The sequence below is a fragment of the Ornithodoros turicata genome, chromosome 6 (genome assembly GCF_037126465.1).
Source record: "Ornithodoros turicata isolate Travis chromosome 6, ASM3712646v1, whole genome shotgun sequence".
Taxonomy (NCBI): domain Eukaryota; kingdom Metazoa; phylum Arthropoda; class Arachnida; order Ixodida; family Argasidae; genus Ornithodoros; species Ornithodoros turicata.
The window spans coordinates 42,963,337-43,475,477 of record NC_088206.1 but is presented as its reverse complement, the minus strand read 5'-3'; the positions used below and the strand labels follow the sequence as shown (position 1 = coordinate 43,475,477).

Here is a 512,141-nt window from a genome sequence, read left to right as displayed (position 1 = left end):
ACAGGGGAACAAGATACGGGGTTCAAACCCCGTGATCTTACTTTCACATATACATATTACATAATCAGCTTAGGATATCTTTATTATCATCGTTATATCAAATGATATTAAGCCCCGAACTTGATGAAATTCGCCATTTGACCTTTTTGGAAGCGATTTTGTCAAACGCGACCTCTTAGGGTGCAACAGGGGACAAGGTACGTGGTTCAAACTCCGTGATCTTACTTTCACATATACATATTACAAAATTAGCTTAGGACATCTTTAATATTATTTTTATATGGAATGATATTAAGCCCGAAAGTTGACGAAATTCGCCATTTGGCCATTTCGAGTGCAGTTTTGGAAGCGATTTTTTCAAACACGACCTCTCAGGGTGCAAGAGGGGAACAAGATACGGGGTTCAAACCCCGTGATCTTACATTAGCATATGCATACTACAAAATCAGCTTAGGACATCTTTAATATTATTTTTATATCAAATGATATTAAGCCCCAAAATTGACGAAATTCTCCACTTGATCATTTCGAGTGCCGTTTTGGAAGCGATTTCGTCAAAGGCGACCTCTCAGGGTGCAACAGGGGAACAAGATACGGGGTTCAAACCCCGTGATCTTACTTTCACATATACATATTACATAATCAGCTTAGGACATCTTTATTATCATCATTATATCAAATGATATTAAGCCCCGAACTTGATGAAATTCGCCATTTGACCGTTTTGGAAGCGATTTTGTCATACGCGACCTCTCAGGGTGCAACAGGGGACAAGGCACGTGGTTCAACCCTGTGATCTCACTTTCACATATACATATTACAAAATTAGCTTAGGACATCTTTAATATTATTTTTATATGGAATGATATTAAGCCCGGAAGTTGACGAAATTGGCAATTTGGCCATTTCGAGTGCAGTTTTAGATGCGATTTTGTCAAACGCGAACTCTCAGGGTGCAACAGGAGAACAAGATACGGGGTTCAAACCCCGTGATCTTACTTTAGCATATACATACTGCAAAACAAGGTACGGGGTTCAAACCCCGTGATGTTACTTTCACATATACATATTACAAAATTAGCTTAGGACATCTTTAATATTATTTTTATATCGAATGATATTAAGCCGGAAAGTTGACGAAATTTGCCATTTGGCCATTTTAGTGCAGTTTTGGAAGCGATTTTGTCAAACGCGACCTCTCAGGGTGCAAGAGGGGAACAAGATACGGGGTTCAAACCCCGTGATCTTACTTTAGCATATGCATACTACAAAATCAGCTTAGGACATCTTTAATATTATTTTTATATCAAATGATATTAAGCCCCAAATTTGACGAAATTTGCCACTTGATCATTTAGAGTGCCGTTTTGGAAGCGATGTTGTCAAACGCGACCTCTCAGGGTACAACAGGAGATCAAGATACGGGGTTCAAACCCCGTGATCTTACTTTCACATATACATATTACAAAATTAACGTAGGGTATCTTTAATATTATTTTTATATCAAATGATATTAAGCCCCGAAGTTGACTAAATTGTCCATTTGGCCATTTCGAGTGCCGGTTTGGAAGCGATTTTGTCAAAGGCGACCTCTCAGGGTGCAACAGGGGAACAAGATACGGGGTTCAAACCCCGTGATCTTACTTTCACATATACATATTACGTAATCAGTTTAGGATATCTTTATTATCATCGTTATATCAAATGATATTAAGCCCCGAACTTGATGAAATTCGCCATTTGACCGTTTTGGAAGCGATTTTGTCAAACGCGACCTCTCAGGGTGCAACAGGGGAACAAGGTACGGGGTTCAAAAACCCCGTGATCTTACTTTAGCATATACGTACAGCAAAACAAGGTACGGGGTTCAAACCCCGTGATCTTACTTTCACATATACATATTACAAAATTAGCTTAGGACATCTTTAATATTATTTTTATATAGAACGATATTAAGCCCGAAAGTTGACGAAATTCGCCATTTGGCCATTTCGAGTGCAGTTGTGGAAGCGATTTTGTCAAACGCGACCTCTCAGGGTGCAAGAGGGGAACAAGATACGGGGTTCAAACCCCGTGATCTTATTTTAGCATATGCATACTACAAAATCAGCTTAGGACATCTTTAATATTATTTTTATATCAAATGATATTAAGCCCCAAAGTTGACGAAATTCGCCACTTGATCATTTCGAGTGCCGTTTTGGAAGCGATGTTGTCAAAGGCGACTTCTCAGGGTACAACAGGAGAACAAGATCCGGGGTTCAAACCCCGTGATCTTACTTTCACATATACATACTACAAAATTGGCTTAGGACATCCCTAATATTATTTTTATATCAAATGATATAAAGCCCGAAAGTTGACGAAATTGGCAATTTGGCCATTTCGAGTGCCGTTTTGGAAGCGATTTTGTCAAACGCGACCTCTCAGGGTGCAACAGGGGAACAAGATACGGGGTTCAAACCCCGTGATCTTACTTTCACATATACATATTACAAAATTAGCGTAGGGCATCTTTAATATTATTTTTATATCAAATGATATTAAGCCCGAAAGTTGACGAAATTCGCCATTTGGCCATTTCGAGTGCAGTTGTGGAAGCGATTTTGTCAAACGCGACCTCTCAGGGTGCAAGAGGGGAACAAGATACGGGGTTCAAACCCCGTGATCTTATTTTAGCATATGCATACTACAAAATCAGCTTAGGACATCTTTAATATTATTTTTATATCAAATGATATTAAGCCCCAAAGTTGACGAAATTCGCCACTTGATCATTTCGAGTGCCGTTTTGGAAGCGATGTTGTCAAAGGCGACTTCTCAGGGTACAACAGGAGAACAAGATACGGGGTTCAAACCCCGTGATCTTACTTTCACATATACATATTACAAAATTAACGTAGGGCATCTTTAATATTATTTTTATATCAAATGATATTAAGCCCCGAAGTTGACTAAATTGTCCATTTGGCCATTTCGAGTGCCGGTTTGGAAGCGATTTTGTCAAAGGCGACCTCTCAGGGTGCAACAGGGGAACAAGATACGGGGTTCAAACCCCGTGATCTTACTTTCACATATACATATTACATAATCAGTTTAGGATATCTTTATTATCATCGTTATATCAAATGATATTAAGCCCCGAACTTGATGAAATTCGCCATTTGACCGTTTTGGAAGCGATTTTGTCAAACTTGACCTCTCAGGGTGCAACAGGGGAACAAGGGACGGGGTTCCAAAACCCCGTGATCTTACTTTCACATATACATATTACAAAATTAGCTGAGGACATCTTTAATATTATTTTTATATCGAAGGATATTAAGCCCGAAAGTTGACGAAATTCGCCATTTGGCCATTTCGAGTGCAGTTTTGGAAGCGATTTTGTCAAACGCGACCTCTCAGGGTGCAACAGGGGAACAAGATACGGGGTTCAAACCCCGTGATCTTACTTTAGCATATACATACTACAAAATCAGCTTAGGACATCTTTAATATTATTTTTATATCAAATGATATTAAGCCACAAAGTTGACGAAATTCGCGACTTGATCATTTCGAGTGCCGTTTTGGAAGCGATTTTGTCATACGCGACTTCTCAGGGTGCAACAGGAGAACAAGATACGGGGTTCAAACCCCGTCATCTTACTTTCACATATACATACTACAAAATTGGCTTAGGACATCCTTAATATTATTTTTATATCAAATGATATAAAGCCCCAAAGTTGACGAAATTGGCAATTTGGCCATTTCGAGTGCCGTTTTGGAAGCGATTTTGTCAAACTCGACCTCTAAGGGTGCAACAGGGGAACAAGATACGGGGTTCAAACCCCGTGATCTTACTTTCACATATACATATCGCAAAATTAGCTTCGGACATCTTTAATATTATTTTTATATGGAATGATATTAAGCCCGGAAGTTGACGAAATTCGCCACTTGGCCATTTCGAGTGCACTTTTGGAAGCGATTTTGTCAAACGCGACCTCTCAGGGTGCAACAGGGGAACAAGGTACTGGGTTGAAACCCCGTGATCTTTCATATATACATATTACAAAATCAGCTTAGGACATCTTTAATATTATTTTTATAACAAATGATATTAAGCCCCAAAGTTGACGAAATTCGCCACTTGATCATTTCGAGTGCCGTTTTGGAAGCGATGTTGTCAAACGCGACTTCTCAGGGTACAACAGGAGAACAAGATCCGGGGTTCAAACCCCGTGATCTTACTTTCACATATACATACTACAAAATTGGCTTAGGACATCCCTAATATTATTTTTATATCAAATGATATAAAGCCCCAAAGTTGACGAAATTGGCAATTTGGCCATTTCGAGTGCCGTTTTGGAAGCGATTTTGTCAAACGCGACCTCTCAGGGTGCAACAGGGGAACAAGATACGGGGTTCAAACCCCGTGACCTTACTTTCACATATACATATTACAAAATTAACGTAGGGCATCTTTAATATTATTTTTATATCAAATGATATTAAGCCCCGAAGTTGACTAAATTGTCCATTTGGCCATTTCGGGTGCCGGTTTGGAAGCGATTTTGTCAAAGGCGACCTCTCAGGGTGCAACAGGGGAACAAGATACGGGTTTCAAACCCCGTGATCTTACTTTCACATATACATATTACATAATCAGTTTAGGATATCTTTATTATCATCGTTATATCAAGTGATATTAAGCCCCGAACTTGATGAAATTCGCTATTTGACCGTTTTGGAAGCGAGTTTGTCAAACGCGACCCCTCAGGGTGCAACAGGGGAACAAGGTACGGGGTTCAAAAACCCCGTGATCTTACTTTCACATATACATATTACAAAATTAGCTTAGGACATCTTTAATATTATTTTTATATCGAATGATATTAAGCCCGAAAGTTGACGAAATTCACCATTTGGCCATTTCGAGTGCAGTTTTGGAAGCAATTTTGTCAAACGCGACCTCTCAGGGTGCAAGAAGGGAACAAGATACGGGGTTCAAACCCCGTGATCTTACTTTAGCATATACATACTACAAAATCAGCTTAGGACATCTTTAATATTATTTTTATATCAAATGATATTAAGCCCCAAAGTTGACGAAATTCGCCACTTGATCATTTCGAGTGCCGTTTTGGAAGCGATGTTGTCAAAGGCGACTTCTCAGGGTACAACAGGAGAACAAGATCCGGGGTTCAAACCCCGTGATCTTACTTTCACATATACATACTACAAAATTGGCTTAGGACATCCCTAATATTATTTTTATATCAAATGATATAAAGCCCCAAAGTTGACGAAATTGGCAATTTGGCCATTTCGAGTGCCGTTTTGGAAGCGATTTTGTCAAACGCGACCTCTCAGGGTGCAACAGGGGAACAAGATACGGGGTTCAAACCCCGTGATCTTACTTTCACATATACATATTACAAAATTAACGTAGGGCATCTTTAATATTATTTTTATATCAAATGATATTAAGCCCCAAAGTTGACGAAATTCGCCACTTGGTCATTTCGAGTGCCGTTTTGGAAGCAATTTTGTCAAACGCGACTTCTCAGGGTGCAACAGGAGAACAAGATACGGGGTTCAAACCCCGTGATCTTACTTTCACATATACATACTACAAAATTGGCTTAGGACATCCTTGATATTATTTTTATATCAAATGATATAAAGCCCCAAAGTTGACGAAATTGGCAATTTGGCCATTTCGAGTGCCGTTTTGGAAGCGATTTTGTCAAACGCGACCTCTCAGGGTGCAACAGGGGAACAAGATACGGGGTTCAAACCTCGTGATCTTACTTTCACATATACATATTACAAAATTAACGTAGGGCATCTTTAATAATATTTTTATATCAAAGGATATAAAACCCCAAAGTTGACCAAATTGGCAATTTGGCCATTTCGAGTGCCGTTTTGGAAGCGATTTTGTCAAACGCGACCGCTCAGGGTGCAATAGGGGAACAAGATACGGGGTGCAAACCCCGTGATCTTACTTTCACATATACATATTAAAAAATTAACGTAGGATATCTTTAATATTATTCTTATATCAAATGATCTTAAGCCCCGAAGTTGACTAAATTGTCCATTTGGCCATTTCGAGTGCCGGTTTGGAAGCGATTTTGTCAAAGGCGACCTCTCAGGGTGCAACAGGGGAACAAGATACGGGGTTCGAACCCCGTGATCTTACTTTCACATATACATATCACAAAATTAGCTTAGGACATCTTTAATATTATTTTTATATGGAATGACATTAAGCCCGGAAGTTGAGGAAATTCGCCACTTGGCCATTTCGAGTGCAGTTTTGGAAGCGATTTTGTCAAACGCGACCTCTCAGGGTGCAACAGAAGAACAAGATACGGGGTTCAAACCCCGTGATCTTACTTTCACATATACATACTACAAAATTGGCTTAGGACATCCTTGATATTATTTTTATATCAAATGATATAAAGCCCCAAAGTTGACGAAATTGGCAATTTGGCCATTTCGAGTGCCGTTTTGGAAGCGATTTTGTCAAACGCGACCTCTCAGGGTGCAACAGGGGAACAAGATACGGGGTTCAAACCTCGTGATCTTACTTTCACATATACATATTACAAAATTAACGTAGGGCATCTTTAATAATATTTTTATATCAAAGGATATAAAACCCCAAAGTTGACCAAATTGGCAATTTGGCCATTTCGAGTGCCGTTTTGGAAGCGATTTTGTCAAACGCGACCGCTCAGGGTGCAATAGGGGAACAAGATACGGGGTGCAAACCCCGTGATCTTACTTTCACATATACATATTAAAAAATTAACGTAGGATATCTTTAATAATATTTTTATATCAAAGGATATAAAACCCCAAAGTTGACCAAATTGGCAATTTGGCCATTTCGAGTGCCGTTTTGGAAGCGATTTTGTCAAACGCGACCGCTCAGGGTGCAATAGGGGAACAAGATACGGGGTGCAAACCCCGTGATCTTACTTTCACATATACATATTAAAAAATTAACGTAGGATATCTTTAATATTATTCTTATATCAAATGATCTTAAGCCCCGAAGTTGACTAAATTGTCCATTTGGCCATTTCGAGTGCCGGTTTGGAAGCGATTTTGTCAAAGGCGACCTCTCAGGGTGCAACAGGGGAACAAGATACGGGGTTCGAACCCCGTGATCTTACTTTCACATATACATATCACAAAATTAGCTTAGGACATCTTTAATATTATTTTTATATGGAATGACATTAAGCCCGGAAGTTGAGGAAATTCGCCACTTGGCCATTTCGAGTGCAGTTTTGGAAGCGATTTTGTCAAACGCGACCTCTCAGGGTGCAACAGAAGAATAAGGTACGGGGTTCAAACCCCGTGATCTTACTTTCACATATACATATTACAAAATTAGCTTAGGACATCTTTAATATTATCTTTATATGGAATGATATTAAGCCCGGAAGTTGACGAAATTGGCAATTTGGCCATTTCGAGTGCCGTTTTGGAAGCTATTTTGTCAAACGCGACCACTCAGGGTGCAACAGGGGAACAAGATACGGGGTTCAAACCCCGTGATCTTACTTTCACATATACATATTACATAATCAGCTTAGGATATCTTTATTATCATCGTTATATCAAATGATATTAAGCCCCGAACTTGATGAAATTCGCCATTTGACCTTTTTGGAAGCGATTTTGTCAAACGCGACCTCTTAGGGTGCAACAGGGGACAAGGTACGTGGTTCAAACTCCGTGATCTTACTTTCACATATACATATTACAAAATTAGCTTAGGACATCTTTAATATTATTTTTATATGGAATGATATTAAGCCCGAAAGTTGACGAAATTCGCCATTTGGCCATTTCGAGTGCAGTTTTGGAAGCGATTTTTTCAAACACGACCTCTCAGGGTGCAAGAGGGGAACAAGATACGGGGTTCAAACCCCGTGATCTTACATTAGCATATGCATACTACAAAATCAGCTTAGGACATCTTTAATATTATTTTTATATCAAATGATATTAAGCCCCAAAATTGACGAAATTCTCCACTTGATCATTTCGAGTGCCGTTTTGGAAGCGATTTCGTCAAAGGCGACCTCTCAGGGTGCAACAGGGGAACAAGATACGGGGTTCAAACCCCGTGATCTTACTTTCACATATACATATTACATAATCAGCTTAGGACATCTTTATTATCATCATTATATCAAATGATATTAAGCCCCGAACTTGATGAAATTCGCCATTTGACCGTTTTGGAAGCGATTTTGTCATACGCGACCTCTCAGGGTGCAACAGGGGACAAGGCACGTGGTTCAACCCTGTGATCTCACTTTCACATATACATATTACAAAATTAGCTTAGGACATCTTTAATATTATTTTTATATGGAATGATATTAAGCCCGGAAGTTGACGAAATTGGCAATTTGGCCATTTCGAGTGCAGTTTTAGATGCGATTTTGTCAAACGCGAACTCTCAGGGTGCAACAGGAGAACAAGATACGGGGTTCAAACCCCGTGATCTTACTTTAGCATATACATACTGCAAAACAAGGTACGGGGTTCAAACCCCGTGATGTTACTTTCACATATACATATTACAAAATTAGCTTAGGACATCTTTAATATTATTTTTATATCGAATGATATTAAGCCGGAAAGTTGACGAAATTTGCCATTTGGCCATTTTAGTGGAGTTTTGGAAGCGATTTTGTCAAACGCGACCTCTCAGGGTGCAAGAGGGGAACAAGATACGGGGTTCAAACCCCGTGATCTTACTTTAGCATATGCATACTACAAAATCAGCTTAGGACATCTTTAATATTATTTTTATATCAAATGATATTAAGCCCCAAATTTGACGAAATTTGCCACTTGATCATTTAGAGTGCCGTTTTGGAAGCGATGTTGTCAAACGCGACCTCTCAGGGTACAACAGGAGATCAAGATACGGGGTTCAAACCCCGTGATCTTACTTTCACATATACATATTACAAAATTAACGTAGGGTATCTTTAATATTATTTTTATATCAAATGATATTAAGCCCCGAAGTTGACTAAATTGTCCATTTGGCCATTTCGAGTGCCGGTTTGGAAGCGATTTTGTCAAAGGCGACCTCTCAGGGTGCAACAGGGGAACAAGATACGGGGTTCAAACCCCGTGATCTTACTTTCACATATACATATTACATAATCAGTTTAGGATATCTTTATTATCATCGTTATATCAAATGATATTAAGCCCCGAACTTGATGAAATTCGCCATTTGACCGTTTTGGAAGCGATTTTGTCAAACGCGACCTCTCAGGGTGCAACAGGGGAACAAGGTACGGGGTTCAAAAACCCCGTGATCTTACTTTAGCATATACGTACAGCAAAACAAGGTACGGGGTTCAAACCCCGTGATCTTACTTTCACATATACATATTACAAAATTAGCTTAGGACATCTTTAATATTATTTTTATATAGAACGATATTAAGCCCGAAAGTTGACGAAATTCGCCATTTGGCCATTTCGAGTGCAGTTGTGGAAGCGATTTTGTCAAACGCGACCTCTCAGGGTGCAAGAGGGGAACAAGATACGGGGTTCAAACCCCGTGATCTTATTTTAGCATATGCATACTACAAAATCAGCTTAGGACATCTTTAATATTATTTTTATATCAAATGATATTAAGCCCCAAAGTTGACGAAATTCGCCACTTGATCATTTCGAGTGCCGTTTTGGAAGCGATGTTGTCAAAGGCGACTTCTCAGGGTACAACAGGAGAACAAGATCCGGGGTTCAAACCCCGTGATCTTACTTTCACATATACATACTACAAAATTGGCTTAGGACATCCCTAATATTATTTTTATATCAAATGATATAAAGCCCGAAAGTTGACGAAATTGGCAATTTGGCCATTTCGAGTGCCGTTTTGGAAGCGATTTTGTCAAACGCGACCTCTCAGGGTGCAACAGGGGAACAAGATACGGGGTTCAAACCCCGTGATCTTACTTTCACATATACATATTACAAAATTAGCGTAGGGCATCTTTAATATTATTTTTATATCAAATGATATTAAGCCCGAAAGTTGACGAAATTCGCCATTTGGCCATTTCGAGTGCAGTTGTGGAAGCGATTTTGTCAAACGCGACCTCTCAGGGTGCAAGAGGGGAACAAGATACGGGGTTCAAACCCCGTGATCTTATTTTAGCATATGCATACTACAAAATCAGCTTAGGACATCTTTAATATTATTTTTATATCAAATGATATTAAGCCCCAAAGTTGACGAAATTCGCCACTTGATCATTTCGAGTGCCGTTTTGGAAGCGATGTTGTCAAAGGCGACTTCTCAGGGTACAACAGGAGAACAAGATACGGGGTTCAAACCCCGTGATCTTACTTTCACATATACATATTACAAAATTAACGTAGGGCATCTTTAATATTATTTTTATATCAAATGATATTAAGCCCCGAAGTTGACTAAATTGTCCATTTGGCCATTTCGAGTGCCGGTTTGGAAGCGATTTTGTCAAAGGCGACCTCTCAGGGTGCAACAGGGGAACAAGATACGGGGTTCAAACCCCGTGATCTTACTTTCACATATACATATTACATAATCAGTTTAGGATATCTTTATTATCATCGTTATATCAAATGATATTAAGCCCCGAACTTGATGAAATTCGCCATTTGACCGTTTTGGAAGCGATTTTGTCAAACTTGACCTCTCAGGGTGCAACAGGGGAACAAGGGACGGGGTTCCAAAACCCCGTGATCTTACTTTCACATATACATATTACAAAATTAGCTGAGGACATCTTTAATATTATTTTTATATCGAAGGATATTAAGCCCGAAAGTTGACGAAATTCGCCATTTGGCCATTTCGAGTGCAGTTTTGGAAGCGATTTTGTCAAACGCGACCTCTCAGGGTGCAACAGGGGAACAAGATACGGGGTTCAAACCCCGTGATCTTACTTTAGCATATACATACTACAAAATCAGCTTAGGACATCTTTAATATTATTTTTATATCAAATGATATTAAGCCACAAAGTTGACGAAATTCGCGACTTGATCATTTCGAGTGCCGTTTTGGAAGCGATTTTGTCATACGCGACTTCTCAGGGTGCAACAGGAGAACAAGATACGGGGTTCAAACCCCGTCATCTTACTTTCACATATACATACTACAAAATTGGCTTAGGACATCCTTAATATTATTTTTATATCAAATGATATAAAGCCCCAAAGTTGACGAAATTGGCAATTTGGCCATTTCGAGTGCCGTTTTGGAAGCGATTTTGTCAAACTCGACCTCTAAGGGTGCAACAGGGGAACAAGATACGGGGTTCAAACCCCGTGATCTTACTTTCACATATACATATCGCAAAATTAGCTTCGGACATCTTTAATATTATTTTTATATGGAATGATATTAAGCCCGGAAGTTGACGAAATTCGCCACTTGGCCATTTCGAGTGCACTTTTGGAAGCGATTTTGTCAAACGCGACCTCTCAGGGTGCAACAGGGGAACAAGGTACTGGGTTCAAACCCCGTGATCTTTCACATATACATATTACAAAATCAGCTTAGGACATCTTTAATATTATTTTTATATCAAATGATATTAAGCCCCAAAGTTGACGAAATTCGCCACTTGATCATTTCGAGTGCCGTTTTGGAAGCGATGTTGTCAAGCGCGACTTCTCAGGGTACAACAGGAGAACAAGATCCGGGGTTCAAACCCCGTGATCTTACTTTCACATATACATACTACAAAATTGGCTTAGGACATCCCTAATATTATTTTTATATCAAATGATATAAAGCCCCAAAGTTGACGAAATTGGCAATTTGGCCATTTCGAGTGCCGTTTTGGAAGCGATTTTGTCAAACGCGACCTCTCAGGGTGCAACAGGGGAACAAGATACGGGGTTCAAACCCCGTGATCTTACTTTCACATATACATACTACAAAATTGGCTTAGGACATCCCTAATATTATTTTTATATCAAATGATATAAAGCCCCAAAGTTGACGAAATTGGCAATTTGGCCATTTCGAGTGCCGTTTTGGAAGCGATTTTGTCAAACGCGACCTCTCAGGGTGCAACAGGGGAACAAGATACGGGGTTCAAACCCCGTGATCTTACTTTCACACATACATATCACAAAATTAGGTTAGGACATCTTTAATATTATTTTCATATGGAATGATATTAAGCCCGGAAGTTGACGAAATTCGCCACTTGGCCATTTCGAGTGCAGTTTTGGAAGCGATTTTGTCAAACGCGACCTCTGAGGGTGCAACAGGGTAACAAGATACGGGGTTCAAACTCCGTGATCTTACTTTCACATATACATATCACAAAATTAGCTTAGGACATCTTTAATATTGTTTTTATATGGGATGATATTAAGCCCGGAAGTTGACGAAATTCGCCACTTGGCCATTTCGAGTGCAGTTTTGGAAGCAATTTTGTCAAAGGAGACCTCTCAGGGTGCAACAGGAGAACAAGATACGGGGTTCAAACCCCGTCATCTTACTTTCACATATACATACTACAAAATTGGCTTAGGACATCCCTAATATTATTTTTATATCAAATGATATAAAGCCCCAAAGTTGACGAAATTGGCAATTTGGCCATTTCGAGTGCCGTTTTGGAAGCGATTTTGTCAAACGCGACCACTCAGGGTGCAATAGGGGAACAAGATACGGGGTTCAAACCCCGTGATCTTACTTTCACATATGCATATCACAAAATTAGCTTAGGACATCTTTAATATTATTTTTATATGGAATGATATTAAGCCCGGAAGTTGACGAAATTCCCCACTTGGCCATTTCGAGTGCAGTTTTGGAAGCGATTTTGTCAAACGCGACCCCTCAGCGTGCAACAGGGGAACAAGGGACGGGGTTCCAAAACCCCGTGATCTTACTTTCACATATACATATTACAAAATTAGCTGAGGACATCTTTAATATTATTTTTATATCGAAGGATATTAAGCCCGAAAGTTGACGAAATTCGCCATTTGGCCATTTCGAGTGCAGTTTTGGAAGCGATTTTGTCAAACGCGACCTCTCAGGGTGCAACAGGGGAACAAGATACGGGGTTCAAACCCCGTGATCTTACTTTAGCATATACATACTACAAAATCAGCTTAGGACATCTTTAATATTATTTTTATATCAAATGATATTAAGCCACAAAGTTGACGAAATTCGCGACTTGATCATTTCGAGTGCCGTTTTGGAAGCGATTTTGTCATACGCGACTTCTCAGGGTGCAACAGGAGAACAAGATACGGGGTTCAAACCCCGTCATCTTACTTTCACATATACATACTACAAACTTGGCTTAGGACATCCTTAATATTATTTTTATATCAAATGATATAAAGCCCCAAAGTTGACGAAATTGGCAATTTGGCCATTTCGAGTGCCGTTTTGGAAGCGATTTTGTCAAACGCGACCTCTCAGGGTGCAACAGGGGAACAAGATACGGGGTTCAAACCCCGTGATCTTACTTTCACATATACATATCACAAAATTAGCTTAGGACATCTTTAATATTATTTTTATATGGAATGATATTAAGCCCGGAAGTTGACGTAATTCGCCACTTGGCCATTTCGAATGCAGTTTTGGAAGCGATTTTGTCAAACGCGACCTCTCAGGGTGCAACAGGGGAACAAGGTACTGGGTTCAAACCCCGTGATCTTTCACATATACATACTACAAAATTGGCTTAGGACATCCTTAATATTATTTTTATATCAAATGATATAAAGCCCCAAAGTTGACGAAATTGGCAATTTGGCCATTTCGAGTGCCGTTTTGGAAGCGATTTTGTCAAACGCGACCTCTCAGGGTGCAACAGGGGAACAAGATACGGTGTTCAAACCCCGTGATCTTACTTTCACATATACATATCACAAAATTAGCTTAGGACATCCCTAATATTATTTTTATATCAAATGATATAAAGCCCCAAAGTTGACGAAATTGGCAATTTGGCCATTTCGAGTGCCGTTTTGGAAGCGATTTTGTCAAACGCGACCTCTCAGGGTGCAACAGGGGAACAAGATACGGGGTTCAAACCCCGTGATCTTACTTTCACATATACATATTACAAAATTAACGTAGGGCATCTTTAATATTATTTTTATATCAAATGATATTAAGCCCCGAAGTTGACTAAATTGTCCATTTGGCCATTTCGAGTGCCGGTTTGGAAGCGATTTTGTCAAACGCGACCTCTCAGGGTGCAACAGGGGAACAAGGTACTGGGTTCAAACCCCGTGATCTTTCACATATACATACTACAAAATTGGCTTAGGACATCCTTAATATTATTTTTATATGGAATGATATTAAGCCCGGAAGTTGACGAAATTCGCCACTTGGCCATTTCGAGTGCAGTTTTGGAAGCGATGTTGTCAAACGCGACTTCTCAGGGTGCAACAGGAGAACAAGATACGGGGTTCAAACCCCGTGATCTTACTTTCACATATACATACTACAAAATTGGCTTAGGACATCCCTAATATTATTTTTATATCAAATGATATAAAGCCCCAAAGTTGACGAAATTGGCAATTTGGCCATTTCGAGTGCCGTTTTGGAAGCGATTTTGTCAAACGCGACCTCTCAGGGTGCAACAGGGGAACAAGATACGGGGTTCAAACCCCGTGATCTTACTTTCACATATACATATTACAAAATTAACGTAGGGCATCTTTAATATTATTTTTATATCAAATGATATTAAGCCCCGAAGTTGACTAAATTGTCCATTTGGCCATTTCGAGTGCCGGTTTGGAAGCGATTTTGTCAAAGGCGACCTCTCAAGGTGCAACAGGGGAACAAGATACGGGGTTCAAACCCCGTGATCTTACTTTCACATATACATATTACATAATCAGTTTAGGATATCTTTATTATCATCGTTATATCAAATGATATTAAGCCCCGAACTTGATGAAATTCGCCATTTGACCGTTTTGGAAGCGATTTTGTCAAACGCGACCTCTCAGGGTGCAACAGGGGAACAAGGTACGGGGTTCCAAAACCCCGTGATCTTACTTTCACATATACATATTACAAAATTAGCTGAGGACATCTTTAATATTATTTTTATATCGAAGGATATTAAGCCCGAAAGTTGACGAAATTCGCCATTTGGCCATTTCGAGTGCAGTTTTGGAAGCGATTTTGTCAAACGCGACCTCTCAGGGTGCAACAGGGGAACAAGATACGGGGTTCAAACCCCGTGATCTTACTTTAGCATATACATACTACAAAATCAGCTTAGGACATCTTTAATATTATTTTTATAACAAATGATATTAAGCCCCAAAGTTGACGAAATTCGCGGCTTGATCATTTCGAGTGCCGTTTTGGAAGCGATTTTGTCAAACGCGACCTCTCAGGGTGCAACAGGGGAACAAGATACGGGGTTCAAACCCCGTGATCTTACTTTCACACATACATATCACAAAATTAGGTTAGGACATCTTTAATATTATTTTCATATGGAATGATATTAAGCCCGGAAGTTGACGAAATTCGCCACTTGGCCATTTCGAGTGCAGTTTTGGAAGCGATTTTGTCAAACGCGACCTCTCAGGGTGCAACAGGGGAACAAGGTACTGGGTTCAAACCCCGTGATCTTTCACATATACATATTACAAAATTAGCTTAGGACAACTTTAATATTATTTTTATAGGGAAGGATATTAAGCCCGAAAGTTGACGAAATTCGCCACTTGGCCATTTCGAGTGCAGTTTTGGAAGCGATTTTGTCAATCTCGACCTCTCAGGGTGCAACAGGGTAACAAGATACGGGGTTCAAACCCCGTGATCTTACTTTCACATATACATACTACAAAATTGGTTAGGACATCCCTAATATTATTTTTATATCAAATGATATAAAGCCCCAAAGTTGACGAAATTGGCAATTTGGCCATTTCGAGTGCCGTTTTGGAAGCGATTTTGTCAAACGCGACCTCTCAGGGTGCAACAGGGGAACAAGATACGGGGTTCAAACCCCGTGATCTTACTTTCACATATACATATTACAAAATTAACGTAGGGCATCTTGAATAATATTTTTATATCAAATGATATTAAGCCCCGAAGTTGACTAAATTGTCCATTTGGCCATTTCGAGTGCCGGTTTGGAAGCGATTTTGTCAAAGGAGACCTCTCAGGGTGCAACAGGAGAACAAGATACGGGGTTCACACCCCGTCATCTTACTTTCACATATACATATCACAAAATTAGCTTAGGACATCTTTAATATTGTTTTTATATGGGATGATATTAAGCCCGGAAGTTGACGAAATTCGCCACTTGGCCATTTCGAGTGCAGTTTTGGAAGCGATTTTGTCAAAGGAGACATCTCAGGGTGCAACAGGAGAACAAGATACGGGGTTCAAACCCCGTCATGTTACTTTCACATATACATACTACAAAATTGGCTTAGGACATCCCTAATATTATTTTTATATCAAATGATATAAAACGCCAAAGTTGACGAAATTGGCAATTTGGCCATTTCGAGTGCCGTTTTGGAAGCGATTTTGTCAAACGCGACCACTCAGGGTGCAATAGGGGAACAAGATACGGGGTTCAAACCCCGTGATCTTACTTTCACATATGCATATCACAAAATTAGCTTAGGACATCTTTAATATTATTTTTATATGGAATGATATTAAGCCCGGAAGTTGACGAAATTCCCCACTTGGCCATTTCGAGTGCAGTTTTGGAAGCGATTTTGTCAAACGCGACCCCTCAGCGTGCAACAGGGGAACAAGGTACGGGGTTCAAACCCCGTGATCTTACTTTCACATATACATATTACAAAATTAGCTCAGGACATCTTTAATAATATTTTTATATGAAATGATATTAAGCCCCAAAGTTGACGAAATTGGCCACTTGATCATTTCGAGTGCCGTGTTGGAAGCGATTTTGTCAAACGCGACTTCTCAGGGTGCAACAGGGGAGCAAGATACGGGGTTCAAACCCCGTGATCTTACTTTCATATATGCATACTACAAAATCAGCTGAGGACGCTTTTTGCTTTGCGAGTGTCGTTTTGGAAGCAGTTTCTTCAAACGCGACCTCTCCATGTACGCAATGGCACCAGGATTAAAGGGGCTTCGCATGTTTTAAAGGGCTCGATCAGCATTTTCCGTATTTTGCGGTAGTCTCTATTACAATCCCAGTAGAAGGGCATAGCACAAGCCATTGATGACATGTCATCGGTAGCATGATACAAGGGGTCTCGCCCGTTCTGAAGGGCTATGCTGCATCCTTTTCGGATATTTGCGGTCGCCTGTGTTATGATCTCGGTAGAATGACATAGTATAAGTTGTTGATAATATGTCTTTGGCAGCATGACACAAGGGGTTTTGCTCGTTTCAGAGGGCTCTGCCACGTTTTCCGAATTTGGCGATCGTCTGTGTTATTATAACTCCAGCAGAATAGCATTGCACAAGCCACTGATAACTTTCTTTCTTTCGCTCCATGATACAGGGAGCATCGCCCGTTTTAAAAGGCCTTGCTGCCGCCGTATCCAAATTTTGCGGTCCCGTCTTGTGCAATTCCTGTAGAAAGGCATAGCATAAGCCGTCATGAATATGCCTTTGGTACCATGATACAAGGGGTTTCGTACGTTTTAAAGGACTCTGCCGCTGCCTTTTCCGAATTTTGTGGTCGCTTCTGTTGCGATCCCTGTAGAACAGCATCGTAAGCCGTTGATAATATCTGTTTGGAACCATGATTAAAGAAGTTTCACCCGTTCTAAAGGGCTCTGCTGCGGTCTTTTACGGATTTTGCGGTCGCCTCCGTTACAATCGCAGTGGGAAGCGCAATAGCATAAGCCGTCTCGAATATGCCTTTGGCTACAAAGTGTTTTGCCCGTTTTAGAGGACTCTGCCGGCGGCTTTTTCAAATTTTACGGTCACCACTGTTAAAATCTCAGTACAAGGGCCTAGTATAAGTCGTTGATAATGGCTTCGCTATGCAGAATACACCAGTGACTCTTTGTGGTGTATTCCTTGGTTGCTCCTGCCATCATCGGGGTTGCAGAAAGGTTACTTTTTACTTTTCTCAAACAAGTTGGAAAATGATGCTAAGCTTCAGGGGGATAGTGTGGGTCATTTCTGGCAGGTCGACGTGTAAGCGAATCATGGACTCCTGTATGCGTGCTGCACTTCGAGAAAAAATGGTTGATTACCTTGAACAGTGAAATTCAAACGGCTTCGTAACGGATATGTATTTTCATCTATGATATCTTTTCCTCAGACTTTAGCACCAGTGCTCGTAGGTGTCTGTTGCCGTGTAAATGTTCGGACTGCCGGCGATTTGTCGTGCAAGTTAACTTTTGTGCCCCGTAGCTTGGCAAGTTTTTTCCTTGCCATATCGTCGCGGCTCTCTCATGCTGAATTCAAACGGAAGGTATCAGCTTTTAGTCCGTTGCGCAACTCGTATCAGCAGCGAAGAGGAACGACAATTTCTTCTTTGTCATTGTTGTTGCGGCTGGCACTATCATCAATGCGCATAGAAGCCAAGGTGGGGTACCCGGCGTGATAAGATGTCTGCGTGATTTCGAGTGGAGCGAACCATATGGTGGTATATCTATATGGATACATATCTATGGGTAGATGCATTGGTGGCCAAGCTGTATCGGGAAATCTCATGAATTACAGGGGAGTGGTTGGAAAAATTCAGGGGGAGTGTACACCTCCCTGTGCGGGGTGCGGGTAATGACCCTGGAAAGGACCGCAATTTTAGCAAAGTACCTTGGCGTAAACAGCTGAGCGGTATAGTTATTAGGCATTCGCATATACAATTCGTCAATGACAAACTTCACTTGACAGACCAACAAAAACAAATGAGCTTCTTTTCCAAATGAGACATTGAAAATTTGAAAGGCGTTGCAAGTTCTTCGTAATAGTTCTTCACGAACGATTATCCCAACGTTCAGGATCACTGAAGTTGTCGGTTTACACACTGTATTGTTCATTTTGCTTGCATTTTCAACGTGAAAAAGAAAAAAAACAGGGAAAGAGAAACAATTAAAAATTTTCATACAATGACCCTCGTACATAACTGCTCCATCAATTTTTTTTTCCTTTTTTTTCTCTGTGCCTCTCTGTCCTCCGTATATAGTTTTTCGCGCATGATATCCGGAGAGGCTGCTGCTATGCTGTAAGCCCATAAACTTAGTGTAATAATTAAGATGATGTCATTTTCTGCACTTGTCTTCACTATTACTTCTCAATTATCGTATTACTTACAGTGTAGTTTTTCAAAATGCACGTTCAGACCAAATCGCTATAACTACTTGTTGATTGATTGATTGATTATGTGTTTAATGGCACAAAGGCAACAAAGGCCATAGAGCGCCAAAACTATGCTGAGTGTGTCGGAGACGATTATGGGAAAGATGATGTGAGAGAGAGTGTGGTAGTTAAAACCTATCTACAGGTATGAGCGATGAGCGATGATTGATTGACCAGGATAAGAGAGAGGGGGATGACGATAGCAAGCGAGCATGGCAGTTAAAAGCTATCTACAAGTGTGACAATGAGATATTTACATGAGGAGTTCGGTGATAATGGATAAAAGCGGAGCAATGCTTATCATCTACATCTGACTAAGAAACCCAGACGTGGTCAAAAATTTGATTACGTTATCAAACGGCACAAGAGGGGTGTCACCCAGTAGAAGGGCTGGGTGGAGTGGGACATGGTATCTGTAGAATGCGGTGAAATACTGTTGGCGTTGGTGTTCGAAGTGAGGGCAGGATGCCAGTACGTGCAAGACAGTCAAGCTGTCACCGCAGTGCGCACAAGCTGGCGGATCCTGACCTCTGAGTAGGTGGTGATGCGTGAGCCATGTGTGTCCAATCCTCAATCTCGCGTAAAGAACTTCGGATGATCTGTTGATGTGTTCAGTCCGATGCGGGGGAGAAACGTGTGGCTGTGTGAGGTGTAGCTTGTTATTTTCTTCCATGTCCCACTCCTGCTGCCACTGTGTGCAGACAGCTCTCTTTAACTACTTGTTGAGGTTCATGAGTCACAAGAAGTGCTCGAATGTGAATGTACTTCCTAACGTCGACAGGAGCTGCACTACATCGAGCAAGGGTAAAAACAATACCTGGAAACCTGGTTTCATTCCGAATTCTTCACTATTGGTGTGTGCGTGTGTGTGTGGGGGGGGGGCAGCTTTATTCTATTTAGTGGTCAAGAGTCCTCCGGACACAGAATAGCTGACTGCAAGCCATGCACATGCGGCCCGCGTGTGCGAGCGCCCTGATTGTCCTGATCTAAGCATTGCTTCATCTTAAGCTAGAAATAAATAATGTACTCGAGGGCGCGTAGCACTTGTTTAGCGTTATCTCCAAATCTGGTATTTAGTTCTTCTCTAAAATATCTGGTCCAACGAGGTCGCGTTTGATCAAATCATTTCCACTCGGAGACGCCACCACTCGCATCGCCACAGCACTCGCAGACGCCAAATTGTCCATATCTTCCATTTCATTTAGTATTAACCCTGGGTATAAACGTGATATCGAAGATGTCATCGCTTAATTACGTAGTCTGTATATCCATGCTTAATAGCTACGAGTCCGCGGCCCATACCTGTTTCCCTTGCTAGAGCCTGCGAAGTAGCGTTTGGTCAAATCATTCGTGTTCAAGCGACCAAAGAACAAACAGGAGACAAGATCACACACAAGTCGCTCTGTTGTTGTTTCGTGTTTGTTCTTTGGTCGCTTGTGGATTTACACCAACCAGCCCAATCTATATACTTCAGACATTTTGGCAAATCGTCGCCGAAGTGGCACTCACTGGCGCCAATTTGTCAGTTTCCTCTATTTTAGCGCGTAATAACTCTTGATACCAATTTGATACTGACGGTATCATCATAAAATTACGTAGTCTGTGTATCGTCTGCGGAGCGTAGCTGGTGTCCTTGCTGCACTCTTAGAACTCGCATTTAGTCAATTTGTCGTCCAGAAGGCTATCACAGGCGCCAACTTGCCAATTTCATGCGGTAATCTCCCGATATCTGGAAAGTCTCATGCTCGTTCCCACAGTTATACATCACGTCTTATTCTTTATCTTACGCGAAAGCTCCCGGGCGTGTTATCGGTGTTGTTATCAGGTCGGGGCGCGAAAAGGGAATTGTTCGCCTCAGATATGTCCTCCTCTCCCTGCCCAGATCTGTTCCCCCTCACGTACTCACGCACCACCCTGTAAACTTAGCTTCCTCGCGTAGTCCTCTGCTATCAGGTCAAGCCGGGTTTCAGAGGGGGTGTCCCTGAATTATGCTCTTGGGCTGTTTCTCGACTACTTTAGGGGCATTTTTGGTCACCGCGCACCTATTGTGTCTGGCACAGTAGCCTCTGATCTCCTCTACAGGGTGCCTCAGCTTTCTGGAGAGGTTACAGATAGCATCAATGGGCCCATCACTCAAGAGGAGGTGGCTAGGGCGATAGGTGCATTAGATAGAGGAAAGTCGCCCGGTCCTGATGGACTCAGTGCAGAATTTTATAAAACGTTCAGTTCCGTGCTCTCGCCGTTGTTGACATCTGTGTTCAATGAAGCTTTTAGTCGTGGTGTGCTGCCTGCATCTTTTGGTGTTGCGCACACTGTACTAATTCCAGTGAAAACAGATCCTGTCGCGAGGTGGAAGGTAGAGAATTATCGTCCCATTACTCCGACTAATGTGGATTATAAGATATTAGCGAAAATCCTCACAGAGCGCCTGCAGTCTGTTGTTAGCGATACTGTCGGGAAACATCAAGCGTATGGAATTAGAGGCTGTACAATATTTACAAACGTACACACGGCACGTTCGATTGTGCAATGTTGTACACTTCTGCAATTGTCTCTAGGCATGATGCAGCTTGACCTCAAGAAGGCTTTTGACAAAGTAAGCCATGATTTTCTGTTCATCATCTTAAATCATGTGAGATTACGGGATGCCATGCTGAAGTGGATTCGGATGTGTTACCATAATGTGAGCACCCGGCTTCTTGTCAACGGGGTTGCATCTGCTCCAGTTAGAGTTCTGTGTTCAGTGAGGCAGGGGTACCCTATATCGCCGATTCTGGTTTCGATATATCTAGAACCTCTTTGTCGATCGATTCTTGAGGATATACTGATACGGGGTTTTGTACGAAACCCCGATGATGTTACCCTGTTCTGTTCCACTCCGGAGGAAGCGTGTCGCATGATTGCGCATGTTCGTAAATTCTGCTTTAGGTCAGGAGCGCGGGTTTGTTGGACAAAGAGTTCGGGGACCTGGCTAGGGGTAGCGCCTACTTCAAGTATGCAGTGTGCTGGGCCGTCGTGGTCAAGGTCCCCGTCCGTATACCTTGGTGTCCCCCTGGACAAGGCTCGTTGTTCGGCGGCGTGGGGTATTTTTTGCAAGTCTTACCCTGTGGCAGGACTTCTGTCAATAAAATGCACAGAGTCTTTGCCACCTACGTATGGAATTCAAAATACGAAAGGATGCGAAGGGATAATAACTTTCATTGTCTCTTGAGTGGGTGTCCTACAACCATGGGTCGTTTGAGTAGTACTCATTTTTGCTTTCAGGTCTCCTTTTGTGGCCTTTAATTCCCTGGCTTTGCGAACCATTCTTTCCGGAGCTCCAAAAAGTCAATGATTCGCTGTTTTGACTACGACGCAGGCGCCAGTGTAAATAATGCAGTCCCTTTACCAATAGAAACGTTATCTTCATATTTTTTTCTTGAGTTCGTGCAGGAGCTTCTCCTAATCATTTGCCAGGTCTGTTTTGTCATCTGTGTGTGTTATTTGTTGTTGTTGGTACTTCCAGCCCAAGCCCTTTGGCCACGATAGACTCTGCACGCGTTTGCAACCTCATCTGCATTTTTCTTGCGCACAGTTGCCGTCGGGCCGTCGGCCTCTTTCTTCTCACTGGTCTTTCGCCCAGTACCTGCAACAGCGACAGCCGCTCATTATCATGGGCACTCTCCGATGTGGAAGAGGCTTCAGCTACAGGTTGCACGGCCATACCCTCCTCCTTAACCCCGAGGCACCGTTTGTGGTAGGTTGGGCAAACACGGTCGCCAGGGACGAGACCCAGTAATGGCACCTTTCGAGATAAATCCATGGAAATCATCTTCGTACCCTTTACTTTCTTGTTATGGACAGAAAATGGATAAACACGGTTCCTCGAAGCCAAGACGAGAGGGTATTTGCGCACATATTGCGGGTATTTGCGTTTTGCGTTTGGCGGTAGTGGTACCCACAAATTCTGGTGATATCTTTTGGGTCTCGCCGAGATCTTGATAATATAAGGAATTGCTTCTCAAGTTACAGGATAGAAAAATCAAGGAACGCGCCAGGCGTTGCGGTGCACTTTTCCGGTCCAAACGTGCAGATGCAGGAAACCACAATACCTGACTCGAGGGCAGCCGTGTCGCTGTACGAGCTTGCCATAGGCACCACGCATAAAACGAGAGCAAGTTAGTCACAGATCAGGAAAGCACTTCCCCAAATCATACAACGTGCACTTGCGTGTGAGGTAGCCACGCATGTGTGGCCGCCCAATCAATTCAGTGAATGTTCGCCACATCTCCTGTCTTATCTTGGGTTCCAAACAAAACAAATCGGCGACGTAGTAACGGTAACGTGTCGGCTTGCTGAGCTCAAGATCCCCATTCGATCCCGGCCGAGGACAATAGCAATGTGGGGGAGGTAAACATTGCTTCTAGCAGCGTGTGCCGGAGATTTCCGACGCACGTCAAAAGAACCCCAGGTGGTTGAAATTATCCGCAGTCCTACCCTGCGACACGTGCAACATGTCGCCACAAAAATAGGCTGACACACCTTACGTGTCACATCACGTCACCATTACCATTATTATTACATTGTTCATAAGGGTGCAATACCAGAAGGACACAGCTGACCCCTCGCAAGCATAACGAAAAAGACCTAAGCCGCTTATGCTTGGGACCATAAACGGACTCCCTTGGCGCAAACCATTGCCTTGCCGCATGCAATGCTACAAGACTAGTAATCTGAAAATGTTACCTGCTACAAGTGAAAGCTTGTTTTGAAGCTTTCATTCTTTCGACAGTAAAAAGAGAAAAGAAAAAAGAAACACCGTAAAATACCACTTGTGACGCCGTTGGATGTCGCGAAAGCCTTGCTTCGCGCAGTTTCATGTTTCTCGTACTATGGAAACTTTAAAAATTCATGACGCGCGATAAACAAAAAACGCCTTGGAGATACTTTCAGTATTGGTAGCTGGAATATTGATGAGTACTTGGGTGGCAAAGTGGGATCCGTAACTCGTCCACCAATGCCCTTTTTTGTACGCCGAATTTGCCGATATTTGCTGAAAAGGCCAACTTCGGAATTTCTTAGAAAATAAACCATTTGCCACATGACCTAAAATATTTTTTGCTGTGCAGTGTATTAGTACTTTACCATCGGATAAAAATATAATCGGCTGATTTTATCCAACCGTTGTTAAGGAAAAAAATTCTGAGCTTGGCACAATGTGCGCTATTTTTGCCCAGTATTTTTTATGCGCTGATCGCTTGAGTTACGGAAGCTGTGAGAGGTGAAACTATCCTTCCTCAAAACGACCTAATTATAATTTTTTTTGCTTATTTGTAGCCGTATTCTTTCCACAAGCACCAAAGCGCGCATTGGTTTTTGACCCGGAGCCGACATTCGGCCCCGCCCTATACAGCCGTGCTACACTGCGTTGGGGAAAAAAATATTTTTCCTGGTGCACATTTACGCATGTCCCAACATCATATAATTTTTTCTCATAAATCGACGTTGGCCGAGCAACACCACTGGAACGTTTGAGCTGGAATGACCCTTGTGGTTTTATTGCTGCGGTCCTCAAGGACACAAATACGGAAATAGGGAAAGTTGGGCCTCTTGCTTCTGAGTGTAGTCCAGGACCCCATTGAAAAGTGTCCTGCAATGTGTTGCTCTGCACTGGCGATGGATGATGCAATCCATAGCAAAGGACTCTGCAGAATCTTTCTACACAAGATGATCAGGCCAGTGTAAGTAATTGGTGTAATGCGTGTAAGTAATGAGTGTTCAACGTGTTTTGAAGCTTACACACAAGCCGCAAGAAACGTGTTGCGAATGTAAGCTTAGCGCATCGCATGTCGTACAATAAATATCCCTCGATTTTCACGGCACTGGTAAATGCCTCTTGCACACGCCAAGAACTGTATTTCTTTCTCTTTTCCTCCAGATCAATAGAATTTGGCAATGAGATATTCGTTCCTCCAATTGCTTATTATTACCCTCCTTTGGGTCGCGAGAAGTGAAAAGTAAGTAAAAGTGCTTGTAAGATGCGAGATGCACTTCAAGGAGTTCATAATAACGGCGCGTGAGAAGAACTGTCGTACAGCGGATCTCGACCGTGACGGGTCGTCTACGTTGGATTGCGCCTCCAGCGGCCACGATGCGAAACTCGGCCCTCACGCGAATTCCGGCTACGGCTTCTGGCCGCACACACCGTACGGCCGACGTTAAACAAACAACGCTTGGACGACAGCTGCACACGAGGAAAAAGCAGCACCTGACTACACATAAACACGTCCAAGTACCTTCGATGTCAAGATGCTGCCTTCGATTAAATTGATTTGTTTCTCGCGTTCCATACGTGCCCTTACTGCTTTTCATATCGCATAGAGATCTACCACTATGATTTGTATTGGACTGTTTCTACTGTGGAGTTGTGCGACAGCAACGCCAAGAGGACATGGAAAGCTTGACAAATTCCTTCTCTGTGGTGAAAAATTTAGTAAGTACAAAACTTTGTTTTCCAAGGCTGTAATATATACTAGCAATATGCTAATCAAATGAGACATCCCCACAACATCTAGCACGACAACCACTGAGGTGGAAGGAAAATTTGTTAAAAACTTCGTGCGAAGGCATTTCGAGCGTTCACGGAACCAACAGTCGAATCGTGGTTGCAACCGAAGAAAGGTCGCGTGTCATAGACCCAGCTATGCAGAGTCATAAACTACATTTTAGTCACGCCGATCCACACAAAAGTGCCGCTTGCATGGCAGACAGACTATGGTCTTCAGCTAAGCATATAAGAAGGGACAACAGCTCTCGTTGAGATTCACCTGTAGTTTCGTTCGTACTCCCGGCGCTGAAACATCGTCGTTTTTGGATCCACCACAGGAGCTTCGCCTCTGAGAATCCCCAAGGAAATGTTAGGGTGCTAAGGCGAGGTCTGCAGGTGCCTGGTGCAGGTGCCTGCAAAGTCCCTCACCTGGTAACACTCTTACGAGACGGAATGTAAGGACGATTTGGTGTTGGGTAGACGACTGTCAGGTCGTGGGTCGGTAGTGCATTGTCGAAAAATCAAGGCAAATCAATGTCAACTAACCCATGGCGAGCACGAATATCGGTGAGAAAAGATATGGGGTTCCCCGGGTATGGCGGTTCGAGCGTACGCCGTACTTTGTCCGTTCGTAAGAAAACGTGGGGCGTAGAGTGGAGATCCGATGGAATGAATGAAGATGCGGATGTGGAAGGCGCATGTCGGCTTGAACTACAAGGAGGAGAAAACTTCCTCAAGGCGACAGATGAAAGTGGTACGTGAGTGGTTCCAACTGACGGAGGTCTGAAGATATCTGTCGGTAGTGGAAGGCTGGTACCATGCTCTAACTCTGCCAAGGAACAAGCTAAATCGCGTTAACTGTTGCGCGTGCACCTAAAACACTCACGAGCTCCTCTGGCCACTTCTGTCAGATTCGTCCTGCGCCATGATCGCTTGTTTAGATGGTGGTGGAACCACTCTACTAATCCCTTGCACGCGGTGGTCGACACGATGGTGGTTGACACCATTGCACGCGGTGGTTGCAATCGGATGACTCGCGGTGGTACGGAGCCGGACGGTGTCCAAAAGGCATGACAGGATGTACCGGCGTCCTTTGGAGGCGGCAGCATGCCGATAATATCCAAGTGGACCTTTGCAAATCAGTCGCTAGGGGCAGAGAACTTGCAAGGGGTATACAGGGTGTCCCACCGAAATCCCCCGGCTGGATAATTCGTGAACAAGTGGTGCCATCGAAGAAATTTCTGTTTGGTATAGATCCCTGGGACATCGGCTATGAACTCAGTAGTGAGCGGCTCATTTGCATATGCTCACTAATTAAATAAACATCCGAACTTTTAAATTTTACTTCGCACGCTTACGGAACGTCTGTTTTACGCATCAGGACCTTCAGCGAAGAATATTGCAAAAAAAAAAAAAAATTCATCAACACTCAGTGATTTTTCCGAGTAATTAATCGGTTTCGGTTTACATATTTCTTGCGCGGAGCAGTGCACCAATGCGCTCTTCAATTCAGTTCATCCGCCTGGTTCACGCATGGGTGCGACGGAAGATTAGGAAGAGCCGCAAGAGATGCTTTAATATTCCTTATCAAAGCGACTGGTAAAAAGCGCTGGCGGTTCTGTCGTTCCGTAGGTGAGATAGCGTGCTCTTATCATGGATGATGACGAATGCGCCGCGAGCGCTGTGAACTACCCAAGCAGCACAATGTACTGAAAGTCGAGTGCAATAGGGGTGGACGGGTAGGTGGAAGGCCTTGAACAGACTCTTGAAACTAAAGAACATTGATAAGACACATACCGTCCACCCCTATTGCACTCGACTTTCAGTACATTTTGCTGCTTGGGTAGTGTGAACTACACCACGAAATTGGCTCCTAGCCAACCAGCATCCCGGATGACAACGTTCTCGCCCAATTTGCTGAAAACGGGAGGCTGAGGCTGTACAGTAGGAGAAGGAACACAAAAGCGTCTCCTGCGGTCTTGCGGCTGTTCCATATCTTCCGTCACCCCCGTGTCATCCAGGCGGATGAACACGAAATTGACAGCCGGATAGCTGATCCAAAGAGCGCATTGGTGCACTGCTCCGCACAAGAAATATGTAAACCAGAACGAATTAATTTCTCGGAAAAATCACGCGCGTGTCATCAAGTGTAGACGCGTTTTTTTTTTCTTTCAATATTTTTCGCTGAAGGTCCCGATGCGTAAAACTGAGGTTCCGTAAGCGTGCGAAGTATAATTTAAAAGTTTGGACGTTTATGTAATTAGTGAGCGTACGCAAATGAGCCGCTCACTACTCAGTTCATAGCCGATGTCCCAAGGAACTTTACCAAAGAGAAAGAAATTTTTTCGATGGCGCCATCTGTTCACGAATTATCCAGCCGGGGGATTTCGGTGGGACACCCGGTGTAGGGTGTGCAGATTACACTTGGTCGCCTGCCAACAGCGAATATCCTGCCGAGCGCTAGACCAAATGAAACGCTGTAGGTTCATCGTGGTCGTAGCGCAAACTTCTGGATACGTTAGCCCGTGGACGCAGTCGAAAACAAGACGCAGTAGAGTTACTGGAGGCCTACTGAGCGCGGTTGAAGACAGGTATTATCCGGAAGTACTGACTTTTCGGAGTTTGAGAACGTGACGTCGCGGTGCTTCAGGGTGGTGTTTTGCCCAATACGTACCTGTTCAGTCTCCTGGTCATGTGACTGTTCTTACGCGATCAGTGCGGCAATAAAGACTATGGTGCCAGCGACGACTTGCACTCGATTTTAAGGCGTCGGTGACGATGCTGTTTGTGCCTTTAATGTGCCGTGTATCTGTTAAACATTCATGGCCCGGTCATGTTGAAACACTCCAGTGACGACGCTGAGGACTCTATAATCTCCGCACGGACTCCAGTCCCCAGTCTTGGGCAAAAGCTTGACCCAATCATTCGAGACGGGCTGGCGATCGAGCATGTGCTGAAACGCTGACTCGGAGTTCACGATGCTGTACTTATCTGGAGCTAGACGGCGGGGTCCGGAGTGTAGTCCTGTTGCTTGGAAATCATGACACACGGGTGTGGTTCAGTCCGGTGGCTTTGAGAGAGATGTAAATTCGGCCAACACTGCAGCGAAGGTACCGCTACTGGCGGCAGGACAACGATACCGTATCCGTGCTCTCGACGCACAGCTTTGTCGTAAAGTCTGTGCGTATCTTGCGGTTGAGGTCTACGATTCGTACAACCTGATGGGGCAGATCAGCTCCCATGATATTGTGATCAATTGTTGCTGTGCGGAATATCATCGGAAAGGTACGACGTAGCTCAAGTGACAGGGTTATGGTGCGTTCCCCATGCTGTAATGCCCGTCTTGCTCGCTGTTGTGAGGCAGTATACGGGACGACCTAATCGTTTCCTTCTTGTAGTCCGAATTAAGCTGACTTGTATCCCTGTGTCTACATCGAAACACCGTCTGAAGTGAGACTGCGTCGGAAACGAAAAGAATTCGGCTGTTGCTTTTGAGCGTCGTAGAGGGCCCGCACGCCGCCATTAGTCACCCCTGGGGCGTTTCCGACCATGTACACGGTGGACGGTAGTTGCACGCGCGTGCGCGAAAAGGAAAATGCAAGCAATACAAATATGTTGGCTTGGCTTCCTTGTCTCTTCTTGTATTAAGGGGTTGTGATGACTATAGTGGAGAGATCTCAATGGCCTAACTTGCCTTTGCGCCAATAAATGCCGAATCATCATCGTATAGTGGAGAGATGGACATTGAGTTGAACAGTGATACAATCAGTCGGTACGATTTAACATATTACTTTTCGTGTTGATGATGATGAAGGTAGTTCTGCCGTTGCATTTGCTGTGGATCCATGTCTCCACCCCTTTCCACTTCAAGTGGGTAGAGTGACTTGCTGGTCCGTTCTTTTTTTTTTTTTTCATAAGGCCGCACACGTTCGCACAGTGTACGCGCGAACCTTTCCGTCTATCCCTGATGGGTGAATTGAATTGAAATTAGAGGCCGGAGCAATTGGTTTCTGTTGTTCTAAAATTACGACAGCGGCCACCGACATCGTTTATCCTCTTCGTCCGATAGATTGATGTCCAGAGCGGATCTCCATGAGTTAGTGCTTCTGCCATCTACACCATGCTTCTCGAAGAAGGATCACACGCTTCTGCCTTTTGCTCTGGATGGATGCTGAGTTATCTATGAGAGATTCGAGAGGGATTACTGTAGGCCGCGCTCCTGTGATAAACTTGGCTGGTGTTAATGGTGTTAATTAAGTCCTGGTGGTCATCGTAAACGTACGAGGGCGGACGAGAGTTTATTACTGTTTCTACTTCCATCACAAGTGACACTATTGGCCTATAGGTGGCGCCCCGACACGCGCATGGAGGATCACGTGATCGGAGGTGTGGGGATTAGAGCCCTGGACGGGCCTGGGCCCCCGGCAGGAGCCCGACCCGGTCCCCGTTCCGAACTCGACCCGGCCCGCGGGTCGGGCCGGGTCAACATGTTTCCGAAAGTCAGGCTCGACCGGGTCACGCAGCTAATACCACACTGTGAAGGACTATTACTTCATATTATCAGTGCATGCGTCATTCCTCTGTGTATATTTGCAAAAACAAGCAAAGTACACAGCATTATGCGTATCATTCGACCCTCTATAACATTATCAAAGGCACTTCACATTGCTCCTGACTCCTCACATATTTCACAAATTTGCAACCCTTGGTGAGGGGGGTAGGTATCGGGAGAAGGAGTCTGTGGACATCCTCTACCTACGCAAAGACTTCGTAGTGTAACGATGATGCGCTTGCCCGCTTGCGTTCTAGATTTAATTTCGTCTCGTGATGTTGTGGTGTTAAACCGACAGTTCTTTTATGTTTGTGGCAATGTCTTCTCTTCTTCTAAATTTACTTATTAATTTGTTTGATAAGCGATAGAAACGCGTACGTCACGGCTGGGAATACTATGCAGGGATCTACTCGCTGAATCACCAGGCTGGGCCGGGCTCTACTCACTAGGCCACTGGGCCGGCCGGGCCGCATAAAACATGAAGGTCTGGGCTCGAGCCGGGGAGGGCTATTTTTCGATGCCCCCAGGCCGGGTCGGGCCCGGAAAAGTCGGCCCGTGCAGGGCACTAGTAGGGTTACCGAAGCATTCTCGCCGTTCGTTCGTGTAGTAAATCGGGCAAAATGCGATATTGCAGCGTTCCCCAGTGCAACAGTGAGCAACACTTACGCAAATGCAGTCGAAGTGAACTTTCACAAGTATCTTTGCGAAAAAGACGTAGGATATGGTTTATCAAGCTGAGAATGGAGAAAACTCCAAAAGACTGAGTGGGATTTCAAGGCAATGCCGCATTGTAAGTAAGTTTTAGATACATTCTATGATCCTGTGGAATGGTTTTGGCTCTTGTTGCTAGGATCAAAGTGTCGCTTTCTGAGAGACATCACTGTGCCATCAGTACCGCATCTGTACCTACCGCATCCCATGTTTGACAAGGCGCCCCGTCCAGTTGTACGGAGGCGAATACACAACGGTAAAATAACATCCTGCTGTTATATTTTATGCGCCACATGTGCGACACCTACAATAATCGTTCTACTCGCTTTTAAGATGAACAGCTGCTGGGGCAACGCAAAGGTTGACGACGCCGTTGAGTGCGACTTGCGTGCGCCAATGAATGGTGTCATGCTCGTTCGGGTGATTGCAGAGGTACAGGAAAGCGCACACCAATTGATGCCATCTCGTTTTTTCCCTTCATTTATTAATCCCGAAGAGTGAAATTATGGTATATGCCATATGATCTGCTGCCGTTGGCCATCGTAAAACATATGTTGCTGCAATGCAAACCCTGTAGAAGTCTTTAGTGGGAGTTTTAGAAGTCTAGATAGGTCAACTACCTACATGTAGCACAGTGTAAGTAGAGAACTAGATATAGTTCAGTAGTACACTGTTTCACTAAGTTTATTCATTGTTATTTCACTGCTTACTCACTGTTTATTCACTGTTATTCACTGTTCGCTGTTATTCACTGTTTATTCATTCATCAAGTTACGGTACATCATAGGAGGGCAGCACAAGTAGTCTGACCACCCATTTGCGGTTTGCCATGGCCCCTTGAATGCCTGCAGTGTGCACGAGCCACAGTTACGGGGTGCTACAGGTGCAGCTTCTCAGGAAACTGACGCATGCTATCAATATTTGGGTAAGTAAGTAAGTAAGAAACTATACACCAATGAGAGCATCAGTAGGTTATTTTTTAGGTGTCTGATAGCACCACAATTTAAGTTTGTGGTATATACTCTACATACTGGTACATTCTGTCATGGCTGTCTGACAATGCATATTTATTCATAAAGGTCCAGAGAGCACAATCAACACATGAGCCTGTCCACAGCAGACAGTGAGCAGCAGTGGGAAATGTGAGCCAAACAAATTCCAGCTTTTTAACCATATCAGACACATATTATTCCAACCAGGCACACAAGAGTCATCAGAGCTTGAGGCGTCTACTTTACCCAACAATAAACAACGACTTTACTTTATTTTATGTAGTAAGCACGGCAGTTGTTCCGTGCCAAGCTTGAGTGTCCGAAGCTTTCTCCATTGTCTGCATGCGTACTAAGGAATGAACATGAGTTAGTTGCCCTTATCAGTCTCTCATGCAAGCAATTACCTGACAATATTGCAGCTCTTTACACAAAATTGCATAAATAAGCTTCAGAGAGGTTTTTCACTTTATGATGAAGATGCAGTCCTGCTGACCTTTATTAAGTTATACAATAATTTAACGTATAGTGCGCTCAGCGTGATTTTTCGGATCCACAGGGCGACAGTGGCAAAGATATTTAAGTTGTCTTCTGTCTGTGTCCTCTCTATAACGTTGGGTCATGCAGTATACTGGCCTGAGAAGGATAAAGTGCTGAACAACATTACGTCTGATTTCAAGTGTTACACAGACACACATGTCGTGTTGGATTGCATAGAAATTCAACGGTAAAGGCCAAAGGGTCTAAACTCCAGAATTCATAGTACAGCCATTATAAGCGCATTTACACAGCCAAAATCGTATATGTACAGTTTAAGAACTCATTTAGGCACATCAATGTTGCAACATCTTCAGACATCACAAATTATGGACAGAAACCAACTTGTAGAGCATATAATTGGTGGCAGCTGTGCTGACCTTCTGGCTCAGGAGATGTGTGGGTGGAAGCAGGGCACTTGTATGGCAGTCCCTGTACTAGCCTCCTGAGTGTGTCAGCTGCTGCAGCTGCTGCTGCTCTTTTGGAAGCTCTATCTGTAAGACATTGCAATGCAAAACATACTTGTAGTGATGCACTTTCATAAACAGAAACATTTATAAAAGGCATTTACAAACAAAAATAAATGAATAATCAGTAACCATCGACATGCATGTAGATGATGCCTTAACATGCTTTTGTATTTCATAGTTGCTGAAAATAAACGCTAACAAAATCAAGGACTGGCAGTGAGTGATGTTACTGTGTTTCATGTTGTTATGCATATTATCAGCATGCAAAAGGAACATATTTTACTAGTACACACACAGTACAAAAAGAAATCTAGCACACCTCATGCTTATTGAAATTGTATTTGGGAGAAATGTACGACATTACATGCATAACATTTGAGTCACGAACACTAACAGCATGCATACATTCTCAGCACATGCAAGCCCCACGACAGGGCATCATGTAAACTGTGCACCAACGCACTGTTGTTGAACATCAGTACATGACAGCTTCGGCAAACACTTCTGCTGTCTGATATGAAAAAGCACAGCAATACAGTGCTTAGGAGTCTGCAGAAGTCTGAAACGGAGAAGTAATGCAAATTACTGATGAGTGATTACGCTACCTTCCGTTGTAGTTCTGACCTCACCCTGTCTTGTAGGAGCACTTCACTTGCTGCTGGAGGTTCACTTCGTGTGCCGCAAGTTTGTGCTTGAACGCTTTTCACGCTGCAATCTATGACATGTCTCGCGGGGAAAAAAAGTCATCGACCTCCAAGAGACATCTCTTGCAGTCCCCAATGTGATCCATGATTAAACGGAGGGACACTGCAAATGGGCAAGCAATATATGGATGTAGCAGTACAGCGCGCGTTTGCGAGGAAATATAGCGTGAAAAAAAAAAAAAAAAAAACACGTACGCGGAATTGATTTCTTTTGCTTCTCCATCTACATCCTTTAAACGTCCCAAAAAGTTTCCAAAAAACGCGGATTGAGCTCATGAGACGAAGATAGAAATGTTTAAAACACAATTCAGCGGAGCAGCGAGAAATACGACCAACCCACTCAGTTTCCGCTGCTGGTCGCCATGCGCCTATGTTTGCGCTCGGGGCCAATAGTTCTTCATGTGCCAATACTGTTCTACCAACTGTCTTCGTTAATGCCTGTTTAAACGATCTTATCAGCCTTTCGTAGAACCCGCCCCACCACGGTGCACTTGCTGGAACGAATTTCGATTTGATGTTGGTGGTCCCAAGCGAGTCTATCACTGTATTGTCTCCGATGTGACAAATAATACTTTAAGCTAAATGTTGGACATTTTGAAAGTAGGAGCGTTGTCACTGTGTATTACACTAGGTAGCCCTCGTCTGGCAAATAATCGTCTTAGTAAGTGTAGGAAGTTTTCCACTGACATATCACGTGACTCTTCTAGGTATAGAGCCCTTACAACTTCACACGTGAGCACAGCGATATAAACCTTTACATTAGGTTGATGCCTGTGCGCATCCTCGCGATAAAAAAAAATCGACTCGTGTCAGAGCAAACGCATGAACTTGTAGTAATATGTCGGCAGGAACTGGTGGCGTCTTCTCGCTTGTATCGCTTTGATTAAATCTTATACAGCTGGTGGCACCAATCTCGTCTTAAGATGCCACTCCCGTAAGTGCAGCTTAGCGCTTGAGCTCCCTCAAACCAGGTTCAGCGAGGGTAGCCCTCAATTGAGCGTTGCACCAAACTTCGCGGTCACTTGAACACATCACTTCGCAAAACCGAGCTCTAGGAGTTTTTGTTGGTCTGCTGTGGGAGCCGCGTGCTATGGCTCTTCCAAGTCAATTGACTACGCAACGCAAAGTGCGACGGGCCCAATGGGCTTCGTCATTACTGTAGCAACAGACAGCGATTTTATTCGCAGTAATTGAAGTTAATTTGTATTTCTTCTTTCGAAACAAAGCTAAATAAAGCTCGTTTTCAACATTATTGTGTCGTGTGCATGATTCGCTTCATTCTGCAAATGCTGTCGTCTGCTTTATTGCAAAATCTCGTCCGCCGTGCTTTACGATGTCATCGAAACCGCGATGCCCGAATTTTGCGCCCAGGGAGCAACAGAGCGATTCCACGTCAAAAGCTCCAACGCATCAAAAGATCCAATGAGTCAAAATATGCGCCAGAGTAGTATATAGGATGGAGACTCGTAGCCCACAACACTACAAGGTTGCTGGACACGTTTAATTAGCAATTAGAGCTAATTAGGACCCCCACAGTAATTAGAATCATCCAGTGAGTCATCACACTAATTGGGGAGCGTCTAATGTTGTGGGCAACGACTGTCCATAAAAAGAAAAAATAGATAGAAATAGAGTGGAGAGAAGGAGTTTAGTTGAAGATCAACTTCGCCATCTTGAAGAAAGCGGTCCGGAACGGTCACTGACCATCGCTGGGTGACGGAGCACAGAGGCAGGTGACTACCTAGTTGCAAAGCATCACACCAGGAGACGCCACCGTCCTCCTTGTGACCACCAGTTCTGGACATCCTGTAACATCAGGTGCGACGTCATCATGGTATGCCTGGGCAGGCTAGGACAGCTCTGGACATGCAAGGAGAAAAACACTCATAATACAGACACATGCCAACTGCTGTGAAAGCAAGAGTAAATATGCCAACAAGAGACACCATCAACAGCTAACAACAAAAAGAATCAAATCAGCCCACAACAACAGCAGTCACGGGGAGCGCAGAACGATGCGTCGGCTCCATCCAACAGCCAGGCACAGAACTGAATCGTAATGCTTTTTTCTCCTCTATGAAGTCACGCATCTGCACCCCCCTAGCGGTTACTTTCTCAGCTAATTTCATGACAAAATTATTAAGAATCACGCCAGTGCTACGCTCGTTCCCAATGCAGCTTTTGTGGAAGATAGAAAATGCCAGGGATGCCTGGACAACAACAACCAGCACCCAACACGCATGGGCACGTCTGGGCATGGGCACTGCTAATCGCGAACAAGGCGGGGACAAAGTTATCACGTGCGAAGGAATTAGTTACACAACAAATCAGCCCACTGTCCACCACAACGGCAGTCACGAGGAGCGCAGAACGATGCGTCCATTCCGTCCGACAGCCAGGTGCAGAACTGAATCGTAATGCTTTTTTCTCCTTCATAAAGTCATGCATCTGTCCCTCTTGCGGTTACTTTCAGAACTAATTTAATTGCAAAATTATTAAGAATCGTTCTAGCACTATTCCCATTCGAATCAAGGGTGCAGCAGCACTAGCGTCATCGTCAAGACAAGTACGATCAACATAAATCTTTCTCGTCCAAAAAAACAAAAAATACAAAGCTAGATGCGTCAACAAAGAAAAGCATGCAGGGCGGGGCATGTCAGGACATTGCTCGACGAGCGCTGTTACACGAGGAAAAATCACACGAGTACTGGGCAACAGAGGAAAGCAAACACAGAAAAACACTTGAACAGGGTGAAAAAGACACTGACCATCATCGGAGTATTTTCACGTACACTGCATTCCCTCATTGTAAATCCCCTCGACACAAAATCCACCAGAATTATCGTACACCATTCACCAGTGGCGAGCCACTCATCTGTAGCCCGTCAGAGGCAAATGGAATCCCGCCCGAGGCTACACTTTTCCACTAACGGCCAACGCAATCGCTAGGAGCAGAATCAACGCATCCACACTCGCCAGTGGCCAGCAGAGAAGTGAATCCTTGCGCCCTCTGCGGGCCTTGCTCATTGGTCGTGACATCATCCTATTGTCTTTTTTTTCACTTATGCCCATCCCAACTGCTCTGGACAAGGTCCACCTGAAACAATAGAGACGTCATCACCCAGGCATGCAGCTGCATGGCTCGAGGACGCGTACACTTTAGACAGGGGACCTGTTATTTATTGAATCACCATCCCAAGAGGATTTCCTTTATTCTACTATAATGATTGCATAGGAAACAGAAAAACTATTGCAGAAAAGCACCTTGCCTGAAAACTGATCGTAGGAATTAAGCATTTCAATACCAAAAGTCTTACTAAATGAGACTTACAAATACAGGAAAGAAAAATATCCTAACAAGTAACACCATCAATGGCTAAAGACGACGAGCTAAGCGAGACACGTCCATCCCATCCGAGAGTGAGTCAGATATCTGAATAATGACACTTTGTTCCTCCTGAATAAAGCCACCTATCTGTTGCCCTTGCGGTTACTCTTCGAACTCATTGAATTGCAAAATTATTAAGAATCGTTCTAGCACTACTCCCATTCAGGGCAGCACTATCGACCACGTCAAGACAGTGCTTCAACAAGAATGTTTCTTGTCAAAAAGAAAAAATACAGAACTCCATGCAGAAGGAATGCAATACAGAACAAGTCTGGGCATGTCAGGATATTGCTCAACGAGCACTGTCACGCCAGGAAAAATCGCATGTTTGTCATTCAACAAGGGAAAGCCCGTACTACCATGCTAATCAAGAAAAAAAAATATGCGAAATGGACGTCGTAGGACCGCCGATGCGGATCTTCGAGGGACCTGTGGAGGATCTATTCTGGCCCCATAGGTATCGCGCGCCTATGGAAGTATCGTAACTTTAATCATGAAATGAATACAAGGATGCAGGTGTGCATCCAAAACACTTTATTTCTATGTGGATTTTATTTACATTCGCATTATTATTATTTACAACATTCGCACATGCATGCTGGCACATAAGCAGTACAAATAATGAAAGAATGTGACAAGGTGCCATATCCAGATCATTCCCGCTCATAGAGATCGTGATCACAATATCGCCACATTATGTAAACAAGAAAAAAAAAACATCCATGTTACTCGCCGTATAATTGGTTGGTATCCTGCATGGAATCGGCGCAACTGTATCCTAACGCTCCTACACGCCATATGAACGGCTTCCGGTGTCTTTATATTGTTCCTCCGTGTGTCGAAGTTCTGGCACCGAGGCACACTGATAAAAACGACAGACATAATACAGGCAGCATTGGTCTCTGCCTATGGCACATACGCTTACCAGCGTTTGGCAATACTTCCCTTTTATCTAGCATTGTTACCTGTAACGCATAAGACAGTACATAATTCCAAGACTGCTCAAAGAAAAAACATCCCACCCTTTCTGGGAGACGCTGAGACGCCCACAAAGAGGAATGGCCGACGCTGAGCGGCACAGCCGTTTATTCCCGAAAGAACATCAAGAGCACAGTGAATGGACCATAAAACAAAAGTAGCACACACGCGCTAATATGCTTACATTACAAGCTCAGCTAGGATCGATTGCACTAACCAGTGGGCTAAAGCGACTTGAAGAACAATGGAGTCGAAAGCGCGAGCGCTAACAAACAAAGGCAGTACGGCCGTTTACTTTGCTCCCGGATCTTTGCTCTTAAAAAAATACGTCGCGAAGCAGATGATTATCCTTGCGATAAACCTTTGATTCCGGTGGCAGTAGGATATATCCAGAAAGGTATCGTGTGTTTGCGAAGTCAGCCCAAGGCGTGTTGATGGGCGCGCATTGCTCTGTTGGGCACTGAAGCTTGCAGTCAATGATGTTGCAATGACAATTTTATTTGATTTTATGTGAGTCATTAGCGACTTACCTATTTAGTGAAGGGTCGAAGTCTTATGAACACATGCAACTGGTTTGGTTTAAAAATGATGAGAGCTACAGCGTGTAGCGATTGATGTTCACATTTAGCGTTCCACTCTATAGTATTCTTGCAAAATATATGGGTGCAAGGAAATAAAAGCAAAAAGAAGTGAATTCGCTTCTGTATCTAATCTGTATATAATTGCTGCGCGAAAGCACGGCACCGTTTTCTCTTGAATGTATAGCGAACATGCATTCCTTTTTTTTTGTCCGCGACGGACGACTGGCGATATCCTATTACATCCGGAACGAAGACCTATTGTTTCGCGTTCGCATATATGTGTGTACCGCCTTTTGACGATGGTAGGATAATTATTGACCTGAGGAATAATATGGATTTATGTGATTGTGAAATAGACTTTGTGTTTGCGCTCGTCGTGGATACAAAAAATGTGTGTGTGTGTGCGCGCGCGCTTTTGTGAATCTGGGACCCCACTTGACAAGTAAGTGCTTTGTGTTTGCCTTTTCGTGTGAGGCAAGTGATAAATTTATGTTCTATTGCGTGAAATAGTGATTTAAAACATAATTGTTATCACGTTTGCATTGTAATCTGTTGGATTGGACGAGCATTTTTAATGGATTGCCACGCGATCCTGGTGAAGTCCTTATTTTGGGCACGCTATTTTATGAGTTCTTGACGCGGATCCTGTTGCGCTGCACTTGATATGCCTTCCTGAAGCGGTGAAGCCTTCCTGAAGCTTTATCGTATTATGCTGTCCGAGCTGGAGTGACTTTCCCTTCTCGCTTAAGGGATCGAATTTGTGTACCCTCGTTTTCTGCTTTCTTTGCGCAGGGATAACGCGACTGCGCATGTAGCATTATGCAAGAATTATTTGATTGCAGAAATGGGTATCTTTGTCTCAGTTTATTAGCGTGTGCCTCGTTTCTTTTTTTTTTTTTTTGTTCAGCAAAAGTGCGTGTAATTTTTCACTGCTCTTTTCTTCTGCTTGAAGAAAGCTGCTTGGTAAAGCTGCATAGTGTTCTATCAGTGGAAGTGCGTTTGTTTGTTTGTTAGGTTTTGTTGGGTGCTCGATATGTCGATGAGGTAAGCAGTGCTTTCATTTCATTTCATTTCATTTATTTTATTTTACACAAGATACATCAGAACTGGGAATCATAGACATGCAGGAGCCAGAGGGAAACACCCGGTTGAAGGCTCCTCCCTGAAAAGTGCGTTAATCATAATAAGAGCACAAATCATAATACATGAAAATAATACAGTCCAGGCAACAAAAACCAAAAATAAAAATAAATAAAGAATGGTGCACCGTTCATGACAGGAGACACAAGGATCAAGAACTGTTAATTAACAATACATTTCTTACTTGTTTTCTAAAAGACGAGTAAGAACATCCATTTATGTCAGCGGCAACAGGTTCCAATTACAAACACCACGAAGCAAAAACGATAGCCTGCCGTAATTTGTACTGATCTTTGGTAGATTTAACATTCCACGTGCTCCTGCCCTAGTACGCGAGCTTGAATTCAAATTGCAAAAATTTATCTTAGGCAAGGTTAGATTAAGTTTTAAAATACGATAGGTCAAACCTAGAACGCCATATGTTATTATGTCCTGGACACTGAGAATATGAGTATCACGATATGAAACATGGGATAAATAAGGCAAATCAAAGATAATCCTGATGACACGGTATTGTAAGACTTCCAGTGGATCTTATAAGTGACACCCCACACAGAAGAATTATATGAAAAATACCGGCCTCGGTGGCTCAGTCGGTACCGTGTTCGCCTTCTGATCCCGAGATCGCGGGTTCGAACCCGACCGAGGACGCCAGCAACTTGGTGGCAGGGTACAAAGTTGCTTAGACACGCCGTGTTCCGCGAGGGACGTTAAATACGGGGTGACGTGTGATGAGCTTTCATCGCACGTTAAAGAACCCTCAGGTGGGCAAAAGCAACCCACAGACCGACCACTGTGGCGTTTGTCATGATCTCAGTTGTATCGCGACGTAAACACCCAATTATTATTAAAATTATATGAAAAATGGGAATGCGAGGATACTAATGCCATATGAAACCCTTCGAGCAATATGTTTGATGTGCGACACGAAACGTAAGTTTTCATCAATTACAACACCTAAAAATTTAGTTTCTTGACAAAACTGCAATGAAGAACCTAATAGCGATAGTGACGTGGGCGGAACTATATTTCGATTGGGAGAGTGAAATATCATAGTTACTGTTTTACTGGCATTTAATTGTAATTTATTGCAACGGCACCAATAGATCAATTTGTTAATATCACCTTGGATTTTAACTGATAGATCAGAAATATCCTTGCCAGGGGTCGTGTCGTCAGCATACAAGTAAACATCTGAATAAGCTATGTGAGCATAAAGATCGTTGATGAAAAGTAAAAATAACAGCGGACCTAGAATAGACTCTTGGGGCACTCCCACGTTACAAATTGATGGTAATGCGGAAACATCCTGATATCTAACAACTTGAGATCTAACTTTAAGGTAACTTTTAATTAAGTTAAACGCAGGGCCAACAATTCCGTAGCTAACTAATTTTTTAAGTAGAATTTCATGGTTAACACAGTTGAACGCATCGGAAACGTCAACGAACAAGGAAAGAGCGATGCCTCCTTTGTCAATAGATTGTTTTATGCATTCAGTAAATAAGAGAAGAGCAATCTCCGTAGAATATCCATCCCGAAAACCGAACTGGCTGGGGCACAAGATGTTAAACTTCTCAATGTAGCTTATTAAACGCCTGTGTAATAATCTCTCAAGGATTTTATACTTACAGCAGGAAGAATTGATATTGGCCTATAGTTATTAATAGCTGAAAAATCGCCCTTTTTGTATACCGGCACAATGATAGCACGCTTAAGTGATCTGGGGAATTCACCACACTTGAATGCAAGATTTGCGATATGAGACAGCGCCAGTGAAATCATGTCCTTAACCACCAGAGCAGCACAATGTACTGAAAGTCGAGTACAATAGGGGTGGACGGTATATGTGTTATCAATGTTCCTTAGCTTCAAGAGTCTGTTCAAGGTCTTCCACCTACCCGTCCACCCCTATTGCACTCGACTTTCAGTACATTGTGCTGCTTGGGCAGTTTCATCCTCGAAGCAGGTATTCCGTGGTAACCAGGGGATGTGTAGCGCAAGGATGATATGATAATGGGTTGCAGATAAAATGACTGCGGGAGACGGCAACAAAGCAGGATGAATGTCGTCGTTATCAATTAGTACGAATTGTTAAAGAAATCACTGAAAGCACCAGCAATATCAGAAGGGTTTTTCAAAACAGCGTTATTGTAAGTGATGTTGTCAATGCGTCGATTAACGACGTCCCTGTTAAAAAAATTGTTTACAACTCTCCATTTATCCTTTACAGTAGCGCAGGACGACAATCGTGCTTCATAGTAACGATATTTAGCATGATGGAGTGTCAGTGACAAGTGCTTAAAGCCGATATCTTTGTGCAAGCGCAACATTAAACGGCTGCCTTTTTAGTTTCTTCCCAAGATTATTTCTTTTTAATGCATTTCAAAATGCTAAGGGTAATCCAAGGAGAAACAGGGCTGACGTATTTGTTTCGTAAAATGGATATTACAAAACTTGAACCAATGGCCGCAATAATGTTCGCAGAAAACAAATCATACGCTTGGTTAACACATGTGGAATTTAGGACTGGAGTCCAGTCCAACCGACCTATACTGTGAACAAAATTATTGCCGTTAGAACATACAGATCTAGTGTGTTTCTCAGAATGGCGAATATTAAGTTTGAGTACAGCGCTAACCGGATAGTGGTCCGAGATATCAACATGAATGACTTCAGCATTAGATAAATTGCAGTTCCTTAACCAAATATGATCTAGCAACGTTGATGTCTCAGAAGTTACTCGAGTGGGTGTTTTAATTGGACAATCAAAACCATAACTAGCAAGACAGGTCGTAAAGGACAGTGAAGGCAAACAAGACTCATCAAGTATATTAATGTTAAAGTCGCCAGTAAGGACCAGAGATTTATTTTCACAGCTGATACGATGCATTACCTGTTCAATAATAGATAAAAATTCATAAACAGAACAGAGAGGGGGGCGATAGATAAGTCCAACAGCAATATTTTTTGAGCATTGGAAAAAGAACGTTTATTAATCTCAATCCATTAACTTTCACAAACAGTCGTGCTATAATTCACAATATCTTCTCCAATAGAGTAATGCAACTGCTGAGCAATAAACAATCCAACACCGCCCCCATTGCACGCACCTCAACTAGCATCACGACAAACAAATTCAGACCTAAAATTATCATACTGGTACAAAGACCCTCACTACTCTTCAACCAGGTTTCGCTTATTGCTATCAAAGAATACTTGTGATCGGCGGCACAAAGAAATGAGATTATATCGTCAAAATGCCTTCTTAGGCTTCTAGCATTAAAATGAACACATGAAAAACTCATGGCATCAATTAAGCGTTATATATATTTACATTCTTACTATCGTGACAAGATCTGCCTCACATCTTATGCGGAGTACAGGGCTGCCAGTTGTGTTGCCTGACTTCAATCTGGGATTGACCAGTCCATGCGAATCTCCAGCAGTTAGATCTGGCAGATTCACGTGCTTTTGCAAACAGTTTCTTGTGGCAGGGGTCAGATGGTCATTAACATAAATTGGAGGCCTATCATTAGAACTTAGTTCTAGGTCGTTAGCGACTAGCCTAGCCTTTTTTGCTTTCTGCTGGAACTCATCCTTTTTGAGGCATGACACAAAGCGGACGATGATCCCATTCCCTATATTGTAAACTAGGACTCTGTGTATCATCAATCCTCAGATTATCTTATCATCATTTGTCTGAATAATTTTCAGACAATCTTCGCCCTTGGTCACAGGAATACCCTTCCCCTCGATGTTATTAAGCCTGGAATATTGCTCGAATTCACATAACCCCTGCGAGCCTTCCTTAGGTTGGCATTTTCCTGAAGCACAGCTTCAATCTTTTTTGCGACTCGTTAAACTTTTCGTTCATAAATGAGATACTTTTTGTCACTTCCTCCATCTGTGCTAAAACACATGAATTCGATGTATTAAATGATTTTTAAATTCCTGAATCGCCTTCATTAGCTGTGCTTTCATGCTTTCGACTTCTTTCTCAAGTTCAGCATTGGATGGCATGGTAAACAAATAGGTTCGCAAGAGCCAGGACTAAAACAGAAGTACAAGAAAAAAGTTACCAACCTGTTGATAATCAAGCAGACGTTATTCCTGCACAACAAGAACAGTCCTGGCTCTACCAAAGTGCTCAAGAAATATGACTCGCAGCCAGATAGTGAAGCGCTGTTAAGCAGGTGATGTAGAACGCAGCGACATCTTCAGGCAGCAAGTACGGATTCCACGTGTCAACTGAGCGAAGACAAGATTGGTAATACTTGTCGCTTGAATCGTGTAAGATGAAAGCGTGAAGTAGACCAGGTTAGGACGAAATCTGTTGATAATCAAGCAGGCGTTATTCCTGCACAACAAGAACAGTTCTGCATCTAGCGAAGTGCTCAAGATATATGCTTAATTTTGTAGTTATGGGTATTGGAGCAGAAATGCTGGTATCTGAGCACGGAGTAGAAATTCCTATATATCTCTCCTCCCTCAGAAAATTTGTGCGTCGTTCTCCAAGCAGGAAACAGCAGACAGCGTTTAGTTTACATGAAATAGAAAAATGAACTTGTGTATGCTCTATGATTTTCCGTCGCAGGCTTAGGCCTTTTCCCCAATGACCAGTGTTTCATATGCGATGTTGCATGTCTGGACTTGTTCAGTAGTGTCTTTCTTGCTGCAATTTTACCCTTCGCTAATATCTTGTTGTTGTCGTCTTATGTTAGGCCGTTGAGCTTCGTAGCGATGTGCAGGTAACGCTGCGATAATTCCTGAGCGCTCCGTCTTAAGCCTTTTCCCCGTCGTTTGTTGTATGTGCTGTCGTATGTGTGAAAAAATTTAGCATATATCGTATTCTGCTGCCCGAGTGGAAGTGATTTTCCCTGTTTGATTTGTGTATATTCTGTGCTTTTTTTACGCACAGACAATGCAGTTCTGTGTATGTTACATCGTATGCAATAATTTTCTGATAGCAGAAATGGATGTGGATTTCACAGTATATCAGTGGAAGCTCCGGTTTATGCAGCCATACCTATTCGAGCAAACGTGTGCTTACTTTTACTTCTACCACTGCTTTTACGCAGAAGCAAGCTGCTTGGTAAGGCGGATAGTGTTCTATCAGCAGAGGTGGGTTGTTTGTTTATTTGTTTTTTGTTAGATGTTGTTGAGTGTCAACACTCAACAACATCAGTATTCACTCCTACTCTACTGATCATTACTGATCAGTATTCACTCTGCTCGATATGTTGATGGAGTAAGCTGTTCGCAGTTATAGGTATTTGTGCAGAAATGCTGGTATCTGAGCGCGGAGTAGAAACTCCTATAAAGCATGTCTCCTTGTGCATTCCTGAGATGCTGTCTGTGTGTGTGTGCTTTCTTCCTGTTTTGTGACGTCATCATGGCATGTGTAGACTTGTTTAGCAGTGTCTTTCTTGTTGCAATTTACGCGCCGCTAGTATCTTGTTGTTGTCATCTTGTGTTAGCCGTTGAGTTTCATAGCGATGTGCGGAGACTCTGTGATTATTCCTGAGCGTTCAGTCTTAAGCCTTTCCCTGCTCGCTTAAGGGAATTTGTGTACCCGTGTCCTGTGCTTTCTTTATGCAAGGACAATGTGACTGTGTACGTAGCATTATGCAAGAATTATCTGATAGCAGAAATGGGTTCTTTTTCTCAGTTTGTTAGCGTATGCTTCGGTTTTTGAAGTTATAGCAATTCCAGCACAAGTGCGTGCAATTTTTCGCGGCTCATTGCTCCTTTCACTGCTTTTACGCAGAAGAAAGCTGCTTTGTAAAGCTGAATGCATGAGAAGTGGGTTTGTTAGATGTTGTTAGGAGCTCGGTATGTTGAAGAAGTAAGCTTGTTATAGGTATTTGTGCAGAAATGCTTGCATCTCAGCGCAGGATAAAAATTCCTATGAAGCACGCCACCCTAAGTGTAAATTAACTATTTTGGATGCGAGTCTGCTTCACTGCATGACAGGACCCGGTAGGCTGAAATGGTAAGAGAGAAAAACTTGGAGTGCTTGACCGATAGCAATCTAAGTAATACCGAAATTATAGTTTCCATAATGTGGAGAATTTTAAGCCTCCTAAAATTATACTTGAGAGTAGTACGGACTTTTAGTGATAGTGTTTCTAAACTGCAACGCAAGGGTGAAAATCATTAATATAGTAGGAATGCAATGACATCATATATCTATTCCCGTAACGCCGTTCTGTCTGGTCATCCGTGTGCGCCAATGGAACTTTGCCCCCAGGCTTTCGAGGCTTTTTGCTGGCAGGTGTAGCCTCAGACAATGAGTATATGAGCGTAGAAAAGGTTGAGCGTCGTGCATTACATAAGCCTGGTGATGATGTTGAGTGTTCCATGGTCTCAGTTATTGAAAGTACAAAGAGTGTTTTCTGATAAGCCTTTGTGATGAAAACCCCTACGATCAGATGTCATGCATGGTGCCTTTTTAAATTTTAATGGAAGAGTGAATGTCAATAAGAGTAGGACAAAGGAAATAACCTCGTGATTCTCTAAAGAATAGGAGGGTTTGTTTTTGCCGCTGCGTAGAACCACTCTGCACCTCTTCAGGCAGGATGTGATGACGCCATGCAGTAACTCTGTGTTTCAAGTGTCTGTAGCAATGCGTTGGCGTTACTGGAGAAAAAGTGCAGCATCAGAAAATGGGAGGTTGGTTGATGATCTGCATTGTCCACGATGGATTTACGATGAGCACTGCTTTTTGAATAAGAGGAGTGTGTGAGTTTAGAAATAGTTTAATGCTGGTGAGTGTGTTTTACACTTTGTTCAAGTGTTTCTCTGCACTTTTTTCCCCCTTGGTGTCTGACAAACATGCGATTTTTCGTGGCGTGACAGTGCTCGTTTAGCAATGCCCTGACATGCCTAGACCTGTTCTGTCTTGCTTTCGTGCTGCATGTAGTTCTGCATTTCTTTTTCTTTTTTTGACAAGAAACATTCTTGTTGAAGCACTGTCTTGACGATGTCGATAGTGCTGCCCTGAATGGGAGTAGTGCTAGAACGATTCTTAATGATTTTACAATTCAATGAGTTCGAAGAGTAACCGCAAGGCAAACAGGTACATGGCTTTATTCAGGAGGAACAAAGCGTCATTATTCAGTTATCTGCCTGGCTCTTGGATGGGAAGGACATGTCTCGCTGTGCTCGTCGTATTTAGCCATTGATGGTGTTACTTGTTAGGATATTTTGTTTTTTCCTGTATTTGTAAGCCTCATTTAGTAAGAGTTTGGGACTGAAATGCTTAATTCCTAGGATGAGCTTTCATGCATGGTCCTTTTCTGCAATAGTTTTATTTAGCAACCAAATCCGATGCGGACTCCTTTTTCTACCGCACCACCATCTACTGGAACCACCTCCCCGGTTCACTGATATCAATTTCGCCCATCGCTCAGTTAAAAAGTGTGATCAGTGATTTTGTAACACTGTAATGAGCATTGTTATTCTTATACTTTTTATTCAGCTTTTTTACCCTGTGTAACCCGTGTATACACCCACTCCCCTCTGTAACGCTAATGCCCTGAGGGTATTTCAATAAACAAATAAATAAGTAAATATTTCTATCTATTTTTTTACTTTTTATGGACACTCGTTGCCCACAACACACAGGGTGGTCTGGACACGAGTTAGATGCTCCCCAATTAGTGTGATGACTCACTGGATGATTTTAATTACTGTGGGGGTCCTAATTAGCTCTAATTGCTAATTGAACATGTCCAGCAGCCTTGTAGTGTTGTGGGCTACAAGTGTCCATTCAATACTACTCGACAGTGGATCATTTGGCCCGTTCAATTTTTTGACCGGGTTGGATCTTTTTACACTTGGCGCTGATATGAGGTCATCCCTCGTGAGCCACTAGCGTTTATGTGGCGCTTGATGTCATACTGCATCAGTACTGAATGTTCTGGTCGTCATCTTGGAACGTCTCCTGCACAACAGAGACTGCTTCGTCGAATGCCTACTGTGGCCTCTTCCTACTTGTTCGCACGGCCGTTTGGACCTCGTAGATGTAACGTCTTGCAAGGACTAGGGCCACATGGGCCTCCTCGGCAGGGTTGCAGCTGTGCGGTGTTGATGGGTGGTCTGGATCTGCTGTCAAGACGCCATTTTACAACGTGACCTGGTCAAGAAAAAAAGAAACAGCGTTTGTTGGTCCCACTCGTCAATTTGCTTAAGCGGTAGCAGTTTGTACACGGTCAAATGAGTGCTCATTTGGCCACAATTATCCCCAGACCAACCGCTGTGGCGTCGCTCATGATCATAGTTGTCTCGCGAAGTAAACCTACAATTATCCATTAAAGGGTGTTAGAGACAGCAACTGTAAAGGGTTATGGCATGCAATAAATATCAGTTCCCAAAATGCATTTTGTTAGTATTACATTAGTTTCTCTCGCTGGCATTTTGGGAATATGTGACGGATAACAGGCAGCAGAGGACAACGAACAAAACAACTACCGACCAAAACAATGCTCTCAGGAATTCGAAGCGTAAGTTACGCATACCTGTAGTAATGGATACTGGGGTTCATCTTGTTTGTGGACTTGAATGCGAATTTCAACACCGCGTTGGGCCATAGTTTACTGCGTTACGAATGACTTTATGTCTGGAGCGATGACTTCCCAGTAAAATTCTTTAAAACTGGTACCAGTTGAACTGTGTTATCGAACAGGGACCAGTTCAACCGGTTCCAATTCAACTGGTACTGGCCCTGTTCGATAACACAGTTCACCCAGTCCCAGTTGCAACCGATCCCAGTTGAGACTGGGACCCGTTAGAAACCAGTTGGGCCAACTGGTGCCAGTTGGTCTCCCTGGTCCCTGTTCGATAACACAGTTCACCCAGTCCCAGTTGAACTGGTCCGGTTGCAACTGGGACTGGGTGAACTGTGTTATCAAACAGGGACCAGTACGATCAACTGGTACCAGTTGGCCCAACTGGTTTCTGGACAGTCCCAGTCGGCCCAACTGGTTTCTAACCGGTTGCAGTCTCGACTGGAACTGGTTGAAACGTAATTGTTGAGCTGAGATCAGTTGAAGTGGCTTCTCTTAGAGTGGCCTGCTCGGACAGAGGCTAGCTGGTATACAACCGGTGCTGCTTTGCAGGAGCGCTGTTCCCAGCAATGACAGATCCAAAGAACTGCAATGCAAAATTGCATTTTATTTGTAATCAAACATTACACATATTCTAATGTACATGTAGTGTAACTGTAATGTCATTCAACTAGAGCAGCAGAGGAACTACAGAGTTACATGGAATAGATAATAATTCATGGCAGATGGGTCCCTTGCTTGACTGCCTTGTAGACATCTTGAATCATTCAACAAACCATTTGAGATGTTCTTAATAGCACACGATGGATCGACATTTTCCTTTGAACCCAACACCATATAATTGCAACATGTAATTTTAGTGTGTGCCTAGACAGTCACTTAATTTGAGCAGTCGTGGCCCCGGAAAGCACGGGAATCTCTTAACATTTCCGTTGTGGAGTAGTTGGACATTTCAACTAAGATATTCGCTGGCTTTAGGGGGCAATGAGTACTACTCTGGCGCATTACGCTAGTTCGAGAACATCCGTGGTGTGAAGGATCTAAAACACGAAAATGAACGAAAAAATACAAAAACAAGAACACGAGAATGAATAAAGTTGCTCGTAACGTTAACATGTTACTCGCGTACATGTTACTCGTAGATGTTACTCGTAAAACGGCATGCACTTAGAGCTGCCATGAACGTGACGCGGAAAAAAGAGATGAGGTTCTAGTAGAAGTAATATTTCTAAATGGCGCACAAGGGGAAAAGCACTTAAGCATAGTACTCACGATAAAGCGGTCTCCAGAGTTGTAGTCGAGCTGTAATCCTATAACACCCACCCGCCAGGCCGCTGGCACTCATTGCACTGTCGCACTGTCGTTACTTACAGAAAAATCCTTTAGATTATCAAACCACCGCCTGTGTCACACATCACGGTAGGAACATAACGAGCAAAAAGCGCTGTACAGGCATGCTGCTAAGCAAGCTAAGCAAGCAGTGAGGAGTGCGTAGCCCACTCGGCCATGTAAGAAGGTACGTTAGGAAGGGCGCAACCGTTCCTATTACATGTCGTTGTTTCGCTCCGTAATACACCACGAATCTAAGAATTCCCGTGGTCACTATCTTTGTTCTCGTGCCAGGGTCACCGCGTTTTCCAAGTCGAACGCCTATCCCGCTGTTCAGCAGTGGTCCACGAGCTGTGACCTTGTCGCGTTCGTTGCCGTATCTACGTCTCGCTTATATTCTTTGATTCGTGTTTTCCGTTTTCTGCGGGTTTCTTCTATGTACGTTGTTTCGCAGTTCAGACAGTTTAGCGTGTACAGAACATCACTTTGGGATTCCGGGGATATTGATAAGTGTTTTGGTCCAATATACTCCTGGAATCTGAAAGTGGTGGTCGCAAAGCATTTATTAGGAACCTTGGCCCCCCCCCCCGTCTCGACGGATACATACCCAAGCAACGCATGGTGCGCTAGTATACGTCTAAAAGACGTAGACTTTCGGAATTTCTATTAGACGTCTAACAAGGTAGCTCTATTGCTCCGTATCCGTCCCCTAGCCTTCCCCTAGCCCGGCTAACGTTACGCTAAAATACAGCTAATAGCCGGATAATTGTAGTAGCGATTTAGACCTTTTTTAGACCAAACGTCTAAAATGGGACAGTATTTATCTACCCACGGAGTCTTCATATAGACGTGTATTAGCCATGTTGTCTAAAATTATACATAATTTATACCTAAATTTTGGCACTAGTAGCCCGTGTATCCAGGTATATATCCCCCACATGCACATGCAGACATGTGTAGTTCATGCACAGAATGCAAAGGCAGTATGTATATTGGTACAAGATTTATTTCTATTAACATACTGGGTAAACATTCACTTCGAAACATGTGGACAAATCACCGGACATCGTGAGCACTTCCCATCTTTGCACAATGCCATACCAACAAATCTAGGTACTCTTCCAAAGTAGATAGTAATATACATGCACACAAATCGCAGTACTTGTATCACTGGTAGTTGCAAGCAATGCCTCTGTCTTCGGGTCGATGCTCGCATCCTGATTGCTCCAAAGGCAACCAGTACTTTACACACGTGTGGTGTGGTAGACGGCTGTGGGTAGCACGAAGGAACGTTTCCGAGATACACTGGAAATAGAAAAGACAATATGTACTATCACTATAAATGTCTGTATGCCTTTAAAAATGTTGGATGCAGCTTGTTTACTGTGGAACTGAAATTTATGCATATTTTTGACTCAGGCACTATGCAAGTGTGAAGTATATTGCTATCCATACATGTTACATCCTATTTTGCTTGTGCAGAACCTGTTTGACTCCCGACTGACAATTCGAAGACGAAACCTTTTTCTATACACTGGCATAGCACCATGGCAAAATTAGACAATGGGCTATATCAGGTAATCCCAGCACCCCTTGCGTAGTAGTCCATGGATTATTTATGTTGATTTTGACACAGCATGGATCATGGGCTAAAAGACAAGAAACTGAAGTAGTTTGCAGACCTTCTCCTGCCTTGTTGTAACGCAAGTTACCAAGGTTCGAAGCAATGCTGATTATTCTGGAATTTCTGAAGTCGAAGTTACTAAAGTGACCGTGACGTGACACATCCTACTCTGCAAATCGAAATGCGCACATGCCAAAAAAGAAACTGTGGGACAGAATCTGAAAAATAAGCATTCTGACATCCTGCACTTACACAGCATCAATGATATAAATCCGATGCAGTTCCGACACTCCATTGTAACTGAAGTTCTTTAGACAGAAAGTGTTTAACGGCTGACACTAGCGTCAGATTAGCGAGCACATAGACATCCAGCGACATTGAACAACACGACACTCAGATTTGAAAAGGTAATGGTTTTCGTTTACCTGAAATGTGATTGTAGCTGCAGCTAAGCTGAAGTGCCAATAAATGACTCACAGGACAGGCGTTGTATTCGTCACCTACAATTCATGAGCCTGCAAGCACCTATAAAAATAATAAAGACATGAAACCAAGAGGTACACGCGCCAACATAATGTGTGCGGTTTTACACAGCCAGCTATCAAATGAAAGAACCGCTGAACGTGCGCACTGTTTTAAAAGCAAATGCAACAATCTTAACTCTGTTGCCTCTGGCAAAATGTTAACTGAACCCATAATTTACTTCAACAGAGACAGCACAGATTAGTGACAACTGCACAGAGTAGTGAGAGCAGACAGCGCCAGATTAGCGGGCACATAGAAAACAAGGTGTATTGAACAGCACTGTCAGATCTGAAAAGGTGTTTGTTTACCTAAAATGAGATCGTAGCTCAAGCTGAGCTGAAGCGCCAACAAACGGCTCACAGGACAGACGTTGTATTCGTCACCTTCATTCGATTTCCATGACTGTGCAAGGAACTATATAAATAATAAAGAGATGAAGCCAAGAGGTACTCGCCCCAACAACGTATCCAAACGATTGAATCTTGACAAACACATAGGTCCAGTCCCACATCTTCATATTGTTCGTCGCAACCACATTAAACAGACAGCATTGAACGTAACCAAACGACTGAATATTATTAACAAACATTTAGGTCAGTCTCACATCTTCATTGTGTTCATCACTCATACGCAACCACATTCTGTAGACATAGAAAACGCCATTCCCCCCCGCCCCCAACTGCTGTTCTTCACAGCTCTAACGCACGCGATTGTGAACGCAAGCAGGCACAAATACTTTTGTCGTGGGGTCGTCAGCGTGCACGTGAGCGGACGTCTGCCCTCAAACAACTGGCAGCAAAGATACATATCGTGAGAAGAGGGGCGCCGCTGACGCCACTAATGAGAGAATACTTGCAAACTCTACAGGAGCGTTACCTTCTCGTCCTTCAGTCACCTCCTGGAAAAATGCGACAAAACTATTTGCAGGCGCAGGCCGCCGCTGGTCATAGAGTTGCGACATATCTACATTCCTCCCGGCAGACCGAGCACAGACTGTCTTCCAGTTTCCGTCGATCTGATGGCAGCGTTACTGATGAGGTTCTCGGCGGATTTGAAGATTTCTTCCTGGACTTGTACGCTGATTCGCCGATTGTAAATGGGCACAATGCCTTTTTGGATGGGCTCCCAGCCCTCCCTCAAGTGGATCGAGAGGCACAGGCGCAACCCCTTTGCATTGAAAAATTGGACTCTGCTGTGCGAAGAACAATACCCGGGAAAAGTCCTGGCCCTGACGGCCTTCCCTCAGAATTTTATAAGACTTTCTGGCCTTCTCTTCGATGGTTCCTTCTCGAAGTGGTGCGCAACAGCTTGGATGGTGCTCCGTTCCCAGAATCGTTCGGCTCCGGGCACGTCGTGCTGCTCCCGAAGAACTGTGGTGATTTGGCCAATCCCGAAAACTGGCGTCTAATAACGTTTCTGAACTGCGACTACAAGCTTGTCACGTCTATCTTGGCCTGTCGAATTCAGAGCGTTCTTCCTTCTGTAGTGCACCATTCCCAGACATGCACTGTACCAGGGCGAACAATGTATGATACACTATCAGGTTTGAGAGATATGCAGCCCTACGTGTCCATGCGAATATCGGATGCATCCCTGTTGTCGCTTGACCAGAAGAAGGCGTTTGACCGTGTGGCCCATTGTTACATGTTCGCTGTGCTTGAGACATATGGCTCTCTGAATGGGTCTGCAATGCACTCAAACACCTTTACCGCAACCATCGTAGTTACTTGTACATCATGCACAGGTTTTCGAGAGAATTCCCTGTCTCAAGAGGAGTGCGTCAAGGCTACCCTCTTTCGGCTGCTTTGTTTACCCTAGTAATTGACCCATTCCTCTGGAACATTGACACGAATTCAGGGATCCATGGTTTCCCTCTCCCACAATCAGGCGAGTGGAAGGCGACTGCCTACGCTGGTGACGTAACAGTTTTTTTACGTGATGTTGACTCTGCACTCCAAGCATTGCGTGTGTATGAGTCCTATGCTGCGGTGTCTGGGGGTGCCCTGAACTACCAGAAGACCAGGCTCATGCCCCTCGGGAATCCTGCGCAGTACATGTCTCTTTCCTTCCAGCACGCCACTTCGCTGAAGATCCTTGGTGTTGTGTTTGACAATCGCTGGCCTACGGCTGACAATTGCACAATTGCCCTTGATCAGCTGCGAGCAAAATGTGAAGCTGCCGCCCTACGAACTTTCTTACCGAGAGCGAGCGTACCTTCTCCGCTGTATTTTATCAGGCCGTTTCTGGCATCTGAGCCACATCTCAATAGCCCCACAGGAATTTGTGGTCCGGATTCATTCATGTTTTCATGCTTTCTTTTGGAAGAAACGAAGAGGGCCTATAGCACGTGCAGTGTTGTCATTTAGCGAATCTGCTGGCGGCGTGAATTTGCCAGACTTCGGTCTTATGAACCGTGGAATCGCCCTGAGTACGACCTTTCGAAGTCTCTTTAGCGTCGAAGACACCCCTTCTAAGGTATTGTTAACCTACTGCATGGCGTCGTTTCTGAGTGAATTCCTGCACGTGGCAGTTGACCCGGCCGTAGCAGTGGTACCTCAGCGTTTCCATGCAGCCGTTCGCGCATATCACCAAAAGCTGTGGTCCCTTGTCCCCGACCGCAGCTTGGCATCTGCTACAGCCTCTTCTAGGGCAAAGAAGGTGCTACAGAGCACTGTCACAACATGTGACGGTGTGCGAAGACGAATGGAGCATGCGGCAAACATATCGTGGGCAGCTGTATGCGCCTGTCTACCTGGATTTCTACGAGACGTCATGTGGAGCTTTGCCTAGGGAATCCAGCCAACCCGTGATCGTGTCCACTCGTGGAACGTAACAACGTCGGACGTTTGTCCATACTGTACGCTCCAGGAGACTGACCAGTATGTCATCTTTGAGTGTCACGTTGCTCGTATATTCTGGAGCATCGTCAGACGGTCCACACGCATATTGTGTCCTGTACTGTTTGGCCGTAGGCGGCCACATCGGCTAAGTGTCTTGCTCACTCGTGTGGTGCTTCTGTGCCGTGGAAAGCTCACTGTTCTGCTGTGGCCCGACGTCAGCGAACGACGCCTATCTTCTTGTTGGTTCGCAACGTGCGCGTTTTGCTCGCCAAAGTGTTACAGCACGAACTACTTGCTTTAGGTGTGCAGGAGTTCGCACGCAAATGGCGTCATCACCCTTCTATCTTGTTTCATAATGGGTTTGTGACCATCTGTGGTGCGCCCCCCTGTACGCCATTCACGTGCTCTTATTTGCCCTGTAAATACTCTGCACCTGTGTATATATTCGTACTCATTATGTACTGCATCCCATACTGTACATGATCGCAGACATCTAGGGTGGTTGACTTAGGGAGTACTGTGTATATATGTAAGTAAGTGTGTTTGTATGTAAGGTGTATGTCAACTACGGTGTGAAGTAGTGGTTCTAGAACGGTAAGTAAGTATATGTGTATGTATGTGAGGTGTATGTCAACTAAGGTGTGAAACAGCAGTTCTTATTCCGTTCTTGAGTTTAATAAATGTTGCTTTAACAACAAGAAAGAAAACTCACCCCTGAAACCTGAAGTCCAGAGAACAAGGGGACGCTACAACAGCGCTCGTTGTTACGTATAATGCCATCGTTCATTGCATTGGACATGATGCCGGAACTGCCTCGTTGACCGAAAGATTGCCAGAAAAAAATACGCGCGACGCTGGGCAAGAAATACACTTGCTAAACCTCAGAACACTTTTGTAGCGATCGTGAGCTTCCAACATCCCACCGAATGCGGGCGAACAAATTTGAACACTGTTGCCACACCCGTTGGAGGAAAATTATGAAGGTCACTTATTAAAAAGTATAGAGATTTCTGTAAAAATCTGTAGATGGCAGTCAAACATATAATTTACGTAATTAACAACGATTTTTGGTCAGGATTTTGTGCATTTCATCGTCTGACGTTTTCTATTTCGCGTTTTGCATCGAAACAACGGAAATATGTGATGGCATGTGTTATGGCAAAAGTTATTGCGAAGCTGCGCAGAATTGCTTGGCTCTCCCGGGTTCGAATCCTGGCAACGGCTGGGCTGTCTGGAAAGAACCGAGCAGAACCGGCAAGCAAACCACTGTGAAATAGCACACCCTCCACCTGTTCGTCGGTGCGAATGCGTCGGCGACTGCGTAAGATCTATTTGCTTCCAGTGGAGGCAGAAAGAATGAGAAGAAGAAGAAAAAAACAAGCAGCTTCATCATCAGACAAATCAATAAATAAGCGATCTAACCATGATGATTAGCATCGACATAGTGTGATTAAGTGCGAACAGCTGCCGTGCTACAAGTCATACAAAAGATCAACGGTTATACTGGCAGTCATTTTTTAACACACACACACCATGAAACAAATATGAAATAAAAAATTTGTTGCTTTTTTTTTCACCCGACAGTAGCATATCGTTAATCGGGTTTCTCGTCACAAACATCTTGTCCAAACATCTGACAACATAGCGTAAACGCAGGCTAGCTGGTGCATGAAATCCACGATGAAATGATGAGCATGGGAACATACCGAAACATACACAATGATCGTTGTGTATTCGTGCATTTTGTGTAGCCCATGCTCAGGCATGTTTCATCACGGAGACAAAAAATCTGTAGATTTCAGAAATAATATGTAGATCTGTAGATGGTTGCCGAAAATCTGTAGATTTCAGAAATAATCCGTAGATGTGGCAACCGTTGCGCTGCGCCGAGGGCTTCTTGGCACTTATATTTTCGTCTCATTGCAGCACTCTTGCGCAGTCGTATTTTATTTTGCCTGCTTCTAACCATCTTTAAGTTTATTCTTTAACTTTAACTTTATTAGGTTGTTCATGGGGTCAGCGCAAATAAAAATTGAATTTAATCACGTTGAACCTCACGGTTGCAAGACACACGGTTTGTAGTCGCTCTGTCATGACAGCAGCAAAAACAAACTACTTTGATAATTTTTCACAGAGCACAGAGGTAACGCTGTGTTATAGCTCCTCTAAAAATGGCTGCATAAATTTGGGATGCAAGTCTCAATGTGGTCAACATGTGACCTGCTTTTAGACATCTAACGGTAGACGTCTATTGCGAGATATCTCGGCCATGTCTCGTAGACCACCCCTTCTTAGACGTCTAAATAATGTATAGCTTTATGGACGGGACGACTTCTGGACGTCCAAATTTATCGGTATCCCTAAAGTCTCAAGTTAGCCCATTTTTAGACGTATACTAGCGCACCATGTGTTACCTGGGCAGCCCCCTCAAATAGTCGAACTCTAGAGTGGCAGCAAGAACGGAAGCAACTACTTGCTGGAAGTGTCACACGGTTAATAAAGAAGAACAGTAGTATGCGGGTGCGTGCGGGTGAGTGTCCGCCCGTGCACCCAGACATAAAATTGACGTTGTTTTCGCAACCCCCTCGACAACTACTCCTGAATCGACCCCTTCTGGATTCTGAGGGCTTCGTGTTCAAGACGAGGAAGTGGCTTGGTTAGTTCGTCTGCTACCATGGTGCTACTTTGGCAATATTGGAGGCTAACCACCTTGTGGGCGACCGATGTTCGAGAACGTCGATGTGCTCAATCCCAAAATTCGCGGTCCCCCCCCCCCCCCGCCGGCGCACTCCGTCACTATACTCAGCCGCTATGCGGGAAGCGGCCTTACAGGATGTGAATTCAATGGGAGACAGCGTTTATGCTAATTAACAGCAAAACAGATTGAAATGTTTAAGATGTCATCGTCTAATAGAGAAGAACACCATGTAAAGAACCCCTGGAGACATGAAAGGCGCCAGCAGAATATAAGCATAGTGCACTCTGGCCAAATGAATTTTAATGCATTGCGCCTATGGGGATTCCGTCGATTTTTCGCACATCGCCCATATTTAGACTACGATTTTTCGACAAAGGCAGTCAAATTTTGGAAATGTCATCGCCTATTTTCGTTCAGTACGTCCTCCAGGACACATTCCAGCCACGGCACGATGTGTGAGTGTTAATCCTGATGCACCCAGGGCCTTCAAAGTTGTGACTCAGACAGGGTTCCCCTACTAGGCGCTCCACGGACTAAGTCCCAGTATTATCGTAATACGCATGCGCTGAGACTGTACTGCCGGTCTGAAGGAGTTCGAAACGAGAACGGTCATTTTTTCCAGAACTCGAAGTGGCTGACAGACCAGACAACTTTATTTTCAGTGAGTAATATACAAATGATACCGTTTTGTATTTTATATCGCTTTTATATTAAACTATACAACTTGATAAAACTGTCCATTTCGAGTGGTGTTTTGGAAGTGATTTTGTCAAACGCGACCTTTCAGAAGGTTACCGAAGATATGGGGTTGAAACCCGTGATCTTACTTTCACATATACATATTACATAATCAGCTTAGGATATCTTTATTATCATCGTTATATCAAATGATATTAAGCCCCGAACATGACGAAATTGGCCACTTGACCATTTCGAGTGCCACTTTGGAAACGATTTTGTGAAATGCGACCTCTCAGGGTGCAACAGGGGAACAACGTACGGGTTTAAACACCGTGATCTTACTTTCACATATACATATTACAAAATTAGTTGAAGACATCTTTAATATTATTTTTATATCAAATGATATTAAGCCCCGAAGTTGACGAAATTGGCCATTTCGAGTACCGGTTTGGAAGCGATTTTGTCAAACGCGACCTCTCAGGGTGCAACAGGGGACCAAGATACGGGGTTTGAACCCCGTGATCTTACTTTCACATATACATACTACAAACTCAGCTTAGGACGCTGTTTGCTTAGCGAGTGTCGTTTTGGAAGCAGTTTCTTCGGACGCGACTTCTCCATGTACGCCCTGGCACCAGGATTAAAGGGGCTTCGCACGTTTTAAAGGGCTCAATCTGCTGCCGAACGTTGCGGTAGCCTCTGTTACAAGTAATAATCATTCAACCCAAGTTTTGCACAGAAAATCCATGGCAAGTATTGCACTTTTTACTTTAAATTATTTTAAAATTACTTTAAAATTTCTTTAAAAATTTAAATTTAAAAAATTTTTAAATTGTGGAAAACCTGACTCAGTGCAATACTTGTCGTGGATTTTCAATGTAAAACTCGGGTTGTAGGAAATAAAAAACTAGACATAAAGGAAGCAGACAGAGGGAAATAATTTATTTGAAAATCAATGACGCCATCTTGAAGAAATCACGCCGGTGCGGGCGACTGGAGCACGACGGTTGCAGAGGCAGGTGGCACGCTAGTTCCAGGGCATAACACCAGATGGCACCAGCATCGTAGCTCTATACGAGAAAGACAGAGAACATGAAAGTACTAGCGACACATAAAAATGGCAACACTGCTCGACAAGTCTAAGCATGCCAGAGCGCGGGGAAAAGGCCTAACCGCTACTGCTAAACAGCACGGAGAAAACACTGCACATCGGGGGAAAAGGCTTAAGGCAATCGACTAGGCCTAACCACAGTGTCACAACACTTCGCGGCTAACACAAGGCGGGAACCACTAGCCACACGATGGTAAACGTGCGTCAACAGGCTTGGACACCGCTAAACAAGTCTAAACATTCGCGTACGGCGAGAAAAGGCTTAACACGAGCACGGTAAAACAACGCGCAAGCATCGGTAAATCACTCACCTTTTTCCCCGCTGGGATGGAGCGTCCGCTCTCGTCGACAGCCAGGGATCAAGTGACGACGGAGCGACCGACCGACCGCACGTCTTCTGCCTACGAGAGCCAGAGCTGGACTGACGTAAGCGCCACTCGCATGCGCTCCTAGCGCCCTCTGCGCGCTCCTACCGCCACCTGCGAGAGGCTAAGAGAGAAAAGCATTCCTGCGCCCCCTGCTGGCCGTTCTCATTGGTCGTGACGTCATCCTATTGTCTCAAGGCTACCCTGTTTTTTTCCACTAATGCTCCTCTAGACAAGGTCAATCTGCAATGAAGCCACGGTATGACGTCATCATGCACCTGCGTGGCTCAAGGACGCGTGTGCTCCAGACAGGGGACCTATTATTTATTGAATCACTATCCCAACATTATTTCTGTTATTCTTCTATAACGATTGAATAGGAAACTATTGCAGAAGAGCACCAAGCATGAAAACTGATCGTAGGAATTCCACAGTCTTACTGAATGAGACCTGCAAAAGAACAAAATATCCTAACTCCATCAATGGCTAATAAGAGGACTAGGCACTCAACAAATCAACACAGAGTATGGGTAACCAGGAACGCAGAACTCAGGGCAGCACCATCGTCAAGACGACAATGTTCCTTGTCAAAAAAGAGAAAATACAATGCGTCAACAAAGGAAAGCATGCATATCGGGGCATGTCAGAACAAGTCAGGACAAATCGCACGGCTGCTGGGCAACAGAGGAAAACAAACACTTGAACAGAGTGAAAAAGACAACCCCCATCATTTTTCACGTTCACCGCATTCCCTCATTGTAAATCCGCTCGTCACAAAATCCACCTGCATGGTCGAACACCATTCACCAGTGACGAACCACACATCCGCACCCCATCAGGGGCAGACAGAATCCCAGCGAAGCTACGCTCTTCCACTGACGACCAACGCAATTACCAGGAGCAGAATTTGCGTGTCCAGACCCGTCAGTGTTCAAGAGAGAAGTGAATCCTTGCGCCCCCTGCAGGCCGTTCTCATTGGTCGTGACGTCATCCTATTGTCTCAGGGCTACACTGTTTTTTTTCACTAATGCTCCTCTAGACAAGGTCAACCTGAAACAATAGTCTCGCGGTCTGACATCATCATGCAGGTGTGTGGCTCAAGGACGCTTACGCTCTAGACAGGGGACCTGTTATTTATTGAATCACTATCCCTAGATTATTTCCTTTATTCTACTATAATGATTGCATAGGAAACTATTGCAGAAAAACACCATAGATAGGAGATTCTAGCATTTCATTCCCAAAGTCTTACTGTACAGGGAAAAAATAATGGTTCAGCAAGACATGTCCATCCCAACCAAGAGCCTTGCACCTAACTGAATAATGACGCTTTGTTCCTCCTGAATAAAGTCACACACCTGTCCCCCTCGCGGTTACTCTCTGAACTAAATGAATCGCAAAATTATTAAGAATAGCACTATTCCCATTCAAGGCAGCACTATCGTCGTCGTCAAGAATATTCCTTGCACAAAAAGAAAAAAAAACTACATGTAGAAGGAAAGCATGTCAGAACAGGCCCAGGCATGCCAGCGTATGTTTGTCAGACAACACGGGGGAAAAAGCGAAAAGAAACAAAGAAGAAAACCAGTATCAAACTATTTCTAAGCACACGCACTCGTCTTATTCAAAAACAGTGCTCATCATAAATCCGTCCAGGACAATACACACCATTTTTTGTATTGCTACACTTTTTTCCAGTAACGGTCAATGCATTGCTGCAGACTGCGTGACGTCATCACATCCTGTCTGAAAAAGAAGACAGCGGCAAAGACTCCTATTATTTATTGAATCGCAAGATTATTTCCTTTGTCCTACTCTTAATGACATTCATTCTTTCATTAAAATTCAACAAAAAAGCACCCTGCATATTATCGATTTTCACCCCAAAGGCTCATCATGGTCATTAGAATTACAGTAAACTACCACTGCTCTTTAAAATGATAAGTGAGTCCACTCCACATCACCTCCAGGCTTATGTAATACATGACCCTTTCTATGCTCATACATTCGTTGTCTGAGGCTACACCTGCGAGCAAAAAGGCGCGAAAGCCTGCGAGCAAAGTTCCATTCGCGCACGCACAAGGCAGAACGCCTTTACGGGAACATGATGGCATTCCAACTATATTAATGATTTTCTACCTTGCATTGCAGTTCAGAAAAACTACTACAAAACTATAACTTTAGGAGCCCATTAAAATTCTACTTTCTATGGAAACTATAATTGCCCTATTACTTGGATCGCTATTAATGAAGCGCTCCAATTTTTTCTCTCTTCCCATTTCAGCCTTCTCATGCAGTGAAGCAGACTCACATCCAAAATAATTAATTTACACTGAGGGTGCCGTGCTTCAGGAATTCCTATCCTGCGCTCAGATGCAAGCATTTCTTCACGGATACCTTTAACAGCTGACTTCCTCAACATATCGAGCTCCTAACAACATCTAACAAACAATCAGAGAAACCCTCTTCTCAGCTGCACCATGCGACTTTCTTCTGCGTAAAATCGGTGATTTGAGGAAGAGAGCAGCGAAAAATTGCGCGCACTTGTGCTTGACTTAAAAAAACCTGAAGCATATGCTAATAAACTAAGAAAAAGACACTCATGTCTGGTACCTGATAGTGCCACATACACAGACGCATTGCCCTTGCGTGAAGAAAGCACAGGACAGGGATACACAAATATCCTTAGGTGAGCAGGGAAAAGGCTTAAGACCTCATGTCACCACACGTCGCCACGCGGCTAGCACAACATGACACCAACAAGATACTAGCAGCGGGAAGAACTGCAACACTGCTAAACAAGTCCAGACATGCTACGATGACGTCACAAATCAGGAAAAAAAAAGCACACGCATGCACGCACACAGGACAACGCATTAAACACACGGAGGGCTCAGGAATAATCGTAGCGTTACCGCACATCGCTACGAAGCTCAACGTCTAACACAAGACGACAGCAACAAGATATTAGCGAAGGGTAAAAATTGCAACACTACTGAACAATGATGGCATTCCCACGATATTAATGATTTTCTACCTTGCATTGCACTTTAGAAAAACTACCACAAAACTATAATTTTACGAGTCCATTAAAATTCTACTTTCTATGGAAACTATAATTGCCCTATTACTTGGATCGCTATGAATGAAGCGCTCCATTTTTTTTCTCTCTCTTCCCATTTCAGCCTTGTCATGCAGTGAAGCAGACTCACATCCAAAATAATTAATTTACACTGAGGGTGCCGTGCTTCAGGAATTCCTATCCTGCGCTCAGATGCAAGCATTTCTTCGCGGATACTTTTAACAGCTGATTTCCTCAACATACCGAGCTCCTAACAACATCTAACAAACAATCAGAGAAACCCTCTTCTCAGCTGCACCATGCGACTTTCTTCTGCGTAAAATCGGTGATTTGAGGAAGAGAGCAGCGAAAAATTGCGCGCATTTGTGCTCGACTTAAAAAACCTGAAGCATATGCTAATAAACTAAGAAAAAGACACTCATATCTGGTATCTGATAGTGCCACATACACAGACGCATTGCCCTTGCGTAAAGAAAAGAACAGGACAGGGATACACAATTTTCCTTAGGTGAGCAGGGAAAAGGCTTAAGACCTCAGGTCACCACACATCCCCACGCGGCTAGCACAACATGACACCAACAAGATACTAGCAGCGGAAAGAACTGCAACACTGCTAAACAAGTCCAGACATGAAATGATGACGTCACAAATCAGGAAAAAAGCACACGCATGCACGTACAGAGGACAACGCATTAAGCACACGGAGCGCTCAAGAATAATCGTAGCGTTACCGCACATCGCTACGAAGATCAACGTCTAACACAAGACGGCAGCAACAAGATATTAGCGAAGCGTAAAAATTGCAACACTACTGAACAAGTCCAGACATGCGACATCGCATACAAAACACTGCTCATCGGGGAAAAGGCCTAAGCCCGCGGCGGATTATCATAGAGCATACACAACTTCATTTTTCTATTTTGCGTAAACTATACGCGGTCTGCTTGGAAAACGACGTACAAATTTTCTTAAGGAGCAGATAAATATAGAAATTTCTACTCCGTGCTCAGATACCAGCATTTCTGCTCAAAAACCTGCAAAATTAAGCACTGCTTACTTCGTCAAGATTTATCGCCAGGGTACAACAATGTCAGCTCTACTTCCGTTTAAGTGATAAAACAGTGCGCCCCACGCGAGCCACACGCGGGCCCGTTCTCGGGACGCGACGCGCGCGATTCCCCGTGCGAGCGCAACGCGGGCCGATCCGTTACCGTTTCCCCGAGCAGGCGCACTGTTTTATCACTTAAACGGAAGCAGAGCTGACATTGTTGTACCCTGGCGATAAATCTTTTTATTCCAGCGCCAGCAGAATGTATTCAGAAAAGGCTCCGGGTGTGTAAGGTCAGCCCAAGGTGTGTTGATGGGAGCGCACTGCTCTGTTGGGTCTCTATAGTATTCTTGCAAAATATATGGGTGCAAGAAAATAAAAGAAAAACGAAGAAGGCAATTCAGTCCTGTATGATGATCGCTGCGTAGAAGCACGGCACCGTTTTCTTTGTGGAGGTATAGCGAACGTGCATTCCTTTCTTTCTTTCTTTTTTGGTTCGCGTCGGTCGAATGGCGATATCCTATTACATCCTGAACGAAGACCTATCGCTTTGCGATCGCATACAAGAGTGATCCATCTTTTGACGATGGTAGGATAATTATTGACCTGAGGAATAATATCGATTTATGTGGTTGTGAGAATAGACTTTGCGTTTGTGAGTGTGAAAATGTGAGTGTGTGTCTGTGTGTGCGCGCGCTTTTCTGAACCAGGGATCCCACTTGACAAGTAAGTTCTTTGTGTGTGCCTTTTCATGTGACACGAGTGATACATTTATGTACTATTGCGTGGAATAGTGGTTTAAAAAATAAGCGTAGCAGCGCTTGCATTGCTATCTGTAGGATAGACCGAGAACGTTTTTAATGGAATTGCCTCGCAAACCTGGTGAAGTCTTTGTTTTGGGCAGGCTATTCTATGAGAGCCGGACCTGTTGCGTTGCATTTGATACGCTTTCCTGAAGCAGTGTGCTTTGTCCTTGTAGTGTGGTTTACGCCTTTATCAATACAAATGAATAGAAGTGTTTGTTTGTTTGTTTGTTTGTTTGTTTGTTTGTATGTGTCTGTCACCTTCGTAGCGCTGTTCAAGCTTTCTTTTCTTTGCAAAAATTAAGACTTTATGGTATTAAGCTATTCGAGTAGAAGTGACTTTCCCTGCTCGCTTAAGATAAATTGTGTATCCCTGTCCTGTGCTTTCTTCACGCAGGGCCAATGCAAATGAGTATTTAGCATTATGCAAGAATTATCTGATAGCATCTTTGTCACAGTTTATTAGCGTGTGCGTCGTGCGTCTTATAGCTATGCGAGCAAAAGTGCGTGTAATTTTCGCTGCTCTTTTCTTATTTTATCTACTTTTATGTAGAAGAAAGCCTCCTGCGTAAAAGCTCAATAGTGTTCTACCAGTGGAAGTGGGGTTGTTTGTTTGATTTTGTTGGGTGTTCGATATCTTGACGAAGTAAGCAGTGCTTAATTTTGCAGGTTTTTGAGCAGAAATGCTGGTATCTGAGCACGGAGTAGAAATTTCTATATTTCTCTGCTCCTTAAGAAAATTTGTACGTCGTTTTCAAAGCAGACCGCGTATAGTTTACGCAAAATAGAAAAAAATGAAGTTGTGTATGCTCTATGATGATCCGCCGCAGGCTTAGGCCTTTTCCCCGATGAGCAGTGTTTTGTATGCGATGTCGCATGACTGGACTTGTTCAGTAGTGTTGCATTTTTTACGCTTCGCTAATATCTTGTTGCTGCCGTCTTGTGTTAGACGTTGAGCTTCGAAGCGATGTGCGGTAACGCTACGATTATTCCTGAGCGCTCCGTGTGCTTAATGCGTTGTCCTCTGTGCGTGCATGCGTGTGCTTTTTTCCTGATTTGTGACGTCATCATTTCATGTCTGGACTTGTTTAGCAGTGTTGCAGTTCTTTCCGCTGCTAGTATCTTGTTGGTGTCATGTTGTGCTAGCCGCGTGGCGATGTGTGGTGACCTGAGGTCTTAAGCCTTTTCCCTGCTCACCTAAGGAAATTTGTGTATCCCTGTCCTGTGCTTTCTTCACGCAAGGGCAATGCGTCTGTGTATGTGGCACTATCAGGTACCAGACATGAGTGTCTTTTTCTTAGTTTATTAGCATATGCTTCAGGTTTTTTTAAGTCAAGCACAAGTGCGCGCAATTTTTCGCTGCTCTCTTCCTCAAATCACCGATTTTACGCAGAAGAAAGTCGCATGGTGCGGCTGAGAAGATGGTTTCTCTGATTGTTTGTTAGATGTTGTTAGGAGCTCGGTATGTAGAGGAAGTCAGCTGTTAAAGGTATCCGTGAAGAAATGCTCGCATCTGAGCGCAGGATAGGAATTCCTGAAGCAGTGCACCCTCAGTGTAAATTAATTATTTTGGATGTGAGTCTGCTTCACTGCGTGACAAGGCTGAAATGGGAAGAGAGAAAAAATTGGAGCGCTTCATTAATAGCGATCCAAGTAATAGGGCAATAATAGTTTCCATAGAAAGTAGAATTTTAATGGGCTCCTCAAGTTATAGTTTTGTAGTAGTTTTTCTGAACTGCAATGCAAGGTAGAAAATCATTAATATGGTTGGAATGCCATCATGTTCCCGTAAAGGCGTTCTGTCTTGTGCTTTGGCGTGCGCGAATGGAACTTTGCTCGCAGGCTTCCGCGCGTTTTTGCTCGCAGGTGTAGCCTCAGACAACGAATGTATGAGCATAGAAAGGGTCATGTATTACATAAGCCTGGAGGTGATGTGGAGTGGACTCACTTATCATTTTAAAGAGCAGTGGTAGTTTACTGTAATTCTAATGACCATGATGAGCCTTTGGGGTGAAAATCGTTAATATGCAGGGTGCTTTTTTGTTGAATTTTAATGAGAGAATGAATGTCATTAAGAGTAGGACAAAGGAAATAATCTTGCGATTCAATAAATAATAGGAGTCTTTGCCGCTGTCTTCTTCTTCAGACAGGATGTGATGACGTCACGAAGTCTGTAGCAATGCATTGACCGTTACTGGAAAAAAGTGTAGCAATACAAAAAATGGTGTGTATTGTCCTGGACGGATTTATGATGAGCACTGTTTTTGAATAAGAGGTGTGCGTGTGCTTAGAAATAGTTTGATACTGGTTTTCTTCTTTGTTTCTTTTCGCTTTTTTCCCCCTTGTTGTCTGATAAACATGCGCTGACATGCCTGGGCCTGTTCTGACATGCTTTCCTTCTACATGTAGTTTTTTTTTTTCTTTTTGTGCAAGGAATATTCTTGACGACGACGATAGTGCTGCCTTGAATGGGAATAGTGCTATTCTTAATAATTTTGCGATTCATTTAGTTCAGAGAGTAACCGCGAGGGGGACAGGTGTGTGACTTTATTCAGGAGGAACAAAGCGTCATTATTCAGTTAGGTGCAAGGCTCTTGGTTGGGATGGACATGTCTTGCTGAACCATTATTTTTTCCCTGTACAGTAAGACTTTGGGAATGAAATGCTAGAATCTCCTATCTATGGTGTTTTTCTGCAATAGTTTCCTATGCAATCATTATAGTATAATAAAGGAAATAATCTAGGGATAGTGATTCAATAAATAACAGGTCCCCTGTCTAGAGCGTAAGCGTCCTTGAGCCACGCACCTGCATGATGACGTCATTCCGCGAGACTATTGTTTCAGGTTGACCTTGTCTAGAGGAGCATTAGTGGAAAAAACAGTGTAGCCCTGAGACAATAGGATGACGTCACGACCAATGAGAACGGCCTGCAGGGGGCGCAAGGATTCACTTCTCTCTAAAGTCCCTGGATGACCTCGCTCTTTGAGAAGTAGCGACAGGCTTTACGGCGCCGGCAAAATGCACACATTGGCCGGAGTCGCGCACGTGATTTCCTAGCGGCACTTCCGCCGTTTCCGTCCGCCATGATCTTCCCAAACCTGGTTGCAGCGGCGACAGTGCGCTGAGTTTCTCCCGTGCTTGCGGTTTGAATAATCTTTCGTGCGTCGGCAACTTAATCAGTTGAGAATGACCGGCTGTTGCGCCTTCAGGTGCAGTGGTCGTCCCGAAACCGGGCAAGCTATGTTTTCTGTTCCTATGGGCAAAAGCAAAGAAGCTGCGGCGAGGCGAAAGATGTGGCTGCACAAGATAGGTCGAAAAAAAATTCAAGCCGACGAAAAGTAGTAAGCTCTGCGATGTGAGTATTTCATAGAACATTCGCTCTTCTTTACGTATGACGTATGCGTACTTTATGCACACAATTCGTAGTTCTCAAAAAGTTTGTTCGTTCGAATACTTAGTAGGATCGGCATGTCAATAATTCTTGATTAATATAATTCACGCATTTTTAGAAACACTTCAGAGAAGATCAGTATGAATCGCTTGTGCTTCAAAAGTTCGGGCAGAAGAAGCTGACATCCCGACGATTTTTTCACATCGACCAGAGAAGGTTTTATCGAGGAAGAATCCCCGTGAGCGACGCCGAATGGGTCAAGGTAAGTACAGGATGGTTCAGAGAAGTCTATTGGAACCTCGGTTGGGATCTCCAGTTTCGTGACATCGGCTTACGATATCTAGGCGCCAACACTTCGGAACATCATGTGTTAGCGGACATCACATCGTCATTCACTGGCCAGCTAATACCCTGCTCAAGTGGCTCTGATGCCAGCGACAAAAACTTTACAGAAGCACATGAAACAGGTATGTATGCGTATTCCATTTGCGCTGCTGTAGCAGTTCATGGCGCAAGGTACATGAGCAATTCATGTTTCTGTTCATAGATTTCTACGCAGCTGAGCAGCTTCCAGATGCCACTGATACAGATATGTCGAGTTGTCCCTCTCAACCAAGATTGCTGTTTGATCATGCGAGTATGGTGCTTTCCTGTCGTTTTATCACTCTGAGATTATTGCCCCATCATTTTGACAGGCGTCGAACACTTTTTACAGATTACACTTTACCAGGAGAGAATAGTGCAGGCCTTGTTGTTGCTTATGAAGAGGTGTCCAAGATGATTGTCACAAGCTCTACAGTGACAAGATCTACAGTGAAAAGCACTCAAACTGAAGGCAAGTGGAGCACACTGATACGGCTCCTGTGATAGGTGTCATAACACAGTTCCTGTTCCGCAGGCATCAAATTCTTCACTGCTTCTGAAGATGCAGCAAAACGCATTAGATTGCTGGAGGAAAATGTCTCATCGCTACAGAGGAAACTCTCCTCAACACAAAGACGGGCCTCAAAAGTGGAGACAGAAAACAAAAGCCTAATCGAAGGTAAGATAATGCAAAGTAGTGATGCTGATAGAAGCATTCACAACATTGAGTTAAATGTAACCACGAAAACTCTTGTTTTAAATCATAGGGTTACAGCAGTACCTCAACGACGATCAAGTGATATGCTTGAAAAAGACGACAATGCAAGGCATAAAGTGGAGCGATGAGACAATAATAAAGAGCCTTAAATTAAGACTCTCTTGTGGCGCTCGGGGCTACAGTGTGATGCAAGGGCTAGGCCAACCTCTACCTTCAGAGGGAACTCTTCAGAGAAGGCTTGAGGGTTATAAATTTTCATCAGGGATACTTCATGAGATGCTTAAACCGCTAGAAGTGAAGGCAAGTTACTGAACATTGTTCCCCGTGATCATGTACTAGAAGTTGAAAAGCCTCAATGTGAGATGTCTGTTTGATTTCCAGGTCGGAATCATGAAGGAGGAAGAGCGCCACGCTGTACTTATGCTGGACGAGATACAGATCACAGAGAGCTTCGACTTTGATCCATCTACAGGCACTGTCATTGGAAAGCCGACCATACCCCTGAGCAATGGATGTTTGCCAGAATCAGCAGTTGCAACCCACGCGCTCGTCTTCATGCTAGGAGGAGTGAGCAGCAGGTGGAAGCAAGTAATTGCCTATGAATTTACTGGGGACTCTTTTCATGTCCCAACAGTGAAGAAAATCATCATCAGCATTATTGCCAAGAGTGAGAGCATTGGGCTGAAGATAGATGTTGTTGTCAGTGACATGGGAGGAGGGAACCAGGGAATTTGGAGGGCTCACGGAATTATTATGGGCAAGCACTCCAAGAAACAGTGTCACAGTGTGCATCCTTGTGACCCGAGTCGCCGCCTATACTTCACTGCAGACGTTCCTCATCTCCTGAAGAATCTGAGAAATCACTTGACCCGTGGTCAACACATATACCTACCCCAAGATGTGGCAGCCAAGAATGATCTTCCTACGAACAAGGTTTCACTGTCCTATATTGAACAACTTGTAGAGATAGACGAAGAAAATGAACTGAAACTTGCTCCACGTTTATCACGTGAATGTCTAAACCCAGCTCACTACTCAAAGATGAAGGTCGGGCCGGCATATACGCTGTTCAACCATGATACAGCTGCTGCTATACGCTACCTCGTACACACAGAACAGATGGACAAGGAAGCACTGGCTACAGCCTGGTTTTTTGATCAAGTTTTCAGATGGTTTACCATGATGACGTCCCGTAAACAGGAGGAAGCGTTGCTGCATAAACGCAAGGATGGTGTAGCTTTCTTAAACAACTTCATGAGCGTAGTAGAAAACCTAAGCATTGGTGATCAACGAAAAGTGTGGAAACCTGTACCAACTGGCATTCTTCTCTCCACGTCATGTGCCCTTGGTCTTCAAGAACTGTATATGCAGAAATACAACTTCGAATATGTTTTGTTTTCACGCTTCTGCCAAGATGCTCTGGAGAACTTCTTCTCTACCATCCGCTCCAAAAACCAGGTGCCAGCGCCGAAAAAGTTCAAGCCAGCATTACGGAATGCGATAATGGCGGAGTTCCTGCTTCCAAGCAAATATGGAAGTTACGAAAAAAGTGACGGCGAACTTCTTGTGGCCATATCTGACCAGCAAGATGTACAGTTAGGAGTGCCGGATTCTATGGAGTCACCTTCCTCAGTGCCAGCGGAAGAAGAGGAGTCACTGGAGTACCTTGCAGGGTACGTTGTGAATAAGCTGAGGAAGAACATTGCCTGTACAACCTGCATATCTGCACTGTCTTCATCATCTGAAGGCTGTAATACGTTGACAGAGATGAAGGCATACAGCTGTGGAAGTATGCCTTTAACTGTGCCATCTCGTCAAGTAGTGAACCTGTTGAAGGTAGCTGAAGGACATTTCAGGGAATACACCGAAATGATCTTGAGTAGTGTTTACTCAGTGCAGCAGGTGACAGAAATTGTTCTGAAAGCCAGTTTATCCATGGGATTCCCAGACTGCCACAAGGTGCCGGAAAAGCTGCTGCAGCACTTCTTGCACACACGGCTCCATATCCATCTCCGCAAGGTGAACAATGTGCTGAAGCAAAAGGCTGCTAGTGCGCGGTGTGGATGTAAAAGTGTAGGGATGAGGACAGCAGTGAAGAACATTTAGTACCTCATACAATCGCCAAATCTCACGCTTCACCAGTATGCCGAGGAATCAACCAAAAAAAGGCTATCCTGTATCCTGAGGGATGACTGCATTGTGAAGGACACGCAGTGCTCAAGCAGAGCCACGAGAATGTGTAAAGATCATCCTCTCGACAGCATAATGCTGGAAAAGATGAAAGAATAATAAAAACTGCGCCTGTCTGAGCCACGAGAATGTGTAAAGATCATCCTCTCGACAGCATAATGCTGGAAAAGATGAAATAAAAATAAAAACTGTGCCTGTCTATTCTTTTTGCATGTGCATGAGCATATATGTCCACAGCTTTCTTATTGGCCTGCATTAAGAAGAGAACTATAGCATCACTATTACCCTCCTGAATATACTACAGATTTTTGCACTACAGAGCATATACTCAGTTCATTGAATTTTCTTGTTTGCTCAGGTAGGATATTTTTCATTGCCTGGCTAATAGATTGAAGCTGTAGATGTGAATTCGCGCATGAGCATGTTCATGAACACATGATACGCCCTAAAGCAGCGGGAAATTCTCCTGTAAAGTCCAATGGCAAGAACACTAACGCGATACTGCTTCCAGGCGCGTTAGGAATCTGGAGGATACGCATCCTTTCCGGGAACGCACGGACTGTTAAAAGAGATTCCACAGTACGATGTTCACATAAGGGCTCCACAATATGATGTTCACATAAGGGGGTAGGAACCCTCTGACTTTTATATTATTGGGCCATCACGGCTTTATAGATTCCAAGTCTCCCGCGGAGCGATAACTGGACGCTACACCGCGAGCCGGGCACTTGGGAAGAACATGGCGTTTGGAGGAGTGCGAGGGCGATAAGGAAGGAGAGTGAGGGAAGGGTTGTCGCTACTTCCCTAAGAGCATAATCCAGGGACTTTACTTCTCTCTTGAACACTGACGGGTCTGGACACGCAAATTCTGCTCCTGGTAATTGCGTTGGTCGTCAGTGGAAGAGCGTAGCTTCGCTGGGGTTCTGTCTGCCCCTGATGGGGTGCGGATGTGTGGTTCGTCACTGGTAAATGGTGTTCGACCATGCAGGTGGATTTTGTGATGAGCGGATTTACAATGAGGGAATGCTGTGAACGTGAAAAATGATGGTGAGTGTCTTTTTCACTCTGTTCAAGTGTTTGTTTTCCTCTGTCGCCCCGCAGTCGTGCGATTTGTCCTGACGTATTCTGACATGCCCCGATATGCATGCTTTCCTTTGCTGACGCTTTGTATTTTTTCTTTTTTGACAAGGAACATTGTCGTCTTGACGATAGTGCTGCCTGAGTTCTGCGTTCCTGGTTACCCATACTCTGTGTTGATTTGTTGAGTGCCTAGTCCTCTTATTTGCCGTTGATGGAGTTACGTGTTAGGATATTTTGTTCTTTTGCAAGTCTCATTTAGTAAGACTTTGGAATTCCTACGATCAGCTTTCATGCATGGTGCTCTTCTGCAATAGTTTCCTATTCAATCGTTATAGAAGAATAACGGAAATAATCTTGGGATAGTGATTCAATAAATAATAGGTCCCCTGTCTAGAGCACACGCGTCCTTGAGCCACGCAGGTGCATGATGACGTCATACCGTGGCTTCATTGCAGATTGACCTTGTCTAGAGGAGCATTAGTGGAAAAAAACAGGGTAGCCTTGAGACAATAGGATGACGTCACGACCAATGAGAACGGCCAGCAGGGGGCGCAGGAATGCTCTTCTCTCTTAGCCTCTCGCAGGTGGCAGTAGGAGCGCGCGGAGGGCACTAGGAGCGCATGCGCATGCGTAGCACCCGTAGAGTGGCGCTTACGTCAGTCCAGCTCTGGCTCTCGTAGGCAGAAGACGTGCGCTCGGTCGGTCGCTCCGTCGTCACTTGATCCCTGGCTGTCGACGAGAGCGGATGCTCCATCGCAGCGGGGAAAAAGGTGAGTGAGTTACCGATGCTTGCGCGTTGTTTTACCGTGCTCGTGTTAAGCATTTTCTCACCGTACGCGAATGTTTAGACTTGTTTAGCGCTGTCCAAGCCTGTTGACGCACATATACCATCGTGTGACTAGTGGTTCCCGCCTTGTGTTAGCCGCGAAGTGTTGTGACGCTGTGGTTAGGCCTAGTCGATTGCCTTAAGCCTTTTCCCCCGATGTGCAGTGTTTACTCCGTGCTGTTTAGCAGTAGCGGTTAGGCCTTTTCCCCGCGCTCTGGCATGCTTAGACTTGTCGAGCAGTGTTGTCATTTTTATGTGTTGCTAGTACTTTCTTGTTCTCTGTCTTTCTCGTATAGAGATACGATGCTGGCGCCATCTGGTGTGATGCCTTGGAACTAGCGTGCCACCTGCCTCTGCAACCGTCGTGCTCCAGTCGCCCGCACCGGCGTGATTTCTTCAAGATGGCGTCATTGATTTTCAAATAAATTATTTCCCACTGTCTGCTTCCTTTCTATCGAGTTTTTTATTTCCTACAACCCGAGTTTTACATTGAAAATCCACGACAAGTATTGCACTGAGTCAGGTTTTCCACAATTTAAAAATTTTAAAAATTTAAATTTAAAAAAAAAATTTAAAGTAATTTTAAAATCATTTAAAGTAAAAAGTGCAATACTTGCCGTGGATTTTCTGTGCAAAACTTGGGTTGAATGATTACTACTGTTACAGTCCCAGTACAAGCCGTTCATAGTATCTTTTTGGCACCATGATACATATCATTTGAGTCATTGTAAAGGGCCCAGCTGCCGCCTTCCAAATTTTGCGGTAGTTTCCGATGCAATCACAGGAGAGGGGCATAACATAAGCCGTCGCGTCTTTATATGTGTCTAAAATGTCTGCCACCGTGATTAAAGGGGTTTTTGTTCTTTTTAAAGGGCTCTGCTGTAGCCATTTATGGAGTATGCGGCCGCATCCGTTATTATTCCAGTAGAATGGCAATAGCATAAGCCGTTGCGTATACTTATATGGCTTTGGAACTATGATACAATGGGTATCGACCGTTTTAAAGGGCTCTGCTGCCGCATTTTCCGTATTTTGCGGTTATCTCTGTTACAATCCAAGTAGAAGGGCATAGCAGAAGCCATTGATGACATGTCATCGGGAGGATGATACAAGGGGTCTCGCCCGTTCTGAAGGGCTATGCTGCATCCTTTTCCGATATTTGCGGTCGCCTGTGTTATGATCTCGGTAGAATTACATAGTATAAGTTGTTGATAATATGTCTTTGGCAGCATGACACAAGGGGTTTTGCTCGTTTAAGAGGGCTCTGCCGCCACGTTTTCCGAATTTGGCGATCGCCTGTGTTATAACTCCAGCAGAATAGCATTGCACAAGCCACTGCTAACTTTCTTTCTTTCGCTCCATGATACAGGGAGTATGGCCCGTTTTAAAAGGCCTTGCTGCCGCCGTATCCAAATTTTGCGGTCCTCTATTGCGCAACTCCGGTAGAAATGCATAGCATAAGCCGTCATGAATATGCCTTTGGTACCATGACACAAAGGGTTTCGTACGTTCTAAAGGACTCTGCTGCAGCCATTTCCGAATTTTGTGGTCGCTTCTGTTGTGATCCCTGTAAAAGAGCATCATAAGCCGTTGATAATATCTGTTTGGAACCATGATTAAAGAGGTTTCGCCCGTTCTAAAGGGCTCAGCTGCGGTCTTTTACGGATTTTGCGGTCGCCTTCGTTACAATCCCAGTGGGAAGGGCAATGGCATAAGCCGTCTCGAATGTGCCCCTGGCACCATGATACAAAGGTTTTTGCCCGTTTTAGAGGGCTCTGCCGGCGCCTTTTCCAAATTTTGCGGTCACCACTGTTAAAATCCCAATACAAGGGCCTAGTATAAGTCGTTGATAATGGCTTCGCTATGCAGAATACACCCGTGACTCTTTGTGGTGTATTACTTGGTTGCCCCTGCCATCATCGGGGTTGCAGAACTTACTTTTCAGGTTACTTTTTACTTTTCTCAAAGAAGTTGGCAAGTGATGCAATGTTTCAGAAGGATACTATGGGTCATTTCTTGCAGGTCGACGTGTAAGCAAATCATGGACTTCTTTATGCGTGCTGCACTTCGAGAAAAATTGGTTGATTACCATGAACAGTGAAATTCAAACGGCTTCGTAACGGATATGTATTTTCATCTATGATGTCTTTTCCTCAGACTTTAGCACCAGTGCTCGTAAGTGTCTGCTGCCGTGTAAATGTTCAGACTGCCGGCGATTTGCCGTGCAGGTTCAGTTTTGCGCCCCGTATCTTGGCAAGTTTTTTTCCTTGCCATATCGTCGCGGCTCTCTCATGCTGAATTCGAACGGAAGGTATCAGCTTTTAGACCGTTGCGCAACTCGTATCAGCACCGAAGAGGAACGACAATTTCTTCTTTGTCATTGTTGTTGCAGCTGGCACTATCATCAATGCGCATAGAAGACAAGATGCGGTACCCTGCGTGATAAGATGTCTGCGTGATTTCGAGTTGAGCGAACCATAGGGGGGTATATCTTTATGGATACATATCTATGGGTATATGCATTGGTGGCCAAGCTGTATCAGGAAATCTCATGAATTACAGGAAGGTGGTTCAGGGGGAGTGAACATATCCCTGGGTGTGGGGGTAATGAAACCCCTGTAAAAGACCGCAATTATAGCAAAGTAGTAGCGCAAACAGCTGAGCGGTATAGTTATTAGGCATTCGCATATACAATTCGTCAATGAAAAACTTCACTTGACACACCAACAGAAACAAATGAGCTTCTTTTCCAAATGAGTCACTGAAAATTTGAAAGGCGTTTCAAGTTCTTCGTACATAGTTCTTCATGAACGATTATCCAAACGTTCAGGAGTACTGAAATTGTCGGTTTACACACTGTATTGTTGATTGTGCTTGCATTTTCAATGTGAAAAAGAAAAAAATCAGGGAAAGAGACATAATTAAAATTTTTCACACAATGACCCTCGTACAGAACTACTCCATCTCTTTTTTCCCCTTTTTTTTCTCTACGCCTCTCTGTGCTCCGTATAATTTTTCGCGCATGATATCCAAAGAGGCTGCTGCTATGCTGCAAGCCCATCAACTTAGAGTAATAATTAAGATGATGCCATTCTCTGCACTTGCCTCTACTATTGCTTCTCAATTATCATATTACTTACAGTGTAGGAAGCGAGTTACCTCAGGACAGAAGCCGCCGATATTTCGAACGGAGACTGTTCTTCTTCTGGGCACCGTCCTCATCATTGGCATGGTATTTAAAGGGTTAGGTGTGACGTGTTTAAAGGTTCATGCGAATTGTGGGTCAACATGCCCGGAGGGAAGAAAGATGCCATTCTCTGCACTTGTCTCCACTATTACTTCTCAATTATCATATTACTTACAGTGTAGTTTATCAAAATGCTCGTTCAGACCAGATCGCTATAACTACTTGTTGAGGTTCATGAGTCACAAGAACTGCTCGAATGTGAATGTACTTCCTAACGTCGAGAGAATCAGCACTACATCGATCAAGGGTAAAAACAATGCCTGAAAACCTGGTTTCATTCCAAATTCTTCATTATTGGTGTGTGTGTGTGTGGGGGGGGGCAGCTTTATTCTATTTAGTGGTCAAGAGCCCTCGGGACACAGAATAGCTGACTGCAAGCCATGCACATGCGGCCCGCGTGTGAGAGAGCCCTGATTGCCGTGATCTAAGCATTGCTTCATCTTAAGCGAGAAATAAATAATGTACTCGAGGGCGCGTAGCACTTGTTTAGCGTTATCTCCAAATCTGGTATTTAGTTCTGCTTCAAAATCTCTGGTCCAAAGAAGTCGCGTTTGATCAAATCAATGCCACTCGCAGACGTCACCACTCGCATCGCCACAGCACTCGCAGACGCCAAATTGTCCATATGCTCCATTTCATTTAGTAATAACTCTGGATATAAACGTGATATCGAAGATGTCATCACTTAATTACGTAGTCTGTATATCCATGCTTAATAGCTGTGAGTCCGCGGCCCATACCTGTTCCCTTGCTAGGGCCTGCGAAGTAGCGTTTGGTCAAATCGTTCATTTTCAAGCGACCAAAGAACAAACAGGAGACAAGATCACACACAAGTCGCTCTGTTGTTGTTTCGTGTTTGTCCTTTGGTCTCTTGTGGATTTACACCAACCAGCCCAATCTATATACTTAAGACATTTTGGCAAATCGTCGCCCAAGTGGCACTCACTGGCGCCAATTTATCAGTTTCCTCTATTTTAGCTCGTAATAACTCTTGATACCAACTTGATACTGACGGTATCATCATAAAATTATGTAGTCTCTGTATCGTCTGCGGACCGTAGCTGCTGTCCTAGCTGCATTCTTAGAGCTCGCATTTAGTCAATTTGTCGTCCAGAAGGCTATCACAGGCGCCAACCTGCCAATTTCATCCGGCAATCTCCCGACAAGTCTCATGCTCGTTCCCTCAGTTACACATCACGTCTTATTCTTCATCTTACGCGAATGCTCCCGGCCGTGTTATCGGTGTTGTTATCAGGTCGGTGTGCGAAAAGGGAATTGTTCGCCTCAGATATGTCCTCCCTTCCCTGCCCAGATCTGTTCCTCCTCACGTACTCACGCACCACCCTGGAAACTTACCCAAGCAGCACAATGTACTGAAAGTCGAGTGCAATAGGGGTGGACGGTATCCCAAGCAGCACAATGTACTGAAAGTCGAGTGCAATAGGGGTGGACGGTACGTGTATTATCAATGTTCTTTAGTTTCAGGAGTCTGTTCAAGGCCTTCCGCCTACCCGTCCACCCCTATTGCACTCGACTTTCAGTACATTTTGCTGCTTGGGTATGTGTCTTATCAATGTGTCTTTAGTTTCACAAGTCTGTTCAAGGCCTTCCACCTACCCGTCCACCCCTATTGCACTCGACTTTCAGTACATTGTGCTGTTTGGGTTAGCTTCCTTGGGTAGTCCTCTGCTATCAAGTCAAGCCGGGTTTCAGAAGGGGTGTCCCTGAATGCTGCTCTTGTAGTTCTAGCTCGGATCCCTTCACCAAGGGCCATCTTGATGCGCCCCTGGTTGTCCTCGTATACATGCAAGCAGGTTTGCCGATGCTGTGTTCGAAGACTGGCAGAAGCTGTCGCAACGAATATCTCCTGAGATGCATGTGCGGCTGAAACGTATTCTGCTTCCGTTTACGACAATGCTACTGTCAACTGTTCCCGACTGGACCAGGAAGTAGGGCTGAGCACACCGAGCACAATGACCACTCGTTGACTTGCGATCCACCAGGTTTCTTACCCATTGGGCATTGTTGAAACTTTTACAGACGACGACAGTCTGCCCCCAGAGCGTGGCTCGTGCCACATGCACTTCATCATTCCTTGTATCACCTGCGCACCAGTAAACATCTTCACCCCGTCTTTCTGTCCTGTCTTCTACATGGTGCCGTGACCAGGATCGCTTGATAGAACGTGAGGACGACAGAAGGATGCGGCCGACGGACCTGACCACAGCCATGGAACGACAGCATCTGAACGCAAAAAGGAACTTGCTACGTGCGCAGGTGAGGGCCATCATGAACGAAATGGAACGAGAAATGGCGTCTCATCGACAGCAACCGACTACAGGATCGAGACTACAAGAGGACGTGGAACGGCTACTGAACCTCAACGATGCCCTGAGGAATACGGATAACGAAATGGAAGCTCACTACGATGAGGAAGAATTCCGAGACGAATATCTAACGCAACTGAATTACCAGGGCGACATCGCATTTGCGATTTCCAGGGCGAAGGCTTACCTAACCGCAAGACGAATGTCTATCATCAGCGCGATAAAGGCCAGACATGCAGCGTCACAAGCAGGTTCCCAGAAAGACTACACATCGCAACGGGTATATGCCAAGCCTCCAACCAATAATCAGGGCCAAAACGGGCCTGACAGCAAGAGCCTGACTGTTGAGGATACTCTCGGTGGGAACGGTAAAGAGGGAGATACGGAGGAAGTGCTGTGCAAGGCTGTGACGGCAGAATCGCTTGTTGTAGAAGTGAGTCAGAGCGTACAAAACTACTCATCAGAACACGCAATGATCTCCACCTCCTCAAAGACCGCAAGTGAAACGACATGCTCATTGACTGATGAATGCCAAGTGATCGAAGGACGGACAGTCATCCACCAAAACGCTTTGCTCCTCCCCCAAATAGCGATTGAAAGGTGCCATGGAGAGCCGAGCCGCCAGCATGACATACCACACAACCCAAACGCTCCGATGAATAACCAATCGCAGTTTCAACCGGAGCTTTCCGACCCTTCGATCGACAGCGGCAAACTTACTCCTCAGCAAAGACCGCAGTGCAACACTGCAACGGGAGCTACACCACCTGGATGCAGCGCAGTTGTCACGCCACGTCTAAACAAGCAAGGACGAATCACTGCGGACTTCTCAACGGTACATAACGTGGCCGCCACTACCGCTGACCAGACCATCTGCCTGTGCCAACTGGACTTCTCAGCTGATGACAACGCAGCGCGCCGTGGACACGCTGAAATCCGCACACGAGCTCCGAAGCATCGAGACTGCCACAGGAGTGGTCAACTGCCCTCCAAAGAGGATGAGACGCAAAGTGTGGCAGTAACGCCCTTGCGGCACACCCAGAAGTTGAGGAACCGCGACATCAATGGTTTGCAGCGCTCGACTGCATGGATGAGGAGACCGACCTGCGTTCCGTACTCGGACCCTGGAAACTTCGCGCAAACCCACATTGTCCACGTACCACCCGTCAGCCACGTACCAACATCCACCTCCACGTTGTCGGGGGGCAGGATGTTGAAACTTTTACAGACGACGACAGTCTGCCCCCAGACCGTGGCTCGTGCCACATGCACTTAATCATTCCTTGTATCACCTGCGCACCAGTAAACATCTTCACCCCGTCTTTCTGTCCTGTCTTCTACAGGCATCGACCTAGCAGAGCAGTTTCAGACATCTACATGCAGACATTCACTAAGCATCTAAGCCCGTAGAGGTCTAGTAGACGTCAACTTTTAGACCTAGCCCTAAAGTCTCAACTTATCTCTGGGTTAGACGTCTATTGTCCCACCATGTGCTACATGGGAGACTATATAAACCATATATATGTACCTTACTTCTGACGCTGAATAGCTTGAATCCAGCGGAGCTTTCTTTGTTTCTCATACGGACGTAAAGGCAGCAGCATAAAAATGGAGGTCTGGAAGCGTCCCCTTTTTGTTTGAATAACCAATAATCCAGCAGTAAACAGCGCGAGCCGTTTGTGAATTGCTGCTACGTCGAGCCATCCGAAATCGGGGACGATAGAAAAGTACTGCACTCCGTCTCTACCTAACTCAACGTAATTCCGCTACCGCTCAACCTAATTCCAGAGAAGCTGCTTTTCACCGCATGAAGCGCTGCCGTCTGTTCGCAAGCTTTAGCGCGCGTGGCCTACTGTTTTGAACGATTCTATGGACTGAATTAAACAGAATGAATGAGTTCACTAAAGTGAATTGCTTTGCCCGCCCCTAATTGGGGGCTCTGGTGTTTCTGTTCGAAATATCGGCTCTTCCGTCAACATTGCTGCACTGGTTCGCCAGATTTTCTACGTTGCTACATTTAGATTTATGCGTTTTGTGCTTGATAATGTTTGTAGAAGTGTTCGGAATCCGTCAGGACGCGTTCTACAAATATGCATTCTGCCTGAACTCCCAGGCCGTAGTAATCAATGGAACGCAATAGAATAATAAAACGCACCAACTCTTTTGAGGAACCAATTTTTTTCCCACTGTTACCAGCATATTGTGTGTGGTGACATTGCTCTGAGTTTCCTGTAATTTCATCTCCAGGTGTCATCACCATGGCAAAGGCAGCATTCTTGGGTTCAAGGCTTTTCGAAGCTTGTGCCAAGGGAGTCTTCACCGAGTACCAGGTGCCGTCTTCGGTGATGCAAAAGGTATTCGGTATTAGTAAATGAATTATTTAGTCTAAGAGCAAGCAAGGTACGTCACTCACTAATCCGGCACGAATATAATCGATTACTATAACAGTTTTCTTAGAAAAATAGTAAAATTACATTACAATTATTATGCAAAAGTAAGACATTATAAAATGTTTAACACCGACAAATTCTCGAATAACAATGTGGTTTTAGTTTTTTGTTCATCGTTTTTCGATATGGTCATGGCAGGGCTGTTCCCAGTTCTTTAATGTGTTGTCACTTTTGAATTCTTCGACAACTTCCTCGGAATCACGAGAAAACCTACAGCGTAGGAAAGACGAAAAATAGAAAATAAACAACAACGCTTTAATTTAAGGATGATGATGATGATAATTGGGATGCTTCGTCGCGGTAGATGATACTCAACTTCATTGCTCGCGACAAGATGGTGAAAATGATACGAGGAAGCTCGCAGTCAGAACCGCAGTGTTACATTGTCCAGAAAGGTGAACAGTGCTTTCAAGGCAGCGGATTGGTAAACATGATTCGACTATAGGATAATTTTCTCAGAGTGAAGGGCGAGGTTGTGGCTGGTTCAAATACGCTAAGTGTAGTCCTCAAAGGTTGGTAGTGTGGGGAATAGAGAAGGATATGTTGCAGCTCTTCCTAGTAACGACAGTGAAGGCAACTTTGACTTGTCGCAAACGCTAACGCAACTGAGCAGTAAAAGCAACATTCAGTCACATGCGCAAGCGTTTCTGATTCACGTTCACTTGGTGCCTCGCTATTTTTCGCTCATATTACGTTATACACATGAACATAGCAGGAGCAGGCAAGCTAGCTGGTGTTGAATTGATATTAACATTGCCTTGAGTTTGAGGGGAAAACACAGGACGAACACAGGACGAGATGAACAGATAGACTCACGAACCAGCAATGAAGCTATAACAGGCCTCCACAGCTCCCCGCATTTGCGGCAGTAGAAAAAGAAAAACACGTCACAGTCACGAGGTATTACATCGTCAGGCATCATGACGGATGCCCATTGGCCGAAGGAGGATGCGCGCTCCGGGATTGGTTGATAAAGTTTCGAAATATCTGACAGCTCACTTTTCGCGGGCAGTCGGCCAGGCGGGCAGCTCCAAGCAAGGTCGCTGCGTCTCCGCGGCTCGCCGATGTCGGTTGACCACAACGACTAAAGAGGAAGTGTATGCGCGGGTTTGTTCGTGAGTTATAGTGACTCCAGCCATGTACTGATCTCCGATAAAGTGTCAACCTACGGACATTCTTGCCGAGTCGGAACTGGAATGCTTGGTGAGCTGACGCCTGAGGAACACTTTCGAGCGCTGTGGCATTTTCAAATACAGTGACTAAGAAGAGAGTGTTCGTAACGACAAAAGTATTTCCCGTGGCTGTGTGACCCACAGTGCATCGCCAGAATGAGAAGAAGATGTTCATCTGTGAAACGCACGCACTCGTGCACTTCGCTCGCCTCCAGAAGTAGACTGTGTGTGTGTGCGCTTTGCAAGTTCGAACTTGGTTTGGTTGCTGTCTATTCAAGGAACGAAACGTCCTGTACGCACGGTGAACATATGAGTCAAACATTTGAGTTTATACGTTGCATCAATAAATATGTATTTAGTCTATCAAAAATGCCTTAGTTATTTTGGAATAACGGGCGCCAGGAATGAAAACTAGTAGAAGTCAAAGGCAGCCAGGGCCGGCCGAAAGCCGAGCCAAACGGAGAGGTTGCTGTTTGGTTGGCTGCTAGGCATCACGACGCATTTTCATTGGTCGTATGTCCGGTGTTGCCTGAATTATCTCAAACTATGGGCTCTATGGGGAGCTGTGGGCGCCTGGCTATAATACACAAAGGGCAAGGGGGGACAGGGTAAAAAGAAAGAGTACACTCCGGAGTCTCAGCGTAGGTGAATATGAGGCGCGTAATACGAACCTTTTAACGGTCGGTGGTAGCATTGATAACTGCACAAGGGAACGTGTGTGCTTACAAAGAATGAAAAGATATTCCAAAGCAGTACAGATTGCAAAAAGGACGATAAAAAGTAAAAATATTGGTAACAGTAACAGTACAATATATAAAAATGTAAACATAGAAGCAAAACTCAGAAGTGAATAAGGTACGGAATAAGATGTGTTTGAGTCTGTCCCACGGAATTAGTCAAGATTAAAGAAGTTATCCGGGGCTAACAGGGCTAAGGAGAGTGACCAAGCCTTCTGGGATGACAATGCTAGGTTGGCTCACACATCCTTTTGTAGTTGCTATTAGAGAGGATTCTAGTAGAGCGCGGGACAGTCTGTCATTGCAGGAGATTAAACAGTTGGTTCCGGGAAGGTCTGCCGAACAACCAGTACAGCCCTCCAGACGTTTAACAAGTTCAGAAGTACTTGATTTCTTTTTGACATTACTAGCATGTTCCCGAAGTCTATCGTTCAGGCAACGGCCACTCTGGTCAGTGTAGGAACCCCCACACCGTGGGGGTATACGTAACACGCACGACTTTTTGCAGTCCCTTCGTTGTGGGGTTCCTACATTGGCCAGAGTGGCCGTTGCCTGAACGATAGACTTCGGGAACTGCTTTGGAATATCTTTCCATTCTTTGCAAGCACACACGTTCCCTTGTGCAGTTATCGATGCTACCATCGACCGTTAAGAGGTTCGTATTACGCGCCTCATATTCACCTACGCTGAGACGCCGGAGTGTACTCTTTCTTTTTACCTTGTCCCCCCCCCCCTGCCCTCATTGCTGGTTAGTGAGTCTATCTGTTCATCTCGTCCTGTGTTCGTCCTGTGTTTTTCCCCCAAACTCAAGGTAATGTTAATATCAACGTTATACACGTTCACATGTACCTGGCTGTTAAGGTGACAGCAGTTAACTCTTTATATATATTTTTTTTGTAGGGAATCACAAGCACATGTTTCGCAATCCGTGCATGCTACGAAAGACATCAGAGCCTACAGTCTGAGGTAAGCTGGTGTGGCAAAGGAAAGTGGTGGAATTGATGGGTATTGGGCGAACTCTGGCTGGTCCTCGACAAAGACTAGCACCGCACACAGAGGCTACGCTAGACACAATTAAGTGGCACGCTTGAATTACGACAGTCGAACGGCTGGATAACATTTTTGCTGGAAACGGTTCTCCTTGTTGAAAACCTGGTACACCACAAGTTTTTTTTTTCCTGATAAAAGTGTTTCTTAAGCATGCGTGGTTCAAATGGCCTCCAGACTTCTCCTCCACGTTCCTGTTTTCTCTGGCGTTCTTGCCCTCGCTTCTTGGCTACTACACACGTGACCCTCGCTGCCTTCTTACGTTACGTTTGCACACGGTTTGCAGGAAGGAGCTTCACGCCAAGTCATTTGCAGACTATGTGGTGGCGGTGACGTAATCGGGCACAGCGGTAAGAGGGTCAAGTTCCTCCGCACAACGCGCCTACCCCTACCGTGCGCCTGTCCCTCTCAAGAGTACTCAGTGCTGCCATTAGAGGCCACGGTTACTCAGCCTAATCTATGAGGGAATATAGGGGGTAACGCCAGTCGTAATGACTGGACACCGACTGCCGCCAACACACAACTTCGTCTAAACATGATTTAATTAGCAATTAGAGCTAATTGGGACCCCCCACATTATTCAGCACCCTCCAGGGTGTCACCACACTAATTGGGGAGCATCTATCTCGTGTCCAGACCAAGCTGTGAGTTGGCGGCAACCTGTGTCCATAAAAAAGAAAAAAAAATAGATAGAAATAGAGTGGAGAGAAACAATTTATTCGAAAAGCTACGACGCCGTGACAAAGAAACCGTTCCGAAACGTCCGAGTGACCAGCGCCCGCCATGTTGGTAGTTGGCGACGAGCAGTTGCAGAGGTTGACGACAGGTGGCCACTTAGTTGCAAGGCAGATGGTGCCACCATCATAGCTCTATGCGAGAAAGACAGAGAACAACAAGATACTAGCGGCGGGTAAAATGGCAACACTGCTAAACAAGTCTAGGCATGCGAGAGAAAAGGTCTAACCGCTACTGCTAAACAGCACGGAGAAAACAGTACACATCGAGGAAAAGGCTTAGGGGGCGATCGGTTAGGCCTAACCACAGCGTCACAACACTATGCAGCTAACACAAGGCGGGAACCACTGGGCACACATCGATAAACATGCGTCAACACGAACAAAAGGCTTGTTCATCGCTAAACAAGTCTAAACATGCGCGTACGGCGAGAAAAGGCCTAAAGCCTTAAATACGAGCGTGGTCAAACATCGGCAAATCATTCGTTGGTCACCGCTAAACAAGTCAAAACACGGGGGCACGGCAAACATGCGAGAAAAGGAGCGCGGTAAAACAATGCGGCAAATCAGTCACCTTTTCCCCCGCGGCGACGGGTGCGACTGCTCCATTCGAGAGGCAGGCAGAAACTGAGCGGCCGCGGGGACTGCGGAGCAACCGAGCGCACGTCTGCTCTCGGCGACAGCCAGCGAGCAACTGACTGGGGCGCCGCGCCGCGGCAGCTACGCAAACGCGCGCGCGCTCCTAGCGCCCTCTGCGCCACCCGCCCGCCCGATCGCGGGCTGTTTCGGTTTCGGCTCTCTGCTCCTCCCGCTGCGCGCGCGGGCGCGCTTTTAGCGCCGACGGGTGGCTTCTTCGTTTCGGTTTCGCTCTCGCTTCTTTGCGCGCGTTTATCTGTATAAAGGCAGCGCACACCACGCTTGCGTCATCACTACGTGAAGATGTACAGCTCTCACTCGTTAAAAAACTGTTCCCGCGCCCACGCTTCTTGCGAAGAAGTGGAGAAGGAATTTTTCAGCAGCGAAAGTCCCCGCAACGAGCTCGTCATCACTGCTTTTCGCTACGTGATAGACATGGTAGGCTTTGGCAATATAGGAGAGATCTCGCCGGGGCCGCTGCAGGAGATGGTCCGTCGGATCTACGCCTGTTACAAGAACGTCTGCATAACGGTTCCGGACGGATCCATGGGACTGATGAGCGAATTTGCAAGTCTGGCCAACGCAGAATTCAACTACATCGCTGCAGACATCATGGACCTTCTCGCTCGTGTCATCGCTCATATTAAGCACGCCCTGCGGAAGCAGCGACATTTGCAAGCAGTCTACATCGTGAACTTTGTCGTTGATTTATTGAAATAACGCTTGGATATCGACATGCAACGCATTAAACAGTCCAAATAACATTTATGAGACCAATGTTTTCTTTCACTGAAACATGTTTATTGAATACATACAAAAGAGTTGGTCGATAGATGCCTGCACCCTCCCTGACTTGTCTGATCTCACGAACGGAGCATTACAAGATGATCAGACGTGCCAGAAAAAGAACAGGGTATCTTCATCGTAGCGTTGTCGTTGCACGGGTCACTGCACCAGCACGATGACGGAATGGTCATTCGTTTCGTACACCCATTCCGCTTCCTCACTGCCACAACGACCCGTGGCTCTCCTGTCTTCGCGCGCGCGAGAGAGACAGAGAGAGAGAAGCATGTCTCGACTAGAACTTTTATTCTCGATTATATGCGCGTGCAGCTCTTTGTTCCACGGTCATTCGATGCCTGACATCGACGGTCTCGGGCTCTCTTCCGGGTTTTTCCGTTGCTGCACAAAGAGGGAGTACTATCGTGATCTGATACGCGTCAAAACACCAGCAAAGCTTACCATATTCGCAGCTTCCATAAGGGAAGGAGTGTACGGCATCCACGAGATAGCGCTTGGTGTCGTAGGGGACCAAGCTCTTCTTAAGTCTCGAAATGGTGTACATCATTTCCTTTATACTCTGGATGGTGTACTGCTTCTGAGAGACCGTCGTTTCATTGAACAGAGAATCTCGGTACACTTCATACAATAAATATCTCCTCTTGTTACGTCTTTCTTAACTCCTTTCGTTCACGCGATCTGTTTGTGTGTCCCAGCCAAGAGAATGCTGTACATTTTGGCTCAGACGGCTACGACTTCCTGAATAACTCTGCCTCCCGTCTCATCTTTGAAGCACCCCATCTGATTCGCGTGCTCCTCGTTGAAAAGTGGGTGGTCCACTGGATAGGATGACAGATCTAAGTCGTCCTCAATTTTCATCAACTGCTCTTCCAGGCTTTCACACGTGAGAGAAAAAATTATACTGTCAGTGTCGCTATAGATCAATTGCCCTGGACACGTCAAGTGAGAAAAGAGCGACTTCTAGATGAAGCAGTACATTCTGACTTTTGACATCTCTAGAATGGCAAAGCTCACGTAAAGAGGGTGCGTGCATTTGATGCGACGTTGTTTCATCTCGTACAAGATGCACTTATCACTCAGAATGTGAAAATTTTGACTGTTGACGGAGCTAGCTTTTCGGAGCGCGCTTTCTTTGTCGTAGGCTATAGCGTACCTTTTCATGCGTCTCACATTTTGTATCGACTTACTGAACGTACTGTTCGACATGGTTTTGTACAGAAGTCGCTCGAATTTCGTGGTCGCGGCATTCCTCAACATGACGTTTCTCTGCACGAAGGTTCGCAAAAAATTGTCTTGGCGGAACGAGAGGATGCTGTGAACACGTTTTATTTTCATGCCCAACCTCACGTACAGAGCGAGTAATGCATAATGAACGACATAGCGTTCTTTCTCGTAGCACGTCAGCAAGAGTTTCTTTGTGGGAGGGGCGTTCAGCGACAACGCATCTTTCAGGTGTCGCTGGTAGGGGGAGAGTTCGTTCTCGTCCACGCAACTGTGTTCGGGAGCTAGGGGAAAATTCCTGGTGAGAGCGTTCAGTTCTTCGGGATACGACAAGTCTACCACGTAGACGTAACCCACTTCCAAATCGTGAGGAATGTTGAGAAAATCGATCTCGCTCCACCTGGAAGGATCGACCTACTCAAAACCACTTGTCGGGAGATGGAAAGTCATCGCGTACGGGTACAAACTGTTCAGGTCGAGGTACTGGATAAAAGTATTTTCTTGCTGGGGATCGTAATCGTCACACCCCTCGTGATTAGCCCGACAGTACCTGTGGAAGCTGTTACAAATGCCTCCCCTGATTCCCTTCTCGATCGTTTCGCACATCTCGCGATCGCTCATGAGCTCGAGTTTGACATTGGTGAGCTTCAGAGCGCTGCTCCACGCGTAACTGGCGAGGGACATGGTACGTAAGATATCCATCCCATCCGTCTCTAGCGCAATCTTCCTGAAATACAGTTACAGGAGGGTTTCCACCAGGTTCGACAAGGACAGGTTGAAAAACTGCGTGGTATCGCGGAAATGGAGATCGCCAATTTTGAACCCTCTTATCTTTTCTGAGCTCGAAGCTAAGATCCACGGTTCGCCCAGATTTAGTACGTGCATGTGGCGGAGAAGGGAGCTCAAAATGTTACTGCAGGTTGTGCACGCACACGACGAGTTCATTGGTGTTCCGGCACGTAAGGTTACACGTATCACACAGCGTCGCGACAAAATTCGGAGAACCGGGCTCTACGAAGCGGGTGTGGTCGTGATGCGACACCTTTCGCGTACGTCGTTTAAATTCGATTCCACAAAATTCGCAGCGCATAGCGCTCGCGTGCCGAAAGTGGTCTTCCATACTCATGACCAACGGTGAGGGACAACGGTTCAACCTATCGATTTGATCGCTAAATCGCTTGAGCGAGAGCAAGCATTTCTCTGCCGTGTTGGGTCCCAAATAGCCATCTAGGCCTAGTATTTTTCCGTCCCAACTTCTCACTACAACGATGCAGTACGAGCTCATCCTGTGCACACTCACGGTGTCCTTAACCAATGCGTCCTTTTCCAAGACGCTCTCCGTGTCCAACACCGCGAAACAGGGATAGGGATGCATGTACTGTATCTTGTTGAAGGAGACACTCTCCCCCGCTTTTGGCATTTCGAGAATCACTTCGTTTACGTCTCGACACAGACGTTCGTGTTGCTGCAATGCCTCTCTCGTCCCGTAACCGGACGTGCATTTCTCGCAATAAAAATAGTCACTTCGTCTCATGAAAGTGCTAAATTTTTTAATGCCATAGAAATGCTGCCTAACCTCGAGCAGATGAACTTTATCTTTATGGAGCGTGCAGGGAACCCTTCCGGTAGATATCGAACTCGTCTGCTCGTCGAACATGTAGATGTACACGGAGATTTTGTTTTTTTTCTCTCCCACAGGGTAATGTCTTCGTAAGTGACTGGGAAGCAGGGCGGCCAGTACGTTACGCATCTCCCCGGATTTGAAGGATTCATGTATTTGCACTATCCTGCATAACCGTTTGGTTTGTTCCTCAACGGATGCAAGAGTGCCAGCACGCTATACTTGAAACACTCGTTTTCGTGATTCGGTGGGAGTTTGACGTTTGTGAGAGTCCTTGTTTTTCTTTTCAGCATTTCTGGAAGCTCGACCGTGCACCCAATCCGCTTCGGTTTTAAGTGCGTTAGTTTTAAGTCGACACATTGGACGTCGTTCGAGGTGAAACCAGACCCTTCTCTCGCATAGTTTTCTACGCGTTGCGAGGACTCTGCGATGGCAGCATTTATCGCGCCTTCGATTTCTTGGCGGTTATGAACCACTCTCATGTGAAGGTTCACGTGAAGGAGATGAGAAGTCAACCCGTCGGCTCCGTCCTTAACCATGAGCGCCTTCAAGCACAGACAAAATTTGAAAGTCATGGGATAAGCTTCGAGGACGCGCGTGATTACTGGAGCTATGCTCGGTAGATAAAGTCCCAAATCGTCAACGTTGTCGTCGTGCGGGGAACAGAGAAGCGTGTACCTAGTAGCCGTTCCTTCAAATGCCTCATCTCTGAGAAAAAAAGGAAGGAATCGTCTCTCGGTGACGGAAGGATGATTCTCTACGACGTGTTCTCGTAATTCAACCAGGCGCCCACAGCTCCCCATAGAGTCCATAGTTTGAGATAATTCAGGCAACACTGGACATACGACCAATGAAAATGCGTCGTGATGCCTAGCAGCCAACCAATCAGCAACCTCTCAGTTTGGCTCGGCTTTCGGCCGGCCCTGGCTGCCATTGACTTCTCCTGGTTTTCATACCTGGCGCCCGTTATTCCAAAATAACTAAGACATTTTTGATAGGCGAAATACATATTTATTGATGCAACGTATAAACTCAAATGTTTGACTCATATATTCACCGTGCGTACAGGACGTTTCGTTCCTTGAATAGACAGCAACCAAACCAAGTTCGAACTTGCAAAGCACACATACAGTCTACTTCTGGAGGCGAGCGAAGTCCACGAGTGCGTGCGTTTCATAGATGAGCATCTTCTTCTCATTCTGGCGATGCACCGTAGGTCACACAGTCACGGGAAATACTTTTGTCGTTACGAACACTCTCTTCTTAGTCACTGTATTTGAAAATGCGACAGCGCTCGAAAGTGTTCCTCAGGCGTCAGCTCACCAAGCATTCCAGTGCCGACCCGGCAAGAATGTCCGTAGGTTGACACTTTATCTGAGATCAGTACATGGCCAGAGTCACTATAGCTCACAAACAAACCCCCCGTACACTTCCTCTTTGGTCGTTTTGGTCAACCGACATCGGCGAGCCGCGGAGACGCACCGACCTTGCTTGGAGCTGCCCGCCTGGCCGACTGCCCAGTCTGCCCGCGAAAAGGGAGCTGTCAGATAGTTCGAAACTTTATCAACCAATCCCGGAGCGCGCATCCTCCTTTGGCCAATGGGCATCCGTCATGATGCCTGACGATGTAATACCACGTGACTGTGACGTGATTTTATTTTTCTACTGCCGCAAATGCGGGGAGCTGTGGAGGCCTGATTCAACGGACAGGCTCAGGACCTTCCCTGGACAGGCTCGGCTTCGTTTTGAAATTCTGGGCTTGCATCTGGTGACCCATCTCTAATCCTACCAGACAGAGGAATGAAATCTGCATACGACTGATCCCCTTCCCACATGAGCAATTCGTCTGCATTATCGTGCGCATTTAGGGGTTCGTCGTCGTCGTCCGTTTCAGGTATCGTCGTCCGTTTCAGGTATCACATGAGCGTGTTTTGTGACGGCGCAGCGACAGAAGGAGCGAGAGGGTAAATGATAAGGCACTGAGGCTACGCCGCCTCTGGAATGCCTACACAGATAGTGTTCCAATGTGCTGTCAGCTCAGATGCGGGGATAACGTTCGCGCTGCCGTTGAAAGTTGCAGCATTAATTTTATGTGCACGGCGCTTGGTACGCAATGGACGAAAGACGCTGCTGTTCTCATTGGCGATAGTGAATGCTGCCATGAAAAGAAGTGGTTAAGGAAGATATTGTGAGGCAGACGATCGCCATCGTGATCATCGGTTCCGGCACGCTCGCTCACTCGCTCCCGCTTCTGGAAGTTCCAGCATCAACCCGAATAAACCTTGCCAAACCTGTTTCCTTGCCACATTTCCCGTTGTCCCCTTCCGCACGAGATGGCACCACCCCTCGATCAACGGTCCCCTGCCTCGGATCCTTCCCTCCTACTTTGCTGTCCCCTGACCTCCTTCGACCCCACATTCCTTCGGACGGAGCAGCTCAAGGATACCACATTTTCCCCTATAATCCGCCACCTTGATGGTACATGTCCAGCCACCTACCGGAAAGTTATCCGCCAGAGTAAACATTTCACCTTGTCCGACTGTGTCTTATATCGGCACAATTACTCTCCCGACGGCGCACGACTTCTTCTGGCCGCGCCTCCCTGCGTCCGCCAGCAAATACTACGTTCTCTCCACGATGACGTGACGGCTGGTCATCTCGGCTTCTTGAAGACCTATAACCGTGTCCGCCAGCGTTACTTTTGGCCTCGGATGCATAGTAATGTTCACCGGTACGTCGACGCCTGCCTCGTCTGTCAACGACGCAAGCCTTCCTCTCCGCCCACCACAAGCCTTCTTCAACCCCTAACCCCACCCCAGCACCGTTTGAACGCATTGGGATCGACCTTTTCGGCCCACTCCCTATAACACCCTCCGGCAATCGGTGGGTTATTGTCGCTATAGGCCATGCCACCCGGTACGTGGAATCCGCCGCCCTCGTCTCCGGGTCCTCAGAAGAAATCGCCCACTTCTTCGTCAACTACATTCTCCTACGTCACGGCGCCCCGCGGGTTATCATCAACGACCGTGGCCGTTCTTTCTTGGCCGCCCTGCTTCAGGAGATATTCCGGGCTTGCTCTGTGGTGCACACTCCCACTTCTGCCTACCACCCTCAGACAAATGGACTTACGGAGCGCTTCAATCACACCCTCGCCGATATGCTGGCTTGTTACGTGTCTCCCAGTCACAGCAACTGGGACGCCATCCTCCCCTACGTCACGTTTGCCTAGAACTCGGCAGTGCAAGCCACCACGGGCTTCAACCCTTTCCGTTTTGTTTATGGCCGCGAGCCGTTGTGCACGATCGACACCATTTTCCCTTACACCCCGCAAACCGATCACAACCTACCCTTCCCGTACCGAAGAATGCCGCCAACTGGCCCGTTTCCGTACTTTTCACCACCAAGCGCTCGCCAAGCATCGCTACGATGAGTGCCACCGGCACGCTGAATTTTGTGTCGGCGATAAAGTATGGCTCTGGGCGCCCATTCGCACTCCCGGCTTATGCGAAAAGCTCATTTCCCGATACCTTGGCCCTTACCGCGTCCTTCGCCGTACCTCAGAGGTGAACTATGTCGTGGAGGTGTCGTTGAGCCTCCTCCTGACCGTCGACACCGCGGCACTGAAACCGTCCACGTCACCCGCCTTAAGCCTTTCATCACCCCCTAACCGTCCCGTTCATCAGTCGCCAGGTTGGCTCCTTTTCTCCGCCGGGGGAAGTTGTGAGGCAGACGATCGCCATCGTGATCATCGGTTCCGGCACGCTCTCTCGCTCGCTCCCGCTTCTGGAAGTTCCAGCATCAACCCGAATAAACCTTGCCAAACCTGTTTCCTTGCCACAATATGGACGAAAGAATGGGTGTTGAGGAAAGTGCGCGGTCTGCAAAATAGCCTTCTACGGGAGCTACGACACGAGGACCCATGTGCCTACCTCAAGGTTTTGAGAATGGATGCGGCCGCTTTTGAATACGTTCTTCTCCGCATAGCAAAGCGCATAAGGAGAGTATAGAGATGAATATGCGGGACATTATACTAGCCAGTGATCGTTTTTCCGTAACCCATCTGCAACAGGTTCCTTCGAATTATGTGCGCTTAAACATGCCTCTAAATGCATAAAGCGTTCGTAAATAAGACTGAGCGGGAAAGAGTGTAGGAGAGAGTGCTATGAAGGCTGTGTGTCTTCGTTTTCTACCGTGACGCCGCAGCAGTGTGACAGTGATGAGTGTGATGTAAAGCAGAGACGGCTGTGGCGTAAAGGTCGCACCTTTAGATCACAATAAAAACAGCTTCATCGCATAGCACACTCTGCGCCAACGATTGCCGCGAATAGTAGCCCTGGCTCGCTTCTGATTGGAAGACACAGTGGAGCGTACACCTTTTTGTCTCAAAGGTGTGTGTGTGTGGTAGTTCTGACGCACGTTCTGCTAAAGCAAGAAACCGTGTCCTCTTTCTGCAGAAGGCAGGTCTTGCTCCAAGACCCATCTAACAGTTTGCTCCCCCCGACGAACTCATGCACCCCCTACGCACCTCTATCTTCCATCCGGCTTGCTTTCTTTTTCTTCTTTTTGCTAAAGTCGTGACGACGCCCACTTCTGTGTCGAAAACAACGGCGAGCCGATCCTGCCATAACACACCCTCCTTTGGTCAATTCGGATATATGATAAGTGACACAAAAAACTGTTCGCCCTCCTCTCTCTTCGAATCAGAAGCGATGACCCTATCGCTCGTGGCCATGGTTGGAGCATAGCCTGCTATGGCCTGGAGTTCAGTTTTAGAGTGCAGAAATGGGGTGGTTCAGGTACGATCCCCTCCTCTGGGAGCTTCCCATTCCTGCGTTTCATTGACCCCATTGCTTTAGACGTTGGACAGGCCACGTTTTTGTGTCTACTGCCTTCGTACACTATACTCATTGCAGTAAAACGTTCATCGCATATACCGGTGGCATAGCGAGGTAGAGTTCACCACCGTGAACCCGCACCGTTGGTAGTGCAATTAGAATGGGAGAAGAACCTCTCTTGGAAATGATCCTCTCCCACTCAAACAACCCTTATGATCTTTCCTGATCTTTTCCTTTCTCTTTCTTTGGGGGGGGGGGGGGGGTTAGTACGTTACCGTCCCATCCATCCATATAAAATTATAGGACAAAACGAAATTTACAATGAAAGAACTGATGTTCTGAGGCTGGAACAACATAAAAGGAACAAATTCTAAGGGTTCGAGTCCTACAGCTAGCTAACCTTTTCAGTGACTTTCATCTTCATCGAAATTTACGAATTCGCACTTTTTGCATATCGCGTTGGGTAAGAAGCTCCCCCAGTGAATAATTACGAAATAATGCTATGGCAAAGCGAGAGGATATAACTCAAGTTTGTCAATATGTTGCATTTTTAGCACTAGCTTTATTCATATTTAAAACACGTTAGTTTGAAGCGCTGTGGCAGTTCCCAAACTTTGTGGCCGCGATGGATGGCAAACACGCAAAAACAGTGAAACCGACGAAAACTGGCTCCGTTTGTTACAACTGTTCGTCCTCGTTGATGCTTGTAAGGACACAATGTATGCACACAGTGGCCTCCCGCGAGCGCACTGCAAGACGTGATGGTGAACACAGGGTGCTACCTGTAAGCTTGTGTAATTACAGCCCTAAAATATTATAGCATTACACGGTTAATTTATGATGCAAGACAACTATGAATATGCGCGACCTCCGCAGTGGCCGGCTCGTGGATTAAATTTTGAGCCACTTTGGCTTACCTGCCATGCGACATATTGCTCACACATTTTCTCGTTTTTAAACGAAACTACCAGCACCCTGAGCCGATACCTTTTGGTTTGGAATGCGAGCATGCAGCCAACTCGTTATTAATTTATTAATAATTAATGCGTTCTTAACTGATACAACGACTACGCCGTGAATATGGGGACTCAAAACGTGCTTTGGTGTACATACATACCGTTGCTTCGGCATCCAGGGGTGCTAGACTCGTCAAAGCAGAACTAAGTTCAAAAGATGACGTCGCGCGTGGAGGAGTTTTGAACTTCCGAAGTTCAAGAAAAATGTTTTCCTTTCCCGGCAACTGAAGTTGGGTCTACGTCAGTGCCGATCAAGATCAGTGTGTGCGCGACCCGCCCACTGGCTCGAGCGTGATAGAATGAAGAATGAGAAAGCGCACCGCTTCTGTCCGCTCCGGTGAAGAGTGAAATGCGGAGCAATACATCCTTGAAGGACTTAAAGGGGCCGTAAACAGGCCACCAAACATTCTGAAATAATGATACCCCATGAAAGAACGCAGCTCATAATACCCAAATATACATTTCGTTCGGCTCGTGCCAGCTCATTGACCCGTACAACTGCTTTCAAAGATGAGTAACCAGCGAGCCTCTCTCCACAACGCATACGTCATATGGCTACGTAGCGTTTTGCCGTCCAATCGGGCGGCCCAGCTGCGCTCATGACGTTTCAAATTACCAGCCAATAAACATACTTCGTTATCAGCTGTGAGTCGGAGCGCTCAGTTTGTTTGTGTGAAACGACGTTTTGCGCTCCGTGGTTCCGAAATTCAACGTCATGACATCTTCAACATCTCCGGCTGGCGCAAACGTCAACAGTTGGGCTGCTATCACATGACGCGATTCGAACCCGGGTTCCTCCCAGTCACGACGTGACATGGCCAGCACGCTATCCACTGTACTACGCGAGCTGGTGACGCGATGCCGCGTGGATCAAACCAAAGTACGGCAGCCCAGTTGTCGGAACCATTCGAAGATGACGAAGATGTTCCATCGCGCACCTACCTAAGATTCCGGAACTGTAGTCCCGGATATTCATTCGCGCAGGTGGTGTGCTGCGTGCTACTACCCAGAAAACGTAGTGCGCGTATGATACCTAAATTAAACGCATTTCTTTCTCAGTTTGAGGCTGTAACTGTTTAGATTTTGAATAGAAGAGAATTCGCGTTCATCTAGTCCAATTTCGCATTTGAAATAAAATCATACGTTGAACACTCAATCGTAATTGGTGGGGAAAGCGCTACGTCAAAATGACGTAAAGTTGGAGCGCGGGGCGGAGCTAAAATGCGAAAGAGTGCAGTGAATATTGCATCCGTATGCAAGTGCCTTTTGTTTTTAAGCGTTAGTAATTGCAAGGAGTTTTCACTGACTAAGATCCAATAATATAACACAAAGAAATGTGCACCTTTTGTACCTGTTTACGGCCCCTTTAAGGTCAAACCGTAGATTATCAAATATATCTGGGCTGCGCGAACATTAAAATATTCAGAACTCGAGGCGCATAACTGTATTCCAAATGAAATGCGGAACTATATGATCAATTTTGAATCGAATCAACATTTCTTCCAAACTGAATACTTACAGAAACAGCATGGCTCGAGGCCTGATCCTATGGCATCACAAAACACCCGCGCTACTCGTAATGGTAAGAAGGAAACGGAAAACTGTTGTACGATTCACGGACATTGCCGGCCGTGCAGTCCTCCGTCAAGTTATGCAAACAAACAAACAAAAAAAAAAGCATAAAAGGTCGAAAAGAGGAAGCTACCCGGTGACACGGCTTTTCTTGTAACTTTCTCACAATTGCTCCAGATAGCTGTGTCGTTTCAACCTTGCTGCCGCTATCAGCAGAAGCATGGAAGAGGGAACACTGAAGGGGAGACTCATCTTTTCTTTCCACAGTATTCTACATTAAGTGACGGAGTAATTAACGCCGTCGAGCTTTTGCGCAAAGAAAATTCTCCCCAGCTATTTTTATTGCTGAAGGGTACTGTGTTTTGTGTTGAAATTGGTTGAGAAAACGAAATGGGGGGGGGGGGGGCTTTCTGTTACGGAGAAGGAAAAGCACAACGAAAGACAAAAAACAAACGACATTCAAAAAGTTGCGCTGACTTGGCACATTTCAGAGATCTATTCAGAATATTTCTCGCGACTGAAAACCGAAAACTGCGCGCAAGTCACACCAAAAGTTAGTCGATGACAAGCGCCAGTGACATACCGAAGTAGAATTTTAAGCCTCTGTTTCGTGCCACATTACATGACACACCCGCTGTATCGTCATGTGTGCTATACGTGTATTTGGGATCAGTGAACACAGCAACGCTTCGGTTGAAAACTATTTGTTTCCTATTTCCTTTCTCTATGTATCTGCTGGCTTCTTTTTCAAAATGACCCTGTGTAAATTTGAGCACATATAAACAGACTAGTGCCCGCACTGCGACGACACAACCACTTAATCGTAAATGGGACGGAAAAGTCGCGTGTCCGAAAAAGCCTAGATCCGTGGACTTGCAAGCGCTCATTTCGAGGTGCTGCTCCGCTGCATAGAAGAGCACCGACGCTTTCCAACGCCCTGCACATGCAGTGTTCATGTCTCTCTTGTGTGCATTTTATATTTAGGATGCATCTGTTAATCAGAAGGAAAGCTGTTGTCCTCCTCCGCGTCTCAATGAAAAATCCCATTTTTGTACAACGAGGAAACCACGTTAAAACAAGGACATCACGGAATCTGCGGCCAAGGGAAGTACAATGTCATACGTGAAGAACACAACAATCTTGTGCGCAGTGATATCATTATCCATGACGAGAAGCGCATCTTGCGTGGATCCTACAATCCCAGAACAGAACTTCACCGCAAAGCACGTCACCCATAAACCAAAGAGACGAATTATAGGATTACCCCTTCTGATTCAAAGAGCAGGGGGCGTATAGCAATTTGGATATGCGATAACTGCTATAAAAATGCCAGTGTCCCCTCTCTCTTCAAATCGGAAGCGATAAGCATATCGTTCGTGTCTGTAGTCGGCGCACAACATGCTATGCGGTGAAGTTCTGTTCTGAGAGAGGCTCTGCGCAGATGGTCACACAGCGAACGAACAGCGTTCTTCGACAGCCGGTAAAACTGGCAAAAACCATCGTTTGGCATTTCAAACGATACTCATGATAAGTGTGGACTGATAGGCGCAGTAGTAAGGCACGGCAATAAAAGTGGCCGCAACTCTTGCTAACAAACTTCGAAGTTCGCCACTATCTTTCCTTGAACTTTTCTCGGTAGAAAAAAATGTTGCGCAACGTCATTTTGACGTCACGGAACTTCTGCCAAAAGCTGCATTTTCCCTTTCCTTGTACTTTGGTTTGATTGACAACACGGACCGTCACGGGGGCCAGAGAAACTGTCCAACGGCTGTTTTTCCTCATATCTCCCGAATTGTTTACATTGGTGAAATCTGCAAAGACACCATCCTCCCGGGCAGCCAAAACGTCATTTTGAGGTCATGAAAATATTTCAAAGTGCGCGAGTCTCGGTAGCTTTGACCTGAGGTTTGACTGACAGTCAGGAGCGCTCACGTGGGCCACGGAAAGCATCCAATGGTTGCGCTCCCTCCCATTTCTTGAACTTTCTTCGTGTTTCAAGAAACGACGAGTCTAGCACCCCAGGTGTGTCTTTTTCATTTCAAAAACGATCTGTTCTCACATGGCATGTTTCCATGGTACGTTTCGGTATTGCTCATCGGCAAGTTTCCACAAAATCGAGGGTTGCTGTACCAGGTGTATTAGATAAAAACGAAAGAGCTTGTCACATTGACAATAGAAGGTGGCTTTTTTTGTCGTTTTCCCGGAAGGCTCTGCGCGTCAGTCGTCAGATTCTGTGCCCCGCGAACAAACTATCTGCGTGGTTCTTTCTGACGGACGGAGCTGCCGAGCGCGGTGATGTTGCACAAGGCTCTTTCATATCTCGCCAAAAATAAGAACGTGCGCGCTTCCTAGATTCTGCTGTACGATAAGCCCCGCCCGCGACCGAATGGTTGGATGATTCGGTGACTCCGCTGATACCTCCTTCTCCTCCTTCAGTCGCTGCGCAGTCGGAAAAGGCGCTCGTGTGAATACACGATATTACGAAAGGCGGACTACTGACGCTGTCGTCGTCGTCATCTGAAAGGACGACTGGGCTATTATCGAGATTCTCTATTCTAGCTTCGTGCGCTCTTTCTATGGCCACGAGCATGGCATCGATGGGGTCGTACTGACATACGAGACAGCGTGGCACTGCGGTCAAACAAAATCAGTACAAGATTCCCCTTCACGAAACAATGCTCACTTTTCCCTTCAGTGGCGGAACGCTTGAGATTGCTGATGAGAGAGGATGGGATGAGTCCCTGTGTGTTCAGTGTCATGTGGTGACAGCGGCTATTGGTCCCTGAAAAACAATGTCATACATAGAATACACTCTCACAGCAGAGACGGTCAACTTACATTTTGTTCCACGAAACGACTCACGTCGTGGATGGATGCCCCTCGTGGGCCTTCGATCAATCGTCGTAGAACCAGCGCACCTTTTATAGTCGCTACACCGCTCTCCTCCTCCTCGCATTGCGACGGTGTCGTCTGTACTTTGACCACCCCGCCTTCCGTCTTTCGCGCCTTTTTTCTTTGCGATGTCGCATATGACAATGATACCATCGACGTTGAATAAAACATTCCACTAATGTCTAACTAACACTCTGGGAAGACTTGTATGTGACGATGAGAAGACCCAATGTGGGATTCGAAACCAGGAACCTCCTACACTGGACGCGACACACTAACCACCAGTTTAATTCGTACTGCGTGACGTTTTTTGTATTGCGGGGTTCGTGTCTACACACGTCACAACATGTTCAAACACGTTCAATGACGTCATAGAGAGGGAGAGAGAGGAACTAGTGTGTCCAGGGGCGATTTCGACGGTTCGCCGCCCGTGTCTGAACACGTCCAAACATGTTCAAACACGATCAATGACGTCATAGAGAGCGAGGGAGAGGAACTAGTGTGTCCAGGGGAGCTTCAAGCCCTCTTGTCTCCTAGCACAACAAAATCTTCCCTCCGCCTGAAGTATGTTTCCCTGCCTCTTGCACCTTGCGGTATTGCTGGTGACGTTTCCGGTTCTGCGCCTCGTCCGTACCTGCCCTCTACGCTTCGTTTCTCTGCGTTTGAGGCGCTGCACAACATTAGTCATCCTGGCATTCGGGCTACGCAGCGGCTATTGTGCTCACGTATTGTCTGGCGCGGGACAAGATCTTGCACTGCCTGCCAGAAGAGCAAAGTCACTCGCCATACTAAGACCCCTCCTGGCCACTTCCCCCACCCGACGGTCGCTTCCGTCACATCCACGTCGACCTTGTGGGCCCTTTACCACCGTCCCGAGATCAACGCTACTTACTAACCATTGTCGACCGTTACACCCGCTGGCCCGAGACCGTCCCGATCAGTGACATCACAGCGGATACCGTAGCCCGCGCCCTCGTTTCAACTTGCATCGCCCGTTACAACTGTCCCACGCGCATCACAACAGACCAGGGCCGACAATTCCAGTGTGCCCTTTTCAAGAACCTGATGGCTCTCCTCGTTGTTTACCATATCAGCACCACGGCATACCACACTTCCTCCAACGGCCTCGTCGAGCGCTTTCATCGTCAGCTGAAAGCTTCGCTCATCGCTCGCGAGGCCTAAACCAGCTGGGTGGATCACTTGCCTGTTGTCATGCTGGGCATCCGTTCGGCCTTCAAGGAGGACCTCTCCTGCACCGCAGCCGAGCTTGTTTACGGGACGACACTGCGTCTTCCTGGCGACTTTAGGAGCGATAACGACGGCATACGTTCTCTTACCCAGGCCGAGTACGTCCAGCAGCTCCGGCATTTCTTTCGTGGCCTGGCGCCGGTTCCCTCTAGGTCGCAGCCCCCCACCAAAGTCTTCCTCCACCCCGACCTCAATACGAGCACCCACGTGTTCCTGTGCCATGATGCTGTGCGGAAACCGCTCTCGCCACACTACAATGGTCCCTACCGTGTTCTCTCCCGGAACAGCAAGACCTTCACAATCGACATCGCGGGCCAGCGCCATGTCGTCTCGCTGGACCGCCTCAAGCCGGCCTACCTTGAAGCCGTCACCCCCGCTCCCCCACTCGCTCTTGGCGAGGACTCTTCCCTCGCCTTATCTCCTCCGAAGCTTCGTCGCAAGGTTACTTGCGCAGCTCCGCTTCGTGTCCACGTCGCCTCCTCTATGAGGAGGGGGGGGGGGAGCCCTGTAGCGGCCGCAGGTCGGCGCCATCGGAAGATATGCGTCAAAAGTAAACGTTGACGCGCGCTCACGGGCTCCAGTTCTTAGCGAGCCGAGTGCAGCCACATCCCGTTGCCTGCTTGCTGTCTGCCTGTCTACTTTTCTCTGCGACACCACACAGGTACGCTTCCTCGTTATTTTTACGTTCTATAATCGATCACATTTTTTTCAGAGCAAAAGCATTGGACGGACCGATTGATTCACCCGTTTCTCGGCTGTCGGGCGGTACCGTTCGACGTACGTTGCGAAGGACTTCGACTATTGAAGGAAGATGGAGAAGATGGACCATCAGTGTCACTCTGTGACTGAAGAAGATTGTACGTGTGTTTGAGATAAAAAAAACACGTGTTTCTCACGTTCCTTTCGTGCAGATTACGAATGGCTACTGACGGGAGATCTACCCCTAGTCCTAACCTTCAAGCCTCCTCCGAAGACCTTCTTTTTGCGGATCGGCGATCAACTGACCACCTGTCGTTGCGGTGGACTCTGGTCGAGAAACCCCAGCCACTGGTTAGACTCGAGCCTTCGCCCGTATTTGGGCTGTCTTGCCAGCTACGAAACCAAAGCTGCAGCCTAGATAATGTATAACCTCTCACGATAAATAAAAAAGGTTGTGTATATCTACACTCATTCCGTCTCAGTCATGACGCCCGAGCAGCGGTTTGCAACCTTTCTGCAAACGCGAATATTATATTCATGGCGATAGCTGCGAGGGAGACTATCGCTCGATTCTCAAGACGATACCCTTGCGTCTGTTCACCGTCAGTGGGAAGATTGCAAAGAAAATGAAGCGTTTCGTAGATTACAAGCTAGAGCTGTTGGAAACGTATAGACGAGGAGAGACAGTCGACCCGTGTCTCATCAACGCGAGTTCCAACCGACCTATCGCTCGTCACTACTGGCTTCTCAACATATCCCTCGACGTCACGATGACCGGCGACGACGAGCGTCGGGTCAGCACGTTGGAAGATCGTCCCGCAAGTGTCTTGTGTATGTCGTGAAAAAATAAATGGACTATTTTACGAAACGAGTTCGCTCACGAGGAGACGTTTCATTGTTTCGTCATTCTCTTCGAGGTTACAGGTGGTGGTGGTGGTGATGGTGAAAGGGCTTGCCGTTGTCGGCCTCACGTATGTGGGCAACGTCACAACTGACGCCCGGGGAGAATGTGCGTCCTGGTTACAGGAAAATATGGATACACAATTTGCCAAGCTGTAGCGTTTCGACATGCGCGTGGCTACGTAGATACAAAAAAGCCCACAGTAAGGCGAAAGAGGCGATTGAATACACTGGTCGTTACACTTGTCCACTAGTAAAGTCCTTCGAAGGTTTGCTTCGATGGGGGGAAGTCCGTAATTGTGGAAAAACACGGCATACCCGTCGTAGTTTTTCAGGTAGAGCACCCTGTGCTGCCCGTGCTTTCTTCACGCTTCCGTATTGATGATTAAATAGCCGGGCTTGCGTAAAACGAAGGCTTCGTCGGAAGCGCAAATGCCTCTCAGCATGGAGGAAGCGAGGGGATTCAGGGACACGAGTTCCAAGATGTCGCTCTCGTACATCTTTTCTATGGGAAGGTGACCGTACGGTCCTTGTCGACGCGCATGAGCTTGGGACACTCGGAAATCAAGAGGACGGTGACCGCGTGTGAAAGGGCGTTAGCGAAGCGTAATTGCAGGCGAACGTTTCCTTTTCGCCACTCGTTCAAATGCGAAGGAGAAGAACACTTGTCCACGTCCAAGTTGAAGAAGAGAAGGAACCTGTTCGTTTTAAATCGCTCGTAGCTATACTTGAAATGTATCTCACCCAGTTCTTGCAAGAAGTTAAAGCAGGGTAAAGTAGTAGTAAATTTTGACGAGGTCGTTCTTAAACTCGTACTCGGCTCGCACTTGTTGGCAGTCCACGGAGAGCATCGAATGAGACAGGTCGTAATGGCAGAATTTGTAGGGGTTCGATTGGATGTCGCCGAGAAAGTCGGACGTGGCGAGCAGGGCGACGCATAATTTGGAAGGTACCCTTTCGGGGTAAACGTTTTCAAAGTGAGCGTCCAAGCTCCCGGCACTCAAGTTCCGCACCTTGGTTTCCAATCCGCATAACAGGTAGATGGCCGGCGTGGTCTGAAGCCGCCGCTCGTATTCCAAAAACAGGGAAGGTGCAAGCGTCACCTTTTTCAAGTGTAACGTCATTTCTTTAATGTCCACCTCGTAATTGTACGTTTTCTTGTCGTTGGGGACCGATATGAGTTTAAATTCGTCGTTGTTTAACAGGAAAACGACGCGAATTTCGACGGCACTTACCATCAGGCGCGGCTGTTGAAACAGGTCGGTATTGATCTGACCGACCAGGTTAAAGTATTTTCCACCCTTCGTCGCTTCGTAACGTTGTTTCGGGCCGCGAGACGAGACGTCGTAATCGTTCTTTAAATGTTCGTCGTCCTCGACATAGAGTCCAGCCGCGTGCACTGTTTCTTGAGCCATGGGCGTGGAATGAAGCACGACGTCCAAAATACTCCTGTAGGCGTACAACTCGTTGGAACTGACGAGCTTGTTGTTCGCATAAACGGTTCGCATAAACCGTCTTAAACATGCCGCTCAGCAGATGGTTTATTGGGAAAACAACATCTTTCTCAACCATTTCTTCCCCGTCGTCGCGAACAATGCGCGCGGTCAAAGACACGAAGCTACCGTAGAGATCCAAGTGTGCCTTTTGTAAATTTTGAATAGAAAATTCGATCACGGAATTATTTACCCCGTTGACCGGATAAAAGAGTTGGTACGAAGTATCTTCCACGCCGTATTGAATGGAAGGGGGTTCGAATATCATCACGTCACTGCGACACTAAGACAATGCGGTAACCGTTGCGTCTGTATTTTTCCTTTCGTTGACGTCATGATGGACGGAGCGCGCAGCGGATGTGTGACCTTCACTTCGTACCAAAGATATCTGCAGGTGCCTCGTGTGTCGCCGCCTTTTGTTGTCTTTTGCGACGTTTCTTTCCATTGTTGTTGTTTCCAGAGCCCTCCATGGAATCCAGCACGTCTCTTCCCGTTGCTGTGGCCGTCTTTTTTACTGCGCGCGATATTCCTTCGCCGTCGGCCAAATTCCGCGCCAAGCGCTTCAACGTCCTCTTGGCGATCGGTTTTATTTGCTGCCACATAGGAACGATAAGCTTCGATATGTTGCTCAACACACCGCCCCCTCGTTGGAAAAGGGGTCCCGTGTACACGGGAGTTATTTTGGGGGAATTTCGGTTCATATTTGAAATGCAACGTTAAATTGCTTCTACCTTTGGACCGCAACGGCAAACGTCTTCCCGTTTCTTCCGCGAGAACAATCGTCACTGAGGGAATTTCGAATTGAGACAGGTTAAAATACTGGATGTTATCTAACGTGTAGGTGACGACGTGCTTGTCTTTCTCGTAATAAAAGGGTAGTTTTTTTAATATCGGTTTTTTCCCGCTCCCCACGTACGTGGGTTCCATGATATCCGTGTAGACAATTATGTTGTGAAACGGGGGTTCCAGGAGTACCTCGACGGAGCTCGTGACATACTCTTCTCCCGTGAACACGGTACTTGATTCGAAGCCCAAAAGCATGGCCAGGTACTCGGAAAGTCTTAAGGCGGAGGTGCCCTCGGAAAGCCGAATTTTACATTTCTGTTCGGTTCTGTCGAAGCTGAAGTGCGCGCGTTCGCCTACGCGGTGGGTAATCGCATCCAGAAGTGCTTGCGGCGTCGCATAATAGCCGGGAGGCAGATGTACTTGCAAAGATCCAGGAATTTTCGTCTTGATCGTGAAAGAAAATTGGCGCGCTACGGGGAGAGAGACACGTAGTGTTCCTCCGTGTCCCTCGACGGGTGTGAGATGTAGCAGCTTGACAAAGAGCTCCGGTACGTACAACCCTTTTGGCGTTTTCAGAGAGTAGACGTTATCCGCGAATTCTAGGGAAGCGTCCAGCTTGTGCATCTGGAAATACTTGTTGAGTGTGTTACGTAGGGACGTGGTTGCCGAATTCAAAGTGACGTCGCCGAAAGCGACGGGTGCGGCGTGCTCCAGTAAGATGGAGGTGGCTTCGCGTTCGCTCAATTTGGGAAGCTTCACCGCACGACCTGCTTCGCGGGACGCTAGCGAGGCGTCGAGCGCCTGTGCGAGCCGAGGGTCCAATTCCACGGCTTTCACGTCCACAGGTAAGACGAAGTCGTATCGCGATTTATTGTACGCGAAAGAAACGTTAAATTACGAAAGGGCTTTTCCCAAATCCCTCTCGAGATCCGAGGTGACACGAAAACTTCTCCCGGCTTCGACCGTGTCCTCGAAAGAAACCTCGATTTTCGCATCTTGCCGTTCGTACCCCATATTTAAACAATAAATCGTTGCTTATGCTGAGATCCAGCAGACCGACTTTATAGCGATTCGAGAGCTGAAGCGGACTATCGTAGGCTACCGTGAAGGCGTTGAGTTTATTCGAGGGAAACTCATGCATGCTGGCGTTCGAGAGTAGGTGGACGTATATGTCTGACGTCATTTCCCAATCTTGACCACGTGCTCGGAACCCAACTGTCGTGTTCTTTGTCGTAACCGAACCAGTGAACCAAGGAGAAGCTCCGACCGTTCATTGCTTCTTTCTCAGCACTTTCGTTACTGGCCAAGGCTGATTGACGTCTCGGGTTACGACGAGTACCTCCTCCAGGTAGAAAGATCCGTCCACTGCCTTACCCCGGTAATCTTCCAGGTGCACGACGGGAGGGGAGGTGTCTCTCAGGCGGGAGACGGTGAAAATCTGAGGCGACCAACTCCCTTCCGAGCTCTTATGAAACCTTTTCTGTGTAGTAGCACCCTCACTTCATCACCCACATTGAGCTTCTTTTTCACGGAGGGTACGATGGGCTTCCCACTTATCTTATTGAACCCCTCCAATTTGTTTTCGGGTGTGACTTCGGACGGGCTGATGCCCAAAGTGCTGTGTTTGGTGTTGTTGTAGTCACGCACAATCTTGGGAAGTGCGGAAACGAAGTGGTATTTTCCGGTTACTCTAAAATAGCGGAATATTCTGTCGCGTAAAGTGCGTATCACCTGTGCTGCCTGCGATGCCTTGATTACTGGAGAGAAGGTGGAATACATGCGGACCTTCTTTCGTGACAGGTACTCCTTGAGGGTCTTGTTGTAGAATTCCCCTCCTCTGTCGCAAAAGATGCGTGTAGGTGCGTTACCTCCCCGAAAAAGTCATATCATGGCCCTTTTCATTTCGGCGAGGCGTTTCGTCTTTAGCGGGAGGATGCGCAGAAAGCGGGAGAGGGAATCGATCGCCACGAGAATGTAGCGGAAGCCGCCGTTGAATCTCTTGTATTTTGAAAAGTCGGCGAGGTCCATTTGCCACACGTCGTTGATCTTGAGCGTGATGATGCGTCTCCTATTAAACTTCTGACCGGATGGTGAAGCGTGTAGGCGTCCAGCTTTCTGAGAATGTCAAGAGCCTTCTTTTTGCTCAAGTGATGCGCTTTTCTATAGCGGTCCACACCCCCCAAACCACTCTCTGGCATCTCATATCCCTCCATAAGTCGTCCACGCAATGGAGGCCTGCTACTGCTGCTGTTGAGGCTCGCGAGATTTGGGTAGAGAAATCAGGTGCAATAGTTTCGAGACTTTGGGGAACCAGGAAGGTTTCTTTCCCGTCTTACGTTGCAACAAATAATTGACGAGTTTGTAAACGGAGGAGTGCCTGATGAGCTTGCCCGACACGGAGACACAACCTTCGCGATCCCAGGAAAGAACCTTCTTTAATTCCGAGATGACCCTTTCCGCTTCCTCTTCGTCCACCTCTGGAGAGAGGAGCGAATAGTCAAAGTCATTTGTAGCGTCGGACGCCTTGTTTTTATTGTCATAGGGGTCAAATCCGTACTGCTTGAGTATGCGATACAGTGCTTCCAGTATGAGTTTCACTTTGATGTCGCCACTCTCCTTCAAGGAAAGAATGTTTCCGATGGAGGAGGTGGTCACTTCAATTTTCTTGGCCATTGGTGAAAGGGTTCAACACGGCGGAAAGTAGGAGAGGAACCACCGACGAAGGAACGCCCTGTCCTCGCTGCTGAGACATATAGTGCTTCAAACGTTGAGGATTCTTGTGAATCTTTTTGTAGGCGAGCCATCGTAAAAAGCGTTTGGCTTCTTCAAACGCGCGAACGTGTGTGGTGCTAGAGCCACCTTTCCGTTCTATACATTGAGGCAAATTTCGGAGAGGTGTTTCATGTCGGACGAGGAAGAACGTCCCAAGACATCGCGACAGCGCGGAGGGGGCAGAGTAGAGAGTACTTTGAGTAAAGTGAGGTGAGGGTGGAGGTTCAATTCGGAGCATAGATATATTGACGTTGTCCCTGTGGTCCTCGTGCGTATAGTTGTGAAGATCCACAAGTAAATAAGCGTGGGGCGATGACATCACTCCTTTATATGCGTCCAGAAAATACTCCAATGTTTTTCTGCCAAATAGCTGTTGGCCGAAATGTTCCATCTGGTGCACGCTGCGCACGGTGCGCCACAGGGCGACGTAACTGGCGTTGTAGGATATAGTTCTAAAATTGCTACTGTCGAAAAAGATGTTTTGAACGAGTAAGAAGATCAAAGCGTTGGCGTGGTGAGATCCCTGAATGAAAAGATCCGTTACCTCCTTCAAGGAACAGGCGTCGGTCATGTGATCGTCGACGACGATCAGCGTAGCGCACGACGTGTCCCACTCTCGCGGTAGCTCCTTGTTAAATTTTACGGAGTCCCCAAATTCATCCTGCATGCTCGGCGAAGCATATTTCTGTACATAGAATATTTGTGACGGAGACTTGTCCACCACGTCGTTCAGGTTCCTCAGCATGGTCGCAACGAAAGTATATTTGCCGCACATGGAGGGGCTGCTTAAGATACAGCGAAAAGGATGACGGAAACGAAAAGGTTCGGGGGAAGACATGTTGCGTGCGTACACGTTGCGCGAAAAAAAATAAAATAAGAGACTGACACTCGAAAAGGAATGCATTGCTTTTATTTACACGTCGTCGTCGTCCTCTCGATCGGAACTGCGTTCCCAATACAGATTATCCAGGCTAAAGTTGGACTTCTTTTTCGTCAGTCTGTCTGGCGCTAAGATGCGGTCGAGCGTCTTCATCTTGTCTTGACACATTTCTTGACGAGCTTGCAACCATTCCAGGCGGTGGACATGAAAGGCTTCCTCCACGATGCCGTGAATAAATTCCCGAAGTTCTTCGTTTTTTGTCTTTCCTCGCCGACGAGAAACGCGGGAGAATAAACCACACATGGCGTTTTCCACGTATCGGTCAGAATGATGACACGAGCGCGGTGCGCGCTGCCTTTATACAGATAAACGCGCGCAAAGAAAGGAGAGCGAAACCGAAACTGAGTAGCCACCCATCGCCGCTAGGAGCGCGCGCCCGCGCAATGGGAGGAGCGGAGAGCCGAAACCGAAACAGCCCGCGGTTGGGCGGGTGGCGCAGAGGGCGCTAGGAGCGCGCGCGCGCATGCGTAGCTGCCGCGGCGCGTCGGCCCAGTCAGTTGCTCGCTGGCTGGAGCGGAGAGGAGACATGCGCTCGGTTGCTCCGCAGTCCCCGCGCCCCCTCAGTTTCTGCCTGCCTCTCGGATGGAGCAGTCGCACCCATCGCCGCGGAGGAAAAGGAGTGATTTGCCGCGTTGTTTTACTGCGCTCCTTTTCTCGCATGTTTGTCGTGCCCGCGTGTTTTGACTTGTTTAGCGGTGACCAACGAGTGATTTGCCGATGTTTGACCGCGCTCCCGCCTTGTGTTAGCTGCATAGTGTTGTGACGCTGTGGTTAGGCGTAACCGATCGCCCCCCCCCCAGTCCTTTTCCACGATGTGTACTGTTTTCTCCGTGCTGTTTAGCAGTAGCGGTTAGACCTTTTCTCTCACATGGCTAGACTTGTTTAGCAGTGTTGCCATTTTACCCGCCGCTAGTATCTTGTTGTTCTCTGTCTTTCTCGCATAGAGCTATGATGGTGTCCCCATCTGGTGTGATGCCTTCCAACTAAGTGGCCACCTGCCGCCGATCTCTGCAACTGCCCGTCGCCAACTACCAACATGGCGGGCGCTGGTCATTCGGACGTTTCGGAGCGGTTTCTTCGTCACGGCGTCGTTGCTTTTCGAACAAATTGTTTCTCTCCACTCTATTTCTATCTGTCATTACTACTCATGCCTTCCCCCCAGCTTTCGGGATCATGTGCTACGTACAGCTTCTGCTCGTTTCTGCCAGCTGCATAATCATGCTGAAGATTGGGAGGGCCCTCCAATGGCTTCCCTAGCTCTTTGAGGCTTCTCTAGGGTTCCCATCAGATACTTCACACAGATGTGCAGTACTTTAAAATGATCAAATAAATGGCGATATGATGCTTTCCTCTTCTCTCTTTCACCCAGCTCCGATTACAGCCCAGCGACTACAAGAGCGATTACAGCCCATGTGACATGTTTTGTTGTTTGTGAGCGCTTCCCTTGCTGCTTCGCTAGAATTTTGCCACGGGTGCTTCAGAAATTTGTGTGAAATCCCGTCACGTACATGTTATTTCCTGTTTATTTTGTACTCGCGTGAGCGCGAGTCGTTCTAATTTTGTACTTTGAACTTCTATTATGTGATTTTCTGGTTTGTGTGGTGTTGTATTTGTTGTGTTACATTTCCTTTGTGGTCTGTCAGCGTGTGCGCGTGTTGCTTCTCGTGTTTCTCCCATTTCCTTTCTGCTCGGGGGTCTGGAATTCTAGAACTGCGTCGTGGTATTCAGCAATGTAAACATATCAACATATCAAACAATCATAAACAAACGTGCCAAACGTTTGTTTACGCTACTCGAAAAGGGGGTGTTCTACAGGACAAACCATTTGCTCCCCTAAAGGAGTTGTGACGACACCATTGTTTCTCAGAGTGTGCTCCCACAGCGGAGGCAGTGTTCATACCTTACCCGGTATTAAGGGAACTCCCTTTGGACCATATCGAAGGAGGTCGTCAGGACAACATCTGCAGGTGCTGGCCTGACCCCCCTGGTGGTGTTTCTATCCAATTAGTAAAATGTTTAGCCTCCTTGTCTATCCTATCCTATCCTAATCCTATCGTGGGAACGTCGATATCTAATTCGCCGGACAGCGTAAACACGGGTCAGCACCTTGCAAACAAAGCATTTTATCCCTTATTCCCCAACACATTTAACGACGATGAACAATGTCCATCTGGGGTCAGCTCGTATTGGGAGCAGCACACTTTTCTTTCATGGTGTTTGCCTGCTACAAGATGTACCGTGGAACAGTTTTTGAGCACCCTGCACTGTGAAAAAAAAGGGTGGCGTCACGACTCCCTTCAGGGAGTAAATGGCTTGTCCCAAGGAACACTCCCTTTTGGAGTAAAAGTTACACCCCCATAAGGGGAGTAACATGCTGCTCCATTTGTGGGGTGTAACCGTGACACCCATTGCAGTAGCTGTACCAACACCACTCAGGAAAATAAATATCCTCAGTCAGCATAATGTACAGCAGGCCATGCCAGTCACCTGTAACTGCTTACATGAAAAACCAGTCATTAACGATGAACAGAAAGTTCGTTGCGCACTGCACCAAGCTAACCACGTAAAAAAAAAGAAAAGAAAGAAAACGTGATTGTGTTCAGACGACCATGTTAGATGGGCCAGGAAGCCTAGGACCAGGGGGCGGGCAACTGCCCCCTTGCTTCCCCTCTGACGCCCTCTCAAACCCCCTCAGAGGTCGATTGCTGAGAAAACTATACGGCGCGCGTAATGCACAGCGTTTGAGATGCAAACTTTATGCCCGCTGAGTTGTACTTTTGCTCTTGCACGACTCCGAAGGTCCTGTGGGAGCACATGAAAACTATGCTTTGCGACTTTGGGGCTTCTGCACTCAAAGTTGCGAGTGGTTTGGGAATACGGCCCATAGAGGTGCTATGTGCGATCATTTTTTCGGTCCTCGTGAACTGTCTCTCGTAAGCGTCGCTTAATACTTTAAAGGTTCCTCAACTTTGAATTGCCACTCAACCATGACTCCCAAACGCTGGTGAACGTTGATGAGTTCATGCTACATCACTGATATCAAAATATTAAAAATGCCTCAAGTATGTATATGTAAAATGATCACATGGTTTCAGCCCCGTACCACTTTCCCCTGTTGCACTCGTAGAGGCTGTGTTCGACAATATCGTTTCCGAAACCGCACTTGTCAGGGCATATACAGCCTAACCATGCTGCTTAACCATTATACCGTAGAGGCGCAGCTTATTTCATTGCACTGTGGTTAAAGGCCACAGGCAGTTCGTGTAGCTTTTCGCAGTCAATTGCTATTAAAAGTGTTCGTCGCGGAGAGAAGAAGCTCTCTCCCGCAACTTTGAATATGCTACTGAATATACTAAAACAATATCTTAAACAGTGCAGTAACCTGTATGAGTAATACACACACGGTCTGTACTGTCACTGGGCGCATTAGGCCAGGACACAATGCTTGTTATTCTTCGTCACCCTCAATCTCCTTTGATGGGGAAATCAAATCATGCTTTTTTGTGACAGCTCTACACGAACCGCTTCCTTTCGTACGCTTTGAGATGTACTGCATGGGACACATTTCACTACCCAGTAGTTTGACAGCTCGCGTTGGTTTCATCATCCACCAATATGCTATACCAAAACTGTGTTCGAAACAGGCAATAATATGCCTCATGATGACTTTTTATTTGGGATACGCACCTTTGCCTCAGCTGCAAATGAAAGACCGCCCATCACATCGATACTAACTCACTTAATTGATACGCCGCATAATTTTTTATGTGTAAAAAGCCGTGCGGCAGTGTAAAGTTTCTATTTGTGTGCTTCACCAGTCGTCCAAATGACGTTCGCACATTACCGTTTCTGCTTATGTTTGTCCTATACATGTTGAAGGAAGCACGATTTGTCTTTGAGAGCGCATTTGTTGCAGCTGCCGAGACCGACAGCACGTGCGTATAAGACAGCTACGAGCACGCTTCGCTTTTATTTATTTTGTATTTTCGGTAGATTCCATCTATTTTTCCCATGCGCTGCACTCCGGAGCGCACTCAGATGCTGTTCACATACCCTATCACGTGAGGGAGAGGGCGCCGGGAACGACAGCGCAAGCAGCCTGTGGCAGCCACCTGTCGGCAGGCCCGTCGTCCCAACCCGACTTCATCCTTCGTTCAGCACACCATTCATTCTAGCCCGCCATACCCTATCACCACCACCACCACCAGAGGAAAGAATGAAGGAAGAGGAGGAATTTCATGTTGAAGGTACGTCTACACTTGCTAGACCTAAGAAACGCCGTGTCCAGGATCCTGCTGACTCCATTTCCTCAGGGCAATTTTCACGAATTGCTAACCCTGAACGCTCCACTATCATTGCAAATCGATGACAATCCAACGCCGTTTGCAACAGTCACAACTCACAAGAAACACAGGGAAACTGGAATACCGTGTTCCTCTCCGACCAGAAAACCCTGAAGGGCTGCGAGCTAACCCCAACAGCCTTGCCAGAGAAATTATGGGTGCGACACAATTAAGAACGTAGAACCGCAGCTTTAGTAAACATGGTTGTTTAACAGTAACGGTGACCTCACAAGTTTCTGCAAACTCACTTCTCCTCATGAGAACTTTCTGTCCGATTCACGGCAAGATATAAGACGCACGGAACGTGGGTCGAATCTCAGGCGTCAACACCCACTTCACAGAGGAACCGATACTCGAGTGCCTTGTGTCAGAATGGGTCACTGCAGTTCGTCATCAATACAAACACCGTCGCGATGCTGATGGTGTCCCCTAGAAGATTCCAACAGATAGTATAATACTCACCTTCAAAGCCGAAGCAGATATGCCCGACGGTGTCGACATAAGATGGCAGCACACAAAGTATGGGAGCCACTTCTCGGTCACACAATGTTACAACTGCCAACGCTTTGGCCTCGTGGCAAAATACTGCAGGAGCCCACAGCGCTGCAGAACTTGCACGGGGCCCCACATACATGCCGAATGTACCTCAAAACGGGAATCTAGATGCGCTAACTGTGATAGCTTAGACCCAGCCACATTTTCCGGATGCCCACGACGGCTGAATGCCTTAAAAGCTGTACGAAACTTCTCATACGAGGAGCGCCTTCCACCTTGGAAATCACGAGCCCTTCGAAACCCAAAACTGGTGCAGTGTCGACCACTAGCCATAGATAACTCTAAACCGACTTCTGCCCCACGCACGAAATCCCAAGAGAACCTCCCTCCACTTCCCAAGTCGACAGTACCGAAACCCTCGAGATAGCCGAAAATGAAGACTCAAAACCGTACTGACTTTCCCATACCTTATCTGGCTGGGAAAGCAGGGGCGTGAACAGAGGGAGAGCGGAAAGTTAGCCTGGACGCGAGCTACCAAAAATCCGAAGTCCAACGCCAAACCTGTGATCGGCGAGTCTCAAGCTGATGCCATATCTCTGTTCGCGCAGATTATCCATTTTCTGGTTGCCGCATTAAAGGCAGTAGTTGCGACCCTGCCGAACGCACAAAACCTCCCAGAGGCGCAACACGTCCTGGCCTTTGAGCCAGTTATACAAGCTTCTTCCTCAGCCTCATCATGAAAAATCCTACTAGATTTTCCAACTTTACTATTATTGTCCTGCTCTTGCTATCTTAAAACTTCATCATGACAGTCAAACCTTTTTCTAAAAAAATACTACAATGGAACGAGGCTCTAAATATATCTGAAAGCATGGTAGCAAGCAACTTCACCTTTTCCACATATGTCGCTCACCACGCCTCAACAAATCAACAACACGGACGCTCTCGGACGCATTCACAGATGACTGAGACAAGCCCCGGTTGACCTGTCCTGATAAAAGTGTTTTTTAAGCACGCGAGGTCCAAATCGCCTCCGGACATCTCCTCCACGTTCCTGTTTTCTCTGGCGTACTTGCCCTCGCTTCTTGGCTGCTACACACGTGACCCTCGCTGCCTCCTTACGTATGCACACGGTTTGCAGGAAGGAGCTTCACCCGCCTGCCCCTACCGTACGTCTTTCCCTCTCTAGAGTACTCAATGCTGCCATTAGAGGCCACGGCCACTCCACCTAATCTATGAGGGAATATAGGGAGTCACCCCTCCCCCTAGCTTTCGGGACCATGTGATACGTACAGCATCCGCTCGTTTCTGCCAGCCGCATGATGCTGAAGACTAGGAGGTCCCACCATGGCTTGCCTGGCTCTTTGAGGCTTCCCTGGCGTTCCCGTCAGACGCTTCACACAGATGTGTAGTACTTGAAAGTTATTTTAAAGACTTTTTTAAAGACGTTAAATTATATCTGAAAGCATGGTAGCAAGCGACTTCCTCTTCTCCCCATATGTCGCTTCCCACGCCTCCAGAAATCAACAACATGGACGCTCTCGGGCATCGCTCTTCATTCACAGAAGAACTGAGAGAAACCCTGGTTGACCTGTCACATCTCTGCACCACAAATCTAGAACTGGTAGCCTGTAAGATTCAAAAGAGAACTCGTGAAATAACAACAGTCTCCATATACAGCTGGAAACAATCCAGATTTCTAGTCTCAACTTTGAACAGCCTTCTCGAGATCTGCCTAGGTCCCATAACAATTGGTGATTTAAACGTCAAACACACCCAATGGCGAACCGATGGGGAACGGGGAAACATACCCAATGGGGAGCTGCTTCCCTCAGCAGCTCACCGAATGGCTGAACACCACGAACCTAGTTCTGCTGAATGGCGGTAGTCCAACTTTTTGCGACCTCCAAATTACAAAAGTGCCCTGGACCTCACACTCTGCTCACCTGAGGTCACCCTTGACTGGAAGACGGATCCGGACACCTGGAACTCCGACCACTTTCCAATTAAAATCTCCGCTGCGAGCCAAAGCACGACCCACGAACGGCGCACGTATAAGGTCACTAATTGGGACGCCTTCCGCAGAGCCGTTGCACATAACTGCGAGAGCACTCACATTCTCGACGCGATAAAAACAGCAGAAACCTCGATCACAAAATCCATAAATATATTTCACAAACATTCCCGTCCAGACCTCAAATATCTGTCTTTGGAAGAAGAGCGCAACGTCGGGCAATTCTCACGGGGTGCACAAGTGATTGGATTACGTACAAAAAAATATCGCTTCCGACGCCATGCTGTAAATTTGCACCGTACTCAATGGCGGCAATTCTCTGAATCGCTTAAAAAGAATTCACCCTCTACGAAAACGAGGCATGTCATTAAATCTCTCGAAGGCGTCCCTGCTCTTAAAAGGCCAGTAGCCACAGTTGCTATAGCGACCAGATCACAGCCAAGAGGTATCGCAAAAGCGTTTGCAGACTCAGTCTCCCTGTCTGTTACCAAGCACATCCACGCCTCTGGCTACACACGGTACATGTACACTACCGGAAGCCTTGGGCCCAGAGGATGACTTGTTTACCATGAACGAACTATGTGATGCTCTGAGACGATGTAGAAGAGCAAGCGTATGCGGCCCAGACCAGATAACATACCATATGCTCAAGAACCTTGATAGTTCAGCCCTGATCAAACTTCTTTGATCTGTACAACGAGGTCTAGACATCAGGTCACAACCGCTCCGACTGCAAACATGTTAGAATCATCTCCATACCGAAACACGACAAAGCGCTAGATGACATAGTCGTACCGTTCTATTGCCCTTAAGTCTTGCGTGGGAAAACCAATGGAACGAATGGTGCACAGACGATTCACTTGGACATTGAAGAATAATGGAAGGCTCCCAGAACATCTCTGTGCCTTCCGCAAACATCGTGACACAGACTATGCCCTCATGATGCTGTCAACTAAGCTCCACGAAGCAAAGTACAAGGGATTAATATCCGTAGCAGTATTCATGGACGTGGACAAAGCGTTCGACTCTGTTCTATATCAGGCCATCATGCACAGTCCTCAGAAGTCGGGAATGAATTCCCGACAACATTCAACATCACTCCCCCCTCAGACGCGGAGCGGTGCAAGCGGTTGAGGTCCGCATCGATACCACAAAGAGGAGAATGGGGACGACTCGTGGATGGTGGACGACTAGACACACGGCTTGTAATTGTGGCTGTCTATGCTGCAGCACCGGGATGGCGGAAACAAGAGCGCTGCGATCCGGGTGGGTTCCAGAGATGAGGTGTGAGTGCTGAGGGCTTGACTGCTTGGATGCTTGAGTGGTTGCTGATTGTGTTGAGCGGCGCTGAGTGCGTTGTGTGGCGTTGAGTGATCGTTGCTGCGTTGCTTGTTGCTGAGTGTTGCTGAGTAAGTGCGTTGAGTGATCGTTGCTGAGAGCTGATTGTTGCTGGGTGAGTGTGTTGCTGAGTGGGCGACAGTACCGCGACTGGTACGTAGGCGTGGATGCTGTTTGTCGCCAGAGGAGTGCCGGGGAGGATCATCGTGAAGCAGGTGGAGGCTGGAAACTGAACTTCGTGTGTTCTCCTTGCGTGTCCCAGGTGGAACTGGGGTCCCGGTGCGACTTGTCTGCCAGAAGGTGGTTCTTTTGCCGAAAAATTTAGGGTGATGAATGGCCGAATTACGCCGAACATGGTGTTCGTTGTTCGGGTCACCAAATGTAGAGGAGGTGCTGTTCCTCTACATGAGTCCTGACTGGCGATGATGGAATATCCCAGCGGGCAGATGTGCGTGGCCTCACGCTAGGACTGGCTGCCAGGCGCAGCAGCTCGCGGCCGCAGAGGCGCGTCGTCGTCGTCGTCTACGGGCCGCCACAACTTCTACTGAAAAGTGTCTTGAAGCAGAATTTGATATCTTTCTGTAATGAAAAACAAATTAAATAACAATTCACTTTCAGGAGAAAACATACCCATATACTTCTTTAATGTAATTTATTTAACACGTTGTTCATCGACTACAGGAAGTACATAAGCTCTCCAGTCTGAATTTATTTATTTTTATTTATTTATTTATTTACCCTCAAGGTATACACTACAGAGAGGAGCGGGTTATAATAAAATAGGAGCGCGTTACTTGTACACATACATAAGCATAACAAATCGGAGAAGAAAATAAAAATTAGAAACTAAAGACGATTACGCGAGGTAAGCAGGATTATCCGTTAGTGCAACATGGAACTGCGTGATGGAAGTAATGTTACGAATGTTAAGGGAAAGTGATTCCAAGCAGCTGATGAGCGAGGGATAAATGAATTGGCGAACGTGTTCGTCACGGCAGACGGGACCAGGACTTTAGGCAGACGATCTAATTTAGCTGACGTGTAATGCGGGGGAGATATTAATTCACGTTTAAGTGCAAGGTTGTGAAACTAGATCTCGTGCAACATTGCGAGGGTGGCGATTTTTCGTCGTGTTTCAAGCTTTAATAACGATCGATGTTGTTTCATTAATGTCACACTCGACGTGAGATGGAAGTTACTAAGTATGAAACGTGCAGCCCTGTTTTTTATTTGTTCCAGTGATACGGTGAGCGAGGAGAGATGAGGGTGCCACACGACAGAGGCATATTCAAGTTGGGGTCTAACTAGAGACTTACAGAGAGTTAGTTTAAGGTGGCTAGGGACGCGGGCAAAGTTACGCTTCAAGTAACCAAGTGTCCGGTTAGCTTTCTTAGTAATGTACTCGGCATGCGTTTTCCATGATAAGTTGCCTGTTAAAAGTACTCCAAGATATTTATAAGATGTCACTTGCTCTGACGGTATGTTATTAAGATAATATGGTGTGGACAAGCACTGAGTGCGTGTAAATCTCAAGTGCTTACGTTCGTTAATATTGAGAAGCATTTGTGACAGCCTAACCAGTCGCTGTAAACAGGTCCCAGCCAACCCTGAAGTACATCAAGACAGTAGCTTCTCGAATGGACCGTCATGTTCCATGTCTCACGAGTTTATGGTCCTGCTCACGGGCGGTCGTTTATTAGCACAACTGTGTGGCGCCGCAAGCACGATCACCACACCATTGACCACTTTTGACAGCATGTCGTGATTGCTGCCAAATCAGATTGTAAGGTATCTATGTCCGTGTCAGTTATGATTTCGCGGTAAACAGCGCAGTCATCAGCAAATAGCCTGATGGATGACTTAGCTGAACCAGGGGGGTCGTTAATATATATAAGAAAGATTAGTGGGCCGGGTACAGACCCCTGGGGTACACCGGAGGAAACTGGAAATAGGGTTGAATCATGGTTATCGGCAGAAACGAACTGGTATCGATAGGTTAGGAATCAACTTATCCAATCCAATGCAACACGTTGTTATCAATATTGAGTTTACTTAATTTGTGCATGAGAAGAGAGTGAGGGACTTTATCAAACGCTTTAGCGAAGTCTAAAAAAATGCGGTCCGCTGCCGATGAGCAGTCAAGAATGGTGGCAATGTTTTGTGTAAGTGAACTTAATTGTGTTACGCAAGAGAATAACTTACAGAATCCGTGTTGATATGGGCTGAAAAGCGATTGAATTTCGAGATGACTGACAAGGTGGGAGAAGATTATGTGTTCCAGAACTTTGCATGGTACACTTGTCAGTGAGATGGGCCTGTAATTAAAGGGTAAATAGCGGCTTCCGGATTTGTACAATGGGATCACCTTCCCTACTTTCCAATCTGATGGGCAGGCACCCCTCAGCAACAGATTGTTGCAATACTAAGCAAAGAACAGCAGCTGAAAAAAGCAAGTGCTTTTGAGGAATTTGCTATTAATACCATCAACGCCCGCACTAGATGATAATTTGAGTGAGTCGATGATCTTCATAATGCCGACAACATCGAATGATATCCAGTCCATCGGTGAATAATTAAATTCAGTGGTACATGGCATATAAACCCTCACCGAGTGGGAAAGTGACAGTGCAAATACTTGATTTAACTTTTTAATTATCTGGATTATTAATTAAGGATGTTTTTGTGCTACAAACTTCATCTCCATATAGATTTTCAGCACAGATGTACGCCTCCCAATGTGAAGTACCACCCTTTAGCTTAGCTGTGCGATAAAGGCGCTTTTTCCTGTTGCGTAGTCTATAGGTACGTCTAGTAAACCACGGCGAGTAATTCCTGGTGGTGATCTTGCGCTTTGGTACATACTTCTCCATTGCATGTTCGAAAAAACTCTTGAACGGGTTCCAATTTTCGTTAACAGAGCGAGAAGAACAAGTATTACTGAAGTCATACAGCCACAGTTCAAACAGGTTGTTGATAGCAACGAAATTTACATGGGCTCAAGGGTTTCATCTAACTATGCAAACTTTTCCATGGGTAGTTTTGAACAGAAAGCTCTGGGGTCAATTGCCATGTGCCCCTTAATTTACCACAGTTATGTTGATGACATATTCATCGTCTGGCCACCATGATGAGACTTCCAGAAATAAATTTTTCGAACATTTTAATTCATTACATCATACCGTTAAATTTTCCTGTCATTTTTCCCATCAGTCCGTCAATTTCCTAGGTGTAACAGTTTCGCTCAAATCTCACGACCTAGTTGCTGACCTATGTAAGAAACCTACCGACAGGCGCCAATTCGTGATGCAAAACTATAGATAAATTGACTATTGATACTGTCGACAGTTTGTGTTTGTTTCAAAACAATCGGCAGTGTATCGATAGTCGCTTATCGATAGTCGATAGTTGTGAAAAAACCATCAATTGTTGACTACCGGTAGTACTATCGATAGTGTTGTAAAAATATCGACATTTTTACGATAATTGACTATCGATAGTACTGTTGTTTTTTTTTTTTTTCTTTACTATCGATAGCTACAGATTTGGTTCTCACTGTCGATGCGTTCGGACCCGTCTTCGTTTTCGCACTGACACAGTGACAACGAAAACAGAATCAAGTGCGACACAAGTTCTTGCCGTTTAGCTGTAATGCATGAATACTGTAACGTATGCACTGCTGTAACGTAGTCAATGTTACCAGTAGTTTATTGAGACCACTTAAACCGTCCAGTGCTAACTACAGACTGCCCTGATGTTGTTCTCCTCGTCTTCCTCTTCACCTCGGTCTCACTTCTTCCTTTCCCGCCACCTGACGTGTACGCGGCAACACACTTCCGCCACATGCCGGCGCCAAGGAAGACAACGTCCGGGTGTCTATATGTACAATCTATGAAAAGAGCTATATAGACAATGAGTATTTACATGCGGTGAAAGAAGTGGGGCACTGGAGCACTGGGGAGAAGCGGGGCACTGTCTGGACGAAGTCCGCAACAGGTTCTAGATACGGTTTGAGTTTCTCAACGTGAACAAGATATGTCCCTCTGCCGCCGCTGCACTCGATCTCGTACACGACCGGAGACACCCTTGACAAGACGCGATGTGGTCCCTCGAAAAGAATTGTCTTCTTCAGCCCAGTTGGCGGAATCCTCAGCAACACTAGTTGAACTTGGCTTTTCGAAAGGAACCCCACGGTGACGCTTGTCGAAGAGTCGCTTTTGCTTCTGCTGAGCCAGCTTCATATGCTTCGAAGCCAACTTCCGAGCTTCCGCCAGATTGGATCGGACGACGGCAGCGTAATCGGACGCTTGCTCCAGGTCTACGTGAGGCCGACAACGGCAAGCCCTATCACCACCACCACCACCACCACCACCACCTTGCTCCAGGTCAACGAGCTGCCTGCGACTGTAGATGACGTCCAGTGGAAGCACGGCATCCCTGCCGTACACTAAGTAGAATGGAGTCTGACGCACCGTGCCCTGGTAGCCGGTGTTGTAGCAGAACACGACGTACGGCAGTATGTCAGGCCGCTTTTCTACGGTCTCCACCTTCAACATACGGATCACAGTCTTGAGTGTCCTGTTGGCTCTCTCAACTATACCCTTGTCTGCCGGATGATAAGCGGTAGTCGGTGAGTGACGAGTCCCACGATGTTCAAGGTACTTCTCGGTGGACCTGGCCATCGTTTGTGTTCCCCAGTCGGTTATAAGCACCATTTGTCAGCCGTACTTCGGAATGATGCATCGCTCGATGACCTTCTGGATCGTCCTCGCCTCAATGTTCGTGACCGCCTTTGATTCAACAAACTACGTGAGGTAGTCAATGGCGACAATGATGTGTCTGCATCGACGTGCCGCTTGCAGTGGACCTACGATGTCAAGCCCGACTATGTAGAATACGGTGTCCACATCCACAGGCTGGAGCAGACCGAAGGGGGCCGACGACGTAACCTTCATCCTCTGATCCATCTACTGCTTGGAAGACACAAAAGGAACCGTTCGTGGAGAGGGCCGGCATCTTCTTTGTATTGGAAGCCGTCGAACAAGACGTATCTCTTGCTAAATCTCTTCTGCATCTTTTTGGTACCTATCTTCCCTGCGAGAATGTCGAGGTATGGCTTGCAAAACGGATCGCTTTGCTGATGATGCTTGATGTCCGCTGATGTAGCCTGCAGTATCTCACAGGAGACAGCAAGAATAACATCTTTTGTTTCAGGCGCTGAAAGTGAAGCACGTGACAGGCAATCTGGACCTTTGTGATACGCTGCAGACGTGTAAATAACCTCGAAGTCGTACTCTTGGAGTGCCAATGACCATCGTAACAGCCTTTGGTTCCCCTCCATGTTGCGATGAAACTCCCCACTCTCCAAGGCCGAAAATAAAGTTGTTGTTGTTGTTTGGTTCCCCTCCTTGTAGCGAAGGACCCAACGTAGAGGATGATGGTCCGTAACTACTTGGAATTGTCTCCCAGCGAGGAATGGATGCAGCTGGTCGAGTGCCCAATTAACAGCAAGCGCTTCCAACTCTATAGATGCACAGTTTTCCTCTGTGGAGTGAAGGGAACGGCTCAAGTACATGACCAGGCGAAACTCGCCACTTTCATCTTCTCTCAAAAGAATTGCCCCGAGGCCCTGGTACGATGCGTCGGTGTGAACTTGTATCGCGAACCGAGGATCTAGAGAGAAGTGCTTCAGGACGGGCGGTTCACACGGCGCCTCCTTGAGCTCCCTGAAGGCTCGATCCTGCTCATTTCCCCATTGAAACGGCACGTTCTTCCTCAACAGTCGACGCAAGGGAGCTACGATTGCGCTGTGATTGGGAATGAACTTCCTGAAGTAAGACGTGAGACCCAAGAATGATTGAAGTTCGGAGATGTTGCGGGGTGCAGGAAACGAGGCTACTGCTTCGAGCTTCGCAGGGTCCGGCAGAATCCCATCCTCTTGAACTATGTGGCTCCCGTACGCGACGGAAGAGCAGAAAAGATAGCACTTATTTGACTTGAATTTGAAGTCTGCCTTGATAAAACGATCGAATATTTGCTGGAGGTCTTTGATGTGCTGCAGAAACGTCTTGCTATACACTATGCAGTCGTCCATGTATACTAGGGCACTGCGGTACTTTATCCCAGCAATGACGTGATCGACGGCGCGTTGGCAAGTGCGTAGATGGCGCCCCTTGCAACCCAAAAGGCATGCGAAGATACTCATACAGGCCCCACTGCGTTACGAATGCAGTTTTCGAAGTATCTTCCGGGTTCATCTGAATCTGGTGAAATGCATAGAGCAAATCTAAGGTTGAGAAAAATTTGCTTCCACTCAGAGCAGCCAAGGCGTCGTCTATCCTTGGACGCGGGTACAGGTCGTTCTCGGTGAATGCGTCGAGCTTGCGATAATCGACGCACATTCTGGTGGTGCCATATTTATTCTTTACAAGGACAAGAGGTGATGCCCAAGGACTTCTGGAAGGCTTAATAATGTTTGTGTCCAATAAGTCCTTGATCATGGCCTTAACCAGGTCTCGCTGTGCCGGCGACAACCTCATAGGACACTGGGAAACTGGACGGATGTCCCCCGTCGGCACGAAGTGGTATCCGAGCTTACAATGGCCGAAGTCTGGAGGATGAGAGGATTAAAATCTTCCTGGTCTGAGCAGATACATTTTAAGCGCTTAAAACGTATATGCTCAGACCAGGAAGATCTTTCTAAACATGCACGCGACATGACTAAAGACTTCCTACACCGTGGTTATCCTTCCCCTCTATCCAGGTGAAAAAATAAAGTGGAATCCCAGGTGGGATATAGTGGAACCACTTGAACAACAAAGTGGGTCAAAGTGGAACTACTTGGCCAGCAAAGTGGTTATAAAGTGAAACCACTGGGTCAGCAAAATGGTTTGAAATAGAACCATTATCTAGCGAAAGTGGAAGTCAGAGTGGGTTAGTCAGAGCCGTTGTGGGCTAAACTGGAACCACTTGGTCAGCAAAGTGGTTCGAAATAGAACCATTTTCTCGCTAAATTTTGTTCACTTCGAAGAAAGAGTGGGTTTGGCCAGACCCCTGTGGGTCTGGCCAACGGTCATTAAACATTTCAGACTTCGCTTGCTTCATGCTGCAATTCATTATGGGATCTCGAAATGTACCGAGATTCAACGTACCTGGTCACCTTAAGAAACGCTGCCTGCAGCTAGTCATATTGTCTGTCCACTGCGCGATACCTTATGACATTGAAACATGCGTACGTGTGAAACACTTCCCGCCAGTGTGCGCGAGATGTTTTCCATTATTGTGTCAACCTGGCCGCCACTTTCAAGGTATGTATTTTCGTAATAAAATAGTGTGTTGCTCTGTACCTCATTGTGTGTGTGTTTTGTGCGCGTCGCGAATGTGTGAGACCCTTTCAATTTGGACTTCGTTGGCGGCACAATTCCCATGTCCACGTCAGGTTGGAAGCTTGAAATGAGAGCCGACAATGTTTGACGTTTGTCGATCTCGTTCGTACGTGGCGAAGGCGCGTCGTATCGCATGTGTACCTCATGCACGAAACGGTACGTGCGCGGTACCTCATATTTTATCACGTTCGCCGTACCTCTTGAATCATGATTTTTTTTAAATTACCTGATGTCCAAGTAGTACGCAAGCGTTACTGGGCGTAGAGTGTAAGCTGGAAACTGAAGTGGACTTACTAACAAGTGGTTCTGAAGGTGGAACCACTTGCAAATAGGTCCCAAAGTGGAAAAGCATATGTAAGCGGTTTCCGATGCGGAACCACTTGCAAGTGGTTTCCAAAGTGGAATGGTTTGCAAGTGGCTTTTAAAGTGGACAATTTCCAAGTGGTTTCTCAAAGGGGTATTTGTTTCATAAACAACTTGCAAGCGGTTACACTTGAAGATATTTCCACCTGGGTAGTCAGTGATGCCCTCCACAAATCAAACTTAAAAGAACGATATGACCTACTAGCACCTAAAACTAGAATAGAAAGCCCAAATTTAGTTTTTACCACTCAGTTCCATAAATATCTCAATAACTGTAAAGCAATCCTAAACAGCCATTTGAATATCCTTCGGGCTGATAGGAAATTGAAGGAAGTTTTCCCGCTTGCACCCACGGTTGCTTTCAAGCGACAGACTAACTAACGTAATGTACTCGTATCGTCACAGATCCACCAGCAACCCGCAAGTTGTGCTCCATGTGGCAAAACACGATGCAGACCTGTAAATTTATTGTTTCATGTACACAGATTGATAGCTACAAAAACAACTTCACTTTTAAAATAAAACACTCTTTTAACTGTAATTCATCTAATGTATGCTACATAATCACACCAAATGTCACGTTCCGTATGTCGGAGAAACGTCTAATTCCATGCGGGAACGGTTTCACGGTCACAAAGAAGACATTGTTCATCAGCGACCAACCCATGTTTCCTTGCATTTTAACCTTCCTGAGCACGACTTTAACGCACTTAAAAATCGTCATCTTAGAATCGGGCTTTCCTGACAACAACAAACGCAAAAACCGGGAATCATTTTTAATTGCTAAATTCGAGTCTTTGACTCCCCATGGCCTCAATGTTTTTTCTGGCCCACTTTATCATCTTGTTTCCCCGATTCCCCCCAAGGTCCCAAAACATTGCCCGTCTACTAAACATAAAAACTCTTGACTTGTTTTTCACCCACTGCAGGAGACCACGTGTGTATCGGTCATTTGACCACCTGAAGCAATCCCCTATAGTATTCTATAATGCATCCCCTTTTTTGACCAACTCCTGGGCCCTCTGTCTTTAAACTGTGTTACATGCAACCTACATGTTACAATTCCTCCAGATTTTTTTTTGTATATTACTTTTACATTATTTTTCTGTTTTTTACCCATTTTAAGAATGTACCACTTTTGCAAAACTCCTAGTAACTGATAGCCTTTTCTCCGCTTCTTTAAGTTAGAATGCAGGCTAAACGCGAGTGCTGCCATTGTTTAACTTTTCTCAAACCCCAGCAGTGTAATATTTCTTCCATGAAACTTCGTAAAGCTCACTGCACTTCGATGAAACTCCCCACCCATCATCCTGAAATAAAGTTGTTGTTTCTTCCAGCGGTATTCTTTACCATGTTCGCTCACCTGAGATCTATCAACGGTTTTTGTCTCCGGTAACACTCCTACTGTACATCGCTTCCTTTTGTATTTTCTTTTTCGCGCCCTCAGTCCTCTCTAATAAGCATTTGTATTTCCTCCTCGCCACCTTCTTTGTCCCCTTTCTCTGATGTACATTAGTATAAATATCTCTACGAAGTGTTCAATGTATCGCACCTGATGAAGGACGAAAGCTTGTTTTTCAGTAAAATAAATGCTTCAATCTCTTTAAATACTTGTCTGATTCACTTGCGAGTACTAAACTTCTCCCATTTTTTGCCTGTTAGTTTCCTTCCATCCGGAAGGATGTTCCGTTACAATAGAGATATCTAGTGCATCGTGCGTTATCGCCTTACCGTACGTAAGGTATGGCGTTGGTAGTTCTGCAAACGCGCAAAATATGAAGAGGGCTTCGCGCAGTGTACAGGACCACCACGCTATACCTTACGTGCGGAAAGGGGATAGCGTACGATGCACTAAAACTCACTAGCTGTAAGGATGTAAATACATTATGATTCGCTGGATGATTACATTGATGTAATGCGGGTGTAATACGCTGGATGCAATTCGATGGATATAATACACTATGATCCGCTGTCAGCGGATGAAACACGCAAGCACACCGTAAGCGCAGCAGTGTCAATCAGCCTTTAGCGCCACGAAGGAACCATGGGTGTGAGCGGCGTACAGTTGTGGACAGATAGAGAGAGGACAGCATGAAGGAATGGGGCACAGGGTGTTGGTGTGGGTCATGGACTGATTTCAGGGGTTCCCCGTGTAAGCAGTCCAGAATCAACATTCGTCTGAAAAGATTCGTGTGCCAACATTCGTCTGAAATTCTGCTCCCCAAACCAAGGGAAACCATAGACCGTTGATGGTAGGAATCAGACGCACCACCTCATAATCTTACGCACGAACTTGGCTATCACTAGAGAACGGATCTTGAGGCATAGGCCTTTTCGTCGGGAGACGTACAGATGCTGCCTTTCAATGATCTAAACATGAATCACGTCGAAGGGTACCCCTTAGTACCATTCGTGCCTTTTTTTTGCCATTAGTGCTTTTTTAAAGAAATAGGCGCCGATAAGTGCGAAACGAGTACTTTATTGCTGCTTTGTGTTTATTTCATAGTTTTTGCAATGAAAAAAAAAAGAAAAAACAAAACTTCGTAACAGCAGAGGACAGGCTTCGCCGTGCTACATCACAGAATGCAGGCAAATGAAACTGTCTCTTCTTGTGACAGAAAATGAGATTTTTTTTGTTTCCCGCCTGCACTCCTTGTAGCCGGTGCAAGACCGTGTCTGCCCTTGCAGCTGTGCTCAGTGGGTACAATAGCTGTATAAGTTACTCACAAAGTGTACTTAAGTACGTTTACAGTACTTTTAAAGTAACTAGGTTACAGGAAAAGTTACTTCGACTGAAACGTGCCTCAGTTACAGATACTCATGAAATGTCAATGAGTTACTTCCGGTTTGTTCGAGGTAACCACATGTAAAACTTTGGAACACAGTGTATAAAACGTAGTATTTGATGAAAGCAAATATTTGAAACAACCCACATACTCACTCGCTTGGTAGTCAAGCTGACAATGCTGATATATTTGTTCTTAACATCGGGACATTTTTTAAGGTCTCATTAAAATCACTCTAACGTTTCACGCCAGCACCTAACACACGCATGGAAATTTGATTGAAGAAGTAACTTTCCTCAGAGTACAAGTTGCGAAAAACAGTAATTATACTACAGCTACACATACCATCTGAGAAAGTAGTTGATACCGTAATTATAGTTACACAAAAAGTAATTACTTACAGGAACGCATACTTGTAATCAGTTACTTTACAGCTCTGGTAGCGACGCTCCTTCTGTTCTTGATGATCTCCTCACGAGTACCCGTGTTCGTACAGCCACGCAACATAAAATCGGTCGACGTCATGAAATCGTTCTCGGCATGTAGGACAATTCATAGTGACAGGCGACAGAATTTCACGCCGGAACACATTGAAATTATTGTTTTTCATATATATTGTTTATATTATATTTTTCTACAGAGAAGACGTGTGCACGATGCTTGTAGTTTAATTCCAAAATAAAGATGTCCATGCGATCAGAGCGATTTTGTGAACGTTTCTTCTTATTTTCCTCTCTGGCTGGCTGTGCCGTGCAACCGAAAAGTGACTTGAGAAGTTATAACACACGCGTATTATTTATGAGCCGCAATTGTCACAGAAGTGCACGCGATAGAATAGTCGATAGAATAGTACCCGTATGTTACCGTAAAGCAACCAACGCTGACGGCATCGCTCGTAGTGCTGGTAGCGGAATATTGATCGCACCCATTACGAAAAAAATCACGCCTTTTTGACCGTCTTTTAGTGCCTTCTTAGGCGCCTAAAACGCGTTTTTTTAGTGCCTTAAAATCTACTCTCTAGCTATGACCAACGAGCAGACGCCCCTACCAAAGCCACCTAGGCAACACCTGAACTCTCTTTCTATTTTAATGCCGTGTTAGCGCCGCGAAGCAAATGCGACTATGAGCGGCATACAGACGTGTAGAGATAGAGAGAGGACACTGGGGTTAGTATGCGTCCTGGGCCGACTTCAGTGGCAACTGTGCCGACACTCGTCTGGAAAGTCTTGGGAAAACCCATGGAAAACCTCAGACAGCACAGTCGATGCAAAGATTCGAACCCGTGTCTCTACCAGTCACGGAAACCAGTATGGAAAGCGATTATCCTAACCACTATGCCACGGTAGCTGATAGCCCTCTTATCTCTAACTCGTGCTGAAGACAGGGAGGTGATAGGTTCGAATCCTACCACCGGCTATGCTGTCTGGGGTTTTTCCGAACACCTTCCAGACGAATATCGGCACAGTTCCCCCTGAAGTCGGCCCAGGACGGATACTAATTCCCCTGCCCTCCACTCCTTCCTGCTGTCCTTTCTCCAACTGTCCACATATGTACGCCGCTCATAACCACAGTTGCTTCGCAGTGACCGAAAATGTGGAAAGCAAGCGACGTGCGGCCCATAGTGCTATGAATGAGGCTTAAAGGTGAAAGTGTGGGGGGTTAGTTGGTGAAGAAGTTGGTGAGAGTTCTCTAACTTGTGTCTTCTATTTCTGCACTTTGTGTATTCTAGAAAGAGACGTGCGACAAAGCGTGCCGCCATTACAGTTGGTCAAATGTTCAGACACTGCAGTGACTTCAAAATGAAGTGAACACGCTTGCAGGCGAAATCCGTGTCTACGCAAGAGGCCCATACCAGTCTAGGGCCGGGCTTGCCATTCCGCCGCACGCATATAACGCACATCGACGGCGCCAGGACCAACGTCCGTCTGCCGCAATGCTGTCGCATTTCGTATGCGCCAAAGAGTACGGTGAATTTTCTATTTCGATCTGCTCCTCGATAGTTTTCCGATAACTGACTGTCGATAGTACTATCGTTAGTTTTCTTACTACCGACAATCGACTATTGATAGTACTATCGATGGTCTATTGATAGTTTGCTTTCTCTCGAAAGTTCGATACTCGTACAACTATCGATAGTATTATCGATAGTTTTGCATCATTACCGCCAATACCTTCATTTTGATAGCTTTCATGCATGCAAACAAAAGCAGAGTATTTTCTGTGGACAGTTTTTGGCCGTGAAGCGCATTTGGTGTGACAAGTGATATGGCAATGAACTTCCAGAACTGTGGCTATCCATCCACACTGGTCAACTGCATATCCATCCTACGCCGCCATATCAACATCATTCATGCCGACACCAAATTACGAGCAATCTTTCAGTAACCACTGACAGCTGCGCTCAAACGACATAACAACTTGCGAAATCTACTTACGTCATCTGAGGTTCACCAACAACTGCCGGGCTGCACCCTCTGCGGCAAAGCACGCTTGTAAATTTGCAGTTGAAATATGGCAGTCGTACGAAAGAGTCACAGCGGCGGGATTTGAACCAGTCCTATCTCGACTACCGGTCGAGCGCCTTTACCAATTCGACCATACTGGCTCCAGAACAATTACTTTCCATGTTGTAAATTTATTCTTACATGTACACAAGTCCAGAGCTACACCAATAATTTCACATTCAAAATCAAACGCCCCATTAATTGCAATTCATATAATGTTTGTAACACTATTTTTTCTACCAAATACAACGTATAGTACATCGGAGACACGTCAAATTCCATGCGCGAGAGGTTGTACTGCCATTAAGGAGATATTGCCCACCAACGGCCCACCCCAGTCACTTCACATTTCAATCTGCCAAAACATCATTTTACAACACATTTAAAAAGTATCATCTTAGAATCAAGTCTTACGGAGAGCAACAAACGAACAAAAAAAAATCGAGAATCCAGTGTCCAATGTCGAGAGTCAAAATTCCAGTGCCTTGCACCCCATTGTGTCAACGTCTACAGGGATCCACTGTACAACTTTGCATTCCTAAACTTCACCCCTGAATTCAGAGATGTGACCTGATTTGAAGTCGCATCTTGACTTGTGCATGTTTGCGCCAAGATCTGCCTTCGCTCAGACGGTGCATCTTACGTGAACCCTCCCGCATGGCTTTCTTCGTCAAGTAGCAGCCTGTTTTACTTTAACTACTTCTGGGAGCGAGATATTTGTACACTTTTGCACCTAAAATTTGCCTTGTAGTATAAAAACACGATATTTCTTAAGCGCCATGACGCATAATATGCGTTACACCTATCGTCTGACAACGTAGGATCAGATGGGCGCTGACAAGTTCATGCATGACTACGAAGCGACGATAACTGAGACGGGGAGTGAGGCACAACACACAGTGCGTCTGGACTCTCACCTTGCTTCGCGTAACTTCTTTTAGCGTCTTCTATATCTTTTTGTTCCCCCTTTGTCTTGATATAAGCGCTCCCCAGACTTCTGTATCGAAACTGAATATATGATTTGAAGGTAAGACCTTGCGCTGTGCTGATATTCATGGGTATGAAATAACATTTCATCAAGAAATTCGGAAGGAGTTCTGTCTTTTTTCAAGGGAGGGTTGGAACTGGCAGATGGACTACAGCGCAAGATCGTACTCAAACAAAATGTCACGCCGACAGCCACAAACCTTCGACGTCTTCCACTTTGCGAGAGAAGGTTTCGCAGGAGTCGTAACGGTTCCAGCAGGAGGGAATCATAGAGCCTGTCGCTGCATCAGAATGAACATATCCAATTGTAGTCGTGCAGAAAAAGAATGGGGGAATCAGACTCCGTGTGGATTTACGTTTCGTAAACAAGGCTATACTGACGGACGCATATCCATTACCTTCCATTGAAGAACTCTGCCATTCATTATCGGGAGCAAGACACTTCGTAAAGTACATCTTGCTTCTGCTTACCACCAGGTGGAATTTTGTTCCACCAGCCGTCACAGAATGATAACAACAACAATAAATGAAGGAGAAGTGATGATGACATCGGATGTTTCCCCGTGGTAGCCACAGGGCCCTACCCCACTTTACAGAGGTTAATATGAGAGGATGAATTATGGTGAACGCGAAGCGACGACAGGTCGCAGTTCCGTTTAGAGCTCTTCGAGGAGCCCAGATGATTGCATGAAAGAAAAAAAAGAAAGAAATAATAGAAAGAAAAGCATAAAAGGGAGCGAAGAGCCCGGCACTGATGCGCAGGACGACGTTACTAATCATGGACTATTTCGTTTCCGGAGTGTATGTTTTGAACTTGCGTCTCCCCCATAGATGTTTCAAAAATTAATGGGCTACCTTTTCAAGGGAAGGAGTTGTTACGTACCTCAATGACATCGTTGTATTTGGCAGAAGCGAGGAAGAACACTGTAGAAACCCATGAGCAGTCCTACAGAAGTTGTCGGATGCTAGGCTCACACTGAATGACCAGTGTATTTTCGATAAAGAAGAAATGTCGTTCCTCGGTGATATCTGGAAACCGGATGGAATTTTTCCACTACAGTCGAATATTACAAATGTCATTTCAAATACACCGACTTCATCGGATGCGAAGGGGAATTTTTGGGTCCTACTGGTTACAACGCAGATTTGTACTACCACGTTTTGCGCATGTCGTGCAGCCGTTGCAGAAGCTTATCCGACAAGGCGTAACCTGCAGTCGGACAGATGAAGTAGATTCGGCATTCAAAGGACTAAAGCGATGTCTTGCAGCAACAGCTAAAATATTGCATCCGTTTGACACTCAACTCGACGTGGTTGTCACCATAGCAGGGGTCGAAACCGTAACGGAACCGTAACCGAAAACCGCAAAAAAAACGTTATTTTTTGCCGAACCGAACCCGAACCGAACCGTAAACATTTTTTCTCTCCCCTTGAACGAACCGGAACTGAACAAAAAAAATATGATGCGGTAATCAGTTCTGCAGACGGTACAAATGCCTATACCTTCCCACCCGACTGCCGCGCACCAGCTCCCTACATCTCTCAGAATCTTGCCGAATTCATAGAGCGGACAAATTGATTGTGATTGATTGTGGTGAGTCCATGCACCCTCTACGGCCTCACGTCCCAAGGTTCACGACATCCCTGTACATTTTTGTGACTCGAGGTGTAAAAAAAAAAAAAAAAAGAGAAGGAAAAGAGAGAAAAAAAGTGCTACACGACAGCTACACTTTGCGTCGTTGCCTCGGCTGATTGCATTGATTCAGCGTCGCAGTGTGAATGCGACGTAAATTTTAATAGTTTACAGAGTATTGGCGCGTGGTCCAGACCCAGTGCATGGAGGAAGGAAACACAGGAGCGGCCTCTCGCCCTCTTTTCAACGGTGAGCAACGTGTCGGCCTGCGCATGGGACTCTGGGATACCTCTATCTACCACGTGGCCGCTTTCTTCTTTAGAAATTGGCGATAGGCTTTTGCAATGGATTTCAATGGTATGCTATCTGTACGCCATTTCCCAGCACTTTTTGGTGCAGTAAAATATTATCTGCTAATAACTGCATGGTTTTTTGTACAGCTCCGGTCAACCTTAATAATAACACTGAAAAAATTGTGGCCTCGCTCCTGAGCGCGATTGCAGCAATCCTTGGGGTCATGAGGAAATCTTAGTTGGACAAAATTATTATGTTAGTTTAACGCAAGGACTTTGTTCACTTAATGTTCCCCCATCGCTCCAAGGGTGGCTGTTATCGTGCTGGGAAATGAGACCGAATTTTTTTCAGTGTTATTATTAAGGTTGACCGGAGCTGTACCTATGAAGTGTAGAGGCGCGGGAGTAAGAGCAAACAACAACAACTTTGTTACGGGATTATGAATGGGGAGTTGTATCGAAAGGGGCGATACTCAACCCCATTACTGGTGATGATGCTGGTGATGAGGGAATGAAATAATGAGCCCCTTCACAATATGGATCGAAGTTCTGTGGTGTCAAGAAAGATGAAGAGAACGTGATTGTGAAATACGTGAGGAGTCAGGAGCAATGTGAAGTGGCTTTGATAATGAGCGGGCTGTGGAGCTGGAGTGTTGAATCATACGCATAATATGCAGTGTCCTTTGCTTGTTTTTGCAAATATATGCCCACGAATGATGCAAGCACGTCATGATATGAACTAATAGTTCTCCATTGTGTGGAATTAGCTGCGTGACCCGGCCGAGCCTGACACTCGGAAACATGTTTGTCGGCCGGCCCGGCCCGCGCTGCCGGCGTCTTGTGTCATCCGGGGCCCGGCCCGGCCCGGAGCACACAGCCAATAAGATGCACGGCCGGGGCCCGTGTAGGGCTCTACCTCAGGGTGCCTAAGAATATGAACAATTGAAATGCGCTCCTTCAGACAGTGAAGAGCTCTCTTCTGCCACACAAAAAATGATGTCAATGAATCGTACGGCTTTCTTCCAAATTGAGGTAGAGGTTTTTATAGTGAATGAGCCCCTTATGCGACGAAATAGAGTAGCAACACCTTAAGAGTACGTCGGAGTTGTCATTTCGAACACGCACGAGGCACATCCAGGAATAGTACGGACAGAAAAGTGCATCCGAGAACTGTATTGGTGGAAAAGCATGGACAAATAATTTTTGAGGGCCTGGCGCTTCGTTTCGCCAGTCCCGTTTCCTGACAAGCCTTGGCAGAAACTTCGTATCGAAATAGTAGGCTTTTGAAAGAGAACCCCAAAGCTCGCGTTTTGCGATAGCATTTGTAGTAACATTTGTAGTAACCTTTGTCAGCACAGCAACGACCAAGATCATCATTGACTTTCTGCAGCGGATGTACAGTCGAGAAGGACACGTTCCAGACAGGCACCTCGTTAGTTGAAGGACTTTGTACTCGAGTAAATAACTGGTATCAAACGGTAGAGATTATTGAAAGGGGGAGAAGATTAGCTAAAAGTTGAAGTTGAGTGTGGTACTTCGCGGGGACGGTTGTTTCAAAGTTATTCTACGCTGAGTTGCCGAACTCTTTTTTCGAGAAGACAACAACCACTAGCACTGCTTCTGCACAACCATGCCTCTGTGACGTCTGCTACTGTCCTGCTATTGCCTCTCCATAGAAACTGTGGTACACTAGCCAGAAGTGATGTGAGGTCCAGTGTGCTTATCTCAGTTGATGTCAAAATTTGCTCTTTTTTTAAGGACGTGGAGAAGTTCAAGAACGAAATTGCGAACTGCGTACCAAAAGTACTCTTCTCTGTTGGGAACTTGAACGAGGTAAGACTTATAATTCTAAAAGCGGTGAAACACTCAGCGCATACCCAACACGACATACGAGTAGACAGACAACCACCACACACAGCATTGAATGAAGATTTATAATATGTCATGTGACACGAAAAAAAAACGAGAAATACGCCGCTCACTTTAATAGATACCAACGTAACATCTGGTATATACGTGATATTTTGCTGTCTGAGCGAGACGGCTATATGCACGCTTAAAATTCGCATGAAGACAAAAGACCACATGATGTATTTATTTTGCAATGCCGATGAAAAAAAAAGTGCATTTCGCCCCAAAACTGTTCTGCGGTACTAACGTGTGGCTACTTCTGAGTCCGTAGCGCGTAGGAAGCTACACTTATGGTATTGGTATTGGCATTGTACCGTAGATCATTATCTAGCTGAAAATAGCTCTCCTATGACTTGTAGGCATTGGACCACAAGTGATAATCATGCAAAAGGTGAAGAGCGTGTTGGTTAGCAATGAACATTATAAAGCACTCTTTAAAACAGGGACGGACCGCTGTTCGTGTCCGTCCCTGTTTCTGTGCGTTCTTTGCCACCGCATGCACATCATCTGTGATGCTATTTAGAAAGTATGTGCCACCTAAAAGTTGACATACGTGATTCTGTATACGTAGTGTGTGACAGAGAAGCAATACTGACATTGTACGTTCCCTACAACCAGCTTGTAGAGCGTAGGTTACTCGCCATAGACCCATGGCTTTAGACGTTGTTCATGGAGCACTCTGGCCCTGCCGTCAGCATGGTGCAACAGCCCGCGGTCGGTCAGACCGGGCTATCTAGATGCTAAGATATTGAGTGTGGATAAGCCCCTTACCTACGCTTTTCTTCCTGACACACAGTTAACTTCACATAAGCATCTACAGATCCCGACAAAAGTTTACCGAGCAAATGAGCGGCATGCTTTGTGGGATTTGCTCCTCCTATCCCCCGAGTGTGGGCCATAAGGGGAAAGTTCGTTCCCTGCTGGCAACCCAAGACAGGACGTCTGGGGACGTCTCTCTCTGGGGACGTCCCTGGACGTCTCTCCAACACTTTCGCACTGATCACCGTCCGAAACACGAGTGTCCCGTCGTCAACCACTCTCTTCCTGTCACACCTCGCAGTGACCCTCGCTCTCCGGGCCTCCAATAATGAGGGAAGAGCATAGGAGGATGTGCCTGGGGGCGAGGTCACTTCTTGGTCCCCTGTCAGGGACCTCCAGCGTTCAGCGCGACACTCTCTCGGTGTGTGGAAGCGTTCTCGTTCACTCGTCCAGATGAGTCGAAGAGTGTGCTGGTAGCAAAAACGCCGCGACAGTTGCGGTATCGCTTGATTGTGTTCGCCAATGTGACTAAAGATGACCAGCGGTCTCGCCCCCCTAGAGTGACTCTATTCCATCATGATACATTTGATGTTCTGAGAATGAAACACATATAGAAAGGACAAGTACATACAAGACCTCAAATGCCTAAGAAATTAAAGATGAAAGATGGAAATCACTGAATAAGTTAGCCAGCTGTAGGACTTTTGGGGAGAGAGAGAGAGAGGCAGAGCAGCGTGGTGTCCGTTCTGGTTGCAGTAGATGTAGAGCACCTAGTACCAGGTGTCACCCCTCCCCCCCGTCGGAAACAAGAGGATCGATGCAGGGGACCCGCTTGGGGGGCTTAACGGGGACGTCGTGTTCGCAGACCCTGGCGTGACTTGGGGGATTATGGTCAGGCGGATGATCTGCTCCGGTTAAGGCGGGCTTCAATCGATCGATCGAAACTGTTTCTCGATGTCCGTTGTAGTCTATGACGAGAAACTTCGGATGGCGTTCCAAGACGGGGAAGGGGCCAGAGTAGGGAGGCTGGAGCGACTTCTGCAGAAAATTGGTTCTCAGAAAGACTTGGGTGGCGGTTGAAAGATGTGGTGAGATGGATGGAGTGCGCGACTGCCGTGCTCTGGTATGGGTGAGCGTGATGCGAGTGAAGTGCTAGCGCAGGTGATCGACGTTGTCGGAAGGGGCCATGGAAGGGGTGGAAAGAGGCTCAAAGAACGGGGCAGGTAGGCGGAGGTTGGTGCTCCTTCCAAGCAGTTCGGAGCCCCAGGAATGTTAGCGGGAGACGATCGCGCAATCTGGATGGCTTCTCATGTGCATTATTGCGGCTTTAAGGTGACGATGGAAAGGCTCAACGATCCTGTTGGAACACGGATGATATGCCGTGGTTCGTCAACGGTTCGTACCGAGCAGCTGCGTCAGCGCATTGAAGGGCCGGGATTCAAACTGTCTGCCGCGGTCCGTGATGAGCTGAGAGGCAACGGTAGGACAGGAGGTGCTGCAGCTCGGGGTCGGACTGCTGGTGGCGGGCAATATCTGCGAGGTTAATTGGGACGTGCTCCAAAGTGGAAAGTCGGCTAAGGGCGTCGGCAGTCACGTTGTCGGCACCTTTGATATGCTCGAGCTGGGCGTTGAACTCCGTCAAATAAGCGAGATGCTGGACCTACCTGGGGGAGTGTCGGGGGCTGCCTGAACGATAGGCGTGGACCAAAGGCTTATGGTCTGCGAAAAGGATGAAGGACAGATCTTCGAGGTAATATCGGAAGTGCCTGACGGCCATGAATGCTGCGAGGAGCTCACGTCCAAATGTGCTGTATTTTTCTTCTGTGCGTGAGAACTTCTTGGAGAAAAAGGCAATGGGTTTCCATATGGGTTGTCGACACGCTGTTGTAATACCGCGCCCATTCTATGGTTCGACGCGTCTATCATCAGCGAGGTTGGGGAACCATTGATAGGGTGAAATAACATGGATGTGTCAACAAGGGCCTGCTTCGCTTCGTGGAAAGCCTGAAGTGCTTCTGGGGTCCAAGCTAGGGAATTGGATCCGGGTCTCGTTGACATGAGGAGCGATTCGAGAGGTCGTAGGTTTGCGGCGCAATGCGGAAGAAAACGTCTGTAGAAATTGACAATGCCCAAGAAGCGCCGGAGCTGAGCGATGGAGACTTGTCGGGGGAAGTTCTGGATTGTCTCGACTTTGCTGGTAAGTGGGGTAATGCCTTGCGCGTCGACCCGGTGTCCGAGGAACTCCAGAGAGGAAACACCAAACTCGTATTTGTCAGCGTTAATCAGCAAACCATGTTCGACGAGTCCCTGGAATAAGAATTGGAAGAAGAAACTCGAATAGGCCAAAGGGTGTCGCGATCGCCGTTTTCGGGATGTCTTCCTCCGCCATGGGTACCTGGTGATAGGCTTTCATTAGGCCTATCTTTGAGAAAATGGTTGCTCCCGAAAGTCCCGCAATGAAATCGGAGATATTGGGTAGCGGATAGCGATCAGGGATGGCTAGCAAGTTTAATGCGCGGTAGTCGCCACAAGGTCTCCAGTGCCCGGTCTTTTGGGGGACCATGTGGAGTGGCGACCAGCTGCTGGACGGCGGTGGGACGATGCCGACGGCGAGCATATGCTCGAACTCTTGAAGTGCTATGACAAGCTTCTCCGGGGTTAAACGACGGGCCTTGGCGAATACCGGTTATCCGCGCGTGACGATGTGGTGAACCACTGAATGCTTCACTAGATTCGTCCAGTCGCAGGGAGCCGTTAGGGAAGGAAACCGGCGTTCCAGGTCGGCGAACGAGCTGTCTTGAGGACGAATGATTGAGAAACCAACTGATGCCACGCGCGTTAATACGCCGCTGACTGACGAGACCAGTGAGATGATTCATAAGCATCTGCTTCGCGACATCTACGAGAATGTTATAGTGACCTGGGAAGTCACTGCGGAGGATACAGTGCTTGGTGTCAGCGACCAGAAAGATCCAGTGAAAAACTTGCCATAAGCCGAAGTCCAGAGTTAACGAACGGCGGTAGTACACAGGAATTCGTGAGCCGTTTACTGCTGTTAAGTACATCAATGCAGGACGTGTTCTGTCCTGGGCGGTGGCTGGTAGGACACTGACCTCCGCAGCGGTGTCTACCAGGAAGTTCTGCTTCCCACATCTATTTTTTACGAAGAACAGGCGACCTTGTCGTGTATGGTGGGAAGTCCTGGTCGCCGCTAGTCGTCCCCTGCTGAGTTTCCCTGACAGCCACAAGGCGAGTCGCAGCGGCGCGTACTTCGGCCAAAGCGCCTGAGAAACCAGCGGAGCTCGCGCCGGAGCCGTGACGAGTGCGGAGGGTGGAGCTTTCGAGAATATCTGCGATACGGCGCATTTCCTCTCGTAAGGAGGCGAGGTTGGAACTGGCCGACGACAACGTTGATACTTCCTGCGGGCGAGAAGAGGTTGCGTGGATCGAGCAAGTCTTCTCTCCAGTGCCTTGTGTGCTCCATGCTACTCCATGTGATCCATGGCCTTGTCCGCGCGTGCCGCGAGCGCCGTTATGTCTGTGTCGTCCGTCATAGAAAGTGCTAGCTGGACTGCATGGGGAAGCCTGGACAAGAACAGCTCGCGGAGAAACTTACCGTCGAACAATGCACTGCCAAGGACATGCTGCATATGGCGCCATAGTTGGGATGGCATGCGTTCGGCCAAGGGCTCTTTGGAGATGAGCTCCTGCAAGCGTTGAACTTCCGACAACGGCGGACTTGACGGCATTGTATGGATTCTCAGATGATGGCGAGCTGATATTATCCGTGACCTCTAGAAGAGTGTCCCCGGAAAGGACGGATAAAACGTGGTGATATTTCGTGGACTGGGAAGTGATGTTGCCCAGAGTGAATAGCGATTCCGCCTGCCGGAACCATATATCTGGCCGTGAACGAATGAAAGGCGGCAGACAGATGGCGAAGTGGCCCACTGTGCCGGTGCAGGGCCTCCCGTTCACTTCGTTATCGTTGAGACGTCCAGGTCACCACTTTGGAGAGACAGAGAGAGAGGCAGAGAGGCTGGTGTCCGTTCTGTTGCAGTAGATGGACAACTGGCCTACTGCACGATTTATTCACCGCGAGTACCTAGTACAATGTGTCGTCGTCTTCACTGCGGCTACGGCTACAGACTCGAACCCACATTTTCTGGATTACCGGTCCAGGGCTCTACCACTCTGGGCTCTGCCGCTTGCGTCGATCCCGTCGTATGAATGTGTGTATGAGTGACAAAAAAACGTAAGAGTGAAAAGGGGATGAGTGAGAGATAGTGGCTAGTTTGTCCTTTCCGATGACGCGCCCTTGGAAGTCGCTGGGGAGGTGTGTTAGCTTAGCTCAATTGGTGGAGTCCTGGACCGGTAATCCAGAAGATGTGGGTTCGAGTCCTACAGCTTGCTAACCTTTTCAGTGAGTTCCATTTTTCATCTATCCCACCCTTCTGAACGAGTGAACGAGCCCACTTCCACCCGCCACTAGAGTACGCCGCTCGCGTGTTCTGCAAATTTTGGTCAGGAGCTCTACACTTGTTGGTCATCCGACGCAATGTGCGACAAGGGCTGCCTTCGTAGTGGTCTGACGTCCGATGTTTCATTGAACGGCGATCTCCCTAGCAGATTTACGGACGTGAGTCTTAGTACAGGCATCCCTCAGTTATCGCCAGCCTATAGGGTCGTAGCATGTCGACCGAACTACCCGTCTCTTCGCAGGTAACGAGGTTGTTGCTCGTGAAGCAATGAGTAAGTGTTGTTTAATGTCCGCTTGGTTAAACATACGAAAGCTTTTTTACAGAAATATTACACTTGTGGGATTGGAACTTACCGCAACCTCATATTCACAATCCAAGTAAGCATTTTTTATATATATTGTGCGTTTCTAGACTATATTGTGCGTGCCTAGACGGCAGACTAACAAACACACAATAAACAGCAGATAGCACACTAAGACGCTCGTCTTAGCGTGGTATCTGCTGTTTATTGCGTGTTCTGCATTATGTAATCCTGGGCTGCAGGATCAGAGAAAGGGAGATAAGAGGGATGTGGCCACTTTCATTTACTGATTTTGGTACAGATCCCGCCCATATTCCGCCATGTGCTCGCACTTGAGCAGTAGGCGGGTGCAATGGCCAGACAGGCAGAGTGCATGGATGCCAGACGGCGTTCCTGTGGACTCTGTCAGTGTATGTTCGTCTGAGGTTGATAAAGGTCAACGAGGGTAGTTCTGGAGGACTTGGTTCCTTTGGAAACAGTTGATGATGATGGGAAAAGAAGGAACGAAGGACACGCGGCACAGTATACATGCTGTACAAGCAAATAAATACTCCTGTTTATAATCAAGTCTTATAAGCACAAAGACCCAAAGCATGCAGCCGCAGAAGAATTCCCACACCCGCGACTCAAATGGCATCCAGAGAGGCGACTTGCTGGTTAGACAGGGATACGAGGGCAATCTGATGCACGTTGTTACCAGCGTTCGGTACATAAACCGTCTCGACAATCTCGTGGTGACTGTGCTAAAGTGTCTGTAAAGAAATAAAAAGGTCCCTGAGAGTAAGCTTATAGGTGCGGCAGTTACCAGTATCCAATGACCTTCGATGCTTACGTAGGCGCATGACGACACATCAACCCGTATGTATACAGTATACACGCAAGTTGTCCGCGTCTTACATACGACAGTCTCGCAACAGAACACAAGATGAACACGAACCCGTGTCACCCAGCCAAGAGAACTGCCAGATAGCTTACCAGCAACAACAAGATAATTCGTCCCATGTGCTGTTTCAATAGACCGAGTTCAGATTATCCCCCACCCAGTCCCCCCCGCGACCGCCTCTCTCGTCGTTCAGCGCTGCCAATGTGACAATCCCTACAAATTAAAAGAAATTCCTGTTCGTCCACGCAAGGCGTTTGCTGGGCCCGCAAGTGCATTTGACTGTTCTGAGTTGAGTTGATAAGAAAAGAAAAAAATGGAGAAATAGGCACTCTAGACTTCACTCTTTTACGTAACACTTATGTGTTTGCGATAGTTTAGGTGATAGTTTAGTTTAGGTGATACTTACAGGAACTGTAAAGTGAACGGCAAACCCGTAGAAACAGTATGGTTTTCTTGGACGTGTCAGATACGTAATAGTTCTGCTGTATATTGAGTATGTTTTTCAGCAATCGAATTTCAAAGATTGCTACGCAAAGCAAGCTTGCGGACTCCAGAATCGCCCCAACCCTGAGGCGACTCGCGCACCATCTATTGAGAACGCAAGGAACTAGACCATACATCAGACGAGATAGTGCGTTTCTCGCGAGTGCAGTAAGCATTTTATTGCAAAGGGGTATTCCTTGATTTGTGTATTCCGGAAAATAAGAACGCCAACCACACATTCGTTTAAATCACTTGGATGCGAGATTTTGCGAACAGCAGCGATACAGCGAACAGACGACACAGAGATGAGGAGAAGGAGAAAGGCCAACAGATGACACAGATCACCTCGCAGTCATACATCTCGGATATTACAACATTACTTTACTTGACTTGACAATGGAGGAGACAGCGCACACATCAACGTCGCACTTTCAACACTTTTGATCAAACTGAATCCAAGATTTCAAAAAATGACGCAATCAATCTAAACCGTAATTTGCACTCCCCCAACATACAACAGTTAGCAACTGCTGTACTGTTGATTCTGGGTTGCAACAGTTAACAGTTTAAACCGAACTTCTGAAGAATTATCTTTGTTATCCGAAAAAAGTGTAATGGTAATTAGTAACTTGTCTCAAATGCGTTGCGTTGTACTTCAATATCACGTGGTGTCTGTCCGGAAATCCGGGTCCGACTCCAACTTTGTTCTTTGCGAGCGTTCAAGGTCGTCACCTCTCAGTTTCTGAAAGTGTTCAAAATTAATTAGTGCGATAAGTATGGAGACCTGAGAGGTGATGATTTCTGTATGTGATCACACAGCCAAGTTCTACATGATGGTAGTACCTTGAAACACTGTGGTTATATTTCAGTTTGCAGTTCCTTTAAGAAATGTGAAGTAATGTTGGTGCAGGGTTGAAATAATCAACTAAGTAATTACGTTAATTCAGTTAATTGACATTACTTCACTTACTTTGATTATATATTAATTAATAAAAGGTGATTTCAAGCAGATTCGGGCAGGGTGGTCCTGTCGACCTCGGATTTTTTTCGCTCATACGTACAGGGTGTCTTTTTTAGGCGATACAGATTTTTCATAAAAAAACATTAATGGCTATAGACATGCTGTTTTCACTTCTATCATCTCAGGGCCGGCGGACGTTCTTGGCTATATGTTGCTCGACCATCAAATGACTAATTACCAAAAAAAGCGTTAATTAACTTTTTAATTATAAAAGCTACGAAGTTGTCCAAATGAGAACACCTGTCGCTTTCGCTGACCTGATATCGTAGCCGTTTTCAGAACAAAATCGGTTCGATAGATCTTCCGCAAAAAAATCGTGAAGGAACACAATTTTTTTTCTTTATTTTGTTCATTGCGCATCTTCGGAGACGCATCTTTCCTTCACCCCCTATGTGAGATGGTGAAGGAGCCTCATGCGTGGAAGATGCCGCCACAGTGCCGCCTCATGTGTCGAAGATGAGCTTTAACTTACGGAAACAAAACAAAAACACATGTATCGGGTGACGCCATCGGAACTGCCCTTATCTTGTGTTGCATTTTCTGTTAATCTTTTTCCAGGACGCAAGAGGCGACAGTGTGCTCTTTCACCCTCTCACATTAGGGGCAAAGGAAAGACGGGTATCCGAAGATGCGCAATGAACAAAATAAAGAAAAAAATGGTGTCCCTTCACGAATTTTTTGCGGACGATCTATCGAACAGATTTTTGTTCTGAAAACGGCAACGATATCAGGTCACCGAAGGAATAGATGTTCTCATTGGGAAAACTTTGTAGCTTTTATAAGTAAAAAGTTAATTAACGATTTTTAGGTAATTAGTCATTTGACGGTCGGGCAACATTAGGCCAAGAACGTCCGCCGGCCCAGAAATGATAGAAGTGAAAGCGTTAAAGGTCAGCTGTGCCGATATCCCAAATAGTCGAAACGGTTGTGATATTTTGAAAGCCCACATCCAACTCTCCCCAAAATGCACCTTCATTCTCTCAGTTCGGTACAGTACTATGTCAAAAAAATAGATAATTCATTCCGAAACACACATGGGCGCAGCCATTTTTATGACGTAGATGCACCCGAACGGGCATTGTGACGTGTACGCGCCTTCGTACTTGTCAGTGGATTCCAGCTACGGCTTCTCGTGGCTTCACGTATCTGTGCTTGAAGATGGCGGACAGCCGGGTTCCACCGTTCCGCGATAAGTAAACAGTGCAGCGGCTGCGAACTCATTCGGCAACCAACCTCTGTGCAATGTTGTGACTGGAATTCGTCGTTTGTGTTTTGTGAGCATGTACAATTTGCATCAAGTCGCGTATGCGTTAGCCCCTTTACAGCACTCGCCCATTGTAGAGACTGACGTTTAGACAGCCGTGTTAGCATGAAAATGCCGACAGCGTTTTATTCCTGCAGGAAAAAATTGTGTTATGTATTTGAGAAACCGCGTACTGCTATGGGACAAGTTTTACGTACGATTTATCAATGTGCAACAGCGTCGACGATGGTATGTAACGACGAGTGACGTAAAACGAAATACACATCGCATTTTAAACTTTTTGTGGGATTCTGTGCATTTTCCAGAAGCTTTCTTTGAATCACACACTCCCATGTCACGCTGCATTGTGTGGCACGCTACAAACTACTGCATTTTATGTCTAACATCTGGATATTGTTTGTAATGAGCACCGTCGCACAAAAACATGCACACGAAAGCTCCAGTAGCCATGTGGTTGCACACTATGCAGACGCAAAAGAAGTACCAGAGCACATATTGCCACTTAGAAATGGTGTTTTTAGAAATGTGGTGTCTGAAGAGTTAGGGCATAGCATAGATCCTAGAAATCAGGTGCACCTTATCCTTCTGTAGAGTGCTCTTTCAATTCACAACTCAGCCCATGGGGTGTAAAAGTGTTAGAGGCAATTATGTGACTTGTCGTCCTGGGTGACATCACTGGCCAGCCTCGGAATTAATTCCGTGCTCAGGAATTATTGTACAAATCACTTTGTATGTAGGACATGATAAGGAATATGTAAGTTGCAACCTTGTCTGCAGCATTCTCGATTGCCTCTTAGATCTACAGTTAGAGACACGTTACCAAACCATTTGCAAAGGGCACTCTTACAGGGGCCGTGTAACTTGGGTTTTTAATTTATAAAATTTATAAAAATATAAGTATACAATATGTAATATGAAATTTATATAAAATAAAAATAAACATTTATAAAAAGAATTTATAAAAAATAAATAAAAAGGCTTCATGGAAGCAATCCGTTAGCATACTCATTGCACATGAAGCACAATTATATATGCTTGGATATCATCCAATTAATCTTCTGAACTATATGTGTGGCTGCATACAAAATGTTTTATGCGCATGCTCTACCTTCCTATTCCTACATGTGCACACGAATAGCAGTGAATATATGTGAAGTGGCAAAAAGCAACGCTAGACTCTACCATCATTGTGCCCCTTTAACTTTTCCACATTTATATCTGGTGAACAGGGAGTATCTCACTAGAAAAGAAGACATTTGTGCATTGTTTGGCAAGCAAATAAATATATTTATTTACATTTTCCATCAATCAACAATGTTGTGACCTGGTGCAAATATTAATGTCAACAAGGAAAGTACTTACAAATTATTCCTATGTGCTCAAATGCAGATATGACAATTCTGGTTTTTGTACCTCAGCACAGTAGAGTTTCAAAATTAACAAACTGCAAACTGCGCAGCATCACTATCTCAAGAGGGGAATCATATAAAGCTCCAATAATAGACTGTCCAAACAAAGCTAAGAAAAACAAAGTACTTCAAGAAAATCTGAATAATCAATTGCCGTTGTGATACGTACTACTATCCACAGTTCATGAATGGAACATGTTACCTCATTGCATTGCCTCCATGTGAGCACTAGAACAGGCAGCTTTTTAGGTCGCTCTTTTCGTGTTTTTCTATTGTCTTTTTCTTTTTTTTTTGCAATAGCAAGCACGGCCATAGTGAAACACAAGCAGCCAAGGACAGGATGAGACATCTACAATGCGACTGCTAGCTCTCAACTGATATATTTATTAGCAGACTCTGGAATATACACATATATGCTGCTAAGCAAATTACAATTTAACCAATAGAATAACAGACAAGAAAAAGGGCCCCTCTCCTCATTCTATTTCACAGGCAGTCCTAGTATCATTCTGAGTGTGTCCGTGCGTTCCCTTTGAGATAACGTATCTCGGACAGAAGCAAATCCAACAGCGGACTGCTTACACATGCAACTGTCTTGTTATTTAACCGCTGCCTTGAGCTGTGTCTTCTGGAAATTTAGGCACCATCCAGAGTCCCTGCAATGTGTTGCCATGTTTCTAGAGGGCATCAAAAGTCTGTCCTTGGCTGCCTGCGTTTCACTATGGCTCTCAGATACAAACTACCCCATTTCAACACAGTAGAAAACACAGATTTGTAAATAGCATCTGTTGATTGCACTGTACATACCCCCCATATAAAGGATCATAGTGGATACTACATCTTGTGCGATAATGTCAGGAACACAAAAAAGCTAGATCTGAAACCACTTTTACGTCGTAGTAGTAGTATTTGTGTGAAGCTACGCAATTCCTGTCCTGCAAATAATTTAAACCATACGCTTCATCTGCCAGCGTGATGATCCCCTGAAAAGCAATTCACACTTGGCGGGAACTACTGGTTCTGAAACCTATCCCTGACATGTGTAGCCATCAGGGAGGAAACCCAAGGGCTGCGGTGGAAAAGACAAACACACAGGGCTATGTTCTCACTGTCTATCAGCTGCTCTGGCTACTAAGAAGAACGTGTTCCAAATTAATATAACATGGCTTGACATGATACGCCGGCGAAAGCTAACCAATAAAATTGGTAGTTATATGCACAATATGTAAACACTTGCCATAACATGACAGTTTCCTTCCTGCATTCATGCGCTACCATTCAACCCACAGTGTTCTGAATTTTTTTATAGCATTACACGTCGTTTGACAGAACATGAACAAGATTATATAGCACACGATAAAAGTAGAGTGAACATAATGTGCAGAAAAAATGGCTAGGAAGCAAGCGAGCTGGTGAAGATGATGCATATGTAAAACCCCGAGACTAGGGAACACAAAGGGACGTGTTTGTGTCTGTCCTGTGTGTGTGTGTCCTGTGTTTGTGTGCAGTAATGCATGAAGGCCACTGCTAAGTTGTGTTGAGAAACACCACTTTATGTTTGCCATGTCTAAATGAAACGTACCTGACCTGATCCAAATTAACCGTTCTGAGTCTGGAACACACAAAGAGAAAAATGCAACACACGCCACAACATTAACAGATAGGCAAGTGAGCTGTGGCGAGCTCAACGTTGGGACAAAGTCAACAAGTAATTCACCAAAAGTCAATGAGCGCCTGAAATGTAACATCTCCAGTGGCGTAGCCCGACCTCAAAGGTAGGGGGGGGGGGGGGGGGCTCGATATGAAAACTCCCCCCCCCCCGCTGATCCTGTGTCGACAACACACACATACTTGTGCACACTTCAAACTGAGGATTAAAAAAGGGAACGAAAATAGTTTATTTAGACGTTCACAGTACGATTACATGTATAGGCTGTCATGACCAATGAAGTGGTGTCACGAGATTGGAAGTATTTTGAAAAGCTCATACTTTGAAAACCATTCAAGAATGCGTCTTAGATAGACGCCATGAACTGCAAGAACTTTCGCGATAGTCACACTGGTCCCCCCCCCCCCCCCATATATTATGTTCTCGGATTTGCACGATTTGTGTGGGTCGGTCCGTGGCAGGTAGGGGGGGCTTGAGCCCCCCCTAGCCCCCTCGTGGCTACACCACTGAACATCTCTGACTGGTAGCAGGATGGCCCACGTTCAATTCCTGGTGCTAGCACTGACTGGCTTTTTCATGAATTATTTGTTGGAAGTTTCGATGTGCTTGAGAACCATTCGTCAACCATTGTATCCTCATGAGGTGATGAGGGTTTGTCATCCCAAAGAGACTCCCTTTCCGGCATGTGTCCTTATGGATGCTCATCACTGCAGAAAAAAAGAAAGAAAGGAAGGAAAAGCGTTTAATGGCAAGAAATGGATAGTCGCATTTACTGCATAATGATTGTGCACAACAGAAAGAATACTTTTGCACAGAAGGCTGTACTTCTTGATGTCTAACATCAAGTTACAAAATTCCAGAATATATGACATGTTGTAAGGTAGAGAATAAGTAGAGTTATTGAGTTGTCGAGTTGAGTTGAGGGGGCAGTTGTACCCCCTTTTTATTTTATTATATATGATTATATAATTATCTTTATGTCTGTACCACCCCTCGCTCTCTACATTACAACATGTTTTATATATTCTGGGATTTTGTAACTTCATGTTAGACATTAACAAGAGCAGCCTTGTGCACGAAAGTCTCGTCTCATTTTCTCGTCTCATTCTCATTCTCTCAAATTTAGATGCTCTCAACAGTCTTCTTTCTGTTGTGAATCTCTATCGCAGCATACCTGCACATTGCTGTTCTACGTACTGTGACTTTGCAGTAAGAGTATGGACTTTGGGTAAAAAGACTACACAGCACTGCTCAGGTATTTTTGCCTATCGAACAGCATGTATGTATGTAGTATGCACACACATGCGGACCCACTAAAAATGTAGTGAATGTGGCATTGCCCACGGTAATGCACCAAGTTGAACACAATTATTGTAGAATCCAGGTATTTTAGCTTACATGTCAAGCCAGTACCACACCAGTATCCAGTGTGAAGTTGTGACAAATAAATAGTTTCCATTTTTCTTAGCTCTCAGAAAACAGACAGTGAATTAATAAGAGTAGACAATGTTAACATGAATTCTGGACTATTCTTCAGTTGAAGATTCACAGATAGTAAAGGCACCTTCCTCAATGGACGTTGATGACACTGAAAATTCTAAAATGTTATCAGAGGCGACATCAGCTTCGGTGTGCCAAAGGATTGTATGTCCAACAGTAATCTAGCTGACAGTAACAAAAATGTGCAAAAGACAAATTAACTGAACTAATGTAACGTACCTTCTATATCAGACAGTGGAGCTTGTAACACCCCGTCCACAGGAACCAGTGTCCAGACATAAAAGTGCTTGAACTGGGAGATAGCAGCTAATCGGAATGGCGATCTTTGTTTTCCACCCTGGAAGCACAGGTTGTAACTTTGAGGGCAGATTTAAAAGTGGTGTCAAAATGTCTGCATGCGAGTGCACATGAAAAGTTGAACATAGATGAATACTCAAATTATAACATCACATTGTCATACCTGTTGGTGGAGGTGGACTGCAACTAACGTGTCAGCAATTTCTTCATGACCAGATGCAAGCCAGATCATGCTTCATTTCCGCCTTCAGCGTGCACCTGTGATAATTCAGAAGTTAGATTATCAATAGTACTATTGTGTTGTTAATCGTGGTTATATCAGAGTAAGCGCAGTAGGACAGCTGCACAATCGATTCATTAAGCTTGCTATTTTTTATATCTGAACCTCGACTTACCATTTTTTGCTCTCGTTTTTTGCCTTGATCCTCCGTGGCACGTTCAAAATGTTGTGCGTCGGACACCTCAGATTTTCATCAGACGATTTCGTGCCGAGATTCCAAATTGCCTCTGGAGTCGCGCGTAACCTATGATAACATTCGTGAACGAAATCCTTGCAGCGGAAATTAGCAGGCACCACTGTCAGCCAAGAGCTTCGTACTGCTTGGTCTTTTGGCAGCTTATAATAGGTAACACTTGAATGCTCCGATGAATTGTTCTAACAGCGTAGCACTCTCGCATCTTCGACAACTTCGCCGTGGCATATTTACGAATCATATCGCTCCAGCCCATAAAAGGCAAGGTCAGAACAAGGAAGTGCACTTTCCAAACGACGCTGTGCCAAAAACAAACATTCACATGCTTTGTTTCCGGCTTAGCAACAACATAACAGCTGTTGGCTTATGTACGATGCACAGAGGAGGAAACGAAAGAAGCCAAGCAGCCAAGCCAAGAGTCCATGCCAAGCCAAAGACAGATAAACCGAGAGCAGTGACATCGGTGCGCCCGTGCGCAGGGTTTGCCGACGGTCTGACGGCTGGGCGTGGGAACTAAAAAAACTGTTTTCTAAAAAACTACGAACAGTTGGAGCAAGATATTTCGCACACATATTCAGTGTTCGGTAATGAACACACAGCGCGAGTATCGCTCAGTTCTGCCTCACTTCAAAATCGGCATATCTGACCTTTAAGCGGTGTTTTCAGTAAAGGATCTTACATTATGAGGTCGTCACCCGGCTTTTGGAATATATTTTCAAATAAAGTTGGTGTTTTAGAAAGCTCATTACAGTGTAGAAATCATTCTTATTGCCTATTGTTTAGGGGATACCATTCTTGCAGTCACATGAAGCACTGAAGGGCCAATTTCGAAAGTAAAGGCAATCTGATTTATGTTCTTGCCGACATGGCACAGTGTATGCACGAGATAGCTCCATTTCAGAAGCCCGAGAACACTCAAAGCAATTAGTATGCTAGCATTAGATATTGTGTGCAGCATTACTTTTGCATTTGCTTTAGCTAGGGCAACTAAGAAGGGTGGATAGAAAGACAGTTATAACCTGTTTCCACAAAAGACACTCAGATTCATTAGCATTTTCCTGCAAGAGATCTAAGGCTTTTCCAGATTACTAGAACATGGGTACCTGATTGTAGATAACAAGAACTCGTACACCAGAGGTCAGTATTACACACACCCTGCTTTCCATCAAAACTGTTAAAAAGTGTGACCCCCTAAACCTTCACAAAATTCCTGGAGTGTCTTCACTGGGCATTGTCGGTGTTCCTCTCATAGGGTGCTCTCTATGAACCCGACTCCCAGTTCTGGATGCCCTGCCTGAAGTAACTTCAGCATGCTTTCTCAACATGAATGGTCGCAACTTCTATGAGCAGTGTTGTACTTACTGAAAGCAATATGAAATGGTTTCCTTGACAGGTTATGTTGATATCCTTCTTAAGACCGTAGCGAGATGTTCCTTGCTCCCATTATTCCAAACCGCACTATCAGATGCAAGCCCACTTGCCACCACGCCGATGAGTATTCCCTCACAGTCAGGGCAATCAAGGTAATAAATCCCTGAGGCTCAGAAAAGCAACCTGATCCAGGACTGAGCCATGAGTAGCCCCGTGAAAGCACCAAGGTTACTTTGAATTTTAGATGTGTCAGCTTTTAAGTTCCTCCTTCCCCCTTTTTTTATGTAGTACCTGATTACTTTAGTCTTGTACAGCTTTCGAGATTGAGGGTGTGGAGATGATGTAAGAGGTGGGAATTAGGCTTTAGGCACAATGAGGCAAAGTGTGACAACATACCTTCTGAGAATGTTTATGTATCATTCACACAAAGAGAGGATAGGTATTACAATAGATGTTACATCTTATTCTGGTTTTGATATTTATTTATTCATGAATATACCTCAAAGGCCCTTGCGGGCATTACATGAGGGGGACATCTACACGGGTCACTTAACAAATACAGAAGTTACAAGGAACATGTATATTTGAAAGACAGACTCTGCTTTTCTTTTTTCCATCAGTCTTGCTCAAGAAATTGTTCATTGTAGCAACGGTACACAATGTCACGAAAGGAGTGCTCATCTATCGCAAGACTCATTAAAAAGGACTAGTGATGTGTTTCAACACAACATATTGAACTCATTAACCATGCATCATCCTTAGAGCTATAAGTCATCCTAAATACAGATGCTGAATTAAATGCGATAGACAAGCTTTGCGAAGAGGTACCTCCAGTTAGGATGTTGGGTACTTGAAGCCTGTGGCAGTTTCTGTGTGGAAGGCTCGCCAGATGCTGTTCACTTCACAGGCTGGGATAACCAATCTATTGTTTTTCCCGAGCTTGTGGTAAAAACACCTTGCAAACTGGCGATACGCAGTATATCCGTATCGTCTACGCAGATGTACATAAAACATAGTTTAGGCGAATGGGTAACCGGTCCTAGTACAAGCGTGTGTGTCGTGGCATTTCCACATGTACTTGAGAGCACTGCACTTTATCTGCACACGCCCTGAATATTACTACACATGCGGCATTCTTTTAGAAACCAACATTTTTTTTTTACTTTTCACTGAATAGAAAGCAAGAACGCTCAATATCGCTAAAAGCCTTCGCTAAAAACCAAAGCACAGGGCAATACATAAAAAGGTGACTCAAGACACAGCACACTGACAATTACCACAATTGTCTATATTGCTTTTCTCCAGTTCACAGTTCTGTATTGTGTCGTCCTTTGTGTGCTGTGCCCTGTACTGGAGTTTTTAGCGACTTTAATGCAGGTCCAAACCAATTTTGAACGCCCAAATTTTAGCATCGTTCGACAGGGCCACATGTGACTTACTTGTGAATATGGTCGCTCATAGGTTCGCGTTGCCCACGGAATTCAAAATATGCCACCTTCAGGACAGTCGTATTGAGGCATAGAAGTTGGAAATCTTCGTGGATTGTAATGCAGTCATACTGCTGTCATTCGGCTGCGCTTTCGAGCTCCTTGCAGCACAAGCATTCGATCTCCTTTGGCATTATGATACACCAGCCGCACTGGCACCTTAAACAGCATGCACGCATTAAATATGAGGACACGAAATTTCAGAGAATGTTTACATGTTCGATCACAGTGTGCGTTAAAAAGCTCATCGCTTACCTGTCTGTCGAAGACAGGCGACTGATCCGGTTTGCTTCATCTGTGACCGATGTTCGTAGAGCTTTGACTTGACGTTTCGAAAGCGAGGCTCCCGAACTGTTCAGCACACAGAATTTCCTTCTCGATCGCAGAAAGGTCAGAAAAAAGTTCCGGGCTCGAAGTCTCACCATTTCTTGTTTCGACGTCCATATTTAAGATCGCTTTCCGGATGCCGCCGCTCTCACAAAATCACAAACAACAAAACTTCCGGTCCGGTCATGTTTTCGTCACGCACACGGAAATTGGCGGTTATCGACTACGAAGGGGCTAGATTTCGGCGCGGATTGCGCGAGTTGAGGAAAAGCCAAGCTGGTTTTCAGCTCCCCGTTTGGCAAACTTTGCGGCCGCGCTCAGCCAACATATTTCGCGCGTGGCTTGGAGAATTATTATACCTTCGTAATAGATGCAAACGAAAGATTTGGTGAACTTCTGGTCAGAGTCCTTTAAGGCCGTTGTTACGAACGTACAGTTTTCCATGGGTTTCAGAAAACGAAGGTTTTACTACTAAGCTGACTATATTCCAAAATACATATTATAGCCACCAACAGAACATGAGTGGTCTGACATTGCTGGAAACATCTGGAAGCGATGGCAGTACCAAATAGTGTTGGCGCAGTTGACGGCACATTCAGGTTACGGCACCAAAGGATTCTGGTCATCTACTACAACTAGCGGGTAAGCGAGCTAGTAGCTAGTAAGCGAGATTCCAAAAGACTGATACGGGACCCATGTTACAAGTGCAATTTTTGAAGCAATTTGTTTTCGCTTCTTTCCACTATAAGGGGACCCACTCAGTTGTGTTAATGGCCTTGGTGGACAGCCAGTATAGGTTCACCTTCATTCATGTTGGTAATCCAGGCCGTGCAGAGGATAGTGCTTTTTTGAGAGACTCCCTCATCGGCAAAGGTGTTCAAGCTGGCACACTGGGGCTTCCTGGACTGGCTACGCTTCCCAACAGCAACACTGTACTGCCACACGTCTTCGTTGGAGACGAAGCTTTCCAGTTGAACACACATTTCATGAAGCCACACTCTGGAAGGCACCTGGACCCTAGGCACAGAATTTTTAACTACAGGCTTTCTCGTGCAAGGTAAGAAGTGACAGCGGTAATTTTAGCATTCTGTGCAACACCATATTTTGTATTACACGCGCTGCTCTGAAAATGGGAAAATGCATTTGACATTTGCCACCAAGGCCAGGAAGGTCTGGCCCTGGAAGGGCCCGTATAGTCCATGTCAAGTCTTGATCATGGCTTTTGTGGTGGTATCCACTGATGGGTGACGTCCTATGGTGGCATGTTTCATGTCATCTGACATATTGTACATCGGCTCACCATGGCCTCGATATCTGCGTCAATACCAGACCACCATAGAAAGCTTCTTGCTAGTGTCTTTGTACGGACGATACCAGCATGTCCTGAATCGTGAGAATCGTGGGTCGTGAGAATCTCCCGTCGAAGAGGCTGGCAGGCGCAGTGGCGTGCGCCAGCACAGGGACGTCTTCATCGTCGTCCACGGGCCGCCACATCACTCCCCCCTCCCTCAGACGCGGAGCGGTGTTGAGCTAGCGGTTGAAGTCCACGTCGATACGTGAAGAGGGGAAAGAAGGGCGACACGTAGAACAGGGACGGCTGGACTTGCGTCTTGTGCTGAGTGGGCAGAAGTGGCGGGATGAATGGTGCGGACAAGAGCTGGCCAGGAGGGTTCCAGGGGCGGGCCGAAGCGGAGAGCAGGCAGGTAAGCCGATGTGACGCAGAGAGGGCAGCGACAGAACCACGACCGGTTCGTTAGCAGTGAGCTAATGTTGTCGCCAAGGAGAGTGTCGGGGAGGACCATCGCGAAGCACGGGGAGACCGGGAGTAGAACTCAGTGGCCTCCGTGCGGGTCCCCGGTGGAATGTTGGCCCGGTGCCTCTTGACCGCCATTGGATGGGCTGCCAGCATCCTGTATCGAAGCCTGGCGGGAATTCAAGGCGGGCAGGGTTCTTGGGACTAGGATGGCGATGAGGATGTTGCCATGCAGTCGCCAGCGACGTACCGCGACCGATATGGGAGCGTGATGCTCGGGAAGGTACCGCTGATGGAAGCTCGAAGAGTGCCATCACGAAGCGTGTGGCGACGTGACGTGGAGGGTGCGACCATGGCGAACTGAGCTGTTTATATGATCGAACCATGGTGCTGAGCAGTCCGGGGTTGCTATGAATGAGCCGCGGTGAATTGACATCGTCGCCTAGCGATTCTTCGGAAGAACGGTGCACCGGACCTTAAGTTACGGCTTTGTATGTGTCCTTGCACGAAGGTTGCCAAATGTGGGATGGTAAAAGGACGAATTGTTCACCGAACTGAGGTGTTCGTAGCTCGGGTCACCAAATGTATAGAAGGTGGTGTTCCTCTACATCAGTCCTGACCGGCGATGATGGAATGTCCCAGCGGGCAGATGGTCGTGGCCTCACGTTAGGACGGTGCCGGTAGAACTGGCTGCCAGGCGTAGTGGCACGCTCCAGCACAGGCACGTCTTCATCGTCGTCCACAGGCCGCCACAACTACATAGTCTTCTGTGCGTGAACTCGCTGAGGATCGAAGGCCCAGCTCCCGAATCCACCTCCATTATTTCATTTCCGTTATTGAAGCTCCGTCAAGTTAACGTCGACCTTAATTGGTTCCCAGTTCCTGGTAGACTGCCGTGGATCTAAGTGATACATACTGTCCATCTCAGGCATCTCGCGTTGCAGATGATGCACCAGTCCTTGTGGTGAAGCTCTCATAGCAGCCTTGCATTTCTTGAAACATACTTGCTCCAAGTAGCCTTTCTTCTTGCAGTAGTTGCAGGTTGCGTCTTCGAAACGACAACTCTGGCCTCGGTGGCAGTGTCGACAGCGAATGCAGGTGTTCTCTGTCCTGTTCGGAAATTGCAATCTGGACTTCTGTCGCTTACTTGCTTTACCTTTCGGGTGATTAGAAGTATACTTGATGTCTCTCATAGATACCTTGATCTCGGAAGCGTTTGAAGCACTTCACGATCTTGGCAGACAACTGGGAACAGGTCGTCAGCGTAGCCCGGCTAATCTAGCCTACATGGAAGACGACCCGGCCACTCCGTTTCCAGACCCCCTGCCAGCCCAACAGAGTTCCCCACCTCACCCCCCCCCCCCGCCGATTTAGCTGGACCCCTCAATCGCCCTCATTTTTCTACACATTCTTCTTAACTACCTCTCCAGCTAGGGCTAACTCCATAGCAGACTTGAGTGTCAAACGAGGATCCGCGAATAAACGTTTCTGGATCGCTTGATCCCTGATGCCGCAGGCCAGACGATCTCGAAACATATTAGCCAAATCGGTGAATTTACAGAACTTACTGAGTCTCCGGATTTCGGCCATGTATATCGCTATGCTCTCCCCTTCGCGCTGATCTCTCTTGTGAAAATGAAATCGTCGAATAATCTCCGAGGGTTGCGGGGCGAAATGTTCTGTGATTTGTGCACCTCGCTGTAAGAGCATTCCGACAATCAGAGCCGTCGCGAGGCGAGTTTGCGCCCAGGGCAGTGCAAATCTGAAGCGCCCCCTCCCCCTCCTCAATCTCCCATTGCCGTAAAAAACCCTGTAAACAAAGAAAACTAAACGCTTATTTCCAGTGCCGAGATCGTAAATTCACATTATCTTGAATCCCGATTTATACTGTCGAACCAACATGCCAGGGCCTGCCGTTCGGCGCCCTCTCTGGCGAGGGCGCAAGGGGCGGCTGCCCCTCTCGCACCCCCGTCGCTACGGCTCTGCCGACAATTTCCGTGGAAGCAGCAGAGATTGAGCCAGGGCATAAGTCTCATGTGCACACAGGGTTAAAACGACTGACCTCGTACGACTTTCCTCCGTGATTCCATTTGCTTCGAAGTAGAGATTCATGCGTTCCAAGTAGCAGTCCCAGGCGTCTGGCGTGTTCGGATCGAACGGATCGTTGTGTCCCACGTACACTGCTGTTGCTTGAACGCCTTACGACGTGGAATCTCCGGCTGGATCAGTGGCCATTGTGGTAGTTACTCCGTATCCGTCGTCACCAATTGAAGTCACCAGGGGTCCAGCAGGAGCCCAACCAACGACCAATTGACCTTTATTAGGTTCCGAACAAAAAGTGATCCTCGTGAATCGTGCACTCCACGCGCGCGCTCGCTCCAGCTCCTGCGGTAGTAACCGCGGGATGTTTGAACACATACCTAACACTAGTATAACATAATGTGCTGCCTATGCATTGCCTGCATACTTTTCTATAACATTCATAAGTTCAACTGTCATCTGTGTCACAAGCCGCTCAGGGCACTTCCTCATGTCCTCACAAAGGGAAAGCGCAAAATATTCAAAATGATCTCTTTTACACAAAACTTGCTCTCGCACGGACTGAATTTCCTTGTCAATCCCAGCCATATCTGGCCCTGTTATTTCTCTTTTCGAATTCGAACTTCATTTCGAAGCATGATCAGTGTACAACAGGGAGTGTAATGGAAGCGCGCGTAATATATTTTTGGTCGGAACGGTAATGCGACCGCGCGCGCCGATGGCCAGCGACTTCAGGTTTGTGATTGTGGATGGGGTTGTCCTGCGACTTTTAACTTGTCTCTGAGGATTAATATAGTTGTTCTGGACCACCATGCTTGCCACTACTTAGAATGCGCGTTTTTCACCTGAGAACTGAAAGGAAGTGTACCAGAGTTGCCGCGGTGCCCAGTAACTTCTGAAAGTCGTCTGCTCACGCCGATGCACTAGCGCGCGCAAAAGCATACGATTTCTGTATCCTATCACGGACTTACCCGCAGGGCGACGTGGCCGTTCTTATTGTTGCCAACACAGATCGTGGCTAGCTCTGCAGTCTTTATCAATTTAATTCGGTTATTTAATAACTGTGGCGTGTTTTGTCGGGTAAATTAGGAGTATTCCATTTTCAACAAAGGGCAATCGAATGGTACACTTTATGAAAGGGGCAGGGGATACGAGACCGTCTCTTTAAGCAGCGTCTGTAAAGCTGTGGTATCTGCAATTTTACTGGGTTCAGGACACCGTACATGAAGTGCTTCTGTACTGGTACTTATAGGGACTTCACTGGGTTCAGTGAGTGACTACACATTAAAATCATTACTGGGAGAATGAATTCTCTGGAGACGAGTGGAATTTGCTTGCATCTTGCTTGTACCTTTGCTGCCTCCCATTATGGCATGACCATAAAGTACTACGTTTACATTACCGAAACACGCAGCCTGATGTCTGACCGTGACTGTCAACAGCTTTTGTGTACTGCATATTTCACCTTCCTCTGTTTTAGCTGGTTCCAAGTTACCTATTGTGCGAAAAGTATAGTTCCATATGCATCACGATAATCAAGAATATGGTGCCAGTACAAGACAGCACTAAAAGCATATTGATGCAGAATAGCTGTTCTGAAATGAAACCCATGTGCACGTCACGCTTATTTGCATGTAAACGAGCACTATGTGAACAAAGCTGAAAATGTGATGGTAAATTTGAGACAAACGTGATAAAGCTCCTTTACGAACGAACATATTACTTCTTGCTTGCGATGACTTTTTCTAGAAACGTCAGCTGAGTGAAATGGGGCCAAGTAACTTTCACGACATCAGCAGCAGCAGCAGAAGCTCAACTTCGCCTGGGCTCTTTTACTTCACGAAACTTTCTCAGGAACGTGTCTGTTGTCGTCTGGAACTGTTACAGTTATGCGAACAATCCACCGCTGCCGCTACCTCTTCCCAGAGCGTGGCTTTCCAGTGTACATCATTGTAATCAGAACGCTGCATATCTCACAAAGTGGGCCTTTTCTCCACCTCGGAAATAAATTTCTCTTTGTCCTGCACCTTCTGCAGCTTTTTCGTAAGAGCGGCCATTGCTAACAAGGAAGTAGGATGCTGGACCGGAACGAAAAGTGACTTGCTGCGCCATGATTGGTTGCTGTGGACGCCCGCGAACTGACTGCTGCGTGAGATATCAAACCTGCTCTGATGCAGTGAATCACGTGCTACGAGCAGCTGCGACGTACAAAATTTCGCGCTGGGCGTGAAAACTCGGCTTTTACGCAAGAAAAACGCACCATGCGGGCCGGCCTTTAGTTGTGTGCCTGTAGTGCCATGTTTGTACAGCTTTTGCTTGGTTTCATTCCTATAGTATGTGGGTTCCTATTACTTTATCCGCTCAGTGTGAGTATTATCCTATTGATTCCTGTTACCTTATGCTCTGTCAGCTCAGTGTGCTCGTTACTGTAACGGGTAACGTTTATTGATTATCACCCAGTTATATCATCATGTTATATCGTTTATTGGTTAACATCAGGGTGAAGATGTCACATGTGATTCTCCAGTGGCTCTGTTACTAATGTGGAACCTATGAATTTCAGACGCTTTTGACAGATTCGTTTCGATGCACAAGACAAATAAGCTAGCACACACCCGACGTGGGAAGAACACATACATCGCGGATATCTTGAAAGGCATCAAGTAAGTTAAGCTACAGGTCGTTGCAATACTCTTTATCAGGTTGTGTTTACAGCGAAACAGGTAGAGTGTATACTTTATCCATGCAACTCCATCATCTGCTCCATGGCAGAGCATGCTTTTACAACGTGCCCTTGAATGTAAAAAAAGCAAAATAAACCAGATAACAGAGGAAAGTTTTCTGGTTCGCCAATATGGTCTCACAAAGATATTCAGCTTGACATACCTACATTTTTCTAAGATTGTACTGCCTTCAGAATGTATCCCACCCTTTGGTGCTTTGTGTGTAGGTGGATTTCGGTTCCCCACTCTGTGTCACTGGGTGCTCCCTGTATAATCTTTCCTCCGCATCGTCATACGACCGCTACCTCAGTAGCGGCTACTTCAACGTGGTACATAACCTTATGCTCTCTGCGTCCCCTATAAGCGGTCTCATAATTCCGATGTGACTCATACGCTCATGTGGATATATGGGCCACGTGGAAATTGTATGGAACACGTTTATACGGGCGTTATTCGATATGGAGATTCCCGTAAGGGTCATACGGGCCAGAGAGCACCCATATGGTCTATATGTCCGTATGACACATAAGCCCCATGTTCAATAATCCTGTATGTATGGGACCCCTATATTTTTCATGTTGTTCTTTTTTCAATAGGGTGATGACAAACAGAAAAGGGGACAGTCTAACAGTGGAAGGCTGCTTTCCTCCATGCACTCTTCGAAGTTATTGCCGTGTACACTTCACGAACGCCATCACCTGTTCATCCTGCTTTCCCCACACATGTGAGGACTGTATTCCTGGAACGCGCTGGAAGTGTTCCAATTCTTGCTTTTTTTGTTGTACGATAGTTTGTGATGCCTTGTACGGCAGAAGAAAGCATTTGAATATTGGGCAGCTTCGCATTTTTAATTATCTTCTTTGCCGTACATCTCAGGCTGTACAGTGTGGCAGTGTGCTTATAACCACGCCACCGACACCATCGCATCCACTCTTCCCGTGTACCGTTGCAGTAAACACCCACTTTACTACTAGGTAGCTTTTGCTTCGTACTTGTTGCACTCTACAATCGGTACCTTATAACGTACCTTATATCGAGCTGTACCTGGTAACTATCAGGTACATCAGTGCTTTTCCGCAGTTGCTTTAAGAGGTACTGGGCTAGATAAAGGATCTCGCTTTGTATGTATGAGGTACAAGCATATTTATAGGGTACACGGTCAGTTTATGAGGTACCGTGACTTGTACCGTATAAAGCAGTACCTCTTGCGCAAAATCTTATTGTGCTTTCCACTGCTTTCAGCACTTCTTGCGTTCAAGTAACGCCCCAAAGGGTTCGATGCAGTCAGATAATGCATGTACACCGCACGGGCTCGGAGATGGAAATTAGCTGTTGATGTACAAATATGATTGTTTCATTCACGGCACAGATGATAATACATTTCCTGTCTATGTCGTCAGCTAAAGAGCCTCAACCCTGGAACTTTTGTTTAAATTGTCTGCGTTTGTTTCAAGTATGTGACGAACACAGGCTAGACAGTGAGCAAGGAAAATGCCGTTCTGTATATGTGATGTTTATTGCTTATTGGGTATTTACATTGATAGAATAGAGATTGAACTCTCTCCGTGTTCGTGAAGGAGGCATGTATTCTTTTGGCCAACATGATAACTAAAAGAAAAAGAACATAAGCTGCCGACGAACCGACAAGCCACACCTTCCAGTGGTTTCACAGTGGATCATGGGGATAGTGGATCATCCCACCCTCGCTTCCAGCTGCCTATCAGAGCCCAATGACACGCGCTCCGCTGGTTAAGGCAAGTCTGCTCGCCACAGTACCTCCCGTCAGTCAATTAACGAACACTACTACCCCATGGCATGGCCACCTCCAATGGATTCTTTCGACTCCAGCTCTCCGGGTAAGGAATAAAATTATAATTCAATACTGGAGCGAAATCTGATCGCCTTGATACATTGCTTTGCTGGAAAGTCAGGCACCAAGAGTAGCCAGTCGGCAAAATACCCATGAGTGAGAATGATGTCTTCACTTAACGGCGTAGCGATGTAGTTTGTCATGTTAGAAATGTAGTTTGTCAACACTAATTATTCATACGATCGAAATAAATCAAGCGAAGTAATCGGCTTTGCTGTGCTGTTACAGCTCAAGCCGACAGTGTAGTTTTATTTGTAATATCTAAACTTCATTTATTTCTCAGGTGATACTGGAATTCGAGGTCAGATTCCGCAAAGGCTTTGATCAAGCAATGGTGGAGATGACCAACATCCTGGCAGCTTTTTCAGCCATCAAGGAAAAAGAATCGCCGACGTTCGTCGATGTGGACGCTTCTTACGTAAAAAAAAATTGAGGTATGAGCTGATATCAACGGTATGTGGACTGCTTCCTTTGTTTGAGACAATCCTTTTGGAAGGCACAAACACGAATTAATTACGGCGTTCCTCTCTAGACCGCCTCCGAAGAGGTAGTCTCGCCGGGACCAAAACTCTTTTTCGGGCAGGAGAGCCTTGTTTGGTGTAGTGACGGAGAGGTTGTGCAGCTGGAACCGTCGGGAATGCTTGAGTTTGCGCTGCTCCCCTGCTTGACAGTTTACTACGTAAAAAACTTGACATACCCAGCTGCTTTTGGCCCGTTGTTAGGCCTGCTGCAAATATATGTTGTGGGCTACAACGAATTCCAGCAGAAGCCGTACAGAAAGCCACGGCTTTCACAGCTGCTGAAATCGCCGAAGGTCAAATAAAGAGCGGTTCAGTATTTAGATCGCCTTTTGTCTTTGTCCCGCATGTGCTTGCAACGCGTTGGTCACCTTCGCGTATATTACAGATGCACACTTCGGCGAGTGTGTATTACCACTACCGATACCAAAGCGTAAACGCACAATACATGATGCGCGTCGTGCATTTTGCTGTGCGTGCGATACGTCACGTACGAATTTTGTCACCACAAACATGTTCCTCTCCGTTGTGTGTGGACTGCATACTTCTTGGACAACTGTATCCCTTAGATGGGCGTACCTGTTAGACGGCAGTACCTCTTAGACTGGCGTACCTGTTAGACAGCTGTACCTCTTAGATGGTTGTACCCTTTAGACGACGGTACCTCTAAAATGGCTGTACCTGTTAGGCGGCAGTACCTCTTACAGGGCTGTACCCTTTATACGGGGGTACCTGTTAGACGGCAGTACCTTAAAAGTGCTGTGCCTTTTAGGCGCTTTCGTACCGCATAAAATAAAGGGTACGTTTTTGCAAAAATCTACCTTATAAAAGGTGTTTTTAAGAGGTGCAGATTTTAGAGTGATACCACTGCACCACCGTCGTTCGCACAGAACACACGATCTGCCCTATGCTTCTGCGCTTCTATCGACCGCCTCTTCAATAACTACTCGGAGAGCGGCTTATGTTTCACTGCTTTATGAACTGCAACAGAAGGTCGGTCATTTATGAAGAGATTTTTTTTTTCACTACGCTATGCGAGCTTGTCATGAGCAACATGTGTGACGATCATGAACCACGTCACGGGCGAATTTGGAAAATACGCTACCGAAGTTCCGCGTTTTTGCCTTACTATACCGCTCACTCAACTCGCGTCAGGAAGTAGGTCTGAGATTTACAACAATCTCTTTTATACGAGTTTCTGTCATTTGGAGAAAAGCAGCTACGCGCCGAAAAAAGTGTTTCTTTTTTTTTTCAAACGAGGCGACTTTGCGATCTTTTATCTGGACACCTGCAAACCCTAGAACCTCAAAGATAGAGCAAACAGTACAGCAGCACATAAGCAACAAGCGTGGTAAAAATCTGCATGGCCTTAATGGGTACGAAGATACACGAGTCCAAAAAATTGTGAGGGAGCGCAGTGCTCGAAATGGTCAGTCTTTAAGATTTTTTAAAAATAATTAAGATATTTTCAGCTGTTCCCTACTCCAATGTAACTCCCAAGCACTAGGCTTCAATATATATTGGACCGCAAAAAATGTGAGAGGTCGACCGGACCACTCTGCCTGAGTCAGCTTGAAATCACCGAAATCGGCGATGTAAATTCTACGGCCATTCCTGCAATTCTAAAACAAAATGAGTTTCTAAGTTACTCGAGAGTAGCGCTCGGAAGTCCGTAAACGCTATGCAGTGAAGTCACGTGAGTACGCTGCACGGCTACGGCTATGACTACGGACAATAAAATTCCATCGGATCCTATATGTTGGAAAGGCAAGCCGTGTTTAAACTAAAGCTTTAGTTAGCAAAATGTGTTTTCTGTAGCCATGCAACTTGAGTGGTATACATCTTATGAGAGTAGGCCACAAAAACCGCGCAGGATGCTCCCTCTAGGTGACGATGACCCTACACCTGACCCTGCGAGCCGAAGCCATTCCTTTTCTTTTTCATCGCACCTTGACCTAGACCTAGACTTGAAAATGTTCTTATTCACGACATTCAATCAACTCAGAATCACGAATGTGCGACAAACATGCATGAACACGAGTAATAACTTCGGATGTATCATAATGGTTTCTTATACCCCAAACGCACTGACGCAGGATTGACCTCGCGCGCAATAGTGATTAGGCCGCGATTGTGATCGCCCTCAGGTGCGGACAAAGTGAGTCTCGGCAATAGAGATCAACAACGCAGACTCTTGTCCCTCATTCGCGAACATGATTACACACTTCAAGGAGGGTTCGCGCATGAACAATGACTTCCTTTCACCCTCGCCTTCTCGCGTCTCGGTTCCGGTTCCGGGCTCGCAAGATGGCAGCGATGGCAACGGCCAGCGACCCGCACAAGAAAACAAAATGGACAGATGCCGAAATAGCTGAAATAGCATTTGGATTAATGTGAATATCTTTGAAATAGACATCCTGGGCCAATGTTTTTCTTTTAATTTGAAGCTTCCGTGGGTATTGTGCAGAGCTCTCCCCAGGCGGCGTCAAATGAGAATCTGGATCACGAATTTGAAGTGTGTGGGTGTGGGGGGGGTGAGTGGGGGTGGATATACGTTTATTTTGGAAAGGTCAGCCTGACCAAAATCGGCTTGCTATTCCTAAAACAAAAATATGCTACAAAGATGAAGCAAAAACAAATATAAGATAATGAGAACAGGGTGAAGTGTAGATGACATGAAAGGTCAACTCATAATTTGTTCATGAGGTCTGGAGGAAATCCAGCAAAGCTCGAGTGACGCACCACTGACGGGAATGGTGAACAGGGCCAAGTAATACAGAAAGGTCTATGTGTGCGTGCCCCAGAGCAGTCAAGCGTCCTTTGACGGTGTCGCGTGCAGTGTTGTAACGTCTACAGTGCAGTAGTAGATGCGCTGTGTCTGCTTTCACCCTGCAAGCTGCGCATGCTGAGGAGTTCAATTGGCCCATCTTGAATAGTAGTGACGGTTTCTGCTACGTTTAACAGTAAACGATGTAGGATAGATTTTTCCCTTCGGGTGAGCCGCAGCCGAACTGCGCAGCGTTTCCAGCGAGATTGCGCCGACCAGGATTGCGGACGATCCAGATTGTGTGCGACAGTGCGTTTGAGGTATTACACTCACTACAAATGTTATACTATGTTAATGTCTCAGAATAGAACAATAGAACCAAATGATTTATTCTACCTGATGTATCAAAAACGTGCAAACAAATTTTGCACATTGTGAATGTCTGAGACACAGAATCATATATACTAATATCAAATAATCACATGAATAGCTGAACAAAATCATAGCGAGCAATATCAGTGCATATTGAATCTTCACCCTCACCACAAATGCTACGCTATGTTAATGGCAGAGGAACAGAATTATAGCGAGCAATAATTACTTTACTTCCGTTCAAGCACTCACTAAAATTTCACACTATATTAGTAGTATCAAATAGTAGTACCAAAATCCAGTTCTAATCCAACACAATCCAGTTCTAAGCCAGCACAAGCCAATTCTAATCCAACACAAGCCAATTCTAAGCCATCTGATTGGTCGTCCTTAGCTCCGCCCACTTCACGTTGATTGGCCTATGCTAAGCCTACTGGTCGTTGATTGGTGCATGCTAAGACTGCTGATCGGTGATTGAGAAGCATAGCTCCGCCCCTTTATGCCAATTAGCCAGTGTCGCTTCACGTTGATTGGTCCATTCTAAGCCTACTGATCACTCTCCACATTTTTCAGACTTCTAAGCCCTCTGATTGGTGGAACCCGTCTCCAATCTGAGCCTGCCGATCGGCCCTTCACGTTGAGTGGCCCGTTCTGAGCCCTCGGATTCGCTGGCGTAGCTCCATTCTCAAATGGTTCGAACCCAATTTGGCGGCTCTCTCTCAGATGTCCAAACTTACCTCAGAGTGCCACCAGATGGCGCAACTCTTTACTAGCTCTGCCCACTTTATGCTGATTGGTCCATTATAAGCATACCGATCACTCTCCAGGCTTCTAAGACGGTCCACGCTAAGCCTACGATTGGCCCTTCACACTCCTTGGTCCATTCCAAGTCTACCGATCGCCCGCTCCTTCAAGCTGATTGGTCCATGCTACGCCTACTGAACAGTGATTGGCTAGCATGCGTTTGTTGCTCCTTAGCCGGTCTGGCACCCAGGCTGTTGGGCAGTGGCTTCAGACAAGACATAGCAATTGTTGATTTCAACCTTTATTTGGTACAACAGCCTCCTCCTATTGGTACAGCTGCATCGTAGGGCATGGGTTCAGTTGCATCGTAGAGATAATTGGTACATAATTCTAACCGGTCATCTCTTGCACTCATTGCTAGCCGGTCACTCAGCTCCCTCGGTAGACTCCAACTGCTATTGGTTCATCTAACTGCAAGTGGTCACTCGCCCGACTGCTGATTGGTTCATACTTCTACCAGTGACACATCTCTAGAGCTCCCTCATAGGCTCCAACTGCGATTGGTTCGTCTAACTGCAAGTGATCACTCACCCAACTGCTATGGGTCGATCGAACTGCAAGCCACTCATTAGTCACTCCCTCTAATCTCTAGATAAGATACTATAAGTTTAGCTGGAGATGTTGGAACTTTTACCATAAGATAACTTTAGCAGGGGTCATTGGAACTTTCTACCCAAATGGTTCACAGTTATAGAAGGTCAGTTCCACTCATCGCTAGGGCTCCCTCATAGGCTCCAACTGCTATTGGCCCATGCTAACTTCAAGCCACTCATTGGTCACACCTCCACCCGGGTACTCATTGGTTCTCAATGGACCTTTTTCACAATGCTTCTGCACATGCTCTGGTGGTGCCGGAGAAGATTCCCTACGTATCACGTTATTCACTCAAGAGTGACACATGCTAAAGACTTTTCTGTGGATATCACCTATACCACCTACAAGAAATGGAGTTGCAGGCGACATATGAAGTCACCACATAGCTCCAGCAAACACCCAGTTAATAGAAGAAGAATAGATGGGGCCAATTGTAGGTTGCCTCGATACTTGCGCCCCCTTTGCAATGAAGGCTGAGGCTGGCGCGCGCCGATCGTATTTCGCTGGACAGCCGTGACGCGAGCGCTATCCAACTGCTTATTGATTCGTAATTCTAGCTAGAGAGCCAGCGTTGGAAGGCTAATCCACTGCTGAACAATACAAAACACGAATAAACAGCTTACATCAACATGCCGCCGCCTGAAGTCCCTCCTGCTGTTCACACTTCTCATAGCCACTTCGTGGTGCCAACAGGAAATTAAAAAACGTGTTCAGGGTATGATGTACACATCTCAAAACACACACTATCCACCTACATAGAACACGAGTAAAGTTGGCTTCACCTGGTTGCATGCGTGCGTTAAATGAAGCCTCCCCCTGGGAACAAGCTTAGGATCGTCTTTTTTTCTGAAAGTGTGTGATTTGCACTTCAACATAAAAATTGATCTCAATGTTTGTCAATGCGTTTCAACGTCCATACAAAAAAAAAACATTTCAATGTTTACTAAGCGGAGCGCAAAAAACTCATCGTGATGCTAAGCAGTGAAGCCCACTAGCTCCGCACGCGTTCGAACTAAAAAAGCTGAGTAGGAAGAAGCACATGATCGAGAAAACATCGGTAGTTGTTGCTGTGCAGAGAAGCTCGTTTTAGAGAAAAACAATTTGAATGTTGATCGATCAACAAACCGTGTAGATCTGTGAAGCTTAGGATCGTTTTTTCAACAGTGTGTGTTGCACTTTAACACAAGAAATTAATTAAATCAAGCAGAATGACAAAGCATAGTGGTGCTATTCGGTGAAGCTCAAGAATGTTTTTTTCACTGATACTTCGACGCTCCAACGCTTATGAAACAAAGTGGTTGGTGCTATGCAGTGAAGCTCCGCAGTACTCAATCTTGAAAAGAAGACTCAACCCAAGCTGTCAAGTAGCTTCTTGAAGCACAGATCTCGAACGAGTTATGTATATGTTACAACATTTATATAAAGCCCTCGTTGTGGGAAGTGACTATTTTTAGACCACGACGTAAACCGGCTAGCCCGTGCGAGCGGGCGCATGATGCAGCAGGGGGTTAGCAATAGGGGCTCATGTAAAGAGTGCGATGCCACAAATGGTTTGATAACCCCTCCAAAAGCGTGGGGAGACTGCTTGTACATGACATTTTGTTTTTGTTTGCAGAAAGCCTCCATCGTTTGGGAATGCAGGAACGAGCATATAAAACAGGCGTCCAGCATACACGCGCCTTGACGCTTGCAGAGGGGGTTTAGCAGTTTTCTTCTTTTCATTGTGTTCGGTGACATGTTCGGTGATGCAGAACAGTTTTACTTTTTTAGATATGATATAAAAAACAGGTTGCGCGCGCGCGTGGTGGGTTTGAGAGTGGACTCGTGGTATCCCGAAACGAAAGTATCCTTCAGGTATCCTTCGCACAGAGTCGGGAAGGTACTGTTGTTCTGATCGTGAGGAAACTGAGCCAATATTTTCAATTCATTCTGTGTGTAGAAATCCATAGAAGTCATCATAACACGAAGTCATCTGTGTTCGAGAAAACCGGGTGATTTCAAAGAATGCAATGCTTGATGCGTTTTACTTGCGAAAGATCGAAATGACGTACGGGAAGGAGTTATACTTGGAAATCTTGATTGAAAATGATACGTAAAGGTGCCCAATCGTTTCAAGCAGTTAATGGATTTGGAACAAATGCGTCAGCCGTCGAATCTAACACTGGAGAAGAAGGAGTGATTCAAGGATGGTGAAAGACACGCGTCCCCTGACATATCAGCACGAAGAAAAAGTGATGAGCCACATCATCAAAAGTGTGAGGCTGCGAGCGTATTTTCCCATTTAAAAATACAGTGTGTCACTTGAGTGGATTAGTTCATATGCAAATGCAGATTTGCAGCGCCAAAAAAACTTTTTAAATGGACACGGAGAAGAGTGTGATTTTAGTGATATTTTAAGGGCTGTTCCTACGAAGAGTACTTATCAAATAAGACAGTTTGTGTGATACAAGTTGGAATTGTTAGAGCGTTATGTGGAAGCGGAAACAATCAGCCAGATCCCCTTCAGGCATGACTATGCTGGAAGAAGAACCACACGACGTCGCCGGTGGAAAGGAACGAGTTGTATCCACGTTAGAAGGCGTGCTTGCTAGAGTGTCGTAAGTAAAGGACACCGTGTTTTATGCCACAAACAATTTTTTCATCATATTTATTGATTTTAGCGACGAGATTATTGGAAAACAGGGAGAGAATGCTCTTCAACCGCAAGTCAGGAGCGAAATTAGTTCATAAAGTTTGCACACACATCCATACTCAGTGTCCATACTAAAAAGTCTTTGACTATGATTTAGTGTACGCCTTTTTGTGACAAACGTTCGCGCGAGATTATTGAGGGAACGCTCATGTATAGTGGAATGGAGCGACCCCTCTGACTATTTTTTAGAACATCGCCCTGGGCGCACGACACAGAGAGCAACTACAGTCGACCCGCGTTTATCCGGACGGCCTGGTTTCTGTGAAAATGTCCGGATAGCGGGGGAACCAGATAAGTGAAACACGAAAATTCAGAGTGATCCTAAAAGGACATCTTTATTGACCATTACACAGGAAACTATCCATTGTCATCTGTTTCGTTCTAATACACGCATCCAGTTCTAGCAAGCCTTTGCTAATGGCATTAACTTGCGAAATATTGTTTTGTTGCTCGGAAAATACTAGCGCTGTTCTGAGTGCCGCCAGCGCATTTTCTGCCGTCACAGCTGGTGCATCCCCGCTTTCATCAACAGATTCTTCTTGAACACTACCGGAAGCGACGAAACTGACGATGACGTCATCTGTGATTGCAGCGCAGGGGTCCTCGTTGCAGACCTTCTCAGTCTGAAATGACCAGACTGCTCAGTGGATTACTTTTGTGTAATGTGCAAAGTTGGAAACGGAGAAACTTCTTCCTAGCAACGCCCTCTTTGTGTCAGTAAAAAGGAGGCCACGACCAAGGTGCTCGACCTCGCTTGACTAGGTGTGGGCCAAGTGTCCTTCCTGGACAATGACCGGATAACTGAAGTCGATTGTTGGGTATTAGTCACTTCTGTTCTCTGGAATTCTTGTTCGAGTCCGGAAGCTGAAGTCCTGATAAATGAAGGTGAAATACATGGGGAGAAATCCGTCCCCATGCTTTGTCCGGATAGTGCAGGATGCGGATAAACGAAGTCCGGATAAACGGGGTCGACTGTACCTGTTTCTGCCGGGCGCGAGCGACCAGCAACATCCGTGTCTTAATGCGTGGCAGTTTAGCGCAGAACTTTTCGGTCTCGAGTTGGTTGCACTTGGTCGTTTTTTCTGTGGGTTTCGTTACAGCTTTCCTTGATGCCATACCGCTTGAAACACCAGGCAGAACCCGCCGATGAAACTGTTGAGCCCCGGAATGGCGCTCTGTAAACTTCGCCAGCTTGGATAGCCAGGAAGGTAAACGCTGTTCTATATGGACATAACGAAATCTTCGTTGTTTACGCACACTGTGATATTCCATAGATTTGATTTTTGACGCAAAAAACGTTTATTTTACCGAAGCGTTGTACAATCCTTGGAATAGTATGGACACGGAGTATGGATGTGTGTGCGAACTTTATGAGCTATTTTTCACTCCTGATTTGCGGTTGAAGAGCATTCAGTTCCTGTTTTTCAATAATCTCATCGCTAAAAATCGATAAAGAAGATGAAAAAGCTGTTTGTGGCATAAAAACACTATGTCCTTTATTTGTCCTATGTCCTTGCAAACCAGACTACAAAAGTGAACCCTTTGTTTTTGGTTACAGAAAGCTTGTTTCAGCATGTGGAAATGAGCAGGCTATGATGTAAAGCAGGTTGTCTGCTTTGACGTTGGCTCATAGGGATTTTTTTTTCTTCACATAGAGTTGTCTGATCAGGCAGAACAGTTTACTTTTGGTATACGTTTTAATACGCGACTTCAAACGATGACTCAGAAAACATGATTTACAACCCCAAACTGTGGGAGCTTTGATACAAAACCGATGGCTCGAACATGTTGTGGCATGCAGTCGGCTCATCCTCAAAAGCCCGATGAGTAGGAAAACATGATTTACAACCATGGGAGTATGCGGAAACAAGCGAGCATTGATATAAAACAGATGGCCCCAACATGTTGGGACACGGACCGGGAGGGGTATATTATGTGTCGGTGTTCCGGCTAGCGGCGGGTAGCGTTCGCGGTACGGCTGTCCAGCGAAACACGATCGGCGTGCGCCAGCCTCAGCCTTCATTGCAAAGGGGGCGCAAGTATGAGGCACCCTACAATTGGCCCCATCTGTTCTTCTTCTTCTCTTAACTGGGTGTTTGCTGGAGCTATGTGGTGACTTCATATCTCGCCTGCAACTGCATTTCTTGTAGGTGGTATAGGTGATATCCACAGAAAAGTCTTTCGCATGTGTCAACCTTGAGTGAATGACGTGATATGTAGGGAACCTTCTTCGGCACCATCAGAGCATGCGCAGAAGCGTTGTGAGAAAAGTCCATTGCGAACCAATGAGTAGCCGTGTGGAGGTGTGACCAATGAGTGGCTTGAAGTTAGCATGGGCCAATAGCAGTTGGAGCCTATGAGGGAGCCCTAGCGATGAGTGGAAGTGACTGTCTATAACTGTGAACCATTTGGGTAGAAAGTTCCAATGACCCCTGCTAAAGTTATGTTATGGTAAAAGTTCCAACATCTCCAGCTAAACTTATATTATCTTATCTAGAGATTAGAGGGAGTGACTAATGAGTGGCTTGCAGTTCGATGGACCAATAGCAGTTGGGTGAGTGATGACTTGCAGTTAGATGAACCAATCGCAGTTGGAGCCATGAGAGAGCTCTAGAGATGTATGACTGGCTAGAAATATGAACCAATCAGCAGTCGGGCGAGTGACCACTTGCAGTTAGATTGACCAATGAGCAGTTCCCAAACGGAACAAAACTTCCCGTGGTGTTCTTGGGGATATCCTTCCCCGGAAATATGGATCTCCCAGGGAGACAGACATTTTTCCGACGGATGTCCCCCACATCTCTGAGTGGCCACGGTTTGGACTTCCCACAAATATCTGTCGTTTGTCCTCACAGGAACTTATACGGAGATGCCCGGACGTCGCACGCACGTTTGCGTACGTGCTCACGGCCCTGCATTTTCTCATTATTATTGATACTGTTTTATTGAGTTGCTGCGTAACTGGACAGATGCTTACTAGGGCTGTAGGCGTTTGTTTTCGCTATTTTGTTTCATCTTTCTTTCTCTGTTGCTGGTTTTTGTTTTGTTTCCGGTATTTCCGTTACGGACAATGAGCACAAAGAAAAAAAATAACGACGTACATATACACGCTTTTAGAACCATGAAGATCACTTAGAAAGGCAGCGGCATACCTTTTCAAAGCGATAACAGATACTATATATTGCTTGTCTCACAAACTTCCACAAATTCGAGAGTCCTGTCTGCCTGAGAGTCAAACTAAAGGGTGGGGTGCTTAAGTTTAATACGATTGCGTATACTTGTAACAGTGGACTGAAGAACTGCTTTGCATATTAACTCACTATGACGTAACATCTGCATTTCTTACTGCTTTTGGTGTGAGCCATTCGGTTGTTTCATCAAAAGTCAAACTCACGCCGCGACACACCTTGCCATGTTTCTATTTTTTCTTTTTTTTATTCTTTGCAATAACACCCCATTTAACATCCCGTCAGGGACCTTATTCGGACCATTGTTCAAACGGCCGTTAGCCAGCCGTAACAGAACTTCACCACATAGCACGCCCATAGCCAACCGTCATTCCGAATGATATCATTATGTGTCCTTATTTGTTGAAAATGCGAGGAGGCGCCTATCTGGGACACATTATGCATGTCCCAAATAGGCTCCTCCCCCTGTTTTGAACGAATCATGACACAGAATGATATAACTCAGAATGGTGGTTGTCTAGGAGCGTGCTATGTGGTGAAGTTCTATTTTAACAGTGTAGTGTTTAGGAGCTAGTCGAGTGTACTGCAGCTCGTTCACAGATGTGATTGTAACTGCGATATGCTAGCCATTAAGCGTTCTGTTGTCTGTGAGTGTTGATTCTAATACTAGGTTCTAAGAGATCATGGTAACATATTTGTGAAGTAAATGCACACTTGTAAACAGATGAACACTCTTAGCAAAAAGGGAGTCAAAGATGAGTCAAATGCTGCTCGGACACCCTCATGAACCGACAGGGCGTTGCAGCGACACCTTTCCGTGGTCGCATGTACCGCGGGGTGTTACGTGCACTCCCTTGATGGAGGTGTGTTAGACTCACTCCCCAAGGTTTACGACGAGGTTCCTCCAGACTACGCAACAGTGCAGCCTCGTACCTTTATTCATTTGTTAAGATTATCATGACACATCTTACAAATAATGAAAAAAAAAAAAGATGAACAAGCCTGCGTATGACATGGCGAAACTAGTCGGATCCTCGCAGAGGACATTTACTTTTTGCAAGCCCTGGCTGTACAAAAAAGGCGTTGCTGGGAGTTATTTTTGGAAAGTGCCCAACCTTACGTACTGAGGAACAGCTACTGCAACCTTTGAAGCATGGCGGTGGTGCTTACACCCTGTTTTTTTTTCTTTTTCTTTTATTTGTGTGTGTGTGTGTGTGCTCATGCAGATGCCGCCTCTACAATGCAGTCTTCCTTGTTAAAATTGTAATTGAAACTCGGTTCGTTCGTTTCATTCGAGGGAAAATGTCCATGGAAAGATTCTCTAATGATATGGGAAGTGGCAGGTCAAGTAAGAGACGCAATGACTGATAGAAAGATGTATCTGTTCTGCAACGCTAAGTGCCCTCAAGTTACTGCAGATGCACTGCGAGTTGATGAGGCATACGACCGTGACCACTACGCAAAAGTTTCTCTACTTTGTACTCTAGGAGCGGGTTGTAAAATTATGGGTCGTTATTACTGGAAACCCAATGACGGCTTCTGAGGAATATGCGCTGGTCTCACCTCAAATTCGCGTACGCGGTAGAGGTGATTAAGTTAATGGCTGTGATTAAGTTGGATATCGCTCGCCTTATTCCTGCGTATTCCTGTTGCTCTATTTCTGCAGTGAAACACTTCATCCCATCGTCATGCATGTTGTCCCCGTTGTTGTTGTTGTTCCTCAGACTTTGAATGATATGAACATAGTGTAAAATTTGTGATGCGTGTTCCAATTTGATATCAAGAGAATCGGTAGGCTTTAATGATTGCTCGCTTTGTTTCTGTTCCTTTGGTTTCGAACGCTATGAACATAGTATAAAATGTTAGTGAATGCCAGAACTGAAGTACAATAATTATTGCTCGCTATGATTCTGCACCTCTGACACCCATGTATAATAAAATGTGTGGCAAAAAATGCGGTGATATGCTTTAATATTACTACAAACATTTGCTACATTGCTATTGATAAAATGCGTTGATATGCTTTAATATTGCTCGCTATGACTGTTCATCTATCCATCTCATTATTTGATATTAGACTCTGTGATTCTGTTCCTGTGACATTAACATACTATAAAATTTGTGGTGAGTGTAAGGAACGATTCTGATACGGCAGAAATTATTGCTCATGCTGATACATGTGTGTCGCACATTTGCGATTCCGAGTGAACCCGGTCAATAAAATATTTCGTACATTTGTGTATTCTTTGCATGGGGAAATAAAAGCGCAGAGAAAGACAAGGGTGTCTGGTCGCGAGACTCATCCATTGGCGGGCTATCGCGGGGCTGGCGGTCGGCTAAGATGGTAAAAGGCGTCTCTTTTATGGTATCACATTGTTGGATTTAATTAAGTAATGGCTGTAATGAGGTTTGATATCGCTCGTTTTGATTCTATTTCTCAGGTGATAACATAGTGTAAAATTTGTGGTTAGGATTACGATTTGATAGGCTTTTGTTATCTTGCTCTATCCCTCTGATATTCTTTGATATTCCTCGCTTTGATTCTATTCTTTGGATTTGTAATACTGGTGGAGAAATAATAGCGCGATGAGAGAGAAGGCGGGTGTCGGCTCGCCCCCCCCCCCCCCCCCCCCCCCCAAGGCTGTCTGGAGGGGAACGAGAAGTTCAATCGCTGGTGAGTGTCGGCGTGCGCAGGGGGTAATTAATATAAATCGCAGCATTGGCATTACAATGGGCAATAAGTAAACTATTTTTAAGTGGGCATGTCATCGCGTGGTTGTCCGGCGGCAGAGAGATTAATGGCGTCGGAATCCGGAGTCATCGGGGGTGCGAGCGGGACAATCTACAGGTTTTCCCGCTCATTTTAATCCATTGGTCACTCAATTTAATCCAAGCGCTACCCAATTTAATCCAGTGGTAAACCAAATTAATCCAGACACCAACCAATTTAATCCAAGCGTTACCGAATTTAATCCAAGCAACATGTGTAAATGTATTCAGTGTGTATTCAGTCATGTAATGACTGAGACTTTCATGATTTCGCCAATGTATCATGACTGGTTCAACAATCCCTGGATTTTGCAGTGTCATGCGGTGTTTTAAGACGGCTTTTTGTCATTATGACACTTCATGATGATTTTCATGATATACGCCATGAATCAATTTTATGGGACTTCGGGTGTTTCAAACAGTGTTATGTAGTGTTTTATGACTACCGATGGTCATTGTGACGTTTCGTGACTATTTTCATGATATGTGCCATGAATCAATTTTATGGGACGACGGGTGTTCCAAACAGTGTCATATAGTGTTTTATGGTTACCGGCGGTCATTTTGACGTTCAATGACTATTTTCATATGGGCCATGAATCAATTTTATGGGACTACCGGTGTTTCAAACAGCGTCATACAGTGGTTTGTGACTACCGACGGTCAATACAACATTTCATGACTATTTTCATGATATGCGCCATGAATCGATTTTATGGGACTACCGCTACTTTAAATAGTGTCATACAGTGTTTCATGACCGCCGACGGTCATTATGACATTCCATTAATATTTTCATGATATGCGCCACGAATCAATTTTGTGGGAGTACCGCTGCTGCAAACAGTGTCATGCAGTGGCTTATGACTACCTACGGTCATTAAGACATTCCACGACTATTTTCATGATATGTGCATTGAACCAATTTTATGGGACTACCGCTGCTTCAAACAGTGTCATACAGTGTTTGATAACTACCGACGCTCATTATGACATTCCATGACTATGTCATGGTATTTGTCATGAATCAGTTTTGGAGACCACCGCTGCTTCAAACAGCGTGCAGTGTTTTATGACCACCGACAGTCATTATGACATTCCATGACTATTTCATGCTATGTGTCATGAATCAGTTTTATGTGACTACCGCCGTTTCAAAGAGCGGCGTGCACTGTTTTATACTACCGACGGTCATTACAACATTCTACGATTATTTTCGTGATATGTTCCATGAATCAATTTTATGGGACTACCATGGTTTCAGACAGTGTCATGCAGTGTTTTATGACTAGCGGTGGTCATTACGACACTTCGTGACTATTTTCATGATATGTGCCATGAATCAATTTTATGGGACTAGCGCTGCTTTAAAGTGCCACTCCGGATTCGGAAAACAGCGTTTATTTTATTTAGTCCACGAAAAGAAGGTGACTCAAGGACTTTATACGGGAAATTTCAATCCTATTGCCGAACATTGTGCATTTCTGTCAATTTTTGAAGGTCTGCTGATCCTCCTAGAGTTTCGATGACGTCAGGAGCGGGTGACGTGACCATAAGCCCGCAAATAAATCTCTACCCGACAAACGTCCTCATGACGTTGGTAGACAGACCAAAACCAAAACAGATCGGAAGGGGAAAGCTGTGTTCCACGAATGAGCAATATTTCGCTGAAAGAAAGTAGGACCGAAGCTCGCGTCCCTTTCAGAGACCATCGTAATCCCCTCAAGACCGTGGCTTTCGGGCGCGACCTTGTTCGCCTCTAGCTTTGAACGTAGTTTAACTCAACCAAACTCGTGGCGCTGTCGAACATTATGACACCATTTGTTTACAAACAGGTAGAGGTCTATTGCGATGATGACATGTTCTAGAGAGGGCACTCTTCTCCAAGTCACGACGCCGGAGTCCGAGCAGGGTCACGTGGCAGAGAAGTCATGTGACGCTGACTGAAAAAGGCGAAAATGGAGAGATGTCTTCTCCCTCCTTGTGTTTTCTCGAAGGTAGCAGAATACGTCATGTGCGGCTTCGCTTACGGAGCGCAAAAAGCCCCTCGGAGGACGCCAAGTGTAACAACGTTGCCAGATGACAGCCGGGCGCTCCATCGGAGCCTAACATGATGTCTCAGTTCTCAAAAATAAAAATACTTTGCTCTGGCATTCGCATCACATAGAGCAAAGATATTTTGCAGGAATGTAAAGTGAGGCAATACTATCTCAGTAACATAACTTTGGTGGGAATCTGAAGGCACAAGATTTAGTCTGTAGTGGCACTGAAACAACGTAACGTAGTGTTTTCTGACTTCCAATGGTCTTTGATACATTCCATGATTATTTTCATGATATGGGTCATAACTCAGCTTCATTCGACTACCGTTGCTTCATACAGTGTCACAAGTGTTTTAGAGACTACAGCCGGCCATTATGCCTTTACATGACAATTTCTATTATAGGTGGCATGAACCAACATTATTTCGTTTCATTTCATTTCCTTAAAAACCCTTTACGTAACGGCGTTACATAAGGGGGAGAAAAAGAAACACCAAATAGAAATTTTAGACAAGTTTGACTGTTACAATCGAAAGAACATTTTCTCGCAGGCTATCTGAAAGGTACAAAGGTCTGGCACTGCGACAACATCTACTGGCAAGTCGTTCCATTCGCTAATAATCATCCGTAGTGTGGAGTATTTATGTGTGTCTGTGTAACTTAGTTTTCATTCTAGCTTGTAAGATGTTCTACACGACGAGAGGAAACATGAGCAGGGGTAACATAAGAACCCGAATGATATAATTTATGTATAAGAAGAAGCCTGGCTATTTTACGTCTCACTGCCAATAACGGAATTTTATAACGCCTTTTACTCTCGGACATACTGGCTGTGCGATCACGTATATTAAAAATGAACCTCATAACATTGTTCTGAACAAGCACTAGTCTATCACACAAATATCCCTGAGGATTCCGCGCACAGGCTGCATATTCCAATTTTGACCGAACCAACATGTTCTGGGACTACCGCTGCTTCACACAGTGCCCTATAGTGTTTTATGATTACTGACATTATGACCCTCCATGATATTTACATGATATCTACCATGACCGACTCGATGCAACTCAGCTGCTTCACATCGTCTTATACAGTGTTTTATGACTATGAATACCTTAGTGGCCATCGGTATTCATAAAACTGCATGACACTGCGTGAAGCAGCGGTATCTGCATAAATTTCGCGTCATGACCCGTATCATGAGTATAGCCACGAAATGTCGTAAAACACTGCACGCCACTGTATGAAACAGCGGTAGCCCCATAAAATTGATTCATGACACATGTCATGAAAATAGTCATGAAATGTCATAATGACCATCGGTAGTCATAACATGAAAATAGTGATGGAAGTTCATAATGACCGTTAGCGGTCGTAAATACTGTATGACACTATTTGAAGCAGCGGTAGTCCCATAAAATCGATTCATGGCACATAACATGAAAATAGTCTTGAAATGTCATAATGACTGTCGGTAGTCATAAAACACTGCATGACGCTGTTTGAGGCAGCGGTAGTCCCGTAAGATTGATTCATGGCACGATGGAAAATTGTCATGGAATCTCATAATGACCAAACTTAAAAAAATATGATCGGTACCGAAAGCGGCACCGCACCGATGTACTAGCAACGCAATCGCTGGACCTCACACCAGAACCATGGTTTGCAAAGGTCCTGATCATCGATGGAGAAGATGAGTCTAAGCCCCTGAGCAAAGTATCACCATTTGCGATCGCGAAAGAACTGGAAAAAGCCATTGGGAAATCATATTCTGCGAAAAAGCTGACTACAGGAGACTTGCAGATCGAAGTCCAGACACTACAGCAAAGCTCGACTGTGCTTTCCCTGAACAGAATTGCTGACGTACCTGTTACGGCTTCGAGGCATCGTACGCTGAACATAGTGAAGGGCGTGATATCTGAGCATGAACTTCTTAATTGTTCAGATGCTGAGATGGAAGAAGGTCTAAAGGATGAGGTGTTGTGACTGCGCGCCGAATAACTATGCGTCGAGACGGTAAGGAGATCGCCACTAAACACATTGTCCTTTCCTTTCAATTACATAAGCTTCCCACTACCATTAAAGCTGGGTACATCAACTGTCACGTCCGTCCATATATCCCAAATCCGCGGAGGTGCTTTAAATGCCAACGTTTCGGCCACGGGTCGCAGGTCTGTCGTGGACAGGCTACCTGTCCGAAATGCGCAGGAACGGATCACGCTGCAGAGACCTGTGAGAAGGATGTCAGATGTGCAAATTGCAAAGGTAATCATCCTGTCTACTCTCGCTCCTGTCCACGGTGGAAGGAAGAGAAAGACATACTAAAAGTCAGAGTGACACAAAATCTTTCATACCGAGATCAAAAGCGCAGGTTGAGTTTTCGAGAAAGGGAACCTTCTCCGAAGTGGTGCGCAGGGGAGTAGCACCACTGAGGAAATCTGTAGAGACCCAGACTTCTGGGTCTCTACCCAATACTCCCCAACAAAAGGGAAAGGACACCGAGGTGTCTCTCCCTATTTCTGGATCTCCTCCGGAGACAGCCACAACTTCTACTGAAGTTGATGGCACTGCCTCCATCTGGGATGGGGCCACAGTAGGCCAATCCCAGGCCACATTGCAGGACATGGACATGGACAACGACGACTGCTTATCACAGAAGTCGTCGTCTAGTATCCCAGGTGTACTCTCTCAGGGGAAAGAAGAGAGAGAGATGACATCTAGCCGAGGTAGGGGCAGCAGACCAAAAAGTACACAGAAAGTGCTTCCACCAAGGATAACTCCTCCCTAAATAATATTCATGTCCAAACAGTCCACGGGATTCTGTATTAGCGACCACATGATAAGGATTTTGCTGCTTCTCTCTCCCATCCTTTTTATGGGTGCACAGGTTATAATCCAATGGAATTGTCGAGGTCTTTTTTCAAACTTGGACGACGTTCATGACCTGTTTGAGGAGAACAGTGCAATGTGTTTCTGTTTACAGGAAACGTACCTAACTTCGGAAAATTTAGATCCTTTTCGTAAGTACACTACCTTCCGCAAGGACCGTGTGCACACAGCTCGTGCATCTGGTGGTGTGGCTGTTGTCGTACGTGTCTCTCTGTCCCTGCAAGGAACATTCCACTGGTAACAGACCTTGAGGCTGTAGCCATACAAATTTGCCTAGTCCAGATCATTACAGTCTGCTCTTTGTACTTGCCTCCCTCAGCTATGGTACGTCAGAGGGACTTTGAGCAGCTTTGCGACCAGCTGCCTCAACCATTTATGATTTTGGGAGATTTTAATGCCCACAATTCTTTGTGGGGCAGTGCAAAAACTGACAACCGTGGTACGATGTTGGAAAGAATACTCTTTTCCCGGTCAATTTGTTTGTTAAATAGAGGGTTGCCGACCTGTTCAACCCAGTCACTCTCTGCAATTGACATCTCATTATGCAGTCCCACTCTTTACCCCTTTGTTGACTGGAAAGCCGACCAAAACCCTCGATGTAGCGATCACTTTCCGGTTATCCTTAAATTCTCTAGTACCAGTAATAAAAGAGCACGGCCACCCCGGTGGAAGCTATCTCAAGCAGACTGGGAGTTATTTACCAAAGAGGCAGAACTTGCGCCTTCATCTTTTGGTCGACTCTGTGTGGAGGAGGCCAACAAGGTGATCACAGACAAAATTATTCATGCTGCTGCAGTATCCATACCACAAACAAAAGGAAATCTCCCCAGGCGTCCTAAACCCTGGTGGACGAGTGAATGTGATAAAACACGCAGGGAGCAGAACAAAGCGTGGGGGATATTTCGAAGATACCCCACAAGTGCTAATCTGCTTGCATTTAAAAAAGCTCGTGCTAAAGCCCGATGGACGCGACGCCGAGCCAAGGAGGAGTCGTGGAAAAGATTTGTATCCTCTCTAAACTCTCACACCCCTTCAAAAGCACTGTGGGATAGACTAAGAAAAATTAAGGGCGACTACGCCAGCTTTTCCGTACCTCTACTACAGGCTAATGGCACAGTTTGTAAGGGCATATATGAACAGGCAAATGCTCTTGGTGAGCACTTCTCAAACGTTTCGAGCTCATCGCATTACACACCTGACTTCTTAAGGTTCAAGGAGCATGCGGAAAAACAAACACTCTCAAGCACATCAGGTGACAGATGTGGCTACAATAAGCCATTTACAAAAACAGAACTTCTTCAAGCCTTGTTTTCAAGCCCCCCCAGAACATGAACTAGGGGGGGGGGGGCGCCGCCTCCCCCGGGAGGTCCCGTTAAGAGACTGACACCAACCTTTCGGGCTCGGAGCGCCCGGGTCAAAAGAGCGAAGAGGCACCAACCCCAAAAATGCATCTTGCAATTTGTAAAATATGTATCCGCCCACCATACTCATTATCACAGTAGAAGGTGAGGCGAAGAAACACAGAGGATGGCATAACACATTGACTGAATTTCGCCCAAAGCAGTCAGATCAATGAAACGAAAGCAGTCGAAAAGGTACCAGCAGCTGCCAGTGAGGTGCAACGGTAGAATCTTTGGAACGTATATCCGTTGGGAGCTGGTTCAACTCCCGCTGGTCCATTTCATTAACCATATTCATTATATTGCGCGCATTTCGGGTCAAACGCCGAGGATTCAATGCGTTTTGTTCCTTTCACTCAGTTTTCAAAGGTGTAATCCCTTCAGTTGTGCACATGTTCACTGTTTACGTTCTCTCTGTTTTTCTTTTTTTCTGTTCTTCCTTCCTCTTATTTCTATACCAGTTCTGCATACATCATAAGATCCCGCCAGAGTGTGTGATTAGTTTTGTGTTCTTCATTTTTCTTTCCTTTCCTTCTTTTTGTTTTCTTTTGCTTTTTTTCTTTTCCTTTTTTGTCTTCCCCTTTTTTGGAATAACACGCCGACATCCATCTGGCTTCCCTTTCTTTTTTTTTCTTAATAAACATATCCCCCCCACCCCCGCCAGGGTACTTGTTTCGCGGTGCGCCCTTGCCCCCCCTGGGAAAAGGAAAACTCTCCGCCTCTGGCTCAGCCATCTGTCAGACACCTCCCTTGACAGTCTTTTGGATTTCTTTAATCTGGTCTGGCAAGAAGGCATGCTTCATTCTAGTTGGAAAATGGCAACAGTCATCCCTCCCTTGAAGCCAGGAAAAGATAAGTCTGATCCATCAAGCTACAGGCCGATTGCTCTTAACAGCTGTCTCGGAAAAACCTTCGAGCGCATGGTGAACAGTCGACTTGTGTACTACCTAGAACAAAACCAATGTCTGGACCGGTTTCAATGCGGGTTCAGAGGTGCACACTCAACAACTGATCATCTTCTGCGCCTAGAAACTATAATAAGGGAAGCTTTCATCAGGAAACAGCACTGTGTTTCGGTCTTTTTTGATTTGGAGAAGGCCTATGACACAGCGTGGCGTTATGGTATTCTGAGGGACCTCCACTCTCTGGGAGTGCGTGGTCGCCTGTTTCGCTGTGTCAGAGACTTCCTCCAGGGTCGGCTGTTTAGAATTCATTTGGGCACTACTTTATCGAGACCCTTCGTACAGGAGAATGGTGTCCCACAGGGCGCAGTCCTCAGTGTCACCCTTTTTGTAATCAAAATGAATTCACTTGCCAGTGCTATACCCCCATCCGTCTCGTATTCCTTGTATGTAGACGATCTGCAAATATGTGTTTCGTCTTCTAACCTTGCTGTGTGCGAAAGACAGCTCCAGCTGACTATCAACAGGCTAACCAAATGGTCATCTGAAAACGGGTTCAGGTTCTCACCCACCAAGACTGTTTGCGTACCGTTTTCCAGAACAAGATGTCTTTTTCCGGAGCCATCACTCCAAATGAAAGGACAGGATATTTGTGTTCAGTATGAACATAAGTTTCTTGGCTTAATTTTTGACAAAAAGCTTACCTTCGTGTCCCATGTGAAGGATTTGAAACGAAAATGCTTAACATCTTTAAATGTGCTTAAAATCCTCTCTCACAGGTCTTGGGGAGCGGACCGCGAAACCCTCCACCGCGTTTATATGTCCACTGTCACTGCTAGGCTAGATTATGCATCTTTCGTGTATGGGTCTGCACGTCCCTCAGTTTTGAAGGCATTAGACACAGTGCATCACCTCGGATTAAGGCTGATCCTTGGAGCCTGCAGAACGTCTCCAGTCCAAAGTCTTTATGTTCAAGCAAACGAATGGTCCCTAGAAAGACGACGGTTTTATCTCGGTGCGTCGTATGGGCTCAGAATTAAAGGTTACCCTCAGCACCCTGCGCTGCCCTGTGTGGAGGGCACACATTCCGAACGTCTGTTCATGAATAAACCGAATGCCATACCTGTATACAGTATCCGGCTCCAACATGATGTAGAGCACTATACTTTTACGCGGAGCTACAATCTACCCCCGCTACAGTCCCCACAAATGCTCCCTCCTTGGCGAACACCCTTGGCACATGACACTTCATTAACCAAATTTAACAAACAAGAGAGACCTGCTGTGGAAAAACAGCAAGAATTTGAGGTCCTCAAATAAGGCTTCGGTGAACACACTGATATTTACACGGATGCCTCAAAAACTAGTACAGGAGTACGCCATGATTTCAGGAACATGTATAAAATCGCATTCTTTGAGCAGTGTTCTGACAATTTTCAGCGCAGAAATGTATGCGATTATTGTTGCACTAAATCATACTGTAGAAACACGGATAACGTCGTCTGTTATATACACAGACTCACTAAGTTCCATTCATGCCATTTGTAACATCAGGCCACACAAAAATCTTTCAGTCAGACGTGCGCAGCACATAGCAAATGTCATACATGAGAAGGGGTACAGTTTGAAACTTTGTTGGGTACCCAGCCATGTCGGTATAAGCGGCAACGAGAAAGCTGACCGTGCAGCTCTTGCTGCCCATGGTCATGACACCACTCCTTTTGAAATCCCTCTTCCTGATCTACTGCTGGATTTGAGAAGGGTCATCAGCAGGAAGTGGCAAACTTTCTGGTCTGGCCAAACAGATAACAAATTGCACACAGTTAAACCTCAAATTGGAGCCCCAGTTCAAGTATTTAAAAACCGGCTCCACGAGATTTTGTCAAGTCGGTTAAGGTTGGGTCACACACTTTTGACCCATGGGTACCTTTTGCGAGGAGAGGAAGCACCTGAGTGTGCACACTGTGGCGCCGACCTTTCCATTTTGCATATGCTCATTAGGTGCCCTTCTTTTATGACACATCGCCAACGTCATTTCCATATCTTCTACATGTACTGTATCCCCCTTCACCCCGCATTATTACTAGGGGATGAAGCTCTCATCCCTTTCGAGGACGTTTTCCTATTTTTAAGAGATGTAGGCATCGTGAATGAATTGTAATATCTTAGTTATCGCATTTTATATGGTGACTTACACACCTATCGAACCAACTCCTTTTAATTCCTTTGATTTTAAACAAATCAGTCTGTTTTTAAACTAAATTTGTTTTAAATAACACCACAGTTCTGGCGCATTATGATCCTAGTTGTCGCTGCGCCACAAAACTCCCAATCATCATCATCATCATCATAATGACCGTCGGCGGTCATAAAACACTGTATGACACTGTTTGAAGCAGTGGTAGTCCCATAAAATCGATTCATGGCGCATATCACGAAAATAGTCAGGAATGTCATATTGACCATCGGTAGTCATGAACCACTGTATGACACTGTTTGAAGCAGCCGTAGTCCCATAAAATCGATTCATGGCGCATATCATGAAAATAGTCATGAAATGTCATATTGACCGTTGGTAGTCAGAAACTACTGTATGACCCTGTCTGAAGCAGCGGTAGTCCCATAAAATGGATTCATAGCACATAACATGAAAATAGTCATGGAATGTCATAATGATCGTCGGTAGTTATAAAAAACTGTATGGCACTGTTTGAAGCAGCAAGAGTCCCATAAAATTGATTCATGACACATATCATGAAATGTCATAATGACAAAAAGCAGTGATAAAACACCGCATGACACTGCAAAATCCAGGGGTTGTTGGACCAGTCATGACACATTGGCAAAATCATGAAAGCCTCATCATGACATGACTGAATACACACTGAATACATTTACACGTGTTGCTTGGATTAAATTAGGTAGCGCTTGGATTGACCAATGGATTAAAATGAGCGGGAAAACCTGTAGATAGCACGCCCTGCTCGATGGCTTGCTGTCATCCAATGTATACTACTAACTAGAATAAAGCACCGATGAACGCGCACTGAGTGAGTTCCAGGTATTTTGTTGTTCGTCGTGGAATAGAAAGATGAATAGAACATTAAAGGCAAGCGAGTTGTTGTATCTACGTGGACGGTATTGTTTCCTCGAGCTTGAGGAGTTAGTGGGGACCTGTCCGGTTGTGCTTTGTGTCCCCGCCACCTCCTCAAGCTTAAAAAAAACGATACCGTCCGCGAATATATTGTGTTATAATTCTGTGTTACTACTGCGAAGCAATTTGTGACTATGAGCGGCGTACAGACGTGGACAGATAGAGATAGGAAAGCAGGAAGTAGAGGGGACATGAGGATTAGTGTGCGTCCTGGGTCGACTTCCGGGGTATCTGTGCGGACATTTGCATAGTCCGCGGACAATTGCATTTCCAAAGTCTGCCGAAAAACCCAGGGAAACCTGAGATAGCACTGCCGGTGCTGCAATTTGAACCCGTGTCACCTCCCAGTCTCTACGTCGAAAGCGATCATCCTAACCACTATGCCACGCGAGCCGGTAATCTTGCCAGTAACGAAGGTCGCGATTGTATCTGATTACGCCAAAGTCTCATTACAACCGATGTCTCATGATGGACAATAATCCTTTAATTCCTAAGTGTCTCATTACGGTCAAAATCTCAGTTCAGAGAAAGGTGTCTTTTACAGCTAAAGATGCCTCGTTACGAAAAAGATACAGACATGCAAGTACAAGTCAAAACGTTGTCATGTTTATTGCAACGTCGGTAGCCATAAGGGCACACTGCATGGCTTATATACCTTGTTGAATGCATATTCACACCGGGCTGCAACATGGCATGGTATCATATTATGGTCCGAGAGCAGTGTGGCTCACAGTAGACATATATGCATATATGTATTTTGAGACACACACTATCAGAGCATAATGCAGCATATTGTGTAATGTGTTCACCATGAAGTATTCCTGATGTTGTTGTGAGGCCCGCTGGTATATAAAGTTTAGAATGAGACGAATATTGGCTTTGTTGTGACTTTTTTGGATAATCCAACAGACACTGGCCAAGAACACCTTTGTCACCCGACCTCGATTTATTTCCGTTGGCCTTGCAATGTTACAGATTTTGCTTCTGAAATAAGTAATATCCCAAGCAGCCGGCCAATATTGGTCCAATATTGGACCGATATGGGCAAGCCCATTTTACACCAATATTGCCAATATATATGTGATAACGCCAACGGGGAGTCCGTGTAATCATAAAGCATTATTTGGTTTAATATCCACCACTGATATTACTTCTCTCTGCTTTTTGCTTTTTCATTTCTGTAGATCTCATTGATCCACGTTGCATAGGATTAAAAAAACAACACTGCATCGCCCCAAAAACGAAGAACGGCTGCTACGCCCGTCTTGCTGAAGGACACAGGCAGTCGTCTTGCCAACTAAGATGGGACAAGCGAAAGCTTGCCCACATCACATTTAAAAAATAGTACTGCTCTCACCCTAAAACCCAAGAGCAGAATCAACTAATGCTAGGCAGGCAGTCCCACGGAACTGCCAATGCCAAACATTCGTCAGAAGCCTTCATTGGGATCGCAACTGTCTATGAACCATAAATTTCCAACCCCCTCCGAGAGTACAAAGGAGCGAAATACTTTCGTGACCGTGACGGACATACGCCAGAGCAACTCACACTGCTTGCAGTAACTTGAAAGCACCTAACTTTACAGAAGAGCCATCCCTTTCTATCAAACATTGTGTTTTGTACTTGACCTGCCGCAATTCCGTTATCAATAGAGGAACCAGCGAAATTTTAGCCCGTACGAAACGTCCGATCCGACTGTCGCGCATGTGCATTAGTTGTAGGACGCGTGATTTCGCTCATACGACCACGCTCGCTGTCAGTCGGTTCGACCGATTGGCATTGGCATCGCGAATCAAGATGGCGGCTGCTTCCAGAAAGCGGAAAGTTGAGTTGTCGAGTTCTAGTGAATGTTACAATGGGATTGCTACGTACCTTGACTGTTTCGAACAATGTCCACCATTTGCGGGGAGCTGTTGTATGGAACGACGTATTGAATTGGGCATTTCACACGCTTCAACGTCCAATCTTACTGTGCTGCTTGGGCATTTGTGCAACACGGGTACGCATCATTTTCTGTATTTTCAGTCAATATGGGGTGTACACGGGCAATACAGGGCACATATTGCCAGGATTTTCCCAATATTGGCTCAAACTGGGCAATAATTATTTATTTATTGAATATTTGTCTTACAAGAGCAGCATTCAGGGACACCCTCTCTGAAACCCGCATTGACCTGATAGCAGAGGACTACACAAAGAAGGTAAGTTTACAGGGTGGTGCGTGAGTAGGTGAGGAGGAACAGATTTGGGCAGGGAGAGGAGGACATATGTGAGGCGAACAATTCCCTTTTCGCGCCCCGGCCTGATAACAACACCGATAACACGCCCGGGAACATTCGCATAAGATGAAGAATAAGACGTGATGTATAACTGTGGGAACGAGCATGCGACTTTCCAGATAACGGGAGATTGCCGGATGAAATTGGCAGGTTGGCGCCTGTTATAGCCTTCTGGACAACAAATTGACTAAATGCGAGTTCTAAGGGTGCAGCAAGGACAGCAGCTACGGTCCGCAGACGACACACAGACTACGTAATTTTATGATGATACCGTCAGTATCAAGTTGTTATCAAGAGTTATTACGAGCTAAAATAGAGGAAACTGACAATATGGCGCCAGTGAGTGCCACTTGGGCGACGATTTGGCAAAATGTCTGAAGTATATAGATTAGGCTGGTTGGTGTAAATCCAAAAGCGACCAAAGAACAAACACGAAACAACAACAGGGCGACTTGTGTGTGATCTTGTCTTATGTTTGTTATTTGGTCGCTTGAAAATGAACGATTTGACCAAACGCTACTTCGCAGGCTCTAGTAAGGGAAACAGGTATAGGCCGCGGAGCGGCGCGGACTGATAGCTATTAAGCATGGATATGCAGACTACGCAATTAAATGATGACATCTTCGATATCAGGTTTATATCCAGAGTTATTACTAAATGAAATGTAAGATACGGACAATCTGGCGTCTGCGAGTGCTATGGCGATGCGAGTGGTAGCGTCAGCGAGTGGCAATGATTTGATCAAATGCGATTTCGTTGGACCAGAGATTTTGGAGCAGAACTAAATAGCAGAATCGAAGGCGTGTATATTCCAGCAGTGGGTAGGAATACAGAAGGTCACCGACACACGAGGCGGTGAAGAGGTAGAGAGCACTGAATGAATTATTTTAGTGTATTTACAATACTGTTTACCCATACTTGGAGGTACAGTCGCAGGTGGATAGGTCACACGGCAATTTACAACGACACAAGAACAGACAATTACAACAGATGTTGCAGTTTCTAACTTAAAGTCCCATGTCAGATTTTGCCTTCCGCAGGTAGGAAAATTCGATTGGCTGAAGTGTGGGAAAGGAAAATCAGTGACGAAACCAAAATAACATCAAAATTAGCTTTTTTCTGGGGGTTCATTTTGAAACTCGTTCGGTGGTGTGTTATCGCATCTCTGAATGGCAATGCACGTCTGCCGCCCCCCGCCTGGAGAGGAAACATTTCCGTGACGTGACCCAGTGGGTAAAAAATATTTATACCGGGGCGACATTCGTCCCTTACAACTACTAATATAGGGTGCATCGGATGCACCGTACGGATCTTGTTGTATTCATTTTTTTTATTGCGTGCTAGCGCCGTGAAGTAACTGCGGCTATGAGCGACGTACAGACGTCGACAGATGTTTGTTGTATTCAGTAGTATAGTTATGCGTGGAAAATGTAAGGTGCTCCAAAAATAAATTGCATAGCAACCAGCGAGTTTAGATCAGCTTGAAACGAAACAACAATAACGCGGTTTGATGGTGCGACCCGTTCCTGCAATCCCAGCCTATACCTTTCAACTTGATCTCCAATGTTTATTGTAGATCTCCAATAACCAGTTGTATGGATCCATGGTATGAAGACTGGCATGGGATTGAGTATAGCCTGTATAGGGGAGTAGAAACTGGAACAGGGTAGAATATCGCCGGTGGCGATTAGACACCCCAACGTCAAAAATAAAGTTGTTCATAAGCAGATTTGGAGATAATGCTAAACAAGTGCTACGCGCCCTCGAGTACATTATTTATCGCTTAAGATGAAGCAATGCGTAGATCAGGGTAATCAGGGCTCTCACACACGCGGGCCGCATGTGCACGACTTGCAGTCAGCTATTCTGTGTCCCGAGGTCTCTTGCCCACTAAATGGAGTGAAGCTGCCCCCCCCCCACACACACACCAATAACGAAGAATTCGGAATGAAACCAGGTTTTCAGGAATTGTTTTTACCCTTGCTCGATGTAGTGCTGCTCCTGCCGACGTTAGGAAGTACATTCACATTCAAGCAGTTCTTGTGACTCATGAACCTCAACAAGTAGTTATAGCGACTTGGTCTGAACGTGCATTTTGATAAACTACACTGTAAGTATATAGATGGGTAGAAATCCAGCGAACCGGTAGAGATGTAGGAAGGGAGTTGCCTCAGGACAGAAGCCGCCGATATTTCGAACAGAGACTGTTCTTCTTCTGGGCACCGTCCTCATCATTGGCATGGTATTTAAAGGGTTAGGTGTGACGTGTTTAAAGGTTCATGCGAATTGTGGGTCAACAGCCCGGAGGGAAGAAAGGTTCCGTACGGGCGGCCGGAGTGAATGGCTGCTTTGTTAGAGTGTGGAGGGGATTATGTGAACGTAGTGATCTAGGCCACAGACCGGTTACAGAAAAATGGAAGGTTCACGAACACGTGGACGAAAGGGGACAACAGGCAAGAATTGGCAAGCATAGCGAAAGATAAGGAGGTTAGTGGTTACGTGGGGAAAATTCCAGAACGAGCAAACGTTTTTTTTTATTTAAATATTTGTAATACAAAGTTGTGGCATGAAATAAAGAAAGTAGAAAGCAGTGGCCATGCAGAACATAACAGATGATAATGGGGGTAGAAGGGAAAAGCATATTTTATTTGTGAAGTGTTTCCAGGGTGCCTTGTGATTTGTTGATACCGGACGGATGAAGAGCGTTGAACTTGTATATGAGATAAGTCTCCCTATCACGTCTGTCACGTGTGGATCTAAACCTGGTTTCTAGAATATATAGTTTAATGTTGTCAAAATTGTGACCAGGAACGTTAAAGTGTTCGGCGACTGCTTTGGGGAGTTTGTTGGACGTGTCGGTTCTGTGTCCGGTAAGGCGGTTGTTCATTCGTTGGCCGGTTTCACCAATGTATTGCATAGAGCAGTCGCCGCATTCAATGCAGTATATGACATTGGAGCTTGAGCACCGCAAACACGCCAGAACACACGTTGGCATCAAAGGGGACCACAGCGACCACTGCACCCACGCATACACACGCGGCAAACGACAACACTCCAAACACAATCCGCACACACACAAAGTTCACGCAAACTGTGACACGGAAAACCACAAGCACGCAAACACAGACAGATGACATCGAGGAACACAGCGAGCCTCCACAGCCACTGACCCCACAGCCACCGACCCCACAGACACGACGCACGCGCACATCACGCAGAAAACACCGTTGACTATCTAATCACCAGCCTACCATGCAGTCAACGAACTTTCTACGAATGCGAAAACTCATGGAGAAACGTAGCCGATACCTACATCATCTACGGATCTACACCCACCACCTGGCTCACAACACAGTACCTAAAGGCCTCACCCCTAAAACAGTTTCTGCATTAGGAAAACTGACACCTGAACTGGAGCTAGAGTGGGCATCAGCCCTTAACAACACAGCCCGTACGTTTCTAGAAATATTAAAGAAACAGTGCCACACGCAACTCGCTACGATCCAGGCCCATATGAACAATATCAGTCTCACCGACGCGGAGGCAAACGCTCTCGAACTACACATTCAACAACTCAACCGCGAGCTAGCTAACAAGGAACACTCAAAACTAGGAAAACCTAATTCCAACAACGACACGGATACCGCACCCACTAACATGACACACGCAGCAGCCGAACAAATCATTTCCAGCACCACAACCACAACTCTCCGCAACATCGCTGAGCCACCCCGAGAAAACGCTGACGCAAGCACCGTAATAGATATATCACGCTCACTAACCAGGGACGAACTACAAGTCCTCTCTAGAGGGTTAACATTCTGCCCTACACTCAATTCTCAATTCTGTTAACGAATACGAAATCCACAAAGACATATCAGACTTTGCGAGACGGCTACGCCTTAGAGAATTCTTCGCTCATACAACACAGGAAAACAACAACGACCTCCGACTACCATCAACCTGGACACCAAATCACGGCCGAGAACCCGCATTAGACCTGTACATTAAACAAGTAAGCAACGACATCCTTCGCGGTATTTCCCAAAGCTCGCGTGGTCACAACCTCACTAAAACACAGCGTGACATCATCAAAGCGCTAGCTGACAGAGATGATATCATTATCAAGCCCGCAGATAAGGGTGGGAGTATCGTCATCTGGCCCACAGCTAAATATATTTCTGAAGCTCATAGGCAACTCAACAATACGCAACACTACCTCAAACTGGACCATGACCCAACAAAGGAGTACACGGCGCTAATAACCCATATCATACAGGACCTCCACGAACGAAAGCTCATCACACGTGAGGACCTCAGATATCTCACCCCATCAAACACAGGCGCAGGTCGTTTCTATTTACTGCCCAAAATCCACAAGGTACACGCCAACGAGCTCTATAGACCAGTTTACCCGCGTGACGTCACGCCTTTGCGGCGGCGCTGCTGTCGGCCTGCGCCGGGTTAGTGTGGGCAAAACAACCGCTGTTTTCAATTGCGTTCTTCGAAGTTTTTGGCGAAAGTGACCATGCCTCAAAGCTGTGTAGCTTTTGGGTGCATATCGCGGTGGAAGAAAGGTGGCGGGATTACGTTTCACCAGTTTCCACGCAACCCGGAGAGAAAAAAGCGTTGGATAGCTGCCATAAGACGAAAAGACTGGGCACCAGCGAAAGATGACAGAGTCTGCAGCAGCCATTTTCAAAAGTGTGAGTTTCTATCGATTAGTTAACACACAAATCAGTTTGTGCAAATACTTATGTGAGAGAACAGTGCGGTAAATGTCAGGCGAATGGAGTTGATGTTTTTGGAAGTGTATTGTGTGCTTCAGAAGCGGACAGTGTAAACCTGGTTTGTCAAATTGCAGGTCGTCCATCTAACGATCCCCTTGATGTGGACTACGTGCCTTCGAAGTTCTGCTTTAAGAAGGACAACGGTGCGCTAGCGGGGAACCGCTACGCACGTGCCAAGGCACGTGAAGACAGAAAGTCACACACCTCGCGACTAGCCCTTGTTGAGCAGCACGAAGGTGCGTGGTGGTTGATGATTAGTGTCACTAACAGTGCAGAGTTGGATCATACTGTTTTGCTGGTTTAATTAATTGTTCTGAAGTTCCTACATTTTTAAATTAATTAGTGGACTGTGCTCCAGTATAATTTCTGTATATTTGTTACACACCTCGAAATTATATGTGATCAAATGATTACACAAGCGTAGTAGTACAGCAATTACAAATGCAGAAGTAGTTAAATAGACCTTGCTTTTCAGGCTCCTCAACAAATGCTGAATGTGCATCAGAAGACTTGGCAGACGGATCTTTCTGGGATGCCTTGGGAGTAGTTGGTGAGACCTGTGTTCCAACTGGCACTCTGGGCACCGATCAAGGCACACAAACAGATATTCTGGTCACGCCACCATGTTTCATCTGTGGTAAGTGTATTGTACGAACACGTTTAGTACTTGCTTGTGTGTCAGAGGTTATTTGAATGCCATTATGTAATCAAGCGTCTGAAAGTTTGTTGCTGCTTCTATTTAGTTTGAGTGTAGTGAATTGACCTAAAAGTTCAGATTGTTCTCCTCATAATATTTCTTTTTTTTTTCCTTTCAGAACCCCTGCATAAGGAGCCTTCGAAGCGATGTGCACAGTTGGAACGCGAGAACGATCATCTGCTGAAAAAGGTGGAAATACTGGAGGCAACGCAACGCGCAACCAGCACTAACCCTTCTGCATCACAGCTGACAGATGGCTCGGTACAGTTCTACACAGGCTTACAGAACTTACTGCTGTTCAACTTCATTGTAGAGCTTGTGCAACCTGTTGCTGCATATGTGCCTCAACAACTGACTGTTGCTGACGCAGTGTTTGCAGTGCTCATGAAGTTGAGACTTGCGCTGCTGAATGAAGACTTGGGACACAGGTTTGGCGTTTCCCGGGCACAGTGAGCAAGGTGATGACAGCCTACATCCCTCTTCTTGCCCAACACCTGAAACGGTTCATCATTTGGCCAGCAAGGGACGACACGCTCAGGACCCTGCCCACCAGCATCCGGAGGAAATACCCTGCCTGCAGGGTGATCATTGACTGTTCAGAGTGCCGCATTGAACGGCCACTGGGGTTTGTCACACGGTCTCAATCGTACTCTAACTACAAGGGCTGTAATACGATGAAATTTCTGGTAGGAATTACACCACGCGGGGCAATTAGTTTTCTGTCAAAGTGCTGGGCAGGCAGGGCATCAGACAAGGAGATAATTTTGAAATCAGGATTCCTTGACAAACTCGAGGATGGAGATATTGTTCTTGCCGACAGGGGTTTCCTCGTCAAGGATGACATTGCTCAAAAGGGGGCATGTGTGATTGTACCTCCTTTTACACGAGGGAAGCCACAATTGGACTGCCAAGAGGCAGAAGAGGCACGCCGTATTTCACGAGTGCGCATTCATGTGGAGCGTGCCATAGGACGCATGAAGGTGTATCGCATTCTAAGGGACCGACTTCCCATAAGCTTGCTTCCACACACCACAAACATAGTAGTAATCTGTGCTTCCCTCACAAACCTGAGGAGAAAACTAATGTAGGAGTTCACTCCTGCTTCTTTTGTGTTTTCACTATTTTTTTGCTGCGTCTCCAGTGTCACCCATGTATGTCAGACTGTGCGTGTATATGTCTGCCTATGCCTTGTCATTTTTTCGTCTCTGGTCTTACTGTCATGCATTCTACTCAGCAGTTCACATCCTGGGCATTCTTTCGATCATACAGTGCATTCTTGACTAACTTCTTTTGGTACTAACATCAAGTTGCACACTGTTTGCAAAATTCACAAGATGTATTTTCCCACACGCATGTTGCAGAATATTGTCAACGATTACAAGGTTGTGCAGAAAACTATTTACAAAGCTTAGACATAATTACTGACATATGCATACATGGAATAAAAAGAGGAAGCTCAAGTTATGTACATATCTACATACTTATATTTACAATAACTCTGGAATGCTTTCAAGAAATGCTTTCAAATGCTTTCAAATGCAAACAAATGCTTTCCAGAAATATTGTGCTTTAGCAAGCAAGCCTTGCACGAATGGCTTGTTGTTTGTTACAACATTTATGATAACACGGTGAAGGTCATGCGAGTGGCTTAACGTGGGAGCACCTGCATCTAATTCCCTTGGGGCAACAGGGCTCCACACAACAAAGTGAGCTACTTCTTTCTGACAGACATGGAGCTGAGTTTGGACTTGCGTATAGTACTTATGAGTCTCACTGAGGATGCAATTCTCATTAAGAAATTTAGCAGCTGATGCATCAGTTCTGCCATCGCGTAGTGTCCACGGACACTTAATCTCCAGGACACCGTCACCATGGCAGCTGCAACTCCAAAGTCCGTCTGGGGTACTCCAATGAACGAATCCTATTATGTGTTAAAAAATAATTCTGTTGTTATGGACTCTTCACTTCATGCCCAAGCTTCATGCATAACAATTTGGGTCAGCTGTTGAGACTCCAGTCTATCGCACCTTTGCGTCAATGACAAACCCAATATCATAGATCTTGAAGTCCTTGTGGCGTGTCTCCATGAATGACTTGTAAGCATTTCTTGCAATCATTTCGTGGTCTTGCCCCCACTGCATTTGCTTTGTGGTGATGGCAGGGACTCTCTGGAGGATTGTGTCAACTATACCTCTAGGAGTTGTGGTTAGCTTTCGTGCCTTGACCTAAATTACACAAACATTATTTTCATTCTTCAGTTTTATGTGCATTACACATTTCATGCGCAACATTGTTCGGGTCAACTGAGACTTAAATGTGGCAAGTTACTTGCCCTATGCATTATGGATGCTGTAATTCTTCCGTATCTTGCCTCCTTCCACAGGTGGCTTGAAGACTGCTGCCTAGTTGACTTCTCAATCCTTTCGATTTCAGTGATAGGCACGAACAGGTCGTGCATTAGTGTCTCGCAACTGGAACCAGATTTTGCGGCATTCCTGAAAATAGAGCACATGAAGTGTAATAGAAAATGACACGCGAGGCCTTGCATACAATGCTTGAGGTCATTACGTGTCTTCACAAGGATTTCAATTCAATTTAACTACCTCAAAAATGTGTAGCACTCTTCATCTTCTGAAGCGGAATCCGTATCATCAGGGTCCATCTTTGGCACGGACCTTAGGACAACTGCAGCTGGATTGATCTCTCTCAGTCTTTTAAATATGTGCGCATCAGCAGGATTATAAAGCTCAGAAGTGTTGTCAGGCTCTTTTGGAATTGATTTCCTTGGTTTTAGAGGTTTGCTGAGGTTCATCTCATCAAGGGGTACCATAGTTGACTGCAAGAACGTAAAATGCAGTTCATTGTGCAACTAAATAAGAAAACAAATATGACTACCTTCTTGTTAACTTTTGAGCTCCAGGCACATGGAAGAGATGTACATGATGCACCTTCTGCAAGGCTGCGGCTTGTGCACTCGACGGCGAACAAAAGGGCAGCTACGTGGCTGCACACTTCTGTTAAACTGTGAACAAATGTAGAACACAAAAACGACCTTCACTCATAGGTAATCAAATCACGGGAACACGCCACTTCCCATTTTGACGAACGTTACCCATAGTGAACGATAATACGCAGTCAGAAATCATGTCTCACCCCGCTTTGCATGTGCAGTGACCGGCGCGTACTTGGCCCGTTGCAGAGTTCAAACACACTCACGCCCTGTGGGGATCGCCAGTAACTCTCTGCGACGGCACAATCTTAGCTTTCACAAAACAGACTCCAGATCCACGAGGCTCTCGTGTTTTACACTCCCTTACGAAACCTGCTTTGCAAAAGCGTGCAAATTGAGGACCGCAAGCAACCAAAATTGGGCTGTTTCAGAATGCATATAACAACAAGTAACTTACCAGAAGTAAAGTAATTGTAGGCCTCTAATGACTTGTATGCTTGTACAGTGTCCGCAGTAAACTGACCTGGAGATAAAATTAAGTAAACGACGATACTGGTGATCGTCGGCGGCGGCATGGTGCGCGGCTCTGACGTCCAGTCGTTTTCGTGAACGGCGTACGGATCTTCGTGTTGAACACCGTTAATATGCAACTTCTCCTTGTAGCGACACTTGTCATGGTCCTTCAGTGCATTAAAATAATCCGACATCATGTGAATTCAATGATTAACTGCCGTAGATACAAGCGGCACACCTCCAAAACGTGCCCATGTCACAGCGCAACAGCTGGAGAGACGCTTGTTTTGCCCACACCAACCCCGCGCATGCGCAGGTGGCGCTACTTGATTGTAAACAGTAAAGTGGTCTATACAGCTGACATCCCCGGCAGGCCAATTGTATCTAATAACAACACACCAACAGAAAGACTCTCGAAATTCCTGGACCATAACCATATTCCGACAACACTGCCATCGCATGTACAAGACACACCCCACCTCCTCAGAATAATCAGAGATATAAACAACACTCGTACGTTTGGTAGGGACGCAATACTAGCCACGCTGGATGTGACATCACTGTATACTAACATCCCACACAACGACGGAATCACAGCCCTCTGCAATACCCTTTCTACAACAAACACCAGAAAAGACACGGAAACCATACTCGCTCTAATGGACTTGGTCCTTAAACTGAACTACTTCGAGTTCAATGGCGAATACTACCTACAAGTAGACGGTACAAGTATGGGCACACCTGTTGCACCCACATACGCAAATATCTTCATGGGGTTCTTAGAAAACAAAGTTCTCAGCGCCCTCTCATTAAAACCCACGGTGTACCTTCGATACATCGATGATATACTGATAATATGGGAACACGGGGAACATGAATTTCAAAAGTTCGTAGATCTACTGAACACCGCGCATAGCAACATCAAGTTCACATCGCAACAGTCAACTCACCTAATTAACTTCCTCGACACCACAATATAACTAAACAACGGCAGCCTCATCACAACCCTGTACAAAAAGCCAACTGACAAACAACAATACCTTCACTTCAAGAGTCACCACCCGCGTCACTGTAAGGTTGGAATTCCTAATGGGCAGAGTGTAAGACTACGCAGAATTTGTTCAAACGACACAGATTACTCTGAGAAGCTCGACGAACTCTGCAGTACACTAGCCCAAAGGGCCTATCCAGACTCCCTCCTATCCGAATTCCGTCGCAAGGCACTCACAATCGATCGAGACGAGGTTCTGGAGAACCGAAAAAATCCTGACGCATGCCAAATAAGCTTCATCACAAGATATTCCAACGCACTTCCAAATCAAAGCCATTCTACAGAAGCACGAGCCTCTCCTCCAAAGCAGTGACCGACTTAGCAATATATTCACAAATCCCATACAGGTGACATACCGACGCGCGAAAAACCTGGTAGACTCCTTGGTCAATGCCAAAATCAGCAAAACGAGCAGCCCGTACACGGGAACACGACCCTGCAACCTCCCGCGCTCCAAAACATGCAAGCACGTTCAACACGCTAACTCCGTCAAAAACACTGCGAGCAATTACACCCACCCCGTTAACCACACATTCACATGCACAAGCTCCAATGTCATATACTGCATTGAATGCGGCGACTGCTCTATGCAATACATTGGTGAAACCGGCCAACGAATGAACAACCGCCTTACCGGACACAGAACCGACACGTCCAACAAACTCCCCAAAGCAGTCGCCGAACACTTTAACGTTCCTGGTCACAATTTTGACAACGTTAAACTATTCTAGAAACCGGGTTTAGATCCACACGTGACAGACGTGATAGGGAGTCTTATCTCATATACAAGTTCAACGCTCTTCATCCGTCCGGTATCAACAAATCAAAAGGCACCCTGGAAACACTTCACAAATAAAATATGCTTTTCCCTTCTACCCCCATTATCATCAGTTATGTTCTGCATGGCCACTGCTTTCTACTTTCTTTGTTTCATGCCACAACTTTGTATTACAAATATTAAAAAAAAAACGTTTGCTCGTTCTGGAATTTTCCCCACGTAACCACTAACCTCCTTATCTTTCACTATGCTTGCCAATTCTTCCCTGTTGTCCCGTTTCGTCCACGTGTTCGTGAACCTTCCATTTTTCTGTAACCGGTCTGTGGCCTAGATCACTACGTTCACATAATCCCCTCCACACTCTAACAAAGCAGCCATTCACTCCGGCCGTAGAAGCCCGTACGGAACCTTTCTTCCCTCCGCGTCCGGGCATGTTGACCCACAATTCGCATGAACCTTTAAACACGTCACACCTAACCCTTTAAATACCATGCCAATGATGAGGACGGTGCCCAGAAGAAGAACAGTCTCTGTTCGAAATATCGGCGGCTTCTGTCCTGAGGTAACTCGCTTCCTACACTGTAAGTAATATGATAATTGAGAAGCAATAGTAGAGGCAAGTGCAGAGAATGGCATCATCTTAATTATTACTCTAAGTTGATGGGCTTGCAGCATAGCAGCAGCCTCTTTGGATATCATGCGCGAAAAATTATACGGAGCACAGAGAGGCGTAGAGAAAAAAAAAAGGGAAAAAAAAAGAGATGGAGTAGTTCTGTACGAGGGTCATTGTGTGAAAAATTTTAATTATTTCTCTTTCCCTGATTTTTTTTCTTTTTCACGTTGAAAATGCAAGCACAATCAACAATACAGTGTGTAAACCGACAATTTCAGTACTCCTGAACGTTTGGATAATCGTTCATGAAGAACTTGAAACGTCTTTCAAATTTTCAGTGACTCATTTGGAAAAGAAGCTCATTTGTTTCTGTTGGTGTGTCAAGTGAAGTTTTTCATTGACAAATTGTATATGCGAATGCCTAATAACTATACCGCTCAGCTGTTTACGCTAAGGTACTTTGCTATAATTGCGGTCCTTTACAGGGGTTTCATTACCCCCACCCCCCAGGGATATGTTCACTCCCCCTGAATTCTTCCAACCACCTCCCTGTAATTCATGAGATTTCCTGATACAGCTTGGCCACCAATGCATATACCCATAGATATGTATCCATAAAGATATTCCCCCCTATGGCTCGCTCCACTCGAAATCACGCAGACATCTTATCACGCCGGGTACCGCATCTTGTCTTCTATGCGCATTGATGATAGTGCCAGCCGCAACAACAATGACAAAGAAGAAATTGTCGTTCCTCTTCGGTGCTGATACGAGTTGCGCAACGGACTAAAAGCTGATACCTTCCGTTCGAATTCAGCATGAGAGAGCCGCGACGATATGGCAAGGAAAAAAACTTGCCAAGATACGGGGCACAAAACTGAACCTGCACGGCAAATCGCCGGCAGTCCGAACATTTACACGGCAGCAGACACCTACGAGCACTGGTGCTAAAGTCTGAGGAAAAGACATCATAGATGAAAATACATATCCGTTACGAAGCCGTTTGAATTTCACTGTTCATGGTAATCAACCAATTTTTCTCGAAGTGCAGCACGCATAGAGAAGTCCATGATTCGCTTACACGTCTACCTGCAAGAAATGACCCACTGTCTCCTTCTGAAACATTGCATCACTTGCCAACTTCTTTGAGAAAAGTAAAAAGTAACCTTTCTACAACCCCGATGGTGGCAGGGGCAACCAAGGAATACACCACAAAATTCACTGGGGTATTCTGCATAGCAAAGCCATTATCAACGACTTATACTAGGCCCTTGTACTAGGATTTTAACAGTTGTGACCGCAAAATTTGGAAAAGGCGCCGGCAGAGCCCTCTAAAACGGGCAAGCCCTTTGTATCATGGTGCCAAAGGCATATTCGAGAAGGCTTATGCTATTGCCCTTCCCATTGGGATTGTAACGGAGGCGACCGCAAAATCCGTAAAAGACCGCAGCAGAGCCCTTTAGAACGGGCGAAACCAATCATGGCTCCAAATAGATATTATCAACGGCTTATGATGCTCTTTTACAGTGATTGCAACAGATGCGACAACAAAATTCGGAAAAGGCGGCAGCAAGGCCTTTTAAAACGGGCGACACTCCCTGTATCATGGAGCGAAAGAAAGAAGGTTATCAGTGGCTTGTGCAATGCTATTTTGCTGGAGTTATAACACAGGCGATCGCCAAATTCGGAAAAGTGGCAGCAGAGCCCTCTTAAACGAGCAAAACCCCTTTGCCCGTATTCACCAGTTCTATTGACCCACTGGTTTAGTGACGTTTGGTTTAAGTTGATCACGTGAGACTTTCGTCCGCCAATCACGAACAACCACCCCGGTGGTCTAACCCGTCTGCCTATGAGGCCCATGGCGACCTCCATGGAGTTTGTGTGCGCAGCGCATAGGCCTAATCTACAGTTCGCCGGAAATTTTTCGGAGAAATTCAGGTAACTTTTGATTTGTAAAGCTACTAGAAGTGTTCGTAAGGCGGACGTTCTCACACTGAAATCAATATTTGCCCTGAATGCCTCATTTCGTTCGCCGTTCACACGGGTTAAACCTGGCGGTCTAGCGACGGTCTAATTCCCATGTATTTACATAGGACAGGCTTAGACTAGGGGTGGAGGTAGTTTAAAGTCGGTCTAGCGCGGAGCAGCTGTGAATGAGCCTTTCGATAAACAACTGAAAAAATAGTTTTTGCTAGATGATGTTGCCTAGTTTTCAAGTCCAAATTGCACAAACTAAGCGAAAAGAACGGTGCAAGGAACTCGTGAGCGAAGTGAAGCGATGGAAGCTAACAGGAGATGGTGTATGGTTGTACGGCGCCGGCGCTGCACACAGCTGTTACATCCAGCGACAAAAACGACGCTGATTATCGGTGGTACAGCTCGTAAGTGCCTTTGTTTTACCTCACTACACTATATTGTATGTATTCCTGTTGGTTTTGTAGCGCCTCGTAGTGTGATGTTGGTGGGTTTGACGTATGGGGCTGGTGCATAATGCTTCGGTAATTGTGAATGACAATACGTGTGATTTCGCAAGTTTGATGCTTCTGCTGAACTACATGGAGGCCACAAAAGGGGGCTCTATGGAGCAGTTAACTCTCCATGTGCTTTTCAGCTACACAGGAGGATGCCACATGTAGCCCGCCTTGGAGGTGTTAGTAGAGTAACGTTCCAAAATAATAGTATTTTGAGCGTACCTGGCGGTATATGTTGGATGTCCCTGTGCATGACCGAGGAACGATATTTCAGGTCTGACTCTGGAAAAGGCACCATATGGAGAAAGCTCTAGATCTCCTTGAAGGCTTGATTTGCTTGTCAAGAATGCCAAATCGCTATGAGCATGTCCCTTTCCACAATTTTATACAGGTAAGATCTGCTTATGCTTATAAGGTTCAATGCAGGGTGCTGCTGTATATGTCGGTTGGGAGTAATTTTGACAAAAACGCATGCCATTAGGATATCAGACTTGGTTATTCGACAAGCGTACAGGAGGGAATATCCCGCAGCGATATACAAGGATATATTTCCAGCAGTGTTTTGTGCCGACAAATTTGTATGCACAAATTAGAGGCTCCGCAGCAGCATATAAACACAACAGCAGGGTGCAAAGCAGCCTCTGATGTAGTCAGGATGTCGATATACCACTGCCAGCAGCGTGCAAAATTGTGTCTCCTAAAACTTGCCGTATTAGGACATTATCCACAGAGAAGTGAAGGTCTCAAAATTGTATAAGGAAGCATATGAACTACATGTGTAGCTAAAATGTGTGCTCTACTGTTTCCAGCACACCACACCAGAAGGGGAGTGCAAATATGCCAACAACCAACATTTCCTCGACTATGATGCACTGTGACGTTGGAAAATATTCAAGGTGACAACTACTTGCTTTTAAGCTTATTTCTCATTTGCTAACAGTAGATGTGGTTTTATAGACTGCCTCAGCAAGAGGCAAAACACAAGAAACCTGTTAAAGGAAGCTACAGATTTTATCAGAGCAACATTCTTCTGGGATGTGATTACTGCCAATACATACCTGTGACCATGATTCACACTGTGTTCTCACAGCTGTGCCTGTACCTCGTGCTTTTGAATAGTTTCGTTGCATTAAATCAATAAAGCTTGTTATGCATTTCCACGTTAGTGTAGTTGTGAAGGGCACAATGGGATCCAATGGCACATGCAATGGGGAAAATAAATATTTCCTACATTGTGCTTGGAGACACAGCTCTATTGCATGTGACATGTTATATCGCAGCAGAGTGGAATTCTATTGGGCGGTTTAGAACGAAGAGCAGCAGTACTGTTGACATTCTTACTGGCACGAGAAGTACCAACACTGAGAGGTGGATATTACTGCTGTACATTTGGGCGTGGAGTGTGACCTGAGGTAGGAAAAGCAATTTCTTACAATAACACATACGGGATCATGAAAAAGAGGAACTGTTAAGGACGGACATGCAGTGTGCAAATGTACTGGTGAAAAGAGAATCACACAACACAATTACCAGTACTGTGAAATATGTGTACATCACAGGTGACGGTTGTTATTGTCATGCTGTTTTTCCACCTCGTAATGCAGTGTACAAGTAATTTGATAGGTCTGAAACGCAACAATGCTGAAGACTGACATATGTATTGTCTATGCTAAATCATAAGTATTATTATGATGTGAACACTGAACACTCAAACACAGAAAGAAACTGTGCGGTCACAGGAGGGCAGTCATTACTGTAAAAGCAGGATGGCGGACATCAACATGGGTACTAGTATGTCGTGCAAATGCAGCCGTCAATTTCCACACTGAACACTCAAACACAGAAAGAAACTGTTAAGCCACAGGAGGGCTGTCATGACTGTAAAAGCAGGATGGCGGACATCATATGGGTACTAGTCTGTCGTGCAAATGCAGCCGTCAATTTCCACACTGAACACTCAAACACAGAAAGAAACTGTGCGGTCACAGGAGGGCTGTCATTACTGTAAAAGCAGGATGGCGGACATCAACATGGGTACTAGTCTGTCGTGCAGATGCAGCCGTCAATTTCCACACTGAACACTCAAACACAGAAAGAAACTGTGCGGTCACAGGAGGGCTGTCATTACTGTAAAAGCAGGATGGCGGACATCAACATGGGTACTAGTATGTCGTGCAAATGCAGCCGTCAATTTCCACACTGAACACTCAAACACAGAAAGAAACTGTTAAGCCACAGGAGGGCTGTCATGACTGTAAAAGCAGGATGGCGGACATCAACATGGGTACTAGTCTGTCGTGCAGATGCAGCCGTCAATTTCCACACTGAACACTCAAACACAGAAAGAAACTGTGCGGTCACAGGAGGGCTGTCATTACTGTAAAAGCAGGATGGCGGACATCAACATGGGTACTAGTATGTCGTGCAAATGCAGCCGTCAATTTCCACACTGAACACTCAAACACAGAAAGAAACTGTTAAGCCACAGGAGGGCTGTCATGACTGTAAAAGCAGGATGGCGGACATCAACATGGGTACTAGTCTGTCGTGCAGATGCAGCCGTCAATTTCCACACTGAACACTCAAACACAGAAAGAAACTGTGCGGTCACAGGAGGGCTGTCATTACTGTAAAAGCAGGATGGCGGACATCAACATGGGTACTAGTATGTCGTGCAAATGCAGCCGTCAATTTCCACACTGAACACTCAAACACAGAAAGAAACTGTTAAGCCACAGGAGGGCTGTCATGACTGTAAAAGCAGGATGGCGGACATCAACATGGGTACTAGTCTGTCGTGCAGATGCAGCCGTCAATTTCCACACTGAACACTCAAACACAGAAAGAAACTGTGCGGTCACAGGAGGGCTGTCATTACTGTAAAAGCAGGATGGCGGACATCAACATGGGTACTAGTATGTCGTGCAAATGCAGCCGTCAATTTCCACACTGAACACTCAAACACAGAAAGAAACTGTTAAGCCACAGGAGGGCTGTCATGACTGTAAAAGCAGGATGGCGGACATCAACATGGGTACTAGTCTGTCGTGCAAATGCAGCCGTCAATTTCCACACTGAACACTCAAACACAGAAAGAAACTGTGCGGTCACAGGAGGGCTGTCATTACTGTAAAAGCAGGATGGCGGACATCAACATGGGTACTAGTCTGTCGTGCAGATGCAGCCGTCAATTTCCACACTGAACACTCAAACACAGAAAGAAACTGTGCGGTCACAGGAGGGCTGTCATTACTGTAAAAGCAGGATGGCGGACATCAACATGGGTACTAGTCTGTCGTGCAGATGCAGCCGTCAATTTCCACACTGAACACTCAAACACAGAAAGAAACTGTGCGGTCACAGGAGGGCTGTCATTACTGTAAAAGCAGGATGGCGGACATCAACATGGGTACTAGTCTGTCGTGCAGATGCAGCCGTCAATTTCCACACTGAACACTCAAACACAGAAAGAAACTGTGCGGTCACAGGAGGGCTGTCATTACTGTAAAATCAGGATGGCGGACATCAACATGGGTACTAGTCTGTCGTGCAAATGCAGCCGTCAATTTCCACACTGAACACTCAAACACAGAAAGAAACTGTGCGGTCACAGGAGGGCTGTCATTACTGTAAAATCAGGATGGCGGACATCAACATGGGTACTAGTCTGTCGTGCAAATGCAGCCGTCAATTTCCACACTGAACACTCAAACACAGAAAGAAACTGTGCGGTCACAGGAGGGCTGTCATTACTGTAAAAGCAGGATGGCAGACATCAACATGGGTACTAGTCTGTCGTGCAGATGCAGCCGTCAATTTCCACACTGAACACTCAAACACAGAAAGAAACTGTGCGGTCACAGGAGGGCTGTCATTACTGTAAAATCAGGATGGCGGACATCAACATGGGTACTAGTCTGTCGTGCAAATGCAGCCGTCAATTTCCACACTGAACACTCAAACACAGAAAGAAACTGTGCGGTCACAGGAGGGCTGTCATTACTGTAAAATCAGGATGGCGGACATCAACATGGGTACTAGTATGTCGTGCAAATGCAGCCGTCAATTTCCACACTGAACACTCAAACACAGAAAGAAACTGTGCGGTCACAGGAGGGCTGTCATTACTGTAAAATCAGGATGGCGGACATCAACATGGGTACTAGTCTGTCGTGCAAATGCAGCCGTCAATTTCCACACTGAACACTCAAACACAGAAAGAAACTGTGCGGTCACAGGAGGGCTGTCATTACTGTAAAATCAGGATGGCGGACATCAACATTGGTACTAGTCTGTCGTGCAAATGCAGCCGTCAATTTCCACACTGAACACTCAAACACAGAAAGAAACTGTGCGGTCACAGGAGGGCTGTCATTACTGTAAAATCAGGATGGCGGACATCAACATGGGTACTAGTCTGTCGTGCAAATGCAGCCGTCAATTTCCACACTGAACACTCAAACACAGAAAGAAACTGTGCGGTCACAGGAGGGCTGTCATTACTGTAAAATCAGGATGGCGGACATCAACATTGGTACTAGTCTGTCGTGCAAATGCAGCCGTCAATTTCCACACTGAACACTCAAACACAGAAAGAAACTGTGCGGTCACAGGAGGGCTGTCATTACTGTAAAATCAGGATGGCGGACATCAAGATGGGTACTAGTCTGTCGTGCAAATGCAGCCGTCAATTTCCACACTGAACACTCAAACACAGAAAGAAACTGTGCGGTCACAGGAGGGCTGTCATTACTGTAAAATCAGGATGGCGGACATCAACATTGGTACTAGTCTGTCGTGCAAATGCAGCCGTCAATTTCCACACTGAACACTCAAACACAGAAAGAAACTGTGCGGTCACAGGAGGGCTGTCATTACTGTAAAATCAGGATGGCGGACATCAACATGGGTACTAGTCTGTCGTGCAAATGCAGCCGTCAATTTCCACACTGAACACTCAAACACAGAAAGAAACTGTGCGGTCACAGGAGGGCTGTCATTACTGTAAAATCAGGATGGCGGACATCAACATTGGTACTAGTCTGTCGTGCAAATGCAGCCGTCAATTTCCACACTGAACACTCAAACACAGAAAGAAACTGTGCGGTCACAGGAGGGCTGTCATTACTGTAAAATCAGGATGGCGGACATCAACATGGGTACTAGTCTGTCGTGCAAATGCAGCCGTCAATTTCCACACTGAACACTCAAACACAGAAAGAAACTGTGCGGTCACAGGATGGCTGTCATTACTGTAAAATCAGGATGGCGGACATCAACATTGGTACTAGTCTGTCGTGCAAATGCAGCCGTCAATTTCCACACTGAACACTCAAACACAGAAAGAAACTGTGCGGTCACAGGAGGGCTGTCATTACTGTAAAATCAGGATGGCGGACATCAACATGGGTACTAGTCTGTCGTGCAAATGCAGCCGTCAATTTCCACACTGAACACTCAAACACAGAAAGAAACTGTGCGGTCACAGGAGGGCTGTCATTACTGTAAAATCAGGATGGCGGACATCAACATGGGTACTAGTCTGTCGTGCAAATGCAGCCGTCAATTTCCACACTGAACACTCAAACACAGAAAGAAACTGTGCGGTCACAGGAGGGCTGTCATTACTGTAAAATCAGGATGGCGGACATCAACATTGGTACTAGTCTGTCGTGCAAATGCAGCCGTCAATTTCCACACTGAACACTCAAACACAGAAAGAAACTGTGCGGTCACAGGAGGGCTGTCATTACTGTAAAATCAGGATGGCGGACATCAACATGGGTACTAGTCTGTCGTGCAAATGCAGCCGTCAATTTCCACACTGAACACTCAAACACAGAAAGAAACTGTGCGGTCACAGGAGGGCTGTCATTACTGTAAAATCAGGATGGCGGACATCAACATTGGTACTAGTCTGTCGTGCAAATGCAGCCGTCAATTTCCACACTGAACACTCAAACACAGAAAGAAACTGTGCGGTCACAGGAGGGCTGTCATTACTGCAAAAGCAGGATGGCAGACATCCACATGGGTACCTGTCTGTCATGCAAATGCAGCTGTCTACAACAATGTCCTCTACAACAGCAGTGTCGTCAGTAATGTACAAAAAGAAATCACTCTACTGGTATATGTATATACAATGTTGAATGGACATATATAAAAATGTGTGCATGCATGCTGCGATTAGAGGAAAAATAAATCGCTAGTTGTAAATGCAGAATACATTGTTTGTGAGCATGGCTGTTTGCCGTTGTCAAGTGAAGTAAAATGTTTGAACACAGAAAGAAACTGCAGTCGCATGTGAGCTGTCGACAGTGTAAGAGGCACACATAAAAACTATACTGTCACATGGCAATGTCGAGGAATATACATGTTGAGGAATATATGTGTGATATGAATACAGATAGGTACATGGTGATAGTAGATACATGGTCATAATAGATACATGGTCATTAATAATTAAAATATCTTTCAATGACACTAGAACGGAATGTCCTTCCACTTCCAATGGGAGGAACTTCATATTCTTCTGTGTCTGACGTGTCTGCCGCTGGAGGGTGGACGCAGCATCATCATCAGAGGCGCTGTCGTCTTCAGTGCTTGAGGCATCGTCGGCTTCCTCACCTGAAAAAGTTTGCCTTTTAGTGGAATGTTCCTGGACTGCATGTTTAGTGTGACTCACGTTCATATGTCTTTCCAATGTTATGAAGGACACATGCAGCAGCGATGACGGCCTTTGTTGTCTGTAGGCTCATCTCAAGCTTTCTGATGAGGCAGCGGAATTTATTTTTGAGCTGACCAATCACGCGCTCAATGAGTTGCCTTGTGCGACGGTGAGCATTATTATATCGCTCTTCAGCTTCTGTGCGTGGTCTGAGCAGTGGTCAGGAGGTGCTCACTCGTCGCGTAGCCGTTGTCCCCGAGGAGAACTCCATCTATTGCCTGTTTGCAATGCAAGAATTTTGTTCACAGCTTATTGAAATAGCTCACTACTACAGCAGTCGAGAGACTTACACCAGAGGAAAATTTTCTGTGGAGCTCTGACTCTTCCCATATCCTTTAGTCACGTGCACTGCCCCGCCACCGAGCAACAAGATTTGTGATGTACTCTTCGGCATCACGCACCAGCTGGAAGTGAGAGACAAACCCAGTTACACCAAGAACATATGGTTCATGCGTATTGACATCAGCTTCTGGAACCTGTCAACCAAAGTGGAGAGAAGTTTTACATGTGTGCAGTTTTGCCACCACCGTGCCCCGGCCTATTATAAGTATGTATAAATTTTTAGGGAGATTGAGTATAGTGACATGTCAGACATGCACCTCTAGAGAACTGTACTGTGCTGTACTGAACTGAAATACTGCTTGTTTTCCTCAGCACATAACCGTGTTGCTAGCCATGCCGGTTCAGCACAACACTTGCATCATTGCACACTGCTACTCCGCAGAATAACATACCTGCGCATTTAAGGAGTGATATCCTTTCCTGTTGACATACATCTGTGCAGTCGGTCCGCCAGGGCTCTTAGTCCGCACATGGGTGCCATCTATAACACCCAAGGTCAATGGGAAGCTAAATCTTCTCTGGAATTTGTGCTTTGCCCCTTCTTGCTCAGCTGGGGAGACCGAAAATTTTATGAAGGTGGACCGCCTGCTGGCTAGATCTTCGGCAACTCTTCTGACGATCCGTGATTGCGTGGGCTATCTGAATCCGTGCATGTCGGAGGCGTCGTCCTGATAGCAGCCCTTTGCGAAGAATCGCATCGCGCTAAGCACTTGCAGCTCCGGTGCGATCGCACAGTTGAGTCCGCTCGGCGGCAGGTCAGGCCGCACAGTGTCGATAATGAACCGTACGGTGTCCTTCGAGAAACGGTATCGGCGCTTGAAACCTGTACCGCTCCATATTGTGAAGGGATCTAGACGATCTCTGATAGTTCTCGTCCATGAGTACTTTTCAAAATCGTCTAGCTGTTCGAGTTCGTTAACTTCCCGCAGCTCCATCATAATTTCGCGATACTTGGCTTCGTAGAAGACGACAACGGTGGGCGTCGCATGAGCGCAACTTTAAACTTTGGGTAACGAAATCCGCCTATTTTTGTCGAAATACATATCTTTTTCCACTTTAACCAGATGTGTCTTTAGTATGCAGTTTTTACGTTGATAATGTGCCATGCTAGACGACCGTTGCATAGCAGACGACACCTGAGCGCGAAATGGCAGCGAAGCGAGTAAGGTCAGAAAATTGGGAGTTTGCCGACAAGCTTTATGCAGCAGAGCTTGTGTTGGAGTATGTTCGCATTGTCGATGACAAGTCTACAAACATACACACACTGAGAAAGAAAAAGGATGCGTGGCAGGCCGTAACCGATCGCTTCAATGGCATGACCGCGTTTGGCCCGCGATCAGAAGATGCCATCAAGGGACAGTGGAAGCGCCTCAAATTGGCCGCAAAACAAAAAGTTCGAATGTATCAGAAGGAGCACTGCGGCACTGGCGGGGGCCCTGAATTTGAGCTGTCCGCAATAGACAAGGCCATTTGGGAGGCTCTACCGCAAGAATTTCACAAAGACACCAACGAATACGACGACGATGCAACTGCGACAGAATCCGAACCGTAAGATAATGCACAAGGACAGCGTCCCTTCACAAAATAATATTTTCGTTTTCTTTTTGTTTCCTGCAGACGAGCCTCAGACGTGGCTGGAGAAACCCAGGAAGGTCCCAGGTTTGTAAACAGTTTGTCATCACTGGAGGCGATACCTATACTGTAATGGAAACAGAAAGACTAACATGCTCGTTCTCTTCGGCAGTCCCATCCTGTGTCCATCTGGTAGCATCACAGCAGCCCAACCAACGACACCAGTGGTCACTGAAGTGGCCAACAATACCACTACACCTCCACAAACTGCAACACAGGGACACAGGTAAGCACCTTTCAGCAATGTCAAGTGGTGCTCTCAAGTTCTTAGTCAGTTTCATATATGTTGTTAGCTCTCTGACTTATATGTAGGGCCTGAGGTGCACACACATAATCACAGCCGCCTTGAATTGATATTGTGCCAGTTCCTGCAAGCTACTACAGTAACAAAGGCCTCTCAGATGATGTCATAGCTTTGAACGAAATAACATGAACATATAAACTTAACGTCACATCGAATGCCATGCGCACCTTGCATATGGGCTATGTGCTTTAGCAGTGCAAAGCCGTATATTGCCATGTGCATGTAGCAAACCACCTTTGTCACACTTACACAGCCATAAAAAAGAGCCACACTCAGCAAAGGCTTCTGCATGTCTGTAGTGATGCCCTAGCAAAAGATGTTCCTCGAAAGTAATTTACCTAACACACCGACTTAAGTAAGAATGACTGCAGCAACAAGGTGTTATTGCCACTTCTCCATTTGTCTTTGACAAAGATATTCAGCGTGTTCTTCGTCTTATACTGTACCCAAGTGCCCAAACCCCTACATGTAAGGGCTACGCATCATATTGTGTCACTTGTGATATCATAGCAGCAGTAGCTTGTACCTGATACGACCTAGATGGCAACTATACAGAATAGACCATTTCATTGCCTATAGGCCTCATTTTGCGAGAACAAAAACAAAGTGTATGGTGTGTCTGCTGCACTCTGTCTGACCACTCACTATACTGTAGGAGAAGACGACGTAGCAGAGCAAGAGCAGGGCCTACTGCTACCCCAGCAGCTGCGTACGCGCAGAAACTGGAACGCCAGCGGCAGTATGATCACGAGCAGCACATGTTACAAATACAAATAATCGTGCACATGCAACTGGAACGAGAGAGGAAGATCAGCTCCTATCTTGAACGTCTGCGCACCTATGAGCTTGAAGCCGCAAAACACAAATCAATGTACTGGGGAAAAAAGCAAGGCTAGAGGCACTTGACGACAGCAGTTAAAAATCTGAAATGTTTTACTTCATTTAACAATGGCGAACAGTATTGCCTGCAAACAGGGTATATTCTGCATGTACATTGCACACGTTTTATTTTTCCTGTACATCCACACATTTGCATATATGTCCATTCAATATTGTATATACATAGAGTGCTTTTTTTTTCGTACATAACTGACAACATCTCTGTTGTAGATGACATTGTTGTAGACGGATGCATTTGTATGATAGACTTGTAATGATGTTAATAGTAATTCATTTTTGGCACGGTCGATAAACACAACCAATAGGTTCTTCTGATTGGTTGTTGTCAATACATAATACAACATGAGTATAACGTAATATAACGACCATACATTGATAACAAATAGATATGAACATGAGTGATATATTAGGAAAATGTCACCACATTAATGTTAGCAACAAACTCGTGCAAAATATCAATGGCAAGTAATGCTTCGGATTTTTTAACATTAAGGAGTGATTCATAGGATTAAGTTTTGAGAAAGAGTAAGACTAAAAACAAATTACATCTTATGTGATGGTACTTGGAACAGTAAGTAAGCAAGACATGTTGCAGAATAATTTATCCATGTTGCAATGTGAATATGAAAGTTACATTTCTGTAGCACAGGACTTTACTCCTCTCAACATAACGCATACCTGCTATCTATTTTTGACAGCTGTCATGACATGATGGTGACACAGGTGTCACAACACTGCAGCTTTACACTGGTGCGATCAGTGCACCCTTGTTGTGTAGCCTCATATCCTGTGAAGGTATATCTTAAGAATAGAAAACACATCCCTTTGTAGTCAGGTCACATGATTTATCATATAAACCCACATCCGTGTTTCAATTATTCCTATTAATCATGAATGCCACAATGCGTCTAATTTGGCTGTGTCGTGCCTGTCGTCAATGTGTTCTGAAATCTGAATAGCTGAGTTGTAACAACAAGTACAGAGTAGTAGAAATTGTAGTAACACAGCATAAACCAAGCCAATGGCCACTTCTAATATAAATAGAGTACTTCATTGTATGTCATATGTTATAATGTGTTCTCCTTACACCAGCTCAGATGTATGCTAAGTGTCCAAAGTTTTTCCTTCATGACATGTCCTGTACGTTACTAGTGTGGAACAGGGACTCTCATTTCACACTAGCTCTCCTCTACTTTGACTTGCACTCTACCCCTAAGTGTACAGTACTGAGTGCAGCATGAAGAGAATACGGGCATATTATGACCACAAAGTTCTAATGTAATTAAGAGTGTGTCATGAGAGTAATGACAAATGTTTCTAACATTGATAGATCTGTCACTCGAAAGCCTACAGAAAAAAGTGCATAAATGCTATTGCAGTGCAAGACACCATATCCCACACATGTACAGTAGCTTCCTTCCCATCATCACCACCAGGAGAACATGTGGCATCTCATGCACACACTGCATGACCGCCACAAAATGCCTCATGCTGTATCATTGTGCAACAGTTACATATGCTTATTCATTACGTATTTATTATGATTGTTATACAAATATGTGGCTAGCATTATCTTAAACTTATGGCATACCGTGCCATCTCCAAAGTAAGAAAACCCACTGAAACGCACTAAAACCTTAACTGTAAGAGCAGAAACCGTATAGCTTCAGGAATGGTCTGGTTGTATGTATGGAATTTTTCTTTTCTTATAAACAGGAACTTCACACAACCTCTGTTTCTTTTTAGAACCTCCCTCCCCACACCTTTTGTAATGCACCCTCACGGATGCATAAAGTGCAATAAAGTGGAACAGGATAACTACTTGCTCTTCATGGGAGCCAACGTAAATGTGTTTGCCCAAAATCTGTGAAACCATTGCTTTCGGGTGCTATCTTGCAAGCCATCCTCCCATACGTCATGTATTAATTTCCAGAAGTACACTGAAGACATTGCATGTGTATCACTCGTTATTGAAGTTAGGTGGTCAGCCACAGAGCGGAATCTACGTTATTTTGCTACACATTAAGCAGTGTGCCCCACACATCTGCTTCCAGACTTTGTCCCTGACGATGCAGTACACCATGCTGACTACATTAACTGTCCAGTTGCATAGATTTGTGTTGACACAACTAGATGAATATGTCGGCTTCTACCAATAACTGAAAATATGAAAGAAAGATATCCAATCGTGTAAATTTCAATATGGCACGTTGTAGCTAAGGTGCACCTGACTTCAAGTTGAATTCTTTTCTTTGTATCAGCTTATTTGCATTGCGTCCATTTGTCCATTGCGGACTTCCTCTTACTATCTGGTACATATCGCTACAGTAAGCGAGCAGACAATGATCAGTCCTGCTGCTTGCTGTGGAACTGATATATCACGCTACAAGGAGCACGTCTAAGTGTGCCTTGCTTTGATATTCCACTGTGTTGTTTCTCAAGAAATAGCACAATCTCTCAGTACAAATCCCGGGAGACGCCAGAGCCAGACATCTCTCTCAGATGCGCGAGTGGCTTTCGTACGCCTTGTACTCTATCTTCTGTACCTAGTGTGAAGCAAACTGATGGCGCAATCTCGCGGTTTATCCGAGTCTGACCCGCTCCTGATCCGGCGCCATCCACGTCCGATCCGCAGATCACAACAAGCGTCCATATTTCATCCGAACCCAGAAGTTTCTTGCGGATATCCGCGGGTATACGCTTCCATACGCGAGTGGTGCAAGGCTTTTTATAGCTGTGAGCCTCACTGGAACCTAGTACAGCATGGACGATGAACCACCACCACGAGATTCCGCCGTTTCCAGTACTGCCATGTAAATGACTTTTTTTTGCACGCTCGTCTTTTCCTCTAGCGTTATAATTTGTTAGACTTTTCGTGGTTAATATTTTTGCTGAATTGTTCAGCATTTAAATGTGACAGTTAAAGGAAAGTTTCCTCAACTGAACCTCATCCACGCGCCTATAATATTCACACTGGTGAATTGGAACTCCACAGAGCTCAACTGGAGCCATGTTCCTTTGGTCCGGGTGGCTGTCATATTGAAAACCAACCAGAAAAAAAATCGGAAATACGCAGAATTAAAACGGGAGCCCAAGAAACAAATATAACACCCCACCGGATACATGCAACGTGAGTCTGTGTGGCCGTAATACCCTCTACTAAAAAAAAAAATGATTTTCTCCCGTATACGAAAAAACACCCTCGAGATTTTTTAATATGTGTAGAGGAAGGCTCGCTCTATAAAACTGCGCTGGTTTCAGGCGTCTCTTCCGACCTCTTCATTGCGTGTTTTACGCTCGATTGTAGCGAATTTTCGAAAAATCGCATACTTCCTCTTTTTTTCTATGAGCCGCAGCTGCCGTTCACGCCAGGCACGGTTTTCGCCAGCGCTGCGAACTTTGCTCGTGTGTAGCACCCGCCACATTGAGATTTGGGAAGAAATGTTTCGTGGTGTGTCGTTTTGCACTATTAGGGACTGCTAAAAAATTTTCGTAAAAATTTGCGATAGTTTTGTGAGGGACGAGCAGGTCCGCTGGATCATTTCGCGTGGAATCGCCCAACTGTAACTGTATCACTATGCAGATTGTTTCTGAACAAGAAGAGTGATTTCACAGAGTGTAGAGCATGATGCAGTTGTCCTTGCCGTTGTTTTTCTGTCCCCGTACAAAAGGTGCACATTTCTTTTTGTTATATTATTGGAACTTAGGCAGTGAAAACTCCTTGTAATTACTAACGCTCAAAAACAAAAGGCGCTTGCATACGGATGAAATATTCACTGCACTGTTTCGCATTTTAGCTCCGCCCCGCGCTCTAACTTTACGTCATTTTGACGTAGCGCTTTCCTCACCAATTACGATCGAGTGTTCCACGTAAGATTTTATTTCAAATGCGGAATTGGACTAGATGAACGTTAATCCTCTTCTATTCAAAATCTAAACAGTTACAGCCTCAAACTGAAAGATAAATGCGTTTAATTTAGGTATCATACGCGCACTACGTTTTCTGGGCAGTAGCACGCAGCACACCACGAGCGCGAATGAATATCTGGGACTACAGTTCCGGAATCTTAGGTAGGTGCGCGATGGAACATCTTCGTCATCTTCGAATGGTTCCGACAACTGGGCTGCCGTACTTTGGCTTGAGCCACGCGGCATCGCGTCACCAGCTCGCGTGGTACAGTGGATAGCGTGCTGGCCGTGTCGCGTCGTGACTGGGAGGAACCCGGGTTCGAATCGCGTCATGTGCCAACTGTTGACGTTTGCGCCAGCCGGAGATGTTGAAGATGTCATGACGTTGAATTTCGGAATCACGGAGCGCAAAACGTCGTTTCACACAAACAAACTGAGCGGTCCGACTCCACAGCTGATAACGAAGTATGTTTATTGGCTGGTAATTTGAAACGTCATGTGCGCAGCTCGCCCCCCCCCCCCACCCCACCCCATTGGACGGCAAAGCGCTACGTAGCCATGTGCGCTGGTCACTCATCTTTGATAGCAGTTATATGGGTCAATGAGCTGGCACGAGCCGAACGCAATGTATATTTGGGTATTATGATCTGCGTTCTTTCATGGGGTATAATTATTTCAGAAATGTTTGGTGGCCTGTTTACGGCCTCTTTAATTCATACCAACTAACCCACCTTCATACACTTCTTTAGTGCATGATTTGCTGTTGGCAGCAGTATTATAGCATGGCATGAGCTGTGGTGAGTTTATAGGCACTATTGATGGTGATGGTCTGGCATGTAATGGTGCGATGATGATGCTAGTCAAATTGTTTACAATGCCAGTATGAACTTGAGAGAGAAGCTTGTAGAGAATGAGCATGGAAAATATGCAAGTCACCAACAAAGTGTGTCAAGGTGCTTCCTCAATAATATATGATTTCGAACAAATAAGCACAACGCAATTATTGAATAACATAGCAGCACAGGCTTGTTTGTAGCTAATGTTGCAACAGTTGTTGTGTGTGCTTCCTTTGGTCCATTGATGTTTGCTCCATCCTTGAAACATCACTATTGAAACTGGTATAAGACCTCCCTCTTTATGCAAGGTTTGGTTAATTTTACCAGCAAGTAGAAGATTGTTTATATTTTGTTTACATGGTCTCAATAAACAACAAATTCTGAATAGCTCAGATGTAGTGTAATGGCATTAACGCGTGGCCTCCCAGGGAGCACATGGTGGGCTAGTAAACGTCTAAATGACGTCTAAAAAAAGATAAGGAATGTCTATAGAATGTCTAGGCAGTAGACCAAATGTCTAGTATCCGTCCGCTAGACGTCAAATAACACGTCTAACGTTACGCCACCTAGCCATCTAGCCCTGGACATCCGATGTCTATGTACCTAGCCGAGATTTAGACATTCTTTTGACCTGGATGTGTGGAACAGGGTCAGACACTTAACCATGTATTAGACATGAAGTCTACAGCTAGACCAATTTTATCCCTCCATTCAGGCCACAGGTCTGGGGTTATACATTTCCTGTACCTTACTTTAGCCACCCTTAGACGTACTTTAGACCATGACTAGTCCTGCTACCGTCCTGGCATGCATTCATGCAGAAATGTGATATAATTGATAGCAACACGGATCTCAGCATAAACATTTATTCACAGTAAACCACACACGAAGTCTACGGTACAAAACTCTGTCTAAAACTGGATTGACTTTGCCGCCAAGCAGGCGTCTTCTGTTTTGACTGAGGAGTGTTGAACTGGCAGCAGGGTGTTGATGGCCACCTCATTCCTTTCTTCCGATGATTGATTGTTGGTGCTGCAGCACTGCCTCCAATGACTCACTGTGGCTAGAAAATAGAACAAAACATGTCAGAAAGCATTATGTAGCCTGCTAGTTCTAACTAGTTTGTTAAGTGGCTATGCACTCTTTCACGGGATGCTTGTCTGGCCACATAAGAGCAAAAACTGTATCAACACTGATCTGAGAGACACAAAGAAAAGAAGCTGCACGTACAAAAATCACAGAACTGTTACAGCTACACAACACAAATTGCAGCGACAGCTGAAAATCTGTTTGCGTGTCACTACCTGATGTGGACGCTAGAGCCCTGCACCATCCGCGGATGGAAGCGGATATCCGTAAGATATTTGCGGATTCGGATGAGAGTTTATCACTTTCTGCGGTGTGCGGAGCGGATGGCTCGAGGTCGGATGCGGATATACCGCATGCTGTAATTTTTCTACTAGCAATTTATTTGTATTGCGCACCGACAGCGAGCGCATGCCCGGGTTCACCTTTAACCATGCACGGCCAAGACGGGAGAGAAGGCATTTTGGCGTCCACACGAGCACCGGTGAGGAAGCGTTCCAGAAGTCTCTCCATATCGCGTTTGTTGAAAGGTTTACCTTTGCTTGTCGTCGTTTGTCGTTTCGTGAGAGCATGAAGGCATCCGAAATTATACCAACATTCTTCCGGCGGTGTTTACGCGTCCTTCGAAACTTGCGGATGTAAACGGTTGTGCATGCAGCGGTGCGGATAACGTGTGCGCGGATGCTAAAAATCTTATCCGCGCAGGGCTCTAGCGGACGCTGCCAGGATCTCAGGGAAATGAGGATGTAACAGCTGTCGCTGTGAAAGTACATCAATGTGACAGGTGTTGTCTCGTGACACACGACCTTACCTGGTCGAGCAGGCGACTGCTAAGCAATCCATAATTGGCGCAGCACTTCCATCACTGCATTACGCTAAAACAACATCTGTGCTGCTCTCATAACTTTGGTGCAAAAATTCTGTACAGGATAAAAATAAACACTGTATATTGTAAAAGACAATACAAAGCAAGAGCTGTATCACCATGTCAAATATTATAAGGTTTATTCACATGACGTCATCCGCAGGAGACCGCCACTGTCGCTAGCTGGCAGATTTACTGCCATCGGCCTTTGTAGATCTCAGCCCTATTGTAGATTTCAGTCAAGCTGTTACCCATATTATACTCACCGCATATCTGGGGCCGGATTCACAAAGAGCTCGTGCGACGGAATCTTTCGTAACTCCGTCGTACGGGAAAGTTACGACGAAGTGTAGATTCACGAAGGGCGCGCGTCGCAAAATCTTCGCAGCTTACGGCGGAATCCTGCGAGAGCTCCCGAGCAGTCTTACGAAGACAGATGGCGGCGTTATTTGGCAGCGGTGGACTTGGATACGGGAAACAAAGACTCCGTAATACGCGCGAACGCATTGCACTTTGCCACAGAACCTTCGAGACCATCCCCGAAGTGACATTGAGGCACTTTTTTGCTTGGTAACCTTCAACAAATGCTTCAACTTTGTGCTCCGTAAAATCGGGTCGCAGGGATTTTTCAAGCATCCCCTACACCCCGCTAAGACACCCCGAACACCCCTCCAAATTGTGTGCAAGAAAGGCAAAAGAAGCCATAAAAGCTGCCAAACTGAGTGCTACACACCGTTTACAAAACACCCTCACCCACCCCCTCCCCGAGACGAACATACTGGGAATATATTTGCTGTGTCATCGAACGCGTTTCGCCTGTGATTGCATGGCATCCATTATGGCTACCGAAAGACCGAGAGCACGTGCAGTAACAAAACATTCACTGATCTCTATAGTAATAGGCTGGATAGCGGATTGAGGGTGCAACCGTACGGTCGCCGGCCGCCATCTTGGGAAGCTCAAAACATTGCCGTCCGCCACTCAGCTGCATTATGTGCATGCGCCTTTGCGTAGCACTTTTGTGGTGTCATGCCCGCCTGCTGTGGTTATGGGTGTGCTGACCGTACTGGCAAGGCACCGGGGACGACATTTCACAAGTAAGTGACATGGTTTTACAAATAAATGTGATTTATTAGTCCACGAGCGGAGTGACAAAACGTTGCTGTTGATGCATGTGCGCGGCACTTTGTGAATCGTATCTCAAGATCTAAGCGTTAAACTTTAAGCCGTACGTTATCTGCATAGAGTCATTGTGATAGTCTAGCCTTCCTGCAGTTCACGGGTATGGTCTCGGCACTCAGCAAGCGTTGAAGTGCGCTTGTCAGCTGTGATATCTACGGCTCAGTTTGTTGGTCACGGTATCGACGATTGCTTGCTTGGATTAGCCTTGTCATCCCTTCCGTAATTGATGACATCAATTGTTCAATGCAGGTTCCCTCACGGCCGCCCAGAACATTTAAACAAAGTGTGCGGTAAATGTCAGGCGAAAGGACTGGACGCCGTCGACGACATCACTGGTCTGCAGCAAACGTTTTAAAAACAAATGCTTCGACAGAACGGGCCAAACCGTTCGACTGAGGCCTGACGCTGTGCCCAACAAGTTCGACTTCCCAGAACACCTCCAGAAAGTAATAATGCATGCGACATATGTAGAGGCCAGATTTATATCCACTAAAAGCTAGTTGAACACACATGCATGAAAAACTCATTTATCTTGCTCAAAATATGTACCTCTAGGAATTCACTTGCATGCATTTAAAATACGCAACAAACTCACTGGGGCAAAAGTATCTTACTTTATGTAGTGTACAAAAATCATGCAGAGTTGAAAGCATAGATTGAGAAGTTGCCCGTCAAAAGGAACTCTATACAAAGTTACCGTGTGAAAAATGCAACTAAGTTATTCAGCCCGAAACGTAGCTTGAAACGTTACAGAGTTACTTAAAAAAAAGAACGAGTTGCTCCCAAGTTACTTCGGACACAAAATAACACTACACAGGTGCAGCTGAGTTCGACCCTGAGTTGCCTGCGTTGAGTTTTCGTTTATGTCCAACAATTCGAACGTGTTACATCTTATTCCCTGTCTGCACACGATGGTTCAGCTTCATTTCAATAGCAGCAGTTCTTACTTCCTGAACAGAATACTGTCATTGACTGGACATCATGTTTTATGACATAAAATGCTGTGGAAGAACCGTAAAGAAAGCAAGGAAATAAGTGGACGTGAGTGAAAAGCGAATTAGTAACTTGGAACGTAGCTTAAGTTACTTTGGCAAAGTTACCTGAAAAAGGAGTTCCTCTGAAAATTAACACGGCGCAAAAGTTGCGAGTTAAGTTATATAGCTACCAAGAAAAGGAACTTAGTTACAGTAACGAGTTACCTCGAACTCTGGTTGAAAGTGTGTATTTGCATGAAAATCTAGCCTCTAGAATCATGTTCCCTAGTTAAGAGTTCCAAGCGATGGTTGATGATTGGAATCAGTACTGCACGAAGAGCACCTTAAAGCTGCAGCTAGTCCAATATATGAAAACACTCCTGAATTATGCATTCATATGCAGTTAAAAGCCACTCCATATTGGATAGGACAATACTAAGACGGGCAAAAGCATATCAAGAAAAAAGTATTGCATGAACATGTTGACTAACGTACAAACTCGTATTAGTGGGACATACAAACACACCAGCCACATGTCTCTTTGGTGCATTCCAGCATGTTTACTTTACTTAGAGACAATAAATAATTTTTCAACCTCGAATGTCTACTCTTTATTCTCGCTGCTTAAGCTTGCGACAACACATGTTTGAATGCAGCCCAAATGAAAACAATGTGATCCGTCTGATCAAAGAAGTTTCCCAGTGCTACAGCAGTATCGGACTGTACCACCTTGCCAAAGAATATACAGAGAAGGTGACAGCCAGGCCTCAGCCGCGAAAGAAATTGTCAAGGTTGATCATATTCAACAACCAGTAATGCACTCTGCCCACTTACCTGCTTGACTGCTTCAAACTTGCTGTTGCAACTGGACTTGTGATACTTTGATGTTGGAACTTTCACCACAAGACCTTGCTACTTAGCCTTTTTATGACTTATTCACTCTACCTCTAGTCATTTTGAACTGTCTTTACCGCCATTTATTTCCCCAGTGCACATATTTCTAGTCGGTATGTTTCTACCGTCATATAGCCTTTATATCACATATCATTCTAGTCCTTTGGAAGTACTTTAGTGCCGTTCGGCATTTCGTGTCATAACCAGTCATATCTAAACTTCCTGTGCAAAGCATAATGTTTATACCCAAGCATATTAAGGTAGTTACATAAACAAACGTGCCGAACATTCCCTGGCATTCCGCACCCCCGAGCAGAAAGGAAATGGGAGAAACACGGGAAGCAACACGCTGACGGACGACAAAGGAAACGTAACACAACAAATACAACACCACACAAAACCAGCAAATCACATAATCGTTGTTCAAAGTACAAGATTGGAACGACACGCGCTCACACGAGTACAAAATAGACAGGAAATAACATGTATGTGACGGGATTTCACACAAAAAACGTAAGGAACTCAATCACGAGGGATTTCTGCAGCGATCCGTGGCAAAATTTTAGCGCAGCAGCAAGGGAAGCGCTCACAAACAGCAAAACTTTTCACAGCTTACATGCATTCCTATGGGCTGTAATCGCTCTTTTGAGCACCGCAATATGGCGGCCGGTGGTCGTACCCTTTCCCGCGATACCCTCACCCATCCGCTATCCAGCCTTTATACATAGAGATCAGTGAAAACATTTGGGGACGAACAACTTCGTCTTCATGTAATGGGACGACACTTTTTGGTGCGATTACAAATTTTCGTCATCGTTACCATAGCGAAAACATAGTCTCGCACCCTTTGGCTGTTTCTCTCTGAGGTGCACGTGACAGGAAGCAAGCAACTTCCTCTTCCTCGTCAAAGGGAGTACCCTCTCCACTACGATAGCTTTGTGAATCGCGCTTACGACGCCGTCGTACGCGCGTCGCAGGCTACGACGTCTTAGCGCATCTTAGCGTAACCTACGATCGCGTTTGTGAATCCGACCCCTGGTGTTTAAAACTTGTTGCTCTGTGATTTGTAGAATATCCAAGCAATTTCCATATTTTCGGTGTTAATAGTCACCTAAAAAGCATAATGCAGCGAACAAATGCAAGGACTTAACGTTGAGGGACCTATAGTATGGCGCTGAGGTGACTTCAGTGAATAAACCTTTTAGGAACTCAAATCTTGCACTACTGCCATATAGCTGTTTGGGTGAAGTAAGACGGAATGACATAGTCACGCTGTTCTCCATACAATACCAAGGATGTTTCAAAACGACCAAGCACAGAAACACTAGTTTTGTACCGTTTGATGAATATTTTGTCTGCTGCCCACACATGGTGTGCGGTTCTTAGCAGGCTTCTGGCAGTCGTTTCTTCTACATCGCACTTCCCTGCTGACTTTCACAGCATCTGAAAAAAAGTTCGATTTCATTAAGCACACGACAACCATGTAAATGGAAAGCAGTTAGAGCCTTCCACCAACTGTATTTGCAATACTTTGTTGACAAAAAATTTAAAGAGGCTCCCTCTAGAGTAAGATTAGGGGGCACATCGAACATCAGGAACATTGGAGGACAACACAATCACACGTCAGAGACAACTGCTTCCCCTCACCTCACAGGGAACTGTTAAGCTTATGTGCAAATAGCTGTTTCGTAGGGTAGGTTACCACTATTTTCATATCCACCAATGCAAGATAGTCCAAGCGCCTATGAAAAGAAAAATCCAGTTGCTATGAAACCATGATATGCAAACAAAAGTACTTGCGCAAAATTTTCAGTGTGTAGTTTCACTACCAGCGAAAAATGCAACAACCGAAGTCGGGCTGACATGACAATGAACTAACCAGCATTTATGTTCCGGCATGTCCGCCCTCAAACCGTAACTGTCGACTTTCGTTTACTCAAGACTTCAACAGTCATCGAAAACTCGTGAATCTCGATGGTTAATTAGTAGGGCTGTGCGAGTACTCGAAATTTCGAGTTCGAGTCGCGTCGATCTCATGCTCGACTCGAACTCGACTCGACAAATGATGACTCGTCAACTTTCGAGTACTCGATATCGTTTCGAGCTCGATTTAGATCCACATTAAAATCCATCACATATAAGATATAACCTGTCACAACGATTCATTCCACCATTTGGAAACACGCATTTTGTGCAGCCGCGATCGCTGTCACACTGTCACAATTGCGCCATCTTCCTTTCACTATTAGCTTCGGCTAACCTCGACTTGGCTACAGACTGAGTAGTGGCTATGAATGGCGAACCGGCTTCAACTGACTACTGCTGGCCATGGAGGCGTCTCGCGCGCGGAAGCGTATCCGACATGGGAGGAGCGCACTTCGTAGTTTCGTTTGTTCGGCCGGACAGTCTGTTTCGGTTCTACTAGTTCATAAAGTGTTCAAAAGAATGAAGAAAGTGCATCTGCACACAACCGAAAAGGGCTGGAAGCCTTGTGTAGGACTACGAAAATTTCCGGTACTAACGCTTCTTTACCGCTCAGAGGCGATCACCGGTGATCGACGCATTATGAGCGGCGCTACTGGGTCCCTAAAGTAGATTTGGACAAGTGGTCACATTTGTTAGATACTATAAACACTACAGAATGAGTTCCATTTTCACTTCTATCTATTCCTTGTGGTAGAGATTTATAAGGTTGGCCCTGTGCCAAGGAGGCAGTGTGGAGATTCTATCTTGGTTGCGGCGTCGCGTTCCCGCGGCAGACCTCTTTCGCAAATGCGCAATAGTCGCGCATTCGAAGCATATTTGAATTAGATTTCGTTTGCTACAACGCAAATAACAGCTCTGAAGGTGTTAGACAATCAGATATTTGTCCTGCATGTGTGGACATGTATAACTTGCACTATTGCTGTTCTTCCTGTCTCAAAACCAACCGGGACGAATGGAAGAGTGGTGAAATAGCAATAAGTGGTACAACAGGAAAGTTGAGCCTGACACTAATGTTTTCAGCAGAAATTACGATGTCAATTTCCGTTTTACTCCTTCAATGAACTCTCTCACTCAGTTACATGAACAACATGCAGTGTTAACGTTATTTTCCACAACTCATTAACTTATTTTCAGGTATTATTTTTGACAAAGATTGCCGCTTTTTGTATATTTTAGAACTTGTAGACTGACATTTTTGTTCAAAATACAGACATATCAGTCATATCTTCATGAGATTTCTGCTGTTACACCAATTTTTTTGTGTCCCAAAATCAATTTTAGGAATACATGCATAGCTTTGTTTATGAAACTTACATCATTCGATAGGGCATTCATTTGGCTACATTTTCCTATATAGCAACATATTTTGAAGTGATACTGTCAGCCACAAAAAAAAAAAATATATATATTTGTCAAACCACCGAAAAATGTGTCAAACAACACGTTGTAGACAGACCAGTTTTCCTACCCATAACTTTTAAACCTTTTATGGTTGCAATATTCATTTAGCAATGCTGTCCTTAGGTGGCACATTGTTTTCATAAAGCTCTTATAATCTTCATTCATTCCATTTTTCGTTAACTGTAGCACAGAAGAACATTTTTAAGGGGAAGTTGGTCAAAAAGTGGTGCTACAGCAGCTTGGAATTTTATATCTATATTCCTGTTTCTACACATTACCTATCATTTAATGGAACGCCAACTACTCGAACTCGACTCGAACTCGAAAATTTTGCTACTCGCACAGCCCTATTAATTAGTGATACCGTATTTGTTTTAGCACCAAGACGAACCAAGGGACTTAATGAAACATTGTACTGCCGAACATACAACGTTAATCACTACTTTGAATGCAAGTGCAGTCAGGTCAACCCCACACTTCCAATATGCTTCAATCGGTGATACGGGTGTACCCTGTTACCCACTCTTAATAATAAAACTTTTGAAATCCACGCTAAGAAATCCACCCTTCAAATTCCAATCCTTTCGAATTCAAGCTGTCAAAATAAATCACAATGGGTCTATGCAGTCCAGTGTTAAGCATGGTTTTACGTGAGAAAATCAGTGTTTAAGAAGGTCACACTCCAGAATAACGAGTCTTTATGCAATTCTGTGTGGTATTCAGCATGTATCTCTCAATTATTCATTAATTTAATTAAGTTGGAGGCGTAAATAACTACGCGTATGAATACTAGGAAAACAACGCTTCAGAGGTTCGGCCGTTCGGCTACCATTGGGGACGAGGCTATTAGAGAAAATGGAGTAACGACGGAGCTGTATGGTGTTGCGTGATGTGCTGCATAAAAAGGATAATCACTGCAAGCTCTAACAAAGCATATGTTTCTTCTGCCGATTTCGTCAGGTATTTTTCAGACGTGTAACGACTTGGTGTGCTAACACGCGCGTGTAACTTATGAAGGAATTCATTGGTGAAGTCATATTGATGCAGTCGTAGCTGTTTGGACAGGCAATCTGGTAGCGAAAAATGTCACGATAGGCAACAGATAAAACGTACCGCAAAACTGCTGTGTCGACCATTTGTCACGACGGTAATCACGTACATCACGGTAAACATCATGGAAACGTCTCTTGCTTTCCTCGGCCTCGGCCTACGAAGAACCGCTAATGTTATGTTTCATAAGCGCCGCGAAAAGTGGTTTAGCAAGGTAAAACTGTGCCGGGAACGCCGTCACATGAGGTATGTGTTTAATTAAATCACAGTGAAAGATAGGAAAGGAATGTTACTGGTCATGTAGAAAGCAGATCTCGTTCACCAACATATCAATGGATTGTTTAAATAGTGTTCCTGTCAATGGACAACTGACGTTTTCGTCCCGTCTATACTGAGCAATGCTGGCACTGTGACTCAATGGGGCATTTACAGCTCAGTGTCATTACCACAAGAGGCAAGTTGACTCTCTCAGGTGCTGTCACTGCAGTGCTGTAGAAGATCCAGAGTATATTCTTTGTCATTGCCCACACTACTGAGCTTTCCAAACTGCCATTTTGAGATCTCAATAATCTGAACTCCTGCCCCTCTCTCTAAAATGTCTTGGCCTATAGCTAAATCGAGCCCACGAATGCCTGCTCTCGAAGCTCTTTTGGCAATTTTGGACTCCATGGGACATTATTTCCCCAGGCAATGAAACTCTCTGTCCATCTCAAAATAAAGTTGATGAACAGCATCTGCAACTTCTGTGAGGTGGTTTAAACCACTCTTATAACTACATGATACAGACAAAATACAGAAACCGACACTTCCTCAGGTAGGACCTAAGGAAGCGTGGACCTCCATGCGAAACCTTGTACAAATTAAACTTAAACAAAAATCTTCAGTGTCGGTTTCTGTATTCTGTTTATGCGATCTACAGGACTTGACTCCCCTCTTCGTATATCAACCACATGTTATGTGTAACCTAGGAATGCTGGTATGTGGGTGGAGTGACTAGTTTGCCACAGTACCACAAATAGGAACACAAATGGCTGATAAATCTGCTACAGAATCTGGGCCAAGACGATGAGCACTTGGAATCATCACCGTTTTCAATACCATGCAGAGGAAGATAGAGTAGAGTACCCTCAAATTTTGTACTACTTTTTCTGAATTACTTGTAATTATGCAGCAGCTACATAGGCAGCAGTTAAAATGCTACTTAGAATTGCCAAAACTTTGGCTTTTACAACTTTTACAAACTTTGGTTTGTGATGTGACGAATGTTTCGAAGACGAAGACGAAGACGGTCATCTCCCGCTACTATTGGAACATAGTAGGAACCAGCCGGAGAGCGATGTCTCCGGTTTCACGAACTCTGGTTAACTGAACCAATATCAAAGGTTGCCAGTCCTCGAACAGACACTTAACAGACACTTCTTTTTTTCCGTCGGTGATGTGGTGAAGCAGATAGTTTAATGACCGTTCATCTTAGTTCAGATGCTGAAAAGGTTGGTGAAACTGGGTCATTATGTAGCCTTTGTGTTCTGGTGCTGTGCAATGGTTTTTCGAGGGATTCAAACTACAAAAAAAGGTTAGTAATAAAAAAAAATTTGGCATACCTACCTACCTACATATATGTCCTGGACAGCATGTAAGAAACTCAACAGAATATAAATGTCACCATGACATTGGTAGACAGGCTGATACCGAAACAAATCGGAAGGGGAGGGCTGGGTTCCACGAATGGGCACTTGTTCACTGCCTCCTCTTGAAAGAAAAGTAGGACCGAAAGTCGCGTGCTCTGTCAAAGACCACCATAATCCCCTCAAGACCGTGCCTTTTTTATGCGAACTCGTCCCCCCTAGCTTTGAGCGTAGCTCAACTGTACCAAATTGGTGGCACTGTTGAACAGTATGATGTCTGTTACGACTCATCTCGCCATCTTGGCTACCTTGTTTCAACCGGGACGCCATTTCGCCAAAACACAGCTGCCCACTCGTGTCCGTCACAAAAGGAGAAATCGAGAGCGTCTTCCACGAAGTGCCCAAGGCTGCGACCTCTTTCCCAGGCTCCGAGGCTACTTAAGCGGACGCGCTGACCCACTGTATTCAAATCCCTATTTTGTATATATCCCGAAATACACTTTCTCTTCGACCTGTTTTCCCTTCGTCCGTCTGCCTCTCCGTATTTGCCCCAGGATGTTGGGATTCCGGCTCGCTACCAAACGGCGGTTCGCAACATGTCATTTGTACTGCTTCTAGGGCACTTTGTACAAGGGTTTTGTATGCCAGCAGTGTACTGTCTGCCAAAGGTAGTTTCCGTGTCCACTTCAAGAAGACAATTTTTTTAAGAGGCTTAGAGGATGCGTAACTAATGTGTGATTCCCACTAAATATCAGAAGAGAGGTGCACACTTAAATACCTGAAACCCTCAACTCAATTAATTGTAGGATCAAAATTACGTGGGAATATATTGAGGTTTGTCTCGTTCACAAAAGACGTCATTGCACACTCTGCAAAGTGCATCGGTAGTTGCCATGGCCTACATCAATCATAGATACTGCAAACCACTCATTGAGCATAGTCAGTCCGCGGTACGCAAAGTGAAAAGCGTCATTGCCCATTGTGAACATGGCCATGCAGCAGTGCTTGCGGCTTTGCATTTCTCACTAGTTTCTTTCATCACTTTGTTATGAGATGACTAATGCTTTGCCAATTCAACACTTGGAACTTTGGAACAACTTTGCAAAGCATATGTACTCGTATGCACTTCCTTTAATCGCTTCAGGAGTATTTCTTCCGTAACATATCTCAGCAAAGCAGTATGTCATGTAGGTAACACAATTTTGGCACAGTATTTGCTTGATATGTCCAACAAGCAGAGATATCAAATCTTCGTGCCAAAATGGTGTGCCATGTGTCCGTGTAAAGACGAGTCGCTTAGATGGAATAGGTACAGCATCTTGATGTTGAATGCAACAAGTTAATGTTTGACAACATATATGTCATGGGTTAAATAGAGCAGTATATCATACACATCAGAAGAATGCCAACACTTCAGTGCTTTACCTTTACCTGTTATTCCAATGTTTACTCTCCCTTCTATTGGAATTATGTATTTCAGAATCATTTTTGTATTACTGAATTTTAATTTGGCAATCCTTTCACATGTCTTGTGATAGACAGGTTAGCGATGTAAGCAGTGTTTATGTGCCTCTCACAACCTGCATCTTTATGCAAAAGTACTCCAAAAGCCGGAAGACGACATAACTAGACAAAAAAGTAGAGAACTCCGACTTAACATAACAAAATAACAAGGTTTACTCAGACGTTTCATCCGTCATGCGACGGACATCATGAGTGCCAAACTGAATTAGCGATTGCACAACCGGTCATTATTTAAGGAGATGGGAGTAGTGCTCGGGGAAGGGCCACGGTTTTTCTTAAAAACCGAGGGGTCACTGCGTACGTTCCGAGACTTTAGAAGCTTCTTGTGTCCCCATCAGTTGTATTGATTAATACGGCTTAATAACGGTGCCCGTATAAGAACCATGCGGCATAAGAACCGTACGCTATAACGACATCCTTTTTCTAATCCAAGATGGCCGATTCTAAGCCAACACAATCCAGTTCTAAGCCAACACAATCCACTTGTAATCCAAGTACGAGCCAAATCCAAAGCCATCTGATTGGCCGCCATTAGCCCCGCCCACTTCACGTTGATTGGCCACCACGCCCAACTGATCTTTGAATGGCTGACCGTAGATCCGCTCCTTTATGCTAATTAGTTGGCTTGGCTCCGCCCAGTTCACACTGAGCGGCCCGTGCTAAGCCTTGACTGATCATTGATTGGTTGACTGTAGCTCCCCCCCCTTATGCTAATTACTCGGCTCTGCCCCCACTTCACACGCTGATTGGTGCATGCGTATCGCTGAGCACAGCTCCGCCCCTTTATGCTAATTAACCGGCTCCGCTGATTGGTCCATTCTAAGCCTACTGATCACTCTCCCAGCCCCCTCTGATTGGCCACAGGTCGCCGCCCGCCGGACGCCCCGCTGCGGCCTCAAACTTACCCGGGCTAGCGGGTGGCCCGCCGCCGCCAGATGGTGCGCGGGTCGCTCGCCGGCGGCTTCATCTCAGATGTTCAAACTTACCTTGGGGCGTCCGCCCACTTCATGCTGATTGGTTCATTCTAAGCCTACTGATCACCCTTCCAATGTAAGCCTGCCGATTGGCCCGTTCTAAGCCTACTGACACTGGATGGTGCAACCCTTTACTGGCTCCGCCCACTTCACGCTGATTGGTCCATTCTAAGCCTACCGATGGCTGGCCCTGATTGGTCCACGCTAAGCCCACTGAATGGTGATTGGCTTACCTGTCGCTCCTAAGCAGCTTCAGATAAGACACACACGACAATTGTTGATTTCAACCTTTATTTGGTGCAACAGTCTCCTGGTTCAGCTGTGGGTATAGGTTCAGCTGCATCAGAGAGATCATTGGTCTATGTGGACATCTCTCACGCTCACTCAGCTCCCTCGGTTGATTCCAACTGTTATTGGTTCATCTGACTGCATGTGGCCGCTCACCCAGCTCCTTATTGGTTCTAGTTGGTCACAGCTCCCTCATAGGCTCCAACTCCGATGGGTCCATCTAACAGCAAGTGGTCACTGCTATTGATCCATTGAACTGCAAGCCACTCATTGGTCACTCACACTCATCTCTAGACGATATAAATTTAACTGTGGAACTTTTACCATAAGATAACTTTAGCGGGGGCTGGTAGGCTCCAACGGCTATTGGCCCGCGCTAACCGCATGCCTCCACCCATTGGTTCACAACGCGCATGCTCTGACGGCGCCGAAGAAGGTTCCCTACACATTTAATAGAAATTATGCTATTGGTCCAGCTGCGTCATAGGGCACAGCTGTGGCTGGCCCTGATGCTACTTACTTCGTGGCGCAACTCTTTAATGGCTCCACCCGCTTCGCATTGATTGGTCCATTTTAAGCCTACTGACTTCTAAGCCAGTCCACGCTAAGCCTACTGATCACTCAACCAGCGCTCTGATTGGCCGCTACCAATTGGCCCTCGTTCTAAGTCCACTGACACCGGATGGCGCAACTCTTCACCAGCTCTGCCTACTTCATGCTGATTGGTCCATTCTGAGTCTACTGACTTCTAAGCCGAACCACGCTAAGCCTACTGATTGTCCCTTCACACCAAAGCCCACCGATGTCTGGTCCTGATTGGTCCACGTTAAGCCTACTGAACAGTGATTGGCTAGCCTGTCGCTCCTAAACCACAATGCAGCAGCTTCAGACAAGACACACACACACACACACACACACACACACACACACACACACACACACACACGACAATTGTTGATTTCAACCTTTATTTGGTACAACAGCCTGCTGTGGGTTGGTTCAGCTGCATCAGAGAGATCCCGGTCATCTCTTGCGCTCATTGGTCACCCAGCTCCCTCGATAGACACCATATGGCTCATCTAACTGCAAGTGCTCATTGGCCCATCTGACTACAAGCCTCTCATCGGTCACTTATGTCTAAGGCTCCCTAACGGGCTCCAACTGCTATCGGCCCATCCGCGGCTTCTCACCGGTTCACAATGAAACTTTTTCACATGCTCTGCCCTACACAGACAAGAGATGGCGCCGCTTGTCTCTGCAAAGATGGACAGCTGCCATTGCATTGGTGACTCATTTCTATCCAACTGGTTCTAGAGAGCCAGCGTGCTGAACAGCTTACATGCCGCCGCCTGTTCACGTAGCCACAGTTGGGGAAATTTTTTTTTTCAGGGTACACATTTCAAAACACACTCTACACGAGTAAAGTTGGCTTCCCCCGGTTGCATTCGTGCGTTAGGTCAAGCCCACCCCCTGAGAACAAGCTTAGGATCGTTTAGGATGTGTGTGTGTGTGTGCTTTGCAGTTCAACCTAAAAATCGTTTCAATCAAGCAGAATGGCAAATGATGCAATGGAGCGCGTTCATTCTTGAGAACGAATTTTGTGACAGAACATAAACAAAACAAAGCATTTCAATGTGCAAAAAAGTCATCGTGACGCTAATCAGGAAAGCCAGCACGCGTTCGAAATAAGCTGGAAGAAGCACATGATCGAGAAAACAACGATAGTTGATGCTGTGCAGAGAAGCTGGTTTGAGGGAAAAACAGATGATGAATATGATCAATAAACCCTTGGGCCTGTTTTTATTTTAGACAGCGCGCATTCAACACACGAAATTAAATAAATCGAGCAGAATGACAATAGCATAGTGGCGCTATGTGGTGAAGCTCAAGACGCACTGACACTCCAACGCTTATTAAACAATGACGCACGTACTGAAGCTAAAAAGAAAAAGGCAGACTCAACCCAAGCTGAGTATGAAGAAACACAATTGCTCCCATCAGAACATTCTGTTCAAACATAGCCGGCGTACACGACACAGCTCGCACTCCTGGAAGCACTCTTAGAAATATAAGGATGGTCGCACAATGAACGAGTTCATCTCGGAAAAAATGCGCGCTCACCTTCGCAGACGGCATGCCGCAATATCTGAAACGCGCAGACAGCTCACGCGACTTTAGCCAGCCCGTGCAGTTTTAGACTTCAACATAAGAAATTAACTAAATCAAGCACAGTGATGCTATGTCGTGACTGACGCTTATTAAACAATGCTATGCAGTGAAGCTTCGCACGTACTCAATGTTAAAAACGGACACTCAACCCAAAACTGAGTATGAAGAAACACAATTTCAGATTGCTCTCTCCCCGAACATCCAGTGCACCTCCGCGTTCCTTCTCTATACTGGAAGCAGCAATATTAAGATCGTCGCACTATGAACAAGTCCGGCTCATCAAAAAAAGAAAGGGCTTACCTCATCACACCGGTATTACGCAGACGTCGACGTAGACGTCTGTCTACGTGCGTAATACGTCGCATGGCGCGGTACAGCAGGGTAGGGAAACACGGCCGCGTGGACAGCTCACACGATTTCAGCCTGCCCGCGCACACCTCACAACATACGCCGACACACCCAACATGTCGACCACTTACCGTGCCAGCCGCACGGAAAACTTGATAGCCGAAACACAGGCGCGTAACACACCCCTCTGGTTGGGACCATCTCTTTTATATCAGTGCTCGCTCGTTTCCGCAAGGTTGCAAGCCCGAGAAATTGGGTCACCTTGAAGATGAGCCATCTGTTTTATATCAAAACGCACTTCATGGCCAAACTCTGCGGCGGACCCTAGCGGAAAAAATGTTGCGTCAAGGTGATGTAAATAGGCATTCTCCGAGAAACTGGGTCACCTCGTAAATCATGTTTTCCGAGGCCGCACGTATTAAAACCAGTGATCACACCACGCTATGCGAAGGAAAAAAAAAATCCCTATGAGCCCACCTGCTCATTGCCGAAACAAGCTTTCTCCAACCGAGAACAAAGGGTTCGCTTATGCAGTTTCCAAGAAGTTCCAAATGTCCTTCGCAGCTAACGGGCGCGCATCACGGGCGCGATTGTGTAAACAAAATCGCGCCACCCTCCAAGGGCGCATTTGAGTTCCGTCCATCGGTCGACTCTGGGTTAAGCGCACAACGAGGAAGATGAGGAAAGTTTTCAGTTCATTCGGCAGTATTTCCTGTTTTTAGGAGGGAAAATTCTGTGTTGTGTGATGGAGACGCTATATAGATAGGTGATAAGGAGAAGGATTATATAGCACGTACTCATCGACTAAGCGAGTTTAGTTTGTGGAGAGCGCCACGCTATTTTAAAGTCATTTTATATCATATCCCAAACGTTCTGCGCGATCAAACGGAAAGAAGAAAACCGTTTCACGCATCACGGTGCGTGCGCGTGCTCAAACAAGTTCTGGCTATTAGTAAAAGAAGTAGTTTTGGGTTCCCAGGCGGGTGTTTCCAGCGCATCAGGCAACAACGTAAACTGTTCTGCGCGATCAAACAAGTCCCGCTCCCACGCGCGTACCATATCATAACTTGTTTCAGCGTGCTCAAACAAGTTCTGGCTTTTGTGGTCGTATGATGGTGCAGATTTGTAAGAAACACTGAAGAGAGTCAAGGGCACACACTATGGAAATCGACGGCCGAATTAGAAAAGGTATTGCGATGTTATGCTCGCTGTCTAATCAAAAGCACTATTTTCAGCAGGGCGAACGGTCCTCGATGTTTTGACGGCGTTTTTTCGGTTGGATTCCGGAAGATGCAGTACCGCGGGGTCTCTATGAAGCTTTCATCGGGAATCGATTCACCACCATCGATAGGGTAGACGATGCTGTGGGCGAGATCCTACGAGTATACCACGAAATTGAGCTAGAAAAAGGAGATGCGAACCTATTCATGATATCACGCGAAGTCCTAAGAGATACGGCTACAGAGACATCGCGGGCATAGATATTCTTCAAGCTCTTCATCTGCTGCACGTCTTAGTTTACCTCTGGAATGAATGCTGTCGTATCATGTACGAACTGGATGGCTGTCCCCTAAAGATCGAGTGAAACTGCTGTGTAATCCTCACGTAAAATAAAGCTCTTTCGTCCGCACAAAAGATTTTTGAATGCATGAACAGACGGTTTCGAACGTCCAGTTAGAAAAGGTATTGCGATTTTATCCTCGCTGTCTAATCAAAAGCATTATTTTCAGCAGGGCGAACGGTCCTCGATGTTTTGACGGCGTTTTTCGATTGGATTCCGGAAGATGCAGTACCGCGGGGTCTCTATAAAGCTTTCATCGGGAAACGATTCACCACCATCGACAGGGTAGACGATGCCATGGACGAGATCCTACGAGTATACCACGAAATTGAGCTAGAAAAAGGAGATGCGAACCTATTCATGATATCACGCGAAGTCCTAAAGAGATACGGCTACAGAGACATCGCGGGCATAGATATTCTTCAAGTTCTTCATCTGCTGCACGTCTTAGTTTACCTCTGGAATGAATGCTGTCGTATCATGTACGAACCGGATGACTGTCCCCTAAAGATCGAGTGAAACAGAATAAGAAAAGGCGTCTTTGACGAGCAACCGATCGGAGTGCGGAACAAATAAACAAATATTTTGTCAACACAGTTGTCCGTTTGTATGACTGGATAGGAAAAGCACGATATTTCTTGCATTTTTCTAAAGATATAGATTAAAAAGTTGTGCATATACTCACACATACTATACAAGATATATGATTGTGGATTAATTGCTAAAATTTATCGATCCACATTCAGGAGAAGTGGTGACTACCACACACCAGTAAGAGTTTAATCACAATTTGAACAAGTGTTGCGATTCATGATCAGTGTTGTAGAATGTGTAATTTCACAATACGCAAGCTTTAATTCGCTCACTTTGACGAGCACTCTTTCACGATGACAGCGAATTTAATCGAATGGATTGATATTTTCTATATACACTATAACATAATGCGAATTCTTTATGTCGTGGATATTAAAAGTTACGAATATTTTCCGAATGAAATTTACTTAAAACTCGAAGAAAGGGTCACCCGCGTCGACGAACCCGTTTCCGCAAAAAGCAACACGCTCGCGTGCGGGTACCGCGTTAACGCGTCGGGCGCAGAATCGCGTTCGGTTTCGGGTACGGCATTGGGGAAACGAGGCCCGGCGTGTTGCCGAAACGTCTTCGTCGACGCGGGTGACCCTTTCTTCGAGTTTTAAGTAAATTTCATTCGGAAAATATTCGTAACTTTTGTCGTGGATATTAAAAGTTACGAATATTTTCCGAATGAAATTTACTTAAAACTCGAAGAAAGGGTCACCCGCGTCGACGAAGACGTTTCGGCAACACGCCGGGCCTCGTTTCCCCAATGCCGTAGCCGAAACCGAACGCGATTCTGCGCCCGACGCGTTAACGCGGTACCGCACGCGAGCGTGTTGCTTTTTGCGGAAACGGGTTCGTCGACGCGGGTGACCCTTTCTTCGAGTTTTAAGTAAATTTCATTCGGAAAATATTCGTAACTTTTAATATCCACGACATAAAGAATTCGCATTATGTTATAGTGTATATAGAAAATATCAATCCATTCGATTAAATTCTCTGTCATCGTGAAAGAGTGCTCGTCAAAGTGAGCGAATTAAAGCTTGCGTATTGTGAAATTACAAATTCTACAACACTGATCATGAATCGCAACACTTGTTCAAATTGTGATTAAACTCTTACTGGTGTGTGGTAGTCACCACTTCTCCTGAATGTGGATCGATAAATTTTAGCAATTAATCCACAATCATATATCTTGTATAGTATGTGTGAGTATATGCACAACTTTTTAATCTATATCTTTAGAAAAATGCAAGAAATATCGTGCTTTTCCTATCCAGTCATACAAACGGACAACTGTGTTGACAAAATATTTGTTTATTTGTTCCGCACTCCGATCGGTTGCTCGTCAAAGACGCCTTTTCTTATTCTGTTTCACTCGATCTTTAGGGGACAGTCATCCGGTTCGTACATGATACGACAGCATTCATTCCAGAGGTAAACTAAGACGTGCAGCAGATGAAGAACTTGAAGAATATCTATGCCCGCGATGTCTCTGTAGCCGTATCTCTTTAGGACTTCGCGTGATATCATGAATAGGTTCGCATCTCCTTTTTCTAGCTCAATTTCGTGGTATACTCGTAGGATCTCGTCCATGGCATCGTCTACCCTGTCGATGGTGGTGAATCGTTTCCCGATGAAAGCTTTATAGAGACCCCGCGGTACTGCATCTTCCGGAATCCAATCGAAAAACGCCGTCAAAACATCGAGGACCGTTCGCCCTGCTGAAAATAATGCTTTTGATTAGACAGCGAGGATAAAATCGCAATACCTTTTCTAACTGGACGTTCGAAACCGTCTGTTCATGCATTCAAAAATCTTTTGTGCGGACGAAAGAGCTTTATTTTACGTGAGGATTACACAGCAGTTTCACTCGATCTTTAGGGGACAGCCATCCAGTTCGTACATGATACGACAGCATTCATTCCAGAGGTAAACTAAGACGTGCAGCAGATGAAGAGCTTGAAGAATATCTATGCCCGCGATGTCTCTGTAGCCGTATCTCTTTAGGACTTCGCGTGATATCATGAATAGGTTCGCATCTCCTTTTTCTAGCTCAATTTCGTGGTATACTCGTAGGATCTCGCCCACAGCATCGTCTACCCTATCGATGGTGGTGAATCGATTCCGATGAAAGCTTCATAGAGACCCCGCGGTACTGCATCTTTCGGAATCCAACCGAAAAACGCCGTCAAAACATCGAGGACCGTTCGCCCTGCTGAAAATAGTGCTTTTGATTAGACAGCGAGCATAACATCGCAATACCTTTTCTAATTCGGCCGTCGATTTCCATAGTGTGTGCCCTTGGCTCTCTTCAGTGTTTCTTACAAATCTGCACCATCATACGACCACAAAAGCCAGAACTTGTTTGAGCACGCTGAAACAAGTTATGATATGGTACGCGCGTGGGAGCGGGACTTGTTTGATCGCGCAGAACAGTTTACGTTGTTGCCTGATGCGCTGGAAACACCCGCCTGGGAACCCAAAACTACTTCTTTTACTAATAGCCAGAACTTGTTTGAGCACGCGCACGCACCGTGATGCGTGAAACGGTTTTCTTCTTTCCGTTTGATCGCGCAGAACGTTTGGGATATGATATAAAATGACTTTAAAATAGCGTGGCGCTCTCCACAAACTATACTCGCTTAGTCGATGAGTACGTGCTATATAATCCTTCTCCTTATCACCTATCTATATAGCGTCTCCATCACACAACACAGAATTTTCCCTCCTAAAAACAGGAAATACTGCCGAATGAACTGAAAACTTTCCTCATCTTCCTCGTTGTGCGCTTAACCCAGAGTCGACCGATGGACGGAACACAAATGCGCCCTTGGAGGGTGGAGCGATTTTGTTTACACAATCGCGCCCGTGATGCGCGCCCGTTAGCTGCGAAGGACATTTGGAACTTCTTGGAAACTGCATAAGCGAACCCTTTGTTCTCGGTTGGAGAAAGCTTGTTTCGGCAATGAGCAGGTGGGCTCATAGGGATTTTTTTTTTCCCTCGCATAGCGTGGTGTGATCACTGGTTTTAATACGTGCGGCCTCGGAAAACATGATTTACGAGGTGACCCAGTTTCTCGGAGAATGCCTATTTACATCACCTTGACGCAACATTTTTTTCCGCTAGGGTCCGCCGCAGAGTTTGGCCATGAAGTGCGTTTTGATATAAAACAGATGGCTCATCTTCAAGGTGACCCAATTTCTCGGGCTTGCAACCTTGCGGAAACGAGCGAGCACTGATATAAAAGAGATGGTCCCAACCAGAGGGGTGTGTTACGCGCCTGTGTTTCGGCTATCAAGTTTTCCGTGCGGCTGGCACGGTAAGTGGTCGACATGTTGGGTGTGTCGGCGTATGTTGTGAGGTGTGCGCGGGCAGGCTGAAATCGTGTGAGCTGTCCACGCGGCCGTGTTTCCCTACCCTGCTGTACCGCGCCATGCGACAAGAGTCTACGTGCGTAATACCGGTGTGATGAGGTAAGCCCTTTCTTTTTTTGATGAGCCGGACTTGTTCATAGTGCGACGATCTTAATATTGCTGCTTCCAGTATAGAGAAGGAACGCGGAGGTGCACGGGATGTTCGGGGAGAGAGCAATCTGAAATTAGTTTCTTCATACTCAGTTTTGGGTTGAGTGTCCGTTTTTAACATTGAGTACGTGCGAAGCTTCACTGCATAGCATTGTTTAATAAGCGTCAGTCACGACATAGCATCACTGTGCTTGATTTAGTTAATTTCTTATGTTGAAGTCTAAAACTGCACGGGCTGGCTAAGTCGCGTGAGCTGTCTGCGCGTTTCAGATATTGCGGCATGCCGTCTGCGAAGGTGAGCGCGCATTTTTTCCGAGATGAACTCGTTCATTGTGCGACCATCCTTATATTTCTAAGAGTGCTTCCAGGAGTGCGAGCTGTGTCGTGTACGCCGGCTATGTTTGAACAGAATGTTCTGATGGGAGCAATTGTGTTTCTTCATACTCAGCTTGGGTTGAGTCTGCCTTTTTCTTTTTTAGCTTCAGTACGTGCGTCATTGTTTAATAAGCGTTGGAGTGTCAGTGCGTCTTGAGCTTCACCACATAGCGCCACTATGCTATTGTCATTCTGCTCGATTTATTTAATTTCGTGTGTTGAATGCGCGCTGTCTAAAATAAAAACAGGCCCAAGGGTTTATTGATCATATTCATCATCTGTTTTTCCCTCAAACCAGCTTCTCTGCACAGCATCAACTATCGTTGTTTTCTCGATCATGTGCTTCTTCCAGCTTATTTCGAACGCGTGCTGGCTTTCCTGATTAGCGTCACGATGACTTTTTTGCACATTGAAATGCTTTGTTTTGTTTATGTTCTGTCACAAAATTCGTTCTCAAGAATGAACGCGCTCCATTGCATCATTTGCCATTCTGCTTGATTGAAACGATTTTTAGGTTGAACTGCAAAGCACACACACACACACATCCTAAACGATCCTAAGCTTGTTCTCAGGGGGTGGGCTTGACCTAACGCACGAATGCAACCGGGGGAAGCCAACTTTACTCGTGTAGAGTGTGTTTTGAAATGTGTACCCTGAAAAAAAAATTTCCCCAACTGTGGCTACGTGAACAGGCGGCGGCATGTAAGCTGTTCAGCACGCTGGCTCTCTAGAACCAGTTGGATAGAAATGAGTCACCAATGCAATGGCAGCTGTCCATCTTTGCAGAGACAAGCGGCGCCATCTCTTGTCTGTGTAGGGCAGAGCATGTGAAAAAGTTTCATTGTGAACCGGTGAGAAGCCGCGGATGGGCCGATAGCAGTTGGAGCCCGTTAGGGAGCCTTAGACATAAGTGACCGATGAGAGGCTTGTAGTCAGATGGGCCAATGAGCACTTGCAGTTAGATGAGCCATATGGTGTCTATCGAGGGAGCTGGGTGACCAATGAGCGCAAGAGATGACCGGGATCTCTCTGATGCAGCTGAACCAACCCACAGCAGGCTGTTGTACCAAATAAAGGTTGAAATCAACAATTGTCGTGTGTGTGTGTGTGTGTGTGTGTGTGTGTGTGTGTGTCTTGTCTGAAGCTGCTGCATTGTGGTTTAGGAGCGACAGGCTAGCCAATCACTGTTCAGTAGGCTTAACGTGGACCAATCAGGACCAGACATCGGTGGGCTTTGGTGTGAAGGGACAATCAGTAGGCTTAGCGTGGTTCGGCTTAGAAGTCAGTAGACTCAGAATGGACCAATCAGCATGAAGTAGGCAGAGCTGGTGAAGAGTTGCGCCATCCGGTGTCAGTGGACTTAGAACGAGGGCCAATTGGTAGCGGCCGATCAGAGCGCTGGTTGAGTGATCAGTAGGCTTAGCGTGGACTGGCTTAGAAGTCAGTAGGCTTAAAATGGACCAATCAATGCGAAGCGGGTGGAGCCATTAAAGAGTTGCGCCACGAAGTAAGTAGCATCAGGGCCAGCCACAGCTGTGCCCTATGACGCAGCTGGACCAATAGCATAATTTCTATTAAATGTGTAGGGAACCTTCATCGGCGCCGTCAGAGCATGCGCGTTGTGAACCAATGGGTGGAGGCATGCGGTTAGCGCGGGCCAATAGCCGTTGGAGCCTACCAGCCCCGCTAAAGTTATCTTATGGTAAAAGTTCCACAGTTAAATTTATATCGTCTAGAGATGAGTGTGAGTGACCAATGAGTGGCTTGCAGTTCAATGGATCAATAGCAGTGACCACTTGCTGTTAGATGGACCCATCGGAGTTGGAGCCTATGAGGGAGCTGTGACCAACTAGAACCAATAAGGAGCTGGGTGAGCGGCCACATGCAGTCAGATGAACCAATAACAGTTGGAATCAACCGAGGGAGCTGAGTGAGCGTGAGAGATGTCCACATAGACCAATGATCTCTCTGATGCAGCTGAACCTATACCCACAGCTGAACCAGGAGGCTGTTGCACCAAATAAAGGTTGAAATCAACAATTGTCGTGTGTGTCTTATCTGAAGCTGCTTAGGAGCGACAGGTAAGCCAATCACCGTTTCAGTGGGCTTAGCGTGGACCAATCAGGGCCAGCCATCGGTTGGCTTAGAATGGACCAATCAGCGTGAAGTGGGCGGAGCCAGTAAAGGGTTGCACCATCCAGTGTCAGTGGGCTTAGAACGGGCCAATCGGCAGGCTTACATTGGAAGGGTGATCAGTAGGCTTAGAATGAACCAATCAGCATGAAGTGGGCGGACGCCCCAAGGTAAGTTTGAACATCTGAGATGAAGCCGCCGGCGAGCGACCCGCGCACCATCTGGCGGCGGCGGGCCACCCGCTAGCCCGGGTAAGTTTGAGGCCGCAGCGGGGCGTCCGGCGGGCGGCGGCGGCCAATCAGAGGGGGCTGGGAGAGTGATCAGTAGGCTTAGAATGGACCAATCAGCGGAGCCGGTTAATTAGCATAAAGGGGCGGAGCTGTGCTCAGCGATACGCATGCACCAATCAGCGTGTGAAGTGGGGGCAGAGCCGAGCAATTAGCATAAGGGGGGGAGCTACAGTCAACCAATCAATGATCAGTCAAGGCTTAGCACGGGCCGCTCAGTGTGAACTGGGCGGAGCCAAGCCAACTAATTAGCATAAAGGAGCGGATCTACGGTCAGCCATTCAAAGATCAGTTGGGCGTGGTGGCCAATCAACGTGAAGTGGGCGGGGCTAATGGCGGCCAATCAGATGGCTTTGGATTTGGCTCGTACTTGGATTACAAGTGGATTGTGTTGGCTTAGAACTGGATTGTGTTTGCTTAGAATCGGCCATCTTGGATTAGAAAAAGGATGTCGTTATAGCGCACGGTTCTTATGCCGCATGGTTCTTATACGGGCACCGTTATTAAGCCGTATTAATCAATACTACTCCCATCTTTGTTCTCTCTATGTTAAGTTGGAGTTCTCTACTTTTTTGTCTGCATTTTTATGTCTGAGGGTGTTTTTGTGACAAGAGGGCAAGGGTGCCGGCAACATGGCACATGTTCACAAAAATGCAGAACCAGAGACACACACACACAAAAAAAGTATAGCATAACACAGTCCCAATCATTTTGTCGTGTCCTTTTTGATGTGTCGTCTGTTCTACAGTTTTTTTTTTTCGTGTGTAGTTTCTGGATTTTAAGCCCAGGGGCCCTATCCTGGTCAAAGTAATCTACCTCGATTACTTGAAATTTCTTCTGTCATTGGTGCACAATCGAAAAAGGCGTGAATATTAAAAGTGGTTGACATCTTCTATCAACCAATCGCCCCACGTGTTATCTTGGAAAGCGACCCGCCTTATCGGTGTTTCCTCCTGAGAATCCGGAGACCACACCTATGATCTGCCTGCCCTGCCTTGTTGCTCGGTTCTTAGGTGTCGGAAATAGAAAACTCTGCCGACGTAAGACTGAATTTCGTGGAAAATGCGTGGAAACGCACGCTCGTAATTTCCTTTTTTGCTGTTTGTCATTTTTCTTGACGTACAGGTGTACAAGACGGCAATGTTTGTGTGACACCGTGATTGTACTTTGCATTTATAATTCGGTATGTGCAAGTGAGATGGCGCTGATGGCAGGCAACAAAACGATAAAAGCGCGAAGGATAATCGCAAAGGCTCGAACGAACAGCGTGGCGCGAACCGTAAACGCGTTTATGAGAAATCGGTTCGTGCTTTAAATCTTGAGCTTTATTTATGAGCTTTACTTTATATTTTTCTGTGTGTTCGTGTGCTCGATATGCGAAATGATAATTCGCATTTCAATATGCTTCTTTTGCTCGTGAGCTGTGGGGGTGGTAATGATACCGCAAATGAGCATTGATAGTTCTACTCAAGAAATAGTGAACTTTGATCGATGAGTTCTTTGTGTGCACACCGCTACGTTGCAATAACATTGATTGTACGACGAACGGCTCGGACGACGCTTCGAAAAGCCCGCCGCTTTCACGCATACGATGCCACGATCGGCGCAGAGAAAGGGTGCTACGCGGTGCTTTTTTCTCATTATTAAACACAAACGAAGAAAGACATGAATTCTTTGTTGTGACGAGCACATACAGACTTTATACAACGTAACAAACGGAAATGCACATGCGGACCCATCACGAAACCCATCGCCGCTCAAAGCAATCGACCCTCTTTCGCTAGATTACTTTTCAGCTTTGAAACTAATCTTTTACGTCATTGTTACGTCAAAATGACGTAGGGTCACGGTCCGAGATTAGGGCCGAGAGGCTGCGAAGGAAAACTAGGTATAAATTTCAATTGAAACGGGCGGGATTTAAGGGCGGAGTATTTCGTGTCAGCCCCGCCCTACAGCTTGTGACGTAAAGTAATCGAGGTCGATTACTTTTGACGAGGATAGGGCCCCAGGAGCAGTTGCTGTAGAGGATGCTGAGAACATGTGAAGCATACATTTTCTCATTCTCACATTATGCTGTAAGCAGTGTGAAATACAACCCAAAAGGAATTTAATGAGAGACAACATGTCATCAAGATCAGTGTGGGAACATTGCAAAGGAAAAATAATTCTGAACCATAATGGATTCCTATCCTATTTAATGGTACAGTATCAGATGAAAGTAATCCAAATAATATTAAAGAAGTAACCGTGCAAATTATCAGCCAAACAGTGAAGCTGGCTGCAGTACACTACAATGTGTCACATGTAACAATATCAGTGTTTCCAGACATAAACCTTAGGGAGGCCGCAATAGTCAAAGCGGGGGTTACACCAGTTGGCAAAAAGAAAAAGCAGATGAAGTGAACGCAATATGCGACAAAACCAAGGAAACTATCACGCTACAACTGCAATATATTGAAGTTGTTTTTAAAAAATATAAGTTAGTTCAGCGCACAGATATCAGCTGTCGAACACACAGCCATCCCGAAAACTATGCCCATCTTCGTTGATGCACCCACGAATCCACAGGAAGACCGCCGAGGCTTTCCCACTCGGATTAAGTATCTGTACCTTGAACTGTGAACAGTTTGGTGTACACTCCAGAAAACGAGAACAGCTGATTGCCGATTTCATGGGCGCGGCCATGCGAGCCGACAAGGACAGTTCAACAGAGGAGCAATTTGAACGCGAATGTGGCGCTAGTGGTAGGCGCAACAATTTGCACTTCAAACGACGTAAAGTGACCAAAAGTTAAGCAGCGAGGATGCGTGCTTGCTCATTTGTGATTATTTGGGCCTGTAATTCACATCAAGGTTCAGAAAAGCTGCTAAAAATGCCGATGACTGGCACAAGAAAAACGAGTTTGCAATGTTTTTTGACCCGTTGCGGTTCAAGCGAATATATCTTTTTTGTGCTTCCTTCCTCTTTTTTTCTTTCTTGTTTTTCTTTTTTTTCGTTTATTGTTTTTTACTGTTGTCGGTTCGTTCCGGAGCCCTAGCTTGGAAAGCTGCTCCTGTTTAGTTTCGGTATAAATCGGAATGTGGGGGCAGGGGGAACAGTCCACCGCTCCTCGAGTTTTCACGGTGCTGGCTCTGCCCCCCCCCCCCCCCCCCCGAATTTTCCCTCCGAGGACCTGTTTGAAAATGCCGTACTTCTCAATCTCTAACTCCATGTCCAGCAGTGCTCTCCTTCAGGTTAGGTTAGGTTGGGTAGGTTAGGTTAGGGCTCGCTCCCCCTTGCCGACTTCCGAGTTAGTGCGAGCGAGGTATCTTGATAATGGAAAATTTGAAACGGTGCACTAAAAACAAATGTCACCTATGTGGATAATAATTTGAAGCATATAGATGAAGGATTCATCTCATATCTAAACCGATTGCCAGCAATTCTGCTCTTTCTGTTCCTCGAAGAAAGAAAAACAGCTTCACACACACACACACAAAAAAAAAAAAAAACATCTTAGTGAATTATGCAAATTAGAATGCCAAAATACCTTGCAGATAAGGTTTTCCTCCACTCGCGTACGCGTACGTGCGAAACTAATGTACACATAGTCGTAGTTGTTTTATTTTAAAAAATCTCCATTAAAAATGGCTACGACCACGAAGTATGCGTTTGTGGCACCCCGTTTATTTTGTGTGTGTGTGTGGAGCTTGGACAAACTTTTATAAAAAAAAGTCACGAGAGCACGTCATTTTCACAGTTGAGTTCTACGGGCGCGTATCTTTTCCAAGAGATACTATAATGACTAATAAGGATGACTAATCAATTAAATTCATTAATTAACTCTAATAAGGACGTCTTGAACAACAGCCAGATACCGATATGAGAGACTGTCCTAGTTAAAATCCACGTTTAAAAATTTTGAAACGCGTACGTGTATTAAAATATCAATCCCTGAATTTTGACATGCAAATGGCCAAAACCGAAACCGTGGCAACCACGTTTGGGGTGGTGGTCTTCACGGTACGGGATCTGTATGGGATATACTTCTGTAAGTCAATTGCGCTCTCAACTATATTGTCTTGGCTCAGAAACCGTATGTTTCTGGAACGTAGAGAGGGAAAAAAGGAATCACACAACACGAATATACTTCAAGTACTCTTCTCCTCAGGGAAGCAAGGAAGCGAAAGATTTATTGACTCTACGTTGCACTAGAAGGATGAAAGTCACTGAAAAGGTTAGCCAGCTGTAGGGATCGAACCCACATCTTCTGGATTAGGCTTTGAGGCTAGGTCCTGAGGCTTTGTTTGTATCTGTCCCTTCTATGTTGTTCCAGCCTTAGAACATCAGTTTCTCTCTTGCACTAGTGTCAGCGCGCTGAGCGGTTGAGCTGGAATTGGAATTAGAATTGGCAATGAATAAAAAAGAATGATAAATATTACTAAAAAGAAAAATAACGAAAAAAGCGTTATCTGAGCTGATCGAGCTCGGCTCATTCTGGAAATTGTTGCACCGACGACTGGCGCCACGTTCGAACTTACCTAAAATTGCTCCTCTCTTGAACTGTCCTTCTCGGCTCGCATGGCCGCGCCCATGAAAGCAGCAATCAGCTGTTCTCGTTTTGTGGAGTGTGCACTAAACTGTTTGTAGTTCAAGCTACAGGTACTTAATACGAGTGGGAGAGCTTCGGCAGTCTTCCTGTGGATTCGTGGGTGCATCAACAAAGATGGGCATAGCCTTCGGGATGTCTGTGTGTGTGACAGCCGGTGTCTTTCTCCGTCTGTTACGTCGCGAGACAACTGAGATCACCGTCTGTGCGCTCTCAGGAAGCTTGAAATCTGCCCTGATACATATACAGTAATATACACCTTCAATATACGCTGATACATATACGGTCAAGAAATTGGGACTTGCTCCACGGCAATCTTTCCCGGAGTTCACAAGAGACACTGTTTGTGGATTTATGCCTTACATTTAATCTATCGCATGTCGTTCCACATCCTACCCGAATAACTCATGCCACGCAATCAACCCTTGACTTGGTTTTAACCTCCCATCCTGAACACATCACTTCTTTGCATGTCACTGATGGTCTCAGTGACCACAAGGCCATTTTCTAAGATATCTCTTCAAGTAGTCCAAATGGTCATAAATTTAACGATAAAACCATATACGACTATGCTCGAGCTAACTTCTAAGCCATCAACGAGGGTCTTGAAGCTCTGTATGAAAATTCATTTCATGGCACCTCGCCTCACTCCACTGAGGATAACTGGTCCCTCTTTCGTGACAACATAAACTACCTTACCAAGTACAATGTTCCAAAGATAAGAGTTAAATCTTATGATCACAATCCTTGGTTCACGAAAAGTCTTAAAATCTTGCTAACCAAGAAAAAGCGCTTATTCAGGAAAGCAAAGCGTCTTGGCGGCGACGTATCATGGGCTAAATTTCACTACTGTGAACGGGAATACAGGCGCTCGATCAAGGAAGCGAAACATAAGTTCTTTACCATCGACCTCCCGTCTCTCTTGACGAATAAACCAAAACAATTTTGGAAAATCTTATCTCCACCAAAATCCCACCTTATCAGTCTAACTGACACCCGCCGACAGCGACTGCGCCAACGCTTTTGCTTTCTTGTTTTCATCCATTTTCAACACCGATAACGGGTACACCCAAACTCCATTATCAGTAATCGCCTTGTCACCTATGGTCCCCATTCACATCAGCACTCATGGCATTTGTAAAATCATTGAGTCACTTAAGCTGTCGTCGAGTGCTGGTCTGGACTCTATTAACCCGAATGTTCTATACAACACGATATCTATTTCCAGCAAGATTCTATGTTGCATATTTACTCAGTCACTCCAAGATTCTGCCGTACCGCAGGACTGGAAGATGGCGAAGATTGTCCCTATTCACAAATCAGGCAGCTGCCACATCGTTAATAACTACCGCCCCATTTCACTCACTTCTATAGTATGTAAAATTCTCGAACGCATACTCCAAAGTCGTTAAGTACCTTGAAGAAAAATGCTTCTTCTATCACTTGCAGCACGGGTTTCGAAACCTCTTTTCATGTGAAACTCAAGTAGTCAGTTTTGTTCACGACATCTTTCTCCATGCGGACAATAATCATCAGACTGACGCCGCTTTCTTAGACTTTCGCAAGGCCTTCGATATGGTGCCGCACTCTAAGCTTCTATACAAACTCTATCTGCTTAACCTCGACCCGTATGTCGTCCATTGGATAGCTCAATTTCTGACTAATCGTACGTTATTTGTTACTTGCAACAACCACCTATCCCCAGACGTACCTGTGCTTTCTGGTGCCCCTCAGGGTTCAGTCCTCGGCCCTCTCCTTTTCCTTATCTATATAAATGACCTTCCTTCAGGCATATCTTCCACGATTCGTCTCTTTGCTGACGACTGTGTAGTGTACAGGCAAATCATCTCTCCTTCTGACCAACTAACCTTACAAAGCGACCTTTAACTAATCCGGCGTTGGTGCAATGAGTGGCAAATGCCTCTGAACATTGCACAGTGTTGCATTTTGTCGTTTTCTCGAAGACGGGTCCTCCCTTCCCCTACACTCTAAGTGATATCACATTAACCCGAGCAGATTCTTACAAATATCTTGGAATCCACCTTTCCTCCAACCTAACTTGGAACGAGCACATCAACCACATAATAACTAACGCTTCTCGCTCCCTAGGCTTTGTTAGACGCACCCTCAGGTTGGCGAGCTCCATCTTAAGCTCCTAACCTTCACGGCTCTTGTACGAAGCAAGCTGGAATATGCATCACCTATTTGGGACCCTCCCCAAAAGTATCTCTGCGACGCCCTAGAAGCCATCCAGAATCGGGCTGCACGTTTCATTTCCAACGACTACAAATTCGATCCCTTGTAACCGCGTTAAAATCAAATCTTAATCTCGACTCACTCGAACATCGTCGCTGTCTTGCCAAGTTAGCCCTCTTCCATTGGTTCTTTTTCATCTTGCCACCGCACCAATCTCCCATCACCCGCCCGAGTGTCATTTTTCCTCGCATCCACCACACTAATAAGGTCACATGCTTTCATTGTAATACCAATGCATTATCCAGATCATTCTTTTGTTCAACTGCCATCGAATGGAACAACCTCCCATCACCTCTCACAACTGTTATCGAGCATACAGTATTTTGTAACACCCTCTCCTGTTTACTCTACCCACAAGACCACCACGCTTGTATGTCAGTTGCTATGAAATTTTTCACCTCCCCCTTATCATATTTGTTAATTATCTGTACTTATGTGAACGAACTCCCTGTTTCACGCTTTAATACTTGTTTTCATATAAGTTTGTACTGTCGTCGTTTCTTTATTTTCCTGTTTTCTTACTGCTAATTGTGTTGTTCTTTTCTGCTTGCTTGTTTGTTTCTATCAAGTTGCTGTAAATGTATCTTACGCTCCAGTTCCCACCCCCCATGTAATGTCCTCCGGACCGTTGGGGTTCTCGAAATAAAGAAAGAAATATGAATGTTATACTAGTGCGTGCAAGTAGCGTCTGATGTAGGTCCACGGTCTCGTCATGATACAGTGAGGAATACTGCGGCACACTTGATTCAAAGCATTGCTGCGAGTTAGCTTGTTTCCCGACTGATTGTGTGCTGAACTGAACTTGCATTTTTGTAAAACAACTTCAATATAATGCAGTCGTAGAGAGATAGTTTCCTTGGTTTCATGGCATATTGCCCTCACTTCATCGGCTTTCTCTTGGGCCCCGTTTGGGCTATCGCGACCTCAATGGGGGTCCTGACACACGGTTTGGGAAACACTGAGGCATAGTGTATATTGTTACATGTTGTAGTGTACTGAAGCCAGCTTCACTGTTGTATTGTTTCTTCGCATGGTTACTTCTTCAACGTTACCTGAATAAGGAATGCGGAGAATGAGGAAATGTATGCCTTGCATGTTCTGGATGTTCTCTAATTGCTGACCCCTGCTGTTGGGCTAAAATCCAGCAACTACACAAAAAGATTAACAAATGCAGAACAGGAGACAGAAACACGGACACAATGACATGATTGAGATCATGATATGCTGTCAATTTTTTTCTGTGTCTCTGGTTCTACATCTTACGAACATTCTACATCTTGGCCACATTGCCAGCACCCTTTCCCTCTAGCTATGAAGAGAGCCTCTCAGTAATAAAAACGCAGATTGTCAAATGCACGTAAACAGTGGTTACATTCTTTTGGGGTCTTCACTCATCTAATGTTTATGCCAGAAAATGCTCCCCTAGTTCACATGGCATACTGAATATGAGTGTGCTCCACAGCCACAAACTACATTGTAAATTAGCACTGCAGTATGTTTATCGGCACAGATGAAATTACCCTTCATAAGTGCATCATGCAAGCTGATTGATTCTAATGCCAACTGCTCATAAAATAACGTGGGGTGGGGTGAAAGACACTGGAATCACATGTTGCGTCACTAGCAGTGCCGTACTCACTCAGCAGTGACATCACAAGCAGTGATTTTTCACTGAAGCCTGCAACTCAACGATGTAATTTACATCTTGATTGCAGAAAAAGTAAGCACATGTTTGTTATTACTTGGTATACAGTTGAAACTTGTTAATGTGATGACGGTCATTCTTGTTGATTTTGGCAATGAAACCATTTTAGGATGAAAAACACCTGTCAAGGTGTAAGCTATGAAAAGTAGTAAATTGAGTGAGGCATTTTAAATTGCCTTTTTTCCTTTATATTTTCAGTGCTGACATACACCAGCTTGTGTAACTGTCAACCTGGGCTATTCCAGCCAAAACCAGCCAGAGATGTAGCTTGACTCTGTTAAATATCCCTGAAAAAAATTGTGTGCATTTTTTAGACGATTCTTATATCGAATGTAACTCATCATTTTGTTTTCTTGAACAATGGGGGCACATTAAACTGTGCCGAAATATGAAGTTGTCCCTTACGAGCTTCCTTCTGACATCTACATATGCATCATTTGTGCGCTTTCCTTGCCTGGTGTTAGAGGGGAACCACGGCTCTGCCATCCCAAAGGGTATGTAGAACGAGAATAAATCTGGTGACGTGGTGAGAACTCGAGAAAGGAGCCATTTGGGGTCAAGTTTACAATAAATTTCTGACAAATTAACATTCTCGAAGGAGTCCCAGATTATTTATGCTTGTAACTGATTGCTTGTGATTAGCTTCACATAAAAATATCAAGCTGATCTATATTCATTGTTTAACCATGTGTTTGAGAATAACAAGTACTTGCAAAAAATTACTTTTTTTCTCAGATAGTATATTCACATATAGGTCATCTAAAAGAAATCTTCCCTTATTTGTATAACTAGTCCTCTCCTGCAACATATTGAAAATCTAGAGGTTTATTTTTCTTTAAAATTTTTTTAAAAAATTGTCACCATAATGTGATGCAGCTTGTTCGTCAGTTGAGGCCAGCTAGGAAGCAAAAAAAAATATTTTGAGAACCTACAGGTGCTCTTACGCAAGAAAAGTGTTTCGTCAGCTCATTCATATCCCATCTGTATGACGCTATAGCACACTGTGAACAAATTCTGCATTCAACCGTTCTGCCCAGTTCTACAGATTAATTGCAGTCGCTGCTTCACAACAGCTTTGTCAACATTTATGATTGTTTTCACATACCTGAAGTCATCTGGAAAGTGAACAAATCTCATCATTTCAAGGGCATACCCTCTCCTATAGCATGTTCAGAACCTGCTGGCATGTGTTTTCTGTAGGTCTTATAGCATCAGCTGACCATATTGGCTCAGATCATGTCAGAATGCGACGTATATAACAGCTTTTGGAAACAATTTATTATGATCTCGTGTGCAACCACAACAGCAAAAAAAAAACCAGTCTTTCTTTCAGTGGAAATAGGTGTTTTTGCTGCATTAACAGAAGGTGGCTCAAATTAATTGTGTACCTCCTTGTGGCCTGGGTGGAGCATGCCTCACTGTGCTTTATGTCCAGTAATTTCTTCTCCAACCGTATCTCTTTGGCAGTGAGCCACAACGTATGCAGTCTTCAAGCTTTCTTTCACCCGGAAGAACAGCTTACAGCTCTGCAGGCATCAGAATATCTGCACACTATAGGGGGCTACAATCTAGCCCTATAGGTGCCAACGTTTAGATGGTACTGCGAACACAGTCATAGTACCCTATATCACGGCACAAAGCAATTATGTCAAAGTTATGCTTGTGGAGGCAACACGCTTGCCAAAGCCAAAGAGGCAAAGTGATGCTTATGGAGGGTTTTATTATGCCCTGCTGCTCATTGTATGCCTTCTGTTTTTAGCTGGAACAAACAAACAAAAAAATCGGAGGAAAGAAATATGCCACCTTCAGTTGTCATCGACCAAGCAAACTAAGTCAATAATGGTGGTTGTTATTCACTCTGCTATGTGATTGTCTTCATGTAAATTCATCTGTTTGGTACTGTGGTATCAGGTAGCTTCCTTGTAGCGTAACATATATGTGACCACATAGAGGACAAAGAGGAGGAATTAGCTAGTCTGGCGTAGGAGCTCTCACACTGGCATAGCTGGTCAAAAAGAAAATGTGGCCCATACATCACATAAAACACAAATACCAGTATATTTTCAGCAAGCACTGGTTAATTTCTAGTAGGTGCGGTGCATATAGCATGTCTATGGACTGATTTTTTATTCTTAGACAAATAATATTTTTGCAGTTATAAAGCATGACAAAATGTTCTCTCATCCGAAGCGAATGTACTAATTAGGTCTCGTTTAATTATTAGAAATAGAAGGTCGGTGCAAATGCAATGTCGGTTTCCCTATGTGCCGCTATAGTTTTCCAAAGTATGCTTGTGACCATTTAGTGCGAGGACATGGCCCCGAAATAATGGCTGTGTGAGAGTAAGTCCCAGAGCGTTGTTTTTGCCTTTTCACTTGAACGTGAGGAAGAAACAGCACTGCAGAACTGCAAGCAGCACATTTAATGTAATGTCGTACAGGATGCAAGTTTTACAGCGATTTCATATTTCAGCACAATATTTATAAGCTGTAAAAATGGGTGCAAGGGTACCATACAGTGAAGTAGCTGGTACCGTAAATTTTAGACCTCTTCTTGGCGTGGGTGCTTGGCATAAAGAGTGACTGCTAATATACGTACTTGGGGATTTCTGAATGCGAAGATCATAGGAGAGAAAGGAAGGCAAACAAATACAACAGAGGGTGCCATTCATTTCTCACACTTCTGATTTCAGTTACTTCATTGCTCTTGTTTTTTTTTTCAGTTCCGACATCTGATAACCAGAATTTGCACTGTATGTCCACGCGAATAAAAAAGATGCAAAAATTCCTGTGAGAAAATTTCATGGTTTCTGTGGCGGAGGTGTGTTGCCGCGTACCCGTCAGGTGGCGGAAAAGAAAGAAGTGGCACCGAGGTGAAGAGGAAGAGGGGGGACATCAAGACAGTCTGTAGCCAGCACTGGACGGTTTAAGTGGTCTGAATAAACTACTGGTAACTTTGACTACGTTACATCTTGGCGTCCGAACGGGGACCACTTCAAGCCGTCTTGGTCGCTACCTTGCATGTGGGGTCGTCGGTCCTTGCGTCATCCATTATCATCTGCTTCTGCTGCCCGGATACTTCGTTCTTCTGCACGTGAAATGGAACGAGACGGGAGTTCCATTGGAGCCTTCAGCGACATGGATGACGAAGCGAAGGCCGAGGCTTATCGGACAGCTCTGGACATTATTTCCCAGTTGACCGACAGAATCAACGCTCTTGAACAGCGGCTTGCTGAGAGACTTGACAGTCCTTGTGTGGAGCAACCACAGCCTTCGGTGGATTCAGCTCGTGTATGTGATGATGCCCTCGATGCGCAAAATCTGCAACAAGCTACTCACGATCTCATCTGCGGGCTCTTGGCACCCATCATCGAGCGCATGGATAAACTGGAATCCACGCTGTCCAGCCGAGAAAAACCAGATAAGTCATCGGAAATTATTCCAGGAGGGGTCCGGCCGGCGTGCGGGCCCTTGACTTTGACGCCGATGAAAAGCAAGAATGACGGGGAAGAAACATCGGCACACACGCATCTTTCTTCGGCTGCGGTGAGCGCTCTACCGATGTTCTCGAAAGATATCCTCACTTGGATACACCAGACAGAGTACTGGATGAAGATATACCGCGTTCCGAACGACGTTGCTGTACCATTAATTATCTCAAAGATGCCATCCAGAGACTTCGCATGGATGCGATATGAGCTGGTAGCCAAAAAGCTGTCCACGTGGAACGAGGTGAAATCAGCTGTTAGAAGACGCTATCATCTAGACAAGCCCGTGGAAACTGCGCAGAAGATGTTCTCGAGAGCTCAGCGTCAAGGTGAATCCTGCGTGGATTACGCAATACAGAAGCTCGAGCTTATGGACGAATGCGAGTACTCAGGAAGCGAACAGGAGAAATGTGAAGTCATTCTCGCTTCTGTATCCAGCCAGACCAAGCGTCGTTATTTCGACCGGTCGTTCACCTCTCTGGACGACTTATTTAACTCGTTCCTGCTGTACGACAGGGCTAGTACGGTCCAGGAGACGTCAAAGGACAAGCTGCAGAACGTAACTCCAGCTACCGTTCGCCGACTCACGGAAACTCCTTCGACCGCCGCACCGCGTACATCGGAGACGTCAAAGCTGGATTCTCCCGTGCACAAACCTGGGTCGCAAAGCAAACAGAGCCGAGCCGCTTCTAACAAGTGTTCCCGCCAGAAAACTCGCTCTGTTGTTTCCAGTTCGGAGGCGTCCCCGTCAAGGAACCAGTCCAACGTATTGAAGATTTGTTTGAACTGCAAGAAGCAGGGACACTTCGTCACCAGGTGCCCGGAACCGTTGTCTCGGCAATTTCTCGACTGGCAGGAGAGCTTCCTGGTGTCTCCTTTATTGCCATCGAAACGTCAGGGAAACTGAAGACTGATGCCTCCTATACCTGCGGGGAGTCATCAGTAGCTCAGCGTGTTAGCTGTAAAGAACCAGCGGGTACCAAAAAAGTAGATGTAAAAATTTTGCAACAGCATCTCACAGCAGTCCTCGACTCGGGATCTACGAAGAGCCTAATGAACTGCAAGTTGGCGTCGGACCTTGGACTTGCACCTCAGCCTTCTCAAGTCCGTTTAGTTGGCGCAAACGGCATTGACCTCGTCAATTTAGGGGAAGTACTGACTCAAGTTGAAGTAGATGGTGAAGAGTTTCAACAGAGGTTCATCGCCGTCCCCCATCTAGAAGACGATAGGCTGATTCTTGGCGATGACTTCTTGAAATCTTCCAAGGCAGTCATAAATTGGGCTACAAACCCGTTCGCCGTACAGTGTACCAGATCAGAAAATTCGCGCGGTGCGTTCTCAGGTAGTTCCGCCTTTGACTCGGAAGTTCGTCGAAGTTCGCTTCGATAATCTACGGGGATCCTTTGAGCAAGACTTCTACGAGGTCATCGGCTCTGCGACACTCCACGATCGCTTCCTTCTTGATATGGAGCCCTCATGCGTCCAGGCCACGGAAGGCACGCTTAAAGTCCTTTGTACTAACGCAACGCTTCGACCAGCTCGGATAGAGGAAGGAGCCTCCCTGGGCCTGGCTGACAGAGTTCTGTGCACCGAAGAAATTGAACTGAGCAAAGAGGACAGAGAGTTGATTGACAGAGCTCGCAATCTGGAATCGTCGGAAGACTCTGACCGCCAGCCAATTGTTCGTTCGTCTCACCAGGAGATTAAAGTCAAAGACATGATCTACAATGTCGGGACATCCCTCTCAAGTGGGGAACTGGAAACTGTCAAGTCGCTCTTACTCGATAATGCAGCCGCCTTTGCAACTCATCCTTCAGATTTGGGCCATTGCAAGCTCGGACACCATTTCGTGCCAACGGGGGACATGCGTCCAGTTTCCCAGCGTCCTAGGAGGTTGTCGCCGGTCCAGCGAGATCTGGTTAAGGCCATGATCAAGGACTTATTGGATGCGAACATTATTAAGCCTTCTAGAAGCCCTTGGGCATCACCTCTTGTCCTTGTAAAGAAGAAAGATGGCACCACCAGAATGTGCGTTGAGTACCGCAAGCTCAACGCATTGACCGAGAACGACGTGTACCCGCTTCCAAGGATAGACGACGCCTTGGCTGCTCTGAGCGGAAGCAAATTTTTCTCAACCCTAGATTTGCTCTCTGGATTTCACCAAATTCAGATGAACCCTGAAGATACGCCGAAAACTGCATTCGTAACGCAGTGGGGCCTGTATGAGTACCTTCGCATGCCTTTTGGGTTGAAAGGCGCGCCATCTACTTGCCAACGGACCGTCGACAACGTCATTGCTGGGATAAAGTACCGCAGTGCCCTAGTATACATGGACGACTGCATAGTGTATAGCAAGACTTTTCTGCAGCACATCCAAGACCTCCAGGAAGTATTCGACCGCTTTATCAAGGCAGACCTCAAATTCAAACCAAAGAAGTGCTATCTCTTCTGCTCTTCCGTCGCGTACCTGGGCTACATAGTTCAAGAGGATGGTATTCTGCCGGACCCTGCGAAGCTCGAAGCAGTAGCCTCGTTTCCTGCACCCCGCAACGTCTCCGAACTTCAATCATTCTTGGGTTTAACCTCTTACTTCAGGAAGTTCATTCCCAATCACAGCGCAATCGCAGCCCCATTGCGTCGACTCTTGAGGAAGAACATACCCTTTCAATGGGGAAATGAGCAGGATCGAGCCTTCATGGAGCTCAAAGAGGCGCTGTGTGAACCGCCCGTCCTGAAGCACTTCTCTGAGGATCCTCGGTTCGCGGTACAAGTTCACACGGACGCATCGTACCAGGGCCTCGGGGCAATTCTTTTGCAAGAAGATGAAAGTGGAGAGTTTCGCCCGGTCATCTACTTGAGCCGTTCCCTTCACTCCGCAGAGGAAAACTATGCATCTACAGAGTTGGAAGCCCTTGCTGTTAAATGGGCACTCGACCAGCTACGTCCATTCCTCGCTGGGAGAAAATTCCAAGTAGTTACGGACCATCATGCCCTATGTTGGGTCCTTCGCTACAAGGAGGGGAACCAAAGGCTGTTACGATGGTCATTGGCACTCCAAGAGTACGACTTCGAGGTTGTTTACAAGTCTGGAGCGTCTCACAAAGGTCCAGATTGCCTGTCGCGCACTCCACCTTCAGCGCCTATAACAAAAGATTTTATCCTTGCTGTTTCCTGTGAGATAATGCATGTTACATCAACGGAAATCAAGCATCATCAGCAAAGCGATCCGTTTTGCAAGCAATACCTCGACATTCTTGCACAGAAGATAGGTACCAAAAAGGAGCAGAAGAGAGTTAGCAAGAGATACGTCTTGTTCGACGGCGTCCTATACAAGAAATATGCCGGCCCTCTCCACCAACGGTTCCTTTTGTGTCTTCCAAGCAGTAAGCGGTCTGAGGTCCTACGCGAGTTCCACAGTGGGAGGTTCGGTGGTCACATGGGCATTCGCCGCTCGTTTGAGCGTGTTCGTGAAAAGTACTTCTGGCCGAAGATGTACAACGACGTCAAGCGCTTCGTTGAGAGCTGTGACTTATGTCAAAGGATGAAGGTTACGTCGTCGGCTCCTTTCGGTCTGCTCCAGCCTGTAAATGTGGACACCGCATTTCACACAGTCGGGCTTGACATCGTAGGTCCACTGCAAGCGGCTCGTCGATGCAGACACATCATCGTCGCCATTGACTACCTCACGAAGTTTGTCGAAGCAAAGGCGGTCACGAACATTGAGGCGAGGACGATCCAGAAGTTCATCGAGCGTCGCATCATTCTGAAGCACGGCTGCCCAATGGTGCTTATAACCGACCGGGGAACACAAATGATGGCCAGGTCCACGGAGAAGTACCTTGAACATCGTGGGATTCGTCACTCACCGACTACCGCTTATCACCCGGCAGGCAACGGTTTCGTTGGGAGAGCCAACAAGACACTCAAGACTATGATCCGTATGTTGGAGGCGGAGACCGCAGAAAAGTGGCCTGACATATTGCCGTACGTCGTGTTCTGCTACAACACCGGCTACCAGGACACTGTGCGTCAGACTCCATTCTACTTAGTGTACGGCCGGGATGCCGTGCTTCCTCTGGACGTCATCTACAGTCGCAGGCAGCTCGTTGATCTGGAGCAAGCGTCCGATTATGCTGCCGTCGTCCGATCCAATCTGGCGGAAGCTCGGAAGTTGGCTTCGAAGCATATGAAGTTGGCTCAGCAGAAGCAAAAGCGACTCTTCGACAAGCGTCGCCGTGAGGTTTCTTTCGAAAAGGGCCAATTAGTGTTGCTGAGGACTCCGCCAACTGGTCTGAAGAAGACAATTCTTTTCGAGGGACAACACCGCATCTTGTCAAGGGTGTCCCCGGTCGTGTACGAGATCGAGTACAGCGACGGTAGAGGGACAGATCTTGTTCACGTTGAAAAACTCAAACCTTATCTGGAACCTGTTGCGGACTTCGTCCAGAGTTAGGTGCCCCACTTCTTTCACCGCATGTAAATACTCATTGTGTAGATAGCTCTTTTCATGGATTGTACATATAGACACCGGGATGTTGTCTTCCTTGGCGCCGCCATGTGGCGGAGGTGTGTTGTCGCGTACCCGTCAGGTGGCGGAAAAGAAAGAAGTGGCACCGAGGTGAAGAGGAAGAGGGGGTGAAGGACATCAAGACAGTCTGTAGCCAGCACTGGACGGTTTAAGTGGTCTGAATAAACTACTGGTAACTTTGACTACGTTAGTTTCTAAGACCTTGAAAATGGCATTCTTCGGTTCCAGTGTATTCAAAGACCAGTGAAAACAAGGTGCTTGAAGTATTATGTCTAGGTACATCTTTTGCAGCTTTTGCATGGCAAATCGTTGTATAGGAAGGTGCGCGAATCAATGTGGGTGTTCCTGAAATTAGAATCTTATTTCGTTACACTTTGAGATTACCGTATGCTGGTTACAAAAAAATTAGGACCTCTGCTGACTCAAGTTATTCATTCGAGAGAAAATAGTTTTTCTTGCAAACAAACACACAATTTCTTCACATTCATATGCAGCTTATTTGCAGAAATGCATTTCGAGAGTCTGTCCAGTACCTGTTCCCTGCGTTAATCAGAACGTAGGCACACAAGGAAAACCACAGGCAGGTTCCGATTTCACGATTCTACGGTTCTGAGGCTGGAACACACACAAACACACGCAGACGGATAAACACAACACATCCACACGGTATCGGAATCAGGGTTTTTCGTCGATCGTCACTTTTCAACCCTACGACTTCACAACCAAGGCAGCTGCAGGAGAATGGCGATGTTCACGACAATGTTCATAATATAGCAGGTGTCCACCATAGCTGGGACGGCTGGGACCAACACCGGGAACTCATTTGGTGACACCACACGAATTCAGAGTTCGACATACTCAAATTTGACAGGCGAGCAGCAGAGCAAAACATTAACTGCAGTGTCAACAGAATCCGGCGGAGAATACAGTAAACCAGTAAACGATTCGTCCAGACTCGGTACTCTCGTTCCCATCCCACCACAAAAAGCCTCACCATGCAGGGAAATATTTTGAGACGCGGGAGCCAAAAGCCTTCGCTGCTCTGAGGCTGCCGTGCCTGTCGACCAATCAGAGACGATTTATTTTGAAAGTTTGAATCTGAAGCGTTTGTATCGCAAAAGTTGATTTTTACGGCTTTATCTTTACACCGTGGATTTTTTCGTGATTTATTTCGAGGAGTTTATTCTCGAAGTTTATTTCGAGGAGTTTATTCTCGAAGTTTATTTTGCGAAGTGTAAACCAGAGTGATCCCCGGTGATACGAAGCCGAAATAAAGGAAACGATATTCCGATATTATGCCACGCATCTCTACTACGTGCGATTTGGTGCACAGAAAAAGGCACATACTTTAATGAAGTGTGAACTCACCCCTTAAAGTTGAAAGCCAGAGAACAAAGAAACGCTATCCACCACAGTACTCTGGGAGCTCTGCTGTTCTCAACAGCTTTTATCACTGGACAGCACGGCGTACGTTCACACTATGCTCAAAAATTGCAAGACAAAACGCGCGGGAGATTAGAACTTCGAAAGATTTTCGTATAACAACCAGTGGAATGCAGCCGCCAAGACCCAACCACCCAACTGCTACCCCTTGCGCGTCCGGAAAGTTTGAAGTTTCAACCGTTGAAACTGAACTGGTTCGAACTGGTTGGATGGATGGATGATGAATGGTGATTGGGTAGACGGGCAGACGTCATTGCCATTGCTTTAGCTCGTGCTTATTGAGTACTTATTTTTTGTAATATCTTTAATTTCCTTGGCCGTTCATTGTAATTGGGTGGTGGAGGTTAAATGCTAAATAACACATATGTCAATCCAGCGGAAGTGACACCAACATCATGATCATTATGCCATCGCCATCGTTGTTGCAGCGACGAGTGTCGTATTTTGTGCTGTGTGTGTTGAAAATCGCTGTTCTTTTTGCAAACATTTTATCAGTGCCTTTGCTACTGAGCTACAGGTGTGCCTAATATGTAGCGTATTGCCTGTTCAGCGGTTTCAAAGAGATACCATGGGCTGTTTCAAGATTTTTTGTAGGGTCCTGAAATCCCTGACTCACGTCAGATTCCATTTTACTGCTGCAGCTGTGTATCTTGTGGGAAAATGTTATGTGCAGTAAACAAACATCTGCTATCTGCTGCCCACAGTACGTGCAAAGTGCTTCTGTGTTTGTGGAGCTATGGTTTATAGTGCTGCGCTGCACGATTCGTCGGAGTCGTCGACTTTTTTATTGACGTTTCAGTGATTCAATAATTTAGTTGCTGATTTCTTTAAGTTGATGTAGTGTAGTATTCTGCAGGGGAGTTACTGACGTACAAAATGTACATTTACCAGCAACGGTAACGCCATCAGGAACGCTAGTTCAAGAAACATTGCCGCGTACAAATGCAGGCTTTCGTTAAGAAAAAAAAAAGATATAAATGCAGTAAAATAAAATATTACTTCACAGCACTTAGATTCTGGTATTGTCTTCTAGTTGTGGATGCTGTCAGTGTATATGCATGTCAGTGAGCCAAAAACACTCGGATCATCATATGTATGGACATTATTTAAATTATCTATCTCAGTTATCTCAGTTATCTCTATTATAATTATCTACCTCAGTCAGACTGCCTTCATCTGACTGATCTTTTGTTACAATACATGGGCATACAACTCACATGGCATGAAAGACTACATGCTATCCATTTGGTCATAATATAATTGGACAAAGTTAATGTGGTCCATTCATGCATAGTTTCTGAAGGTTGTTGCAGAGTTCCGTTTTGATTACCTCAGTATGATCATTTGCAAACAGATTGTACTTGCTGCTTCACACACGTGTGATGGAAAGTAAGAGAGTAAGTAATTTCCTTCATGTATGAGGATCATCCAACAAAAGTTCCTCTGCTGTGAACAAAATAGTAAATCTATAGCACAACATTGAAAAAATTTATGTACAGATTAGAGCTCAACATTACTCCCTAATATAATCACCTTATTTAGCTGAACATTTTTGATACTGTGATACCAAGTATTCAATATGTTGTCTGTGCCATGCTATGTCCTGTTTACAAAGTGAGGCATTCACTTTGCATTTCACCTGATCAATTTGTGTTTCATGATCACTTGTGAATTGGTGACTGCCGAGGGGTGCTTTGAGAGGAAGATGGAACAGCAGATTGGGCAAATTTTCATTGAAATAGGAATCATCACCTTGAGCACGAGGAGAACGAAGTATATAGGAAGCTCACGAAAAGGAAACTCACATTTGTGTGTCTCCTGTATACTTCATTCTCCTCATGCTCAAGGTGATGCCTCTTACTTCAACGTTGTACCAGCTCGCTTGTGTACTTTTTCTCTCTTTGGCAAATTTCCAGATGAATTTCTGGAACAAATCCTGAGTCTTTCAAGACCCTGGGCAGACAGCGTTGACGTGGTACGCTACATCCTTCCAAGTCCTGTGCGTTTTTGTTTCGTTGTACTCTGACGCTTTCCCAGGATCTCGCCGTACATCTGTATGTACTGTCATTGTGCGTGTGAGATAATCTACAAGTTGCACACAATGATAGTCCTAAAACACTGTCGGCATAGCCTTTCCAGACGAAAACGCGAGTCTGACCTCCTTCAGAATGCTTTCACCGGGCGCCCACCATGACTTCCTATGGTATTTTGTCTCAGCACTTGCATAATGCACCCACGTTTCATTAATAATAATTGTTCCAAGAAATTCATCTTGACCGTCTTGATACCATTGAAGGAAAATGCAAGCTGCATTCATTCGTTACTCTTTATGAACGTTACCGAGCAAATGTGGCCCCCACCTCGCATAACTTTTGTTGACCAAGCTGAAGGAAATTTGTTCCCATTAGTATCAGAGTGCAGTACCAGTGACCAGCCAGTCTCCGTTAACAATTCTCGGAATTTCAGAAAAGAAACGTTGTTTCGGGGTTTGTTAATGAAAAGTAGGATATTCCTTATTAGGATAGTCAGACGTACTCGGAAATATTACATCCATGCTTGAATGCCTGACACATAGGTGAACGGCACTCCATTAACCAACATCTGCAGTGCCGGGATGTCACACCCAACTACTACACCATTCAGGAAGGGAGTTGCCTCTGGACAGAAGCCGCAGATATTTCGAACAGAGACTGTTCTTCTTCCCATCTACTACACCATTCAGTTTGTCCTAGTGGTGTTTCCTTTGAATAACAAGTATCGGGAAACTTATTTTTGGATGACCCTCCTAATTCCAGTTCTCTTCTGCGTTTGGCTACATTTTTTAGATTTCTTGTGACGACTCTTGTGGACAGATACCAGCATGGAAGACTTAGTAATAATTGGGGTTTACATTGCGAGACAACTGAGATCATGAGCGACGCCACAGCAGTCGGTCTGTGGATTGCCCACCTGAGTGTCCTTAAATGTGCAATGAAAGCTCACCACACAACACACTGTATCTAATGTCCCTTGTGGAAGATAGCATGTCTAAGCAACCTGTATCCTGGCACTAAGTTGCTGGTGTTTTTGGTCGGGTTCGAACCAGCCATCAAGTAATTCAGTTTCCTGCATATGTTTTTGTAACAATTGAACTTCAGTTTTGTAAGCCTGAAAGCTAAGCTTAGAACCACCTCTTATAATTTAGTGACTCTATTTGATTTATTTAGAACCACCTCTTAAAAAGCTAATAAGACAAAATCTTGATGATTTCTAATATGCGGTATATACAAGGCCAGCTACAAGACGTCTACAATTAGACGTCAATTACTAAATGTCTACCAGATGTCTCCTAAATCACTAATTTTCGACGTCTAAATAATGGTAAGACTTTTAGACGTCTAGTCAACGTCTAGTTTGGGCACTATCCCTAAAGTCTAGGGTTAGAACAGGTCTGGACGTCTAGTAGACTACCATGTGTTCCCTGGGCTATTATTTTCGCAATTGTAACGTCTGTGATGTCAAGTGCATCATATCAGACGACAGGTACGCTCAATAACTGTAATGACAAGTATATACATTAGGTACATTCCCATTTTGTGAAATTTCATCAGAGCAAGAGGCAATCACAACATGATGAATCTTTGTTGGCTGAACAGAACTATCAGTTTAGTGCTTGATGATTTGTACAATAATCTTATATGCAGAAATAAAAGAGGTCAGAGTTAAGCACAGCACCGCACTGACAGGGGTTTACGACACTAGCAACTTCCATGCTCACAAGCAGGGACGGCCTGGGTAAAAGGGCGAAAACAGCGCTAAACAAACAAATAAAACACACACACACACACACAGGACGAGGACGTAAGCAAGGCACCACGCTGAGTACGTTTTCCGTATGGGTCACACTCCAAAGAAACACATCCAGCAAAGAGATGCCTAACGCGTTGCAGATCTGTGACACGTCGAAAGCACCACGTCGATTTCTTAAAACCACAATACCGTAAAAGTTGTGCTTGTGGGTGTCCTATGCAGGCTATGGCCATCTCTGCATCAATGTTCTTTCTGTTTACGTAGCCTACTGTGATCAAGCACTTGCACCACGTTGCGAGCATGACATGAGCTCGAAAGTGTATAAAGGACGCCGCTGGAATGCCCCAGCAATCGAGAGGCTATCTTGACCGTTGCAATTCACCACACAGGTCGCACAACAGACGATAAACAAGTGACGGCCGATACGGATGAAGTTATTATACGCAACCACAATCGACGACTGAACACCGTCAAAAGCACAACGATCACCTCCGCGAGGATACGTACTACTGCCTTTCAAATAACATGGCAAACGCTCTCTTTGTACGCTTTTTTAGCGACCATATCAACCATATGTCGGTGAGCTTTTCACTAAAGGTGCTGTCACACTGGACCGACAGCCGACAAAATTTGTATGCCGACATCGAAAGACACGGTGTCCTTGCACCTGTCACACGGCACAGACCAAAGACGGGCGACGCGTCTGTCTGTCTGCCGGCCGCCACGGCTGGACGCTGTCGGCACCCGCCGCTGACAAACATACCTGTCACACTGAACGACAGCAACATCGCTACTGCCGCCACCACTTTGTTCGAAGATGGCGTCCTGCACAGCAGAAGCGTATGGGAATATGCGCCGTGGCGTTTTATCTTGCGCTCGACTCGGACGACGACGATGAAACTATAGCCCGCCATAATGAAACTAGTAAAAAGCCACGATCATTGTGGGAGATGAAGTGGCTCGTGCGACGAAAAAGCATGGGATGCTACGAGAATCTCATGCTTTGTCTCCATTGCAGATATCAACGTTTTCTCACCTTCCGTTGTGAACTCCATAGCTGAGGGGCAACACGACGCGCGCAGCGAAAGCTTTCCAAAAGACAACGGTTTTCGCGAACACACCTCCGTCAGAGGCGCTGATTGTTTAAATAATAATCGCAACACCCACAACATGGATTTTTCAAAAAATATTATCTTTTCGCGCAGTGGATGTCGTATGTCGGTCATCGCATTTTTGAGCAACGATCAAACTGCTGTTGACATGTCGTCAGGCACTGTCTGCCTGCCGATTTTGTTATCGAAATCTGTCACACTGAAGCGACATTTTGTCGACTTGCGTCTGCCGCTGTCCGTCGGCGCAGAGTGACAGGTGTGCTTGGCAATACAATGTATGGTGACAACGTCTGTCTTCCGTGGGCGTCGGCGCCGTGTCAGTGTCGGTGTCGTGTCGGTCCAGTATGACAGCACCTTAACAAATACAGGAGTAGGTCTGGCCCAAACGCCGATTACCGACACCCCGATCCACAACCACCTGCAGGAGCGCCGCCTGAACTTTCCTTCCGTTAACCTCCTCATAATAATAAAAAAAACAAAAAAAACGGGAACATTCCTCTCCGCCATGCTCTCCGCAGTCCTGTCGTCAGATACCTTCTTCCTCCCTTCAATCACCTCGTGACAATGTGAATAATGCGCATGCGTTGTGGTCAAAGGGCTTCAGAGCCGGAGAGATAACGTGATCAACTTAAACCAGACGTCACTTAACCAGTGGCTAAGTGGGACTGGTGAATACGGACACTTGTGTCATGCTGCCAAATACCTATTATCAACAACTTATACTATGCCGGTCTACCGAGATCATAACACAAGCGACCGCAAATATCGAAAAAGGATACAGCATAGCCCTTCAAAACGGGCGAGACCCCTTGTATCATGCTGCCAATGACATGTCATCAATGGCTTGTGATATGCCCTTCTACGGGGATTGTAACAGAGACTACCGCAAAATACGGAAAATGCGGCAGCAGAGCCCTTTAAAACGGACATAAGCCCCTTTAATCATAATGACAGACATTTTACACACATACAAAGACGCGACGGCTTATGTTATGCCCCTCTCCTATGATTGGATCGGAAACCACCGCAAAATTTGGAAAAGGCGGCAGCAGGGCCCTTTACAATGACTCAAATGATATGTATCATGCTGCCAAAAAGATATTATGAACGGCTTGTACTGGGATTGTAACAGAGGTTACCGCAACGTTCGGCAGCAGATCGAGCCCCTTAAAACGTGCGAAGCCCCATTAATCCTGGTGCCAGGGCGTACCTGTTTCCCCTGTACATGGAGAGGTCGCGTTTGAAGAAACTGCTTCCAAAACGACACTCGCGAAGCCCAAAAAAAGAAATAAAATGCTATCAAATTTGGGGCTTAATATGAGCTCATATGAAAACGCTATAAAAAATGTGTTAAGCTGGTTTTACAGAATGTATACATGAAATCCAGATTTCGGAGTTTGAGCCCCGTACCATTTCCTCTTTCGCAACCTGAGAGGTGGCGTTTTACAAAATCGCTTCCAAAATGGCACTCGAAATGGCCAAATAGCCAGTTTCATCAATTTCGGGGCTTAATATAATTTGATATAACGATAATATTAAAGATGTCCCAAGCTGATTTTCTAATGTGGATATCTGAAAGTAAGATCACGGGGTTTGAACCCCGTACCTTGTTCCCCTGTTGCACCATGACAGGTCTAGTTTGACAAAATCGCTTCCAGAACGGCACTCGAAATGGCCAAATGCCCAATTTCATCAACTTCGGGACTTAATATCATTTGATATAAGAATGATATTAAAGATGTCTTAAGCTGATTTTGTAATATGTATATGTGGAAATAAGATCACGGGGTTTGAACCCCGTATCTTGTTCCCCTGTTGCACCCTGAGAGGTCGCGTTTGACAAAATCGCCTTCAGAACGGCACTCGAAATGGCCCATTTCATAAAATTCGGTGCTTAATTATTTGATATAACAATGATATTAAAGATGTCCTAAGGTGATTTTGTAATATGTATATATGAAAGTAAGATCATGGGGTTTGAACCCCGTACCTTGTTCCCCTGTTGCACCCTGAGAGGTCCCGTTTGACAAAATCGCTTGCAAAACGGCACACGAAATGGCCAAACGGCCAATTTAATAACATTCGGGGCTTAATATCATTTGATATAACAATAATATTAAAGATGTCCTAAGCTGATTTTGTAGTATGTATATGTGAAAGTAAGATCACGGGGTTTGAACCCGTATCTTCGCCTCTTGCACCCTGAGAGGTCGCGTTTGACAAAATCGCTTCCAAAACGGCACTCGAAATGGCAGAGTGGCCAATTTTATCACTTTCGGGGCTTAATATCATTTGATATAAAATAATATTAAAGATGTCCTAAGCTAATTTTGTAATATGTATATTTAAAAGTAAGATCACGGTGTTTGAACGTCGTACCTTGTTCCCCTCTTGCACCCTGTGAGGTCGCGTTTGGCAAAATCGCTTCCAAAGCGGCACTCGAAATGGCCAAGTGGCCAATTTCGTCAACTTCGGGGCTTAATATCATTTGATATAAAAAATATTAAAGTTGTCCTAAGCTGATTTTGTAATATGTATATGTGAAAGTAAGATCACGGGGTTAGAACCCCGTATCTTCCCCTGCTGCACCCTGGGAGGTCGCGTTTGACAAAATCGCTTCCAAAACGGCCCTCGAAATGGCCAAATGGCGAATTTCATCGACTTCGGGGCTTAATATCATTTGATGTAACGATGATAATAAAGATATTCTAAGCGGATTGTGTAATATGTATATGTGCAAGTAAGATCACGGGGTTTGAACCCCGTATCTTGTTGTCCTGTTCCACCCTGAAAGGTCGCGTTTGACAAAATCACTTCCAAAACGGCACTCGAAATGGACAGTTTTATCAAGCTGTATAATTTAATATGAAAGCGATATAAAATACAAAACGGTATCATTTCTATATTACTCTCTCAACATAAAGTTGTCTGTTCTGTCAGCCCTTTCCAGTTCTGGAAAAAATGAGCGTTCTCCTTTGGAACTCCTTTAGACCGGCCGTACAGTCTCAGCGCATGCGTATTACGATAATACTGGGACTTAGTCCGTCGAACCCTGTCTAAGTCGCAACTTTGAAGGCCCTGGGTGCATCAGGATTAACACTCACACATTGTGCCGTGGTTGGTATGTGGCCTGGAGGACGTACTGAACAAAAATAGGCGATGACATTTTCATAATTTGACTGCCTTTGTCGAAAAATCGTAGCCTAAACATGGGCGCTGTGCAAAAATTTACGGAATCCCCATAGGCGCAATGCCTTAAAATTCATTTGGCCATGGTGCACTAGGTTTATGTTCTGCTAGCGCCTTTCATGTCTTCAGGGGTTCTTCTCCATTAGACGATGACATCTTAAAAATTGTATTCTGTTTTGCTGTTAATTGGCATAAACGCTGTCTCCCATTGAATTCACATCCTGTAACCCCGCTTCCCGCATAGCGGCTGAGTACAGTGACGGAGTGTGCTGGCGAGGAGGTGACCGCGAATTTTGGGATTGGCCTACATAAGAGGCGGGAACCAGCAAGAAAAAGCCACTGCACGTGGCTTGACGAGGTCACTGGTCCCATACAGCAGCTGCAGCGTAACATGCACTTCAATATCAATAGTAATAACAACAAGAAATAAACAACAATCAACAACAGCAATACTACTAAACAGGACAGAAACAATAATGAGCTATGATACACTATAGACATCTCCCCAAAACAGAATAAAAGTCAAAACAGCATAGAAGAAAACAGAAAAAAAAACACTTGGTAACTCTAATCAATAATGAAACTACAATACACTATAAAACAGCTCACAGGTTATATAATCACTATGTGGGGGCCCATATTGCCCATTTTCAGCCAATATGGAGGAAATCTTGGCGAAACAGGCCCCATATTGGACCCGTATCGCCAACGACCAGCCAATATGGGCCCAATATTGCGTGCTGCTTGGGATGGTTCGGAGCCCGGGATCCAGAAATCCCGGGATTTCAGCATAATTTCTTGTCCTGAAATCCCGGGATTTCGGAAGGCCAAATCCCGGGATTTCGGGATTATAATTTTTTACTTATTTTGACAACAAATACTCGGTGGTACGAATGAAAGGGAAACGGTATCCAACCGACTTTTTGTTCCAAGCGTCCCTCCCCGAAAAATAATATTTGAATCCGAAACTGAACCAACCTTGTCGTCCACGACGCATTACAACGACGTTAGGTGCTGACTGATGTGAACTACGCAAGCCATAGCAGAGAACAGCCCTCAAGTAGCATAAAACTCTCATGAAATCAGAAGGAGTCTTCCAATCCTACAACAAGAAATATTGCAGAATCTCTCTTTTTGTTCTTTTGATCCTCACGACTACGTATATTTGAAACTACAATATATATACAGGGTGTTTGCTCTAACATGTCCAGATATTATATATAAAGCGAGCGATAAAGAAAAGCAAGTGGTACTTTTCTGCTACTTGAGTAAGAAACAGGTACTGCTTCACTAGTAGCACCTGTTTCTTAGTGAAGTAGCTGAAAGGTAGCGCTCGTTTCTCTTTTGTCGCTCCCTTTAAATAAAATTTCTGGACAGGGAAATATAAAAATATATGTATACAGGGTGTCTTATTTTAGGCGATACATATTTTTAACAAAAACTATAAGGGCTATAGACATGCTGTTTTCACTTCTATCATCTCTGGGCCGGCGGACGTTCTTGGCCATATGTTGCTTGACCGTCAAATGACTAATTACCTAAAAATCGTTAATTAACTTTTTAATTATAAAAGCTACGAAGTTGTCCCAAGGAGAACATCTGTCCTTTTCGGTGACCTGATATCGTAGCCGTTCTCAGAACAAAAATCCGTTCGGTAGATCGTCCGCAAAAAAATTCGTGAAGGAACACCATTTTTTTCTTTATTTTGTTCATTGGGGATCTTCGGAGACGCGTCATTCCTTCACCCCTTTAAAGTGACAGTCGCATCAGTTTAGGGCAATTTGGAAACTATAGTGTCATTTTATTCCTTATGGACGGTTGAACACGCCATCGAAAACCCCACACGAAATAGTGGCGTTGTTCGGCTGTTATTCGATGGAATGCACGACAAGAGTTGACGCCGGATGCTGTGTGTATTCCGTTAATCCCTCTCTCAAAAAGCATGAAAACGTACTTATCTCAGAACCAATCAGGGCGCGGCCTCCAGAATCTGGACCGGGACGCTTTTGATCCGCCGCCGTCTACAAGGCATTCGGATGTCAACATATCGGACGTGAGCGAATGTTAACTGTCGTTGTTATCCAGATATTTCCTCGAGGACATCAGTGATGCAGTAATAGAGGACAATGACCCTTATTCTACCGACCCATTGCAACGACACTGTACACTAGAGATACGGAGACGACACTGGTCGCGACGATCACGCCGTTCTTCAGTTACGAGCAGCTTCTCGATTCAGTGCTTGACAGACGCCCACTTCGAAAACAACTGCCTCTGCGGGTTTTGCAGACAGAGGAGCAGGACGTGTAATGTGTTGCCGTGCAGTGGACCCGGTAGCGGCGCTCTGCGCTAGCACATGGTTGCAGTGCATTGCGGGCATCCTCTTTTTTCCTCAACCTGTGCTACCGGCTGCAACTTCCTGCTCCAATAGACAACAGGTACAGTAACGTGGTTTTTCAATTTCTTTGACGGGGGCACTGGTTGTCAATTTCAAACGATAGCTGGAAATCACGCAGCTATCGCTGATGAATCGTACAGTTATACCAGGACCGCGTTAAAGTGGTTTCATATCCGGAAAAGTGAAATAAACTACAAATCCCATATCAAATCTTGCCGCATCCGGCAAACAGCACTTGTAAAAATCACATTGTAGGACTTCATAGATGCATGATGACTTCCTCCGCAAGTGTTTTTCGGTCCGACTCGGGCTAAATCCCATTTCATTCCCAGATTCGATCCACGAGCATGTATATATTTAGTAGCAATGTGCATATCAAATGTAAATAGTACGTGGCTGCAGCATCGAACTAGACATATCCATGCAATTTCGCGTCCATCTCTTCCTTTTGTGCTGTATTGCAGATGAAATGCATGTTTCTACACAACTGCAGCTTTTTACGCCGTTATTAACCCTTTGGCGTACATTTTAATCTTTATACCATGTCATTTAATCCTTTTCCCATCCGAATTAATCCTGTCTTCAATTTTTTTAACTCATTTTACATAATTGAATCAATTTTTCATGCAATTTAATCCAACTGACTATGTGTGGGCTACGTGACTTTTTTTTACTATTTTGGGACAATTCCCATGTGTATGGGTATTGCACGTGCTTTTCATTATAATGGGGGTTTCTGCACCATAATGGGATACTGTGGGACTGCCAACCTGGATTACGGTATTGTGGGACTATTCCCATGTCTACGAGTTTTACACATGGTTTTCATTAAAAACGTTGGTTTCTGCACTGTAATGGGATACTGTGGGACTGTCAGTCTCGATTACACTATTCTGGGGCTATTTCCACGTCTACGGGTATTACCCATGCTTTCCATTCAAAATGCTGGTTTCTGTACCATAATGGGATACTGTGGGACTGTCAGTCTGGATCACAGTATTGTAGGGCTATTCCCATGTCTACGGTAGACATGTTAATAGTCCCACAATATCGAAATCCAGGTTGACAGTCCCGCAGTATCCCATTATGGTGCCGAAACCCGCATTATTAATGAAAAGCATGTGCAATACCCGTAGACATGGGAATTGTGCCAAAATACCGTAATCAAGATTGACAGTCCCGCAGTATCCCATTAGTGCAAAAACCCGCGTTTTTAATGAAAAGCACGGGGAATACCCATAGACATGCTTATAGTCCCAGGATATCGTAATCAAGATTGACAGTCCCGCAGTATCCCATTACAGTGCAGAAACCCACACATTTGAAGGTAAGCATGGGTAATACCCGCACATATGGCAGTAGTCTCACAATATCCTAAACCAGACAGACAATCCTACAGTATCCCGTTATACTGCAGAAACCTGCATTTTGAATTAAAGGGGCAATAAACAGGTATACAAGGCGCACTTTTTCTTAATGTATCGTGATACGTTGCCGACGGTGAACGTTTTCAAAAAATTGTTGTCGTAAAAAAGTAAATAATGACGCCAAACCGACTGAATATTCACTGCACTCTTTCGCCCTTGTGCTCCGCCCTGCGATCCCCTGGCGACAATAGCGGCACGTCATTTTGACGTCGCGCATCATCAGCCATTTAGAATGTGGGACGCCTATACATCAATTTTGTTGTAATATCAAGAGGTGAGGTCAACTCTAAACACATTCCCTCTTGTGAAATATAAGATAGCCAGTTCAAACCGTACCAAAAACCCTCAATATTATATTTCACGTGCGCACTGTGTTGCTGCTATGGTGCTGTATTGCTCCGCGAGGTCACCGCGATGTCCCCACAACCGGTTCCCTCGCGAGCTGCAGCTTGTCTCAGTGGGGTCCGTCGTTGGCTAGGAGAGCGAAAACTCCCCCACTTCCAGCGCCTAGAATTCGGTGTTGCAATACGCTGGAATATAATGACGTGACTCGGTTCCAAGGATAAGGAGAGACTCGTGCGGATTATGCTCTTTGAATGGCATTGTTTCGTGTTAAAGACGCTCGCTAGAAGCAAAAGAATTTCATATTTGGATATCGTGAGCTATGTTCTTTCATTGGGCATAATAATTGGAGAATGTTCCTCGACCTGTTTTGTGCCCCTTTAAAAGCATGGGTAATACCCATAGACATGGAAATAGTAAAAAAATATCGTAATCCAGAATGACGGTCCCACAGTATCCCATTACAGTGCGAAAACCGCGCTTTTAATGGAAAGCACGGGGAATACCCGTAGGTTTGCTTATAGTCCCAGAATATCGTAATCAAGATCGACAGTCCCACAGTATCCCATTATGGTGCAGAAACCCGCATATCTAATGAAAGGCATGTGTTATACCAGTATACATGGGAATAGTCCCACAATATCGTAAACCATATACACAGTCCCACAATATCCCATTACAATGCAGAAACCCTCGTTTTTAATAAAAGCATGAGTAATATCCGTAGACATGGAAATAGTCCCACAATATCGTAATCCAGATTGGCAGTCCCACAGTATCCCATTACAGTGCAGAAATCCACGTTTTTAATGAAAACCATCGGTAAAACTCGTAGACATGGAAATAGTCCCATAATACCGTGATCCAGATTGACAGTCCCACAGTATCCCATTATGGTGCAGAAACCCACATTATTAATGAAAAGCATCTGCAATTCTCGTACACATGGGAATTGTCCCAAAATACAAAAGAAAGTCACGTAGCCCACACATAGTCTCTTGGATTAAATTGCATGAGAAATTGATTAAATTGTGTGAAATGAGGATAAAAAATAATGAAAGGAGGATTAATTCGGATGGCAAATGGATTAAATGTCATGGTATAAGGATTAAAATGTACGACAAGAGGATTAATAACGGTGGAAAAAGCTGTAGCACCCCACTTTTATATACCTGAATTCAGAAAAACATCTCATCTGTACAAGTTCCACCCTGCTTATTATACAGTCGACCCCCGTTTATCCGGACGGTGCCGTTCCCGGCGAAATCGTCCGGATAACGGGGCCTCCGGATAAATGAAACGACCGAATAAAAGCGTCCTACAGAGCAAGGTTTAATTAAAACACAGAAAGCTCGTCAATGACAGCTGTTTCATAGTAGTGTAAGCACTCAATTCCTGCAAACTTGTGCTAATTGCATAGATTAGAGCCACGTTGTTGCACTGCTCGAAAAATGTCAGTGCAGGCCTTAATGCCGATCTCGCATGTTCCACGGTTACAACGGGGCCTTCTTTCTCACTGGCGTCATTGGCACCGTCTTGCTGCACATCATCGGAGGCAACAGCAGGAATCATACCGTCATCAGTCATAGCTGCACACGTGTCATCATCCTTATCAACGTCAACGTAGTCAAACAAATTTTGGCTTTCTCAATCAGCATCGTGTCGTTAACCGGTCCCCCCGAGAACGAAGATCGCCGAACCATGTTAGAAGGGCTTCCTTCACATTTCATTCAAGTCCAGAACGGTCCCGCACGGCGTTCACGTTTTCTTTGTCTGCGCTAAGCCATTTGTCCGAACGGCTGAGTATATCCGCCATGGTAGACTTCGGAATGTCGAGACCAAGTTCAGACTTTGACCACTGTTGAATGTCCGGCAACTTCAGGTGGGGGTTGTCCTTCTTCCTCTTGCATATCACTGCCTTGCCAGCGAAGCTGATTCGCACAGGGCGGGCGATCAGGCGACATCCCTCCGGTTTGAGTTTTCCCCCTCTAGAACCGGACAGTTGCTCGAGATATTTCGAAATGACTCGACTGGTCAACGTGACCCAACGCACACAAATAGAGAAGGGGGTCATCGTGCACGGTTGTCTCCCCTTCGCAGGAATGTTTGTCGATGACGTGTGACGGGAATAACCCCAACACAACGAAAAGGGTGACAAAGCGGGGTCAGCGTCTCCTCTTACTCACGGTAGTCCGGATAACTGAAGCTGGATTACAAGAATTTTCAACTTTGGTTCCCTGGAATTCTTGTCCGAGTCCGGAAGCTGAAGTCCGGATAAACGAGAACAAAATACATGGAGGAAAATACGTTCCCATGCTTTTTGTCCGGATATCGGGGGATCCGGATAATTGAAGTCCGGATAAACGCGGGTCGACTGTATTACGAGAAACATCTTGTTGGGCATGTTAGACTAAGATATTAAAAAGGGTAAGAGTGTAACAGTACAGGACAAACACTCAGAAGGGACACACACACCAAACACGCTTTCGTGGCGTACTTTGTATATATGTTGCTTCATGTTTATATCCTGTGTACAGTTTAGCTGGGTGTGTTTTTTCATGGCACAAGGTATATTTTAGTGCTGTTACCCTTTTTAATTGGCAAGGCAGCTTTAAGGATTGTTTTTTCTCACAGGTGTTCAAGATTCCCCAACTGGATCTGGGACTACCTGGATGTACTGTTGCTCTTCCCATCGCCATCTGAGGGTATTAACATATTCAGAAGGGTAACATATTCCATTTACATGTTATAACTTACCTTACTATGGATACCAGTAGTATACGACTTATGAGAGTTAGCCCATGGCAACGGCCCCACGACCCTTAGCAACGGCCAGTTGTTCCAATTTACCCACACTATCATCTAATTTACTGCCCCGCGCCGTTATCTGAGCCCCGAGTGCGGGGGCGGAGGGCTGCCCGTGCGCTTACAGTCACGCATTTTTCAGCCTCGGCCGACTTCTTGGGCGATTTGTTTCCACGTGCGGTTGGTGACGCGTGGGCGGTGCACGCCGGCAACCCCGCGAAGCGGTGCCATCGTCGCGCATCTTCCCGCCTGGGCAGACTTCTTTGGCGATTTTTCTGCATGGGCCGACTTCCTTCGAAATTTTTTCCCGTGCGCGGTGGGTGGCGCGTGGGCAGTTTATATGCAAGTATGGACATGTACGCTGGCAACCCAGCAAAGCGGTGTCACTGTCGCACCTGGGCCGACTTCATTCGCGATTTTTTCCGCCGCAACAGCTGGGCGGTGGGGGTTTACATCAAGTATACACATGCAAAGGACAGTCATACACAAACGTACAAGTGGAAATATAATTGTTAAAGTAGCACAGAAGTCATTTTTTAACACCCAGTTTTCTTCCTATAAAACTGTTAAGTAGGCCAGTAAGATTCACCATGCGAAGTAATTTACACCACGGAGTCATAATTATCGGAGAAATTGAATTTAAAATACGCCGCAAAAAGCGACCGTGCGCAACGGTGGTGAATAGCAGTACCAGCCTGTGATCTGCCTAAGGCAGATCACAGGCTGGAATCTCGCCTGGAACCTCGCGCTGACGCTATAAGGAGAACGCTCGCTGATTGGCCTAGAGAAATGTTGTCTGCTACTCCGCTGTCGTCTGCTACTCGGCTGTTCGGGGTTCTGATAAAGCCTTTCTCCTTGCTCGGTAATGCTTCGGCCGCTCCTTCTCTCCCCAATTCTCCGGGAAAACTGGCAAAACAGGTTTACGGCGGCAAAGGGACAAGGCGCTGACCCCCACTGACCGGCAAACCAGAACGAGTCTCCTTATGCCGTCATCGGTGACGTGGCATCGTACCTGCTCATCCTCGTTATAGCTGGAGTGGCGAGTTAAGGGTGAAGGCGCGGAGCTATGTTTATGTGAGTTTTTTTCTGGGAAACAAATTGCACACATCAAAACCTTTCGCGCTATTCGGTATAATGACACATACACTTTCATCAGATGTCTTAATCTGAAATTTTTTTGGATGGCCCTCTGTACTCCTTTAATGCCAATGGTGCTGGGAATCGTAGTGGCAATCTCTGAAGGAGAAAATTCAGCCGAAAAACCTTATCGATCTGAAACAACTCAAGAAATACAATTCACATGATAAAGGATATACTTGCTCATTACCGGTATGACGCAATAGCATTGAAGAGGTATCACACCGAAAAAATCAAACACAATATCTTTATTATTGGTAATTATACACACAATTTTTCAATTAATCTATATCACAGGAATCGACTTTTAGTCAAAGAAGATATTCTTAATCAATATGGCAACAATAAAAATTACAAGTTCCGATAGATGTAAGAAATTAATAGTGCACAATAGAGGGACAATACGAACACAAGAGGAATTAAAATCTATATCACAGGACACGACTTTTAATCAAAGAAGATATTCTTAATCAATAAGCTTACAACCAAAATTACAAGTTTTATTATAAAAAGTCTGAGACGTGACCACCGTCATTGCGATATGGGGTTTTAATTTTAATTAAAATTACAAGTTTCAATAGATGTAAGTAATTGATTGTGCACAACAGGAGGCCCTGGAAGACCACGGGAACACAAAGGGACGACACTAACACAAAAGGAAGTACAATCTGTAACGAAGGACACCGCATTTAGTTAAGAAGATAATCTTCATTAATATGATTACAATCAAAATTACAAGTTTTATTATAAAAAGTCTGAGACGTGGTCACTGTCGTTGTAACACCATCAATTTCCACAGTATCATATAGCGGGGACTTTCTTATTAAGTGCTGTAAGGAATTTCGAGCACAATCGAGCACCGGTCGCCGGCCAAGTTTGTACAGAGGCGAATTTTTTTATTCAACATTTACCGCAAATAGATGCTAACATTATTCGATTCTGGAGAACACAACAAGAATTCAATCAAAGCAAACAATAGCCAGCAAAAACTAAGAACAGACATCAATATCAGAGGAAACCGGTTTTAGAGAAACATTTTCTAAGCAATCGAAAAATATTATGCTAACATCAGCGAAACAATCCTCAATTTAAACGGGAAACATTGCAAATTTAATTAATTTACTTCGAATTTTTATATTATCTTGCAACAGAAAGTTCTACATAGATGAACCACACAGGAACAACACAGGTGAAATGCAACTCAGAAATATCAGGCTTTCCCAACTCAGAAAATATTCGACCCAAGATCATTATTTTTATTAATGTCAATCGAGTGACCACTTGAGACAAACAGAAGACAGTAATTATTTCAGGCAATAATTTTCTAAGCAAGCGGGAAATATTTACAAGTTTTCTACAGAGGAAATCAACAGACACAACTCATACATAATTCCCAACTCAGAGAATATTTTTATTAATATCTATCGAGTGAACTCCTGGAACAAAGACAATCAACAATTAATTCAGGGAAACAATTTCTAAGCAAGAGATATGAGTGATCTTTTTGGTTAACATACAGGGGCTTCAATACAAAAAGGGAAGCCGGCGACCATAAAATTCCCCCAATCCTGTCAGGGTTTCGCCCGCAAGGAGAGGACGATTCACGTGCGGTCTTCTACATAGAATCAGTGAAAGCACACGTTTTTGCTTACACATCACATATTTTTGTAAATCACTTTCCATAATTTTCATGACGACACAGCCGGGATATCGATAACATTGTAAACCTGATAGCATAACAAATTTTTAAGCGATAAAATGAGCGCAGATACGCTTTAGCTAAGTGTAGAAGCACACTAGAAAACAGAACAAACAAGAAATCATCATCGAAGAGATGGACGGATTTTGCACTGGATACCGCAAGTCATGGCAGGATGTGATAAAAAACTCCTTCGGGAAAGTAGATGGGTAGAAATCCAGCGAACCGGTAGAGATGTAGGAAGGGAAAGAAGAGCCTCAAAATGATTCCATGATCACTACATTACGATACGCCGCAGACATGGTCGTATTCGGAGATATGGTTGAAATTACAGAATTGAAGGTGCAAGAATTTTTATCCGGGACCTAAAATAGTTATAAAAATATCTGCACATCAATATCGGAAACACCACTGGGATTGATGGTAGAGGTTTTGAGGTCGGCTAATGAAGAATTGAAGTGCTTGTCACCAGGTGTAATCGTAATCATAGCAAAGGGCATTGCATTCATCAAGAAGCAGTCAGATCAAATTACCATATACAAGCGGTGCATATCGCGCGATTCGTTATGATTTTTTTAAAAAATTACATCTAACTATTGATGTGGAAAGTATATAAAAGTATTATCACATGCAAGTTACTGAGGTGATACAAATATGGCGACCTCGTATCGATTGCATTAATCAACACGGGATTCAAGCGACCCATAATAAGGAACTACCATATGATGCATTCTCAATTCAGCAATCAAGACAACCAACGAAAACTTGAGATTTTGGAATTTTCGAATGCATTTAGCATGGTTCGATTGAGAACAATGATTGCTAAGGAAACGCATATTCCACACTATGTGCGAGAATTCTCATATGGAGCTGACTGTCAAATAGGTTTGACATGACTACCCATAAACTCTTTCTCGCTCCCCTGTCAACAATAGAACGCAGTGAAGCATGACGTTTACAACTTCAACATCGGAAGGGACGGGAATAATTGGTACAATTATGTCATTGAAATTCAGAGGCATGATACATCAAACTTTGTTTACAAAAGAGGATCACTAATCTTTTGCAAAAACATATCAGATTTTGTGGTGCACAGTGTGTATATTTCTCAACCAGCTGAACTAGCTCTCTTGTTCTCTTATTCTTGAGCAATGACAAATGTACAACGTTCAAATGACAAATCTTCAATGCGTATAATTGAAAGAATGTTTATATAATCTTTTAGCAATATATGTTGAAGGGAATCCATTGCGAAATGCTGCGATGCAAATGGGTGATTTTATAAGCATGACGTGCAGGCAGAGCACAATTCTAATCACGCCATCCTCGTAACACATAGCGCACAAACGAATATGAGATGAATTCTAACTGGCAATCAGATTTTTGGAGAAGCGAACCACACAATTATCATCAGAAATGTTTAACCAATATATAACGAGGATGACCATCATGTATAATCACAATGGAAGATATGTAAACTTAATTATAATATTTTCTAAGCAAATATTCCTTTTGCAAACTTAATCATTGTAAGCAGCTCAGGTCACGCATCAACGTATACCATTTATCCAATTGACGAATGTGCCTGAGGTTTCCCGTATACATAGTGAAAGGCTATCATCGTATTCATAGTGTCATAGCTTACGGACACTACAAATGGAAAGGGTATACTTTAATTTTAGAGGTTTTTAGCTCATAATGAGGTAAATGCAAACTCTACACCAAAGATCATTTCTTGTTTAAAATTTCAAAGTCAAACTGTACATACAAGGGGTCTTCAAGTCAAACCGGGACTTTTCATTTTTCGCAAAAGTAAAATGAACTTACAGGCGAGAAATTAGTTTTATTTTTCAACGTAATCTCCAGCTGCACTAATGCACTTCTCCCGGCGTTTCACGAGGGCTTGGATGCCAGCAGCGTAGAAATCCTAACCGGCACGTAGCAGCCATGATCGGACCGCATTCTTGACTTCGTCGTCGCAGCTAAAGTGGCGGCATCCAAGGAACGCCTTCAGAGGCCTGAACAGATGGAAACTGCTGGGGGAGAGGACTGGACTGTAAGGGGGATGTGGCAGCAACTCCCAGCCAAGTTCCTGTAAGGTGCGTGTCGTGAGAAGCGCGGTATGCGGGCCTGCATTGTCCTGTTGGAGGAGGACTCCTTTGGTGATGAAGCCCGGCTTTCCGAAACTGGAGGTGTTCATGACTGATAGTGTTCAACGGTCCCACAGAAAGGTCCGTCTTTCGAGCCAGTTCGAGAGATGTTATCCGTCGGTCCTTGAGGATCAGTCGCTCCACAAGTTGGATGTTCTCAGGAACTCTGACACTGGGCTCTGAGCCGCCCCGACCGGGATCGCCCTGCACTGACGTACGCCCGTCTGGGAACCGTTTGCACCACTCAAACGCTTTGCTGCGGCTAAGTGTATCGTGGCCATACTGAGCCTGAGGTCTTCTGTGAATTTCAGATGACTTTTCGCCTTCATTCACGAGAAACTTCATGACAATTCGCTGTTCGATGTGCGCACTCACCTCGTTGTCGGCCATCTTGTCCAGCACGTGTCTTCTGTTTTGCACAAACTTTGGACCACCACGTGGTGAACGCGGAGGCCTGTCGCGTGTGAAAATGACGAAAAAGAAGTAGCGCGAGCCATTTGTACACTCAGGAGACAGAAAGTCCCAGTTTGACTTGAACGCCCCTCGTACTTTCTTACAAGTTTGAGATTTTTCAAAGATCAGATTAAAAAGGTTAACATAGTCACACATCCTATGCAACCTATTTGATTGTATATTAAATGTAAAAAAAAGTGTAAAAGCGTAAGCATCTGTCGAAACACTTCGAGGGGAAGTCTTGAAAAGTTTAGACTACTACACATCAGTAGGTGCTTAATTAAAATATGAACGGGTGTTGCACTTTACGAACTTAGTTGTAGAGAGTGTAAAACAACGTTGCGAAGTGGGTCGGTTGGTACATCATTTAAAAGCGTTAAAACCCTCCGTACTGGGTACAAAAGAGACAATACCCTAAAAGACATAAAAGGACAGAGACACAAGTACTATACTTCAACCAAATGCTTTTATTTCGTGAACATGTTTTAACCACGTATCGGGAGAATTTTCCAGAACATCTGTCTTGTTCCTATTAACCCGCTACCGCACGCGAGTGTGTTAATTTTTTTTTTTTGTTGAGAAACGAGTTCGTCGTCAGGCGGATGACCGGTTCTTCGAGGTTTAAGCAAATTTCATCCGAAAAATATTTGTGATTATCAGTCCCCACGGCAAGCAGAATCCACGTTGTGTATAATCCACGGCAGTTGATATGGTCGTTGAGTCTCAGTAAGTGATCATACATCAGACCTTGTACAACAATATTGAACTTCTGCTCATTCGACATCATTGCAAGAACTGGTAGGAGAAAATAATTGCATATCCGTGGTAGTGGAACATATCACGTGATAATATTTTTTATGTTCTTCCCACATCAATAGTTAGATGTAATTTCAACAAATCCATAATGAATCGCGCGATATAGACCGCTCGTATATGGTAATTTGATCTGACTGCTTCCTTGATGTCCTTCGCTATGATTACGATTACATCTGGTGACGAACACTTCAATTCTTCGTTAGCCGACCTCAAAACCTCCACCATCAATCCCAGTGGTTTTTCCGATCTTGATGTGCAGATATGTTTATAACTATTGTAGATTCGGCATACAAATTCTTGCAGCTTCAATTCTGTAATTTCTACCATATCTCCGAATACGACCATGTCTATGACGTATCGAAATGCAGTGATAATGGAATCATTTCGAGGCTCTTCTTTTTCGAAGCAGTTTTTATCACATCCTCCCACGACTTGTGCTATCGAATGCAAAATCAGTCCGTCTCTTCGATGATGATTCCTTGTTTGTTCTGTTTTCTAGGGTGTTTCTACACTTAACTAAAGCATATCAGTGCTCATTTTGTTGTTTCAAAAATTTGTTATCCGATCAGGTTTAGAATGTTATCAATATCCCACCCGTGTCGCCATGAGAATTATGGAAAATTATTTACAAAAATATGTGATGTGTAAGAAAAAACGTGTGCTTTCAATGATTCTATGTAGAAGACCACGCGAGAATCCTCCCCTTCCTGCGGGCCTAACCTTGACAGGAGTGGGGGAATTTTATAGTCGGCGGCTTCCCTTTTTGTATTGAAGCCGCTGTATGTTATCGTAAAAGATCACTCATATCTCATGCTTAGAAATTGTTTCCCTGAATTAGTTATTGATTTGTCTTTGTCCCAGGTGTTCACTCCATAGATATTCTTAAAAATATTCTCTGAGTTGGGAATTATGTGTGCAGGATGTATGAGTTGTGTCTGTTGATTTGCTTTGTAGAAAACATTTAAATATTTCTCGCTTGATTAGAAAATTATTGCTTGAAATAATTATTGTCTTGTCTTTGTTTCAGGTGTTCACTCAATTGACATCAATAAAAATAATGATATTGAGTCGAATTTTCTCTGAGTTGGGAAAGCCTCATATTTCTGATTTGCATTTCAGATGAATATTTGTGTTGTTTCTGTGTGGTTCATCTATGTAGAACTTTCTGTTACAAGATAATATAAAAATTCGAAGTAAATTAATTAAATTTGCAATGGTTCTCGTTTTGATTGGGTATTATTTCGCTGATGTTAGCATAATATTTCTCGAATGCCTAGAAAACGTTTGTCGAAAACCGGTTTGCTCTGATATAGATTTCTGTTCTTAGTTTTTGCTGGCTATTGATTGTTTAGAATTCTTCTTGTGTTCTCCAGAATTGAATAGCTTTAGCATTTATTTGCGGTAAATGTTGAAGAAAAAATATCACCTCTGTACAAACTTTGCCGACAAACCGCCCCCAGCAACCGACCCCGTTCGGGGAAAGAAGGAAATGAATGTGTGAGAGAGTGAGTCCCCCACCCCTTGGAGTTACAAAGCATGCGCAGTTTCTTCGCTTTGGCTGTATATATATAGAGAGAAGGTCTCCCCGCAATGAGGAAAAGGAGGAGAAAGCGAGAGAAAGCTGCCTTGGTTTTTTCTCATTGTACAATGTCTATTATCTGTGTGTTGGATAACTCCAGTGGATTCATAAAACAAAGTAAGGTTTGTAGTGTCTATTAGAATGAAAACTGTATAGTGTTCGATTAGATTAGGTCACGAGGATGATTTTATGGTGCTTCAAATGATAGATTATTTTCATATGTTGTTTACGTGTTGGAGAATGTTTCGCTCTGATATTTCTTCACCATTCTCCATTAGTGCTAGCTGTTGATTGTTTTTCTCTGTCCTTCAGAATCAAATTATTTTCTTACATTTATGCTCGTCAGTTTGAATTTATTAAATTTGTAATGTTTCTCATTTTGATAGATTATTTGGCTATTATTTCCCTACATGGGCCTGTTGGTTGCGTGTTGGAGGATGTGCTGGTGTGGTTCTCTATTAGTACTGGCTATTCATTGTGTTGTGTTGATTCGAACTATTTCCTTAAGTCGGCGCTATTTCTTTAATAATAAATTAATTGATTAAAAGTTGTGTCATGTTGGAACAAAACATATTCAACTTAGCTTCCCTATTGTGCTCGAAATTCGTTGCATCACTTGACAAGAAAGTCCCCGTATATTGATGGAAATTGATAGTATCACAATGGTCGTGATCACGTCCCAGACTTTTTATAATAAAACTCGCAATATTGATTGTAATCGTATCGATGAAGATTACCTTCTTTAACTAAATGTGGTGTCCTTCGTTATACATTTTATTTCCTCTTGTGTCTGTGTCGTCCATCTGTGTTCCCGTGGTCTTTCAGGGACCCTGCTGTGCACAATTATTTACTTACATCTATTGAAACTTCTAATTTAACTGGAATTAAAACCCCACTTGATAGCGGCGCAATGATGCTGCTCACGTATTGCAATCTTAGACTTTTTATAATAAAACTTGTAATTTTGATTGTTACCATATTGATTAAGAATATCTTCTTTGATTAAAAGTCGCTTCCCGTCATACAGATTCATTGAAAACTGATGTGTATGATTACAAATAATAAAAAATACTGTGTTTGATTCTTACTGTGTGATACCTCTTGAATGCTATTATCCCGGTAATGAGCAAGTATATCCTTTATTATGTGAATTGTATTGTCTTGTGTTTCTTCTGTTTCAGATCGTGAAGGTTTTTTCTTCTGGATTTCCCCCCTTCGCAGATTGGCAGTACAATTCCCAGCACGATTGGCATTAATAATTATATTTACACTTGTAGTTTTGTGTATGACTGTCCTTTGCATATCTATACTTCATGTAAACCGCCCAACGCGCAGCTGTTCCGGCGGAAAAAAATTCGCGAGTGAAGTCGGTCCAGGCAGAAAAATCGCCAAAGAAGTCTGCCCAGACAGAAAAATGCGCGACGGTGGCACCGCTTGGCGTGGTTGCCTTCGTGCATCGCCTACGCGTCATCCGCCGAACGCGGAAAAAATCGCCAAAGAAGTCGACCCAGGCTGAAAAATGCGCGACGGTAAGCGCACGCGCAGCCCTACGCCCACCGCCCACGCACGCGGGGGTCAGATAACGGCGCTGGGCAGTAAACTAGATGATAGTGTGGGTAAATTGGGGCCGTTGCTAGGGGTCGTGGGGCCGTTGCTATGGGCTAACTCTCATTAGTCGTATACTACTGATACCATTTTTTTACAATGTAGTATACTCAATGCAGAAAAAAAAAGAAGCTCGTGATCTCCATGAGTTTTGCTACTTGCTGTATTCCGAGCAAACTTGCGAAGTGGGGTAGTTTGTACTGAGCAATCATCTTCCAACACGAAGAGACAGGGACACGAACACGCACAACAGGACAATCTGTTTTACTAGCAACTAAGTAAAAGATTACTATAAGAAGTTGCTCACAGTTTTTCCAGAAAAGTGTGCTGATCTTGCTAATGTGTTCTAAAATTGTTATTCAAGTAAAAGAAATGCCTTTGTTGTATTCTGTCACACAGTTGCTACGGTTAAGCAGATGGCATTGTGGTGCATATTTGTCTCCCCGTCTCTTGCTGGTTGAAGATGATTGCCTGTATTCGTAGGACATGGAAATTATGTGAGCGTACATGTGTTCGCACACTTATTCCATTTCATGCACGTTTCTTTCATATAAATTGCTACTCTTTGCATCATTTTGCTCACAGCAATCCCGTGTTGTAAACTAACAAACTGCAAGCAAATCTTTCTGATCATTTCAGTTGTAACTCATGTAATGCAGCATAACATTGAGACCTGTCTGATTCCTGCTGTCCATGTCTTGTTTCAGCTCTGTAATGTGGTGTAGACGTACACTGAACTGCACAATAAAAGGATAAGCAAAGCATGACTGTGAAATTTTGTTTACCTTGATAACTTTACGGTGCAGCAATGTGTAGAGCATGTCTGTTTGGACTTAACATATTGGAGAATGGACAGGGACAAGGACAACAAACACGGGGAGCGTTCAACTGGCAACAGATTTATTTGGACTATGTCCAAATAAACCAGATGCTAGTTGAACGCTGTGTGTGTTTGTTGTACTTGTTCCTGTGTGTTCTCCATCATGTTCAACTTCACAGTGATGCATTCAAGTGCAGGGCACTGTATTCCCATTTGCTTGTGGCATGGGTTAATGTATCAAGTGCGAGCAGCGTAGCCAATAGATCAAAAATAGGAATCAGATGTGCACAGTGAAGGGTCAACATAACGCATCCCTGAAATGCAACAGCAGTACAAGTGAGAGGCAAATGAAACAGCAACTAACCCACACAAAATTTGTCTGCAATAACAAGTAGTTTATGAAACAATTTCTCCCTGATGACATTTGGACATGTAAATTGGTAGAAAATCCAGCGAATTGGTTAGGAAATGTGAAGGAAAGTGCCTGTGGAGGACAGCTACCAATATTTTGACTGTTGTTCTTCTGTGCACTGTCCTCATCATTGCCACGGTATTTAAAGGGCGTGGAAGGACTCGAAAACAAATATGATGGGAGAATTAGAATTACAAGCCCTGTGCAGAATATGAAGACATCTCAACATTAGACACATAAGGCATCGTCAAAGTTTCGCCTCTCAATGTGCTTAAGTCTTAACTACATATAGGAGATAGAAACAGCTACGAGCATCAGACTTATACTGTCAAAGTTGTACCACACTAATGTACTCATGTCATTCACAGCAAGAAATAAGAAATGCTGCTTTTGTGCCCTTAAATGCTATGGTTTCGTCAGGGTAGACACTTTCATGACGTCAAACATGGGAAGCGCCGTTGGAACATTCATGCCCTAAAAAGAATGGCTGAGCACAGGAGGATGCGTCCCAGTGGCCTATTTTCTACCCAGGGCTGGCTTGACTGTGCTCTGGATGCCGCAACTGCAGGCAGTTGCTGCATTCAGCCATGTGCCTCTTCTTGTTATTATGACGTTGGCGTTGACGTATGGCGTTGATGATGTTGGCGCAAGATGTTGACGCATGATGTTGCGCAAGATGCGCAGCATCATGCGACGACGATTGATTGATGACGCAACATCAAAGACGATTGATTGTTGCGCAAGATGCGCAAGATGGCGCATTGATGTTGACGCAAGAACCCTTCGACAAGCTTTCTGTAGTGCTGTTCGACTTAAGAACGAAACGAAATCGAGTTTGCCAGCTCTCAAAATATTAGTGCACGGCATATTGGATGGTTGGATGCAGAGCGATCATGCTCAATCGCTGCGCCAGGTAATGCATCTATTTCACAATTGTTCACATTCACACGCATCTTGTTCTTGTGTGAGAAAACTCCAAATTTTACTATTGCACCTCCTTATCTCCAACGGCACATGTCTCAACTCAGTCATGAGATGAAAGCATTCTTCTGGATTTAATCTAAAATGTAGAAAAATACCTGTATAACTTAATGGCATATTGTGGAAAGTATGACCTACGTCTCATGCGCATGAGATTTCGCGAGGCGGTGACTGTAACTGCTTTTTGTACTCCTCAGTAGAAAAGGTGTATTCAGATATGAGATCTGCCAGCACAGGGCTTGAACAAGCTTTTCAGAATCTGAGCTCCCTGTTAACTCGGAAAGGGGGAAGCTCAGATACTGAGGGTCAGTCGGGCTGCACCAGGGGAGATACATTTGCTTTTCTCATGCTATACATATCACATCGCTGTGACATGTAGCACATCATCACCAGTACGTAGACTGGTAGAAATCCAGCGAACCAGTATGAGGAAGTATGAAGGGAATTGCCTCAAGCCTCAAGCCGCCGATATTTCGAACAGAGACTGCTCTTCTAGGCACCGTCCTCATCATTGGCATGGTATTTAAAGGGTTAGGTAACCCTTTAAATACCATGCCAATGATGAGGACCGTGCCCAGAAAAAGAACAGTCTCTGTTCGAAATATCAGCGGCTCTCGTCCTGAGGCAATTCCCTTCAAACATCAGCAGTAGTATTGCAAAATAATTATGCTTCTACAACATATGCTTCACCATACCAGGTTGACGCAGCTGTTATATCAGGATGCCGAGGTGCTGGTGTGGAACAGCTCATATCGCTAAAGGATGCCAGTTGCGCACTTTCAGCTGTGCTCGTCTCTGCATACCCCAAGAACGACTGGCACCCACCTCCCACCTTCTAGCGCCCTTCCTCTAACATAGGTTAGAGGAAGGGCGCTAGAAGGTGGGAGGCTTACCCTACTTGGCATCAGTAAGTGGGTCTGAGTACCTGCAAGGCAAGGCTGCAAACAGTTGTGGGTTTCTGAAAAGTGTAACTGTATCGTAATGTTGCATTAATTCATGTTAAAATGACACTATAATACTATTATATAATACTATAGTGGAGATGTTGCCTTATGCAGTCTTCTCTTTTAGTTAAGGCAGCGATAATCCAATATTGCTCTGAACAAGAAATATTATTTCATGTAATAAGGTACCATTTATGCTCTGTGCCTTATATGGAACCCCACTGAATTTGAAGCACTTTTTAGTTCTGGAAAAATTTCCCTCAAATCTGATCAACTGATTTTATTCGATAATTAAGATCAAATGCCCCCAGCTGAAATTATGAAACTTATTCTGCACCGATTTGAACCTGCGGGTTTGTTCCTAGTGTACGCATAAAACATTTTACGTTTCACGCAGATCTTAACTGCAAAAGGCATAACGTCATGCAGTATACTGCTGAGTCAGAATGTTGGAACAGCTGTCTATCTTTCTCGCATGGTGTGTGGCTGAGCCCTTGCTCATTTTATTGTTTTACGACGGGCCGTACATCCTAGCTGGCACACACGAATTTCGCGAAAGCGTCGTCGTAGCAGCATATCTTCAAATCAGTAGCTCATTGAGGCTGGGAAACATATGTCACTTACCTCGGGCTATGGCATACTGAGTAGTTGCACTATTGTCGGCACGGCGTCAACTCAAACGCTTGCTTTTTACTGGAATCCCTACGCGCATTCGCTTAATGTCAGCGAACCTGTAGACGTCGTCCGAAAAATGAGAAGAACAGACGCGTACTTTATCTCGTAGGTCAGGGTTTTCACAGGAAATGGCATCTTCCCACTTTCGCATCGTGTCGCGGTCCCTCGGCTCGTGAAACACCTCTGGGCTAGCTATGAACGTCTTCATACAGCCAGGAACGTAACAACGTGCACGGCCTGACATGATCAATTCGGAGCTTTCAAAAGTGAAATAAATGTGAGCGAATCCCCCATTATTCACAAGTGTCGAAAGCAGAGCAGATGAACTTGGAGACAATAACAACACGGCCGGCTCCTCGCAGCAGTGTTGGCAAGTGTCATTCGCATGAAGTCGCTAGTGGCATCCCGAAAAGTCGCTAAAATCGAAACTGAAAGTCGCTAAAAAAGTCACTGCCACTACTTTTGCCCTTTTTGTTCGTTGCACGTTGTGAAAGAATGTGGTGACAAACCAACCATGATGTTTCAGCGAATTAGTGTGCTAGATGGCCAAAAGAGGCCATGACAAAATGAGTCTGAGTGGATAAGAATGAGAGAAATTAAAGGAAATTCGGAACCTTGAATATCTTCTGTAAAACTTTTTCTGGTTTTGTCATCGGAGGCACCGAACGTGGTTTTTTTATTGCTTGCAAAAGGCTCCGATGCCTTCTCATCTTTTTGCGACCTACTATGCTTTTTTATGTCTGACAACCTCGCATAAATTTCTCACTTGCAATAGATGCACAGGGCCCTTTAGCCCCAGTCTCTGATGACTGGACGAAGCTATCACTTGAACACTGGCAGCATCACCAAGCTCTTGCGATACTTCTGGTCTTACTTAGGGGGCATTTTGGAAATCACTTGCGTCTAGTCCACACGGCTCATCAGAAAAGGGGCAAACTGGCAACAGCTCAAAGGAACTACAACGTGCACTACGCTAAGCGGCTGGAGCTCTCCGTGACATGGGATTGGCCCTGAGCGTGTTACGGCCGGCAAAAGGTGGCGCGATTTCATATTATTCTTCGCCAGGGCTTGTCGTCCACCGAAATGTGACAGGAAAATCACGATTCTTCCTGACTTCATGAAGGAATATTCGTCTCGCTAAAAAGTCGCTGAACATATCAGAAAGTCACAAAAAATCCGCTAATCCCAAATACAAAATTTTGTCGCTAGAGAGGCCCCGAAATTCGCTAAATTTAGCGACCTTTCCCCACATTTGGGAACACTGCCTCGCAGCCAGCGCAGCCATCTGGTTCGTTTAGATAAATACGTCACGTTGATGTCGGTTCCGCTGGAGCCTCCGCGGCTACGGAGGCGGCTCGGATCTTTAAAATTCGTTTATTTAATATCTAAGCAGTTTCCAGTCATGAAAATTGGCCAAGTAGACCAACGAGCGATGCCAAACAATATGGTATCAATTTGATAGACCCATTTCCGTATGCGACTGTCACTTTAATGCACGCCGTAGTTATTCTGTGATTCCAGAACAACTATGAGAAGTGTTGCAACGAACGTAAATTTATTTCAGCCATTATACTGACACAATCGCCTGTCAGGTTGACGCCTTTACAAGTACTGAGCATACTGAGTCCATTGCGTAGCGCTTCCTGGCACACTGCAACCAAGTTGAAACTTGCAAAGCACGCATATCGACACAGCCTATAGGTGGGGGGCGCCGATTCTCTAGAAAGAGGGAAAAGCAGCACGCGTACAGGCGGGGTGCGCGGGTTCACGAGAAAGAGGAAAAAAGCACGGGTAAAGCCAGTGGCCCGAAACTCGCGAGTTCCTTTGCAGGATAAAGTGAGGCGCGCTTCATGCGTTTCATATCATCGGACGTCAGAAAACGTCACAAATTTAACCTAATGACGACATCCGGTGGCTAGTGCTTACTGATTGGTTCCCGTGAGGATGACTTGTTTTCTGCGCGATGATTGGCCGTGTTCAAATTGGTGCGCGAGCGCTCAAACAGGCAACAGCGCTTCGACAGAGCCCGCTGGAACTGGCGTCCGCGGAGTAGTAGGCGTCCGTCTTCAGTAGCCCATGGCGTGTATAGCGGTTTGTCTATGAATTCCGATGTTTCGTGTTTAAAAGCGCTGGCCGGACTATGTCAGTGTCTTCGAAAAGTCACAGCCGCCAGGGGATGCATGCGCAACATTTCTGCTCCGCTTCTTGTTGTAGAAACGGGAAAGGATTCGAGAGTCCGAACGCCTCGTTCTTCCGATACCCGGTCAACGACAGTCGACAGGTAAGTCATTTGCTATTTCTTGTTGCCTTACAACACCACATTCACTTCGTGTTTTGCAGATAAGTAGCACAACAGTCACTGTTAATCCCCGACTACGCTGTGACCGACCACGTAGCTTTGCAGCTACGATGGTAGATTATATTTCTTTTCGACAACAATATCATGCTCATGTTATGATTACATAACTGCTCGCGCCGTACTGTCTAAAGGCATGACACTGCTGTAAGTCTATGATTGTAGGTGATTTAGATCGATAAGTTTTGTCCGACGTTGTTAACTTAGTTGCTGTCCTGTGTGAATTCAGCTTGGATATATCATTGAGAGGTAGCGCAATAAAATATATTTGTACTTACATCACTCATCACAGCCTATAGCTGCGAGCTTCTCACAATTGCTCATAATCGTTCTTTCTTCTCGCATTGAATACAAGCTTTTGTCTTTGTGTTTACATTGCACACTTTCATCGTGCAGCTTTCACCATGCATAGCAGTATATCTGACCCTAATATTAATCTAGACATTTTTTTTTCGCGTAATCGGGATATTGGGACCTCTTGCGTTGTGACTTACATGTGACCAACGAAGTGTCATGACGACCCCCACTAGCGCTTCCTACAACAGAGAAAACCAAACACGTGCGAAGGTATAGCGGTTGTAGAAGGCTGTTTTTAATGCGTTAGCATTAGGAGTGTCAAAATGAAAAAAACTGTATGTATGTTTGGGTGTGGTGTGTCTGTGTATGGGAGGCGGTGAAGCCTCACCGAGGCAGAGGTATATGTGGACATGTAAAGGGGATATAAGAGGGTAAATGTAAATGGGGGTAAATGATTTGAAATTGAAGTAGTTGAAGGTAATTAAGAGTAAGAGGTAAGAGTAATTAAATGTAATGAAATCAAGAAAGTTGAGTTTGGAAAGTAAGATATATGTAATTAAGAGAAATGTTAAATGAAATTAAAGATTACCGAAGGTAACCTCGGGTTACCCGAGGTAATTAAACGTCATTAAAAGGTAATTAACGTTAATTATATGGAAATTACAGTAATTAAAACAAGTAAACGGAATTAAATGAAAGTCAAGATTATCAGCTAGCCTCAGGTAACCAGCGGTTACCTTCGGTAATTGAAGAGCAGTTGAAAGTAATTGAGGCTACGTAAAGGTTAATTAACTTAGGTACAGTAATTGAAAGTGACGAACCGGAAGTCAGGGTAGACCGGAAATGGACAACATGAAGTTCGGTTTAGACCGGAAGTGGATACCCGGAAGTCAATTATGGATCGCGAAAGCTGCTTAATGCTAACGCATTGCTCTCGCATTTACCGGTAAACCGCCACGGTATTTTTTTATGTTTCACATATAATAATAATGAAGAAATGTATCGTTTTCAAGTTGTGGCTGCTGTTTTACGTTCCATGTGCCCGCAATTGTACAGCGTGTGTAATTAAGCCAACGACGTCGCTCACCACTGCGCAAGTGTTCTGCCATGAAGCCTGCATCTAACTTCTGCGACTTTCCCTTCTGACGTACGGATTCTGAATTTACATTTTGGTGCTTAGAGTAATTCCACATGCCCACGATGACACACACTTAGAACGATGTGACATCAGTGCAGTGGCATAGCCAGAAGGGGGTTTCTCGGTTCAACTGACTCTTCCTCCGAAATGATAACTTTGGTAGTGCATTTGGGAGTGCGAAATGAAGGGGAATCTTCCTCGCCCGTGCAAAGGCCTAGTAAAACTCGTCCCGAAATATTTTTCTGGCTATGCTACTGCATTAGTATGATATAATTGTCATCGCATGGTCATTCATATTTAAAAAAATCCTTGTCTTCAATATGTCCACCTATAAGCAGTAAAAAAAATGTCTCGTTGGTGACATGGCTTATCATTATCACCAAACATTTTCATTTTGTCATTTAGTCATTTGTCATGGGTCAATTTGTACAGCACCTTTCGTATTTTTTTTTTTTTTCAGAAGGACAAATTGTAGAAGGCAGCTCCTGGCACACGCCTTTGTGGAGTAATCTCTTCCAGAATGCACACCAAGAGTTTGCTCACAGAATCAATGAGTAGCATGATGCTTGAGTATTAGGTAAAAATACATGTAACATATGCAAATATCCTATGGCACAGTATGGAAATAAAATAGTTTCTCACAAGGGATGCATGAAACACTGTCACGTAGTATTGTGTGCATGAACACATGAACATGAACACATAATACGTTGGGAAGCATACCACACTGTGATTGCTAATATGGCGGATGCTTCGTTTGGCTGTATTGAGATTTTGTATGTATTGAGACACGTGGGGGTTAAATGCTTATTGGCCGTAATGAGACATCTGTTATAATGAGACTTCGGCCGTAATGATATGTTACCAAAGTCGTTATGTCGCTGTGATAAAGGGTGAACACATGGTGGCATTCGCGGTTCACTTGCAATTCGCGGTAGCGAATGTGCTTTTTCTGATACATTTCTGTATTTTCTTCCGAAATGTCACACATACCTCGAAGTTTCGGATTGCCGACGAAGCTGCACATTGAAAGTTTCACATTCCACGTTTTATCTTTCAGCGTTGCTTTCAAGAGAACAGCCTCATTCCGGACACACAAGAAGTGGCGCTGGGAATGATTAGATGGTACCGTTCCACATTCTTCCGCTAATCAGTCCTACCCTTCTCTCCGCAAATAAAATATTTTCTCGCTGATTAGAATAGGTGGCTTGTACTCTTTTTTTGTTCTCTGCATCGCGAGAATGGAGTTTTCTAACCATAAAACAAAATATTTGGCACAACATCAAATGTGCTTCAGCTCACTCGATGTGTTGCATCTAATGCATTGACCTGCACGTCCGACATAATCGAAGAACATGAATAACACGCGAGATCTGGTTGGTTGATGGTGTTTCATTGTTTAGCGGTACGCATAACGGGATGTTGCTGTAGCAAGGGTGGATTGTGCCTCCTGGACCGACTTCGTACCGAACTGTACCATGATTCGCCATCTGAAAAATATCCAGGGAGAACACTGTTGTGCTAGCACTGTGCCGCTATACGCAGCCTTGACAAAGGTGACCAAAGCAGGCGTACCTGGGAACGGGCCGATGCCTCGTGCGTGGGGCGACTCACTGCTATGTCAGCTACGAAATGTGTCACACTGTGGCGTGGGATTTCCTTAGGTACCTAGTCGGTGCCAATAAACCAACTTCTTTAGACCCCAGTCTACCTGAGTATTTTCTTCAATGGACCGATAGACTCGGCATGCGGCGACGAAGATTGAATGCCTTTGACCGGGGAAGAACGGGCGCAAGAAGGGCGTGTCACCAACAGCGAAGTATGGCTGCTATAGGCGATGCAGAGGGAGTGGGCGGGATATATTTATTAGACCAACGTAAAAAAAAACGGCGGGAAAGGTCAGCCAAACGGGTCGTCGGCTTGCTAATCCGCAAAGAAAGAAAATAAATGAAGAATAAAATAAATAAAAAGAAAGGAAAAGAATTAGGAAGGATAATCTCACACACGGTGAAAGAACGGTGAGATAGATTAAAAACAAAGACGAATAATAAACGGCGAAAGAATGATGAGATGGATTACACAAGATGACTTTAAAAGGAGAGCATGAGGTTAATGCGTTGAGGGTGAGAGTGGGGCACTGAAGAATGAGATTGCACGACTGGAGTTCACAAGCTGTTCATAAGACAATCGCTCAAGAAAGTCAACAGTGCTTCGGTCACAGACCGCTGTGTGTGATGTCGTACTCGGCCGAGCAGAGTGGCCCGAGAAAAGTCTGTGCACCGCAGCTCGAGGGGTGTCGAATCTGTGACAGTCGAGGAGAAGATGTTGAATATCAGCTTCAACAGCGCAAGTGGGGCATTTGGGCGACTGGAGAAGACCCATCTTACAGAGAAGCAGAGGTGTCCTCGTGGCATTAAGTCCTAGTCGGTGTATAATGGACGCTTCTTGACGCGAGCAGTGGTGTGTGGCAACGAAATCTATCGACGGGTCGATAGACCGGAGATGGACGTTCAGTCAAACAGCGTCCTCTTGAAACTGCCGAGTGCCGCTATGACGGAGTCGCTGTGTCTGTAACCGACATGCTGAGGCTGAAAGTGCTAGGAGACAGTTATTGAAGGTGACGTCCCCATGTGCCCGACGGGCTAAGGCGTCTGCGCGGGTGTTTCCGTGCAGGCCGGGGTGACTGGGTACCCATTGGAAACACGGGTTATGACCCGAGGATAGAAGTCTGTTGTATGTTGCGACTATCATGGCATTACAGAGGCATTTGATGAGTCTGTTAGTGATTGGCCATCTTAGGAAGAAAGAGTGATTACATTTCTTGAGGCCACCCGCATTGAGGAAAGTAGTATAGTGAACGCGTTTTCTGATCTTATTCGACCGAGCGCATGCAGTTTTATGATGTCACTAACAGTGTCACGTTTTGGCGCATTATGACCTTTGTTGTCGGTGCGCCACAAAAACTCGAATCATTATCATCAACTCGAGTTCAGTCAGACAATGAAACTATCGCGCAGTATGTTGCGGAGCTGTTCAAGCCGTCACAAAGATGTGAATTTCGCAACTCCCTCGACGAGTCCCTCAGGGATCGTTTTATAACTGGTCTCCATCGTGTTGACATTCAGCGCTTCTTTTTCACGGGAGACAAGAACAACAACAACAGATATATTCTGATGATGATGTGGGGAGGTTTTCCACTCTGGGAGCGGAACGCTACCCCATAGCTAGGTGGTCTAATATGAGTGGTGACAATGATGAGTGATGACGATGAGAGATGACGGGAATGATCAGAGCGGCGATGGCGATTCTGAACGTGATCGTGATGGTGGGAATGGCCGAGAGCGCTGCTGGGGTCATAATGAGTCCTTTAGGCCCGTCGCCTAAAAAAAGCCAACTACATGACGTAAGGCCGCCCTGGAGTGGGCCGCGGTGTCTCAAGGGCCGAGGATGATCGACAAGCCGAGGGTGGCAAGCTGTGACTGCAGTGTACGCCTCCCGTTGATATAGGTCCGGCAGCGGAGGAGTATGTGTTCTACGTTGGCAAGTATATCACACTTGTTGCACATAAGGCTAGCCTCACAGACTAGCTGGTGGCGATAGAACGGAGTGAAAGCCACATTCAGACGTAGCCTGTGGATGAGCGACTTCAGAGGACGAGGAAGCTTTGCAGGCAGCCGGTATGACAGCGTTGGGTCTACACTTCCCAAAGAGGACCTAGTTGGAATGTCGTGTTGCCACTGTAGGGAAGGCCAGGAATCGGACAAATGCCCGAGGAGCGATCTTCTGTCGCCTCTCGTGAGTATAATGGGCATAGAAGGCCGTTGTTGATGTGCAGCCGCAGCGGCAGCGTCGGCCTCGTGGTTCCCAGTTATTCCACAATGCCCTGGAACCCACTGAAAGGCAACGGAGTGGGAGCGATCTTGTAGGGACGTCAGGGCGCACAGGATATCTATCACCACTGAGGAAAGGGAACCGCGGATGCCCAAGTTTTTAATGCGCAGGAGAGCTGCTTTGGAGTCGGTGTAAATTACCCAGTGCCGCGGTTCACAGTCTTCCGCATATGTCAAGAATAACAAAATAGCATAAAGTTCAGCGGATGTCGATGAGGTACGGTGAGACAGACGACACCCACGTGCAACGGACTCTGATGGAATGGCAAAGGCTGAAGATGAAGTGTCCCTGGTCGACGATCCATCGTGTACACAGCGGTACCGTTGCGGTATTGAGCCTCGATGAAGTCAAAGGTAAGTTACCTAAGGATAACATCAGGATAGCTCTTTTTGTTGTTCTTGAGGCCGGGTATGGAGACAGTGACAGGCGGCGATGGCAACGTCCGTGGAGGCACTTTGGGTGCCGTCGGGTCGACTATGAATTTGGGGATATGAGGTCTGAATAATGTCACAGCAGCATGAACCGTCGCGTTCCGTCTAGCGTGAAGCTTGCGAATCAGAGAGTGACGGTCATGATGGGCACGTAGACGCAGATAATGGCGTGCAGTTTCCCGAGTACGGAGAACCTCAGTGGAGATGTCCCTGTCTGTGGTGAATGAGCCCGTTCACCTCGCGGTGAGCTGGCCTACACCTGGTGTGGGGAGCATAGTGGGAAACATCGAGACACAGGCACAACACAGGGTTTCAAACGTGAGTTTACTCCCTTGGAGGTATTGGCTGCCAGGGATGTCGCCGGACCTGCCCGGGATGATGGAGAACCCTCGTACGACGTGACAATGAGGCGGCAGCTGGGATAGAGCGGGAAGTGCAGTGGAGGTTGTAGTCCACCAAGGGCCGGTGTCTGCAAGGTCTGTGGTTTGAGCCAGAAGTTCGGTCCCGTTCTTTTTGAAGCCCGTCTGCAGCCTCTCTCGAGCCGCACCTGCAAGGAACTGCCGCCGCCGCTTCTCTTCGTCCTTCCTCCGCGCTCCCATGCACCAGCGCCACCACATATAGCCCCCCACCGCAAGACATTGTACATCATAACAACGCTGAATGTTCAATGTTCATAAAGCCACTACGTAATGTCCTCCTACTGAGCGTCCTTTGCAGCACTGCACGCAATGTCCATACGCTAAGTGACGAAAATACGCTTATGATGCCCTGCAACATATTCTAGGGCGACCAGATTTTTTGCACCTTAGTTCAGTCTTCCAAACATCTCTATTGTACAATAATATCCCGCTAGAACCCGATCAATCTAACACACCATCGGTAATCATGTTACGCAAAATCTCCCCTAAACAAGTCACACGAAACCGTACCAAAAACAGTGAAACAATACTCTACTGGAGAACCTTGTTGACGGTAAGGCTCCATCAATCACATATTCCAATGTTTGGGCAACACTCTGCTGCAGCTTAAACCTCATAATCTACTCAAAAAGTCAGCTCCGACATTCTCGCTGCCCTTGATGTATTGCACAGTGAACTCATACTCTTGTAAAAAGAAAAATTCCATCTCGTCACCCTAGAGTTCACACACGTATTCTTCTTAATGTATTGCAGAGGTTGATGATCTGTTTGTACTATAAAGGAACGTCCGAACAAATACCGCTGGAACTTCTGAATACCCCAGACAAGAGCCAGCGCCTCCCTCTCAATAGTGGCGTAGTTGCGTTCTGCGGCTGACAGACGCCTGCTAGCACAGGTTACTAGTCTCGGAACCCCTTCATGTGTTTGCAGTAGCATAGCGTCCAGGCTTTACATCGAAGCATCTGTCCTGAGGATAAATGTTTTGTCAAAATCAGGCGCCACCAATACTGGCGGAGTGGAGAGACACCGTTTCAAGTGAGCGAATGCATTCTCGTGTTGTGGTTCCCATGTAACTTCATTTCTAGCACCCTTCTTGGTTAAGTCAACCAGTGGAGCAGAGACTTCTGCAAAATGCGGAATAAAGTCCCTTTAAAACCCTGCCAAGCCTAGGAATGACCTGACTTGTTTTTTAGTGTGTGGCCTTTGCACCGGACCCACCTTCTCCAAAGTGTCAGGGTTCGGGGTGATCTGACCCTGTCCCACGACATGCCCCAAGTACAACACTGCTGTGTTTCCAAACTCACATTTTTTTGGTTTGAGAGTGAGTTGAGCAGACCTTATCCTCTCAAACACCTGCCGCAATACCATTAGGTGTTCTTCCCACGTATCTGTTGCCACAAGTATGTCATCAATATAGTGCTCGACGTTCGGTATACCCCTGGTAACTTCCCTCACAAGTTTGGTAAATACCGCAGCCGCGGTCTTCAGTCCGAAAGGCATGTACTTGAACTGGTATAAGCCGCCTTCCGTTGTAAAGGCCGTCTTTTCTTTAGACGACTCCAACATTGGTATTTGCCAGTACCCTCTGGCTAAATCTAATTTAGAAAAGTAGCGTTTCCTGCCGACTCGGGCTAACATGGCATCCACCCGCGGTATCGGTTCTGCATCAAATACCAAAACATCATTTAGCTTGCGGAAGTCCACACATAACCTATTAGAACCGTCTGGCTTTTTCACCACTACCAGTGGCGCCCGGTATGCAGATTCTGACTTCTCTATGACTCCCATACGTAGCATGAGCTGGACCTCGTTTTCAGTCGTTTCTTGCAACGCCTGAGGTATTGGGAACTGCTTTGCCTGTATCGGCCTGTCATCCGATATCCTGAGGTGGCAGTTAAGCACATTCGTGCGACCCGGAAGGTCTGAAAAAATCTCTTGGAACTCCTTGACCAACGTTTGTGCTTCTACCTTTTCCCCCTCGCCCAAGGTGTTTGCGAATGTCACATCATTGTAAGGCTGTTCCGGGACCAACCCCAGAGCAGGGATATCAATCTGCTGATCAAGAGGTGCTTCTTCAGCTACGGCTGCACACGCAATCTCATCACGAGCTACTGTCTCGCCCACGACTGCCCCACATCCAGTCGTGTCACGTGAAATGTAAAGTTTCAGCAAGTTTATGTGGAACACTTTGATACCTTCGCCCATGTGCACCTCATAGTTCTGGTCGTTCCGGCGTTTGACCACTGTGTACGGTCCTTTCCACTGCATGGTAAGTTTACTCGGTAGCGTAGGTAGTAATTAAAACAAGGACCTTCTGTCCTGGGTGTAATACACGTACATGTGCCTTTTTGTTGTATGTTCTAGACTGACACAATTTGGCCCTACGGAGCTCTGACTCCGCCCACTTACATGTCTGTTCCAACCTATTCCTTAGGTCCAGAACATATTGGTACACGGGTACTGCCTCTTCCGGTGCTTGGTTTGTCCAAAGTTCCCTGAGGACCGCCAGAGGCCCGCGTACAGTTCTCCCCCCGCCCTGTACAACAGTTCAAAAGGCGAAAACCCTGTACTCGCCTGCGGCACTTCCCTGTACGCAGACAGTGCTGGGGCAATATAACGATCCCAGTGCCGTGGCTGCTCCTGAACCATACGTCTCAGCATTTGCTTAAGGCTCCCATTGAACCTCTCTACTAAACCATTCCCCATAGGGTGTATGGGGTTGTATGTAGTTGCCTAACGGACAGCAACCTCGCAATATCCTTCATGAGGTCGCCCGTGAACTGGGACCCCATGTCACTCAAGATTTCACGTGGGATGCCCAACCGTGAAAACATCTCTACTAGCGCCTCCGCTATCGTAACCGTCTCTACATTCTTTAGGGCTACCGCCCCTGGGTATCGAGTAGCAAAATCCACCAGCGTCAGTATGTACCTGTTCCCCTGTTGAGATGGTGGATTAATGGGACCCGCGATATCTATGGCCACCCGCTGAAACGGGATATGAATCAGAGGCATGATTCCCAATGGCGCTGTCTGCCATCTGCCCTTCGGCGCGGTACGTTGGCACACATCACAAGAGCGCACGTAGATCCTTACGTCACCTTGCACGCCAGGCCAAAAAAACTCTGACAACACCCGATCAATCGTACGCCTCTGGCCTTGATGCCCTGCCATCAACGAGTCATGCGCTTCGCGCAACACGATCATGCGCAAGGCCGACGGAACTACCAACTGCTCCACGTTTCGCCCGCTTTCCAACCGGCATATCCGATGCAACACGTCCTGTTTTAACTCAAACAGGTAAACATCGGGGCACCTCGGCTTGCTTATCGTTTCCCCTACCTCAGTGAACGCTCGCGAGAGCGTGGGATCCGCTCGTTGCACTTGAGCCAACTGCTCTCTGCTCACCTCTTTGTCCATGCACTCCGGAACCTTAAGTAGTGGGCGTGATCGGCGAGCCTGCCTGGTCTGGCCCCTTGTAACCACACCAGCCACCCCTTCCCCTCCTTGTGCCGTACCGTCCAACTGTTCAACCTGGGGCGGCTCCGTGATGGTCTTTACGGTCCGCACCCCCGGCACATTGCCTATCATCACATCGAACAAAGGTTGATCAACACAATACGCTGATACTATGCCCTCTAGATATGGAGTATGCAGGTCTATCCGCGCTTCTGGCCAGCTACGTTGCGTGTTGTCGACCAAGTACACTGTGCAGTTGTCCCCAGTCAACTGCTCCTCCGCGACCAGGCTACGGCGCACCAGCACCATATTACTCCCTGTGTCCCTCAACACCTCGACTTTTCTCCCCCCTAGAAAACCTACGCACGATGGTAGTTCTCCCACAAATCCGACACCTCCACAGGCCTGAACCATATCCACTACCATCTTGTTCTCTGTATGGGGCTGATCCGATTCCCGTTCCGGGGATTCCTCCTTAGTATTTCCCGCACGTGACACACACGCAGCTCGACGCTGCTTATCAATGTCACGCGCCCTTTTCCCACAGTTACGTGCGTGGTGGCCCATGTCACCACATGTCCAACATGAGCCTTTCTCCCGCCGTCTCGGGGACACCCGGCAGTCCGAAGCCTTATGTCCTGCCCTACCACACAATACACAGATGGGGGGCTTAACACTCCCACTACCCTTCGGCGTACTATCCGCTCCATCACTATGGAGGTCTGAGGCGGTGCGGCGCATACCCCGCAATCCCTGTGCCTCCAGTTACCTGTCAGCCCGTTGGCAGAGCTCATTCAACGTATTACACTCTCCTTCCTCTAAGAACACTGCTAGAGCCGAAGTACACCGATTAATAAATTGCTCACGGAGTATCAAATCTCGAAGGCTCTTAAAATCTTCAGTAGTCTTGGATGTCGCTACCCACTTGTCGAACAAATGGCTTAACCGTACACCGAACTGGATTGCAGTTTCTTTTTTGTCAGGCACGCAACCTCTGAACTTCTCTCTAAACCCTTCAGGAGTATACCAGAAACTCTGCAACAACGCAGCGCTAACCTTTTCATAGCTGCTCGAGTCCCCTACAGACAACCGCCCGAAAACCGCCAAAGCCTCTCCCGCTAGCGACAAACTATGCGCCGTGGCCCACTGGTCACGCGGCCACCCCAAACCGGATGCCACTACCTCAAACCTGTGCAGGTATGCATCCAGGTCATCCCTCTTCTCATCGAACACCGGCATGGCTTTCTGCATACCCGGCCGAAAGCCATTCCCATCCCCATTCCTAGATGGAGTACGAGAGGGATCACCATTGACATTGACTCCCGACGCCTGCACTTGAGCCTGAAGGGACAAAACCCTTTCCTCCGCCAGCAACAATCGCTCTTCTGCCTCCCGCTCCGCAGCTCTCGCGGTTCTCTCCCCAGGTACTCCCAATGAACGACCCGCCGCTATAAGTTACTCTAGCTCTGCGCATAGTTTCCCTCCTTTGCTCGCCATCCACCAAAAGATAGTCGTCCTGTCGCGGACGCCAAAAATTGTGGTGAATGAGCCCGTTCACCTCGCGGTGACCTGGCCTACACCTGGTGTGGGGAGCATAGTGGGAAACATCGAGACATAGGCACAACAGAGGGCCGTCCCTGTGTCTCGATGTTTCCCACTATGCTCCCCACACCAGGTGTTGTTGTGAATCGATAGAAAGTCACTCGAAGTGGGACTTACGGAACTGCGCTGCTCGTGGGTGGACTCTCGAGCACCGATGTATTTCGTATATGCAGAAGCAAGGATGATAAAGTCCAAGCACACTCCTTTAATTTAACATGTCGTCTATCCAACTATATGCCTAAATTCCCGAATGTCACTCAAAAAGACCCATGTTCCTTCGTCACCAAAACGTCAACGTCTCTTTCGTTCTCTTCCTCTTTCTCGCGGTTCCTTCGAAAACTACGGAAAGAAATATTTCCGCAACATCCTCCCCCCGAGATGAGTGAATTAAACAACTCATCTCTCCGCACATTCTAAAGGGAACAGTAACTGCACTGGTCGGCGGGTTACGTGTCCGGAGGGTAGCCTTATAGTACAGGAGCGAACTCGCCCGTCCCTGCCTTTATGCAACTCGGCTACTCTGACCAACTTCCACAGATGACGAGGGACCTTGTCTTCATGCAAGAGTGCGATGTCCCCGTTGTGTATGCAGTCCTGCTGGTGTCTCCCTTCAGGCGAGAAAGTATGCGCGGACCTCAATTCCAATAAGTATTCCCGTTTCCATCGTTGCCAAAATTGGTCGGCCATTTTCTGGAGATGTCTCCATCGGTCTCGCAGTATGACGCAATTCGACAGAGGTCTTTGTATAGGAGGCAACGCGGGTAGAGCTGTAAGCGTGCGTCCAATGAGAAGATGCGCGGGAGTCAACGCAGTCGGTTCGTCTGGGGTCGAAGGTAGGAAAGTGAGGGGGCGAGAATTACAAACGGCCTCGGTCTCGTGTAGAAGGGTAGTTAGTTCTTCGAAGGTGAGCCGCTGACGTCCGATAACTCTTCGAAGACTCTGTTTAACCGTTCTGACCATTCTTTCCCACCAACCTCCCCACCAAGCCGCACGCTCTGTAATGTATTTCCAATGCACGCGATTGGTGGAGGCGAAGTCTTGGGTTGTCTGACATCTGATGACATCCCATAACTTGCGCATGTCACGGTCTGCTCTCTTAAACGTGAGGGCGTTATCGGTATAGACCGTCGATGGCAGTCCTCGACGTGAGATGAACCGTCGGAATGCCATGAGGAAGGAGGTGGACGTGAGATCAGAAACCAACTCTAGGTGAATGGCTCTCGTCGTGGCGCAGGTAAAGAGTGCTATGTATGACTTTACGGACGTATCACCAATCTTTACGTAAACTGGGCCTGCGAAGTCTATACCAGTTACAGAAAATGGGTGACTGCGAAGTACGCGGTCTGCTGGAAGAGGTGCAGTCGGTGCCGTTGCACTCTTTACATGGAAACGTGCGCATGATTTGCAGGTTAGCATAATGTGTTTCACCAGTTGTCTAGCTCGCGTAATCCACCACCTTTGTCGGAGTTCTGTTAGAGTTGCTTGTACTCCTCCATGCAGAATTCGGCGGTGAGCTGATTCGGCGATGAGTCTAGTTAGGGTGTGTTCTTTGGGCAGAAGAACAGGGTGCTTAATGTCTTCAGGGTCGTCGGTGTACTGGAGCCTTCCAGTAAGTCGTAAAAGGCCCGTTTCATCCAGAAACGGTTTGAGCTGATACAATTTTGATGTCTTTGGGAGATCCAAACCTTGAGTGAGTGTGTGGACTTCTTCCAGGTAGGACTCGTGTTGAGCCTGTTTAACCCATACCAGCTCGGCCTTCTCCATCTCCTCTGTTATAAGCGGACCCTCGACTTGATTCGTTCGTTGACAGTTTGCAGCAAAACGCAGGATCCACGCGGTGACTCGTAAAGTTCGTGTGTAGTTGCTATACTTGTTCAGCTCGAACAATGGGGGTTTCGTCGTGGCCGTGTGGACTACAACGACAGCTTTTGCCGCCTTCTCTTCTTCGAGTACTTGTAGGTCCGTTGTTGCCGTCCGGGTACCTGCTGGCGGCCATAATGACTGTGCTTCAGCTAGCCAACTTGGTCCTAGAAACCACAGCCGGGACTCAGCCATGGCAGAAACGGTAAGACCTCTTGTCAAGGCGTCAGCTGGGTTGGATACGCCCGGACAGTGTCGCCAATGTGATGGATCGCTTTTTTCTTGTATTTCCATCACTCGGTTCTTGACGAAGGGTTTCCATCTGCTGGCATTTCCCTTTATCCAACAAAGTACAATGCTGGAGTCTGTCCAGTATGTGGCCACATCCGTTATCGTTGGTAAGGAGTCGCACACTAGTTTGGCGATACGCACTCCTATCACAGCTCCCATCAGTTCCAGCCGTGGAAGCGTAAGTTTCTTGGGGGGCGCTACACGACTTTTCGCAAACACTAGTCCCACTTTAATGTTTCCTTTTGCGTCAACCACTCTCAAGAAAGCGCAGGCTCCATAGGCTTGCGGACTTGCATCGGAAAAAATGTGAAGTTCTGTGGAATAGTCGCTTTCTTCACCAGGTAGCAAACACCGCTCCAGGGAAATACTGTGAAGCTTCGGTAGATCAGCACACCAGGAGTCCCATTCTTTAGATATGTCCGCTGGCAACGGAGCGTCCCAGTCGAGGCCTCTTTCCCATAGCCGTTGAAATAAAATCTTTACTCTTATCGTATATGGAGAAAGAAAGCCAAGCGGGTCAAAGATTTTTGCAGATGTTTGCAAGACACTGCGCTTAGTCGACTTGGCCGCTATGATGGTATCTAGGAGGTGTTCTCCGGAGAACTTGAGGTGGTCAGTCGACTTATTCCATACGATGCCAAGAACCCTGCTGTCCTCCGTTTCACACAACCGCCTCTCAGCGTTATGGTCTTCTCTGCTAAACTGCTCAAAGGTCGTCTGAAGTTCAGAGGAGTTTGACGCGAATTTAGTCAGTTTCATACCTGCCTTTTGCAGTATGCGTCGTGCACTGCTGACTATCCGCTGTGCCTCTTCCAACTTGTTGGCACCCGTAAGTAAATCGTCCACATAGAAGGAGTTTATCAGCGTATGGGCGATATCTTCTTCGGATCCTGTAGTGCACCTCAGGTGATGTTGAAGGGTGGCGCTGAGTAGGAAAGGGCTCGCGGTTGTACCAAACGGCACCCTAGTCATCCTCCAGACTTCAAGCGGTGGAAGCGTGGATCCTCGTAGGGGTGTGGTGGTAAACCACAGAAAGCGTAAGGCATCTCTGTCGGCTGGATTGATGCCAACTTGCAGAAAGGCTTTCTGTATGTCTGCAGTAACAGCGATCGTGTGCATACGGAAACGCAGCAAAATCGGAACCAGGTCAGAGTTCAATTTGGGGCCTTTTTCGAGGTGGTCGTTCAAAGACGTAGCACCTGGACCATGCGAGGAGGCGTCGAAGACTACCCGTACTCTGGTCGAGGTGGATCCATTGCGGATTACGGCTCGGTGAGGCATGTAGTACGTGTAGCGAGATTCTGGTGAATCGCCAACCACTCTCTCTGCGTGCCCGTTCTCTATATAACTTCGTATGGCCTCATCATACTCAATCACCTGGTCATTACATTGCAGCCGTCTTACCAGACCTCGCAATCGGGATTTTGCCAACTCTAAGTTGTCTGCCATTTGAATGGTACCAGCTTTCCAAGGAAGTGTTACCTCGTATCGGCCATCTTTCATAGTTAACTGTCGCTGAAATTCTTCCAGGATCGACGCGTTGTGTTCTACGTTTGAAGTATCTGCATCTGTTATGCCGATGCTGTCCAATTCCCAGAATCGTTTAAGTACGTCTGACTCTTGATGTTGTGTCCCTCCAACGCGGAGTACGCATACGGCTGTCGTGGTCTCCTTAGAGAGGCGACAGTCCAGAGTCGCTGGGCCTTGGAATGTCCATCCAAAGACCGTGGAAATAGCCACAAACTTCTCATTTCTGTCACATCGCTTCAGTTCACCGGTTAGGAGCTTCCACATCTGATCGCAGCCAATCAGGAGACTTATCCCGACCTCTGATGGGACGTTCCAGTGCACCAGCTCGTCGGCGATGAACACGTTGTCGCAACGAATTGACTGTACAAATTCGTTGTCTTCAGGCGTAGCCGTAAGGTCTTTGCAAATAAAGGGTACCGTCAGAGCTTCAATGCTGTACTCTTGTGGGCCGTACTGACTGCGTAACCCGAGCTTCACAATCTTCACTGTAGTTGGCGTTGTGTGTGTGTTGTTTGCAAAGGTGTTTATCTGCAGAGTGGTTTCCCCCACAGTCGTCAACTTAAGTTTCGTGGCCACGTCCTCTCGAATGAAGGTGCGCTGGCTCCCTCCGTCGATGATGCCTCGAATATAAGCTGCGTTTTGGTCGGAGGTTGCCCAAGCACGGAATGTCTGCAGCAATACGCTGGTGTCCTCTTGAGCCGGCACACTGTGGCTGTGGGTTGCCATCATGTTGGTCGTACCCATCGAACTGGGTTCTGTTGAGGCGCTCTGAGATGACTGTGACGGGTCGCACAACGACGACGCGTGTCGCCTCCCACAGTGGCTGCAACTTATCCTCGATCGACAGTCCTTGGATCTATGACCTCTCTTGGTACAGCGGTAGCAGCATATCCTTTGCCAGCTTGCTTCGTTTCTCTGCTAGGGGCATGGAGCACTGGCAGTGTGGCGCATCGTGGTCAACTGCGTTGCAGAAGAAGCACTTGGGTACTGCCTGTGCGCTGCTCTGTAGTACTGCTCCCGTAGAGGTAAGGTTGCTACCTTTAGCTCTGGGCGTTCTGTGAAAAGTTGTAGTCGTACGTTGTGGCGTTGGGAAAAGCTGAGGTGTGCTTGCACGATCCTTTACACCAGAGCGTTCACGACTCTCTATTTCGATGCGAAGAAAGTTCAAGACTTTGGTCAACTCGCTGCTTGTTGTCGTATCCACCCTACTCGACGGATGTTCGTCGACCTGTGCGCTCTGAGTATTCGCTGTAGGATCCTCTAAAACAGTTCCATATCGAGCCAGCCGGTGATATTCGACGACCAACTCCGACGGCAACGCTGATAACAGTATGTCCACCATCATCGAGGCATAGCTCGCACTGGAAACACCGAGGGAGCGTAGTCCACGTATGTTATTCTGAACGTCGTCGTACATCGTTCGTAGTCCGCGCACATCGTTCGCCGATTTGACGGCAGCCAAGTTCCGTAGCTTTGCTAAATGTTCTCTCTCGATGCGACACTTGTTACCAAAGCGTTGCTTTAGGATTTCGAGGGCGTCATCGTAGCAGGACTCTGACGCCTGCAGACCCATGATAGCGGAAGCAGCCGACCCACGCACTAACGATCTCAGGTACTGAAACTTCTCAGTCTTGGAGAGGTTCGGGTTATCATGCACGGTGGTCTTGTACTGCTCCCAAAAGGGCTGCCACTGAGTTAACTCACCCGCGAATGACTGTAGTTGAAGCTTTGGTAATTTCACACCAGTGCGTGGTCTCTCAGCGTCTGACGTCGGTCTCGGAAACGACGGGGCCACTTGCGTTGCGGCCTGCTCCGAAATCTGAATTTCGGCCATCCTCGTTTGCAGTTCGGCTATGGCGTTGTGGGCTTGGTCTTCGTAGCTGAACATCGTTGCGTATTCTTCCTCCAGGTCGTCGTTTGGTATCAACGGCTCTATTTCCTTGTTAATTTGCCGTAGTTCGTTGTCGTTAGCCACGAGTCTATTTAGTAGCCCGGTGAGTGTAGCCTTGGAGACGTTCACGTCGCTTCGTAGCTCTGCCACCTCGTTTACCACCTTTGTGATCTGCGTTCGGCGGGCGGCACGTTTGTGCTTGAGACGGTCCATCTTGACTGTAGTGCAGTCCGTTATTCCCGGGTTTCGGCACCAATAATGTTGTGAATCGATAGAAAGTCACTCGAAGTGGGACTTACGGAACTGCGCTGCTCGTGGGTGGACTCTCGAGCACCGATGTATTTCGTATATGCAGAAGCAAGGATGATAAAGTCCAAGCACACTCCTTTAATTTAACATGTCGTCTATCCAACTATATGCCTAAATTCCCGAATGTCACTCAAAAAGACCCATGTTCCTTCGTCACCAAAACGTCAACGTCTCTTTCGTTCTCTTCCTCTTTCTCGCGGTTCCTTCGAAAACTACGGAAAGAAATATTTCCGCAACAGTGTAGGCCAGCTCACCGCGAGGTGAACGGGCTCATTCACCACACTCTCCTCAGCCACTACTAGACGGGTTTCAGAGCATCGCGGGACCCCGAGACATACCCGAAGGGTTCGTGCGAGCAGGGCTCGAATGCTTTGCATCAGTGTCTGAGGAAGTCCGTGCAGGGCGGGAAGACTGTACATCACTGAGCCACGAACCAGGGCATTGTGCAGCATGAGGAGATCCTTCTCGTCTCGCCCCCATCTCATACCTGAGAAGTGACGAATGACGTTGACCCAGCGTTGGACTTTGTGGCGCTTCCACGACAAATTCCATGATAGAGTTACGCCGAGAAACTTGTGATCTGTCACCTGCTCCAGTGGGCTTCCACCAATATACAGGCGACATCTATGCATGTCTTTGCGCGTGAAGGCTAGAACTGCGCTTTTCTCTACGGATATCTCCATTCCTGCCTGGAGTAAATAGAGGCGAATGGCATCTAACGTGCGCTGAAGACTCTGACGGGGTGCTGACAAAAAACTGCAGACGTATGTCTCCAAAAGCAGTAGAACGAGCGTTGTCGCTTAAAGGAACGTCAAAATGTCCAAACGAAATGCACACGAATGAAGGGAAAACCCCGTAAGTCCATAGCATGCAACCAAAACAGACGCCGAAAGCAAGTGCAGTCAAGATCAGCGTTGTACTGAGGGCTATCGTATTCGCTACTTTTTTCAGTAGCGGAGTAGCGATCCAGCTACATTTTAAATTTGTAACGGGTAAACTATTTCCGCTACAAATATGGGTAGCGGCGGACTCTTTCTCCGCTGCCGTTACCGCTACTTTTCATAATATGGAGGACGTGGAACACCGAGAAAAAAGCTATGAGCAAATTAGAATGGTGCCAGCGGACTTGTCTACTGTAGAAACAGGTAACATTTCCTTGAGTTTGAGGAACGCACACCACTAAAAAAGCGAAATAACGGCAAAGCGGATTTTTTTTTGTTATTCCTTTTTGTTATGAGACAGAATGGTGTGACGATCTTCCACAGTTTCACTAACTATCATAAGCTCAGCGCAATCGAATATATATTTATACATATATATCGAATATAATTTGTGTTGTTCTGCGCATCTCTTAGCTTTTTTAGCTCACATTTGCGACACACAAACAGGTATGTATAGCTCATACCATATTATGTCCACAGTACCATAGTTTTTGTCATACAATCAGTCGCAAAATTAGTGTGAGCGTGTTGGCAGCACATTTGGAACTGGATTTGCACCTTTATTGTTCGGAGCAGATATACCAAGCGTCCTGTCTTTTGGAACATGAACACGAAAATATATCGGAGACGCCTCGAGAAACGTACCGCCGACTTGGCTTGGTGTTTGTGCCACAGGTAATGCATTTCTGAGAAGAGAGAATTCGCTTGGCTTACACAGGTTGCCGAACGCGATCTAGTTGTTTTCTCACATTACTTTACACTGTAGGTATATGAGCCATACAAAAGGAAGAGGAGTGAGGAGAGGGAGTCAGTGTATGCTAATATGCTTATTAATGCTCTTTCCACACTAGGTTGGAGATGGTACACAGGCAATTAACTTCAAAGCAAATGATTGTTCACAACGTTTGACATGTTTAGGGAGAAGTGAAATGATCACATGTTCCTGTAAATGCTTTTTTGCAGAGCTTTATATCACGGGTAGACTTTTCCTGCGGAACTCCCATGACCAGAATTCAGGGATACCTCCTCTGATGCCGGTTCTGCCTGATAGCAGAAGGACATGTAAGAAAGCAAATTTAATAGAAAAGCACTACGCGAGGAGGAAGGAAGATGGAAAGAGTCGTGTGCAGACGAGAAAGGGAATTCGAACATCAGGTATCGAGCGCGGAGCCAGGCCAGGGCCCCTCAGCTACGACGTTCAAGCGGATGTCCCCAGGAGGCATTCTTTTTTCATTTTTTTTTTTTTGATGGCAGCAACAACTAGTTGAACTAATCGAATTTGGTACATGAAATAGTTTTGAAATAGACTTCGCCGCAACAACAGTGCATTGAATCCACTGCGCTGCTTGAGAAAAAGCACGCATATCTAGGCAATGTAACACCGTTCGGAACCAGCTCTTCCGGAAACACGCCCGGGCTTCCTGTCTCCTGCTCGTCTGTGCGGTGCATTTGTGTCTCGTTGGTGGAGTTTTTGTGGCTTTTCTTGCCTTTCGCTGTTTGCTGCTTATTGAAGTCTTTGCGGAGCGTGCCGTGGAAGGCCATGGGCTGTTACCACGCCGCGAAGTGATGCATGAACAGCAACAAAACTGCCGAAATTTCACTTTTCAACTTCCCAACCGACAATGACAAGAGGTACGTGTGTTTCTCACACTGTCAAGCGCGTTTGTCTGACGCTGTTTGTGCACTTTTGAAATTGGCTCTGACATGAATTCGAGGTGTTTTCTGGGGAAACGTACGCCAAGTTGTTCTGAAGCTGGCGAACACCGGCAAATGCTATGCTATGCTTGGCTATCCTGCGTACACTTCACCGAAGTCCAGTTCGCCGGAGCAACAGAAAAGCGCTTACGCGGAAACGCTCGCCCATCTGTGCGAACGACGGACCGTCGCCTCAGTTCTTTTGTAAGTATGCTGGTGCCTACACTCAAATATAGCACGTCGCTGATTTTCGGAACATGTATGCAATCATTTGTATTGCTCTCGGCAGAATTCTTCGATTCGTTACAGGAGCTCCGTCGCGCGAAGCCTTCTCTGTGTCAGTGATTTCTGTTAGTATTTCTGTGTGTAATGTACCGCCACCATTGGGCGAAAGCGGAATGCTTCGTTTTCTTTGTTTGGTTTGGTATACATTGCACTGCTCGCACCCAGCCCATTCATTAAAAGAAAAGCGGTTGAAGTTGGATCAGCCACGTCTCGGTTTCTCTTCCTGTCTCCGTTCCAGAACACAGTCCTCAGAAGCTTTCTGGTCAGGGAGCGATGTGGTACTAAATCATCTACGGGTGTTCGGGTGCCGTGCATGGGGTGCGCGGAGCCGGAGGAAGCAGAGAGGAAAGCTGGACCCCAAAGCAGAAGAGTGTGTCTTCGTCGGGTATCCACAAGGAGTAGAAGGCTATAAGCTACTGAGTCTGAAAGACTGATCCTTCTTCGTGAGTCGGGACGTCATCTTTGATGAGGAGTTCTTTCCGTGCAAGCACGCCCACTCCAAAGACACCAGCATTGAAGTGTCCGACGACGGTCACATCGCAGTTATCTTTCACGCTGAAGAAAGTTATGAAGAAACTGGGAGAACAGCCGAACACGTCGAAACTAGCGATCAGAGAGACCCTGGAGGAAGTGCAAGGGCAGAAGTCCACGCAGAGACTCCCCCGGCGGACATCCAAGTGGAAGTCTCCACGCTGAGGCGCTCAGAAAGGCTAGCAAACAAGAGGCTGCAAGGAGGGGCCAGTCACGTGACGTGCACCGCCGAACACGCCGATAGTAAAGACCCGAGGACCTTCGATGAAGCGTTAGCAGCACCTGATAGAGAAGAGTGGAAATCTGCTATTAACGGCGAGATGAACAATTTAAAAGCCTTCGGAACGTGGGAAATTGTGCCTCGACCAAAGAACAGACAAGTCATAAAATACAAGTGGGTGTTTCGCAAAAAGTACAACGCAAACTGCGAGCTGCAGCGCTATAAGGCACGCCTAGTGGCATGTGGCTATTCGTAAGTGGAGGGAGTGGACTTCAGTGAAACCCTTTCGCCCGTTGTGAAGGTGAAGAGCGTAAAGGCACTGCTGGCCATGGCCGTAGAAAGAGGGTGGAAGATTCACCAGGTGGACGTCACAGCAGCCTACCTAAACGGGACATTAAGGAAGACAATATACCAGGGTGTCGAACCGCAAACAATACGGGTTCGGTTCGGGTACGGGTTCGCGTTGCTTTGATTTCGTTCCGGTTCAGTTCCGGTTCGGCCATGCCAAAAATCGAACCGGTTCGCAAACCGGTTCTCAACCTCGAACCGGTTCACGAACCGGTTCAACGCTGCTATTTTATATGTTCCATAAAACTGCTTTTATCAGGAAATGCGTGGCTAATAGCGTACCGCTGTTGTCTGCATTGATGTTTTTAGCGGTCAGGTACTCCCTTTAGCGAGAGAAAGGAGAAATGGATGAAGCGGTCGTAGACCTGCTACTTTCTGTTTCTAAAATCTTTTTTCACACGCACAGTGCCAGCAAGATACACTTAAAGGAAGCCTAATAAGATGGACAGCGTTACATAGACGACGGTACTTGCCGGCAGACTGCATTCGCAGCGTGAATCGATCTGAAACCGTACGGAAGCATGTCGAAAATAAGCCTGCCAGCCTTACTCTGTCCGAGCTCACAGCAGTGTACTAGTTCATCCACAACACAAAGGAAAGGCAAGACAAAGGCAAAGGCAACATGCGACACAACTGCACTACCAATAAGCAGAACTGCATTTACTTTTCAAACCACGACCAATCAAACAGGCACTGTTCTGCGTACGCTGCTTCTCCACTTCTCATGTTTCTAACTCGTGTAAGTTTTACTGCTCACGTGTAAAGGGAAATGTTGGGAGCTTACTTAATCACATATTCGTCCCATAGAGCTACATAACTGGCCTACTCCATTCCTGTTTCATTCGTCCGCTTGGCGCCTCGTCTCTGAAGAGTAGACGCCGCAGCGCGTGCGTAGGGCGCTAGACACGGCGCTCACAAGGACAACTGCGCTTCAGCGTGTTAAAAAGACGCTGAGAGTATACTTACTATACGTTCTCGTTTGTCTGCTAGGTGATAATTTCCGAAATTCATGATGTGGACGTGTGATGGTGATACCAATGTGTCTTCGTTCTGGAATTGAGAGGAACTCTTATGCTGACTTCTTTTATGTCCGAACCGTTTTGTTGCGAACCGGTTACCGCTATTATTTTTTACGGTTCTGCTCCGGTTCGGGTTCAACAGTGTCATGAAAATTTCGGTTCGGGTTCGGGTACGGTTCCGGCAGAATTAACGGTTCGGGTACGGTTTTCGGTTCGGGTTCGGGTTCGGTTCGACACCCTGCAATATACATGGAGCAGCCTCAGTCGTTTGAGCCACAGGACTAAGACGAAGTCTGCCTTCTACAGAAAAGTCTCTATGGGTTACGACAATCCGGAAGAGAATGGAATTACACCTTGGACAAATTCTTGAAGTCCGATGACATGAAGAGAGCCAAGTCAGACCCTTGCGTCTACGTCAGTTCACACAAGCAGTTGATTGTAGGAGTCTACGTGGACGGCTTGCTCATCATATCTGAAGACGACGAAGAAATTGCCAAGCTCAAGCGACGGCTTGGCGAAAAAGTTGAGATAAAGTAATTGAGAGAGGCTAGTCACATTTTCTCAATACGCCTGAAGCGAAGTGAAAACGAGGATCTATCCATCGACCAGGCTGTTTACGCCGAAGAGATCCTGGAGACCTGCGATATATCGGACGTAAAAGGGACATGCTCACCACTAGATCCCGGAAGTAAGTACCAAAGAGCGGAGAGCGGTAGCTCAAGTGGAGAGCTTGGTCGAAAGTACAGACAAGCGGTTGAAGCACTACTGTACCTCTCGGGCGGAACAAGGCCGGATCTAGCGTTCGCAACCGCCTACATGAGCCAATTTAGCGACAACCCGAGCAAGGAGCACTGTAATGGAATAAAACATATCGTTCGCTACGTCAAGCAAACGATCAATCACGGGCTCGTTTACCGCCGAAGCGGAAACTGCGTACAGGCCTTTTGCGACGCGGATTGGGCTGGAGACAAGACGGACCGAAAGTCGTTCAGCGGATACGCAATCACGTTGGCAGGTTCTGTTATCTCATGGAGCAGTAAAAAGCAGCGAACTATCGCGCTGTTAACGATCGAAGCAGAATACATGGCATTGTGTCATGCAGCAAAGGAGGTGCTATGGCTTCAGCACTTCGCAGAAATCAGGGCCCAAGAGTTCACACGATAACCACAAGTGCTATTTGCTAACAACCAGGCAGCAATCTCTCTTAGCAAAAACCAGATAACATCAGAACGGAGCAAGCACCATTGACATCAAGTACTACTTTCTTCCAGAGAAGATTGAAGAGGAAAAGTTGGACCTGCAGCACATTGAGACTTCCAGAAAACCTGCCGACATCTTCACGAAGGCCCTGCCTGGAACGAAAATTGCACAACACCGTAACCTGGGCATCAAGACATGTGTATATATTTTGGTGTGAGTATATTAGGGGGCGTGTTGGTATTTCTCTGTGTAATGTACCGCCACCAGTGGGCGAAAGCGCAATGCTTCGTTTTCTTTGTTTGGCTTGGTATGTATTGCACTGCTCGCGCCCAGCTCATTCATTAAAAGAAAGGCGGTTGAAATTGGATCAGCCACGTCTCGGTTCCTCTTCCTGTCTCCGTTCCAGAACACCTCGGTTGCCCAGCGCTGCACTGCTCACAATTTCTCCCTCGGAGCTTAATAATGAAGTGAAACTATATGAACTTAAACAACAACATAACGTAACCGAAAGCCAAAGACAGCCAGAAGCCCAAACGCAGGCTGGATCCCTCCTCGACTATTCGCGACTCCAGCGAAGCCGTAGCCACCTAGCGGTGGAAGTGGCAACACTCGAGTCCAGGTTCAGCGTGCGCCACCTATAGTTCGCTGGAGTCGCGAATAGCATAACGAAAATATAACACCGCTATGGGAGAGAGAAAATGGGGATTCGTACACCTGTTCTGCAAACCACATGCCTGACATCTTATATAGAGCCAAAGTTTGGATCATTTTTGTTCTAGATTTCTGTGTGTAGTGGGTACAGTGCTGCAGGTTATGTGACATCACATTTAATATAGCGACCAAATTGTTTCATAGACACACCTAGTGACGAACACGTGACATCCGTGTCGGCCTCATCCTTGCGTCTAGGTAATATGTTTTGTATTATATTTCATGCTACGTGCTATAGGCCCTGTTTTACTTATCATTCATGTTAAGTTGTAGAAGTCGAGTGATCGAAGTTCACAACTGTTCACGTTAGTTCACAACTGTCCATAGTGATCCGGTGGACGTCGAACTCTTGTACTTGTCTTAACTGTTGTGGAGAAGGTGTTGCTCTTGCAGGTGACTGCGTTTCCTGAGACGAAGTTTCCGTAACAGGATCTCACGACCAAGACCACTCAGCATTACTCTGCTGTTTTTCACGCACTATTTTGTTAGAAGCGAGCCTCAAATCGTCGGCATGCACAAACTGTGTTTGGCCATGTACCTTCATTAGGAAAGTTTCAGATGATTTAATTCTGATTATTTGTCCAGACAACCAATTTGTCTTTTCACCACGCACAGTTTTCACAAAGACTTTGTCACCAACACTGTACAAAATGCTCTGGCGACGCTTTTTGTCTGCGCACAACTTAACCCTTTCGAGCTTCTCAGTCATTACATATGCCAAACTTGGCCTAAGATGCACCAACCTAGACCGTACCTTACGCCCCAGAAATAATTCACTCGGCGTCTTATTGGTGAATGTGTGCGGAGTACTTCGGTACGCGAAGAGAAAGTTATCTACCCAATGTTGAAGTGAACGGCTAACTGTTCATCCTCTAAAATTGCTTTAAGGAGGGCTTTTTTAAGTGTTTGTACAGCACGCTCCAGGGTACGTTGACGCAGGATGGTACGGAGGTGTTAAAGTGCGTCGTATTCCATTGGCTTGTAGGAAGCTTTCAAACTGATGCGACTTAAACTGAGGAGCGTTGTCGGTCACCACCTGTTTCGACAATCCGTACGCAGCAGAAATGGAGCGAACCCGTTCCACTGTCTTATCCCTTACAAAAATGAAAATTCACTTTTAACTGACAATCGACTTCCTTTTTATTGACCGTATTGACTTCCTACTTTCTTTTACTTTTTATTGACTTTAGTCAATCGAAAGCCAATTGACAAATAGTTGACACGAATTGACTGCATTTTAATTGCTTGAGTCAACGGCAGCAAATTGGATTCTGCATTACTTTTCAAAAATTTCCAAGTTTCTGCACATCTGGTACCAAGATACAAAACTTGTCTACTTTTTTGGTCTTCCAGCACAATTTTTTGTATCTGTATGCTTGCACAGAGAAAGCGTAGCCGTAACGGTTATCAAATAGCAAGCACAGCGATCCCCACCGCCAAATTTCAGCAGGTACAAAGCTGTCACGTCGGTATGAAACGCCTTTGTATCCGCTGAATAATATGTGTGCCTCCTGAATCGTGTACTGTTGTGCTTGTTTAATAATGCGTGTGCCGGCTGAATATGTGTGCCTTCGTTGGAGCGTACTACGTTGCTTCGCGCTCCGCCGATGAGGAGTGACATGGCACCGCGTATTCTTCCGCAGTGCATTTTGTCCCGCTTTCTTGCCCGTTGTCTGCGCTGCAACCTCGCCTTTGAGCAGGATAACAACCTTGCTTTTTACAGTTTTAATGTACAGTACAGGTTTAATGTTTGCTTAAGGTAAGTCAACCTAGCTGTGATGCATCGTACGACGCCTGCGTTTTACTCGTGTTTAACCATCGAAGTACATTCTGTTGCAGACGGTGGACGCATTGCAAATAGCGGCAGGAGAGGATCGGCTACATCGGTGAAGCGACGATGTACGTTACAAGCGAGATTAATTGTATTCTTTCGTTATAGGTGACCGCGGGGCTGTCGCGATTGCAAGGACGTGAGTTACAAAATGGTGTACTATTCCAGCATTCACGGTGGAACAATACCAGCGTGATATTCACTTCGGTTTCTTTACAGGTTGTTTCCTGTCTCAACGGTCACACATACATACGCGTGCAAAATTGCAACAGCTTCTCATATCATAGCGTGATCTGGTGCCACTTGCTTGGACGATTGTTCGTCGGCCATTTCCTTTCAGGAACTGTCACATTGTCGTCACTAAGGATGATCTTGATAGAGCTTTGCAGTGCCAGCCTGTTCGAAGTTTCGAAGATTGTGTGTCGACGTTTGGAGGACTGCCTGGTACATCGGATGGGCTTTGTGTCTGTGCAACGTGTGCTCCATGTGTGTGTGTTGGGATTAGTGAACCGTGTATGCTTTCCATTCGGCAAACGATGATGTACTGCATGCAACTTCAGGGTATGTGCAAGCCAATAAAATTTTGTTTCATGTTCGATGTCCTTGGAGCATTTTCTCCTTTTCTTTTTCTTTTTTTTTTTTTGCGAAGCCTGGATGTCATTTTTCTGTTAGGGAACTCGAGAGGCACAATGTGTCTCGCGTATTAGTGGGTAGAAGTAACCCTTCAATACGTCCTGTACACTGTGGCTCCTGGCGTTAGCAGGGATGTCGTACCAGTTGTTTCAGGAGGCACAGGACACCTGCAGCTTTCGCAGGCACCGCGTAACACAGTCAGAGTCAATAAACACAGTGCCCATTCTCAATTGAAAATAGTCAATCACCAGTCCATAAAAAGACACATAAGAGTCAGTGAATAATGTGCCTAATCACAATCGAAAATAGTCAATCGCCAGTCAAAACCGGCCAAAAAGCGGCAGTAAAGACACCGGCCAATTATCAATAAGAAAGAGATAAGAATCAATCACCCATAGATTAAATGTAAATTGACATTTCACTGGCAAACGTTAACTATAGTAAATTGACGGTCAATTGAAAGGAGACGTTTATTTTCGTAAGGGATCGCCCGACGTGTTGCTCATGATACGTACTTCGAGCCACTTATAGCGTTCTCGATAAACTGCACCGGTGCGCCCCGGTGCGACCTGGTGCGGCTTGCCATCCCCGATAAACTGCACTGGTGCGCACTGAACGTCCTCGATTAAAGGAATGCACCTGTTCAGTGCAGCACTGAGTTGCCCCGAACCCACACCGACAAAATCGGCCGAGCGCCAGAGTGCAATCCCAAGAAGCATCGCGATTGCAGGAAGCACTGTGGAAGGCGGAAGCGGCAAGTAGCCAGGTGTAGCCGGGCAAGTAGCAGCAGACAGCCGGTAGCAGCCCGCATCGCCATCGTTAAGCCGCGGCCTGCACGCTGCACGTTCTTCCACTTTCGTTTTTTGGTGGCAACCGCCACTGGAATAAACCCTCAGTTCTTTCCCGCAAATTGTGGTGTGAACACCTTGTTTACTTCGCTCCACAATTTCTGGTGACCCGGAGAAGAACACCGCTGCTATGAACCCTGCTGGCGACCAGCAACACCCTCCGCCTGGCGCAACCGCCCCCGCTGCTGCTGCGATGCCTCCCATGTCCCACGTCGCTGTTCGATTGCCGCCATTTTGGCATCGAGGACCCCACATCTGGTTCCAGCAGGTCGAAGCCCAGTTCCTGCTGGAATTACTTCCCAACTCACCAAGTACCGGCACATCGTCTCTTCCCTACCACCAGAGATAGCCATGGACGTTGCCGACTTAATAGCAAGCCCTCCACCTCAGGCGCCCTACGACCAGTTGCGCACTGCTGTTCTCCAGCGGACTATGATGTCAGAGCGGAAGCGCCTGCAGCAGCTCTTGAATGCCGAAGAACTCGGTGACCGACGACCTTCGCAGCTACTTCGCGCCATGCAGGCTCTCCTGGCGGATCGCTCAGCCTCTTTCGACGAAGCACTGCTTCGCGAGCTATTTTTGCAACGGCTACCCCCAACCGTACAGATGGTTCTCACTACAGCCGCCAGCTTGCCACTTTGTGACTTGGCCGGCCTTGCCGACAAGGTCACGGAGGTCGCTTCCCCTGCAGCAAGCATAAGCGCCGTCGGCCATAACCACCCTACTTCCCCTTCAGGCCTTCTGCAGCAGGGCACGGTGCCGCCGCTTTCACCTGCCGCCTTTGCGAGTACGAGCGACATGGCTGCCGTGAGAGCGGATATCCAACGCCTCTCCGAGACTGTCGCTGCCCTGCGCTACCCCGATAGCCGTCGCCGGTCTCCCAGAAGATCCAGCCGCTCCCGTCGTTTCCGCCACTCTCCGCGAAGACAAGACGGCCGAAGCCAGTCTCCGTTCGACGACTCCAACCCACCACCTTGTTGGTACCATGAGCGCTTCAGCGACGCCGCTCAGCGATGTACACGCCCTTGCGGCTGGCCGGGAAACTCACCCGGGAACCGTTGATGGCGGCCGGCGTTTCCCCTCCTCAAGCTGCAAGTCGCCTATTCTTCGTTGTCGACCGTTCCACCAAAACTAGGTTCCTTGTCGACACCGGGGCCGCTGTTAGCGTCTTGCCCGCATCCCTTAATGAGCGGCGTCGTGAGCCGCTGTTTCACTTGATGGCCGTTAATAACACTACCATACCTGTCAACAAAGAACAGCTCCTCAACGTTAACCTCGGTTTACGAAGAGTCTTCCCCTGGGTGTTTCTCGTCGCTAGCGTCTCACAGCCGATACTCGGCGCGGATTTTCTTCATCACTTCGGCCTTTCTGTGAACGTTTCCCGCCGCCTTCTCGTCGATGACAACACCCACCTTCACGTCCACGCCATATCTGCCGCACAACCTTGTCGCGACCTCTGCGGAACATCCCTTCCAGCCGTTCCTGCTCCCTATGCTGCACTTCCCCGCGAGTACCGATCGCTCACGCAGTCTCCGGACTGGACGAAGCCCGTGAGCCACGAGGTTGTGCACCACATAGTGACGAACGGCCCACCAGTGTTCTCTCGACCACGCCCCTTGGCACCTGAGAAAATGAAGATTGCCAGGGCCGAGTTTCAGCACATGCTGGAGATCGGCATCGCTCGCCCTTCTTCCGCCAACTGGTCCTCGGCTCTCCATATGATCCCCAAAAAGACCGGGGACTGGAGGCCTTGTGGTGACTATCGCGCCCTAAACCTAGTTACCATTCCTGACGGCTATCCCCTCCCGCGTCTTCAAGACTTCACCGGCAACCTCCACGGCATGAGAACCTTTTCGAAAATTGACCTTACGAGGGCCTACCATCAGATACCCGTCGCCGCCGAAGACGTGCCGAAAACGGCCATTACCACCCCGTTCGGCCTTTTCGAATTCGTCCGCATGCCGTTCGGCCTTCGGAACGCCGCCCAAACATTTCAAAGGTTCATAGACACCGTTACCAGAGGCCTGCCGTTCGTCTTCGCGTACATAGACGATATCCTTGTTGCCAGTCGAGACCCTGCCGAGCACATCGAACACCTCCGGCTCCTTTTCTCACGGCTTGCTGCACACGGGATCATCGTCAACGTCGCGAAGTGCGAGTTCGGAGTACCATCTCTCGAGGAACTCTAGAGATGGTACTCCGAACTCGCACTGGCTCGCGTGGTTTCCTACTGGTCAACTTTTATCAGCGATTCGTCCCACACTGTGCCCACACGCTGCGCCCCCTCGAAGAAATGCTGTCCCAAGACCACGTTTCCCGCGGTCGCAAGAGCCGCAAGCGGAAGTCCCGGGACACTTCCTTCCCGCTCTCTTGGACCGACGCTGCTTCTGACGCCTTCACGTCCATCAAGTCGCTGCTGTCATCGGTAACCCTTCTGGCCCATCCCACGCCCGATGCAGCCACCGCACTTATGGTCGACGCCTCCGCAACAGCTGTCGGCGCCGTGCTGCAGCAGCACGTCGGAACAGGCTGGCGACCTCTTGCTTACTTCTCAAAGGCCCTGAAGCCCGCGGAGACGCGGTATAGCACTTTCGGCAGGGAGCTCTTAGCCGCTTACCTCGCAGTCAAGCACTTCCGGTACTTCCTGGAAGGCCGGGATTTCACCATTCTAACTGATCATAAGCCGTTGACATACGCCCTGCGATCGGCCAGCAGCCGCTATTCTCCTCGTGAGACGCGCCACCTCGCTTTTCTAGCCGAATTTACCTCTCGCATTGAGCACGTCTCCGGATCGGAAAATGGTCCAGCAGACGCCCTGAGTCGCGTAGCCACCGTCCAGACGCTATCGTCAGAAGCTCTAGCCCGCGCCCAGCACAATGACCCCGAGCTTCAGGCCCTGCGTAGCTCGACAACATCTCTGCGTCTTGGCGACTTTCCCGTTCCCGGCACAGACCTTCTACTCTCCTGTGACACCAGCACCACTCCACCTCGTCCTTACGTGCCACCCGACCTCCGCCGCGCAGTTTTCGACTCACTACATGGCCTACCGCACCCAGGAGCGCGCCCAACACAGCGACTGATTGCTACCCGCTTTGTATGGCCGAAGATGCGCGCAGATATCCGATCTTGGGTAGCCGCCTGTTCCTCGTGTCAAAGGTCAAAGATCACGCGGCACACGTCTGCACCACTGGGACGTTTCCTGCCCCCGGACTCCCGCTTCGAACATGTCCACATTGATATAGTCGGACCCCTCCCCATCTCTGCTGGACATCGATACCTCCTAACTGCCGTCGATCGTTTTACCAGATGGCCAGAAGCGGCCCCCATGACCGACGCCACCGCCGCCACTGTCGCCTCGACCTTCCTTTCGACCTGGGTTGCCCGTTTCGGAGCCCCAGCTGTCGTCACCACGGACCGTGGCGCCCAGTTCGAAGCGAGGCTTTTTGCCGCTTTCCTCCAACTCCTGGGCACGCGACGGATTCGCACCACATCCTACCATCCGGCCTCTAACGGTATGGTAGAACGCCTGCATCGCCAGTTAAAGGGTGCCATCATGGCCCACGAGGACACCGCCCACTGGTCATCTGTCTGGTTCAGGGTCAAAATCGCGAGTCAAAAACCGCGAGTCAAAAACCGCGAGATCCAAAAATCGCGATAGACAAAAATCGCGATAGGAAGCATTAGCGACACACAAATATCGCGACACCAAAAACCGCGAGTAGGGGAAAACAGCGGCAGGCAAAAAACGCGACAGCCGAAGACCGCGACTACAAACGCGACAGCTAAAAACCTTACTCACTCTCCTTTAGAAGGGAGGATGAAAGGGGGCCATGAGGATATGAAAAGTAGGCTAACTTCCATTCCGGGAATAAAAGCCTTAAAGGAGTACAGTGGGCCATCCTAAAAATTTCAGATTAAGACATTTGATGAAAGTGTGTGTGTCAATTTACCTGGTAGCACGAAAGGTTTTGATGTATACAGTTTGTTTCCCAGAAAAAAAGACAAAGAAAAACTCACATAAACATGACGTTACAGGGTCCACGCGTTCTTGTTCGCTGGTCAGTGGGGGTCAGCGCCCTGTCCCTTTGCCGCCGTAAGCCAGTTTCCCAGGAGAATTGGGGATAGAAGGAGCGGCCGAATCATGACCGAGCCAGGAGAAAGGCTTTTTCAGAGCCCCGGACAGCCGAGTAGCAGACGACAGCTTAGGCGTCAGCGCGACGTCACAGGCAAATCACAGGCTGGTACTGCTCTCCACCACCGTTGGGCACACCGGTCCCTTTTTGCGGCGTACTTTAAATTCAGTTTCTGCGATAATTATGATACTGTGGCGTGAATTACTTCTCATGGCGCATCTTACTGGCCTAATTAATAGTTTTATAGGAAGAAAGCAGGGTATTAAAAATGACTTCTGTGCTACTTTAAACTGCAGCTTTCGATGTGCTCAATCTGTATACTTCACACTTGTGCGTAACGCGTTACTTGTAATCAATTACATTTTTTTAGTAATTTTTCGAGTAATCGATTACTCAGTAATTGGTTATATTTCCGGCAGAGTGAACGTGATAGCTGACGCGGGCAGGGAATGAGTGTATGCCATTCTCTAGCTCTTCCATGTCCGTATTTGTACGAGTAATTTCGGCGTCCGGCGGAGACCAACATATTTCAAGTCTTATCAAATATCTGAAACACTGCTAGTCAGCACCGGCGTGCTCAAAAAGTATCCTCTTCAATTCTATGCAGGTTTGCTCGCGGGTTTTGGCCATCGCGGTTTCTGCCTATCGCGGTTTTGCCTGTCGCTATCTTTGGACGTCGCGTTTTTTGCTTGCCGCTGTTTTTGACCCTCGCGGTTTTTACCTGTCGCGGTTTTTGCTAATCGCGGTTTTTGAAAATCGCGGTTGTTGACTCGCGATTTTGTCTGTCGCGGTTTTTGACTTGCGATTTTTGGCGGTCACCCATCTGTCTTGCCCGTCGTCCTCCTCGGCATCCGCGCATCCGTCAAGGCCGACCTCGGCTGCAGCGCGGCCGAACTGGTGTACGGCACTACCCTCAGGCTCCCGGCTGACTTCTTTGACGTAACAGAGGTCTCCACTCCCCCCGGAACTTACGTCGACACGCTTCGTCGCGCTTTCGCAAACGTCCGTCCTGCCTCACCTCGTGTTCCCTCGCCCAGATCCTCCTTTGTTCCCCAGCAGCTGTCTTCTGCCTCGCATGTCTTCATGCGCCGTGACAGGATCCGCCGCCCGCTTGAGCAACCTTACACCGGCCCTCACCCCGTTCTCCGGCGTTCGGACAAGTTTTTTACCATCTCGGTTGATGGCAAAACAGAAACCGTGAGCCTGGACAGACTCAAGCCAGCCTTTGTGGAGCCACCCGAGCCCCCAGTAGCCCTCCCGCCTCCCTTCCCCACTCAGCCTTCTCTGAGCGCCACCAGACATGTCACTTGGGCTGACCGCTCCTCTCGGAGTCTGAGGGGGAGGCAGTGTAGCAGCCCGCATCGCCATCGTTAAGCCGCGGCCTGCACGCTGCACGTTTTTCCACTTTCGTTTTTTGGTGGCAACCGCCACTGGAATAAACCCTCAGTTCTTTCCCGCAAATTGTGGTGTGAACACCTTGTTTACTTCGCTCCACAAGCCATCGTCAGCATGGCATTCGATCGGTGCCGCTCGCCAGGTGCCGCTCGCTACTGGTCGCGCAGCCTACGAGCCACAGCGAGCACATATCTCTAGGTGGCGGTGGTGGTGGTGGTGGTGATAGGGCTTGCCGTTGTCGGCCTCACGTATGTGGGCAACGTCACGACTCACGCCCTGGGGGAATGTGCGTCCTGGGCCGACTTCTAAGGGAACTGTGCCGACATATGTCTGTATGTCTGTCTAGGTGGCGCACGCTAGTATCCACCAGATCCACCAGTGCGGTGAAGTTTCATGCTCGATAATGCCTCCGCCCAGGGCACTGCCAGTGTAGAGCGCCACGCACCGCGGTGGTTTCGGGGCAACTCCGGAGCAAGTTTATCGAGGACGCTATTAGAGTGCGCGTCAATAAACACCAAGAAGTATTTCCCTTCTTTCTGTGCAAAATCAATAAAAACACGCTTCCATGGGGTCACGCTCCACGACCAAGGTTGCAGGGGTGCAGCCGGCAACGACGGTCTAACACTTTGACAAATGTCGCATTCGCGTGCGACTTTTTCCAACTGTTTGTCAATACCAACCCACCATACTGTGGATCGAGCCAAAGCTTTCATTTTGTTAATTCCCGGGTGCTCCTCGTGCAACATTTCAAGCACTTCACGTTGTAAAGCTTCTGGTATGACTACACGATTATTTAACACAACACAGTTCATATCCACTGACAGATCATACATATGAACAAAAAAAAAAAAAACAGTTTCATCTCCTCCGTTACCTCACGTGGCCAACCTGACAATGTCATTTCCCTTACTGTACTTAACACATCGTCCTTGTCAGTCGCAGTCTGAATATCTGTGGCAGTTAGTGGTATGTCCCTTATGGCTGAGAAGTAGTAAATTTGTTCCACTTTGTCTGTCCTGTCTGGAAGTGGAAGTCGTGATAACCCACCAGCATTACCTACGGTACTGCCTTTTTGATAGCGTATGCGGTACCTGAAGTTTGCTAGAAACATCAACCATCGATGTACTCTGCTAGCTGCTACTGCACTAGCGTGCTTGTTTGGATCAAAACGTGAAGAGAGTGGCTGATGATCGGTCACGATTTTGATTTCTCGACCCATCAAGTACTTTTGATAAGACAATTGCTAACGTTTCCTTTTCTAAGTGCGCGTAATTACGTTCACTTTTATTTAACGTACGAGAGGCAAAAGCTAAGGGTCTTTCTATACCCTTGTCAATTTGGAAGATAACAGCTCCCAACCCATAGGAAGACGCGTCACAAGCAAGCCTAATATCCTTTTTTGGGATCAAACAGTGGTAAAACTCTGTTGCTTCGTAACAAAGCTTTGCATTCTTGAAATGCTTTGCGACATTTGGAATTCCAATTCCACTTAGCATCCCCGCGTATCAACTGGTACAACGGTTCCAGGACCTGAGCTACATTTGGTAAAAATTTACCATAAAACCCAACGAGACCCAAGAAAGCTCGCAGCTCCGTCACACAGGTTGGCGCATCTCTGGCGCATTTACTATGGCCTCAAGCTTTTACTCGGTTGGGTGCAACCCCGATGCATCTATAGCATAACTAAGGTATTCAACACTAGGCTGAAAGAACTGACATTTCTCAGAATTCAGTTTCATGCCATGCCTGGCGAGCCTTTCGAGAACTTGCTCGACTCTTTCACAACACTGAACTTGATCCTTGCCACAGATAATTACATCATCGAGGTCACACGCTGTCCCGGGTATTCCTTGCAAGACCTTATCCATGACGGCCTGAAACATCGCTGGTGCGCTTGCAACGCCACGGCAAACGCGGATACCGAAAAAGACCTAGATGTGTGTTTACTGTACACAGTTCTTGATAATGTTCATCAAGTACCAACTGGTGGCATGCTCTTGAAAGATCAAGAACCGTAAATATCTTTCCGCCAGTAAGACTCGCAAAAATATCCTCTAGGAAGGGTAAGGCGTAGTGGTTGAGCTCTGTGACCGGACATATCGTTACGCGAAAATCCGCGCAGAGACGAATGGCATCGCCTTTGTTTTTCGGGACTACTACCAGTGGCGTTGCCCAGTCAGTGTGATCTACCCCGTAGAGAATACCAGTCGCTTCGAGATTTTTCAATTCTGCTTGGACTTTGTCTCTCAGCGCGTAAGGAACAGGTCTTGCATTACAAAACACTGGTCGCGCTCCATCTTTCAACACAATTGTACCTTCAAGTCCCTGAATAGTACCGTGTCCTTGCTCAAAAACACAATGGTGCTCTCGCATTAAGTCATCCACACTTTTTACTTTCCCCAAAGTAACATTCGCACACAAAATGCTTTGCCAGTCTATCATTACTTGTTCTAACCAATCCCTGCCGAACAATTCTGGCATGCGAGCTCCATCACAGCTATCGACTAACACCAACGGCAAAGAGTACGTCGCTTGCTTGTATTCGAGCTTGATATCAACTACTTCCCGTTCTGGAACAACACTTCCGTTATACGTTCTCAATCGTATTTTGGACTTTTGACACTGGCCTACAGTGCCAAAGAGGCTGCAGAACTCGTCAAATGACATTATGAACACAGCCCAACTTGTATCTAGTTCCATTACTACAGGTTTAAACCATTTATCTTTACAGAAACCTGGTACGCATTAACTGTCGTTCCAATACGGTACACAACTCAATAGAACCGTTGTCCTCTCCGTCTACGACCTTTACATGTTTTCTGGACATTCCTTTCGCAAGAAGCTTAGTTTTACACATTTTAGCTGAGTGACCACGTTTCGAACATTTATGACACTGACTGTTCTTGAAAGGACAGTCACTAGGCTTATGCCATCTGCCACATCTAGAACATTCTTGCCTGTTGCCTTGTGTAGCAGACCTAGGAATCAGTTTCCCTTTTTGTTTTGACGCTCTTGATTGCTTCCAGTGAACATCTACTTCGTCAGCCGTCGCTGCAGACACTTCCTGACGCATCTCCCGTGCCTGTGTCCCAGCCGCTTCATAGCGTTTGCCACTTGATAAACGTGGTCGAGTGTTGCTTCCTTTTCACCCATAGCCAAAAGACGGCATCTAATGTCGTCATTGAGAAGACCAGTGATGACTTGATCCCGAACAGCGTCCTCCAGGTATGCTCCGAAGTTGCAGGACCGTGCGAGGGTCTTGATAGCCACCACGAAGTCGTTGATTGATTCATGTGCCTGCTGGTTTCTGCGGTGGAACTGATAGCGTTCCGCCACCACTGAACGCGTCGGTGCGTAGTGCTGACGCAGCTGTTCAATTGGCCATTGTGGGAAAGCCACTTTGGATCAAGCCACGAACAGTTCCGTGAGCTTCAGATAGATAGATGCATGTAGGGGGAAAAACGTGGAAATGTAGATCTCACTGGTGCGACCTTTTTTAGCTGGTTAGCTGCGACTTACTGTATTTTGCAGTTCTTGAGTGCAGTACAAGGAGCTGAATGTTACTTTGTGGCAATCAAAAACACATCTTACAAATATCGTGCCGATTTGAGGAGACATTACACTCAGAACAAACATGAAACATGCCTTCTGGTTTCCTAGCAGTGTACTGTGCAGTAAATCCTAGGCACACGAACCGTGCCACTGTGACCTGCCATCTGCTTCTGTGGCGGCTGTCCAGCGTTGCTTTTTGTTCACCTCTATCCCACATAATTTGTGACATGCCACAATGTGCATATAGCTGTCTTTACCGCGCAAATGTTGTGCATAACATTGCTTACGTGAGTCAGCGCAAGGAGAAGTAATTGTTATGGTTGCCGTTTAGGTTCCTCGTGTGACGTGTACTGCATTGAAGTGCATTTTTTCTTGTAGGTGGCGCACAACCTTCGGAGCCTCAAAAGCTGCTGTATCATCCTGTATCGTCGGTTGTGAGCACTGGACATGAAGAACGGAGCAGCGGCATGCTGAGTGATGTGGATTCAGGCACTACAGAGTATTTCACCGATGAGCACAGTCTCATACAGGACAATGCTCACTACTACATAGCTGGCCGTCTTGTTCACTTTTTCCTAAAGGGATCATCATGTACATCTGTTCACAAGCACCGGTTTCCGAAGACCACAACCTTATTTCGTAGAAGCAATTTCTTGCCTTGTTTGTTGCTGATGATGTACCTGGGGACCTATTTACAGGCGTCACGTTACCTTCAGCAAACTGTCTCAAGTGTGCTTCAAGACTGGAGGTACTCTTTCTGCAATCTGTGAAGGAAGTTCTACACGAAAAGGGAGTTCTAAGGCTGCTTTCTGCACGTTTGTGTGATCAGAGCTTCCGTACTCCATTTTGCAGTGACACATGTAAAGACTAGTTTGTGCTGATGTTCTGCCGTCTTCGTTTACTGTGTCCACTTACAAGCGAACAGTTGCTGCAAGAAAGACTCAGAAACGTTAGGTATACCACATGCAGTAGTGACCAAATGTGTGCTCCTTGAATACTTTTTGTGCTGCTTGACCCTTGTTGTGCTTCTCTGTTTTCTGCCACAGTCAACATTATGACGTGCTGCTTCCATCTTATGATAGGGAGGATGGCAACCAAATGTAAGAGAATATTTTGAAGGTGCAAACTTCATACAATATTCTCAAACTTTGATATGTGACATCACAATACCACAAAATAATTTAGGAAGTGTTACATATTACATTTTGCTGCTTTGTGGGTTCGAGTCCTACAGCTGGCTAACCTTTTCAGTGTCTTTCATCTTTCATCGTTAATTTCTTAGGCAATTTGAGGCTTCGTCCTTTCTATGTTGTTCCAGCCTCAGAACATCAGTTCTGTCATGTTCAACAGTTGCCGCTTGCGTTGATCCCGTCGTATGAATGTGTGTATGAGTGAGCAAAAATGTAAGAGTGAAAGGAGGATGAGTGAGAGAGAGTGGCTGGTTTGTGGCTGTGGAGGTGTGTTAGCTTAGCTCAATTGGTAGAGCCCTGGACCGCTAATCCAGAAGATGTGCGTTCGAGTCCTACCAGCTGGCTAACCTTTTCAGTTACTTTCATCTTTCCTCGTTAATTTCTTAGGCAATTTGAGGTTTTGTATGTATTTGTCCTTTCTATGTTGTTCCAGCCTCAGTTCTCTCAATTATCCTAGTTAACTATCTATGGTTCTGGACACTATCGATGACTTATCGATAGTTTTGCATCACTACTACGCGTTCACTTGTTAGTTTTCTCTCTGGCTTCTTCTTGAATGGGAGGACTGATGGCACAGCAAATTCATAGAGAGCCCGTTTTCCATTTGGTACGTTTGTAATAAAATCAGTCTCTTTGAAGTGCCGTGAACACACCTTTACTGTGTGAGCATTGAACTTATCTTTTCTCTTGGTGGCCAGCAGTCATTTCTGCCCGAGGGAAGCTGTTGAAGGTGACTGTAAGGCGAGCATCAAGTGTGCTCGCACTACACTCTTTAAAGGGACTCTGACCAGAAGTTCGACAAATCTTTCGTTTGCGTCTATTACGAAGGTATAATATGCCTCCAAGCCACACGCGAAATATTTTGGCTGTGCGCGGCAGCAAAGTTTGCCAAACGGGGAGCTGAAAACCGGCTTCGCTTTTCCTCCTTAACTCGCACAATCGGCGCCGAAATCTAGACACTTTGTAGTGGACATCCTCCAATTTCCGTGTGCGTGACGAAAGCACGAGGTGCACGTTTCATTGGGCGCGCAGACTGGAAGTTCTGTTGTTAGTGAGTGTGTGAGAGCGGCGGCATCCGTCCGGAAAGCGATCTTCAATAGGGATGTCGAATCAAGAAATGCGGAGACTTCGAGCCCGGAACTTTTTCTGACCTTTCTGCTGTCGAGAAGGGAATTGTGCGTGCTGAACAGCACGGTAGCCTTGCTTTCGAAACGTCGCCGATGCCGCGAATGCGAGACGAAGGCTCTACGAGCTTTTTAGCGCACACTGTGATCGAACATGTAAACGTACTCTGAAATTTCGTGTCCTGTTATTCAATGCGCACTTGCTGTGGTGCCGGTGAGGCCGGTGTGTCAATGCAAAGGAGATCGAATGCTTGTGCTGCAAGGAGCTTTACAACCCACGAAGATTTTCAACTTCTATGCTTCAATATGACTGTCCTGAAGGTGGCATATTTTGAACTCCGTGGGCAGCGCGAACCTATGAGCGACTATATTCACAAGTAAGTCACATGTGTCCTTGTCGAACGATGTAAAAATTTGGGCGTTCAAAACTGGTTTGGTCCTGCATTAAAGTCGCTAAAAACTCCAGTACAGGGCGCAGCACATAAAAAGACTATACAATACATAACTCTGAACTGGAGAAAAGCAATATAGGCAATTTTGTAATTGTCAGTTGTAATTGTCAGGTTTCCTGAGTCATCTTTTTATGTATTGCACTGTGCATAGGGTTTTAGCGTAGGTGTTTAGCGATATTGAGTGTTCTTGATTGTCGATTAGGTGAAAAGTAAAACAATGTTGGTTTCTAAAATAACACAGCATGTGTACTAATATACAGGGTGTGGGCAGGTAAACTGCAATGCAATTTCTTCACGCGTGCAAAAGGGATATTGACAAAATGGCTCACAAAAGTTGTTAAAAATGTGCTCATGTTGTTTTTGTCATGCTAGAACATGAATTATAAATATGACTACTGGTAATGTGGCAATCAACTTTTGTCATCTCATACTGGACAACTCAAGTTAATAGCACCAGGTTTATGAAATTCTACATGCAGGGTACACAATTTCGATATGGGTTATAAAGTGTCTGAAAGATTTTTCAAATGCTGTTACAGTCTGAATATTTGTATATAGCTATGAATGACAATGAACTGTACTGGACTAAGTTAGACGAAGAAAACAATGAAGAATGTCGAAGTCACAAAGGTATGCTTGATAATGGAAGACGTAGGAAGCATCCAAAATTCAGAGATCTATTACGAGCTTTTAGGCAGAGACTGCCCTTCTTCAGGTACATACTGAACTAAGTTACTTAGAAACACAAGCTGTCTATATGCTAAATCCACTTTTTCGTAAATATGAACGAAACGAGGGAAATTATGGTAAGACGTACGTATCTGTATTTTCTGCATCAGACAACGCAAGCTTTGAACAAAACTAAAGCTAGTAGGACGCCGAGTATTATTTCAGCTGCACTTTTGCTGAATAAGTGACGAATAATGACGAAAGGTTCAGAATAACTACTTCGTCTTGAAACCAACCAGTGCGCATGAAACACGCTTCTTACATGTGAATATGAACGCTCGAAGTTCTAAATATGCTACTTTGAGGACAGCTCCTTGCAGCATAAGCGCTCGACCTCTTTCGGCATTATTAGGCATATAATGCCGAACAGGCATCTTAAACTATACTATACCGGCACCTTAAGGCGGTGCATCATAGCCGGCACTTCGTCGTCTACAGTCAAGGGATGGCGCAGCGAGCGAAATGGTTTGCGTAGTCACCGCTTCACAACATTTTGGCGCTTGCTTGGAAGTGCAGTACCGCTGAAGTAACATCTTCTTTTTGTGTTATTTTTGTTTTCTCTTGGCGCGCGACGCGTCAAGCGAAACCTTGTGCAAACATATGACCGCTCGTGCTCACCCATGCCAAGTCCAATACTGTAAACACGCATATCGCGCTCAGCCAGACGGAACAATTAGTGGCGCGCCTTTTGAATGCGCACAGGCTGTCCAGCTGTCTCCTGAACTTCTTCGTTGATCTGTTGCTGTTCCGTGCTGTGCTGTTGTCGGGTGAATGGTTAGTCACCAGCCGTTTCGTGTGATTTCTGCAATGCTTGGGCATATAATAAACTAAATCTCTCGGAACACAAAACACCTAAGTTGGAGAGGACGCGGTTGAAACAAGTTTGTGTCGACATGTTATAGCCTACCGACATTATTCGGAAATTGCGAAACGAAACCGCAACCTGTTTTCTTTATTTCCTGTCACCCCGGGCTTACAAATTTCAGACCACGTTGTGGTGGTGCAAAACGCTTCATTTACTTGCACAGTCAACGGAAATGAAATAAAACTGCGAAGAGGCTGCATAGCATTTCCCATATCATTGGACATCAGTGGAGGAGGAGGAGAAAGGCAAAAGAGAAGAAGAAAACGGAAAAAAAGCAGGGTAGAGGAGAAAAATGTGTGAGCGTGGACCATACAGCTGCTTGGAATGTAAAGTGCGAATGGAGGTTTCCAGTTTGGTCGAGTATATAATTCGGGTCTGTTGTGCTCATCCTGGTCGTCACTAACCACGTCCCCAGGCTTCGCTCATGTACAGATCAGCAAACCGTGAACTGGGTCTTTGATGTCCCATTCGGCTGCAGATGACTTTCAGCTCGTGGATCTCGGAGTGAGAGCATTTCATAACAAATTGTCATTGTGAGTGTCACCTTGCCTATCCGCGCAGGAACTTCCAGAAATCCACTCTAGCTTTCTTTCTCGTCCTCGTCGAGGCTGCCGACATCACATGAGCTTGTCTCGATTAGCAAAAGGCACACGGTACACTGATTACAATTCTTCTGGCTTATCGTACTTCCTTCTGTAATCGGCAGCCCTAATTCGCATGCTTCGAGGATAGCGAGGGTCAACAGGCTCTGGCAGGAGGTAGTCGTTATAAATTCGCGCAAGGTACACCACCCTTTTCTCGTTCCGAAAGGCGTCGTCCAGTACCTACAACGAAGAGGTAGTACTGCCGGTTGGTTATACGTGGAGTTGGCCGTGGATCTGGTACTAGTAGACATGCGCGCACTTCCACAGACCGCACTTCCTCAGTTCCGGTACGTGACTCTGTCCTGTACGCTTGCTACCGTCCACCAGTTGGTCCTGATATTTCGCGAATGTTCCGGTCACCAGACACGGCATGCTTGGTGCGGCATGCCGTGTCTGGTGACCGGAACATTCGCGAAATATCAGGACCAACTGGTGGACGGTAGCAAGCGTATCAATATGCCGTTCCAGTAGAGAGGACTCCCAAGACTACAGCGGTGTTCACGTCCATATGATCTTGTACGATGCTTGGTGGAACCTCAGTGTCAGCCACACCCTTTAGTGTGCACATTTTGTACTGCAGTGTTAGTTCACTGCGCAGTCCTTTTCTGCGTTCAGAAACGACTTCCATGTCCGCAACTGCACAACTGAATGGGTGATAGATTCCGAGCGCCTTGAAGCTACTGATCCGCACGTGAGCATCCAGGTGTTGTAATCTTTGCTTCATCGTGCGAGCAACTGCACATGTATAACTTTCTGAGGTACCACTAAAGTATTACTGGCATCATATGCTCACGTTCATCAGTGTCCGCCCTGACGCCCTCATTGTGTAACGGTGTGAGGAAGACGGTACTGTGGGTTTGCCGTGCCGCCGGTTTTTGACGCTTCTGCCATCCCAGTGCTCGCTTATGACGTTGTAACGCTGATACTCATTTCCCAATCTGAGGGAGCCAACATTTCTATCCATTTATTTACCGTACTTCGACCTGGGTCCCAAGTGCTCCGATTCCATTTCAGCTTCCATTCTGATTCAACTTCGATCCTGAATAACTTTTCTCAGCCGAAGCATATTTGCACACTTGCCCATCAAATTGTCCGCTGTACCTTATTGTACACAAAACGATATGGAAGTGTCTGAAATCTGCCCCAACCAGCTCCATCCGCCGCCCGAAATTCCAAATGCTTACAGTCTAGGGTACTTGATCCGCGCTCCTAACCACTTCATGGGACGAGGGGATACCCAGTGCGGTTCAAATAACTATTGTAAAGTTGTCCCATGAAACAATAGACCCCCCCTTCCCGTTGACACCCTACTGGATGAGTGCTAAAAGCGCTGCCAGGTTTTCCGCATATCCAGTGTAAAAGAAAAGATTTCACTGTATAACCTATCCAGCGCCACTATTTTTTTTTTTTTTACAAGCCTGATCCTTCCACATTTCTGTGGCTGCGACTGGGAATTCCAAGACAAATAAGTTTCATCTACTGTTCCCCGAGAAAATGAGCATTGCTGAACAAACAATAAACAAAATTTGGGGCTGGGCTACGCTGCCCGTGCTCGTGCTCCCCCGTCATGGTCAACGTCGGCCTCGTCGTCTTCCGGCCACGTGCAGCGGTATATCATTTCCAGCGGTCAAATTGTTGTTGCTTGTGACGACACACTCGATGATAGATGGCAGCACTGCGCTTCCCATTCTGAAGGGACGTACTCTGACGTACTCATTCTGAAGGGACGGACAATGACAAAAACTCGTGTGCCGAGTCAACTGCTTAACATAGATAAAATCTTTTTGTTGATATTGGTTCTTGATATGTTTTTTCTAGTGCGTGATCGAGCCAGATTTTCGATTTTGGGCGGCTCTATTTTGTAAGCGAGCGGAATCTCGAAATATAGTTTTTCCCAAACGTTTCGACGACGATATAAAAATTTCTGAGTCTAAAACGCAAAATCTGCTTCGATCATGCACTAGATCTAAGCATCCTCTTCCATTTAAAAGCAGTTGCACGGAGATCAACCAAATTTTCGCGGCGCTACGAGAGTTGAAAAATGTATGGGGATTCCCATAGAGCGTCAGTGGTGATGCACCGCCTTAAAAAGACGGCGCTGTTAAATACGAAATTTACACAAACTGTTCATGTGCTTCATCATGATCAATGCTGAAAGCTCATCTACCAGTCTCTTGTTTGTTGTCTACGTTGTCTATTTCTTACGTGCCCGATGCGTATGGAACTTCCTCTTCATGCTGAAGTCCATTCGCGGCACGACATTTCAAAAACAAGGCTTCCGAACTCTGCTGCACGTAGCAGAACTTCCCTCTTAGTTGCTGAAAGGTAGCTGAAAAGCTGACTTGTTGACTGCGCTGTGCTTCCTCCTTCGACGTCCATGTTAAAAAAAAGCACGGAATGTTGAAGCAGCAATACGAAAATTGCGGAAACCACCCGAACTTCCGGCGTGGACTTTTCTCCAATAAACGTCGCGGGCGTTTTACGTTATACACTAAGAAAAACCTATGCATAATAGCTAGACTTTTGCGCTGATCAGACGAATTGCGGGTTGAAAGCGAAACCGCTTTTCGGCTCCTTGTTTGGAATAGTTCGCGGCTGCGCAGAGACGAAACGTTTCAATTGTAACTTGGAGGCACCATGTAGGTTCGTTATCCTCACAAACAAAAATATTTACGAGGTTCTGGTCAGATACCCTTTAAGGTGATGACAGCCCTGACGGCCGACTAACTGTTACGTTAACGTGGATTCACCGTTTATGGTTTATGCAGATTGAAACTGTGCACAAATCTCATATGTATATGGACTAACAACTACTAGTTGCCATAACTAGTTGCTGTGCTTCATTAATTTCCAGGTAATTTTCGATCGTAGAGGGGGTGCCTCGGAAAGGCTGGACACCAAATCACGGCCGAGAACCCGCATTAGACCTGTACATTAAACAAGTAAGCAACGACATCCTTCGCGGTATTTCCCAAAGCTCGCGTGGTCACAACCTCACTAAAACACAGCGTGACATCATCAAAGCGCTGGCTGACAGAGATGATATCATTATCAAGCCCGCAGATAAGGGTGGGAGTATCGTCATCTGGCCCACAGATAAATATATTTGTGAAGCTCATAGGCAACTCAACAATACGCAACACTACCTCAAACTGGACCATGACCCAACAAAGGAGTACACGGCGCTAATAACCCATACCATACAGGACCTCCACCAACGAAAGCACATCACACGTGATGACCTCAGATATCTCACCCCATCAAACACAGGCGCAGGTCGTTTCTATTTACTGCCCAAAATCCACAAGGTACACGCCAACGAGCTCTATACGGCTGACATCCCCGGCAGGCCAATTGCATCTAATAACAACACACCAACAGAAAGACTCTCGAAATTCCTGGACCACTATTTAAACCATATTCCGACAACACTGCCATCGCATGTACAAGACACACCCCACCTCCTCAGAATAATCAGAGATATAAACAACACTCGTACATTTGGTAGGGACACAATACTAGCCACGCTGGATGTGACATCACTGTATACTAACATCCCACACAACGACGGAATCACAGCCCTCTGCAATACTCTTTCTACAACAAACGCCAGAAAAGACACGGAAACCATACTCGCACTAATGGACTTGGTCCTTAAACTGAACTAGTTCGAGTTCAATGACGAATACTACCTACAAGTACACGGTACAAGTATGGGCACACCTGTTGCACCCACATACGCAAATATCTTCATGGGGTTCTTAGAAAACAAAGTTCTCAGCGCCCTCTCATTGAAACCCACGGTGTACCTTCGATACATCGATGATATACGGATAATATGGGAACACGGGGAACATGAATTTCAAAAGTTCATAGATCTACTGAACACCGCGCATAGCAACATAAAGTTCACATCACAACAGTCAACTCACTTAATTAACTTCCTCGACACCACAATATCACTAGACAAGGGCAACCTCATCACAACCCTGTACAAAAAGCCAACTGACAAACAACAATACCTTCACTTCAAGAGTCACCACCCGCGTCACTGTAAGGTTGGAATTCCTAACGGGCAGAGTGTAAGACTACGCAGAATTTGTTCAAACGGCACAGATTACGCTGAGAAGCTTGACGAACTCTGCAGTACACTTGCCCAGAGGGACTATCCAGACTCCCTCCTAACCGAATTCCGTCGCAAGGCACTCACACTCGATCGAGACGAGGTTCTGGAAAACCGAAAAAATCCTGACGCGTGCCAAATAAGCTTCATCACAAGATATTCCAACGCACTTCCAAACATCAAAGCCATTCTACAGAAGCACGAGCCCCTCCTCCAAAGCAGTGACCGACTTAGCAATATATTCACAAATCCCATACAGGTGACATACCGACGCGCAAAAAACCTGGCAGACTCCTTGGTCAATGCCAAAATCAGCAAAACAAGCACCCCGTACACGGGAACACGGCCCTGCAACCTCCCGCGCTGCAAAACATGCAAGCACGTTCAACACGCTAACTTCATCAAAAGCACTGCGAGCAATTACACCCACCCCGTTAACCACACATTCACATGCACAAGCTCCAATATCATATACTGCATTGAATGCGGCGACTGCTCTATGCAATACATTGGTGTAACCGGCCAACAAATGAACAACCGCCTTACCGGACACAGAACCGACACGTCCAACAAACTCCCCAAAGCAGTCGCCGAACACTTTAACGTTCCTGGTCACAATTTTGACAACATTAAACTATATACTCTAGAAACCGGTGACAGATCCACACGTGACAGACGTGATAGGGAGTCTTATCTCATATACAAGTTCAACGCTCTTCACCCGTCCGGTATCAACAAATCACAAGGCACCCTAGAAACACTTCACAAATAAAGTATGCTTTTCCCTTCTACCTCCATTATCATCTGTTTTGTTCTGCATGGCCACTGCTTTCTACTTTCTTTATTGCATGCCACAACTTTGCATTACAAATAAAAAAAAAAACCCTTTGCTGGTTCTGGAATTTTCCCCACGTAACCACTAACCTCCTTATCTTTCGCTATGCTTGCCAATTGTTGCCTGCTGTCCCGTTTCGTCCACGTGTTCGTAAACCTTCCATTTTCCTGTAACCGGTCTGTAGCCTAGATCACTACGTTCACATAATCCCCTCCACAGAGTCCACACTCTAACAAAGCAGCCATTCACTCCGGCCGTAAAAGCCCGTACGGAACCTTTCTTCCCTCCGGGCTGTTGACCCACAATTCGCATGAACCTTTAAACACGCCACACCTAACCCTTTAAATACCATGCCAATGATGAGGACGGTGCCCAGAAGAAGAACAGTTTCTGTTCGAAATATCGGCGGCTTCTGTCCTGAGGCAACTCCCTTCCTACATTCTACCGGTTCGCTGGATTTCTACCCATCTACACCCCTATTCAGTATTTTATGTGCTACAGCTGTGTGACGGACACCTCTGAGGCTGCAAGAACACAGCACCTATTCTTGTTATCGGGGGAAAATTGGAAATTTATTCGGAATAGCACCAAAACGTTACTCGAAGGCATGTAACAGCATACAGAAAGATGTTGCAGACAGTGTGTAAGTGTTACTGGCCAGCTCCTTATACAGTAACAATTGCAGCATCAACGGAAAGTATGCAAGTGTTACTTGAATTCTGAATGAGAATTCGTTCTCTCTCAGTACGGAAATTTAGAGGTGCCCATTTCGTACTTGCAGTACATGAAATATCAGACGGGTGGGTTCTTGAAGGCACCACCTTGTACATGACATTTCATCTGACCGAAAAAGAAAAGAAAAGAAAAATAAGAACAAAAACATTCATCCCGGTCAAAAATTCAATAAAGTCAGCTGTTCACTCGAGCTGGATGAAACTGGTTTCAAGAAGTATAGGATAGTCAATAGCCACTACACTCGGCGACTGCTAGTTCTTAATCGATGTGGATCATCAGATTTGTGCACGGTTGTGAACAATGTCAAAGTTGACCGGGTGGTTCAGGTGTTTCAATTTAAAGAACAAAGCGTATGTGACCTAGTCGTTGCAGCCTACTGCTGCTATCTGGTCTCAAAGGAGTGCTAATAGCCAAAGCAATAAAAAACTGTGATCTTATGCCTATAGTCTGGAACCGTTCAGTAACTTGACAAAAATACGAAATACCATTTGCAATCAATTCTGTCTTTCTGCTGTATGTTCTAATTGCGAGTAGACCTTGATTCCAAAGGGAATTTATATTTGTACTTCAACTCAAGAACTGGTGCAGTTAGCGAGTACTGCAGGGAAACAGAATTGATTGCAACAGAGCTTTTTCATTTTTTGTGGGGGGTGGAACGTCCCCCCATTCCCTGGGGCATCAAATGACTCCCCCCATGGGGTCACTTGATGCCGGTAGGAGTCAAAACAGTTCCATGCCAGTGGGAGTCAAATGACTCCTCTTGACGACATCAAATGACCCTCCTGCATTGATGGTGTCATAGTTACTCCAGGAGGGGGGGGGGGGTTATATATGTGGCGGGCTTTGACTTCCCATAAGGGAGTCACTATGACTCCCTTTTTCTTAGAGTGTGTGTATGACGTAGATGCATCCGTGTACGCGCCTTCGTACTTGTCAGTGGATTCCAGCTACGGCTTTTCGTGGCTTCACGTATCTGCGCTTGAAGATGGCGGACAGTCGGGTTTCACGGGTTCCGCGATGAGTAAACAGTTCAGCAGCTGCGAAATCATTCGTGAACCAAGCTCTGTGCGATGTTGTGACTGGAATTCGTGGTTTGTGTTTTGTGAGCTCGAACAATTTGTATCAGTCGCGTCTGCGTTAGCCTCTTTACAGCACTTGCCCAGTGTAGGGTCAATTTTCTTAGGAAATTGACTGACGTTTCGACAGCCGTTTTAGCAAGAAAATGCCGACAACGTTTTATTTTTGCAGGAAGAAAGCATGCTATGTATTTGAGAAACCGCATAATGCTATGGGACAAGTTTTACGTACGAAATATCAATGTGCAACACCGTCGACGATGTTATGGAACGACGAGCGACGTAGAACAAAATACCAACCACACTTTAAACTTTTGTGGGATTCTGTGCATTTTCCAGAAGCTTTCTTTGAATCACACACTCCCATGTTATGCTGCGTCGTGGAGCACGCTACAAACTACTACATTTCACGTCTAACATCTGGACTTTGTTTTTAATAAGCACCGTAGCAGAAAAACATGCACACAAAAGCTCCAGAAGCCATGTGGCTGCACACTATCCAGAATAATACCAAAATAAATACCTGAGCACATATTGCCACTTCGAAATGATGTTTTTAGAAATGTGGTGTCTGAAAAGTTAGGGCATAGCATAGATCCTAGAAATCAAATCAGTGAGTGCACCTTATCCCTCTGTAGAGTGCTATTTCAACTCACAACTCAGCCCATGGGGTGTAAAAGTGTTAGATGCAATTTATGTGACTGTCGTCATGGGTGACAACACTGGTCAACCTCTGAATTAATTCCGTACTCTGGCATTACTTCACAAATCACTTCGTACTTAAAATTTATCATGTAGGACATCATAAGCAATTGGTAAGATGCAACCATGTCTGCAGCATTCTCGACTGCCTCTTTACAGTTAGAGACACGTTACCAAACGATATTTTGCAAAGGCCAGTCTACAGGGCCCGTGTAACTAGAGTCTTCACCGAAGGTATGCTTTAGCAAAACCATCGCACATGAAGTACAATATATGCTTGGACATCTATTATGTAATGCATCATCTAATCTACTGAACCATATATGTGGCTACATACGAAATTATGTTAAGTTAAACGTACAATACATAAACACTTGTCATAACATGACAGTTTCCTTCCCGCATCATGCGCTGCCATTCCTCCCACTTTAAGGAAGTACTAAACTATATTACTACATTGCGTGGCATTACACGCTCCTTTGACAGAACTTGAACAGGATTACACAACAGAGAATAAAAGTACAGGGAATATAGTTTGCGGCTTTCCATTCACGCTTAATGGCCGCAGCAGTAGTGCAGGAAGGCCACTGCTACGTTGTGTTGAGAAACACCGCTTCCTGTTTGCCATGTATAAATAAAATGTACCTGACCTGATCCAAAGTAACTGTTCTGAGTCTGGAACACACAAACAGAAAAGCACTACACAATCCGCAACATTAACAGATAGGCAAATGAGCTGTGCCGAGCACCAGCTCGGGACAAAGTCAACAAGTAATTCACGAAAAGTCAATGAGTGCCTGAAATGTAATATCCCTGACTGGTAGCAGGAGGGTAGCAGGAAGTTCAATTCCTGGCGCCACCGCTGACTGGCTTTTCCATGAATTATTTGTTGAAGTTTCCACGTGGTGCCTCAGAACATGAACCATTCATCAACCACTGAATCCTCATGAGGTGATGAGGGTTTAGGTGATCCTCATGAGGTGATGAGGGAGAGTTTATCATCCCTAAGAGACTCCCTTTCTTGCGTGTGAGGATTGCTCACCACTGCAGGACAAAAAGAGCATTTAATGACAAGAAATTGACAGTCATGTTTACTTTATAATGATTTTGCACAACAGAAGAAGACGGTTGAGAGCATCTAAATTTTCATGAGACGATGGCTTCGTGCAGAAGGCTGCACTTCTTCAGGTCTAACACCAAGTTACAAAATTCCAGAATACGTAAGACAAAGAGGTATAAGACAGGAGACATAATTGTAAGGTCGAGAGCGAGTAGAATGAGGCTTGGTACAAACATACAAATAACGATACGAACATATATAAAATAAGAACGGGGTAGGACTCCATCAGTTTCAAACAGACAAGGGATGAGTTGTATAGCATACTACATGAATGACCACGGTGGCCAGGTCAGTATTTGGCACAAAAAGCATTCCCGTGCGACACATTCAGGGAAACAGTGCTATACAGTGTCTTGTCAACTCATCCCTTGCTGGATTGAAACTGATGAAGTTTTACCCCTTTTTATTTTATTATACAGGGTGTCCAAGATAAGTGTGAACAGATTTTTTAAAAATATATATAACACTCTTTCCAAGATGAAATCAATTGCAATATAGCATATGCTGAAGGGCACTCCCTAGCAGGGCATTAGCAAAGTCCAAAGGCAATGTCTTAATTAACTTTCCTTAATTAACTTTTTAATTATAAAAGCTACAAAGTTGTCCCAATGAGAACATATGTTCCTTTCGATCACCTGATATCGTAGCCGTTTTCAGAACAAAAATCCGTTCGATAGATCGCCCGCAAAAAAATCGTGAAGGAACGCCATTTTTTTCTTTATTTTGTTCATTGCGCTTCTTAGAAGACGCGTATTTCCTTCATCCCCAACGGGGGAGGGGGAAGGAGCATCTCGGGAGAAGATTTCATCTTGGAAAAAGTGTTATATATATTTTTAAAAAATCCGTTCACACTTAGCGTGGACACCCTGTATATGTTTGTGTATTTATTTTTATGTTTGTACCTACCCTCGCTTTCTACCGTTAAACATGTCATATATTCTGGGATTTTGTAACTTCATGTTAGACCTGAAGAAGTGCAGCCTTCTGCATGAAAGTCTCGTCTCATTAAAATTTAGATGCTCTCAACCGTTCTTTCTGTTGTGAATCTCTACCGCGGGATACTTGCACATTGCTCTTCTACGTACTATGATTTTGCGATGAGATTATGGACTTTGGATAAAAAGACTACACAGCACTGCTCTGGTATTTTTGCCTAGTGAACGGCATGTATGCAGTATGCACACAGTATTTGTGCAGTAGAGCCACTAAAAATGTAATGAAGGTGACATTTGCGACAGTAATGGACGAAGTGAAACACAAGTATTGTAGGATGCAGGTATTTTAGCTTACATACAAACCCAGAAACGCTATCCAGTGTGAAGTGGTGACAAATAAATAGTTTCCATTTTTCTTAACTCCCAGAACACAGACAACGAATTAATAAGAGTAGACAATGTTAACATGAATTCTGTTCTATTCCTGAATCAAACATTCACAGATAGTAAAGGTGCCTTCCTCAATGGATGTTGATAACAGTGAAAATTGTAAAACGTTATCGGAGATGAGATCAGCTGCTGCGTGTCAGGAAGAGTTGTATGTCCAACAGTAATCCAGCTAACAGTAACAAAAATGTGCAAAAGGCAAATGTAACGTGCCTTCTATACCAGACGGTGAAGCTTGTACCACCACATCCACAGGAAACAGTGTTTGGACAGCAAAAGTGCTTGAACTGGGAGATAGCAGTTAATCGGAATGGCGACCTTTGTTTTCCACCCTGATAGCAGAGGTTGTAATGTTTAGGGCAGATTTAAGAGTAGTGCCAAGATGGCTGCATGAGAGCGCCCATGAAAAGTGGAATATATGTGAATACTCATAACATCACATTGTCATACCTGTTGGTGGCAGCTACAACTAACGTGTCAGCAATTTCTTCATGCACCAGATGCAAGCCAGACCATGCTTCATTTCCGCCTTCAGCGTGCACCTGTTAATTCACAAATTAGATTATCAATACTGTTGTGTTGGTAATCGTGGCTATACACTCTAAACCAGATAACGCATATGTAACGGTTAAGTACCGCTTGGCCAAGAGGTACATTTTTTTAAAATGTACCTCTTAAATTTAAGAGGTACACGCGCTCTCACATGCGGTACATGTAACGGATAGCGCGCAGCGATTTAGGCCTGCCCGTCGGGGTGGTTCCCCTCTTCTACGATATATTAACAGGCCCCAGGAAGCTACGCTGTACGATAAATATCACAAACAAATACCTTTATTCGAAAATTACATCCACTTCAGGGGTGATGCTTGTCCATCGCGAGCGTGCATTGTCATAATGCACAAACGCCGAACACACGAGGCACAGCGTACAGCTCGAAGCAGAGTTAACCGGAACGCCACTTCGACCAGCGGAGCAAGAGGGGAGCCACCCTGGCGGCGTCTAGTAGAAATAAAAGGCGAGGAGGTTTTGACATTTCCATTCTAGTCGGAGGGGTGTTCGCTGTGGCGTGCCGAAGAGTGCGCAATCAGGTTGGCGTTATCAACGCTGGGCTCGTTGGTTTTGGACGACCCTGTCTGAGGGATTGCGAAGAATCGATGATATCCCGATGGCGCGCGCTGGGTTAGCACGTGCGAACCAGTCGTCTCTCACCTCTCCTAAACTTCCAAAATTAAAATTAAAGTGAAGTGACCCAGATGAGGAAAATTTCCAGAAAAAGGATTGATGTGGGAGAAAAAAAATCAAAATTCGATTTTCGAAAGGTGGGAAAGGCAAACTTGGGGAACGTGCAGTCGATGTAGAGACGAACCTCCGCTGACGGACACTGAAGTGAGGACAAAGGTCATGGTGAATTTGTCTAGCTCTGATCATCATTCACTTCACCAATAATAGAAAACCTTCACGGTGACTCCCAGCACTGTGTGCCAGCATGCACACAAATATTTGTGTGTACTAATTGGCTCTTCTTCCGAGAAGCTCCCGAGAAACGCGAGATGCTACACCATGAAAGCATTGTTTTATTATTATTTAAAAACTCATTACGATGGTTTCGCCATTACCATTCTTAATTATTTCAAGTCTCTTCGCATCCTCTATTCTGAGCACAGTAAATTTTCCGAAAGAGAAGTTGTCATTCATTTCATTTGATCACACAATGAGCGTTTCGGATGACGCGTGGCCATGCGCCAACCTGTTTCCAGGCGCGTGTCATGACATCGATTCTCCGCATTATCTCAGACACAATCGCCCGCCCGAAACACAAACAGGCGCAGCGTTGATAACGCCAGCTTGATTGGGCACTGTTCGGCACACCACAGCGAACACCCCTCCGACTGGAATGGAAATGTCGAAACGCCCTCTCCCTTTATTTCTGCTAAAAGCCGCCAGGGTGGCTCCCCTCTTGCTCCGCAGGTCGAAGCGGCGTTCCAGTTAACTCTGCTTCGAGCTGTACATGGATGAACGCTGACCTCTGCATCTCTCCTTCACCATTGCAGCTGCTCCGTGGTCACGCTTCTTTATCTCTTCCACACCTTTGGATTGCTGTTCTTCCCCAAGTTCCATTTCTTCCGCAGAACGTAACACCAACCACAGGATGATGATTGACTCACCCATTTACGACATCGCCCGGACGTAACCTAGGAGAAAATACCAATGTAAAAAAATCCAACAACCGAAATAGCTTGCATGAAAAACACGCCTACTTGCTCGTGTAAAGTGCAATCTAGGCTTCTCTAATTCACGCATCAACGTTCGTGCATGCAGCGCAAAGTTCGTTGTCTCTGTCCCTCAGTCGTTGTGTCCAGCCTGCCGGTGATCAGGACCACTCGGAATCAGAGCGAAGATGAACGAAAATGCGTCGTGCGGACGAATAATTACTTTAGAGATATAATACGCACCTTAAATGACTCCAATCTTGAAAGCGTCGAACGAGTTTCTTGAAAGACCGAGCAGACTCGTCCTCGCTCCCCGACGTTTCAAAACACACTGATTTGCCAGCGGAAGAAACGCATTCTTCCCAGACGTGCGATCCCTCACGGCCACGGGTTCTAGTTATCGCACTTATTTGATGGAATGATAGTGCTGATCCATTACGGCACTGCTGTATAAGGGAATTTATTGACTGGTATTCGAAATCACGCGAAATATTTTTGCAGCGCATGCAGATCGTGAGAAGGCGTTCGTACTCATGCGCCAGAAACACGCGGTACACATGAGGTACAGCTGCTATAGACCGCGCTTAAAAGGTATCTAGCCAGTACCGATGGGTCTCGGAGCCCCTGTACCGCTTGAAATTCGCAGTGGTCGCGAACTGCACCTGCTGGTTGAGGACTGTACCTCATGCGTACCGCTTAGCCCAGGTCTTCTTTCATGCGGTACATATCGGGTGCCGGATTTAGAGTGTATCAGAGGAAGCGCAGTAGTCCCCCGTGGCACGTTCAAAATTTGTGTGTCGGGCATCTCACTTCAGATGATTTCGTGCCGAGATTCCAAATTGCCTCTGGAGTCGCGCGTAACCTATGATAACATTCATGGACGAAATCCTTGGAGTGGAACTCAGTCCGCACGGCTGTCGCTGTCAGCCAAGAGCTTCGCACTGCTTGGTCTTTTGGCAACTTATAATAGGTAACGCTTGAATGCTCCGATGAATTGTTCTAACAGCGTAGCGCCGTCGAATTCTCGACAACTTCGCCGTGGCATATCACGTATCATATCGCTCCAGCTCGTAAAAGACAAGGTCAGCTCAAGGAAGTGCGCTTTCCAAACGACGTCGTGCCAAAGAAATGTTCACATGCTTCGTTTCCGGCTTAGCAATAACATAACAACTGTTTGCTAATGTACGATACATAGGATGCACAGAGAACGAAACCAAAGAAGCCAAGAGTCCATGCCAAGCCAAAGACAGATAAACCCAGAGCAGTGATGTCGGTGCGCCCGTGTGCAGTGTTTCCCCCCCCCCCTTTTATTGGAGTGTTATCGCAGATGCTTGCAGACTTAGTGTCTTTTGTTACATATAGAATAGTGTTGATCCGAATTATTTTGCAGATGAACAAATCTAGAACCTGCTTGTTTCAGCTGGATTACAATCTGCAAGATAAATGTCACTGCTGCTGACAGGGTTCCGCAGGTCTTGTCCACGCATGTCGAATGATTGCAGTGTTAAAATCAACGATACCTATTGAAAGCATCAAAACACATGTTCAAAGCATGTTGTAGTGTCTCCGAGGCAGAACACTTTCCCTTGTAGACGTCCGACGTAGATCCCGATATCGATATCTGGAAATGGATGTCCAGTGCACATCTCTGGGAGTTTCCTGGATATGTACGGAGGATGTCCCGTCGTGGATACTTCGCAGGGAGGGGGTATGATGTGCGGTCAGCCTGCTGGGGTGGCTCGGTGCACCGAGGGAGGGAGAAGAGGGAAGCGTGAAAGAGGGAAGGAGAGATGGCACAGTAGAGGAAGGGGTGTGCATCCCTCTTGCTCTGGGGTTTGGGTGGCTCAAATTCCTCAGTAGTCTTCTTTGGGTAGCTATCCCTGTACCGCGATAACTGCCAGGATGATTGGCGAAGTTACTCCTCGTCGCGGCTGTTTCAATAATTGTCCGAATCTGGTCACCTGACGGAATGATGCGTGGAGCATTTATTGCGAAAGAGAGAGGAACGCGGGATGATCAACTTCGGCTTCCCATCCATAGTCCAACGAAGTGTCTCAGACCAAAAGCAGTACGAAACATAGACGTTATCTTCATGATGAGTTAACAAGGCCAAGCAATTCCACATTTCAATGTTGTTCGTGTACGCCATCGAATTAAACGTAGACACCTCACTCTGCATTCTGACTTACAGCCGACCAGGACTCTCGAATTTGTGGAAGTGTGTGAGAAAACCAAAATATAGTATCTGCTGTTCCTCGGGAGGAAACGCCATTGCCTTTCTTTGTGATTTGCTGGGTTTTGGGTACTTTTATATTTCTCTCTTTCTCTCTTCCTTTCTGATTGTCCGTTGTGGGAAATACGAGCAACAAAACAATGAATGAAATTGCGTAGCTTTACGTCCCGAGACAAGTATATATGAATATGAGCGACGCCACCGGGGTCGGTCTACGGATTAATGTTGCCCACCATCAGTCTTAACGTGCACGGAAATATCCACACAATGTCCACAATTTCTAATGCTTGGTGGTCCAAGATATCTATATATATATATATAAAAAGATTTCTGCTGCAAATGTGCGCCACTACAAAAAAAAAGAAAAGAAAGAGTTGCATTCACAGTAGCTACATTCAGAAGTAGCGTCCCACACACATCCCTTCGGCAAACTAGCAGGAAGATATTTTCACATCCAGAGGATCCCGAAGTTCCGGCCACTTGAATCTTTTGGGTCATCCTGTAGACGTCCACACGTCAAATTGAGCACATCTGACGGAGATCCCGATCTCCGAGCTCGATGTCTGCGGGACACCCACTGCTGCTTTGGGGACCGGTTTGTTCTGCTTGGACTACTGCGAGATACCAAATAGCAGTATTAAAGAAAAAAGTACCGCAAAATACGTGAAATGCTTCATTGTTGTGTGAGGGAAATTCGGGGTGCTAAGGCTGTTCCAAGGCGTCACAGATGGATGCGTGATATGTGCATGAGGATACCCATATTCGTATGAAATAGCGCTCACCTTGTTGTGTTGTACCTCAATTCTTTGGCGCTTTCGAGGTTAGGCGCGCAGACTGAGAACTGGTGGAATACATACGGGTGCGTTGCTGGCATCGACCCCGTTAATATAAACGACTCGACATATAGACGATTTCTATACATATACAATAAGCTCATTTTTATAAAGATCTACATGACAGCTTTGAAGCCTTAAAAATGTTGCACTTACTGAGGTAACTGCAAACAGACGTAAGCAATGTTGTGCGTAATGTACCAAAACAGATCTCATAAAAGTAAGTGGAGGGGAAAAAGATCAACATCACGTGGAAAAGGTTAAATGCGATCCCCAACCTTGACGATTCACTTGTCTTGAATTGATTCAGTGGATAAAAGTCTGTTGCATCTGAGAGATACGTGAAAGGACAGCGAAGCCAGAAAAGTCGTACGCAATAAACTGTCATTAACAACTTTGAACCAAAAATAAAATGTAAAAGGCGGCAAGTTTCCCCCGAAACAAAGAAAAACTGAGCTACACACACGCATCACTTTCACTAAACTTTTTCAGTGTACGTACGAGGGGTATTCAGGTCAAACCGGGACTTTCTGTCTCCAGAGTGTACAAATGGCTCCCGCGATACTTCTTTTTCGTCATTTTCACACGCGACAGGTCTCTGCGTGGTGGTCCAAAGTTTGTACAAAACCGAAGACACGTGCTGGACGAGATGGCCGACAACGAGGTGGGCCTGCACATCGAACAGCGAATTGTCATGAAGTTTTTCGTGAATGAAGGCGTAAAGTCATCTGAAATTCACAGAAGACTTCAGGCTCAGTATGGCCACGATACACTTAGCCGCAGCAAAGCGTTTGAGTGGTGCAAACGGTTCCGAGACGGCCGTACATCAGTGCAGGACGATCCCGGCCGGGGCGGCTGAGAGCCCAGTGTCAGAGTTCCTGTGAACATCCAACTGGTGGAGCGCCACGGTTTTCTGGGACAAGGCTGGCGTTGTTGATGTTGATTTTCTTCCCAGTGGTACCACCATCAATAGCATGTGCATAAGGCGCTGAAGCAAAAGCGGCCAGGTCTCATCACCAAGGGAGTCCTCCTCCTACAAGACAATGTACGTCCGCATACCGCGCATCTCACGATACGCGCCTTATAGGAACTTACTGGGAGTTGCTACCACATCCCCCTTACAGTCCAGACCTCGCCCCAGCGACTTCCATCTCTTAGGCTCACTGACGGCGTTCCTTGGGGGCCGCCACTTCAGCTGCGACGACGAGGTCAAGAATGCGGTCCGATCAGATAGCGTACGGTGTACTCACTCTATATCATATCAAAGACGAAAACAAAAATATCGTGCTCGCAAAAGGGCTCCTCAGGTTAGCGCAGAGAAATGAGGTACCCTTGCGGCACGTCACCCAATGCGTAGCGCACCCCTGCATCCCCTACAGCGGCCGCTGCTGACGATCCAGTGACAACAGTGAGTTTTAGTATATCGTACGCTAACGCCTTCGCATACATGAAGGCTAGCGTTGGAGGTTCTGCGCACTCGCAATACAAACAGCTGTGCGCATTGCGCAGACCCACAACGCTATTGCTTACGCACGCGAAGGCGATATCGTGGAATATACTAAAACTCACTAATGGCAAACATTCTTTGCGTAGCTTCGTTTCTCAGAGCCCATGCTTCTGTCGCCTCAGAAAAGGCTTGCGCCGGTTCCCAGACAGACATAACGCAGACGAACGCATTCAAATGAAATAATGCGGACCAGGCTATATAGTGAAAGCGACACATTCAACAGGCAGGAACTAATTACATCAGCACCGCTTCCACATCTCTTACCGAGGGTGTATGACACACTGAGTGGTCCGGTTACTTCCAAATGTAAACAATGTTCGAGTGGAGGGAGGGGATAACATTTGAAGTTGCACTTAATAGTTCGCTGTGTCATATCAATAGAGTTTTAGCAAACCGTTGATAACATGGCTTGCATCGAACCATATCAACCGGAGCTAATCAGTGGATGGGATTCTGTGGTCACACATACGACTGCTCTTGCTTCCGACAGGCACGATAGCCTCACCTACGGTCTGCAAAAACTGCCTAATATGTCGGTAGACAGTGCTTGTCCCTGTCTCCTTCACTTATTGCCTTATCCATATGTGCAATGCAGGTTTCTTTCCCTTTCGGCTTTTGTGAGAAGAAAGCACGAATTATCTTAGTGTGCATTTACTTGCGTCTCATGAAGGGTGTTAGCACCCAGTTTCGATTCTGCGGCTTTCTGGGTCATAACTTTGGATGTCTTGTGACATGTGCAGTGCTTGAGTAACGACACATGTCGAACTAGTAACGACAGGAGAGAGCGCTGGTTAATGAACACGAAGGAGACATTGGTGGTTAACAGTCACAGCTTTCGACAGTGCCTGTGCAGGCAATCCATGTCTACTGGTTCCGCAATCGTCTGAGGTCCAGTAGCAAGGATCGACCCTTGTGTTCATGCAAGCGTTGAGGAGGAAAGCGAAGACTTCGTCAGATTTCGGTGTGAAGTGCTACTAGCACTGATTTATTGCATCGCTCTACATTTTCATCGATACAACAGCAAAATTGAGTGGTTTCAATAAGATTACGTAGTACAGGTCCCGACAAAAGTTTACGGAACACGCGAGCGGTGTATTTTCTCCTCGGTACGACACCCTAGCGGCAAGGGGAAGCTGGCGAAATCAGGCCAGTTCACTGCCTCAGAGGGGTGGACGACTGCGCTCTTAGCGACACTACAGCGGTAGTTTCGGTATGATTGCTGTTGTATGTGCCCGCGAAGAGAGTTGGATTTAACTGTTGTGCTCGTCAACAACACCTGACTCACGTCAGTTGTTTATCAATCAATCAGTTATCAATGTCAGCAACAGTTACCTTCTATCAGCAACATTTCTCTTGTCTACATATCATGGCTTTCCAATAAAAGCAATACACCGTAAAGTGTTGCCGCTATGATTCATCCTTGTTATCACGATGATAGCGGCGAGCTCCCTGTCTCAACAATCGTTGAGTCACGTGTTGTTGGCGAGCAAAACAGTAAAATCCAACTCACTTTGCGGGCACATACAACAGTAGTCATACCGAAACTACCGCTGTGTGTCGCTAAGAACGCAGTCGTCCACTTGCCGCTAGGGTGTCGTACCCAGGAGAAAATACACGGCTCGCGTGTTTCGTAAACTTTTGTCGGGACCTGTACATTAGTTCAAGTAACAAATAAAAGTTAACAGAAAGGAAGAACTCGAGTAAATGCTTTAATCGTCATATATATGTCCGCATGCAACTTGGAACACTTTGAGCCTTTAAAGCGCACAGTCAGCATATAGAACGCACGCGAGTTGAGGCAGATACATAGTAATTGAACATACATTAGCGCCTAAACACCACGAAGCATTATAGTTAGCAGGAATAGTTAACAAGGAATACATCACAGCATGATAATATGAGAGAATCCTTACGACAAGTCAGTAGGAAACGAAATCAGATAACGCACTGAATCATTACGACAAGTAAGTGGGAAACGAAATCAGATAACGCAGTGGATATTGGGAGGGGACTCAAGAACAGGCGCGTATTTGGCTGTCTTAGAGGCACACACTTTTAGCTGAAGATAGCATTGTCTGCAGCTTCATCTTGTCTTTGATAGTGGTTAAAACACCTAATGCGTGCAGTTCCGTCCGTATCTCGCCGGCGGTCTGGGGCACTGGTTGTGATGAGCGCTGCGCTGGAAGAGGTTCCGGTGCGGTACGCGATCTTTTTCTCCGACATTGCTGTATACCATCACCCCAGTACTCAGTCATATTTTACGTACGCACGAGCGTCCTTGGGGCATGGTATACGCTCCGCTCTTTTCGCCAGCTTGAGTGCGTTGGCGGTAGGGTTCCATTTGTTAGTTTTCGCGTGGTGTATTTTCTTGAGGGCGTCATTTTTTCTCTCTATGCCCTGGCTTGAGAAGGGACCGAGACACCCGAACTTTTCGTGCTTCACTGAAGCATGATGAGCTAGTATGTGCATATAATGCGTAACCCTGCCAGCGCCATAACCTTTCCTCTTTTTGCCGAGTTCTATGAACACTCCGAGAAAGCCCGCCGCCTCTTGCTGGACACTTTCTCCTGTTCTGTCAGTCTCTAAATGAGTCATCAGACTCCTGAAAAGTTCCCAAAGCTTTATGACCAATTCCTCCATGTCTCGATGCAATGTCCCTTTCATTTTTTCAGGCAGTTTCTGCAGCAACGTTTTGCAATCATCTCCCGTCAGACTTGTGAAGTCACGACCCTTTTTCTCGTCTCGCCAAACTTCAAATTTAACACCACAGCTGTTGACAAGTCTCACAAAGTGTGCGAGGTGCTCTTGCCTAGAGTAGTAAGTACTGACCACGACTATCCGGAAACGCTACAAGGCTTCTGGACACGTTTAATTAGCAATTAGAGCTAATTGGGACCCCCACATTAATCAGCATCATCCAATGAGTCATCACACTAATTGGGGAGCGTCTAACTAGTGTCCAGACCACCCTGTGCGTTTCCGGATAGACGTGGTCATAAAAAAGAAAAAATAGATAGAGATAGAGTGGAGAGAAGGAGTTTAGTTGAAGATCAACGACGCCATCTTGAAGAAAGCGGTCCGGAACGGCCGCTGACCGTCGCTGGGCGACGGAGCACAGAGGCAGGTTGCAAAGCATCGCAGCTATGACCACCAGTTCCGGACATCCTGTGACGTCAGCTGTGACGTAATCATGGCATGTCTGGGCAAGTTAGGACAGCTCTGGACATGCAAGGAGAAAAACACTCGTAATACAGAGGCTGGGAAAGCAAGAGTATGCAAACCATCAATAGCTAACAAGAAAATAGAATTAGTTACACAACAAATGATCCCACCACAACAGGAGCGCAGAACGATGCGACTGCTCTATCCGACAGCCAGGCAGAGAACTGACTCGTAAGGGTTTTTTTCTCCTGTATAAAGCCCCGCAGCTGCACCCTCTAGCGGTTACTTTCTCAACTAATCTCACAACAAAATTATTAAGAATCACACCAGCGCTACTCCTGTTCCCAAGGCAGAAGAAGATAGAAAATGGCGGGGATGCCCGGACAATAGCAACCAGCACCCGACGTGCACTGGCACGAAAATCGCAAACAAAGCGGGAAGAAAGTTGGCGAAAGCATTAGTTACACAACAAATCAGCTCACCACAGCAGGAGCGCAGACTGATGCGACTGCTCTCCGCGACAGCCAGCGAGAAACTGACTGGGACACTGCTCCGCGGCCGCTACGCATGCGTGCTCCTAGCGCCCTCTGGGGCGACCACCTCCGAGAGGCTAAGAGAGAAGAGCATTCCTGCGCCCCCTGCTGGCCGTTCTCATTGGTCGTGACGTAATCCTATTGTCTCAGGGCTACCCTGTTTTTTTCCACTAATGCTTCTTTGGGACAACAGCAACCAGCACCTGACGTGCACTGACACGAAAATCGCAAACAAAGCAGGAACAAAGTTGGCGAAAGCATTAGCTACACAACAAATCAGCTCACCACAGCAGGAGCGCAGATCGATGCGACTGCTCTCCGCGACAGCCAGCGAGAAACTGACTAGGACGCCGCTCCGTGGCCGCTACGCATGTGCGCTCCTAGCGCCCTCTGGGGCGACCACCTCCGAGAGGCTAAGAGAGAAGAGCATTCCTGCGCCCCCTGGTGGCCGTTCTCATTGGTCGTGACGTCATCCTATTGTCTCAGGGCTACACTGTTTTTTTTTCACTAATGCTCCTCTAGACGAGGTCAATCTACAATGAAGCCACAGTATGACGTCATCATGCACCTGCCTGGCTCAAGGACGCGTGCGCTGTAGACAGGGGACCTATTATTTATTGAATCACTATCCCAAGATTATTTCCTTTATACTTCTATAAAGATTGAATAGGAAACTATTGCAGAAGAGCACCATGCATGAAAGCTGATTGTAGGAATTCCAAAGTCTTACTAAATGAGACTTGCAAAAGAACAAAATATCCTAACACGTAACTCCATCGAACGGCTAATAAGAGGACTAGGCACTCAACAAATCAACACAGAGTACGGGTAACAAGGAGCGCAGAACTCAGGGCAGCACTATCGTCAAGACAACAATGTTCCTTGTCAAAAAATAAAAATATAAAGCGTCAACAGAGGAAAGCATGCATATGGGGGCATGTGAGAACACGTCAGGACAAATTGCACGACTGCTGGGCAACAGAGGAAAACAAACACTTGAACAGAGTGAAAAGACACTCACCATCATTTTTCACGTTCACAGCATTCCCCCATTGGAAATCCGCTCGTCACAAAATCCACCCGCATCGTCGAACACCATTTACCAGTGACGAACCATACATCTGCACCCCATCAGAGGCAGACAGAACCCCAGCGAAACTAAGCTCTTCCACTGACGGCCAACGCAATTGCTAGGAGCAGAATTGACGTGTGCAGACCTGCCAGTGTCCAAGAGAGAAGTGAATCCTTGCGCCCCCTGCAGGCCGTTCTCATTGGTCGTGACGTCACCCTATTATCTCACGGCTACACTGTTTTTTTCCACTAATGCTCCTCTAGACAAGGTCAACCTGAAACAATTGTGTTGCGGTATGACGTCATCATGCAGGTGCGTGGCTCAAGGACGCTTACCCTGTAGACAGGGGACCTGTTATTTATTGAATGACTATCCCTAGATTATTTCCTTTATTCTACTATAATGATTGCATAGGAACTATTGCAGAAAAACACCATAGACAAGAGGAGATTGTAGCATTTCATTCCCAAAGTCTTACTCTACAGGAAAAAAAATGGTTCAGCAAAACATATCCATCCCAGCCAAGAGCCATCCACCTAACTGAATAATGACGCTTTGTTCCTCCTGAATAAAGTCACACACCTGTCCCTCTCGCGCTTACTCTCTGAACTAAATGAATCGCAAAATTATTAAGAATAGCTCTACTCCCATTCAAGGCAGCACTATCGTCATCGTCCAGAATATTCCTTGTACAAAAAGAAAAAAACTACATGTAGAAGGAAAGCATGTCAGAACAGGCCCAGGCATGTCAGCGCACGTTTGTCAGACAACAAGGGGGAAAAAAGCGAAAAGCGCACTCCTCTTATTCAAAAACAGTGCTCATCATAAATCCGTCCAGGGCAATACACACCATTTTTCTATTGCTATACTTTTTTCCAGTAACAGTCAATGCATTGCTACAGACTGCGTGACGTCATCACATGCTGTCTGAAGATGAAGACAGCGGCAAAGACTCCTATTATTTATTGAATCGCAAGATTATTTCCATTGTCCTACTCTTAATGACATTCATTCTCTCATTAAAATTCAACAAAAAAGCACCCTGCATATTAACGATTTTCACCCCAAAGGCTCATCATGGTCATTAGAATTACAGTAAACTACAACTGCTCTTTTAAAACAATAAGTGAGACCACTCAACATCACCTCCAGGCTTATGTAATACATGACCCTTTCTATGCTCACATGAAGTTGTCGTTGTCTGAGGCTACACCTGCGAGCAAAAAGGCGCGAAAGCCAGGTGGGCAAAGTTCCATTCGCGCATTGCGTGCAAAAAGGCGCGAAAGCCGGGAGCAAAGTTTCATTCGCACACGCCAAAGCACATGACACAGAACGCCTTTACGGGAACATGATGGCATTCCCACCATATTAATGATTTTCTACCTTGCATTGCAGTTTAGAAAACAACTACAAAACTATAATTTTAGGGCCCATTAAAATTCTACTTTCTATGGAAACTATAATTGCCTTATTACTTGGATCGCTATTAATGAAGCGCTCCAATTTTTTCTCTCTTCCCATTTCAGCCTTGTCACGCAGTGAAGCAGACTCACATCCAAAATAATTAATTTACACTGAGGGTGCCGTGCTTCAGGAATTCCTATCCTGCGCTCAGATGCAAGCATTTCTTCACGGATACCTTTAACAGCTGACTTCCTCAACATACCGAGCTCCTAACAACATCTAACAAACAATCAGAGAAACCCTCTTCTCAGCTGCACCATGCGACTTTCTTCTGCGTAAAATCGGTGATTTGAGGAAGAGAGCAGCGAAAAATTGCGCGCACTTGTGCTTGACTTAAAAAACCTGAAGCATATGCTAATAAACTAAGAGAAAGACATCATGCCTGGTATCTGATAGTGCCACATACACAGACGCATTGCCCTTGCGCAAAGAAAGCACAGGACAGGGATACACAAATTTCGTTAGGTGAGCAGGGAAAAGGCTTAAGACCTCAGGTCACCACACATCGCCACGCAGCTAGCACAACATGACACCAACAAGATACTAGCAGCGGGGAGAACTGCAACACTGCTAAACAAGACCAGGCATGCCATGTTGACGTCACAAATCAGGAAAAAAGCACACGCACGCACGCACAGAGGACAACGCATTAAACACACGGAGCGCTCAGGAATAATCGTAGCGTTACCGCACATCCCTACGAAGCTCAACGTCTAACACAAGACGACAGCAACAAGATATTAGCGAAGGGTAAAATTGCAACACTACCGAACAGGTCCAGCCATGCGACATCGCATACAAAACACTGCTCATCGGGGAAAAGGCCTAAGTCTCCGGCGGATCATCATAGAGCATACACAACTTCATTTTTTCTATTTTGCGTAAACTAAACGCGGTCTGCTTGGAAAACGACGTACAAACTTTCTTAGGGAGCAGAGAAATATAGAAATTTCTACTCCGTGCTCAGACACCAGCATTTCTGCTCAAAAAACTGTAAAATTAAGCACTGCTTACTTCGTCAAGATATCGAACACCCAACAAAATCAAACAAACAACCCCACTTCCACTGATACTATTCAGCTTTTACGCAGGAGGCTTTCTTCTACATAAAAGTAGAGAAAATAAGAAAAGAGCAGCGAAAAATTACACGCACTTTTGCTCGCATAGCTATAAGAGAGAAAAATAAATAAGTAAATAAAATATCGACGCACACGCTAATAAACTGTGACAAAGACACCCATTTCTGCTATCAGGTAATTATTGCATAATGCTAAATACTCATTTGCATTGTCCCTGCGTGAAGAAAGCACAGGACAGGGATACACAATTTATCTTAAGCGAGCAGGGAAAGTCACTTCTACTCGAACAGCTTAAAGGTCAGCTCCGGAGATACCTTGACTTCTTGAAACTGTAACAATATTCTGGAAGCCCATATCGAACTGTATCTGAAACCACCCTTCATTTCCAGAAAACAGCCCCATATTTTAAATAATCGTAAATTAACCATTTCGAAACAGACATGGGGGCCGCCATTTTTATGACGGCAGCTGTTCACGCGGTCTATATCGCCGACGTAAGTGATATCAATGTTCTTTAAGACTTCCCTGCCTCTCTACGGAGCATACGGCAATGTAAACAAGCGATGGTGGCAGGGAGCGTCTGCTCGATCGTCGTAGACTTCTTGATCGCATCGATTTTTTATATTTGGGATGATCTGCCAATGCCAAAACACGCATTTGTGCAGTTAGAATTCGTGCAATTATGCTGTCGCGTTCCGGCCAGCGGCAAGCTGGCTAAGAACACAATGAACGTCACGTATATCGTCAACGGAACTGTGCTACGCCTAATACGAAAGATATTTTTATTCGCATTGTAGGTGTCTTTGATAAAGTAAGTCAATTCATTGCTTAATTGAAGACTTCACTCTCTTATAGTTACGGCTCACCACTGCTGCATCACTTGCGCATATCTTTCTCACTCTCGAATACCTAGCGCTTGACGTTACAGGAGCAGTAATCACATTTCTTGGCATTATATCGGGTGAACGAGCTGTGTTTGGCAACGACATGTTATCGTATACACACTGCAGATACGTACGTGAGAACTGGGCTTGAATGACAACCTTAGTGTAGATTCGCGATGAACGTATTTGCCGAAATTTTACGCTGTCGAGAGAGCAAGCACCAGATACAGAACAAGATACTTACATGAGGGCATACGTGGCTTATGAGAGCTGAACAGAAAAAGAAAGGAAGGAAAAAATAAACGAAAACAAAAATACACTGCACAGTACAAGGACACCGTGCAAGTGTAATTATCAGGAATATCTTGCACCTTATTTCGGCTGGTCTACTAGTGCAGTGCAGCCATGAGCCATCACGTGAATCAACCACACAAAAAAAGAAAGAAAAGAAATGAAGATGAGTTGCTTCGATATGTCATCTACACCAGTATTACATCTGGATCTGCATGCTGCTTTCAGGAAGCGAGTTACTTCTTGAATCAATGCAGATTTCCACAAATTCCACAGATACTGTAATTTTACACGTAACATTGAATAGACCATAATTTTATTGAATACACAGAGATCATAAAACTATCTGACTCCCCCCATAATCCCTTGCAACAGGTAAACAAGTACACTGCAAGATGGACAGAATACAGGTGCAGTTGAGGGGAGCTGCCTCAGGACAGAAGCCGCCGATATTTCGAACAGAGACTGTTCTTAGAGACTACATACGAGACTGTTTGTACACGTTCACTGAAGCCCTTCTGCTGTCGACTTGTATTTAATGCCTTGCAGAGCTGCTAGCGTTGTACTGACTCATTCACTGTAATGCTTGCGATGAGCCCCCCCCTTGTGTAGTCACTTCATTTTGTTCGGGGGCTCATGAACAGCCACCGTCCACAGAGATCGAGCAGAGCCCCAGAAAGCCCCTGGGCATACCCTGACATGAAAATTAGCATTATTAGAATTCTTAAAACAGACAGGACAGGCTTGTGCAGTAAAGAAGCAATGCAATTCTCTGTTTCAGTTGTTTTCTCACAGACATTCCTTATGTGTAGATACAATATGTGGCACACAGATAAGGTGGAAGCGGTGGTGTGATACATGACCTACTTACCATGACATACTTAGATACATGACCGAGTAACAGCACTGAGACTAGGCAACTTTTAGTGCACACAATGGCGGGATGTCTTTCAGAATGGGAAGTACACCCCATTATCCCCTACAACACTTCGAATGTTCCCCTTCCTGTAAGTGAGGAATGCAGGAGAATTGCTTAGTAATCGCTGCTAGCTTGAAATACTGTAAATCACCTTCGTGGGGCCAAAGCAGCTTCCCAATGTCTTGATGTGCACATCTTGCATGGTGACGTTGATGCTCATGAATATGTGAAGCAACGTTATGAACTTATGATCCAAATATTCATGACATGCCAGAGTATCATGAGCCATTTTACCGGAACCAGGTTTCCATTATCATTGCTTGTCCATGTGCATGTTCACGATACTGTGGCACCATTATTGTAGCACCAGACGTTGCTTCACCAGTGCTGCTGTATGTACCGGTTTCCTGGGGCCTGAGCAAGGAGAAGCAGAAATTATAATTATACCTGTTAAGGCTAATATTGTTAGGAAAAGCAAAAAAGCATCTACATATTTAAGAGCTACAAAATGTGATCAACAATGTTGACAGCATACCCCCATGCCCCCAGCTATACCCCTTCTAATAGGAAATATGTTGTCAACCAATGGACAGCATACCTATGTGTTATGACGGTGTGCTACAAAGCAAATGTGGCCCTCTTGCAATGTGCCATGTGTCAAAACGATGATTCACAGATCGAAGAGTCTTTCTCATGACTTCACCTATTTCTGCTAATCTGTGACGAGCATGCAGACCCTCATCCCTTGCTGGTCAAGGTACTCAATTGCTGAAGCCAACTTCATTACTATAGAAGGACAGAATGGAATTTTTGGCACGTATTAACTTTACATTACAACTTGAATACAATGCACTCACAGACACAGCCCGGCTTTTAAAGAGGAACAACAATATGCTACCATGTATGCAGGATATGGGGTAGTTCCATGGTTGGGAAAAGGCTGAGTGTGATCATACAGAAGTCCAGATCGACAGACACAGAGTGTCTCAAAACAGGAACTCCTAAGTTGTTGCTGATTTCAGCTGCTGTGACTGTTTTGTCTTCCCTGTGCCCAAGCTCAGACTTCTCCAAACTCATGTAATTTCTCAACCAGCTTCTCTGAGAAACTGCGTAGTTTTACATACAACCGCGGATTATAGGCCTTAGCAGTCCCGTATTTGTCGTTCACAAGTCTACATTGTGTACAAGCCATAGTGCAAGTTCGTGCGGACACTTACCCGCAACTTTGGTCGTTTGGTGCCATCCTCTCCTCTTTGTTGTCGTCGAACGAGGCAGGTGCCGCATCCCTTTCCAGCGACTCTTACAGTTCAAATCGGCCGTCAGGTGAACGACCTCGTAACATTCTGATGAAAAATGCTTCGAGCACACACGGCAGTTGCCTTGATAAGTTCAGAGCACTCAACCACTGGTTTCGTACCACTCAATCACGCACAATATCAACTGGGAACCTGGCACGAAACATCTTTCTTAGTAGCGTACCTGCTCATACTGCGAGAAGCACGATATTCTCACAATTCACTCACGCTGCATCTCTCACAAAGTGACAACTTAGATGAGGTTGTGTGTACTGACTAGCCGGAGTAAAAAGATGATCAAATTAAGACGCGGAGAAAGGTGCCCGTACGTACACGACTCTCGATTTCGCTTTCAGCATGGCGAGTGGTGATTACTGGCGATTGCGAAACTGTGTGCCTCAACCTTTGTGCCTGCGAGTTTTTGTTGTAATCTGTGGCAGTGAGTTTCCTCCGGAGCTGACCTTTAATACCATAAAGTCTGAATTTTTGCAAAGCAAATAAAGCTTGAACAGCGCTACGAACGTGATAGACACAAACAAACAAACAAACAAACACTTCTATTCATTTCTATTGATAAAGGCGTAAACCACACTACAAGAACAAAGCACGCTGCTTCAGGAAAGCGTATCAAATGCATCGCAACATGACCAGCTCTCACAAAATAGCGTGCCCAAAACGAAGACTTCACCAGGTTCGCGAGGTAATTCCATTAAAAACGCTCTCGCTCCATCCTACAGATAGCAATGCAAGCGCTGCTACCCTTATTTTTTAAACCACTATTCCACGCAATAGTACATAAATGTATCACTCGTGTCACATGAAAAGGCACACACAAAGAACTTACTTGTCAAGTGGGATCCCTGGTTCAGGAAAGCGCGCGCGCCCGCGCGCACACACAGACACACACACTCACATTTTCACTCTCACAAACACAAAGTCTATTCTCACAACCACATAAATCCATATTAATCCTCAGGTCAATAATTATCCTACCATCGTCAAAAGATGGCTCACTCTTGTATGCGATCGCAAAGCGATAGGTCCTCGTTCCGGATGTAATAGGATATCGCCACTCGACCGACGCGAACCAAAAAAGAAAGAAAGGAATGCACGTTCGCTATACCTCCACAAAGAAAACGGTGCCGTGCTTCTACGCAGCGCTCATCATATGTCAGCTCTGCTTCCGTTTAAGTGATAAATCGTACTCGCGTGTGCAAACCGCGAGAACGGGCACGCGTGCGGCTCGCGTGGGGCGCGGTTCGGGCGCACTGTTTTATCACTTAAACGGAAGCAGAGCTGACATTGTTGTAGCTTGGGGATAAATCTTTTTATTCCAAGGCCAGCAGAATGTATTCAGAAAAGGCTTCGGGTGTGTAAGGTCAGCCCAAGCTGTGTTGATGGGAGCGCACTGCTCTGTTGGGTCCCTATAGTATTCTTGCAAAATATATGGGTGCAAGAAAATAAAAGGTAAACGAAGAAGACAATTCACTCCTGTATAATGAGCGCTGCGTAGAAGCACGGCACCGTTTTCTTTGTGGAGGTATAGCGAAAGTGCATTCCTTTCTTTCTTTTTTGGTTCGCGTCGGTCGAGTGGCGATATGCTATTACATCCAGAACGAGGACCTATCGCTTTGCGATCGCATACAAGAGTGAGCCATCCTTTGACGATGGTAGGATAATTATTGACCTGAGGAATAATATGGATTTATGTGGTTGTGAGAATAGACTGTGTTTGTGAGTGTGAAAATGTGAGTGTGTGTGTCTGTGTGTGCGCGCGGGCGCGCGCGCTTTCCTGAACCAGGGATTCCACTTGATAAGTAAGTTCTTTGTGTGTGCCTTTTTATGTGACCCGAGTGATACATTTATGTACTATTGCGTGGAATAGTGGTTTAAAAAATAAGGGTAGCAGCGCTTGCATTGCTATCTGTAGGATAGAGCGAGAGCGTTTTTAATGGAATTACCTCGCGAACCTGGTGAAGTCTTCGTTTGGGCAGGCTATTTTGTCAGAGCCGGTCCTGTTGCGATGCATTTGATGCGCTTTGCTGAAGCAGCGTGCTTTGTTCTTGTAGTGTGGTTTACGCCTTTATCAATAGAAATGAATAGAACTGTTTGTTTGCTTGTTTGTTTGTTTGTTTCTTTATTAGTATGTGTCTATCACGTTCGTAGCGCTGTTCAAGCTTTATTTGCTTTGCAAAAATTCAGACTTTATGGTATTAAGCTGTTCGAGTAGAGGTCACTTTCCCTGCTCGCTTAAGATAAATTGTGTATCCCTGTCCTGTGCTTTCTTCACGCAGGGCCAATGCAAATCAGTATTTAGCATTATGCAATAATTATCTGACAGCAGAAATGTGTGTCTTTGTCACAGTTTATTAGCGTGTGCGTCGATATTTTTTTTTTCTCTCTTATAGCTATGCGAGCAAAAGTCTGTGTAATTTTTCGCTGCTCTTTTCTTATTTTCTCTACTTTTATGTAGAAGAAAGCCTCCTGCGTAAAAGCTGAATAGTGTTCTGTCAGTGGAAGTGGGTTTGTTTGTTTGATTTTGTTGGGTGTTCGATATGTTGACGAAGTAAGCAGTGCTTAATTTTACAGGTTTTTGAGCAGAAATGCTGGTATCTGAGCACGGAGTAGAAATTTCTATATTTCTCTGCTCCCTAAGAAAATCTGTACGTCGTTTTCCAAGCAGACCGCGTTTAGACGCAAAATAGAAAAAAAATGAAGTTGTGTATGCTCTATGATGATCCGCCGCAGGCTTAGGCCTTTTCCCCGATGAGCAGTGTTTTGTATGCGATGTCGCATGACTGGACTTGTTCGGTAGTGTTGCAATTTTACCCTTCGCTAATATCTTGTTGCTGTCGTCTTGTGTTAGACGTTGAGCTTCGTAGCGATGTGCGGTAACGCTACGATTATTCCTGAGCGCTCCGTGTGTTTAATGCGTTGTCCTCTGTGCGTGCGTGCGTGTGCTTTTTTCCTGATTTGTGACGTCAACATGGCATGCCTGGTCTGGTTTAGCAGTGTTGTAGTTCTTCCCGCTGCTAGTATCTTGTTGGTGTCATGTTGTGCTAGCCGCGTGGCGATGTGTGGTGACCTGAGGTCTCAAGCCTTTTCCCTTCTCACCTAACGAAATTTGTGTATCCCTGTCCTGTGCTTTCTTTGCGCAAGGGCAATGCGTCTGTGTATGTGGCACTATCAGATACCAGACATGAGTGTCTTTCTCTTAGTTTATTAGCATATGCTTCAGGTTTTTTAAGTCAAGCACAAGTGCGCGCAATTTTTCGCTGCTCTCTTCCTCAAATCACCGATTTTACGCAGAAGAAAGTCGCATGGTGCAGCTGAGAAGAGGGTTTTTCTGATTGTTTGTTAGATGTTGTTAGGAGCCCGGTATGTTGAGGAAGTCAGCTGTTAAAGGTATCCGTGAAGAAATGCTTGCATCTGAGCGCAGGATAGGAATTCGTGAAGCACGGCACCCTCAGTGTAAATTAATTATTTTGGATGTGAGTCTGCTTCACTGCATGACAAGGCTGAAATGGGAAGAGAGAAAAAATTGGAGCGCTTCATTAATAGCGATTCAAGTAATAGGGCAATTATAGTTTCCATAGAAAGTAGAATTTTAATGGGCTCCTAATATTATAGTTTTGTAGTAGTTTTCTAAACTGCAATGCAAGGTAGAAAATCATTAATATGGTGGGAATGCCATCATGTTCCCGTAAAGGCGTTCTGTGTCTTGTGCTTTGGCGTGTGCGAGTGGAACTTTGCTCCCGGATTTCGCGCCTTTTTGCACGCAATGCGCGAATGGAACTTTGCCCACCCGGCTTTCGCGCCTTTTTGCTCGCAGGTGTAGCCTCAGACAACGAATGTGTGAGCATAGAAAGGGTCATGTATTACATAAGCCTGGAGGTGATGTTGAGTGGTCTCACTTATTATTTTAAAAGAACAGTTGTAGTTTACTGTAATTCTAATGACCATGATGAGCCTTTGGGGTGAAAATCGTTAATATTGAATTGAATTGAATTGAATTGAATTTATTCACGAGATGGGAATGTAACTTACACTGGCTATGTACAAGGGATGGCCTAAAAGCAGCTAAAACTAAGCACCTAAAAGACTGCTGCTTGACGAGGGCACACCCCCAAGAGGATACTCGGCACAACGGCAGTAAAGTACATACACGCAATACACACGTGACGACAATACACAATATGATTCGTGCAATGTAACTTTGAGCAGAAAATATTAATTGAAAAGAAAAAGAAACCCAAGAATATACAACATGAACAACAAGTGAGTCAAGTACAAATGGAAACCATAGACTCTAAGCAGGTGAAATCATGTGACAAACATAGATCGCAGGTCTTTCAATGAGAAGTTCTGTATGTCTAGCCCATGCAGTGTATATTTGTTAAGAAGCGACGAGATATGATACGATACAGTTTGGTCACCATAGGTTGTACGCGATCGAGGCACTTGCCAAAGCTGGGCCTGTCGAGTTTTTTGGGTAAGATTCTGTTTTAGTTTGAACAGTGATAAGATTAACTGGTTATCATGTCTAACTGCAGTGAGGTAGGCTTTGAAAAGATGATAGTCATAGTAATGGTCTATTTTAATGATATGGAGGCTACGGAAGATGTCAGCAGTATGCGAAAGAGCTGGTACACAAGCAATATACCGTATTGCACGTTTTTGCTGTAGGAGAACAGTAGTTAGGTTTTGTTGTGTTGTCGTGCCCCATACGAGATGACAATAGTTGAAGTGAGACATGATTAGGGAATTAAATATCAATAACTTAACAGACTTAGGTAATAAGTATCTGTGCCTACTCAAGATTCCTATCGCTTTGCTTATCTTTCCCTTTAGATAGCTTACATGGGCATCCCAGGAGAGGTGTTCGGAGAAAAACACTCCCAGTATCTTTACAGTTTTGACTATTTCAATAGCCTCATCTCCCAGGGAAATTTTAAGCGAGTGGTGTTCTGGCTTATTTCTCGGCCTGTAAAGTATCGCCTTTGTTTTAGCCGCATTTATGATTAAACGATTTTTTGCGCACCAAGTGCCGATATCTGCCAGGGCTCTGTTCGCCTTCCTAATAAGGTCGTCAATTACATTCCCCGAGAAAAATAAAGTAGTGTCATCGGCGTAGATGAGAAATTGCCCGAGTTCAGTGACTGTGGTAATGTCATTTACATACGTGTTAAATAAAAGCGGCCCTAAGCTACTACCCTGGGGTACACCCGCGATTAGCTGTAACATGTCAGAATGACAGTTATTATTACATACATATTGGTATCTGTTTTCCAGATAGGACCTCAGAAGAGACAATGCCACCCCACGTATGCCGCAATGTTCGAGTTTTTCTAACAGTATGCCATGGTCTAGAAGGTCAAAGGCCTTAGTAAAATCAATGTAGATACCTAATGTATATAACTTATTTTCAAGATTTTGAATGATTAATTCTTTTTGATATAAAAGTGCAGCCTCGGTTGAGTATTTCTTACGAAAACCGAACTGTGAATCTGAAATGACCTTATGTATGGAGAAGAACTTCGTTATTCGAGAATGAATTATTTTTTCTAGCACTTTGGAGAAAACAGGCAATATTGATATTGGCCTAAAGTTCCCAAGCTCATCATGTTGTTTACCCGATTTACGTAAAATGATGACTTTGGATATTTTCATTTTTTGCGGGTAGATACCAGTTGAGAGGGAGAGGTTGTATATGTGGGTTAGCACAGGAGCAAGGATGTCAATAACAAATTTAACAGGACCAATTTGGAAGGATTCGTAATCAGATGCCTTACTGTTTTTACTATTCATGAACAGTGTAAAGACCTCACTTTCAGTCGTTGGCTCAAGGAAGACAGAGTCCATATTCCTCGGGGTAGTTCTGTAATAGTTTGTGCCAGAAAGAGATGGGGCGGAATATTGCCTGGAAACATTTACAAAGTGTTGATTGAATTCTGTGCATAGGCTCTCACCAGTTAAGGTTACGCCACCAACGCTTACGTGAGTAACCTCACGGTGATCTATTTTTGTGATGTTTCTTATCGCTTTCCATGTAGCTGCTGAGTCATGTGCATTTGCAAATAAGTTTCTGAAATAGATCGCCTTTGCACGTTTGACGCATGCTGCGACGCGATTACGAAAGCTCTTAAAAGTTTTCAAGACATTACTGTCCCTAGAACTAAGGAAGTCATGATAGAGTTTATTTTTTTCTGCAATAAGTTTCAGTAATGCTGGTGTCATCCAGGGTTTGCGTACGCGGCGGTTTATTTTTTTAGCCCTAACTGGAAAGTTAGCATCATAGATACGTTTAAACAGGCAGAGGAATTCGTCATAGGCTTCGTTCACACATTGCTTCGTGGTGACGAAAGACCAGTCGACGCTCTGGATATCATTTCGAAATTTCCCAAGCGATTCGCCAGTAATTAATTGTGAAGTGTAGTAAACAGGCATCTCCCTGCGTCTGTACGCGGGCGCAACAAATGCATAAATCGGAAGATGGTCACTATTGTCGCATGAGAGGGCACCAGCAACTATATCAGATTCGTTCTTGTTAGTAATGAAGACATCGATCAGTGTGGATGTACAAACAGTGATTCTTGTCGGAACTCTTATCACATTTACAAACCCGGAGGCGTCAAGGAGCAAACATAGTTCAATAGCAGCAGTGGAATTACTGAGTAGGTCTAGGTTTATGTCTCCACTCATGTACAGCGTGTACCTGTTTTCAGATGCAAAATCAAGTAACTTATCTATCAGGTTAAGAAAGATGGGAACATTTCCTGAAGGAGGACGGTATACGACAACGAAAATGCGGGAGTCATTCTTTACACATAACATTTCTACGTCTTGTGAAATAAAAGAGAACTCATCTATTTGTTCATAAAGAAGACTTCCCGCCATCTGCAAAGCTAAGCCACCTCCTCTTCTATGGCTCCTACTCAGACAAATATTCTGATATCCTGGTACAACAAATACATGATCATCATCAAACCACGTTTCAGAGAACATGATTACATCGAAGGAAAATTTCATGGATTGGAACAATGCTATAAGATCATCGGATTTATTGTACGCTGCACGAACATTTAGGTGAAAGAACGTGAGAGCATTACGTGGTTTAGTCAGTGTTTCAGGCGTATCACACATAAGTCAAAAACGTCAACATCAGAAAGTATGGCTCGTACATGTGTATCTATCCAGATACCTTGATAACATAGTCGGGATGGCAAACATATACAGAAGGTTCACCCTCTGACTTACGAACATAGACTTTGCCATTTTGAACCCATGCGAATGCCAGTTTGGACTCCTTCTTTTTTGAAATTGCGACGCCAAGAGTACGCTTAAGTGTAGGGCATAGGTGCTCGTTCACAAAAACTGGGGTTTTTGTTGTTAAGCCAAGGTCTAAGGTAGATAGACGTTTCCCTTTGCATTTGGTGAGTGTAAAGTCGCGCGTTTGTCTATCCTTAAACTGAAGAATAATGTTCATTGTGTCAGAATTGGGAATAGGCACAGAGTGCATGATGTCAACACGTTGCGCTAACGAAGGCTCACCAATCGCGCTCCAAAGACTGGAGATCATAGCTCCCACGTCCTGTTGCTTATTCAGAGGCACACCTTTAATCTCAATGTTCCTGTTTCTCATGTACTGTTCACATTCAGTAACCCTTTTTTCTGCTGCCTTCAGGGACGCCTTTAGTTCGTTATTTCCCTTCTGAAGTGCTTCGTTTTCGGATTTTAATTTCTTTTGCTCATCAAGCAGTGCTGTGAACTTTCCGTTCATATCATCGAAGACATTACTCATATGCTCCATGGCGGATTTCATTTCACGCATTTCCCTGCGGTAGTCGCGCTCGAGTGTGTCTTGTATTTCTTTAAAACCTAGTTTCATTTCCCGCTTAAGTTCTTCACTTAATTTCGCCACATCCTTATCCCTAGACATGACACTTCAGTAAAATAGTACACACAGGTGTCAGTGGCAGCAGCAGCACCAATACGCTAGCAAAAACAGGTAACGAGGTAAGATAGCAATGCTCACCTGCAAAACACAAACGTGAAAGTAAGACACGCTGTTCGTGAACAATGCCGTGCTGCCGCTGACACCGAGTAAAAGAGCTCGACGGTGGCAGGTGCCTTTTAACAGTCAGTCGTGGCGATGACGGTGACCCAAGCTGACTAGTAGGGATGACAGAACTGGCTGGTTACCAAGTTCCACAATGCGCCGATGAGATAACGCTGAGTGCAGGACGTTTCAAAACCGGTGGTAGTATCACACGTGGAAGTTGTGTGTACACGATAAGTCACAATTGACAGCAAGGTTCAGAACACTGCAAAACACAAAGGTGAAAGTAAGACACGCTGTTCGTGAACAATGCCATGCTGCCGCTGACACCGAGTCACCGAGAGAATATGCAGGGTGCTTTTTTGTTGAATTTTAATGAGAGAATGAATGTCATTAAGAGTAGGACAAAGGAAATAATCTTGCTATTCAATAAATAATAATAGGAGTCTTTTCCGCTGTCTTCTTCTTCAGACAGGATCTGATGACATCACGCAGTCTGTAGCAATGCATTGACCGTTACTGGAAAAAAGTGTAGCAATAGAAAAATGGTGTGTATTGCCCTGGACGGATTTATGATGAGCACTGTTTTTGAATAAGAGGAGTGCGTGTGCTTAGAAATAGTTTGATACTGGTTTTCTTTGTTTCTTATCGCTTTTTTCCCCCTTGTTGTCTGACAAACATGCACTGACATGCCTGGGCCTGTTCTGACATGCTTTCCTTCTACATGTAGTTTTTTTCTTTTTGTACAAGGAATATTCTTGACGATGACGATAGTGCTGACTTGAATGGGAGTAGAGCTATTCTTAATCATTTTGCGATTCATTTAGTTCAGAGAGTAAGCGCGAGAGGGACAGGTGTGTGACTTTATTCAGGAGGAACAAAGCGTCATTATTCAGTTAGGTGCATGGCTCTTGGCTGGGATGGACATGTCTTGCTGAACCATTTTTCTTTCCTGTAGAGTAAGACTTTGGGAATGAAATGCTACAATCTCCTCTTGTCTATGGTGTTTTTCTGCAATAGTTCCCTATGCAATCATTATAGTAGAATAAAGGAAATAATCTAGGGATAGTGATTCAATAAATAACAGGTGCCCTGTCTACAGGGTAAGCGTCCTTGAGCCACGCACCTGCATGATGGCGTCATACCGCAACACTATTGTTTCAGGTTGACCTTGTCTAGAGGAGCATTAGTGGAAAAAAACAGTGTAGCCATGAGATAATAGGGTGACGTCACGACCAATGAGAACGGCCTGCAGGGGGCGCAAGGATTCACTTCTCTCTTGGACACTGGCGGGTCTGCACACGTCAATTGTACTCCTAGCAATTGCGTTGGCCGTCAGTGGAAGAGCTTAGTTTCGCTGGGGTTCTGTCTGATGGGGTTCGGATGTGTGGTTCGTCACTGGTGAATGGTGTTCGACGATGCAGGTGGATTTTGTGACGATCGGATTTCCAATGGGGGAATGCTGTGAACGTGAAAAATGATGGTGAGTGTCTTTTCACTCTGTTCAAGTGTTTGTTTTCCTCTGTTGCCCAGCAGTCGTGCAATTTGTCCTGACGTGTTCTCACATGCCCCCATATGCATGCTTTCCTTTGTTGACGCTTTGTATTTTTCTTTTTTGACAAGGAACATTGTTGTCTTGACGATAGTGCTGCCCTGAGTTCTGCGCTCCTTGTTACCCGTACTCTGTGTTGATTTGTTGAGTGCCTAGTCCTCTTATTAGCCGTCGATGGCGTTACGTGTTAAGATATTTTGTTCTTTTGCAAGTCTCATTTAGTAAGACTTTGGAATTCCTACGATCAGCTTTCATGCATGGTGCTCTTCTGCAATAGTTTCCTATTCAATCGTTATAGAAGTATAAAGGAAATAATATTGGGATAGTGATTCAATAAATAATAGGTCCCCTGTCTAGAGCGCACGCGTCCTTGAGCCACGCAGGTGCATGATGACATCATACCGTGGCTTCATTGTAGATTGACCTTGTCTAGAGGAGCATTAGTGAAAAAAAAACAGTGTAGCCCTGAGACAATAGGATGACGTCACGACCAATGAGAACGGCCAGCAGGGGGCGCAGGAATGCTCTTCTCTCTTAGCAACTCAGAGGTGGTCGCTCCAGAGGGCGCTAGGAGCGCGCATGCGTAGCGGCCGCGGAGCGGCGTCCCAGTCAGTTTCTCGCTGGCTGTCGCGGAGAGCAGTCGCATCGGTCTGCGCTCCTGCTGTGGTGAGCTGATTTGTTGTGTAACTAATGCTTTCGCAAACTTTCTTCCCGCTATGTTTGCGATTTTCGTGCCAGTGCACGTCGGGTGCTGGTTGCTGTTGTCCGGGCATCCCCGCCATTTTCTATCTTCTTCTGCCTTGGGAACGGGAGTAGCGCTGGTGTGATTCTTAATAATTTTGTTGTGAGATTAGTTGAGAAAGTAACCGCTATGGGGTGCAGCTGCCGGGCTTTATACAGGAGAAGAAAACCATTACGAGTCAGTTCTCTGCCTGGCTGTCGGATAGAGCAGTCGCATCGTTCTGCGCTCCTGTTGTGGTTGGATAATTTGTTGTGTAACTAATTCTATTTTCTTGTTAGCTATTGATGGTTTGCATACTCTTGCTTTCCCAGCCTCTGTATTACGAGTGTTTTTCTCCTTGCATGTCCAGAGCTGTTCTAACTTGCCCAGACATGCCATGATGACGTCACAGCTGACGTCACAGGATGTCCGGAACTGGTGGCCATAGCTGTGATGCTTTGCAACCTACCTCTGTGGTCCATCGCCCATCGACGGTCAGCGGCCGTTCCGGCCCGCTTTCTTCAAGATGGCGTCGTTGATCTTCAACTAAACTCCTTCTCTCCACTCTATCTCTATCTATTTTTTTTCTTTTTTATGACCACGTCTATCCGGAAACGCACAGGGTGGTCTGGACACTAGTTAGACGCTCCCCAATTAGTGTGATGACTCATTGGATGATGCTGACTAATGTGAGGGGTCCCAATTAGCTCTAATTGCTAATTAAACGTGTCCAGAAGCCTTGTAGCGTTTCGGGATAGTCGTGGTCAGTACTTACTACTGCCTGGCGGTAGGGTCACGTACCCTATTCTTCACATCCATGTCGTCGAATTCAATGATGACACTATCCAACAGGCGATGAAAAATTCTGATACGCATATGTAGCGTGTCCGGAATTACGAATGAAGGGTCAATTTTCAAGAGAGCTGTATATCGTGCCCCATGTGCCAACTTGTCGCAATCCGCTTGCAGATTTTCCAGGGTACGCGCTATGGGAGGTGTGTTAAAATAACTAACTGGAGTGTGCGGGTTTGCCCCTTCTTTAGCGTGTACCGTGCAGAATAGGCAGGGGTAATTGAACTGGCAGATTGTAAACCCATGACTAGTAAAATAAATTTCAAGTCAGATCCGAAACAAACTGTCACAGGTATATAAACACGCCGTTCAAGGTGAAGCCATTCCGTTCAACGACATGTTGAACTTCGTCAAGCACGCTCTGGAATGATTCCCTTATTGAAAAGTAGTTCTCGGATGTTGGAGAGATGGCTATCAGACGGTGTGTTTTTGGACTTCGTGCTATGTGTCTTTCGCGGGACTGCAGAACGCCGATTGACAAAGTTGTCCAGGAAGTTTTTCGGCTGATATTGCAACCATCGCCTTCAATTTTGATGGCTAAAGGGGAATGAGCCATATCTTCCAATCGCTTTCGTGTATTTGTAGCAAATTCCCATACGATGTAATCGAGCTCCTTTAGAAATGACACTTGAGCCCCAGCTGCTGCCCCTGGGGTCCTCGTGATATCAATTTGTGAATCAAGAAGTTTCCGAAAGTTGTTAATCAGTGCCAATGAGGGTAGTCCATCAATTGTGCGGCTTAATTCTTGCCAAAAATTGTTGCTAACACAGTGATCGTGCAGCGTTCTCAGGACTTCTTGTACAATTTTCTGGGCACTCTGACAGAGCTCGTCGTACGTCGGAATTCCCGAGCCTCCAAAACGTGCCTTCGTACAGAGCTGAACGGTGGTGCAAGTATCGCGGTACAAAACTTTGTGGACAATGCCCTTCAAGTCGCTGACGAACACCTCCTTCACAGCCAAGCCGAAGCACTGTAGTAGATTATCTAAAGAAAGTTGCATGTATTCTGCAGCCAAGTTTAGCTTCCTGCGATCATTTCTTCTAGATACATAACCGACTTTCTTTCCTTCCCCTATGCCCTGCATTACCTCTTGCAGTGACGATAATTTGTTATTTTCTTGTTGAAGTGTGCTGCATTGCCTTCTTAGATGTTCTGCCTCGAACTTAGTGTGATAAAGTGCGCGGGATCATTGTTGCTTTTCGTTCTCGCATTTTTCGAGACTGTGAACGAGTCTTGCATTCAGGGCCTCATCCTTCTGTACACGGTCATCTGCTGAAACGCCTTCATTGAGCTACATTACTGGGGGTCATCCTGGTTAGCTTGGACACATTCCACTTCGATTCTTGAAGAACGTTTCTGTAGCAAGAACGCTTTCTTTGCACGCCCTTTTTGAGCTTTAAACTTCGATCTCGTTGACGTGCACAGCGACCGTAACTTCTCCTCGAGATTTCCTTCCTTATCAGTTGTGCCGGAGGGAAGGTAATGTGATATGCGTTCAATGTAGACAATGCCCTGTTTGTGCTTTGAGCACATTTCTAATAGCTCGCCATTTGATAGCGTCAGAGTGATATCATCTTTGTTTATCGCGGCACGTGTGCTATCATCCATACTTGGCCTTCTACGTTACAATCTTTGTACTCATAAAGAGATGCAGCGATTTGAGCGGGAAACCTTAGTTCACGCCTGTGTTCACTCTTTGGAAACGTAAAACACCTTTTACCCTGACAGGAAAGTCTATGGTAACTACTTGACCACACTTCGTTTCTCTGCTGTGCCACCATCTAGTCGCTCGAAATCAACCTCGTCACACAGTGTCCAACCATTCGCTATCGGAGTACCCTTCTGGAAAGTCCAGCGAAAAATGTCCAAATCAAATCTTACTCTAACAAGTCCACTGCTTCTTGATGTATTGGTTAGCCGTTTCTGTATCTCGCAAAAAAAAGTAGCGGTCGCTGTTTCCAGCCTGTGTTCCAGAGGCCAAGGAGGAGATAGAAAAGCATCGATGCACGCTGCGTTCAGGTTGCGTCGGGGTTCCACAGAGCATTCCCACAGAGGACAGTTCTTCCACTTGACAAGAAAGCCTCCCTTCTGGAATAAGCAGAGAACACTGTTATAGCCAGCCAAATATCAAACTTTTCTGAAACCCATCATTTCTGATTTCATAAATAGTTTACTTTGTGGTGCGTACGCCGTATAGCAATCATGTGAGCGGTTATTCGAGACACACACACCTGCCCGAAACACTCGAGGCCGGACGCTGTCAAGTGAACTTTGTTCTCCCGCACTCTAGTGTAAACGTAAGACGAACGCTAAGGCGCAGTCTCGTTCGAACTATCTGCCGGCACACACGTACCTTATGTATCTGTCTCTAAGGCAATAAACTGGACCTGCATATAACACTGGCGCCGAGGACGGGATCTGGATCTACGTGACATTCACTGTACATATTGTTGGTGGTAGCGCTGGATACGTCTTGCCCAAGACGGAAGGAACCGGCCCTGCTCCTACCTTCACGCCTGCCATCGGAAAAGTACCGGAGTTCATTGAGCTCGAGGAAACATGGGACCAGTACAAGTAACGCCTGGACGCCTTTTATGATGCCAACTGCATAACGGACAAGAAGAAAACGAGATTCATTTTCATCTCTTCGGTGGGTGCGCCGACACACAGCAGGTTGCGTGGTCTTCTCGCTCCAAGGAAACCAATGGAAGTGCCTTATACCGAAATCATGACGACTCTAACAAGCCATTTCAGTCCAGGGCGATCGAAAATAGCGGAAACATTTCGATTTCACAACCGCACGCAAGGTGAGGGAGAAACCGTTACTGTTTCTGTTGCCGAACTCCGTGCAATTGCTGACCGCTCTGGCTTTGGTGCTGCGCTTGAACGCAACCTGCGCGACAGATTTGTCATCGGAATTAAGGATAAGAGCGTTCAGAAAGTTTTGTTGACGAAGCTCAAGACCTTGACACTCGCACAAAGTGTTGAGATTGCTACGGCAGCGGAGCTTGCAGCTCGGAGCTCTAAGGAACTTGAGCCGAGTGCGGCATCTGCGTCAGGTGTCAATGGAGCCGTCAATGCGATTCGCAAGCAAAGCAAGCAAGAACGTCAGTCGAAAGACTCACAGAAGTCGTTTTCGTGTATCAGATGTGGAAGCAAAGGGCACAAGCCTCCCAACTGCCCGTTCGAAGACAAAGAGTGCTTCCGATGCAAGAAGCGCGGACACCTCGCTAGTCAATGTAAGACGGGACAGCAGAAGATATCTTCAAATCACCAATCCAACTCCTTGGAACTGGAAGAAGAGAAAGGCAACCGCACTGAGACGTCTTCTAAGGAAGTATGCTTCAACCCGTACACGCGTAAGGCAAAGCAAAGGCTTTAAGGCACAAAGCCCCAAGGTAGCACGACAGTTTAATGTCGCATGGCGAAATAGGCGGCCATGCCGTGGCATGTCTCTTGTAGACGTCTTCACTGATCACACAAACTGGAGATCCTGTGTCGAGCTCCATATCTAACACAACTCCAGCCCACTTCAGTTTGAGCATGATTGGCTTCTTAAGTAAAATGAAGCCAATTATGCTCAAACTGAAGTGGGCTGGAGTTGTGTTAGATATGGAGCTCGACACAGGATCTCCAGTTTGTGTGATCAGTGAAGACGTCGACAAGAGACATGCCACGGCATGGCCGCCTATTTCGCCATGCGACATTAAACTGTCGTGCTACCTTGGGGCTTTGCCTGTTCTCGGTGTTCTCAGACTACCAGTTGAACACCTGGGTAGAGAGGTTGACGGACAGCTATATGTGGTCGGTTGCTCCGGACCAGTCTTGGTAGGAAGGAACCTTATAGACGCCTTGAGTATTCTGAATCACAACATCAACGTCCTGCGATGACCGCATGATGCCACGATCGGAAACCTCACAAGTGAGTTCAGCGACTTATTTGAGCCTGGCCTAGGTGTGATGAAAGGGGAACCTTTACATCTTCACCTGCGTCCCGAAACCATGCCAAAGTACTTCAAAGAACGATCTCTGCCTTACGCATTGCGCGACAAAGTAGCAGAAGAGCTAGACAGACTGTCAAGTGAAGGAATCATCACTCCTGTCAGCCACTCGCTCTGGGCGACGCCAATTGTACCTGTGCAGAAGAAGGACGGTTCAGTGCGCATTTGTTGTGATTTTAAGGTTACACTTAATCCGGCATGCACAACTGAACTGTACCCGCTTCCAACGGTGGATGACTTATTCGCTTCACTGGGAGGAGGTTACTGGTTTTCAAAACTCGACCTCCACGATGCATACTTGCAAGTTCTCCTTGACGAAGACCCACGCAAAACTACAGTTATAAGCACGCACAAGGGACTGTACTGTTACAACAGATTACCCTTTGGCATTACATCGGCGCCCGCCTTGTTTCAAAGGAAAATGGAGTCTATGCTACACGTCATACCAGGATTGTCAAGTATACCTGGATGATGTCCTGATTTCTGAGAAAAAGGACGAATTCGGTCAGACTCTAAAGAAGGTATTCCAGGTATTCAGGGAGTACGGTGTCCGTCTGAAACGTGAGAAGTGCGAGTTCGGCAAGGAACAGGTGACGTACTATTGTGGACACGTTTAGCTAAAATCGCCTGTCAGTACTTCGCCGTCCCATATTACCTCGGTTGCACTTGAAAGTGTTGTGTCAATATTGGATTTGAAGGTTGACGAGGTGCAGCACGTGTTTACTACTCGAAAGAAGTAGTCTTGAGACACCTGGAGGCTTGAGATGCGATAAACCACGGAATGCTCATTTTAGACAACCGTGTCCCCTACAGTACATGAGTCACACAATTGACAGAAATCGACTGCATCCGTCAGAACTAAAAATTGGTGCAATTGCTAAGGCTATGCCACCAAGGAACGTGACGGAACTACGTTCCTTCCTGGGACCGTTGACATATTACCAAAGCTTCCTGCCTAACATGTCAACGCTACTAGCACCCCTGTACGCATTGCTGGTACAAAATACCCGCTGGCGCTGGGGAAGAGAAGAAGCTAAGGCTTTCGAAAATGCCAAGAAAACACTAGTAGAAGCGGAGTTTGTCGTACACTTCAATCCGTCGAGGGACGTCATCCTCGAATGTGATGCATCGCCGTACGGCTTAGGAGCAGTACTTTCACACAACATTGATGGCGTCGACAGGCCCATCGCGTTCAGATCAAGAACACTAAGTGATGCAGAGAAGAACTATTCTCACCTGGAAGAAGAAGCACTGGCTATCATTTTCGGCATCACAAAATTCAGGGACTACCTACTGGGAAGAAAATTCGTCCTGGAAACTGACCATCAGCCACTGGTGGGACTTCTTCGTGAAAACAAGCCTGTACCGACGGTAGCTGCAGCAAGGATACATCGTTGGGCTCTGGTACTAGCTGGCTACCAATATACACTGAACACTGAAGTACAAGGCTGGGACAAACAATGGAAACTCTGACGCTCTTAGCCGACTTCCAGTTCAGTGTAACGTGCACCCGGATGGAACAAGTGACACAGCAATCAATGCTCTCGACATGTTCGACTCGAGCCCAATATCGGGGAAGCAGCTTGTGGACATCACACTCAACGACCCTATCATGCAGAAGCTGAAAGCCAGGATCATGAAGGGCTGGCCTGCAAAACTGGACGACCCAGATCTAGAACCATACTGGCCGAGACGTCATGAACTGTCTGTTGAAAAAGACGCGATACTGCGTGGACAGCGCATAGTGATACCAGAACGAGCAAGAAACGCTCTGCTCGCAGAGCTTCACGGCTCACACCAGGGAATTAACACAACAAATGCATTCATCAGAACCCTGATTTGGTGGCCAGGAATCGACCGAGACGTGGAACAACGAGTACGTTCGTGCCCGATATGCCAGCAGGCGGCATCATCACCACCATCTCAAGAGCCACTGGCATCGCCGTCGTCCGCCGAACCGTGGACTCGCATACACATGGACTATGCGGGCCCGATTGAAGGAAAAATGATATTAGTCGTTGTGGATAGTCATTCTGGCTGGATAGAGGCTATTCCGGTAAAATCTGCAACTGCAGAGGTGACCGTTGTTCATCTCCGAGACATATGTGCCCTCTTCGGACCACCAACGTGCAGCGTAACTGACAACGGCACCACACTCACAGGTGCGACCTTCGAAGAATTCGTAAAGAGAAATGGGATTCGCCACATGCGAACAGCTCCTTATCATCCGCAGATCGGGCTGTTAGAAGCGTAAAAGAAGCGTTTAAGAAGCTGACGGACGAACCACTGGAAATCCGGCTCCAACGCTGCCTAAATAACAGCAGAAGGGCACCATCAGCTGCCCATGGGGGAAAGGCTCCTGCGGAAATGTTATTCAATTTTCTGCCACGTTGTCGCTTGGATATCATCAAGGCCGATGTGCTCAAAAACCAAAACACAACCCAGCAAGACGTGGACAGTCGTTTGAAACCTGGAGCACCTGTCTACGTGCGCAAACAATGCGATCGACCGGGATGGATGCCGGGTATCGTGCTTGAAGGACTAGGAAGTCGCATGGCTAAAGTGCAAACGGCCCAGGGTATTGTCACACGCCACATTGACCAGATGCGGACCTGCTACGGCGCAGATACCGCGGTTACTGAAAGTGGTACAGCCCACGCATCCGACCCGTCCAACGCGGCCCATGGCGCCACAGACGACACATCGGAGTCGACAGAAACCGAAGGACATCGATATTCGTTCCGACCGCGACACAGGTCACACCACTGACCACTTTTCATGGGTTGGAAGAGTGCTGCATACGCCGCATAGCAACCGATCATGCCAGCGGTTATTCGAGACACACACACCTGCCCGAAACACTCGAGGCCGGACGCTGTCAAGTGAACTTTATTCTCCCGCACTCTATATATTGTGTAAACGTAAGGCGAACGCTAAGGCGCAGTCTCGTTCGAACTCTCTGCCGGTACACCGGTATCCGTCTCTAAGGCAATAAACTGGACCTCCATGTAACACTTTGTATCCGTAATAGCATGCTGTATTTGAGCATATGCAACAAAGTCGACACACGGAAACGTTTCAGTAAATTGGAAAAACTGTACGAAAATGATACGACGAAGAAAGTTATCAGGTCCGAGCTTAAAAATGTGATGTCACTCGGTTAAAAGAAACAGGGCGATTGACTTACGTTTCCGGAACGGTTACCGTGAACACCTTCCGATGTAGTTAAACTAGCGACTTTCTATAGAATCTTAACGAACACTAAGATTTAGTCTTATAGCTCGATTTCTGTACCGCAGAATTCTTCAGTAGCAGTAACCCGAAATGCTGCACAAGAACACGCTGCATACTTATCAGCAAAGCAGGGTTTGGAGGCCGCCACCCTTTAGGAGGCGAAGGCTAGCGGAGACAATTTCAGGCTGTTTGTGCATGTTACCGAACGTATCGAAAGTAATTTGAAATTTCTATCTTTTGATGACGCTCACGCGAAAACTACTTGTTGTGACTGCAAGAAAGGCCGTACAGTATACTTGAAAATTATCCGCGGATAATGAAAGCAAAACGTCACCGGGAAGCTATACCGTGCCTACCGGAACCAATGACAGCGTTCCTGACTCAGAGTCTGATCACTTCGTTGGATACGGTAGACGTGGTACTCCGGGAGCCACGTTTTGACTAACACTCACTAATACCACCGGCTAACATATTGTTTTTAAGTCGACAGTTACAGCGATTTGATGCCTCAAAAAGCAGAGGTTTGATAGAAGGTGGGAACAGCAGAAAACGCACAAAAGAGTACACACTTACTGTTGTAGCGATTATTCTTTCCACCGGAAAGTATGACATCAAGCGTGGGAAGTTGGTCACCTGGGCATTCTGGAGTTCTTCTCTTGCCGTTCTTGCTCCTCCTTTTATACAAAAAATTTCGCGCCAAAAGTGCATCACGTGGCTAAGACAATTATTTGTGTGTGTGTGTGTGTGTGTGTGTTCAGATTGTTTCAGATTTGTGTAAGATTACGGTTATGTTCATCTAACTGACGTATCACAAGGTCGTCTCCCAAGCAGGGTAGTGTACTCATACTTAGTGTATCATTGTTGCAGAGATGGATGCCCTTTCCCACTGTCGATAACAACTACTTTAATTCGAGATTATGAATGGGGTGTTTCATCGCCAGAGGTGATACTCTACCCAATTGCTGGTGGTGATGTCGGGCACTGTCGAGATTGCGCTGTGTGCTAAAAAATAATATTTGCGCAAAGGACATTCTCGAGCTCCATTAGAAAAGAGGTGAACAACACCAATAATAGACAAATGATGGTGAGAAGCAAGGACGTGATTGCGTACTGTGTCCTCTACGGGTGGATTGCCCAGTACTGGTTCATTGCCTCTCCGTTCACGTTGGCGACAGTCCTTGGGGCCTGGATCGTCATCCTGCGCGCCCTGCCGACTTTTCTTGATTTGCTGCAAGACACCAGCCTTGCAACCGTTTCCAACCCCCCCCTTTTCGTCCACTCCTTGGCATTTCACATCTTATGCAGACCCATCGGCAATGGGGTAGGGGGTAGAGATATAAAAATTTCGAAAGTTTCGATGTCAATAAATATCAATATCGTAAAAAAGTCGGTGAAATCGATTAAGATATCTTTCCTTATATCGATAAATTATTGATATACACATATATACCGTGATTTGAAAAGCTGAACATAACGCCCCCCCCCCCCCCCCCCCCATTACTTGAAATCCCTCCCAAAAACGTGTCCTTGGTGTCTCACTTTCCATGCATATTACCGCTGAGGCACGTGATGAAGACACAATCAGGTAAACCATGTTCGGGTGGTCTACCTTACTGGAAAACTGTAGTCTGTATACAATTGTAACTTCACCGCACCTTCACTTCAAATAATTTATATTAGCTGACCTTGAAATTATCGATCACGACACTGCTCGGCTCGAAGTAGTGCCAAGGGGCTGGATTCCTGAGAGACTTCTTAAGAAAGAACAAAAAGCGCCATCTAAATTATTTCCCTCGACACAATAGATACAACCATTCGAACATGACTGAAAGTAATATACACGCTAAAAAACAACACGCGTGTAATATACCACAGCTCGGCGTTGCTGTCCTCTACTCAAACTCGACACGATTCACAAATTCCGCAACCTCAACACTGATATGCCCCTAACATGTATCACATGTTTACATAGAATATCGGCATCTTCTTGTTTAATTTTATCCATGTCATCCACCCTTCCTCACCGCCAAAGTAAAACCAAATCAAGAGTGAGAGGAAAAACATCTGTCGTTTAGTTAATAAACTCGACGACATAGTTATTTTTCCAGATTCTGTTCTCGCGGAGAAAGCCGCAAAATCACTGATATTTCAGCATGCGTGTTGATATCTATATCGATGTAATATCGATATTTATATCGATCTGAATATCGATATGTTTATCGATAAATATCGATATTTTAAAGCTATCCATAATATCTGTAAAAATATCGATATCATTTCATCCCTAGGGGCCCCCAACCCAGATGGCGTTGTTACCGGGCCAGCGCTTTAAACAGGGTCACGACCGTTGAAATAAATAAAAAGAAATGAGAAGGAAATAACATAACCCTATATTTCAGCGAATGCAGCGTCATCGTAGAAATGTCTCTCCTGATCCTAAATTTATGGTAACTAAATCTGTTCTCTAATTGTAGCTCGAGTCATTCTGTAAGAGCAGGAGCGGTCAACTACGCGTAGCTAATTTAGTGGCTCTAAGTGCTGTCACAGAGGCCAGGATTGTCCCTTTTGTACATGTAAAAAAACCTGACGAGGACAACATTCAGGTGAGGACGGGAAATGCTACATAAATGTCACAAAGAAAACTACAGGGTTTATTACAACTCAAAGGATCACAACAGCGATCTCACTCTGTTTCGGAGCACTACTGCTGCTTGTAGGAATTACGAAAACCGCGGTAGCGTCTCTGACCGAGGCGGTTGGATGACCGGTGTAGCGTTTGTCCCTTGCAGACGTCCACATGGCCCACCGCTTTTATATGTTAATCTAATTTCGGTGCAGTGTTGTAGATCACACTATGGGGGCGCTCTTGCTCCTCCTTGAATCGGCGGCCAGACAAAAAACAAACAAACAAACGAAGGATTAAGACAACATACTGTAAATGTACAAAAGAAAAAAAAGGAAGAAAACGCAAGTTCGGAAATTGTAAGACGTATTGAGCTGTGCACGGAGTATTGCACTTTGTGGGAAATCAAGCTGCTCCAGAGCGACGACCACGTGACGTATTTGCAGTGCGTCTCACTGTACGGTATCGCTGTGGACAGCAATGCCTCGATTACGATCAGGTCTTCCGCACAACTTGTGCATACTAGCTTCCGCCTTTCTGACGTAAATGTTTATTAAACTTCGTGTTCTTCTTCCAGTTTCCCCAGATTTCAGAATTAGTAATTCAAAGCATAATGCACTCACTTTCTGCATTTATTTCTCCTCAATAACACCAACAACAATGTACCATCATCAGTAGATTTGCGCAAATGGAGGGATTTTAAGCAAAAATGCCCCCCAACAAAAGCTAATTAGACATCTGTTAATTATTCACTGAAGCGGCCTTAATTAAGTAGGAACTGTAAAGTAGTGGGTTTGTCACAGCTAGTTCGTTCGCTGAATGCATACTTTCATCTCCAGTGACTGCGTAGTCCAACAATTTATTTTTTTTCGTTAATTTCATTTCTTAATTAACAATTTCGTTTCTTACTGTACAATTCCAGTCGCCTTTTCATTTTCGAGCTTATATGGGGAGGAGACTTGCCGGATAATTGCAAATATTGACCCACAAATTTATCAGCCAATTTAACCGCTACATTCCATACAACCGATACCCGCCAACTGTCGATTTCTTTACTGTTCTCCAATTCTTTCAAGTGATCCTCGCGTTTGTGTCATTTTCTAAATATCTGATGTACCTTCGCGGCGATTTCAATTGCAATCGTATGAATAAAAGTAGATCATCCCGGGAATTTCGACCAACTGTTATCATCATATGGCCTTTTCCAATGTTGTGTGTGATCCCACAAAGGCTACATAGAGTAGATGCTCAATGCCGGATCTTTTTACTGCAAACAGTTATATGCAGTACTGAAAAGTCAACGCAGTACTGTCCAGAGCGAAAAATAAATTCGTACCTTGTCCTGTGGATGTCGTACTTGAGAATCAGCATATTGAACGTGGCAATTTCGTTAAAGCCTTTGGTGTTGTTCTCAGTCAGTTTTGGGATACTCACGTGGATATCACCTGCGGCAAAGTGGCAAAACTATGTGGGGTCATTGTGAGGTATAGTTATATACTTCCTAAATCAGTAAAGTTATTATTCTTATCTATCCATATAACAATCTACTCTCTACTACTGAAATCTAGTGCTGTGCTACCACGTCAGAGAATTTGCAGGGATGACTAAGCAACATTTCGATCGCATCGAAAAATAAAAAATGACGTTTCTTGCGCTTCGAACTTGGCATGCTGATAGTCATTTGCCTGAAATTCTATCGAATAATAACGGAGCCGTGATGTGACACGTAAGGTTTGTCTGCCTAGTGTGGCGACATGCTATACGTGCCGCAGGGTAGGACTGCGGATAATTTCGACCAGCTGGGGTTCTTTTGACGTGCGCCAGAAATCTCCGACACCCGGTATCGATATATTTTTCATACGGTATCATTTTGTCGAAAAAATGACAGAAGCCAAGGATATTCTCACCCCATGCATTTCCTATAGCAAACACCGCACCAAAACCACAAGATTTTTCTCCGTCTACGTTCGCACTGCCGTGGCTCACATGAATCGTAAGGAATGGTTATCAAACATTCAACTTGCCGTGGGCGAGGTTATCAATTTTGATACCTCTTAACTGGTTAACACTTCCAGTTCTGAAAATACTCTTCAGGATTTAAATACTAGATGCACAGCTGCGTCATTCTACCAAAGTATTCGTTTCTAGGTGAAAACCCGTCGGTTCCTCGTGCTGGCGCGCTTGCCCAAATTTTTGCTCCTGTGGGCAGGGCCAGCAACTTTCGTGCCTCCTAACTCGTAAACGCTTCCGTTTATCAAAATATTCTTCGCGATATAAATACCAGGGCTATAGTTGCATCATTCTACCAAAGCATTCTTTTCAAGGTAGAAAACTGTTCGTTCCCTGTGCTTGCGCGGTAAACAAGGACACCAACTTTCATGCCTCTTAAGTCACAAACGATTCCGCTTATGAAAGTGCTCTCCAGGATTTAAATAGATGCATAGCTGCATCATTCTACCAAAGTATTGGTTTCTAGGTGGAAAACTGTCGGTTCCTCGTGCTGGCGCGCTTGCCTAAATTTTTGCTCCCGTAGGCAAGGCCAGTAACTTTCATGCCTTCTAACTCGTAAACGCTTCTGTTTATCAAAATGCTCTCCAGAGTTTAAATACTAGATACATAGCTGTATCATTCTGCCAAAGCATTCTTTTCTAGGTAGAAAAGCGTTGGTTCCCTGTGCTTGCGCGTTTCGACCCACTTTCCCATTGAGCCCTTGCATTTCACGTGTACCTCCGTGGAACCAAGTAAATTATTCGTAGACTTTCAAACTGCTTGAATATATTCGTTTTATGACATATTCGAGACAACCCAGGGAGCATTAAAATTTATGAAAGAGAAATTAAGTTATTGAAGAAAAAGCGTTCAAAATGTATGGCGCCTACGGGAGGTGTTGGGGTAGGTTTCACCCAACCCACGGGTGTATGAGGTGAAGCACGCTTTACGTTTTGTCCCTAGTTCTTGGGAATGAGCCCCCATAAATTTCGATGACGCCAGGAGCGGGTGACATAACCATAAGCTAACAAATTACAATCATGTCATGTTCTGGAGAGGGCGCTCGTCTCCCAGCAACGACACCGGCGTCCGGGATTGTCACGTGGTGGAAAAGTCACGTGACACAGATCGAAAGATGGGAAAATGGGAGAGATGCCTTCTCCTTCCTTTGTGTTTTCTCGAAGGTCGGAGCGGTCAGATGATATGTAACGTGAGGCTCCGCTAACGGAATGCAAAACAGTGAGCCCCCGGAGGACGCGAAGATGAACAACGTTGCCAGATGAGAGCCGAGCGCTCCTTCCGAGCCTAACATGACGTCACAGCTCTCAAAAATAAACATTAATTTCCTCTACCTTTCGCATCACGTATAGCCAAAATATTTTGCAGAAATGTAAAGTGAGACTAGATTTCAGTGACATAACTGTGGTAGGATTCTGAGGACAGGAGATTTAGTCCGTAGTGGCACTTTCATAAACTTTTTTTTTTACTCGATGATATGGACGACTCGCTTTATGAACAGTTGTTGTCGGCGACAAAAAGTGTCCATAAAGCCCGAATCCCATAACAAGCGACACGCGGCAGATACACGCGAGAAGCGACAAAATCGACGTCACTGCCGCCACACGAGCGTCAAAAAAGCTCAGTCGCGGCTGAATATTTCTGCATCTACTCCCAGTAGATATTTGTAGCATGTCGCTGAGTTCGTTGCCTCTTGTTTGACAAAACCAGCTAGATTTGACGGCGAGAAACAAGAACTGAACGCGTGGGCAAGGGAAAGGGTGGAGAGGGCAACCAACAAAAGTAGCAGACGAAGAAGTGGGCGGGGCGTTGGGAACTTCAACCGCAGCGCCACTGTGTTACGGCGAATATTACATAGCACCTTCATTACAAGTTATCCTCGTTTTGACGAATGAAATACTATTTTTGGTATATTTATGGCAATTTACAACTTAGCTCGAATAAAATAAGCAATGCTTCTCCAAAAACATCATTTCTCGGCGACGGAATGTCGCTGCTCAAATGGACCAGGAAGTCGCGCCATGACCAGACGCGACAGCGACAAATTCTGCAGCGCGTCGCGTGTCGCTTGTTATGGGGTCCGCGCTTAAGAATGAGACACCACTGTATTCTCTTTGAAGGAAACATATGTTTCTTTCAAAGAGAATACATTGGTGATTTCGATTCGACTCGAATCGAAATTCGAATATAGAATTTCATAGTTGATTCTGAATGCAAAACGAATACAATTTTTTTCGCTTTGATATTAGATAAGAGGAATATTTGCACAACGTATTTTAATTATTTATCAGGAAAACGAACTCAACAGGGTGTAACAGTGACGGATCCAACGGGCGGAAGAGGAGATTTATGCTCTCCTCAAGTCATCAGGTTAAATTTAGGTTAGGTTTCCCCTCTTCCTACCCCCTCTACGGCGCTTCGACAATCGCCCCCTTTCCATCACAAAAACAAAACAAAAAAACTGAGGAACTGAGGGTCCGGATCCGTCCCTGGGGTGTGGCATCCTGCTGATATTGATGGTGATATGCTGTAGCATGTTAAGGCTGATGAAAATGACGCTGTCTGCTACACCTCTCCTTTCCCATTTATCCACACTGTTGCTGCGCAAGTTCCTTCAGGTGCGTACTCGTTTGCCAATAACGTAATTTGTTGGATTGAGCAATTTCGCTTCCAGTCCGTGCATGCGTCCCTTGATATAACATTTCAGGACAAGTCTATATCTGATCGTCTGTTGTGGTTGTTTATTTTTTTTTTTTCGTTGGCTCTCGAGACATCATCATAGTTTTTGCTCCAGAAGAAGTAGAAGAAGCATTCCATTTTTGCTGTCTTCGCACAACGGCAGCAAGCATACGACGGCCTGCATATGGAAGACGCACCAAAGGTAAATTAGACATTCCACTGCTTGGAAGCCGGTTATTTATCTAGATATATGCCAAATGTCTGCATGTTTTCACTGTAGGTGGTGAGTATATTCGGCTGCCAGCTCTTCCGCTGGCTGTTGGCCGATCAGCCCCAGGCCAACATTGCACTGTCCCCCTTCAGCCTTGTCAGTGTCGTCTCTTTGGCCATGGCCGGGACACAGCGCAGCACTGAGCGTGAGATGGCGCTGGCACTGGTTGCCAAAGTGCCCCAGTTCCACAAGTCCATGCGCCGAATACTTATATTTCAGGTTGGTACCCTCAAGATGATGAATGTTACAAAGTTACAACATGCTGTGTTAAAGCTGTCCGAAGTGTCTTTGTCGTGCTGTTTCGCGTAAACTTGTGGATTAAGCATGGTTAAGCTTGAACACGGTCCGCTTGAACCGGTAACGCACGTTTGTAAGCTTTCACGCCATTTTGTTTTCTGTTTATAGCATATGCACTACAAAGTGTTAGTTAGTTTACTGTTCCCATTTACTTTACAGCATAGGCCATGCGCCATAAGCCGCAGGTGATTTTAGAAATGCGATTCGGCAGGCTTGCATTCGACATGTGGGCAGTGAAATGTCCAACGAAAACATGGGCGTCGTTCCGAAGACGGGCTTTTTTCTCGTAAAAGTTAGTGAGGGTGTTTAAAAGTGGAATAATGCGCGTATGCGAACGATATGCGACATATACTGGATCGAAAAATATAAGAATTGTAAAAAAATGTGGGCTAGAATACTCTTTATGTGCATTTGCAAAAAATAACAATAATAATAAAACAGGCATTGCTAAGCCTAAGCAGAATAAATCATTGTTTCATTTTGTTTGTTGTTTTTTTCTTATTTTTTATAACAGGGCGATTCCACGCGAAATCATCCAGCGGACCCGCTCGGCCCTCACAAAACTATCGCGAATTTTTACGAAAATTTTTTTAGCAGTCCCTAATAGTGCAAAACGACACACCACGAAACATTTCTTCCCAAATATCAATGTGGCGGGTGCTACACACGAGCAAAGTTCGCAGCACTGGCGAAAACCGTGCCTGGCGTGAACGGCAGCTGCGGCTCATAGAAAGCACCTAGAACTGTGCGGTTTTCTTTTGCGTATAGAGGAAACCATGCTTTACACGGCGCTCAAATCCAGGTTGTCGTGCTGTAATCGGTGCTGGTATACAAAGGCCGGAAGTTTCGCAATTTTCCTCCTACTTCGCGATTTTTTTGTGGAAAATCAAACCATTAAATTTTAATGAATATTTTTCCCTGACAAGGTCTCGTGAAATACTTCAACAGGAAAAATCGCAAGACACGTAATTGTTCTAGTCATTGCAGGAAAAAAAGAGGAATTCTGCGATTTTTCCAAAATTCGCTACAATCGAGCGTAAAACACGCAATGAAGAGGTCGGAAGAGACGCCTGAAACCAATGCAGTTTTATAGAATGAGCCTTCCTCTACAACATATTAAAAAATCTCGAGGGTGTTTTTTCGTATACGGTAGAAAATAAGTTTTTTTGTAGTAGAGGGTATTACGGCCACTGACCCACATTGCATGTATCCGGCGGGGTGCTATATTTGTTTCTTGGGCTCCCGTTTTAATTATTCGTATTTCCGATTTTTTTTCTGGTTGGTTTTCAATATGACAGCCACCCGGACCAAAGGAACATGGCTCCAGTTGAGCGCTGTGGAGTTCCAATTCACCAGTATGAATATTATAGGCGCGTAGATGCAGGTTCAGTTGATGAAAGTTTCCTTTAACTGAATGCTGAACAATTCAGCAAAAATATTAACCACGAAAAGTCTAACAAATTATAACGCTAGAGGAAAAGACGAACGTGCAAAAAAGTCATTTACATGGCAGTACTGGAAACGACGGAATCTCGTGGTGGTGGTTCATCGTCCATGCTGTCCTAGGTTCCAGTGAGGCTCACAGCTATATAAAGCCTCGCACCACTCGTGTATGGAAGCGTATACCCGCGGATATCCGCAAGAAACTTTTGGGTTCGCATGGAATATGGACGCTTGTTGTGATCTGTGGATCGGACGTGGATGGCGCCGGATCAGGAGCGGGTCAGACTCGGATAAACCGCGAGATTGCGCCATCAGTTTGCTTCACACTAGGTACAGAAGATAGAGTACAAGGTGTACGAAAGCAGCTCGCGCATCTGAGAGAGATCTCTGGCTCTGGCGTCTCGAGTCGAGGTGCGCGTTCGGCGCCGATCTTGCGTTTCACTTGCAATAAACTCTACTTATCCCGTTTGGTGCAAAATGTGTTGCTGTGCTTGGTGCCGTATAATCTTTCGTGGAAGCTAAATCTGTACTTGCTGTCGTGTATCCTTTGGTAGCATCATGGACGCTCAGGACCTGTCCTCGCTAAAAAGCTATGCCGCTCCGGGGTTTTCACTGTCGGAACGAAAGAGAGGAAGTCGCCCGTGTGGATGAAGTTTGGTGACAGCTGTTTTTTTTTCTTTTTTTTTCTGCTTTGTGCTGACGGGAACGTTTATTTCCTGGAAAATTGGCCTGATATATCGAGCATAGAAACTGAACTATTGCTGCGTGCCGTGGGAGACGCGGATTTTTCGGATAGGCTGCGGATGTGAAAAAGCTCATCCCCGCAGGACTTTAGCTCACACGACAAAAAGTATTACTTAGACCTGCCCATCACCGCTAATCCCCAATCTCCGTTGCCGGCACCGTGCATACCGGAAACAATGCCATAAACTTAACCACCCAGGATTGCAATACGCGTGTTATGCTACAGAAGCAAAGGCTATGGTAACCTTGCAGAAGTCTGTACCACAGCATATTGCTTGCTCATTAAAACCCAACCAGACCAGAGAAAAAGTGAAAATCAAAAGAATTAAAACAGGATCCCAAGAAACAAGTATAGCACCCCACTGGACACATGCAACGTGGGTCACTGTGGTCGTAATACCCTCTACTACAAAAAAATTATTTTCTCCTGTATACGAAAAAACACCCTCGAGATTTTTTAATATGTTGTAGAGGAAGGCTCGTTCTATAAAACTGTTTTGGTTTCAGGCGTCTCTTCCGACCTCTTCATTGCGTGTTTTACGCTCGATTGTAGCGAATTTTTGAAAAATCGCATACTTCCTCTTTTTTTCCTGCAATGACTATGAAAGTTACGTGTCTGGCGATTTTTCCTGTTGAAGTATTCCTTAGGGCCTTGACAGGAAAAAATATTCATTAAAATTTAATGGTTTGATTTTCCACAAAAAAATCGCGAAGTAGGAGGAAAATTGCGAAACTTCCGGCCTTTGTATACCAGCACTGATTACAGCACGACAACCTGGATTTGAGCGCCGTGTAAAGCATGGTTTCCTCTATACGCAAAAGAAAACCGCACAGTTCTAGGTGCTTTCTATGAGCTGCAGCTGCCGTTCACGCCAGGCATGGTTTTCGCCAGTGCTGCGAACTTTGCTCGTGTGTAGCACCCGCCACATTGATATTTGGGAAGAAATGTTTCGTGGTGTGTCGTTTTGCACTATTAGGGACTGCTAAAAAAATTTTCGCAAAAATTCGCGATAGTTTTGTGAGGGCCGAGCAGGTCCGCTGGATGATTTCGCGTGGAATCGCCCAACAGCATTTGTTCTTTTGTGTTATATCTTCGTTCAACGAAGATGTAATCAGAGACAAAGGAAGAACTGAGCGCGGGAGCGGGTATGCCCGCAGATACCCGCGAAGTTTTGCTATTTTCGGGTAGAAATTCAATGCCGCTGCAGGTTACGAGAAATTGCGAGTGCATGTGTCCGCGGGCTAAGCGCGCGTAGGGCAGACATGCGGGGAATGTGTACGAATTTACTTACCCGCGCACACCTTTAGTCATAGGCCAGTCTACACAGCTACATGCAAAACAAACAATACATACTAGTGCTGCTACTGCCATACATCTGAGAAAGGCCTCGAACAGGGCGGGATGTTGGTCGGGCTACTACGAGACAGCCATGTCGTAACAAAGTGCCTGTAGAAACTTGGGATCTGTTTCGTGAAGCCACGTACCTACTGGCCCACGTAGAAAACTGTTTCGAATCTCCTAATGGCCTTCAGCGGCTTTAGAGATATATCGGTCACAGGAACACACATACATAAGGACGATCCATTACGTGCCAGAGCTTCTAGACGAACGTGATTATATGAACTCCGACTGGCATAGCAGCTTCCCGTCATTATGTCTGCAAACAATAACGTTGCGCAAAGGACAACTAACGCGGTACAGTGTACACCGTGCACGTTCATTTCACAACATCTGAGGTCTGTTACCTCACTATCGGCGTAGCACTTGGTTGTCACACAAGTCAACGATTTTCGAATCGCGTAGCTCTCAGACGCACAAGTACGTATGAAAGAAACCTGCAAAGAACGTACGTTCGCTGTGTTATCATTGCGACAGGCGAGAGAATTACTTGTGGTACTTGTGCTTTCAAATGAATATATGTTATGAGTGTGTTTATTTTTTCCCCAGGGTGGTACCCCAGGACCGGATGAAGTTGAAACTTTCCGCATGGCCAACCGGATCTACGTCGACCAGCGCCTCCCTCTTCTCGATGGATTTCGCAAGATCGGTGAACGCGTCTACCGCATTACCGTTTCCAGCGCTAATTTCGCGGAGCGCCCTGACACCGAGAGGCTTAGCATAGACGCTTGGGTTAAGGCAGTTACGGGCATCGGAAACGTGGTCCCTCCCATCTGCGTCGGACCGGCCACTCGAATACTCCTCCTCAGCGTAGCATACGTCAACTGCAAGTGGAAACAACCCTTCCTCCGGGCCACGTTGCAGCGCAAGCCATTCGGCGAAGAGCAGACCGTCGAAATGATGACTAACGTCGGAATATACGGCTATGTCTGTTTAAATGACGTGGGACTCCGAGCGGTTGATATTCCCTTCTCAATCGAATCCTGCTCACTAACCATTATAGTTCCAGTGAGACCTTTTCAGGAGTTTTACAAAATTCTTACTCCGGAACTACTTGAGCGGGTGGTCGAAGGGGTAAAGGCTAAGCGTAAACTACGGCTGGAGATTCCGAAGTTTGCCGTCTCATATGACGTAGAACTGAGCCGCTTTCTGCAAGAGATCGGCATGCGGGAGGCATTCACTGCTCAGGCTAACTTCCGAACCGTGACAACCGCTGCTGACGCCTACCTGTCAGCGATCATTCATAAGGTGGAGTTCTGTGCGAGCGAGGGATGCGGACCGACGAACCTCGAGGCCACAGAAGCTGCTGCATTGCCAGAGCTGGAGTTCACAGTGGACAGGCCCTTCATGTTCGTGTTCAGGAGGTACGACTATATTGCGCTCATGGGGTGCGTCCAAAGGATTCCGGAAAATTAGTTAGGTTTTGCCTCTCACTAATGAAGCATGAGACACCTGAGCACTGGCTTCGGTGAAGATGACAACAGCAGTGATAAAATCATGTACAATAACCCGAGCCTTTCTTGCCCAGGTAAAGAGTAAAGTTGACATTCATATGTAAGCGCGTTGTCTTCGTTATTTACAAATTCCTGGATCCTCATACTCGACAGTTAAATATAAATGAAAATATACCTAGTAGATCAACCGTGGATGCACTTCTCCCGTTTTGTGTAGCTGGACTTGTGGCTAAGATGTCTGACGCGTCTTATACGCGTTCATGTCCTGCGCGTTGGAAAGGTGCTTATAGACCTGAATTCGCGCCGGTTCCTCAGCTTGGCCGTTTCGTCGCGACTCTCGCGCCATTTCTTCAGGGGACTGCCGACGCTTCGCCTAAGTCCATTGGCGAAACTGCGCGCTCGTGATATTGCTCGTTGTTCGGTGCCCTGTTGACTATCCTCAAGGACTGAGCTATGTAATAAACTTCCGCGATATTGCAATGGCCTAGATGAAGCCCGTTTGTTCAGCCACAGGGATATTTTTAATGTATGTATGGTGTAATCATCACGCAGTCTTTGCATTGTGGCGCAGAGGACTGTAAAACAGTGCCAAGCACACAATGAATACTTTCATCACTTGTTTTGGTCTTTACATATTCCATCACTCTTCAACCTCACTGTCTCTCTTATTCCCCTTTTGCTTTCATTCGCATTACAATCTCCAACAACCAGTGTCAGTGCCATCTAGATCAATATCTATCAATTCATATCTGTATCAATTAATTGAAAGCGATGAAACTGCACGAAAGCTCACATCCCACAGGGAACTTTCACTCAGAGCTCGGCAAAATAACTCGTGACCGCGATAACTGACGATACGCACAATGATGACCGCCGATTGCGTGAGTCCCGCGTGTTTTCACACAGAGTGGCAGCATCTATGCGATCATACCTGGGTAAACTACTTCTACTCATTACTTCAGTTAGAATGTAATGAAATTACATTACTCATTACTGCAACTGAAATGTAATGAAATTACATTACAATTATTACGAAAAAGTAATGCCATTACAAAGTAACTACTTTGCCATTATTGGCATACATGTACCCGAGTTTTGTGGAAGGCACAAGGGACAAAAACACAAAACTTGACGAAACTTGCCTTCCTCGAAATTGGGGGATATGCTGACAATGTAACAACAGTTAGCTTTTACTCTTCTATTTGTCTCTTCTACACGTCAGGCTAGTGTGCCACGTATGACGTATCGTTCCACAATGTAGACATGAAGGTGACACAAAGTATCACGACAACAGGAAGATTGCCTGGAGGGTGGGGCCCGCAAACAAGGATTCTCTAAGGCTACAAACCGTTGACCTGAAGAACGTTTGTTTTGTTTGTGGGTGCCCTAACGAAGGCAACTGGATCGTCGAAGAGAACTCACGTTCACCGTGCCGATTGAATGCGTCACCGTGCAAACACAGAACACACACTCGATTCTTTTGTGAAAAGTAATGAGTAATGTCATAAAAATTACTGCCCAAATGTAATTAAATTACATTACAAATTACATAATGTAAAAGTAATGCATTACATTACAAATTACCAGGAAGAGTAATTCATCACAGTAATTTCATTACAGTAATGACAATTACTGCCCAGATATGTCTGCGATAATCTGCCATCACGTTGGCATGGCAACGCGAAGGACCGCGATTATAGTGATCGCACTGACGCTGCACCCAGGTATCGTGTTGTTAATACCTAAGCTTCCACTTAGAAAAAGAATGACTGGCAACACTGCTCTATAAGACCAGCTTTAATGGACTCCGTCGAAAATCATAAAAAAACAGAAAAACAAACAAAAATCGAACAGTAAGCAAGCGCACACAAAGACGAAGAAGCTCACGTGGTCTTCCTCATCAACTCTTAGTCCGCAAACCAAATAAAACCACAACATCATACCCCCCAAAAATGACCTCGAGTTCGTCGCTCATTTTTCTGCTGTTTCTAACGGATACAGTAGCTGAACTGGTCGTCGAGTCAGTATTCCAGATGCCAGTCGCAGTTCGCAAGACCGAACCAGGCCGTCTCGTCCTCTGTAGAGTTGTGTTATCCGGGCCAGTCTCCACATGTGCCACGGAACTTTATCCTCTTATACTAGGACAACATCTCCTTGAGACAATCTTGTTGTGTTGCTTTTAGGGTGCGACTGATGAGCTGACCGCAACCCAGCAAGCCACTAATATCCCATGGATGTTCAAAATAAGTCTTCACTGTCCCAGATATCGGGTTGGTCCACTAGACATCTCTGTGATATTCATAAAAGGAGCTAAAATTTTATCCAGGGCAATTCATCAAGATGACATTCTGTGGATGTTGAGATATTTGCCGTCATATCTATTCAAATCAAATGGGAGAGTGCGCTACGGGCACTTTTCACATACACAGTTTGGCACAGTGTTTGTTGTGCCTCACGTTCACTCAAGAGTTCGCACATGCGTTAACCTGGCATACAATTTCGGTCAAAGGGAGGAAGAGGGGGAGTTGCTGATAGTTCATGTCGCTACAATGCAGCACTACGTTTGTCTCCTTGTTTTAACCGCCTTTCGTCCCGTCTGAGTGCTGCAATGTAGCGACATACAATTTCGGCTTGTAGCAAGCTTGAAAGAATATTCCAAACTTCCCCAGTTTGAGTGATGTGCTGCGTGTCTCACATCATAATTCCAATAAAGCACTTTTGTAACCAGTATCTATGTTTAATCAAGCCGTATCATAATGTTTGTCATGCTGACAAAATTGAGGCTAGTTATTAATCTTATTGTGTTTCTGTATACTAATGTTCGCTTTTATGCATATTGTCATAGGCAATACCTGAATATAGTTTGCTTACGCAGATCACATTGAAAAGCAGTTTCTGCAACAGCACGCAAAAGATCTGATGAACTATATATAGTCCTGAACACAAAACGTCTTCTATGTGCACCTGCGAACGTGTTGATTTAGTGTGACCTCATAATTTGTATGCGATGACAGCTCCAAACTGAATCGAAATGCAAAGGATAAAAGCCTCACACTGTGTATTGGTGTGAACCAGGGCAGGATGACATGACTGAGCGGTTGCAGCTATGTTTCCGCGTGTTTACATGCAGTACCATGTGCAACATTATGCATGTATGCAGCCAATACAGCCCTTTCCGAGTCAGAAAATTCTGTCCTACGGATGTCCATCGGATATACTTTTACGGAGATACGGATATCCACAGAATAATGAAGCGGTGATACTACGGAGATCCACTTGGCCGGGCTTCGAACTTCCTACGAAAGTGCACTTTGCGGACATAACCTGGAGATACGGACAGAAACAGGAGCTCTCTGGGATGTAGCGTGTATCTCGAGCGCGTGTTACTTTTTTATTTTTCAGAAGTCAGGTATACGCTTTGTAGTAAACTATAAAGCGTGTTTCCGCCATTTTTTTAACATCTGCTACCGTCGCCGCTCGTTTCACTTTCTGTTGCTCCGCTTTGCTTCCCATGAGAAAAAATCAGCGCGGCGTTTCAAAAAAAAAAAAAAAGAAAGAGAAAATAAATAAAAAAGAAAAGAAAGAAGAAAGAGCAACAAGGGATTGGGCCACTCAGTCGAAATGCTTTGGAAATGAAGTTGCATTCACTTCCAAGAACAGACACTGTACATTGGTGTTCTCGCGAGCTTCTACACATTCGAGCCCTGTTCGCCTGTGAGTCGAAATGAAGGGTGAGCTGTCTAAGTTTAATTCGATTGCGTGCACAAACAACGGCGAAATGAGAAATTGTTTGGCGTATTAAGTCGGCGTAGAGGTAATGTCTCTGTTTCTTACTCATGTAGCTTGAGAAAGTGAGTTGGTTCATGGAAAGCCGAATTTCTGCAGTGCTACATCGTCCCGCGTTTCTCTTTCTCTTCAAATACATGATCCGTACAGCATCCCATCACGGAGCTGATTCAGACAATCCGTGAAACGGCCGCAACAGGACCTCCTGCGGATATACGGCTACGGATATCCTTCCATAAATATCCGAGGAGAGTCCCACGGAGGTCAGTTTTCGGATATGGACATTGGGATCTATTTCGGACGTCCGTAGGAGATGGTGTTCTGTCTGGGTTATAAGCAGGGTATTACAGTCTTGTCATATGACATTAGGCGCGTTTACATGAAGGCTACGTAAGTCGACTGGGCGAGAGAGAAACCAATGTCTTCCAATGAGTTTCTACGCAAGTTTGTTGATGAGTTACTTGTACTCCTGCAAGACGGAATCACAGTGAATGGCACAGTTGTTCAAATTTCATTTGATTCAATGATATGGGATGCACCAGCGCGGGCATTTATTTTTTGCACAAAAAGCCGCACTGGTCACTCGGCCTGTCCAGAGTGCACAGACGAGGGTGACTACAATAAACATCGTATGCACTACTCCACAAGCGTTGCCAGCAAAAGGACCGACACATCTTTTCGCACCCAAGGCGACTCTGAGCACCACAGGGGGTGTGTCTGTCCTGACTGAACTTCCATTTGATATTGTGCGTGTGGCCCCAATAGAGTACATGCACCTCTTCGCTTAGGGGTTGTGAAAAAGATGCTACTCCTTTGGGTGTCCGGGCCCTTGTCAGTAAGACTTGGCCCTGTGAGCAGAAGTCGTCTAAAAGAGAACAGTGTTGCACTCCAGCAGAGTATTCCACAGGAAATTTGCACGCAAGCCAAGAGTCGTAGATGAAGTGGAAGGCAACCGAGTTCAGATTGTTCCTTTTGTACACAGGGCCTATCATACTGGAAAATGTCCTTTCACAGCCTCTTTTCGTGAACTTCTTAACGCTTCACTGTGCCCTCTCAATCCTAACTGACAAAGACCTCTGCCATCATCGTTATTGGCTCATTTTGTACAAACATTTGCTTCGTTGTAGGGCATCATTTTGTGTCCTACAACGTGCACGGGCTGCTACACCTAGCAGATGATGTAAAAGACCGTGGGCTATTGGATTCCTTCAGCGCATTTCCGTTTGAGAACAATATGAAGGAACTCAAAAGGCAGCTGAAGAAACCTGGGCCACACTTGCGCAGTTGTACAATCGCTATTACGAATACATCTGTGTAGACAGAGGAAAAAATCCACGACAGGCAAATGATTCTGGCGTAGGCGGTCCCCATAGTCTCGGACCGCTTCATCCATCGTGTATGGCACCACAATACACACAATACACCAGGTTTGAGACTGCAGATTTCACGTTAATAAAGAAAGGGCCTGATCGTTTTTGCGCCATTGATGGGCAAGTAGTATGTGCGAAACATTGCTACAATGTGGTCTTCGAGACAGCAATGTGTAATCGGTCATGCCTTGACACCAGAACGTGATCTCCAGCGGCGGATCTGAGATTTTCCCGAGGGGGGGGGGAGGGTCCGCCGTGGACAAGTGCCACGTGCATGCTGGGATTGGTCCATTGAACCCTATGTTGAAGTCTGGAATTGAGTGGGGTCCAGACCCCTGCACCCCTCCGCCCTAGATCCGCGCCTGGCGATCTCTTTGTGAAACCATTTCATTCTTCTATGATTGCTGTCACTGTGGCGACACAGGAAAGAGAATTGAGAGTATGGCCTCTTACTAATACGCGGAAGGTTGTTTGTTTGCCCTATCAGCAAAAGTGGGTCGCCATGCCACTAAGGCACTTGCAGTACTGAAGTGCATATACTGCAAGCGCTGACTTTCTCATACAGGTGCATAGATGAAACTTCGTTAAGACTGCGAAGAATGGCATGGAATGACCCAAAACAGTCACAAACTACCCATCTTGTTGTTTTTTTCATCTTTTTAAAGTCTCTCAGCATGAAATAAGACGTGCGACAGCTACACAGCTTGATCAGGGATCTGGTAAGAATAAACGTGAAGAACGCCCTGTGCATAATACTGTATACATTATCGCATACTGCTGCCTTTATACAACTTCAGATAGACCATGTACGCCCAAATCATTGGAAGGTGCCATGCCAGAAGACCCCATTCCGCAACATGGTAAACATATGCATGTGGAAGACACCAGTGTTGCTCATTTCCGGAATATTTCACAGAATACCAGCGGCAGGCCCGCACAGGTGGCGCTTTAGTTTTGAAGCGTGATGTCTCCAAGCTTACGCTTTTCCCATCCTAGAGTTGGCAATACGATGTGTATTGGTTTGCTGTGAGATAGTCGACAAGTTCTAGGTGTACCGCTCTTGTTACAGCACGCGTAAAAACAGCGATGTAGCATTTCGTTGACTTGTTGCCTACAGTGTTGTTGAAGAGGGATCCCGCAAAGTACGTTCCAGTTACCTCGAAAGGTACAGTCCTGTTTATTCTATCACGAGGAACGGGGCATTGTGTTGGAACGTCGGTTGACCGCGTTGCCGCTTGCAACACTCGCCCTTGTGCAGTACACTTTTCACAGCTTGACGACCTTGGATTATCCAATAATGTCCCGTTAGCTCAACGAGCGCGTCACGTATACCAGAACCAGAATAGAGCAAGCGCTGATGCGTCCATTCGGTAATAGTCGCATGTAGGTGTGCTGCTTAAGTACGTGTGTAAGTGTGTGTGTCACTGGTGTCAGTGAATGTTTTACTTCTTCGTTTTCGTTGTCTCGTTGCGACCTTCCGTTTATTCGTAGAAGTCCATACTCGTCCAAGTACCTATGATGAAGTCCATTAGACTTGACGTTGATTTTACTGGTGGTGAGGAAAAAAGTGCCTGCTACACTTCCGAGAACACCTCATCTTGAACTTCTTTGATTCAGTACGACATGGTGTAATTATTCTGTAGTTAGGGGCCCCTTCTTTAGCCTGTGTGTGTCTCGCATTCTGCAGAAATCTGTATATCGATGACGTTATCCTGATGACTTTATCCAGCGAAGAATAGTCGTCCAAATTTGAATTTGGCAGCAATTGGTGGAGCTTGGTTGACCTTGGTCCCCCACGCGAAAGCGTGTTAGCATTAAACTTAGAAACCGAAAGTGTCATTGGTTGAGTGTTCTACGGCCATCTTGAATTTGACTCTTCTTGTTCCCTGCCTCTGCTATGAATATATAGGGAAAGACAACTTTACCTTCACATTCAGTTTCGGTTTCATGGTGACGTAAACATGACCATTAAGTGGCCCATATACCAAGACTGCAACTGACTGCAATGCAATAACGTGTTCCTCGTGAATGCCGGACAAGGGAGAGACACCCAGTATTCGAACGCCGAAGATTCGTCGGGGATTTCATGGGCAGCGTTCTGTGGTGTGCGAGCACGACCAAAGCCACCTGGACAAAATAAGATATTGATGTTACCATTGCCTTGAGACAAGACTGGAACAACGCGCGGTAGTGTTTACCCTGCGTTTCACCTCAGCATCAGTTAGCTTGCCTGTCCCTGTTGTGTTCAAAATAAGGTCGCTAATCGACGTGGTGTGGGTGTCACGCACCAAATAGGCGTCAACCAAATGCTGTCATGTATTATGCGGCTGTGGCCATAGAAAAGAACCGCCAGCAGCCACGAAGAGAGCCATTGATAGATACACTTCAAAGCGATACTTCAGGGGGGGGGGGGGATCGGTTCGTAGGTATCTGATTCCACGGGTTAGGTATTTCTTCATTCACCGAATCCCCGTACCGCTTTTCGTAGACTCGTGTTCGCATGATTTGCTGTCGTCATCGTAAATCTTTGGAATCCACACAGTCTGAAATTCGCACATACGAGCACGTACCAGCGACGTCAGGGATGGAAAATGTGGTCGCGGCGTTGTCGCGTGGCTTCCGTGTGTCCTGCTGGAGAACGGTTTGAGTCTTGCTGGCAGAGGATACATGAGGAAGATGTACGGGAGAATACGCTCAGAAAGTCTACGAAAATGTCGCGTGGGCCGATGAGAAATTTCTTCGCTTGCTCCTGCTGATAGGTGCGGTTCCGGGTCGACTGTCACGAGCAATAAACAACAACCTTTTTCGTGAGGTGATGAATGATGAGTTTCTTTCTCAGGGGCGATAATCTACCCCGTCGCTGGTGGTGATGTACGAATTAAATTATGATCCCCTTCACAATAAAGATAGAAGTCCTATGGCGCCCAAAAAGGTCAAAAGAGCTTTGAGGGGAGAGCGTTGATGTGCTGGATTTGGCTAGGGACGAAGCAATTTTGAGAGAGAGAGAGGGGGGGGGGCAAGAGTCCAGCTGATTAAGAGATCCGGAGAGTGCGGTTGAGGTAAATTGGTAGCTTTTTTATTTTTTCAATTAAGAAGAATTTGGTCTAGATCTTCCAGAGCACCGCAGTGCCAGCATCTCGGAGAGTTAACTATTCTCAAGCGGTAACACCACTGACCTGTAAAAGCCACACCGAGTCGGATTCCATGAACTAAAGCAGCATATTGACGAGAGGCGTTTGAAGAGAGAGGTGAGAGACGTGACAAGCGGAACGCGTGCGTTGGATCAACTTTTCTCAGCATAGGTGGGGGGAGAATATGAGTTGTCAATTGGCAGAAAGCTAGGGGAGTCACGAGGCACCGATGTATGAAACGACGGTCTCCTGTCAGCAGCGCAATTCTCGTACTACGTAGAAAACAGCGCAGAGACGGGACACGAAGAAGAAACAAGGGCACACACAGAGCGCTGACTAGCAACTGAAGCTTTACTTCCCAAAGGGGGCAAAACCACAACATAAAGAAAGTTGCTCAGCGTGCCGGCGTTAGCGTTGTATTCACTGCACCTAATAAGTTAGGCAGGTTGTGTCGACGCGTCAACAGTGAAGAAGCCGTTGCTTCCGGATGCAACAAAAAGCATGTCGGGTCTTTCGTCCAGCGCAAAAGTAATGTTATTTATGACACACCTCTGACGTGCGGGAAGTCATATGTGGGGCAGACAGGACGGTGTCTGAATGACAGGCTGCGCAAACACTCATCCTCCTTGCAAACCCACACATGCAGCAACCTGGCCATGCACTGTCGCGATTGCGGATGCCGACCTCGTTTGGAAGACACACGTGTACTTAGAAGCTATACTCGCTCGCCAGGGAAATTTACGAAGGAGCACAAATTTACAATAGACGTGAAAGATGTGTCAGCAAGCTGTCAGTGGACCTATTGTACAAAGAGATTAGTTATCTTCAAGATTGTTCTTGATTGTCCTCCTTTCATTTTCTTCTCTCCTTTTCGGTTTTGCCCCCTTTCGGAAGTAAAGCTTCGGTTGCTAGTCAGCGCTCTGTGTGTGCACTTGTTTCTTCTTCGTGTCCCGTCTCTGCGCTGTGTTCTACGTAGTTATGTACCAACTTGCCCAAATCTCCGCCTTAACGCAATACTCGTCCGTCTCCGAGACGAGAGAGCTGCTTCTGCGGTGCTGTCGGCCTGCCTGTTCATTCCCCAATACACCACAATGGGCTGGAACCCGCTCGAGAACCAGTCTCCACCCTGCTTCGCAGACAACGTGGTAAGCCATTAACACATCTCTAACAATTGGTGACAGATGATGAGCCTCGTATGCCAGAATTTTTAATATGTATCTTGCAGTACAGATTTTGAGTCAGTGAACACTGCTCATTCCCGTCGGGAAGAATCAACGATGTGCTGCCGAAAGAAATATATGGTATAGAGTTCCACACCTGTGGATGAGGTATGATGCCAAAGGCGACGTCCTTCAACTACGCCTGCGGATGGGATGACGAAAGCCGACGCGGACTTCCCATTTCGAGATGAGCCATCGGTGTATGCGGCAGCAGAGGTAGAAAACTTCGCGTCTACGAGAGCATAAAAGTGAGCTCAAAGGACTTGAGGGCCTCCAAAACCTTTTGGACCTTTGTCAGCCGTCATGCGACCTTCGTATCGGCGACCCTAGATCCACCCGCGCCGTCAGTCCCTTTTTCCATACCTTCTCCCATAAGTTGAAAGCGCTTGCAAATAACTTTAATGTCCAACTTGCCTTCTCAAGCTTTTTCGTTTGGATCGCTTAGCCTTCTTCACTGCTCATCCGTCACTTTTTAGGAAACAAAAGTCTTCTTCTCTTCCCTGTCAAAAGGCGGCTGTGTATGAGGTCCCCTAGGCCTGCGGGCTTCGCTATGTGGGTCAGACTTCTAGATGCGTATATGACCGCTTAAAGGAGCATGTAACAAACGTAAAGATAGCCGATCCCCATTCTAAGTTCGACGAGCATCTCCAGTGATGCAACAATTGTAGGGTTGGAAGGAGGCCAGGGTTGTGGTCAAAGAAGCTGTCACAATGAAACGAATTCTACGGGAAACAACAGCGATATGTACTTCTGGGAATGCCATTAGGAGTCCTTCTGTTTCCTACATGGAGCAGTTGAAAATCTTTCTTTCTCCTTCCCTTTCCAGCTTGATGCATATATTTGTGTGGGTGTAAAATAAACTTTCAGCTGTGTTTAGGACTCGTGTATTATGTGTTATTTCCTCAGTCTCAAGGCTTGTTATGAAGATCAATAGTCACCAGCTCGCCTGGTTCCTCGCCGCTCTTTAGGTTTCAAAACCTCAGTCGTGGCTTCCGCGGACCCGAACCACTGGACTATGTCGCTGCTGCCGCTTCTCGGTATACGCGCAGCTCTCAAGACCGTTTCACATACGTTTAGGCAGACCTCGTTTATGGCGCCCCCTTTCACCTTCCAGCCGAGCTCCTTTCTCCTTCTTCAGTTCGACCCACATCTTTTCCACATCATGATTACGTCCGCGACCTCTCCCGCGCCATGGCTACTCTCCGCCCTATCGCCCCTCAGCACTCATCGGCCCGACCAGTTTTCATTCCCCATGACCTTCTCAGGTCGTTTCATGTTTTCTGTCGCTCTGACGGTAGTCGCAAGTCCCTCGAGTCCCCTTCCCCATCAGCGGTCCACATCCGATCCTTATACACTCTGCGAAGCACTTTACCATCCTCCACAATGCTGAGGAAGACACCATCAGCATCGATCGTCTGAAGCCGGCCTTCAGTGAAAAACCCACCCCTTCTCCCTCTTCCCCTGTCCTGGACGCTAACACGCCCCGTTACCGTTCCCCAAATACCGTCAGTTTGTCCCCGTTACCGCCTTCTATCTTGACCTATTCCTTCCGTTCAAGCGGGGGGGGGGGAGCTATTGCGTGACCAGCTCGGCGAAGACGTAACGCTCAGTCTACACACGTGCGCACCTGCATCTGTTGTCAATAAACCAGTTCTCCTCGAGACTCTAGCCTGACTGGTTCTCGTTCGCTAGGCCGCTACAACATCAAAGCCTATCAAGTCATAATATTCGCTGCAAATTTTACGAACCGAATCAAACCGATCGATAATTATTTTGACATATCGTTTCTTAGGGCTACAAACGTGATTTATTTATCCATTTATTTACACAATACTGCAGGCCACTAGAGACCCAGCAGGTACGTATTCACTGTACAAATGTGCACGCGTAATCAGTAATTCTGAAAAACAACAGTGATGACACAAGTAGAAAGTATATCAGTTACATTCATGGAATGGTTAACATGCTATACATGACAAAGATAAGCATTCAAGTTTCACGGGGATATCAGTACGTCCTGCTGTGTCTATTCCAATCTTCGATATTTCTGACAAAAACCAGCAAGAGCTTTTCTCGTCGTTTTTTCTTCTTACAAACAAACAAACAAGAGCTTTTGAACCTGTGAATCTACTTTTCTGTGTTCCTGTCCCTACCACTGCCTCGAACGCAAGGAAATGATACCATCAACAATGTATATGGGCGTTATTTTACTTGCATCCTTACGTCGTGTATGTCTCGTTGCTGTCTTGGATAGGTACTGGATGAGGCGTATGCCTTGCTTGCAGACATGTACGCGTTACCGAAAAAAAGGAACTAAATACCGTTACTCGTTACCTAGAAAAAATGAACTAAATACGAGAGAACAAGAGAGAACAAGAGAGAAACTGATGTTCTGAGGCTGGAACAACATAGAAGGGACAGATACAAACAAAGCCTCAAATGCCTCAAATGCCGGTAATCCAGAAGATGTGGGTTCGATCCCTACAGCTGGCTAACCTTTTCAGCGACTTTCATCTTTCATCGAACTAAATACGTTACCCGTTACCAAAGCAGCAAAAGGAACGCGTTCCTATTACTCGACAGTACAGAGTCACTCTTACGTTACCATGCTATTACAGAGTCAAAATCAGAGTGGACACGTGCTTTACTTGATGCGTTGTTTTATTTAGTCGAATAGTTTGTACTCGAAATAGGAATCCGCTATTTTTCGCAGTTTGTGCGTTTCCTCTGTGGCAAGACTCAAAACTTCCAGTGGAAAGGCCTGGCTCCATGAAATACAGCCACCTTTGCTTGATGTATGCATTGTAAATAGGATGCGCCTGATTAGTAGGGCGGCTGCTTTTCCTTTTTTCTCCATAATTTCGATTGTAAGAGCTGTTTTCCCCCTTTTGCACCATTGGTGCACCACCTACGCGACGCCAGCGCGATTGAGCGTTTATGTGAACTGATAAACGCTACACCAACGTCCATAAGCCGTCATATAAGTTGTCTCTTTGCATTGCTCACCTTTGCATTTATTTTTAAGTACACATACCCCCCCCCCCCCCCCCCGTTGAAAACCATGAAATCAGCAAAAGTTTCCGGGCTACCTCCTCACTACACGGCACTCTCTCCACGAGGTATTCGATAGATCAGGGAAACGCAGTATCTTTAATGTATAAGCCTCGATACGGTAACTGCTACAGCTAACAAAAATGTTGAAGACGCTTACCTGAGCACACTTCTTCGAATTCGAACACACACACACCGAAGTAGTTTTCCAAGAATGTTTTCACGGTCAATGACACGACAGAAACCGTTGTGGCATTCGTCATGCCGGTCATCTTAGGAGTCAACAAAAGGACGACTGTGGGCCAAAGGCTCTCAAGAGCTGAATATCCAGGTCAAGTCACCTTCTGTTACAAGCGTATGGAATTTCGGGAATTTCCGCACTGTAATTGACCATGTCGTCCATGTGGAAGCCGAGCGTAAACGAAGAAAAGGAACGAGTAACGCGACTAACGGCTTATAGATTTTTGTGACTGAATACGTTATTAGTTACAATTTGTAGAAAAGTAACTATTTCGTTGCTTCGTTACCAAAAGAGTAACTGGTTGCTTCTTGCTTGCTTGTAACTCTGCTTGCTTGTGGTTATTATGGTTGTGCAGTAGGTACATACATTTAAACCTATCACATTTCCTACGATGAGCCAACGCTGGTAATTTGGCCTCTGACTTCGTCTGTGATGGAGAGCAATACCTATTATATGTACTAAAATGAACCGATCAACAAACCTGGAAATGTTTTCTAATTTGTTTATGTCTGTTTGGGCCTGGACCATGCCCTCGCGGCGTACCCAATAACAATCGGACTGAGTAACCGAGCACCCACCCAGACGGAACATATTGTCCCTCGGATATCCGAGATTGGTCCTTACGTCCGTGTCCGAGGCGGGATACCCGCAGGACGACCTTCGGAGATCAGCCCACGGACAACGAATTTTCGTTAGCCCACGGACGTCCCTAAATGGATGTAGAAATTTCGTGATCCGTGGGACGTCCTTCTATGGGCATTTGAACAGATCTTAATTCATTGACACAGTCAAAATTTGAAAGTCGATGTCCATGTACACTGCTTGCAGGATGAAAAGGGGGAAAGGAACGCTCTTCTTGTTGTGCATTGTAACCAATAGTAACGCAGTACAATGTGCTGCAATGGTGTCCATATTTGCAGTATGTGAACTGCGATAATAAAATCAAAAATAGTTTTCTACTAAAAAGTACTTCAAATAACTTCATCGGAACCGAAAGCATAAATATTTTTAACAATTATTTTGACTAGATACGAAACCCGAACTGATCGAACGGCTGCATCTGCATGGCTGAATCAGTCTAGTCCGGCGCCATCTTTGTTTTTGTGAGCTTCTTGTGTGTTTGCACGTGAGATAACCGTTTTCTTCGCCCACGTCCCCTTTCTCAAAATGTGTTGTATGAGGTGGATTGCGAAGCAGCAGTGGGATATTTTCCCTGAATGGGCTATAGTAGATCCTAGAGTAGGAGCGAGTCTTCTCACAGAATCGAGACAATCAAGATGGCATCGAAAGGCAGCCCTGCCGTGTCCTCGTTGTGTGTTGGATAGAAGAAGAACCTGCGGTTGAGGACCAAATTTCGGTAAGCTTATATGAATTTCGTGTCTTATCGACACCGGTGGGGGGGGCTGCAATAAAAATAATCTCTCGTCCTGGTGTTTCAGCGTTGAAGACGACGAATACGTTGGGGGAACCGGGGCGAGCAGTAACACGCGGGCAAGCAGTATACCTGCTCGCAAAGGACGACTCAAGTTTCAGTGCAGGCCGCGACTTTTACTTGGTGTGTGTGAGCTTGTGCCTTTGTTGTCATCAACCAAGGAACTTCTCTGACACAATTCGTGAGAAAAGAACGATGCGCACTGCACAGCAGCTAGCTAGGTGAGTATGAAATTTTAGGGTTTAACGAGGCATGGTTTAGTAATTATGAGGTGTCGACTCATAATGGTCACATCGGCTAACTCTTCCTTAGTCGTATGCTTTCAAACTCGCGCAATGATACGCCTTTTAAATTTGCAATCTTTCACGTTTTTCTCTACGTAACACATACTGAGTCACAACCTGGTCACTATATATCTAGGTATTATACAAGTTGTCATTTAGCTATGCAATATGTGTAAGTTATACTGTGCTATTTCTCTGTTGAAAAACAGTCTGGTGGAACTGGTACACACCACGTTGGATGCATTACAGGTATTCATGACTACCTGTGCACATGGTAATCATGTACTAAGGTCATGTACTGAGAATGTGACTTCAGTCAGACCATTGCGTACTTCTAAACCCTGCATACATCAGAACTGCTTCACTTCAGGAGGTTGATTATAAACATTGTGTTTAATTTTATGTGATACCACAAGTGCTGTTTTTGCAGTTCTGACCTACGTGTACGCAAATATTTTGTGTGAGATAGTATAGAACTACCACACGGCTACTTAATTAAAATGCAATGATTAAATTTTCTTAACTGCAATAATTAATTAAATTGGAGGTTTTCGTGCAGTACTGAGATCAGCACAATGTCAGGAAATTCTTGTTCAAAGGACCACGTGACACGAATTATTTATGGTCAGATTTTTCTTTTACAATGCCGAAAGCAAGGCAAAACTGTGGAAGAAGTGCAGGCACTACACTACCATTTCTGTTCGAGAGCCAAATGCTTCAACTAAAATATGCGCCAGATTGGTGTGACAGCTGACAGTGATAAACGTTGCTCTATTGGCTGCGGTCCACATACGTAGCTATGCCATGGGGGGTCAAACTGCAATCAGCTCGATTAAACAGCCATTTCAAATTTTGCATTTCATCATTTCCATCATAATTTTTGCAAGTTTCATCAATACTATTTGATGTACGTGGTTGTTGTACTTCAATCACTTGTGTTCGTGTTCGACAGAGCCCAAGTAAATTAGTTGCAGAATTTCTGAAAAATTGGCTCACTTTAAACAAGGACTGCCTCTGTTTATGCTATCACTGATTTGCTGGAAAAGCTTGAATTATAAAATATTCAAGAAATTTCATTTTAATTTCGCATCTAGTGGTATATATATCACAAAACAGCAAGTCTGCCTGGAGTTCACATGCAAACACTGCATCAGTGGTCTCATTATAGCTTTTAGATAAACCGCAACTGAAGGAAAGTAGTTTTCTTAATTGAACTATGTTAAATAAAATAATCCTGGTAATAAAAATTTGAAATCTCAGATTTTTCATCGTATGGTCAGTTCTTGTATAGCTAGAAGTCTGTAGTTTTGTGACTAATGGGGCAGGACTGCATATTTCACAGTAATATTTCAGTTAAACATTTTATAATGAAAAATATCATTTTTAGTACTACGGTGTCTGTCAGCATCAGCCTCACCGGTTTGATTTCAAGAAAAAAAGATTGTCCGGAGCGTGCCTCTGCTAGATTCTACCTTGCACGAAAATATTATAAATTTCATCCGATATTCAAGGTGCAGTTTTTAAGATACTCATATACCATTCGTATTCGGAAATTTCAATATTTACACGTCCCTATTAGTCTCGTAGTACACTGTTGGCATTAATGCAGCAAAATGGTATTCTTACATTGCAAGTGTTTAGGAAAATTAGTCTTGCTTTTTTTTATAATAGGTTATTGGAGAAGTTGAAGGTGAAACTGCCGTCCAATGTAGAACGTGCTACAACGCGGCGTACACGGCATAATGCCCACAAACGTTTCTTAGTGTCCATTAATTTTTGCATGTATCAATGCTTTTAAGAGTAATTATTTTCCCCGTACTGAGCTGGATTGGAATTCTCTACTGCGTCGTTCTGAAATCTGAAAATCTGAGAGAGAGTTGGACAGCATTTTGTCTTGATATTCCGTGCTTTGCTCTAACTCCTGCTAGGGTCAGAGGGCCTCTAGTATATGTTAAAGCAAATAAATAGAACCTTATGTTACCTGGCATTTTGCACGCATCCCTTACGTGGTTACTTCACACAAAGCTGGGCTTTTGTGACTCTCACTAATGTGGCAGTAGGATGTAAATTTCACGCGTAGTGACCATCGAATAGTTCTAAGAGAATTTTGGGAAACTTACTTCACGGTTAACTGTGCTATACCCATAAGCTTCTGACCCAGATTGACTAACACAGGAACTGTGTTCTCTGCATTGTTCAGTCGACTGTTGTCTTTCAGGTCGGGGAGAAGCAGATTCCGAAGGGGATTAGCTGATGAGGCTTCGTTAAGGATCCTGGCCATTTCACTCAGATTCACTCCAAACAAGAGCTCCTAATTGTATTCCCCAGGAGCAACAAGGGAGGTCATGTCTGAACATGCACGTCAGGACCAGAAAGCAGTTTCAGCAGGGCAGCACAGAACAAGATGCTGAGGACCCAGTGACCACCCTGCAACTGAAGTCTTGCCTGTGTCCCATGTGATGAACAGTTGTCTACCCATAGTTTTCTACATTACATACTACCTGCCGGTGGAACCCCCCAGCTCTTATGTACAGGTATCCGCACAGTTAACTAATCTCCCGCTCCTGTGGCTTTGCCCCGATAAGCGCCCAACTAACGGCTGACGACGCAAACACTAGTGAACTCGTCCAGAGGTGGCGGGATTTTTCTTCTACTGCATTCCTGTGCGCACTCGTGCTATAAGACAAAAACATACACGCGCGCAACACAATAGCAGAAAAAAAGATAAGAAGTCTGCAATCTTCATCTTTTTTCTTTGTGTGTGTGTCTCATACCTTCGTTTGTTAGCGTGAGTTTGGCCCACCCCTGGACGAGCTCACTTGTGTTTGCGTCGTCAGCCGCTAGTTCGGCACTTATCGGAACAAAGCCACAGGAGTGGGAGATGGGTTAACTGTACAGATACCTGTACATAAAAAGATTTAGGACATTTAGCAAAAGCTCGGTATACCTGAGCAAAGCTCCCAGTATTTTTACAACTTTGCACAGCTGAGAATTTAATTACTTTTACAGCTGTCATATCTTAGTACTTGCATTTTCGTCAAGTAAATCTTGGTCACTGTTGCAAACGCCCTTGCCAAACACAAGTGCCATGTTTTCCGGTCCATAAAATAGTCTTATTCAGTGCCGGATTTAGGGGAGGGCTGACGGGGCACTTGTCCCGGGGCCCCCACCACAAAGCCCCCAGCACTGTAATTCCGGCACTGGTCTTATTACTGATGTGAGGCCACAGAGACAGTAGTCAGTAATTTAGATAGCTATTTGGATTTCTACCTTTTATACCTTAGATATTTTGGATTTACCTCAAGTACAAACAGTTTTGCTTTTAGGCTGCAGCAGAGCGCTCGTTTGTGTTCCTATTGACCTTTTGAAGGGCTTGCTGGTGGTTAACGAATTTACACTCAGCCTTCTGTGCTGCTGTGCGCACAAAAGTCAAGTGCCATTACGACATTATGTACAGCTTCTATAAAGATTTTCCAATTTTGGAATATGTCCTGTACGCCTTAGCAAGCCTCACACAAACTTCGTAAGTTTTAGTGCTTCACGTTGCTTATAGTTTAGTTAGTCGTGTTTACAACTATTCATCTCGATTGGTTGTGTTTGTTACATCCATTTTACCGGTGAACATGCAGATCCAATTGAGTAACAAGCAATCTGTTTTGCATGCTGTTTTTTCATACCTATTGAAAAAATCTTTGCCAAACAAGAGCATCGTGTACTATACAAGTACGGTTGTCTGAGAGATGCATCTTTTCCAAATTTTCTTGTTGTCCTTTCCGTGTTCTATTCTTTTCCAAGGTGACAATGGGGAATTGTGTGGCCACAGGCTGCAGCTTTTAGACAACTGTGTCCAGTTATTTTGGTCCATAAAAAGGCACAATATATGTGCCTTTTTGTTACCTCAGTGGGTTTTATGCCCGTACAGTTTAGTTTTTTATACATGTGTATGTACTATTAGCATTTACCTAAAGCTACAGTTTTACCGATGCCTTCAGGGCAAATCAGAGGACTCTTTTTTATGATAGTGAGCTTATCGATGATCTCGCCGGTGCCCTAGGTTCACCCTGTACGCAAATATATGTATTGCCGGGCCCATCTTGATATATATCTCAAATTTTTTTTTGTTTTCTAATTTACATTTTATATACGTTCTTCGCAATATTTTGCTACCTTGCCTTACATTTGCTGTTGATGTGTGAGGTTATTTTGCTTCCATCTACTGAAGGTTTTAAGAATAAACCTAGTTATTCTTACATTTGCATCCAGTGTGGCAAGTGGTTTCATAGTGAACACGTGCTCTAGTTGCACGAACGGATATAATTAGTAATAAAAATCAATAAAAACCCTCGGAGTAGCCACGTCCGTGGCTCGTTCTTGATCGGACGTATTTCGGAATGTCCGAGAGGTGGCCACTCGGACGTCCGTAGGACGTCAGGCGGAAAATAGCTGATATCCCACGGACATCCGCATGTCCGGCTTCGGATATCCTGTGGGCAACCGTGGGCTTTTTATTTCCGTCTGGGCAGTAGCAATCCGTATGAGGACTACTTGAGTAAACTCAACTAGTGAGAACGGTTCCTATCCTATATCTCCCATGTTCCCCTATGTCATCATCTCCGTTTCTTGGCCCATCGTCGGCTGCACCCCTTATTGCTGGAGCCTTCCCGCCATAAGAGTAACAAGTTCCGGTTCCGCACTGAATAACTGAAGGCCCACCTTCCAACCTTTCAGGTTCAGCCACAAGCACTTTTAGCTCCACCTTGGACGACCTTAACATCCATTTCGCTTTCGTGCCCGGCTCCAGGAAAAGTACAACGTTGCTACAAATGTATCTAAAGCGCCCACTTTGGGTATCATGAGCGATCTGTACGTGGGCTTCACTCGTGCTTTTACGGAAGGCTTATCCACCAAAACCAGCTCCGCATGCGCCTCTGTCATACCCTCCGAAGACAAAACTAACAGTTCCCGTCTCTCGCATCCGACGTCTGCAGTGGCTGAGCTGCATGCTTTCCATTTTGCGGTGTACAAGATTGAGCAATGTTGGTGCCATGAGGGACTCCCAGGGTAACATTTTAACTGATAAGTCCAGGATTGCCGAAAACTTTAACAACTACTTTATAGAGGTTGCTGGAACTGTCAGTCGTTTTGCTGCTGTAGATGAACCTGTAGCAATGCCCCCTTTTAGTTCCAGTACTTTTTTTTCTAGCGCCTACATGTCCAGAGGAGATTGATGGTATCATTCGCGGTTTAAAAAATTCGAATAGTTACGAATGTGATGGTATATCTACGTCTTTGCTAAAAAATGTAGTAACGGTCTATCACACCCGCTTGATTGTGTTATCAATGCGACATTTGAAGATGGTGTGTTTCCTGCCGAACTGAACATGGCAAAAATTGTTCCCGTTTTTAAGAAAGGGGACAGGCATGAACTACAAAATTATCGACCTATAGCAATTTTGTCGGTTTTTAGCAAGGTTATTGAAAAGCTTCTATTAAAGAGACTGGAACATTTCTTTAACTCATCTAGGCTACTTTCGTCTGCTCAGTATGGTTATACGAAGGGCAATATCTTAACTCTGGGCATCTTTGTTGACCTGTCAAAGGCATTTGACATTGTTGATCATGAGGTTTTATTGAGTAAACTCGAAAGATACGGGGTTAAAGGACTATCGTTAAAGTTAATTAGGAGCTATTTAACTGATAGGCAGCAGTATGTTTCTATTGATGGCTCATGTTCTAGTATAAAACAGAACATAGTCGGAGTACCACGGGGTTCTGTGTTGGGACCTTTTCTTTTTTTAGTATTTATAAATGATTTAGCAAATTCTTTGTCTGGGAAAAGCATTATTTATGCAGATGATATAAACATATTTGTTTCTGCAACAAATGAGGTTGATTTATACATAAAGGCCAGTCGGGAGCTTGGAATTCTTGGAAACTGGTTAGCGACCAACAAGCTTATTCCAAATATCAATAAGTCATCCTATATTGTGCTTCACTCTGCACAACGAAGATTTGTTATCCCAAATGAGGAATTGGTATTCTGTGGTGTAACTTTACGTGAGGTAAATTCTACCAAGTTCCTTGGTCTAGTATTTGACAAGCACTTGAAGTGGGATCTACATGTGCTTGCTGTAAGGAAAAAGATGTCACTGGGAATTTTTGCGCTTATCAAAGTTATTTCCACTAAAAACATTACTGTCTGTTTATTATGCGCTAGTTCATTCCCACCTCACGTATGCTGTCAAGGTGTATGGATTAGCTTATTTATTTGAAAGATACTGCCGGCCATCTCTTGATGGCCATGGCAGATGAGGTGAGTACACTACATACAACACATACAACATACGACTATACACAGTGCAAAATGTCAAGTGTTAAACATCTGAAGTCAAGAAAGCAAGTTACCCTACAAGACCTTGTAAAAACCGGGTTGGTGATGAAATTTGTGTAAGACAAGAGGGCAATTTGTTCCATTCTCGTACAGTACGAGGAAAAAAAGAAAATTTAAACACATCTTTATTGCAACGAAACTCACGGATTAATTTACTATGTTTCAGTCTTGTGGATCGGCTCGAATTGTAAGTTAAGTAATCGCAGAACTTGAGCCCATTAGTACCGCTAACTATATCGTGCAAAAGCTTGAGGCGCCGAATTTTCCGTCGTTGAGCCAAGGTTGGCAAACCAGATTTAGCATAGAGTGAAGTCGAAGATGTGTGCTGACCATATGCATTATATATAAATCGAAGGGCTTTTTTCTGCACAGATTCTAGCATGTTAGTATGCGTCTATACGTGGGGATCCCACGGAATATCCGCGTACTCTAAAATTGGCCGCACTAACGTAGTGTAAGCCGTCAGCTTCGTTGCAGACGTACAGTGGCGCATCGTCCTCCTCAGTGACCAAAGTTTACGGGATGCTTTGCTAGTAACTTGTTCAACATGCTCGGCCCAGCTTAGGTTTGATGCTATTGATACACCAAGGTATTTTTGGTTCTCCACTTTACTCAACACAGTAGTGTTAATGCTATACGGAAAGGACAACGACGTTTTCTTCGTTCTAACACACATGAACACGCACTTTTTCACATTGAGCTCCATCTGACACATTTCACACCACGTAACAATAGATTGCCGACAGTTGTTTAATTTGACTTGGTCGTTAATAGTGTTTACACTAGAATACAAAATGCAATCATCAGCAAAGAAACGACACTGGATTCCCGGAATGGCGATGCAAAGGTCATTTATAAAAATTAGAAAGCCTGTAGTTAGTAATAGGAAGGGAGTTGCCTCAGGACAGAAGCCGCCGATATTTCGAACAGAGACTGTTCTTCTTCTGGGCACCGTCCTCATCATTGGCATGGTATTTAAAGGGTTAGGTGTGACGTGTTTAAAGGTTCATGCGAATTGTGGGTCAACAGCCCGGAGGGAAGAAAGGTCCGTACGGGTTTTTACGGCGGGAGTGAATGGCTGCTTTGTTAGAGTGTGGAGGGGATTATGTGAACGTAGTGATCTAGGCTACAGACCGGTTGCAGAAAAATGGAAGGCTCACGAACACGTGGACGAAACGGGACAACAGGCAAGAATTCGCAAGCATAGCGAAAGATAAGGAGGTTAGTGGTTACGTGGGGAAAATTCCAGAACGAGCAATTTTTTTTTTAAATATATATCTGTAATACAAAGTTGTGGCATGCAATAAAGAGAGCAGAAAGCAGTGGCCATGCAGAACATAACAGATGATAATGGAGGTAGATGGCAAAAAGCATATTTTATTTGTGAAGTGTTTCTAGGGTGCCTTGTGATTTGTTGATACCGGACGGGTGAAGAGCGTTGAACTTGTATATGATAAGACTCCCTACCACGTCTGTCACATGTGGATCTAAACCCGGTTTCTAGAATATATAGTTTAATGTTGTCAAAATTGTGACCAGGAACGTTAAAGTGTTCGGCGACTGCTTTGGGGAGTTTGTTGGACGTGTCGGTTCTGTGTCCGGTAAGGCGGTTGTTCATTTGTTGGCCGGTTTCACCAATGTATTGCATAGAGCAGTCGCCGCATTCAATGCAGTATATAACATTGGAGCTTGTGCATGTGAATGCGTGGTTAACGGGGTGGGTGTAATTGCTCGCAGTGCTTTTGATGGAGTTAGCGTGTTGAACGTGCTTGCATGTTTTGCAGCGCGGGAGGTTGCAGGGTCGTGTTCCCGTGTACGGGGCGCTCGTTTTGCTGATTTTGGCATTGACCAAGGAGTCTGCCAGGTTTCTTGCGCGTCGGTATGTCACCTGTATGGGATTTGTGAATATGTTGTTAAGTCGGTCACTGCTTTGGAGGAGGGGCTCGTGCTTCTGTAGAATGGCTTTGATGTTTGGAAGTGCGTTGGAATATCTTGTGATGAAGCTTATTTGGCACGCGCCGGGATTTTTTCGGTTTTCCAGAACCTCGTTTCGATCGAGTGTGAGTGCCTTGCGACGGAATTCGGTTAGGAGGGAGACAACGGCAACCTCGTCACAACCCTGTACAAAAAGCCAACTGACAAACAACAATACCTTCACTTCAAGAGTCACCACCCGCGTCACTGTAAGGTTGGAATTCCTAATGGGCAGAGTGTAAGACTACGCAGAGTTTGTTCAGACGACACAGATTACGCTGAGAAGCTTGACGAACTCTGCAGTACACTTGCCCAAAGGGACTATCCGGACTCCCTCCTAACCGAATTCCGTCGCAAGGCACTCACACTCGATCGAAACGAGGTTCTGGAAAACCGAAAAAATCCCGGCGCGTGCCAAATAAGCTTCATCACAAGATATTCCAACGCACTTCCAAACATCAAAGCCATTCTACAGAAGCACGAGCCCCTCCTCCAAAGCAGTGACCGACTTAACAACATATTCACAAATCCCATACAGGTGACATACCGACGCGCAAGAAACCTGGCAGACTCCTTGGTCAATGCCAAAATCAGCAAAACGAGCGCCCCGTACACGGGAACACGACCCTGCAACCTCCCGCGCTGCAAAACATGCAAGCACGTTCAACACGCTAACTCCATCAAAAGCACTGCGAGCAATTACACCCACCCCGTTAACCACGCATTCACATGCACAAGCTCCAATGTTATATACTGCATTGAATGCGGCGACTGCTCTATGCAATACATTGGTGAAACCGGCCAACAAATGAACAACCGCCTTACCGGACACAGAACCGACACGTCCAACAAACTCCCCAAAGCAGTCGCCGAACACTTTAACGTTCCTGGTCACAATTTTGACAACATTAAACTATATATTCTAGAAACCGGGTTTAGATCCACACGTGACAGACGTGGTAGGGAGTCTTATCATATACAAGTTCAACGCTCTTCACCCGTCCGGTATCAACAAATCACAAGGCACCCTAGAAACACTTCACAAATAAAATATGCTTTTTGCCATCTACCTCCATTATCATCTGTTATGTTCTGCATGGCCACTGCTTTCTGCTCTCTTTATTGCATGCCACAACTTTGTATTACAGATATATATTAAAAAAAAAAATTGCTCGTTCTGGAATTTTCCCCACGTAACCACTAACCTCCTTATCTTTCGCTATGCTTGCGAATTCTTGCCTGTTGTCCCGTTTCGTCCACGTGTTCGTGAGCCTTCCATTTTTCTGCAACCGGTCTGTAGCCTAGATCACTACGTTCACATAATCCCCTCCACACTCTAACAAAGCAGCCATTCACTCCCGCCGTAAAAACCCGTACGGACCTTTCTTCCCTCCGGGCTGTTGACCCACAATTCGCATGAACCTTTAAACACGTCACACCTAACCCTTTAAATACCATGCCAATGATGAGGACGGTGCCCAGAAGAAGAACAGTCTCTGTTCGAAATATCGGCGGCTTCTGTCCTGAGGCAACTCCCTTCCTACATCTCTACCGGTTCGCTGGATTTCTACCCATCTATGTAGTTAGTAATGTTTGATTTACCACCGCTTTTAAATATTGGTACCGCTTTGGCTACCTTCCAGTCAGACGGGATTTCATCCGATCTTAAACTGGATTGGTAAACGACACAAAGAAACTTTGAACACCACTCTGCATACCGCTGTAAAAAAGCATTGGGTATCCCGTCTGGACCACACGCCTTCTTCGTGTCCAGCCGGAGGAGCCTATCTAAGACACCCTCTGTGAACACTTCGACATCGCTCAGACCAAAGCAGGTAGAAGAGAAAGGCGTTTCTGTACAGTCGTCGTTGGTGTACACAGAGGCAAACCACCCGTTGAATTCATCCGAGATTCTCGCGCCGTCGACAACTGCCACCTCACTGAGTTTAATCTCTTTAATCTTATTGTCCTTTTTAACCAGATGACGCCAGAACCGTCTTGGATTATGTTTAAGAAAGTTGTGCATAGTAACATTAAAGAAGTGGAAACGAGAACGGCGTACTAGTGAACGCAATTTTTGACGCAGTACCGTGAGTGGAGGGAACCTGGATGGAACCTTTCTATCCTATTTATTTTACGTTTCAACTGTAAAATCTCACGCGTTACCCAAGGATTACGCTTCTTCCGCTTCACTGTGCGCAAAGGCACAAACTTTTCGATGCACTCCAGGGCCAAATCCTTAAAGAAAAGCCACCTTTTGTCAACAGAGACTGCGATATCCTCACAAAGCACAACAAATCGGTCAAAAGGTTCTTCCAGCATGTCCACAACATCAGTATCACTTGCCCTGCTGAAATCACGATATTTGTTGGTCCCAGTATTTGTCCCCCAGTTAATTGACATGTTCAATGTGCAAACAACTGCATCGTGGTCAGATATTCCGTCTGCGATCAATTAGCGTATTTGCTGCAGCGTGAGATAAGAAAACGAGGTAAATCAACTACTCGCCATCATTGGCCCTACGCGTGGGAGCATCTACCACCTGCGATAAGTTGTTATCAAAAGCGATATCAGTTAAGAGCCGACAGTGTTCACATCCAGCTGCAGGCAACATGTTTTTCCAGTCTATTAGCGGGAGGTTGAAGTCACCAGCCAAAATCACAGGTGGAAATTCCTTAGATTTCGTGTCGAGAAAGTGGGACAATTCATGAAGTACATCTGTACTTGCTCGAGGGCACCTGTAGAATCCTCCCACCAAAATCGAACAAGTGTGACTCTTTACAGCAACCCAAACCATCTCGCGCCCGTGGTCATGTTCAACAACTGATGCAGAAAAGCACTCCTTAACAAGTATGGCTACACCGCCTCCACGTGAACCACGGTCACGGCGGAAAACGCTGAATCCATCAGGAAAGATGTCGTTATCTTGAATGCTTTCGTTCAACCAAGTTTCAGTCACTACTGTATGTCAGGATCGAACGCAAGTGATATTGACTCCAGCTCTGCCACCTTGTTGACAACACTCCTCGCATTGATATTTAGCAACCTAAAGGGGCGCCGTCAACACGTGTCGTATCAGACGTCAGATTGTCGACATTAATTTTGGCACCAAAGCGAAGCCGCCCAAGGAAAGGCCTAAAAAGGCAGCATTCAGGCCATACAATGGTGGAAAGAAGCCTATCAAAATCAGCCTCCTGTACCGATATGTGGAATGAAGCGTATGACGCATGCCTCGCGGGCAGCTTGGTACATGTAAACTGCTCGTTGTTCAATGCGTTTGATACGACCTCAGACAGGTCTTCACTAGAGGTCGAGGGATGCAGCCTGGATACAAAGATGGCTTTCTCCCGCGGAGGTTTTGCCACAGCTCGCAACTTACTGTCTTTGGATGAGCCGATCGATGGCTGGACGCGCCGTCTCGGTAGGATCATACGAAACCCTTCATCGTCCACTGGCCCCTTCGAAGTATCTATACTCCCTGACTGATCTGGAAACTTGTTCCGATCATTAGTAGCCACCGCGTTGGGAAGCTGCCGTGCGATGCGACGTTGACTACCACGCTGACCAACCATTTCTTCCGCCGGCGGTACCATCGGTGCAAAACGAGTCAAGCTTGTCGGAGAAGCTGTGGTGGATGTCGACGAAGCAGCAGCACCATGAATTAGTACTCCCGCGTATCTGTCACACGGCGTCTTAACAGCGTCTTCGACGGTGGCTGACTGCGACATGTACCTTCGAAGAAGTTCCGTGTTGTGTGAAAGATGCACAAACAGGGCACCATTTTCCGCTCGTACGGACTTGACCTCCCTCTCGAGAGCGCTAACCTTTTCCAACAGTGTCCCTAGCAACTTGCATGCGTTTGCTTGCAAGGTATTAGTTGCTAATTACACAACCTACAATGTTACATACGAGACAAGAGTATATAAGTATGTTTAAAATCTTACTGAAAGCAGAAACCCGGCCTTCATAAATATTGCAAGCGACCCTTTGGGAAAGCCTGAGCACACAGATGGACTCTATCTTTGAAGGCGTGCAAAGCTTAACTTGAAGTGAAAGACACATTTCTCTAATATTATACATCTCCCTATTGCACATGTGCCATATTGCATTGTGCACCTATTGCCATGTACACACATGTACATCATACATCTTCCTATTGTAGATAATGTTGTACATTTTCCTCTTATCCTGGATACCTGTACTTTTCTCAGCAACTTCCACCTCTAATGATACAACAACAGTGAAATATTCGGTACATGACAGTTTGTGGTGCTTGTTTTTCATGTATGTTCCACCTTCAAAACATCGATTTTAACAATGAACTCGTAATCCAGTAAGTACAGTATGTTGCGAACAAATTCGATCCAATGCCAACACACTCACGCTCGCAGTACGTTTGATCACTGATCACTGAGTCTCTATAGCTCTACATATTAATTAACTTCAAAAGACTCTCTCATACGACAAATACGACAAAACATGTTGGACTCCAGAGTTCTTATACTTGAAGTACTGCGATATAAACCTAACCCTGCTGCGAGACACACTACACTTTCATGCAGGTGTAGCCGATCTGGCAGTATATGCTCTTTTCGATGCTAATTAGAACTTTTAGTAAAATATGTTTAGTTAAAAATCCGTACTGTTATAAGAAGTACCATCATTATTGTGCAAAAGAGGGATTGCTAAGAAATTACTTCCGACAGGAAAGCGAACCATTTTACAGTTCAATTCTTCAATACACCAGCACAAATAGCTAGACTGCAACTCACTAACAAGGTATACACCTATCCTCGATGACGGCACCGGAACAGTGTAAAAATTTTCGAGACGACGGAATGATTGAACTATGACTGAAACTTTTCCTCTTGACCTCACTATGTTTTTGACAACCGCAATACTTCCATTAGTGAGCTGTACTGTAGAATCGGAGTTGGAACCAGCAATCAGACAGAATCCCTGAAATTGAATTCTCTTGTATTGTTCCGCATCAGATTCCCCACTTTGTACAGGTCCACTGTGATGTCTGTACTTTAAACTGAAAGGTGGCAAGTTAGGCTTGTTCATTAAGAGTGCATGTGCTTCGAACAATCTGTTGGGAACAACAGCTGGGACAGCGGCTTGTGAGGGGACCGAAGTAGCTGCTTCAGCTTTTGTAAGCAATTTTCAAACGGGAAGCAGGAGAAACTATCAAGCATGCCAAATTAGCGTACATCATCCGTTATATGTATTAGAGAGTGGAAGTTGAGAACATAGATTCCTTTGCCATAGACTGTACCATGGGAAACAAAGCGATATAACAATGATTCAGCAAGGTCTAGCATTTCGGTGGTTGCATATGGCCTATTCAGCAATGAAACTGCAATGTTCAAGGTCAGAAAATGTTCATATATGTTTTCTTCAACTATTTTTTTAAGTACTACAGGGCCTGCATACAAAAGAAACTGCCTCCATTCCGTGGCCTTCCACATGCGCACTCCACTAGTGCCCTCGGCTTTCTGTTAAATTCACGAGGAATATGTGTTTTCATGTTTAGAAGCCTTTCAGAGATCATGCGCCTCGCGCTGTGGGATAACTTTGTTTTCGTTACACTTGTTGCAAGCCAAAAGCTAGTAACGATTTTCTTAACAACACCAAAGTACACTACATGCATGCTATCTAGTGGTACCTGAGAAACCAAGTCAATTCCCAGGTTGAAAAGTGGCGATTTTCCATTATGGTGTGCAGAATTTGTTTGAAGATTAAAGCTGTGTCTGGTTCGTTTAATAGCAGTTTGATCTCTGTAAATAACCTTCTTGCCTTCTGGATAATATTCCCCTTTAACTGCACATCTTTCACAGGCGCTGTAGCCTGTGTGACCCTTGATGCATTTCACAAAAGCGCGTGCAGGTGTGTCGCACACAAGTCAGTGAAAAGCTACCGTATACGACTTCCCACGGTACGTGAAACCCTCACTGGTAAGGGTCTTCATTTCCAAAACAAATCTGGCAAAGAATGTGCCAACACACTCAGGCTTTGCAAGTCCACAATAGACTGCGGCTGGGAAGGGCCTCAGAGGAAGACATTCCCTTACAGCGATAAGTATGGGCCAAAGGCTTACGTTCCTGCTTCGATTTAACGGCAGACCATCAATGTTTACCTGGCGGCTAAGCAAGTTTGATCTGACAAGCCTGGCTTCTAATAGCTTTTGGATTCCACGCAAAATTCCGAAGTAGACGAACTCCCCACCGCACATCTGCTCCAAGCGTACAGATTTTGGTGTTGACAGCAGGGTTCGTCCGTCAAGTGGCAGATCAGGGTGGTAGTTGTGAAGAATTTTTAACAAGCTTGACAGGTGTTGCAATGGAATTCCAACTTGGATAGCCCACACTGTAAGCTGCACAGAAAGTGTTGCCTGCATGGTAGCTGACTCAGCACCTCTATTCTCCGTGTTCCTATAAAACAAGCATAGTTTTCTGTCAAAACATAACCATCTTCATGGAACTGTCTACTAAATAAATGGTAGAATGTGGTACAACAACAACAACATATATATTGTGATGATGAAGGGGGAGGTTTTCCACTCTAGGAGTGGAACGCTACCCCATAGCTAGGGGTCTAATATGAGTGGTGACAAGGATGAGTAATGACGATGAGAGATGACGGGAATGATCGAAGTGGCGATGACGATGCTGGACGTGATCGTGATGGTGGGAATGTCCGAGGGTGCTGCTGGGGTCATAATGAGTCCTTTAGGCCTGTCGCCTCAAAGAAGTCAACCACGTGATGTAAGGCCGCCCTGGAGTCGGCCGCGGTGTCCCAAGGGCCGAGGATGGTCGACAAGTTGAAGGGGCGGCAGCCAAGGGTGGCAAGCTCTGACTGCAGTATACGCCTCTCGCTGACATAGGTCCGGCAGCGGAGGAGTATATGCTCAACGTTGGCAAGTACGCCACACTCGTTGCACATAGGGCTAGCCTCACAGCCTAGCTGGTATCGATAGGACAGAGTGAAGGCCACATTCAGACGTAGCCTGTGGATGAGTGACTTCCGAGGACGAGGAAGCTTTGCAGGCAGCTGGTATGACAGCGTTGGGTCTACATTTCCCAAAGAGGACATAGTTGGAATGCCGTGTTGCCACTGTAGGGTAGACCAGGAATCGGACAAATGCCTGAGGAGGGATCTTCTGTCTCCTCTCAAGGGTATAATGGGCATAGAAGGTCGTTGTTGGTGTGCAGCGGCAGCGGCAGCGTCGGCCTCGTGGTCCCCAGTTATTCCGCAATGCCCTGGAACCCACTGAAAGGCAACGTAGTGGGAGCGATCTTGTAGGGACTTCAGGGCGCACAGGATGTCTATCACCACTGCGTCAAGGGAACCGCGGATGCCCATGTTTTTAATGCACAGGAGAGCTGCTTTGGAGTCTGTGTAAATTACCCAGTGCCGCGGTTCACAGTCTTCCGCATATGTCAAGAATAACAAGATAGCATAAAGTTCAGCGGATGGCGATGAGGTACGGTGAGATAGACGACACCCACGTGTAACAGACTTTGATGGAATGGCAAAGGCTCTAGATGAAGTATCACTGGTCGACGATCCGTCCGTGTATGCAGCGGTACTGTTGCGGTATTGAGCCTCGATGAAGTCAAGGGCAAGTTGCCTAAGAACAAAATCAGGATACTTCTTTTTGTTGTTCTTGAGGCCGGGGATGGAGACAGTGACAGGCGGCGATGGCAACGTCCATGGAGGCACTTTGGGTGCCGTCTGGTCGACTATGAATTTGGGGATATGAGGTCTGAATGATGTCACAGCAGCATGAACCGTCGCGTTCCGTCTAGCGTGAAGCTTGCGAGTCAGAATGTGATGGTTATGATGGCACGTGGACGCAGATGTACAACAGTGCGTGCAACGACGCGTGCAGTGGTACAACAAATACGGCGTGCTCGTATAGCATGTGTATGAAAATGAGAATACAAGTTATACCAAAGAGACCTTATTTAATGGTAGCAAAAGGAAAAAATAAAATAGAAAAGAACGTGAACTGGGGACACAGCTTGTTATGACGAAGTCCCATTCTTTTCCGGTATGATGAAATGCAATTGACGTCAGATAGTTAGAAAACCCATACATATAGAAACGTCCTGTGTCAACCTCCATGTATACTACATCTTATCTGCCCTCAAAGTTATGAAAAATGCTGCCACGAGGAACATAAAGCAAGTGATACTTACAACTCATCTGGGTATGTTGGAGAATCCACATCAGACCCACTCAATGCTTCGTCCAAGTCCCATATTAACTGCATGTCAGATTCGAAACAAGGGCAATGACATGAAATAGAGAATAAACACTGGTAAAAGGTATAGGCAGCTTCTACTTCTAGGATAGGATAGGATGCTTCTGACCACTCCATTGGCGTGGGACTGCTATAACTGCAAGGCAACAATAATGTAAACCTTTAGAATAGGGTGGGGGTTACAAATGTAGTTGTACAATATGTATTATTATTTAGCTGGAAAAGAAGCCATTCTATGTACATGATGCGGTTGTGAATACTGTTTTTGTGGAAAAAACGGGTCCTTACTCTCAGAGAAATATGCTATAGAACAAGAGATGGACATGAGAACTGCAACATAGTCCATATGCAGGCAATGAAAATGGCTCACTCACATTTAAGTGTGTACTTACAGATCATTAGCAGAATCCTCCCATGGACGTGCAATAGCCTCATGGACACTGCAAATAAAATGTAGGAGAAGACTGACACATGCAACACAGCTGCTGTTAAACATGGTACAATATGGAACTGAATTTGTTGACCAGGTGCATGCACTTATCTGGTCAGGCGCAGACAGAGATTGCAGTAGAATGCACAGGAGTGGCAAGTTTCTTGTCAACACGTATACGCACACATCCTCCCCAGATACCTCAGAAGAATGGTCGTTATCAGGCTCGACAACACTGAAGACAAAAAGAAAAAAAAACAGAATGCGCCTATTAGGAACCGACTTTACTGTTACTTATCATGAGCATATGATGCTCGTGCACAGACGGTGTCGCTAGTTGTGCCGCGAAGCGAACTTGAACGCTCCTGTAACAGTATAAGCTTCAGGTGAGACGCATGAGGGGTCTTTTTTTTTCTATTATGGCATGAACAGCGAGTCCTCGTCAATGTGACCGACTGCACCTCATCGTAACGAACATGTCGCTGTGTCCATATGTGTCATAATACCTTTTATAATTATTGGGCATATGAATTGTTTGAGATATACCCCGTTACGTGAAGTAAATACCAGATAACCGCGGCATAACCTAAGTGAGCAGCAGGTATAAATCGGATTTAATCCGATTATCCGACGCAAACCATTTTACCGCGTGGCTGTGGTTGGATTGATGCCTTAACGACTGCTTCACTTAAGGCTCAGAAGCATGAGGTGAAGCCCACTTGCAATTTGCCGGCACCAACTTTTTTTTTATTGCATGTTAGCGCCGCGAAGCAACAGTGGCTATGAGCGGTGTACAGATGTGGACAGACGGAGAGAGGACAGCAGGAAGGAGTGGGGGACAGGGGGAGCCGGCACCAACATTTTAAGCGCCTAAATAAAGGCGACATATCCTAAAATTCATAACTTATCAGCTTACTACGCAGGCTTAACATGCAATACGATGTTGCATGCAATTGAAATTAAAGGACTGGTAAAATTTGGAAAGGTTAGTTTCGAAACGGATTTCGAAAGGCGAGGCTAGCTGTCACATCCGCACAAACCTAACATAACCTATCACTAAACTACCCCAAGATATCATAAACTGGTTGGTATAGTTTTAGGTTAGTTTAGTGCGGCTGTGGCAGCCTGCCTTGCCTTCGCAAATAGTTTAGATAATGAGGTGAAGCCAACTTTCGAATGGTGACGCCTGCTAAAGGAATGCCGCGGTATTATATACTGGATACGGCTTTCACGGTCATGGACCAATATCCGTAGAAAAGACTCCGCTGATCTGTGAAGTTCCCCAACAAGCATTTCTGAAGCAAGCGCAGAAGCGTATACTGTGACAACCGAATTTGAGTGGGAGCGCTGGGACAAACGCATTTTTACCCGATTACGCCCCGGATTTTCACAGAAGTATCACCGGACTTATACCCCGCAAATTTTCTACAACAAATAAATAAAAGCCAAAATACTCAGGTCTTTATAACAGGAGACACCACATTGCTATGACAAACTTCATTTGCAGAGACATACCCAAAACTAATTTGCCCATTACGTACAATTCAGTACACTTACACTTACGTACACTTCAGTAAGCCTGTGAGAGATTTTCAGTTCACTTTTCACAAAAAGCGCGCGATATGTATTTATAAAATCGCTGCGGGCACGTTCGTCTCGAGTTCTCCTCGGGAATGACACTATTTTTAACACACAAGAACGCTCTGGTGACTGCAAATGATTTGTTGATGTGTTACACTTTGATCACGTGACGGCGGGGCTCTGACTGCGCGATATTCGAATATCAGATTAACAAAATTGTCTTGTAGGAGTACAAAGAAAGGTGGTTATGGAAGACCTGTCAGTTTCAAGAACTCACCGGCCTCCCAATATGTCGTCTTCATCAGATGTGGCGGTGCCATACACTTCCCGAATGTGACCATCAACACGTTTCTTCCGTTTTCGTTGGAGCTGGCGAGATGAGGTTCCCTTTTGCTGAGCGTAGCACATGCTGTCTCAGTAAGTACGTTCCAAGAACGTATGTCAATAAGAACGGCCGAACGTTTTCCGCCGATAGGAAAGCTCACACGTACAATGATTCTGTGACGACGGGTAAGACGTTTTTGACGCCGCTCATGGGACATCATTGTGATGCCACGTGACAGCGTGAAGTGCGATAAAGTCCTCCCCACTACCCAAGCACTCTGTGCGCCCCGGCTGTGATCGTTTGTTGTTCTGTTGTCACTCTCACTCAGGGGGCGGGAGTGCCGTAGGGTGTTCGAACCCCTCCCGAAGTCGTGCCTCCAAGTGCATTCGGAAAAGAAAAACTAGAGAAACAATCTCTCTTCCATGTAAGGTTCGGCAGCCCCTCCAAATTATTTTTCTCGACTGGATGCCGCATTCATAGTTATAGTATTGCCGGCTTTTTGGCTATCGCCTGCAACTGAAATATGCTGTGTGCCAGTTTGTGAAGTATGCCACGCGGCTGCTTTTTTTTCCTTTATATATGCTATTTATCTGGTGTTCAACTTTTTGTAGTCTATATATCTCAGACAACAACTAGCCAGACCTGGGAACAGAAAAAGTGTCCGCTGAGCAAAAATGCCGCGCTATTTTCTATTCACACAATTTAACATGAAACTTGAAAGCATTGCCCTCGTTCCTTCCCATTTTTCATAGTAACTCATTCACCAAGCCTTCGTACAATGTATGGAAGCTTACATGCTTCGCCCTCCGATGCTCGTATTGTTCACACATGACACATCTGGTCAGCTAAAGAGGTACACTATGTTTTGCTGTTTTTATTACTTTTCAACTTTCCTATTTTGACGCATCATTTGCGTAACATAATACGCGATTACACATTGCATTGACATATATAATTATCAACTCATGTACACGCAAATAACAAGCGCCGATTAGTAACTTTAATGTTCATGTATTCGAATGCTCTGCTCAAGGTGATGAGGTAATTATTTTCTCGTGTTTAGGCTACACCTTCAGTAAGCACCAAAAAGCGCAAGTGTGTCGGAACATTCTAACTTCCCGCCGTACAAAATGATTCAATGTCTCATTTTAGCGTGATCAAAATCAAGATCCGCTTTTTTATGACAAATGATACCGTATGGTATCTCCAATTGTGAGTTATTGCGTGCCAATAGTCAGTACGTGCATTAAATTGACCCACAGGTTTTGCGTGCCACTAATGCACTCTTTTTACTTTTGATGTCTATTGCATTTAAAGCAGCACTGCGGTCACTGATCAGTGGAATGGACGTGTCAATTCCCCTTCATGTAATCTAGGTCAATTCTATTTCAAGCGGTTAACTGTATCTCATATTTGTATCAGGGGAGGGAGGGAGTATACTTTTCTTTATTTGTATCAGAATCGAAGTATAAATAATTTTGTGTATTTCGAGTGACCAAGATTCGGTTTTATTGACCTCGTAAGCAGTACTTGTACTTTTGAAGCGGCCAGCACACTCGCGCCATACGTACTGCAGGCATGTGTGCGGCTCCAAAAACGTATCGTGGTGGAGAGGCTCCCAAAAGAGAGTCCCGCCGCAGGGTTCCGCGTCTTGGCGGCAACAGGTTGGGGATCAGCAGTGGGCGACCCGGCCGATGAAAGAATAACCCACTCAGAAAGCCTTCCGGCAAGGACGACGGATATAGATGTGGAGATGTATGGATTTGTAGACTTAACGCGAAAGAAAGTTGAACGAGTGACTCATTAACCAACTCTAAGAAGACACTTCAAAGCATTTATCAACAAGTCAATGTGGCCATACGTGGGAAACCACACATCAGATGGTCGCAATGTTGGTGAATTTTGAAGAGAATGCGGGAACTATCGTGTCTTGGAGGAGAACTTCTCCGTTTTCAATACAGAGTGAACCTGTTTGTGTAGCCAGCTAAATGTTTCACCAGTTCGGAGTGGGCTGAATAATTCGATTTGTTTAATTCATGTTCTCACAGTCGTAGAATAATCCGCCCACCAATTTGTCCAAAGTCTGTGGCACCAAACAGACAAGAGAATTAAGTAAAAAAGAAAGAAAGAAAACAACAAACAAACGAACAAATAACAACTCCAACGTGAACCTTGTCAGCAAACAACGCGATCGGTGATATCGGTGACAATATTTACGAATGAGCACCACTATTTCTTCTTAGTCGTATGTTTTACACGCACAGCTTGATACCATGTTGTCGGAGTTTATTTTAGATTGTTCCCTATCTTGAACGGCTATTATTTCATTGTCTCTGTTTCATTCTTTTTTATTATTATTATTTCTGTGCGACACGCCATGATAACACAAGTGTTTCAGCTGCTTCATAACAACGAGAACGACGCGCGCAGCATAAGCATTTGTTGCCGGTCAAAAAATGATTTCTCACTTCGCTCCGCAACTGATGGCTCAGGCTCCGCATTTACGGGATTTGCGGAATATGCCGAAAAACACCCGCCGAATGAAATGCTAAATCAGGTGCTACGTGTCGAAAATGTCGGTTCCCAAACAGACTCCTGTTTTCCTCCGGAGTGCCAACTTGCTTTTATCCATAGCTTGCTTCTCACGTGGATTGTACTGCGCTGTATCCACTAACCTCTACGTCAGGGTAATGATTCCAGCGCCAAGCATAACTTATTGCGCGCGTTCTCCAAGATCTATACTGTCAACCAAAAGAAGGAGCAGCTTGCTGTCGGAGTGAACGTTAAGTAGTGATCTACTACTTGTAGCGTTAAACGAAGTGCGCGAATGTGCTGTAAATTGTAGTTTGTAATAAACAGTCCTTTCTTTCAAAATTAACTTGGTGTGAGTAGCTGCCAACTTTCGGCGTCTCTCAAATGCTGAAAAGATTTCACACACATACACACACACACACACAAAACAAAAAGATTAGTGCGGAAAACTGCGGAATGTGTGCAAAAGTGCCAGACGACCTGAACAGAATTGCTTCGGTTTTTCACCAGCAGCATGGCCATGTGTTGTAAATATCATAGCCCACATTAAAATGCCTGAAAAGGAAAGAACGAAAAAGAAGATTGGGGGGAGGGAGTGGTAGTGGCATTGTCTACTGGGCTAAGCGCTTGTTACTCGCGCCAGGGACGATGGGTGAGACGGGTTTGGATCTTACCGCCAGCAGTGCTGAGTGTCTGGTTTTCCCCAGACGATAACAAGCGTGCCGGCACAATTCCCTACGAAATCTGCTCGCGTCACACGTCCACCTCCGAGCAACGTGCCGCGTGGCACATCGTGAGGCAGGGCGCTCGTAACGAACGTACGATATACCAGCATCACGATTCAATTTGTACTGTTCCAGTCCGCTGGATTTGCGTTCATAGTTCTCCATTCCTCCACAATAGAAAGGTAGCATGCTACTCCTATAGAATAAAGAACGTCCCTATCACGTGATCAGGTATAACTGCTGTTTTTGTTCTTCCTTCCCTTTGGTTTCTTGCACATAATCGCAACGAAGTATCTAATATAAAGCTTTTGTGCTGGCTCCACATACGTCTCTCCTCTCGTTTTTTTTTTCAACATATTTTCGCTTTTTTCGCTGAAGTTGGTCGGAGAAGTGATTCCCGGGAACTTGAATTTCGCGACTGCCGACAATTGCCTGTAGATCCACCATATATAAACGAACATATACTGGAGAACTTGCATGGGAAAACGCCAAAACATATTTCCACGCGAAAAAAAAAATAAAACTTCTACATTAGTCATTCGAAATTTCTGGTTCCGTATGTTGATCGCCTTCACAGATCATTTTCCAGCTCATCGTGGCATCGAAGAGTGTTGCTACGGGTGTTCTTAAGAGTGTTCTCTCATTTTGCTCACGGGCTTGACAGCTCGAGCTTCCGCCTGTCATTTGTTTTTCGTCACTGAAACATATCAGGTGAGTGGCAGCTATTTCCCGTGCTACCATCCATTTTCGTTCCTTTTGTTATTCACTCCCGTTTGGAGATATAAGAACACCTGCTTGACCAATCTCATGCGATTAGTGCTACCGGAGCATAATTGAAAGTGAAACAGGACTTTGGGTGCGAGAAAGGTCTGCCATGAACGAAAAGTGATGGCAGCTTTAGTGCAAACTTTTCTTTCTTACAAAGTATCCATTCCTGAACACGATCCAGTTTCGACACATATTTTACAATTCTTTCAATGGTTTGTTCACCGTATTTCCCTATGAAATCATGGTTTCCAATTGCGTCATTATGCGAAGGGTGGGACCTGCCGTGTGCTGACCTTTCACACTCTCCCAGGGCCACAACGAATATATGCACTTTTCAAAACACATACGAAGTGCTTCAGTTTTCACTACTCGCGTGTAGACATACACAACAATCACGCAGGTGGGCGAAACACACGAGGCAGGATAACATAAAGCAATAACTGAAAATACAGTGCATTCTACGTTCCTATAACCGGCTCCGCTCGAATGTCCCTTCGCCTTCGGATGCTTCGAAACTTATCCTTCGAATGTCCCTGAAGTGTTCGTACAATGAAAGAACGAAGTCACCGACATGGCTAGATTTCCTTCTTTCATTATTCTTAAGCACTTGAGGCTTTGTGTGTTGTGCTTTCATCTGTGTTTCTGCCTCATAACATCAATTCCCATCGCCCGTTCGTACAAGTCACCGCCCCTCTCATCCCATATGCTACTTGCCGCTTTACTGACCCTTGATGTTGCCGCTGGGCGGTCGGAACAACCCTGTAGGGTCGGCTGCAAAGCTGCCGCCAAAAACTTCAAGGACACAAGGATACGTGACAGGAGCTTTCGGGAACGACGGGATCAGAACATCGTCAACGTTCAACGTGCCGCGTTCACAGTTCTGTGCTCAGATTTGCCATAGTGTTTCGGAGGACCAAATATCACGTAAGTTACTTGTTACAGATCATGTTGTTCTCGCTTGACAACAAGGAGAGGGTTTGCTTTATTTGGCCACTTAGATTTGTATAGAAGAAGGGAAGGTAGTGTGGATTAGGCTCCCTATTGTGGATGATCTGAACAAGGCCTGAGCTTGGCCACACAAATGTGACCTGCACAAAGTTTGTATTTCCATCCCTTGTTCGCATCTGCCCCTCTTTGCTCATGCGTTCCTTTGCGGCTTTTTCACTGAGGGCTTATTTTTTACCTTCTCAACTGCGTACGGCCCCGTGTACTTAAAAAGAATCGTGTTGATAGAATATCTGTGAAGTAATATTGTAAGAGTAAACAACTGAAGCAGAGGAGCTGCCTCAGTACACCCACGGACTGCAATGGCTGCCCGCGTTCTGCTCTCACCAAAAAGAAGAGGATATCTGTAGGATTAGAAATCCACGTTTTGTTTTATCCAGGGTGTCGAACCGCAAAAAAATACGGGTTCGGTTCGGGTTCGGGTTCGCGTTGTTTTGATTTCGTTCCGGTTCAGTTCCGGTTCGGCCAGGCCAGAAATCGAACCGGTTCGCAAACCGGTTCGCAGCCCCGAACCGGTTCAACGCTTCCGTTATATATGTTCCATAAAACTGCTTTTATCAGGAAATGCGTGGCTAATAGCTTACTGCTGTTGTCTGCATTGACGTCTCTAGCGGTGAGGTAGCCCTTTAGTGAGAGAAATGAGAAATGATGAACACTTATTGCAACTAGAGTTCACGCTGTTGAAGCGGTGTAGTCCTGCTACTTTCTGTTCCCAAAATATCTTTTTTCACACGCACAGTGTCAGCAAGATACACTTAAAGGAAGCTTAATAAGATGGACAGCGTGTCATAGACGACAGTACTTGCCGGCACACTGCCTTCGCAGCGTGAATCGATCTGAAACCGTACTGAAGCATGTCGAAAATAAGCCTGCAAGCCTTACTCTGTCCGAGCTCACAGCAGTGTACTTGTTAATCCACAACACAACGGCAATATGTCACGACGATACAACTGCGCTACCAATAAGCAGAACCACATTTACTTTTCAAAGCACGACCAATCAAACAGGCACCGTTCTGCTTACGCTCCTTCTCCACTTCTCATGTTTCTTACTTGTTTAATTTGTGCTGCTCACGTGTAAAGGGAAATCTTGGGCGCTTATTTGATCACATATTCGTCCTGTAGAGCTATATAACTGGCCTACTCCATTCGTGTTTCATTCGTCCGCGTGGCACCTGGTCTCTGAAGGGTAGACGCCGCACCGCGTGCGTGGGGCGCTAGCCGCGGCACTCACAAGGACAACTGCGCTTCAACATGTTAAAAAGACGCTGAAAGTATACTTACTATACGTCGTCGTCTGACTGCTAGGTGAACATTTCTGAAATTTATGATATAGGCGCGTGATGATGATACCAATGTGTCTTCGTTCGGGGATAGAGAGGAACTCTTATGCTGACTTCTTTTATGTGCGAACCGTTTTGTTGCGAACCGGTTACCGCTATTATTTTTTACGGTTCTGCTCCGGTTCGGGTTCAACAGTGTCATGAAAATTTCGGTTCGGGTTCGGTTACGGCAAAAATAGCGGTTCGGGTACGGTTTTCGGTTCAGGTTCGGGTTCGGTTCGACACCCTGGTTTTATCTGTTCTGTGAAGAATCGGCGTAGTCAAGTGCCATGCACTGTAGAAGTGTAAATTTCGCGGTGTAAATAATTAGCGAATCCGCCTGGTGGATTATTTGGGAAGTATCCTGCGGGACCTGAATTCCGCGGCATGTGTATGATAAGATATTATACAATGGGGCGACTGTGGTTAGAATGCTTTAAGCCTGATGCTGTACCGGAGCATCTGAGACGTTTTTGTGGAACTGGACTCCTCGTTTACAAAATAAAAGCATAGTCAATAAGATACCCCAAGGTGTAACTGTCACTAAACTACAGTTAATAGGTGCTAATTATACTTCGATTAGATTTGATACGTGCAGCCACATCCAGGACAATTTTGCAGCTCCCCCTTTCAAAGTTAGTCTTATTTTATGGTATATCGCACATACCAATTTTGTGTTTAAAATTCACTTAATTTAAAGGCAGATACACAATTGCTGAAACTGATTTTAGGCTTTGTTTGACACAGCCCCCAAGACGAGTATAGAAAGTGGAGAGTGTGCGAGGATCAACCACCGTAAGTATTGTGTTGCTAATGGTGTGATAAATTAGTTTTTCAAGTCTTAAGAACAGGGCTGCGATGTATCGTTAACTCACGGGCTTTGAAAGCATCTTATTTAGGCTTGAGGGTTGCTCTACTCGTACTAACACATTATATTATTCCCTGCAATGACATGAAAGTCATAAACAACTACTAAGGTAATTTTCAAATTACACAAAAGTGTGCACCCGGGGCTGTGGTTGGTAGATGTTTGACAGGATCGTATGGTAGCCCCTGAAACCACCGAAGAGAGAGGGAAAACATACACACTTTTGCTGCGCTCTTGACTGGAATGGCTTCACCTACACGGAAAACAACTATTTAAATGTCCCACATAACTGCGTGAAACTGCACAAGTCCATAGCATTGCTGATTCATCCTGATGAAGTATAGGCTTCCTGAATTAGAACGCTGAATATGAGTGTTGGCTTTACCTGCAATCATATTGTGCTTGAATGTACAGCAGAACATCTACAATTACGGCAAGGGATGGCCAGATATCCTGCCCTGATGTTTATGGAAGTCACACGCTTGTGAAAGCTTGTATTAACACACCACCCTCTATCATTCAACAGCTAACAGAAATGCAGTACACACATACATATGTTGATTGCAGCATCAGGGTTGCGTACTGCTTTACTGTTAGCTGTGGAATTACGTTTCACTAAACTGGATGGTGTGCTAGTATAAGTTTTCGTGATCACGCGACTTCTCCGGCAGTACATTTGACCACTGTCATAATTGTGGATGTTCTCCTACATCCAAGGATACATACAGTTACAGGAAAGGCTAACACCAAGATTCGAACAGAAATGCAAGAAGTCTATGTCATCAGGATGAATAAGCAATGCTGCGTAAATGAGCCTTCAATTAGATTGCTACTGTCGACGATAGAAGATATTGCTGGCATTACGTTTCACTGCTTTAACTTGTGTGGCGTCTAATCAGATGACCGAACATTTAGAGTTTTTTCGTGTGTAATATTTTAAACGCAAGAGCAGCAAAAGTGTATGCATCCTTACTCCCAGCTACATATTTCACAGCCTTTAAGTCGGTGTTTTGTATTCATACAGCAGTGGTCATAGATGCTTCCTTTCTCAGGAAATAATAGATCCTTAGATTTTGCAAAACACCTTTCTGTACGTTGTTTTTCAAACGGCATATTTCCTCAATTTTGACACCGTTGAGAACAGGACTCTCTCAGTTGGAAACATCTATCCCATTTATCTCCTGGTCTACTGTACCGTAGTGTTCTGTGTGGTGTGTTATATGCTTCACTTGGGAGTGATATTGTTAGTTCAAAGAGGCCTGGTACAGAGCATTTATGAGATGTTTTATATGACGTTTTCATATATCTCTCATTTCAGGCATGTTCAGAAAGATCATGCATCAACTCAAGGGCATTGTGGACGATATGAAAGTTGTTAAGAAAGATATGAATCAAATCAAGGAAATTGTGCAGCAACTGCAGAAGCAGCAGGAGGAGCTAAACACAGTTCCACCACCCCCTGCTGCTCTGAAAATCCTCCCAGTGACAGGAGATGATGATCTGGAGGCGGTAGAAACATGCCTGGTGACTCAAGAAAACTTTGACGCATTTGTATGTTGCTTCTTCTTCAACACAATGACGCTAAGTTCATTCACATATGGTAAGAAACTTGGACACCTACGTGAGACATCTCTTTTCTAACAGGTCAGTCACTTGTGGACAACTGGCGGGTCATCTGTGGCAGAGTGCACCCTGGAAACGTCCTGCGAAAAATAATGACGTTGGACGTAGCGGGTGTAATCTGCTACTCAGGAAAAATGCGGACAAACGGACTTTCAAGTCACTGAAAATGTCCGATCTGTTGCATGGTCAGCGCACTGACTTTTCCTAAAGAAATAAGCACCACGTATGTTTCAGAATTGTAGCCAGTCATCAAATGTGGTAGTTGCGATCAGGACGCGCATCTATCAAAACACTGAACTGACGAGAAACATCGTAATTTATTGCATGAGTCTTATTATTCTTTTCATTTTCTTCTTGCAGATTATGCCGTCAGTTCATGGACTTAATTTAGTATGTAGGGGCAGTAGTATTCAGTGGCACAAGTAACTCTTTAGATTACATACAGCAATGTTCCGTCTGCATTTCACTTTGCTGTTCTAAGAATATCTATTGGAAACATACTTCAGTGACAGCGATGCTTTTACACCAAAATAAGTGATGTTTAGCTCCAGTTGTTCCACATAACTCCATGTTATTGGATCAAAGCACTTTCACAAGCACATTGCTTCCCACAACAGCACTCAGAGTCGTACGTGGCTATGCATGCATCGCCTGTGCCAAAATTTGTATTAGATATGCAAAGAACGAAGAAGTTGGAGGCCCTCTGTGTGGTTTGTTTCGTGCCCGGACTCAGGCTTTCTTAGCTTTAATAAAAAACAATTGAAAGGGTTAAAATGCTACTATCATTAGTTTCATGACTGGGCAGCGGCTTGCTATTAGGGGCAGATCTGGAGGGAGGGGCGGAGCTCCTGGGGTCCTGACACCCTCAAAATTCCCAACTTTAACATAGAGTCTAGCGGGCAGATACTCAATACACACTGCATGTGCTGCCTCATAAGGGGCCCTCCTCTCAGAAAAATCCTGCGTTGCTTCCGATATGAGCTTCGAGCTCTGCTTTCCGAGTGCGTACTTGTCACAAGCAGGAAATTATTCTCGTACTTTGAAGTCATATTCAGTGTCACAGAATATGAAAGCCATTATATGATTTTTCGCTAAAATAGGTATCTCACTTTTCAGCTTGTGTCAGCAAGCTATTTCCGTCAGCCGGGGACACAGAAATCGCAACTGTAGCGCGGAACTTCTTCAGGTTTGCACCAGCGGTGGTAAAAAAGAGGCAGCGGTAAGTCATTATAAGGGGCTTCCTGTGCTGCCTTGTCTGGTTCATCTTGGGTGTTGACATAAGAGCTTACATGTAGTGTTGTGCTATTCACCGCCTATAAATGTCATTTAGCTCTCTATAGCTGTTGAGCATTTTACGTGCACTTGTTAAGTTAGTCACCTCGTGGTTTTTACAAGTTCACACTGACTGAGTTCACTGAGTCTATCTTCTTGCATCATGTTTCAGTGAGGTGGTAACTTTGTAGTCATCCATTCTACAGATGAATTGGCGCATTACGGCCAGAGTACATGCTGCGCAATTAAAATCCCAATCATTATCATCGTCATCATGATATATGTGGTAGTTGCTTGAGCTGTACATATGAAACAGATAATTATATATTCCAGGGGTGACAATGCTGATGTGACTGACTTTCAAGATGTATGAGAAGAAGGCAGCCGAGGATTCACATGAACTCCCCTGACACAAAATATTCTGAATCTTGTACATAAATAAACGCGCATAAAAACATCATTGATTTTCTTCATGAATGTCCAATCACACATTATAGATGGTGTGTCAAGAACATAACATGCAATTAACCTTACAGAAACATTCTAATGAAGAAATGTAGAACAAGAACTATACATTAATTACAATGGGACGATGTGATTCACCGCAACATTTGCAGTACCATACCTCAGTGCATGTGAAGAAATGTAGAGAGTTCTATTGAACCATGCAAAGAAAATGTATAAACGTGTGCTGAAGGGCAACGTCGAACAAACGTAGAAAGGTGTACTGAATGGCAACATAGAAAAAATGTAGAAAGGTGTACAGGGAAACAACGTAGAAAAGAGACATATCTCGAATGCTGAATCAATGTGAAAACAAAGTTGGTATACGTAGAAATTTTGTAGCAAAATCACTGTTGATCCTGCTATTGTACAACGCGACATTTTCTACGCAAAATCTATGTTGTTTGCTGACATAGATTCTACAGTGCTACTGTAGAACATTCAACGTTTTGTTAACGTAGATCCTACATATCGATGTTGACTGGGATGGTGGTGTAAACAGGAAGTCCAACACGAGAGCGAATAAAGAGGGAGAGGAGGGTTCTTATATATTTAAGGCTTCCTTTCTCAAAATAAAAATTCTTTGGTTGGCACTTCAGTGTGGTGTCCTCGTCTTTTTTGTGTTCCGTTCTCGTCTTTTCCTGCACAGGGGGCTTTGTCGTTTTAGCTATATTAGACGTAAGATGTGAAACAGTGATTACGTTCACAAAGCATATGCACAAATGAAGTTTACTTTGTTGTAGATCACTGATTATTGATTTCTTAACAAAATTTGTTTGCTTTGCTTTCACATGAGTCGAGGCATGCATACAATTAAGAAATCTGTGCAGCAGTAAAAGATAAGTAAATCGTTTGTATTACACGTTACTAATATATGCAAAATTCATATTCACCCACCCATATGATTGCTGCCTTTTCCACACAAACACTTCATGCTTGATGGAAGTGAAATGTGGAACACCGTAACTGCGTACACAAAATATGTGCACACATAGTGGCATTACTTTGCTGGACGTAACTACTTATTGTTTTGAAGTAAAATTTGTTTATGTATGGACGTGTACAACATATCTGGCCTGAGCTCTGTCCTGTGCCATGATCGTTACGTGTGTCTGAATGGCACGTCGTTCCGAGGAACTTTGAAATCACGTGCACTGCGCCTTCAGTAAAATATCTCACTTGTGCACTTTCAAAGTGTTGTCTCTATGCGAAGATCTAAAATGCACAGGTGACAAGTGGTTGCAAAGCAACATATGCGCTTTGCCAGTATGTATGATCAACACAGTGAAGAAGATTTTCTCCAATAAGGAGGGATAAGCAATATCGAGACTGCTTTCCATAAGCAGAAGTATGCTGTTCCCACTGTGGTCAACCATCATACCAATATACGCTTAGTGTAGGCTACTCGTTTTGGTGCAGGAAGAGGGCAGGCTACTCACCAGTGTGCTGTGAGGGTTCGTCACCGTTGTACCTTAGAGATGAGCTGCTTGATAATCACGATAGAGGAAAAGAGGAAGCATCGAGTCATTGATCTGTAACATTTTGGTAGATGTCTTCTGTTTTTCTTTTTTTGCTATGCCTTCCCTTCTGGTCCATGGAGGCTTTACATCAGGATTATGCCATCGAGGTGTGGTCACATTTCGTGATCTTTGGACGTCTGCATTTATCAATTAGGTTTTACCATTAGCAGCATTGCAATGCGGAGTGTTTAACATTCCATCCTCCCCCTCCTTTGCAAATATATCAAAAACATTTCAGAAATATTTTCGTTCAACATGTAGTTCCAGATGTGCCTGCATATGATAGATTTGTAGCACGCCAAAACCCGCAACCACGAAACCGAAAGTGTCATTCTAGCTTGTGCATGCGTTACAATGCGAGCGTTACAACAATCGCTAAGATTGTCAAAGACAACATGGGTTAGTTGTTACTAATTTTTACCTGTTTACTGCATCATTTTTCAATAAATTCCTTTGTTTAAGGAAAGATGGCATAAAGACAACAGCGGCGTTTTGTGCCGCCGTAACGGGCGAACTTCGGGTTTCCGGGTCTGGCAACTGCGTTCCACAAGATGGCAGCCTCCGCTGTTTGACGCTGATTTAACGGCAGCTTGACCCACCTGGCCACTACATCAGTGCTGCTCTTATCACGTGGCACAGGGTGTGCTACCACCTTCATTATCAAGACAGAAAAGCAACCTAGTGGTGTGCATGGACTGAGAACAATTGCAACAATAAAAACCAACGTCCGACATGCATGGGCAGGGGAGGCAAACGTCACTGCTAATCCAAGACAATGTGCGGTCAAAGATTTAACACACAGCGGAGAACAGCACAGTGTCGTCTCTGAGACAGACGCATCTGCGAAGATGTGCAATGAAGAAAAAAGAAAAAAATGGTGTTCCTTCATAAATTGTTTGCAGACGATCTACCGGACGGATTTTTGTTCTGAAAACAGCTACATATCAGGTGGCCGAAATGAACAGATGTTCTCATTAGGACAACTTCGTAGGTTTTATAATTAACTGGTTAAGCAACGATTTTTAGGTAATTAGTGATTCGACGATTGAGCAACAGATGGCCAAGAACGTCCGCCGGCCCACACATGATAAATGTGAAAGCAGGATGTCTATTGCCCTTACAGACCCATTAGTGCATAGAGTTGAATTGTTGATATGTCTGGCTCAAGTGTTGAGGCATGACGTAATTGTATAGAAATTACACGGAACAAGTCAATTTTCGATTTTTTATTCTGAAAAACAAATGATATGTAGCGTCCGATATATCGGACACTATGCACTATGCAGTCATGCGGTGTGAACTACTCCCGCTGAAGCTACATTCCGAGCTGGCTACTTGGTGTGATACTCCTCAAAACAGTTAGGGTGAAGTCCCTTGTCGCATTTCGAACAAACGAACTTCGTTTTCAGGGTGCAGAAGCCACAGCACCCCTCCGTTGAATTCAGTCGCGGCCAGTGGCATTTACCATCGTACCGAACGTCAAACGGGAGTGGTGCTGAGATTTTGCCCTGTCGAGAAGGCGTACCGTGTGGCATGAGCAACGTCAACGCAATATCCCTGCGGAAAGCCAGGAGGGAGCTGGCTTTTTCGTGGTCAGGGTGCACCCTACGAAAGAGCAGCCACGCGTTGACGACTGAGACGTCGAGCAAATAAGCAAAAATTGGCCACTCCATTTACTTTGTCACATCTTTATGCGATAGGTCGCTACCTGCTGGTCTATGTTGTCCACTCCGCGCATTCCTTTATTGTAGTGTGCGACCACCTTGGGCTGTGGCACCGTAGCTTGTTTTCGCTCCTCACGTGACCAGCGTTTTGTTGCACCCACATCTGTCCCATCGTAATTGGTCGCCACAGTTACAACGCTGTTATCGATCCATCTAACAACCAGTACGTTCTTGCGAGTCCTGTAGTCGTAGCTGGCTCGTTCAAGCTTTTTCACCTGGGACTTTGGCTTCAGGGGACAGCCATCCACTCGATTTTCTCGCACAGTACCAGTTGCACAGTATCCCATCTCAGAAAGATGTTCCAAAAGCTTGACTGACGTAAAATAGTTGTCGAAGAATATCTTGTATCCGGAGTTTGGTGGAATTTCAGCGCCTGTCAGAAGTGACAGGACGGTATCCCCTCCGAGTACGAACTTCTTTGCAGGATCTTCAGTCTTCCCAACGTATATTTCGAAAGACAGCATATATCCGCTTGCTGTGCAGATAGCTCAATTTCTGAAGCCGAACCTTATGGGCTTGCCTTGAATAAACTGTTTTGCGAAGTGCCTGCCATAGTAAGGTATCATACTTTCGTCGATAGACAAGTCTTCGTCGATTGCGCCGTGACGCTTGAATTGGGCCTTCAAAAGCTCGAGAAACGGTCGAAGCTTGTACAAACGATCCGTGGTGTCCAGCTTGCTGCTGTCGTTTAGATGAAAACAGCGCAGAATAGACTCAAAGCGGTTACACCGCATGCTGTCAGCAAGGATCGTTGGAATGTCACTCTGTCGACACCAGAACATCCTTTTGTTTGGGTACTTGGCATATCCTGATAACAGAAGACCTCCTAACATGACTAAGATTTCATCATCTGTAACGGACAGGTCCGTGTTCTTCTGTGCAGCGTACAAATTAGTTTGCTCGCGAAAGAGGCGCATTATATCCTTGTTCAGGAATAGTTCAAGGAACTCGTGACGTGGAACAGTTCTCTGCTTCTTTACTCGGTGGTCTTGGATTGCACTCTGTCACTGTATCGAAAGCTGGCTGCTGTTTGCGCCAGAGTTTCGCTGACGAGGCCTCACCCTGTGTGTTTCCAATCGTCTTGCCTCTACCCTTTTTATCTTCTTGAGACCTTACAGGTTTTGCTTTATTGGTTGATTCCCCCTTCTTTCTTAGAGTTTCCTCAGTAATCTCCCTCTTTCGCTTCAAATCCACGTCTGCACTCCGAGCTCCTGAACTCCCCTTCACGGAGTAACCTTCATCTTCATTGCGGCCTTGAGAACGAGCTGGCGTATCAGTTGAGCTTATTGACGCTGTGGATCTGCACACTTATCCTCACCTTTCTCCTGCAGCTCACAGGTAGTTTGCAACATCCGCCGAGCGAGATGATTCAAATTTCCTTCATGTCCGTCCTCAGAGTTATCACTGTCCTCGTCTGTAGTGTCATTGCTGTCAAGTGGAGGAACAGCATAAATCAGGGCCTCTTGATGATCGTCGTCTTCCTCAATGATGGATAGTATCTCGTTGACGCTTAGTCTGTAAGGATAAAGCATCCTAGGTTGCAGATTCTGTCGAAAGCGGAGAGGTGGTGTACATAGCGCATGGCGTCCGATTTATCGGACGCCGTGTGAAAAGTTGATTTTACCATAAAACTATCTAACATTATGCCATCAAACCTGTCCTACAATATGCAGAGAACCTTTACGTAACGAAAGTCACCATGGAATGTCCCCACTGAAGCGACATTTGCATGAAACAAGCGTCGAAACTTACCCGGTCTTGACAACGTGGTACGTGGGGTCGTCCATGTTGGACATGAATGCCTGTATGGCGTGCGCGCGGGGATTTGAGGGCATCGGAGCGCAGGGGTGCTCGGCCGAGTCAATGGGGAATTCAAAATGAGCAAGAATGCCGTCAAAAAAGTAAGCGAGTCGGTTTTACACGTTAAAAAGTCGCCGTCCGATATATCGGACGTTATGCACTAATGGGTTAATGAAAAATTGTATGAAAAACACACTCTGTATATACCTAGCACATATTTCTGTTGAATCTACATTGTACCTTCAACATCTTGTCAACCTTTACCACGGAAGTTGTGTCTCCAGTGAACATACTGCAAGGTATATCTAAACTGGTAGCGAAAACAAGCGAAAATACCAAATCAGACCCATCGGCAAGGCAACCAGCAAGAGCACGAGCGATCCTGGGTGTCGACAGTAGAGGTACGGTTGTAAACAGAACAACTTTACAACATGGGTGTGGCTTGTGTGTGTTCTAATAGGTTATTCATAATTTCAATGTAGAAAAAGCTTTCTGTTGCCCCGCTCGTGCACATATACGAGATCATCTACCACTCCAGTACATTTCCGTATCCTGCTCCTTTGCGCATGTGTCACAGTTGGGTCTGTTTATCCGTGCGTCTCTGTATCCGTACCGTGTGTCCGTGCATTGTAATACGGAGTTCGTACACTCTTTGGGTTAAACAGGAAGCGACGTTCACATCTCCGTGCTGTAAACCAAGATTAACGCGAGTGAACAGATGAATACAATGATCCCATGTTGCTGGGCCCGCGAAAAAAAAGATTTCGTCATGGGACGAGCGGCCATGATGGTGTGAGTGTTAGCAGGAACCAACTGTGTACCAACGATGTCGTGTTTTGTTGCAATGGACCTATAACGGCCACTTATTGAATAAATGCAAACGTCTAATCACTAGGTGTACGTATAGCTCTAGGTGAGAGATGGGCCTTATGTGAGCCTTCCTAATTTCTCTATGGTCATCACGATGCTTTCTGTTTGGAGTTGTCAAAATCTGTGATAACTATGCATTTGGAATTGATATGATTCATTATATCTGATATGCTTTATTTTTCTGTGTTCTCGTCTGGTATTGTTGACTGGGCGCGGAAAAGGGAATACAAGGCAAGCGAAATGGGCCGGGCCAGTGTAAACGTGCATGGATAATTATGCACTACTTATTATTCATACTAGTGACGTCGTCTCTGACGTCATTTATTTACAATCATAGTAGTCCGCGCAACAGATGGATGGCGCTGACCGTCTCTATCATGGCATCATTCTGAAGACACGGGCATATGGGAGTTATGCTACCTGTTTAAATATACCTTGCATACTGTGCACCCAAGTTGTTCACACTCTATTTCGTTTTTCATTCTTATGTACCGTTCGCATGTAGAGTAAGGCCTGTTTGATGTGGCATTTATCTCACGCATGTCTCCATTAATAATAATATTTATTTGATACCTTCGTAGTCATACCTGCTTTTAGTACATCTGTAAACGACTCATCACGTATCGTACGATAACCAATAAACAAAGGAAAAAAAATACATTTTATTTTTCACTGCAATTATAATGATCAGTCACGTACGTTGAGAGCTATAACAAGAAATGAAGTCCCCAACAAGCGCAAGCCAAACCTTTTGTCTGCCTCATCGTCATCAACATTCTCCAACCACCATTTCAAATAGGCGAGGCTTGCAAGTGACGAAGCGCTTCGGCGGGGCGGTTCGGTAGGATATGACATTTTGTTATACGAAAGGTCTTAAGAACGTAAGCACCATGCGTATTTTGCACTCGAATCTCTGGAGCATCAAGACAGTACTGGCCAATACCGTGAAGAACTACGCGGAGCTAATAGCCAACACCGTGGTGGGTGAGAGGTAGCATTCCTTTGTTCTCCGGCTTTCAAGTTGAGGTGAGTTTTCGCTCTTCCTATTTCCTCACGTAAGATTTGTGCGTGGTCATTTTTGTCAACAATCACATGTGGTAGGGGTCTGACACCTGGCACCTAGCAATGACACCTAAGTATGCAAAGTATGCAGCTATCCCTTTCTTTACCTACAGACTGCGGTGCGCATCACTGATGCATTCGCGCAAACTGTGGGACTATGTTATGTGTGTGTGTGCATTATGTACTTTGGTGTACGTTCAAACAGTACGTAGTGCAGTTATTTCAGATGTTGCATATTGGAAATGCAGATATCTTCACATATATTTGATTCATGTACTGTTTGGTAGGTTCTTACTCGTATGATATCTTGCATTGGTAAAAGCAACGGTGACGTGTTCTATGAACAATGAGAATCCTGCTAGTAGACAAGTTTGGCTCAGCAAAAGGAGCCTTTGATATAAAGGACCTTTTCACATCTGACTGCGCTGTTGTCCAAAGTTCCTTGTTTTTTGTACTAATGCTAATCTTGCTCTACAGTGAGCTTGTTGTGTTTTTACATTGTTTATCAGAAAGCTTGAAGTGCGTGAGTTTTTTTCACATGCATGTGATATGACTCTAGACTGATAAAATATGAATGTTTTACAGAATCCACACACACACACCCATCTGTGATGCACCGGGTACTTTACAACAGTGAAGAGCAAGGCATAAACCAGAAGAGGTTGCTTGGGTCTATCAATGATTAGGCTGCTTCCGCATCAAACCATCTATACTCCGAACGAAGTAGTAGTTAGTCACTGTCATCCATTTATTCCCACTTGTTGCAGAGTGCCTGTTCTTTCACCTATTTATCTATGTATCTGAACTGCTATCCAATATATGGGGTGAACAATCCACACAAATACAGTGACATCCCTCACTCAACCTGACGATATCACTGGAGGACAGAAATGACATCCTGGAAATGTTTGCACAGGATCCCCAATGTGTTATGCAAGTGTTGGAACCAGAATCCAGAGGTGAACTTAGAGACAACGCCCAGGGGCAAAAATTGGAGAACTAAAAACAACTTTACTGCGAGATGATCGATGGGGAGTTTCATATAAAAACCAGGTAGTCTAAGAAGCACTACAGAATCTTGTTCTTCTGCGTGTAGCTGTGGCGATAGCTGTAGCTATTCTTTTATTTCTCTCTCTTTTAGAAGTGAGCAGACGTTTTCAGTAGAAATCAAATATTTTTTGCAGTTTTTCAACCTGAGCCACCGGCCTGTGATTTCCGGTTACTCATCTTCATTTGTTCAGTGTATTTTGGATGACGGAGAATGGGTGCCGCGGTTTAAAAAGCAAAATGCAAGAAATATAAAAGGTCCTGTGCCACTGAGTCTAAGCGAGCCCACTTGTAAGAAATATGTGGCAGTGGCAATTCCTTCTGCAGAGAGAGCAGATACCATATATAGATTGTCTTGTGAACTTCCACAGCCTGAGACGTCAGACGTCAGACGTCACTCAGCCTGAGACATCCTTTCGGAATGAGAAGATCTCTCAATCCATAACACGTGAGATTGGAGAGGTTTTTCGTGATATCTATGACCCCAGTTTGTTTGTGATTAGCACTGACGTTTGTCTAGCCTGCCCATGTATGTGGGACGTCGGTTGTTATCATTGCAATGCAATTCTTGTCTTCCCACTAGTATGTTTTTCTGTCGTCCACACAGCATACTACACCCTGGGCCTCGGGCAACAGAGTAGCGCCTGCATGATGACAAAGTTCTTAATAATTTTGCAATTAAATTACTTGACAAAGTAACTGCTAGAGGGCTAGAGGGGCATATGTCTTTTTACAGGACAAAACAGCAACATGATTCAGTTCTCTACCTTGTTCTTGAACAGTGAGGGCATACCATGCTGCACTCCATGTCCTCAATTTATTTCCGACTAAAACTGATGTTTGTCTGGCCTTCCTGTGCATGTTGAATGTTGGTTACTATTGTTGCAATTCTTGCCCGTGCATGTTCTCCAATAGCATGTTTCTCTGTCTCCCATGCAAGCTGCCACAACAATAAGAGTTTTGCCACACCCTTTGCCACAGGGCTGAAAGTAACCCTGGCATGACGTCGATGTTCTTAATAATTTTGCAAGTGAACTACTTCACAAGATGACTGCTAGGGTGAACACATGTGTGACTTTATACAGGATAAAAAAGCATCACGGTTCAGTTCTCTGCCTGGCGCTCGAAAAGCGAGGACATGTCATACTGTGATCTTCCTGACCATTGCTGTGCTGGGCAGTGGGCCAATTTGTTGTGTGTCTAGGCCTTATTCTTGTTACCTATTGATGGCATCTATTACCTTTATTACCATATTTGTTCTTTCTTTCACAAAAGTGTGCAATGCTCTGTCTTGAATAAGTGTCTTTCTTTTCGCTTGTCCAGCTGTCATGTCGATCCTACTGTCGTGGCGATGGCCAGCGGAGCTGATATGAGCGGTGGTGTCCACTCTCTTTACATTTATTTATTTTTCTATGACAGCTAGTTCTTCACAAGCAACAGCCCACTGGTTCTGCATTGACTCACGCAATATATCAAATTTTCAAATGTGTAATTTAAATGTTGAATTGAATAATTCAGATTTAAAATGTGTTGAACCAGTGGGCAGTGTCCTGAGAAGAACTGGCGGTCACTACTTACTACTAGCATTGGTGTGTCAGTAGATCGGAGGCACGCTGCGAAGGCGATATGCTCACTGAAGGTGTCAAATCAAAGATAATCTCATACCAGCATAGGCGTGTGCTCGTAGGTGGGTGCAAAGGTCGTGCTGAAGGCTGGTAAGTGGTGGGATGCCCGCCCAGCTCTGTTGGAGCTGAGTCAGTAACGCGTTCGTGTGCTGATCTCACGATCGTGGGATCGATCCCAGCAGTAGAGGACGGTAGGAAAGTGTAGAACATTAACATTGTTTCTAGCACGGTAATTTGGAGATTTCCGGCGCACGTCAAAAGAACCCCAGGCTGCCGAAATTATCGTGCAGTTCTGCCCTACTGCACCTGCAGCATCTCGCCACACAAATAGGCTGACACAGCTTATGTGTGAACGTACTTTGTTTACCTTTGTCTGGTGGTGCGTTCGAGCCCTACCACAGACTGCGCTGTCTGAAGTTTACTCTAGGTTTTCTAGCAGACTCTCCGAATGAGCGTTGGTACAGTTCCCCTTGAAATCGGCTCAGGACTCATAATAATCCCTCTGTCTTCCACTCCTTCCTCCTGTCCTCTCTCCGCTCGTAGCCAACATGAAACATAGCTGACATGAAAAGATCAGCAACGTCTTGTCATCCATTTCCAACGAATAGGGCAGTTGTTTTGTCATGTTTTTGTCATCATTGACCATCACTGTTAATAATTTCCCATTTCGTATGCCCATATATCCTGTGCAGTAATCCCTCAACTACGTTTGCTTCACGAGTCTTGCGAGACAGATGGCCACGCTATCCCCCTAGAAGTCCCCTAGAAGTCATTACAGCACGGTTAACAGTCCCTTTCCCACTTCCTCCTGGTGTCCCCGTACGTGTGCTCACGTTTATACACATTCACTTTTATTCATAGCGACAGTTGATTCGTGGTGTCGACAACGGTTACAAAAACAGCATGAGATGTATTTACTGTTTCAAGCTCGTGTAAATGCGGGAGGTATGGGAACTGCTATTCAATGCTTACGTTCATTTACTACAACTTAGTGTGCAACTTGATTAAAGTTGGTTTCGTTTCTTTTCACCTAAGATGTAATGCAAATGGCACGCATGAGTCGCTTCATCACAGGGATATTAATGGACTGCAAGGCCGAAATCATAGCTAACAACATCAGTTCTTCAGTTCTCAAGGTATGTGTGGACACTGTACTGAGCCAACTTCTACCTAGAGTTATTGAGATGGACAGATAGGTTGATGAGTATTTGATTTGGCTGAAGTTGGACTTAGCCCTGATGAACAAGCCTGCAATATAATGAGTTAGCGAGAAAACTTCTGGAGGTTTTCGACCAGGAAAGCAGAGGCCTCACCATTACGTTTCAGCTCCCACTTCTGTCGGCTTATTGTTAAGTCCCTGAATAGTCCCACTTTAAAATAGCAAAATTTGGAATTGACATGGCGCTAAGTCATGCACTGAGCTGATAGCACAGTCATAACAGTCTTAAGTTGGGGTAGTTGCAAATATTCATGTAGAGAAATTCAAGCAACAGAGACTCCAGACAGAGCCACACAAAGAACAGACTGGACAAGCAGCAAATTCAACTGAAACGTTATTTTTCTTCCACTTTATTGATCATTCTGCAACTCTCCCCACGCATCCGCATAAGGAATTATGGAAGAAGTAGGGGGTGCAATGTAGGGGAGTCGTGTAGTAGAAGTGAGTAAAGTGCCAGTTGTGCCCAGTACCTGTTACTTGTGCACCTGTTGCACATTGGATACGACGTGGTCTGTTCTGTGCCATGTTTCTGACTCGATTTATGTTTCTGCAATATTATCTTGGTAAACATTCAGCAGCATCGTATCACTGCCGATGTAATATTTTGCTTATTTTGCCTGGTTGGGAAATGCTATTCCTTGTGGTTGAATATCTGTCACATAGATTATAATCACCTTACAATTTTTGTTGTAATTACGTAAAGGAATTCGAGAAGCTTTGCGTCGGAGTCCACATATGTTATGCCGTTGCTGAACCATTTCGAAACGTAAGTATGCATTTGTAGCATGCTCTCGTAGACGTGACTTATCTGAGTGTTAATGGTTATGTTTCGGCAATAAAACCTAACGTGAACCTCACTTTTGCGACGTGATATATATTGTATATTGCTCAGAACACTACAGCCTTCAAAGAGACACTGCTGACTTGCCTAGAGAAAGGGATGCGTTCTGCAGAGGCCTTGTACCCAGTAAGTGCTCTGTGGCTTTGTGGCGAATTCCGGAGTTAACACCGCAATTCTTTGTGTATGTGTGGCCGGCACATTACCATCGCGATCGTGTTTACCATGCAACAAGACGGACAGGCGCAATCCGGATGTTTCGCTGAACGCAGTTGATGTAATTTGCTATCAACTCATCAACCATGAACTCTTTAATTCTCTTCCTTACCTATACCATTGCGGCCACGTCCTGTTCACGCTGTCTTGCGGTGTGAAGCTGAAATGTTATTCTAAGCATAAAGAATGACACAGAGGAATATTGAGACTGAAAGGTTAAAGTTAGTCTCTTAACGAAGTACCGCCACTCTGCGGAAGCTTTTCGACTGCGTTTCCACAGGGCTAAAAAAATCTTAACTGCCGGAGGGGGACGGGGTTGCCTACGACTTGAAACATAATCTGTTGGCAGGCTAAAATGAGGCGGGGCGTACAGAATGACAAAGACATCGAGTTCGTCTATTTAGAGCAGTTTCATAGCTGCTGCGTTCATAACTGCGTTCCTCAAAATGGGATATTCTGGAATCAGGATAAACCGAACGCAGGAACAACGCAGTAAGTGTCTAGCAGAAGAGCGCGTTGTGAACATCGAGGTCGGCGGAAGGCAACTAGTGAAAACGACACAAAGAGGATAGATGCATGCTACATGTTTCATTTGCCAAGACTGAGTCCACGGTGCAACGGGATGCCAGAACCCCTGCATTCTAATTTTTTTCAGTGTCAATGGAAACGGAAGGCGTAAGACTGTTAGGGGCCGCACTTTTACGGCATGCTAGTTCGGGTTCAGGGTTCACATTGAAAATTATAAAGTGAGGCCCCCGATGTCAAACAACCTCTCGTTAAACATGATGGTCAGTAACTGTTCTGACGCTTAAACACACAAACCTCAAGGTGCCTAAGAACAGAATCAATTGAAATATGACAATCACACAGCGGCTGGAATCGAACCACACACCTTTCGATTGCCGATCGAGTATGCTAACCACTACGTTGCGTTGGCATATCTGCTTTCCGACGACTTACCAGGGTGTCTCATTCAACAGATGGGGCATTCCACACTCACTCTCTTCATGTTCTTATTTGTTTTCATACAGAAACACATTCTTCAGTAGCCTTGCATTTAAACCCACAGTATACCTTCGTTATGTTGATGGCACATTTACGCATAAACATCAGGCATTTAAAAATTTTGCACCTTTCCCAAACACCAAGTACCAAAGTCCAAATCACAATGGAGCCAGTCAATCAACTAGACAAAACAACATCAACACTACAGAACGGTGAACTAGTCACAGCTTTGTACAAAATATATTTCAGAGCAACAATCCACGCCAGCGCGAGATTGGAGCACCTAGTGCACAAAGCTTAAAACCACGTCGTTTTTGCACAGACGACTCTTAAGGCGCCAATATACTCCGACGTAGCGTCGGCGAGCATTGAAACACTATACTCCGGCGTCCCCGAGACGCAGCGGCGCCCGGCGCCGCCGGCTTGCCTCCGCGGGGTCGGCGCGGAGATAGAACTTGTTCTATTCCAGGCCGTGCTAGGTCGGTAGTCGCTAGACCAGAGTGCATTGCGTTTCATCATGGCGGCCTCCGGCGAACCCGGCGATCAAGTGCAAGCATTGTCTGCAGATGTTGTCGAAAAGTTAATAGAGGCAGTTCGGCAACATCCTTGCGTTTACGATACAAAGCGCATGGAGTATCGCGACCAGATGAGAAAAAACAACGCCTGGGAAATCATCAGGTCGTCATGCGGACTTCGCACAGGCAAGTTGCGCTTCGTTTCTGAACACAATTTGTTGTGAGCCTTTGCTTTTTGGCAGTGTCATAATAACATAGCACACCTTTTTCGTTTGTGACTGTAGCGGATGAGTGTCAGAAAATATGGAAAAGGCTGCGAGATCGCTACAGTCAAGAGCAGAAGGCGGTTGAGGTAACACAGGCAAGTGGGAGCGGTTTTTTTCCGAGGCGGACATGGGAATATTTCCAGGCCATAGAATTTTATAAAGACTGCGGACGTCCCCGAAAGTGAGCATATATAGCGGTCAGGCTAATAGGGAAATGGGGGCAAGTAAAACATTTCTTTAGAAAACCGTCCTAACAACTAAACGTACTTGGGGGTGTATGTGTCTCAGTGTACTAACTGTTGTGTTGATCCCTCAAGATACTTCGGAATAAAAACGACAAAAATATTTCATGACTATATGACCAAAAACTGTTGATATGCAACAGGAGGCAGAGTGTTTCAACATATTACATTATACATGTAATATGTTGAAACTCATACATTATATACCCCCTATAAACCCCTACATTATAACAGACTACCAGTATTCAAAGAATTGGGTATTGCATGAGACAGGATTTACAGATTTGCTGTGCACAAATGTCAAATATATAATGAGACTCTGTTACTACAATCACAGTGTGACCAGCATTTATAGACCTCACACCGAGCCCATTCCTGGTTTATTTCGTACTCTTGGCACACCAGAGTGTAATATTCCGTGGAGTCATCCACTGCAACATTTGGGCTCTGTTTATTCCTCACCGTCCTATGCTTTGCTTTGCTCAATGTTTGCTGTTCCTTGCTTTTCTCTGTGATGTAAATACCAAAAGTTGAAACACTCGTTGCAATTTGCCCTGTAGCAGCATGTCACCGGTAAGTGCCATTTTGTCGCCGAAGGAGACGTCATAAGTTACTAGAGTTTGAGAACCTGAAACTGCGAAAGGACTTCCAAGGACGTGCCAACTTTCGTGCTTCTTGTGTGAACATTCTCAAGCAAAGGGAAAATAAATGTAGACAGAGAAAATTTGTTTCCGAGGCCAGAAATCACTTTTTGTTGTCTTGGGGATGACTCGCTCTGAGCAGCACTGTTCTGAATGGAGCAGAAGTATGGAGCTATGCTACGGCCGAAAGGTGGAGCTGCTTGGGCCAGAATGGAACCAGAAATGTTGACTATTTCAGTGTACCCCCTGCTTCAATGTGCTCCCCTTTACAGTTACTGATCGTTTCTCCTTGTGTGCTTCAGGACAGTGTCCAACCTGGAGGCACCAGGACCGAGTTGTAACGGACCAGACGAACACACGAATACAGTACAGCCGACGGCAGCATTTATCCTGAACTCAATCGTACGTGGCGAAGCATCGCATACACCGCCACCCCTAATGGACTCCGCGCCATCAGATACAGAAGCTCTACCAACGTCATCACGACCTGTTGAAACATTTCCAACAACAGTGGAGCGGGAAGGAACTTCGCAGCACCAAAGGAAAAGAAGAAGTAACACAGAGGCATTCGAGGAGCAGCTGCACTGTAAAAAAACTACCGTAAAATTTACGTATATTTAATGGCAGCTATGTTGCCGGGCTTTTCCCGTTAAAATTACGGCCACTTCGGAAGAAGTACTGCCGTTAAATTTACAGTAATTTTGATGTAACCAGAATGCTGTTTTTTTTTCGTGAAAATTACGGTGTCTTACAAAAATGCAGCCGTAAAATTTGCAGGGATTTTAATGGCAGCTATGTTGCCGGCTCTTTCCCGTAATTCTCACGGCCACCTGAGAGAGTCGGCTTTTGTTTGAAGTCCGGAGTGCATTAATTCCCACAAATTTGGGAACAGCACCGAAGGATGTGTAATTGTGTTTGTCTTCCTTTAATGGAATTGCAAGTCATGCAGTAATGTGTGACACAAGTCACAGAGTAGAGGACCGAGCATTTATTGTACATACAGAGAAATGGTGAAAAATCTGTGATGTCTGTTGAATCTGCAGCGATAAAAAAAAAACATCTTAGAGTTGCAGAGTATATTAAGTATATCTGGTTAACAAGTAAAACGTTCCCTTACACTTGTGCTGTTTTCGAAACAATCCCCAGAACTTCTTCATAGGTTCTGGGTCTGTTCTTCAGCTTGCTGCCCCTGCAGGGCTGATGCACAGTATACTCCTGCAAGAAAGAAAATGCAGGATATGTAGTACGACAGTTACTACCATTCGAATGCAGGTCCACATGCACACACCTCTGCACATTACACATTCAGTATGGTGGCACTAGTACAGACACCTTTATGGTGCTGGCTGAATACTTTCCAATACAAGCGAAGAAATATCTTAAGGTCTTATACTGGTCATAAAGACCTTCACTCATACTGGGATAGTACATATATCGATGATTTCATGTGGAGTGACTGTGTAAAGACGCAATGATCTTACAGTGTTTGTCATTATAGATGTGGCCTAAAATTGTTGAAACGAAGAATATCTTTGGTTATGAAATAAGCACGCTTCACTCGTATAATCACAAATGTCACTGAGATTATTCGAGGAAATACATGCCAAGCAATTCAACAGGTAGTTCCAATCACAAAATACGTTTTAAATGAAAGAATCAGCAATGCCATCAGTGAAGCAAGTACACATTTTTACTTTTGATGACTAGTGACACGGGTGATGTATGCAGGAATGAGATGGTTAGTTTATGGAAAATCACTGCACTAATCTCACCATGCACCAGAGAATTGCGCGCTTGTGTTTTGTTATAAAATATGTACCACATAAATTCGCTGCACCCTAACGTCCTTCATACTGACACATGTACGTCCCGCACCTGTACTACTCTTTACCGAAAAAAAAGGGGGAGAGAAAGCACACAATTTCCATGTTGAATCTAACACTGATTTCTTTGTTCCGCACACAAATCATGATTGGAGCTACCTCCCCGTTTGCCTCGTATCCATTCTACCCCCTAATCATTTTGAAATAGCATACTGCAATTATGTCGCACCAGTATAACATTTTGTGATCAAAGTGGGCTTTCTGTACCACTCAGTTTTTGGACTATAGTCATAACAAAGAAACAACTTTGTAATGCTTCTTGCATTCTGGATGAATAAATACTCTGGAGAGCAGAGCACAGCATCGCGGCGCACCAGCGTACAGAGGGCACCACACTTTCTTACTGCTAGGGAGAAACAGAAGCTCAACCTCTCCCATTTTTTCTTTCAAACATATATTAAAGCCTCGTCCCTAGGAAGCATACTGGCGCTGAAAGTAGTTGAAAATAATTGGTGGTTATTTTTTAAAAGAATTATCATTCAGATGTGGGCATTTCGACCATTGCAATTCGTACGCAGTTCAACGCCACGTCTCTTCATATCTATTTGACATATTCAGCTGAATTTGTTTTCAAGTGTTGTGTCGGGTGGGTAGCACTGCGTCCTATGCTCTGAGAATCCTAAGGTTTGCCTCTGAGGAGATAAAAAATCGCAAAGTTGCCTCATTTGTCAAATATGATACGTTTTGAGAACCTCACAACTCGGCCCCCACTTGTGATGCTCGAAAATGATCTACATCATTTTGTTCGTTTCGAAATGACCTTTCTCCGCATAGCGAGTACATCGTATCGCGAATTGAACCCCCAACGGTCTTTTTGTGAATGGTATCTACGGAAAATGCGTATACTCGACATCGCACATCCCATATATTCCCACTCGTAAACTCGCAAACGTTCTTTATGACGACTCAAAACAGCACATAAAAAATTGCTTCAGAGATGGTCGAAATTACTTTGCGAATGACATTGAGTTACGAACATAACTTCGACCATCCCTGAAGCAAATTTTTTTATATGCTGTTTTGAGTCTTCTCGAAGAACGTTTGTGAGTAAAATGAACGATGTCACGAGTGGGAATATATGTGATTCGCGCTGTCGTATTTACGCATTTTTCGTAGACACCCTTCATAAAAAGACTGTTGGGGCCGTTGCCGTAATTCACAATACAATGTACTCGTTATGCGAAGAAATGGCATTTCGAGACGAACACAATGATGCGGATTATTGTCCGGTATCACAAACGGGGGACGAGTTGTGAGGTTCCCAAAATGTACCATATTTTACAAATGAGGCAACTTTGCGGTTTTTCACTCCTCAAAGATACAGCTTCTTAGAATTTGCAGAACTTCGTATGCAGTGCTACCCATCCCAGACAATACACGGATAACAAATTCAGCTTAATATGTCAAATAGTTATGAAGATACGTGGCGTCAAACTGCATAGAAAGCGCAATGGTCGAAATGCCCACATCTGAATGATAGTGCATTAAAAAATAACCACCAATTATTTTCAACTACTTTCAGTGCCAATATACCTCCTAGGGACAAGGCTTTAAAATATGTTTGAAAGAAAAAAATTAAGAGGTCGACCGGACCACCCTGTCTGACCCGGCGTGAGTCACCCAGCTTTCAATATATTAAGATAGGGAGCTACACGTACTAGCCAGCCACCAGTAGCTTTACTCAACGACTTTGTTTCCGACAAAAAATAAGGAAAGGGACACCGAACATTATCCGCCATGCTATGCACTTATTGCCGCAAATTCTAAGTGGGTAAGAAGGCGCAATTTCAATCGCAAAGGAATGCTAATGTTCAAGGGGGGACAAGCAGCTATGCCAACCCAACAAAATACCTTAATTTCATGTGAAGTTATAAGGGACACCAGCTCCTTATGTTCTACCTTTCGAGACATTGGTGTGACATTTAAGTTACTAACACAACAAGCATGTGTTACAGTCACTAAAGAACAGCAGTGCAAACGGCTAAATGAAATAAGCCGGAATAATATCAGTTTCTAGTTGAAATGTGCTGCTGCAGAGTGAAGGATTGAAACGATAAAGTGATGCAAGACTGATTGATGATAAAAACTGAAATACTCAGTGTCACGAGAAACCATGCAAAAGAGATGCCCCCTCCTGAGTCTTCTTGCAGAAAGTGATCCAAGGCCAAGCGTGTCTTGGATGCCTTTCCACACGACTTGCCCAGGAAGGATGGTGTGCCCAGAAGTGACCATCTCTGCTGGAACAGATTGGAATCAAACAAATTATACAGGGTCAAGAACACGTTAAACATGTTCAACAATCACGACATCATTCAAGTAACACCACATTGACAAGTCATATGCATATGAAGCACATGATATGTCATATACGCATGTTCTTAGATCTTTTCAACTAGAATACAAAATTTACAGCAGAGCGGTTTAGCATTCAGTATCCTGGAGCACTGAAGTATGCAAAGAAGTAAATCTAACGCATCAGCAAGATAATTTACCTCCAGGCTACATCAGTGGGCATATGTGCACGGAGCTTGCTCAGTTTCTTTTAGCCGGCAGCAGCTTCAAGTAACGGTGACTGGAAATAGTACACAGGATCATTTCCCTTTTCGCGTGCAATAAGGCGAAAGTACGTGTCTTCTCGGAGTACCCAGGCAAATTTTTTTTAACTGGTACCAGTTTAACTGTGTTATCGAACAGGGACCAGTGCAACCAGTTGCAGCTCAACTGGTACCAGTTGGGACAACTGGTCCCTGTTCGATAACACAGTTCACCCAGTCCCAGTTGCAACTGGTCCCAGCTGAGACTGGGACCAGAAATCAGTTGGGCCAACTGGTACTAGTTGTGACTAGGACCAGCCAGAAACCAGTTGGCCCAACTGGTTTCTGGCCAGTCCCAATCTGAACTGGTTTCTAACCGGTCGCAGTCTCGACTTGAGCTGGTTGCAAACCTAATTGTTGAATTGGGACCAGTTGAAGTGGCTTGACTTACAGTGGCCTGCTCGGACAGAGGCTAGCTGGTAGGCAACCAGTGCCACTTTGCAGGATCGCTGTTCCCAGCAACGGCAGATCCAAAGAACTGCAATGCAAAATTACATTTTATTTGTAATCAAACATTGCACATATTCTAATGTACATGTAGCGTAACTATAATGTAATTAAACTATAGCAGTAGAGGAACTACAGAGTTACATAGAATAGATAATATGTCATGGCTGATGGGTCCCTTGCTTGACTACCTCGTGGTCATCTGGAATCATTCAACGAAGTATGTGAGATGTTCTTAATAGCACACGATGGAGCGACATTTTCCTTTAAGCCCAAGCAGTTCAAGGTTTCTGGAAAGTTGAAAAGCCACAAGTAAATATGCATTCAATTGCAACATGTAATTAGAGTGTGCCTGGACAGTCACTCAATTTGAGCAGTCGTGGCCCCAGAAAGCACGCAAATCTCTCAACATTTCTGTTGTGGAGTAGTTGGACATTTCAACTTAGAGATTCGCCGGCTTTCGGGTGCAATGAGTAGTACTCATTGCGCCCGGAAGCCGGCGAATCTCTTAGTTCTACGCTAGTTCGAGAACACCCGTGGTGTAAACGATCTAAAACACGAGAATGAACGAAAAAATACAGAGACAAAAACACGAGAAGTGCCGTATTAATTACACTACTTGGACCGTATTTCCAATTACGGTAGCATACCTGTACGGCAAAAAATAGATTTTGACCGTAAAATTTACAGCAATTTTTTACAGTGTGCTGTGCCGCCTAGACAAAAAATTTCTGAGAATGAAGCATTTGGACTCTCTGTTGGGATGTCACTCGACAGGCTAACAACAAGTCAAGCCTCTCAGTGCAAGGCAAAGATTACGGCGCTCATTGCTGAATACGACGAATGAGCTGTGATTATGTGCTTTGTTGTTTTGTCAGCACCTCGATACACAGAAAGAGGACATGTACGTCATTATCCAGTTTGCCATTTTGCTGTCTCACTTCACTCCCATCATTAATGGTTATTATGTATTGTTAGATTTGTATACGAGCAAATATAACACTTGCTTGTGTGAGAACTCTTTAATTGTAGTTTAATAGAGTGCAGAGCTCAAAATACATGTGTAAGTCAGTTTTCAGTTCGTTACACTTCACAAAGTTCACTTTTGTTTCAGCTTCGCCTTACAAACTTGAGCTGCCATGGCAGGGAGCCCTCTGTAGACACGAAATAGTTAGCGATGTTATCCCTCAACGCCATGGCTGCTGGTGCAGAGCGGTTACACGTTGATCGGTTGTGACTGACAGTTTCTGTTATAACTTGTCTCCAGGACCCTTCTTGCAGTGCCTCACCGCACACTGTGTCACCATAGTCGCTTGGACAGTACACACTATCTGACATAAGGAAATTGTGAAGGCACACTGCTGCCTTGATCATGCTTGTCAGCAAGTCCGGATCACCTTCAACAGTTCCAAGAAATGAACGCCACCTGGATGCAAGAATCCCAAATGCGTTTTCCACGCAACGTCGAGCTCTTGATCGACGGTAATTGAACACTTTCTTCTTCTCTGTCAGGTTCCTTTCAGGGTAAGGACGCATCAGGTATGGGCGCAGGGGAAATGCAGCGTCTCCAACCAGGCACAAAGGCCACCTGGACATGTTCGCTGGCAGGTCAAGAGTGCTTTGCTCAAAGCTTTTCCCTATTGCACTGTCTCTGAACACAGAACCATCTGAGAGGCGGCCTTGTGGCCCGATATCCACCAGAATAAACCTGTAGTCTGCATCTGCAACAGCGAGCAGGACCACTGAGTGGAATCCCTTATAGTTATAATAGTCTGAGCCGCTTTTGTCGGGCCATCTTATGGCAAAATGTTTGCCGTCTATGCTTCCGATGGCATTTGGGAAGTTCCGCTTTGTGTCAAAGCCATTTCGTATGTCTTCCCACGCAGCTCTCGTGGGTACCATGTGGCGTGCCACGCTCCCCTATCTTATCGGGTGAGCCACCACGAAAGCCGCCAGGGGGCCGCAATCACTGGGAGGGCGTGGCGTTAAGCTACATAAGAGGCCACATGCCTCTTCGGAGGCTCTGTTGTTCCCCGCTGGGAATTGAAGCTGTTGCTAGCGAATAAAGCCGGTATGGTATGTTGGTTTGAATTTCTGGTTGTGCTGCTTGCTTCCTCGCGCACGGAACGGACGGGCTGACGCCCCGAGGTTGTGGAAACGCGGGTTTCCACAACCTTCAGTACGACTGGTGATAAGCAGTCCCATATTGCAGGCAAGGTCTCCTTCAGGATCATAGAGACAGTTGATCGGTGCATTCGGTAGCTCATAGCAATGTCCTGCATTGACGCTCCGGTCGACAAAAACCTGGTGAAAGATCGGAACATGGTGGTAACGGCCTCTGACCCAAAACCACCCAGGAGAGAGAGAGAGAAAAGAAAGAACAGAAAGTAGAAGAAAAACGACTACAGAACCAAATTTACCTCAGTGCTACTGCAAGCCTCTCTGCAGGGAGGACGGGCCTCCTATGTGTAGGTGCATGGAGAATCCGGTCGCGTACAACACCAAGCAAATGGTCAAATGATGCTTTAGTCATTCTGTAAAAATGTTAACAAACCAGTCCAGGCAATTTGCGAGGTGTCATTTACATTCAAATTGGTGCAGTAGTCACACTAACGCACTTTAGCTGCAGACGCAAAGTTTTCTGCAACGTTAATTACCTGAAATATTTGAAATGGTACTCAGGGTCGTCATTTCGTTGTTCCTGCACGGGGTGGTGGTTTTAATTCCTGACAACAGTGCGTTTGTCAAATAAATCCCGGATGTACATCGTACGCTTCCGCTTGCGCCGCAGACGATGAATCAGCAACGCTCGCAGGAGATTTTGCCGTAGAGGATGGGTGGTCCAGGCTGCTCTGTCGCCTGTCAAATTCGGAAAAATAATGCCGACTCCATCGCATGCCATCCCGCACAAAACCAACGTTTGGATATGGCGCGCGTCTGACAACTTCGTCGCCTCGCCCACAGCTGCCGCGTATGTTGATCCATACACGACGCATGCGCGGGCGTACCGTTTCATGATGCTTCGCGTGGGAGTGTAGCGTGTCGTGTTCCTGGCCTGGCGTCGTTCAGCTAACTTGGCGTAGTGGACTTCTGCCGGCGCGCAGAGAACGTCGGAGTATATTGGCGTCTTTATTCAGTGGCGTAACATCGGCTGGCGGGAGGAATAAGGTGTCACGTGACGTTCTGATGCCACACGTTCAAACGCTGCCTGCCTGCGTACTGCTGACGATGGCCCAATAAGGCCGAAACAGCTGTCGACTGCCGGCATGGCGACGTTCGAGCTATTACAAACATATATTTGGGTGTGCGTGTGTGTGTGGAGGGGGGGGGGGGTCCGGTGTGATGATCGCGAAAGTTTTTGCAGATACCGGCCTTTATCTAAGCAGCATTCTTGAATACTTCAGAAGTTATGAGCGTTTCAAGCTAATTCCAATCTGGCGCGGCAAGGCCGGTCATGACACCCCATATGGAATCGCATTATTGGACGTTCCAATATTCTATATTTTCATCTCTTCTCTTGCTGAATGCACACGTATGTGTGTGTAGGCGTCCTATAATATCAGTGGGGGTTGGGAGGAGACGGGCAGGTTTGCGTATCGAGCCCGCCCTACCTTATGGGTCTGATTACGGCACTCCCAGTTCACGCTAGGAAGCGTGAGGAACCCTGCAATTCCTTCTCCGGAAGGAGATTTTGTCCAGAAACACACTTCAAATTGAACACGCAGTCAATACCGTAGCAACGTCTGCGAGGCATGAAAATGAGCAGCCGTTCGTCAAATCAACTTTACTGTATAATTAAATATTTCGTCACTTTGAGAAACGTCAAAACTATCTTGCGGAAACACAAGTGTCGACTGTACTTCCGCCACCGTGTGACGAGGATTTCTGGCGCACATAAAATAACCCCAAGGAAGTCGAAATCGCTGATGGAAGTCCTACCCTGCGGCACGTAAACATGTAGCCACACAGGTGTAGACTATCCAACTTCACGTGTAAATTCGGTCTCATTTATTATCACAAGGTTACGGCTTCGATCTCGATAAAGGACGCCGCGAACTTGGTGGTAGGGTACAAGTTACCGAGACATGCAGTCTTCCCCGACGGACGTTAAACACGTTGTGCAGTGTGCTGAGCTTTCGGCGCACGATAAACAACCCTCAAGTGGACACAATTAACCGACCACTGCGTCGTCTCTCATGGTCATAGTTCTCTCGCGATATAGAAAGCCACGTGTTATCATTATCAGTTATTATGAATATTATAATAATTTTAGAGCACACTTCTTATTGCACGGTTCATTCGTCACAATATGGTATACTAGCTCGCGTCTGTACCTCCTGTCGAACACGTTTTAGAAATAAACATTCGTATTACTAATAATAATATGCAGAGTACAGACCGGCTGAAAAGCGTATGATACCCGTCTGGCACAAATTACATACCGACGCGGAAGAAACCATGGTGGAATCCTCGTTAACACTAAAATTAAAACGCAACAGCAATGGGACGGACCACACCCCTACAACGACCCACTTTGCAGAATATGCATATATGCAAAACACACAAATTTTAACGCACGCGTAAATAAAGCTAATAGCAACATCCACTCTGTTAAACATACATGGTGTTTTTTACCTTTATGGGTTCTTTTTTTAAACCTGCCAGAGCAGCCTTGGTGCAATCTTTGCAGGTGTCTTACGCAGCCAGGCGGACATCCCGTTGGAATGCGTATGAAACTAATGGATATCTGATTGCATAAAGTGCAATTATGAACTTTTTAATCTCGTGTTTTTTGGCAAAATGCGAGACAGTAGAATTGGAGAGTGCCATTATTTCAGTCCACCCTCAGGTTATAGAAATCCTGAAAAGAGCACATACTTTGAGATCTAAATCGCCTTCGGTACTCAAAAGAGGGCGAAACCAGAAGCAGGCACTTCTCGACCGCAGGAACGACAGCGTTCCTGCTTATCTTGACCGGAAAGTGGTAAAAAGGTAACCGGTAAAAGGTACATATGTACGTAAGGTATGTCAGCCTATTGCCGGAAAGCGCTCTAAAGCGCTAACCGCATACGACGAATTCTCGACGAAAAACCGGCCACCGTCACCGCTTTTCCGGTGAGCCGACGCGAGCAATGGGAACTGCACCGATTTCTCGACGACAGCGGTGGACAGAAAAATCCGCCGAAGAGAGGAAGTGGCCGCTCGACGTCAGCCAATAGGACTGCTCCACGCGCTATCGTTCCACGAGTGGACGTGGCGGGCATTTCGGGTGCCCGTATACGACCAACCTAGGAACTGGCAAGCATGCTGTCGCCCGCCCGCTGCTGTCTGAGGGCGCCTTTGTAGCGCTTGTCTCACGAATATGCTTTGACCGCAAGAACTTCTGTGTGCCACTATAACTTTTCTATGTTTAGCAAAATATTTATGACTTAATTTGAAGTCAAAATTTAACACGGACTAACGAAACACTCGCTAGGGCGCCACCGTCCGCCGTAGTGCAAATCTGTGCATGCGGTTCGTCCCGTCGTGCCGGTGGGAAGGTTGGCCGTTTTTCCGTCGAGAAATCGTCGTATGCGGTTACTGCTTAACTGGGGATCAGGTCAGCGCGTACCCCATTCAGTTGGTGGTGGTGGTGGTGACATAACTGCTTCCCGTAGACGGTCACGCCCAGGCGGGTATCGTCACGACTATCGCACAGGGGATCGTGTGTACCGGGCCGACTTCACAAGGAACCGCCGCCACTTGTCTAAAAACATCTGAGCAAAATCAACCAGCTCCATCGGTACAAACACGTCCCCCCGATGCAAACGGCCATCTCTCCTTTTGTGCCGGAAAAGTGCGTGGTTTTGCCTCATTTAGATACAAAAGTTTCCCTATTTATATCTCAAAGTACGTACTTCTTTCAGGATATTTAGAAGAGCTTGTGGATTTAAATCACTGACTCCAATTCTCTGATCTCTCATTCCTCCCAAAAAGTTTGATTGATGGATTTTAGGTAATTAGTGGTGGAGTAGTTACGTGCGCCTTTTGACAGCATGTGCGCCTGGCTGCATAACCCACTTGTGGAAATCACATCTAGATAGCTCATATAGTTTCATTAGAAAGAATTACGTAAAGGATAAAAAACGCCCTGTATATTTACATGAGCGAGCTGCAGCGTGATATACTGATATATCGCATTTAATACGATGGTTGTTCAATGCGACGGACTGGTTAAATTAAACAGCAAAATAAACTATCGCGTTATCTCTCGCAGAACTGAGAAACTTCCCATTGACGTTTCTGAGCATTTGAACAGCCCAGATCATATGTTTGTTCGTATTAAATTACACATAGTAGAAACTGAATTTGGGTCAGCACATGACAGAGGCGATAGGGAAAAATTTCTGGTAAGTTCAACGCAATGCATGTACTTTAAATACATAAAGAAAAAAATGAACTCTGAATACATCTCACAAGCAGACTCTCCTCTATAGTTCTCCCTCAACTTTTTTGTGCATGCACGATGCTTCATTATCTATTGCGTCCACGTCCTTACCGTAATCGCACAAAAGGAAACGGCTGGATATACCTTCAAACTAAAGTATACTCCACAACGTTCTTAATCAGCGTTAATCAGCTTTGAGGCAAACACGTATTCGGCACTAATCCACTTGTCCACCCTTACGAAGCGCTCCCAAGGACGAAGATTCTCCATATTCATTCCTAGTGCCAGTGTTTGAATTTTCCCGTCAACGCTATTGTTGACCCGCAGGGTGCTACACGTCCCCCGACGCATCGTAGCCGGCTCTTTAAACGGATGGTACCATTCGAAAACTAATCTAGGAAACAGATACCACTATGATCGGCATCGGCCGACAACCTACATGGCAAATTTCAAATCTACATAGTGCTTAGATATTTAAAAAAAAAACACTTTTAAAGATCAGCTCTCGACGGCAAGACATCACCGTGACGTTACTCCCTAACAGAAGGTGTGAAAGGGCGGCGCTCAGAGCAGAAAGTCTCTGTATTTTGTGATGTATGAAAACAGGTATGAGCGGCTAGAGGTCCTAACGAAAAATACAAGGACTGCTAAAATTGATCCCGTTGAAGGCAGACCATTTTCGTGGCCTTATGGTAGGCATCGTTGGATCCCGTCCAGCTACGTAGTCGGGCTAAGGGTAAATACAGACGGCTACAACGTTCCCAGAGGTAATGCCTTTACAGAGACGAATTCGTGTCAGATAGTTCTGGGTTTGGTCAATGTTTTTCCTACCACTCAGATTGCCCCCCACATCCAAAGTCACCAGTAAAGTGTATTCACTATCGCTCTGACAACAACATTTCTAGAACTATGTGAAATTTAAATGACGCGTAGCTCACTCTATCCTCCGCGAAGCAATTATACATTATGCACTAATAATGCTATTGAGGGCGTTACTCGTAGGCCATGAACTGGGAAAACCGTTTGCCGGCAAACAACCCAGGGCCTTTTACATGATAGGCGAACGATCTGACGCTGAGCTATTAGCACTCTGATATGTGCCGTTCCAATGAACTTTAGTTATCATCGACCTGCCAAACCCTTTACATCCGGGTACGTCCATTGCGGCCTATGTTGCCCAACTGTGTACAAACTTCCGGGACCATAATAGCAATGGTATGGAGGTGGATGAAGTTTCCCCAGTGGTGCAGTAGTGTACTTCTAAAGGCTAGGTCCGAAATTTCGGCAATGGGTGATGCGATTTAAATAACACGATGCGTGTTATTTAAATTGATTTGTGGGACGCCTGCCATTTTCACACATGTTTCATTACGTTTAATTCCAAGGGCATGATGCTTCGTACAACGTTAACATCACCCGTGTAATTGCAGAGCATGAGGGTAAGTAATACATCAGGTGATACGACGTCACAGAAACGCGTGCTTCTTCTCGCAACTACAAGCGCTAGCGTGAAATTTCGTGCATTTTGCCGGGAAACATTACGCGTGAAAACTGATGTTCTTTTCAGTGACTTCCTGCTTTCTTCAAATATTCCGCACTTCGTTGAGGCAGTGAAATGACATTTCCGGGACATACTCCTTAACTGTGACGTCAGCTGCAAAAATGGACAGCGCATAAAGTCATGACCCACGTATGTCGTGCTATTCGCACATCCGGTGGGTTCGTGCCGATTTACCAATGCATTCAAAAACATTATGCAATTCAAAAGTATCGCTGCTCCACTGCTATTGGCTGAGAGTCACCTAACAAGCACATATTCCGTTTCATGCAACCTGTACTTTAACGGTAACTCAATCTCATCCCGAGATGCTATGAAATGACAAAAATAAGCGAAATATAATTATTAGATGACTACGGCTATTTCAATTGCGGCAGCGATTTTGTACCAATCACCATCAGCAGCCGCGTAGATTCGCCGATAGCAAAGGGTTTGCTCGTGCCGGAAATGCGTGGGAGGAGAAGAAGGCTCGGAAAGAACACGCGGTAGAAAGGAAGAACAAAAGAGCACAAGCACGGTACTGTTGCCATCACATACGCAGCTACCAAGCGTTCATCGTGCCATTAATTTAAATGCGATAGCATTTATGAGCGAACCCTCCAAGTTTTCTTTAGGTGATAATGTTGCAGCGTAAGCCCTGCACTCATTAGCTGCTGCTTCGAGATCACGTGTCCAAGCACGGATACGAAACCTTCTAGACAGTTGATTTCGAGCCAAACTCTTCAATTACTCTCCAAGCATCAGCTTGGTAGAAAACTTGAATTAACACAACGTGCCTGTGACTGTTAAGGGATACTTCACATGAAGAAGCCCAGGGGTGCTAGACTCGTCAACGATGGACTAAGTTCAATAGATGAGGTCGCCGCGGGGAGGACCTTTGAACTTCGCGAAGTTTCAACAGAAATGTTGCCCCTTCCCGGTTACTGAAGTTGGGCCTACATTAGCACCGATAAAGGAAAAAATATATAAACGGTCGGCTCGTGAGCGACACGCCCAATGGCATGCGAGAAGATAGTAGTAGATAACGTGGAGTGAAAGAGTGAATACGAGAAACTGCAGTAATCCTTATCGTGTATCCTTACAACTGAGCAACTGTGAACATATAAGTGTATTAATTGCGATGACACTGTAGACAGCTACGTCAAAAATTACGGAAGATTCGCGGTGTCCTCCGGCGAAGCTTCGAAAGACCCTGGGTCCACGCGCTTCCGACGCTCAGTTGGACGTGCTGCTCAACACCATGGAGCAGCACCAATTCCTGGCAAGACCTTGCTCTGAGCACGTTTCGCTGTTCACCAGGGACCAGAAGTGTGAAAAGCAAGGAAAAGCAAAGCGAAGTGGCAGCAGCTCTGGGGTAGAGTGCGGAGAGCAAAAAAAAAAAAAAAAAAAAGAGCGGCGAAAATTCGTAACGACGGCAAAGGAACAGGCGGAGGACCTCCCTCCGCATCTGTAACGGACGTCGAAGATCGAATTTTATCGGCTGTCGGCCGTGTGTTGATCGGCTGATGATGTGTTATGAGCTGAAGCTCTTTTTTTTTTTTTTTCAGAATGTACCGATCGTGGAACAATGGTGTTTCTGAATTCTTTGTAAATTTTAGAAGATTACGAGGTGCTTTCTCACCCGGTTCCGCATGAAGTCCCCTCAGCTCTGCTTGCAGTGTCCCCGGCACCGTCATGCCGCGGGCGCAACCGTCGTCCCCGGAGGCCAAGGGCTCGACGTGATGAACAAATTAAAGCCTCGCGTGGTGTTGCTTGCGTCACCGGTAGGCGTCTTTGGTGATGGTTCCAGAAGTTCCCTGTGGCCGAAGGATTGCGATCAGTGCTGCATCCACTGCCACTACGGCGCCAGCGAGGCGAGAGTCCGTCGCGTAAAGGAGTCCTCGCTGGTCATTCTGCCAACAGCATCCCGTGGAAAGCTCCCCCACTCATCGTTAAGCTCCTCTACGCCTACAATCGCTGCGGAAACCACTCGAACCGCTCGGCTCATAGTTATCTGCGACACAGACAGGTTTCGATCTGTGGCCACAATGCCCTGAAAACTTCCCGTTCGAAGAACCGAAGAGAAAAATGAACCTGTTGCTTCACAGTCATTCCGGCGTTCGCGCAAAGATGGTCGGACAACCACCATACAGTGCCCTGTGATAACCGGTTATCCTCCCGAAAAGTGTGGTCAGACACGTAGAACGCGTCGCTATGGTCACAATAAACACGCCATCGGCGGAAAAACAAATACAATGCAGCAAAAGCAACGCTGTCTTCTTTTATGAACTTCGATGTTCTCTACAATCCGGTGTTTTAAATTTTTATCAGCCTGAAGTAAGTTCAGCAATGTCATTTTGATGTCACGCCAAAGTTCAAAAGACACATTTTCAGTCGCTTTGAACTTGGTTTCATTGAGAGTCACGCGCCGTCACGTGAGCCACGTAGAGCTCCCAATCGCTGGCTTTATCCATATCAACACAATTCGGCCTTGACCATTTTTGGGCCTGGAATAAGGTCAGCAACGTCATTTTGACGTCACGCCAAAAGTTCAAAAGACACATTTCCAGTTGCTTTTGAACTTGTTTTGATTGACAGTCACGCCCTGTCACATGGGCCACGTGGAGCGTCCAATCGCCGTGCTTCTTCGCATCTGCTGAACGCAGTTGTGAACTTTGCGGCGAGTTTAACACCCCAGGACAACTGGCTCGAGGACTTCATGAGGAAGTCTACAATTTGCATCTAGCCAGTGACGATAAAAGTCCCGCACGTACGGAAAGTGTTATAAATTGTGCCTTCCTGAGCGGCATAGACAAGCTAGTGGTCGCAAAGTACGTCATTTGCTCCAGTCCCCAAAGGTCTCTACTGTCAACTGTTGGAAAATGCCCGCGAAGAGCCCATAAATGTTATCCCATTTCAATGACTGTCTGCTCAGCGATTTCTGCCGGAGTTTTTCTCCGTCTATGTGTTTGTGAACGACATCAACGACACTCCTGCGGTAGGCCTGTGCGCTGAAATCTTAGCAGGCAAAATAAATGTATTGAAGATCATGCCGACTGGTAGCATGCGGATCATCCAGAGAGAGTCCGAATCCATTTCTGTATTACACGTGATGCTGCGATGAAGGGAACTGATACCAATTTAGTTACACTTGAATCTACATGGCAGCGTCAAATTTTTTGTCTTTTCAGAATTGCGCCTATAAGCACATCCCGATGGAAGCAAGCTACGTGCTGCATGGAATGCATTACTTGCGTGACTTTGTGCTGGGATAAGATGCAGAATAAACCATGTCCGAAACATAACGACAACTTGTTATACTTCAGCTCTTCCCTTTGTTGTGGTAGTGCTTACAGCAATCTTCGGTCACAACTGTCAAACTGTAGCTACTTACTCCTTCAGGCAGTTGCCACATGCTAAAATGACACATTTCTGGAACAGTAACTTGCAATTGTGCTTATTGTTGCCACTCTCGGTGAATGCAGCTGGAAAATTTGAGGCAGTCAAAGCGTCACTAAAGCGCGAAAATCCCTCCTCGCGGAGTGAAATATGCCTCTACCTTGACTCCAACACAAAGCGGGATTCATCGGTGGCGTCGGACGTGATTTATGAGGAAAGAAACCGCAGTTTACCCTTTCCATCTCCCCTCCTTCTCATGGAAGCCGAGGATGCGCAGCGCTCTCATTGGTCGCCATATATGATTTGTCCCGTCAGAGCGGGAGATCGAGCATCTCGATGCTTTTGTGTTGGTGTCAAACTAATGGCATCTTTCATTCCAGAGGATATTCTTATACTTTAGCGCCCCTTTAAAATATCCAAGTTAGTGCGATGTCATGCCCGGGGTCACTTTCCAAGCGTCGTCTTGTCATCTCTGAAAAGGTTATGGCGAGAAAGCTCCAGATCTGCTGGTGAACAACTTTTCAGCATGGAAAGAAATGTGTTGTGATCGAAATGGTGGGAGCTTATACGCAACACCTACTAAACAAAAGATCGAGTCTTATCTCGTATACAAGTTCAACTCCCTTCACCCGTTCAGTATTAACAAATCACAAGCCACCCTGAAAAAAAATAAGAATACGTGCAGACCTTTTTACTCCTGCTATTCTATTCCCTTCATCGTTTATCTACACTGTTATGTTTTGCATGACCACTACTTTCTTTATTGAATGCCACAACTGCATGTTACAGGTATATAGGAAAAAAGTATAAAGAAAGGATATACAAAAAAGGATAAAGAAAGAAAGAACAGGAAAGGAAAAAGTGTGCCTTCAAAATTTTGCCACGTACCCAAGCAGCACAATGTACTGAAAATCGAGTGCAATAGGGGTGGACGGTATGTGTCTTATCAATGTTCTTTAGTCTCACGGGTCTGTTCAAGGCGTTCCACCTACCCGTCCACCCCTATTGCACTCGACTTTCAGTACATTGTTCTACTTGGGTACCCACTAACCCCGTTATCTCTCGGAATGTTCGCCCATGCCTGCCTGTCGTCCCGTCTCGTCCCGTTGTTTGTGCACTTCATTGCGAACTTCGCAATTTTGTGATAGGTCTGGTGCAAAGATACCTGGGCCATTCCACGCCAAGTGGTCCAGAGGTGCTGCTGGACCCCCCCCCCCCCGGGATTTGGATGAGGATTTTTTCGGTGATTGCTTATGGGTCACAAAGAGACGAAACGAATGTCCCCAAATGAAAAAGTGCACAGTGTTGACGGGACGGGCGCTCGAAATTTGGCTATCTGTCGGAAACCACCAATGCTTTAATGACGTGCTGCGAACCAACCAAAGCGCGGATCGTGTCGGGAATGGTCTCATTGAGAACTAAGAGTCCGTTTTGTCATATATTACACATTTTGGTCGCCAAACCCGAAGCGATCGATCCGCGACTTACGACTGAAATTTGCGAATTTTTTCAAACTTCACGAATTTTTTTAGAAGGGTAAATAAACGAATACCTCATTCGAAATTTTTTTGGGAATAGTATATGTGCCCATAAACAAACGCTGAAAAAATCAGCTCGAAATATTGAGCACCGCTTGCAGCAAAAAATCGCAAAGTTGGGAATTTTTACAAAAACTGCTGTTTTCAACGCGAAATTTCGTCAGGAGGAGTAGAAACGTGGCGATGGTGCCATTCGATACGTCGTCTTGCCTGGTACAAATTAAAAAAAAATATCCAGGGTACTTTTCCGTAAAATCAAGTAATAATGTTTTTCCCGCAAGTTGTATTAGGAGTCGTGAACGCGTACGGCGGTGCGTGACCGCTCGCGGACGCGCGAAGATAAGCATCACGTGTTGCAATTTTGCTGGCTCCACTGCAGATGTAGTGCCCACCCAACATCTGAGGACAACAGGACTCCGCTTGCCACGAGAAATATGCAACTTGCATAACACATAAGGGTGATAAGGAGGATAACACACAATCCCTTAAGAGTATCTTGAGATGACTGGGCGTCGTTTATAGCGGTGAAATTACCAAAAGTTTTGCCAGTCTAGCTGTCATGAATCTAGACGACAGACACCAGAAGACCTGGAGACAAAAAAGAAACAGCGGAGCACAGAAATTACTGAGTATAAAGCTGTAAACTCAAGTTGCGGCATTTGCTTACAATACAGGTTGCCAAGCGTTTTTGCTGTTGAACGGCTTACAACATTCCAATCTCACAGGATTACGTAATCTACGTTGAATTCCTGGCTTATTATGGCTTCATGCACCCCGCGTGTTGTTGCCACCCATACATTCCCCAACCCTTTGTTTCAAAGTCGCTTGTACGTGAGTGACTGTTTACAGCGCTTTATTTCGGGTGATTACACGGGACCAAGGACATGCCACCACAAGCTTTAAAGTTAAGATATGACGATATGATGTTCTTTCCGGCCATCGGTAAGTTTGGTGACGATGGTTGTTGTACCTGTCTGTCACTCGAACCGATATAGCGTTCCCCGTAGCATGGATGACGACAAGGCACAACCTGGACCGAGCAGAGGTCTATGCTCAGATAGGTGAGTTACTGCGGAATGCTTTTCGTATTTGTTGTATGATTTGTGTTGCCTGGAGGAATGTGAGGAAATTGTCGAAAAATTTTACTGTATATCACGGTATGTACGTCGCCGCTGTCAGGGTGCTGCTACCTTGAGCGAATAATCAACGTTGCTTATCTATAGTCCTTTAGAGTACTTAAAGCTGCTTTAAAATAGTCCTCGACCTCACAATGCATTCATGTACCAATAGTCATCATGATTATAAACGTTTTTCGCAAAATTGGTCTATTACGCCACTGCTTCCGTTACGCTAGGAATCACGTAATCACCCTGCAAAGTTCGAAGTCAAAAGTATTTCCTTAACTGGTCTGATTCCTAAAATAATAATAGTAATAATAATAATCGTGCTGCGTAGTTCTTTGTGCCACTTCCTGACCGACCGGCCCGGGGTGGCTTGGTAGCGTACGCGCCTTACAATCCCAAGAACGCGGGTTCAATCCCGGCCGAGGACGCGAGCAATTCGGTGACGGGTACAAATTGCTTGCGTCAGTTCGTTTGTTTCAACATGCTACGGATTTCTTCACATTCAACACTGTGTACTTTGTGTACACACAATTGTGTACACAAATTGTACACATTGTGTACACACTTACTGTGTACTTTGATTAGGTTATCATTAGCGTAAAAGCGTTCGAAGCGTTCGCCATCTGCTGCAATGCACAGATGGGCTCTCCGAATTGTATCTTCCACGGTCCTTTTTATTTCAGATCTGGAAAGCGACGAGCAGAAAGCAGTGATTTTCCCCTGCTGGTCAGCCGGCGATCGTGGTTCGCTTTTGTATACTTCGTCTTTGATGCGACCCCAGAGGTAAAAGTCCATCGGCGTTAAGTCAGGAGACCTGGCGGGCCATGACACTGGACAAAATCGGTCAGCCCACGGTCAGCCCCAGCCCCGGAACATGTGACGGAGCAGCTGTACTGCACGCCGCGCGCTGTGAGGTGGAGCCCCATCGTGCTGAAATCACACGCGGGTCTGTTCAGCAAGAGGCAGTTCATCAATAAAGCTGAACACGGCATCTAAAATTTCGCTACAGTAGCGGTTGGCATTTAGGGGTCCCGTGAAAAAGATTGGCCCAATAATGGCTCCGTTATAAATCCCGGCCCATACATTCAATCCCCACTCGTACTGATGCTTGCAGTCCCGTAGCCAGTGTGGGTTTGTTTGGCTCCAATAATGCGCGTTGTGTCGATTCACTTGAGCGCTATGGCAGAAGTGGGCCTCATCAGCCCAAATGACCCTGTTCACAAAGTTTCTGCTTTCCTGGGTCCGTCATCGGATCCAGTTACAGAAATCCATCCGTTTCTGGTTGTCGCCCGGCTGGAAATGTTGATGAAGGCTCACGTGGTATGGGTGGAGTTTGTGCTTGTGTAGTATCCTCAGCACACTTGACTTTGATGTATGTACTCACTTTGCCAGGGTGCGCAGACTTTACGTGGAGATCATCTCCTACTTCTTTCAGGGCTTGGTCTGTTTGTGTCGACTCGCTGGCAGAGATTGGGTGTGACCGGCTCTGGGTACCGGAATGGAAACTTCCTGTTGTGGACAGTCTCACAAATGCACGCCTTGTGGTACAAGAGCTCACCACCCTAGTTCCTGGAAGCATTTCACTGTATTTGAGGACTGCTCTGTCATAGTCCAGACCTGCAGCCCCCAGAGCAATGATCATCCTTGTTTTTTCTTGGTTGGAATACACGGTGCTTGCCATCGCTGCCGTTTACTTGTTCACTGCATTCACTGAGACCGGAGTGCAAAACGGTCCAAAAATGTATTTCCTTCCCTACCTGTCAACACGTCGGATGACCTCATTTTTGATCAGATAGCTCTGATTCCCGCACTCACCGCGGGTGTTTGTTCTGTGGGTAAGGCTTGTAACCCTTTCCCCCCTCGTGTGGCGTGTCAATGTAACCTCCTTTCTTCGCAGCTTTGGGCTCAAACCTAGAGCCGTCAAAAAAGAGGCGGAGCCAAGGGCTCATCTCCACGAATTTTCGACGAATTTATTTCGGCACTTGCCATTGCATTACGAGTGGGATTATGTGCTATACTGAGAAAAATGACCACGGGGAACCCATTTCCGCAAAGAAAACGGCAGGTGGCCTTGAAAAATTTCGGAGTTCAATTCAAGAAATTAACTTTCTGTCAATTAAAATGAAATAAAAATGTTACCAATATGTGGCAAAAGTTATTGGCAGAAAAAAAATCCCTTGACCGCATGTCCCTCCGAGGAATGAAACCTAAGAACGGAACATGGCGACCCTCGAAGATCTTCGAATTTCCATTGGCCCTTCGCGCAGAGTGATGTCATCTGACGCACACCTTCTCCAAGCGAGGGGATACAGTGGCTTCCCCTTCATCCGTGAGGCTCTTCACGAATGGACCCATGACCTCATCCGTGCGGTACCTCACGAAAGGCCTCATGGCCACATCCGTGAGGTTCCTCAGAAAGGTCCTCACGGCCTCAACCGTGAGGTGCCTCACAAAGGGCCTCATTGCCTCATTGGTGAGGTTCCTCACAAAAGGCCTCACGGCCTCATCGGTGAGGCTCCTCACGGAATACGTTGTACCCTCACGTATTGATGGCCTCACGACGACTGGCCTCATGAGGGCCCTCACGGTGGGCCTCATGAGGGACAATGCCTCACGACTGTCCTCATGAGGAACTTTCAGCGTGGTCTGGCCTCACTTACCCTCACCTCATCGTCGTGACGTGAGAGTGAGGCCGCCCAGCTATGGTGATGCACAAATATCCAAGCAGCACGTCAAGATTGGACGTTGAGGCATGTGAAATGCCCAGTTCAATATGTCGTTACATCCAACAACTTCCCGAAGATGATGCACATTGTTCGAAACAGTCAACATACGTGGCAATCCCACTATAAGATGACTAGAACTCAATAACACAACTTTCGACATGTTAGAAGCAGCCGCCATGTTGCTTCGCTATGCCAATGCCAATCGGTCGAACCGACTGAGAGTATGTTCGTTTGAGCGAAATCACGCGTCCTACAACTAACGCGCATTCGCGACAGTCGGATCGGACGTTTCATGTGGGCTCAAGTGTCTAATCAAGTTCTCTAATAATAACGGAATTGCGGCAGGTCAAGTAAAAACACAATGATGGGAAGGGATGTCTCCTCCATAAAGTCACCCAAGCAGCACGCCAATATGGGTCCAATATTGGACCAAGGTGGGGAGTGCAAACATGCTCCATATTGGACCAATATGGGCTGCCCATATTGGCAAGCCGATTTTGCGCCAATATTGCTAAAATTTATGTGATAACGCCAACGGGCAGGCCGTGTAATAATAAAACATTATCCGGTTTAATATCCACCACTGATATTACTTCTGTCTTCTTTTGAGGATCTTTGAGGATCTGGAGCATATTCTTCATTGCCCTCACTACGAACCTTCCCGAACCACACTCTCCGAGTCTCTTCGTCAGCTGGACTCTCGCCCTTTCTCCCTATCGAAATTGCTTGGTCCCTGGCCCAATCCAACCCAGCAACGCTCTGCGGTCAAAGCTCTTCTGACATTTCTGGACACCATCGGACTTCGATCGTTATTGTGAAGGGGCTCGTTATTTTATTCCCCCATTCCATCTAGCAATGGGGTAGAGTATCGCCTGTAGCGATGAAACTCCCCATTCTCCAAGGTCGAAAAAAATAAAGTTGTTGTTGTTTTTCGATTTTGATACATTCTTTGTTGGCGGCATTCTGTCTGTGGCGGCCCGTGGAAGACGACGACGACGCGCCTCTGCTGCCACGTGCTACGGCGCTGGCACGGCAGTTCTACCGGCACCGTCCTAGCGTGAGGCCACGCACATCTGCCCGCTGGGACATCGCGACATGTCCATAAGCGTGAGAAACGTGTACCGCTGTACCAATGAAAGATGTGATGATGAAAGAAGGAAGTCACAGAAAAGGCTAGCCAGCTGTAGGACTCGAACCCACCTCTTCTGGGTTAAAGGAGGCGTGTTAGCTTAGCTCTATTGCTAAGAGCCCTGGTCGGAAATCTAGAAGATGTGGGTTCGAGTCCTACAGCTGGCTAACCTTTTCCCCCCAGTGACTTCCTTCTTCCATCATTAATTTCTTAGGCACTTGAGGCTTTGTATGCATTTGTCCTTTCTATGTATTCCAGCCTCAGAACATCAATTCCCACTGTGTTCAACAGATGCCGCTTGCGTCGCCCGTCGTAATAATGTGTATGCGAGTGAGAAAACATGTTAGAGTGAACAACGAGGAGAGCTGGGCCTGTTGGTACGAGATCATAACTTTAAAGCGCTACAGAGACAAGGATGGAGAGAAATACACAATACATATAGGCGCATTTCCAACAAAGGTTTATTGAAAAATACACAAACTGTTTAAATGCTAACTGGAGCCACCCCACCATGGCCCTGCCATCTGTCGGCACTCTTGCATACATGTGTTTAGAATCGCTAGTTGTTTATCAGACAGCAGGGTGGAGCGGTTACTGATGCACGCGTGCCCCATTCGTGAGATCTTAGCTGCTTCGATTATCTCACGCGTGGTCCCATCGGTACTGCCTGTGAAGCAGACGCATTGTTTCAATAGCGGTTCGCAGCCACACTGATTACAATGTAGAGCCATCCATCCATCCATCCCGTTTGCTGTCGACATTAAGCCTGTGTCCCCGCAACCAACCGATCATTTATGCAGCGTCCAGTCTGTCCCACATAGAGTTTACCGCACGACAAGGGTACTTGATACACAACCTGTTCCTTGCATTCCATATCTGGTGTTCTGTGTTGTTTTTTGCATCCGCGTTCTTCCCGCTCAGTGCAGTTGACAACACGACAAACCTTCCAGATTTTATTTGGAGCAGAGAAGGCCATTTGAACAGCAGCGCGCCCAGAGATCATTTTTAATTGGTCTGAGACTTTGTGAATATAGGGAATGACTACAGTGCTCTTTCGTTCTACTGGCGACCTTGATTCAGAAACATTACGGGGGGACAACCCCTTGAGCAACGACTCAGCGACCGCGGAGAGCAAGGCTAACGGATAGTCTGGTTCACGCAGCCTGAGAGCCTGTTGCTGAAGGCTGGCATTCATTAAGTGCGGACACGATTTACACACCGCGTTACGGAAACACATTGTAGCGATGCCTCCCTTTACTAACTTTGAATGAGCCGACGCCAACGGGAGGAGCGGCTTCTTAGCCCTAGGCTGGTGCATCCAACACGTGTGGCTATCACTGAACATCACATGCATATCTAAATACTGAATGCCATTGTCGACAGGCAGCTCGTGAGTAATCTCAAGCGGTCTGACCATATCCCGTACCTTGAGAAAAACCAGAAAATCGTCCACGTACCGAAATATGCGTGCTATGTCCCTCTGCTGCAGGCGTGATGAAACATCACTGTCGAGCTTGGCCAACACAAGGTCACTAAGCATGCCCCGTCGCCCCGTCGTGTGAATATGTATGCGAGTGAGAAAACATGTAGGCGTGAAAGTGGAGAGAGTGAGTGTATGTGTTTATCCATTCAAATGATACAACCTTGGAAGGCACGGGAGATGCGTGTTAGCTTAGGCCATTTGGTAGGACCCCTGGACCGGTATCCAGAAGATCTGGGTTCGAGTCCTACAGCTGGCTAACGTTTTCCCCAGTGACTTCCTTCTTTCATCATTAATTTCTTGGGCACTTGAGGCTTTGCATATATTTGTCTTTTCTATGTGTTCCAGCCTCAGAACATCAATTCCCATCATGTTCAACAGATGCCGCTCGCGTCGCCCCGTCGTGTGAATGTGTATGCGAGTGAGAAAACATGTAGGCGTGAAAGTGGAGAGAGTGAGTGTATGTGTTTATCCATTCAAATGATGCAACCTTGGAAGGCACTGGAGAGGCGTGTTAGCTTAGGCCATTTGGTAGGACCCCTGGACCGGTAATCCAGAAGATCTGGGTTCGAGTCCTACAGCTGGCTAACGTTTTCCCCAGTGACTTCCTTCTTTCATCATTAATTTCTTAGGCACTTGAGGCTTTGCATATATTTGTCTTTTCTATGTGTTCCAGCCTCAGAACATCAATTCCCATCATGTTCAACAGATGCCGCTCGCGTCGCCCCGTCGTGTGAATGTGTATGCGAGTGAGAAAACATGTAGGCGTGAAAGTGGAGAGAGTGAGTGTATGTGTTTATCCATTCAAATGATGCAACCTTGGAAGGCACTGGAGAGGCGTGTTAGCTTAGGCCATTTGGTAGGACCCCTGGACCGGTAATCCAGAAGATCTGGGTTCGAGTCCTACAGCTGGCTAACGTTTTCCCCAGTGACTTCCTTCTTTCATCATTAATTTCTTAGGCACTTGAGGCTTTGCATATATTTGTCTTTTCTATGTCTTCCAGCCTCAGAACATCAATTCCCATCATGTTCAACAGATGCCGCTCGCGTCGCCCCGTCGTGTGAATGCGTATGCGAGTGAGAAAACATGTAGGCGTGAAAGTGGAGAGAGTGAGTGTATGTGTTTGTCCATTCAAATGATGCAACCTTGGAAGGCACTGGAGAGGCGTGTTAGCTTAGGCCATTTGGTAGGACCCCTGGACCGGTAATCGAGAAGATCTGGGTTCGAGTCCTACAGCTGGCTAACGTTTTCCCCAGTGACTTCCTTCTTTCATCATTAATTTCTTAGGCACTTGAGGCTTTGCATATATTTGTCTTTTCTATGTCTTCCAGCCTCAGAACATCAATTCCCATCATGTTCAACAGATGCCGCTCGCGTCGCCCCGTCGTGTGAATGTGTATGCGAGTGAGAAAACGTGTAAGAGTAAAAATGGAGTGAGTGAGTGTATGTGTTCGTCGCTTGAAATGACGCACTCTTGGAAGTCAGTGGATAGGTGTTAATGTGTGTGCGTGTTAATGTGTATGCGAGTGAGAAAACATGTAAAACTGAAAATGGAGTGAGTGAGTGTATGTGTTTGTCCGTTCAAATGGCGCACCCTTGGAAGTCACTGGAGCGGTGTGTTAGCTTAGCTCTCTTGGTAAGAGCCCTGGTCCGGTAATCCAGAAGATGTGGGTTCGAGTCCTACAGCTGGCTAACCTTTTCAGTGACTTTCTTCTTTCATCATGAATTTCCTAGGCACTTCAGGCTTTGTATGTATTTTGTCCTTTACTAATGTTCCAGCCTCAGAATATCAATTCCTATCATGTTCGACCCCCGTACCGCCTCCCTGCCCAGCCCTGCTCCGACGCGCTCTCGTACCTGCACTAGCAGCTTTTCTAAATCGCCGCCACCCTGCTGTAAAAGGCAGGCTCGAGCATATTCAGCGCCCCCATCAATTTTAATGAGTTGTTTAAATAAGAACTGATGCACCAAGTTCGTGTAATATGAATCAAGCAGGTATTTCTCATTGATGTAATGGGAAGTGTTGTAGGAAAGCTGACTTCATGTTTGAGCGCTCTAACATGTGTTGTGGTGAAGGAGCTCCCTGGAAATCAGGAGCTAATTGGTCCGATGAGAAACAATGACTTTCAATGAGAACTGAGGCACCGAATTCGTTTAATGTGAATAACGCAGGTATTTCTCATTGAAGTAATAGGAGGTGTTGATGGAAAGATGGCTTTATGTCTCAGCGCTCTAACAGGTGTTGTGGTGAAAGATATCTCCAGGAAATCTGGGACTAATTCAAGTAATTGGTCCATTGGATACCAATGAAAAACAATGATTTCCAACTGAACTAATGTGAACCTACCTGTCCTGCATTGAAGATCGCCTTCACAGAAGAGGAACGAATTGGAGCAATTGGTTTAGTATCGAATCATCATCATGCTTTTCTGAATTTTGTGTTAGCGCCGCGAGCCAACTGTGGCAATGAGCGGCGTATACAGACGTGGACAGATCGAGAAAGGATAGCAAGAAGATTGGGGGACAGGGAGGTTAGTATGCGTCCTGGCTCATTTCAGGGGGAACTGTGTCCACATTCGTCTGGAAAGTCTTCGGAAAACCCAGCGAAAACCTCAGACAGCACAGCCGTTGACAAGATTCGAACCCGTGTCACCTCCCAGTCTCGGCGTGGAGAGCGGTCACAAATTCCACCAAAAGAGCAGTGACACAGGGATGAGCATTTTGCATAGCTTTAACCGCACTGCATACGACAAACTTTCTCACACGGAGCAAACGTTCCGGCGCCACAACTGAAAGCTGATGCGTGTGAAATGCTGCACTGAATACGCTGCTGAATTGTTGGTTTCAGAGCTCACACTACGAATAAAAGATCGATAGCAAAAAAAAAAAAAGAAGCGGTTGTACCCGAAAGTCGCAAGGGTATCAACAAGCAATAGGGACCAAAATAGAAATTTCCCACTGAGAGTCCAACTCGGTCTGTTAGATTCAGAGTCCACATTTCGAATAAAAGATCGATAAAAAAAAGCGGTTGTACCCACCCTACCGCACAGGATAGACGCCGTCGGCAACAGTAAACATCTGGCCTTCTCACTGCAACTCCGGTACTGCACACAGCTGGGTCATTCCAGGCCAAATCACCCAAAGGTCGTGCTCGAGTCCCCCCCTATTTGGGTTCCAAAAATTATCATGGACTCCTTATTGCAAATAAAGATATTTTCCTGAGTTTTACTGGACGTTGTTGATCCGCTGTCGATGCTGGGTCAAAGTTCGTCAGAATCGCGAAAACCATGCTGCGAAAAAAAGTGACCTAGTAAGCAGCGTTTTAGGTTTAGGTGGATATTAGTGGCATAGAATGAAAGAGCGTGGCCCTAACATTCGGCCTATATCAAGTTCTTCTCTCGTGCTCCATTTTCTGTCAGCGAAACAGAGCTGCTTTTTGGCGCTATTTCTTACAAGTTTGCACCTTGACAAGGGCACTTTTCGCGCAAGCTGGAAGGGCAAGACAAATTCAGGGCATTCGGGACCTTCCATACTTCAAAATCACATTTTTTAAAGAACGAGGACATAATACTTTTTGTCACATTTAATCCCAAATGTCGTACTTTTGGCAAAGTTGGCCGTTTTCAACGCCATTTTTGAAAATGGCCGAGTGATCGACCGAGAACAGTCAAAATGGGTGGAGATGACAGTTCCAAATCAATACTAAGGTAGGTATATAAAAAAATTAAGAAGGCACTTTTTGATAAGCGCGAGGATATATTTTTATGCCCCACGTGGTTGCGCGAGGGCCGTACGAGACGACGCCCAGTGGGGTGCGCTAACAGGTCAATCAGTCAATCAAGCAAGCAATTTACTGTACTCCCAAAAGTCCCGTACGGGCGTTACATGGGAGGAGTGGGTTACAGGAAGTGAGGAAAAAATAATGCATAGAACAAAAAGGTAGTAAAACAGCAACAACAAATGGAAACAACAACAACAACACTATACAAGTAGGTTACACAAGGTACCGCAAATGACGCAAGATTTTGTTGGGTTTGGAGATAGTCACTTACCTCGCGGCCGGTGCAGCCGCTTATCGTCCGTTGATATCGTACACGTGTAGTAGTAGGGGGCGCTGAAGACTGTCATCGATACCCTTAAAAAGGCGGGCGTGTTTGTATTTTGGCACTTCCCGGGGGATCCTCGAGCTTGTCACGGGTCGTTGGCATCGCAGGGTATGCAAGTATGGTAATAAATTGTTGTTTCTCTGCTATTTGAGTGGTTGTTTCGTACTACCTCCGGCGAGGCGAACGGATGCGGAAGGCCCCGGGAGTGGGAGCCCAGTGCCCAGTTGGGCAGATGCGGTAGTTTTCCCACAATTTATACACTGGAAATAGAATTACGAAGGTCAGTTATGGTAACGATGTGGGGCGGGAGGTTATTCCATTCAATGGCAGTCTTGGGGAAAAAGGAATTTGAAAATGATTGAGTGTTAAATTTTAAGCGGGCAACTTTGAGCTCGTGGTCGATGCGAGATGATATTCTGTGAGGAGCATTGATGTAGAATGACCTGATGGCAGGAGAAGTGATAAGCGTGCTGCCCTCCTACGGACGTGCAGTTCGGCCAGGTTGATGTGTTTTTTTTTTTTTTAATGAAGAGATACTTGCATATGGTGAGTAGTTACTAGTGATGAACCTGGTTGCGCGGTTTCGAACGGCTTCGAGGTCGCGCGCAAGGTAAGCAGTAGATGGATCCCATACGGCAGAGGCATGCTCCAACTGAGGCCGGACTAATGTGATGTAAGCCAGCTGTTTAATATTAGGGGGAGCAGACGAGAGATGCCGTTTCAAATATCCTAAGGTGCGGTTAGCTTTGTTAACGAAATGTTTTGTTAAACAGATCGCATGCCCAGCTTTCAGAAGCCGCGTCCTGTGGCCGGATATGAGCATGCCCCCTTTTTCCCAGCGCTCTTGTTAGAAAACTGTGTAGAGTTTGTTGTTATCAGTGCACTACAACAACAACAGCTTTATTGCGAGATGATGAAGGGAGAGTTTCATCGCCAGGGGCCATACTCTACACCATTGCTGGTGTTGACACGGGGAATGAAATAATGAGCCCCCTCACAATAAGGTTCGAAGTCCTATGGTATCCAGAAATGTGTAGAGAACTTTGAGGGCAGAGTGTTGGATGTCGCCAGGAACCAAGCAATGTTGTGAGAGAGAGGGGGCGAGAGTCCAGCTCGTTAAGGTATCCGGAGAGTACGGTTCAAAACGCACACAACGTGCCATTGAATAATATAACAAATGCTCTCGACCAATGGTCAGCAAATGCGCGCGCGCAAAATGAAAGACTGCGATATGCGAGTGCGTGAGACGGACGGAAACTTCATTCCGAGTAGCGTTCAGGACCAATCTTTTTTGCGGTACGGAGGAAGTTGTAGTGGTCTCTTTTAATGAGGTACCCTATACCAATTGTCGCCTTCGCTTTTTAACGTTTGAAAAGAAAATATGAAATAGTAATCAAAATTTGTGCATTCATTTATGTGGGTATCTTTTTGTTCTTACTTCAAACTGTTACAATCGCTATTGATCGCTACAATTGATATAAGTTGACTGTCTCCACTGCAAAATAAACTGTTTTAATAATTCCAGCCTGCTTGGGTGAGCATGAGCAGCCAGATGCTGTTCGGTGTGGCTAGATTAGCAAGTACCACATGAGCGTCTCGGGCTAGTACGCGGTAGTAGCATAGATGTGATTTAGCTGTAAATAATGTCTGTCCTGGTCCTCCATAACGGATAGGAAAACTTCACCACACGAAAAAACGTTATTCGCCAAACCAAGCCTCGCGACCCAGACGCGCTCACCCAGCGTAACTATGTGTGGAGTGGGTGGGGCATAAAAAAAATATTTTCTCGCGCTTATCAAAAAGTACCTTCTTAATTTTTTTATATACGTTAGTATATATATTGATCCGTGATCTGTACCCATTTCGATTGCTCTCGGCCGACCGCTTAATTCTGAAAAATGGCGTTGAAAACGGCCAACTTTGCCAAAAGTACGACATTTGGGATTAAATGCGGCAAAAAGTATTATGCGCTGGGCATTCAAATCATGCGATTTTTAAATATGGAAGGTCCAGAACGCGCCGATTTTTTTTTTTTTTTTTGCCCTTCCAGCTTGTGCGAAAAGTGCCCCTAGCAAGGCGCAAACTTGTAAGAAATAGCGCCAAAATGCAGCTCTGTTTTGCTGGCCGAAAATGGAACACGAGGGAAGAACTTGATATTGGCAGAACGTTAGAGCCACGCGCTTTCATTCTGTGTCACTAACGTCCACCTAGACGCAAGACCCTGCTCACTAGGTCACTTTTCTCGTAGCATGGTTTTCGCAATTCTGACGAACTTTGACCCCGCCTAAATCGACAGCGGTTCAACATAGTCCAGTAAAACTCGGCAAAATATCTTTATTTGCAGTAAGGAGTTCATGATAATTTTCGGGTCCAAAACTGGGAGGGGTCGAGCACGACCTTTGGGTGATTTGACCTGAAATGACCCAGCTGCCATCTTGCTTCACGATGTCAATCGGTTGTGCTCGCCGAATACAACGAAACGACTTAGCGCGAGTGGCTCGTTCGTACGGAACCGCGCTCCCAACGACTCGCTCACCCATTCGTAATGCGCATGCGCGACACCCGAATCGGTTGTTTCGTTCAAGCGAAAACGATTCCTCCGCGATATGGCGTTCCATAAAGAAGGGAACGGTAGCGGATCAGAAGCGGCATAGTATTTACGTTACTTTTTTGGTAGGCGCAGCCGTATGTCGTTACTTTTTCAAATTTGTAGGCACGCTAGCATTGCGTTAGTTTTCTGTAGACTAGCGTGAGCGGTCTTTCGTTACTTAGATTGGTAGCGGGTACAACAGTGTCTCCCTATAATGTCGCAAGATTAAAAGTGTCTAAATAAACATTTTATTAGAGCTAATGTCAAACTTGTATGTACCCAAGCAGTATGTATGTATCAACTTGTATGTACCAAGCCACATCTTGCTGCAATATAGGCTGGATATTAGCAGCACTGGTCTAATATTGGTCCGGTACTGGACCACTAGTGTCAATATGTCAAGCAACAGGGAGTGTTAGTGCCATGAAGTCATCGTACCTACCGGCCCCACTGGTTGCGTGCGCGACTCCCGGTCTTACTCGTTAATTGGGTACTGCATATACAGGGTGTCCACGCTAAGTGTGAACAGATTTTTTAAAAATATATATAACACTTTTTCCAAGATGAAATCAATTGCAATATAGCATATGCTGAAAGGCACTCCATAGCAGGGCATTAGCAAAGTCCAAAGGCAATGTCTTAATTAACTTTCATTAATTAACTTTTTAATTATAAAAGCTACAAAGTTGTCCCAATGAGAACATCTGTTCCTTTCGGTCACCTGATATCGTAGCCGTTTTCAGAACAAAAATCTGATCGATAGATCGCCCGCAAAAAATTTATGAAGGAACGCCATCTTTTTCTTTATTTTGTCCATTGCGCTTCTTAGAAGACGCGTATTTCCTTCATCCCCAACGGGAGAGGGGGAAGGAAACACAGTGCCGCCTCATGCGTCGAAGATGAGCTTTAACTTGCGGAAACAAAACAAAAACAAATGTATCGGGTGACTCTATCGGAACTGGCCTTATCTTGGGTTATCGTCATCTTTCATCGTTGGGTTGCATTTTCTGTTTCCCTTTAATCTTTTTCCAGGACGCGAGAGGCGATAGTGTGCTCTTTCTCCCTCTCACATTGGGGGTGAAAGAAAGACGCGTCTTCTAAGAAGCGCAATGAACAAAATAAAGGAAAAAATGGCGTTCCTTCACGAATTTTTTGCGGGCGATCTATCGAACGGATTTTTGTTCTGAAAACGGCTACGACATCAGGTGACCGAAAGGAACAGATGTTCTCATTGGGACATTTTTGTAGCTTTTATAATTAAAAAGTTAATTAATGAAAGTTAATTAAGACATTGCCTTTGGACTTTGCTAATGCCCTGCTAGGGAGTGCCCTTCAGCATATGCTATATTGCAATTGATTTCATCTTGGAAAATCTGTTCACACTTAGCGTGGACACCCTGTATAGTACCGGGAAGGTCACGTCGTCATCTGCTTACTCTGTCGACCGTTGGGCAATAGATTGTAACGTAAACTGCAGAGGCTGAACGAACAACAATTAGGACAACACAACATTTTAAGTAATTTCGCCACCTACATCGTACGCACATCGTGCTGCACTCTGGTATGTTGAGGGAGAATGAATGGTTTCGAGATATAAACCTTTGAACCAGCGGCGTAGCCAGAAAAATATTTTGGGAATGGGGGCACATGTGAGGGAGGAGGATTTCCCCTCGTTGCCCTCTCCCAAGTGCATTACCAAAGGTATGATTTCGGGGTTGATCGCCCTAACCCGCCTCCCTGGCTACGCGAGTGCCTACACCACAGGTAGTCTTCAAGCTCCGACATGAAAGCTTCAGCCATTCATTTACGTCAGTGGTCCTCAACTTGTGACACTCGAGGGAACCCCTGATCGTACCAGCAAGGAACCCGAAGTAATCTATACGACACTGTGTATGGAAGTCGAACCCAAAGAACTACAATGGCGAACTACACGCTGTACACGTAGCAAATTTTTATTCCGCCTAACCGGACAAAAAACGCGGTTGAACTTAAGGGGCGATCGGAATAGTGGGTGCAGATTGAAACAGTCGTAAACATTAGAAAACGAATTTAATCGAACGCTGCAGTCGGCTGAGCGCTCGCAGCTGAACTTAGGCAACAGTGTGCGGACCGACGTCACTGGAGTCTGTTATGAAGGTAGGCTGCTCGTCACAAAACGTGGTCTTCCAACTCGCAATCTCATGCCGAACAGTCGCTAGAAACACCTGCGTCCACGCTTTCGGTGGTATCGCAGTACAGCCAGCCGGGCGACGCCGTCAGCTGAGCCATTGTGAATCACGTCCAGTAATGCCAATTACGTAGCCGGAAGAGGCGAAGCAGGGAAGGGCCGTTTCAGCCGGTAACTGGCAGTTTGCTTAGAATTCAATGTTTTATGACAAAACACGAACGAATTTTGCGAAACGTGCGGGGGTTTCCTTCTTGGAAGGCATTTCCAAGTGGACCTCACATTCACTTTATCATTACGGATTCCTCGCAAGCACCACATTTAAATGTTGAATTATAAATTATTTAATTAGTTATTGCTTCCTCGCGAGATCTCGGGTAAGGTCTGCTGGATTCGTTCAACTGTTTCACGATACTTCCCCGCTGATATGTCAGTATGACATCTCGCAGGTATGATATTGTGGGCTGCCACTGATGCTTGTAAATCCCGAGTCCATGTGAGCAGGAGAGCAGCGCCGAAGGCTTCTCCGAAGTACGTAGCTATGGCGTTTCAGAGCTTGTAATGCTTTTGAAACACAAGAGAAATGCAAAAGTGTGTTGCGGAGAAACTGTCAGGTTGAGATGCGGGATGAGCCACCCCATGAAGGCCACATCTGCTGGATCTACTGTTTGCAATGACCGTCAGCCGCGGCAAGCTGGCCCTGCGATCTCGGCGTTAATTTCAATGCCAACGTCCACATGCTGAGCACTCCTCGATGTGAAGGAGCGTGCCTTGGTAGACGGTGAAGTTGCACTCGCGGGTGCTGAACAGAATCCTGTTCACGGAACCTCAGCACGAGGCTCGCGGAACCCCGGTTGAGAAACGCTGCATTAGGAAGTCGTAACCACGTGACCTCTCTCGCGATTCCTCACTGGCGGAGTCGCCTGCGCCGTGACGTGTGAGCTCCGTTTCGGTATGCGTGAAGTCGGTTTTCTATATCTCTATTAACGCCTTTGCTGTAAAACTTTGAATGCAGTTTCATATGGATGCAAATAGTTTCTTTCAGAGCAGGGCGATTTCATCTCAATTCGGGCAAGGTTGTCCATTTCGATTGACAGATGCTCATCATTATTTTTTTCATGTGAAAGCACATCGTGTGCGATGAACAAGTTGACCAGAGTTTGTGTTCTAGGTGCTGCGGTTGTGACAGAAAAAATGAAACGTCAACCCACGTGAACAACAGCACGTGCCGAAATTGCGCTCTCCCCGCGCTTTGAGAGCACCTTAGCCGCCCCGCATAGAAATCACACAGTCATTTTTCTTTTCCCATATTCTATATGCATAACAGACTGCTGCTCTATACAAAACATCATTAAAACTGGTGAGTACTTGGTTTTACAAATTATCGCGAAAATGTTACCTAGCGTGATTTCTCTCAATGTGCGCAGTCGGTTTACAAATAAAGTGTAGTGTGTCTCGAACAAACAAATTTAATATCAAAAGGAAGCTTACTTTTGGATCTGTTTAGCGATGCATTTTATTTCCTTATGAAAGCTACTGGAGAGGTGCAATGTGCGTTAGAATAGACCATGCTTCGGAGAAACGCACCGTACTGGTAAGCCTGTTCTTGAAAAACACAAACTCCGATCTTGACTAAAACAATCTCACTTGTGCAGTAGCATGTCACCTTTCCAATGGTAGCACTTATGAAAGAACCGCATGAAGAACCGAAGAAGAATGTAAACCGCAATTACGAAATTAAAAACAACTGCCAGAAGCGTGGGTACTCCCGCTCCCGCTGCTGCATCGCTGCCGCGCAAAAACACGTGTTGTCTGCCTCGCAACAGGGCATTCGCGTTGTGCTTGGCATGGCAAACAAGGCATTTTTAAATTATGTATTTCTCAACAGTTTTCCGGCCTGCTGTCATGTCGCAGAGTTCACACCAGTCGCACAAGACGCCGCAAGACGCCAACAAAAAAATGTGCGCCTTTGTTCGCTGAACGACATTTCCATGAAAGAAGCACAGGTGTATGCGTGCATTACACGCATGAAAATGTACACGAAACACGCACATAAAGAAAAAAGGAGACACACGCGGACAAGTGAGGTACATTCACGTAGAGTCCGAGTGCTAAGGGGCGGAAGTGGCTAACAAAGTTTTTTTGCATTCAGTGTGGTCCATGTAAGCGAAACAGGAACACACGTCAATGTGACGAAATAATATCCATGGCAGTTTTTGTCATTAGAACCTTGGGGTCGGATTCACGGGTGTACCTCGAAATAAACTGATCGAAATCCCTGATGCAAGATAAACTGCTGGAAATAAATGTTATCTGACTATAAGATGGGCTGCCGCACTCGGGAAAATGTCAACAGCGAACTTAGACTACCCTGGATATAGAAATCCAAAACCGATGTTGGACTAACCCAATAATAAACTAACCATGTTTTGACGTGGCCGCCTTGCTAAGCCCAAACGGCCGCTGAAATGTGGCTATCGTTCGCTAAAGCGACATCGACAGACATCGAAAACCCGGGGTGCTGACGGTTAAATAGTGACATCGGATTCTCAAACGCGGCATATAATCATCTTACGAAGCAATCGAGCATTCTCCTTGATTTTCCTTGTTTTGAAATCGGAAATTTTGAGATCGGGAATTTCGCAACCACGAATATCGATGTCCTCTCCTCTTGGGTGGTTTCTCGGAACTTCTTTACTTCATAGTCGGGAATGCAGCACAACAGTCGAATGGCTTTTGTTTTCTATTTATACACGGAGGATGTCTACAGCGGTTTGAAATGCACGAACAACTGCTTAAGCATTGTCTAGATCTGACGCACATGCAGGATGAGATTGCTCAGAAAGGTCACTCATAGCTAGTCGAAGTACCTTGCGCAGTTCTTGCACTATTCATGCTTGCTGTCCACAGCTTCACTTCGCTCCACACCCAGAACTGCTCTCAGTGCCTGATGTCCAGGCTTGAAACGGCCAAAAATCTGAGTGGCTTAGTATGTTTTTTGTTTTGTTTTTTCTTGCAGCGATGCGCATAATCCGTACAATACAAGCGTTCTGTGCTGTACCCGGTTCGTTCCATCACAGCTGAAGGGTGGTCAAAAGGGGAAAAGCCTTCAAAAACGTCCAACCCTTGCTTCGAGATTCGCTCGTGTACTATACCTTACTCAGAGCACAATAACTTATCGTAAGTTCGATGCAGTGAACGATTCCGGGGACCAGCAAGGTCATGGCTAATTCTAGCGAATTTCGACGAAGCCAGGAACCTGACCATCTCCATTTTTTTTTTAAATATATTCTTCAGGGGACGTGAAATGATGATAAATGCTCCTATATTTAAGCCCCAACCTTCAGCCATTTTCGAGGGAGAGGGGGAGAAAGAAACTGGTCGAAATGTGACCCAGTCGTTTCGGGCTATTTTGCGGGCTTCTCAATTGAGAACTAGGCGGTTCTAAGAGTCACAATTTTTTTCACCTGCTCACCACTACATGGACAACACACTTTCTTCTTCCTACGCATTTGTAACTGAAACTTTTTTCGTAAAAAAATGGCAAAGTCACAAGACAACGCGAAAAACGGCGTTTTTCGGAGCCTTCCTGTACTGACGCCGTTTATCGGAGAATAATGAAACCTACACCATTCGTTTGGTCATTGCATGCCTTATCTGTTGATATAATTTTCATTGCTCTACAGATCATCTGCTAGAAGCAGATTGTAATTATCCCACAGACGTAATCGCGATGTACCTGTATTTCGGCCGGCGCTAGCAAAAAATGGCCATCAAAAAGTTGCCGCGATTATTTTATATGTAGCGCAGAAAACCTTTCCTAACGCAGGCAAAAAAATTGAGATTCGTATTTGATTGTCGGTGACGCTACAATTTTTTAAAGTGACAGTGTGGATGCGCGCTGCACCTAGGCGGAACTCTCCCGCAGCTGGTCGGCGTTACGGTCGCCAAGGGCGGACGCCATTCAGTGAAATCAAGTTAAAAACGTGGTTATGGCTCATATCCGAGTCGCTGACACCATCGATACATATAATCAGAGTTCGTGTTTCCTCAAGACCGTGGGAAACCTTCTCACGGGCCAACCTTTTGGACCAACTGGTGATGATGCCTCATTGGCAGCTTCCAAGAGCCGCTGCTTTTGTGTTCAAAGGCACCAAGCTAAAGCTGACCTTGACGGAGGATATTGACAGATATCGCTCGTCGCCAAAATTGGTCAAGACTGGATCAAGCGGTTGACCCGTGTGAATGACGGCGCCTAAATTGTCACCACCCAAGTTTTTGCCGCGGCTGTTGGACCTCGGCTGTTTCAGACTCGCCTTGTAGTCCTGACGTTTCCGCATGAGACATGAGTTCTGCCTAGAGCAGGAAACGGGTCTACTGTGCAGGCTATTTGCCCAAGCACAAGAAGACAAAAAAAAGCCGTACTAAGGACTTCCAGTCCGCGACTCGGATTGGTGTTGACGCCCTGAAAGCTGTACTTGGTGCCGAAGGTGCAGGCGATATCCGGGAATCAGATATGCTGTGCCGATACTGCTTTGTGAACTTCCAGAGGTTATGTGAATCACAACAAACCTCAACGTCCACGTCATCCAACACCAGCACGAAATATGATCCGTTTTCAACGGAAGACGAAGCGATTGATGAAATCACTCGATTAATAACGTCGCAAGCCATCGGCGTGACACTAGTGAGAACGCGCAAGAAGATCTCCACATCGTACGTGAAAAGAAAGTACTCCGAAATTTCGGAAGCTCTAGGTGTCAAGGCACGTCGACAGATTGAAGCAGCGTTCGACGTTTCCCTTCCCGGTACACGGAATAGCAACTGCCAGCCGTGCCCAGCGTTGTTGGGAAATATTAGGATGGCCTACCGAGCAAGTAAGTCACTGCAACAGCGATGCCAAATGCTTACGCTTCTTCCTGCATCGATGTCAGAGCGCGACGTCCAAGCGACAGTTCCTGAGGCAACCCGGTACATGATTAAGAAGTCCCAGAAGTTGGTCGCGGTAAAAGATGTGTGGACATTGCCTGACAAGCACAAGCGCAGTGCTCTGAAGGAAGATGATTTGGCGAGAGCAACGAGCTTCTGTACGGTTGATGAGCTGGACTGCACAGTTCAGACGCTTTCAGACATATGTCGGCACAGTTCCCTTAGAAGTCGGCCCAGGACGCACATTCCCCCAGGGCGTCAGTCGTGACGTTGCCCACCTACGTGAGGCCGACAACGGCAAGCCCTTTCACCACCCACCACCCACCACCACCAGTTCAGAGCCCAAGATCAAGAGATGTCGTGCACGCTAAAAGAGGAGGCCAGAAACTCACAAAAACTAACAGGTACATGACTTGTTCAATCCGCGAAGCCTACAGAAAATTTAGGAACAAGTATCCAGACATAAGGCTTAGCTTGAACAAATTTTACTCCATTCGCCCCAAACGGGTTAGTATTAGCCCATGCAGAGAGTAATGCGTATGCACGTACTGTGAAACTTCAAGCTTACCACGACAGCTGCCATCAGGAATTCCGAAAAGGGTATATCAACGTAAAGTATCATCAGCATGTGCATCTGTGATGGAAACTCCGAAGAATGCCTTTCTGCGGATTGCGAATAGTGTCCAGGTCCAGAAGCACTTATTGAAGAAAGTCTGGGCATCCAAGATGACCAAGAAATTGATTTCGCAATATGGGAGGACAGAGGCCTGCTGAGGAGGACATTACCTGCGCGTGACTTCATTGAAGTAATTAGAAAGTGGGTTAGCTCCTATATCAGCCATGACCACATCAGGGAGGTCAAGAAAGAAGTGATCCGAAAGGACAATTGTTCTGTAAAGCCAGGACACGTTGTATTTCATTTCGACTTTTCAGAGAATTGGACAGTTATGCTGCCCAAGGAAGTCCATAACTACCGCTGGCACAAAACCCAAGTTTCGATATTCACATGTGTGGCTACTACGTCAACTTCAACTCACCGTTATGCTGTTGTGTCCGACGACACCCGGCACGACAGCGCAGTAGCATTGATTTCTCTTCTGAAGATCGAAGAACATATGGAGGACAACGGACCCCTGTATGGAAGCGCTGTATACATCTCTGATGGGGCCAGTGCGTTGTTTCAAAAGCGTGCGTTTCAAAAATAGATTTCAGCACTATGAGCTCGGACACAACTGTAAAGAGGTGGCTTTTCTCAGATCCAGGTCATGGAAAGAACGCCTGTGACGAAGTCGGAGGTGTTGTCAAACATGCTGCAACAATTTTCAACTTGCGCTCTCCAAGAACGGAAGCAATACGAAACGCGTGTGAGTTCACTACCGCCGTGTCAAGACATGTCAAAAACGTGACTTTATTGCACCTCCCCTCGGAAGATGTGAAAACATTCAGGCAGCAAAAAGATGATGAGTGCAAGAATGTACGTCCAGTGCTTGGCCTTCGTTCTCATTACGTGAGGAAAGTGAGAATCCCAAGAGTGTAAAGTTGAAGAAAACTCAAGCTGATATCCCACCTTTGTAAACTAGCGTTCTCATCCTGTGTTTTCCAGAGTTATACAAATTAAAAGTGCATTGCTCTGAGCCATAACCATGTTTTTAACTTGATTTCTCTGAATCGCGTCCGCCCTTGGCGACCGTAACGCCGACCAGCTGCGGGAGAGTTCCGCATAGGGGCTCACTGTCACTTCAAAAAATCGCAGCGTCACCAATAATCAAATACGAATCTCAATTTTTTTTCTGCGTGTTAGGAAAGGGTTTCTGCGCAACATATAAAAAAAAACGCGCCAACTTTTTGATGGCTATTTTGTGCTAGCGCCGGCCGAAATACAGCTAAATCGCGGTACCGCCTGTGGGATTATTAAAATCTGCTTGTAGCAGATTATCTCTAGAACAATGAAAATTGTATCAACAGACAGGGCATGCGATGACGAAACGAATGATGTAGGTTTCATTATTCTCCGATAAACAGCGTCAGTACAGGAAGGCTCCGAAAAACGGCGTTTTTCGCGTTCTCTTGCGACTGTGCCATTTTTTACGAAAAAAAGTTTCAGGTACAAATGCGTAGGAAGAAGAAAGTGTGTTGTCCGCGTAGTGAGCAGGTGAAAAAATTGTGGCTCTTAGAACCGCATATTTCTCAAAGTAGCCCGAAACGACTGGGTCAGATTTCGGCCAGTTTCTTTCTCCCCCTCTCCCTCGGAAATGGCCGAAGGTTGGGGCTTAAATATAGGCGCACTTTTCATAATTTCCCGTCCTCTGAGGGATATACTTTTTCAAAAAAAATTGGAGATGGTCAGGTTCCTTGCTTGGTCGAAATTCGGTGGAATGAGCCTCAATGTTAGTTAGGCTGCCTGTAGCACGCTAATGGATTTACCACATCATCAGGTACTACAAAATCAGGCGCCGTCGAGACCCCCCGTCCTACTGAAAATGACCTTTCTCACGGTGCTTCCCCAAATACGTAGTCGGTCCGCGTATTTCTGCAAAGGAACTATTCATTTTCTCCCAGCGAACCTCCAAACCATCGCAAATGCAAAGGTGCGTACAAAATACAAGTGTTATTTTTCTTGCAAACCACACACCACGTGGCAGGCGGAGTTACCCACGGTTCTGGCAGTCGTTTTTCATTTTTTAAGTGCGCTTCTGCATCCGTATCCTGCATAAAAGGGGTGCCAGTCGGCAATGGAAAGAAAACTTCATAATAAGAATACTCCATAAGTGAGATTTATTTAGTCACGATCGGAATGGGTGTCTTTGAAGAACAGGCTTACGAATGCAGTGCAGTTTTCCGAAGCATGGTCTATTTTAACGGATATTGCACCGCTCCAGTAGCTTTGATAACAAATACATCGTTACAAATAATCGTAGCTTTGACAAACAAAATACACCGTTAAAAAGAGCGAAAAATACGCTTCCTTTTGATATCAAACTTGCTTGTTTGGGATGTATACTTTATTTGTAAACCGACAGCAAACATTGAGAGAAATCACACTGTGTAGCATTTTTGCGATAATTTGTTTTAGCATTTTTTTGCATAGAGTAACAGTCTGTTCTGCATAGAATATGTGAAAAAACTTGACTGTGTGGCTGAGGTGCTCCCAAACTGCAGTTTGGGCACGCGCTGTTGTTCACGCGGGTTGACATTCCTTTCACGACTCACGTGTTTCGGACTAACGTATTTCACGGGCAGAAATAAATAAATTCCTACCTAAATACTGCCTACAACCGCTGCACCTAGGACTCGAAAACTGGCGAACTTGTTCATCCCACACGATGGGCTTTCACATAAGAAATAATGAGGAATGTCGGGGAACCCAAGTGTACACTTTGCCTTAATTCAGGGGAAATCGCCCAGCAAAAGATTGTGCTGCTTCGGTACGTACTCCTACAGTTGTATGACGGCTTTCTAAAGCATCGTGTATCGGCAACCGATAATTTCCTCTTATCGCCTGAACGGAGTCAGTGCAGTAAGACGGAAACGGGCCATTTTCCCCGTATTATATACATGACGTCGGACTCATATCCGAAAGCACCTTCTAAGTCACTAATGAGCCACCGCTTCCGTCGAGGGTCGTCAAGGGCAGGATACAATATACACTCCCACCTGCCCAACGTTTCAGCGTTGTATCAGCAGAACGTTTCCGGGCGCAGCTGTAACACATATTTTTAGTGCATTATTTTCGTAGTAACACAGCGGTGCCATAGTATATGCAGAAGTTTTCAAGTATTTCCCCCCCCTTTTTTTTACGTTAGGCATATAATTTATGTTCGTGTTTCCGATAGTTTACTGGTCTGCCGCACAGGTGAATCCATTCAACGTTTTGGCGTTAGGAGTTAGTTTAGGGTTCAGTTTATTTTCTTTATTTATGTGGCCCTACCTCAAGCATCTGTGAGGGTACATATTAGCGGGCGAAAAACAAGGGGACACAGGATACAACTCCAGGATACAGGATAAACGATACTGGATAAATTCAGTAAATTACTGTAGCTAATTTAGCTTATCAGTTAATTAGTAATGGACGATTAAATTAACAGTTCTGAGGGCGTGGTTGTGTACGTCGTGTTACTCACGTTTCCTTACTCTAGTACAATTGGGCATATGGTTAAATGCAATAAAATAATCTAATTATTAAAGCTAAACATTCATCGTTAAGACCGATAAACAAAATTTGGCTTACATTATTTTGGTTAAGTGAACCGTACTCCAAAGTGTAACGCCGGAAAGTTACACGGTATTTCTAAATCAATTAATTCAAATAATTTTGGATATATGATTGCCGTGGGATTGGTGCATACTTTAGTTTCATAAAACGTAAAGATGAAAAATTGCGCACGCTTATACGAATCTCATTTGGAATGTTTGTTACCAATAAAAGCGGAACGGGAAGCGTTTGCGACAATGTTTCAAAGCTTGATACGAGAATAACACACCCCGCAAGCTATGCCAAGACCACGCAGCTTGGTGTCGACACGACGACCACAATCCTGATATCAGGACAACTTATACCGGGAGAACTGACTCAAGGACAAGCCATACCAGAACAACGCATGCCACACTCAACTGATACCAGGTCGGCTTATACTAGGACAACTCATACCAGGATAACACATACCCCATGCAACTGTAATTCATTTCGGGAAGGCTCATATCAAACCAACTTTGCCATGGAAAGCTCATACGCGAAAAATCATTGGTGATCCAAGAAATGCTTAAAGGGTTTGGGGCAGTTTTATAGATGTGGTTATTACATCATGGACGCATTGTACTCCACGCCAGAATATCGATGAAAAAGAAGTGTTCTTGTACGTGTCGTACAATAAACGTAGAAAAATTTATATCAATACGGATTTAAATTTTCTTTCTCTCCCCGAACAATTATAGAGTAGAATAGTCGTGGGCGATGAGGTGTCCGCAAGGTCTCTTGAGCAGTTCATGTCTTGATTAAAAAAAAAGCAGGCGATGTTTTGTGCATTTTATGTGCTACTTTGAGTTTGTGCAAGTGCTTCTTGGGACTCTGTGAGGAGGCCATTAATATTTCGCGCAATAACAACAACAAAAAGTCGCAAGACGGTTGGATCGATTAGGGATTATTGTATGCGCGAGACAGGAAGAACACTAATGAAAAGTACGCAGAAAAACGGTGCCGCAGTTGTATCGTATGAAGCACGTTCAATTATACGAACTCCTTTTCTTGTAAGACATATAACAGCCCAAGCAAGCAATGGCCTCTGGTAGACGGTATGGTCATGAAGTTTCTCGTGAATGAAGGCGTAAAGTCATCTGAAATTCACAGAAGACTTCAGGCTCAGTATGGCCACGATACACTTAGCCGCAACAAAACGTTTGAGTGGTGCAAACGGTTCCGAGACGGCCGTACATCAGCGCAGGACGACCCCGGCCGGGGCGGCTCAGAGCCCAGTGTCAGAGCTCCTGAGAACATCCAACTTGTGGAGCGCCTGATCCTCAAGAACCGACGGATAACATGTATCGATATCAATACTGCATATAGTGCGATCAATAGTGCATATTACTGCCACATTCTCAGGGGTGTGCATAAGGCTCTGAAGCAAAATCGGCCGGGCCTCATCACCAAAGGAGTCCTCCTCCTACAGGACAATGCACGCCCGCATACCGCACATCTCACGACACGCACCTTACAGGAACTTGGCTGGGAGTTGCTGCCACATCCCCCTTACAGTCCAGACCTCGCCCCCAGCGATTTCCATCTCTTCGGGCCACTGAAGGCGTTCCTTGGGGGCCCACCTGCGACGACGAGGTCAAGAATGCGGTCCGACCATGGCTGCTACACGCCGGTAAGGATTTCTACGCTGCTGGCATCCAAGCCCTCGTGAAGCGCTGGGACAAGTGCATTAGTGCAGCTGGAGATTATGTGGAAAAATAAAACTAATTTCTCGCCTGTCAGTTCATTTTACTTTTGCGAAAAATGAAAAGTCCCCGTTTGACTTGAATGCCCCTCGTATATTAATAACTTTGACCAGACATGGAGAACCGACTTGTGTTTCTGGAGCACCCGAAGAGTTGATTGCTTTGTTTAGCTACAGAAGAATTGTGCTCATGCCATAGCAGCTTACTATCAAAGAGCACTCCCAGGATCTTAATGTAATGTACTGCGCAAACTGTCTTACTGGGCCAAAATGTCATTTTGGCATTACATGGCTCATACATTTTCCACAAAATGTAATGCCCCATTTATAAAATCCCCTTTATCGAACACAGTATGTGCAGAACGTGGTACACATCCACATAATGAAGAACTACTGTACGAGCAAGCTCATCGCATATATTCCGTATCTAGGTCTATGACTACTATGACAGAAGAGAGCTCTTCAAATCATTCATGGTTTCTTTCAACGGCACATCATGGTGCTTAAGTTGCATGATTAAAATGATTTGATCTCAAGTTGACCTTTACTGAATTGAATTGAGGTGACCTTTACCTGGCTGAATGATTCAGGCAAAGTGAAAGAGAGTGCAGTGGTGGAAGTGAAATTATGTATTGGGGAACTGCATTTTTAGTATTCCAAATCACTTAAAACATTCCTCTTATCAGGAGACGCACCACACTCACCGCTACCGTTAGGCAGTATGTACATCAGTGAAGATGCACAATCTTCTGGACGTTGTAAGTCGCTTAAGCATGCTATTTTGACATTATAAGGTTGCTTCAATGCTATCAATCTTGTGTGTTTTGAACATACTGCTTTCAGTGTTTGAATTCTGGAATCAGACTTTTCACCTTGAGCAAGTGATGCTGCAAACCGCAAAAGCAGTCGGGTAGGAAGGGATGACCCTGACGGAAACCTGACTGCCATGTGATCCGTACCATAATTGAACTTGTGTATGCTATAAGGGGTTTCAACTGTTTCTGCTTGTAGCACATCCACTACAGCCTTGGCTTTGCACTCCACAGCCCAAATTGATCCGCAGATGGTGAAAATATCATAACTCTCTACCTATACAAGTCACTTCGTAAATCCTATTTTTTTTAATACATCATGGTTGTTGTTTGTGCATGTTAATATAGTACGTGAATATTTTGCCAGTTATTATCTAAGGTCCTTATACGTCAGTGAACCTGTGCTTTTTTTAGCATATCAGAAGAATCTACTAAAGCTGGTACTAGACATCAAAGCACCGCTTCGAGACCTGTCACAAAGGGTTGCAGCACTCGAAGGAACGACAGCAGCACCAATCTACTCTCGTGATGTCCTGGAGGAAATTTCACAGGAACCGTTTAAGGAAGTTTTAGAGGTGAAGCTGGAGGACAATGCCACAAGGCAGAACCTTGGCACACAAACGCATGGGCATTTTGAAGATGGCAGTCACTGAGAAAGGAATCAAGGGGAGGATCAGTCGGCACTTGGCTTCTGCGGGTGACAGGAAAGAACGTATAGCACAACGAAGACTGGTGAACTTGTGCCCAGGCTGTTTCGGATTGGGAAGCTTGACGTAACAACATTTTCAAATGTGCCAACAGCTACCAGCTGCCAACAGCTTTTCGAGCAATCAACTAGTTCAACAAACAGCGGGCCGCACTGTTTTGCTAGACATCATCTGATAGCTAGGAAGCTTATTTTTACAAGGCACATTAGCATGATTTGATGTTGCTATATCAAATTGCTATGTAACTCGTATATCGATCCATTTGCGTGATTAATGCTCCTGCTTAGTTTTATGAAAACTTAGTCGCGTCCATTTTTATTTCTGTATCGTGTATTGTGTATCGTGTATCGTGTATTGTGGATCGCCCAGCTGTCCTTGGGGGCAGTTCTCTGAACGATGTTGTGAGAATTATCATGGAGACCTGCACAAGAAAGTCTGTGCAAAATGCAACAACTCAGGGAAAAGAGGCGCTGACGCCAGGAATCGAACCTGGGTCTTCTGATTTCCGCTTCTGATGAGGCTTACATGTTTGTGTCGTCCCTAAGTGTGGTCTGCCTCGACCAAATCTCGTTGTCTACCGAAAGTCTGTGCAGCAACAACCGACCGTATAAGGCCGCAACGGCAAAAGAGCATTTAAGGGAACAAAGCTGTTTTCTTGCGTGTTGGGTAAGCAACATTTTGGCAGCTTCGAAGAAGAAGACGGAGTCTTCTTTCTATACATCACGAATAAGGGCATTTAGTCGATATGGCACTTTTTAGAATAGTTTAAAGCGTTACAACATTGTTATGTAATCCAGTATGTTCACTCAGGGCTCACTGTGTTTTCTTGGGTGTAGCTCTGAAGTTGCTAGTCAAATGAAATGTCATTTAAAAAAAATAAAGCATGTATACAGGGTGTTTATGTTTAGCCTTTACAGAGATTTTATAACACAGCTATGAGAGCAGTATAGACGTCGTTTTTGCAGTTGAGTTCCACGGCCAGGCGGACATACTCTGGAAGAGCGTATGTAACTACCAGATCACTGATTAGCTGAAGCTCATTAACATTTTAATTAGGGAATTTAGGGCAAAAGCAAGATGGCAGAATTAGAGACTATCCTCGTTGAACGCCATTTGACGTTTAAAAAGTCCTGAAACACGCTTGTGCGTTAAAATACTCATCCAGAATTTTGGTATGCAAATGAGCCGAAACCGAAAAAGCGCGCCTGAGGTGCGCATCACCCTCGCCGACGGAGGCTTATCTGGCCAGCTGAGCGGCACCTACTCCAATCACATCCACCGCTCCAAATCACGTGGCCGTCTGACGTGAAATGAGCACTGTACTCCCCGAGATCGCGGTCGCCTCGTTTGCATGTCAAAATTTGGATATATATATTTTAGCCCACGTCATTTCCCACGTGCATGTTTCAGGATCTGTTATACGTGAAACGGATAGGCTCTCAGTCTGACAACTCGGTTTACCCGAAATCACCTAATTAAAATGTTAATTTTAGGTGATTAGTCATCTTACAGTTGCACACTTTCTGGAAGAGGATGTCCGTCAGGCAGTGGAGCTCAACCCCAAACAACACCTATGCTGCTCTCATAGCTTTTTTTATAAAAATTCTGTAAAGGCTAAACATAAGCACCCTGTATGTGTCCTACATTTTTAATTCCTAATTAAGCTGTACACTTTACAACGCAAGACGTACTGCATGTTCTCTAGGAGCGCTGTGGGCACAGCCGCTGTACAGAGGATGTGCTTAAGAGAAGTAAAGGGCAAGACGATATGCTTTTAATCTCAAATTGTCTTGCTACCACTGTTGACATTCTTTTCGTGTAATGCCTCTCTCCATGATTACTTGTGTGTCCCTTTTGAGGTTCTTCAAAACCTGAATGAGTATGAAGAACATTTGTGTTGAGTTTGGCCTGGTAAGGTTCTGCAAAACGTCGAAGCTGCATAGTGTGCTTCATTGTGACTTGAGTCCGAGCGATTCTAAACATGCACCACATTTTACGGATGGTATGGCCTGCATAATAATTGCCTCTCATACCTTTTTTTTTCAGCTGCAGTTACAAACGCATGGGCATTTTGAAGGTGCATGGCAGTCACTGACACAGGAATACCGAGGATCAGTCGGTACTTCGCTTCTGCGGGTGACCGCGAGGGCGGCAGGAAAGAACGTAGCACAAAGAAGTAGAATAAATTATCTTCATTATCTTAATACATGTCTACCCTGTATTTTTTCCGACACGCACATGCAATACGCATACTAACCGAAAATAACGAAACGAAGCTGACCTTTTATCAGCCACCGTGTGCAACAAGTGATGTCCGCCATGAAACCGTGAGCCATATCGGCCACTAAGCGGCTAATGATATTGGCTACTGTGCGGCGAGCTATACCGGTCATACATTGGCAAGTGGTATGGGACACACATTGGAAAGTGACATCGGACACACATTGACAAGCAATATTGGACACACATTGGCATGCAATATCGACCTCGCATTGCGACCGATGTCGGACTGATATTGGCAAGCGACATAGGCCGAACTAACGGTGGCGTTGCAAAGCGTATATTGGGCCGATGCACGGGATATATACAGAGGCATGTTGGCCCGATGTTGGCCCGGATTGTCTGTGCTGCTTGGGGAGTTACCCACGGTTCTGGCTGTTTTTCATTTTTTTATGTGCGGTTCTACATTCTTCTCCTGCATAAAAGCGGTACCGTTGGGCAATGGAAAGGAAAAATGTTACTCCATTAGTGAGATTTATTTAGTCACAATCGGAATGGGTGTTTTTAAAGAACAGGCTTACGAATACGGTGCGTTTTTCCAAAGCATGGCCTATTTTAACGCATATTCCACCTCTCCAGTAGCCTTAATAAGTAAACAAAATACAACGTTAAAAGGGCAAGAAATAAACTTCCTTTTGATATAAAACTTGTTTGTTCGAGATATATCCGTTATTTGTGAAGCGACTGCAAACATTGAGAGAAGTCACACTAGGTAACATTTTTGCGATATTTTTCAAACGAAGTACGCTCAAGTTCTTGTAATGTTTTGCATGGTGTGCATAGAATATGTGGGAAAAAAATACTACGGGGCTTCGATGCGGGGTGTCTGAGGTGCTCTTAAAATGCAAGTAGGGCGGAGTTTGGGCACGCTGTTATTCACGCGGGTTGAGGTTTCTTTCACAACTCACGTGTTCCTGACTCACGCCGTTCATGGACACAAATAAATAAATGTCTACATAAATACCTACAACCGCTGCACTTACGACTCAAAGGCTGGTGAACTTGTTCATCGCACACGATGGTCGTTTACGTAAAAAATAATGACGAATATCGGAAAACCCAATTGGACAGCTTTGCCAGAATTCAGGTGAAATCGCCCAGCAAAATATTGTGCTGCTTCGGTACGTACGCCTACAGTTGTATGACGGCTTTCTAAAGCATCGTGGATCGGCAAACCATAATTTTCTCTTATCGCCTGAACGGAGTCAGTGCACTAAGACGGAAACGGAGGAAACGTGTCTTACCATACGGGCGAGATATCATATATACATGACCTCGGGCTCATTTCCGAAAGCAGCTTCTAATTCACTAATGAGCCACCGCTTCCGTCGAGGGCTTTCAAGGCCATGATACAAGATACATTCCCACCCACCAACGTTTCAACGTTGTATCAGCAGGCCGATTCCGAGTGCAGCCACAACAGACATTTTTAGTGCATTGTTTTCGAAATTAACACAACGATGCCATAGTTTATATCACATGCAGAAGATTTGAAGTAGTTTTTTTTTATGTTTGGCAGAGAATTTCTTTTTGTCTTTCCGATAGTTCATTTGTCTGCCGCTCACGTAATTTTATTTAACGTTTTGGCATTACGAGTTGGTGTTGGGTAGAATTTCTTTATTACTTTATGATTCGTGAGGTAAGCCCGTTTTTATTATGTATGGGGACATGTTGTTATGGTATATGTGAATGTATATATATTATGTGTAAGGTAATAAATGGTTTTCTAGGAGCTTTTGCGACAAGAAAAAACTCAAATCATCATCATCAATAAGGGTTTTACAAATATATACATACTGGTTGGCGAAAAACAAAAACATGATATACACAGGTAACTCTAGGATACAGGATAAACGATACTGGATAAATTCGGCAAATTAATGTATATAAATCAGCTTATCAGCTGAACAGTTTCAATTAGCAGTTCTGTCGGCGTGGTTACTTACGTAGGTTTACTCACGTTTCCTTAGTCTCATACAATTGGGTATATGGTTAAATGGTATATGGTAAGTACTGGTAAGTACTTACCAAATTGGTATATGGTAAGTACTGTAATTATTAAACCTAGACGTTCATAGTTTAGACTGATAATTAAAATTTGGCTTGTTTTTTGTTTTTTTTTTTGTTAAGCGAACCGTACTCCAAAGTGTAACGCCAGAACGTTCCACGGAATTTCTAAATCGTTTAGTTCAAATAACTTTGGATATGTGATAGCATGTGTGATTGGTGCATTTTTTAGATTAATAAAAAGTTGGAAAATGACGCGTATAGGAATCTCATTTGAAATATTTGTTGGGAATCAAGCAGAACGGGAAGCATTTGCGACAATGTTTCAAAGTTTAATACGAAAATAACACACCCCGCAAGCTATGCCAAGAAAACGGAATTTGGTGTCGGCACGGCGAACACAATCGTGGTATCAGGACAACTTATTCCGTTAACTGACTCAGGGACAAGTCATACCAGGACAACACATACCACATGCCACTGAAGCGGACGATTCATTTCGGGAAGACTCATATGAAACCAACTTTGCTATCGAAAGCTCATATCCGAAAAAGCATTGATGACCCAGGAAATGCTTAAAGGGGTTTGGGGCAGTTTCATAGATGTGGTTCATTACATCATGGACACATTGTACTCCACGGCGGAATACAGAGGAAAAAGAAGTATTCTTGTACGTATCGTACAAGAAACGTAGAAAAAAATAATATCAATACGGATTAAAATTTTCTTTCTTTCGCCACACAATTGGAACAGTGGAACAGTCGAAGACGATGAGGTGTCCGCAAGGACTGTTGAGCAGTTCATGTCTGGCCTTAAAAAAAAAAAAAAAGCGATGTTTTGTGCATTTTGTGTTTTACTTTGAGTTTGTGCCATCTTGGGCCTAGGTGAGAAAGCAATTAATATCTGTATAATAATGATAACAAAAAATCGTAAGACGGTTACAGTTGTCACGGTTACAGTTGTGTTTCTACCAGCTGCATGGCCTAGTGGGCCAAGGCGTCCGCTCATTGGTGGTAACCAAGGTGGTGGGTTCGAATCCTACCACCGGCTGTGCTGTCTCAGGTTTTCCCTGGGTTTTCCGAAAGCTTTCCAGGCAAATGTCGGCACAGTTCCCCCTGAAGTCGGCCCAGACGCATACTAATCCCCCGTCTCCCACTGCTCCCTGCTGTCCTGTCTCTGTCTATCCACATCTGTACGTCGCTCATAGCCACAGTTGCTTCGCGGCGCTAACACCAATAAAAAAAGTTGTGTTTCTACAGAAGCTAAGCAACAGCGATTGTGGGTGAATGTTGACACGTTTATTGCTCATGTATGCCCCACTATACATAAGCATTCAAAAATAACACTCTTTCTGTCCCCTAGAGTCTATTAGTCTAGAGTTTCTTAGTTCTTAGAGACCAGCTTCCTAGAGTTTAGTCTATTCGAGCTTTCATGTGGATGGCCACGCTTCGTACGCGAATATACGTGAAGAAGCGTGTCCCTTCACGAGAAAGACGCGAAAAACGCCGCTACGAAAGCTCATTGCAAAGCTTCCAGACCTTCCAAAAACCACGCAGACAATCACTGATTCCGTCGCTCGATAAGTGTGGTACGTTCTTACAGGCTGTAACAAAAAAAGAAAAAGAAAGGTAAAAAAGAATAGCGGTGTCGACTGCGTCACTAGGAGGTGGGGGTGCTTCATGCTTTGAGGAACAGCCTGATGTTAGTTGAGATAGGGTGATACTGAGAGGGCGATAGGAAAAATCTGCAGTCAATTTCGCGCAACGGTCGAAAGTTCTGTATTTTCGCATATTTTTTTTTACTAGAGTACAGAAAAGCTCTGCGGTCTCAATTCTAGCAGATGGAACCCCTGAGAGTTGAGGCCTATACAACGTTTCAATTCCGTATCCAACCCTTTTTTTATTAATTATAAAGATTAATTATGAAAGTTCATTAACGGCCGCACTAATTACTGATATACCACCACATCTGAGTATGCCCCATAGGAAATATATATATTGACCGTGTTTTCTTAAAGAAAAGCAAACCACGAATTTAAGAAAATTTGGGTCACTCTTACGTGATGCACCCTATACACTCTAATATACAGGGTGGTCCACCAACCATGATAGAAATTCATAGTAAAAAACGTAGGCCCCGGAGAGATCAGCTTTGCAGCTTTGCGCTCAAACTACGAGCCGTCAAAAAAGAGGCGGAGTCAAGGGCTCATTTTCTGCGCATTTATTTCGGCAATGGCCATTGCATTACGAATGGGAATATGTGCTATTCTGAGTAAAATGACCACGGGGAACCGATTTCCGCAAAGAAAAAGTGAGGTTGCCTTGGGAAATTTCGGAGTTCAATTCAAGAAATTAACTTTCCGTCAATTGAAATTATATAAAAATGTTACCAATATGTGGCAAAAGTTATTGGCAGAAAAAAATCCCTTGACCGCATGTCTCTCCGGTGCCTACGTGTTTTACGATGAATTTCTATAATGGTTAGTGGACCACCCTGTATATTGACCGACTTTTCCGAAAGAAAAGCAAATCACGAATTTAGGAAAATTCGGGTCACTGTTACGTGACGTACCCTGTACACACTCTAATATATAAACTGATATAAAAGAGAAGGAAAATGGCAGCAACTATGACAAGCTCAAAAAAGTAGAATCTCACGCGTATACTTTCTGGCACTACTATAGCGCCAAATAAAATACAAAAAAAACAATACGTCAAAGAAACCTAACAAACACCAACACAAGTATAGTTACTACATCATATTAACATTGCGAAACAGAAAGTGCTTAAGTTCTCCAAAGGAGACGTAATATTAATATATATTAATACATTAATATTAACATTATGCATATAAAGGTACAGGTTGGGACAAAAGTTTACGAACACGCGAACCACATACTTTTTCTTCGGTGTGACACCCTAGCGGCTCGTGGAAGCGGGTGAGTTCACTGTTTCGGAGGGGTGGAGGAGCGCGCTGTTAGAGACACCAGAGCCGTTTATAGGGAGAGATTGGCCATTAGGAGGAGCCTAACTTGAACGCGTCATGCGACGTCACGGCTAAGCCACCTCCCTCGGCTTGCTCCTTTGTTGTCCCGTTGTCAGCTGGGCGCCGACGCCATATTGATGATAATTGTTGTTTACAATACAAGGAGGGAAGACAAAGGCGTACATCGTCCTTCGAAAGCCCTTCGTCCTTGAACTCTTTCAGTTTGGCAACAAAGCACCCCTTATCACTGGGGGCTGTGGGTCATAACCCGGTTATTCCTGTAGATTGCATTCATTGCGACAACAAAGCTGATGGACAGCATCAATATGGCGCGCATCAGATGGCTGATAAGCGGATTCTGCTTGGATTCAGGCTTTTTTGGCGGCGCAACGACGACTCTGACGTCGAAATAGGCTCCACCCACGAGGCGGCAAAAGATCAGAGAATGGTCAAACTCTCCCTATAAATGGCTCTGACAGACACACAGCGGTAGTTGCGGCGTCGCTTGGATGTGCGCGGGAAGTGGAAGCTACCGCTGTGTGTCGCTAACAGCGCACCCTCCTACCCGTCCGAAACAGTGAACTCATCCTCATCCTCTTCCGCCAGCCACTAGGGTGTCGCAACGAAGAAAAAGTACGTCGCTTGCGTGATCCATAAATTTCCCTAATTGCACCTTTAAAGATGTACAATGTTTGCTTCTAACATTTGAAATCCAATAGTTAGTCCTAACAAAATGTTCGTACAAAGATATCAGGGTTACGAAGAGTGTGCTATTTTTCGTTGGTCCTTATCTGAGCTATGCCAAATAAGTCGTTCGGATCAATCAGGGATTGCGCGAGACGGGAAGAACACTGATGAAAGGTAGGCAGAAAAGCGGTGCGGTTGTTGTATCGTATGCAGCATGTTCAATTATACGAACTCCTTTCTTTTGTAAGACATATAACGGATAAAGAGAGGATTTTGATGCAGTACCCCAAACTGGGTGACAATAGTTTAGGCGCGATGCAATCATATCTGCCTGATGCCTGATATATCAATAACTCTGACCAGACACGGAGAACCTACTAGTGCTTCTGGACTACCCCAAGAGTTGACTGATATGTTAGCTACAGACAAAATGTGCTCATGCCATGGCAGTTTATTATCAAGGACCACTCCCAAGATGCGCAATGTACTGCGCGAACTCTATCTTGCTGGGCCAAAATGTCAATTTGGCATTACATCGCACTTTTGATGTAATTGATGTAATTTGATGTAATTGATGTAGTGCGGACATTACATCAGTTTGGCATTACCGCTCATAACTTTTCGACAAAACGTAATGCATTATCGTAATGCATCACACTGTGCTAATCCCCTTTATCGAACACAGTAAGTGCTGCACGCGGTACGCATCAACATAATGAATAACTACTTGTACAAGCAAGTTGACCATATATTCCGTATCTAGGTCTATGCCTACTATGACAGAAGAGAGCTCTTCAAATCATTTGTGATTTCTTTCTACGGCACATTCCGGCGCTTAAGTTGTATGACTATAAAGGTTTGCTTTCAAGTTGACCTCACTGAACGCAGGACGTAACTTGGTTGACGTATTCACGTACAAATGTGTACATTCATATGTGAACTCTTCTTTCTTATTAAGTCATGTATGCTTTTGCCCTCGTCGAGCTGCGTTTCGCAATCCACCGCTATACAGATTGATTATGTCCTCTTGATCCTATTATACGTACATTGTCAAATGTTTCTGAACTCTATTTTTAAGTCCTGCGAAATTTTTTCTCCTTCCTATGCGTCCTTCAAAATATTTCTAACGAAGTCTTGTCGTAACGTCAAATCTTTTTTTCTTTTCTTTTTGCCTCTTGTCTATTTCTGTTTTGATATTTTAACATAGTTTCTGTCGTGTCTTCTTTGGTAGTGCATTGTGTTGTAATGTACTGTATTGCACTGGCATTGTGACTTATTTTGTGTGCGCCAATACTACGGTCGCTGTAGCCATAAGCGTTTGGAGTCGTTGGGCACCAATATAACGTTTTCTTATCATTATTATTATTGTATGTCCTCTTGACCCTGTTGGCCATAGTGCTCAGAGTGAGAACCGATAAGGGTTTCCCAAATGTGAGCTACCAGGGAGAGAGCAACGGAATCTCCGCGGCCAGACGCGAGAAAGTAATAAAATAATTGACTCTCAAAGATTAGAAAAATATTACCCTATATCAATTGGTCATCTTAATTGAAATCAAAGAAGGGCTCAAATGTGTTTTACCTTATTGGATCCTTCCTTTGCTTCTTTTATTCTGTTTCATGTACATCTCACTTTCGCTACAGCTCGATACCAATGAGAAGCTCGCATTTCCGCGTTCTCTTCCCTAGGGCCAATCGGCAACTTCGGCATGAGCTATCTTGCAACTCAAGTATACACATTCACAGGAAGTTCTTCGCAGATATAAACCACTGCGCTAGGACGGATATCATTATAGCAAGTCGCACTGTGTCCTGAACCTTCCCGGCGATTCAGCATCTGAAGACTGTGAGTCAGTTATAGTTTTATATACGCTAAACTGATGTTAATCTTTGCGTTTCATGAATATGTAGCCATTCAAAATCGCGCTTCATTGTCAACGACTATTCTTTCACTACCCCCGTTTCCGCATTAAAATTAAGTTACAACCTCAAACCACTCGAACATCGTCGTCGCTTCGCCAATTTAACCCTCTTCCATAGATTTTTTTTTCACCTTGCCTTCTCGGCAATCACCCACCACGCGCTCGAGTGTCATTTTCCCTAGCTTCCATCTCACTAACAAGGTCACTCAGTTCCACTGTATTACTAATGCGTTCTCTAAATATATATATATTTTTTTTGCATCACTACCATGGAGTGGAACAACCTCTCATCATCGATCGCAACCATTGACGGTCATGTAGTTTTCCGTGGCTCCCTTTCTGGCTTTCTTCATGTTCAATACCAGCATTAGCTTTGTCGTGCTGCTGAGTTGTCGCTTTTTATACTTGCTTGTATTGTTCTCATCCTGTTATTGCAGGATGTTGTTGTTGTCATGATTCCTTATTTCCTTGCGTTTTCCTTGTCAATGTTCTTCTGATGTTCCCACCCCGTAATGGCCTCCGGACCCTTGTTTTTTTTGTTTTTTTTTAAATAAACAAATAAATATCAACAGATCGTCACGTCCCATTATGAATATTATCTGTACAAAGAATGGTGAAGTGAGTGAGTTTAAAGTTAGCGCAAGTCAGCGATTATATGTGCTGATATTCTATTGCATGTGTGAAACCGAGAAGTTCTAAATGTAAGCATGGGCATAATTGTAAAATCCTTCCACCTTAGCAACCTTCCACTGCAGCTTGCTTTCTCCCATTTGAATTAGCGCCAAGAAACAGGGGTTTTTGTTGTTGCAACGGCAACCGGGTCCACCAGTCCCCTGTTCAATGCAAATCGGACAAATATTCGAACGATTCCCAACTCCTTGCAAATCCTGTCTTGTGCGTGCTCAAAACGACGCATCTGTGCAAGAGGGTCCACTTTGCACCGCCGCCTGTTCGAATCTTAGTTGGCATCCTGTACGGATCACTTTTGCGTCCCTAAGCTGACCCAAGGGTGCGCGGCAATACTAATATTTTGCATATAATACTATTACTGTAGTACTTCTGAATATTTGTATTATCTATTATAATACGCACTGCTCTGTCCCTTTGAGAACGTGTTAAAATGCAACTGCTTGAACCTAAACGTGGTTAGAGCACTACTGTCTCATACGTAGTGCACAAGTTGTGTACGCTTCTGACTGTTGTGTCTACATAACAATTAGCGTATTACTTCTATTAATCGTGTAGTATACGTAAGTAACGAAATGATTACGTGTTATATAGAATGATAATGCAGATTTCCGCGAAGTACTATGTCCTTGCAGTATTTGCAATGCAAAGTGTGAGTATCACTGCTCTAATCTACCCTACTGTAAGCTGACTTAACCTTACCCAACCTACTATGTTAGGCATGACTATGTCATCTGCCTTCATGTCATGCGAATATATTGTTACACAGCACGATTACTACGTAGCTTATTGCGTTATGCCCCGACTAGTCTATGTGGCATAATAATATACAGTGAGAGAGAAACTTGTAGCATAACACCGCCCTGAGAAAACCGAGGGGCTATGGTGGGCAACGGTGGGCAAAACCGAGGTGGGCAACGTCACGGAGAGTGTGCGTCCTGGGCCGACTTCTAGCGGAACTGTGCCGACATATGTCTGAAAACGTCTGAGGAAAACACAGCACCTGATGGATGTGCACTGAGAAAACCGCCATGCAGAGTAATACCTGTCAGACTAATCGTGACAAGCTGTTTTTGACAAGTTCTTGCTGGCTTCCTTCTCACGTTGTACATTATGTATAAATAATAATAATAATAATTACTGTTATTATTACTACTATTGCTGTTGTTGTTAACCACACAGCTTTAACAGTCTTACTCGACACACTATGGGAGGTGGGTCTCCGAACTACATTTTTGTAAAATAAAATGCTAAACAATAACCTACAGAAAAAAGACACATTTGGACACACCAGTTCATGTTCTGTTGCGTGGCAAAGTAACACAGTTCAAGATGAGTATCTTATCGGTTTCCGCACAAGAGGTTAATTGAAAACGATAAACATGTAACCGTGATCCTGTGCAGTAATACTCTGCTCTGTAGCGCTACTTATTTGTCGTTATATATGCGGATTTTTTATTCTTACTCACAGCAGACCAAGAATTCAGCAGCAGCCATGAAGGCCGTCCTCGTTTTGATGCTGCTAATCGTTTCACGTGAGTGTGTGCTTTTGTAATTCCTATTCATTCCATTCTCGAATGGCAACGGTCTCATGTTTTCTGCAGTTGCAGCAATTCAAGCTGAGGCTATGCCCAGAGTCTACCGCCATATATACCGCGCTGCCAGACATGCCGCTCGTGAGTACGGCGGTTATCAGTCTGGCAGAGATGATGTTAGAGGCTCTTCCGGTTACGGATCCGGCAGAGATGGTGTTCGTGGCTCTTCCGGTTACGGATCCGGCAGAGATGGTGTTCGTGGCTCTTCCGGTTACGGAACCGGCCGAGATGGTGTTCGTGGCTCTTCCGGTTATGGATCCGGCAGAGATGGTGTTCGTGGCTCTTCCGGTTACGGATCCGGCAGAGATGGCGTTCGTGGCTCTTCCGGTTATGGCTCTGGCAGGGGTGATGCTGGTGAGTATCCCGGTTATCGCTCTGGTAGATGTACTGGTAGAGGTATTGCTATTGGTAGAGGTAAGCTAAACTGCATTGGGCACTCTGACTCTGGCAACTCCGTGGTGGCTCTAAGCGGGGGAAAAATAGCCAGAGTAGGGCATGATAGCGGAAATGAGGTCATAACTCTGCGGCGAAAAATAGCGAAGGTTAGCCCTGGTAACAACTTTTCTAGACTCGGCTCCAGAGCAGGGTAAGCTAGGGTTATGACATCAGACACATGCGCGTTTGGCTTTGTCGTCTACTACATACGGCAATCGTCCATCTTTGCTTCGTTATAACGGAGTTTTGAAAGCTTTTAGATATGCTCTGACCTAACTTGAACTAACCTTACCGACCTGCGCTAACCTCACCTAACTAGACGCTTGCTACATTTCACAAGATGGCAACCTCCATATCCGTTAGGCTCAGAAGGGCCCCGGATGCCCTGATGCAGAAGGGGTGCGTGTTGTGTTATTCGAAAGCATACAAAAAAGGTTCGAGACCACACAATTCTACTATTCTTATATTTTTAGTTTCCGTATATGTGCCTGTTTCACTCACATATGCGGAATTTAGCTTCCAAACGCTTTCACTAATTTTTAAAGCCCAGTGGTCCCGAGAACAAACTACAAGTACAAACTACAACTACAAAGGTATTCGCGACGAATGGAGGCTTGACCACCAGGTACATGCAACATGTTTGTAAGTGAAACGTAGCCATGGCGACGTTTGACTTACAAACATGTGCTATACGTGCAGCCAAAGAGCTCCGGCTATATTTTTTCTTAGGTACATGCAACGTTTACTCAGGACTCCTTATTGAGGACGCTGTCGGCTAGGCAGGACCTGGCGGGGCATGTACACGCAACACTTCAGTGAATAGAACGCCGGTTTCGAGGAATCTTTACTTCGTTGCGGGAATATAGTTTTTTAATGTTCACGTTCGGCAACGCAGGAGAGCGGGGGGTTCGCACCTAAACGGGGAACCTTTCCTTCCCTGCGGCAATATATATGTATATATACATATTTTTAAGTGTGTTCGGCAACTCAGGAGAGTGCGACAAAAAGTACACCTTGTGATGTTTGCCTGTATTACCCTTTTCACAAGTTACAAAGGAAAGGTGCACGATACGGATAAACAGTCTTAGAACCAGTCGTTTTTCTTCAGTTGGATACCTCCAGTTTGGAAAGGTCACACCCAAACAAAGAAACGATACCAACGGTGTTGGGCTGGGCGGATTGTTCTGGCAGCACTTGGCTTGGCTGCATTCATGAAAGGAGATGTTTAACTATATAGATATTATGTAGCTCCCATTTTACGCGACACATCGTGCCGCAAGGGTTTCTTTTTTTGTTGATTCCGTGTTCCCACACCCCCTAGCGAACCCTCCCCCCCCCACCACCGCACACCCCCTAGTGAAGCAGCGTACAGATATGGAAAGATGGAGAGAGGACAGCAGGGAGGAGTGGGGCACAGAGGGGCTAGTACGGATCCTGAGCAGACTTCGGGGAGGGGGGGATTGTACTGATATTTATATGAAAAGTCTGCCAGAACATCCCACGGAAAACGTCAGACAGCACAGCCAGTGGTGGAATTCCAATGCAGCATCTCCCAGTCTTCAACACGACCTGAGCGACCACTGAAGGGCGGATGCGTTTTACCTAGCTTCTTTAGTTGCTCTAAACTTACCCACTGGGCCACGCTGTTGGTCACAACGATCAGAGGGAGGGACCGCTACTCCGTACTAAAACTATGCGTGCGCCTATGTGGGGGACAAAGTGCAGCGCCTTGTAAACGATAATGTACAGACAGTGTACGCTAGCCTCTTTACTAAAGGTCCGTAATACTACGCGTGCGCATGCGTACGACTCCACGAGCACAGCTGCAGAGCAGATGACGACATCAAAAGATTACATCGAATTTAATTGCTGTACAACTCAACTAGATGTCCGTGATTGTAGCTACAACTACCCGACATTGTAGGCTGATGCATGCCGTTGTAGCTGCCTCTTAAGTGGTCCTAACTAAGGTTGACGACGTTGCATCCAAGGGTATCGAGGTCGTTGGGTACTACGCAGGGAAGGCTACGATCAGCTACGAAGCACCAATCGAGCAAAACCCAGAGACGCGTGACGACGTTTGGTAGAAGGTTGGTGTTGCTGCGTTATGACGTTGCTACCAATTCCCCGGACTTCGAAAACAATGGGGCCATTCGTTAACTGTCCAGAGGCCAGCCCACCGACACTCAATAGAGGTAGTGCTATGGGAAAATAATTCCAGTCCGGATTTATAGTTTTTGTTCTATAGTTTCCGCGACATGTACAATAATCAGGATGTGTTCAACAGCAGAGAGGGCCCGGCACCGGAGAACCGCCTTCGTGTTTGTGACTCGGAGTGCGAAGGCAAAAAAAAGCGATGTCAAGTTGCCGGTGGTGAGTAAATCAAAGAGTGATATTAAACGGCAGGAGCAACTTATTTATTTACACATGGTAACGAGACTTTCGTGCACGAGACTGCATTTCTTCTGCAGAAGTGCAGTCTCGTGCACGAAAGTCTCGTTACCATGTGTAAATAAATAAGTTGCTCCTACCGTTTAATATCACTATTTGATTGACTCGGAGTACTTCTGGCAGACTGTTCCCGTTTCTCTGCCGACGTATATCAGCGTTGTTCGGTGCCAGAGTCAACAGTAGCTCTCGCTGTTATAAAAACCCAACAGTGAAAACACGTTCAACTGAGCCGTGTCGGACTTTGCGTGTCGAATGCATGCACTACAACGTACGATTCTTTTTCTTTTTTTCGCATCGGCAACTACACAACATATGAAATGGAGCGATGCATTTATTGGGTAAAAACCCATATTACAGGGTTACAAGGGGTGTTCAAGTTTTTCCTTCGCAAGATAAAGGGATGTTGGACATAAAAGAGCGATTTTTTTTTTTGCTTTCCTTTCCAATACCTGCGAATTTTAACAAGTACTTTTTACTCTCTTCTAGTGTACGTCCGATCGCACTAAGGTCTACTCTTGCGCGGACAAACAACGGTAAGTTGAAGTGAGTAGATTGTTCTGTTTGGTTACTCACTTTAAACAACAGCACGTACTTGATGATGTCATGAGATGTTCGACAGCAAGAGCCCTGATACCTATATGGGTGAAATGGGAGTGTAACAGATGGGTCTGCTCACACGTGCTCCAGACGCGTTTTTCATTGCTCACCAATGCGAGGGAGACCGAGATCAACTGCTCCCTTTTATACCTTGCGTTTTAAGGCCACACAATGAGCGCATTTCTGGGCGGTCTTTCGAAATCAAAAAGTTCATTAGTCCAAATTAATGAGGACAACACTTCGTCAGGCAATAAGCTGGTACACTTGACCAAGAAAGTATCTGCAATCAATGTCTGAAGACACTATTTATAGGGGGAGTGGAAGGATGGAAAATCCACCGAACCGGTAAGGAAATATGAAGGGAAGTACCTCATGACGAGATGCGCCGATATTTCGAACAAACAAGCGTTCTTCTTTACAGAATTTTTGACAAAAAAAAAAAAAGACAATGAGAGCCGCTTGCATGTCGTTTTTGCATTTGCGTTATACGGCCACAAGGTAGACATCCTCTGGAAGAGATTATGCAGGGTGGGTGCAGATAAAGTAGCCCCACATTTATGCACGTATGGCGTTGCCTGCTTACCGCATAAACTTCCTGTTGTGCGGGGTGACGCATTTATCCGACGAAAGTGAACAAAACATCGTTGTAACCAAACTCCACGTAACAAACAGTCATCCATGCAAACGTTGCTCTCTGTGCATCCCGATTTTCCTAGGCGGAAATCAATATAGCGGTCACGGCACAGATGCGTCTAGCTAGCGCAGGGCGTACCAGGTCTCGTTTTGTTTCTGCGTGACTGGCACCCCAAGCGGTAGAACGATGCAACTGAGCTACACTGCCATGTCCCATTGGAAATACACGGAGCGAAGTTTCTTGTTGCTAGCGGTTTTATTGGGCAGAGTTTGGTTACCGCGATTTTTTTTCTTCTCGATTTGCAGAAAGGAAATGCAGAGTCGTGCGCCGCCGGAAGTTCGTACGGTATGCAGGGAAAATGTGGGGCTACTTTATCTGCACCCACCCTGGACAACTATGGGTTGACCAAATTACCTAAACTCATTAATTAACATAAAATTATGGGATTTGTGGCAAAAGCCACATTGCAGAATGGGAGGCAATGCTCTTCGAAAGTCATTCTACCTTTAAGGACGTTCGGAACCGAGCGTGTGCCGTGAAACATCCAAAGCTGTTTGCGCGACGCAATTGAATCGAAATCGAAACAGCGCCCGTCCGGAGCGCATCGCCTCAAAATCACGTGGCCATCTGATCTGAAATGAGGGCTGAGCTCACTGCGTTCCCGGTTTTCAGTTTCGTTTTCGGTTTCGGCTCATTTCGTTTCGAAATTGAGAGATGAGTATTTGACCTATTGTGCGCCTTTCAGGATTTTTTAAACGTGGAATAGAAACGGCAGTTGAGACGCCGCTCCCTAGACGACGGCATGGCGCTTTAGCAGAGACGTCACCGCGTTATGTCATTTCACTGTGTGTCACGAAGCAGATTATACATTTTGGTTGTCGACTCTTAATAACGACGGCAATTTCGTTTCACGCGTTGCTGATTTCAACAACTTGATTTTGAGAGGATGATGATGATGGGAGTTTCATCGCCAGGGGCGATACTCTAGCGCATTGCTGGTGGTGACGCAGGGAATGAAATAATCAGCCCCTTCACAATATGGAACGAAGTCCTATGGTGTTCAAAAAGGTAAAAATAGCTTTGAGGGCAAGGCAAAATGCGACTGTGAGAATGTGAAACAGTTCCTGAGGTGACACAATGGGTAATCGCGGATAGTACGGATCCCACCATTCACCGACCATGATGTTAAAGGGTCTCTGACCAGAAGCTGGTCAATGTCTTTGTTTGTATGGATAACGAACCTACATGGTGCCTCCAAGTTACAACTGAAACGTTTTGTCTCTGCGGAGCCGCCAACTATTCCAAACAAGGAGCCGAAAAGCGGTTTCGATTTCTGCCCTCAACTCGTGCGATCAGCGCAAAAGTCTAGCTATTATGCAGTGGTTTTCTCATGTGTATGACGTCAAACGCCCGCGACGTTTATTGGTGGAAAGTCCACACCGGAAGTTCGGGTGGTTTCCGCAACTTCCGCATTGCTGGGTGCTTTTTCAATATGGACGCGGAAGCACAGCGGAGTCGGCAAGTCAGCTTTTCAGCTACCTTTCAGCAGCTGAGAGGCACCTGCTACGTGCAGCAGAGTTTGGAGGCCTTTTTTTGAAATGCTGAGCCGCGAATCGACTTCAGCATGAAGAGGAAGTACCAACGGCAGACTGTTAGATGAGCTTTCAGCATCCATCACGATGAAGCACATGAACAGTTTGTGTAAATTTCATGTTTGACGGCGCCGTGTAAAGGGGCCGGAGTAGTTCATTGCATAATAATGCCGAAAGAAGTCGAGTGCTTATGTTGCAAGGAGCTGCTCTTAAAGTAGCATATTTAGAACTTCGAGGGCAGCACGAACCTAGCGCTCATATTCACAAGTAAGAAGCGTACGTGCCTCATGCACAATCATGCTGGTTGGTTTCAATACAAAATAGTTTTTCTGAACTTTTCGTTATCGTTCGTCACTTATTCAGAAGGAGTGCAGCTGAATTAATACTCGGCGTCCTACTAGCTTTAGCTTTGTTCAATGCTTGCGTGTCTCATACAGGAAATAGATACGTGCACTACATACCAACAGTTCGTGAGATGGATGTGGCACAGACTTGCAAAAAACAAGAGAATCGTTATACCAGTCTGCTCGGTGAACAGGATACGCAAAGCCTTTCCCATAGTAACTACTACATGCTTTAAATACCCAAGACACTATGTAGAAGTACCCCCTACAGGGGGTGCCCTTGCAATTTCAGCTGTAGACTAATGATGCAACTATAATAATGACCCTCCCTCCCCCCGAACTTTTTTCAACACTCCTCCATGCTTGGGATTCTGGATAAACCACTGTGCTGACCCCAGACACAAAGCACCATCTCATCAGCCTGCTCCGCCTGGTAAGAATTACATTGGGCTCTCAATTCCACCAAAGACACAAATCCAATCCTGTTCTGACGCATCCTTTTGTCCACCCATTCAGTCAATGTCGTAAGTGTTGTTC

The 512,141-nt window shown here is 45.4% G+C and overlaps 5 protein-coding genes, 4 long non-coding RNA genes and 1 pseudogene across 11 annotated transcripts in view; 5 read left to right on the top strand and 5 right to left on the bottom strand.

The window, feature by feature from the left end:
* Nucleotides 1-25,729: 25,729 nt before the first annotated feature.
* LOC135397931 (uncharacterized) lies at nt 25,730-291,544 on the top strand. The gene is made up of 7 exons (XM_064629423.1): nt 25,730-25,850; nt 81,025-81,131; nt 84,037-84,102; nt 134,246-134,320; nt 139,962-140,015; nt 273,118-273,208; nt 291,411-291,544. The coding sequence occupies exons 1-6, from the start codon at nt 25,751-25,753 to the stop codon at nt 273,184-273,186; spliced, it is 471 nt and encodes a 156-aa protein (XP_064485493.1). The 5' UTR covers nt 25,730-25,750; the 3' UTR covers nt 273,187-273,208; nt 291,411-291,544.
* Nucleotides 148,470-148,911, bottom strand: LOC135397930 (uncharacterized). The gene is made up of 3 exons (XR_010423890.1): nt 148,861-148,911; nt 148,629-148,723; nt 148,470-148,505 (listed from the first exon to the last, which is right to left on the bottom strand). It is a non-coding gene; the product is annotated as an uncharacterized LOC135397930 (long non-coding RNA).
* Nucleotides 193,900-196,024, bottom strand: LOC135397447 (uncharacterized; annotated as a pseudogene).
* Nucleotides 291,545-316,645: 25,101 nt separating the features above from the next.
* LOC135398544 (uncharacterized) lies at nt 316,646-317,356 on the top strand. Its single transcript, XM_064629941.1, has one exon. The coding sequence runs from the start codon at nt 316,646-316,648 to the stop codon at nt 317,354-317,356; it is 711 nt and encodes a 236-aa protein (XP_064486011.1).
* A 66,299-nt stretch (nt 317,357-383,655) lies between these two features.
* On the top strand, nt 383,656-389,273 carry LOC135397929 (leukocyte elastase inhibitor-like). Its single transcript, XM_064629422.1, has 3 exons — nt 383,656-383,763; nt 383,842-384,051; nt 388,265-389,273. The coding sequence occupies exons 1-3, from the start codon at nt 383,746-383,748 to the stop codon at nt 389,129-389,131; spliced, it is 1,095 nt and encodes a 364-aa protein (XP_064485492.1). The 5' UTR covers nt 383,656-383,745; the 3' UTR covers nt 389,132-389,273.
* Nucleotides 389,274-414,707: 25,434 nt separating this feature from the next.
* On the bottom strand, nt 414,708-420,888 carry LOC135397927 (uncharacterized). Its single transcript, XR_010423889.1, has 3 exons — nt 420,711-420,888; nt 420,254-420,454; nt 414,708-418,483 (listed from the first exon to the last, which is right to left on the bottom strand). It is a non-coding gene; the product is annotated as an uncharacterized LOC135397927 (long non-coding RNA).
* A 15,585-nt stretch (nt 420,889-436,473) lies between these two features.
* LOC135398543 (piggyBac transposable element-derived protein 2-like) lies at nt 436,474-436,980 on the bottom strand. The gene has a single exon (XM_064629940.1). It carries the CDS (start codon nt 436,978-436,980, stop codon nt 436,474-436,476), a length of 507 nt encoding a protein of 168 aa, XP_064486010.1.
* Nucleotides 436,981-446,479: 9,499 nt separating this feature from the next.
* LOC135396576 (uncharacterized) lies at nt 446,480-450,048 on the top strand. The gene is made up of 3 exons (XR_010423448.1): nt 446,480-446,899; nt 446,998-447,074; nt 448,165-450,048. It is a non-coding gene; the product is annotated as an uncharacterized LOC135396576 (long non-coding RNA).
* Nucleotides 448,971-456,107, bottom strand: LOC135396577 (uncharacterized). The gene is made up of 6 exons (XR_010423449.1): nt 455,444-456,107; nt 455,207-455,320; nt 452,731-455,090; nt 452,238-452,317; nt 451,841-451,979; nt 448,971-449,077 (listed from the first exon to the last, which is right to left on the bottom strand). It is a non-coding gene; the product is annotated as an uncharacterized LOC135396577 (long non-coding RNA).
* Nucleotides 456,108-501,221: 45,114 nt separating this feature from the next.
* The window catches only part of LOC135397926 (uncharacterized), a 15,139-nt gene continuing 4,219 nt past the window's right edge, over nt 501,222-512,141 (top strand). Inside the window, exons 1-5 of one of the 3 annotated variants that reach the window (XM_064629421.1) lie at nt 501,222-501,296; nt 503,037-503,193; nt 505,428-505,491; nt 505,561-505,905; nt 508,924-508,970. In XM_064629421.1, coding sequence (XP_064485491.1) covers nt 505,624-505,905; nt 508,924-508,970 — 329 coding nt within the window. In that variant the 5' untranslated portion in view covers nt 501,222-501,296; nt 503,037-503,193; nt 505,428-505,491; nt 505,561-505,623. Of the gene's footprint in view, nt 501,297-503,036; nt 503,194-505,427; nt 505,492-505,560; nt 505,906-508,923; nt 508,981-512,141 lie in introns of all 3 variants that reach the window. The other 2 variants (XM_064629420.1, XM_064629419.1) reach the window with 2 other exon arrangements.

Excerpts from the sequence above, each read along its gene's own strand:
- LOC135397931 (XM_064629423.1), top strand. The coding sequence starts at position 25,751 with ATGATTTGTATTGGACTGTTTCTACTGTGGAGTTGTGCGACAGCAACG. Across the intron at positions 84,103-134,245 it reads ATCAGAGCCTACAGTCTGAG|GACGTGGAGAAGTTCAAGAA; the intron begins GTAAGCTGGTGT and ends TCTTTTTTTAAG. Across the intron at positions 140,016-273,117 it reads ACCTCATATTCACAATCCAA|GTGTTCAAGATTCCCCAACT; the intron begins GTAAGCATTTTT and ends TTTTTCTCACAG.
- LOC135398544 (XM_064629941.1), top strand. The coding sequence starts at position 316,646 with ATGGACGTTGCCGACTTAATAGCAAGCCCTCCACCTCAGGCGCCCTAC.
- LOC135397929 (XM_064629422.1), top strand. Across the intron at positions 384,052-388,264 it reads GCCGAATACTTATATTTCAG|GGTGGTACCCCAGGACCGGA; the intron begins GTTGGTACCCTC and ends TTTTTTCCCCAG.
- LOC135398543 (XM_064629940.1), bottom strand. The coding sequence starts at position 436,980 with ATGCTGTCTTTCGAAATATACGTTGGGAAGACTGAAGATCCTGCAAAG.